This window comes from Lissotriton helveticus, chromosome 6 (genome assembly GCF_964261635.1).
Source record: "Lissotriton helveticus chromosome 6, aLisHel1.1, whole genome shotgun sequence".
In the NCBI taxonomy this organism is placed as follows: Eukaryota; Metazoa; Chordata; class Amphibia; order Caudata; family Salamandridae; genus Lissotriton; species Lissotriton helveticus.
In genome coordinates this window covers 2,054,921,841-2,055,498,556 of record NC_136067.1, presented here as the reverse complement: position 1 = coordinate 2,055,498,556, position 576,716 = coordinate 2,054,921,841, and the positions used below count along the sequence as shown (strand labels likewise).

Here is a 576,716-nt window from a genome sequence, read left to right as displayed (position 1 = left end):
CCCGTGCCCCTCGGCCCCTCTGCCCTCACAGACCCACTGCAGCCGCCTGCCAGCCCCACAGCCTGGCACCACAGACCCGCAGCAGGTGGCCCGTGCCCTCACAGACCCGCTGCAGCAGCCTGCCAGCTCCACCGCCCTCCTCCACAGACCCGCAGCAGGTGGCCCGTGCCCCTCGGCCCCTCTGCCCTCACAGACCCACTGCAGCCGCCTGCCAGCCCCGCAGCCTGGCACCACAGACCCGCAGCAGGTGGCCCTGGCCCTCACAGACCCGCTGCAGCAGCCTGCCAGCTCCACCGCCCTCCTCCACAGCCCTGCAGGTGCCCTCGGCAGGAGCTGGTGCGCCGGGCACGTTCCTGGAAGCCTGACGATGCCCGCGCCTGACGTGCCCAGGGCGACAGCTCTGCCCTGCGCCGCGCAGCGGTAGGTGCCAGGCTGGTGCCCAGACCGCGCGCCTGGCACACACTGCGCCCTCGGCCGGGGGTAGGATGCCGCTTGGAGATCTGGGACTGCCCGGGTGGCACCGGGGGGCTGAGAGCAGGACTGCCAGGAAGACACGCCGTGCCAGGTGTCTGTGCCCATCACAGGGCACGAGGAGCTGAGCGCGCGAGCGGTGCCAGGAGGTGGATCAGGAGACGGGCACCGGGGCCTGCGGAGACCAGCCGCGCCAGGGGGGTCTGTGCCCTTCAGGAGGCACCGAGGAGCGCGCACAGTGCCAGGGGTCGGAAGAGAGGGAGTCACTGGAGACAGCGCCAATGGGTCTGTGGCGGTCTCAAGGCACTATGGACTGAGAAGACTGGCAGTGCCGGGGGTGGGGAAGGGGAGAGCGGTGCCAGGGGGCTGTGGCATTCACAGGGCACTGGGGCTGAGGGTACGAAGAGTGCCAGGGGTCGGTGAGGAGAGCTGCATTGGAATACCGCGGAAACATAGCGCCTCGGGGTCTTTGGCGTTCACAAGGCGCTGGGAGCCGAGGAGACGAACAGTGCCAGGGAGCCTGGGCCCTGTGGATGTAAGATACAAGAACCCCAAGGGGGGTCTCAAGCGAGGAGCGGGCCCTGGGGCCACGAGGGGAGCTAGCGCCGCTTCGGGGGTCTGCGGCACCGACACTCCTGCGGGACTGAGGACAGACAGCGCGCCCCGACCCGGCCCGAGGGGGGTCAGCAGCAGCAGGGGAGGAGGACCCGCCCACCCGGAGCGAAGGTGAGGGGCTGAGGAGGGCAGGGGTGTGAGGGGTGTGTGTGGGGGAAGTAGAGCAGAAGGAATGTAGTGGCACGGATGAGAGCTGCGCGGAGGGGGCAGGGAGGGGGGCGAGCATCTGGAAACACTGGCGCTGCACCGTGCCCAGCCTGAGGGCGAGGGTGGCAGCCCTGGCCTCTCACAGCGCAGCCTGGCACACACAGAGAAGAGGGCACGGGCAGCCTTGGGTAGAACCAGGGCCTGGCACACACAGAGGAGAGGGCACACGGGCAGCCATGGGTAGAAGCAGGGCGTGGCACACACAGAGGAGAGGGCACACGGGCAGCCATGGGTAGAAGCAGGGCCTGGCACACACAGAGAAGAGGGCACAAGGGAGCCTTGGGTAGAGCCAGGGCCTGGTACACACAGAGAAGAGGGCACAAGGGAGCCCTGGGTAGAGCCAGGGCCTGGTACACACAGAGAAGAGGGCACACAGGCAGCCCTGGGTAGAACCAGGAGCCTGGCACACACAGAGAAGAGGGCACAAGGGAGCCTTGGGTAGAATCAGGGCCTGGTAGACACAGAGGCGAGGGGGCACACAGGCAGCCTTGGGTAGAACCATGGGCCTGGCACACACAGAGGAGAGGGCACACAGGCACCCTTGGGTAGAGGGCACACGGGCATCCTTGGGTAGACCCAGGGCCTGGTGCACACAGAGGAGGGGGCACACAGGCAGCATTGGGTAGAACCAGGGCCTGGCAAGGTTTATAAGCGCCAAAGCACGAGCCGAACTCTCAAAAGATGTGAATATTACAAAATGTTCATGAAAAAATATGATAACGACTTTCAACATTGCCCAGTGCATTGACAGCATCACTGGAGTGAGTGATATTTAGTGAAAGTAATATTTTGTTAAACATAAAACATTCATGAATGCCCCCATGGCGGGTCTACGGTGCCACGAGCTGCCCAAAACGTGCCAGTCCGTCATGTGCTCTTTTCATTTAGCCTGTATTGTTATCGAATGTGAAGCAAGATTCTTTTTGACTAAACATGTCTAAGTGAGGTGTTAGTAGAGCCCTGAATTACTGCGAGGTGCCCTCAAACTAGACAGTTATAGCAATTATCACAGTGAAGTGAAGCGATGTGCCACGGATCACACATTTGGTCAAACGGGGGAGCTGGGATTTGAGTCCAGGGCTGCACATTGTGTAGTTCAGAGACTGTATGGTTACATCATTTTCTCGTCACTTTAACACCAAAGACCCGTGTTCTATTTTCAGTCATTTAAATAGTGTTAGCCCAGGCTGTTCAATAAATACACTTATCACGCCATAAATCAAACTGACACTACACGGGCAGGTTTGCACAGTCATGAGATGACAAGGGCTGCTTTTCTGTTTGGAAGCTTTCCACAGGCCCTGAAGGTCAGCCACACTCACAGGACAAGCCTGCAAGCTTCCCTGGCTCCGCAAACAGAACTATTCTGGGAGCTGCTGCACACCTCAGTGATCACAGTGAACGCCCCCCCCCCCTCCTGCCCCCTCCCCCCCTCTCCACCCAGAGAGTCTGCTCCTGAATTTTATTTATTTATTTATTTATTTATGCATTTTTATATAGCGCGGACTTTACCCGAAGGCGTCAGAGCGCTTCACATTAGGAACAGAAATGAAACATAATGAGAGCCATTACACAAGAACAGATTACAAAAGCAAACGTTACGTTACATAAGGTAAAGTGACAATTGTGAGCAAACAAAATACATGAGGTAGTGAAAAGTGCACAAGAGGAAAAAGTGACAAGTGTGCGGTTACAAGAGAAAACAAAGTATCATTTGAGGTATAATACTGCAAAAGGTGCTAGACACTCATGCACAAAAAGCGTTACGTAGGCAAAGGTGGCACTTGTGCAGGTAACAAAGGTAGAACATGTGAGAGGTAGCAAACCGTGTGTTACCAGGGCAAAGTGGTGTGTGCATGTTACAAAAGGGCACCAAACACAAGTACATGGAGAACACTACAAACAGGCAGCCACACCAACCACAAGAATACACTGGGAAGGCACTTCCATGGTCATGTGAGGTAGAGTGACAGTGCAGGGCTGTGCACCATTAAGAAACATGGTGGGTCTGCCACTGTTTAATCTTCAGTTTCCACCTCTAAATCTGGAGGGGAGGGGGATATTGACTCCTGTTTCCCCCCTCCTCACTCCAAAATCTGGGTGGATTCATCCCCTGTCACACACTGGTTCTGCCCCCATACACCCAGGGGGGGGACATGGGGCGGGGGGAGTGCTCCCACTGGGTACGGCACGGACGTTCTAGCATCTGTGGTGTTACAGCTGGGGCTGGGAATATTTTCAAGTAGCATCATTCCAGGCACTTAAAAAAAAACAATTACGTGAAATTATGCGAACTGCATCTCGCAGTCAAAAAATTGCCTGTCAGTTCGATAAAAGCTGGATTCGAAAATGTAATTTCGAGTTGGTTTCCGGTTGCTCGTATTCAAAGCACAGCCGTTCACATTTGGATTTGCAGTTTTTGTGTTTAAAAATTACTTGCAAGTTCCGCTGGGTAAAAAAAAAATCTACCTGAAATGTTTGTTGACCACCCACATGAAATGGACTGCTCCTCACACTCAAAACACTGCAGTTCATGTTCAAATTCGTAGTTTCGAGATCAAAAATTACCGAACTGTACATCTCATGTCAAAATTTCTCCCTGACTTTACACATTGTGGAGTAATGGTGTGATCCCGGTAATATTGCGTAGATTTTTTCAGTGCAAAATCCCCAAAATTAAGCCGATTGTACAGGCGTATTGAACATTTGGCCCAGACCTAGTTACAGTTATTGCAGGTGACCAAATGAGCAGAGAATCTGTGGTGTTAGTTACATAGCCTAGGAAAGGGACAGATAATCTGTGGTGTTACCACAGGCTAGGGCATGGACAGATAATCTGTGGTGTTACCACAGGCTAGGGCATGGACAGATAATCTGTGGTGTTACCAAAAGCTACAGCATGGGCAGATAATCTGTGGTGTTACCACAGGCTAGGGCATGGGCAGATAATCTGTGGTGTTACCACAGGCTAGGGCATGGACAGATAATCTGTGGTGTTACCACAGGCTAGGGCATGGACAGATAATCTGTGGTGTTACCACAGGCTAGGGCATGGGCAGATAATCTGTGGTGTTACCACAGGCTAGGGCATGGACAGATAATCTGTGGTGTTACCACAGGCTAGGGCATGGACAGATAATCTGTGGTGTTACCACAGGCTAGGGCATGGACAGATAATCTGTGGTGTTACCACAGGCTAGGGCATGGGCAGATAATCTGTGGTGTTACCACAGGCTAGGGCATGGACAGATAATCTGTGGTGTTACCACAGGCTAGGGCATGGACAGATAATCTGTGGTGTTACCACAGGCTAGGGCATGGACAGATAATCTGTGGTGTTACCACAGGCTAGGGCATGGGCAGATAATCTGTGGTGTTACCACAGGCTAGGGCATGGACCGATAATCTGTGGTGTTACCACAGGCTAGGGCATGGACAGATAATCTGTGGTGTTACCACAGGCTACAGCATGGGCAGATAATCTGTGGTGTTACCACAAGCTAGGGCATGGACAGATCATCTGTGGTGTTACTATCAAACTATTATATTTTTCTACACGGCACAAAATGGGCAAATAATCCATGGTGTTACCATTGAATAAAAAACACAAAAAGATACTGTCGCTGTACAAGAATGGCTAGTACCAGCCTCAAGGAGCGGTCCCTCCTAGTTGGCAAGACACAATGTACCTTTTGAAGGATATGTGACTATAAAGGACATTATCCCCTCCTTGACCAAGAAGCTGGTTGCCCCCATAATCTAGGGTTTGTTGACCTACACCTCAACTCAGGTAGGACTCTCCTGGGTTTCTCTTTTGTTTTTTAGTACGAAACAAATTGGCGACGTGATCGCCATATGGTAGTTAGGGATCCCTGGCCTTGAAGAATGCCCCAGGCCTGTTAGGGCTACATAGTAGGGCAGAAACATGTCAGCCTGACAGAGAGACGATTTGAGCCATTGTTCTCAAAATACCATCTCGCCTCGGTTTTTAGATACACCTGCTGTCCCTAATTAATGGAGGTGTCACACCGGGGAGCTGCAAGGTATTTTTAATTCACTGATCTGGAGCCCTCCTTTGTCCAGTTGCTTTTGATCAAAGAACTCCCTCCTGGTCCAGGTCCAACAGGAGGTCGCGTCTGCCTGGTGGTGCAGTCCTACCAGGGCGAGGAGAGGTCGCCGATGATGAAGCATGACACAAATGTGTGTGCGGCCCCCTGTTCCATGAGGATGGACTTCCCTAGACACCTGGACAGGAATTCTGTAGTTTCCAAATTGCACTCTGACCTATTTCCTATACAGGAGCACGGTCATTCTTTGTGCAGCTCCCACACCGTTGTGTGGTTGATGTGCGTCTCAGGACGTGCAGTAGTTTGACCCCCCCTCTCTACTTGTGTGCTAAGAGTTACCATAAAATAAGACACGGGCACAGGAGCAGTACATAATCGGTGGCGCTACAGGTAGACTGAAATGCTATTATGTGCTAGGACATGGGCAGTTAATCTGTGGTGGATCCTAGGGCACCGGAACTAGTCTGCGGCATTAACACAGGCTGACACTGGTGCGTAGTCCGTGGCATTACCACAGGCTAGGACATGGGCACATAGCTTGTGGTGCAACCACAGGCTAGGACATGGGTGTGCAGTCTGTGGCATTACCAGAGACTAGGACATGGGTGTGTAGTCTGTGGCATTACCAGAGACTAGGACATGGGCATATAGTGTTATGTTATATTATGTTAATAGCATTTCTAAAGCGCGGTTGTTACCCTAAGGTGTCTTGGCGCAGAGCACTGCCTAATGGGTTCCTGTGGCGTGAGTCACTATAACGTAAATCACCAGGTTTTCAGCTCTCGCCTGACGGAGAGGAGCTCGGTTGCATTTCTGAGGTGGCATGGTAGATTGTTCCAGGCTTTTGCGGCGGAAGCAATGAAGCTTCTGCCTCCCCAGCTCGCTTTTTTGACTTAGGGAACAATCACTTGTTTTGCTGCCAGAGAGCGCAAGGTTCTTTTGGGGACGTACCATTGAAACCGTTGTTTCAGGTAGTCGGGACCTACTCCCTTTAGTGTCTTGAAGACTGTGCAAAGGGCTTTAAATTGGGCCCGATGTTTCACTGGGAGCCAGTGTAGATGTCTTAGTTCCATCTTGACTGAGACAAACCTAGGTGTACCCATCAACAGCCTGGCTGCTGCGTTTTGTACTACTTGGAGCCTATGTGTTGGACTTGGCCCTTCTGGCAGGTTCACCCCTAAACTTTTTGCTTTTAAGTGTGACTTGGTGTTAGTGATTTTTTGCTTCCGCGCACTTTACCACTGTGTCCCAGGGTAAAGTGCGTGCGTGTGGTGAGGTTGGCCTGCCCTCCCATAGGAATGCATGGGGAATGTATGTGTCCCTGGTAGTTCCTAATGCGTGGGGAGGGCAGGTGCCAGTTTGGTATGTGCGGACTCATGTGGTTAAATGCTGCGCGATGATGTTTGCGGCGTTCATGTGTCTAGTGCGGAAGTGCCACTTCTAGAAACTGGCATGTCTGTGTAATTTATGTGAATTGGCTGTCTGGCTTGTGATTGGCTGGAGCTGGCTGGTGAGCCTGGATCCAGGAGTCAGGATGAGTCTGCCCTGGTGGTGAGTGGAGAGATCTGCATGATTAATGTGAGGGAGGGGTGCACCTGGGACCTGAATAGGACTAGGCTTTCCCCACACAATGCTGGTTCCGCCCCATGTGGTGCGACTGATGACCCTAGCCTGACTAGTGAATGGGGAGAGGGGCTGAGCATGACAGACTTCTCCAAAACCAGCGGCGACTGGTTTTCCCCCACTCTGCACCCTGAGACAAAGGAATCCTGTGTATAAGAAGGGGCTGTGACCTCATGTAAAAGGTTCTCTTGTTCCTGACCTGAAGAGGGGGGCCTGCTGCTGCTGGGCACCAGAAGGATACCGCCACTAGGGACTGCCTCCCTGCCTGGAGGGCCCTGTGAGCTGGACCCTGGGCCCAGCCTTTGCCCCCCCTGCCTACCTTCCTAAGGACCTTGTAGCTGAACTTTGACCTGAAGCGCCTAGGGAGCGCTAGGCCCTGAGTGCTTGGCAGCGCTTCTGCTTTTAAACTACAGCACAGAGCTGCGACTGTCCCGCAGAGGGAGTCCCCGGCGTAGGGATCCCCCTGCCTTGGTGCCGTCTTGTGCCCCGGACGGGTGCCCACCCCGCCAGGGACTTGGTGCTGATTTTATCCACCCGAGCGGGTGCCTACCCCGCTTTATATTTCAATTTAGCGGGTGCCTACCCCGCAATTGTGTGCCTCTTGAGGGAGCCTACCCCTCATCTTTACCGAGTTCACCGCCGCCGGCCCTCCGATTGCCCGGAGTGCTGCCAGGAAGCCCTTGCCGGCCCAACCAGGAAGCTAGGTGGCCTTGCCTGGTTGTGGGCGGGCCAACCGGAAGTTGACCGGGCCGCCCAATCACAGCGCGGCTGCTGCGGAAGGGGCAAGTCCATTCGGGAGCGTGGTGCGGCTCCCGTGTTGCTAGAAGAAGCCCCGTGGTACCGAGGAAGCGGCGGAGAATCACTGCAGTGGCTTGGCGGGGCTCCCGTGTGGAGGAGGAGCCCCGCAACCCCAGAGAAGTCGGAGGGGTCCCCCGCAAGAGATCGGTGAGTGGAACCAGGTGCCGGTGCTCTGCCAAAAGCCCACAGGGGCTCCGGGGGCCATTATTGTCAGAGGGGGCGTCGGGGCATTGCGGGTGCCCGCCCCCTCCTGCCTGTGCTATCTTCGGTGTAGGGCCACATTTAAGGGGGCATTACTGAACTAAGAGCCCACGAGGCTCCATGGGGGCATTTTGTGATTTTGAGTCCCCCAGAAAGGGACTCAAACGACGAAGGGGCATTTGGTATTTAAAACCCACGAGTGGCTCCTACATTCTGGGGGCATTTTGGAAGGTAGAGCGGCCCCGGTTGGCAGCGGGCCACTCCCCCAGTGTGGTGGCATTTGTTTCTAGAGCCACGAGGCTCCAACCTGGGGGCGTTTGTTATCTAGAGCCCATGTGGCTCCCACATCATGCTTGGGCCCCATTGTCCCTGTGAAAGCCCAGAGGAGATCCCCAGCTGCCCAGCACTTAGTGGGCAGCTGCTTCGTTTAGGCCCCTTGCGCATCTTCTTTGGCTACCTGCGCAGCATGCCCTGACTTTGCTGGACACAGGGCGTTTCAGCCCCTGAGAGGCCAGTTGGCCTGGGGACAGTTCCATGTGTTGTGCCCTTGCGTGGGGTACGTGTTTATGCCCTATGTGATCTTTTGCGCAAGTGTGATAACCTGCCTAATGTGGTTTCTGCATCATGTATAATGCTTTATGTCTATACCTCTGAATGTATGTTTATGCTTAGGAGGTTGCTTTTCCTAGTATAGGTTATGCTAGTGAGTTCATGGCTCCCTGCGTGATATTTGCCTAAGGTGTTTAGGATTGCGTAGGTGGTACTTACCTTTTACCAGTGGTTACTGGTTGTGTGCTATATTTGCTATTTGGTGCTACACTTGTTCTATGTTCTAAGGGCTAGTTCTACCAAGTGCTTATTCCTGACAGTGGTCCATGTGGCCCTGTCTTATGTACATAATCCCCTGTATATTCTGCCCTTGCCTCTGGCACATTGTAAAGTGTGTGTTTATTATCTAATGTGTTTGGTATAATACAAAGGCTATTTTTATATATAACCTTGTGTGGAGTTTCTTTTGTGGTGGGCCTTGGGATGTTGTTGCTGGTGGGCGTGTGAGCAAAGACTTAACTTACATTGCCTCTGGGATAAGCCTTACTGCTCGTGTCACGTTGCCTAGAGGGTGAGCAGGGGTTATCCTTGGCGTAAAACTCCCTTGCCCTGACTAGAGTGGTGGTTTCTGCCTGGCTTTGGCGCAAGCCTTAGCCAACTGGAAATCCCATTTCTAACACTATTCATATGTCTCTTTTGGATATTCAAGTAGAGGCTATTACAATAGTCTAAACGTGACATAATAAGTGCTGTAACCACTGTCCTGAGGATGTCATCCGGAAGATGGAACTTTATGTTCCTCAGATTTCTGAGGAGAAAGAAACATGAAGAGGCAACCCCACTTATCTGATCTCCAAAAGTGATTTTATTGTCCACAATTACCCTCAGGTTCTTCACTTTCTCAGCCGGTTCTGGGAGTGTTCCCAGTTCTTTCAGCCACCAGTCAGGTGTCCAGCTGTTCATGTTATTACCAAAAATAATAACCTCTGTTTTTCCAGAGTTAAGTCTCAGGCAGTTGCACGCCATCCATCCCGAGATGGCTTTCATGCAGTTGTGAAATTTTTTCCCGGTTTCATCTTCATGGCCACGCTGAAGGGACAATACAATTTGCGTGTCATCCGCATATGATGAACGCGAATGACCTTATCAGGGCTCCCAGTGGGGACACTTATACATTAAAAAGTGTAGGGCTCAGGGACGACCCCTGAGGCACCCCACAAGGAAGGGAGTAGGGTTTCGACCTAACCTTATCCAGGTCCACTGTTTGCGATCTATCAGTGCGGATGGATTTCAGGAGGTTCCAGGTCCTGCCTTGAACCCCATTTTCTGATAAACGGTCCATCTGAACCCTATGGTGGACCGTATTGAAGGCCGCGAGAGATCCAACATGATCAAAATGGTGGTGCATCCCTGGTCCAAGGCCTCTCTAACCTCCTCTGTAGATTAGATCAAGGCCAACTCTGTGCCGTGTTCAGCTCTGAATCCATATTGTGTCCGATCCAGTATATTATTGGCCTGCAAGAACCGGCTGAGTTGAAATTCAAGGGTTTCTCAATAATTTTTGACGGTAATGGGAGGTGGGAAATAGGTCTATAGTTGTTCGGATCCCTGGAGGTCAAGGTTTTGTTTGTTGAGAAAAGGCAGAATGGATGCCGTTTTCCATATTTTGGGGGAACAGACCCAAATGAAGGATAGTGTTGAACACGGGGGTGAGAGCTGCCCCAATAATATCTGGGGTTTGTTTGATCACAGAGGCAGGACATGGCTCCAGAGGGGAACATGGTCGAATCGACATCAAAAGTTTGTGTGTGGTGTTTCCACAGGCTATGCTGGACATGGGCATAGAGCATGTGGGTTACCACAGCTAGGACAAGGGCACATAATAGGAAGTGCTACCGCCAGCTAGGACATTTGCACATGGCATGCAATGCTACTACAGTCATAGCAAGGACACAAGAGATAGACTTTGATGCTGTACCACATGGTGGACATGGGCATATGGTGTGTGGCGTTACTACAGGCTAGGACATGGGCACATAGTTTGTGGCATTACCACAGGCTAGGACATGGAAACATAGCATGTGGTGTTACTGCAGGTAGGACCTGGCCCTATAGCGTGTGGCATTACCACACGCTAGGATAGACATGGGCACATAGTCAGTGGCATTGCCACAGGCTAGGACATGGGCACATAATTGGTAGCACTACCACCAGCTGGGACATGTGTGTTTTAAAGTCCACATTTGTAAAGCGCACAATCACCCGTAAGGGTCTCTAGGCGCTGGGGGGCCGTCGGGAAGATTAAGCGAGCTATTGCCCAGAGTCACATGGTGCTGGGCTGACCTGCCGCCGGAGCCGGGGATCGAACCGTGGTCCCCAGATTCCAGCGTCAGTCGCCCTGGCCGCGGCGCCACACCTCTGCCAGTTTTGCTACTAGTCACGGCAAGCACACAAGAGAGGGACTTTGTGGCTTTACCACAGGGTGGGATCTGGGCATTGAGGGGGTGTGGGGAGTCTGTTCTGACACACGCATGCACACAGGTGGGTTTATTATGTGCAACAGGCAAATACAGGAACATGCGAGTCTGTGGTGTTGTCACAACCTGGGACAGGGAGTCTGTAGGGGCAACACATGGGGTGGGAGGGTTTGGCACACAAAATGTGGTGTGACTCCAGGCTGGCACGTGGGCACCAGTGCGTGTGTGTGCGGCTGCTACCACAGCCTGGGTCACGGGCATAGGGTGAGGAGGCGCAGCTGGAACCAACTATGTGCTTTATTTATGTTGTGTTACATTATATTAGGTTAGGGTAGGTTACTGCCATGGTATGGTGTGGTATGGTATAGAATGGTACACTAGGGTATAGTATCTTATGGTATGTTTTTATGTTAGTCTATGGTATTGTATCTTACAATTTTATGTTATCTGATTTTTTGGTACGGTATTTTACAATTTTATGGTATGGTAGGTTGTGTTACGTATGTTATGCTACGTTATGCTATTCAATAATTGTACATTATGATTAAGGCTTACGGCTTTCCGTTTTTACTGATTTTTACAGATAAATACAGGCAGAAAACAATGAGTTTCCTGTCTGTATTTATTTTTAAAAGCGGAAAAATACAGAAAATGTGGCTTCTTGTGAGAGATTCTTCATGCAGACTTTCATGAATTCCAGGCAACAGCCGAGCAGAAAGACAGCATGGGGAGTTGAAAAACAGTACGAGATCTCCTTAAATAGAGTATGTTAACATATATTTGTAGTACAACGCTAATATGTACCTGTGAGTGAAGTTGTTGTTATATGTGGATGCTTAATTTGTTAAAATGTGTCAGACCTCCATGTTTGAGTGCACGTCCAAGAGTTAAAAAAGCGTGGAAAGATACTATTTACAGCTCCATTTATTCTTAAAACACAAAATAAATATGGATAAATACCAATAAGATGGTAAAAAAAAGATGGCTAAATACAGAAGAATTGTTAAAAAAATAAATACCATTTATTATTATTATTTGTGTATTTTGTAAAGCGCGCAGCTACCCCAACGGGGTGTCCCGGCGTTAATACATCAGAGAGCGAAAGGTCCTAGGTGGAAATTAAGAGCCAGACAGAAAAGTCTTGAGGGATTTACGGAATTCAAGCTCAGACCTACTTAAACGAAGTGAGAGCGGAAGATTATTCCAACACTGTGTAGCGCACACCTCAAAAGTTTTACCTCCAGATCGAGATCTTCTAAATCTGGGGGTAACTAACAACAGTTGTGAATTGGACCAGAGAGTTCTAGAATTGCAATAGCGGCACAGACTGGACATAAGATGAGCAGGTCCTTTGCCCTTGGTGGTACGGTAGGCCAGCGTCAAGGCTTTGAACTCTATTCTTTTCGGGATCGGGAGCCAGTGTAGTTTACGGGGGTAAGGGTAAGGGTACCATAAAACCTGTAGCCCTAGTTATGTTATTTTATGCTCGGTACTCAGACGTATCAGGCACCTGTTGCCTTCGGGCAGTGCCATTAGAGGGCACAGTATTCTTGCATGCAGACCTGGGCAGCCCGGTGTGCCTGCTGCAGGTGACGTCATGCTGTCCTCGCCGTGCCCTCAGTGCCAGTGAAGGCAGCAGCGAGGTCTCACACCAGCCCCCGACAGCAGCCATGTTGCAGCGATTAGTGCCCCGCAGTGCGGGTGCATTCCACGCCGGGGGGTCACCTTGTATTGCGTATTGCGACTTATATAGCGCACGTATCACCCAAAGGTATCAAGGCGCTTGCCTTGGGAACCCGTCCTGGCTTTTCACTATGAGATAACCCCTACTGGGTATCCCCAGGGTGAAAGCCAGGCATCCCGCAGCGGGTGGGCCGCCGTAGTGGAGATGAAGCAACTATTGCCCAGACTTGCAGCGTGGGACCCCATGATTAGAATAGGCACTGAGGCGAGAATTATCGAGTCCGTGGACATTTTTGGGCTCAGGACCCTGCTGCGTCGGGAATTGAACCCTGGTCCCGGGCCAGACCTCTGCACCAGGGTCTGCCGCTCTAATCAGTGAGCCACACTCACTCTAGGAGGGGGTCTCTCCGTGCGATGCAGGAGGTTCTCCGTGCAGTACAAACTATTAAACGGGGCGCGGGCCGAGCGTGTCCCTGCCTCTTGGTAGAGGAGTGTGGGGACACCGGGCTGGGCGCGTGGGGGTCACGCTCTGTGAGCAGTGCGACCCCGGGGTGGCTACAAGCTCAGCTTACACGCAGGTTGTGCAGCAGTTTGCAGGAGTGTGAGCTGTGCAATGTGTTACCATCGTGTGAACACACCGATAGAGCTATTAGTGCAGTGAGGAGTTGTGCTCTGCACCAGTGCAGTCCAAGGATCGTCACAGTAGTGCAGTTATGGCCATACAGCTCGCTGCAGTCATAGGGCAGTTAATGTGGGGCTTCAACTAGAGCACAGCTTTCCAAACTTTTCATGTTGGTGACACACTTTTTGGAGATGCATCATTTTGGGACACAGTAAAGCAGTGTAGTGAGCAAGCGTAGCAAGCGAGCCTGAACCATTTAAGGGGGGCTTGGGGGGTTCACCCCCGGATGAAAATTTTGAACTAAAAGTGGGCAAATGGTGCATTTTCAAGCAAATTTGAGACCATGAGGTTGAACACACGCCCCTGCAGCGGATGCCTTCATCCACTAAGCGACCAGACCCGGCATACACACATCTTTCTCCTTCTCTCTGTCACCCTCCCTTTCTCTGTCTCTCCCTCTCTCTATCTCTCTCTCTCCCTCTCTCCCTCTCTGTGTCCCTCTCTCTCTCTCTCTCTCGCCCTCCCTCTCTCTCTGTCTCCCTCTCTCCCTCTATCTATCTCCCTCTCCTTCCCTCTGTCTCCCCCTGACTCCCTCCCTCTGTCTCCATCCCTCTGTCTCCCTCCCTCTGTCTCCCTCCCTCTATCTATCTCCCTCTCCTTCCATTCATCTACCCCTGACTCCCTCTCTCTGTCTCCATCCCTCTGTCTCCCTCCCTCTGTCTGTCTCCCTCTATCTATCTCCCTCTCCTTCCATTCATCTACCCCTGACTCCCTCTCTCTGTCTCCCTTCCTCTCTCGTCTCCCTCCCTCTATCTATCTCTCTCTCCTTCCCTCGGTCTCCCCCTGACTACCTCCCTCTGTCTCTCTCCCTCTGTCTCTCTCCCTCTGTCTCTCTCCCTCTGTCTCTCTCCCTCTATCTAAGTTTAGGAGGAGTAAAGTTAGGACTACTGAGATAAATCCTAACTTTAAGACTTTCGGTATGCACAGAAGGCATTTAGGAGTCCTAAAGTTAGGACTCCTAACTTCTGTGAATACTGAAATGAGTAAGTGCCTTCTGTGAATACCAAAATGAGTAAGTGCCTTCTGTGAATACCAAAATGGTAGTACATTTAGGATTTTGTCTTAAGTTAGTTCTGTGAATCAGGCCCTTTGTGACTGTGCTCAGGCAGAGCCTTTGTGATGTGCAAATGTGGTAGGTGACAGGTCCTCCCCCCATCAAGTCCGAGATGGTTCATTCTGCCAACACCTATCTTCCCTTTATCTCACAGTCTGGTTGCAATACACAATGACCAACTGCCAGCTGCACCTAGTCATGTGACCCAGGATGCAGGCTGCAAGCACCAAATGGTTATGACAAGAAACTGACAACTTTCTAAAAGTGGCATTTTCATGATTGAGACTTAAAATCAGATTTTACCATTAAAGACGGTTTTAAATTACAATTATTTAGAGACCAAGATTCCTACGTGCTCCCAATTGAAAGTTAGCACTTATTAGATTTAATAAGGTAGCCCCAGTGTTATCCTATGGGAGAGGTAGACCTTGCCGGAGTGAAAAACGAATTTAAGGGTTTTTCCCTACAAGGGCTTGTAAAATTTAAAAGTACATGTCCTACTTTTTAAATACACTGCCCCCTGCTCCATGGAGTATTTAGGGCCTACCTTAGAGGTGACTTATAAGTATTATAAAGGAAGGTTTGGGTCTGGCGAAAGTGTTAATTTACCCGGTCGAAATGGCAGCTTAAAGCTGCACACACAGACTGCAATGTCAGGCCTAAGACATGTTTAAAAAGATTACTGAAGTGGATGGCACAATCAGTGCTGCAGACCCACTAGCAGCATTTAACTTACAGGCCCTAGTTACATATAGTACCACTTTACTAGGACTAATAAGTAAATTCAATGTGCCAATTTAGTGTAAGCCAATTTCACCAAGTTTTAAAGAGCGAGCGCAGGAACATTAGAACTGGTTAGATGGATTAAAGTGTGCGGAGTCCAAAGGCCAACTAAAACGAGATCAGCAAAAATGGAGGAGTAAGGCAAAACGTTTGGGGGAAGACCACCCTAAGGTTGACAGGGTAACACTTTGTATAATGTGAGTTCGGATAGACGCTGTATAATGTGGTGGGATTGGGTTCGGAACAGTGCAAAGAGTTCCGACTCTGCTGCCAGACACTGTACAGTGTGTTGTATTTGGCTATTGTGTCAGACACTATGCAGTGTGATGGGTTTGGGCACCACTGCGAGGAACTGTGTATTGTGATCTGCACCAAGCAGCACATTGAGATCACTGCTCAGTGTAGGAAGTTCTGGCACTGCTCGCAAACAGTGTGAAGAGTTCGGGCACTGCTGTTGGACACTGTAAAGCGTTGTGAGTTTGTGTACTGCTGACAAGGCATTTGGGCAAAGCTGCCAGACACTTTGTGGTGAGATCACTGTGCAGTGTGGAAAGGTCTGGCACTGCTTGCAGACACTGTGCAGTCTGATGAGTTCTGGCACTGCTGTAAGACACTGTAAAGCTTTGTGAGTTCAGTGGGCAGCACTGCCAGGCACTGTGCAATGTGGGTAGAGTCAGGGAGGGGCAGATGGCTTGGGCGAAGGTGGACAGCGAAGAAGCCGTCGTGAGGTCATTGCAGACCGACGCCTGTAGTTCCTGAAAAGCGGGGGTTCGGAGGGGTTATATTTTGGGGGTACACTCAGCAAAGGCATGCTAGGGTGGCTGTAAACTCTTTCTTCTAAGCACTACGTGCCGTCTCTGTGCTGCATGGCTCTGACATAACCCTGGGCGTAGCTCGCGTATTAGCGCTACGTGTAGCTACGTGAGGTGCACTTCGCACTACGCGAGCTACGCATAGCACTACACGAACTGCGTAGTGAGGCAGGGAAATGCTGTTTGCAATGATTGCACAGTGCCGGATGCTTGTCCGCACTGTGCAATCATTGCAAACAGCATCTTGCACAGTGCAGGCTGTCATTTTCTGCTGCTCGAGTAGATTTTTACTCGAGTGGCAGCTTTCTCAACGCGGACTGCTAGTTTCTCATCGTGAGCAGTCGCGAGCATACGCGACCACTCGCAATGAGAAACCTGACTTCCCTGCTTTGAGAATCTCGCCGGGAGGTTTATTTTCCACGCTCGCGATCGGCAACTTGATGTTGCTGATCGCAAACGAGGAAAAAGTCTCTCCTTGATGTCATTCTGCTCGCTTGAGGTCGCCAACTTGACGTTCAGGACAGCGAGCGAGCAAAAAATGTCAACTACGCTACGCTATGTGTTTTTGCACTGTGCTTCGTGCAATTTACATAGCGCGTAGTTGGACACACTACGCAAACTACGCGAGCGTAGGGTAGTTTTCCACCCAGGCCTACTCTAACACCTCAGGGGGAGGGGTTTTGGAGGTGTGTTGGGTATTTAGAGAGGAGCTCTTGTCAGGAAGTGACGTTGTTCTGAAGATGAGGGTGTGGTGTGTAGCTGCAGTTGACCTGTTCTTGCTGTGTGTATTACATGTAGCTGCAGTGAAGCTGTTCTTTATTTTGGGTGTGTAGCCGTAGTTGAACTGCTCTTGTGGTGTGTTGCACACATAGATGGAGTGATGCTGTTCTCAATTAATTTTTTAGGAGTAAATGTAGTTGAGTTACTCCTCCTGTATTTTTACCGTAGCTGCAGTCAGGACAGTATCAGTGTATTTTTGACATGCAGCGGCAGTTGAACAGCCCCTGCTGTGTGTTTTACATGTAGCTGCAGTGAATTTGTTCTGTATTTTAGATGATTAGATGTTGCTACAGGCAGTTGGTGTCCACCATCTTGACGGGTGATTTATCTTTCACGTAGCAGCGCAGCTTCAGTCTTTTTGTTGTTAGAGCAGACACCCAGCCCTGGGCATGGTTTCTACAGAGACAATTCTGTTCCGTCCAAAAGCAACCCTTCTTATGTTGCGCCCCTGTCGGGCTGATGTTCCACCCCTTCCTGTGTTGCGCCCCTGTCGGGCTGATGTCCCACCCCTTCCTGTGTTGCGCCCCTGTCGGGCTGATGTCCCACCCCTTACTGTGTTGCGCCCCTGTCGGGCTGATGTCCCACCCCTTACTGTGTTGCGCCCCTGGTGGGTGTCGGGAGGATGTTCCACCCCTTCCTGTGTTGCACCCCTGGCGGGTGTCGGGCGGATTTTCCACCCCTTCCTGAGTTGCGCTCCTGGCTGGTGTCAGGCGGATGTTCCACCCCTTCCTGTGTTGCACCCCTGGCGGGTGTTGGGCGGATGTTCCACCCCTTCCTGTGCTGCACCCCTGGTGGGTGTCGGGCTGATGTCCCAACCCTTCCTGTGTTGCGCCCCAGGTGGGTGTCGGGCGGATGTTCCACCCCTTCCTGTGTTGCACCCCAGGTGGGTGTCGGGCTGCTGTCCCACCCCTTCCTGTATTGCACCCCTGGTGGGTGTCGGGAGGATGTTCCACCCCTTCCTGTGTTGCACCCCTGGCGGGTGTCGGGCGGATTTTCCACCCCTTCCTGAGTTGCGCTCCTGGCGGGTGTCAGGCGGATGTTCCACCCCTTCCTGTGTTGCACCCCTGGCGGGTGTTGGGCGGATGTTCCACCCCTTCCTGTGTTGCACCCCAGGTGGGTGTCGGGCTGATGTCCCAACCCTTCCTGTGTTGCGCCCCAGGTGGGTGTCGGGCGGATGTTCCACCCCTTCCTGTGTTGCGTCCCAGGTGGGTGTCGGGCGGATGTTCCACCCCTTCCTGTGTTGCGCCCCTGGCGGGTGTTGGGCGGATGTTCCACCCCTTCCTGTGTTGCGCCCCTGGTGGGTGTCGGGCTGATGTCCCACCCCTTCCTGTGTTGCGCCCCTGGTGGGTGTCAGGCGGACGTTCCACCCCTTCCTGTGTTATGGCCCTGGCGGGTGCGGGCTTATGTTCCACCCCTTCCTGTGTTGCGCCCCTGGCGGGGGTCTGGCTGATGTTCCACCCCTTCCTGTGTTGCGCCCCTGGAGGGTGTCAGGCTGTTATTCCACCCCTGCAGTGTTGTCGGTGATGGCCTGCCTGATCTGAGCAGACATACACATTCACTCAATGAGAGAGGTAGTAATGAGCTGTCGATGCCTCTGCTATATGGGGTGGGTGTTGGGTGGAGGAATGGATGGCCTCAGTGGTGTGTCCTTGGGGCTTGGGTTGTGTCTGGTGGTGAGGTGCTGGGTTGAAGGAATAGACACGTGGCTGGACACAGGTAGTAGTTTTTGTTTATTGTGTTGCATATTCTGAGGTCAGCATGATCTAGAGGGCTCAGAGGGGATGTGATGGTGATCTAGAGGGATCCGAAAGGATGTCCTGGTGATCTAGAGGGATCAGATGGGATGTGATGGTGATCTAGAGGGTTCAGAGGGGATGTGATGGTGATCTAGAGGGTTCAGAGGGGATGCACAGGTGATCTAGAGGGGTCAGAGGGGATGCACTGGTAATCTTGAGGGCTCAGAGGGGATGTGACATTGATCGAAAGGGTTCAGATGGGATGTCCTGGTGATCTACAGGGATCAGATGGGATGCACTGGTGATCTAGAGGGTTCAGAGGGGATGTGATGGTGATCTAGAGGGTTCAGAGGGGATGTATCAATGATCTAGAGGGTTTAGAGGGGATGCACTGGTAATCCAGAGGGATCAGACGGGATGTGACAGTGATCTAGAGGGATCAGAGAGGATGTGCTGGTGATCTAGAGGGATCCAAAAGGATGTCCTGGTGATCTACAGGGATCAGAGGGGATATGTCAGTGATCTAGAGGGTCCAGAGAAGATGCACAGGTGATCTAGCGGGGTCAGAGGGGGTGCACTGGTAATCTTGAGGGCTCAGAGGGGATGTGACAGTGATCGAAAGGGTTCAGAGGGGATGTCCTGGTGATCTACAGGGATCAGATGGGATGCACTGGTGATCTAGAGGGTCCAGAGAAGATGCACTGGTGATCTAGAGGGTATAGAGGGGATGTGCTGGTGATCTAGAGGGTCCAGAGAAGATGCACTGGTGATCTAGAGGGTTCAGAGGTGATGCACTGGTGATCTAGAGGGTTCAGAGGGGATGCACTGGTGATCCAGAGGGATCTGAAGGGATGTGCTGGTAAACTAGAGGGCCCGAAGGGATGCGCTGGTGATCTAGAGGGGTCAGAGGGGGTGCGCTGGTGATCTAGAGGGTTCAGAGGGGATGTGCTGGTGATCTAGAGGAGTCAAAGGGGATGCAGTGGTGATCTAGAGGGATCAGAGGGGATGTGCTGGTGATCTAGAGGGATCAGAGGGGATGGACCAGTGATCTAGATGGTTCAGAGGGGATGCGCTAGTGATCTAGAGGGGTCAGAGGGGATGCGCTGGTGATCTAGAGGGGTCGGAGGGGATGCGCTGGTAATCTAGAGGGCTCAGAGGGTATGCTCTGGTGATGTAGCGGGGTCAGAGGGGATATGCTGGTGATCTGGAGGGATCAGAGGGTATGCTCTGGTGATCTAGAGGGATCAGAGGGTACGCTCGGGTGATCTAGAGGGATCAAAGGGTATGCTCTGGTGATCTAGAGGGTCCAGAGATGATGGTCTGGTGATCTAGAGGGATCAGAGGGGATGCGCTGGTGATCTAGAAGCCTCAGAGGGGATGCGCTGCTGATCTAGAGGGATCAGATGGGATGCGCTATTGATCTAGAGGGTTCAGGGGGTATGCTCTGGTGAACAAGAGGGTTCAGAGGGGATGCGCTGGTGATCTAGAGGGTTCAGAGGGTATGCACTGGTGATCTAGAGGGATCAGAGGGGATGTGCTGGTGATCTAGAGGGTTCAGAGGGTATGCACTGGTGATCTAGAGGGATCAGAGAGGATGCGCTGGTGATCTAGAGGGCTCAAGGGGGATGTGCCAGTGATCTAGTGGGATCAGAGGGGATGCGCTGGTGATCTAGAGGGCTCAGATGGGATGTCCTTGTGAACTAGAGGGTTCAGAGGGGATGTCCTTGTGATCAAAAGGGCTCAGAGGGAATGTCCTTGTGATCTAGAGTGATCATAGGGGATGTCCGTGTGATCTAGAGTGATCAGAGGGGATGTACTAGTGATCTAGAGGGGTCAGAGGGGATGCACCAGTGATCTAGTGGGATCAGAGGGGATGCTCTGGTGATCTAGAGTGTTCCGTGGGGATGTGCCAGTGATCTAGAGGGATCAGAGGGGGTTCACCAGTGATCTAAAGTGTTCAGAGTGGATGCGCTAGTGATCTAGAGAGTTTAGAGGGGATGCACTGGTGATCTAGAGGGCCCCGAGGGGGTATGCTGGTGATCTAGAGGGTTCAGAGGGGATGCGTCGGTGATCTAGAGGGCTCAAAGGGGATGCGCTGGTGATCTAGAGGGCTCAGAGGGGATGCACTGGTGATCTAGAGGGGTCAGAGGGGATGTGCTGGTGATCCAGAGGGATCAGAGGGATTTGACAGTGATCTAGAGGGATCAGACATGATGTGCTGGTGATCTAGAGGGATCCGAAAGGATGTCCTGGTGATCTACAAGGATCAGAGGGGATGTGCTGGTGATCTAGAGGGTTCAGAGAAGATGCATTGGTGATCTAGAGGGATCAGAGGGTATGCTCTGGTGATCTAGAGGGATCAGAGGGGATGCACTGGTGATCTAGAGTGGTCAGAGGGGATGCGCCAGTGATCAAGAGGGATCGGAGGGGATGCACCAGTGATCTAGAGGAGTCAGAGGGGATGCACCAGTGATCTAGTGGGATCAGAGGGGATGCTCTGGTGATCTAGAGTGTTCCGTGGGGATGTGCCAGTGATCTAGAGGGATCAGAGTGGGTTCACCAGTGATCTAAAGTGTTCAGAGTGGATGCGCTAGTGATCTAGAGAGTTTAGAGGGGATGCACTGGTGATCTAGAGGGCCCCGAGGGGGTATGCTGGTGATCTAGAGGGATCAGAGGGGATGCGTCGGTGATCTAGAGGGCTCAAAGGGGGTGCACTGGTGATCTAGAGGGGTCAGAGGGGATGTGCTGGTGATCCAGAGGGATCAGAGGGATTTGACAGTGATCTAGAGGGATCAGACGTGATGTGCTGGTGATCTAGAGGGATCCGAAAGGATGTCCTGGTGATCTACAAGGATCAGAGGGGATGTGCTGGTGATCTAGAGGGTTCAGAGAAGATGCATTGGTGATCTAGAGGGCTCAGAGGGGATGCACTGGTGATCTAGAGTGGTCAGAGGGGATGCGCCAGTGATCTAGAGGGATCAGAGGGGATGCACTGGTGATCTAGAGGGTTCAGAGGGGATGTGCCAATGATCTAGATGGTCCAGAGAAGATGCTCTGGTGATCTAGAGGGTACAGAGGGGATGTGCCAATGATCTAGAGGGTCCAGAGAAGATGCTCTGGTGATCTAGAGGGTACAGAGGGGATGTGCCAATGATTTAGAGGGTCAAGAGAAGATGCACTGGTGATCTAGACGGGTCCGAGGGAATGCGCTGGTAATCTTGAGGGCTCAGAGGGGATGTGACAGTGATCTAGAGGGATCAGAGTGGATGTGCTGGTGATCTACAGGGATCAGAAAGGATGTCCTGGTGATCTACAGGGATCAGAGGGGATGTGCTGCTGATCTATAGAGCTCAGAGTGATTATGCCAGTGATCAAGATGATCCAGAGAAGATGCACTGGTGATCTAGAGGGGTCAGAGGGTATGCTCTGGTGATCTAGCAGGATCAGAGGGGATGCACTGGTGAGCTCGAGGGGTCAGAGAAGATGCACTGGTGATCTAGAGGGTTCGGAGGGGATGCGCTGGTGATCTAGGGGGTCAGAGGGGATGCGCTGGTGATCTAGAGGGTTCAGAGGAGATGCGCTGGTGATCTAGATGGATCCGAGGGGATGCGCTGGTGATCTAGAGGGATCAGAGGGGATGGACCAGTGATCTAGAGGGTTCAGAGGGGATGCGCTGGTGATCTAGAGGGATCAGAGAGGATGTCATTGTGATCTTGAGGGCTCAAAGGGGATGCGCTGGTGATCTAGAGGGATCAGAGAGGATGCGCTGGTGATCTAGAGGATATAGAGGGTATGCTCTGGTGATCCAGAGGGATCGGAGAGGATGCACTGGTGATCTAGAGGGTCCAGAGGAGATGGTCTGGTGATCTAGAGGGCTCAAAGGGGATGTCCCTGTGATCTAGAGGGCTCAGAGGGGATGACCTTGTGATCTAGAGGGATCAGAGGGGATGTCCTTGTGATCTAGAGGGTTCAGAGGGGATGACCTTGTGTTCTAGAGGGATCAGAGGGTATGCTCTGGTGATCTAGAGAGATCAGAGGGGACGCACCAGTGATCTAGAGGGATCAGAGGGGATGTCCTTGTGATCTAGAGGGCTCAGAGGGGATGTGCTGGTGATCTAGAGGGTTCAGAGGGGATGTCCTTGTGATCTAGAGGGTTCAGAGGGGATGCAATGGTGATCTAGAGGGATCAGAGGAGATGTGCTGGTGATCTAGAGTGGTCAGAGGGGATGCGCTGGTGATCTAGAGGGGTCAGAGGGGGTGCGCTGGTGATCTAAAGGGATAAGAGGGGATGTGCTGGTGATCTAGAGGGATCAGAGGGGATGTCCTTGTGATCTAGAGGGTTCGGATTGGATGCACTGGTGATCTAGAGGGCTCAGAGGGGATGTCCTTGTGATCTAGAGGGTTCAGAGGGGATGACCTTGTGTTCTAGAGGGATCAGAGGGTATGCTCTGGTGATCTAGAGAGATCAGAGGGGACGCACCAGTGATCTAGAGGGATCAGAGGGGATGTCCTTGTTATCTAGAGGGCTCAGAGGGGATGTGCTGGTGATCTAGAGGGTTCAGAGGGAATGCAATGGTGATCTAGAGGGCTCAGAGGGGATGACCTTGTGATCTAGAGGGATCAGAGGGGATGTCCTTGTGATCCAGAGGGTTCAGAGGGGATGACCTTGTGTTCTAGAGGGATCAGAGGGTATGCTCTGGTGATCTAGAGAGATCAGAGGGGACGCACCAGTGATCTAGAGGGATCAGAGGGGATGTCCTTGTGATCTAGAGGGCTCAGAGGAGATGTGCTGGTGATCTAGAGGGGTCAGAGGGGATGCGCTGGTGATCTAAAGGGATCAGAGGGGATGTGCTGGTGATCTAGAGGGATCAGAGGGGATATCCTTGTGATCTAGAGGGTTCGGATTGGATGCGCTGGTGATCTAGAGGGCTCAGGGGGGATGACCTTGTGATCTAGAGGGATCAGAGGGGATGTCCTTGTGATCTAGAGGGTTCAGAGGGGATGACCTTGTGTTCTAGAGGGATCAGAGGGTATGCTCTGGTGATCTAGAGAGATCAGAGGGGACGCACCAGTGATCTGGAGGGATCAGAGGGGATGCACCAGTGATCTAGAGGGGTCAGAGGGGATGTCCTTGTGATCTAGAGGGCTCAGAGGGGATGCAATGGTGATCTAGAGGGATTCGAGGAGATGTGCTGGTGATCTAGAGTGGTCAGAGGGGATGCGCTGGTGATCTAAAGGGATCAGAGGGGATGTGCTGGTGATCTAGAGGGATCAGAGGGGATGTCCTTGTGATCTAGAGGGTTCGGATTGGATGCGCTGGTGATCTAGAGTGATCAGAGAGGATGCACTGGTGATCTAGCGAGATCAGAAGGGATGCGCTTGTGATTTAAAGGGCTCCGAGGGGATGCGCTTGTGATCTAGAGGGCTCAGAGGCGATGCACTGGTGATCTAGCGGGATCAGAGGGGATGCGCTGGTGATCTAGAGGGATCAGAGGGGATGCGCTGGTGATCTAGAGGGATCAGAGGGGATGCGCTGGTGATCTAGAGGGGTCAAAGGGGATATACTGGTGATCTAGAGGGTTCAGAGGGGGTGCGCTGGTGATCTAGAGGGATCAGAGGGGATGCGCTGGGGATCTAGAGGGATCAGAGGGGATGCGCTGGTGATCTAGAGGGGTCAAAGGGGATATACTGGTGATCTAGAGGGATCAGAGGAGATGTGCTGGTGATCTAGAGTGGTCAGAGGGGATGCGCTGGTGATCTAGAGGGGTCAGAGGGGGTGCGCTGGTGATCTAAAGGGATCAGAGGGGATGTGCTGGTGATCTAGAGGGATCAGAGGGGATGTCCTTGTGATCTAGAGGGTTCGGATTGGATGCACTGGTGATCTAGAGGGCTCAGAGGGGATGTCCTTGTGATCTAGAGGGTTCAGAGGGGATGACCTTGTGTTCTAGAGGGATCAGAGGGTATGCTCTGGTGATCTAGAGAGATCAGAGGGGACGCACCAGTGATCTAGAGGGATCAGCGGGGATGTCCTTGTGATCTAGAGGGCTCAGAGGGGATGTGCTGGTGATCTAGAGGGTTCAGAGGGAATGCAATGGTGATCTAGAGGGCTCAGAGGGGATGACCTTGTGATCTAGAGGGATCAGAGGGGATGTCCTTGTGATCCAGAGGGTTCAGAGGGGATGACCTTGTGTTCTAGAGGGATCAGAGGGTATGCTCTGGTGATCTAGAGAGATCAGAGGGGACGCACCAGTGATCTAGAGGGATCAGAGGGGATGTCCTTGTGATCTAGAGGGCTCAGGGGAGATGTGATGGTGATCTAGAGGGGTCAGAGGGGATGCACTGGTGATCTAAAGGGATCAGAGGGGATGTGCTGGTGATCTAGAGGGATCAGAGGGGATATCCTTGTGATCTAGAGGGTTCAGATTGGATGTGCTGGTGATCTAGAGGGCTCAGGGGGGATGACCTTGTGATCTAGAGGGATCAGAGGGGATGTCCTTGTGATCTAGAGGGTTCAGAGGGGATGACCTTGTGTTCTAGAGGGATCAGAGGGTATGCTCTGGTGATCTAGAGAGATCAGAGGGGACGCACCAGTGATCTAGAGGGATCAGAGGGGATGCACCAGTGATCTAGAGGGGTCAGAGGGGATGTCCTTGTGATCTAGAGGGCTCAGAGGGGATGCAATGGTGATCTAGAGGGATTCAAGGAGATGTGCTGGTGATCTAGAGTGGTCAGAGGGGATGCGCTGGTGATCTAAAGGGATCAGAGGGGATGTGCTGGTGATCTAGAGGGATCAGAGGGGATGTCCTTGTGATCTAGAGGGTTCGGATTGGATGCGCTGGTGATCTAGAGTGATCAGAGAGGATGCACTGGTGATCTAGCGAGATCAGAGGGGATGCGCTTGTGATTTAAAGGGCTGCGAGGGGATGCGCTTGTGATCTAGAGGGCTCAGAGGCGATGCACTGGTGATCTAGCGGGATCAGAGGGGATGCGCTGGTGATCTAGAGGGATCAGAGGGGATGCACTGGTGATCTAGAGGGATCAGAGGGGATGCGCTGGTGATCTAGAGGGGTCAAAGGGGATATACTGGTGATCTAGAGGGTTCAGATGGGATGCGCTGGTGATCTAGAGGGATCCGAGGGGATGCGGTGGTGATCTAGAGGGATCAAAGGGGATGCGCCTGTGATCTAGAGGGGTCAGAGAAGATGCTCTGGTGATCTAGAGGGTACAGAGGGGATGTGCCAATGATCTAGAGGGTCAAGAGAAGATGCTCTGGTGATCTAGACGGGTCAGAGGGAATGCACTGGTAATCTTGAGGGCTCAGAGGGGATGTGACAGTGATCTAGAGGAATCAGAGGGGATGTGCTGGTGATCTACAGGGATCAGAAAGGATGTCCTGGTGATCTACAGGGATCAGAGGGGATGTGCTGCTGATCTATAGAGCTCAGAGGGATTATGCCAGTGATCAAGATGATCCAGAGAAGATGCACTGGTGATCTAGAGGGGTCAGAGGGTATGCTCTGGTGATCTAGCAGGATCAGAGGGGATGCACTGGTGAGCTCGAGGGGTCAGAGAAGATGCACTGGTGATCTAGAGGGTTTAGAGATGATGTGCTGGTCATCTAGAGGGCCCGAGGGGATGCTCTGGTGATCTAGAGGGCCCCGAGGGGATGTGCTGGTGATCTAGAGGGATCAGAGGGGATGCGCCGGTGATCTAGAGGGCCCCGAGGGATGTGCTGGTGATCTAGAGGGTCCAGAGAAGATGCACTGGTGATCTAGAGGGGTCAGAGGGGATGCGCTGGTGATCTAGGGGGTCAGAGGGGATGCGCTGGTGATCTAGAGGGTTCAGAGGGGATGCGCTGGTGATCTAGATGGATCCGAGGGGATGCGCTGGTGATCTAAAGGGATCAGAGGGGATGGACCAGTGATCTAGAGGGTTCAGAGGGGATGCGCTGGTGATCTAGAGGGCTCAGAGGGGATGTCATTGTGATCTTGAGGGCTCAAAGGGGATGCGCTGGTGATCTAGAGGGATCAGAGAGGATGCGCTGGTGATCTAGAGGATATAGAGGGTATGCTCTGGTGATCCAGAGGGATCGGAGAGGATGCACTGGTGATCTAGAGGGTCCAGAGGAGATGGTCTACTGATCTAGAGGGTTCAGAGGGGATGACCTTGTGTTCTAGAGGGATCAGAGGGGATGTCCTTGTGATCTAGAGGGTTCAGAGGGGATGACCTTGTGTTATAGAGGGATCAGAGGGGATGACCTTGTGTTCTAGAGGGATCAGAGGGTATGCTCTGGTGATCTAGAGAGATCAGAGGGGACGCACCAGTGATCTAGAGGGATCAGAGGGGGTGCGCTGGTGATCTAAAGGGATCAGAGGGGATGTGCTGGTGATCTAGAGGGATCAGAGGGTATGCTCTGGTGATCTAGAGAGATCAGAGGGGACGCACCAGTGATCTAGAGGGATCAGAGGGGATGTCCTTGTGATCTAGAGGGCTCAGAGGGGATGTGCTGGTGATCTAGAGGGTTCAGAGGGAATGCAATGGTGCTTTAGAGGGATCAGAGGAGATGTGCTGGTGATCTAAAGGGATCAGAGGGGATATCCTTGTGATCTAGAGGGTTCGGATTGGATGCGCTGGTGATCTAGAGGGCTCAGGGGGGATGACCTTGTGATCTAGAGGGATCAGAGGGGATGTCCTTTTGATCTAGAGGGATCAGAGGGTATGCTCTGGTGATCTAGAGAGATCAGAGGGGACGCACCAGTGATCTAGAGGGGTCAGAGGGGATGCACCAGTGATCTAGAGGGGTCAGAGGGGATGCACCAGTGATCTAGAGGGCTCAGAGGGGATGTCCTTGTGATCTAAAGGGATCAGAGGGGATGCGCTGGTGATCTAGAGGGATCAGAGAGGATGCGCTGGTGATCTAGAGGATATAGAGGGTATGCTCTGGTGATCCAGAGGGATCGGAGAGGATGCACTGGTGATCTAGAGGGTCCAGAGGAGATGGTCTACTGATCTAGAGGGTTCAGAGGGGATGACCTTGTGTTCTAGAGGGATCAGAGGGGATGTCCTTGTGATCTAGAGGGTTCAGAGGGGATGACCTTGTGTTCTAGAGGGATCAGAGGGGATGACCTTGTGTTCTAGAGGGATCAGAGGGTATGCTCTGGTGATCTAGAGAGATCAGAGGGGACGCACCAGTGATCTAGAGGGATCAGAGGGGATGCGCTGGTGATCTAAAGGGATCAGAGGGGATGTGCTGGTGATCTAGAGGGATCAGAGGGTATGCTCTGGTGATCTAGAGAGATCAGAGGGGACGCACCAGTGATCTAGAGGGATCAGAGGGGATGTCCTTGTGATCTAGAGGGCTCAGAGGGGATGTGCTGGTGATCTAGAGGGTTCAGAGGGAATGCAATGGTGCTTTAGAGGGATCAGAGGAGATGTGCTGGTGATCTAAAGGGATCAGAGGGGATATCCTTGTGATCTAGAGGGTTCGGATTGGATGCGCTGGTGATCTAGAGGGCTCAGGGGGGATGACCTTGTGATCTAGAGGGATCAGAGGGGATGTCCTTGTGATCTAGAGGGATCAGAGGGTATGCTCTGGTGATCTAGAGAGATCAGAGGGGACGCACCAGTGATCTAGAGGGGTCAGAGGGGATGCACCAGTGATCTAGAGGGGTCAGAGGGGATGCACCAGTGATCTAGAGGGCTCAGAGGGGATGTCCTTGTGATCTAAAGGGATCAGAGGGGATGTGCTGGTGATCTAGAGGGGTCAGAGGGGATGTCCTCGTGATCTAAAGGGATCAGAGGGGGTGTGCTGGTGATCTAGAGGGATCAGAGGGGATGTCCTTGTGATCTAGAGGGATCAGAGAGGATGCACTGGTGATCTAGCGAGATCAGAGGGGATGCGCTTGTGATTTAAAGGGCTCAGAGGGGATGCGCTTGTGATCTAGAGGGCTCAGAGGCAATGCACTGGTGATCTAGCGGGATCAGAGGGGATGCGCTGGTGATCTAGAGGGCTCAGAGGAGATGTGATGGTGATCTAGAGGGGTCAGAGGGGATGCACTGGTGATCTAAAGGGATCAGAGGGGATGTGCTGGTGATCTAGAGGGATCAGAGGGGATATCCTTGTGATCTAGAGGGTTCAGATTGGATGTGCTGGTGATCTAGAGGGCTCAGGGGGGATGACCTTGTGATCTAGAGGGATCAGAGGGGATGTCCTTGTGATCTAGAGGGTTCAGAGGGGATGACCTTGTGTTCTAGAGGGATCAGAGGGTATGCTCTGGTGATCTAGAGAGATCAGAGGGGACGCACCAGTGATCTAGAGGGATCAGAGGGGATGCACCAGTGATCTAGAGGGGTCAGAGGGGATGTCCTTGTGATCTAGAGGGCTCAGAGGGGATGCAATGGTGATCTAGAGGGATTCAAGGAGATGTGCTGGTGATCTAGAGTGGTCAGAGGGGATGCGCTGGTGATCTAAAGGGATCAGAGGGGATGTGCTGGTGATCTAGAGGGATCAGAGGGGATGTCCTTGTGATCTAGAGGGTTCGGATTGGATGCGCTGGTGATCTAGAGTGATCAGAGAGGATGCACTGGTGATCTAGCGAGATCAGAGGGGATGCGCTTGTGATTTAAAGGGCTGCGAGGGGATGCGCTTGTGATCTAGAGGGCTCAGAGGCGATGCACTGGTGATCTAGCGGGATCAGAGGGGATGCGCTGGTGATCTAGAGGGATCAGAGGGGATGCACTGGTGATCTAGAGGGATCAGAGGGGATGCGCTGGTGATCTAGAGGGGTCAAAGGGGATATACTGGTGATCTAGAGGGTTCAGATGGGATGCGCTGGTGATCTAGAGGGATCCGAGGGGATGCGGTGGTGATCTAGAGGGATCAAAGGGGATGCGCCTGTGATCTAGAGGGGTCAGAGAAGATGCTCTGGTGATCTAGAGGGTACAGAGGGGATGTGCCAATGATCTAGAGGGTCAAGAGAAGATGCTCTGGTGATCTAGACGGGTCAGAGGGAATGCACTGGTAATCTTGAGGGCTCAGAGGGGATGTGACAGTGATCTAGAGGGATCAGAGGGGATGTGCTGGTGATCTACAGGGATCAGAAAGGATGTCCTGGTGATCTACAGGGATCAGAGGGGATGTGCTGCTGATCTATAGAGCTCAGAGGGATTATGCCAGTGATCAAGATGATCCAGAGAAGATGCACTGGTGATCTAGAGGGGTCAGAGGGTATGCTCTGGTGATCTAGCAGGATCAGAGGGGATGCACTGGTGAGCTCGAGGGGTCAGAGAAGATGCACTGGTGATCTAGAGGGTTTAGAGATGATGTGCTGGTCATCTAGAGGGCCCGAGGGGATGCTCTGGTGATCTAGAGGGCCCCGAGGGGATGTGCTGGTGATCTAGAGGGATCAGAGGGGATGCGCCGGTGATCTAGAGGGCCCCGAGGGATGTGCTGGTGATCTAGAGGGTCCAGAGAAGATGCACTGGTGATCTAGAGGGGTCAGAGGGGATGCGCTGGTGATCTAGGGGGTCAGAGGGGATGCGCTGGTGATCTAGAGGGTTCAGAGGGGATGCGCTGGTGATCTAGATGGATCCGAGGGGATGCGCTGGTGATCTAAAGGGATCAGAGGGGATGGACCAGTGATCTAGAGGGTTCAGAGGGGATGCGCTGGTGATCTAGAGGGCTCAGAGGGGATGTCATTGTGATCTTGAGGGCTCAAAGGGGATGCGCTGGTGATCTAGAGGGATCAGAGAGGATGCGCTGGTGATCTAGAGGATATAGAGGGTATGCTCTGGTGATCCAGAGGGATCGGAGAGGATGCACTGGTGATCTAGAGGGTCCAGAGGAGATGGTCTACTGATCTAGAGGGTTCAGAGGGGATGACCTTGTGTTCTAGAGGGATCAGAGGGGATGTCCTTGTGATCTAGAGGGTTCAGAGGGGATGACCTTGTGTTATAGAGGGATCAGAGGGGATGACCTTGTGTTCTAGAGGGATCAGAGGGTATGCTCTGGTGATCTAGAGAGATCAGAGGGGACGCACCAGTGATCTAGAGGGATCAGAGGGGGTGCGCTGGTGATCTAAAGGGATCAGAGGGGATGTGCTGGTGATCTAGAGGGATCAGAGGGTATGCTCTGGTGATCTAGAGAGATCAGAGGGGACGCACCAGTGATCTAGAGGGATCAGAGGGGATGTCCTTGTGATCTAGAGGGCTCAGAGGGGATGTGCTGGTGATCTAGAGGGTTCAGAGGGAATGCAATGGTGCTTTAGAGGGATCAGAGGAGATGTGCTGGTGATCTAAAGGGATCAGAGGGGATATCCTTGTGATCTAGAGGGTTCGGATTGGATGCGCTGGTGATCTAGAGGGCTCAGGGGGGATGACCTTGTGATCTAGAGGGATCAGAGGGGATGTCCTTTTGATCTAGAGGGATCAGAGGGTATGCTCTGGTGATCTAGAGGGGTCAGAGGGGATGCACCAGTGATCTAGAGGGGTCAGAGGGGATGCACCAGTGATCTAGAGGGCTCAGAGGGGATGTCCTTGTGATCTAAAGGGATCAGAGGGGATGCGCTGGTGATCTAGAGGGATCAGAGAGGATGCGCTGGTGATCTAGAGGATATAGAGGGTATGCTCTGGTGATCCAGAGGGATCGGAGAGGATGCACTGGTGATCTAGAGGGTCCAGAGGAGATGGTCTACTGATCTAGAGGGTTCAGAGGGGATGACCTTGTGTTCTAGAGGGATCAGAGGGGATGTCCTTGTGATCTAGAGGGTTCAGAGGGGATGACCTTGTGTTCTAGAGGGATCAGAGGGGATGACCTTGTGTTCTAGAGGGATCAGAGGGTATGCTCTGGTGATCTAGAGAGATCAGAGGGGACGCATCAGTGATCTAGAGGGATCAGAGGGGATGCGCTGGTGATCTAAAGGGATCAGAGGGGATGTGCTGGTGATCTAGAGGGATCAGAGGGTATGCTCTGGTGATCTAGAGAGATCAGAGGGGACGCACCAGTGATCTAGAGGGATCAGAGGGGATGTCCTTGTGATCTAGAGGGCTCAGAGGGGATGTGCTGGTGATCTAGAGGGTTCAGAGGGAATGCAATGTTGCTTTAGAGGGATCAGAGGAGATGTGCTGGTGATCTAAAGGGATCAGAGGGGATATCCTTGTGATCTAGAGGGTTCGGATTGGATGCGCTGGTGATCTAGAGGGCTCAGGGGGGATGACCTTGTGATCTAGAGGGATCAGAGGGGATGTCCTTGTGATCTAGAGGGATCAGAGGGTATGCTCTGGTGATCTAGAGAGATCAGAGGGGACGCACCAGTGATCTAGAGGGGTCAGAGGGGATGCACCAGTGATCTAGAGGGGTCAGAGGGGATGCACCAGTGATCTAGAGGGCTCAGAGGGGATGTCCTTGTGATCTAAAGGGATCAGAGGGGATGTGCTGGTGATCTAGAGGGGTCAGAGGGGATGTCCTCGTGATCTAAAGGGATCAGAGGGGGTGTGCTGGTGATCTAGAGGGATCAGAGGGGATGTCCTTGTGATCTAGAGGGATCAGAGAGGATGCACTGGTGATCTAGCGAGATCAGAGGGGATGCGCTTGTGATTTAAAGGGCTCAGAGGGGATGCGCTTGTGATCTAGAGGGCTCAGAGGCAATGCACTGGTGATCTAGCGGGATCAGAGGGGATGCGCTGGTGATCTAGAGGGATCAGAGGGGATGCGCTGGTGATCTAGAGGGATCAGAGGGCATGCGCTGGTGATCTAGAGGGGTCAAAGGGGATATACTGGAAATCTAGAGGGTTCAGAGGGGATGCGCTGGTGATCCAGAGGGCCCGAGGGGATGCGGTTGTGATCTAGAGGTTCAGAGGGGATGCGGTGGTGATCTAGAGGGATCAGAGGGGATGCGCCTGTGATCTAGAGGGGTCAGAGGGGATGCAGTTGTGATCTAGAGGTTCAGAGGGGATGCGGTGGTGATCTAGAGGGATCAGAGGGGATGCGGTTGTGATCTAGAGGTTCAGAGGGGATGCGGTGGTGATCTAGAGGGATCAGAGGGAATGCGCCTGTGATCTAGAGGGGTCAGAGGGGATGCACTGGTGATCTAGAGGGGTCAGAGGGGATGCGCTGGTGATCTAGAGGGCCCGAGGGGATGTGCTGGTGATCTAGAGGGTTCAGAGGAGATGTGCTGGTGATCTAGAGGGGATGTCCTTGTGATCTAGAGGGTTCAGAGTGGATGCACTGGTGATCTAGAGGGATCAGAGAGGATGCACTTGTGATCTAGTGAGTTCAGAGGGGGTGCGCTTGTGATCTAGAGTGCTCAGAGGGGATGCACTGGTGATCTAGAGGGTTCAGAGGGGATGCGCTTGTGATCTAGAGGGGTGAGAGGGGATGCGCTGGTGATCTAGAGGGTTCAGAGGGGATGCACTGCTGATCCAGAGGGATCAGGGGGGATGCGCTTGTGATCTAGAGGGTTTAGAGGGGATGCACCGGTGATCTAGAGGGTTCAGAGGGGATGCGCTGGTGATCTAGAGGGGTCAGAGGGGATGCGCCTGTGATCTAGAGGGAACAGAGGGGATGCGCTTGTGATCTAGAGGGGTCAGATGGGATGCACTGGTGGTCTAGAGGGGTCCAAGGGGATGCACTGGTGATCTAGAGGGCCCGAGGGGATGTGCTGGTGATCTAGAGGGTTCAGAGGAGATGTGCTGGTGATCTAGAGGGATCAGAGGGGATGTCCTTGTGATCTAGAGGGTTCAGAGTGGATGCACTGGTGATCTAGAGGGATCAGAGAGGATGCACTTGTGATCTAGTGAGTTCAGAGGGGGTGCGCTTGTGATCTAGAGTGCTCAGAGGGGATGCACTGGTGATCTAGAGGGTTCAGAGGGTATGCGTTGGTGATCTAGAGGGATCGGAGGGGAGGTGCTTGTGATCTAGAGGGGTCAGAGGGGATGCGCTGGTGATCTGGAGGGGTCAGAGGGGATGCACTGGTGATCTAGTGGGATCAGAGGGGATGCGCTTGTGATCTAGAGGGGTGAGAGGGGATGCGCTGGTGATCTAGAGGGTTCAGAGGGGATGCACTGCTGATCCAGAGGGATCAGGGGGGATGCGCTTGTGATCTAGAGGGTTCAGAGGGGATGCGCTGGTGATCTAGAGGGGTCAGAGGGGATGCGCCTGTGATCTAGAGGGAACAGAGGGGATGCGCTTGTGATCTAGAGGGGTCAGATGGGATGCACTGGTGGTCTAGATGGGTCCAAGGGGATGCGCTGGTGATCTAGAGGGATCAGAGGGGATGCGCTTGTGATCTAGAGGGTTCATAGGGGATGCACCAGTGATCTAGAAGGGTCATAGGGGATGCACCAGTGATCTAGAGGGTTCATAGGGGATGCACCAGTGATCTAGAAGTGTCAGAGGGGATGCACCAGTGATCTAGAGGGATCAGAGGGGATGTGCTGGTGATCTAGAGGGTTCAGAGGGGATGTGCTGGTCATCTAGAGGGATCAGAGGGGATGCGCTTGTGATCTAGAGGGGTCAGAGGGGATGCGCTTGTGATCTAGAGGGGTCAGAGGGGATGCGCTGGTGATCTAGAGGGATCGGAGGGGAGGCGCTTGTGATCTAGAGGGGTCAGAGGGGATGTGCTGGTGATCTGGAGGGGTCAGAGGGGATGCGCTGGTGATCTAGTGGGATCAGAGGGGATGCGCTTGTGATCTAGAGGGGTGAGAGGGGATGTGCTGGTGATCTAGAGGGTTCAGAGGGGATGCAATGCTATTCCAGAGGGATCAGGGGGGATGCGCTTGTGATCTAGAGGGTTTAGAGGGGATGCACCGGTGATCTAGAGGGTTCAGAGGGGATGCGCTGGTGATCTAGAGGGGTCAGAGGGGATGCGCCTGTGATCTAGAGGGAACAGAGGGGATGCGCTTGTGATCTAGAGGGGTCAGATGGGATGCACTGGTGGTCTAGAGGGGTCCAAGGGGATGCGCTGGTGATCTAGAGGGATCAGAGGGGATGCGCTTGTGATCTAGAGGGTTCATAGGGGATGCACCAGTGATCTAGAAGGGTCAGAGGGGATGCACCAGTGATCTAGAGGGTTCATAGGGGATGCACCAGTGATCTAGAAGTGTCAGAGGGGATGCACCAGTGATCTAGAGGGATCAGAGGGGATGTGCTGGTGATCTAGAGGGTTCAGAGGGGATGTGCTGGTCATCTAGAAGGATCAGAGGGGATGCGCTTGTGATCTAGAGGGGTCAGAGGGGATGCGCTTGTGATCTAGAGGGGTCAGAGGGGATGCGCTGGTGATCTAGAGGGATCGGAGGGGAGGCGCTTGTGATCTAGAGGGGTCAGAGGGGATGTGCTGGTGATCTGGAGGGGTCAGAGGGGATGCGCTGGTGATCTAGTGGGATCAGAGGGGATGCGCTTGTGATCTAGAGGGGTGAGAGGGGATGTGCTGGTGATCTAGAGGGTTCAGAGGGGATGCACTGCTGATCCAGAGGGATCAGGGGGGATGCGCTTGTGATCTAGAGGGTTTAGAGGGGATGCACCGGTGATCTAGAGGGTTCAGAGGGGATGCGCTGGTGATCTAGAGGGGTCAGAGGGGATGCGCCTGTGATCTAGAGGGAACAGAGGGGATGCGCTTGTGATCTAGAGGGGTCAGATGGGATGCACTGGTGGTCTAGAGGGGTCCAAGGGGATGCGCTGGTGATCTAGAGGGATCAGAGGGGATGCGCTTGTGATCTAGAGGGTTCATAGGGGATGCACCAGTGATCTAGAAGGGTCAGAGGGGATGCACCAGTGATCTAGAGGGTTCATAGGGGATGCACCAGTGATCTAGAAGTGTCAGAGGGGATGCACCAGTGATCTAGAGGGATCAGAGGGGATGTGCTGGTGATCTAGAGGGTTCAGATGGGATGTGCTGGTCATCTAGAGGGATCAGAGGGGATGCGCTTGTGATCTAGAGGGGTCAGAGGGGATGCGCTTGTGATCTAGAGGGGTCAGAGGGGATGTGCTGGTGATTTAGAGGGCCCGAGGGGATGTGATAGTGATCTAGAGGGCCCCGAGGGGATGTGCTGGTGATCTAGAGGGTCCACAGGGGACGTGCACGAGATCTAGAAGGTATATCAAGGAATAACGGTCCCTGTGAGAGAATAATAAAGCAGTAACAACAGTATTTCTGACAATAATGGTTATTACGCACAACGGCAATACTTGTAAGAGGAAATGTACAAACAACACAGAAAAATCAAAAAAGCTCAATGAGTAGAAAACAATTTCGTTTATATTTACAATTTCATATATAAATTTAGAAAAGAGGTAAGGGTGTCCCATGTGAAATTAGAACCTATATATATATATTGCAGCAACAAAATCCTTTTTACAAAGACACCGCACTCCTCTTGAAGGTCATAATTTCTGTTTATTTGGCCTGTTCTCTTCCTCCACCTTGGCGTTTCGAACCAGAAGGTTCCTGATCACGGTAGTTAACATAAGTCCATTGTTTGTTTTGCTTATTTATATAGAGTCACCATTGATGCCTATAATGATGCATTATGGGCTTTGTAGTTAGTTTGACATAAATCCGGCTTTACATAGCTTATCCATGTGTAACTTCTTTTAGGAGCTTGGTGATTACTTTGTCTCCAGTAGGGTTATTTATAGCTGCCACAGACGGTAAAATTGGCGCTATGGGTGGGGAGCAAATATTTAATATAATCATTACTATGATTACCTTTTGCAGTAAGTTGCAATTAATAATAGTTGCTCACACTATGATATAGAACTAAGTGTCCATTATCTGGTTCTTGGCTAAGTGCCTGAAGGCATACCCTTTGTCTGGAGGCGTTTCACACCTAACTCCCTCGGTAGTCAATCACAATGGATATTGATAATTACTCAAGATGATTTGTTGCAATACATCTCTCGACTCTTATTTCATTTCCCTAATCACGTGATATATACATATGTACAGTGGTCTTATGTCCAGTATTATATACAAGAAAATAATAATAGTAGTATCTTAAGGGAAGGAAAGGAAGGAAAAGTTAGAGAGAGGGATGATTTGAAGCGGAAATTGTTAGATCAAGTTTGTTACAATTATAGTCTCTATCTATTCATACTTTGATAGTTCATTTCTAATTAGTAGATCATGTTTACAAGTGGACATACAACTCTTCATCTCCGTTGAGTCCCCACGGAGTCCTGGTCTTAAAGCGTATTACTAATTTGGACTCCAGGCTTCTCAGTTTTTGAATGCGGTTGCCTCCTCTTTTGCATTCATTGATAATTGCTAGCCCTGAGTATTTAATATCGTGCCAGGTTTTGTTGGTATGAATTTGTAAATGTTTTGCTATGGCATAGCTGTGATCGTTGTTTTGGATCGCCCGTATATGTTCCAATATTCTCTTTTTTAGGGGACATATTGTGGAGCCGATGTATCGTTTGCCAAAGCAAAATTCAATTAAATAGACCACAAATTGAGATTCACAAGTGATTTTGTCCTGAACTTCAAATATTCTTCCTTTTTGCTCTTTGATGGTCTTTAGATTTTTGCCCACCTTGCAAGCTTTACAGACCATGCATTTAGTAAAGCCTCTTTGTCGTTTTTCCAGCCATGTTTCAGGTTTTGCATATTTGAAGTGACTGTTGACCAATGTATCTTGAATAGTTGGCACTTTTCTATAAGAGATTAGTAGCCTGTCTCCAATAATACCAATAATACAACCAATGTCAGGATCCTTCTGAAGTACACTCCAGTACAAAGGACGCTTTGCTCTAATTATATATACATATATATATGTGTGTGACAAGTTGTGACATACATTAAGGTTTCCAAAAGAACCTTTTCGTCAATATACATTCATTGTTCAGAGCCTTCAATAACAATTGTGAAGGCTAAGTACATTGGTGTGTGTTTTAAGCGTGTCAACAGTGTTTTCACCTCTCTTAGAATAGGTCGTCTCATCAGGACAGAGCATTGAGGAACACCTGAGAACAGATCATTTGAAAAGGCAAAGCAGATGTTTTGAAAAAACAATCATAATAGGTATTTTCAGAAAGGCATTCAAAAGGCTTACTCCATTACCTGGGTTTAAAAAGATATTCTGTCAGAGTAAAGAGGTGCTCACCTGTAAAATTGTGACTCAATTTGAGTTTAAGAAAGAGAAATGTCTTCTTTCCCCAGCCAGGCACTGTTAGGGAGAAGACAAAAAAATATTAATAATAATTGGCCGGTTACTTATGGTAGAAAAAACTATAATTGGGGATTATGAGAAACAGTTTACCCCTGTAAGTGGGAGGGGGTCTGACAGTCAATCAATTAATCAATCAGGGGCTTTTAAAGTGCGCTACTCACCTGTGAGGGTCTCAAGGCACTGGGGGGGAGGGGTGCAGCTCCGGGTACAGTCTTGTCAGTGTGTGTCCATTTACACGTCTTGGAGTCAAAAATTGAGGATATTGGCAGTCAAGAGCCTTTATGGGTGTGGTGTTTCTAGGAGCGGAAAAGGATTAGGCATGAAAGCGAGGTGTGTATTGGTAGCTGGGAGCCAAAGGGGTTATCACCCTGAAAAATCCTACCCCCGTAGTAGAATACCCTGAGTCTTCAGTATATTTAGGCTTTCATGTTTTCAGTTTCTATTTTTGGTAAATTCTGGTGGGGATTTTTCATTTTTTTCAATTCCGTAAAAAAACGGTGGTAATCAGTGGTTACACATTTTAGCGCCATTAAAAAGTTCAGAAACAGTGTTTTTACTGTGTTTATGGAGTTTTAATTTAATTTTAGTTATTGCTTGCTTTCTGCACTGATGCATGTGTCTAGATAGCTTGTGCACAGGGTATATGAGGTCCAAATACATTTTACTGCACCAGAATGGACATAATGGTCAATAGCATTCTTCATTAGGTCTGAAGACTGTAAAGATGCTTTCAGCATACCGTCTAGCAAGTGACAAGGATCTCTTACATGGAAGCACTTCATCTCAGGTATCGATTTTGACAGGCCATCATGCAACTTTTTCATATATGTAGATAAATTACTGCAAATACAAAGAATATCACTTTGATCTTTATTGAACTTGGTAGGAACTTTTTTCAGCAGCATTCCAAGTGACACTGCGTTCCATGTTTACTAAACCTCTGATGTCATGTTTTCACCACTATCTCAGATTCTTGGTGACAACATTCTTTTACATACACCTGTCACTACATCTTACATTGAATGTTTAATGACTGGGGTGTTTGACAATTCACTTACAATCGATACTGGCTTGCTAGAGAAGGGGGCTGATGTATCTAAGGATTTGACCCATTCACTGTCTGTGGGTAAATGTGATGTTACATATTAGGGAAGATTCTTATGAAACCAGCCATTTTACCTATCAGTGAAGTCAAATGTAGCCAAAATATCAAATAGGATTTTGATATTTCCCAATTCGCTACAGTTTATAAAATAACTAAATAAGACCCAAAACATGCTTCTAAACACTGCATCTTTTTACCAAAGACCACAAAACTGAAAAAAGCAGAAGGAAGAAGAGACAATGTTTTAGTGACATCCCTAAACAACAAAACTCAAGCATAATAGTGTTAGCCCAGCCTTTCTTGATGCTACCTTGTATAACAAAGTTACATTGCATTGGCCCCTTCAGGAAGAAATCAAAATGACTCTTTCACTCATCTTTTCCTTTCTTTGAATGGCACTTATGTGTTTTTTCAGTGTTTATATGTTTACACCGGTGATGGCTATTTCCCTTTCGGTGGGGTTTTATCAGTTGTTATAGGTTTAAACCTAAAACCAGATAGCCTAAGTATATTCTTATTAAGGAAATGGGGGTAGCAGGGAGTCAGCCGAATGATTTTTAGATAGTTGTTCTACTTCAACGAGGACTGCTTCCGTCTGCCTCCCTTGGAATATGTGTGTTGGTTTAAGCAATCGGCATGGGATATGAAGCTGGTGGTATTGTGAAGCCAGACCGTGCTGGCGAACGGGAATGCCGATGCTTAGACCAAACTACGATGGGGGAGTCCGATCAAGCATAAACTCAAGGCTCTGTTGATTCAAAAGTGCAAAATAAAGTGTGGATGGTCTCCCTGGTGTGTTCTTGGGGCATGGGATGGGTCATGGTGGTGATCTACAGGCCTCAAGGCGGATTCGCTGGTGATCTCGAGGTGTTAAAGGGAAGCGGCGGTGATCTAGAGAGCTCGGAGGGGATTCACAGGTGATCTGGAGGGATCAGAGGGGATGCGCTGGTAATCTAGTGGGCTCAGAAGGGGTGTGTGGTGGCAATGGTGGATTCAGAAGCTTGAACAACAAACATTTAAAGAGGGTCAAAGGGGATTTTAAAGACCAGGCTATGATGCGGCCCCTGCATATACTACAAGACAAAGAGCATCAGAGGGTCTGGAATAACAAGAACAAGAACGCCGGATATGCACCTACAGAGGACTCTAGTACCATGCCATGTGTATACTATGGAGATATAGGTCAGCCTTACATTCAACCCACCAAGTGGTCAGATGAGGATGCCCATCAGTCACCACACGGAACCGCCCTTCATCATTTGGGTTCCACTTAAGACCACCAATGGTGTTATCTATTATCTTTCACACGGAGGGCTAAGATTGTTAAAAACCCTCACATGATCAGATAGATTTTCCGTGGTCTTACTTCTCAACTAAGAGGATGTTTGAGTGTTGAAGAGGGTGACTGATGTCGCAGTGCAAAAATTAGTGAGAAAACAAAGAAGAAAAATTTGTGAAATAAAATTGGATGAGGGGGTACTGGGCGTAAACTTTATTCTGTTGCTACCCTCTCTACCAATGTTAAAAATGCGTCAAAAATTGCTGAAACATGTTGACCCTGGAATCCATCTAGACGATCCAAAAATATTTTGGTTGTCTCTGACTACTTTTTAACATTGGTAGAGCGGGTAGCAACAGAATAAAGTTTACGTCCAGTACCCCCTCATCCAATTTTATTTCACACATTTTTCTTCTTTGTTTTCTCACTAATTTTTGCACTGCGACATCAGTCACCCTCTTCAACACTCAAACATCCTCTTAGTTGAGAAGTAAGACCACGGAAAATCTATCTGATCACGTGAGGGTTTTTAACAATCTTAGCCCTCCGTGTGAAAGAAAATAGATAACACCATTGGTGGTCTTACGTCGAACTCAAATGATGAAGGGCGGTTCCGTGTGGTGACTGACGGGCATCCTCATCTGACCACTTGGTGGGTTGAATGTAAGGCTGACCTATATCTCTATAGTATACACATGGCATGCTAATAGAGTCCTCTGTAGGTGCATATCCGGCGTTCTTGTTCTTGTTATTCCAGACCCTCTGATGCTCTTTGTCTTGTAGGATTCAGAAGCTTACCTGGGACATGGATGGAGTTGACTGTGATCAGATGGTCCTTGACTGGGGCACTTGGCACTGGGTGGGATTGACAGATGGTGCTCGCTTCTCGCTGCTGCTGAGGGGCACGTGACCTGGCGAGTGGCTGCAGGGTGTTTTTGAACTTTGATCTGAGGGTGATAGGACAGTTCGTCGTTTTCCTTACTTCGAGTTCCAAGAAGCGGGATAGATCATTCTCGTCATTTCTCCCGGGATCGTGACCTCTGTACAGGTGAGAGTCGATTTTATTTTAAAAGTTCTTGAGCTATTTTAACAAGAGGCAGCTTTTCCACGTCCTGTTAGAGGTTTTACTGTTTTATATAGTTTTCCTGTCCGCCTGTCAGGGTGACCGGATGAGCCCTGCCTGTCCCTGTTTTCAAAGACTGTCCCGGCACAAAAAGATCCAGGGTTGGAGGTTCTCATGCAGAAATCACTAGTATTGTGTGTGTGTGTGTGTGGGGGGGGGGGGTGTTATCGTGCTCCTGATCCTGAGATGTCAGCGACCTCTCTTTGATGAAATGCCGGGCACTGAGGGGAGATGCGTTGCCCCTGATGTTAAGATGCTGCGAGCTCCCACTGATGACACGAGGCGAAACTGAGTACAGATGTCCTGCACGTAATGTTAAGATTCTGGTCGCTGTCCCAGTGCTAAATGAAAGATACCGAGGAAAGATGTTATGTGCTGGGTTCAAAGATTCCAGCGAGCTCTCCCAGTGCTGAAATGCAGAGCTACGGAGTTGCTGTCTGAGCCCTGTACCAGGTGTTAGGACGCCGTGCAGCTGTCCCAGTGCTGAAATACGGAGCTACGGAGGAGCTGTGCCCTGCACCCGGTGTTAAGCCGCCGTGGAGCTGTCCTAGTGCTGAAAAGCGGAGCTGTGCCCTGCACCCGGTGTTAAGACGCCGGGGAGCTGTCCTAGTGCTGTAAAGCGGAGCTGTGCCCTGCACCCGGTGTTAACTCGCCGTGGAGCTGTCCTGATGCTGAAAAGCGGAGCTGTGCCCCGCACCCGGTGTTAACTCGCCATGGAGCTGTCCTTATGCTGAAAAGCGGAGCTGTGCCCTGCATACGGTGTTAACTCGCCGTGGAGCTGTCCTAGTGCTGAAAAGCGGAGCTGTGCCCTGCACCCGGTGTTAAGCCGCCATGGAGCTGTCCTAGTGCTGAAAAGCGGAGCTGTGCCCGGCCCCCGGTATTAAGACGCCAAGGATCTGTCCTAGTGCTGAAAAGCGGAGCTGTGCCCTGCACCCGGTGTTAACTCGCCGTGGAGCTGTCCTAGTCCTGAAAAACGGAGCTGTGCCCTGCACCTGGTGTTAAGACGCCAAGGAGCTGTCCAAGTGATGAAAAGCGGAGCTGTGCCCTGCACCCGGTGTTGAGACGCCGAGGAGCTGTCCTAGTGCTGAAAAGCGGAGCTGTGCCCTGCACCCGGTGTTAAGCCGCCGTGGAGCTGTCCTAGTGATGAAAAGCGGAGCTGTGCCCTGCACCCGGTGTTGAGACCCCGAGGAGCTGTCCTAGTGCTGAAATACGGAGCTTTGGAGAAGTTGTGCTCTGCACCCGGTGTTAAGGCGCTGGCAGCTGTCCTATTGCTGAAAGGAGGAGATGCGTAAAAGCCATGCCCTGCCTCCCGGGATAAGATGCCAGGGGGCTGTTCTGGTGCTGAAATCAGGAGACGCTGGGGAGCGGTGTGCTGCACCCGCTGCTCTGATGCCTGGGACCTCCGAGCGATGAAATGACCGGTAAGGAGGAGAGATATCCCGCACCCTGTGCTAAGATGCTGTTGGGCGGTGCTAGGGGTGAAATGAGGAGACGCTGTGGAGAGACGCCCTGCACTCGGTGCTACGGTGCCTGGGGGCTCCCAGTGGTGACATGACCCTCCCTCCCCCACTCCTGATGCTAAGATGGTGGGAGCAGTCCTGATGCTGAAATGAAAGGCACAGAAGAGAGCCGTCGTGCCGCTCTCCGTGCTGACGTGACCAGTGTTTTGGACAGATGTCCAGCTCCCGGTGTTAAGATGAAAGGAGCTGTCCTGGTGCTGAAGCGAAGGGATTCTCAGGAGAGAGGTTCTGCCCCTGATGTTAAAATGCTGAGAATGTCCTGGTGCTGAAATGAGGAGATTCCCTGGAGAGTTGTCCTGCCCCTGACGCCGAGAGCTGTCCTGGTGCTGAAGAGAAGGGATTCTCCGGAGAGAAGTTCTGCCCCTGATGTTAAAATGCTGGGAGTTGTCCTGGTGCTGAAATGAGGGGTTTCCCAGGAGAGTTGTCCTGCCCCTGATGCTGGGAGCTGTCCTGGTGCTGAAATGAGGGGATTCTCCGGAGAAATGTCCAGCCCTTGGTGTTAATATGCAAAGAGCTGTCCTGGTGCTGAAATGAGCGGATTCCCAGGACGGAGGTTCTGCCCCTGATGTTAAAATGCTGAGAGCTGTCCTGGTGCTGAGAGGTTGATTCTCCGGAGAAATGTCCCGACCTTGGTGTTAAGATGCAGGGAGCTGTCCTGGTGCTGACGTGGGCAGTGATGCTGTGCACCTGTCAGTAATGCACTGCTGACGTGTCCTAGAGATACAAAGTTTGCAGGACAGTCTTCCCCCAAACATGTTTTACTGTAACATTTTGCCAGATACGTAATAGAATTTAAAGAAAAAGTAAACTCCTAGATAAAGATAGCCCATTCTTTACCAAACAGATTATATTTTCAATCAATCAAGTAGTATTTGTAAAGCGCTGCTGTTCACCCCGGGGGTGTCCAGGCGCTGTGCTGCCGGTTCCAGTTGCAGAGCCGGGTCTGAGTTCTTTCCTGGGGGACCTCAGGTGTGGTGCGCAGCGGGAGGGGGAGGGAGTGCCATGTTTTGATGGGGAGATGAGAGACCGAGCATCCTCCGGTGCGGCTGTGGCGAATGTGTTCAGTCTGAGGAAGGGAAAGGTGTGCAGAGCGGGGGTTCCTGGTGGGTTGGTGGGAGGTCAGGCGGTGGTTCATGTAGTGTGGTCGATGTTGTGGAGGGCCTTGTATGCTTGGGTCAGGAGCTTGCATTGGCATCTCTTGTGACGCGGGAGGCAGTGGAGGTCCCTGGGGTGTTGGGTGATGTGTGTTCTCTTGGGTAGGTTGAGGATCAGCCTGGCTGTGGTGTTCTGCACCGTCTGGAGTCGTTGCACGAGTTCGGAGTTTGTGCTGGCATAGAGAGCATTGCCGTTGTCAAGTCGGCTGGTGAGGAGGGGCCGTGTCTCTGTTTTTTCTGGTGCTGGTGGGGCGTCATCTGAAGATTTTTCAGAGCATGCAGACGGTGTTGAAGCAGGCTGATGCAACAGAGTTGACCCGGTGTCTCATGGTGAGCTTGCTGTCCAGTATGATGCCGAGGTTGTGAGCATGGTCTTTTGGTGTGGGATTGGTCTTAGCTACGGTGGCCACCAGGAGTCATTCCAGAGGGCGGTGTGTTTGTCAGAGATGAGGACTTCCCTCTTGTCTGTGTTCAGCTTGAGGCAGTCGTCTTTCAACCACGTCACTAGGTTCCTCATGCAGTTGTGGAAGTGGGTCTTTGTCTGGGTGGGGTTTGCTGAGTGTGAGAGGATGAGTTGTGTGTCCTTGACGTAGCAGATGATGCTTACGTTGTGAGATCTAACGATGTCCGCGGGAGGAACCACGTAGAGGTTGACGAGGGTGGGGATGAGGGATGAGCCCTGGGGTGCTCCGCAGATGGTAGGCTAAGGGTGTGAGGGGAAGGGGGAGGCAGACTCTCTGGGTGAATCCTGTGAGAAGGACGCTGTCCATCTGACTGTGGGACTTTTGATTCCGATCTGGCAAAGTCGTTGGATGCGTGTGTGGTGTGACACCATGTCAAAGGCAGCGGAGAGGTCCAGGGGGAGGAGGGTGGTGTTTTTTCCTCTGTCTACTGGGCTCAAATGTTGTCTGTTCCTGCGATGAGGGCTGTCTTGGTGCTGTGGTTGGCCCTGAAGCCTGATTGGGATGGGTCCAGTAGGTTGTTCCTTTCCAGGTGTTCGGTGAGTTGAATGTTGATGTGCTTTTCCAGGACTTTGGTGGGTAACAGGAGGAGGGAGATCGGGTGGTAGTTCTGAGGGGCTTTAGGGTCTGTTGATGGTTTCTTGATTAGGGGCCTGACCTCCAGATCTTTCCATGCATCGGTGAAGGTAGTTGTGGTTATGGAGGCATTGAGGATGTTGGTGAGTTGGTGGCTGATTTTGTTGCTTCTGAGGTTGAAGAGTCACTGGGGCAGACGTTTTTTTTGTGGTGTTGGATTGGTTGGTGGTGAGGGTGTCTGTCCATTTCCCCTTGGTTACTATGGTCCAGGTGCAGTGGTGGCTGCTGTCTCGGACGTGGGTGCTGTGCAGGGGGCTGACAACGGTGAAGTGTATGATAATGTGGTAGGTCCAAGTGAGTTCTTATCTGTGGGTCTATCTGATTCCATCGCTGGAGGTGAAGATGGGGTCCAGAAAGTGTCCTGCTCTGAGTTTGGGGATAGTGAGGATCTGCTTGAGGTGATGTAGTCAAGTCTTTCCAGGAGGTTGGTGATGTATGTGTCAGTGGAGTCTCTAGTTGGAAGTTGGTCCCACAGGAGAATATAACTGTTTGGATTTGACAGCGAGGAGGGTGATGAGCTCTGCAATGGCGTGGCTGATGCCGCTTTGTGGTCCAGGTGGTCTGTAGGTGATGGTGCCTCTAATGGTGGTTGTGGTGTCAGCTTGGAGCTGGAAGTTCATGTGTTCTGTGATGGGTGAGTGGATGTCGTTTGTGATGAAGCAGGTGATGGATTCCTTGTGTACAATAGTGATGCCTCTGCCTTGTTTGTTGGTGTGGTCTTTGTGTTTAATTTTGTAACTGGAGGGGGTTGCAATGGTGATGTCGGGGACGCTGGAGTGAGCCATGCTTCGGTGATGAAGGTGACATTTAGCAGTGAGGGTGAAGATGGTGTCCCAGACCTTGGTGGCATGTTTGTGGAGTTATCTGGTGTTGATCAAGAGGGAGTTGAGTTTAACCGGGGATGGGTTCATCATCTGTGGTGGGCGTGTTGTAGTTCGGCAGGTCATTGATTGAGCAGAAGCAGCAGTGGACACAGGTCAGTGGTCCCTCTGTGGTGCATGGTGAGGCGATGAAGCAGTTGTTGTCACCTGATGGGTCCGGGGCATGGAGCCCTGTGGTTGAGTACTTGTGTGATGACAGTGGCCATGGTTGTTGGCACGGTTACTTTAGGTCTTGCACAATTATGACTATATGTAAATGGCATCTAATCCTGTAACAATGCTAAATATTATGTTTTAATCACAGACCTCCCCCCAGAAATCTATCAGCCATATAAACGATTTACATTGTTTTCAAACTGTAGCTTATCTCATGAACGTATGCTTCCAGGATTACATGGATTGGGTTTTATGTGTATTTTATTTTGCATCACAGAGACTTGTCGGGATACATTTCTGAAGCATGATTGTTCCACTTGCAGCATTTTGAGCAGACGTGTTTTGCAGAGACCAGTGTAGTGTCTGTGCTCCAGATGGGAGCAGATTACAGGGTGTTGTGACTGGCACATTCTGATTGGCTGAGGCCAGACTATGGGCAGACTGAACCTATCACTCCCATCAGGGGCAATGTGTAAAGCATTGTCACCGCACTCTCATACAATAAATACACCGAACATCACAAAAGAGTCTTCACGTGTGTTTTATGTAAATAATGTTTGTGTTCAACACACACAATAATTAGGACAACATGAACATCATGTATTTTGAAGCATAAATCACACTTGGAAATGTTACTAGCAGTACTAGGGTCAACTGTGTTGAAATGACACCAGCAATATGCACACTTGGGTAAGATCCTATTCGAATTCCCCCCCTGCACCCTTATGAGGTGCAACACATTGTCAATCCCGGGCCCACCCGATGAATTCTAATAACTCAATACCACACAGTTATAGAATGCACCTCGGATCACAATAATATCAGAAATATGTACATACAAAGAATTATAACACTTATTAGCGGTCCAAGGCTGCACGTGTAAAACGAATGTCAAATGTATTGTTCTTATGGCAAGAAATTAATGTGTAAAGCACACCACCAGCCACAGTCATGAGTCACCGGCAGTCCACAGACTGTCACTCCCCCACACACACACACTCACTCAGCACCGATTCACGGTGCAATGAATATCAGGCAGGTCTGGATGGAATGCGCTCGCACACATATGTACACAGCACCGTTACGTGGTGCAACTGATACCCAGCAGGTAAATAGATAGCACACTGCAGACCCCGTGGCCAAAGCCTCCCTCCACACGCCAGGTCACCCTGGCTATCCCACACTCACAGATTAAAGATAACCAGTCCTCCCCAGATACTAGGCTGCATGTGGCTGAAGTTACACTTAGTCAGGGAAGCAGGTGTGGGTAGAAAGCAGGACTAATTAGGAGGCAGTCGTCATAGGGGGGTTTGGCAGCCACTCTGGAAGTTCACCTACAGGATGCGGAGCAGAAGCGGACTGAGGACAATAGTTGGTCACTCAAAAGGGTTCTGCAGTTCCAAAAAGCCCAGGGGGTCACAGTCTCTCGACCCACTTCCAATGGCTCCCAGAAGTGTTTCTTCGGCCCAGTAAATCCCTCTCACTGCCCAAGTCCGAACCAGGCAATACTATCTGGCAACACAATGTAGTCAGGGGCTGGGTGAGATGAGGGCAGTTGGTTTACCGCACTGAGGGCCAAAAAGGGAACAATCGATGAATGGGGAATTCTGTCTCTGTGGAACATGTTCTGTAACTGTAAAAAGCATGCTTGTACACTTAGAGAATATGTACAGCAGAGGCAGCTGCGGTGCAAGCTTCTTACACTTAGAGAATATGTACAGCAGAGGCGACGGTGCAAGCTTCTTACACTTAGAGAATATGTACAGCAGAGGCAGCGGCAGTGCAAGCTTCTTTTTACACTTATAGAATATGTACAAGAGAGGCGGCATCAGTGCAAGCTTCTTTCACTTACAGGCACAGCAGATGTGCAACTTCTTTTTGCTCTTACAGAACATGTACAGCAGAGGCAAAGCAGTGCAAGCTTCTTCCACGAATAGAACATGTACAACAGAGGAAGCAGCAAAGCATGCTTTTTACAGTTACAGAACATGTTCAACAGAGGCAGCACCAGTGCAAGCTTCTAACACTTACATAAAATGCACAACAGAGGTGGCAGCGGTGCAAGCTTCTTACACTCATAGAGCATGCACAGCAAAAGCAGCACCAGTGCAAGCTTCTAACACTTACATAAAATGCACAACAGGGGTGGCAGTGGTGCAAGCTTCTTACACTCATAGAGCATGCACAGCAAAAGCATCACCAGTGCAAGCTTCTTACGCTTACATAGAATGCACAACAGAGGTGGCAGCGGTGCAAGCTTCTTACACTCATAGAGCATGCACAGCAAAAGCAGCACCAGTGCAAGCTTCTTACGCTTACATAGAATGCACAACAGAGGTGGCAGCGGTGCAAGCTTCTTACACTCATAGAGCATGCACAGCAAAAGCAGCACCAGTGCAAGCTTCTAACACTTACATAAAATGCACAACAGAGGTGGCAGCGGTGCAAGCTTCTTACACTCATAGAGCATGCACAGCAAAAGCAGCACCAGTGCAAGCTTCTAACACTTACATAAAATGCACAACAGAGGTGGCAGCGGTGCAAGCTTCTTACACTCATAGAGCATGCACAGCAAAAGCAGCACCAGTGCAAGCTTCTAACACTTACATAAAATGCACAACAGAGGTGGCAGCGGTGCAAGCTTCTTACACTCATAGAGCATGCACAGCAAAAGCAGCACCAGTGCAAGCTTCTTACGCTTACATAGAATGCACAACAGAGGTGGCAGCGGTGCAAGCTTCTTACACTCATAGAGCATGCACAGCAAAAGCAGCACCAGTGCAAGCTTCTAACACTTTCATAAAATGCACAACAGAGGTGGCAGCGGTGCAAGCTTCTTACACTCATAGAGCATGCACAGCAAAAGCAGCACCAGTGCAAGCTTCTAACACTTACATAAAATGCACAACAAAGGTGGCAGCGGTGCATGCTTCTTACACTTACAGAACATGTACAGCAGAAGCAGCAACAGTGCAAACCTCATTTTACACTTCCAGAACACATATTGCAGGGGCAGCTGCAGTGCAAGCTCTTGTTTACACTTGTAAAACACGCAGAAGTGCAAGTTACCTTTTTTCATTTACAGAACATGGACAGCAGAGGAAGCTGGTCAAACTTTCTTTAACACTTACAGAACAGGTACAGGAAAGACAGCAGTGCACCCTTTCTTTTACACTTACACAACAGGTACAACAGAGGCAGCAGCAGTGCAAGCTTCTTTTCATTCTTACAAATCATGTACAGCAGAGGCAGCAGGGGTGCAAGCTTCTTTTTACATTTAAAGAACTTGTACAGCAAGGCAGAAGTGCAGCTTCTAAAACTTACAGGAAATGTACAACAGAGGTGGCAGAAATGCAAGCTTCTTACCCTTAAAAAACATGCACAGCAGAGTCAGCAGAGAAAGCTTTCTTTTACACTTATAGAACATGTAGCAACACCAGGAGCAGTGCAAGCCTTCTTTACACTTACAGAGCGTGTGCTGCAGAGTCAGCAACAGTGCCGGCGTCCTGTTACATTACAGAATAGGCACAGCGGAGGCAGCAGCAATTCAAGATTTCTTTTGCATGTCCGCTTACCGAACATGTACCGCAGAGGCAGCAGCCAGGCAGGATTCTTAACTATAAGAACCGGTTCAACATGGATAGCAGCAGTGCGAGCTTCCTTCACCCTAAGAAAAGGTTCCGCGCATGTAGAGCAGCAGTGCAAGCTTCCTTTGCCTTAAGATAGATTCAACATATACAGCAGCAGTGCAAGCTCCCTTCACAATATGATATATTCAATGTGGACAGATGCAGTGTAGGCTTCCTTCACCATAACAACAGTTTCAGCATAGACAGCACAAGTGCAAGCTTCCTTCACCGTAAGAACAGGTTCAACCTGGACAGCAGCAGCGCAACCTTCCCTCTTCATAAGAACAGTTTCAACATAGACAGCAGCAGTGAAACCTTCATTCACCATAGGGTAGATTCAACATAGACAGAAGCAGTGCAAGCTTCCCTCTTCATAGGAACAGTTTCAACATAGACACCAGCAGTGAAACCTTCCTTCACCATGGGGTAGATTCAACATAGACAGAAGCAGTGCAACCTTCCCTCTTCATAAGAACAGTTTCAACATAGACAGCAGCAGTGAAACCTTCCTTCACCATAGGGTAGATTCAACATAGACAGAAGCAGTGCAAGCTTCCCTCTTCATAGGAACAGTTTCAACATAGACAGCAGCAGTGAAACCTTCCTTCACCATGGGGTAGATTCAACATAGACAGAAGCAGTGCAAGCTTCCCTCTTCATAAGAACAGTTTCAACATAGACAGCAGCAGTGAAACCTTCCTTCACCATGGGGTAGATTCAACATAGACAGAAGCAGTGCAAGCTTCCCTCTTCATAAGAACAGTTTCAACATAGACAGCAGAAGTGAAACCTTCCTTCACCATGGGGTAGATTCAACATAGACAGAAGCAGTGCAAGCTTCCCTCTTCATAGGAACAGTTTCAACATAGACAGCAGCAGTGAAACCTTCCTTCACCATGGGGTAGATTCAACATAGACAGAAGCAGTGCAAGCTTCCCTCTTCATAGGAACAGTTTCAACATAGACAGCAGCAGTGAAACCTTCCTTCACCATGGGGTAGATTCAACATAGACAGAAGCAGTGCAAGCTTCCCTCTTCATAAGAACAGTTTCAACATAGACAGCAGCAGTGAAACCTTCCTTCACCATGGGGTAGATTCAACATAGACAGAAGCAGTGCAAGCTTCCCTCTTCATAAGAACAGTTTCAACATAGACAGCAGCAGTGAAACTTTTCTTCACCATGGGGTAGATTCAACATAGACAGAAGCAGTGCAAGCTTCCCTCTTCATAAGAACAGTTTCAACATAGACAGCAGCAGTGAAACCTTCCTTCACCATGGGGTAGATTCAACATAGACAGAAGCAGTGCAAGCTTCCCTCTTCATAAGAACAGTTTCAACATAGACAGCAGCAGTGAAACTTTTCTTCACCATGGGGTAGATTCAACATAGACAGAAGCAGTGCAAGCTTCCCTCTTCATAAGAACAGTTTCAACATAGACAGCAGCAGTGAAACCTTCCTTCACCATGGGGTAGATTCAACATAGACAGAAGCAGTGCAAGCTTCCCTCTTCATAAGAACAGTTTCAACATAGACAGCAGCAGTGAAACCTTCCTTCACCATGGGGTAGATTCAACATAGACAGAAGCAGTGCAAGCTTCCCTCTTCATAAGAACAGTTTCAACATAGACAGCAGCAGTGAAACCTTCCTTCACCATGGGGTAGATTCAACATAGACAGAAGCAGTGCAAGCTTCCCTCTTCATAGGAACAGTTTCAACATAGACAGCAGCAGTGAAACCTTCCTTCACCATGGGGTAGATTCAACATAGACATAGACAGAAGCAGTGCAAGCTTCCCTCTTCATAAGAACAGTTTCAACATAGACAGCAGCAGTGAAACCTTCCTTCACCATAGGGTAGATTCAACATAGACAGAAGCAGTGCAAGCTTCCCTCTTCATAAGAACAGTTTCAACATAGACAGCAGCAGTGAAACCTTCCTTCACCATGGGGTAGATTCAACATAGACAGAAGCAGTGCAAGCTTCCCTCTTCATAAGAACAGTTTCAACATAGACAGCAGCAGTGAAACCTTCCTTCACCATGGGGTAGATTCAACATAGACAGAAGCAGTGCAAGCTTCCCTCTTCATAAGAACAGTTTCAACATAGACAGCAGCAGTGAAACTTTTCTTCACCATGGGGTAGATTCAACATAGACAGAAGCAGTGCAAGCTTCCCTCTTCATAAGAACAGTTTCAACATAGACAGCTGCAGTGAAACCTTCCTTCACCATGGGGTAGATTCAACATAGACAGAAGCAGTGCAAGCTTCCCTCTTCATAAGAACAGTTTCAACATAGACAGCAGCAGTGAAACCTTCCTTCACCATGGGGTAGATTCAACATAGACAGAAGCAGTGCAAGCTTCCCTCTTCATAAGAACAGTTTCAACATAGACAGCAGCAGTGAAACCTTCCTTCACCATGGGGTAGATTCAACATAGACAGAAGCAGTGCAAGCTTCCCTCTTCATAAGAACAGTTTCAACATAGACAGCAGCAGTGAAACCTTCCTTCACCATGGGGTAGATTCAACATAGACAGAAGCAGTGCAAGCTTCCCTCTTCATAAGAACAGTTTCAACATAGACAGCAGCAGTGAAACCTTCCTTCACCATGGGGTAGATTCAACATAGACAGAAGCAGTGCAAGCTTCCCTCTTCATAGGAACAGTTTCAACATAGACAGCAGCAGTGAAACCTTCCTTCACCATGGGGTAGATTCAACATAGACATAGACAGAAGCAGTGCAAGCTTCCCTCTTCATAAGAACAGTTTCAACATAGACAGCAGCAGTGAAACCTTCCTTCACCATAGGGTAGATTCAACATAGACAGAAGCAGTGCAAGCTTCCCTCTTCATAAGAACAGTTTCAACATAGACAGCAGCAGTGAAACTTTCCTTCACCATGGGGTAGATTCAACATAGACAGAAGCAGTGCAAGCTTCCCTCTTCATAAGAACAGTTTCAACATAGACAGAAGCAGTGAAACCTTCCTTCACCATGGGGTAGATTCAACATAGACAGAAGCAGTGCAAGCTTCCCTCTTCATAAGAACAGTTTCAACATAGACAGAAGCAGTGAAACCTTCCTTCACCATGGGGTAGATTCAACATAGACAGAAGCAGTGCAAGCTTCCCTCTTCATAAGAACAGTTTCAACATAGACACCAGCAGTGAAACCTTCCTTCACCATGGGGTAGATTCAACATAGACAGAAGCAGTGCAAGCTTCCCTCTTCATAAGAACAGTTTCAACATAGACACCAGCAGTGAAACCTTCCTTCACCATGGGGTAGATTCAACATAGACAGAAGCAGTGCAAGCTTCCCTCTTCATAAGAACAGTTTCAACATAGACAGCAGCAGTGAAACCGTCCTTCACCATGGGGTAGATTCAACATAGACAGAAGCAGTGCAAGCTTCCCTCTTCATAAGAACAGTTTCAACATAGACAGCAGCAGTGAAACCGTCCTTCACCATGGGGTAGATTCAACATAGACAGAAGCAGTGCAAGCTTCCCTCTTCATAAGAACAGTTTCAACATAGACACCAGCAGTGAAACCGTCCTTCACCATGGGGTAGATTCAACATAGACAGAAGCAGTGCAAGCTTCCCTCTTCATAAGAACAGTTTCAACATAGACAGCAGCAGTGAAACCGTACTTCACCATGGGGTAGATGCAACATAGACAGAAGCAGTGCAAGCACCCTCTTCATAAGAACAGTTTCAACATAGACAGCAGCAGTGAAACCGTACTTCACCATGGGGTGGATGCAACATAGACAGAAGCAGTGCAAGCTTCCCTCTTCATAAGAACAGTTTCAACATAGACAGCAGCAGTGAAACCTTCCTTCACCATGGGGTAGATTCAACATAGACAGAAGCAGTGCAAGCTTCCCTCTTCATAAGAACAGTTTCAACATAGACAGCAGCAGTGAAACCTTCCTTCACCATGGGGTAGATTCAACATAGACAGAAGCAGTGCAAGCTTCCCTCATCATAAGAACAGTTTCAACATAGACAGCAGCAGTGAAACCTTCCTTCACCATGGGGTAGATTCAACATAGACAGAAGCAGTGCAAGCTTCCCTCTTCATAAGAACAGTTTCAACATAGACAGCAGCAGTGAAACCTTCCTTCACCATGGGGTAGATTCAACATAGACAGAAGCAGTGCAAGCACCCTCTTCATAAGAACAGTTTCAACATAGACAGCAGCAGTGAAACCTTCCTTCACCATGGGGTAGATGCAACATAGACAGAAGCAGTGCAAGCTTCCCTCTTCATAAGAACAGTTTCAACATAGACAGCAGCAGTGAAACCTTCCTTCACCATGGGGTAGATTCAACATAGACAGAAGCAGTGCAAGCTTCCCTCTTCATAGGAACAGTTTCAACATAGACAGCAGCAGTGAAACCTTCCTTCACCATGGGGTAGATTCAACATAGACAGAAGCAGTGCAAGCTTCCCTCTTCATAAGAACAGTTTCAACATAGACAGCAGCAGTGAAACCTTCCTTCACCATGGGGTAGATTCAACATAGACAGAAGCAGTGCAAGCTTCCCTCTTCATAAGAACAGTTTCAACATAGACAGCAGCAGTGAAACTTTCCTTCACCATGGGGTAGATTCAACATAGACAGAAGCAGTGCAAGCTTCCCTCTTCATAAGAACAGTTTCAACATAGACAGCAGCAGTGAAACCTTCCTTCACCATGGGGTAGATTCAACATAGACAGAAGCAGTGCAAGCTTCCCTCTTCATAAGAACAGTTTCAACATAGACAGCAGCAGTGAAACCGTCCTTCACCATGGGGTAGATTCAACATAGACAGAAGCAGTGCAAGCTTCCCTCTTCATAAGAACAGTTTCAACATAGACACCAGCAGTGAAACCTTCCTTCACCATGGGGTAGATTCAACATAGACAGAAGCAGTGCAAGCTTCCCTCTTCATAAGAACAGTTTCAACATAGACACCAGCAGTGAAACCTTCCTTCACCATGGGGTAGATTCAACATAGACAGAAGCAGTGCAAGCACCCTCTTCATAAGAACAGTTTCAACATAGACAGCAGCAGTGAAACCTTCCTTCACCATGGGGTAGATTCAACATAGACAGAAGCAGTGCAAGCTTCCCTCTTCATAAGAACAGTTTCAACATAGACAGCAGCAGTGAAACCTTCCTTCACCATGGGGTAGATTCAACATAGACAGAAGCAGTGCAAGCTTCCCTCTTCATAAGAACAGTTTCAACATAGACAGCAGCAGTGAAACCTTCCTTCACCATGGGGTAGATTCAACATAGACAGAAGCAGTGCAAGCACCCTCTTCATAAGAACAGTTTCAACATAGACAGCAGCAGTGAAACCTTCCTTCACCATGGGGTAGATTCAACATAGACAGAAGCAGTGCAAGCTTCCCTCTTCATAAGAACAGTTTCAACATAGACAGCAGCAGTGAAACCGTCCTTCACCATGGGGTAGATTCAACATAGACAGAAGCAGTGCAAGCTTCCCTCTTCATAGGAACAGTTTCAACATAGACAGCAGCAGTGAAACCTTCCTTCACCATGGGGTAGATTCAACATAGACAGAAGCAGTGCAAGCACCCTCTTCATAAGAACAGTTTCAACATAGACAGCAGCAGTGAAACCTTCCTTCACCATGGGGTAGATTCAACATAGACAGAAGCAGTGCAAGCACCCTCTTCATAAGAACAGTTTCAACATAGACAGCAGCAGTGAAACCTTCCTTCACCATGGGGTAGATTCAACATAGACAGAAGCAGTGCAAGCACCCTCTTCATAAGAACAGTTTCAACATAGACAGCAGCAGTGAAACCTTCCTTCACCATGGGGTAGATTCAACATAGACAGAAGCAGTGCAAGCTTCCCTCTTCATAAGAACAGTTTCAACATAGACAGCAGCAGTGAAACCGTCCTTCACCATGGGGTAGATTCAACATAGACAGAAGCAGTGCAAGCTTCCCTCTTCATAAGAACAGTTTCAACATAGACAGCAGCAGTGAAACCGTCCTTCACCATGGGGTAGATTCAACATAGACAGAAGCAGTGCAAGCTTCCCTCTTCATAAGAACAGTTTCAACATAGACACCAGCAGTGAAACCGTCCTTCACCATGGGGTAGATTCAACATAGACAGAAGCAGTGCAAGCTTCCCTCTTCATAAGAACAGTTTCAACATAGACAGCAGCAGTGAAACCGTACTTCACCATGGGGTAGATGCAACATAGACAGAAGCAGTGCAAGCACCCTCTTCATAAGAACAGTTTCAACATAGACAGCAGCAGTGAAACCGTACTTCACCATGGGGTGGATGCAACATAGACAGAAGCAGTGCAAGCTTCCCTCTTCATAAGAACAGTTTCAACATAGACAGCAGCAGTGAAACCTTCCTTCACCATGGGGTAGATTCAACATAGACAGAAGCAGTGCAAGCTTCCCTCTTCATAAGAACAGTTTCAACATAGACAGCAGCAGTGAAACCTTCCTTCACCATGGGGTAGATTCAACATAGACAGAAGCAGTGCAAGCTTCCCTCATCATAAGAACAGTTTCAACATAGACAGCAGCAGTGAAACCTTCCTTCACCATGGGGTAGATTCAACATAGACAGAAGCAGTGCAAGCTTCCCTCTTCATAAGAACAGTTTCAACATAGACAGCAGCAGTGAAACCTTCCTTCACCATGGGGTAGATTCAACATAGACAGAAGCAGTGCAAGCACCCTCTTCATAAGAACAGTTTCAACATAGACAGCAGCAGTGAAACCTTCCTTCACCATGGGGTAGATGCAACATAGACAGAAGCAGTGCAAGCTTCCCTCTTCATAAGAACAGTTTCAACATAGACAGCAGCAGTGAAACCTTCCTTCACCATGGGGTAGATTCAACATAGACAGAAGCAGTGCAAGCTTCCCTCTTCATAGGAACAGTTTCAACATAGACAGCAGCAGTGAAACCTTCCTTCACCATGGGGTAGATTCAACATAGACAGAAGCAGTGCAAGCTTCCCTCTTCATAAGAACAGTTTCAACATAGACAGCAGCAGTGAAACCTTCCTTCACCATGGGGTAGATTCAACATAGACAGAAGCAGTGCAAGCTTCCCTCTTCATAAGAACAGTTTCAACATAGACAGCAGCAGTGAAACTTTCCTTCACCATGGGGTAGATTCAACATAGACAGAAGCAGTGCAAGCTTCCCTCTTCATAAGAACAGTTTCAACATAGACAGCAGCAGTGAAACCTTCCTTCACCATGGGGTAGATTCAACATAGACAGAAGCAGTGCAAGCTTCCCTCTTCATAAGAACAGTTTCAACATAGACAGCAGCAGTGAAACCGTCCTTCACCATGGGGTAGATTCAACATAGACAGAAGCAGTGCAAGCTTCCCTCTTCATAAGAACAGTTTCAACATAGACACCAGCAGTGAAACCTTCCTTCACCATGGGGTAGATTCAACATAGACAGAAGCAGTGCAAGCTTCCCTCTTCATAAGAACAGTTTCAACATAGACACCAGCAGTGAAACCTTCCTTCACCATGGGGTAGATTCAACATAGACAGAAGCAGTGCAAGCACCCTCTTCATAAGAACAGTTTCAACATAGACAGCAGCAGTGAAACCTTCCTTCACCATGGGGTAGATTCAACATAGACAGAAGCAGTGCAAGCTTCCCTCTTCATAAGAACAGTTTCAACATAGACAGCAGCAGTGAAACCTTCCTTCACCATGGGGTAGATTCAACATAGACAGAAGCAGTGCAAGCTTCCCTCTTCATAAGAACAGTTTCAACATAGACAGCAGCAGTGAAACCTTCCTTCACCATGGGGTAGATTCAACATAGACAGAAGCAGTGCAAGCACCCTCTTCATAAGAACAGTTTCAACATAGACAGCAGCAGTGAAACCTTCCTTCACCATGGGGTAGATTCAACATAGACAGAAGCAGTGCAAGCTTCCCTCTTCATAAGAACAGTTTCAACATAGACAGCAGCAGTGAAACCGTCCTTCACCATGGGGTAGATTCAACATAGACAGAAGCAGTGCAAGCTTCCCTCTTCATAGGAACAGTTTCAACATAGACAGCAGCAGTGAAACCTTCCTTCACCATGGGGTAGATTCAACATAGACAGAAGCAGTGCAAGCACCCTCTTCATAAGAACAGTTTCAACATAGACAGCAGCAGTGAAACCTTCCTTCACCATGGGGTAGATTCAACATAGACAGAAGCAGTGCAAGCACCCTCTTCATAAGAACAGTTTCAACATAGACAGCAGCAGTGAAACCTTCCTTCACCATGGGGTAGATTCAACATAGACAGAAGCAGTGCAAGCACCCTCTTCATAAGAACAGTTTCAACATAGACAGCAGCAGTGAAACCGTCCTTCACCATGGGGTAGATTCAACATAGACAGAAGCAGTGCAAGCTTCCCTCTTCATAAGAACAGTTTCAACATAGACAGAAGCAGTGCAAGCACCCTTTGCCATAAGAACAGGTTGAGCATGGACAGCAGCAGTGCAAGCTTCCTTACACAAAAACTCTCAACAGTAATCGCACAAGCATCATTCACACTAAGAACAAGTGTAGCACAAGTAGACACAGTGCAAGCATTCCTTGCGTATACATGGTTCAACATCGTTGGCAGTGTTCCAAGCCCTCTCCCCAAGCACAACAGGCACAACATGGACAGCGATAGGGCCTGCAACTCCCCAAAAGAGGCACAAACCGCCATGAGAACAACAGCAGTGCAATCTTCCTTCACACACAGAACATATATAGCATTAATGCAAGCTTCCTTCACCAGGTGAATACGCATAGCAAAGACGGTACCAGTACAAATGTCCTTACCCTCAGAACAAGTGCAGTCAGCAGTGCAAGCTTTCCACCCACTTCAGAACAAGTACACCAAAGCCAGCAACAGTGAAAACATCCCTTTGCCTTTAGAACATGCGTAGCCCAGAGAGTAGCAGAACAAGCTGACCATACTCACAGAAGCAGCAGCAGAACAAGCTGACCATACTCACAGAATCGTTGCCGAGCAAGCTTTCCTTACTCACAGAATTGGAGCCGAGCAAGCTTACCTTACCCACAGAGCCAGTAGCAGAGCAAGCTTTCCTCACCAGTACAACAGAGTGCAACTGTGCAATGTTCTCTCACCCTCAGATGCAGCACAGCTGGCAGTAGTACAACCTTTGTTTGTCATTAGAACAGGTACACCCCAGAGACTCAAAACTTTTATTTTAGTATGTTTTTTTAAAATAAAAATAGATAACCTGGAAGGCCTGCTTAGGCCTGTATGAAGAATATTGCCTGCAGAAGCATGAATAACAAGCATTTACAATGCAATGGTTTCGCCTTTGGAAAAGTTAGAGCTATTGGCATTGTAAATGACAAAATGTGTATTTATGTGTTGGTTTTGAAAACAGATAAATAAATGGCATTGTCATTTACATTGCCATTAGCTTAATCTCTGCAGTGGGAGGGAGGGAGACACAGAGGGAGGGAGGGAAACAGAGAGTGGCTGACAGGGAGGGAGACACAGAGGGAGAGTGGGAGACAAGGAGGGAGACACAGATGGAAAGTGGGAGACAGGGAGGGAGACACAGAGGGAGGGACGGAGACACAGAGGGAGGGAGACACAGAGGGAGGGAGACACAGAGGGAGGGAGGGAAACAGAGAGTGGCTGACAGGGAGGGAGACACAGAGGGAGAGTGGGAGACAAGGAGGGAGACAGGGAGTGAGACACAGAGGGAAAGTGGGAGACAGGGAGGGAGACACAGAGGGAGGGACGGAGACACAGAGGGAGGGAGACACAGAGGGAGGGAGACACAGAGGGAGGGAGGGAGACCCAGAGGGAGGGAGACACAGAGGCAGGGAGACACAGTGGGAGGGAGACACAGTGGGAGGGAGACACAGTGGGAGGGAGACACAGTGGGAGGGAGACACAGTGGGAGGGAGACAGTGGGAGGGAGACACAGTGGGAGGGAGACACAGTGGGAGGGAGACAGTGGGAGGGAGACACAGTGGGAGGGAGACACAGTGGGAGGGAGACACAGTGGCAGGGAGACACAGTGGGAGGGAGACACAGTGGGAGGGAGACACAGTGGGAGGGAGACGCAGAGGGAGGGAGATGCAGAGGGAGGGAGATGCAGAGGGTGGGAGATGCAGAGGGAGGGAGATGCAGAGGGAGGGAGGGAGATGGAGGGAGAGAGAGGGAAGGAGACGGAGAGAGGGAGGGAGACAGAGGGAGAGAGAGAGTAAGATGTGTGTATGCTGGGTCTGGTGGCTCAGTGGACGAAGGTGTCTGCTGCAGGGACCTGTGTTTAACCTCATGGTCAAAATTTGTTTTTGCTTTTGCCCCGCCCCCTCCACCTCTGACCCCGCCCCCACCGGTGCGGCCCTCGGCCGCAAACCACACTGTAAATTTGGCACCCCGAGAGCAAGTTTGTGAGTACCCATGGCCTAGAGGGTGTTTTTTTTTCCCTTGGGCCCTCTAGCTACTGCAGGAGTGAAGGTCCAGTGCTTGATTGGCTGGCCAGAACAGGAGAGAAAATATCCCAGAATGGACAGCCTAGTGAAGCAACCAGCTAAGTATAATAAGAAATACTATCAATGGAACTGGTAAGCTACTAAAAGCATAACTGAAAACCATAACTCACACCTCTTCATTCATCATTCTGCTAAGTGCTCTGTCCTATGACATAACCGCTCCTCAATGGTCATCATCCATGACACGGAAACACTTCACTCATAGAATCAAGGCAAAGAAAACACACTTCCACACACACCCTACACAGTGCTACCCATGTAGGCAAGTGCTTCAGCGTCCCACATAGGGGCAGTAAGCGCTATATAAATGTTGCGATACAATACAATATATTGAATTTGCGTGGAGGATGAATCTTAACCACAAAATCCTTGATAGGGTTATTTATTACAGTAATCAATCACATAGCTAGGAGTGGCATAAAATCCACGTTGCTATCCAAATGTATTGTATCATTGGTGGAGTCACTCACTGAAAAAAGTATGGTTCAACCCGAGACCGCGCAAGATTCTTACTGCAGCCAATGCATTATACACTTGGAGTTAAAGCGGGTAAGCCCCTAAAAGTACACAATGCATTTAACTGGTTACTGTACAGACCGCCTTTGACTTCCGAAATGAATTGCAAAATGGGCTGTCTCAAGTATTTTTAGATAATCAAACAGCGAAAGTTAATAGTAATAAGGAAAATGGCTCTCGATACGTTTATGTACATTATAACGAGCCAGCTTCAGGAACTCATACTCTAGCAAGCGTATCTTCGTAAGGGGGGCTGGAAGCTGCCTTAGCTGGAGAACAGTCCAGGCGCCTGCCTGCCTGCCTGACCTGGTCGAACGTTTGTTTTGAAGCTTGTGGCTGGACATCTGGCGCTCTGCTGTGCGGCCTGGCCTGCACGAAAACATATGCCCTGTGGCTTCTCTCTGGGTATTCAAATACAAACAATGTAGACACCGGCTGTCCACTGTAATCTAACTGAGGAGTACGTTTTTAGAGTTCTCCCCCAAAAAGGAAGAGAAAGTACTTACCCTGCTGGTTGCTTTATTAGTTCCACCACCTATGCCTGTTCGGTACTCGATACACTCCCTCTAATCAGACGCCGACTTTGCAAGAGTCTCGTCCAATCAGAGTAGCGCTTATTGCGAGGTCACTCGACTGTCAGTTATTGCCATGGACATGGAGACAGAAGCTGCGGTGGAGTGAAATCCGCCACGTGAAATGCCAAAGCCGACACAAAGCCCGTTCTTCATAGCTGCTGGTGTAGATAGAGCTGGTTAGACAGCCCCTGGGATGCAAGGAACATAATATTAAGAAACGGAGTCAAAATGCCCGGGCGACGCGTATTGGTCTATTCTTTAATAACTTATGGCGGGTTAATCTCTGTGAACTACACTACCCAGGTTCCTCTTCTCCTAGCGTAAAATGCCTTTGTTATAAACTGTCGAAAGCGTCTCTGGGGCGCGATGCGAAATGATTACTGAAGTCTGTCGAGGTTGTTGTTTCTCGTATTCAAGACAAGTTGCATCTAATCAGTGAGCAGGGCTTTAAGAAGGATGAAACAAGCATTTACAAAATGGAACGGGCATACGGACGGGAGGGAGGGGGGGCGGGAAAGGAACGGACAGCGGGAGGGGGGACAGGAAAGGAACCACTCACCTGGACTTTCTCGGCCGGCGGTCGGCCGCCAAATGGCCCAAACAACCTCGACGAGCCAAAAAAAAAAAGCCCCGCCCATCGCCGCATGACGTGGCCAAAAGAGAAAAATTCTCGGGAACGCCCCCGAATCTGGTCCGGCCTTGACGGACAGATCCGGCACCCAATGGAGCTAGCCAATGGGAGCCGGGGGACGTTCCCGAAGTCCTTATTGTAAACAAAGGATTTCGCCTGTGCAGAGCGCAGCCTTCAGCTGGCGAAACCCAAAAAAACAAAAGTGGTCTGTCTAGTAGATCCACAAAAGCTCAAGTATAAATGGATGGCGAATGGGGTAACGGTGGAAGAACAAGGGTCATACAAGTACCTCGGAACAATAATATCACAAGGAGCGAAACACAAGGAGCACAAAGCAGCAATACAAGCCAAAGCCCAATCTTTAATCTACGCTTAAAAAAAATGGACTGCCCTAATTACAAGCACCTATTAAAAGTTATGGCAGCCCAAATCATGCCCACCCTATCCTACGGTCTAGTTACTTGGTGTGGCAAGGAGGCCGATCTATTAAATGACCTACAGATCAAAACCTACAAAGCTGTCTTCAACCTCCCAAAATCCGCCTCAGCATCACAAGTCAGGCTTGAATTTGGACTGCAAAATCAGAAAATCCGGAGCATGAGCGGCTTTGTGAAGCTCTGTCACAAACTTCGCTCTGCAGACCCAGATACAATGGACTGGCTGAGCTGGGAAGAAATCAAAAAACAGGCGGACAGCGAAACCCCGAGCACCTGGTGAAAGAGTTTGAAAACCTGTCTGAAAGAGCTGGAGCTGGAATCAGCATGGAAAACTGGGACGGACAAAGCATGCTTAAGCAGATCAGCCAACGTGGCAGCAAAAAGGAAATCCTTTCTGGAGGATAAAAACACACTTGCAAAACGTCGGCATGGTTGGACCATCATTAACTCCTTTACAGCACTAAAACCTCAAGCATATCTCTCATCTCACTTTAGCGGGTATTTAAAAAGAGCATTTACAGATTACCGGATGGGTCTGCATGTCTCGAAAGATTTATTACCGTCCTGGAAACGCTCTCAACAGACGGAGCAATGTCGTCTCTGTGGTTATAAAACCGAAACCCTAGCCCATTTTCTCTGTGTATGTCCAGCACTCATGGCTCAGAGGCGACGATATTTGAAACCCATTTTAAACGAGCTAAACATCCGATCCTGCAGACACGCAGTAACAAGTTGGATGGGAGGTTCCTCCATAATTCTGGCATGCCGGGGAGTCAAATTCCTGGCAGAGGTGAGAAAATGCTTAGGTCAAGTCGAGCAGGGGGAATACTGAGGAGGTGGGCCACTAGGGCCACCCTAATTCCAGGGTCTCTCATGGAAATTATAAACAGTAAAAACTGACTGAGACCCTGAGACGGCTGGAGCTGCCCCGGACGAAAGTTTTTAAATATCGTATTTTATACCATTTCCTAGACGCTGAGTAGCAACAAGACCAGAATTTTTTTGATTAATTTTTGTACTGTTATTTTATCATGTGAAATTTGTAATAATTTTAAATAATTATGAAATAAACCTTTTTGACTTTGACATGAGTCCCTTGCTCACTTTGCCACTGGATTCAAGCAAGCCTGGCTGAAGACGGCTGTAATGCCAGAAACCGGTCCTAGGAAGCTTGAATCCGGTCCAGGGAAGGCATGTCTTGGCAGTTCGGGCTGGACTGTTCCCATGAGGCACAGGGTCAGACTGATTTGCATATGGCCATGTCTGAACTGGGGTGGCAGAGTGGGCTAAAGAACAGTGATGGATTAAACCCAGATCTGTTGACTGGGTGTGAGTGTTTGATTGGTTCAGATGCTCCGTCCATCACCACCCCCTTTTGTACCACTAATATGATGGATCACAAAATCACCCTAGACATAGTCATAGAAGGGCTAGAAACCAGTGATGCTGTATTAAGTCAGCTGGAATTCTTCCATTCAAACTGGTTCCAACGTGTAAAAATTGATGAGGCTCTCTCTAAACCGGCTCCTGTAACATGTGAAATCCCCTAAGGTTTAATATTAGCTACATTACTATTTAATATATTTGTTGAGCCCCTTGGACCTCTACTAACAGAACTACGTATTCTTTTATTGTGGATTGAACCTAGTTGAACATGAAATTATGACCACTCAGTGTGGTCTTTTTCTCTAACCAAAATCAAGAATGGCTAGACATTTAAAACGCAATGATTTTAAAGCTGAGAGTCTACTTTTCTCAAGAACCCTAACCTAATACATGAATGAGAACTGTGCACACACAATCCAATAATTAGCAAGTCTCAAAGATTGGCAGCAGACAAAAAAAATTACGCTTATATTACAAATCTGGCAAAAGGTGGAATTTTACCAGCATTAACTACTTTGTAGATGCAAACATTTTTATAACCTGAAGATGTAAAATAACAGTGCAAGAACTCATAGTATCACATTTAGATTTCGGCAAGGCCCTTTACACACTACTATAAAGAACCTAGTACCTCTTAAAGGTGTTCTACATGCAGCTACAAGTTTAATCCCACTATAATGCAAATATGCCCACATCAATTATGTTCTGTGTTCTGCAAAGTGGGTCCCGACTAAAAGGGGGGGGGCAGTTATAAAATTGCATATATAACTTATAAGGCACCACGTCTAAATAAATAACTTTAAAATACAGTGCTTTTCCATGGGTTCCCGCCTGATTGGGAAATAATATTATCGCCTCCCAATCCAAGACACCAAGAAAGGATCCGCTCCTCACGTCTCATTTGAGGTACTCTTTACCTGTACATGAGGCTATCTAACTCCTCCAGCCATTTTATGCGCCTCCTAAAATCCAACCTTCTTGAAAAATACCTCTAAACAGCATGACAGGGCAGATCATCGCTCGCTTGGCAGTTTAAAAGATGCTTACTGTGAAAAAACTCTTGCTTTGGTAAAGGAGTTTATTGAAGTGGCACCCTGAAAAACCCTGGAATACATTTCTTGTGAGGTACTGATGTTAAACCACACTTTGTGTAACTGCTTCAACAAAGTATGTTTAATGACCCGATGCAACACCCACTTTTATATTTTGCCAGAAAAGTCTAGGATTTAGAAATGAATAAACTGTGCATTTCGGTTATGTTCTCCAAACCCCTCCACATAAAAAATGAAGATCTACAGAATAAAAAAAGCTAATGTATCCCCGAGTGACGGGATGTCTGTGTAGGTTTAGGGTCTAGTCAACGAGTCACCAACATATAAAAGATGAACGCACGTTATCATTTCCAACCGCTTGACATTGCTCTCTTGTTTCACTCTTCTTTATCCGATTCCTGCTTTTTAGGCGCACCACCTGTCGATCCTTTTGGATGGGTAAATTGTAGCCGTCTGCCCCTCTCTCCATAGGATCTTAGACCCCAAATTCAACGACAATTGCAAAAAAAGTAAAGTCCACATTTGTAAAGCGCACAATCACCCGTAAGGGTCTCTAGGCGCTGGGGGGCCGTCGGGAAGATTAAGCGAGCTATTGCCCAGAGTCACATGGTGCTGGGCTGATCTGCCGCCGGAGCCGCGGATCGAACCGTGGTCCCCAGATTCCAGCGTCAGTCGCCCTGGCCGCGGCGCCACACCTCTCCCACGCAGCAGGAAGCCAAAGACAGCAGGAAGGACGCGACGCCTGTTTCTTTATGTTCTTATTACGATTATATTATACTAACTGTCCGCTTCCTGAGAGAACTTTACAAGGTGACTATACTTTAAAAGCGAAACCGGTCCAGAACAAAAAAACACTGTTTCTCCCTTCCGAAGGTACGGTACGCCCTAGTGTGTTGTTGGTCACACCCTATGCACGAACCTCCCGTAGCATCCAATGGAATGTAGTTAAGACCAACCAATTCGACAACTAGACCGCGCCACAGAAACAAATCAACGTCCTTTACAGCGTGGTTACGACAATGGAACTTCTGTTGCTGAGTGCTGTACCGCACTCGTCCTAGCTTTACATATGCCCAGAGCTCCACCAGGAACGCGGGTGTGTCTGAAGAAGACTATTGCAGACGCTTCAGTATTGAAGAATGCAGGTGGCTAACTACGGAGCTCATAAACCTGTACGTGCGAAACGTGTACGGTTCCGAACATATGAACTATGACTGCACGTTGGACAAGCTTCGGGTAAAGTCCGCGCTATATAAAAACGCATAAATAAAATAAATAATCGATCAACGCCGATTCCGATTGCCCTTGAGCACGCCCACTTACCGCCCTTTGATGTACGGGGACCTCAACGTTAGTCTTTCGTTTTTAACCTTCGCTTTCCGTCGGGGCAGCATTGCAGGCTCTGATTGGCCCACGGTTTCTCTGCAGTCATTCGTCGCAGGTGAAACAGTACTTTCATTGGGCAGTTCAGTCTAAGAGTGGCTGCCGTTCTGACAGCCTGTACTTTATGCTAGTAGACATGGGGCTGAGGAGAAGCTCCAGAGATCACTGGAGTTTTTTCATTTAAAAAAATGTTCTTCAATGGAGCTCTTAATGCTCCGCGTTACATAGCACCCGTGGATAGCCTAAGTAGAAAGGTGAGTACACGGAGGCATACCTGCCAACTCACAAGGGAAAATGAGGTAAAAACCAATGTAACAAGTCAGGTCCCGGGCCGGCCAGCCAATCACAGCGCGGCCCGGGAATGACGTCACGGGGGTGTCCCGGGCCGGCAGCCAATGGCAGCGCGGCCCGGGACAAAGGGGCGGGGCTTAAAAAAAGCACCAGAAACGCCCCCGAATCGCGTTTTCGAGAGAAAACGCGATTGACAGCCTCTGCCTCCCAATGGCTAGCCTCCATTTATGGAGCTAGCCAATGATAGGCAGAGGCGGGTCATCACCCCAGATAGAAATCAAGAGGTTTTGCTAGCGCATGCGTACTTCGTACGCATGGCTAAGGCAAAACCTAAAAATACTGCCTTCAGAGCCTGTATGAAAATACTACAACAAAAAGGGAATGGGGGACAAGGAGCTAAAGGTCTAGTGACTCGTGCTCCTGACAACTAGACTTACATCCCACGAGAGTCACTGTTCCTATGGAAGAGAATGAAAACTGCGATCGTTCTAATACTGTAAGGGTTGAGGACAGTGTGTACGGATCTTGATGCCCTCACACACCCAAAATTATGTCATGCTTCATCATTGGTCAATGCTCCTTGTCGGGCCGGCGCTGCAATGCCCTACGGGTCCCTCAAAGGGTCACTTTATCGGAGATCTTTTTAAGATAAAGTCGTAAGGGTGCGTGAGGGTGTGAGTGGCAGTGGTGTCCTAACGTGAGGTTAAAAGATGACTGGAGGGGTAACAAGTAGATTTATTGAGAAAGGGGCCCCTCTGCCAGTGGAAAAAAACAGAAGGTTGTGCTGCTTGAGGGAGATAATGGTCCTCGGTAGCTAAACATACAACATACCCCTAATGGGCCTGTTTAGAGGTAGACATGTTTCGGCAATGTTCGGTCTCAGGAGGAGATCCCACGTGCTTCTTCAGGACCAGAGAGAGTGTTTTATGTTAAAATAATCTCCGATAAAGTGACCCTTTGGGAGACCTATAGGGCATTGCAGCGCCGTTCCGACAAGGAGCATTGCCTACTGATGAAGCATGACATCCTTCGGGCTGTGTGAGGGCACCGAGATCAGGACACACTGTATGAAAAGACTGCCTGCAGAGGTCTGTAAGGAAATTCTGCCTGCAGATGCCTGTATAAAAATACTGTTTACAGAGGCCTGTATAAAAATTCAATTTGCTGAGGCATGTATGAAAATACTGCCTGTAGAAGCATGTATAAAAATACTGCCTGCAGAGGCCTGCATGAAAATACTGCCTGCAGAGGCCTGTATGAAAATACTGCCTGTGGAGGCCTGTATGAAAATACTGCCTGCAGAGGCCTGTATGAGAATGCTGCCTGCAGAGGCCTGTATAAATATACTGCCTAGAAAGGTCTTTATGAAAATACTGCCTGCAGAAGTCTGTATGAAAATACTGCCTGCAGAGGCCTGTATGAAAATACTGCCTGCAGAGGCCTGTATGAAAATACTGCCTGCAGAGACCTGTATAAATATACTGCCTGCAGAGACCTGTATAAATATACTGCCTGCAGAGGCCTGTATGAACATATTGCCTGCAGAGGCCTGCATGAAAATTCTACCTGCAGAGCCTTTTTAAAAATTCAGTTTGCTGAGGCATGTATGAAAATACTGCATGTAGAAGCATGTATAACAATAATGCCTGCAGAGGCCTGAATGAGAATACTGCCTGCAGAGGCCTGTATGAAAATATTGCCTGCAGAGGCGTGTATGAACATACTACCTGCAGAGGACTGTATGAAAATACTGCCTGCAGATGCCTGTATAAAAATACTGTTTCCAGAGGCCTGTATAAAAATTCAGTTTGCTGAGGCATGTATCAAAATACTACCTGTAGAAGCATGTATAACAATATTGCCTGCAGAGGCCTGTTCAGTTGTGCCTGCAGATTGCTTTGCTGGTCATGCCCTGTCCCCATTTGCATATAAAAGCTCTCAGAACCCATTCTCTCTTCCTCTTGATCGCATCTGAGTATCTGCAGCCTCTGGTGCTCGTTAACTCGTTTGCTCTGGGAGTGAAGTGTTTGTGTGAATTTGAAGCTGGTGTGAGACAAGCGAGCAAAGGTTGCTGAGTGAGCTGTGGTGATTCACTCCTCGCTTCCACAGCTCCCTGAGCCCCCACAGCCGGCCTCACTCCGCCCTGCCGCGGTCCACCGTCTCAAGGAGGAGGATGCAGACTCGGGGCACATGGGGTACAGGGGCGTGGCTTCAGGGGGGCTGGTTTGGGTGCTACACCCCCATAACATATTTATTTCCGGGTTAATATTTGGGTACAGCAGCTTTCAGTCGGATTTGGTGAGGTGTCTGTTGAATTTCACCTGGGATTTTTGCATAAACCCACAGACACAGAGGTACACTCTCACCTCTGTTTTGAAAGCCCTAAACAATGTTTCTTTTACAAAATATTGTGTTTGTCTCAATTAGTGCTTCTATTAATCCGTATTCCTCTCCCTTTCCACTGCCTCTTGAGCCCTCTCCTGCGCCCTGCTTGTCATATAACATACTTAAACATTATATGTCAGCGTGATGATGGGGAGATCTGATGCACCCCCCCAATCTTATTGACCAAGCCTCGCTCCTGATGGGGCCGCAGGAAGGGGAACTCGGGTGCATGAACGACGGGTTTCATGGGGAGCCTTCCCACCCACATCAGCCTCCAACCCCCCCATATACCACCGCAGATAATCTGCGCATCACACACCACAACCAGAAGCGCATCAGTGCTTACTGAAGTACATATACTATGGTCATACCTACACTCAAAAACTGCCAAGTGACCTCAAGGGTATCACCTAGCTTTCCAATTACACCACTGCTGCCCACACCAGTCACCACATGATTGTTCTTTATAAACTTTACCATTGCCTCACTTTAACCCTACACTTTACAGTGACGCCACTATCACCCAAACACTGTGTAACAATCCCATGACATGTGCACAATAAAAACCTTTAAGGGTGCAATTAAATGCTCAGGCATTGGGGTCTGTGTCGGGAATAGGAGAGTGTCACTTTGTTTGTCCTTGTCCTACAGCTGAACTTTTCTCTGTTCCTCAGCTCTTGCTTCCACTATCTTCTACATCTTACTCTTCTTGCGCATGCCCGCGAGGTGCATCATGGGGTGTGTAGTTTAGATGTGACAATGCAAAGTCCTGTGTTAACTTTTCACACCCCCTACCTTGCTCCTCAGCTTTCACTTCTGCTACAATTTCCTTCAAAACCCTTGTCATTGTTTTAAAAAGTCAAAATATACTTTCACGAAACGTGGTGCTTAAGCAGACATGATTAACCATATATAGCAGACACCCCCACTTCTTGCTCTATTTTCTCACCATTTGACCGAGATATGTTACAGTCAGTAAAGTGGCACAGAATACTTTTCAGAAAAGGCGGTATCAGCACATTCTCTGAAGTGAAGATGTCCGGCCTGTTGCTAACCGCATCCCCTGCTGTTTTGAAATAACATGCACAGGAGATAGGGAGAAAGCTGTCAAAATATGCCAAGACCACCTCCTTTTCCGCACAATCTACTTACTCACAGTGGGGTACAAAGCATAGGAGAGTTCAAAAAAGAGAAATAGACTTTAAACAAGTATTTATTAAACAAGCACGGCACGGAAGAGAGACAGCCAGCAGATGCACTCATAAGGAGTGATTGACAGGAAGTGCAACAAGAGCAGGGGGAGGGGAAAGAGAAGGGGGCCTGTGCCTTTTTCCCTTGTGGGAGCGAGCAGGAACCATATGGTTCCAAAGCTCGCTCCTGCAAGGGAATCGCCAAACGTGCACTCATTGCCATTGAAGGCAATGCAAAGCGTGCACGTTTTTGGCTGAAAAGGTGAATCGATGGCTAAAGGTCTCCTTCCTATTCGGCGCATGCGCGCTGCGTAGGCGAGACCTAAAAACCGAGACATTTCTCTGCTTACTTCGCACAGGTGCTGAGACGGATCTCTATTTGCAGCAATACCACCCTTCACTGCCTTCAAAGAGACCTGTTCTAGTTCTTTCACAGTCTCATCATTCCAGAACTGAAGCATTTTCAATGTTATGTACAGCGCAGCCAAAGTTCTTGCTCATTCATCTTAAGCAACTAACAACAAAAGACAAAGCCACTTAAAGCATCAGTACTTTTGTTATGCCACCTGGTCTTTGTAGAGTACTGTATGGGCCTTCATCACGCTGCCTTGTTCGGGAGCACTCGGAGGCCACAGGGTGCATAAGTGGTTGAAGGGAGTGTGGGGGTAGGTGTTGGATGTCGTGCGCGAGTGGCATCAAACATTACCCCTGTCATTGGATCTCGCTTCTCCAGCGCCATGATATCCTTTTGGATGAATGTTGTTCTTTATAAATAAATAGAATACAATAAATAAATAAATCTGAAGGCCCTGTGAGACGTAGAAGCAGTGAGACGTCTGGAGGTGCAGTTGTCCCATAGGACACGACTGGGTGAGATACACAGGGTCAGAGGTGAGCTCTGCTTACTGTGACCTACAACACGCCCGTGCTGTAGTAGTCTTCTCCGCACTACTCAGACCACCTACCTGGGAGGAAGCTTGGCCCTGGACGGTTCTACCAGACGACCAGAAATGCTGGCTTGTAATTGGACAATTACTGCCCCCTGAAGAAAGGCACTCCCCCAAAATGCACTCTGGAAAATGTTTTTGAGCACTATGATGTAATGGGTTTTATCACAGCAAAGAATGGATGCATGCACTGTGCCAAGAGTATTTTTAAAGCTGCTCAACAGGAGACAATTATGGACGACAGCAGTGTTCACAGAGCGGACATCACCAGTAGGAGACTATTTTAGAGTTAGCCTTGTACCTGAGAAATGCCACCGCCCCGCCCTCATCTCAGAGGCAGAGACAGGCCTATATTCACAGACCATACCACACATCAGAGAAACACACAGGCGTTCCCTCAGCCTCCCCTCATCTCTGAAGCACAGACAGGCCTTCTCTCATTCCTCCCCTCATCTCAGATACACAGACAGGTCCTACTTTTATGTCAACGGTTACTGCAAACTGTAGTCCTACTTCTATGTCCATGAACTGTCCTGGTTTTTTGTTTTGAGAATTTGGTCACCTTAGATCCCTCACATGCCACCAGCTCTTGAATGAGCATAGGCAGAGTGGGCCCCTCTCGAGGATGGTGCCAAGTGAAAATGTCTATGTTAAAATGACCAATTGGAATGTGATTCCGCACTCGAGTATTATTTGAATGGTGTATTTTGATTTTTCAATTTGTTTCAATTATTTCGGTGGTGCGTAGGTAGGTTACCCTACTGAGCAATAGGATAAGTACTGTATGAATGTCCCATGTGGTTCCTGTCACTCAAGAATCACCCCTGCCTCGCACTCCTTTATATTTTCCTTAAAAAGTAACTCCAGTCAGGTAAGTATGTTCATTCTATTTTATTTTCAATTTTTATCCTTGTTTTCAGTATTCATGATTTCTTCCTTGTGTATTATTATCATATCACATTGTAATCATTTTATACTTCCCAATGCATTTCAAGCAATAAAGCCCTTCCTCAGGGGATTCTTTCTCTGTAATAGTTAACATAAGAAATATTAAGCGTCTGAAATACAATTGTAATGGTTTTGTATGCTCTGTTGCATCAATACATATACATTCTTAGAACTATCCACGACCTGTGTGATAAACAAATTTTGAGCTGGACGTGAGACTTTTTTAAAAATGTGTGACCTTATAGCCCATTCGTGAATGCAGCCATCAAAAAAATGTGTGGGCGGCGAACTGACCTTTGCTCAACTGTCGGTAACTTTCAAAATGAAGTTATGTTCCGAAATCACGATCTGTAAAGTAAAAACGTCCGACCGTCAATACTGCTTGTACAATACTAACACGGTTTGTTTAGATCAAAGTATCGCCCAACGGCGTTTTACCTGAGCGACTCTCAGTCTTCTCGTCTCGGTGTTCGTTCAGCGGCGTTTTCAGCTTCCGATCATGTGACCGGACGTCGCTTCATATTCAGCGTGGAGCGCATAGATAGTGAGAACGGACTGTGTGTTGCCGTTCATGTATACTAAAAATAAGTGTAGGACTTCGTGTAAAAATGATCGGATGCATTCAGGTCGTGAGGAGTCTCGAATTTGAACACTCGGTTTTTTGCATGTAAACGGCCGTGGATGTGTGCAAGTGTATGCGCAAATCATAACTAAACTGTTTAGGCAATCAACATTACACGTTAATTTGAATTAATGGCGATATTGAAAAAATTGACAATATTTAACAATGGATACATTGTATGCGAAACTTCTTCACACTTCAAGTGACTATTTACAACACTGTATTTGTGGTTGAAACGCTTATTTATAAAAAACAATTAAAGTCCAATTTCTCATTGAGCCCCGATGGATTCATGGTGTTCAAGTGATTAATCCAAAACGTTTCTCTCCTTAACAGGTGACTAGAGTTGTCTCTTCCTGGCAAGATTGGCACCATTTCTAAGATACAAAATCGCAGTTGACTTACATTATGATTCGCCTCATTAAAATGTACAGAGATTGGTGATTTTTGATTCTTTAATCGAATGTTACTTTTATGTTCGATTATTCGGGTTTTCAATTTTCGTTGTGTTTTGCCAACATATGATTTCCCACACGGGCATCTCAACATGTAAATGAGGTTCGTCGAATCACATGTTCCTGTGACTTTCAATTTGATGGGTGTTCCTTTTGTAGGATGATTTATTACACTTTAAAAGTTTTCATCAAAACTCACTAAAGAACCATCTACCGTTCTCTCAACTGTTGAGAATAAAAAGAATAGCATCCACAGAAGAGTTGTATCAGAAACATAAAAAAGAAACATTGGACAAATTCAAGAAACGAGGATATCCCAACAACATCTTGGAATCCGCGGCAGAAAGAGCGGACAAATTACAAAGGAGACATTTACTCACACAAAAAAGAAAGGAGGATGACCAGAGAATGGTATTCGTGTCAAAATACTCCACCAGAAGTGGGGAAATAAAAAGAAGTATCAAAAAACATTGGCCACTCTTAACCCTGGAAGAAGACTTCAAAGGCATCTTAAAAAAAAAAACAATTTTTGCTTATGAAAGAACAAAAAATGTTAAAGAATTGATCAAACAGACCTCTAATGAAGTCACACAAACTTACAAAGGAACTTTACCGTGCCACAACTGTGGAAATTGCTCCACCATCAATCATCCAGGAAGAGACAACTCTAGTCACCTGTTAAGGAGAGAATCCTTTTGGATTAATCACTTGAACACCATGAATCCATCGGGGCTCAATGAGAAATTGGACTTTAATTGTTTTTTATAAATAAGCGTTTCAACCACAAATACAGTGTTGTAAATAGTCACTTGAAGTGTGAAGAAGTTTCGCATACAATGTATCCATTGTTAAATATTGTAAATTTTTTCAATATCGCCATTAATTCAAATTAACGTGTAATGTTGATTGCCTAAACAGTTTAGTTATGATTTGCGCATACACTTGCACACATCCACGGCCGTTTACATGCAAAAAAACGAGTGTTCAAATTCGAGACTCCTCACGACCTGAGTGCATCCGATCATTTTTACACGAAGTCCTACACTTATTTTTAGTATACATGAACGGCAACACACAGTCCGTTCTCACTATCTATGCGCTCCACGCTGAATATGAAGCGACGTCCGGTCACATGATCGGAAGCTGAAAACGCCGCTGAACGAACACTGAGACGAGAAGACTGAGAGTCGCTCAGGTAAAACGCCGTTGGGCGATACTTTGATCTAAACAAACCGTGTTAGTATTGTACAAGCAGTATTGACGGTCGGACGTTTTTACTTTACAGATCGTGATTTCGGAACATAACTTCATTTTGAAAGTTACCGACAGTTGAGCAAAGGTCAGTTCGCCGCCCACACATTTTTTTGATGGCTGCATTCACGAATGGGCTATAAGGTCACACATTTTTAAAAAAGTCTCACGTCCAGCTCAAAATTTGTTTATCACACAGGTCGTGGATAGTTCTAAGAATGTATATGTATTGATGCAACAGAGTATACAAAACCATTACAATTGTATTTCAGACGCTTAATATTTCTTATGTTAACTATTACAGAGAAAGAATCCCCTGAGGAAGGGCTTTATTGCTTGAAATGCATTGGGAAGTATAAAATGATTACAATGTGATATGATAATAATACACAAGGAAGAAATCATGAATACTGAAAACAAGGATAAAAATTGAAAATAAAATAGAATGAACATACTTACCTGACTGGAGTTACTTTTTAAGGAAAATATAAAGGAGTGCGAGGCAGGTATGTTAAAATGACAACATGGTGAACACCACTGCTGCTTCTACAGTGATTTCAGTAATGTTTTGGGGGGAGGTGTTTATATACCCCGCCCTATTTTTTTAGCCGGGTATTTATTCTGTTTATCTCCACTTACTGCTGTTGTTTCCCGCAGCTTGCTCGCATGCTCACTCTCTCTCTCTCTCTCTCTCTCTCTCTCTCTCTCTCTCTTTTAAATGCTCCACTGCACTCTTTGAGCCTTTTTTACAAGCCAGTTATGCTGCAAGTGCGTCACTTTTAACATAGGAACAAGTGATGTACTGGAGGTCCAATGCACTCTTTGCCACTGCATACTACACCACTCCAGTCCAGGCCACACCAATCTAATCTGCAGTACTCCACTCTATGCCACTGTACTCTACACCACTCTGCAATACTGCACTCTGTGCCACTGAAGTCTATGCCAATACACTCTACAGCAATGCACTTTACCTTGTAACTCTCAACTCTATGCTATTGCACTCTATGCCAATCCACTGTGCGCCACTCTAATCTACTCTGCCCCACTGTACTTTACACCAATTTACGCCATTACACTCTATGTCACTCTATACAACTGCACTCTACCCTGCACCACTCCACTCTGCTCCAGAGTTCTTCAAATGTTTTGATGCTGACACTCCCTTCTCAAACGTTTTTAGGTGTAAGGACCTCGTCCCAACAAACATTTCTAGATCCTGGTACTCCACATCATTAACAACTATTGACAACCACAAACCCCCCAATTCCCAAAGTAATTAATTTTTACTGCGGGGAATAAACATTAAACCGCGTTTAGCAAACCAAAGGTCAGTGAGCGTTGGGGTGTGGTCAAAGGAGTTGCTAAAAACAAAGGGCCTGGTTTATAAGGAATTGGCTTAGGGCAGCACTGCAAGTCTTCTTGCTGCGCTGCCCTATGCTAATGTGAAAGGGCAGCAATGCACCGTATTTATGAAATATGCTGCATTCCAGTCCTTTCCCCTTGCGTTGGTGCACAAATTGCTGCCCAGCACCCACGTAGGCAGGATTGTTTTTGTGCAGGGAGGGGCACCTTCCTTCACATAAACCATCGTGAGAGGTATTTTCCTCTTTCTATGTGAGCTGCAGAAAGCAGCACTCATAGAAAGAGGAAACAGTTTGGAGAAATGCAGCACACATAGAAAGAGGAAAAAATGTGGAGAAATGCAGCACCACATAGAAAGAGGAAAAAATGTGGAGAAATGCAGCACCACATAGAAAGAGGAAAAAATGTGGAGAAATGCAGCACACATAGAAAGAGGAAAAAATGTGGAGAAATGCAGCACACATAGAAAGAGGAAAAAATGTGGAGAAATGAAAAGATTTCTCCTTGTTATACCTCCGCTGGGGAGGCGAAAGGCTTTGGCACTGCCCCGTGTTTACATGATTTTGTAAGTCTGGAAAAGAGTCAAAATCCATGGGTGTTGCATGGGAACACCCACGGAACGTTCATGGTACGCCTCCTTGATGCAGATTGAGGCAATGCAGTGACTTGCGCTGCTTTGTCTAACTCCATATCTATGAGGCAACGCAAGGCAACGCAGAGTGACTTTGTGCCGCCTCATAGGTATGGTTGAGACGCTTGTGTCACCAGGCATCAAAAACAAGTGGTGCTCTGGTGGCGCAAGCCATTCTTAAATATGCCCCAAAATATTGAATACATTTTTAAGTCTTTCACCGTCAGGTAGCTACATATAAAATAATGGCCAGCTTAAATGAAAAATACATTTCAGAAGTTGTTACTCAGTAGGAAATGCACTGTAGTACAGTATGCAACCTCTATTAGTTAATGCACTGCAGGGGTCTGTGTGTAAGCAGAGAGCCACAGAACTAAATCTTGGTTGGTGCAATGTAGAATAGCGACTTGTGTATTTTTAGCGTTGCGAGGTCACAGCCTGTGACAGAAAGCACTGTCAATATGTAAGTCATTATTTTATACTTACATTGCACAAAGACTAAGATAGACTGCTACAAACTGTAGAAATAGTTTTAGGCTAAAATGGATCTTCCAAAATGTAGATTTTAGTAATACCAGAGCGTATGTAATAAATTATTTTTAACATAACTGTCTCTTTAACACCTCCTTAGGGGTACTAAGGGCTGTGCAAATACAATGACAATTAAAAGCACAGCACTTCACAGCCCAGTTGTTAACTCTTTGCACTACCAATCAAAAAAACAAATGTTTGTCATCGCACAGCTTCAAGACTTTCAATCAATTAAAGCCAGAATTGGCTCCTAAGCACCCTTTACACTTGCAGATTAACTAATAGCTCACATTTGCATTTCATTCAGGCACCCTGGCACAAAGGCTTTTCGCAGCACAGGAGACTCAATTAATGAAATTCCAGCAGACGCATTTTAACGATCAGAATTACCGGTCCCAGAACGGTTGACTTTTTCCAAAACCAAGAGCAAAGTTTAACATTTCTGCGGTGTGTGCCTCCACACTAAGCCGAAAAATGCATTCCTACCTGCCTCGGTCCAGCTGGACTGAGGAATGCTTCCAGGGGAGGTGTGAAATGCTCCAGACAATCCAGACAAATACCTCACCCCTTTGTGTCAGACGTGGGTCATCCTTGATATGGGACTGACCAGAGTGCCTAGAAGTCTCGAAGAAGCAGCACTTACTGTCTGTGGCGCTAACCTCTGGAAGTCATGATATAACAGATGATCCACTGGCCTTTCTAGGAGAAGTCACCAGTAGAGTTCCTTAAAGCCTTGAGGCGTGGCCTCGAAGCACTGTGGTAGTAGGCAGGCACTAAAGCGCTAGGGCAAACTTTGTGTATAATCTGAAGAAATACCCCCATGCCAAGAGCTTGCACTGTAATTCCAAGAAGCACTAACTCTAGAAAACCTTTAGTGTGTTATATTTCAATCCAGTAAAAGTTGAGTGAAAGAAGGAGGGTAGTGTAGCCTGAGTGCCCCTCCCCCTAGCATCTTCTTCCCTTTACCCTCCCTGTAACATTTGTTGGCACACACAGCCTCTACGGCTGGCTGGCTTTGCCCCAGCCCTTACAGCCAGTGTCGGCCTTCTGACTCTCTGCAACCCTCTGGTAGACACCTTGATTCTAGATAGTTAACACAATATTTTTGTGAGGAATGTTCCTTTTTTGCCATTTGAGCTATTTGGTAAAACAGTTAAGGGTTTTTTGTTTTATCCAAACTAGGCTATTTTTGACTGTCACTTTATATCTGATCCAGGAATCTGCTGATTGTTTTTTTATCAGGATCTCTACTGCTTTTTGATTCAGATCGCGACTGTTTTTGATCCCTATCTCTGCTGTTTTTTTATTCATATCTCTGCTGGTTTTGATTCACAATTCTGCTGTTTGTTTAAAGATCTGCTGAGTTTTGATCCAAATCTCTGCTGTTTCTTAATCCAGATCTCTGCAGGTTTTTGATCAAAGTCCCTGCTGTTTTCGATCCTGTTCTCTGTTTTTGATCCTGTTCTCTGTTTTTGATCCTGTTCTCTGTTTTTGATCCTGATCTCCGTTTTTGATTCTGATCTCTGTTTTTGAGCTGATCTCTGCCATTTATTTAGCCAGATTTCGACGGTTTTTGATCCTGATTGCTGCTGTTTTGTGGTCCCGATCTGTGCTGTGTTATAATTCAGATCTGTTTTTTTGATCCGGATCTTTGTCGTTTTTAGTCCAGATCCCTGCCATTTTTTCATTCAAATCTCTGTCATTGTTTCATCCAGATCTCTGCAGGTTTTTGATCCAGATCTCTTCTGGGTTTTTTAAATCCAGATCTCTGCTGGCTTTGATCCAGATCTCTGCTGCTTTTAATCCAGATCTCTGCTGGTTTTGATCCAGATCTCTTCTGTTTTTCTAATTCAGATCTCTGCTGGTTTAGTTCCAGATCTCTGCTGGTTTTGATACGGATCTCTGCTGCTTTTAATCCAGATCTCTGCTAGTTTTGATCCAGATCTCTTCTGGTTTTTTTAATTCAGATCTCTGCTGTTTTCAATCCAGATCTCTGCTGGTTTAGTTCCGGATCTCTGCTGGTTTTGATCCAGATCTCTGCTGCTTTTAATCCAGATCTCTGCTAGTTTTGATCCAGATCTCTTCTGGTTTTTTTAATTCAGATCTCTGCTGTTTTCAATCCAGATCTCTGCTGGTTTAGTTCCAGATCTCTGCTGGTTTTGATCCAGATCTCTGCTGGTTTGGTCCAGATCTCTTCTGTTTTTTTAATTCAGATCTCTGCTGCTTTTAATCCAGATCTCTGCTGGTTTAGTTCCAGATCTCTGCTGGTTTTGATCCAGATCTCTTCTGTTTTTTTAATTCAGATTTCTGCTGGTTTTGATCCAGATCCCTGCTGGTTTTGATCCAGATCTCTGCTGCTTTTAATCCAGATCTCTGCTGGTTTTGATCCAGATCTCTGCTGCTTTTAATCCAGATCTCTGCTGGTTTTGATCCAGATCTCTTCTGTGTTTTTAATCCAGATCGCTGCTGGTTTAGTTCCAGATCTCTGCTGGTTTTGATCCAGATCTCTGCTGCTTTTAATCCAGATCTCTGCTGGTTTTGATCCAGATCTCTTCTGTTTTTTTAATTCAGATCACTGCTGGTTTTGATCCAGATCTCTGCTGCTTTTAATCCAGATCTCTGCTGGTTTTGATCCAGATCTCTGCTGCTTTTAATCCAGATCTCTGCTGGTTTTGATCCAGATCTCTTCTGTGTTTTTAATCCAGATCTCTGCTGGGTTAGTTCCAGATCTCTGCTGGTTTTGATCCAGATCTCTGCTGCTTTTAATCCAGATCTCTGCTGGTTTTGATCCAGATCTCTTCTGTGTTTTTAATCCAGATTTCTGCTGGTTTTGTTCCAGATCTCTGCTGGATTTGATCCAGATCTCCTCTGTGTTTTTAATTCAGATATCTGCTGCTTTTAATCCAGATCTCTGCTAGTTTTGATCCAGATCTCTGCTGCTTTTGATCCAGATCTCTGCTAGTTTTGATCCAGATCTCTTCTGTTTTTTTAATTCAGATCACTGCTGGTTTAGTTCCAGATCTCTGCTGGTTTTGATCCAGATCTCTGCTTGTTTTGATCCAGATCTCTGCTGTTTTTAATCCAGATATCTGCTGGTTTTTGATTCAGATCTCTACTGTATTTTGATCCCGATGTCTGATGTTTTTTATTCCATGTCTCTGCTGTTTTTTTTTATTCAGATCTCTGTTGCTTTTAATCCAGATCTCTGCTGGTTTAGTTCCAGATCTCTGCTGGTTTTGATCCAGATCTCTGCTGCTTTTAATCCAGATATCTGCTGGTTTTGATCCAGATCTCTTCTGTTTTTTTAATTCAGATCTCTGCTGGTTTTGATCCAGATCACTGCTGGTTTTGATCCAGATCTCTGCTGCTCTTAATCCAGATATCTGCTGGTTTTTGATCCAGATCTCTGCTGCTTTTAATTCAGATCTCTGCTAGTTTTGATACAGATCTCTTCTGTTTTTTTAATTCAGATCTCTGCTGGGTTTGATCCAGATCTCTGCTGCTTTCGATCCAGATATCTGCTGGTTTTTGATCCAGAGCTCTGCTAATTTCTATTGTAGATCTATGTTTATTTGATCCAGATTGCTGCTGTTTTTTTATCCAGATCTCTACTGTATTTTGATCCCGATGTATGATGTTTTGTATTCCAGATCTCTGCTGTTTTTTTTTAATTCAGATCTCTGCTGCTTTTAATCCAGATCTCTGCTGGTTTAGTTCCAGATCTCTGCTGGTTTTGATCCAGATCTCTGCTGCTTTTAATCCAGATCTCTGCTGGTTTTGATCCAGATCTCTTCTGTGTTTTTAATTCAGATCTCTGCTGGTTTTGATCCAGATCTCTGCTGGTTTTGATCCAGATCTCTTCTGTGTTTTTAATTCAGATCTCTGCTGGTTTTGATCCAGATCTCTGCTGCTTTTGATCCAGATATCTGCTGGTTTTTGATCCAGAGCTCTGCTGATTTTTATTCTAGATCTGTGTTTATTTGATCGAGATTGCTGCTGTTTTTTGATCCAGATTTCTACTGTATTTTGATCCCGATGTCTGATGTTTTTTATTCCAGATCTCTGCTGGTTTTTTTAATTCAGATCTCTGCTGCTTTTAATCCAGATCTCTGCTGGTTTAGTTCCAGATCTCTGCTGGTTTTCATCCAGATCTCTGCTGCTTTTAATCCAGATCTCTGCTGCTTTTAATCCAGATCTCTGCTAGTTTTGATCCAGATCTCTTCTGTTTTTTTAATTCAGATCTCTGCTGGTTTTGATCCAGATCTCTGCTGGTTTTGATCCAGATCTCTGCTGGGTTTGACCAGATCTCTGCTGGTTTTGATCCAGATCTCTTCTGTATTTTTAATCCAGATCTCTGCTGGTTTTGATTCAGATCTCTGCTGGTTTTGATCCAGATCTCTGCTGCTTTTAATCCAGATCTCTGCTAGTTTTGATCCAGATCTCTTCTGTGTTTTTTAATTCCAATCTCTGCTGGTTTTGATCCAGATCTCTGCTGGTTTTGATCCAGATCTCTGCTGGTTTTGATCCAGATCTCTGCTGGTTTTGTTCCAGATCACTTCTGTGTTTTTAATCCAGATCTCTGCTGGTTTTGATTCAGATCTCTGCTGGTCTTTATCCAGATCTCTTCTGGGTTTTTTTTAATTCAGATCTCTGCTGCTTTTAATCCAGATCTCTGCTGGTTTAGTTCCAGATATCTGCTGGTTTTGATCCAGATCTCTGCTGCTTTTAATCCAGATCTCTTCTGGTTTTGATCCAGATATCTTCTGTGTTTTTAATCCAGATCTCTGCTGGTTTAGTTCCAGATCTCTGCTGGTTTTGATCCAGATCCCTTCTGTGTTTTTGATTCAGATCTCTGCTGCTTTTAATCCAGATCTCTGCTGGTTTTGATCCAGATCTCTGCTGCTTTTGATCCAGATATCTGCTGTTTTTTGATCCAGAGCTCTGCTGATTTTTATTCTAGATCTGTGTTTATTTGATCCAGAATGCTGCTGTTTTTTGATCCAGATCTCTACTGTATTTTGATCCCGATGTCTGGTGTTTTTTATTCCAGATCTCTGCTGGTTTTAATCCAGATCTCTGCTGGTTTAGTTCCAAATCTCTGCTGGTTTTGATCCAGATCTCTGCTGGTTTTGAGCCAGATCTCTTCTGTGTTTTTAATCCAGATCTCTGCTGGTTTAGTTCCGGATCTCTGCTGGTTTTGATCCAGATCTCTGCTGCTTTTAATCCAGATCTCTGCTAGTTTTGATCCAGATCTCTTCTGTTTTTTTAATTCAGATCTCTGCTGGTTTTGATCCAGGTCTCTGCTGGTTTTGATCCAGATCTCTGCTGGTTTTGATCCAGATCTCTGCTGGTTTTGATCCAGGTCTCTTCTGTGTTTTTAATCCAGATCTCTGCTGGTTTTGATCCAGATCTCTGCTGGTTTTGATCCAGATCTCTGCTGGTTTTGATCCAGATCTCTGCTGGTTTTGATCCAGATCTCTGCTGGTTTTGTTCCAGATCTCTTCTGTGTTTTTAATCCAGATCTCTGCTGGTTTTGATTCAGATCTCTGCTGGTCTTTATCCAGATCTCTTCTGGGTTTTTTTTAATTCAGATCTCTGCTGCTTTTAATCCAGATCTCTGCTGGTTTAGTTCCAGATATCTGCTGGTTTTGATCCAGATCTCTGCTGCTTTTAATCCAGATCTCTTCTGGTTTTGATCCAGATATCTTCTGTGTTTTTAATCCAGATCTCTGCTGGTTTAGTTCCAGATCTCTGCTGGTTTTGATCCAGATCCCTTCTGTGTTTTTGATTCAGATCTCTGCTGCTTTTAATCCAGATCTCTGCTGGTTTTGATCCAGATCTCTGCTGCTTTTGATCCAGATATCTGCTGTTTTTTGATCCAGAGCTCTGCTGATTTTTATTCTAGATCTGTGTTTATTTGATCCAGAATGCTGCTGTTTTTTGATCCAGATCTCTACTGTATTTTGATCCCGATGTCTGGTGTTTTTTATTCCAGATCTCTGCTGGTTTTAATCCAGATCTCTGCTGGTTTAGTTCCAAATCTCTGCTGGTTTTGATCCAGATCTCTGCTGGTTTTGAGCCAGATCTCTTCTGTGTTTTTAATCCAGATCTCTGCTGGTTTAGTTCCGGATCTCTGCTGGTTTTGATCCAGATCTCTGCTGCTTTTAATCCAGATCTCTGCTAGTTTTGATCCAGATCTCTTCTGTTTTTTTAATTCAGATCTCTGCTGGTTTTGATCCAGGTCTCTGCTGGTTTTGATCCAGATCTCTGCTGGTTTTGATCCAGATCTCTGCTGGTTTTGATCCAGGTCTCTTCTGTGTTTTTAATCCAGATCTCTGCTGGTTTTGATCCAGATCTCTGCTGGTTTTGATCCAGATCTCTTCAGTTTTTTTTAATTCAGATCTCTGCTGCTTTTAATCCAGATCTCTGCTGGTTTAGTTCCAGATCTCTGCTGGTTTTGATCCAGATCTCTTCTGTGTTTTTAATCCAGATCTCTGCTGGATTTGATACAGATCTCTTCTGTGTTTTTAATCCAGATCTCTGCTGCTTTTAATCCAGATCTCTGCTAGTTTTGATCCAGATCTCTTCTGTTTTTTTAATTCAGATCTCTGTTGGTTTTGATCCAGATCTCTGCTGGTTTTGATCCAGATCTCTGCTGCTTTTAATCCAGATGTCTGCTGGTTTTTGATCCAGAGCTCTGTTGATTTTTAATCTAGATATGTGTTTATTTGATCCACATTGCTGCTGTTTTTTGATCCAGATCTCTACTGTATTTTGATCCCGATGTCTGATGTTTTTTATTCCAGTTCTCTGCTGGGTTTTGTAATTCAGATCTCTGCTGCTTTTAATCCAGATCTCTGCTGGTTTACTTCCAGACCTCTGCTGGTTTTGATCTAGATCTCTGCTGCTTTTAATCATCCAGATCTCTGCTGGTTTTGATCCAGATCTCTTCTGTGTTTTTAATCCAGATCTCTGCTGGTTTTGATCCAGATCTCTTCTGTGTTTTTAATCCAGATCTCTGCTGGTTTTGATTCAGATCTCTGCTGGTCTTTATCCAGATCTCTTCTGGTTTTTTTTTTAATTCAGATCTCTGCTGCTTTTAATCCAGATCTCTGCTGGTTTAGTTCCAGATATCTGCTGGTTTTGATCCTGATCTCTGCTGCTTTTAATCCAGATCTCTTCTGGTTTTGATCCAGATATCATCTGTGTTTTTAATCCAGATCTCTGCTGGTTTAGTTCCAGATCTCTGCTGGTTTTGATCCAGATCCCTTCTGTGTTTTTAATTCAGATCTCTGCTGCTTTTAATCCAGATCTCTGCTGGTTTTGATCCAGATCTCTGCTGCTTTTGATCCAGATATCTGCTGGTGTTTGATCCAGAGCTCTGCTGATTTTTATTCTAGATCTATGTTTATTTGATCCAGATTGCTGCTGTTTTTTGATCCAGATCTCTACTGTTTTTTTTTATTCAGATCTCTGCTGCTTTTAATCCAGATCTCTGCTGGTTTAGTTCCAAATCTCTGCTGGTATTGATCCAGATCTCTGCTGCTTTTAATCCAGATCTCTGCTGGTTTTGATCCAGATCTCTTCTGTGTTTTTAATCCAGATCTCTGCTGGTTTAGTTCCGGATCTCTGCTCGTTTTGATCCAGATCTCTGCTGCTTTTAATCCAGATCTCTGCTAGTTTTGATCCAGATCTCTTCTGTTTTTTTAATTCAGATCTCTGCTGGTTTTGATCCAGATCTCTGCTGGTTTTGATCCAGATCTCTTCTGTGTTTTTTAATTCCAATCTCTGCTGGTTTTGATCCAGATCTCTGCTGGTTTTGATCCAGATCTCTGCTGGTTTTGATCCAGATCTCTGCTGGTTTTGATCCAGATCTCTTCTGTGTTTTTAATCCAGATCTCTGCTGGTTTTGATTCAGATTTCTGCTGGTCTTTATCCAGATCTCTTCTGTTTTTTTTTTAATTCAGATCTCTGCTGCTTTTAATCCAGATCTCTGCTGGTTTAGTTCCAGATATCTGCTGGTTTTGATCCAGATCTCTGCTGCTTTTAATCCAGATCTCTTCTGGTTTTGATCCAGATATCTTCTGTGTTTTTAATCCAGATCTCTGCTGGTTTAGTTCCAGATCTCTGCTGGTTTTGATCCAGATCCCTTCTGTGTTTTTGATTCAGATCTCTGCTGCTTTTAATCCAGATCTCTGCTGGTTTTGATCCAGATCTCTGCTGCTTTTGATCCAGATATCTGCTGGTTTTGATCCAGATCTCTTCTGTGTTTTTAATCCAGATCTCTGCTGGATTTGATACAGATCTCTTCTGTGTTTTTAATCCAGATCTCTGCTGCTTTTAATCCAGATCTCTGCTAGTTTTGATCCAGATCTCTTCTGTTTTTTTAATTCAGATCTCTGTTGGTTTTGATCCAGATCTCTGCTGGTTTTGATCCAGATCTCTGCTGCTTTTAATCCAGATGTCTGCTGGTTTTTGATCCAGAGCTCTGTTGATTTTTAATCTAGATATGTGTTTATTTGATCCACATTGCTGCTGTTTTTTGATCCAGATCTCTACTGTATTTTGATCCCGATGTCTGATGTTTTTTATTCCAGTTCTCTGCTGGGTTTTGTAATTCAGATCTCTGCTGCTTTTAATCCAGATCTCTGCTGGTTTACTTCCAGACCTCTGCTGGTTTTGATCTAGATCTCTGCTGCTTTTAATCATCCAGATCTCTGCTGGTTTTGATCCAGATCTCTTCTGTGTTTTTAATCCAGATCTCTGCTGGTTTTGATCCAGATCTCTTCTGTGTTTTTAATCCAGATCTCTGCTGGTTTTGATTCAGATCTCTGCTGGTCTTTATCCAGATCTCTTCTGTTTTTTTTTTAATTCAGATCTCTGCTGCTTTTAATCCAGATCTCTGCTGGTTTAGTTCCAGATATCTGCTGGTTTTGATCCTGATCTCTGCTGCTTTTAATCCAGATCTCTTCTGGTTTTGATCCAGATATCATCTGTGTTTTTAATCCAGATCTCTGCTGGTTTAGTTCCAGATCTCTGCTGGTTTTGATCCAGATCCCTTCTGTGTTTTTAATTCAGATCTCTGCTGCTTTTAATCCAGATCTCTGCTGGTTTTGATCCAGATCTCTGCTGCTTTTGATCCAGATATCTGCTGGTGTTTGATCCAGAGCTCTGCTGATTTTTATTCTAGATCTATGTTTATTTGATCCAGATTGCTGCTGTTTTTTGATCCAGATCTCTACTGTTTTTTTTTATTCAGATCTCTGCTGCTTTTAATCCAGATCTCTGCTGGTTTAGTTCCAAATCTCTGCTGGTATTGATCCAGATCTCTGCTGCTTTTAATCCAGATCTCTGCTGGTTTTGATCCAGATCTCTTCTGTGTTTTTAATCCAGATCTCTGCTGGTTTAGTTCCGGATCTCTGCTCGTTTTGATCCAGATCTCTGCTGCTTTTAATCCAGATCTCTGCTAGTTTTGATCCAGATCTCTTCTGTTTTTTTAATTCAGATCTCTGCTGGTTTTGATCCAGATCTCTGCTGGTTTTGATCCAGATCTCTTCTGTGTTTTTTAATTCCAATCTCTGCTGCTTTTGATCCAGATCTCTGCTGGTTTTGATCCAGATCTCTGCTGGTTTTGATCCAGATCTCTGCTGGTTTTGATCCAGATCTCTTCTGTGTTTTTAATCCAGATCTCTGCTGGTTTTGATTCAGATCTCTGCTGGTCTTTATCCAGATCTCTTCTGGTTTTTTTTTAATTCAGATCTCTGCTGCTTTTAATCCAGATCTCTGCTGGTTTAGTTCCAGATATCTGCTGGTTTTGATCCAGATCTCTGCTGCTTTTAATCCAGATCTCTTCTGGTTTTGATCCAGATATCTTCTGTGTTTTTAATCCAGATCTCTGCTGGTTTAGTTCCAGATCTCTGCTGGTTTTGATCCAGATCCCTTCTGTGTTTTTGATTCAGATCTCTGCTGCTTTTAATCCAGATCTCTGCTGGTTTTGATCCAGATCTCTGCTGCTTTTGATCCAGATATCTGCTGTTTTTTGATCCAGAGCTCTGCTGATTTTTATTCTAGATCTGTGTTTATTTGATCCAGAATGCTGCTGTTTTTTGATCCAGATCTCTACTGTATTTTGATCCCGATGTCTGGTGTTTTTTATTCCAGATCTCTGCTGGTTTTAATCCAGATCTCTGCTGGTTTAGTTCCAAATCTCTGCTGGTTTTGATCCAGATCTCTGCTGGTTTTGAGCCAGATCTCTTCTGTGTTTTTAATCCAGATCTCTGCTGGTTTAGTTCCGGATCTCTGCTGGTTTTGATCCAGATCTCTGCTGCTTTTAATCCAGATCTCTGCTAGTTTTGATCCAGATCTCTTCTGTTTTTTTAATTCAGATCTCTGCTGGTTTTGATCCAGGTCTCTGCTGGTTTTGATCCAGATCTCTGCTGGTTTTGATCCAGATCTCTGCTGGTTTTGATCCAGGTCTCTTCTGTGTTTTTAATCCAGATCTCTGCTGGTTTTGATCCAGATCTCTGCTGGTTTTGATCCAGATCTCTTCTGGTTTTTTTAATTCAGATCACTGCTGGTTTAGTTCCAGATCTCTGCTGGTTTTGATCCAGATCTCTGCTTGTTTTGATCCAGATCTCTGCTGCTTTTAATCCAGATCTCTGCTGGTTTTGATCCAGATCTCTTCTGTTTTTTTAATTCAGATCACTGCTGGTTTTGATCCAGATCTCTGCTGCTTTTAATCCAGATCTCTGCTGGTTTTGATCCAGATCTCTGCTGCTTTTAATCCAGATCTCTGCTGGTTTTGATCCAGATCTCTTCTGTGTTTTTAATCCAGATCTCTGCTGGGTTAGTTCCAGATCTCTGCTGGTTTTGATCCAGATCTCTGCTGCTTTTAATCCAGATCTCTGCTGGTTTTGATCCAGATCTCTTCTGTGTTTTTAATCCAGATTTCTGCTGGTTTTGTTCCAGATCTCTGCTGGATTTGATCCAGATCTCCTCTGTGTTTTTAATTCAGATATCTGCTGCTTTTAATCCAGATCTCTGCTAGTTTTGATCCAGATCTCTGCTGCTTTTGATCCAGATCTCTGCTAGTTTTGATCCAGATCTCTTCTGTTTTTTTAATTCAGATCACTGCTGGTTTAGTTCCAGATCTCTGCTGGTTTTGATCCAGATCTCTGCTTGTTTTGATCCAGATCTCAGCTGTTTTTAATCCAGATATCTGCTGGTTTTTGATTCAGATCTCTACTGTATTTTGATCCCGATGTCTGATGTTTTTTATTCCATGTCTCTGCTGTTTTTTTTTATTCAGATCTCTGTTGCTTTTAATCCAGATCTCTGCTGGTTTAGTTCCAGATCTCTGCTGGTTTTGATCCAGATCTCTGCTGCTTTTAATCCAGATATCTGCTGGTTTTGATCCAGATCTCTTCTGTTTTTTTAATTCAGATCTCTGCTGGTTTTGATCCAGATCACTGCTGGTTTTGATCCAGATCTCTGCTGCTCTTAATCCAGATATCTGCTGGTTTTTGATCCAGATCTCTGCTGCTTTTAATTCAGATCTCTGCTAGTTTTGATACAGATCTCTTCTGTTTTTTTAATTCAGATCTCTGCTGGGTTTGATCCAGATCTCTGCTGCTTTCGATCCAGATATCTGCTGGTTTTTGATCCAGAGCTCTGCTAATTTCTATTGTAGATCTATGTTTATTTGATCCAGATTGCTGCTGTTTTTTTATCCAGATCTCTACTGTATTTTGATCCCGATGTATGATGTTTTGTATTCCAGATCTCTGCTGTTTTTTTTTAATTCAGATCTCTGCTGCTTTTAATCCAGATCTCTGCTGGTTTAGTTCCAGATCTCTGCTGGTTTTGATCCAGATCTCTGCTGCTTTTAATCCAGATCTCTGCTGGTTTTGATCCAGATCTCTTCTGTGTTTTTAATTCAGATCTCTGCTGGTTTTGATCCAGATCTCTGCTGGTTTTGATCCAGATCTCTTCTGTGTTTTTAATTCAGATCTCTGCTGGTTTTGATCCAGATCTCTGCTGCTTTTGATCCAGATATCTGCTGGTTTTTGATCCAGAGCTCTGCTGATTTTTATTCTAGATCTGTGTTTATTTGATCGAGATTGCTGCTGTTTTTTGATCCAGATTTCTACTGTATTTTGATCCCGATGTCTGATGTTTTTTATTCCAGATCTCTGCTGGTTTTTTTAATTCAGATCTCTGCTGCTTTTAATCCAGATCTCTGCTGGTTTAGTTCCAGATCTCTGCTGGTTTTCATCCAGATCTCTGCTGCTTTTAATCCAGATCTCTGCTGCTTTTAATCCAGATCTCTGCTAGTTTTGATCCAGATCTCTTCTGTTTTTTTAATTCAGATCTCTGCTGGTTTTGATCCAGATCTCTGCTGGTTTTGATCCAGATCTCTGCTGGGTTTGACCAGATCTCTGCTGGTTTTGATCCAGATCTCTTCTGTATTTTTAATCCAGATCTCTGCTGGTTTTGATTCAGATCTCTGCTGGTTTTGATCCAGATCTCTGCTGCTTTTAATCCAGATCTCTGCTAGTTTTGATCCAGATCTCTTCTGTGTTTTTTAATTCCAATCTCTGCTGGTTTTGATCCAGATCTCTGCTGGTTTTGATCCAGATCTCTGCTGGTTTTGATCCAGATCTCTGCTGGTTTTGTTCCAGATCTCTTCTGTGTTTTTAATCCAGATCTCTGCTGGTTTTGATTCAGATCTCTGCTGGTCTTTATCCAGATCTCTTCTGGTTTTTTTTTAATTCAGATCTCTGCTGCTTTTAATCCAGATCTCTGCTGGTTTAGTTCCAGATATCTGCTGGTTTTGATCCAGATCTCTGCTGCTTTTAATCCAGATCTCTTCTGGTTTTGATCCAGATATCTTCTGTGTTTTTAATCCAGATCTCTGCTGGTTTAGTTCCAGATCTCTGCTGGTTTTGATCCAGATCCCTTCTGTGTTTTTGATTCAGATCTCTGCTGCTTTTAATCCAGATCTCTGCTGGTTTTGATCCAGATCTCTGCTGCTTTTGATCCAGATATCTGCTGTTTTTTGATCCAGAGCTCTGCTGATTTTTATTCTAGATCTGTGTTTATTTGATCCAGAATGCTGCTGTTTTTTGATCCAGATCTCTACTGTATTTTGATCCCGATGTCTGGTGTTTTTTATTCCAGATCTCTGCTGGTTTTAATCCAGATCTCTGCTGGTTTAGTTCCAAATCTCTGCTGGTTTTGATCCAGATCTCTGCTGGTTTTGAGCCAGATCTCTTCTGTGTTTTTAATCCAGATCTCTGCTGGTTTAGTTCCGGATCTCTGCTGGTTTTGATCCAGATCTCTGCTGCTTTTAATCCAGATCTCTGCTAGTTTTGATCCAGATCTCTTCTGTTTTTTTAATTCAGATCTCTGCTGGTTTTGATCCAGGTCTCTGCTGGTTTTGATCCAGATCTCTGCTGGTTTTGATCCAGATCTCTGCTGGTTTTGATCCAGGTCTCTTCTGTGTTTTTAATCCAGATCTCTGCTGGTTTTGATCCAGATCTCTGCTGGTTTTGATCCAGATCTCTGCTGGTTTTGATCCAGATCTCTGCTGGTTTTGATCCAGATCTCTGCTGGTTTTGTTCCAGATCTCTTCTGTGTTTTTAATCCAGATCTCTGCTGGTTTTGATTCAGATCTCTGCTGGTCTTTATCCAGATCTCTTCTGGTTTTTTTTTAATTCAGATCTCTGCTGCTTTTAATCCAGATCTCTGCTGGTTTAGTTCCAGATATCTGCTGGTTTTGATCCAGATCTCTGCTGGTTTTGATCCAGATCTCTGCTGGTTTTGATCCAGGTCTCTTCTGTGTTTTTAATCCAGATCTCTGCTGGTTTTGATCCAGATCTCTGCTGGTTTTGATCCAGATCTCTGCTGGTTTTGATCCAGATCTCTGCTGGTTTTGATCCAGATCTCTGCTGGTTTTGTTCCAGATCTCTTCTGTGTTTTTAATCCAGATCTCTGCTGGTTTTGATCCAGATCTCTGCTGCTCTTAATCCAGATATCTGCTGGTTTTTGATCCAGATCTCTGCTGCTTTTAATTCAGATCTCTGCTAGTTTTGATACAGATCTCTTCTGTTTTTTTAATTCAGATCTCTGCTGGGTTTGATCCAGATCTCTGCTGCTTTCGATCCAGATATCTGCTGGTTTTTGATCCAGAGCTCTGCTAATTTCTATTGTAGATCTATGTTTATTTGATCCAGATTGCTGCTGTTTTTTTATCCAGATCTCTACTGTATTTTGATCCCGATGTATGATGTTTTGTATTCCAGATCTCTGCTGTTTTTTTTTAATTCAGATCTCTGCTGCTTTTAATCCAGATCTCTGCTGGTTTAGTTCCAGATCTCTGCTGGTTTTGATCCAGATCTCTGCTGCTTTTAATCCAGATCTCTGCTGGTTTTGATCCAGATCTCTTCTGTGTTTTTAATTCAGATCTCTGCTGGTTTTGATCCAGATCTCTGCTGGTTTTGATCCAGATCTCTTCTGTGTTTTTAATTCAGATCTCTGCTGGTTTTGATCCAGATCTCTGCTGCTTTTGATCCAGATATCTGCTGGTTTTTGATCCAGAGCTCTGCTGATTTTTATTCTAGATCTGTGTTTATTTGATCGAGATTGCTGCTGTTTTTTGATCCAGATTTCTACTGTATTTTGATCCCGATGTCTGATGTTTTTTATTCCAGATCTCTGCTGGTTTTTTTAATTCAGATCTCTGCTGCTTTTAATCCAGATCTCTGCTGGTTTAGTTCCAGATCTCTGCTGGTTTTCATCCAGATCTCTGCTGCTTTTAATCCAGATCTCTGCTGCTTTTAATCCAGATCTCTGCTAGTTTTGATCCAGATCTCTTCTGTTTTTTTAATTCAGATCTCTGCTGGTTTTGATCCAGATCTCTGCTGGTTTTGATCCAGATCTCTGCTGGGTTTGACCAGATCTCTGCTGGTTTTGATCCAGATCTCTTCTGTATTTTTAATCCAGATCTCTGCTGGTTTTGATTCAGATCTCTGCTGGTTTTGATCCAGATCTCTGCTGCTTTTAATCCAGATCTCTGCTAGTTTTGATCCAGATCTCTTCTGTGTTTTTTAATTCCAATCTCTGCTGGTTTTGATCCAGATCTCTGCTGGTTTTGATCCAGATCTCTGCTGGTTTTGATCCAGATCTCTGCTGGTTTTGTTCCAGATCTCTTCTGTGTTTTTAATCCAGATCTCTGCTGGTTTTGATTCAGATCTCTGCTGGTCTTTATCCAGATCTCTTCTGGTTTTTTTTTAATTCAGATCTCTGCTGCTTTTAATCCAGATCTCTGCTGGTTTAGTTCCAGATATCTGCTGGTTTTGATCCAGATCTCTGCTGCTTTTAATCCAGATCTCTTCTGGTTTTGATCCAGATATCTTCTGTGTTTTTAATCCAGATCTCTGCTGGTTTAGTTCCAGATCTCTGCTGGTTTTGATCCAGATCCCTTCTGTGTTTTTGATTCAGATCTCTGCTGCTTTTAATCCAGATCTCTGCTGGTTTTGATCCAGATCTCTGCTGCTTTTGATCCAGATATCTGCTGTTTTTTGATCCAGAGCTCTGCTGATTTTTATTCTAGATCTGTGTTTATTTGATCCAGAATGCTGCTGTTTTTTGATCCAGATCTCTACTGTATTTTGATCCCGATGTCTGGTGTTTTTTATTCCAGATCTCTGCTGGTTTTAATCCAGATCTCTGCTGGTTTAGTTCCAAATCTCTGCTGGTTTTGATCCAGATCTCTGCTGGTTTTGAGCCAGATCTCTTCTGTGTTTTTAATCCAGATCTCTGCTGGTTTAGTTCCGGATCTCTGCTGGTTTTGATCCAGATCTCTGCTGCTTTTAATCCAGATCTCTGCTAGTTTTGATCCAGATCTCTTCTGTTTTTTTAATTCAGATCTCTGCTGGTTTTGATCCAGGTCTCTGCTGGTTTTGATCCAGATCTCTGCTGGTTTTGATCCAGATCTCTGCTGGTTTTGATCCAGGTCTCTTCTGTGTTTTTAATCCAGATCTCTGCTGGTTTTGATCCAGATCTCTGCTGGTTTTGATCCAGATCTCTGCTGGTTTTGATCCAGATCTCTGCTGGTTTTGATCCAGATCTCTGCTGGTTTTGTTCCAGATCTCTTCTGTGTTTTTAATCCAGATCTCTGCTGGTTTTGATTCAGATCTCTGCTGGTCTTTATCCAGATCTCTTCTGGTTTTTTTTTAATTCAGATCTCTGCTGCTTTTAATCCAGATCTCTGCTGGTTTAGTTCCAGATATCTGCTGGTTTTGATCCAGATCTCTGCTGCTTTTAATCCAGATCTCTTCTGGTTTTGATCCAGATATCTTCTGTGTTTTTAATCCAGATCTCTGCTGGTTTAGTTCCAGATCTCTGCTGGTTTTGATCCAGATCCCTTCTGTGTTTTTGATTCAGATCTCTGCTGCTTTTAATCCAGATCTCTGCTGGTTTTGATCCAGATCTCTGCTGCTTTTGATCCAGATATCTGCTGTTTTTTGATCCAGAGCTCTGCTGATTTTTATTCTAGATCTGTGTTTATTTGATCCAGAATGCTGCTGTTTTTTGATCCAGATCTCTACTGTATTTTGATCCCGATGTCTGGTGTTTTTTATTCCAGATCTCTGCTGGTTTTAATCCAGATCTCTGCTGGTTTAGTTCCAAATCTCTGCTGGTTTTGATCCAGATCTCTGCTGGTTTTGAGCCAGATCTCTTCTGTGTTTTTAATCCAGATCTCTGCTGGTTTAGTTCCGGATCTCTGCTGGTTTTGATCCAGATCTCTGCTGCTTTTAATCCAGATCTCTGCTAGTTTTGATCCAGATCTCTTCTGTTTTTTTAATTCAGATCTCTGCTGGTTTTGATCCAGGTCTCTGCTGGTTTTGATCCAGATCTCTGCTGGTTTTGATCCAGATCTCTGCTGGTTTTGATCCAGGTCTCTTCTGTGTTTTTAATCCAGATCTCTGCTGGTTTTGATCCAGATCTCTGCTGGTTTTGATCCAGATCTCTTCTGTTTTTTTTAATTCAGATCTCTGCTGCTTTTAATCCAGATCTCTGCTGGTTTAGTTCCAGATCTCTGCTGGTTTTGATCCAGATCTCTTCTGTGTTTTTAATCCAGATCTCTGCTGGATTTGATACAGATCTCTTCTGTGTTTTTAATCCAGATCTCTGCTGCTTTTAATCCAGATCTCTGCTAGTTTTGATCCAGATCTCTTCTGTTTTTTTAATTCAGATCTCTGTTGGTTTTGATCCAGATCTCTGCTGGTTTTGATCCAGATCTCTGCTGCTTTTAATCCAGATGTCTGCTGGTTTTTGATCCAGAGCTCTGTTGATTTTTAATCTAGATATGTGTTTATTTGATCCACATTGCTGCTGTTTTTTGATCCAGATCTCTACTGTATTTTGATCCCGATGTCTGATGTTTTTTATTCCAGTTCTCTGCTGGGTTTTGTAATTCAGATCTCTGCTGCTTTTAATCCAGATCTCTGCTGGTTTACTTCCAGACCTCTGCTGGTTTTGATCTAGATCTCTGCTGCTTTTAATCATCCAGATCTCTGCTGGTTTTGATCCAGATCTCTTCTGTGTTTTTAATCCAGATCTCTGCTGGTTTTGATCCAGATCTCTTCTGTGTTTTTAATCCAGATCTCTGCTGGTTTTGATTCAGATCTCTGCTGGTCTTTATCCAGATCTCTTCTGTTTTTTTTTTTAATTCAGATCTCTGCTGCTTTTAATCCAGATCTCTGCTGGTTTAGTTCCAGATATCTGCTGGTTTTGATCCTGATCTCTGCTGCTTTTAATCCAGATCTCTTCTGGTTTTGATCCAGATATCATCTGTGTTTTTAATCCAGATCTCTGCTGGTTTAGTTCCAGATCTCTGCTGGTTTTGATCCAGATCCCTTCTGTGTTTTTAATTCAGATCTCTGCTGCTTTTAATCCAGATCTCTGCTGGTTTTGATCCAGATCTCTGCTGCTTTTGATCCAGATATCTGCTGGTGTTTGATCCAGAGCTCTGCTGATTTTTATTCTAGATCTATGTTTATTTGATCCAGATTGCTGCTGTTTTTTGATCCAGATCTCTACTGTTTTTTTTTATTCAGATCTCTGCTGCTTTTAATCCAGATCTCTGCTGGTTTAGTTCCAAATCTCTGCTGGTATTGATCCAGATCTCTGCTGCTTTTAATCCAGATCTCTGCTGGTTTTGATCCAGATCTCTTCTGTGTTTTTAATCCAGATCTCTGCTGGTTTAGTTCCGGATCTCTGCTCGTTTTGATCCAGATCTCTGCTGCTTTTAATCCAGATCTCTGCTAGTTTTGATCCAGATCTCTTCTGTTTTTTTAATTCAGATCTCTGCTGGTTTTGATCCAGATCTCTGCTGGTTTTGATCCAGATCTCTTCTGTGTTTTTTAATTCCAATCTCTGCTGGTTTTGATCCAGATCTCTGCTGGTTTTGATCCAGATCTCTGCTGGTTTTGATCCAGATCTCTGCTGGTTTTGATCCAGATCTCTTCTGTGTTTTTAATCCAGATCTCTGCTGGTTTTGATTCAGATCTCTGCTGGTCTTTATCCAGATCTCTTCTGGTTTTTTTTTAATTCAGATCTCTGCTGCTTTTAATCCAGATCTCTGCTGGTTTAGTTCCAGATATCTGCTGGTTTTGATCCAGATCTCTGCTGCTTTTAATCCAGATCTCTTCTGGTTTTGATCCAGATATCTTCTGTGTTTTTAATCCAGATCTCTGCTGGTTTAGTTCCAGATCTCTGCTGGTTTTGATCCAGATCCCTTCTGTGTTTTTGATTCAGATCTCTGCTGCTTTTAATCCAGATCTCTGCTGGTTTTGATCCAGATCTCTGCTGCTTTTGATCCAGATATCTGCTGTTTTTTGATCCAGAGCTCTGCTGATTTTTATTCTAGATCTGTGTTTATTTGATCCAGAATGCTGCTGTTTTTTGATCCAGATCTCTACTGTATTTTGATCCCGATGTCTGGTGTTTTTTATTCCAGATCTCTGCTGGTTTTAATCCAGATCTCTGCTGGTTTAGTTCCAAATCTCTGCTGGTTTTGATCCAGATCTCTGCTGGTTTTGAGCCAGATCTCTTCTGTGTTTTTAATCCAGATCTCTGCTGGTTTAGTTCCGGATCTCTGCTGGTTTTGATCCAGATCTCTGCTGCTTTTAATCCAGATCTCTGCTAGTTTTGATCCAGATCTCTTCTGTTTTTTTAATTCAGATCTCTGCTGGTTTTGATCCAGGTCTCTGCTGGTTTTGATCCAGATCTCTGCTGGTTTTGATCCAGATCTCTGCTGGTTTTGATCCAGGTCTCTTCTGTGTTTTTAATCCAGATCTCTGCTGGTTTTGATCCAGATCTCTGCTGGTTTTGATCCAGATCTCTTCTGTTTTTTTTAATTCAGATCTCTGCTGCTTTTAATCCAGATCTCTGCTGGTTTAGTTCCAGATCTCTGCTGGTTTTGATCCAGATCTCTTCTGTGTTTTTAATCCAGATCTCTGCTGGATTTGATACAGATCTCTTCTGTGTTTTTAATCCAGATCTCTGCTGCTTTTAATCCAGATCTCTGCTAGTTTTGATCCAGATCTCTTCTGTTTTTTTAATTCAGATCTCTGTTGGTTTTGATCCAGATCTCTGCTGGTTTTGATCCAGATCTCTGCTGCTTTTAATCCAGATGTCTGCTGGTTTTTGATCCAGAGCTCTGTTGATTTTTAATCTAGATATGTGTTTATTTGATCCAGATTGCTGCTGTTTTTTGATCCAGATCTCTACTGTATTTTGATCCCGATGTCTGATGTTTTTTATTCCAGTTCTCTGCTGGGTTTTGTAATTCAGATCTCTGCTGCTTTTAATCCAGATCTCTGCTGGTTTACTTCCAGACCTCTGCTGGTTTTGATCTAGATCTCTGCTGCTTTTAATCATCCAGATCTCTGCTGGTTTTGATCCAGATCTCTTCTGTGTTTTTAATCCAGATCTCTGCTGGTTTTGATCCAGATCTCTTCTGTGTTTTTAATCCAGATCTCTGCTGGTTTTGATTCAGATCTCTGCTGGTCTTTATCCAGATCTCTTCTGTTTTTTTTTTTAATTCAGATCTCTGCTGCTTTTAATCCAGATCTCTGTTGGTTTAGTTCCAGATATCTGCTGGTTTTGATCCTGATCTCTGCTGCTTTTAATCCAGATCTCTTCTGGTTTTGATCCAGATATCATCTGTGTTTTTAATCCAGATCTCTGCTGGTTTAGTTCCAGATCTCTGCTGGTTTTGATCCAGATCCCTTCTGTGTTTTTAATTCAGATCTCTGCTGCTTTTAATCCAGATCTCTGCTGGTTTAGTTCCAGATATCTGCTGGTTTTGATCCAGATCTCTGCTGCTTTTAATCCAGATCTCTTCTGGTTTTGATCCAGATATCTTCTGTGTTTTTAATCCAGATCTCTGCTGGTTTAGTTCCAGATCTCTGCTGGTTTTGATCCAGATCCCTTCTGTGTTTTTGATTCAGATCTCTGCTGCTTTTAATCCAGATCTCTGCTGGTTTTGATCCAGATCTCTGCTGCTTTTGATCCAGATATCTGCTGTTTTTTGATCCAGAGCTCTGCTGATTTTTATTCTAGATCTGTGTTTATTTGATCCAGAATGCTGCTGTTTTTTGATCCAGATCTCTACTGTATTTTGATCCCGATGTCTGGTGTTTTTTATTCCAGATCTCTGCTGGTTTTAATCCAGATCTCTGCTGGTTTAGTTCCAAATCTCTGCTGGTTTTGAACCAGATCTCTGCTGGTTTTGAGCCAGATCTCTTCTGTGTTTTTAATCCAGATCTCTGCTGGTTTAGTTCCGGATCTCTGCTGGTTTTGATCCAGATCTCTGCTGCTTTTAATCCAGATCTCTGCTAGTTTTGATCCAGATCTCTTCTGTTTTTTTAATTCAGATCTCTGCTGGTTTTGATCCAGGTCTCTGCTGGTTTTGATCCAGATCTCTGCTGGTTTTGATCCAGATCTCTGCTGGTTTTGATCCAGGTCTCTTCTGTGTTTTTAATCCAGATCTCTGCTGGTTTTGATCCAGATCTCTGCTGGTTTTGATCCAGATCTCTTCTGTTTTTTTTAATTCAGATCTCTGCTGCTTTTAATCCAGATCTCTGCTGGTTTAGTTCCAGATCTCTGCTGGTTTTGATCCAGATCTCTTCTGTGTTTTTAATCCAGATCTCTGCTGGATTTGATACAGATCTCTTCTGTGTTTTTAATCCAGATCTCTGCTGCTTTTAATCCAGATCTCTGCTAGTTTTGATCCAGATCTCTTCTGTTTTTTTAATTCAGATCTCTGTTGGTTTTGATCCAGATCTCTGCTGGTTTTGATCCAGATCTCTGCTGCTTTTAATCCAGATGTCTGCTGGTTTTTGATCCAGAGCTCTGTTGATTTTTAATCTAGATATGTGTTTATTTGATCCAGATTGCTGCTGTTTTTTGATCCAGATCTCTACTGTATTTTGATCCCGATGTCTGATGTTTTTTATTCCAGTTCTCTGCTGGGTTTTGTAATTCAGATCTCTGCTGCTTTTAATCCAGATCTCTGCTGGTTTACTTCCAGACCTCTGCTGGTTTTGATCTAGATCTCTGCTGCTTTTAATCATCCAGATCTCTGCTGGTTTTGATCCAGATCTCTTCTGTGTTTTTAATCCAGATCTCTGCTGGTTTTGATCCAGATCTCTTCTGTGTTTTTAATCCAGATCTCTGCTGGTTTTGATTCAGATCTCTGCTGGTCTTTATCCAGATCTCTTCTGTTTTTTTTTTTAATTCAGATCTCTGCTGCTTTTAATCCAGATCTCTGTTGGTTTAGTTCCAGATATCTGCTGGTTTTGATCCTGATCTCTGCTGCTTTTAATCCAGATCTCTTCTGGTTTTGATCCAGATATCATCTGTGTTTTTAATCCAGATCTCTGCTGGTTTAGTTCCAGATCTCTGCTGGTTTTGATCCAGATCCCTTCTGTGTTTTTAATTCAGATCTCTGCTGCTTTTAATCCAGATCTCTGCTGGTTTTGATCCAGATCTCTGCTGCTTTTGATCCAGATATCTGCTGGTGTTTGATCCAGAGCTCTGCTGATTTTTATTCTAGATCTGTGTTTATTTGATCCAGATTGCTGCTGTTTTTTGATCCAGATCTCTACTGTTTTTTTTTATTCAGATCTCTGCTGCTTTTAATCCAGATCTCTGCTGGTTTAGTTCCAAATCTCTGCTGGTATTGATCCAGATCTCTGCTGCTTTTAATCCAGATCTCTGCTGGTTTTGATCCAGATCTCTTCTGTGTTTTTAATCCAGATCTCTGCTGGTTTAGTTCCGGATCTCTGCTCGTTTTGATCCAGATCTCTGCTGCTTTTAATCCAGATCTCTGCTAGTTTTGATCCAGATCTCTTCTGTTTTTTTAATTCAGATCTCTGCTGGTTTTGATCCAGATCTCTGCTGGTTTTGATCCAGATCTCTGCTGGTTTTGATCCAGGTCTCTTCTGTGTTTTTAATCCAGATCTCTGCTGGTTTTGATCCAGATCTCTGCTGGTTTTGATCCAGATCTCTTCTGTTTTTTTAATTCAGATCTCTGCTGGTTTTGATCCAGATCTCTGCTGGTTTTGATCCAGATCTCTGCTGCTTTTAATCCAGATATCTGCTGGTTTTTGATCCAAAGCTCTGTTGATTTTTAATCTAGATCTGTGTTTATTTGATCCAGATTGCTGCTGTTTTTTGATCCAGATCTCTACTGTATTTTGATCCCGAAGTCTGATGTTTTTTATTCCAGTTCTCTGCTGGGTTTTGTAATTCAGATCTCTGCTGCTTTTAATCCAGATCTCTGCTGGTTTAGTTCCAGACCTCTGCTGGTTTTCATCCAGATCTCTGCTGCTTTTAATCCAGATCTCTGCTAGATTTGATCCAGATCTCTTCTGTTTTTTTAATTCAGATCTCTGCTGGTTTTGATCCAGATCTCTGCTGGTTTTGATCGAGATCTCTGCTGGTTTTGATCCAGATCTCTGCTGGTTTTGATCCAGATCTCTGCTGGTTTTGATCCAGATCTCTTCTGTTTTTTTAATTCAGATCTCTGCTGGTTTTGATCCAGATCTCTGCTGCTTTTAATCTAGATCTCTGCTGGTTTAGTTCCAGATCTCTGCTGGGTTTGATCCAGATCTCTGCTGCTTTTAATCCAGATCTCTGCTAGATTTGATCCAGATCTCTTCTGTTTTTTTAATTCAGATCTCTGCTGGTTTTGATCCAGATCTCTGCTGCTTTTAATCTAGAGCTCTGCTGGATTAGTTCCAGATCTCTGCTGGTTTTGATCCAGATCTCTTCTGTGTTTTTAATCCAAATCTCTGCTGGTTTTGTTCCAGATCTCTGCTGGTTTTGATCCAGATCTCTTCTGTTTTTTAATCCAGATCTCTGCTGCTTTTAATCCAGATCCCTGCTAGTTTTGATCCAGATCTCTTCTGTCTTTTTAATTCAGATCTCTGCTGGTTTTGATCCAGATCTCTGCTGCTTTTAATCCAGATATCTGCTGGTTTTTGATCCAGATCTCTGCTGCTTTTAATCCAGATATCTGCTGGTTTTTGATCCAGAGCTCTGCTGATTTTTAATCTAGATCTGTCTTTATTTGATTCAGATCGCTGCTGTTTTTTGATCCAGATCTCTACTGTATTTTGATCCCGATGTCTGATGTTTTTTATTCCAGATCTCTGCTGGTTTTTAATCCAAATCTCTCTTTTATGATCTAGATCTTTGCTGTTTTGAATTCCAAATCCCTGTAATTCTTTGATCCAGATCTCTAAAGTTTTTTCATCATGATGTCTGCTATTTGTTGGTCCAGATCACTGCAGTTTTTTACTGCCAAGCTTCTAATGGTAGCAAGTTAATACAAATTTGTTATTTTATATCAACTTTGGGTTTGATCTTAACTGCACTATTACTTGACTGCGGTGCACTGTGACTGCTGTGTCCTTCATCCACCAGCAGCCATGACTAGAGTGAACCTTGATCTCAGCCTTTGCTATCATAATTGGAGCCAATGAATTTCAAGATGGAAGCCTGTCTCACTGTCAGTGATGAGACTGGTGCAGGTGACTAGGAGCTCAGTTTATTTACCGCGTGCTGCTTTCCCCATCTGTTCTTACACTGAACATTTAACACGTGCCCTGCCTGCCTCATGAACGGTGTTGATTCCCGTCACCTTGTGTGCAAAACAAACCAAACTTAGAGACACCAGCAATGAGTTTCCAAAATTCTTGAGCAATCTGCACCCACAAAGAGGTGCAATCTAGTGAGAGGATGACTGGGTGCTACCCAAAACAATCATTGGCACAGCCAGTAGTTCTCGCCTGTGGGAGCTATTGCCTTTGGCAATGTTTGTAGCCATGCTGTAGAGCAGCTCAGATACTTTCCAGTGTGGCTAAAACGAATTTTAAAAAGTGCTATGATTTAGCCAATGTTAATGTGCATTTTTTTTAAAGTGCATTAGCACTGCAAGCATCATTGTCCCTTTTTGAATTTTTATTTGTAGCCATGTTGCGCAGTAGCCACACTGATGTCCAGCATGGCTACAAATCATTGCCAAAGTCAGGAATGCCCATGTTGTTCAGCAGAAACAGAAGGCAATGGCAGAGCCAATAGTCTCAAAGGTGAGACCTATTGCCTTTGCCGGTGCTTTTATGTCTTAGCACAACACCCCTGTGATCCTCCTCATGCCTGGAAAATATATATTTAAATTAGCAAAAAATACTATCACATAAAGAAAACAACTGCGCCCATGTCCATGTCTAAGTAAAAAAAATTGTTGGAATCTCATAACATCTGTTGTCACAATAACATCCATTTCAAAAGAGAAAATGGCGTCTTTGAAGTTTGTGCAGCACAGTAAAATCTAGCTACAAATGTCAAGAGGTTCAACAAGGACAAAAGGGAAGAATAAAAAATAAAAGTAGCACCTCAATCACAGTGCGATTGGCAGAAGGACAGCAATCAAGCTGAATAAATCAGTACTTGGTCCATGCTTCTGCTGAAAGAAGAGGAAGTGAAGCCATCAGGCACTGTCCAATTAGAAGGCAGCAAATAAGAGTGATAGTGAAACCAACAAATGTTAAGCAATGGGCAGGCTGCAAGCCCCTTGCTGCTTATAATATCTCTTTCAAGCAAGAGAGCTCACAGCGCAAGTGCTATTGCAGGCAAGACCTTAAAGGCAGAGAAGGGGGCACATCTGCACCTATCACCCTGTGGGTGAACTGGAGGTTGCACTCTCCAGTGGGACAAAGTTGTGGTCTTACTTTGCATGCGGCACTGTGAAACTAATGACTCTAGGTTATTCGCCCTTCGAGGTATGGGCCGGGGGAGGGGCCTTATTTACCCATTTCGCCTGGGAGGGGCATTTGCTGCATGCTGTTCTCAGCAGAACAAAGCTTTCCAGTGCATCGTGTACTGAAGTCACTGCACAGCCTCAGATGAGGACGCAACGCAGCCAGCAGCGCGGCATCCGCGCGCCCGCGTCATTACATTCACAAGGTCGCAGTGACCCTGAGTCTAATGGAAGCGGTGTAGTCAGTGCCAAACCTGGCTGCACGTCATTCATCAGACTTGTTCTGTATCTTCTCTCAGTACACTCTGGGAAGAGTAAAGGAACCCAGTGTGGTGTTAATGTGGCAATTATCTTCCTGTTACTCAGAGTTTGATAAAAGGTTAATACCATGCATTAAGAATACCACATATTAGCAGCAGGTATGAAGTGCTGAGATTGAAGCAGCCAATCAGAATGCTTACTACGGTTGCTTGATTCCATTCTATGGTAGTGAATCTCTTTGTCTGGCAGAGGGTATAGATGAGGGCAGTTGTGTTTTTTCTGCTTCAATGGGGTGAGATCAAGAAGATGATGCTAATAACCATAATGCTAATAGCCATAATAATGGGGAGAGGAGTTGGCCTCACAATTAAGGCAGTCAGCCTTGAATCTGGGGAACTGGGTTTGAGTCTCGGCAATGACGCTGAACATCCTGTGATTCTGGACAAATCACTTAGGGGCATATGTAGGTAATTTACATTTTGCGATTCTCAAATAGCGATTTGTAAGGAATCTCTATTTGAAAATTGCAAAATGGAATGTGGGTAATAAATCGCAATTTTTTTGCAAATCTCTAAAATTCCTTAATTGCGATTAGCAAATTGCGAATCGCAATTAAGGAATGAGTGTCCCATTCATTCCTATGGGCCAAGAGGCCCTTAGGAATGAATAAGGATACATTCTCAAATTGCGATTTTCAATGAGAAAATCGCAATTTCAGAAGCGCAATTCCAAGGATGCCAGGGTGTCCAAAGGACACCTGTTGCACCCCTGGAATGTGCCTGTAAGTACATGTGGTGCACATTCATGCCCTAAGGGCATGTCTGTGCGCCACATGGCACTTTGAATTAAAAAAAAAAATCATTTTGACAGGAAATCGCAAAATACCATCTACTTGAAGTAGGTGGTATTTTGCGATTCCTTAAGCCAAAATCGCATTTTGCAAGGCACACCTACTTAGCATTTAAGGAAATCGAAAAATTGCGATTCCTTAAATACTTGAGCAAAATAAGGAATCGCAATTTTTGCGATTCCTTATTTTGCTATGTGGCCCCTACATACCAAAACGCCGTTTGCGATTCGCAAACGCTGGAATTCTGCGAATTCTGGTGTTTGCGAATCACCAACGCCTTCCTACATATGCCCCTTAATCTCCCTATGCCTAACAAAAACCAATGTGTCCTCGTGTAATGCAACTGTTGCTATGTAAAGTGCTGCGATACCCAATTCAGGTCAAGTTTGTGCTATATAAATCTCTGTAAAATAAAAAAAATACATGTTACCCACATGCTGTTGGGCATTAACACCTGTTAATTGCCCTTCACCATATTATGCATCCTTGCCTTTGGCTCGGTCCCAATATGTTGTGTCGACTAAATAACTGAAATGTATGCCCTCAACACAAGCTATTAACCATTAACCATTAACACCCTAACAATAGGGCAATAATGCATGCCTTTTAATGCTGCTTGAGAGACATCTGTTTGTAGGGTGTTCTGAGTAACTATTATATTTCATAGTTATGTAAATAGTAATTATTATCATTGTTATTATGTGTACTAGGAGTAGCAGTATTGATAGCAATACTGTGATTATTTCATAGTTATTATTCCCCACTGGAGCCGCTCTACCTATAGCTAACAGCAAGCCTCATGTATTTCGTCGACATACTGCTTCCAGGATCGCCCCAGAAGCCTATATGCCCTAGTCCCATACAGTGGGGCCGACATTGTTTCCTGTCTCTCGGGCCATCCCCGACTGCTCCCAGCCTTTTCACCTTTGTGAAGAAGTTTGGGCCCGATTCACAGAACTAACTTAAGACAAAATCCTAAACTTACTACCATTTTGGTATTCACAGAAGGCACTTAGGGCCAGATGTAGGAGCCCTAATACCGGTCGGAAACAGCCGATTTCGGCCGTTTCCGACCGGTATTAGGGTTTTCAGATGTAGGGGCATGTTATTTTAAGAATCAGTAATTTTACCGAATCAGTAAATACACCGATTCAGTAAAATACCGAATCGGTATATTTACTGAATCGGTAAATCCATATGTAGCTGACACTCCTAAGAGAGTCGGTATTTTACCACACAATCCCATTGTGTGGTAAAATACCGAATTCAGGTGTGCATGCAGATCTGTGCATGCACACCTGTGCCATGTGACACACAGACATGCCCTTAGGGCATGTATGTGTGCCACATGTCACACCAGCCTGTACTTGGGGTGCTAGAGGGTGTCAAAGTGACACCCCCTGCACCCTTGCAGGATACGGTATTTACCGATTCGGTAAATACCGAATCGGTATTGCCCATTGATTCCTATGGGCTTCAAGGCCCATAGGAATCAATGGGCAATACCGATTCGGTATTTACCGAATCGGTAAATACCGAATCTTACAGATTCGGTATTCCTGAATTCGGAATTACCTTAATCTGCCCCCTTCCCATTTACAGACTCTTAAATACCGAATCGGTAAAATTCGGTATTTAAGAGTCTGTAAATAGGAATTACCTACATCTAGGCCCAACTCATTTTGGTATTCACAGAAGGCACTTACTCATTTCAGTATTCACAGAAGTTAGGAGTCCTAACTTTAGGACTCCTAAATGCCTTCTGTGAATACCAAAAGTCTTAAAGTTAGGTTTTTTCTCAGTTTAGGAGTCGAAAAGTTAGGAGTCCTAACTTTACTACTTACTGTCCATCGAAATATAAATCCCATAGGATATAATGAGATTTAACTTGTGCGGACGGGATATCTGTCTCTGTTGTGATGGAGCAACCTGTTTGTGAAAACCTAAATCAGGCCCTAAATGTGTTCCTTTTTAATATGGTCAACTCCATAGGTCAAGGATTGGCCACACTTGCTAAACAGCCCTTTCCAGGGCCAATATCTGCCCTTTTCTTGACCACAGAGCCTCTTCGGTACTACCAGCCTCCACAGGAAACAGCAAGCGTAGTCCAAGGGCATTACCCCCGCCCCCCACCACGTACTCTCCAACTGGCCAAACACAGTATAGCTCTTTGGGAGCCACCCACCTTGTCTACCAATGGGATAGCCCCTCACTCTGAGGCGCTTTCAAACCAGACTCCTTGAAACGAGGCGCGGTTATCCCAGGCCAGCCTTGAGCTTAACCACCATCAGCTCAACGGCACCGGCAAAGATCTTGGGGAAAGTCCTTGTCAATCAACATCAGAACACACCCTCACTCCCTTCTAACTAGGAGCTTGACCTAAACAAGTCACTGAAAGTGCCTTCAGTGGCTTCTGGAATAGCCCCCTCCACTTGGCCGATAAGGGGGTGGCTGATTCCTGGTAAAATTGGACCTCCCCAAAGTGTTCGACAGAGTGGACAACACCATTTTACGGGACTGGCTGCCCATGGTTTTTTCCTTCTCATAGAACGCAGGGTTCTTTTGGCCCGCCCTGTGGCATAACACAAAATGATGGGGCCCCATGTAAAACGTTAAGCGGGCCCTGAGTTTTCAGTATCTTACCGAGATTCATTGGCCTTCAGTAGAGCTGCTACACCAACAACCTGCTGCTAAAGTTACAAACATACAGGGCTATTCACAGTGGTAATATACACTTGTGAGTAATTTGCACATGTAATTTACTCTTACACTTTTGAGTAACTTTACTAGTGTTGGAGAGTCACAAAATCCAAGTGTAAAATTACTCATTAGTGTTGACCTACTGGTCTCCATCCCCTGAAAAAGGGGGTGGAACTGAATTTCAAGTGTAAGTTTCTACAGCCAATAATGACACAGTAGTAAGTCCAGCACCACACATGGCCAACTACTTATTCTACGGCATCTTCCCATATAAAATAATGTAGGTACAGGCTTAAAATAAATAAATAAATCCCCATAGGTATATATTTTGTATTTAAATGTAAAATATTTGAATGTTTTTAAATTTAATATTTCTGAAACTAGAAAATAATGTAATATTTTCCTGATAAATATAATTAAATATATTGTACTGATATTGTTTGTTGTACTGATATTTTATTATTTCTTATACAATACAATTTCAATTACACTGTGGCATTTGCATGAATGAATGAATGAACGAATGAATGAATAATTTTATTGATTTGATAAGTTAAAATCATTACAATAAATACATACAATACAATATGTCAGTTTCTAAAAGCAATAAAAATCAGGTTTAAATTATAATGTTTAATTGGTTCAAACACAATGATGCTTATAAGTAGTCATCCTTTAAGTGATTATAGAGTTACATGTTACCATTCCTTCATTTAAAAACTGTGTGGGGCAATTCTGTTTTCATTTTATTGTTTACAATATTAATACATTTTCCAAATGGTGCAAGTTCCATGGTATTCTTTGTTGCAATGTATACATATTTTCACTGACAAAAATCAAAGGTTACAGGGACGTTATAGTTAGGAAATAGAATTTAAAAACTTAGAAATGTACTTAAAAAATAAAGACTACAGGGGCGTTGTAGTTAGGTTCAGATTTTACACACATAAAACCATAGAAATTTAGCAGTTATAGTTTTCTCAAGTCACTATGATTTGTGCCGTAAGGTAACTATAACTATAACTATTTCCTAACTTTAAAGTCCCTGTAATCTTTGTTTCTTTCAGTGAATTTCTATAGGTTTATAATGCTAAATCCTAACTATAATGTCCCAGTAGCCTTTGTTTCTTTTAGTGATTTTCTATGTTTTAATGATATTTTCTAACTATAATGTCCCTGTAACCTGGGTGTGTGAGTGGGAGTGGTTGTGTGGGTGTGTAAGTGAGTGTGGGAATGTGAAGTGGGTGTGTCAGTGCTTGTGCAAGTGGCTGTCTGAGTCTGTAAGTGGATGTGTGAGTGGATGTGTGTGTCTCTGAGTGGGTGTGTAGGTGACTGTATGGGTGTGTGTGTGAATATCACTTTGGGTCTCTGAGTGGGTGTGTAGGTAGTTGCCTGTGTCTCTGAGTGGGTGTGTGAGTGGCTGTATAAGTTTGCAAGTGGGTATGTGAGTGGTTGTATGGGCGTGTGATTGGCTTTCTGGGTCTCTAAGTGGGTATGTGAGGGGCTGTATATGTGTGAGTGGGTGTGTGGGTGTGAGTGGGAGGATGTGTAAGTGCATGTGTGACTGGCTTTGTGGATCTGTGAGTGGGTGTGTGAGTGGTTGTGTGGGTCTGTGAGTGGCTGCATGGGTGTGTTTTTTGGATGTGTGAGTGGGTGTGTGAGTGCCTCTGTGGGTCTGTGAGGGGGGTCTGAGTATCTCTCAGGGTCTTTGAGTGGGTGTGTAAGTGGCTGTATGAGTGTGTAAGTGGGTGTGTGAGTGGTTTTCTGGGGCTTTGAGTGGATGTGTGAATGGCTGTATAAACGTGTGAGTGGTTTTCTGGGTCTCTGAGTGGTTGTGTGTGTGGTTGTAGGTGTGTGTGAGTGGTTGTGTGGGTGTGAGTGGGTGTGTAAGTGCATGTGTGACTGGCTTTGTTGGTCTGTGAGTGGGTGTGTGAGTTGTTTTGTGGGCCTTGGGTGTGTGAGTGGCTGTACCTGAATGTGAGTGGGTATTTGAGTGGGTGTGTATGTGGGTGTGTGAGTGGGTGTGTAAGTGCCTGGGTGTGTGAGTGGTTGTATGGATCTGTGAGTGGATGTGTGAGTGTGTGTGAGTGAATGAGTGTATTTTTTTATGGGGATCTGGATCTGCGAACCCATCATGGATTCACACGGGGGCAGCGCTGAGCGCTGCTGTGGTTCCGCGGATTCTCGCATGCCCAAAAAAAGGGTTTTGTTCAATTTCTTGCCCATGAGTGGTCCTTTACAGACTCCTCCATCAGTCCCACTGGGTTAGGATACCTCTATGCTGACCCCTTATATCCTAGTTACACTTTATTTCTCCCAGCAGGACCCATGTCCTGATTGACAAAATGGCAGTTGCAACTTTTCTCTCAGGTTGTGGCCAGCCAATCACGGCATTGCTGTTGGAGCGTGGATCCGCAGCTCCACCGTGGTGCATCCACGTCTCTAGATATACATAAATCTATTTCTTTAATAACTCCAAAACTACAGAACAGACTTACACCAAATAAAAAAAAACACTCTTTCTGAACCAAGATCTAGCTTTCTGCTAAATTTTTTATAATTCCATTCAGCTGTGCGGGCTGTAGTCGTGTCTAAAATCCATATGGGAAATTGCATGAGGAAAACATATTTTGGGACCTCACATTTTTCTTGGCCCCCTCTGACGAATCACCCTGAAACTTTCCACACAGAAGCTGAAGTGACTGCCAAACTAGTTTAGAAAATGTTGTGAAGATTTGTCAAACAGTACTAAAGTTATTAACAAAACAAAATATGCTTTTCTAATGAAGACACTAGGTCCTAACTATAACTACCTACTGGCAACCACAAGTAAGATATATAAAATAACTTTTTTATTTCATGTGAGAATTTATTTTTTATTTAAACTACTGTCATTTAATGCAATATATATAAATTAATGTACAATTTCATTCAAATTTAAGTTACTAGTGCTGGCACATTTGTTTATTTGTCTACATTTAAATAAATATATCAAATTAATTTACATTAATACTTTAATCATAAACCTTTATCCTTTTTCCTTTACTTGACCATGCTTGCAGTCACTCTGCAGTAACATACAGGGAAAATTAGCAATGTTTTTTAAACGCGAAAAAAACGAGTAAACTTATTTTTATTTTTAACATTAATCTATATTATTTTTAAACTGCATCTATTTTAAATGCAGAAAATGCTACAACACTATTAATCTAATTTTGAATTAAATAATGAATTCATTTATTTTTTATAAATTAAAACTAATTGGCTGAAGTCAAAATAAAACATACATTTCCGCCTAAAGTACTTTTATTAGTAATACACAGAATTAATTACAAGTAATTTACTTATATTATAATAAAAATTCATGTTACATAATTTTTTTAATTAAAAAATCATTCGTTTTTGATTGTTAAACAATAAATACGTACTATTTTCAAATTAAATTATACTTATTTGTATTTAACTGTTTTATATCATATAAATTAATTAAACATCTTTAAGTCTCTACCTAATTTTTTTCTATGGCAGGATGTTGCTTTACCAATGTTTTTCCATATGTGGTGCTGGACTTACTCCAGCTCCGACCCAGAGTAATTTTCTACTGTTTTTGGTTTCTTTTTGGCTGTAGTAACTATAGAAGTGCAGTTTGTGAATGGGAATAGGCTTACTGGGTTTTGAGTGGGTGCACGTCCATCCCTAAACCCCTCCATGACATTCCCTTAACCCCTCTTTACTCCTTCCTAAACCCCATCTATGTTGTAGTACCTGTAACCCCTCCCCCAGTCCCACGTACACTTACTGCTTGAGGTCTAATTTTGAGTGGTCGTTAAATTCCCTACCTCGCATGGACACCTGTTTTCACACAGAACAAAATTTCAAGTATGGTTTTATTTAACACATCCATTAATTATCGTATGCGTTAAATAACGCAACAATCATTACATTTCGGCAGTTCAGTCATGCTGAAATTTAACAGGGAAAAACATATGGTATTTACCGTATCATGCGAATTTTGGTGTGTTAGACACCAACATCTGGATGTTATTCTCCATATACTCATACTAGGTGTTATTTATTGCACCCGATAAATCACGTACCCCATGGTTATCATAAATAACGCCTCACCTCATAATTGGCTACTAAGTAGTAAACTTACATGTGTGAGGATCTCCTCATAGAAGAGATAGGCGAGCCGAAAGTGAAGATCACATTTGCAGGTTTGTGAATAGCATTTTATAGTACTTTAATAACAATAAAAGCACAAATCACGCACTACCTGTGAGGCTCGTTCAAACATTAATGGAAAGACCTGCAGCATCGAAACCAAAAACAAAGAAAACACTTCCCTCACAACCAGGATCCAGGGAACTAACAATGTTAAAGACTAAAGCGGGTTATATAGTTATTAAACGAAATAAGGGGGCAATAAATGGTTATATAACAACCTGTCCAGGATTAATTAGCTACAATAAATTTGCACTACAATTTTATCGCCACCTGTTGTTTGTTCTAAGTGATCTCCGCTGGGTGACATCTTCAGCCTGAAACACAAAACCCAGAGTTTAATGAGAGCTGTGGAGCCCTCGGCGCGGTGTACATGCGCCGTCTGCGCTTCGCTCGCGGGCCATGCGCGGTCTGCCCTTTGCTCACGGGCCATGCGCGGTCTGCGCTTCGCTCGCGGGCCATGCGCGGTCTGCACTTCGCTCACGGGCCATGCGCAGTCTGCCCTTCGCTCACGGGCCATGCGCGGTCTGCGATTCGCTCACGGGCCATGCGCGGTCTGCACTTCGCTCACGGGCCATGCGCGGTCTGCGCTTCGCTCACGGGCCATGCGCAGTCTGCCCTTCGCTCACGGGCCATGCGCAGTCTGCGCTTTGCTCACGGGCCATGCGGGGTCTGCGCTTCGCTCACGGGCCATGCGCAGTCTGCGCTTCGCTCACGGGCCATGCGCGGTCTGCGCTTCGCTCACGGGCCATGCGCGGTCTGCGCTTCGCTCACGGGCCATGCGCAGTCTGCCCTTCGCTCACGGGCCATGCGCAGTCTGCGCTTTGCTCACGGGCCATGCGGGGTCTGCGCTTCGCTCACGGGCCATGCGCAGTCTGCGCTTCGCTCACGGGCCATGCGCGGTCTGCGCTTTGCTCACGGGCCATGTGCAGCCTGCACTTCGCTCGCAGGCCATGCGCGGTCTGCACGTGACTGGGGTGTACAGAGCCGCTTCCTCCACGCTTGATGCATTTTTTATGATATTTAGAGCTAGCTTGGGGCAGCCTCAACAGATAACTTTATTTATTCATCCAGTAGAGGTCTTTGAACAGCACTGCATGGGGCCTTTCTGTTGCTTGAGAGGGCTAGAAACCCCACTAAGGGTGCACAAAACGGTGATGCGGGTGGGGTGAGGGATGCCCAGACCAGCCAGCTCACACGGTGCCACCATGTGTCACACAATCTCGGCTCCCTTCACACGGCCACCTGGTGAGGTGCCGAAATCACACACTGGCAGGAAAGACCGCTGTAAAGCACTGCACACAGCAGTTTTCAGCGCTTTTTTTGAGGGTGTAAGCCACCAAATCAAATTAAGGGGTGCAAAACACCCTAGAACATGGCAACAGCCTCCACGACCCTTTGTTTTTTTGGGTGGGGAAGGGGTTTGGGGGATTTGTGGAAGTCAAAATGCCTCTTAGGAAGCTCAAGGCACAAGGCCCCACACACTCGGTTGGCAGGCCTCTATGCGTACAGTCCAGTTAGTAAAGGATGTGCCCCATCCAGTACTCCTCACCTACTGCCCAGTTTGAGTGGAATCTGACTGTGGCTGCAGTAGGTTCTGCTCGGGGGCTTCCAATCAGTGCATTACCTCCTCAGCCTATACGCGTTTCGGTCCATACTGAAAAAGGTGAGCCCACCTCCCCTGAGGCACCATGTGGCCCAGCAAAACTAAAATGGCTCCTGTCTCTTCTTCTGTGTCTGCGCCCTCAGGACCTAGACTCTCACCTGGAGCCACAAGGGGCGAGGAAGCCTGTATCTCGTCCTCTTTTTCGGCTGCTCCTCTGGGCAATGTTTTGTTGACTGAGCCCGGTTCACAGGACTCTTTTTCAGGACCTGGTTGATTTTGAGGTTCTCAGGGCCCTGCGTCTGCCTCCTTTTGAGCCTTTTGATGAAGTTGACCTCAAGTTCTAGACACCCCCAAGGATTTCTTCTTAGTGGGCATTGTGCCCACCCAGCAGATAAGAAGGAAGCTGGAGAAATTCCTCTACAACGAGCTCTACCCCTCACCCAACAGTCCACCCCTGACCTTCCCCCAAAGATTAAGGACCTGATTACGAGTGCGGCGTTCGTAAGACTGCCGCACTTGCGCTGGCGGTGGTCCATCTGCCATATTACGACTTTAAAAGTCATTGCGGTAAAGGACCATTGGCTGCGTTCTCTGGGGGGAACAGCCATGACAACATGGGGATTACCCCGCACTGCCATTACAACGCGGGGATTACAATGAAAGTCGTTACAACGACTTTCACTGAGGGCGCTGTTTGATAGGGAATAGTTTAATTTTCTATCCAACACCTTCCCTACTGTCACCGTGGGCTGGAGTTGGAATAGAGAATTAAACTATTCCACTATCCAGCGCCCTGCAGCGAAAGTCGTTGTAATGACTTTCGTTGTAATCCCCGCGTTGTAATGGCATGCAGGGTAAAAGCCCGCGTTGTAATGCCATACAACCGTTCTCTGGCGGTGGCAGAGCTGCGCCACAATGTAAGGTGCTCGGCTGGACTGGCGTAGTCCCGCTGGGCATGTTACTAGCTCCTGCACCGCCAGCCATTTCATGGTGGGAGCCTCGCATGAAAAGGCTGGCGGTGCAGGAACAAAGGGGGGGCCTATAAAGCCCCAATACCCCCTTGCCATTCAGAGAGGCATAACATGTGCTCCCCTGTCTGTATTCCCCCAAAGTTCCAGCATTGCATGGTCGTCACCATCCATGCCGTGCTGGAACTTATTTTGCTGTTCCCAGTGCGGTGCCTGTTTCCCAGGTGCCTTCATGGGAACAGCAAGGACCATCCACCATTCACAAGTTCAACTCGTAATAAGGCGGGCGGGTCTTGCACGGCTTTGGCAGTGCTGTGTCGGCAGAGAGCTAGCACAGCACCACCAAACTCGTAATCGGCCCCTAAGTGTTTCCGAATCCATGTACACTGTTCAGCACTCTGTTGCTCTCGAGCTAGGTCGATGCTCTACAAATACCAGCACACCCACATCCATGACTTGGGGTCTTTCTCTATCCAGGCCCATTATTTTCGGTTCTTCCCTGGTGGGTTCTTTTTACGTCTGAGGCTGGGAGTTCATCCTACAGTGGTGTGAATCTTCCTTCATTTGTTTCCTATTTCTTCTTTGGCCCAGGGACATGGCTTGTTATCTCCTTGATGAGGCCTGGCCGGTACCTGTCCTGTTCTAGTTTCTATGGGCTCCAGGAGAGCCTTTTTGTTATGAACATAATTAGGGTGGGCGGAATTTGCGTAGTCACGCTACACAAAGTTCCACGAAGCAGTAAAAAACCTCTGCGAGCATGCAGAGTTCCGCAAACACGCGGAATTGCTTGTTCCGCCCGTTCGCGCTGCTTTTTTTCTGTTCACGAACGCTGTTTGCGTGCTTGGGGGGAAATATCTCGAGAACACGCATTTTTAAAGCGCGAACAAGCCAAAAATTCTGCGAAGTTGCGGAATTTTGGGCAATTCCACGTTCTCCTCGGAACACGGAATTACCCAAATTCCGTAAATTCCATGAGCGGAATAGAATTTACCACCCAGGCCTAAACATAATCAACAGACATGGTCAAGGTTAGTTATCCATGAATTGGTAATGAAGGAACCTTTGTGGCTTCTGATGGACTCCGTAGAACTCGGACGTAAGCATTAGAGTGGAGTGAAGTGAATGCAGCTTTAGAATGATGAGTTTGGGGTTACACACAGAAGAATAAAGCCATGTTATATTAGGCTCCGAGTGAGTCGTAGTCATTAGTAGGTACCCTGGCTGGGTAGTACGCTACAATATAGATCTCGGAAAACGACATTTTATTGCTACTTTACCCCATTGAGGAAATTGTGTGAGCTTGGTAAAATCACACTATTCTTCATGTCCAAAACCTTATATGCCAAAATTGTGTGAGCTTAGAAATTATCTTCTAGCCAGTGTTTTTCTGGGTACCTTAATGTTTATGTATGTATGTATGTATAGGTATACTTATATAGCGCAATAACTGTCACCCGACGGGCATCCTGGCGCTTAGACTGTACTGACACTTACACATACATGATGTTTCCAGCAGCAGCTACATTTACATTGCTCTAGGGAACAAGTCCGAGACCTCAAAATCTTAGGTACAACCACCAAATGGGCTGAGGCTGACCGTAGAGATCTAGAAGGGGTGTACCAGGAAAAGAGATCCTGCAAAGGGGACAGACCCTGTCCGTGTAGAGCCCTAAATACCAGGCACAGTGCTTTAAAATCAATCCTCTGGGAGACTGGCAGCCAGTGGAGGTCCCTAAGTGCCTTGGCAGAAGAATCCAGGCGTCGACGTGAGAGGGCCAATTTGGCGGCAAAATTCTGTACCCGCTGCAGTTTTCCAACTAGGGTAGCCGGAGCCCCCAGAAGTAGTGCGTTACAATAGTCAATACGACTTAAAATTATGCTCCGCACTACCTCTGGTCTAGCCTGTGCAGGGAGCAAGGGTAAGATCTTACGCAGCGAGCAGAGCAGCGCCATACAGGTGACCACCGTTCGATTCACTGACACATCAAGCTGCAAGCTGGCACTGAACATCACCCCCAGATTACGAACCGATTCAGCGGGCAAGCTAGCGCCCTGGAAGTCGGGAGGCCAGAAATCCTGCGGAAGTGGTCTGGGGATACGGTCCAGGGAGCAATGCAGCACCTCAGTTTTCGCGCTGTTAAACTGCAGGGAGTTGTTACCCAGCCATTCAGCCGTGGTGTTCATGCAGCGATGAAAGGCCTCCTGAGACACCCCATCCTTACCCTCAAAAGAGAAGATGAGTTGGGTGTCATCAGCGTAATTGGTGACTGTTATGCCAAAGGATTTAATCAACGTGATCAGGGGGCGGAGGTAAAGATTGAAAAGAATGGGGCTGATGGCTGACCCCTGGGGTACACCCTGACCAACCCTCCTGGTGTTAGATTTAAAGGGTGGCAAGGCCACTACCTGGTGCCTATGATCGAGGTACGACACCAGCCACTCAAGGGCCAAGCCTGATACTCCACCCTCCGCCAATCTCCTGATCAGAATTGCATGGCTGACCGTGTCAAACGCGGCCGACATATCGAGCAGCACTAAAAAGGCCGCTCGACCCTGGTCGGCCCGCGTTCGCAGGTCATCGAGAACAGTCACCAATGCCGATTCTGTCCTATGCGCTGGTCTGAAGCCAAACTGAGCCACATCCAAACAGTCAGTGACCTCAAGAAAGTTGGAAAGATGTTTTGTGGCCAGTTTCTCAAGGATCTTAATAGGAAATGGCAACAGAGAGATGGGTCGGTAGTTAGCTGGACAGGCGGGATCCAGATTTTCCTTCTTGAGTAATGGGGAAACAACCGCCAATTTCCAGCTATCTGGGACCCGCGCCGAGCTAAGGGACTGTCAGCAGATGGAAAAAAGAGGTGGAAGAAGCTCTTCCCGAAACAGTTTCCAAAATTTTGGTGGGAGAGGATCAGACGGTGAGCCTGAAGATATACCATCAGCCAATGCACAAAAATCCTTGAACGATGGTAAAGGCAAGTTGTTCAAATCAGCTGACTTAACGCCCTCCTCCGCGTTCTCAGTACAGTTGGAATAATGCACAGGCTGACCAGATGACGAGGCAAGATTATTTAAGATGGTGGCAATCTTGTCCTCAAAAGCCTGTGCCAACGAGTCACAGAGAGCTTGGGAGGCCGGTATGTTGTTTTTAGTACAAGCTGGATGAGCCAGGTCTTTTACGATCTTAAATAAGGCCTAAGACTTGTTTGCAGCTGCCAGCAATAGTTCTTCTAAGTGTCTGGCCTTGGCCAGCTTAATCTGGACTTTATAGGTCGCCAGAGCTTGTTTAAAACGGACTCTACATGGTTCCAGATACTGTTTCCTCCAAGCACGCTCAGCCTGTTTACACTGAAGCTTGAGCTGCCGGAGTTCCTCTGAGTACCATGACATAGCCAGATTGGTCCTAGCTCTAATTTTGCGCATCGGCGCCAAAGAGTCCAGAGAGGCCGAAATTTGCTGACAAAACGTCTTGTAGCTCATGTCCACCGTATCTCCCAGTGTGAACCCGTCAGGAAGCAGGGTAGGCAGGGTAGGCTGTTTAAGAAGTCTAGCCCATTGTCTACCTATTCTAGTACCACCCACACTACCTTTCGTTGCTGTGACGACTGGACATGAGAGGGAAAAGAGGACGAGAGCGTGGTCCGTCCAACCCTGAGGTATGACATCCCGCAGAGACGCTTGACCAGCGTCGGCGAAGAGCTGGTCAAGAATATGACCCTTAGAGTGGGTTTGCGAAAGTACTAGCTGTTGTAGCTCAATATTGCGGCAGGCTTGGACCAGCTCTACAAAAGTGGAGTTAGTCGGTCCATTTGGCCAAAGGTTGAAATCCCCTAGCACCATCAGCCTAGTATGGGAATGAGACAAGTCATAGATTAAATCTATGAGCTCAGGCACAGCGGACAGTGTACCCGCAGGGGGTCTGTAACATAACAGCCCCGTGTATAGCACACCTCCTAGACCCTTGATGGAAAGGCCAAGTACTTCACATCCAGCGATAGCCTTGATGTTGAGCTGAGAGAAGTTTAATGTCTCTCTGAAGATTAATCCAATTCCGCCTCCTCTAGCCCCTACTCTGGGATTGTGTATTATTTTAAAACCCGGGGGGCAGGCTGTTCCCAATTCCACTGCACTAGCCGTTGTGGTCCAGGTCTCAGTCATGAAGAGTGCGTCTAGATCATAGGACTCTATGAGTAGCGCAATCTCTTCACAGTGCTTGATGAGCGATCTCACATTCAACAGGCCACAGGATATGAAATCTGGGTGCCTACCGATGGATCTATGCCTACGGTTTGGGAGAGTGCCGGGATTCAAGCGTATAAGATCGTCACGGGAGTACAATGGTACGGTACGTTCCTGACAGGCAGAGTGTCCGCGTTCCTGACAGGCAGAGTGTCCGGCGCCCGGCGCGTCCTGTGCGCGAACGGGCGCAAACGGGCTTACCTCTGGCGCACCTCCGGCGATCCGCCGGCACGCCCGCTGCGCGCTTTAGAGTCAGCCATCTTATATAGCCGTAGGCACGCGAGTCCTGCAGTGAAAACACTAGCCCCCCAACCAAGATGGCGCCTGCTATTCGGCACACCCTGGTTCCCTCGCCCAAAATGGCGGCTCCAATCACCGCAGCGCGATCTCCCCAAGAGCCCAAGAAGCCCCTGAAGCGCTCTAATTCCCTCAAGTGCGGGATGGGGACACAATTATAGTGCAGGTAAGAGCTGTTCTGGGTGTAACCCCCCCAAACAAGCTAGGACGAAAGAATGCACCTAGCGCTAAAATTGTCAGCGCGAGCGCGCAGTAAAGAGGTGGTTTGGTGTGTATGACGGGTATCTGGGCTGCTGGTTTGTCAGCCTTGGCAGGTGAGACCGCAGAGCTCATCTGCTGTCCCCAGATTTGAACCTGTCCAGCTGAAGACCGAAGGGTATAATGTTGAGCCTGGTGGGGTGCCCGCCATGCTGCCAGTGCTGGGGAGGGCACTGCCATATTTGAAGATTAGGCCCTGTCGGGGGTGATGGTTCTGATAAAAGTGCTCCTGTCATCACGACTGAAGCTCACTCACCAAAATCTGAATACCAAACAGACGCTGTGGACAGGTGGCTCCTCTGCATAGTGTCTATCCTGCAGAAACAATCCCTCAACCCCAGGGTTCATGTCCACAGACAGGAAAGAATGTATGATGTTACAACACATGTTAGTACAACACGTGCTGTTACATTGCGGTCGTTACAACGACTGTGATGTTACCACGCTCTGCCAATACAACGCAAGTCTTTACATCGACTTGCACTAGATGGGGTGCTAACATTAGAAAAGTGTAATTTACTATTCCAACTCCAGCCCCCTTATCAGTAGGGAAGGTGTTGGGATAGTAAACTACACTATTTGTAACGTTAGCACGCCATGTTGCGCAAGTCGATGTAAAGACTTGCGTTGTAATGGCATAGCGTGCTTACATCATGGTCGTTGTAACGACCGCGATGTAACAGCATCACGGTGTACTGTCCGCGATGTTAACGCTGTTTCCCACAGGAAACAGGCCCTCAATCAACTGATGTCCTGACCACTGACAGGCAATAATCCCTCAATGCGTGACCTCATGTCCTGTCCACCGACAGGAAACAATCCCTCAATGCGTGACCTCATGTCCTGTCCACTGACAGAAAACAATCCCTCAATGCGTGACCTCATGTCCTGTCCACCGACAGGAAACAATCCCTCAATGCGTGACCTCATGTCCTGTCCACCGACAGGAAACAATCCCTCAATGCGTGACCTCATGTCCTTTCCACCGACAGGAAACAATCCCTCAATGCGTGACCTCATGTCCTGACCACTGACAGGCAATAATCCCTCAATGCGTGACCTCATGTCCTGTCCACCGACAGGAAACAATCCCTCAATGCGTGACCTCATGTCCTGTCCACTGACAGGAAACAATCCCTCAATCCCAAGGTTCATGTCTGAGGCAGATGGGGTCGGGGGCTCAGACCCAGTGGTCTGAGGCAGATAGGGAGGGGCTCAGACCCGGCTCCTGTGGCAGATGGGGGGGGTCACTGAGGTTCCCCACAGCGGAATCAGCTGAGACCCATGGTCTTGGTGAAGCAGGAGCCCAGCCAGTTTACAGAGGGGCTCCACTCTGCCAGACACCAAATGCTCCCAAAGGCTGCATGGAATCTTTTCGAAGCACATATAAAAGTTTTTTCAATAAAGTCTTTATAAATGTGCTTTTTTTTGCTTGAAAAACTTTATTTCGGCAAACAGCCATAAAAGCGTTGTTTAAAATACAGAGTAATATTATTAAAACACAAATAGAATAGATAACTACATTCTTTTACAGTATATAAAATACATCATAATTCTCATGTTAAAAAAACAAATAAAAGAGGCAATCCCTCATTGACCTTTAGGTTAGAATACAGATACAATGAAGTAATCAAATATGAATTCTATCAAATTTATATACAAATAAAAACAGGTCACAGGGAGCCCCATCCTTTCTATGGACACACACAAAAAAAACACAATCTAAGTTTAGTCACTGGGGAATTAAGAATTGATTAACTAGGAGCTTATGAGAGGCCCTTTTTAAGGATAGCATTACGAGTGCACCACACGGAGAACAAAAATCGAGATACAGAAAAAACAATCGGTAATTGTGTATCAGATTTAAGAACCCTAAATACCTCGCTACAATGGCCAGATCCCAAATGTATTATAAGTTGTTTTAACCATCGGGATCCTTGGTGTTTATATGCTTGACAGAAGAATAGCACAGGTAAGTCCGTTTCTACTGCCTTGTTACATGCAGGGCAATTCTCTGATTCAGAGCTTGCCCATTTCTTTGTGAATGAACATAGTGGCAGTACCCCATGTCTGAACTGTAGATAAAGTTTCTTTGCCAAAAACGGCTGAATATCGTCTAGTACCAATTCTATGGAGTAAACGTCCTTCAGTAATAGGAATTCAGATGTTAATCGGCCCAAAGAGGTACTTGTATAAAGGCCCATAAGCTTTGAATCTCTGAAACTCCTAGCCAAATCCTGCTTGGTTATCACCATGGAACTTACTTCAGGTTTGCTCCAGAGGGTGGACCTACCGAGTGCCTCGCACGCGGTTTTTATGTGTTTAAGCCAAGCAAGTTTCTGGGCACCCGGAAGCCCCATTAGTTCTGTAAGCTCCTCCCTGTAATGCACTAGCTCTGCGGAGCTCCACAAAGGCCGCCAATACAATAATGATCGTAAGGAAGCTTCCTCTGCGATGGGTCTAACACCAAGGTCCATCCGCAGAGGAACTAAAGGGGTACTAGATGGAAGCATCAACAGTTGTCTGATAAAGCTGTTTTCGGTACACGTTAACCTATTTAATACACAATGAGCCCAAATTTCTGCCCCATATAACGAGGCACTTCTTGCCTGTACTTTATAATGCTCTAATGCAGGGCTGACAGCTCGATTTGCAGCACTCCTGTAGAAATGTTGAATGCCTCCTGCTACCTGGGAAAGTTTCAAGCTAGCTTTATTAATCTGGGAACCCCAGTCCATTCCATTTGTTAATGTAATGCCTAAATAATCAAAGACGTTGACCTTTTCTAGTAGCTGCCCTTCTAAACTCGGATTTGGGCGAGTGGTATGGCCAGTGTTAAAAGACATATATTTGGTCTTTTGCAGATAAATTTCCAGGCCCCGATGCTTGCAGAAGGCACTAAAGATGTCCAACGAACTTTGGATCCCCCCAGGGGACTTAGCAAGCAACAAAGTGTCGTCTGCAAACATCAGGGCCGCAATACTACGATTGGCCAACCTAGGGGCGTCAATGTTCTTGCCCGCAATAAGTGCGTCGACAAGACCATTAATGTAGAGGCTAAAAAGGGTTGGCGCCAGGACGTAGGCCTGTCGCACACCCCTCTCCACCGGAATTGGAGATGTTAGGCCACCCTTGTTACCATAACGGATCGGGGCAAAGTTGTTATAGTGCAAACGTTGGATCAACTGACAACGATATTCCGTGACTCCCATATCTAAGAGTGTATTCCAGTGCTTGTCCCGTGGCACTAAATCGAATGCAGACTTCAGGTCTACAAAGACGAGGTACAAACTACCCCGTCCTAATGTTACAGTTTTCCAATGAATCATTTGCAGCCTGAATATCTGGTCGATAGTGGACATCCCTTCCCTGAAGCCAGCTTGGAATGGGGAGAGAATGTTAAACTCATCCATCCAAGACTGTAAACGTACCAAAAGGATACGAGCAAATACTTTTTGGGACACATCAATTAGACTAATGGGGCGATAATTAATGGGTAGTAAAGGAGACCTCTTTATAAAAATGGGGATTATTTCGGATCCCAAGCCCATGAGTGGGGAATAGCCATACCACGGGCGATCGCGTTGAACAAGACTAACAGATAGGGAGCCCAGACAGTTGGTTCAGAGCGAAATAGGTCGCCCAGGATTTTATCTAAACCTAGCGCCTTTGCCAAGGTTATCTTCGCCAAGGCTAGACTCACCTCATTCAGAGTGATTAAGTGATGATCCAAGATACAGGGGGTCCGTTGTGGAGGAATCTGAGTTTGTAGATCTTTATCCTCATCAGTTCCCACATATAAAACCTCAAAATGGCCCCTCCATTCTTCCTCGCTTATATTAGGTTCATGTGCTGATTTACCTTCCTTGGTCCCCAGATTAACCAAGTTCCAAAAAGATCGCACATCACGGGTATTTAGAGCCAATCTGATTTCATCCCACATATTAGATGCCCACTCGCATTGGGCCTTTGTCACTTCTACTTTATATTTGGCCCTTGCTTCTCTAATATTTGCTTTATCGGTCTGTTTAACAGCGTGAATTAGATTTGTTTTAGCATGATGGCATTTCGCATTATACCAGCTATAACGGGGGTTATTCACAACCTTTGCTTTACTGTCTTGTCTTTAAATGTGCACTTCTGAGGTGTAATTCATTATCCCACATTTAAACCACAAGTTCCAGATTTTCAGCATAATCTCTGACTGTGTCTATGTTTTTCAGTTAGATTAATTGTATGCAAATTTATTTCAATGTGGAGCATTATTACTCGGGTCGGATTTACACACTTTCTCATCTCAGACATGCAATGCTTAAGTTGAGCCGGTGGTTTCCGGTGCTCAGCACCGCCACTTAATTGTCAACACCGGCGGCTGTGACCGTCTGCCACAAAGTGGCGCTGTCTGGCTAATTTAGAGATGACCACAACAACAGTTCATTATTAATTCAATATACATTAAAAATGACTATTGCCAGCTGCCCAAGCCATTCTTAGAGCTCTGGGAGCCTGAAATAGTCCGAATTGCCCCACTTGTAAGAGTGTGATGGTCAGTCGTTGTGTTGTTACTATATTTGGCAGCATTACAGGAGAACGTGGGGTGCACGCTGCAGTGGCCTCCATTATAGTTTTTTTTTTTTTTTTTACAAATTAAGCAGTGCATGCACGTAGCGCCTACGCCATCCAGAGGAGCTTAACCTGTCTCCCTGCAGCGGCAGCGAGCTGCTGGCGGCGGAGGGCTGGCAGGCAGCCGCTGGCATGAGCCCAGACGCTGACAGAATCCATGGAGGCGCTGCCTGGCCTCAGGGGGGGGTCTGGAGAGATGCACGGCGCTCTCTGGGGTGGAAATGACCCCTGCGTGACCTCAGCGCAGCAGCACGCGCCAGAGCCTCCGGCAAGACGCAACCACCAGCTGCTTGACACAATGCATCATTCTTCAGTGCCACGTGAACGCGACTCCAGTCTCTAGGCGCTGCACACTGTCTCCCCACGAGTGACGAAAGATCTCTCCATCACCGCATGTGAGGCCTTTCACACAACTAACACCATTTGTCTACGTCAGCGGCGCCCGTCGTAGGTCCAGGAGGGCTCGGATACGTCATGTTTTCAGGATTGTCACAGAATATACATTTTCATAATTAGAAGGTCTTTTCGTACTAGAGGTTGTCATCGACAGTCATTCATGGCAGGGCCGGCTTCAGGGCCGTGCGGTTGGTGCAGCTGCACTGGGCGCTGGCCTGGAGGGGGGCACTGACCTCTGGGGGGGCACTGTGGTGATATAAAAGCGCCTGCTGCAGAGTTCCTTGTGCATCCAGCTCACAGGCAGCAACAAAATGTCATGATAATTTAACCCGTTGCGTGCTTCTGTCAGCCAATGGCCTTCACGCGCACTACCTTGCAAGTGCTGCACACGTCCGTTGGCCGACGCGGCCCCGCCCACTCATCAAAGCCGCCGCACCGCGGCAGAATTGCTGCCACGGTAAAAGGGTTAAGGGATTAATGTTCCTGCTGGAGAGAGAGATGGGAGTTTCCTCTAGTAGCAGTTATGACTCCCGTAAAGAAGCGCAGAGGGTTAATATGCCTGCTGCATAGAACAGCTCTGTACTTTATGTGCCTAGCTGAGGTGATGAGGAAAGCCAGCCCTTAAGGAACAAATAATGTCAGCTAGGCACAAATTACTGCCCCACCCAGTTTAGTCACATACAAGTCGCAAGAATTTATATTGCCCACCTCAAATGACCAGCTGCCACACAGCCATAAATCAGATACAACTACAACAACGGAATGAGAGGCAATATAACCACAAAAGAGTTTGAGTTCCAACAATTTAAATCCACAGCTCTCAGTGGAAGCTGGAAAATTATGTATTCAAATTCTTCTTTATTAGGCATAATACAGGTGCAGCCAATGCGTTTCGCCCAACAACAAGGGCTTCTTCAGGGCACTCTCTGTCGGAGACATCCTGCACTTCCCGCGTCTCTCCCTCTACCTGGTAAAGAAAGGGATGCAGGAAGTGCAGGATGTCTCCGATGGTTTGAAGAACTCGTGAATTTGTTTAAAGAAGTTGTAACTGTTCTGCGTATGTGAGGGAAGCTTGCGGTGCTTAGATCTGTTCTGTTACGGTTCTATTCGAGTGAGGGAAGCTTGCCCTGCTGTTGCCCGTGTTCTAACTGTTCTGCGTATTTGAGGGAAGCTTGCTGTGCTCATATCTGTGTTGTTACGGTTCAGTGTGAGTGAGGGAAGGTTGCCCTGCTGCTGCCTGTGTGTAATTGTTCTGCGTATGTGAGGGAAGCTTGCTGTGCTTATAGCTGTGCTGTTACGGTTCTGTGTGAGTGAGGGAAGCTTGCACTGGTGCTGCCCGTGTTATAACTGTTCTGCATATGTGAGGGAAGCTTGCAGTGCTTATATCTGTGCTGTTACGGTTCTGTGTGAGTGAGGGAAGCTTGCACTGCTGCTGCCTGTGTTGTAACTGTTCTGCGCATGTGAGGGAAGCTTGCTGTGCTTAGATCCGTGCTGTTATGGTTCTGGGTGAGTCAGGGAAGCTTGCCCTGCTGTTGCCCATGTTGTAACTGTTCTGCGTATGTGGGAGAAGCTTGCTCTGCTTATATCTGTTCTGTTACGGTTCTGTGTGAGAGAGGGAAGCTTGCCGTGCTGTTGCCCGTGTTGTAACTGTTCTGCGTATGTGAGGGAAGCTTGCTATGCTCATATCTGTGCTGTTAAGGTTCTGTGTGAGTTAGGGAAGCTTGCCCTGCTGTTGCCCATGTTGTAACTGTTATGTGTATGTGAGCGAAGCTTGCTGTGCTTATATCTGTGATGTTACGGTTCTGTGTGAGTGAGGGAAGCTTGCCCTGCTGCTGCCTGTGTTGTAACTGTTCTGCGTATGTGAGGGAAGCTTGCTGTGCTTATATCTGTGCTGTTACGGTTCTGTGTGAATGACGGAAGCTTGCCCTGCTGCTTCCCGTGTTGTAACTGTTCTGCATATGTAAGGGAAGCTTGCTGTGCTCATATCTGTGCTGTGAAGGTTCAGTGTGAGTGAGGGAAGCTTGCCCTGCTGCTGCCTGTGTGTAATTGTTCAGCGTATGTGAGCGAAGCTTGCTGTGCTTATATCTGTGCTGTCACGGTTCTGTGTGAGTGAGGGAAGCTTGCACTGCTGCTGCCCGTGTTGTAACTGTTCTGCGTATGTGAGGGAAGCTTGCTGTGCTTATATCTGTTCTGTTACGGTTCTGTGTGAAAGAGGGAAGCTTGCCCTGCTGCTGCCTGTGTGTAATTGTTCAGCGTATGTGAGGGAAGCTTGCTGTGCTTATATCTGTGCTGTTATGGTTCTGTGTGAGTGAGGGAAGCTTGCACTGCTGCTGCCTGTGTTGTAACTGTTCTGCGTATGTGAGGGAAGCTTGCTGTGCCTATATCCGTCCTGTTACGGTTCTGTGCGGGTGAGGGAAGCTTGCTCTGCTGTTGCCCGTGTTGTAACTGTTCTGCGTATATGAGGGAAGCTTGCTGGGCTTAGATCTGTGCTGTTACGGTTCTGTGTGAGTGAGGGAAGCTTGCCCTGCTGTTGTCCGTGTTGTAACTGCTCTATGTATGTGAGGGAAGCTTGCTGTGCTTATATCTGTGCCGTTACGGTTCTGTGTGAGTGCAGGAAGCTTGCTCTGCTGCTGCCTGTGTGTAATTGTTCTGCGTATGTGAGGGAAGCTTGCTGTGCTTATATCTGCGTTGTTACGTTCTGTGTGAATGAGGGAAGCTTGCCCTGCTGTAGCCCGTGTTGTAACTGTTCTGTGTATGTGAGGGAAGCTTGCCCTGCTGCTGCCTGTGTTGTAACTGTTCTGCGTATGTGAGGGAAGCTTGCTGTGCTTATATCTGTGCTGGTACGGTTCTGTGTGAGTGAGGGAAGCTTGCCCTGCTGCTGCCCATGTTGTAACTGTTCTGCGTATGTGGCAGAAGCTTGCAGTGCTTATATCTGTCCTGTTACGGTTCGGTGTGAATGAGGGAAGCTTGCACTGCTGCTGCCTGTGTGTAATTGTTCTGCATATGTGAGGGAAGCTTGCTGTGCTTATATCTGTGCTGTTACGGTTCTGGGTGAGTCAGAGAAGCTTGCCCTGCTGTTGCCCGTTGTTAGATTTGGGCGTCTTTAGTTGGCACAGGTAGGTACTTGTGACAAATAGGGACCCTCTGCTCTAGTCAGGACAAGGGGGATTACACTCCTAAAATAATCCCTGCTCACCCTCTAGGTAGCGTGGCAAGAGCAGTCAAGGATTTACTTCAGAGGCGTTGTAAGTTAAGCAGTTGTGACCACATACAGTAACCCAGTGACAACCCTACACATGGACACCACACAGGTTTTATCAAAAATAAGTAGACTTTATATAGAGTTGCCACAAGACCATAAACGACAACAATGCTTACTTTAAGATGGTAGATTTAAGCTTAGTTCAGTTCAGTTCTTAAATGCGACAATCTGTGTCAATGTACCTTAGGTTGCGTTGCGCTTTCACGACAGGCAATGTCGCAGCGATGGGAAATGCGGCAAAGTTTAGATACAAAGAAATAAAGACTTGAAGAGCTTCCAGATGCGGCACGCTTCTCGGGGATGCGAGAAGTTCTCGGTCTGATGCGTGGACTACAGCGGCGACATCCAAGATGCAACGGCAGCAGCTCCGACGTCGGCTCGCTTCTCGGGGATGCGAGGTGCTCTTGGTCGATGCGGTGCAATGCGACTGTTCCAGCGGTGACACCCTTCTTCGGAGTTGTGACGGCAGGCACAGCGACTGCGGCACGCTCCGACCTCGTTGCAAGATTCTTCTCCTGATGCGGTGCAGTGCGACAGCTCCAGCGGCGACACCCTCCTTCTTCGGAGTTGCGACTGCAGCAGCAGCGATGGCGACACACTTCCTCCTCGTTTCGGCGTGCTTCTCTCCGATGCGGTGCGTGTGGCAGTTCCAGTGGCGACACCCTCCTTTCTCCGGAGTTGCGACGGCAGGCACAGCGATGGCGACACGCTTCTTCTCGTTGAGTCGCGCTTCCAGCTACTTGCGACACGGAGTTCCTCAGAAGGCCCAAAACAGCAGCAGGTACTTCCACAAGAACTCTGGGGAGCTGGGGGTTGACGTCTGTTGTCCCTGAGACTTCAGAAGGAGGCAACCTCTTTTCCAAGCCCTTGGAGATCCTTCACAAGTTGAAAGCAAAGTACACAAAGTTCCTTCCTCCTTCCTTTGGCAGTAAGGCAACCACTGCAGGCCAATCCCCCAAGCAGCACTTCAGCTTGGGAATAGTCTCTCCCCAGTCTCTTCAGGTTCCTCTCCTTAGTAAAGGTTTCTTCTTGTAGTCCAAAAGTGACCTAATTTCTTGGGCTCAGGGTCCCAATACTTATACCCCAAAATCCTTTGTTCTCTGAGGGGAGAGGGACCGGTGCCCAGTCCAAACTAGTTCTGAAGCACTCTGTTTACCTGCCTCCTTCTTTCCTTTCACAGTGCAGGGTAGAAACATCAGACGCCCCACAGGAGGTGGAGCCAGCATAGTGGAAGGAAAGTACAGTCCTGGAGCACTTTGCTGACAGGACTCCTTCTCTTCTTTCAGTGTGCAGGGCAGAGACATCAGCCGCTCCCCAGGGGGTGGAGCCAGCATTGTGGAGGCAGGCACAGCTCTATTCAGAGTTCAGGTGCACTCCTCCCTCCCATCTAGATGCAGATCTTTCTATTCACCACTGGGAGACTCAGCCTGTCTCCTGGAATTCCCCAGCCCTGTCACTTCATGAAACCAGACATAGGAATGCACCTCCTAGCAGAGGCAGGTTTGAATGGTTAGACAAGGAAATACCTACTTTCTAAAAGTGGTATTTGCAAATACAGAATATTAAAATAAACTTTACTAAAAGATGTATTTTATTATTCTGAGTTCAGGCATACTAAACTCGAATTTCACCATGTTCTCTGAGACAGTTAGGATTATAAAGTGTAACAATTCTAACAGCCCATTCTGGCCTATGGAGAACAGGTAGCCTTGTAATAGAGAAAAATGAAAATGGCTGTAATTCACTATTAGGACATGCCACACACATCAGGGCTTGTCCTACCTTATACTTACAATGCACTCTGACCGTGGGCCTACCATAGGGGTGACTGATATGAAGAAAAGGGACGTTTTAGGGACTGGGAAGTGGGTGCCCTTGCCCAGTCAGCATAACAGTACCAGACTGCACGCAGGCTCTGCCATTGCAGACCTTAGACACATTTTACAAGGCTGCTTCTGTGGGTGGCACAACCAGTGCTGCAGGCCCACCAGCAGCATTTGGATTACACGCCCTGGGCACACTCAGTGCACTAGACTAGGGTCTGAAAAGTAAACCAACATAGCCAAACATGGAATCACTAATCCATACATCAATTTTACAATAGGGCGCCCTTGCACTGTGGCACTGAATAACAGTGGCACAGTGCCCAAAGCATCTAACACCAGCAAAAATACATGAGGCAACAGAAAAAATGGAAGGGAGACCCACGCCAATGGTGCCAGGTCTAACACCTGTGTTGTAACTGTTCTGCGTATGTGAGGGAAGCTTGCTGTGCTTATATCTGTGCTGTTACGGTTCTGTGTGAATGAAGGAAGCTTGTCCTGCTGTTGCCCGTGTTGTAACTGTTCTGCGTATGTGATAGAAGCTTGTTGTGCTTATATCTGTGCTGTTACGGTTCTGTGTGAGTGAGGGAAGCTTGCCTTGCTGCTGCCCGTGTTGTAACTGTTCTGCTTTTGTGAGGGAAGCTTGCTCTGCTTATATCTGTGCCGTTAAGATTCTGTGTGAGTGCGCAATGCTTGCCCTACTGCTGCCCGTGTTGTAAATGTTCTGCGTATGTGAGGGAAGCTTGCTGTGCTTATATCTGTTCTGTTACGGTTCTGGGTGAGTCAGGGAAGCTTGCCCTGCTGCTGCCTGTGTTGTAACTGTTCTGCGTATGTGAGGGACGCTTGCTGTGCTTATATCTGTTCTGTTACGATTCTGTGTGAGTGTGCGATGCTTGCCCTGCTGCTGCCCGTGTTGTAACTGTTCTGCGTATGTGAGGGAAGCTTGCTGTGCTTATATTTGTTCTGTTACGGTTCTGGGTGAGTCAGGGAAGCTTGCCCTGCTGCTGCCCATGTTGTAACTGTTCTGCGTATGTGAGGGAAGCTTGCTGTGCTTATATCTGTTCTGTTATGGTTCTGGGTGAGTCAGGGAAGCTTGCCCTGCTGCTGCCTGTGTTGTAACTGTTCTGCGTTTGTGAGGGACGCTTGCTGTGCTTATATCTGTTCTGTTACGGTTCTGTGTGAGTGTGCGATGCTTGCCCTGCTGCTGCCCGTGTTGTAACTGTTCTGCGTATGTGAGGGAAGCTTGCTGTGCTTATATCTGTTCTGTTACAGTTCTGGGTGAGTCAGGGAAGCTTGCCCTGCTGCTGCCTGTGTTGTAACTGTTCTGTGTATGTTAGGGAAGCTTGCTGTGCTTATATCTGTGCTGTTACGGTTCTGTGTGAGTGAGGGAAGCTTACACTGCTGCTGCCTGCGTTGTAACTGTTCTGTGTATGTGAGGGAAGCTTGCTGTCCTTATATCTGTGCTGTTACAGTTCTGTGTGAGTGACGGAAGCTTGCCCTGCTGCTGACAACATTGTAACTGGTCTGTGTATATGAGGGAGGCTTGCTGTGCTTACATCTGTGCTGTTACAGTTCTGTGTCGGTGAGGGAAGCTTGCATTGCTGCTGCCTGTGTTGTAACTGTTCTGTGTATGTTAGGGAAGCTAGCTGTGCTTATATCTGTGCTGTTACAGTTCTGTGTGAGTGACGGAAGCTTGTCCTGCTGTTGCCTGTGTTGTAACTGTTCTGTGTATGTGATAGAAGCTTGCTGTGCTTATATCTGTGCTGTTACGGTTCTGTGTGAGTGAGGGAAGCTTGCCCTGCTGCTGCCCGTATTGTAACTGTTCTGCGTATGTGAGTGAAGCTTGCGGTGCTTATATCTGTGCTGTTACGGTTCTGTGTGAGTGAGGGAAGCTTACACTGCTGCTGCCTGCATTGTAACTGTTCTGTGTATGTGAGGGAAGCTTGCTGTGCTTATATCTGTGCTGTTACAGTTCTGTGTCGGTGAGGGAAGCTTGCCCTGCTGCTGCCCGTATTGTAACTGTTCTGTGTATGTGAGGGAAGCTTGCTGTGCTTATATCTGTGCTGTTACGGTTCTGTGTGAGTGAGGGAAGCTTACACTGCTGCTGCCTGCATTGTAACTGTTCTGTGTATGTGAGGGAAGCTTGCTGTGCTTATATCTGTGCTGTTACAGTTCTGTGTCGGTGAGGGAAGCTTGCCCTGCTGCTGCCCGTATTGTAACTGTTCTGCGTATGTGAGTGAAGCTTGCGGTGCTTATATCTGTGCTGTTACTGTTCTGTGTGAGTGTGAGAAGCTTGCCCTGCTGCTACCCGTGTTGTACATATACTGTTTCTTTGAAGATAGATTGCACGGCCTGCATTCCCAGATGGTAGCTGCCATGCACGTCACTGACATGTCCATCACTCAGGTCAAAGTGGCCGTCAAGCACCAGCACATGGGCCACAGGTGTAGGGACGCCTTCCTCTTCCTACCCCTCCCTACATTATATTGTTTGCATTGATGTTGATCCCAGTTGTCTCCTTTCCTCTGCTCCAGAACCATTGTCATGTGATGTTGGAAAAGTTGTGTTGGTTTCACTTTTCTTTCCCTTGCATAGTTCTCTTGCTGCATTGTTTATCGGCTGGCTCGCCTTGTTCCACATATGTTGTGCTCCATGTGTTTTACACAGTTGTCTTGTTTTGTAGGTACATTGTTGCATTTTATACTGAGTTTCTTGATGAACTTTTTAGGTCTGGCTACCCTTATTTGACAAAGCGCAGGCCTGTTTACAACAACCTCGTGTTCTTGCGTCACTTACATATGTTTCTGCCCAAATTCACCAGCCAATCACTGACTGTAATTATGATTAATGATGAATGGGGTTCAGTGATAGAGAGCAGACAGACATTATCCACTCATTCATAAATAAGTTCATTCATGCACTCGCCCAGCGATTCACACACCTATAGATTCACTCATCCATTTACCCATCCGTGCACATGCTCGCTTCCTCCATCCATCTGTACATCATCCTTTCATCATTCCATCCACTCAGTCTCTCAAATTGTCATCAGTCCTTTCACTCACTCATCCACCCACTCCTTGACTCGTTCTCACATTCATCCACTCATCCATCCACCCACACGCACAAACACTCACCAATCTGTGAAGAATCGCTTCCACTTATAAAATAAGGGCAGACCTGTTGGCTTTGCCAGTGCTCTTTATACAAATCACATAAACACGTCACGCATTCAGACGTGTGTGCTGTGGTTTGGGCTCCTGCCGGAAGTCCAGGCCGCTCCCCCAGTGGCCGGGGTGTCCTGATGGTGTCAGGAATGACCACCAATGAACATCTCTCCTCCTGCCTGAGATCACTCTATGATTGCACCCGACTCCTGTTCACCCACCCACCACTACAAGCCGGAGGAAATGCTTCAGAGTTTTTTTTGTTTTTTTAATGCAGATTTATATAGCGCAAACTCGACCCGAAGATATCGGAGCGCTTTACATGAGCACGGTTACCTTACACAAGGACGCCTTCCGTTTTTTGATTGGCACGGGGAAATTACGTGATTTGCCCAGAATCACAGGATGTGGACGCGACCCCGAGGCTCGAACCCTGGTTTCCCAGCTCCAAAGTCGGCAGCTCTAGCCGTCAAACCACATCCTCTCCCCAAAGAGCTACCTGGGAACAGAAGACTAAACCAGGAACTAATCGATTTTCTTCAATAATTCATATCCATTGATTAGCCATTAACTTTGGGTTACGGAGTAGCGTGCCACGCGCCATAAAGCGCTTCAACGCCTGAGAGGGGTAGTAAGCACTCGCTAGATACAATTACAACACTGAGGGGCAGATTTACAAGTGACGCATCCCTGCATATCAGCAGGGATGCGCCACTTATTGTGCGCCATGCCTCCGCCACCCTGGATGCGCAGCATTTACAATGCGGCGCACCATGGGGCAAAAAAAGCACAGGTGCGTGACACATCTGTGCCGTAAAGGTGGCGTATTGCTGGAATTGCGTCGCAAGCGCGGCGCAGCTCCAGCAATGCTCTGGGGGCCCTATCTTGGTAATGCTGCGTCAATCCTTACGCCTGCTTCAAGCAGCCGCAAGCTTTTGAAGCAGCATGGGCCCAAAAGTGGCTGAGTGAAATCTTGTAGATTTCACTCAGCCACTTTTAGGAGGCGTTCCTGCGCCAGAACTCATCCCCCCCCCCACCACCCCCCTGCACCGGAACGCCTCCTTGTGGCACAGGGCTTTACAACGTGAAGCATCTCCCAGATGCGTCACGTTGTAAATACCCCGCACCATGGCGCATCGTTTGCGCCGCCGCTGCGTCACAAATGTGACGCAACGGCTGCGTAAAAGAGGCGCAGGGGGCTTGTAAATCTGCCCCTAAGTGTCATACTCTGTGCAGCTCTGCCCTACAGGGCTCACCCAGGCTTGCAGACTAGCAGGCTGTGTGACTCTCTCACTGTTACCCTGGATGGCACGCCTTTCACCCCCCTTGGAATGATAAAAATCCGAGTTATAATTAGTGATTTCCGCCCCTCATCAGTGCAGCACAGGCATTAACCTCCTGTGCTACCCCACCGGGCTCGCGGTGACATGCTTTTACCTGGCTGCGGCCCTGCCTTCTCTAATCAATACCTCCCTTGGGCCCCCGCCGGGCTGGGGCAGTCACGGTACCTAATTATTGAAAGTGAATCTTTGCCATCACAGCTGAACACACCGCTCTGATGAAGGGAGTGTGTTATTTTTATCACTGGTCCCCGTCCCCTCGGAATTCACTAATTAAAACACAGCTCTGACGACATTTAATCAGGTTAGAGCTGTCTCTGAACGAGCAGCGCTTCAGGGCGCGCATTATCGCAGCCTTCAGGCACTAAGTGGGGGCTCGGATGGGGGGGGCAGAACTCCATGTCTTGGCGCCTTGGGATGAGGGGGGGTGGGAGGCAGGGCTGGACAGGCCTTTTATTCCACCCGGCATTTCCCTGGTTTGCTGGAGCCCTGTGGGGCTGGTTTTAACACCAGGACCGTTTCTGATGCCTCTGTCACTTTCTGGAGCACCCAGAGCTTGAAATGGAAAAATAGAAGTGCAGGTACTCTGTGCCAGAGTACCTGCATGTTTCTGAGAAGTGCCGGTACTCTCCAATGAAAGTTATTGCATTTCTCTGAAGAAGTGCCAGTACTCTCCATTGAAAGTTATTGCATTTCTCAGGAGAAGTGCCGGTACTCTCCGATGAAAGTTATTGCATTTCTCTGGAGAAGTGCCGGTACTCTCCAATGAAAGTTATTGCATTTCTCTGAAGAAGTGCCAGTACTCTCCATTGAAAGTTATTGCATTTCTCAGGAGAAGTGCCGGTACTCTCCGATGAAAGTTATTGCATTTCTCTGGAGAAGTGCCGGTACTCTCCAATGAAAGTTATTGCATTTCTCTGAAGAAGAGCCAGTACTCTCCATTGAAAGTTATTGCATTTCTCAGGAGAAGTGCCGGTACTCTCCGATGAAAGTTATTGCATTTCTCTGGAGAAGTGCCGGTACTCTCCATTGAAAGTTATTGCATTTCTCAGGAGAAGTGCGGGTAGTCTCCAATGAAAGTTATTGCATTTCTCTGGAGAAGTGCCGGTACTCTCCAATGAAAGTTATTGCATTTCTGAAAGATATTGCATTTCTGAAAGTTATTGCATTTCTCTGGAGAAGTGCCGGTACTCTCCAATGAAAGTTAATGCATTTCTCTAGAGAAGTGCTGGTACTCTCCAATGAAAGTTAATGCATTTCTCTAGAGAAGTCCCGGTACTCTCCAATGAAAGTTATTGCATTTCTCCAGAGAAGTGCCGGTACTCTCCGATGAAAGTTATTGCATTTCTCCAGAGAAGTGCCAGTACTCTCCAATGAAAGTTAATGCATTTCTCTGGAGAAGTGCTGGTACTCTCCGATGAAAGTTAATGCATTTCTCTAGAGAAGTGCCGGTACTCTCCAATGAAAGTTAATGCATTTCTCTGGAGAAGTGCTGGTACTCTCCGATGAAAGTTAATGCATTTCTCTAGAGAAGTGCCGGTACTCTCCAATGAAAGTTAATGCATTTCTCTAGAGAAGTGCCGGTACTCTCCAATGAAAGTTAATGCATTTCTCTGGAGAAGTGCCGGTACTCTCCAATGAAAGTTAATGCATTTCTCTGGAGAAGTGCCGGTACTCTCCAATGAAAGTTAATGCATTTCTCTAGAGAAGTGCCGGTACTCTCCAATGAAAGTTATTGCATTTCTCTGGAGAAGTGCCGGTACTCTCCAATGAAAGTTAATGCATTTCTCTAGAGAAGTGCCGGTACTCTCCAATGAAAGTTAATGCATTTCTCTGGAGAAGTGCCGGTACTCTCCGATGAAAGTTAATGCATTTCTCTGGAGAAGTGCCGGTACTCTCCGATGAAAGTTAATGCATTTCTCTGGAGAAGTGCCGGTACTCTCCGATGAAAGTTAATGCATTTCTCTGGAGAAGTGCCGGTACTCTCCGATGAAAGTTAATGCATTTCTCCAGAGAAGTGCCGGTACTCTCCGATGAAAGTTAATGCATTTCTCTGGAGAAGTGCCGGTACTCTCCTCCTCAAAATAAAACATTGCTGGTACTTCGTACTGAACATTTTTAAATGGGCTGGTACTTTGTACCAGCCCATTTAAAGCACTGGGAGCACCCAAGGGTAACTGCAGCAGGCAGACGGATGCAGGAGCTTCAAAAGAGAGAGAAAGAGAGGGCGGCAGAGTGTAGAGAGCCAGCGACCAAGAGAAAGGGGATAAGGACAGTGAGATTGGATGGGTGGAAAGAGAGAGACTGTGTGAGGAGAGCAAGGCAGAGTCGGTCTGGTTTCTGGGGCAACGAAGCAGTGGCTTGAGGGGCCAGTCTGATAGGTCAGCGTGTGAGCCAGTTTTTTGTCTGTTTGTAAGTTTGTTTTATGGTCTTGTAGGCTGTTTTTAGGTTTCTCATATAGAGAGCATGCGCGGTCAGCGAAAGCTATTGTCCTTGAAAAAAAAGCCAATTGCTTACTTCTACTTACCATTGGTTGGCTCCCACATCCCTCTTATTTTCCTGCTTCCCATTGGCCAGCTGCGCCTCCTGCTGTCCACCTGTCTCTTGGGCTTTGGAGTCTTCGGGGTCTTTGCTCCCTGCCTCGGAGCATAGACCAAGTACTGCTTCCTGTGGCCAGTGGCCTTCCACTTGTCAGAAGGTACTCTATTTTTTAGGTCTCGCCTGTCGATGCGCATGCGCATCGAGCAAGGCGAGAGTATTGCGAGTTATCCACTCTTTATCCACACTGCAAGGAATCGTGGCGATTCCTTGCAGTGCCCGTGACTTTTAAGGTCAATGCGCATGCGCATTAAGCTTATGCGCATGCGCATTGACCTTAAAAGTCACGGGCGCGTGCATGTCCGTCTTTGTTTACCGTGTCGCATTTCTCCTCCCCCCTCCCCTCTCTTCCCTTCGGCTTGTTTGTTGATTTGACCCGCTCCGCCCCCTCCCCTTCCCACCGTGTCGCATTTCTCCTCCCCCCGCCCCTCTCTTCCCTCCGGCTTCGTTTTTTTTTTTGTTTATTTTACCCGCCGTGTCTCCGATCCTTTCGCTTGTTTATTTGAATGAGCGTTTCCCTGGCTTAGAGCGGCACCCAATTCATGGGTGCCTTACTTTAATGTATACAGATGCTTGCTCTCCTCCCTTTGTGAGTGTTTCTCTGGCTCAGGCAAGCATGCTGCTGGCTTTCACGTTCCTGTAGCTGTACCCTTTACATCCGTGTTCCTAACCTTACTGCTTCAGACTATTAAGCCACCTTCACACCACCAGCCCCCTTTAGCAGCCCACGCATGCTCCTCCGCACAGAGGTTCCAATCACAGTAACTGCATGCCACAGCTTCTTCGTAACTAACGTCCTCCTGTGCCGTGAACCTCAGAGAACGAACAAGAAAGAGGTTACTGGAGGTTCTTTCAGTGGGTACACACTCTCCCTGAAATCTCAGCTGAGGGGCACCGACAGCGAAACTGGTTAATGCAATCTAGTAGCACAATTAGGGGAGTGATGATCATTTTTATGTGTTGATACATTTTAATTATTCAATGAAAGTTTTACTGCATTTTTTTTTTTGTTGGGTAGCTTCATCATTAACAATGGCGGCGCGTGCCTTTATTCATCTTTAATAATGGCGGTAGCATGCCTTTCTTTTGTTCTGCGCGGCTCGCCCATCTCTTTATTTACTTTGCTGTCATTCAGAAGCTGTCAGTGGTGGCCGCTGTTCAACAGCCTGTTGCGTTTTTGCGGTCACAGGAAACAAAGTTCCAAAACGTTCCTGGGGCCGTAATCGAAAAATGCCATGTCAGCATTAGGAATAGGCGTGGCAGAAAGCAGCATAGCTTTTTCACACCGCCTACAATGTCTCCAGCCTTATATCTGCTTTATTCGCTACAATCAGCAAGTCATGAATATTTGTTGGGCGAAGCGACATTTAACGCTTTGCAGTGAGTTATAGTGCGTGTGCATTTACACATGGGGAAGGGGGTTGTTAAGCGCCTGCTGCACAAAACATTGCTCTAGGAGCGCTGCGCAGCAGACAATGGAAATCCGATGGAAGTAGATAAGCACTAATCACTGGTTACATTCTCAATGGCTCCCAATGCTGATAAATAATGTTTAATATTTGTTATCAGACGCCACAGTGGAGCCGCTGCAGTTCTGTGTTCATTTCCACACAGAAAGCCGGCCCTCTTCTTTCTCTCACTAGCTCGCCTCCAACCCTCATCTCCCAATGTAATTTCATGTAATTCTTTTAGTGAACGACTTTATTACAATGATGCCAAATCCACGATAAGAAGACAAGCAGGTTTATTGCAGCACAGCTAAGGCGTCCGCCCAGGTTGATCTCCAGATGCAACTGGAGATAACTGAGTGGAATATACAGTTACAGGCACTCCATTAAGAATGTAGAACGCCATGTGAAAATACACAGAGCGCACAACAACCAGGCCTCATCAGCTGTACCTCAAAACAACCAGGACTCATCACCCCTCTCTCACAACAACCAGGCCTCATCACCCCTCTCTCACAACACTCACTCTCACTCACCCTCAACCCCTCAGCCTCACCCTCACCCTCACTCACCCTCAACCCCTCACCCTCACTCACCCTCACTCACCCTCACCCTCACTCACCCTCAACCCCTCACCCTCACTCATTCACCCTCACTCACCCTCAACCCCTCCCCCTCGACCCCTCCCCCTCAACCCCTCACCCTCACCCTCACTCACCCTCACTCACCCTCAACCCCTCACCCTCAAACCCTCACTCACCCTCAACCCCTCACCCTCAACCCCTCACTCACCCTCACTCTCACTCATCCTCACTCACCCTCAACCCCTCACCCTCACTCACCCTCAACCCCTCACCCTCACTCACCCTCACTCACCCTCACCCTCACTCACCCTCAACCCCTCACCCTCACTCATTCACCCTCACTCACCCTCAACCCCTCCCCCTCGACCCCTCCCCCTCAACCCCTCACCCTCACCCTCACTCACCCTCACTCACCCTCAACCCCTCACCCTCAAACCCTCACTCACCCTCAACCCCTCACCCTCAACCCCTCACTCACCCTCACTCTCACTCATCCTCACTCACCCTCAACCCCTCACCCTCAACCCCTCACTCACCCTCACTCTCACTCACCCTCACTCAGCCTCAACTACTCCCCCTCACTCACCCAAAACCCCTCACCCTCACTCACCCTCAACCCCTCACCCTCAAACCCTCACTCACCCTCAACCCCTCACCCTCACTCACCCTCAACCCCTCACCCTCACTCACTCACCCTCAACCCCTCAACCCCTCACTCACCCTCACTCTCACTCACCCTCACTCAGCCTCAACTACTCCCCCTCACTCACCCAAAACCCCTCACCCTCACTCACCCTCACCCTCAACACCTCACTCACCCTCACCCTCACCCACCCTCACCCTCACTCACCCTCAACACCTCACCCTCAACCTCAACCCCTCACCCTCACTCACCCTCACTCCCCCTCACTCACCCTCACTCACCCTCACTCACCCTCACTCTCACTCACCCTCAACCCCTCACCCTCACTCACCCTCACTCACCCTCACTCACCCTCACACAGTGCAATAGTTCTCAGACCATTTCAGTTAGAGCTTTTAGAAATGTTTATGGCTTTTTTTATTTGTAATACTTTAGCATTGGCTACAGGAAACAAAAATGCTAAACATTGACAAAAAAACCCCATAAACAATTCTAAAAGCACTAACTCTAATGGTGAGAGACCTATTGCATTTCCAATGCTTGTTTTACTTACTGTCATGCGCTGTGAGAGTGCATGTTTTATAGTCTCTCCCCTCCAACCCTGCCTCCTCCTGCTCTCTGTGAAGTTAACGTCCCCGCACTCTGCGGTGCCAGCCTCCCCCTACTCCATAGTGTCACCCTCCCCCATGTCACCACCCGCTGCCTGTTTTCACCCAAATCCCCCCACACGATAAGAAACTCCCCACCATCTTCGCCCTCCATCGATTTTTACCCACCCAGCCCTTCTCCTGCTCTCCACTGAGTTGACCCCCTACCCCCAAAACCCCCACGTGTTGGTTTTTTTTAACATGTTGCACAGCCGCGGTCAACGCTGGCTGCATCTTGGTACTTTTTTGTTTTGTTTAAGCCATGCTGCACAGCAGCTCAACAGCTGTGCAACATGTAAAAAAAAAAAAAAATTGACAAAGCCAGCAGATTTCTCATAGGTGCAACCTATTGGCTTTGTCGGTGCTTGTTTACTGTTAATTTCCCAGATATTACCACAAACATTGCTTGCAGCCCGCACAAATCCAGGCAGTTTTCCATACATTGCAAAACATTTTTACAGCACTTCTTTTCAAAATTGCCCCAGTAGGGGAGAGAAAGTGGTGTTACCACCAGAACGGCCAAGTTTGGAACTGGAAATCCGGGTTCAAGTCTCAGTGTCGGCTCAACATCCGGTGATTCTGGACAAGTCGCTCAATCTCCTTGACCCTAAACATGGGTGTGACCTTGTGTGATGTAACTGGTGCTCATGCAAAGCGCTCCAATACCTTCAGGTTGACTTTGCGCTGTATAAAACTGCAACAACAAAAAAATTGCAAACATGGGCCACATTATTTTAGCCCCAACCCTGGATGGAGGGAGTGGGGCTAGTTTAAGCATCCCCCCGTCTGTCCCTGAGGGAGGGTGCTCTCTGATGCCTGAAGTGGAAGAGGAGGGGGGTCGCCTTAGAGGAAGGACGTCATAGAGGAAACTGCCGCTAAAGCGGCAATAAGGGGCTTGATAATATGCCCTTGTGAATTCCCATAGCAGCCCAGGTTCTGGTGTTAACCTGGGCCTCTCTGGGAATTCACAAGGGCATATTATCAAGCCCAATATCACCGCTTCAGCAGCAGTTTCCTGCCACGAAAGCCGCGATAATGTTATCTCCGTTCTTGATAATATGGCCCGATGTTAGTAAAAGAGGAAATGGTGAGGTACCCAGAAAGAAAGATACAAAAAGGTTCATAAAGGAAGTCCGGAAACAAAGTAGTATGGAGTGAGGCAAGGTTTTAGAGTGAGGTAGTGAGAGATAAAGATTCAGAAATTTATAGAGAAGAGAGCAGGAGGGTACACTGAGGGGGTAAGGTCTAGAGAGGGCTAAGGTGACAAGAGAGGTGAGCTTGAGAGAGGTAGAGGCATACAGGAAGAGAGTTAGGGCCATATATATCAAGATACCCATTTGCGATTCTCAAATAGCGATTTTTAAGAAATCGCTATTTGAGAATCGCAAATAGGTATGTATGTACAAAATCGCATTTTTTTTGCGATTTCTCAAAAATCCTTAATTGCGATTAGCAAATTGGGAATCGCAATTAAGGAATACTTTCCCATTCATTTCTATGGGCCAGGGGGCCCATAGGAATGAATGGCAAGTTATTCTCAATTTGGGATTCACAATTTGCTAATCGCAAATTGAGAATAGTTTCAAGGGTGCAGGGGTGTCAAAAGGACACCCTGTTGCACCCCTGAAATATGCATGGGTGCACATGTGGCGCACATACATGCCCTAAGGGCATGTAGGTGCGTTACATGGCACTTTGAAAAATGCAAAAATGTGCATTTTTCAAGGAATTCGCAACTTACCACCAACTAGAAGTTGGTGGTAATTTGCGATTTCATAAGGACATTTTGCAAAATGTTTTTGCTTCATACATTGCAGTTAAGGAATCGCAAAATTTGTGATTCCTTATTTTGCACCAGATTTTGCTTAATACATACCATTTAGCAAATTCGCATTCGCAAAGGCGAATTTCGGCCTTTGCGAGTGCGAATTTGCTTGATACATATGGCCCTTAGTGAGGAAAGACTAGAGAGAAGTGAGGTAGAAGCAGGATTAAGGCGGAAAAAGGACCAGACTGGGAAGAGGTATACAAAGACAGCCATGTGAAGATGGTAGTGGCAGAGAGAAAGGGGCAGAGAGAAGGGTGCTGGGGAGAAAGGGGGAGAGAGCGAAGTCTGAAAGAGAGAAAGGAAGGTGAGGTTCAGAGACACAAGAAGTCAAAAAGAGACAGTGCAATGTGTGAACTGTTTAGAAAAAAAATTCGCTGTCCGACTCTGCATCTGCTTCCGGAGGCGTGTTTTTAAAGTAAAGCCTGGTGTGTCTATCTAACTAGAATGAGCTTTGAGCCAAAGACATGGGTGTCTTACCGTGCCACGCCCACGCACCACTAGAAAAAGGAACCTGCTCAACACAAGGTACCCTTTGCACTGGAAAGTGAATCTCTTCCCCAGATTTTGTGAATTCAATGATGAGAGAGAGAGAGAGAGAGAGAGAGAGAGAAAATCTCACTTTAAAAGTAAAACATGATTCCATGCAGGCATTTTTTTTAAATGTATTTATTTTAAAAGTTTTGCATAGCGCGAACATGAGCCAAGAGGGTATCAGAGCGCTTTACAGAGAGATGTGACACATATAAGGGGAGGCAATTGTGGCAGAACATAGCAATTGACAAAAATAACAGTAGTTACATAACAACATAATAATGGGAAAAAGAATAAGCCAGTAAAATGGGGTAAAAAGAGTCATCGTGACAGTAGATGAGGGGTAGCCGATCGAGGGCTATGAAGGACCCATCCGTATCGCTTGAAGTGACTCAGGACCCCGGATAAACTTCAGGACAGGCAAGTATTCACCAGTAGCACTTTACTTCCTTTTTGAAGGACACTGCTGATGGAATCAGTCTCATTTCCTTAGGCAGGGAGTTCCAGATTCTAGGGGCGATTCCTGAGAAGGAACGATTGAAAGTTTTTTTTGGTTTTTTTTTTTTGGTTTAAGTAACAGGGTGCTGGAGCTCCTGGCGGTACGGGCACCACCTGACAGTTCAAGTTTTTTTGCACGGTACAGAGGAGTGTTGAAGTGAAGTGCAGGCACGTTTTAGGTGTATCCTTGCTTCGAAAGGTAACCAATTGAGAGATTTCAAGTCAGGGGAGATGAGTTTGCTCTTCTTGGAACCTGTGATGAGCCTGGTGGCCGTATTCATTGAAGCTCTGATGGGGGCTAATCTGTACCTCGAAAGACCGCAGAGTGTTGCACTGCCATATTCCAGCCGTGAGATGACTAATGCTTGTACTGCAGACTAGAAGTCATCAGGGGGAAGGAAAGGTTTTATTTCCTTAGGATGCTCTGTTGGAAGTTTGCTCCTTTGGTAGATGCGCTGATGTGATCCTGCTTGTTTAAGTTCCTATCCAACACTATTCCCAGAGATTTCGTGGAGTCTATGGGGTCGATTAGATTGTAGGGCGGATCGCCACCGCCTGCATGGTGGTGGCGATCTGCCCTACATTAAATCCCGCCGGCCACCCATTTCCCCCCGCCATATTAGTATGGAGGACGGACCCCGCCGGACAGAAAGACAGTCTGCCGGTCTTCCGCCGGTTGACCAGTCGACCGGGCTGAAAAGGGGCTATATATGGTGGCGGTGTCTGCTAGACACCGCCGTCCATATTAGCATGGGCTAATGGCAGGTCCCTGGCAGAGACCCCGCCATAAAAAGCCATGCGGTGTCTGTTGCGGGCCCCCAGAGTATTGGGGGGTGGGGGGTGCACATGGGGGGTACCTAAGGACCCCCCTACATTGTCATGGACAAGGTGGCAGGCACCGCGCGGTGCCTGTCACCTTGTGCATGACAATGCTAGGAATAGAGGATGCCACTGCTATGGTAGCGGTGGCATCTTAATCGCCGGTGCTGGACAGCCGCACCACCGGAGGCCGGTCCCAGCACCGCTATGGTGGCGGGCGGACAAAAGTCCACCCGCCATCATAATCCGGCCCTATATGTGGTGGATTTTCTTTTCAGTTGAAGGGGGGCAGATGCACCCAGAACTTTTAGCATGGAGTTGTTGTAATGCTCCCTGGGTTCATGGACGTCTGCCATGAACGTGGGAGGAGGTAGGGACAAATTGCTGCTTGATATAAGGTCGTTCACATTTGAATTTTGCAGCGATCTTTTCCAATGTCTCAGTTTCTTGGGTTGAATTCTTTGGGTGTTCCATCGTTCTAGGATGAGAAAGTGGTGATCTGACCAGTCACATGGGGCAATCGATTCAATCTGAATGGAGTTGGGGTTGGAGATGATTAGATCGAGGGTCGAGCCGAAATTGTGTCTTGGGCTGTTGCACAATTGAGTTAGGTTGAGGTCAAGTACGACACTTTTAAGACTTTTCATGGCTAGGTCATTCGGGTCATTCTAATGTAGATTGTAGTCTCCCAGGAAGATCTGGGGGCAATGGAGACCTAGACTGGATGAGATGGTTTCCATGGTCTGTTCGATCATATGGAGTTTGTCTCCTGGCGGATGGTAGAAGATGTGCAGTTTGAATAGGAGTCTCTGTTTGCTGATGATGTCGATGCGCAGGTATTCACGAGATGAGAGAGTTGCAGAGGAGACTGTTTCGCTGAGAGACTGTTATGGTAAATACAGGTGACGCCTCCACCAGTACTCTTAGCTCTGTCAAGCCTGATAATATTGTAACTAGGAGGGACTAGGATGTCAAGGACAGGACCATAGGGGACATTAAGCCACGATTCGGTGAGAATCAGGAGGTCGAGTTCCTGATCAAGGTTGAGGTCAGCGATGTCTGCGGCATGTTTCACAGCGGATCTGCAGTTGAGAAACATGCATTTCAAGTGAGTTTTGGAGTCAGTGGGAGTAGACTGTGCAATGTGAACTTGCATGAGGTTAGCGGTATTTGCTGCATTAGAGTTGTGTGTGGGGGGTCTATGCGGGTTCAGTGTAATGGTTTGAATATGCTCCGGAATGACTGTCTTATGTCTAGGATCTCTAGAAGGGTATAGCGGCATAGTTTGAAGAGGTCTAGGTATAACTGGGATGACATGTTGAGTGGAGTTGTAAGTTAGAGGAAGGGAGAGAATGTCAGGGTCAGATAGGTAGTTCATAAATCTAATGGGTGTGGACGGGGCATTGGGGTAGGGAGCAGTATTCCAAGACCGGCCGGGGGATGTCTGCTTAGGCATACACTACAGTGACTCGTTCAGCATTAGGGCTATCCTCTCTGTAAACTGGTTTTTGTTGGTGATCATGGAGAAACAGTGTCATTCAACAATTGAAAATGATGGAGAGGGTGTGATGTTTGCTTCACGAGGCAGAGAGGCCTTTATCTTTGACCCCCCCTTCTGGACATGTTCTGAAGGGCAGGAAGGGATCATATGAGCTCACCTTTTCTTTAGAATGCTTTCTCTTGACCTGGGAGCCCTGCAGGCTAGCTGGGTGCAGGAGGAGGCAGGCATTGTTATGGGGGTTCGTGGCCCCTCCAGCCCCCCACAACCCAGGGGCCGGGCCCTGCTTGCCTTTGCTTACCAAGCATGCTCAAAGCCAGCTTCAGGGGGGAGGCTCCGTCCAGCTGGACATGAGTCACTGGCTATTCACTGCTCTTTCAGTCAGTGAACCCTTTCAGGCTCTGATTGGCATTTCAGCAGATGTTCTTCAACACTGGAGGACATGGCCTTGGCACAGATCCATCCAACGAAGGAGCAGAACAGACGGTGGATGCCAGCCGCGTGGATTAGCCGCTGTGCTAGTTGAAATGTGACAGGGCAAAGCATCACCTGTTGCTTGTGCCAGATGACGACTAATGTCCAGAGGGCAGCCCTGTTGCCAGGCTGAGTAGAAGGCCATTGTTATCCACCTCCTCAGGTACCACACGGAACCGACTGACCACAAGCCACTTGTGGCATCAATGCACAGTGGCCGCGGCACTCCCCACGAGGATAGAACTCATGTACCACACGGAACCTATTGTCCACAAACTACTTGTGGCATCAATGTACGGTGGCCGCAGCACTCGCCATGAGGATAGAACTCATGGTCCACACGGAACCGACTGACCACAAGCCACTTGTGGCATCAATGCACGGTGGCCGCAGCACTCGCCACGAGGATAGAACTCATGGTCCACACGGAACCTACTTACTACAAGCCACTTGTGGCATCAATGCATGGTGGCCGCAGCACTCGCCACGAGGATAGAACTCATGCTCCACACGGAACCTACTTACTACAAGCCACTTGTGGCATCAATGCACGGTGGCAGTAGCACTCACCACGAGGATCGAACTCATGGTCCACACGGAACCGACTGACCACAAGACATTTGTGGCATCACTGCACGGTGCTGGCAGCCCTCGCCACGAGGATAGAACTCATGTACCACACGGAACCAAGTGACCACAAGCCAATTGTGGCATCAATGCACGGTGGCCGCAGCACTCGCCACGAGGATAGAACTCATGGTCCACACGGAACCGACTGACCACAAGACATTTGTGGCATCAATGCACGGTGGCCGCAGCACTTGCCACGAGGATAGAACTCATGTACCACACGGAACCAAGTGACCACAAGCCAATTGTGGCATCAATGCACGGTGGCCGCAGCACTCGCCACGAGGATAGAACTCATGGTCCACACGGAACCGACTGACCACAAGACATTTGTGGCATCACTGCACGGTGCCGGCAGCCCTCGCCACGAGGATAGAACTCATGTACCACATGGAACCAACTGACCACAAGCCACTTGTGGCATCAATGCACGGTGGCCGCAGCACTCGCCACGAGGATAGAACTCATGCTCCACACGGAACCTACTTACTACAAGCCACTTGTGGCATCAATGCACGGTGGCAGTAGCACTCACCACGAGGATCGAACTCATGGTCCACACGGAACCGACTGACCACAAGACATTTGTGGCATCACTGCACGGTGCTGGCAGCCCTCGCCACGAGGATAGAACTCATGTACCACACGGAACCAAGTGACCACAAGCCAATTGTGGCATCAATGCACGGTGGCCGCAGCACTCGCCACGAGGATAGAACTCATGGTCCACACGGAACCGACTGACCACAAGACATTTGTGGCATCAATGCACGGTGGCCGCAGCACTTGCCACGAGGATAGAACTCATGTACCACACGGAACCAAGTGACCACAAGCCACTTGTGGCATCAATGCACGGTGGCCGCAGCACTCGCCACGAAGATAGAACTCATGGTCCACACAGAACCTACTTACTACAAGCCACTTGTGGCATCAATGCACGGTGGCCACAGCACTCGCCACAAGGATAGAACTCATGGTCCACACGGAACCTACTTACTACAAGCCACTTGTGGCATCAATGCACGGTGGCCGCAGCACTCACCATGAGGATAGAATTTATGGTCGACACGGAACCGACTGACCACAAGACATTTGTGGCATCACTGCACGGTGCCTGCAGCCCTCGCCACGAGGATAGAACTCATGTACCACATGGAACCAACTGACCACAAGCCACTTGTGGCATCAATGCATGGTGGCCGCAGCACTCGCCACGAGGATAGAACTCATGGTCCATACGGAACCTACTTACTACAAGCCACTTGTGGCGTCAATGCGCGGTGGCTACAGCACTCGCGACGAGGATAGAACTCATGATCCACACGGAACCTACTAACTACAAGCCACTTGTGGCATCAATGCACGGTGGCCGCAGCATTCACCACGAGGATAGAACTCATGGTCCACACGGAACCGACTAACCACAAGGCACTTGTGGAAAAGTAAATTTTGCCATGTTCTGTGTCCCTACGTGTCCCCCATGTTATGTTATATGTGCATGATTAATATGCATATGTATTCCCCGTGATCGATTAAAAACGCAATTACAGTTGTGTCCAACTCTAGTATGCCAGTTTCCAGTTCTCGTGAAAGCTACGAGTATTGGGCCTATGTAAAGTTACGTTGCCACGTTTCACAGTGTGCACGTTATTTCATTGTAAAGTCCCCGTTTCTAGGCCTCAAAAGGGCCCGGACTCAGATTCAGCTCCTGTCTCCTGAACCCTCGCTGAGGAGCGATACAGCCCCCACCTGTATCCCTGACCCTTCACTTGCTTCGTGCCTCACAGTGCCCGGCTCGGCCTGGCTCTGCCTGCCAGTCTGCCAAGAGTATGTTATGATTCCAGTTATCAGTCCAGCCCTCCTTCTCTGCATTCCTAAGCTACTGAATCGTATCAATAGTTTCCGTCATGGTCTAGCCTTTACGTCTCCATGTAAGAGAAATACTGTATTAATGGACATTTAATATTCCTCAACACGCACTACATGTAGAATAATGCATGCACCAGTCTTAGAGTCTGTTAGCCTTTACCCTGATAACTTTTGGATTCTATCAACATGTTCTCTAAACACCAGATACTAGATAGTGTTTAGGTACATGTCGCTCTGACTCTCCAGACTTCAGTCTCTTCTTCTAGCGCAGAAGTCATAGCCCCCAGCTTCTCCTAGTAACACGTCATTGCCAGCTTGCGCGCGCCACTAGGTTAGAGGTCCCGGCTCCTTAGGTAGCCCCCTCCATGTTTCCGCCCCATTTATGACATATTCTGTTACGTTTACATCACATGTCTATGTATACGCCCTGTTCACGCCTCTTGTTACACCTACTTTCGGCCTTATCTTTCGCGACTGCTACAGGCCCTGCCCACTGCTACGCCTATTGTATTGAACATCATGTATTTTGTTTAACTATATATGCTTGTGCACTGTTATTAAAAGTTGCTAGCCATCCCATATCTTGCCCGTGCAGGTTGTCCTGTTTCTGTCCTTTATGCTGTATTAAACCTGCAGACTCCGACTACCTCGAATCTTGACTCTTATTTATTGAGCTATCTGTTATTGTATATCTAGTCAAAAATAGAGGTATTATTTATTTATTTACCACATAATGGCGCCCGAATAGGGACTTGCCCTTTCCCCACGCGCCGGTGAAGCCACGCAAGCCCCCTGATCCTCTGCAGCCGTGACGGAACCATACCGTGCACGTGCAGATATTTCTGCTTCAAGTATCCCTCAGGCCCACGGAGGAGACGGAGGTTGCGGTCCAGCATCCAGACGAGGCGGTGGAGGAACGCGGCGAGTCCCGACCAGAGCCCAAGCCGAGAGTCCAAGGTCCGAGGTATCCGGAGGCCCACCTGTAACAGAAGTCCGAAGTTCGTCCGTCCGGCGTCGTAGCAGTCCAGTTCAGTCCGAGGCCTTCCGTTCTTGCTGCCCGGTGAGTACCGTCGCTGGGGTAGTATCTAGACAGGGTCAATTAATTTGTCTCTGGTCCGTGGGTTTGGGTACGCAGATCCAACACGAAGTGTCCACTTAGGTGGATGCGGGTCCTGACGTGTCTCTTTATGAGACCGGTAAGTTTCGTACTGTTTTAGCAGTGCATCTAGTTTCTGTTCTAGTCTGTTCTGTTCTCGAGAAATTCATGTATTCGGTTTTCAGTATTCCAGGTAGTATTTTGTCAAAACTGTTATTTTAAATGTCATTCATGTATTTCAATGTCGTGGTATGAAAGTGGTGTATCTTCAGTAATTATCGTGTTCATTGTGTATTGTATTGTGTCTAGACTACAGTTCAGTCATGCCGCTGTTCTCAAAATTACGTCAGTTAAAAACTAGAAAAGGTCTGTTAGAAGAAGCAGTTCCTGTCCCGCCTAGGGACAGTCCAGGTCATTTTATGTATCAAAAGCATGGCATAAGTGCCATATTGTATCTAGATTTATGGGTGGAGTACACCAAACAGTTAGAAGAAAAGTACAGATGGCCCGTATCGGGTACATGGGATGCCGAGTGCATCATGCGAGTAGAAGAAGCATTATGGAAAAAGAAAGCCAGACAGTCACAGAAAGATGCCATCGAGTTATGGCGCAAAGAATCTCATAAAAGAACCGAAAAAGAAATCAGAAAGTCAGAATTAAGTAGAGAATCCTTAGAAAGAGCCCAAGAAAGGGAATTAATCGAAATAGGTGAACGAGTTAAAACCGAACAGTCAGACAGACAGAGGAATGCCCTCATTAAGGGTATGTATCCTCTTCTTGCCGAGGGTTTGCCAAAAGCAACCCTGGAGGCATCCAGTAATTTTCCGCCACCCTTAGTTCCAACCAAGCTACGTCACAAACCGACCGCAGCTGATATTTTTCTCTCGTCCTATTTGGACGACACAGTCCCAGAATATGCAAATCCTGTTCCACCAGCTCCTGTAAATAATGTAATTCATGGTCCTCCAGCCACCGGGGCACCTGTTGCAGTACCTGTTACGGTACCCCCGGTCCAGCCCGTAGTACAAATTCCCGCCACATCGGTCACTCTGCCAGCACGAAGAGTATCAGTTGACGATTCCAGTATAGGGGCCGCGGGAGGAGGTCCTCCTGGTACCCCGCCGCCAAGTAGACGTTTAGGAGCAGTCGAGTTACATGAACGTGCGTTACAGCGTACGCCCAAATATCAGTCCATTGCAGAAATCAGACGAGTTCTTACTGAATGCTGTTAGGATCCAGTCCCAGGCGAGGATAGTATGGTTCTATACTCCGTGCGTATAAGACAGGTGTCCGAGTATTTGGTCACCCTACCGAATATGAAAGAAGATCTAGACAGAATGTATCGTTTCATTCGTACAGGACAAGATCCAGAAAGTATTGCTGAAGTCATGTCTCTCAGGAAATCCGAGATCCAGTTTATGCTATTAAAGTTTCTGATCAATTGTTTAATACGGGAACAAGATTCCCCGACTAAAGATCCGATCGAAATGAAAGTTCTGACAAAGTGGAGTGATAATATAGCCGAGGGTAAGCACAAGACACTCAATAGTATAGAAAGTATGTACAAGAAAATTCGTAAAGAAATAATAAGGTTACACGAACAACGCAAAGAAGCTCCAGGAAGCGAGAAAGAAAATGACTCTTCTACTGAAGAGGTAGAGGACGAGAATACCGCCAGAATAGCGTATGTAGGTAAATCTAGATTTCCAGACCGACAGTCACGCCTAGAACACAAGAAAGTCTTTCATCTTCCAGCACCGAAACAAGGCTCTCTAGAACAAGTATTTCAAGCTACCGATCAAATTTTGAAATCACGAATCGGTTATAGTGAGTTAAGTACTATGCATGAACAAGAACTAGCCCGATCAGCAGTCCGATGGATTACTGATTCTACCACTTTTCCAGACGAAATAGTGGCACAAATGTTTCTGAAATTGCCCCCAGCCGAGCAGCGACTGGTGGGTATGTATATGATCCAGCACCTCATTACACTGTATGAGGGTCAACATTCTGATCCAGGTCCGTTACATGATATCCTGAACGAGTTACTCCAGTATAGATGGAAAGGTTTAGGTACCGACTTAATTAGTGTCATTCTAGAACAGCGCCACAAATATAGAACGTTTCTGAACCCGCATTTTGTTCATGTCTCACCTCCAGAAAGTAAACCGTTTTACATAGATAGACAGCATCCGTTACGAGAAGTACACCCAGTTAGGACACAAGATGGTGAAATGCAACGAGTATTTGTTTACACCCCAGTGACCAAGATGGAACTCTTATAGATGAAGAAATTAATTCCCTGTCACGACAAAGATCCAGCAGGGTTCCACCGAGAATTAAAAGTCATGCTCCGTATGGGAGAATACACGTATCCAGATATTATTAAAATGTTAAAAGTCCTGTTGCCCACAGGGGTATACGAAAAACTCAAGGAAAAAGATTGGGAGGTGGGAGAGAAAAAGATCGATTGGACAGCTCTAGAAGCTGAAGATAAAATACGAGTACCAGGTACCGGTCTTGGAGACAAATGTAAAGAATTACCTGAACTGTTGATACAAGTTTTGCCTAGATTATTAGCCACTAAAAAGGAAGACTGGGATGCAATCTCAGCCTGTAAACAGAAACAAGACGAAGACACTAGTGATTTTTATTCCAGATTTGAGAAATGTTTTATAATAAACAGTGGTTTGAAGACGAGCAGCGAGTCATACCCTCATCTTTTTGTTACTAAATTAGTCGAGAATTCAAGTCCACAAGTTAAAAATAGAGTTTTGAAAGTCGAAAGTACATGGCAAGCTAGTACTCCGTCCCAGATGTTACAGATGCTCCAGTATCACCAGAATAGAATCAGAGAAGAGCAAGAACACGAGAGAAGACGTATGAAAGACACGAAAATGAAAGTACTAGTTGCACAATCTGTTCCTCAAGACAGTCAGAAGAGGGGTCCGAATCAAGCCAGTCATCCTGCAGCTCCCGTTAAAGGGACATGCAATTATTGTAAACAGCCAGGTCATTTTATAAACGAGTGTGCAGTTCTGAAACACAATATAGCCACTGGTAAAACTAAAGAAAGACCACGTCCGCCTAGACAAGAACAAGTTTCACAGACTTCTCAGCCACAGAATGCACAACAGACAGTTCCAGCACCGCAGCCTATTGCTGCAACACAGCATGTTACACAGCAGATGTACCAGTATGCGCAGACAGAGTATCCAGAGTATCAAGCGTATTCATGAAACAGCCTAGAGAGGGAGGTAGGCTTGCCTCTCATCGAGATTCCTGTAGATCAAGAAGGTCCCTATGTACATAGTCAAGTATTAGGGAAAGACAGAAGGTTTCTGATTGATACAGGGGCAAGTAGGACGACTATTAGTCATGACGAGGTTCCAGGGGCTCCGCTCTCAGGCTCTAGAAATGTTTCCCTTGGATTTTCAGGAAAGCCTATTGTAAACGAGATATCAAAGCCAGTTACTCTAGAAGTAGGTCCATTGTCCCGAACTACTGATCTATTGCTTACGAAGTCATGTCCAGAAAATTTGTTAGGTATTAAGACACTGAAAGAATTAGGTGCAGTTATTTGCTGTTCCCCAGAGGGAATACGTTTGTTTTTACGTGACTTCAAGGGTCACTATGTTTTACGAGATTTTGATCCGAGATTGTCTAATGTTCCGCAGCATCTATGGGCGCAAGGTCCAACTGATGTTGGTTTTATGCAAATCACACCCCATTGTGTGACTCTCAAGCAAGGTATAGTCTTGCCACGAATCAGACAGTACAGATTGCCACCTGAGGCTGTAGCAGCCTTATCCAAAATTATTGACGAGCTTATGGCTCAATGAGTAGTTGTAGAAACTGACTCCAATGTATGTAATTCTCCTATCATTCCAGTCATGAAACGTACTGATCCAAATGCACCTCCAGTATATCGATTAGTGATTGACCTTCGAGAACTCAATAAATGTATTATCCCCCAGTATCCAGTGGTTCCAGATATCTCATCTCTATTGACAGCCATTGATTCTGAGGCAATATTTTTTACCGTAATCGACCTCAAGAATGCATTTTTCAGTGTCCCCATTCATCCAGACAGCCAGTACCTTTTCGGTTTCTGTTTAAATGGAAGGAGCTATAAATTTACACGAGCTCCTCAAGGTTTCACAGAAAGTCCTAGCATTTACAGTCAAGCACTTAAAAGACAACTAGACAACATTTACATGCCAACTGACACTGCCCTGCTCCAATATGTTGGTGATCTACTGATCACAGCCCGTTCTGAACGTGACTGCGAGCGAGCATCACTTACAGTTCTGTATTTCCTAGCCGAGATGGGGCACAAGGTGTCCCCTTCAAAACTTCAATTCTGTGTCCAGCAAGTGATCTACTTAGGCCACTTACTGTCCAAGTGGGGTAGGCAGTTGACACCCGATCGCATCCAGTTAATAGCGAGTCTTCCTCAGCCCAAGACACAGAAGGAGGTACGAGCTTTTATCGGCCTTACTTCTTATTGCAGACAATGGATTCCTCAGTATGCATTTCTAGCCAAGCCACTGATACAGTTAACGACACAGGAGGCAGCCGTATCGACTGTTCTCCCTTGGACATCTGAACATACACTTAGTTTTAATGAGTTGAAGAAAGCTTTATGCCAAGCACCTGTTCTAGCTACACCGAACTACAGTAAGCCTTTTACACTTTTTGTCACAGAACGTGATGGTACTGCATTATCTGTTCTCACCCAAGATCAAGCAGGACAATACAAGCCCTGTGCTTATTTTTCGAGCACACTAGATCCAGTAGCCCAGGCTCTGCCTGCGTGCCTCAAGTCAGTTGCAGCCACAGCACTAGCTATCAGACAAAGTGATTCCATAGTATTAGGACACTCTTTGACAGTACAAGTTCCACACTCCGTGGAAGTTCTTTTAAACCGAACACAGACTCAGCACTTGACAATTGCACGTTTGACAGGTTATGAACTGACACTGTTCCAGCCACACATAGAAATCAGACGCTGCAACGTTCTAAATCCTGCTACACTGTTACCGTCAGTTACTTCAAATCCTGCCACACATGACTGTGTGGAAGTTGTTAACACTATGACTAAGCCAAGACAAGATCTGACAGATATTCCATTACCAGATCCCGACCTGACACTTTATGTGGATGGTTCATGTATGAGAACGAGCACAGGAGAACTAGTAGCAGCGTATGCAGTGACTACTGACACTGAAGTTATTGAAACACACCGTATTGACACCCTGTCTGCTCAAGCAGCAGAGCTAGTCGCTCTGACACAAGCCTGCATACACGCCAAGAACCTGAAAGTTAATATTTACACAGATTCACGCTACACATTCGGAGTTGTACACGACTTCGGAGTGCTCTGGCAGGAGAGAGGTTTCATGACTTCTCATGGAACCAAGATTCAGCATGGTTTCCTTATTCAAGCTCTGTTAGATGCAATACATTTACCGACATCCATCGCTATCATGAAATGCAAAGCACATACGAAAGTTACAGACATTATTTCCCAAGGTAATGATCTAGCAGATCGAACAGCCAAGCTTACAGCTCAGACACCAGACATACCAGTTAACAAGACACCGACATCCACTCTAGAACAGATTACTTGTATGACAGTTAAGGACCCTACTCAAGATGTCATAGATATCCAGTTACATGCTACTCCCGAAGAAATCAAGAAATGGTCCGAACAAGGAGGGGTCCAGACAGATCAGGGATGGTTGACGAAGGGAAAAGCCACATGGTTTCTCCCCGACTCAATGGTTCAAGTCATTATCAATACCGCACATAGTCCGGCACACTTAGGAGAAAAAGCCATGTTAGACAGTATCCAGAACATTTGGTTTAACAAGCATTTACGAGCTGCAGCCAAGCAGAAAGTCCGTACCTGTATGATATGTTGCCAGTTCAATCCAGGTAAAAGTGTCTCGGTGGAACAAGGTGGATTCCAGCCCCCTGACCACCCTTTTGAAGTCCTCCAGATGGATTATATTCAGATGGAGCGATGTCGAGGTTTCAAGTATGTCCTTGTAGTCGTATGCGCTTTGTCCAGGTGGACAGAAGCATATCCAGTCCCAGATTACACAGCCGCGACCACTGCCAAGCAGTTGGTTCGTGAGTATTTCCCCCGCTATGGACTCCCTAGGGTCGTGTATTTCTGATAACGGCCAGCCATTCTCATCTGAACTAATGAAGCACATTTCCCTTTTGTTAGGGTACCAGTGGAAGTTCCATTGTGTACGACATCCAGAAGCAGCCGGTCTCGTAGAGAGACATAATCAAACCTTGAAAATCCGCATTGCCAAAATCTGTCAAGAAAAAGGTGTAGACTGGTTAGTTGCCTTGCCAGTCGCTTTGTTTTATATGCGCATGGTCGCACACTCCAGATCAGGTCTGTCCCCTTATGAGGTCGTATTCGGCCGCCCCCCGAACGTGTGGGGTACACCTAGACCCCGAAGTATTACAGATGTTTCCAGTAATATGCTGACAGATTACCTAGCTTCCTTGATGTCTGCCCTACACTCTTGTCGTTCACAGGTTGCCGCTGCATTTCCCGACAATACTGAAGTCAAGCCACACGAGATCCTTCCCCGCACCCTGGTCTTAATCCGAAATTTTGATCGTTCAAGTCCGCTGGAGACTCGCTGGAAGGAGCCGAAGTTAGTCCTTTTGACCACCCGCACAGCCGTGAAGTTGGAAGGCAGAAAAGGCTGGGTGCATCTGTCGCATTTTAAGAAATTTCACGGACTCCGACTAAAAACTGTTTCCAAGAACATTTCCAAGGATTGTCAAGATTTTAAAGACTGCCAAGATACTATTCTTAAGGACTGTCCCGCAATTGACTTTGCCTCAAATCCTCCCCTGTTAGAGAAAACTCCGCAGCAGGAGTATAAACAGAAACTTCGGTCTAGTAAAATAAGTCAGCCAGTTTAATTGTCTAAGTCCCCCTGGGTGAAACGGTTAGACAGGTATCTGACATGTATGAAATAGACCCCCATAGTGAGAGAGTTAGTCAAAACTCAATCCGATGTATCGTTTTTCTAAGTTTTATATTATTTTTAAGCTTGATGGTTACCTGCACGAGTTATGCATTTCATTTATGTTTTCCAATTTCTCATGTAAATAAGTTTTCTAATGCTACAGTAGAGCACACGTTTAGTGATCTGCCTCCTCACGAACTATTCTATCGTCTTGCTATGCGCAACAATACATTTATCCGTATGTTGCATTATTCACACCAGACCAGCAATGCCACTAATTGTTGGGTGTGTGGTCGACTCCCCCCTTTCCAGACACCGAAGGGAGTTCTGCCACTCTTTCCTTATCCGTTCTCACATAATGGTTCGTGTGGAGCATGGTCCATGTTAACGTCATCCTCAAATGATATGTCCCTTTTGAATAGTACATGTTTTCCAGACAAGCAAGGTCTTCCCCACAGAACAGGGTTAGATCTAGAAAATGAAGTTTATAATTTGGGTAATTATTCTTCGAATTTCATGGTCCTGAATGTTCAGTCTGATCCTACTCCAGACTTACCTGCTATTTCAGTACTACCAGTCAAAGGCGAATTATGTGTCAGAAATAATGGTTCCGTCCATGTAGGACACAGTGATTGTACTACTATTGTCGAGTATAGTGACAGTGGGAAATCTATTTTCAAAGCTTCACGTCATTCTTATTTTGTTTGTGGTCAGACCGCATATGTTCGTCTGCCCCTCGATTGGGAGGGAACCTGTTACATTGCCTTCCTACTGCCACCAGTTTTTCTAGCCCCATCCGATTATCATAGAAACACACATCTAGTACACATTAGACATAGAAGGGAGATCGAGTCCCCGATTGTCGATCAAACTGAAACTGCTCTAGAACAGTATACAGATTTCAATAGAGGATTCTTCTTCTTCATAGGACCTGTCCAGAATAGTAAGTCAATACGTAGATTAACCAGAACCCTTGAAGCAGTAGTGAATGAGACTGCCTCTGCTCTAGGTAACCTAACCGAAGAGCAATCTGCTATGAGATTTGTCGTGCTCCAGAATCGTCTCGTACTGGCCGATAGAGGAGGAGCATGTAGAGTCATCGGATCTAGTTGCTGCATTTTCATTCCTAATAACGCGCCGTCTGTTTATTCAGCTATAACCAGACTTCATAAAATTGCCCATCAGTTACACCAGAATCCAGGCACCTGGACATGGTCCGGTTGGTTCTGGAGTATAATTTCTGCCTGGGGATGGAAAGTATTGTCCTTTCTAGGTATTGCAGTAGCGATCATATTCAGTTGCTGCCTCTGTATACAATGTGGCCCTGCGATTTGCGGCATTTGTGCTACCTCTTGTATTCCTAGTCCCAAGTCCCGTCCTAAATCCCGTTCCAAGAAAATTCGAGACGAGCAAATGATACTGTATGAAATGATAGATGGTATCATGAATATTGATGTTTCCTGATGGAAACGTAGTGACAAGGAGGGAATGTGGAAAAGTAAATTTTGCCATGTTCTGTGTCCCTACGTGTCCCCATGTTATGTTATATGTGCATGATTAATATGCATATGTATTCCCCGTGATCGATTAAAAACGCAATTACAGTTGTGTCCAACTCTAGTATGCCAGTTTCCAGTTCTCGTGAAAGCTACGAGTATTGGGCCTATGTAAAGTTACGTTGCCACGTTTCACAGTGTGCACGTTATTTCATTGTAAAGTCCCCGTTTCTAGGCCTCAAAAGGGCCCGGACTCAGATTCAGCTCCTGTCTCCTGAACCCTCGCTGAGGAGCGATACAGCCCCCACCTGTATCCCTGACCCTTAACTTACTTCGTGCCTCACAGTGCCCGGCTCGGCCTGGCTCTGCCTGCCAGTCTGCCAAGAGTATGTTATGATTCCAGTTATCAGTCCAGCCCTCCTTCTCTGCATTCCTAAGCTACTGAATCGTATCAATAGTTTCCGTCATGGTCTAGCCTTTACGTCTCCATGTAAGAGAAATACTGTATTAATGGACATTTAATATTCCTCAACACGCACTACATGTAGAATAATGCATGCACCAGTCTTAGAGTCTGTTAGCCTTTACCCTGATAACTTTTGGATTCTATCAACATGTTCTCTAAACACCAGATACTAGATAGTGTTTAGGTACATGTCGCTCTGACTCTCCAGACTTCAGTCTCTTCTTCTAGCGCAGAAGTCATAGCCCCCAGCTTCTCCTAGTAACACGTCATTGCCAGCTTGCGCGCGTCACTAGGTTAGAGGTCCCGGCTCCTTAGGTAGCCCCCTCCATGTTTCCGCCCCATTTATGACATATTCTGTTACGTTTACATCACATGTCTATGTATACGCCCTGTTCACGCCTCTTGTTACACCTACTTTCTGCCTTATCTTTCGCGACTGCTACAGGCCCTGCCCACTGCTACGCCTATTGTATTGAACATCATGTATTTTGTTTAACTATATATGCTTGTGCACTGTTATTAAAAGTTGCTAGCCATCCCAGATCTTGCCCGTGCAGGTTGTCCTGTTTCTGTCCTTTATGCTGTATTAAACCTGCAGACTCCGACTACCTCGAATCTTGACTCTTATTTATTGAGCTATCTGTTATTGTATATCTAGTCAAAAATAGAGGTATTATTTATTTATTTACCACACACTTGTGGCATCACTGCACGGTGCCGGCAGCCCTCGCCACGAGGATAGAACTCATGTACCACATGGAACCAACTGACCATGAGCCACTTGTGGCATCAATACATGGTGGCTGCAGCACTCGCCACGAGGATAGAACTCATGGTCCACACGGAACCTACTTACTACAAGCCACTTGTGGCGTCAATGCGCGGTGGCCACAGCACTCGCGACGAGGATAGAACTCATGGTCCACACGGAACCTACTAACTACAAGCCACTTGTGGCATCAATGCACGGTGGCCACAGCACTCACCACGACGATAGAACTCATGGTCCACACGGAACCGACTAACCACAAGGCACTTGTGGCATCACTGCACGGTGCCGGCAGCCCTCGCCACGAGGATAGAACTCATGTACCACATGGAACCAACTGACCACAAGCCACTTGTGGCATCAATACATGGTGGCCGCAGCACTCGCCACGAGGATAGAACTCATGGTCCACACGGAACCTACTCACTACAAGCCACTTGTGGCGTCAATGCGCGGTGGCCACAGCACTCGCGACGAGGATAGAACTCATGGTCCACACGGAACCTACTAACTACAAGCCACTTGTGGCATCAATGCCCGGTGGCCACAGCACTCACCACGAGGATAGAACTCATGGTCCACACGGAACCGACTAACCACAAGGCACTTGTGGCATCAATGCACGGTGGCCGCGGCACTCGTCACGAGGACAGAGCACTGCGTCCTTCACCTATGGGTGTCCCAGCTAAGAACCTACCGGGAAAAAACACCCCTTCATTCTCTCTACCCCCAGACCTGACACACAGTGGAATATGAAGAGGCGGACCACTGAGAAGGCCGGATGTAGATGCCGTTGAACCCTCATTCAAAGACGAATGCTTACAGGTCACCACATAAGCACCTCGAACAGGCAGATGGAAGAATCTGCTTGAAAACAAACTTCTAACGTCTTGGGGGAGTTACGCAAGATAAGTGATTGGGTTTCAGAGTAGCATGCTACTCACCTTAAAGTGCTCCGGTGTGTCAGGAGGAGTAGGAAGCGCTGTATAAATGCAATCACAATGCAATAAAATACAGTGCTATGTACCCCATGGCCAACCAAACATGGAAAATCTCAACAGCACCTCTAGTTATTTGTTCACTTATTTATGTGTAGAACACCAAGCGACACAAAGCCGCAAACCTGCTACTGCCACCCATTACAGCACTTAATAAGGTTGCCGCACTTTTTGCAGACTGCACTTGGATGCTGTTTCTTTGTAACTAGGTTTGCACTTTACAAGCACCCACCACAAAGACATGCATAATGGATGACTTGGTCGGCCTCGCTCCAATCAATGAATCTCTCTCATAAATAATGGCGCGCCAACATGTAAACCAGTTACTATCCCAGAGGGATCCATGTAAATTCATTGTTTACAAGTGCACCTTTTCATGTGTTATTAATGGCGACGGACGGTGCAGTGGTTGCTTTTCATGTAGAGACCATAATGCCTCAGCGGTTGGGGCTGATACACAATACCTCTAATCCTTATGACTCTCCGCTGGGGGCCTGACCGCAATTAATAGATGCTCTGTTAATCCAAAACAGGCCTTTAGTATGTCTGAAGATCAACTTTAATGTATGTGGAGAGTGGGCATCTGTGAGTTTATTTCTATACTGTGCATCTACCACATGGGCGGGGCAGACTTCCTTGATTCCATTGGAGTTTGGAAGAATACCAGTCAGCCCATTCAGTCGAACAATAAAAAGAATGTGGTGTGATTTTGGAAAGATGCTGCACCGTCTTAAACTGCCAGATTACGCAGTGCCCGGAGCCGGGTATAGGGGTTCAGATATTGTGGATTCAACTTCACGGCAGCCCAAAGCAAAATGTCTTTCTTGTGGTGACTACTGGCTGTCCCGAGAACTTCAGGGCCATCGCGTGGCCGGCTGGTTGTTTCAGAGTTATTGTAATCATTTGGAGGCATCGCGATCATCTTTTGTCAATGAGGCGTCTCACGGTCATAATTGAAACGTTATAGGAACTATAATAATTTCACTGTCATTGTGGTCATCTCATGGGGGTTTCATGGTCATCGTGGTTAACTCTAGGTCAACATGTTTATCTCGTGACCATTGTGGTTAACTCTAGGGGATCATTGTGGTTAACTCTAGGGGATCATTGTGGTTAACTCTAGGGGATCATTGTGGTTAACTCTAGGTCACCGGGTTCATCTCATGAACATCATGGTTGTTTCATGATCTTTGTGGTTAACTCTAGGTCAATGGGTTCATCTCATGGCCATCATGGCCATTTCATGATCATCGTGGTAAACTCTAGGTCAGCGGCTTCATCTCATGGCCATCACAGCTATTTCATGATCATTGTGGTTAACTCTAGGTCAACGGGTTCATCTCATGGTAATCATGGAAATATGGTAATCCCGTGACCATGTCATTAAAGGGAGGAACCTAATGGGGCTTTTTCAACGGGGTTCAGTGTACAAGCCCAAACAGACTGTTACACAAAAAGAGGTACAAAGTTCCCCAAACGGATAGAAGGGTCAGAGGAAGGGGAAGACCTAGCGTGAAAGAATAGAGGGGAAGGAGAAAGGGGGAATCCCCTTCTCGGAACTAAAACCCTCACACACCCAGCAAGCTAGGTGTCATGCTTCATCATCTGGGTTTTGCTCCTCGTCAGACTGGCGCTGCAATGTCTGACGGGCACCCGTGAAGGGGCTCTATCCGAGATCTTTTGTTCCTGCCATATTTTGCATGTGGGTATGAGGGTTCTAATAAAAAGGTGTGGAGGTGTAGTCGTGAGTGATGTGTGAAATTTAAAAAAGGTCAGGTAATCCACTGAGTCCTTTAATATTGTGGTTAACTACCTTATTAAAAATTAAGTGAGGGAGAGATACATACTGGTGCTATGATCCAGCAATGTATCAGCTACCCTGAGGTCGACATGTTTCATGCATATGTTGCAATTCGTCAGGACCTAGCTGGTGAAAAAACTGTACTACACACAGGGGATAGAGCTATACAACCTTAATTAAGAAGTTAGTACGTGTGCAGGCCACTCGGTCCTGCCCTCTATGAAGTCCCTAGGGTGCCTCAACAGTCTGCTCCCGTGGAATTGGCACCTTGGAGTAGGTACCTGCCCGATGAGTGGACTACGCCTGCTGCACCTACCCCCACGAAGTCGGGTCGCTCCTTGTCGCTCCTTGTCCTGACCCGACTACGTGGGGGTAGGTGCAGCAGGCGTAGTCCACTCATCGGGCAGGTACCTACTCCAAGGTGCCAATTCCACGGGAGCAGACTGTTGAGGCACCCTAGGGACTTCATAGAGGGCAGGACCGAGTGGCCTGCACACGTACTAACTTCTTAATTAAGGTTGTATAGCTCTATCCCCTGTGTGTAGTACAGTTTTTTCACCAGCTAGGTCCTGACGAATTGCAACATATGCATGAAACATGTCGACCTCAGGGTAGCTGATACATTGCTGGATCATAGCACCAGTATGTATCTCTCCCTCACTTAATTTTTAATAAGGTAGTTAACCACAATATTAAAGGACTCAGTGGATTACCTGACCTTTTTTAAATTTCACACATCACTCACGACTACACCTCCACACCTTTTTATTAGAACCCTCATACCCACATGCAAAATATGGCACGAACAAAAGATCTCCGATAGAGCCCCTTCACGGGTGCCCGTCAGACATTGCAGCGCCAGTCTGACGAGGAGCAAAACCCAGATGATGAAGCATGACACCTAGCTTGCTGGGTGTGTGAGGGTTTTAGTTCCGAGAAGGGGATTCCCCCTTTCTCCTTCCCCTCTATTCTTTCACGCTAGGTCTTCCCCTTCCTCTGACCCTTCTATCCGTTTGGGGAACTTTGTACCTCTTTTTGTGTAACAATCCCGTGACCATCTCATAGTTATTGCATGGACATTCATCAAGGTCATCCCATGGACATCCTGGCCATGTCATACTCATTGAGTCATCTTCAATACATCATGGCTGTTCCATGATCACCGTGGTCATCCTGGTCTTCTCATGCTCAGCATAACAATCTCATGGCCATTGCCACCATCTTCTGAACATCATAGCCATCTCATGATTATTGTGGTCATATATGAGAATGCTGGCTGCCTCGTCATCCTAATGTTCATCTTATAGTATCGCGCTCTAGCAGCGTATCCATTTTTGCTCTCCCGGAAGCGGTCTTATTACACTGGCCGCCTATAACAGGCATCCCCTCCTGCACACAGCTGTCATTTAACCGGATAGTCCGGATGGCAGGTTTTGCTTTTAACAGGGATATTGATCTAATGAATGGTTTGCAATGAGGAAGAGGTTTATTCATTGCTGTTCATTTGGGGTAAAAACAGTCGCACGTAAAGCGATGCGAGGTGGGCCATGAAGTCGTGGACCAGGGTCAGCGGACTCGATAATTCTTGCTTCGGTGCCTACTCTAACCAGGGATCACACTCGGCAACTCTGGGCATTAAGCTTGCCTCATCTCTACAACGGCCCCCCACATTCGCCGGGGATGCCTGGTTTCACCTTGGAGATACCCAGTAGGGACCATCTCACAGGGAAAGCCAGGACGGGTTCCCCAGCGGTCCACAGCGCCACGACGCCTCAGGGCAGCAGTGCGCTTTACAAGACACATACATTTACATTTACATTTACAAGGCTTGCCTGCCTGTGAAGATGCAGCAGAGGATATGGATCAGGCCGTGAATTTGCTGAGGTCACCAGTGGTGACTGAGTGTAGGCAGTGGCAGGGGTGGCAGGTGGTGGGCTGGGTGAAGCGAGTAAAAGCGAGAGTGAAGGGTACAATACATGTGTTACTAACACAGAGACACACACTAATGTCCCCTTAACCCACTCCCCTCCTTACATACTCCATGGGAACCTGGACGTCCTAGCACACATGCTGAACCACACCGCCTGCACGATTGAGCTGTGAACTAGAGGTACAGATAAGGGTGGGAAATGCATTGCAAAATGTTTGTGAAGGGCAACAGAGCAGTGGTTCAGTGGGTAGTCGCCTCCTTTGTATTGTGCCCCCCTGAAACATGCTTTCCGCATCCGCCGCGCATTCTTCGACTACAACAAAACAAGTGGTGAGGAGGCTCGGCCGCGGTCTGTGCAGGTAACAGTGGTGGGGCAGTGTGGCCGTGTTGGGGGGGATTCCGAGGGACGATGGCGAGGGAAAATTAAATTTTTATTTAATTGTCCCTTGGCATCGTCCCTTGAAATCCCCCCATGCTGCCCCTCCGCCCCACCGCTGGTACCTGCACGGACCGCGCCTGAGGATGCTTCTTGAACATGAATTTGTAGGAGAAAGAGGTATATAGGAAAAATAGAATGAAAACCATAGATTTCAAATAGGATAGACTCCAAAACTTCAGTTGGTAAGTATCCACCGGGCATAGATGGCTCCCTACAAAGTTCTCAAGCTTCTTTCAATTCCTAAATCCAACCCCGCTCGGCTCCACCTACCGTAGGCCTGGGTGACTTTACCAACAAGCATTGGTAGTAGGTGCTCGTTGAATCTGTTATAGTCAAATATTTATGCATGTAGATATGCTGGTAATATTGGATTTTGAATATGTTTTTTGCATAGTATGTTGTTAGGTCTGGCTTGTCTGCGCAGCTGTCTGCAGTACGTATTGTTAACTACTCTTTAAAATACACCTAGAGTGGACTTCGGCTCCACCCAGAGCAGTATTTCTGTCTCACCTCATGCTATTGGCTGTTCAGTGCATTATTCCACCTTCCAGGGAGTGCTTCCAATGGAAGGCATGACGGACTATTCCACATCTTAAAAGTGCATTCACTCATGATATTAGTGTCACATTTAATTATTCATCTCCCAAATGCATTCTTTACAGAAACCAATCCTTTTTTGCTGCTTTTTTGACCAGCTCCGGCAAAGCCAATATGGCAGGATTTAATAGGATAACATGCATGTGTGAATGAAACACACGAAAACAGCATCGGTGAATACTTGTGTTTACATATGTTGGTACATAAAATCCAGACCTGTTGGCTTTGCCAATGCTTGTTTCATAATCTGTTTTCACATTCTAATACTAGAGTAAGGTGATGTGTTTTATTGGCTGGAGGATCAGTACTGTTCTTTTGTCCTTCGCTATGGGGGGGGCATGTTCCTACCTCTATTACACTTTAGTACAATCTACCGGACATCGGGCCCGATTCACAGAACTAACTTAAGACAAAATCCTAAACTTACTACCATTTTGGTATTCACAGAAGGCACTTACTCATTTTGGTATTCACAAAAGTTAGGAGTCCTAACTTTAGGACTCCTAAATACCTTCTGTGAATACCGAAAGTCTTAAAGTTAGGATTTTTCTCAGTTTAGGAGTAGTAAAGTTAGGACTCCTAACTTTAGAACTCCTAAACTGAGAAAAATCCTAACTGTAAGACTTTCGGTATTCACAGAAGGCATTTAGGAGTCCTAAAGTTAGGACTCCTAACTTCTGTGAATACCAAAATTGTAGTAAGTTTAGGATTTTGTCTTAAGTTAGTTCTGCGAATCGGGCCCATGGAGAGTATATATCCATTTAAAACAAGCGCGTCAAGAGCCCATCTCCTGGGAGAGTGCTTTATAATGCAGGAAATAGAATCGTACGCTCCGCGAAACCTCTCTAAAGAACATCAATGTAAATCCGATTGTGTGTGCTCTGCGGAGCCATTATTGGTTTATCCAAATAATTATACAGCTGCGGCATGGTACATTAGCTCTGCGAAGCGCGTAGATATCTATCGCAGAGGTGCCTTAATGAAGTCAGCTCCAACCTCACGCGACCAATTTACTCAACTGATACAGCAATTTATTTTTTATATAAATTGTTCTAATCTTCTAAAATGTCTATTATGTAAGACTAAATAGATGCCGTACATATAACACAGCTATCACTATTTCAACTATCATTTGCAAAAGATCCAGTTGACCCTTTACAACTGGTGTCCCATTGTAATATGCAGATTTTTGGGGCGTTGTATTTTGTCGGTGAAGTTGTCAAACATGGGCAGAATTCATCTGTTTCCCGGGTTGTTAAAACAATTAGTCGGGTCGGGGACAATCGATATTTGCCCGGCGGTTTTGCCTCTGTGACCCTCTAGTTATTTAATCAATGAAGAGGCAGGCGCTGGAGACTGGAAAGCAGGAAACAAGGTTTTTATTCTCTCCGGAGGAGAACACAGCAACACGGACAGCAGGTATCGTTCTGAGGTGCTCTAACTTATGTTTGAGGCCTGGCCCCTTATATACAGTGTTTGCGGTTTTTTATTACAGTTTACATACATATGATAAAGCTTTGATGTACGGAAAGACATTCCCGGAATCCCCCCTTCGGGCCCGTTCCCACACACATTTACAGTTGAAGTCCCCACCCTAGTCACAACAGGTGATGAGTATCGCGCAGCTGGATATTCCGCCGATTCATGGAATGTGGGGGGTCGATCGGATCTCATGGGGAGGGGGCTTTGATCAACCCGGGGATCCTTTGATGGGGGAAGCTTTCTATTGTGCGGGGAGGGGCAAGGAATAGTATCGGCAGAGCTGGGTGTCGGCCTGGGAACGGGGAAGACAAACGGGCACACGGGGAAAAGGGGGTTTGCATCTAAGGGCCGGGGATCATGAAAGGGAAGAAGGGAGGTGTCGCGCTGGGAACAGGATGAGGGCCTGGGGCAGAGCAGCGCCGAAGAGGGGTTTATGATTCAAGGCAGGTGCAAGCAAGGGGTTGGTCAGCGTGCAGGCTTAGTGAGGGCGAAGGGCTATGTCAGGGGCCAGCGGCATGAAAAAGGGTTCGTTCTGATCAGGGCATCTTAAAATGGCGGGTGCGCACGACAAAAGTGTGGCATCAGGGGAAGAGGCAAGATGGCGCAGATAATGTTCACCAAACCGTACTAATTTTCAACAGTCCTCCCTTTAACATATTCAAGACATCTTGCTGGTTCATTTTCTACTCGGTTCTATTGTGGTGGGCATGAGAAAGAAAGCGGTAGGAACCCTAGATGAAAGAGTTGTAAACAATACATTTTGAGATTTCTAGTTTTTAGGAGGTGGACCTATTTGATAAACTTTGATAAACTTGTTCAGCAGGAAAGTCATAGAAATGCAATACAAAAACGATTCTGTAGCGAGAGCAGCAAGTACATTTCATAACGTGGACTGGTAGGTTATTACATATATCAGATTCGGATTGGAGCATGATCAATACAATGGCGGCTGGGAGAGAAATGAGGCGCAGCAGAAACGGTGATTGAGGACGTCAAAATGTTCGTAGTTAACGAGTTCTCAGTATTCTTTGTTGTCTTTCGTTGGCGCTGTGGAGCACCGGCGATGGAGCTACGGGTCCAGCTCTATTCTAGGTCTCGCGTTGCAGGGCACGACCTTTCCCTCGTATTCCTGGTCGGAAAGGTCCTTTTCGCCCTGTGTCCTTTGAGGTGATTGTCAGAAAGTTCAGATGAAAGAAGAGCGTACAAAACAGTCCATAGGGTAGGTCGGAGAAAAAGGGGGATGGAGCAAGGCCAAATTAGGAACAAACTAGGGGAACGAGAGACTTCAGATGGGCGGGCTCATGACCGGGTCTAGAGAGCGGGGACCTTTCGGCACACATTCGAACATAGAGCGGGGGCATCAGGTTAGCCCTTTCTTCTCACTTTGCTGGAGGTAGTGCCTCGTCCTGTAGCTCTGTTCTGTCGTGGTCTCGCCTTGGCCCATGTCGCAGGTGTTCCATAGTCTGCAGTCAGGCCTCGTGCTCCCACATCCGGTCCTTCTCTCTCCTGACAGCCGTACCCTTAAACGAGTTTGAAAAGACAGTCTTTAGAGAATTTGCAGAGGAAGGTAATCACAAAAGTCTATTTCTCTCCCAGCTTCAGACAGAAATGAAAACGTCCGTTATTTTAGGGTTCACAACTAACATATAAATGACCGATGACGGGCCTGTTGGATGTACTATGACTTTCCTTCATAATTATTTATTACAGTTTCGACAGTTTATCTGATGGAGACCTACCTTCGTAAGACGAGCTTGACAAAGATATGCCGTTCTCTAGGGTTTTATATTTACCAAGGGTACTGTGTGCTATTGACATGGTACTAAACAGGTATTTTGCTGAGGGACGAACATAGGCTAAACATTTCTTTTTATCAATGCGTCCTGTTTTTCAACTAAACATTTTTCACTTTCGGCAGGGTTCATTTCAACGATTTCTTCACTTTGGTCTAGTCTTTTAACCTTGTAAAACATCATTCTGGTTCCTACGTAGCTTCCTACGGCCTGATTACTTAATCAGAAAAGACAGGGGTTTTATGGGAAACAACTAGGGACATAGAAAACTTATGGTAAGGGCGTAAATCGACCCATCTCTCACAACCGGGAATGAGGGGTAGTTTCATAACTCCAGTTTGGAACGGCTGATACAGGGGATGTAACAGGGGTGATCATTTTTCCTGTTTGGGTATTGCGACAATTCGGGGCGGGGAGGGTCGCGTATTCTGAGGTCCTTTCTTATACCATAGGAGCCGTTGACATGTAGTTCCCTTATTACGGGCCAGATTAGGGAACCTCTGTCGTCTTACCTGTCCTTTCCCTTACGGCCCAACCTCGGTTCATTGACTTCTAGCGGAAAAGGAGAGGTAATGACACGGTCTCAGGGTGATTGTATTAAAGACAAGTTTTTGTGCAAATACTGACGGTATTTGAAGCCAATTAGGTGGTGTGCTAGGGGTGGCAGTCTGCCAATTTCGGGGCTAATCGCTCGGAAGAGTGGGAGTGCAAAAATAGAGGGAGAGAGAGAGAGAGAGAGAGAGAGAGAGAGAGAGAGAGAGAGTGGGAGGGAGAGAGAGAGAGAGAGAGAGAGAGAGAGAGAGAGTGCAACGGCAGGCTAAATAGTACACGTGCAACAGAGAGGGTGGCAGTGTATTCAAGAAAGGCTATTTAGTGCATTACACAGTAAAGGACATTCACGGGTCTGCGTTAGAATCTTGTAATCATGTAGTTTGAGCATTAGTCAGGGTAGAGGGGACGTGCCTTGAGAAAAAGGAAAGAAGAAAGGAGGTACCATTTTGTCGCACTTTCTCGCATTCTCGGTCCTTCGACCAGTTGGGTCAACGCCTCAGTCACACACACACATTCTCTCATAGTTTCGCATCATACGTGACATGGGTTCATTCGTGTAGTCTGGTTTAAGGGTGATCACTTTTTATCAGGTCGTACTAATTTTACGGGTTTGTTCGATACGTGAGTAGTTAGTAGGCGTGCTTAGGCACCACCTTGCAGCGCTAGTCTGCTTCGTACATTAGACACGGCAAGGCTTCAGGTCTTCACCACACCTCGGCTGTAATCTCTGATGTAACCTGCAGAGGGAGGAAAAAGGGGGTGGGGGGGAGACAGCATTCGCGCATATTCAAATACATGGATTCATAAGTCCTTTACTTTACCTCTTACTCGTCTTTCCTCCTCGGGGCAGAGTCCCGGGGGTATGGTTTCTGGGGTCGGGAGGGGAGAGGGGCAGTGTGCCCTTATAGGTCGGGTGTAGGAAAACGTTAAGAAGAAAACCAAAGATACCTAGTGTGAGGTATCCAGTTGGTAGGTGCATCTAGCTATCGGGGTCCTTAAATCTCCTTCAACGCTGTGACATTCTGCGGTTCATTAGTTCTTTGGTCAACTCTGTTCCCTAGTACCTTCGAGCGTTGTACTTCATAATATTTACATCATTTCATTTCACCCTTCTTTTACATTCCCTCATTTACACCGTTCGTTTTACCCATCCTTGGAAGTCGAGGTATTCCTCCATGCGAGAGTTCATGACTCAGTCGCGTACTTTGAAGGCAGAGTGTCGTGTTGTCGATCCGATCCGACCTCCAGGGCTGGGCAACCATCTTCTTTCAACCTTAAAGAGAGAGCAGAGTAGGGTGCACAGAAAAGAACTTTCCCACCGATCCCACATTTTTAAAATAAAGCATGCAATACCCGTCCATAGTTTCGAAAACCTTTATTTTACAAAATCATTTCAGCACGTGGATTATGAGGGTGCGGTCGTATTTGGCCGGACGTGGCAATGGCTAAAGTGCATACAGTGGGGGTGTCGTCTTGCAGCAATAAATACATTGGAAAGTTTTATTCATTCATTTGTAAGAAACTAAAACGTCTATTAATTGGCTGGGGGTTCGGGGGCATTTATTTCATAATTTAGAAGCATAATCATAATAGATGCAATCAGATTTCCTATATGCATACCGTATGTGTGCGTCATAAATGGGGTTATACATCAGCAACGAAAATATAATACACCGCACATTTGTAATCAACATTTTTAACGGGACCCTTTCACAATGTTCGTCGAGTGAACTCTCCTTGTCTTTTCTAGCCAAGTGTACGAAGGATCATAGAAGTCTCAGAACATCAAGTTTGTATTAGTGCGAAGGAACACCACGAGGTGTTCGTAAGTTCCTATTGATACCAGCGCCATTTTGGGCGGGGCCGGCTCAGTCCGGAAGTAGCATCAGGGAAAAATGTTTCCTACAACCGGCAGTTGGACCAGAGTCCTTTTCGGCAGTTCTAGAATTCATGCTAACAGAAGGAGTGGCAATGTCATGCTTGTTTCGTTAATGATCAAGGCAGCCGTCCCTTACCGGAAGCCTGCAGGGGCCGAAGGCTCCGCCGGGGACCTTTGTACAATCTTCAAGGCTGCGGAGATGCTGTCGGAGATGGGGGCTCGTGCCCCAGTGGGCAAGTGTCCGAGTCATATTGCTGGTCAAAGTTACTCTTGCGGCCGGGGCCCGCCTTCCAGCGGACCCAGACGCCATTTTGAGGCCCTACAGGGGCCACTCTCGTCGAGTTTGCAAGAGTGGAAGAGATCCTTCGGAGTGAAAGGAAGAGGGATCTGTTTTGTGAAAGCAGGACGTTCGGCTAGGGTGCAGCTGTGATGCCCCCACCTGGGGGGGCGAGGGAGACTCGTTCGCGCCGTCTCCTTCTTCCGGTGCACCCCATGCTGCTCTTTTTCATCGGCCCGCACGAAGGTCTCTCCCCATCCGGTGCTCCCCAAGTCTCGTGCTCAGTGCTGTGGGAGTATGGCCATCTGTGGCGCACACTCGGTGCTGCGCAAGTATCGGTGCAGTCATTGCATATTCGGTGCTCCGAAAATATGGGCACCATTGCACGTTCGGTGCTGCGCAAGTATTGGGGCACCATCGCCTGACTGGGGGTGTTCGGCGTTGGGCCGGGGGCTGGGAGACCTCCTATCGGTGGAGGTGGGAGAGGCTCGTCCGCGTCGCCTCTCCCTCCCAGCCCGACCTGGACGCATTCCTGCAGAGGTATGGACAGGGCATCCCGCCGCCCAGAGCTGCTGCGACTGTTACGGAAGGGAAAAGAAAGAGGTGCCTCGTTCTTCTCTGGACATGTGGCGGGACTACTTAAGTCTATCCAGGCCCGTTGCGGCTGGGCCGAGGAGGCATGTGGCGGGACTACCGGCAACTACCTAGGGCCGTTGCGGCTGGACTCCGCTGGCCCCTGCCTCTCCTCCGGCTTCCCCATATGTTAAGATTTCCTGACCAAGAGTTGGCGGCGGGGCCCGCCTTATATGGGTTGCCGCTGGTTGGGCGTAGCCGTAACCCTGCCCTACTTTGGAAGGTTCCAGAATGTGGGGGGGGCGAATGTTCTATTGACTTTCATGTTCTACAGTTTACCGTTCTTGTTTTTCTAGCGTTATTATGTTTTCCCTTGCCTGTTATGTTAAAATAAAAGTTCGTGTTTATCAGTGGCTTACTGATTTCGTTTCCCATTTCTTTCTTTCCAGGTTGTTTCATGCTAAAATTTCTATTAACATAGTTTATGTAACATGGAAGCACGTGCAGGGGGATGACGCAGATTCATATATTACGTACACACAAACTCAGACGGGGGGTAGTAGAAAAGTATGACACGCAAGATCCGAAGACAAACATAAAACAGTGATTATTTGGCCAAAATTATCTTTTTCCGTCTGTTAACTTAGAACTAGGCTGGGTTCCCGTTTTTATATTGTCCGACCTAGGAAAACTCGAACATGCCGCTGAAATCGTTCTGGCGGAACCTGTGCCATCGGGCATAATCAAACGTGGTGGTTCTTTCTGGTCTGTCCGTGCGAGTCGGATTTTTCTTTGTCTCGCGCTTTTTCTCATTCTGCTGGCCTGTCATTCCTGTCGGCCCTTTGCCTTTACTCACGCTCAGTAGAGTCGGGCATTGGGCTTTCCAGTGTCCGACATATCTACAAAAAGCGCATTGGTCTGGCCCTAAGTCTGGCCGTCTTTTGCGTAGTGTCGGGGGATAACTTTTGGGTAGCGGTGTCCCGGGGTTGTCCTGTCGGTATATCTCTCTACCTGGTTTGTCCTCGTCTTTTCTCTGTCGTTGCATAGCCTCTCTGCGCCACATACCGAGACTGTCGAGCATAATAGGCGTTGTCTTATTATTGCGAAGGGCTATTTCCAACGTTTCTATTTTATCAAGGTCAAAGGATCCTGCCAGTGGCCACTGTTTGTCTTGACTTTCTTTGGTATACCTGTGCCACAATTTATTATAGGCTATGGTAACTAATCCATAGTTTATGAACATGTCCTTATTAGGGGTGCCTTCTAGTGGAGCTATATGGTCCACCTCTAATACACGGTCCGGGCTGAACCAATTATCAATCAATGGGGAGAAGACAGACATGACGGCTCGTAACGAGGGACTAAAAAGTCAGCACTGCCTATCTTATCACTAGGTGCAAAGACTAGACAGAATATTCCTATTCTTCGTTGTTTGCAGGCAGTGAATACCTCATGAACAAAAATAAAAAAGAGTAACCAATAACGAGGAACAATCAAACAATCAAATAAATAAATAAGATAGAGAAAGGACAATGGGGAGAGTAAGTAGGGCGCAAAAGTCTGCGTCCTCTACCCTTTCACTAACCGCAAAGAGGAATCTGTTGTTTCCGGTTTGCAGACAGAGAATCTCCAGAAGACAATCTGCGAACAGTAGTTCGGGGTTAAAGAACCCAGTTAATCAGTGAGGGAGAGGGGAGTCTCCCAAAAACCGTTAGGAAATAATAGAGTCAGTGGGGGAGAAAGATAGGCGCGACGGTTACGTTACCTATCCTTCACCGTTTGCAAAAGAGAAGGAGCCTACTGTTTCTCCGTGTGCAGACAGTGAATCTCCAAATAGGTCAAAAAAAGAGTAATACTAGTATTTTTTTTTAAACAATCAAGCAATCAAGCAATCATTTCGCAGCTTGTCGTGATTACACGACCTTACCCGAACCGTGTGGACAGTTTCTTGTCTTCCGAATCCAGCGCCCGTTCGTCCTTTTTTCTCTCGTATTTCTCACGGCACTCCTAATGGTCCCCAGTCAGGACCGTAGATCACTCGAGAGAGGTCTGTTCGGAACTAGTGAAGTTCGGATGATCGGCTGCCAGACGAGGGTCTATTGGGCAAGAGCTCTCCCGATCGTTGCAGTTGTTCACTCTGTCGTCGGGACCTCTCCCACTGGATCCACGAGTCGCTGATGGGCCCCACGCTTGGGACGCCAATTGTTAAAACAATTAGTCGGGTCGGGGACAATCGATATTTGCCCGGCGGTATTGCCTCTGTGACCCTCTAGTTATTTAATCAATGAAGAGGCAGGCGCTGGAGACTGGAAAGCAGGAAACAAGGTTTTTATTCCCTCCGGAGGAGAACACAGCAAAACGGACAGCAGGTATCGTTCTGAGGTGCTCTAACTTATGTTTGAGGCCTGGCCCCTTATATACAGTGTTTGCGGTTTTTTATTACAGTTTACATACATATGATAAAGCTTTGATGTACGGAAAGACATTCCCGGAATCCCCCCTTCGGGCCCGTTCCCACACACATTTACAGTTGAAGTCCCCACCCTAGTCACAACAGGTGATGAGTATCGCGCAGCTGGATATTCCGCCGATTCATGGAATGTGGGGGGTCGATCGGATCTCATGGGGAGGGGGCTTTGATCAACCCGGGGATCCTTTGATGGGGGAAGCTTTCTATTGTGCGGGGAGGGGCAAGGAATAGTATCGGCAGAGCTGGGTGTCGGCCTGGGAACGGGGAAGACAAACGGGCACACGGGGAAAAGGGGGTTTGCATCTAAGGGCCGGGGATCATGAAAGGGAAGAAGGGAGGTGTCGCGCTGGGAACAGGATGAGGGCCTGGGGCAGAGCAGCGCCGAAGAGGGGTTTATGATTCAAGGCAGGTGCAAGCAGGGGGTTGGTCAGCGTGCAGGCTTAGTGAGGGCGAAGGGCTATGTCAGGGGCCAGCGGCATGAAAAAGGGTTCGTTCTGATCAGGGCATCTTAAAATGGCGGGTGCGCACGACAAAAGTGTGGCATCAGGGGAAGAGGCAAGATGGCGCAGATAATGTTCACCAAACCGTACTAATTTTCAACAGGGTGGTGTATTTATTTATTGTTGGTGAGTTCTGGCATCCTTTCGCCATAAGTGTGTGTGCACAAGAAACCCACACTGTTATCTCAATACTCACAACTTCCACAATTCAGATGCGCTCCTCTCTGACAAGCCCACGCGTAACCTCTACATAGTACCAGTCTATCACAGGCGAAATATGGTCCTACAGAAATATTGTGACCTACACAATCAACTACCAAAATCCTGTGAAGGTCTTATATATGAAGATGTTTGTATGGATGCATGTTATGATTAGTAAGTGTTTGTTCCTATAGTTCAAGTTCAAGTTCAAGTTCTAGAATTTGTATAGCGCACTGCTCACCCAGTGGGTCTCAAGGCGCTTGGGGAGGGGGTCATTATTTGTCGAATATCCAAGTTTTGAGATCTTTTCTGAAGGCGATGTGATTTTGAGTAAGGCGGAGGTGAGTGGGGAGTGAGTTCCAGGTCTTGGCGGCCAGGAAGGAGAAGGATCTGCCACCCATGGTGGATTTTCGGATGCGTGGGACTGCGGCAAGGGCTTGATTGGACGATCTTAGTTGGCGGGTGGGTTTGTAGAAGGACAGGCGAGTGTTGAGGCATTCGGGACCTAGGTTGTAGAGGGCTTTGTGTGCGTGGGTGAGAAGGCGGAATGTGATTCTTTTGTTGACGGGAAGCCAGTGGAGGTCTTTTAGGTGTTCGGTGATGTGATCTTGGCGAGGGATGTCTAATATGAGTCTCGCTGATGCGTTTTGGATGCGTTGGAGTTTTTTCTGTAATTTTGCTGTGATTCCGGCGTATAGTGTGTTGCCGTAGTCCAGTCAGCTTGTGACCAGTGCGTGGGTGACAGTCTTTCTTGTGTCCAGGGGGATCCAGCGGAAGATCTTTTTGAGAGTGCGAAGTATGTTGAAGCAAGAGGATGAGACTGCGTTGACTTGTCTGGACATTGAGAGAGAGGAGTCTAGGATGAAGCCAAGGTTACGTGCGTGGTCAGTGGGTGTGGGTGCTGTGCCCAGAGCGGAAGGCCACCAAGAGTCGTCCCAGGCAGTGGGGGAAGATCCTAGGATGAGCACCTCCGTTTTGTCTGAGTTGAGTTTTAGGCGACTATGTTTCATCCATTCGGCTACTTCTTTCATGCCTTCGTGAAGATTGGTTTTGGCGGTGTTGGGGTCTTTGGTGAGGGAAAGGATTAGCTGGGTGTCGTCGGCGTAAGAGATGATGTTGAGGTTGTGTTGACGCGCGATGGAAGCGAGTGGACTCATGTAAACGTTGAAAAAGGTGGGACTGAGTGAAGATCTTGTGGTACGCCACAGATGACTTCGGTGGCTTTAGAGTTGAAAGGGGGAAGTCGGACTCTTTGGGTTCTCCCAGTGAGGAATGAGGTGATCCAGTTCAAGGCTTTTCCTTGTATGCCGATGTTGCTGAGGCGTTGTATAAGGGTACTGTGGCAGACTGTGTCGAAAGCGGCGGAGAGGTCAAGTAGAATGAGGGCCACTGTTTCACCGTTGTCCAGTAGAGTTCGGATGTCGTCAGTAGCTGCTATTAGGGCAGTTTCGGTGCTGTGTTTGGCTCGAAATCCGGATTGGGATGGGTCTAGGGAGTTGTTGGATTCAAGGAAGGCGGCGAGCTGGCTGTTGATGGCTTTCTCGATGACTTTGGCCGGGAATGGGAGGAGGGAGATGGGCCGGTAGTTTTTAAGTTCAGAGGGGTCTGCTGTGGGTTTCTTCAGGAGGGCGCTGAGTTCGGCGTGTTTCCAGCTTTCTGGAAAGTTAGCTCCGCATCGTGAAGTACATCGATGTGGAGTTGAGATCAGCAGATCTACACTTACCTCTATATATTTACGTCACAATATTTCAGTTGTCAATATTTTGAGGGTAATCCTTTTGTAGGACAATGTGTCTCTCCTCAATATTCTGACATAGAACCAATCCTCCGTGTCCACAGTGGAAAATACACCGTGTGCCCAGACTTCCCTTCATGGTAAAGGCCCCTCATGGTCTTAATTCTGCAATTCCTGACTCTCTGAGGCAGGATGTGGAATTTAAGTTGCAGAATGCTTCTGTTGTGTGCAAGCAAAAAGGGTGTGCAGCTCCACCTCGGGTGTGTGAATGGGGAGACGAGACCTGAGTGACTGCAAACCTGTATTTTGCAATAGTATGCGACAGAGGTGCAATATTTGTCTCGCGCAGTCAAACCCCTCCGGCCTGGGTGATGACATTTGATGAGGGATCATTGACACAGGAAGGGGGTTTCCCGTAGCAGCAATTTTTTTTCTGCCGACGGAGCAGACTCTGTTCCACGATTGTGCACAAAAGGTAAAGCACCTTCAGAGATGTATCCTGCCGCGGACACCGAGATAAAGAGGCGCCAACTGAGCCGGGAAATCTAATATCGCCCGTGGTTAGAATGGATAAAAGGAGCCATCAAGCACCGCGGAGGGACACATCTCCCTGGCGGATCAGGCGCACAGGGGCGCCGGAAACACATGAATGGTGTCATGAGACAAGGGGGCAGACGGTTCAAGAACACTTGCTTAAGTAGGCTGATATTCATGGAATCAAGAGAAGCCTCTTGACACAGAGGGAACCTCTTGCCAATGCTGTACTATGATCTGAAAACAAGGCCCAAACACTGTCCTGTAAAGTTGGTGTACACAATAATAATCAGGATGCTGGTTATTGTTTCAGGACTTATTTATTAACTAAGGTACAAGTTATGGAGTAGCGCCTGCCAGCGCTGCCGATCGTTCAGAGTCCTCGGCGCGCAATGGGGATGCGCGCGCAGCACGCCAACATGGCCGCCGCACGTCACGTCTTCGTGACGTGCATAAACTAGTGCGCACACTACATATCTCCCCTTTTTACCAAGCTTTGCTGAGTCACTTACAGTTCAGTGTCCAACTCGAAATCTCGAAATCTGGAGGGTCTTACCACCTGCCTTCCACTCCTTGTAATCCTGACAGGGTTCTCCATAGTCTCTTGGCTCTGCATCTCCTGGCCTTCTGCTCCTTCACTCACTGCTCCACCTTCATTCATGCTTCTCTCCGACCTGTCCATTTCTGTTCCTTGACTTCCGTTCTCTCCTTCTTCTTCACTTTCCGTTCCTGCTCTTACTCCGTCTTGCTGCTCACTGGCATCTTGTCTCCTCTCCACGTTCGAATCATCCATGTCTTCCCATTCAGTTCCATGTTGCTCCCAGCCCAGAACCTTGTTGCACCTGGCCATGCGGTCCTGTGACCACACATTCCCATCACTCAGCAGGGCCGCTCGATCATACACTTCCACTACTTGCATCGGCTTGCTATACTTGCTGTCTCCTTTCTTCTGTAGAGTGGCTAACTTTACTCTCACCCACTCTCCTTTTTCCAGGCCTGTCCTTTTTACATTCCTTCGTTTATTGTAATGATTGCTGTAAATTGTCTGTGCTTTTTCCAGGTTGGCCTGCACCACTGCAGGGGACCATTCGCTGGTGACGACCTTTTCTTTCCAGATCCTGTTGTCATGCGTGAATGGTTCTCGCCCCCTCAATATTTGGAATGGGCTGTACCCCGTGCCAGTGGGGGTTATTCTGTAGGCCCATACCATGTTCTCAAGCGCTTTCTCCCAGTTCTGTTCACTTGATATGGCGGCTTGTATGGCTCCCATCACTACCCTGTTAAACCGCTCCACTAGGCCGTTGCCGGCCGGATGGTAGATTGCCGTGTGTTTGACAGTGATGCCATTTCTTTGCATGAACTTGTTCCACCTTTCCGACGTGAACTGGGGCCCATTGTCACTCAAGATCGATTTGGGTATTCCTTCCCTAGTAAAGGTCTCTGACAGAAACTTTATGATGTTCTCTGTGTCCATGGACTCGTCCACTCTCAACTCCGGCCACTTTGAATATCGATCCATGAGTACACACACATATTTCTGTGTGCCTTGGTCATCTAGGACAGGTCCCAAAATGTCTACAGATAGTTCCTCCCACGGGTTTGAAGGAGGGTCAAACTTTCCTATCGCTGGCCTCAAGGGTTTTAAGGTCTTGTCTGCTCGCTGACATTGTGGACATTCCCTGACATGCCTTTCGGCCCTTATGTCCATGCCTGGCCACCAGTAGTTTTGTTTAGCTCTTGCCTTGAGTTTTCCTATGCCCAGGTGGCCCTCATGTAGCAGGTCCAAAAGTTTTGTGGTTAGGTTCCTTGGGGGAATCACCTTGTCTCCTCTGTACATGAATACCCCCTTGTCTCCTATCGACAGTTCTTCCCGCACTTCATAGTAGGGCCTGAGGCTCGCCTTTACGTTTCTTTTGTCTGGCCATCCTTGTACGATGTGCACCTTTACTTCCTTCATGTCGGTGTCCTCCTCGTATGCCTCTGTCCATTCTTGTTGGCTGATTAATTTCTCTTGGTCTTCTATGAGAGCTACCAACTCCCCACTGCCTGCAGGGTCTTCCTCTCCAGGCTCCATGGCGGCTGCCCTACTCAGGTAATCCGCTACTCGGTTCCGGTTCCCAGGAATGTACTCCACGTCGTACCTAAACTCGAGTAACTTTAGGGACATTTTGGATATCCTGGGAGTGGCACTGGCGTGTCCGCTCGATGTTAGCACCTTCACCAATGGTTTGTGATCTGTTTTGAGTAGAAAATGTGTTCCCCACAGAAATTGCCGGAATCTCGTCATGGCCCATACCACCGCCAGCATCTCCTTCTCAATCACGCAGTATTTGCTCTCTGTATCCGTCAATGCTCTGGATGCAAAACTGATTGTGTCCATTTCCCCTCTTCCTCTGTCTTGCATGAGTACAGCGCCCAGGCCCTTGTCACTGGCATCAGTCGTCAGTACGGTGGTGCCTTGTGGGTCGTAACCCTTGAGAGGAACGGCTCCTGTGACATCCTTCTTGATAGTTTCAAACTCTGCTTGGGCTTCCGGTGTCCACTGGAACACGGTGCTTTCCCTGGTCAGCAGCCTCATGTGGTGGGTCTTAGAGGCGAAGTGTACCACAAACTTGCTGTAGTACTCCGCCATCCCCAAGAACGACCTGACCTCTTCCTTGTTCCTGGGGGGCGGTGCTTCAGCGATGGCTTTCACGTTTTCCGACTTGGGTGTTACTCCCTGTTGTCCGATCTCGTGTCCTAGGTACGTTACCGATTGTAGGCCTAACCGGCACTTTGACCACTCCGCTGTAAGGCCCTTGTTCTCCAGCGTTTGTAACACGTTTCCCAGCTTCTGGTCGTGATCCTGCCTGTCACGCCCCATCACCAGGATGTCGTCCTGGAAATATTGGACGTCTTTGCAGTCTCTGAATAGCTGGTGCATCATTTTCTGGAAGACTGCAGCCGCCGAGGCCAGCCCAAATGGCATACGACAGAGCTGGTAACACCCAAACGGAGTGATGAAGGATGTAAGACTTTTGCTGTCCGGGTGAAGTGCTATTTGGTGATAGGCCGATGTCAAGTCGATGGTGGAGTACCACCTTACTCCTCTGGTCTTGGCCAACATTTCTTCGATTCTGGGGAGGGGAAATTTCTCCACCACAATATTTTTGTTCAGTTCTCTCAGGTCCACACAGAGCCGGACCTTCCCATTAGGCTTCATTACGACCACTAAGGGCGCCAACCATTCTGCACAGGTTATTGGTTCGATTATTCCTTTCTTTTCCAACTCTTGGAGTTCTTTCTGGACTGCTTCTCTCACCGCAATCGGTACGTTCCTCACCTTGTGAGCCACCGGGATGGCCCCTTCCTTGAGCACGATCTTGTGTTGGAATTTCTCCATCCGTCCCACCGTGCCTCCGAACACTTTTGGGTAATTCTCCTTCCATTTGTTTAAGTCCGGCCATTCCTCTTGCTCTGCGAGTAATATTTGCTCCTTTCCTCCTGGATCCAGCTTTATTCCTAGGTCGCCCTGGTCTAGCCATCCTAGGACGGAGGGTCCTTTCTCTGCAATGTACAGCTTGCACCATGCTGATCGGCCCCTAAATTCGAACAACAGGCGTCGGAACCCCAACATTGGAATACGGTCGCCATTGTAGGTGACCGGCCGAATGTCTAGTTTCTCCAACTCCGGGCCCAACTTGGGTCTGAACGTTTCTTCCCACACTGCCCGTTGGACAATGGTGAATGGGGTTCCAGTGTCTGCCACCACAGTGATGGTGATCCCGCCCATAGACATGTCCAGGATGGGTTTTGTGGATTTCTTCCCTTCCACGCTCAGTACCTGGTCGTATATGCATAAGACGGTGACCACCTCTTCCTCTGCAACCTCCTCCAGATCTTCTTCACCTTGATCTATGCATTTCACCATTCCCTTGGGGTGTTTCTTCCTACACACCTTCTCATAGTGGCCTAAGATGCCACAGTGTAGGCACTTAGCTCGGAACGCAGGACATCTTTTATCGCGTGCGTCGTGGGACCAACTGCCGCATCTGTAGCATGATTTCCTGCCGTCATTGCCTGTTTGCTTTCCTTGCCATCTGTTTGTTCCTTTGGCCGCTGGGTCTTTGCCTCTCTGGTCTTTGCGGTGGTCTCCCTCTTGTATCCTGTTCACCATCATTGGGGTGGCTACGTCTTTCTTGGTTGCGTCAGCGCACCTCCTTGCGAGTTCCGCCCTCTTTACAATGACCATTACATCTTTGAGTGTGGTGTCGCCGCTTGCCCATAACTAGTCTTGGACATTTGTGCTCGTAGTATGCATCACGATCTGATCCTTTATGAATTTGTCTTCCCACAGTGCGTATTTACACGGGGCAGCCAGCTTCCTCAAGGCCGCTACGTATTCTTCTATGGTTTCTCCAGCCCGTTGTCTTCTCTGCTGGAAGTTAAACCTGTCCACTGACACACAGATGGTGGGGCGATACCGTTCGTCCAGGTCTTCCAATGCATGGGCATATACATCCTTATCAGTGTCTTCTCTCTTTTTGGGCACCAGACTCTTGTAAATCCTGAGACCCTCCGGTCCCAGGTTCAGTAACAGTATACGTTTCTTTCTTTGGGGGGTGAATGTTTCTTCATTTTCGTCCTCCAGGACCCCTATGAAGTTATCAATATATTCTTTCCAGTCCTCCCACTTCATCAGGGTGTCCCCAGGTTTCGGTAGAAATTGCACTGGTGCAATTGCATAGCCTGCTGGTGTGCTCATTCTCACCTCCCTGATCGCTGTCGCTTTGACGTCTTTGCTGGTGGGACTCCCTGGGGTGCTGTCCTTCACTTCTGTATCGGTATCCTCCTGGGGACTCTTAGTGCTGGTCCCCGCCTCCTCCTCTTTGGTAGCCAGCGCTGTTCCTCCCTTGCGCGGTGTCGTGGGAAGGTCTGCGCGGTAGGCTTATCTTCTGCGGGGCGCGGTGCTGCCTCTCCGGCCCCTTTGCCGCCTCTCAGGTGGCTGTGGCTCTGCCACGCTCCTCAAACTTGTCGTACCTGGTGGTCTCAGGCGTGCCCCCTGTGCCCTCTGCAATCTGGGCTGTGTGGGGCAGCTCTGCGCTGTATCTGGGTTGTAGGAGGGCTGCCTGCCCTGCTGTTGCACACGTGGGGGGAAGTCCGTTTTTTTCTCCAAAATTTGTTGTCTGGAGCCTCCCGACCTCGTCGCCACTGTAAAGTTGGTGTACACAATAATAATCAGGATGCTGGTTATTGTTTCAGGACTTATTTATTAACTAAGGTACAAGTTATGGAGGAGCACCGGCCAGCGCTGCCGATCGTTCAGAGTCCTCGGCGCGCAATGGGGATGCGCGCGCCAACATGGCCGCCGCACGTCACGTCTACGTGACGTGCATAAACTAGTGCGCACACTACATGTCCTACCCTCCAGGCAGGGTTGGGTGGCAAGGGAGGCTTCAATGTAGTACTTCTTTAGTTTCTATAGCATAGAAACAATGGAAATACTTTAACGAATCCTCCCTTGCCGCCTGACCTTCTTTTGACATAGAAACAAAAAGAGGATGGTAATGAAGGGAAAGCAGCCTTCTGTTTAGCAGGTTTTCATTTCTATAATACTGGAAAGAAAAATGCAAGGTCCAGGCAACAACTAAGGGAAGCCACTGGGTGGGAATGGCAGGTGGGAGAAATAAGGCGCCCACAAGTGACAAATGGGTGAGAGAGACATACAAGAGGGTGGTGGGAGAGGGAATGTGGAATGCAAAGAATTAGGAAGGAGGGGTTAGAGGAACAATGAGCATGCAGGAAAGGAGGGACAGGCGATGGGATATACGAATGGGTGTCTGGTGGTGAAGCGAACATGTAGTGGTGAGCACTGGGGTTGATGTTTCAGTCCCCCAGCATCACTTGTGGAACCTTGGTGTGTCTTTGCATTCTCTATTCTTGGTTGGAATGGTTTAAATGTACCAGTCAGTTGTTGCTGTTACTGCAGAACAGCTGGCATTTTGTGATCAGGGGTGATTGCTGCAGTTCAAGGGTATCTGCATGGTAGGGATGGTTGTTTTGTGCAGGAAGGGACACCTTACTGCACAAAAACAATTAATGGAGGTGTTTTTCTCTTTCTATGTGTGCTGTACACATGGAAAGAGTAAAAAACGAGGAGAAATAAAGTTATTTCTCCTTGTTATGCCTCCCCTGGGGAGGTGTAGGATGTTTTAGGATTCCCAGGTTTACAGCTTATTGTATATCTAGGAATGTGTCAAATGTCATGGGTGTTACATGGGACCACCCATAGTAATGCCCAGGACCTGCCTCCCCATCGCAGGGTCACGCTACGTAGAGACATGCCCTGCATTGCCTCACTACATATCTACAAGGCCATGAAAAGCAACACATGGTGGCTTTACGTTGCCTTGTAGATAAGGCTAAGCCCTGTGCACCACTAGAACGTCACTAAAAGTAATGTTTAAGCGGTGCACAGGGGGGCATATTTACAATATTTTGGCGAAGGTCTGCACCGCAAGCATCCAACCCGCTCTGCACTATGTCAAAAGAAAAGGGCAGAAATGCACCATGTCTACAACTATGGCGCATTCCTGTCCTTTCTGCCAATGCCAGCGCATAAACTGTGTTGTTGGCATGAATGTTTTTGTGCAGGAAGAGACACCTTCCTGCACAAAACAATCGAATGAGGTCTATTTCCTCATTCTATGTGTGCTGCGGAAAGCAGCAAACATGGAAAGAGGGTAAAACTAGTAGAAATGTAAACATTTTTCCTTGTTACGCCTGCTTTGGTAAGGTGTTAGTTGTGCCGCTGTCCCAGATTTACGCTTTGTTGTAAACCTGGGACAGTGTCAAAAACATGTGTGTTGAATGGAAACACCGTCAGCAACACCCATGGAATGCCCTTCTACGCAACGCAAGGCATTGCCTGACTCCATATTTACAAGTCCGTGAAAAGCTACGCAGGGTGGCTTTGCGTGGCATTGTAAATATGGGCTGGCACGCTGTGCCCCCAGAGCATCTCAAAAGTGACACTCCGGCGGCATAAAAGTGCTGCAGGTGCACTCTAAATATGCCCCAAAGTTATTTCTCCTTGTTACACCTCCTCGGGGGTGGTGTAGGCTTTTGATGCATTTCCAGGTTTAGAGCTTGTTGTAAATCTGGGAATGTGTCACATGCCATGGGTGTTATGTGGGAACACCCACCATAATGCCCACGGCACGCCTACTCATCGTAGTGTGAGGAAACACGGCAACTTTCTCTGCGTTAGCTCACTCCTTATCTACAAGGCCATGAAAAGCCAGGCAGGGAGGCTTAACATGGCCTTGTAGATATGGTTACGACCTCTGGGCCACCAGAATGTTACAAAAAGTGACGTTCCTGCGGTGCACTGGGCTTGTAAATGAGCCCCTGGATGCCCTTGCTCTGCCCCCAGATGCCCAAGGCCTAAAATCCGCAACCTCTGCCCTTTAATAAGGAATCTGAACCATTTTCTGATGCTTCGTTTGAAGAAAAAAAATCACAATTTTGGTGTTTCTCTAGTTTACCTACATTATCCATGCTGTCCAGTGCACCCCCAGAAGATTACTCGTGCTGGGGTCCTTCTTTAGGGGAGACAGGTCTGACTTGGCCATCTGTATACACTAGACATTAAGCCTCAGACCTCCCTGCAGGGCAAGCTGCCCTGGACAAGTGCAAAAACCCAGGGCATGGGGGAGGGCTAGGAAGAAAAGTGGGATGATGAGCAGGAAGTGAAAGTGGAGCGCACGTTTACCACTCAGTGAGATGAGGGGGGCTGGAAGTGAGAGAGGAGAGTATGTTTACCGCTCAGTGGGAGTAACAGGGGGGCTCAAATTAAGCAGAGGCTTGATCACTGAGAGAGACAGGCGGCACAGGACAGCCACAGAAAGATGTATGTATAACACATTTATAAAGCGCTCCTGTCACCCAACGGGCATCCTGGCGCTGTGATCTAACAGATCCTGAAACACAGTCAATACTATATCAGCAAACTACACTATCCTAGGGAACAGGTGAGTTTTTAGTTCTTTTTTAAAGGAGAGAAGGTCTCCTAGACATCTGAGCGGCAGTGGCAAATCATTCCACAACTTGGATGCCGTAAAGCCAAAGGAGCGGCCACCCATCCGCTTTCTCCGGATCTTGGGGACAACTACCAAGTAGGCTGAGGCAGAGCGGAGAGATCTAATAGGGATGTACCAAGAGAACATCTCCTGTAGGGGCAGCGGTCCCAAGCCATGAAGGGCCCGGAAGACCAAGCATAAAGCTTTAAACTCAACCCGCTGAGAAATGGGCAGCCAGTGCAAGTCTTTAAGTGCTGCAGATGACGAGTCAAGACTTCGACGGGAAAGTGCTAATTTGGCAGCGAAATTCTGTACCCGTTGTAGTTTGCCTAATGCAGTGACAGGTGCCCCCAGAAGCAGTGCATTGCAGTAGTCGAGTCTGCTCAAGATGATACTGCGCACTACTTCTAGTCTGGCATGGGCGGGGAGCAAAGGAAGAATCTTCCGCAGGGTACGCATCAGCCCCATGCAGGTAGACACTGTTTTATCAATGAAACCATCCAGTTGAAGATTAGGTTCTATTGTCACACCCAGGTTTCTAACCGAGTCTGCCGCTGCTACCGTGCCCTGAAAGGAGGGGGGCCAGAAGTCCTGCGGTAGAGGTCGTGGGACACGGTCCGCTGAGCAATGCAGCACCTCCGCTTTGGAGCTGTTGAATTGCAGCGAGTTGTTACTCAGCCATGTTGCCGTGGTGACCATACAATGGTGGAAGTTCTCCTGTGACACCGCACTCTCCCCCTCAAAAGAGAAGATGAATTGGGTGTCATCAGCATAGTTGGTGACTGCAATGCCAAAAGATTTAATTAGCTTGACCAGGCGGCGGAGGTAGAGATTAAAAAGAATGGGGCTAATGGCCGATCCCTGGGGTACGCCCTGACCAACCCTTCCGATGGTAGACTTGAAGGGAGGCAGGGCCACCACCTGATGTCTATTGGCCAGGTATGAGACAAGCCAATCCCGGGCCAGACCCATCACACCAGCCTCCTCCAATCTCCTGGTCAAGATGGCATGACTGACCGTATAGAACGCTGCCGACATGTCAAGCAGCACTAAAAAGGCTGCTCGTCCATAGTCGGCACGCGAACGATGGTCACTCAAAACAGTCACCAAAGCTGTTTCGGTTCCATGCGCTGGCCTGAACCCAAACTGCGCCGCATCCAGACAGTCATTGACTTCCAAAAAACTGGACAGGTGTTTCGTGACCAGTTTCTCCAGGATCTTAATCGGGAAAGGGAGTAATGAAATGGGTCTGTAATTAGCGGGGCATAAAGGGTCCAGTGGTTCTTTCTGTAGCAGCGGAGAAACTACCGCAAGCTTCCAGCTGTCCGGAACCTGGGCGGAACCCAGAGACTGGCAGCAGATTGCGTGGAGAGGAGGAAACAACTCTTCCCTAAACACTTTCCAGAGTTTGTGCGGAAGTACATCAAGGGGGGAGCCTGAGGACACACTATCCGCTAAAGCGCCGTATTCTGTAAAGGAGGGAAGAGGAAAACTATCCAACCTTGCTTTCCCCACCTCCATCTCTAATGTAAATAAGAGAGCAGCCCCTGGTGTCATGGGACTCAAGTTACTCAAGATGGTCGCGATCTTATCTTCGAAGGCCTTGGCCAGCGAGTCGCATAGTAACTGAGAGGCTGGGATAGCTGTAGTAGCACAGGCCGGTCGTGACAACTCGTTAACGATTTTAAACAAAGCCTGAGCTTTATTTGAGGCTGTCAATAAAGTCTCCTCTAGGAACCTCGCTTTTGCACACTTAATCTGTGACTTATAAGCTGCCAGCTCCTGCTTAAAAAGGACTTTATCCGATGCCAGATAGTGTTTCCTCCATCTCCGCTCTGCACGTTTACACTGATGTTTAAGTTGGAGGAGCTCCCTCGAAAACCATGGCATGGCAGTTTTTGTTCTGTCTCGCGTTTTTCTTAGCGGGGCCAGATTGTCCAGAGAGGCCGTGATTCGCTGGATGAGGGCGTTATAACTTTCCTCCGCATTGTTTCCCAGCTGAAAAGCTTCAGAGAGCAGATTTGGTAGGGTTGCGCCTCTCAAGAGCCTTGACCATTGTCTTCCAGTCTTAGCAGTTCCCGTGCTACTGTTCTTAGAGTAGCCTACCTGGAGAACTGCGGAGAAAAGAACTAGGGCGTGGTCCGTCCAGCATTGCGGTAGGATGTTTCCAACCCTCACCTGACTAGAGTCAGCAAAGATCAAGTCCAAAACATGTCCCCTCTGGTGAGTCTTAGAAAGAACCAACTGCTCCAGATTAATGTTACAACATGCCTGGGTAAGGTATGTGAAGGCTGAGTCTGTTGACCCATCTGGCCACAGATTGAAGTCCCCCAGTACCATCAGTCTGGCATGGGAGTTTGATAGATCGTAGATCAAGTCAGTAAGGTCGACACGGCAGACGTAACGCCAGCCGGGGGTCTATAACACAGGAGACTAGTGAATAGCACCCCCCCTGTCCCTTCAGAGAAAAACTCATCAGTTCGTACTCCTTGATTCTCTTAATTTCTAGCTGGGAAAAATCCAGCGATTCCCTATAAATCAACCCTACACCTCCTCCTCTAGCTCCAACACGAGGATTATGTCTAATCTTATATCCTGGGGGGCAGGCTTGCCCCAATTCTACTCCACTATCTATCCTCGTCCATGTTTCCGTCATGAATAAAGCGTCTAACTCATGTTGTTCTATGAGTAGCGCTATCTCTGTGTGATGCCTGCACAAGGATCTCACATTTAGCAGACCGCAGGCCAAGGAATTGTGGCTTTTAGCAATAGTGGAGGACTGGTGTTCTACCGAAACATCAGGTTTCAGGGCGAGAAGATCTTCTTTTGTGTAGGTTAAGCGCATAAGGGAGACGGGGGCCTCAGTTCCAGCCGCCAGCGCGTCCTGTGCGCGAACGGGCGCAAACGGGCTTACCTCTGGCGCACCTTCGGCGCGCCAACGACGCGCCCGCTGCGCGCTGGGCCCTCCATTACTATTTATCACCGTAGAGCGCGGGAGACCGCCTATGCGATCGTCTAGCCCGCCAACCAAGATGGCGCCTAGTCACCGGCCCGTTTTCCCAACCACTCACACAAGATGGCGGCTAGCGCCGCGATGTCAGCCTCCCAGGTAGCCCTACTCACTAGATCCCACAAATGCGGGTGAGTTTCCAATTTTTATAGTGCAGGTAAGACTCCCTATTCACACACCCCCAAAATGCAGGCGCAACTGCGCAGGTTACAGCACGAGCGCGAACAGGAGCGAGAGCCAAGCTATGGCGAAATAAAATTAGGATTCAATTTAAAAAGCTGGCAAAAGCAGTGATACGTGTGCAGGTTCAAAAGATCTGATGTATATAGACAGGAGGCACAGCGGGCAGGGGGCAAAAAGAGATGGGCATTAACGCAGAGGGTCCACAAAGAGACATGGCCCAGTGACAGAATGTACAGAGCAAGACAGGTGCACAAATAGACCTGGGCACAAAGAGGGGAAGAGAGGCACAGTGTACAGCTAATATATCATAAGAATACGAAGCCTAAAGACAGAGCCACAGAGGCAGGTACACACAGAGACAGGCAACAAACAGGCAACACAGAGAAAGCGAAAACAAATAGACACGAGGGACAGGTGCACAAAGAGACAACACTGAGGAGTAGAGGACAACAAACGGATATGGGACACTGAGACAGGAGCACAAAGAGACACGAAACAAACAGATAACTTTGAGAAAAGAGAAAAACAGACAGGGGCAGAGAGACAGGTGCACAAAGAGACAGAAAACAAAAAAACAACACAGAGAAAGAAAGGAGAACAAACACGTATTGGAGACAGAGACAGTTGCAGAAGAGACACCACAGAGGAAGAGAGGAGAACAAAAAGATATGGGAAACAGGGACAGGTACACAAAGAGACAGGGAACAAATAGATGATACAGATAAAACAAACAGACACGGGGCACAGAGACAGGTGCACAAAGAGAGAAGAAACATACAGGAATCACAGAAAAAGATAAAGCAAACAGACACAGAGCAGAAATACAGGGAACAAAGAGACAACACAGAGAAAGACAGGAGCAAAACAGATATTGGACACAGAGACAGTTGCACAAAATGATACGAAACAAGACAGAGAAAACAAACAGACACAGGGAAAGGAGACAGGTGAAAAAAGAGACAGGAAACACACAGGAATCGCAGAAAAAAGATAAAACAAACACAGAGCACAAATACTGGAAACAAAGACAACACAGAGAAAGAGAGGAGATTAAATAGACATGGGACACAGAGACAGGTGCACATAGAGACGGGAAACAAAGAGGCAACATAGGGAAAAAAAAGAAAAACTGACTTGGCGCACAGAGGCAGGTGCTCAAAGAGAGAGGGAAAAAAACAACACAGAAAAAGGAGAATAAACAGACATGGGGCACAGAGACAGGCGCACAAAGACACTGGAAACAAAGAGACAACACATAAGAAGACTGGAGAATGACCTGATGTTGTGACACAAAGATGGAACAAAGAGTATAATGAGACGGGGAGTGGAAAGACAGGGTACTTGGTGGCGGGACACGCTGCAGTACGCACAGAGAGAGCTGGAGGCATAAGCAGGCACAGGATGCTTTATGTTTCAGGCTGCTTGTTTAGCGCACGTTTTATAACTAAGGGGCCGATTATGATTGCGGTGAATCCGCATCCTCCGGGCCGGCAGAAGCCACCGCCGGCCCGGAGGATGCGGATTCACCGCTGCGGTGTTTGTAAAGACCCCCCGCCAGATTAGGATGGCTGGGGGGGTCACCGGCAAACGGGGAGACCGTCCGCCGCTTTTCCCCGCGGTCGCCTTCAGACCACGGCGGAAAAGCTCCAATATGGTGGCGGTGTCTATCAGACACCGCCAGCCATATTAGGATTAGCATTGGGACATGTCTTTCCGCGGCGGCAATGCCGCCACGAAAAGGCATACGGTCTTTTCTTTGGGGGCCCGTTGCGGGCCCCTAGGGTGAAGATGGGGGGTGGGGGTGCACAAAGCGGCAGGGACCGCGCGGTGCCTGCCGCTATGTGCAAGCAAATGCACTGCATGCAGTTTTAACATTGCGGCGGGTGCTGCTTCAAGCAGCACCCGCCGCAATGTTATAAATACAGGATGTGACCGCCAGGGTGGCGGTCACATCCTAATTCACATGGAGGGACCGCCGCTGCCCCTGCGGACGGTCCCTCCACCTCTGGGGTGGCGGACGGACGCAGGTCCATCCGCCATCCTAATAGGCCCCTTAGTTGCTTCCAGACACCTCAGGAAGCTTCCACAAGTGTTCAGCATTACATAGATTGTCCCTGGCACTTATACAGCAAGGACAGGTAAGCTTCTCAAAGATAATCTGACCGGGTGTTAGTGTTGCAACAGACTAGAAGCAACGGGTATTAAAGAAAGTACACATTGTGGAGGTATGCACGGCCAGTGGGACCCGGCATAGGCGCATTCATGAGGGAAGAGGTTAGGGGCAGTGCTTTAAATGGGCCGGTACTGTCCAGTACTGAGTACCAGCACTTTTCTATTTGGAGGGGGAGAGTGCCAGCACTTCTTGAGAGACGCAATACTTTTAATTGGAGAGTACTGGCACTTTTCACTCTGGTACAGGGTACCTGCACTTCTATTTTTCCATTTCAAGCACTGGTTAGGGGGGTGTGGGGCAGAGCTGGGATAGGTGTGCATGGCTCTGCCCCTCAGATAGAGAGGAGGGGGCACAGGTGGCTAGTGTGCGGGCAGCAGTGCTGCAGGTATGAGGAGGTGTCTGAGTATGTAGATCTGAGCCTGTGTGTGAGAGTAACAGAGTCGAAGGGCTGTGGGTGTCTCAGGGCAGGTTGTAGGCGAGGAGACACTACTCCAAACCGCCCATCGCCTCTGCTCCTGCTTCTGGTTCAGGGTGGGACCAGCTAATTGTTTCCTGGGACTCTTGGGGCGCATGTGGGGGGCCGGTGCCCCTACAACCGTTGCATGCATTTCAAGGCTTAAGTAAGGTAGGTACAAGGAGTTTAACTTGGAAGAAAGTGTTTTTATGTCTGCTCCTATCTGAGAACTGAGGCTGAGGTCAGGTCCCAATCCATCCCAAGCTTCTTGCTTTGAATTTGATGGTTGTTCACCTGAAGGAGGGGAGGACTTATAGGGGTTCACTGTTGAGGGTCAAGAATGAGAGTTCCAGTTCCAGCCCGTTGAGCCCCACCCAGCTCTCCAAGGCCATGAGTCCCCGGTCCATAAGTGTGAATCGTCCCCTCTCGTCGGATGCAAGTGTAGTGATGGGCGCGTAGGAGGCACGTGCGAGGTACTTGAAGGGCTTGCGGTGGATATCTCAGGGGATCCGCAGGTGACTGGGCTGATGGAGGACCGAAGGACTCCAAGCCGTGCTCTCTCCTTGCGACTGGACATGAAAGAGCTGCCCCGCTCCTGCCCGTCCTCTGGGACATTGCCCACAGGTTGAGTCGATGTTTACATTTGTACGTGGTCTTAGGCAAGCACCCACTCCCATCCGTTTAGCCTTTATGGATCTCACCGTGGTCTTTGACTGGGTTTAAAGCGCCTGTTGTTTTGATACTGGTAGAGGAGTGAGACAGGGATGCATTCTGGTCCCTTAACAAGCCGGAGCAGGCCCTGAGCGATACCCATGCTGATTGTCCACCCGTTGGGTCTCGACCCTTGCCCGTAGGACTCTATGCAGATGATGCAGTTTTAATGGTCATAAAGGCAAGGGGTTTGCAGGCCAGCTTGGAATCTTTTGCAGCTTTCATGGTTAACTTGGATTTGTTGGTTAACGTCAGCAAATCCTATGTGGTGATGGTGGGCCCCGTACAACTAAAACAAAATCCTCTCACCTTGGGACACACATTACCCATGACTAGGGCTTTCTCATACCTGAGAATATGATTTGCCTCATTCTTAAGCTGGAGCCCTGAGTAAATGGGAAAAAAGCCGATGTTATATGGACAAACGCAGCAGTCTTTAACTTTGCATCCAGGTTGGGTGGAAGACCCATCAGGGCATTGTTGCACGCTTATCAGGCCAAATGCATCTCAAAGACGTTGATGGGAGTGGGATTGCTGGTTCACCAAAGTAAACCAGTCGCAGATAATCGAAAATACTTTTTTAAGACATCTACTGTGTGTCCCCCAAAGTGTCCCAACTTCTGCAGCACATGACACATGAAGAATCGGGAGTTGGTTAAGTCTCCCGATAGATATTTGGTCTTGGGAGGAAACCAAGCTGAAGGAGATATTGAGAGATTGCCTTCCCTTGATCACTCCCTTCACATCCCTTGGCTCAAGCATGTTAAGGGGCCCTTGCAAAGCCCAGGTAGGGTCGACTATTTCACACCCCTGAGATCATACTGAAATCTGACCGTAATTGGACCAGAGATGCGTCTATGAGCCTTAGGGTTGCGGTCACAGAATAAGCCGCCCTTCCGTCGCCGCGCGTGGGTCGATATATTTTGCTGAAATCTGTTCATCCAATGGAACCCTTCCTTTCAGTTGTAATGAGTAATTACAGTTGTTTTTTACTCACCAGATTCAAGCTGGGTCTTTTGCACTATTTGTTGGCTTTCCCACAGGATGGGTGTGACACACACACTCTTGTTGCTTGCGGCTGCGACAATGGGTCTCCGCAGGACTCCTTGCACTTTGTTATGTTGAGTGATTTTTATGCTGTACCAAGGAAGGCTGAAACAGGCTCCCTTCACCCAAGTGCGTCCAGCCCTCCTGTTTTCAGTTGTTGTCTCTTGATCTCTTTTTAAATGTAGCTGTGTTTTAAAATCTGCCATGAGACTTAGAAATAGTAGTGAGTATGAACCCCATGTGTGAATCTTAACGGATAGTTTTAATGTATGTTTATGTTATGCAGCTATGTATTTTTTTGTGGTTTTTATGTATTATTTATATTGTTCTACTTTTATGGTTTGTACAAAAGCTGAATAAAGTTTGATCGATTTATTGATTTATTGATTGATTGATTGCCGTCAGGTTGAGTCGTTGTATGATCCTTTTGTGAGTCGCAGGGTCATATATAGTTGGAAGGTCACTGAGGCCAAGCCTGCTCAGCACATCCCTCTCCTCCATCCATAGAGCGCTGCCGAAGCTGTCAGGGGGTCTCACAACTGTGTCTCAGCCCCGGGGGAGGCTGCTCTTTTATCGTCACAACTTTTCCTAGAGCTTTAGCGGTCCTAGGGAGTCTCTCTAGGGGGCAGTAGTATTTACGGATAGTTGGGCCCCCAGGGTAGTGTGTCAGATGGAGGGGCTCCTCTTTTGAGGGGCGCGTTAATGAAGGTGGGAGCTGGGTTCTCCAGTGTTTGAGCGTGACTGTCAGTGACTAATGATACGAGTGGGTCACCCAAGCCCATCTTGTGTAACCCTGGGCAAAGCACTACGCTCGAGTAGTTTGCGAAGTTTGCGCAACTTCACACTACGCGAACTGCACGTAGCACACTGCAAGCATGCGTAGTGTAGCGTAGTGCCACGGTCATTTTTTGCTTGCTCGCGGTCCTCAACGTCAAGTTGCTGACCGCGAGCAAGCAAAATGACATCCTGGCGAGACTTTTTCCTCGTTCGCAATCAGCAACATCAAGTTGCCGATCGCGAGCGTGGAAAATAAACCTCCCGATGAGATTCTCAATGCGAGGAGGTCAGGTTTCTCATTGCGAGTGGGCGCGCATGCTCACGACCGCTCGCAATGAGAAACTACCAGTCCGCGTTGAGAAAGCAGCCGCTCGAGTAAAAATCTACTCGAGCGGCAGAAAACTGCAGCTCGCACTGTGCAAGATGCCGTTTTCAATGATTGTACAGTGCCAGATGCTTGTCCGCACTGTGCAATCATTGAAAATGGCATCTTGCACAGTGCGAACATGCTACTACGCAGTTCGCGTAGTGCTGCGCGTAGCTCGCGTAGTGCTACGCGTAGCTCGCATAGTGTGAAGTGCACTTTGCATGGCTATGTGTAGCGCTACTTCGCGAACCACACCCAGCCCTAATCCTGTGTCACTTACAGGACTCCGGAGGCTTGGACGGGGCGAGCGGGAAGCTGCTCATGGGTCACCTGGGCCCTTCCTGGGTCACTGACTGGAGTCCTGAGGGTTGGATGCGGTAAATCCTGCGTGTGAATCACCAAGGCCCTTTAAGTGTCACTCACAGGACTCCTGAGGCTTGGGTGGGGCGATCGGGTGGCTGTGTAGAGTCATCTATGGTGGTGGCGGCTCTGCTGTGTATAAGGTCAATGGCTGTTCTTATTTTTTCCACGTTGTATGCCGAGTTTTATACACCCCTGAAGGTACCTTGGGGCTTCTGAAGTCTTGTGTCAGTCCTCAACCAAGAATGTTGCAGTGGCACAGAGAGCGTTGTGGTACGTGATATGTGCGTGTTTGAGGCTGGTTGTTAAGGTTGGGGTCCGTCCGCCTGTGAACCAGTGATTGCTGTGTTCACAGCAAGCGCCTTGAAGAGAGGTGGGGGATGGAAGGGACTTGTAGCCTGTCTTAATACCTAGACAAAAAGCACAAAAGAGGCAGGCAACAGAGTGACAGGCCACAAACCCACAAGAAACAGAGGATGAGACATATACACGGAGGCAGCCGGGCGGGACATATAAATACACATTATCGGAATCCTCATGCTCCCCAGGGCACTAATGTAATGAAGTCAGAGGATTATTAATAGTTTTGCATTAGAGTAACATCCGCCCATAAATCAATGACGCCACGGGGCAGTGCGATGGGTGCGGTGACCAAGGCGGCCATTATTTCTTTGGGAGTCATCGGTTTGTGTGTGGGTGGGTGCGTGGGTACGTGCAAACGTGCGTGTGATGTGCTTGATCTGCACGCGCTTGTATGTGTGTGCATATAGGCTGGTGCGTGCACAGCATGTGCTTGTGTGTGCGTTTGCATATGTGCATGTGATTACATATGTAGAAGCCTACACAGTTAAGATAACGTATTTATATTTCATACTCAGCGCGCATGTATCTAGCGCATTGCTACTCCATAGGTAGATACATAGGGGCTCATTTACAAGCCCTCTGCATTTGTCAAGTTTAATGACGCGTCTGCAGCCCAGAGGGAAGACTCATATCCACAAGCCCACGTAAAGCCACCCTACTTGGATTTTCATAGCCTTGTAGAAATGGAGTGAGGCAAGTTGCTGCGTTGCCTCACACTCCAATGGGGAGGCGGCCTTGTGCGTTACGGTGGGTGCTCCCACATAACACCCAGAGCATTTGATAAATTCCCAGACTTACAACAAATTTTAAACCTGGGAATGCATCAAAACCCTCCTGGAATTAGAAATATTCTGCAAACTGAGGAAGGAAGGGAGCCCCCCGTAGGAGTAGATTCACACTTGCATTTTTTGAAGCAGACGTTCCTACGCTCTCCAGTTCCTGCTTCTACCATCAGATCTCGATAAACATAAATAAATGACAGAGAAGGCCAGGCAGACACCTCCCGAGGCCAGGCAGAAAGCTCTTGAGGTCAGGCAGGCTGCTCCTCCTGAGGCCAGGCAGACACCTCCTGAGGTCAGGCAAACAGCTCCTGAGGTCAGGCAGGCAGCTCCCGACGCCAGGCAGGCAGCTCCTGAGGTCTGACAGGCAGCTCCTCAGGCCAGGCAGGCAGCTACTGAGGCCATGCAGGCAGCTCCTGAGGCCAAAAAGCATCCCCTGAGGCCAGACAGGCAGCTCCTGTGGCCAGGCAGACAGATCCTGAGGCCAGGCAGTCACCTCCTAAGGTCAGGAAGGCAGCTCCTAAGGCCAGGCAGGCAGCTCTTGAAGTCAGACAGGCAGCTCCTGAGGCCAGACCGGCAGCTCCTGAAGTCAGGTAGGCAGCTCCTGAGGCCAGGCCGGCAGCTCCTGAAGTCAGGTAGGCAGCTCCTGAGGTCAGGGGTAGAGCGGGGTGAGGAGAGGTGAGAGAGGGTGGCTCAGGTAGGCCATACCTACTACTTGAGTAACACGAGAGGGGAGGCACAATCGCTTTTTCCTTTTTCTATGTGTGCTGCTCAGCACACAGAGAAAGAGGAAATCACCTCCATTGATTGCTTTTGTGCAGGAAGGTGTTCCTTCCTGCACAAGACAATCATCAATACAACGCAGATACCCTTGCACAGCGGTGCCTGCATTGGCGCATGGCAGCCTAATGTGTGGCCAGAGCTGTGAAAGAGGACAGCAATGCGCAATATCTCATAGATACAGCGCGTTCCTGCCCTTTTCTTTTGACGTGGGGCAGCGCAGCAGGAAGGCTTGGGTCGCTGCCTTACCCCAAAAGTTTGAAAATGAGGCCCACAGTGCCAAGAAACCTCCCCCACCCCCTTTAACCGATGCGATTATAAACATGTTACTCTTCCTGGTGTCTACTTGGGTTGTGTACTCCCTGTGTAGCTACACAATCCAGTGCCATGTTTTATAGACAGAATAAATACTGAAAGTGCTGTTCGCAAACATTTTTCATGTGAGGAGCTATGGTCTGATTAATAATAAATTGTCTGATTCTGAAACCAAGAGAGACCCCGCCAGAGAGACATTGTAACCTATAAAAAGAGCATGCCCTGCCTGCCGCGCAGAGGGTGCGCCACTGGCGTGCCACAGGCAAGCCCGTCTGCGCCCGTCCACGCCAAGTCCACGCCAGGCGCCAGGGATGCTGGTTCTTCTCTGTCAGGTGCAAAGGTACGTTTAAGGACCTCTAGAGAGGAACTGTTGGGACTCTGCAAGGTTAAGGCCCATGGCAAACACACTATGGACCCGGATACTCTTGCCATGAAAGGATTCTCTATCTGTGCGTTTTGTGACTTTGGAACTATAGGGGGAGGAGAGGAGAGTTTGGTCATCACCAAGGTCATTGGTACTCCCTCCACTACTGAGAAGTTAGTTTAGGGGTTCCTTATTAATGTTAGATCCCTGATCAAAAACAATGTTGCTTTTAAAGATTTTGTTTTACAACAAAATCAGGACTGGGTGTTCCTAACTGGAACGTGTGCTAATGATTGCTCAGTCCCTGAGCTTGTAGAGGCTATCCCTTCGGGATATTGCCTTGCAAGATTGGATAGAGTAGGTAGACGAGGGGGGGGGGAGACTGCGTATTTTGTTCAGGGATATTTTTACCTGTTGCTCTGAACCACTCACCTCAGCTACCGATCAGTACCAGGCCCTATATTTCTCTACAAACACTCATCCCAGGGCATCCTTTAGTCAGGATTTTTGTAATCTTCTGGAGCCCTATCTAGAAAGAACTAACTTCCCACTTCTTGGTGACTTTAATTTTCACTTAGCGATTTATGCAAGTCACGATACTTAAACCCTTTTGGAAACATGAATTGCTGTGGCTTTTCACAACTGGTCACATCCACTTCTCATACAGCGGGCCACACCCTAGATGGGATTTTTTCTAATGATCACTGTATTAGGGTGGGAGAGCCCCTTCCGCTAGCTTGGTCGGACCATTTTGCCATTCCCTTTAGTTTAAGGGTTTCGGCTTCTGCGAACACGCAACCTGAAAATAGGAAAATGGCTGACAAACGGAATCTTAAGTTGATTAGTAATGAGGCCGTCGCAAATGGGTTGACACATTTTCAGATTCCACGTCATCTAAGTGCTAATTTAGCTGCAGTCAAGCTACCCAAAAAGTTATTAGCAGTTATCGACACTCTAGCTCAGAGTTATTCAAACTGTGGGGCGCGCCCCCCTGGGGGGGGGGCGCGACACCATCTCAGGGGGGGGGCGCGCACTCCACCATAACATTTCACCTTTCATTGTTTCCCACGGCGGAGAGGCCGACTGCCACCTGATTGGAACTTGCTCTATATGCAGCCCCCTTCGTAACTCCATTGCTGAAGCCCGAAGTCTAGATACATATATTTGCATTCCATTCCACATGGAGTTTTTTTTAAGGCTCTGATCGTCGCTGCAGATCTCCGATGATCTGCACAGTGACACACTCTGCTCGCGCCCCCAGTGTTTCTCAGACGTCCATTCCCCATCTGTCTCCGGAAGGCAGGGCATGTCACAGATGAAATCCACGGTGCCCTGGTGCAAGGAGGCACAGCTGGACTCCGAGCATCTGTAATGCGCCACATTCTTCCAGCCCCCGCGGATACAGGTCTCAAAGCCCTTTCCCTGCTGGACATGGCCGGACTGAGAACCAAAACCGGCCCTGGCAAAGTGCTCGGCCGGCCCCCCCTCCCCGGGGGAGGGGGGGAGGGTGCGGCCGCGCTCGTTGCCAATGCCGATTTTGTTACAGGGCCGTTTTTGCAGCAACGCTGAAAAAACGGCCCTGTAACAAAAACAGCCCCCAGGTGCCCAAAACCGGCCCCCACCCTTGCGGCGCACCGGGGGATTGCCCGGTGCCCGCAACGGCCAGTCCGGGCCTGCTGCTGGAGAGCGGTCTGTGTGGGGGATGTCACGCATAAGACCTCTCACAGGGGATGTCTCGGTTTTCGTGTTCTTGGAAGCCTTTGGTGCAGAGAGAGAGAGCTGGGCTCTGAGACAGAGCGCTGCTCAGGCCCAGAGTGCTTTTTTGAGTTACACGCTCTCGGGAATCCTTCCCTCGTGCAATGAGTGGACCTTCCCAGAAGTGTAACTCCAGGCGGCGCTCCTGGTGCATGGGGACAGAGCTGTGCTCCGAAGTGCGAGGACTGAGCTCAGCCTGGAAGTGCCTGTTTGAGAGGACGGCTGCAGGCTGGCGCTTAGGAGCCCCTCCCTGGTGCAGGGGAGTCGCCAGCCATGGAGTTCCCCGCGTGGAGGCCATCTCCAGGCCGGCGCTCGTAGAGGTCCTCCCCTGGTGCAAGGTGACGAGGTCGGCTTCGAGGCTGGAGGACAGTGCACGAGCCCTGAAGAGGCCTCTTTCAGAGGGCAGCTCCAGGCTGGCGCTTCCTGGAGCCCATGCCTGGCGCAGGATTTCAGAGCTGGGCTCCTATACGGGTGGACATGGGCTGCATAGAGGACGGGGGCGGCTCTCCTGCCCTTTGCATGCACAGTGGCCGGGGCGACTGCTGCGTTGCAACTTGTGCGTGCACAGAGGACGAGTGCTGCTCTGCACGTGTGTAGAGAAAAGTGTGAATTTGCTGCGCTGCACATGTACAAAGGAAAGATAGCTCCAGTGCGCCTCTCATGCATGGAAGGCGCGGCTCGCTCTACAGCGCTGCACGTGAACACTGTTGTGCGTCGTTCTGTAGCGCTGCATATGCAGAAAGGACGCGGGGTGCCTCTTCTGCGCTGCGCATGCACAGAAGAAGGATGGCTTTATTGCGCTGCTCGTGCACACGGAGACAGCGCGCAGTACCGTGCGCTGCGCACTTTGCTGCATGCGCAGTTGGACAGTGCTTCTCAGTGGAGAGCATGGTCTTTGAATGGTACTCATTTTATTGACCACAAAAGTTTCTTTGAGGAGGCTTTGCAAGAATTAAGTGTAGAACCCGTAACAATTTGCACACATTTTATCTTGAAAAATGTAGTTTTGGACTGTGTAGTAAGCCTCTGTCATTTCACCGCACAAACTCGCAAACCTGCAGTTTACTAAACACTCTTACTGTCTTTAACATTATTAGCCAGATATGGACTGGGAATTGCGGATACGGTCGATTTATGTAGAATACCAGGTTCCAGAATTTTTTGTCAAGTGGTGGGTGGGCCCGACATCTAAATACATTCAGCTGGGGGGGCTTAACCTAAAAAAGTTTGAAGACCTCTGCTCTAGCTCCTATAACATGTCATTATTCAGAAAGGAAAAGACCCTCTGCGCCTTGGTTCTCTGACAGATTGGGCAAGCTAAGACAGGAGTGTAGGAGGCAGGCAAGATTATGGTGCTTTGACTTAACATCCTCAGGCAGAGAGTTGCCTAAACAATGCTTGAAAGTACATAAAGCAGCTATTTTGGAGGAGAAGGGAAGGTTCTTTGTTAACATTTCTGAGTCGATTAAATCCTCCAAAGAGCTTTTTAATACTATTAACTCCCTTATCTCTCCTCATTTATTGATCCTGTGGAGGCTTTACAGGAGCTCTGCGACAGGCTTTCAGCTTTCTTTTGCACTAGGATTTTAGGCCTATTTGCCCAGCTGGAAGCCTTAAACCTTAACCAGGACCTAGAGGCCCAGTCTGAAATCCATCCTGGGGAACGCTCCAGCAATAATGCAACCCCCAGTTAACTCTCCTTTCCGAGTTTGTCACCAGAGATTACAAACCACTTATTAGAAGGAATTAGGTCTGGGTCTTCAATGGACTCTTGCCTCCTGAAAGTCCTAAAACATGCAAAAGATTCCATTCTACCGCATCTTACCACTGTCTTTAACTTAGTCATCTCTGAGGGAAATACCCCCTGGCCTTGAAGGCAGCAGTAGTTAGGCCACTCTTAAAAAAGCCCTCTTTGGACCCTATGGAACTGAAAAATTATCGTCCCATCTCCCTCCAGCAAAGATTTTAGAATCTCATTTGAATTCCCATCTGAGTGCCTACTTGAGGGACCATCAAATTCTTGACGGCTCTCAACACGGGTTCAGAAGCAGTCATAGCACTGAAACTGCGCTCACCACGGTGTTTGATAACATCCGTCCACAGGTGGATGCAGGTCATACCACCTTGCTAATCTTACTAGATCTCACCGCAGCTTTTGATACCCTATCCCCACTGAGACTTGTTGAACGGCTCAGGGAGATATGTGTTGGGGGCTCGGCGCTAGGACTTCTCGCCTCTTTCCTCAGCGAGGGAACCCAAACAGTGAAATTGGGCAATTTCTACTCGGATCCAACCCCCCTTTTATGCGGTGTGCCTCAGGGCTCTTCCTTGAGCCCCACGTTGTTTAATATTTATGTTGCCCCGCTGGCAAAGGTGGTAAAATCTTTTGGTCTGGATGTGTTGTCATATGCGGATGACACGCAGATCATGGTGTCCATCAATCATAACATCAGTGGCACTGCCTGCAATTTTAAAAACTGTATGCAAGCAGTCTTGTCGTGGATGGTTCAAAACTATCTGAAACTGAATGGCGAGAAGACGGAGGTTCTTATTTTTGGGGACAAGGCGGACATCTGGTCTGGGGAGTGGCGGCCCGACTCTCTGGGCACTTGCCCAAGCCCTGTCTCCAAGGGAAAGAATTTGGGAGTCTTGGTGGACAATTCTCTGTCCCTGAATCTACAGATTAGCAGGACGGTGGATACCTGTTTCGGGCTAATAAGGCTTATAAGGAAGATCTCACAGTTTCTTTCGCTCGCACCATGCAAACAAGTTGTCATTGCTCTAATACTGTCCAGATTGGATTATTGTAATGCCCTTTATCTGGGCATTAACAAGGGACAGCTGCGGCGCCTGCAGCTGGCGCACCATGCTGCTGCCAGGCTGGTGATTGACTTGCCCAAACATCATTCAGTCTCACCCTCTCTTCTCTCTCTGCACTGGCTCCCAATGGATCACAGGATCATGTTCAAAACCCTCTGCCTCACTCATAATGCTTATTATGGCCTGGGTCCTGATGGCATTAAAGCCCTAGTTCATCATTATTTCCCTACTAGGAACCTCAGGTCAGCAAGTAAGCATCTTCTTATGGTTCCTAGGTTTAAAAGGATGAGATGGGGCGGGAGATCCTTATCAATTGCTGCAGCCAAATTGTGGAACTCTCTCCCTGATGAAATTGCTGGACAAAGATCACACACTCTTTTTCGAAAGGTGTTAAAGACCTGGCTGTTCCCTTAGATGTTGGTCTGAGTGTGCCTTATCTGTCTGCATGTTGTTCTGCTGGTAGCGCCTTGACGCCCTTGGGCAAAGTTAGCGCTTTATAAATGTTACATTCATTCATTCATTCATTGTCTCCTCACCAAACCCCTTCCACCTCGACACACCGTCCAACCCTGGTACTGTCCCTGTACTGTCTCTTTTGTGCCTTCGTCTTGGGGGTCCTTTCAAGATAGCGTCTTTCTTGTCTGTCGCTCCGCCTCTTCCTGTCTTGTTCTTCACTTCCTCCCTCTCCCACCCTCTTTCACCTCTCTCTCCCTAGCTCACCCTCCCTCAGTCTCTCTCACTCGTTCCCCCTCTTTTCCCAAGCCTTCTCTCTGGCTGTCTCTCTCACGGCTGCCTTGCTTCTCACTCCATTTTGTCCTCACACTCACTGCCCAGCGCTCTTTTTTTATTAATAAAGCTAAACAAATCAGGAGCGTTACTCATATAGTAGGTGCGGCCTACCTGAGCCACCATCTCCCACCTCATCCACTCTACGCCTGACCTCAGGTACTGCCTCCTTGACCTCAGGAGCTGCCTACCTGACCTCAGGAGCTGCCTGCCTGGCCTCAGGAACTGCCTGCCTGGCCTCAGGAGCTGCCAGCCTGACCTCAAGAGCTGCCTGACTGGCCTCTGGAGCTGCCTGCCTGGCCTCTGGAGCTGCCTGCCTGGCCTCAAGAGCTGCCTGCCTGGCCTCAGGAACTGCCTGCCTGGCCTCAGGAGCTGCCAGCCTGACCTCAAGAGCTGCCTGACTGGCCTCTGGAGCTGCCTGCCTGGCCTCTGGAGCTGCCTGCCTGACCTCAAGAGCTGCCTGACTGGCCTCTGGAGCTGCCTGCCTGGCCTCTGGAGCTGCCTGTCTGGCCTCAGGAGCTGCCTGCCTGGCCTCTGGAGCTGCCTGTCTGACCTCAGGGGCTGCCTATCTGGGCGCAGGAGCTGCCTGCCTGGCCTAAGGAGCTGCCTGCCTGGCCTCAGGAGCTGCCAGCCTGACCTCAAGAGCTGCCTGCCTGGCCTCTGGAGCTGCCTGCCTGGCCTCAAGAGCTGCATGCCTGGCCTCTGGAGCTGCCTGTCTGACCTCAGGGGCTGCCTATCTGGGCGCAGGAGCTGCCTGCCTGGCCTAAGGAGCTGCCTGCCTGGCCTCAGGAGCTGCCAGCCTGACCTCAAGAGCTGCCTGCCTGGCCTCTGGAGCTGCCTGCCTGGCCTCAAGAGCTGCCTGCCTGGCCTCTGGAGCTGCCTGCCTGGCCTCAAGAGCTGCCTGCCTGGCCTCAGGAACTGCCTGCCTGGCCTCAGGAGCTGCCTGCCTGGCCTCAGGAACTGCCTGCCTGGCCTCAGGAGCTGCCAGCCTGACCTCAAGAGCTGCCTGCCTGGCCTCTGGAGCTGCCTGCCTGACCTCAGCTTCAGAAAAGAACTCAAACTTCTTCTCCTTAATAAATACGGGGGCTTCTAATATCTCCCGAGTGGCCTCGCCCTCTCTGCATCCCCCCACCCAGCTGCTCCGCCTACGGCTAGTGACCCACCTGCTGCCCCCCCCCTCTCCTTCTCTTCCCCTTCAATCTGATCACCTTACCTCCCCTCCTTGCCTCTCCTTTACCTCCCGTTCCTTACTACACTTTATGACCTTCAGTTTTCTTTCACGTTTTTGTCCTTCCTGCTCCTAGGTATACTATATCGAACCTTCCCACCAAACTGCAACCTCTATATTGTATATCTCATTGTGTTTAGCGATTGCTTATTACTTTTTCATCTAGTTTAACCTTTATCCTATGTGGACTGCTCATTTATGAATCAACTTTCTGTACTTATACACACTGTACCTGTATTTAAACACCTTTCTGTTACAATTGTAAAGCGCTCTGATACCTCTGGGTCCAGCCAGCGCTATATAAAACCTCTGAAATAAAAATAAAATAAAATAAAATAAAAAAGTCTGCCTGGCCTTCTCTGTCATTTATTTATGTTTATCTAGATCTGAAGGTCGAAGCAGGAACTGGAGAGCATAGGAAGGTCTGCTTCAAAAAATGCAAGTGTGAATCTACTCCTACGGGGGGCTCCCTTCCTTCCTCAGTTTGCACTATATTTCTAATTCAAAGAGTACTTAAGAGAAAATGTCTTGACACAGCTTTCCGACGAATGCCCCAGAAATGCCTTTGTGAATTCCATTATACCGGGGTATATTTGCCAAAGTGAAAACTCTATAGCACATGCGCTTGGTAACTTTCTTTTTTCTCTCCACCTGGCACATATCTTGACTGTGAAGCAAACACAGCTGTTGCACCCCCAACATGTGGCCACTTCCTAATCCTTTGCCACCATGAAACAGATTTACTCCCATAGATGTCATTTAGGGGTCGCCATGGGTCGCAGCTGCGACCCCTTGCTTTCCCTTTGCAACCCCTGGCACTGCTTATGCTACCCTTGGCTTCAGAGGTGGCAAAATCAGAGCCAAGAACACAGGGGAGGCGTATGGACATCGGTTGGGGCCCCAAACACTTTGTATTCTGTAAAAGAATATATTACATTAATACTGTATTATATCATATTTTTTACTGCTATTGTAATACAAATGGAAATCAATTAGCTGGACTATGACCTTCTCTGGCCTATGAATGAAGTTAAAAAAATGCTTATAAATGTACTTTGTGTTCATGCTTGCAGGTGAGAGTGTGTTTATGTAAGAGAGAGTTTGTGTAAATGTGAATGTGTGTGTATGTGTGAGCATGTCTGTGTGTGAGTGAAAGTGGAGGTCAAAGTGCATGTCACTTCCGCTAGCCCTGGCATTATGGAGAATTGATGTCCTTGGTTACTTCTGCCCTTGGCAGCTGCAGGTTTCAGACCATTACCAGGGTGGGATGGGTTGTGAAAAAGTTTGTGAAACCCACAAACATGTCTGTGGGTGTGCATACTCTGCAGCATTCCCACGAGGCAACACCACCTCCCCGCCTCTAAAAATAAATGTACTCAAATAAAAACCTTTGTGTAGGTAAATCTTTTTATGAGTGTAAAACCATCTATTGCGACTATGTAAATTGTTATGGCACTTGTGAAAAGGCTAACAGCACCTGCCAGCTAAAGTTAGACCTACAAATGGCTTTGTGAATCAGATCTGAAGAGTGGGAACACATCCATGCCTAGATGCATCAAACAGAATTTCATTTGCAAACGGTGCGAATCGCAAAATTCGGCCGTTTGCGAATGCAATTCATAGATTTGGGATGCATTAACCTTTTTTGCATTTTTCGCAATTTAAGAAATCGCAATTTATTTGCGATTTCTTAAATTGCGATTGCATTTAAGAAATCGCAATTTTGCAATTTCTTAAATGCAATGCATGATTTTTTTAAGGTAATAAATCGCAATTTGGAAGTGGTAAATTAACATGAAGTTAAACTTCATGCTAATTTACGAAAACTTTCAAAAATGCACAAAAGTGCATTTTTGAAAGTTTCATTTTAAACACACACATGCCCTGTGTGGAAAATGTACTTACATTTTAATTTTAGGGGTGTAGGGGGGGGTCTTTAGGACCCCCCCCTGCACCCTTGAAAATGCATTCTCATTTTGCGATTCCTTAATTGCGAATCGCAAAATGAGAATGCCTTCCAATTGATTCCTATGGACCTCTAGGCCCATAGGAATCAATGTAAAGGGATTCCTTATTTGCGATTCGCAAAATTGGGAATCGCAAATAAGGAAAGATAAGGAATCGCTAAATAAATTGCGAATTTTTGATGCATTGCCGTTTGCGATTCCTTAATTGCGATTCCTTAATTTTCGCAATTAAGGAATCGCAAACGGCAACAATGATGCATCTACCCGCCAGTACCTTTTCATATGAACGTGTCACAAAAGCTTTTTTTAGAGACACCATGAGAAAATTAGGATCCTTTGGTGTATTTTATTTCATATTCAGTACTGTTTTTATGTTTTTTGTTAAAAAGATTTTTTATGCCGTTGTCTCCACTGTTATCACTATTCTGTGCATTCACTATCCTGCCTGTTAACAAACATTGTTATATTAACTGAACTGCCACTGTTTCCAAACGCAATTATAACTATTATATTTCACCCTTCCCCACCTCCTGCTCCAAGATAGATTTGATACCTCAGAGAGTCTTTCTACTATGTTTGTACACCTCAAAATATCAGAGTCTCCGGCAAGACCACTCAAAATATGTCACAACAGAGAACCAAAACATGGCGGGGTAGGCCATTATGTGGCAAGGAATGGAAAAACCATGTATGGGACTGTGCAATTATAACCAAATTCTGCGGCCTAGTCTGTGTCTTTATCATGTAACAGTTGTGAAACTTTAACACACTTGGGGCCTGATTACGAGTTTGGCGGTGTGGCGTCGGGTCTGACCCGCCGTTGCAGAGCCAAAACCATGGTCAGGCCGCCCACCAGATTCTGAGTAATTATTGTGATGTTTTTTTCAACGTTTGCACAGCGGTGGTCTTAAAATGGGCACTGCAATGGGAACGCCAAAAACGGTTCCTGCTTGGTATGGGCTGTTAAGTCCATACCGTGTAGGAACTGGGGTGCATGCACACAGGGGGACACATGTTGTGCAGAGGCACAAAGGGGCGCTGTAGAGCCCTCTCTGTTTCTTCTCCTCCACGGTTTTCATGGGGTGGAACCGCCATGAAAACCATGGCTGAGAGGAAACTCGTAATATGCTTAGTGGCACCGCGGCATTCCCGCCAAGCATATTGCGGCCCCCTGGCTGCCGGAACACCACCAGGGATCGATGGTTCCCTGGCGGCTGCGGCGGGGCAATGGTGGTCCGACCATCCTCTTTGTAATAGGGCGGTCAGGAGACTCCCACCTGATCCCCAGGAGTCTGGTGGTCCATGGACCGCCAGACTCGTAATTAAGCCCTTCGTTATTGATACAAAGACATCACAACTTCAGAAAATAGAAATTTTGTAAGAAGAAAATCTGCAAATCTGACAGATCCTATTGAAAATGTTATTTTCCGACAAATAATGATTTTGTCTTACACTAAAGCATATTTTATGTGAAATTGTAAAGCTTTAGGTATTCAATGTTCTAAATTCTCCCAGTGTATTACCTACAGCTCTGACACATCCTCTCTCTTTTGACTTTTCTACAGGGGTGAGACCTCACCAGACCCAGGGGCCTCCAGACCAGCTGGCTCTCCCATGACAGAGGACAAGGTCTTGTGTCTGCAAGTGCTATGACCTGGGGGTCACCCCGGGCCCTTCCGGACCCTCCTGCGGCTACCTGTCCTAGACATAGAGGTCTTCTGCTCCAGATGCCAGGGGTCTTCTGCCCCTCTACTGCCAGGTGGCCGAAGCCTGCTCACCTGCACCCTCTGAGGGAGCCCGGAGTCCGGCTGACCGATGACCCCTGGGGCAGGAAGGGATTTATCGGCGCAGACTCCGCCCTCTGATTGCGAAGCCAATGATTCCTTGCTTCTCCCAGCAATTTAAGGGGAACCTTAGGATTTGGACTTCAGAAGCCGAGGAGATGGCTCATATCCTCATACTCCTGAATCCAGCCATGTTGGTCATCTTCAGCTGTGACTTCTGCCTGGTGAAAGCAAGTAAGTGATGCAGACCTCGTCGCTCTGTGGGTTTGTGACAATCATGTGTCAATTCATCCTATGGCATACAAGATTAAACTGGTCTGGGTTGTTTGAGTTCCCATTCAGAGGGCTTGTGGTCTACCAGTTTCGGCCTCTATTTCAGGAGATGGCCTTCTTCAGGGCCTATACGTTATCTCATGGTAATGAGCACCGCTTAGTGTTTGTGCTTGCCGAGTGGATTGTGTTGGGTCTAGGCCAATAATGAGATTTATATGATTGGTTTCATGCCTGTAGTGGCACAATACAGAAAGAATGATGGAATGGAATGTGACCCAGAGTAATTACGGGAGCTAGGATTAGTGTAAACATCCCACTCACTATATCTGCTTTTGACATAGGTGTTTCCGTACGTGCCAGAATGCAGCGGTGTTGGGTCGTTTGTAGAGGTGCACCCAGATGTTGTCATGTGAAGATAACAGTCATCCAGTAGTTAACATGATGTCAGTTTGCATAGTGACAGATTGGTGGTGTTCAGTTCTGCGGTGGTGGCTGGAGTACGACACACCCTCTGCATCAAAACCTCTGGCCGGTGCACGTGACATGCCATCGACTACCAGGGAAGACGTGGGCAGGAGGTGGGCAGAGCACCCTGGAGAGATTGGGAAGCAAAACTGGAATATAAGGGGGGAGACTGCCAGAATGGCACTGGGATGGGGGGGACTAAAGTGGGCTTCACCTACGGTTGTTATAACAATGAAGAGAAAAGGGGTCACAGAGTGTCTCCTTTCTACAGAAACATTGGCAAAGTCAATAGGTCTGGCTTTTTGTTAGGGGAAGTGTGTGATAGTGCATGTGTAGGCAAGCATCTGTGTGTGTATGTTTGTATGAGTGAGTGTGTGTGAGTAAATAAATGGGCAAGTGTGTTTGTGTGTGCATGTATAACTCACACTGTGAGGACCGGGTCCATCCACATAGCATAGGGGGACCTTTTTCAGAACCAGACAAACACTATCTTTGTGAGGACTGGTGTGTTATGAGGACCGGTCCTGGTAGTGTGTTCAGGTACTTTCAAGCAAGTGTATCAAAAGACTAAAAGTGCAGTTACCTTTGCTTTGGTCTGCTTTATAACCTTCGCATGCATGGAGTTAGAATAGTAAATAAACACTTCATTACGGTCAATGGCTGGTCCTCATAATAAAACTTATGTTATGGTGTGCATGCGTGCGTGCATATGTGCTTGTGTGTGTGTGTGTGGGTGAACATCTGTATGTGTGTGTTTGTGTGCATACGAGTGAGTATGTGTGACTAAATGAATGAGAGTGTGAGTGTTTGCATGTGTGTGTGTCTGTGTTTGTGTGTGTGTGTATAGGTGAGCTTCTCTGTGTGTATATTTGTGTACATACGAGTGAGTGTGTGCGGGTAAATGAATGAGCGAGTGTGAGTGTGCGTGCGTGTGTGTGTGTGTTTGTGTGTCTGTGTGTTTGTGTGTGTAGGCGAACATCCGTGTGTGTATGTTTGTGTGCATACAAGTGAGTGTGTGTGGGTAAATGAATGAGCAAGTGTGAGTATATGTGTGTGGGTGAGAGTCTGTGTGTATGTTTGTGTGCATATGAGTGAGTGTGTATAAGTAATTGTTTGAGCATGTGTGAGTGTATGCGTGTGTGTTTCTGTGTGTGTGTAGGCGAGTGTCTCTGTGTGTATATTTGTGAGCGTACAAGTTAGTTTGTGTGGGTAAATGCATGAGCAAGTGTGTGTGTGTGTGTGTTTGTGTGTATGTATGTGAGCATCTGTGTTTGTAGGTTTGTGTGTGTATGAGTTTGTGTGTGTGGGTAAATTAATGTGCGAGCGTGTGTGTGTGTATGTGAGCATCTGTGTGTGTGTTTGTGTGCGTACATGTTAGTGTGTGTGGCAAATAAATGAGCGAGTGTGTGTGTGCGTGTGTGTGTATGTGTGTGTTTGTGTGTGTAGGCGAACATCCGTGTGTGTATGTTTGTGTGCATATGAGTCAGTGTGTGTAAGTAATTGTTTGAGCATGTGTGAGTGTATGCATGTGTGTTTCTGTGTGTGTGTAGGCGAGTGTCTCTGTGTGTATATTTGTGAGCGTATGAGTTAGTTTGTGTGAGTAAGTGCATGAGCAAGTGTGTGTGTGTGTGTGTATGTATGTGAGCATCTGTGTGTGCAGGTTTGTGTGTGTATGACTGAGTGTGTGTGAGTAAATGAATGTGCGAGTGTATGCGTGTGTGTGTATGTGAGCATCTGTGTGTGTGTTTGTGTGCATGCATGTTGGTGTGTGTGGCTAAATGAATGAGCGATTGTGAGTGTATGCGTGTGTGCATGTGTGTGTGTACCCCCTGTCCGCAGCTGTCCTATAAAGAACAGTAGTGAGTGCCTGCTGCAGCTGCATCATTATGTGAGCCGGGAGGAGAGCCCTTCTCTGATCAGACTGCATAAGCAGAGACAAGCTGACAAGGAGCCAGGAGATGGACTTTGCATAATGGGTCAGGTGAACTGAGAAAGCCGACACAGATACTTTTGTTTGATGCAAGGCGACACCTGATAAGATCCTTTGTGCCGGCAATGGATGCATTTTATATTGTGGATGAAAAACTGTTTGGAGAAAGGAAACAAGCATTGGCATAGCCAATAGGTCTCGCCTTTGGGACCTTATAAGTGAAAAGCGAGACCTATTGGCTATGCCAATGCTTGTTCTCTAAGGGAAAAGATAGATGTTCGATTTAAGCCTGGAAGCACCGTGCCTGCCGCACTGAAGCCGCCCTGACAGAAGGTGAAAAAGATGCAATGTTAATATCGAACTATGGGTTGCCTGCATTTTGGCGAATAGAACATTTTATTGTGCGCACTGAATTGGCTGTTTTAAAAATTACAAATTACATTTTGCAATGTGTTCAAGGAAGAATTTCATACACTGCACTAAAACAAACTGTCGATTACAATTCTCTGCGCATGCGAAGTTGAAATGACACTCAGGCTCCAGGAATTAAGTGCTTTAAAAAAAACATGTCATTTTCGGAATTTTCGGTTTGTATTTTCCAGTGAAAAAGAATCAATAGCCGAGTTGAAACGCGTTGGGACAATGAATCTTTGCTGGCAACCTAATGAATAATTATGTTGAATAAAGCGCTGTAAACTCCATGATGGATCCAGGCAGTGGGGGAGAGATAAAACAAGAGCGGCCGGGAAACTGAAAGTACGGCCGGCCGGCCAGCCATGAATAATTAGGGGAGGAGAAGCCGCACAGCACACGCTGGGAGAAGCCCTTTGATGTGCTGTGCGGCGGTGAAAAAATGCAATTAGGAGGGAGGGAGGCTGATGCGCGTGCTTGTTTGCTCACGTGATTCACGTGAACTTAAAGAAAACCGCACGAACGAAACCCTTGGTTTCACGAGTTTTTTGAGCACTTGAATTCTCGCTCCCTCAATGCGCTTGCGCGCATTGATAGGTCGCGAGACCTAAAAATGCGTCACTCAGGACAGAGAAGGAAGCCCCGTCGTGGTGAAACACTGACGAGGAGGCTGGAGATTGGACCAGAACAGGGTCCCACCCTCGCCTGGCACCAACACTGGTGCGCGCATGTTGGCGCTATGCACAAGGCGCTCGCTGTGCACCAAGTGCTTTTCTATTCAGGGAACTTTAAATAGAAAGTGAACTTGCAGAACTCAGCCTGGTGGCTGCAGGGTGAACGGTTGTGCTGGTCACCGGTGGCAAGTGGGGAAGGAAGTCCGCATGTGGAGGTGGGCGTGGCCAGAAGAGGCACAGCGCGGGGGGCAAGCCCCCTTACGTGTCCCAGTACAGGGAAGGATGAAAGGGCCTTTGGTAAGATGGCAGATGGCATCAAGGATGGTGGCGTCCAAGACTGCATTTAGGGAAGTTGGCAAGTTTATATCACCGTGCCAAGTCATACTGTGAGGCTGCACACAGGGCTGTTAACTTGTAGGTAACAGCTACAGGGCGCAGGCATGAAACTAGTATTTGAAGTCTAATGAAAACACAAAGCCTTTATGTCTTTTAAAACATGTTTACAACGTGTTAAAATACTAGAGATTGAGTTGTGGGCGTGTTTTATTTTATTTTACTTTGTGATTGTTAAATCAAGTGCATCATTTGGTGCCCATTTGCTTCATGAGTAGAAACAAATTAAAAAAGAAAGGGATGGTTTCTCAAAGGTGATGGAAAGTGCTTTGCTCAAAAGGCATCTGTGCACGTGCATGCAGATATTAGGCAAGTGAAGTATGTGGCCATTCGAGAGACATACATATTTGCTATGTATGAAGTAATAGTGCACGGATGTTAGTTGGAAGAGGATGGTCATAGCTCAATATAATAGCTTTTGTGCAAAGGATTTGAGGTTGACGGTGGTTTTACTATATTTAACAAGCACTGGCGTTGCCAATAGGTCTCGCAGTAGGAAAGTTGGAGCTATTGGTTTTGTAAATGACATTTTATATTTATGTTTTGTGATTTACAATGCCAATACTTTTAACTTTAGCATATGTGACACTTTTAGTATTTGTAATGTCACATGTTTTGTATTGCCTTTACTTAAATTTATTGATATTACATAGATAGATAGACAGAGTGAGGGCGATAGATAGATAGACAGTGAGGGCGATAGATAGAGTGAGGGCGATAGATAGAGTGAGGGCGATAGATAGAGTGAGGGCGATAGATAGATAGATTGATAGAGAGTGAGTGCGATAGAGAGATAGAGTGAGGGCAATAGATAGAGTGAGGGGAATAGATAGAGTGAGGGCGACAGATGTGTGTGTTTGTGTGTGTGCGGTTGTGTGTGTAGTTGTTTGAGTGGTTGTATGTGTGGGTGGTTGTATGTGTGGGTGGTTGTATGTGTGGGTGGTTGTATGTGTGGGTGGTTGTATGTGTGGGTGGTTGTATGTGTGGGTGGTTGTATGTGTGGGTGGTTGTATGTGTGGGTGGTTGTATGTGTGGGTGGTTGTATGTGTGGGTGGTTGTATGTGTGAGTGGTTGTATGTGTGGGTGGTTGTATGTGTGAGTGGTTGTATGTGTGGGTGGTTGTATGTGTGGGTGGTTGTATGTGTGGGTGGTTGTATGTGTGAGTGGTTGTATGTGTGGGTGGTTGTATGTGTGGGTGGTTGTATGTGTGGGTGGTTGTATGTGTGGGTGGTTGTATGTGTGGGTGGTTGTATGTGTGAGTGCTTGTATGTGTGAGTGGTTGTATGTGTGAGTGGTTGTATGTGTGAGTGGTTGTATGTGTGGGTGGTTGTATGTGTGAGTGGTTGTATGTGTGGGTGGTTGTATGTGTGGGTGGTTGTATGTGTGGGTGGTTGTATGTGTGGGTGGTTGTATGTGTGGGTGGTTGTATGTGTGGGGGGTTGTATGTGTGGGTGGTTGTATGTGTGAGTGGTTGTATGTGTGAGTGGTTGTATGTGTGAGTGGTTGTATGTGTGGGTGGTTGTATGTGTGAGTGGTTGTATGTGTGAGTGATTGTATGTGTAAGTGGTTGTATGTGTGAGTGGTTGTATATGTGAGTGGTTGTATGTGTGAGTGGTTGTATGTGTGAGTGGTTGTATGTGTGGGTGGCTGTATGTGTGAGTGGTTGTATGTGTGAGTGGTTGTATGTGTGAGTGGTTGTATGTGTGGGTGGTTGTATGTGTGGGTGATTGTATGTGTGGGTGGTTGTATGTGTGGGTGGTTGTATGTGTGGGTGGTTGTATGTGTGAGTGGTTGTATGTGTGAGTGGTTGTATGTGTGAGTGGTTGTATGTGTGAGTGGTTGTATGTGTGAGTGGTTGTATGTGTGGGTGGTTGTATGTGTGAGTGGTTGTATGTGTGAGTGGTTGTATGTGTGGGTGGTTGTATGTGTGGGTGGTTGTATGTGTGGGGGGTTGTATGTGTGGGTGGTTGTATGTGTGAGTGGTTGTATGTGTGAGTGGTTGTATGTGTGAGTGGTTGTATGTGTGGGTGGTTGTATGTGTGAGTGGTTGTATGTGTGAGTGGTTGTATGTGTGGGTGGTTGTATGTGTGAGTGGTTGTATGTGTGAGTGATTGTATGTGTAAGTGGTTGTATGTGTGAGTGGTTGTATATGTGAGTGGTTGTATGTGTGAGTGGTTGTATGTGTGAGTGGTTGTATGTGTGAGTGGTTGTATGTGTGAGTGGTTGTATGTGTGAGTGGTTGTATGCGTGTATGGTTGTGGGGTAGGAAATTAAACAGCAATCAAGTTTTGCATGCGGTGACTGTTGCCATGTTTTCTCCGTGCCCTTGTTTATCCCCTTACCACAATTGCCCTGGAGTTTCGTTGGCTGTGCAATTTAAGGATATCCCTGCCTGTCTTGGCCCCCGGTAGCAGGGAGGAGAGCGCGCCGGACCGGTCGCGTGGCCCTGCTATGGACCCCCGTGTTATTCTTCGAGAGCAGCGCTGCTGATTGCCTCAGCAGACGTCCGGGTAATTATCTGCAGGTGGCGTTGCCTAAAGCGCTGCCATTATTATAAAAATATAGACCCATGACAACATATGAAAAAGCCAACACACAGCACGGTACTAATAAAACATAGTTGAAACGCACTCACATGCGTGCGAGAGGCAGGCGCTCATGTGGAGAAGCGTCCTCGGTTACAAACACCTCGTGTAACTAACAGCGGCAGCATTTTAAAACATTGTTTGCACTTTAAAACAAAGAGATTACCACAAACATATGTTTAGTTTAGAAGAAAGTGCCTGTATTTTAGCCCACCTTAACAGTACTACAACAGTGCGCTATAGAAGCCAAAGGAGGGTAGGGCTGGGGGAGAGTCAATGGCTGCAGCGCTACCCAGCGTGAACCCAAACATCCCATGTACATTATAAACGCACCAAAGAAGACGCAGCCTTGGTTACAAACACCTTGTTTGACTAAGGCGAGAGGGGGAGGTTGGGGTGCAACTCTGTGTGGCTTGTGCTCTCCTGGCGCCTCTGGTCTGTTTACTGTTAACACATGGAATTCCAAAGCAATCATTAAGCCGGATGGCTCCGTCTATGTTGTGCACCACTGGCGCCTTTTGTCTGTTTCCAGCTGAGAGGAAGGAGCTGGAGAAGCAGGAAACTGAAAGTACGGCCGGCCACCGGCCAGCCATGAATGAACCCCTCGGTTGCCTGCACAAAAATAATCAAACTTTACTTTAATAAAGTTGTTAAAAAAGAAGTGAATAGCCCCATGGTCAATCCTCGTGAGCCACAATACCACCACACACCTACACAAACGCATCGCCTTTGGAACCAAGTTATAGATTTTATAAACACATTCGGCCATAGCGCCCAGCCCCAACTGCCTTGTCTCAAGGCGCGCCAAGATAAGGCGCTCTTGAAATCCCATAGAAAGGTAGGTACCCTCTCCCGGAGTTCGCAAGGATGAAAGGCTGCGCCGGGTCTGACAAGATTCGGTTCCATGAGCTGCAGCGCACTGGGCTGAAGGTCACGGCCTGGCCTCTTATCGAGAAAGTGCAAACATTAAAATATATCGATATCCGACTGAGGTCTTGTGAGGTGTAAACAATAAACTCTATTCGAGTTGGCAACATATTTTGAGAATTTAAACTATTAAAATCCAGTATAGATTTTGGGTTTAGATTGCAATATCCCTTTGCTTTCCTTTAAGCAGAAGCAATTTCTCTTCCCACCCAATAGTATTATCCCAGAGTATAGCCATCATCAAGTTACGTTCGTTCACTTAACTCTACGTAAAATGCGCCTTCTCCAAGGCAAAGCCACGCACTCAGTGTTAATTTTTAAAAAAAAGCAGCACAATGAGTGGTGGAGTCTCGGTGATTTACAAGCTCGCCGCTGACATCTGCTGTAATCTGCAGGGCTCACGTTCGAATCCTGGTAGGCTCAAAGCCTCCCGTCGTCCTTCTACGGTCGATGTGCGCAGTAATATTGCACTTTGGTAACTCTAAAATCGTACTATTTGCAGCGCCTAGAGCCTAAAGGAGATTTCAAGCGCTATATGAAAAAACAGGTTATCCATTTCTCTGCCCGCTTTTCGCACCCTTTTGACGGGCCGCTTCCAGGCCTGTAACATTTCCAGATTGTAAACAGAGTAAATCTTGCCTTTTTTATTGAAGGTTTTGGAAATACCGGTTCTGTTGGCAGCGTCTATTTCTTAATGGAGTTTATATTTTGAAGCTGTAAGTGTAAGCAGGTCCTGCAGAGTCGACGTCAGATCTCACAGCATGGGTTGGAAAAAAACAGGTAACTAACTCTTTCATCAAACAAAAACTCACGCACATTGTTTTATTTGTGCACACTGCACAAGTAGCTCTTGCACTTATTGCACAATTCACTGGTGCCCAGTTTAGCGGATGAAAGGCTGCGCTATCCTCACAGGTGGAAATCTTTAATCTATGGGTTGCGCATATATTGTCTCAAAAGATGCACCGTCCCTGAACAGTTTTGTGGTTTTAAATGGAATATTGCGTTCTAGAGAGCCAACTGAAGATTATGGCCCACATCTGTAAATAATTGCCTGGAGAAGAAATCCCGTCGAATAGGCGCTTCTGAAAAGCCAGAAAATGGGCAGGTGAATGTTAAATTGGATTGCTAGCTAGAGAAAGGCAACGAGAAACTCAGATGTTAGCTAAAGTATTGAAGATCTGCTGGACGCTGATATTCAGGTGAGCTACCATAGTGGGAGGGGGAGAAGACAAATGAGAAAAACATTAAAGAAGAGGGCGTGGTGGGAAGTAGAAAGTGATAACGGGTAATATAGCTGAGGCAGGAGGAATGGGAAAAACATTAAAGTAGTAAAGATGGGAGAGAACATTAACACAGCGGAAAGCAGTACAGCAGGATAAGGAGAGAGACCCCCCCCCAAAAAAAATCGAAACATACTGAGACATTAAAAGAGGAAGGAATGGAATCGAGACAAGTTACAGCAGGAGAAAGAAGAAAATGAAACTGAGAAACACAAGGGCCAAAAAAGAAAGATACAATAAAAATGACAGATCGCATATGAAAAACGAGGGAAAAACGTTACTAATAGGAAGGGAAAGTTGAATATTAAGATGAAAAGTACATTGAGTAGATTGGGAAACAAAAGCGGCCGGGAAACTGAAAGTACGGCCGGCCAGCCATAAAAAAAAAACGGAAAATAAGTGACGGGGAAGGAGAAATGCCCTTGAACAAAGTGGTATTGAAGAGAGAGGATACATGGAAAGAAAGTAAGAAAGAAATGTTATAGGACGAAAAGGAAAAGGAAGATAAAAACTATGAGAAACACAAGGTCCAAAAAAGAAAGATACAATAAAAATGACAGATCGCATATGAAAAACGAGGGAAAAACGTTACTAATAGGAAGGGAAAGTTGAATATTAAGATGAAAAGTACATAGAGGAGATTGGGAAACAAAAGCGGCCGGGAAACTGAAAGTACGGCCGGCCAGCCATGATTAATTAGGGGAGGAGAAGCGTGTTAGGGGAGGAGAAGCCGCAGAGCGCACGCTGGGCGAAGCCCTTTGATGTGCTGTGCGGCCGTGAATGCGCGTGCTTGTTTGGTCACGTGATTCACGTGAACTTAATGAAAACCGCAGCGCAAGAAGCCCTTGGTTTCACGAGCGTTTTGAGGACATGAATTCTCGCTCCGCTCAATGCGCTTGCGCGCATTGATAGGTCGCGAGACCTAAAAAGTGTTAGGAATGTTAGTGGAAAGTGCATGGCGCGTGTGTGTGCGCAAAGCAAATTGTTAAAGGGATGGTGCTGTTAGTTCTTTACCAGTTTTTGTTAACAAGAGTCTCGTATGGGTTGTTTAGTAACACACGGCAATAGCAGCGGAACACAGAGAAAAGGCGAGTCTCTTTATTGTATTTTTGTGAAAGCCTGCACGCGGGCACATCGTTCCTCTGTTAAGCGGCAGTAACAGTGGAACATACACGAAAGGGCAGTATTTTTGTTGCATCTTTAAGAAAAGCCACTGCAGGCCTATTGATGTGCAAGTCTTCATTTTGGACAGCAGCGTCACACACTTGAGCCCACAGGGGTGATTAGTGAAACAGACGGTGTCTTTATGACATGCTAAGCTATCCAAACAGCACCCACTTCCTAAGGAAAATGGCCATAAATTTGTAATTTTGTAATTTGTAATTTCTATTTGTATAGCGCATTATCACCAACGGTCTCTAAGCGCTGTGAGAGGGATTCTGCTTTTAGTCACTGATGGGAGGAATGGTAAGCTACCGTGTGCCCCATGCCTCCTGGAAGAGCATGGTCTTAAGTTTTTTTCTGAATGGAAGCAAGGAGTGCTCCTTTCGTATCTTGTCGGGCAGCTTGTTCCAGATCAACAAAAATAGTTTTGTGTAAGCAAAGTAAATACTTCAAAGAACACACTCACACTCTGGCTTTCAACTACAAGCTACAATCATGGCCCATCGCCAGTCTAACAAAACGACTGCTTGGTCCCCACCATGAAAACCTAATGGGAACACAAAAGGGACAGACAGTGCAACCGTTCACCCAATGCTGTGGCATTAATGGGACGTCCATCCCCAAAATGACAAGCCATGAAAATACATGAAAACCAGTTCCTGGAATGGGCTGGCTCAAAGCCACTCTCTGTGCGCACTTCTGCTTATTGTGCGTATTTTGATGCCTTTATGAGATAGTGTGTGCAGACAGCTGCAACTCTCTAGCCAGACCTAAAAATTACTGCTTAAGAATGTTGTTACCATGAACATGCAGCAGGGGGATTGTTGGCGCACCAGCACTTCACCACCGAAATTGGTGATATCGGTGACAATGCATCAGAACTAAGGGCCTTATTATGATGGCGGTCCGACGAGAGTCCGACCGCCGTCGCAGCGGGAAGGAGACCGCCCAACAAGGCGCCGTGTAGGCGGTCGGAAACTGCCTTTTTCTACTGTGGCTTGTGTTGTGGCCCAGAAAAGATCTGCGGCATAATCCGAGGTAGAAAAGGCATTTTTCAAACATCCACGCACCATGTGCCTGGCACGTGGTGCATGGATGTTTGGGGGGCACCACCCCCCTGGCCACTTAGCAGTGGTCCTTGTGGGCCTTGCTTGGGGTCCCCAAGGTCCTTTTCCAGCTGCATTTCCATGGCGGTGGGACCGCAATGAAAAGGCAGTCGGAAAGGAACATCCTAATCCCTACGGCAGTGCCTGCACAGGCACCGCCCTCATGGTAGGGGTAGGAGTCCGACGGCCAGGGCCGGACTGGCCATAGCGGGCACCGGGCAATCCCCTGGTGCGCTGCACAGGTGGCGACCGGTTTTGGGCCCCGGGTGGCCATTTTTGTTACACAGTGGTTTTTGCAGGATAGCTGCAAAATCGGCCCTGTACCAAAATCGGCTGAAAACCGGCCCCGGCAAAGAGCTTGGCGGCACCTCCAATCCCCTCGACCCCCCTAGTGGGGACGGGGGGGGCAGGCCGAGCACTTTGCCAGGTCCAGTTGTGGTTCCCAGTCCGGCCCTGCGGAGGAGGAGGAGGAGGCAGTCTTTCACCCAGACATCACTGCTCCGACTGCTGGTATTGTAATCCGGCCTGCGGACCGATGCCCTGGATGTCTGGTGGACCACCACCGGTGGCCTGCTGGTGCCAGTCCACCTGACATCAAAAGGAGGGCCTAAGTGTGTGCACTGTAGCTTTCTTCTAAGTGCACCCAGGCAGCCAGGATTTTGCAGAGAAAAAAACAACTTGAAAAGCACAGGTTACCGGAGTGAAGGGGTGTTTTCTGATTGCTTGGAGGTACCTGTTGGTGTTTGGATCTGGTGAGGCGTCCAAGCACACCCACTGCGAGTAAAGCGCTCTCCGCTGCAGGGACCCCTCCCGCTGCATTGGCGCAGTTTCATCACGCGATGTAATGTGATTTGATAGAAGGTGATGTGATGTCACATCACGTTACATCATGAGATCTTATATGTTAAGTAATTTGTATAACAGAGTTATGTCTCCTCAAGGGTGTATCAAGGCATTGAAAACGGTTCTCCTGTGAAGGGTTGTACACCGCACTCTGATGGAGTGATGAACACAGTGGAGGAAGCAAGAGAAAAGCTGCCCTCTGACATAGGTACTAAGGGGCACATTACGATCGCGGTTTTCCTGCATCCTCCGGGCTGGCGGAAGCCACCGCCGGCCCGGAGGATGCGGGAAAACCGCCGCGGAGCCTCCAAAGACCCACCGCCAAATTAGGATGGCTGGTGGGTCTTGGTTTATGTCCGCCGCTTTTCCGCCGCGGTCGGCTTACAATCGCGGCGGAAAAGCTCTTATATGGTGGCGGTGTCTCTCAGACACCGCCAGCCATATTAGGATTGCGTAACAGATATGCTTTTCCACGGCGGGTTCTCCGCCGTGGAAAAGCATACGGATGTGCACTTCGGGGGCCCAATGCAGGCCCCCAGGGTGAAGGGGGGGTGGGGGGTGCACATGGGGGGTACCTATGGTACCCCCCTGCATTTGTATGCAGTAATCGGCAGACACCGCACGGTGCCTGCCACTTACTGCATACAAATGCAATGTATGCATTTTTACCATTGCAGCGGGTGCAGCTTGAAGCTGCACCCGCTGCAATGGTAAAAATAGAGGATGTGACCGCCAGGGTGGCGGTCACATCCTAATTGCACAGGAGGGAACTCCGCAGGCCATGCGGAGTTTCCCTCCTACTCTATGGTGGCGGACGGACTCAGGTCCGTCCGCCATCATAATCGGCCCCTTAGTGTGAGACAGCATGAGTGGGGGTGGGAGAGCTCCAGTGCAGAATCCAAAGTGAAAATGTAGACCACAACAACAGGGCATTGAAAACATGGAGTGTGGAGACAGACCGTGGCATAAGATCTGACTATTAGAGAAGTGGAGAAGTGTGGCTCAATGGTTAGAGCGGCAGACCCTGATGCAGAGGTCTGGCCCGGGACCAGGGTTCAATTCCCGCCTCGGCGGCTCTTGGGCTCAATTTTCTTGGACCTGATAATTCTCGCCTCGGTGCCTATTCCAATCATGGGTCCCACTCTGCACCTCTGGGCAATAGCTTGCTTAATCTCCACAACGGCCCCAACAGCGCTGGGATGCCTGGCTTCACCTTGGGGGTGCCCAGGAGTGGGCTCCTCACAGGGAAAGGCCAGGAAGGGTTCCTCGGCGGTATGCGCCAAGACGCCACAGGGTATAAGTGCGCTATACAAGTACAAATTACATTTACTATTAAAGCGCCACCTGCAAAAAGGTCTGACATGCTTCAGTCCCACTTACCTCCAATTCTAGGACTTGGTTACATTATTAAGGTATGTTTGCAGCCTTCCTTTTAGCAGTATTTCTGCTTTTCCTTTACATTGTTCTCATGTCACACCAGGGGGGGTGTATGTGGTCACATGGAAGCGTCTCGTGGCCTGCTGACCTTTCAATTAGATTAATTTACCTCTCTTCTTTCAATCCAATGGGTTTTATTTTTCCCCACCTTTATGCCTGCGGGCATTCCTACTTTGGAGTTTTTCATATTTTTGTCTTTGGAGTTATTGATCATGTTCTTAAAAAAAGATGGGCTGTGAGCCTCTCCGCGGTGCCAGCCACTGTGGGCGAGCAGGAGGCAGAAGGGGCCAGGATAGCCAGTGAAAGGCCACAAGAAGGAGCTGCAGAGTCACCAATAAAGTGCACCCCCTTGATTGTCTTCCAGAACTTCTCTCATGGTTGTAGGAGGCAGTTCCACAGCTGCAGCAGGGTCAGATGATAATAAAACGTGGGGCTACTGCCTTGGGAAACTGTACTGTACCTGCCACTGCTACAAGGATAGCCAGGGCCTCATGTACAAGCCCATTGCGCGGCCGGTGTGTCACTTTTTTGTCGCATCGGCGATGCACTGGGCTTGCACATATTTACAAGGCCACTTAAAGTCACCCTGCATGACTTTTCAAGGCCTTTTAGAATGGGCCCCTTTCACGCATTACTCTGCATAAAAGTGGTGTTCCATGGTTGTTGCTGTGGTGTTCGCACGGAACATCCATGTGTCCCGATCCCGACACATTCCAGGATTCACAATATTTTGTAAAGCTGGGAATGCACCAGAATCCTAGGGAGCAGAAGTGGCGCAACCAGGAAAAATACTTTCACTTGTCCTTCCAGAGAGAGGAAAATGCCATCAATGATTTTCTTGTGTGGAGGAAGGTGTCCTTTCTTGCACCAAAAAAAAATCGTCCCGAAATGCAGGCTCCCTTGCAACATGACGCAAGTGTATCTGCGTTGGCGCATGGCTGCTGTTTGTGCGCCACGCCGGGGAGAAGGACAGGAATGTACCGTATCCTGCAGATACACTGCATTTTTGCCATGCATAATGCAGCACACATAGAAAGAGGAAAAAACGAGGTGAAATAAAGGTATTTCTCCTTGTTGCGCCACTTTTAGGCCGCCCCTAGGGAGGCGTCAGAATCTGACGCATTCCGAGATTTAAGAAACCTTCTAAATCTGGGACTGCATCGGATCCATGGGTGTTGCTGGGAACACCCACAGGAACACCCATTGAACATCACTTTCACGGAATGTGTGAAAGAGGGCCATATTTACAAGGCCATGAAAATCCACGCAGGGTGGCTTTACGTGGCCTTGTAAATATGGGCCAGCACAACGCGCCACTGGAGCGTCTAAAAGAGTGACGCTCCGGTGGCGGACGGTGCTTTTAAATATGCGCCCATGTTTGGTGACGTGTGAGCGCACCATAGCCAGAGTGTGGCGCTGCACACACTGTGCCATGTTCTGCTGCTCTTCACAAGGAACCCTCCTGCCCTGGGATGCTTCCCTCTATTTCTGTCTTCTGCCCCACATTTTATTATGTCCTGACCAACCCCCTGGGCATTTGGCACGTCCACCCCTCTTCATGTCCCTTAGCATAGTCAGTGGAAAGCTGGCATCCCTGTGACTGGGGCGGTTCTGGGCCTTTTCTTCACTTTAATGAGCTACAAGACATCACTTCTCACCAGTAATGGCCACCCTGGGGAGTCACAGACTCTCAGCCGCCTTCAAATCAAACCCACAGAGACCTCATGTCTCCATCAAAAGTTGAGCTCTCACTTCCCAGGAACCAGTGTCTTTCTTCCTGCTCACTCACTCAGGGCGAGCAGATGCTATTTCACTCCTCAACAATATATTCACAATATAACTATTCCAAAGCGCCCACATTTCTCCTAGGGGCATATTATTACGGAACGGCATTAAACTTATTGCCGCTTTAGCGGCAGGAAACTGGCGCTAAAACAGCGATAATGGGCTTGATAATATGCCGTAGAGAATTCCAATAGAAGCCCATGTCAACACCAGAACATGGGCTTCTATTGGAATTCTCTACGGCATATTAGCAAGCCCATTATCGCCGCTTTAGCTGCAGTTTCCTGCCGCTAAAGCGGCGATCATTTTAACGCTGTTCCTTGATAATATGCCCCCTAGTTGTCCCTTTATTCGGAGTATTCACACAGAATCAGAGCTAAGGCTGAGCACGTGGTTATGCAAATGTTTATCAAGGCAGTCAAGGGCCGTCAGCAGCAGAGCGCGTGGTTATGCAAATGAGCACGGCGGCTGAGGCAATGGCCATCAGAAGCGCAGCCCGCGGTTATGCAAATGTTCACAAAGAGGCGTCATTGGCCGCCAGGGATTTTCGTCTGCGCTCCGAAGTGTTTGCAGCCTCTTCTGTTGCTCTTTCTTTTTTATTTGTACCTAATAAAAGTTTAATGGCCTTTAAGCAGCCTGCTAAGTTATTTTTGACCAAATTGATTTTCTTTTATGGAATTCCCCTCAGGTCGGGGCTATCCGTGTGCCCATGTGTGCGCCTTCCTGCTGTTACACTTTGTATCTATGAATATATTTATATCACTTTGTCGCCGTGTACACAAGTTTGTCCGTCAGAGCTGCTCTCGTCAGTATGCTAAGACCCGGGCTTGCCAATAGCAGCTTTACAATGATCAGATACAAATTACATACAAATTTTAAAAAAATGTATAAACTCCAAGTCAGAACATTTCATTTCATCACAGAACATTTCATTGGTGGAAGCTGTAACTTATTAAAGTTGATTTCTTTTTTAGTTTGAAAAGAAAAACTTTATTAATGCAACAACATTTCTACAATCAGTTGAATGTAAAACATGCCATTAATATTAATATAAGAACTACTTTTGCAATAAAGGGCAATATAATTATAACTGTTGCATATATAAAAGAGTATACAACAAAAAGGGGGAGGGGTAATATGTCAATATTATGAGCATAACAAAAAAAGATGAGAAGCGCATAAATAAAATAAAAAATATTAATAATTTAAAAGGATAAAACACTGTAGTATCTGGTAAAGGAGAAGAAGAGTAACAAGAATTTCATGGTGGTTTGGGGGACGTCTTCCTACAGTGAATGGTGGTGATTAAAATTTCGAGCGGAAGTCTCCAAGAAAATAGTTATAGGGGACCACATATGTTCTCTTCTTAGAAGACGAGATGAAGGGGAACTGTATGTACAGTCAAGTCGGTGGTTGAAGCAAACACTGTACCACCAAGCTTGAAAAGAAAGTTGAGTAGATTGTTTCCACTTTTTAGTTATGTGTTGGTAAGCAACTGCAATCAGTAGGTCTATAATAGCAGCGTTACATGTAAAAGAAAATGGAAAATGAGTGTGAAAATGTTATTAATTTGGGACCAGTCTTTCAACCAAAATTGATAAGTGTATGGACATGAAAAAAGCATATGAAATTAATCAGCATGTAAAGCATTACATGTCCAACAATTTGGGGTGATAGTAGGATTAAATTTATGTAGAGTAACTGGAGAAATCATGAGTCTGTTATATAAAAAAAAGGCTGATCTTGAGGTCTTACGGAGCTTTAACCACAGTTTATCCCAGAATGAAGTGGACCATGAGGTGTGAAAGTCTTGTTTCCATTGCGGTTCAATGTTTGTCCTATGCCTATGATCCGGCATTTTAATGAGGATTTTATAAATGGAAGAGGCACTTGGTTGAGTACTTAAAATTGGGAGTATATTGTGTTGAGGTAATAAGGTTGGAGAAATTGAGGCTAGTGAGGACAAGGAGGTGGATATCATTCAGATTAAAATATTGAATTTGCTAGAATATGATTTTGGTAAATTTGATCTTGATTGTGCATTTAGAAAGGAAATACAATTCTCATCAACTTTACTCAAAATCTCATTTGGGTAAAGTTGATGAACCCAAAGTACACACCACAACCTCCAAAAGATAATTTTAATAAGGTGATTATGCCAGATTCAGGATTGCAGAAATTGGTCAGTGTCCAAAAGGTGTGAAAGGAGGATGGATTGAACAAGTTTGTAAGTAGTTTTGAGCATAGGAGAGGATAAATAGTGTGTTTTATGAGTAAAAGGAAGAAATTCTTGAAACGAAAAAGAAGAGAGAGAAGAAAGCTCAATATCTTTCCACAATGGAAAGAAATCCAAAGGTAAATGCTCTAGACATTTAGAGATTTGTTTGAGAAGAAAAGCATTATGATATGTTTGAAAATCAGGAAAGTTTACCCCACAATGTGATTTGTTGCGTTTAAGCATGCACATGATTCCATAAAAAAGAAGATAATATAGAATAAATCTTTTTGAAAAAATATGAGAGGATAGTAAAAGGAATCACAGCATTGGTGTAAAAGACTATAGGGGCAAGCATCATTTTAATGGTATCCAATCTACCCCACCAAGCTACATATAGAGGGTGCCATTTAGAAATAGAATTAGATAACGTAGAAAGAACTTGATTCATATTTAAAGTTAGAGTATGTTTTACAGAAGGAGCAAACCAAAGCCCTAGTATTGAATGTTCTCGGAATTCCATGACAAGTGAATAGCAGAAAAATCTTGTTTAAAACAAAGAATATTCAAAGGGAGGATTTCACATTTATCATTGTTCAATTTATAGCCACAAAGCAAAGAAAAAGTATCAACTTCAGCAAAACAGGCTGGGAGAGAAGACTCTGGTTTAGACAAATATAATAGAATATCATCAGCATAGACACTCATCTTAATGTAAGTATTACCATGTTGAAAGCCATATATGTTTGAATTCTGTTTAAGTTTAGCTAGAAAAGGTTGTGATGCAAGAATAAAAAAAAGAGGGGAAAGAGGGCATCCTTGACAACCCTCCCCCCTTTTTAAGGGAAAAGAGGTGGATTGGAGACCGTTAGCAAAAATAGAAGCTTTAGGAGTGGAATATAACAAAGATATATAAGAGGTAAAATTAGAACCAAAACCAAACAAAGAAATTGTATAAAAAATACAAGACCAATCCATACAGTGAAAAGCTTTTTCTGCATCAAGAGAACTGGTCGCAAGGGAGTGAGGCTATTTATTAGATTTGTTTAAAATGTTAAAGAAAACTCTAGTATTGTCGGAAATATTTCTGCCTTTAATGAAGCTTGACTGTTCTCTAACAATAATAGAAGGCAACAGTGGATCTAGTCGAAGCGCAAGGATTTAAGCAAATGTTTTATATCCGGTATTAACTAAAGAAATTGGTCTATAATTTTTACAAAAATGAGGGTCCGTTCCTTCCTTGGGGATCAGACAAATAAGAGCTTCTTGAAAAGCTCCACTGGAGGCTTGAGAAGGAATGAAATGTAGAAATAAAGAATGAAGATGTGGAAGAAGAAATTTAGAGAAATGGGAGTAAAATTCTACAGGAAATCGATCGGGACCAGGGACTTTACCAGTCTTAATGAGCTTTAAAGCATTAGAAATGTATTTTGCGGAAATATCTCTTTCCAATGATTTAAAATCTAGATCATTTGGAGATTGTTTTTGTAGGGAGGAAAGATAGCATTGCATATCAGCAGAGTCTGGAATAGTTTCTGGGGCATAGAGAGTAGTATACTATGTTTTGAATTCCTCTTAAATATCTATATCTTTAATAATTGGAGATGAGTCAGGATGTAAGATATAATCAAATGTTTGTACATTCTTTTCTGATTTTAAGATATGTGGCAATACGTTTTCCTGCTTTGTTTTGGCCTCCATAATAACGGGTGCTACCACTGAGAAGGTAAGAGTTAGCGTTTTCTGTAAATAATTTGTTATATTCAATTTTTTTAATAATAAGATTATTAACCCCTTCGATGCTTATGACGGAACGGTTCCGTCATCAGCGTCGGTTGGGCTGTGCTGATGACGGAACCGTTCCGTCATGACCACACCCGTTTTACGAATCTTCAGCACAGCGCGAAAATTCGCACCGCGCTGAAGAGGTTAAGATGCGTTTTAGAATTAGAGGTAGTATAGCGCGACTCTGACAGTTTTATGCATTTAAGAATTTCAAGCGCCTTTTGAGATTTATGTTTTTTCTTTTGATCAACAAAGGATATAATAAAATCTCAAGCTGAAACTTTAAACGAATCCCATACAACCGGGAAGTATAGGTCCAAGGAAATATTGTGATTAAAAAAGTCAGTAATAAAGGACTCAAAAGTAGAGGTGAAAATCTGGTCAATTAATAATGAAGTATTAAAGCGCCATCTTTTATTGGTCTTAGCACTAGGGAGCACTTCTAAATCTAAAATTACTTGAGCATGGTCAGAAATTAGTATGGAGCCAATGTCTGCATGTAATATGTGCTGTGTTAGCGATTTAGAAACAAATAAATAAACTATACGGGATTGAGATAGACGAGTAGAGTAGAATAATGTATATTCTCGTAATTGTGGGTTACACAGTATCCAGGAATCACTGGTGCATGAAAGAAGGGACAAAAGGTACCTCAGAGGTACGGTTTAAGTATGGATCAACAACTAAATTAAAATCACCACTAAAAATAACATATTATGTAGGAATAGACATCAGTTGAGTAGATATGGCAGGCCAGAAATTATTATCAGTTTTAGTAGGTGTATAAACATTAAATAAAGAAATAGGTACATTATTAATTTTAAGATGAACAATCAACCAATGACCCTCATCATCAGAATTCTGAAAAAGAAGGGAAACTTTAATTTTTCATGACAAAGAATCGTCACCCCATTTCTTTTGCCCGTACCAGGTGAAGAAAAAAGATTTCCCACCCATTGGTGTTTTGGCTTTAAAACCTCCGAAGCAACTATGTGAGTTTCTTGTAAAAATACAATATCTGATTTAAGGTTAGAATGATGTGCAAGAACTCTTTGTCTCTTAGTGGGCGAACCCACACCTTTAACATTTCAAAAATTACAAGCAACATCATTAGACAACATATAAAAGAGAACTAAAAATGACTAATATATACCTGTAGTAAAACTTGAGACATCGAAAATATTAGAAAACCAAGCTTTCAGGCAGAATTGGAGATAGAGAAGAAGTAAAAGAGTTTATGATAGAGGAAGAAAAGAGGAAGAATTATAGTTGAGTTCTGACTCTCACTGGCAGCTGAGGGTAAAAGCAGGTCGGGTCACAGCGCTTAATTAAAGCAGCTGTTTATAAAATGAAAACAAAATGTTCCTTTTCTTTTTTATCCTCTGCTTTTCTAGCTGTACAGTGACAAGCAGAAATAAGATATTTATGGCAACAAGCTTATTTTTTGCAATCTTTAGGTAATTAGAAAAAAGTTAGAATCTTTCTGCATGTTTCTACACATTCTGAGCTACTGAGACTTTTTTTAAAACTGACTTGTGTTAAATTAATTTTAATATCTTCTGTAACAAATATTTCACATCTTTCTTGATGTGTTTAAATTTCCACCAAAGATTCTATTTTATTGTTCATGTTTGCAGATCTTCTATCTCTTTTAAATGAAAAAGATATGTACCGAGGATTTATGAGGTTTGTGGGAAAGGTGATAGTGTGACCATGTCTTAGAAGTACCCCATGTCATATATAATAAGGAAATTGCAGTCACCTTGGAGTTACATAACCTTCTAATTGAACGTAGCCTTTAGCCTCATTCCTCTATATGATGATGGAACTCCTTGGTGACTTGCAATATCCTTATAATGTAATTGCCGGGGATACTTTATCCATCTAGAATGTAATGCAGTGTTGGTGTAATTATCTGACTTTTAATTTTTTTTATTTTGGAATACTTTAGGGTTAGTTTCAATTAAATGAAATGTTATGCCATTTAATTTAGTGTAATTTAATTTTGTGTAATTTAATTTTTTTCAATTTAGCACTACATTTATGGCTAGTGTTACTTAAAACTCATATATTTAAATTAATCATAATACATCATATATTTAAATTACATTTAATTTAATTTATGACTAGGATTAGTGATGCCTTAAATCATTGTCATTAATTTACTAGAGGGTTTGCTTTAGGAATAGGGAAAGTACAAGTTTAATTCAAAGTCATTACATTTCATTTATTTCAAATTAACGGTTGGCATCAGGGTTACAAATTTGCTTATTTTTAAAATGTATTAAATTTAACGTTGGGTTAGAGTTAGGCAAGCGTTTCATTTTATTACTACTCATATGTAATTACATTGCATTTCATTCAGGGTTAGCTTTGGAGGTAAGCTTGGGGTCGGAAAATCTGGTCGAATTGATGATGTCGAAGCTATGGTCATGCAATGATCATTATAATGCTAGTGATTGAAGTAATGGTGAGCAGAAGGAATGTCGGTTGAATTAAAGACGTGAACCAATCTTTCCCTGGGCTGATATGCCCTGGATCACTGTAAGAATTTAGGGCATGATTACAATTTTGGGCGATGGGATACTCTGTTACAAATGTGACGTATATTCCGTCCGTCGTATTACAAGTTCTGTAGGACATAATGGAATTGGAAATTGGCAGAAGGGATATCTGTTACGTTTGTGACGAAGCAATCCTGTCCGCCAAGATCATAATCAGCCCCCAATAGATTCCGTCAGATGGCACGCTGATATTGACAGCAGAAAAAGAGTCCCATGCAATCTAGGCTGTTTGGTGTCCTCTCTGTCACACCACCTGACATTCGGCAATGCTTGTCTCCTACACGGTAGTCACCTGTTTGCCCCATGTCTGTATAGAAACTCTGTAAGTTTAAAAAATAATAGGGCTTTATTTACACATAGACAATAAAGGGCAGTTAAAAAAGGGCCAACAAAACACACCAGAAGGTTCTGGAAATGAGACAGAACGCTAAACAGTACTGTAACAGTCATCCAGTGCGGCACCACAATTGGACGAAGTCAGTGGACAGTGTTATCCTACGGGGCGGGTTCGTGAGTTCGTGTCCAGCCACAGAGCCCCACTGGTCTCAGTCTGGTCACTCAGGGGTTTCACAGTTCATGGTCAATGGGGCTGACGTGGCTCGGTGGAATGTTACAATGTATCAAGTATTCTACTTTACAGCTGACCTTTTACCTCAAAAACCTATCTGGTGAAATGGAATTCACCCCGCCCCCCACAGCCATGATGGATTTAGGGTGGCAAAGAAACAGTCCGGTGTCATAGTTCCAGGGTAGAGTTATTTAGGCATACTGGAGCACCGGTGCTCGGTCACTGGGTATTGTTTTAGCCCACCAACTCGTCTCCAAAGTCAACATCACAGACGTCAGCGGCGGGCTGATATGCACAGTTAATGCCCTATGGACACCCACAGGATCTGGGACACCCACCAGGTACACCAGTTCCTACTAGACACTGGGGACAAGGATTTAGGGTTAGGGTTTTGCCTTTAAACAGTAAAATCTCCCGGTCTTTAAGGGTTTGAGACATGGTTCACATGCTACAAAATATGCATTGGCAATGCCAATAGGACAGGCTTTAATGTGGACTCACAAGGGCATGCCGCTCTCTCTGCATTCACATGGGCGCACCTCTTGCCCTGCTCTTATACACACACACCACTCACTGTGCACTCTCAAATGGCACACCCTCCACTCATACGTGTCTCAACCACCACATACCCTGCACTTACCCTGTAGTCACACAACACCTACAATGCAAACTTATGCCACACACCCTGCACTCACCCACTGCTCATCCTAGACTCAGAAATGGCTCACCCACCTCTAGCTATGCACTCACATACCACTAAACACAGCATGGCTATTCAACCTTCACTCACCCACTTCATCCTGGACATTCATACAACTCTCATCGACACTCACTCACCACTCGCCCTAAACACACAATTGCTCATGGTACACAAACATCTCATGTGAACCCAGACACACACGCTTCATGTACATGACATGTGAACCCATACACACACTCCATGACATCACATATGAACCCAGACACACGCTTCATGTACATCACATGTGAACCCAGACACACGCTTCATGTATATCACATGTGAACCCAGACACACACTCCATGACATCACATGTGAACCCAGAGACACGCTTCATGTACAACACATGTGAACCGAGACACATGCTTCATGTACATTACATGTGAACCCAGACACACACTCCCTGACATCACATGTGAACCCAGACACACACTTCATGTACATCACATGTGAACCCAGACACACGCTTCATGTACATCACATGTGAACCCAGACACACGCTCCATGACATCACATGTGAACCCAGACACACGCTTCATGTACATCACATGTGAACCCAGACACACGCTTCATGTACATCACAGGTGAACCCACACGCTTCATGTACATCACATGTGAACCCAGACACACGCTTCATGTACATCACATGTGAACCCAGACACATGCTCCATGACATCACATGTGAACCCTGACACACACTTCATGTACATCACATGTGAACCCAGACACATGCTTCATGTCACACGCTTCATGTACATCACATGTGAACCCAGACACACACGCTTCATGTACATCACATGTGAACCCATACACACACTCCATGACATCACATGTGAACCCAGACACACGCTTCAGGTACATCACATGTGAACCCAGACACACGCTCCATGACATCACATGTCAACCCAGACACACGCTTCATGTATAGCACATGTGAACCCAGACACACACTTCATGTATATCACATGTGAACCCAGACACACACTCCATGACATCACATGTGAACCCAGACACACGCTTCATGTACATCACATGTGAACCCCGACACACGCTTCATGTACATCACATGTGATTCCAGACACACGCTTCATGTACATCACATGTGAACCCAGACACACACGCTTCATGTACATCACATGTGAACCCATACACACACTCCATGACATCACATATGAACCCAGACACACGCTTCATGTACATCACATGTGAACCCAGACACACGCTTCATGTATATCACATGTGAACCCAGACACACACTCCATGACATCACATGTGAACCCAGAGACACGCTTCATGTACAACACATGTGAACCGAGACACATGCTTCATGTACATCACATGTGAACCCAGACACACACTCCCTGACATCACATGTGAACCCAGAAACACACTTCATGTACATCACATGTGAACCCAGACACACGCTTCATGTACATCACATGTGAACCCAGACACACGCTCCATGACATCACATGTGAACCCAGACACACGCTTCATGTACATCACTTGTGAACCCAGACACACGCTTCATGTACATCACAGGTGAACCCACACGCTTCATGTACATCACATGTGAACCCAGACACACGCTTCATGTACATCACATGTGAACCCAGACACATGCTCCATGACATCACATGTGAACCCAGACACACGCTTCATGTACATCACATGTGAACCCAGACACATGCTTCATGTCACACGCTTCATGTACATCACATGTGAACCCAGACACACACGCTTCATGTACATCACATGTGAACCCATACACACACTCCATGACATCACATGTGAACCCAGACACACGCTTCATGTACATCACATGTGAACCCAGACACACGCTCCATGACATCACATGTCAACCCAGACACACGCTTCATGTATAGCACATGTGAACCCAGACACACGCTTCATGTATATCACATGTGAACCCAGACACACACTCCATGACATCACATGTGAACCCAGACACACGCTTCATGTACATCACATGTGAACCCCGACACACGCTTCATGTACATCACATGTGATTCCAGACACACGCTTCATGTACATCACATGTGAACCCAGACACACACGCTTCATGTACATCACATGTGAACCCATACACACACTCCATGACATCACATGTGAACCCAGACACATGCTTCATGTACATCACATGTGAACCCATACACACACTCCATGACATCACATGTGAACCCAGACACACGCTTCATGTACATCACATGTGAACCCAGACACACACTCTATGACATCACATGTGAACCCAGACACACACTCGATGACATCACATGTGAACCCAGACACACACGCTTCATGTACATCACATGTGAACCCAGACACATGCTTCATGTACATCACATGTGAACCCAGACACACGCTTCATGTACATCACATGTACATGTTCATTCATTCATTCATCCATCATCCACCCTCTCCAATTTCCATTTGCTTTTCCGTCCAGCCTCTCAGATTTCCTCAAATTTCCAATTACTCTGCCATCATTTCATTCACCCATCCTCTAAAATTTCCAGCTACTCTTCCATCCTTTCTTCCATCCATCCGTCTCAGATTTTTATCTACTCAGCTATTCTTTTTTCCACCCATCCACGCATATTTCAACTTATTCTGACATCTTTTCATCCAATCATCCATCCTCCCACGCATTCATCCATCCATCCTCTCAGATCCCGATCTACTCTATCATCCTTTCAATTACCCCCAACCCATCCATCCATCACCTCAGATTTCCATTTACTCTGCCATCCTTTAATCCACCCACCCACACATCCATCCATCTCATATTTGGATTTACTCTGCCATCTTTACATCCAGCCATCCATCCTCCCAGATTTGCATTTACTCTGCCACTCTTTCAGCTACCCATCTACCTATTTTCTCACCCACTCATCCACCCATCCTTTCACCCAGTCATCCATCTTTTCACCCTTCAATCCTTTCACCCACCCATCCATCCTTTACCCACTCACCATTTCATTATTTCATCCATCTATCCTTTCACCCACTCATCCATCCATCCCTTCATCGACCCATCATTTTACGCACTCGTCCATCCATCCTTTCATCCACCCATCTTTTTACGCACTCATCCATCCATCCTTTCATCCACCCATCTTTTTACGCACTTATCCATCCATCCCTTCATCGACCCATCTTTTTACGCACTCGTCCATCCATCCTTTCATCCACCCATCTTTTTACGCACTCATCCATCCATCCTTTCATCCACCCATCTTTTTACGCACTTATCCATCCATCCTTTCATCCACCCATCTTTTTACGCACTTATCCATCCATCCTTTCATCCCCCCATCTTTTTACGCACTCGTCCATCCATCCTTTCATCCACCCATCTTTTTACGCACTCATCCATCCATCCTTTCATCCACCCATCTTTTTACGCACTTATCCATCCATCCTTTCATCCACCCATCTTTTTACGCACTTATCCATCCATCCTTTCATCCACCCATCTTTTTACGCACTTATCCATCCATCCTTCCATCCACCCATCTTTTTACGCACTCGTCCATCCATCCTTTCATCCACCCATCTTTTTACGCACTCATCCATCCATCCTTTCATCCACCCATCTTTTTACGCACTTATCCATCCATCCTTTCATCCACCCATCTTTTTACGCACTTATCCATCCATCCTTTCATCCACCCATCTTTTTACGCACTCGTCCATCCATCCTTTCATCCACCCATCTTTTTACGCACTCATCCATCCATCCTTTCATCCACCCATCTTTTTACGCACTCGTCCATCCATCCTTTCATCCACCCATTTTTTACGCACTCATCCATCCTTTCATCCACCCATCTTTTTACGCACTTATCCATCCATCCTTTCATCCCCTCACCCTTTCACGCACTCATCCATCCATCCTATCATCCACCCATCCTTTCACGCACCCAAAAACCACTCTTTCACCCACACATTCATCCTTCCACTTACTCATGCGTCCACTCGTCCATCCTTCTTTCCCTTTCCTATCATCCTATCTTTCCTTTTATGGATAACTATAAGCTTTGATCTGCCCGGGTGCAGATAAATGAGGCCCATAAAGAGCTCCACAATACCCTGCTAAGATAGGGTGGTTAACAACACCCCCGTTCACCCAGCATGCCATTGTGTGCTTTGCAGAGTTCTGAGTTTCTAACCTGCACCACTTCCTGAGTAAACCTTGGGGTGCTCTGCATAGCTCCCATTGGCATGGGGCAGCTGGCCTGTGGTCACTGGGCATTGTTACTGGAGTATAAATAAATGACCAGCCTGGATCATCTCTGGCCTCCTCCCACACAATGTGTGCACAACCTCATTAGGGAAAGGAGTCTCCAAGGGAAGGAAGAGGACTCTGCCTGTGGACCAGAACTGCCTGCAGGGTGGATCAAGAGTAAGACGTCTCCATCATTAAATATACACAGAGTGTCTGCAGCCATTGCCTCCACAAAGACTCTCCATCATTAAAAATACGCTTAGTGTCTGCAGCCATTGCCTCCACAAAGACTCTCCATCATTAAATATACGCTGAGTGTCTGCAGCCATTGCCTCCACAAAGACTCTCCATCATTAAATATACGCTGAGTGTCTGCAGCCATTGCCTCCACAAAGACTCTCCATCATTAAATATACGCTGAGTGTCTGCAGCCATTGCCTCGACAAAGACTCTCCATCATTAAATATACACAGAGTGTCTGCAGCCATTGCCTCCACAAAGACTCTCCATTATTAAATATACGCTGAGTGTCTGCAGCCATTGCCTCCACAAAGACTCTCCATCATTAAATATACACAGAGTGTCTGCAGCCATTGCCTCCACAAAGACTCTCCATCATTAAATATACGCTGAGTGTCTGCAGCCATTGCCTCGACAAAGACTCTCCATCATTAAATATACACAGAGTGTCTGCAGCCATTGCCTCCACAAAGACTCTCCATTATTAAATATACGCTGAGTGTCTGCAGCCATTGCCTCCACAAAGACTCTCCATCATTAAATATACACTGAGTGTCTGCAGCCATTGCTTCCACAAAGACTCTCCATCATTAAATATACACAGAGTGTCTGCAGCCATTGCCTCCACAAAGACTCTCTATTATTAAATATACACAGTGTCTGCAGCCATTGCCTCGACAAAGACTCTCCATCATTAAATATACACAGAGTGTCTGCAGCCATTGCCTCCACAAAGACTCTCCATCATTAAATATAAACAGAGTGTCTGCAGCCATTGCCTCCACAAAGACTCTCCATCATTAAATATACTCAGAGTGTCTGCAGCCATTGCTTCCACAAAGACTCTCCATCATTAAATATACACAGAGTGTCTGCAGCCATTGCCTCCACAAAGACTCTCCATCATTAAATATAGACAGAGTGTCTGCAGCCATTGCCTCCACAAAGACTCTCCATCATTAAATATACACAGAGTGTCTGCAGCCATTGCCTCCACAAAGACTCTCCATCATTAAATATAGACAGAGTGTCTGCAGCCATTGCCTCCACAAAGACTCTCCATCATTAAATATACTCAGAGTGTCTGCAGCCATTGCTTCCACAAAGACTCTCCATCATTAAATATACACAGAGTGTCTGCAGCCATTGCCTCCACAAAGACTCTCCATCATTAAATATAGACAGAGTGTCTGCAGCCATTGCCTCCACAAAGACTCTCCATCATTAAATATACTCAGAGTGTCTGCAGCCATTGCTTCCACAAAGACTCTCCATCATTAAATATACACAGAGTGTCTGCAGCCATTGCCTCCACAAAGACTCTCCATCATTAAATATAGACAGAGTGTCTGCAGCCATTGCCTCCACAAAGACTCTCCATCATTAAATATACACTGAGTGTCTGCAGCCATTGCTTCCACAAAGACTCTCCATCATTAAATATACACTGAGTGTCTGCAGCCACTGCCTCCACAAAGACTCTCCATCATTAAATATACACAGAGTGTCTGCAGCCATTGCCTCCACAAAGAGTCTCCATCATTAAATATACTCAGAGTGTCTCCAGCCATTGCTTCCACAAAGACTCTCCATCATTAAATATACACAGAGTGTCTGGAGCCATTGCACCCACAAGGACAGGAGCACTGTGAGCCTTATGGAGCAAAAGCAAAATACAGACACCCCTCACTTGCACACTACCGGAAGCACTCACAGACTAGCAGTTACACAGAACCACACCCCTCATAGTGTAGCACTTGCACACTACAGGGAGGACTCTCACACCCCTCACAGACTAGCAGTCTCACAATCCTGACAGCACTCACACATCTATGGGAGTAGAAGTCACACCCTACAGGAAGCACTCTCACACCCTTCACAGACGAGAACTTTCACACTACTGGAAGCACTCTCACACCCCTCACAGACTAGCATCTCACAATCCTGGAAGCACTCACACACATATGGGAGTAACAGTCACACATTACAGGAATCACTCTCACACCCCTCACAGACTAGCAGTCTCACAATCCTGACAGCACTCACACATCTATGGGAGTAGAAGTCACACCCTACTGGAAGCACTCTCACACCCCTCACAGACTAGCATCTCACAATCCTGGAAGCACTCACACACATATGGGAGTAACAGTCACACACTACAGGGAGGACTCTCACACCCCTCACAGACTAGCAGTCTCACAATCCTGACAGCACTCACACATCTATGGGAGTAGAAGTCACACCCTACAGGAAGCACTCTCACACCCTTCACAGACGAGAACTTTCACACTACTGGAAGCACTCTCACACCCCTCACAGACTAGCATCTCACAATCCTGGAAGCACTCACACACATATGGGAGTAACAGTCACACATTACAGGAATCACTCTCACACCCCTCACAGACTAGCAGTCTCACAATCCTCACAGCACTCACACACCTATGGGAGTAACAGTCACACTACAGGAAGCACTCTCACACCCCTCACAGACCAACAGATACACAATACAGCACTCACCACTCTCACAGAATAGCACTTTGATGCTACTAACAGCACTCTTATACTTCTCACAGGCTAGCACTTTAATCGTAGTCTAGTTCTACTGACAGCATGTCTCTCCACAGACTAGCATTCACACTATTCACACACTACGACTGCACTCTCACACCTCTCACACACTATCAGCAAAGCACTAGACCTGGCTGATGAAAGAAGTCATTGATTGTTGAGTTTTTGTGGGTGCGCAGCACTGTGGAAGGGCAAGGAAGTCCACGGATAAACAAATGCATGAGTGCAAGAATGAGTAACTTAGGGCCATATTATAAAGACCGGCGATAAAAATTATCGCCGCTTTAGCGGCAGGAAACTGCAGCTAAAGCGGCGATAAGGGGCTTGATAATATGCCCTTGTGAATTCCCGTAGAAGCCCATGTTCTGGTGTTAACATGGGCTTCTATGAGTATTCTCAAGGGCATATTATCAAGCCCATTATCGCAGTTTTAGCGGCAGTTTCCTGCCGCTAAACCGGTGATAATTTTATCACCGGTCTTTATAATATGGCCCTAAGTGTATGTATGATGACGGAGTGAGTGCACGGGAGGATGTGTGAGTGACTGCATTGATAACGCACCCAGGCCCTTCCAGCTGGAAGCCAGACCTGCTCTCTTTGCATCTGTCTTGACAATTTAATAAAACTCCTGTTTTGTGGAGGGGTTGTGTATTTTTGTGAAAGTCACTTTCCCATTGGCTGCTCTCTCGCTCTAATGACCAGCCTGGCCAATAAGACAGGGGTCTCCTAAGAGCACAGCTGCTGCCGGGTCCGGGTTCTGTGGGGATACCCCATGCTCCCTGTCAAACCCAAGCCAGGCTGCTCAGAAGCATTCATTAGCAGGCAATCCAAGCAGCACCCGTGACACAAAACGTCTCATTAGCGCCTCGAAAGCAATGAACCTGGGACCTCAGAGACTCGTTACTCACTCCTCTCTGCTGCTGGACACCGGGGGTTAGTTCCTTCTGCTGTGCCTGGAGGCAGCTGCCAGACTCGAGTGCCAGCACTGCCTTATGTCCTATTTCTAGTTCAGAAAATCTAGTCGCTCTAGCCTGGTGATATGTCCCATCACCCCTCCCTGGTTCTGGCTATTTTGCCACCAGTTTACTCACTAAGCCACTGGGGTCAAGCTATCCTGGCTGAAGACGGCTGTAATGCCAGAAACCGGTCCTAGGATGCTTGATTCCAGTCCATGGAAGACATGGCTTGGCAGGTTGGGCTGGACTGTTCCCATGAGGCACAGGGTCAGACTGATTTGCATATGGCCATGTCTGAACTGGGGTGGCTTGGTGAGCAAAATACCGATGGATTAAACCCAGATCTCTGACTGGGGGTGAATGTTTTGCCATTGTGCAACATTCCGTCCATCATTTTGTGTGTTTTACCACCAGTTTACGCCCATGGTATCAACTTGGCTGTGAGATCTGGGCAGCCACTCTGCTCTGAGCTATGGAATTATTATTCTAACATTGAATTTGTTGTTAGCTCTACATTTTGCTTCTTACCTATGTAGGAGGCTCCAAAGCAAATTAGTGTATCAACACAGAACAAGGGGACCCTTATAGTCGGAAGGGACCGAGGGTCGTAGTGAGTTATCAGAGACAGCGGTCCCTTTCAAGGTAAAATACAAACATGTAACCACAATACTACGATCAGAATTGGGTCTAATCATGTACGAAAGGAAAATGTTTAAGATTTATTATCAAGAATTAAAGCATAAATATTACAAAAACATAAAGGGCCTCATTTATGAGGCTGTGCGTCAATTTTACGCCGCTGGTGCGTCACTTTTTGTGACGCACCAGTGACGTAAAAAATGCACCTTGTTGCGCCATATTTACAAAGTGACACATCTAGGTAGATGCGTCACTTTGTAAACCCCTGCACAACATTATACCTGCACCAGGTATAATGTATGCAAGGAGGGCGTATTGACGCAAGAAAGTGTCGTAGAAGTGACGCAGTGAAATCTATGAGATTTCACTGCGCCACTTCTAGGACACAAATACGTCAATTTCTTACGACTGCCTCACAGCAGGCGTAAGACTGACGCAGGCCCTTTCACATGGGGCTTGCCCCATGTGAAAGGATACATTGCTGGAGTTGCGTCACTATTGTGACACACTCCAGCAATGCGCCACTTTTGCACCATACAGATACGTCAGAAATACTGACGTATCTGTAACTCCTTGCGCCATGATGCGTCATACTGCAAATATGGCGCATCATTGGTGGTGCAAGGAGGGGCGCAGTGAAAAGTGACGCATCGCTGTTTTCACGCAGCGATGCGTCACTTTTCATAAATGAGGCCCAAAGTGAGCAGGACGTGACGGAGTATCTGGAAACCAACAGATTTCCTTACCTCAGGCATAAAACTTAAAAGTGTCTTATTGGTGAAAATAGGAAATAATAACAGTCATGATAACAAAAACATATTGTGCTCCAAATGAATCTCAAATGAAGGTAGGAGTTAAGATGTGACTGTCGACGACGCTTCGATCCCCAACAACGGTTATAGGTTCATCATCAGCACTAAACAATCAAAAGATGCTTGGGAAGTTGCCTGGATAAGGCAGGGGCGAGGGGTAAGACGCAGGCACGGAAGACGGTAGCCTCGTGCAATGGTGTCTTGAAAATGATTCGGAAGGTTCTTCCCCTTCTTCCTTTCCAGGCAAGGAAAATGATGGTCCGAGCCCTTATCCTGTCCCGGCTGGACTATGCCAACGCTCTGTAGCTGGGTGCCCCCGCCGCCACCCTTTCCAAAACTGCAGGCCATTCAGAATTGGGCAGCAAGACTCTTATTGGGCATCCCCAAACATCACTCAGCATAACCCGCCTTGAAATCATTCCATTGGCTAGCAGTTCTGGAGAGAATCAATTTCAAGTCCCTATGCATCATCCATAAATCTATCCGGAACAGGCCCCTCCATTCTTCATAGTATAATCCAGTCCTATCAGCCCAACAGAAACCTTTGCTCTGTGTCTGTGTCTGTGCAATAAGATGAAACAGATGAAAGGGGGGGGGGGGGTTACTAAGAATGAAAATAATCTAAGGAAGGGAACAGTGTCTCAACCACGACAGAGGGTTCAGCGTATCCTAGAATTGGCCAGGTAGCCAAACTCGGTGAGTCACGGAGCGAAGAACACGGGCCAGTCCAGGGCGACTGGTACGAGCGTGCCAAGGGTTCGAGTGAACCTGGTGATGGAAGGTGGTCAAGGGAATGAGGAAGGGGAAACCAGGAGTAGGGTCAGGACGGGAAGCAGGAGACGGCTTAATAGGCAGGGATAGTAGGAGAGTAAGGTCTTGCCCCCGCTGGATGCGTGGTAGATACGGGCTATTGCCGGTAGTGCAAAATTTCTGCAAGAAAGGACAGTATGTGTGAGTAACACACGGCATGGACTGGATACAGGCAGCCAGTCTACGACCACAAAATGTCAACGGAGGAGAGGCAGGGTGGTAACACACGGCATGGACTGGATACAGCAGCCAGTCTACGACCACAAAATGTCAACGGAGGAGAGGCAGGGTGGTAACACACGGCATGGACTGGATACCGCAGCCAGTCTACAACCACAAAATGTCAATGTTGGAGAGGCAGGGTGAGGTAACACACGGCATGCACTGGATACGGCAGCCAGTCTACGACCACAAAATGTCAACGTCGAAGAGGCAGGGCGGTAACACACGGCATGCACTGGATACACGCAGCCAGTCTACGACCACAGAATGTCAATGTCGGAGAGGCAGGGTGGTAACACACGGCATGCACTGGATACAGGCAGCCAGTCTACGACCACAAAATGTCAATGTTGGAGAGGCAGGGTGGTAACACACGGCATGCACTGGATACAGGCAGCCAGTCTACGACCACAAAATGTGAACGGAGCAGAGGCAGGGTGGTAACACACGGCATGCACTGGATACAGGCAGCCAGTCTATGACCACACAATGTGAACGGAGCAGAGGCAGGGCGGTAACACATGGCATGCACTGGATACAGGCAGCCAGTCTACGACCACACAATGTGAACGGAGCAGAGGCAGGGTGGTAACACACGGCATGCTCTGGATACAGGCAGCCAGTCTACGACCACAAAATGTCAACGTCGAAGAGGCAGGGCGGTAACACACGGCATGCACTGGATACAGGCAGCCAGTCTACGACCACAAAATGTCAATGTTGGAGAGGCAGGGTGGTAACACACGGCATGCACTGGATACAGGCAGCCAGTCTACGACCACAGAATGTCAATGTCGGAGAGGCAGGGTGGTAACACACGGCATGCACTGGATACAGCCAGCCAGTCTACGACCACAAAATGTCAATGTTGGAGAGGCAGGGTGGTAACACACGGCATGCATTGGATACGGCAGCCAGTCTACGACCACAAAATGTCAACGTCGAAGAGGCAGGGCGGTAACACACGGCATGCACTGGATACAGGCAGCCAGTCTACGACCACAAAATGTCAATGTTGGAGAGGCAGGGTGGTAACACACGGCATGCACTGGATACAGGCAGCCAGTCTACGACCACAGAATGTCAATGTCGGAGAGGCAGGGTGGTAACACACGGCATGCACTGGATACAGGCAGCCAGTCTACGACCACAAAATGTCAATGTTGGAGAGGCAGGGTGGTAACACACGGCATGCACTGGATACGGCAGCCAGTCTACGACCACAAAATGTCAACGTCGAAGAGGCAGGGCGGTAACACACGGCATGCACTGGATACAGGCAGCCAGTCTACGACCACAAAATGTCAATGTCGAAGAGGCAGGGTGGTAACACACGGCATGCACTGGATACAGGCAGCCAGTCTACGACCACAAAATGTCAATGTCGGAGAGGCAGGGTGGTAACACATGGCATGCACTGGATACAGGCAGCCAGTCTACGACCACAGAATGTCAATGTCGAAGAGGCAGGGTGGTAACACATGGCATGCACTGGATACAGGCAGCCAGTCTACGACCACAAAATGTCAACGTCGAAGAGGCAGGGCGGTAACACACGGCATGCACTGGATACAGGCAGCCAGTCTACGACCACAGAATGTCAATGTCGAAGAGGCAGGGTGGTAACACACGGCATGCACTGGATACAGGTAGCCAGTCTACGACCACAAAATGTCAACGTCGGAGAGGCAGGGTGGTAACACACGGCATGCACTGGATACAGGCAGCCAGTCTACGACCACACAATGTGAACGGAGCAGAGGCAGGGTGGTAACACACGGCATGCTCTGGATACAGGCAGCCAGTCTACGACCACAAAATGTGAACGGATGAGAGGCAGGGTGGTAACACACGGCATGCACTGGATACAGGCAGCCAGTCTACGACCACAAAATGTGAACGGAGGAGAGGCAGGGTGGTAACACATGGCATGCACTGGATACAGGCAGCCAGTCTACGACCACAGAATGTCAATGTCGGAGAGGCAGGGTGGTAACACACGGCATGCACTGGATACAGCAGCCAGTCTACGACCACACAATGTGAACGGAGCAGAGGCAGGGTGGTAACACACGGCATGCACTGGATACAGGCAGCCAGTCTACGACCACAAAATGTGAACGGAGCAGAGGCAGGGTGGTAACACACGGCATACACTGGATATAGCAGCCAGTCTATGACCACACAATGTGAACGGAGCAGAGGCAGGGTGGTAACACACGGCATGCACTGGATACAGGCAGCCAGTCTACGACCACAAAATGTGAACGGAGCAGAGGCAGGGTGGTAACACACGGCATGCACTGGATACAGCAACCAGTCTACGACCACAAAATGTGAACGGAGCAGAGGCAGGGTGGTAACACACGGCATGCACTGGATACAGGCAGCCAGTCTACGACCACAAAATGTGAACGGATGAGAGGCAGGGTGGTAACACACGGCATGCTCTGGATACAGGCAGCCAGTCTACGACCACAAAATGTGAACGGAGCAGAGGCAGGGTGGTAACACACGGCATGCACTGGATACAGGCAGCCAGTCTACGACCACAGAATGTCAATGTCGAAGAGGCAGGGTGGTAACACACGGCATGCACTGGATACAGGTAGCCAGTCTACGACCACAAAATGTCAACGTCGGAGAGGCAGGGTGGTAACACACGGCATGCACTGGATACAGGCAGCCAGTCTACGACCACAGAATGTCAATGTCGGAGAGGCAGGGTGGTAACACACGGCATGCACTGGATACAGGCAGCCAGTCTACGACCACAAAATGTGAACGGATGAGAGGCAGGGTGGTAACACACGGCATGCTCTGGATACAGGCAGCCAGTCTACGACCACAAAATGTGAACGGAGCAGAGGCAGGGTGGTAACACACGGCATGCACTGGATACAGGCAGCCAGTCTACGACCACAGAATGTCAATGTCGGAGAGGCAGGGTGGTAACACACGGCATGCACTGGATACAGGCAGTCAGTCTACGACCACAGAATGTCAATGTCGAAGAGGCAGGGTGGTAACACACGGCATGCACTGGATACAGGCAGCCAGTCTACGACCACAGAATGTCAATGTCGAAGAGGCAGGGTGGTAACACACGGCATGCACTGGATACAGGTAGCCAGTCTACGACCACAGAATGTCAACGTCGGAGAGGCAGGGTGGTAACACACGGCATGCACTGGATACAGGCAGCCAGTCTACGACCACAGAATGTCAATGTCGAAGAGGCAGGGTGGTAACACACGGCATGCACTGGATACAGGCAGCCAGTCTACGACCACAGAATGTCAATGTCGAAGAGGCAGAGTGGTAACACACGGCATGCACTGGATACAGGTAGCCAGTCTACGACCACAGAATGTCAACGTCGGAGAGGCAGGGTGGTAACACACGGCATGCACTGGATACAGGCAGCCAGTCTACGACCACAGAATGTCAATGTCGAAGAGGCAGGGTGGTAACACACGGCATGCACTGGATACAGGCAGCCAGTCTACGACCACAGAATGTCAATGTCGAAGAGGCAGGGTGGTAACACACGGCATGCACTGGATACAGGTAGCCAGTCTACGACCACAGAATGTCAACGTCGGAGAGGCAGGGTGGTAACACACGGCATGCACTGGATACAGGCAGCCAGTCTACGACCACAGAATGTCAATGTCGAAGAGGCAGTGGCGGTTTCTACATGGGGCGTTTGGGCGCCGCCCCCTGCTTTCTCGCCGTGCGAGAAAGCAGAAACAAATGGTAGTTATTGCCTTGTGATTTGTTTCAGCTTTCTCGCACGGCGAGAAAGCAGAACTTGCTTCCTGGTTTAGAGTCAGAGTGGGCGGTGTGTTACACGAGGGCAGGGGGGAGTGGCTTGGGGGAGTGGCTCGCCCACTGTTGTTAATACTGACTGTTTAAGCAGCCTGAGGCCGCCCAAACAGACAGTATTAACTACAGTGGGAAAGCCACTCCCCCAAGCCACTCCCCCCTGCCCTCGTGTAACACCACACACTCATACTCCCTGTTCTCTCTGTATACTGCTGCAGCAGCATACAGAGAAAATGACGTAGCCTGGGGCAGCCGGCCGCACCAATGAAAAACGCGTGGTGGTGGAGGGGAGGGAGGCTGCCTGCCACCTTCCTGTGATGACGTGCTGCAGGACTTCAAAACGAGGAAGGCGGGAGTCGGGACGTAGTCTCCGGATGGTGAGTTTATTTTTTTTATTTGATATATATTTTTGTGGCCTGTTTCTATGTATGCCTTAAAGGTACAGGAGGTTCCCCTGTTGTGTATAGCAGGGAAGGGGATCTTGCATCAGAGAAAGATTTTAAGTCCCTGTCGTAAACGTAGCAGGCTAGGATTGCTGAAATAAAACTTATTGGGGGGGTCTTTGTAGGATGGTGGAATTATTCCACATATCCTTAGTCAATTTAATAACAAAAAAGAGCAGGCAACTGAAGTAAAACAACTAGTAGATACAAGGAAAAGTTCGAATAGTAAAATTTATTATCTTCCTCCCGGTTGGGTTACAGTATAAAACATAGTAAAAAAACAATGAAAAAACCACCAACAGTGGTAATACAGTGAATATAGGTACAGTCAAAGTAAAAACAGTCGACGCGGCGTTTCGGTGCTATTCAATCTTGACACCTTCATCAGGACACTAAAAACATTTGACTCCGTATCTGTATTTTGAGCGGGAGAGCGTTTCAATTGCTTTCCAAATTGCTGTAAACTTCTCTGATAATTACAGTCTTTTGAGCTTATAGATCAAATATAAGATCTTCTAAGTGCACGGAGGGGCCACCGTTGATAAAGGGAGTAGCTTCTTTAAGTATTTTGACCCAATTATTTATCAGGTGGGTATCTAGGTATGATACGTTGATGATAGGTGATCATTCGATTCTTTTCATGATTGGAAAAGTTGGATATCTTTTGGTGAGTATTCGGCCTCCCTGCTCCTCCGTGCTGTCGGCTTGGTAATATTTCAAAATATTTCAAGAGAGCAGAGCGGCCGATTGCATGCACTGGATGCTGATTGTCCAGACTTAGTCGAGGAGGTGCTAAGAGAAGCCTGCAGGCTTCTACAGGAGACGTGCAGCCCTCGTCAGCCCTTAGTGTCTACCTATGGTCAGCAGAGCGGGAGTCTGTGGGCGCTTACTGGTTATAGGTAGTGAAGCAGCGTGGAATGGGGTTTGCACCGTGCAAATCCTTGGTGCAACCTCAAGTACAAGCTGCACTCGATGGACCTTTGTCTCAAATTGAGGCTGAACATCAACAGATCAGCGATTCATCATCAACAGATCAGCGATTCATCATCAACAGATCAGCGATTCATCATCAACAGATCTCTGAGGTTCCGTGACGATTTTACTCGTGTTTGTAACATTGTCGTAAATACATAATTTTGGTATCAGTAGACCGCAAATGATCCATTTAGTATATCCTGGTGTTTTCGCTATGCTACGAGCAAGAGCACTCCAGTTACAAACACATTTCTGTCCTACCCATGGCATCCATCTTAGGACACGGAAGCCATTTTGTATTCCTTGCCCTCACATAGTCAATGGACACACAATGACCCCTTTTTTATTTAAGGACACGTAGGCTTTAACCGGCGATTCACCTTGCTAGTGACACGTGCACCTTAGGCCAGCAACGCTGTAGCAGCATGACTCGGCAAGAACTGCCTCCCCAGCCTGAGGCCAGTCCTGCTATACTGGTTCTTGTGTTCGTTGGCCTGATCATGATTAGGCGGCCGAAGCTGGTAACCGTGCCCATTTACGACCCACAAACATTTCTTATCCTGTCTTTCTATCTTCTGCACCTGGCTCTGCTCCTTTCCTTCTGGGCCTTTATTAGGGGGAGGTAACGAAATTTACGATGAGGCGGTCCGGGTCTTGAATGAAGAATTGACATGGGATTATGATGGACTAGTGGGAACCCCTCATTCGTAATGTTTTGACATCAGATACTGTTGACGATTCCTGTGCAACGCCAAATATTTATTGTTTAAGACACGAATGTTTAGAACTGTGGTAACATGTAAAGAATTTGCCTGAAGCCCAATATTTAGTATATAAGGAACAACCCTCTTTGTACAAATTGAACAGGCTCCTAGATACTGCCCATGTGTAGTTTCTGTGACTTCTGTGTCCCTGCAGTAATAAACCTTTGGTCTTTGACGCCACCATCGAGAAGCCCGTGTTTCTGTTTGTTTGTGCACCGAGACAGGTGGAACTCCGGGGTCTTCGGGTGTTATCCCTGACACCTCTGGACGGAACCAAAAAAGTCCAGAACTCCAATTGGCGCCCAACGTGGGGCGACGTCATTCGGTACCGGTCCAAAAGCCTGAAGAGTTCGAGGAGCTTCGTGTGAAGATTTCAGAGGGAGGCGCCCCACTTCATCGATCCCGGCATATCGCAAAAGTGGCCCCGACGTTCTCTTCCACGAGGGTTCCCGTTCAGACGGCTGCAGTGGTCCGTTGCCTTGACCGTCGCCCTGTCTTGGACCCGAGGTGCAGTCCTTAGTACGGCGAGACGTGACGGGTTTCTCCTTGGTGACGTCTTCAGTACCTCAGTTAAGTATTTTGTGAGGGTTGCTCCTATTTGGATAATCCTTTTAGTTCTCAGTTCAGTTCAGTTCTGTAAGATTATCACTGGTTATTCTGGTTACGATAATCATTCTGTTCAGTTCAGGTATCGATACATTTGTCAGTTCTGGTAGGCCTAAGTTCTTGGTTCGAGTGCGCATCTTTTCTGTTTGTGTCTTGTTTGTTTTATGTTCCGGATTATAAAATGGTAAGTCGGAAAAAGTGTATGTTGTCTTGTTTTAGTTGCAACAGTGATTCCCAGTTGGAGGACTCGTGTTTGGTTCCTCCGATTGGAACTCCCCTTTATGATCTATATTGCAAATTTGGTGTGGGCCCTATCTCTTATAATGAGGTATGGATCCGCTTCACAGAGAAAGATGGTGTTCTTAGTTGGCCACTACATGGTAGTTTTGAACCTGAAGTTCTCGATAATCTAGAAAGAAGGTTGTTTAAGAAGAAAGCCCGGCCGGCAATGTTTGATTCTTTCCGTTATTGGCGAAAAGAATCTAAACAGAGAGAAATTAAAAAGTTGAAGAAAGAACAGAAAGAGCAAGAGTTGACTTTAGAACAGTCTGCTAGGCAGCTGCAACTCAACGAGTCTGAGAAAGCGATGGAGGTGGCCGATAGAGAGCGTAATTTAGCGATAGACAAGTGCTATCCTGCTTTGCCATCGAGTACGGCTAAGATAGTAGAGGACCCTGAAAAGGATCCCCTGTTGTCTTACTTGTTACGATCACCCCCACCGTATGCACAGGGTGCTACGGCTCCACCTATACCGAATGTTCAATTACCGGTTGCTGGACAACCTGGTGTCCCTGTTCCCGCTCCCCTGAATCAAGTTCCTGTACCTCCTGTGGTCAATATTAATGTTCCTTCGACAACCCCTCTTCTAGGGTTGCCGGCTTCTTTACCTATGCCTGTGTCGCTCACACCTGCTACTTCACAAGCTATTTTTCCTGCTACTCCTACTGTTCCTAATTTATCTGTTCCAACTGCTACTCTATTTACTGCCTCTGCTAATATTATGACTCCGCTTTCTGTTCGTCGAAGAATCACTGATTCTGTCTCCAATATTCTATCTCCCTTCTATAAAACTCTGATTAAGACTCCTACCTCTGACTCTGTGCAGAGGCGTAGTCAGCTTCCCAGTACTGAAGAAAGAGGAATACTAGATTCCACTGTTCTTAGATGGGTTTCGAAAGTTGGAAGATATAATGTACAAGATGTATTAGATACATTTATGCAATGGAACGAACCGACACAACGATATGTGTTCGATGAAATGTGTTTCCTTCTACGTGAGGAATTGGAAGAGGATGACCCTGAATCAAATCTAGGAGAATTAATTAATGTTCAGAAAGAGTTTGCTGCAGGTATGATAGTTGGACAAAATATAAAAGAAGCGATGGAACTGATTTTAAGTTATAGGAATGACTCATCCCTTCGTTCACCGAGAGAATTAGAGAAACGTAGTACGAAACAAAATCGTCAATACCCAATGAGAGAGGTTCCACCAATTTGGCGTGAAGCTGTGCAAGCTAACGCAAACCTTGGTATTGCAGCCGCTCCGGCCCAATTCCAGAGAGTCTGGATACATATTCCATGGAAGCGAGCTGAAGTATTAGCAGTGAAACAGGCCTTGCCAGATCCGCGTAAAAATCCTGCAGGGTACTACAAAGAGTTGGCTCAAACAGTTGACGCTTGTGTATTGAATCTTGCTGACATAGATCTGCTATTTGGTAATGTAGTACCGCAACCAATTTGGGCTAAAATTCGTAAAGAGAATCATCCAGTTGCCCTAGGTGGTGACTGGGCAGCTATAATTGCAGCGGATGGTCAACAAATAGGTGGTTCCAAACCTGAACCTTTAATTGCTAATTTGCCTGGTAGAATAATCGATTTAATGAAAACCTTGATGCCAGCATTGCGCGTTAACTGGGACAAATTGTCCGCGTGCAAACAAAAGAAAGACGAAAGCGTCTCCGACTTTTTCACAAGATTCGAAGAGACTTTCGTGGATCATAGTGGTCAGGATATGAGCACAGAAGGAGGTCAGAGATTATTTGTTGATAAATTTGTGCACAATCTGTTGCCAGAACTTAGTGGTAAATTAAAGAATTCTGAAAGTGCGTGGGCTGTCTCTACGACTGCGCAAATACTTGCGACTGCCCAGTACTATGAAAATAGGGATAAAGAAGAGAAGCAAAAATCAGATAAAAAGACGAAAGATTTAAAAACTAAAGTACTTTTACAGCAAGCTTATCCGCCTCGCACGAATCAGACGAATATGCAGCAAGGGTCATATCAAAGAACGGAATATAATTTTCAAAGACCACAATACCAATGGAATCAATGTGCTTATTGCAAAGTGGAAGGTCATTACAAAAATGAGTGTCCAGTTCGGGCACAAAATAATGCTGCGGCAGCTCAGAGAGGTCGTGGTAGTTCTATGCAAAACTCTAGAGGTCGAGGACGAGGTGCTATGCCTCCGCAGACGAGTGATCGTCCCTCTAATTATTTCGACCAGCGAAATGGACAATCTGCCCAACAGAATAGGTCTCCACAGTATCATGTTGAAGACTATTATGAAGCTAGTGAGGAAGTTCAGCAAAGTGAGTACTAGGACAGCCATGGACAAAGAGAGGGAGTAGTATCAGTTCCAGTAGATCAGAGTGGGCCTTATGTCGCAGTAGCAACATCAGGTATAGTCGAACCGTTTCTGTTGGATACTGGTGCAGCAAAAAGTTCTATCATACATGCGAAACTCCCTGGCGCACCTTTGTCTGGCTTAACAAACGTTTCAGTAGGTTTTTCGGGCGCCCCTGTTCACAACCCTGTTTCTGGTCCTTTGTCTATTTCTGTTGGACCCCGTCAATTGAAAGCACCCCTGATTTTGACGACAGGTTGTAACGAAAATCTGCTTGGTTTAGACTTGTTAAAACGCCTGTACGCGACATTGTACTGTTCTCCAGCAGGAGTACAACTTACGTTGGGTAAAAGAATAATCTCTCCGATGTACTTGTCGATGGATGCGCTCCCACCAGAGCTGCGTTCACTCCCTGATTCTCTTTGGGCGACTGGTCCTAATGATGTAGGTCTATTGGAAATTCCACCCTATGTAGTAACTTTGAAAGCAAATGTCAAACTTCCACGAATTCCACAATACAGAATCTCTAGTGAAGGTGAGCGTGCTCTCCTACTGATAGTGCATGATCTGATTGAGAAAGACGTTATAGAAGAAACTAGAGGTAATGTCTGTAATAGTCCTGTACTGCCTATTTTGAAACGAACTGACCCTACAAAGCCTCCAGTATATAGGTTCGTAATTGATCTTAGAGAGGTTAATAAAATTGTGATCCCACAGTTTCCTGTGGTACCAGACATTACTGCATTGTTAACGTTGATTCCTGCTACAGCAGCATGGTTTTCGGTTGTCGACTTGAAAAATGCCTTTTTCAGCATTCCGATAGCCGAGGAAAGCAGAGATATCTTCGGTTTCTCTCTAGGAGGACGAAGCTTTAGGTTTAAACGCGCTCCACAAGGCTATTGTGAAAGCCCATCCATTTACAGTCAAGCATTAAAAAGCCAGTTAGATTCCTTCGTACTTCCTCGTGGTTCTGCTTTAGTACAGTATGTCGATGATCTTCTAGTGGCTGCCGATGACAAGGAAACTTGCAAAACAGCTACGATTTCTTTATTGCATCACTTGTCAGATTTGAATCACAAGGTGTCACCTTCAAAAATGCAATACTGCTGCCAAGAAGTGACCTACCTAGGTCATCTCTTGTCAAAGGAGGGAAGGAAGTTGACCCCAGAGAGAATAAAAGCAATTACACAGATGAATGTTCCTAGCACGCAGAGAGAAGTACGTGCCTTTTTAGGTATTACCTCATATTGTAGGCAATGGATCCCAAATTTTTCTCTTTTAGCAAAACCATTGGTAGCCTTGACTGGGAAAGGTGTTCCGAGTCTGGTACCATGGTCTGCTGAATGTCAGCAGAGTTTTTCTGAGTTACGAAATGCACTGTGTTCAGCACCTGTATTGGGTACACCCGACTACAGTAAGCCATTCACGCTCTATGTCCACGAGAGAGAAGGTTGTGCATTGAGTGTTTTGACGCAGAAATTTGGTGATAAACAACGCCCTTGTGCGTATTTTTCATCAACATTAGATCCAGTAGCTAGAGCATTGCCTAGTTGCTTGAGAGCTACAGCCGCAGCTGCAGCTTCCATTCGACAATCTGCTGGTTTAGTAATGAACAACATGCTAATAGTTATGGTTCCTCATGCTGTGGATACACTCATGAACCGAACCAAGACGCAACACCTTACCAGTGCTAGATTATCAGGTTATGAACTGACACTGTTAGCTAGTCATATTCAGATCAAAAGATGCAATGTATTGAATCCAGCAACATTGTTGCCGACTAGCCAAGAGTCGAGTGATTCCGAACCACACGACTGTTGTTTCAAAACTGAGGAAGAAACAAAAGGACGAATCGATCTAAAAGACACTCCGTTGTCAGATCCAGATGGCACGTTGTATGTTGACGGGTCTTGCTTCAAATTGGAGAATGGTGATGTGACTGCTGCTTATGCAGTAACGACTTTGAGTACGATTGTGGAGACTGCAAGAGTGAGTCAGAATTCTGCCCAGGCTGCAGAATTGATCGCGCTAACAAGAGCGTGCGTTTTAGCTAAGGGAAAGAGAGTGAATGTGTTCACAGATAGTCAGTACGCGTTCGGCGTGGCCCATAGTTTTGGCCGTTTGTGGAAAGAGAGAGGTTTCATTACGTCCCATGGGACTAAGATTCAACATGGTCAGCTAGTTAATGACTTGTTGGAATCTCTAACCTTGCCGACTGAAGTTGCGATTGTGAAATGCAGTGCTCATAAAGCAATCACGGATGATGTTGGTCGTGGGAATGCTTTTGCCGATGAGACTGCAAAACAGACAGCTAGAAATATGATGAGTAGAATGTATGTTGCAACGTCTGCAAGATGGATTTCTGAGTCTGGAATGTGTGAGGACACAGTGGAAAGCGTGAAGGAAATTCAGAAAGAGGCGACTGAGGAGGAAAAGCTTGCATGGAGAGAGAGCACGGGTAAATTGGACTCGAGTGGGTGTTGGATTGACTTGTCGGAACAACAGCGTTGGATGTTGCCTGATGCGTATGTGCTTGCAGTAGTAACGATGGCACATGGAACAGCGCACATCAGTTCAAAAGGGATTTGTAAGATGTTGGCTCCGGTCTGGAAGAATGACGGGATTAGTAAGTGTGCAGAGAGAGTGGTGAGAAATTGTATGGTATGCTTGATGCATAATCCTGGCAAGGGAATCCCCACACCTGCAGGTCACTTCGCTCCTCCTTCCTGCCCCTTTGAAGTGATCCAGCTAGACTTCATTCACATGGATCGTTGCAATAATCTGAAATACGTCCTAGTGGTAGTTTGTGCTTTCTCCAGATGGATCGAAGCATACCCACTGAAGGACAATACTGCCTTATCCACTGCCAAAATTCTTCTTAAAGAATACTTCCCCAGATACGGAATGCCACGGATTGTATGGTCAGATAACGGAAGTGAGTTCGTAGGGAAAGTTATGCAGAGTGTGTGTGCCGGCCTAGGGATTAGACAGAAGTTTCATAGTGCGAATCATCCCCAGTCCGCGGGTTTAGTCGAGGGTTACAATGGCACCCTCAAACTGAAACTTGCTAAGATACAAGCATCCACGGGTTTGTCCTGGCCAGACGCATTGCCTTTGGCTTTGCTATCAACAAGAGCAACCGTACATTCTAGAGTAGGGCTTAGTCCTTATGAAATAGTTTTTGGTCGTCCTGCAAATGTTTGGGGGGTACCTAGACCGAAAGAATTCAAGCAGCTGGAATACCCAATGTTAATTGATTACCTTTTCGACTTGACTGCTAAATTGAGTCTTATTCACCAACAGGTTTTCGATGCATTGCCAAAGCCGCCGGAGAGTCCAGGCCATCAGCTGAAACCGGGTGATCAGGTGGTCATCAAAAATTTTGCAAGAACAAAAAATCTTCAGCCCAGATTCATTGGCCCTTTCCAAGTCCTGCTAGCAACGAGAACTGCTATTCGTGTGGCCGGAAGGAAAAACTGGATCCATACGACACATGCTAAACGTGTGCCTCTGCCACTTCCTTACGACAACTGGGTAAAGAAAGGAATCGGTACCTCTGAAACGGAACAAATCCCCAGGTTCATACCTTTCAGCGATGCAGAACTGATCACGGATTCACCAAATTCTGACTCTCCTCCTGAAACTGCTCTTTTGAACCCTGAACATTTGTCATCCACACCCAATGAACATTTGCCATCTGCGAACGTGAACATTGCAACGTCAGCTGAAAATACATTGTTTCCAGATCAGACAGCTCCTGCAAAACTGAGATACAACTTACGTTCTCGCAATATGGACAAATAAAGCAGGAAACTGCCTATTTTCAGATTTGAATTTGCTATACATTGCCTCCAGCCAGGAAGTTTGCTAATACTTTGTATTGTTTCTTTTTGTTTTAAAATTGCCTTGCCGTCTGGGTAGCCGTAGGGTCGTGGCTGTGTGCCTAGTTGAATCTGCGGGGGTCAGACACAAGGTCGATCTTTCTGTTAGTTCTGGGAACTCCCAGGGCTGATAGAGGCATTTTCATCTACGTACACATCATCAGTGGTCGCGAACGGTCGTAGAAGATGGAGCTTCCTGAGCTACAACGAGAAAATGTAATTTATGTTCGCAGAAATAGACTGTACAGAATACTTCACAGCAAATGCTTTCTAATGCAATGTGCAGTTACATTTTTAATTGTTCTGATAACGTTGGTGGGTGGAATCATCTTTGGTGTACATTTGATTTTTATGCCAGTAACTACAGTACCTCCCCTTGATCCTACTACTTCTACGGTTCCTTCTATGCATTCTTTTCACTCATTTCCTGAACACGAACAAGCTCGACGCTCAGAATTTATTAACAATACATTTGTACAGCTCTTGCATCAACACCAACTGATAGTTAATACTACAGACTGCTGGGTGTGTGGCTTGATACCTCACACTATGGATAAAGGCATTCCCTATTTAGTCTTGCCTTTTAGCTACAATGGATCATTTCAGGCCTTTCAGACCATTTTTTCATATGCCCTTGAGACCTATCCTCCGCGTCCACCACGGTCCACTAAATACAACTCAGCCAACAAAGCTTTAGTCCAGGGAATTATTGATATGATTAAAGACGTCAATAATACTCCATCTTACCCTAGAGATGAATTACGGGTGTATTTGAGTTGGAACTCTACAGAGTATCGCCTTAGTTTGGGAGAAAGCAAGCGTAAAAGCTCCACTTCAGTTTGGGTCGTGCCTCACCGAGGTCAGGTCTGTTTGCAAGGAAATGGGAGAAATCCGAGAGCTCAGCTAGGGAGGAGTGAGTGCGTTGAGACTTACGTATTTCCGTCTAACTCCTCCCCTGCCTTTCTGACTGCTAGGGGTACCTACTTCATCTGTCAGGACAGAGCATATACATGGCTGCCTGCTGACTTTTCAGGTTCATGTTATATTGCTCGATTGTTACCCCCGACATACACTGCTTCTGCAGATTATCACAAAACCAGAGTAGCAAGAGGTGTCTTCAGCAAGGAAGATACCGCTGGCCAAGAAGCTGGAGACTTTTTCAAAGGTTTCCTTCCGTTTTGGGGGCCTATGGCCAATAGTAGAAATCTACGTCAACTAACACGGGTAGTTGAATCTACTATTACAGAAACTGCTGGTGCCCTTAGTAACTTAACAGCTGAGCTTCAGGCGGATCGCCTCATGACGTTGCAGAACCGTATGGTTCTAGACGTAATACTTGCAGATCGAGGTGGGGTATGCAGAATGATCCAATCGAGCTGCTGTGTCTTTATTCCAAATAATGCTCCAACAGTCTATGAAGCAATCTCTAAGCTACACAAGATTTCCGACTCTATACACATAGATAAGGGAAACTGGTCCTTCATGGAGTGGTTTTGGACTCTGATATCAGCGTGGGGATGGAAGGTTCTGATGGTCATTGGTGTCATCCTAGTATTTCTGTTCTCGTGCTGTCTAATTATCCAATGTGGTCCCGCTCTGTGTAGTCTCTGTGCTGCAACCTGTTTCAGAAAACCACCTGCATTAGGAGAAAAGGCACGAGACAGGATGATGATACAACAACATGTCACTGACCTAATGAGCATAGAATTAGACTCTGACTCTGATATAGACTGAGTAATTGCCTATGTAAGGGAAAAAGGAGGGTCTGAGGTTCCGTGACGATTTTACTCGTGTTTGTAACATTGTCGTAAATACATAATTTTGGTATCAGTAGACCGCAAATGATCCATTTAGTATATCCTGGTGTTTTCGCTATGCTACGAGCAAGAGCACTCCAGTTACAAACACATTTCTGTCCTACCCATGGCATCCATCTTAGGACACGGAAGCCATTTTGTATTCCTTGCCCTCACATAGTCAATGGACACACAATGACCCCTTTTTTATTTAAGGACACGTAGGCTTTAACCGGCGATTCACCTTGCTAGTGACACGTGCACCTTAGGCCAGCAACGCTGTAGCAGCATGACTCGGCAAGAACTGCCTCCCCAGCCTGAGGCCAGTCCTGCTATACTGGTTCTTGTGTTCGTTGGCCTGATCATGATTAGGCGGCCGAAGCTGGTAACCGTGCCCATTTACGACCCACAAACATTTCTTATCCTGTCTTTCTATCTTCTGCACCTGGCTCTGCTCCTTTCCTTCTGGGCCTTTATTAGGGGGAGGTAACGAAATTTACGATGAGGCGGTCCGGGTCTTGAATGAAGAATTGACATGGGATTATGATGGACTAGTGGGAACCCCTCATTCGTAATGTTTTGACATCAGATACTGTTGACGATTCCTGTGCAACGCCAAATATTTATTGTTTAAGACACGAATGTTTAGAACTGTGGTAACATGTAAAGAATTTGCCTGAAGCCCAATATTTAGTATATAAGGAACAACCCTCTTTGTACAAATTGAACAGGCTCCTAGATACTGCCCATGTGTAGTTTCTGTGACTTCTGTGTCCCTGCAGTAATAAACCTTTGGTCTTTGACGCCACCATCGAGAAGCCCGTGTTTCTGTTTGTTTGTGCACCGAGACAGGTGGAACTCCGGGGTCTTCGGGTGTTATCCCTGACACCTCTGGACGGAACCAAAAAAGTCCAGAACTCCAGCTCCTCCGTGCTGTCGGCTTGGTAATATTTCAAAATATTTCAAGAGAGCAGAGCGGCCGATTGCATGCACTGGATGCTGATTGTCCAGACTTAGTCGAGGAGGTGCTAAGAGAAGCCTGCAGGCTTCTACAGGAGACGTGCAGCCCTCGTCAGCCCTTAGTGTCTACCTATGGTCAGCAGAGCGGGAGTCTGTGGGCGCTTACTGGTTATAGGTAGTGAAGCAGCGTGGAATGGGGTTTGCACCGTGCAAATCCTTGGTGCAACCTCAAGTACAAGCTGCACTCGATGGACCTTTGTCTCAAATTGAGGCTGAACATCAACAGATCAGCGATTCATCATCAACAGATCAGCGATTCATCATCAACAGATCAGCGATTCATCATCAACAGATCAGCGATTCATCATCAACAGACCAGTAATTCATCATCAACAGATCAGCGATTCATCATCAACAGATCAGCGATTCATCATCAACAGACCAGTAATTCATCATCAACAGATCAGCGATTCATCATCAACAGATCAGTGATTCATCATCAACAGATCAGCGATTCATCATCAACAGATCAGTGATTCATCATCAACAGATCAGCAATTCATCATCAACAGATCAGTGATTCATCATCAATGGTGAAGCACATTTGGCCCAACAAGGATGACAAAATATAGTAGACCATGTTATTTAAAGATTGACATATGCAAATCAAGTAAGATTCCCTTTCCCCTGAAGTGAAATTCCCCAATGTTAAGCTGAGGATTCACAAGAGTGTGTGGGAGTTAAGCAACAGGTGTCAGCAACTAAAGCCTCTAAGGGCCATATTTACAGCCTCTATCGCCACAGGAACGTCACTTTTAGTGTCGTTCCTGTTGCGATATGTGCTTCGCCTTATTCACAAGTCAGCATTAAGCTACTTAACGTGGCTTAACGCTGCCTTGTAAATAAGGCCCCCATGCACGCTGTATTTAGCATGAAAGGGGAGGGTAAGGGGTGTTGCGGTGGGCATTCCACTGCAACACCCATTGGTTTTAATGCTGCCCCCTAGGTATGAGTGGTGTACATAGGAGGCAGCGACAAAACTAAGACCAGGGAAAACCTGGTCTTAAACAGGCGAACAAGGGGAAATGCATTAAATGCATTATTTCTCTTCGTTTTTGCTGTTTCCATGTGAGCTGTCTAGTGCAGCACACATAGAAACAGCAAATTTCCTATGATTGAAGGGGGACCTTCCTGCACATTAACAATAAAAAAAAAATCATATTGCAACTTCTATGTGTGTTGTATTAAGTAGCATGCATAGAAGTTACAAAACAGCATTTCAAGATTGTTTATGTGAAGGAAGAGAGAACCTTCATGCACATAAACAATATTTCCCTCAACACAGGCACCCTTGCGCTATGGTGTAAGGATGCCTGCGTTGGCGCCAGGCAGCTAAAGGTAGCACCAGTGCTGAGGGAAACGCAGGGCTGCCCCATATTCCAGTAATCAATCAATCAATCAATCAAGGCATTTATGGAGCGCACTACTCACCCGGAGGGTCTCAAGGCGCTTGGGGGGGGGGGGGGGCGCTACTGCTCGAACAGCCAGGTCTTGAGCTTCTTCCTGAAGGAGAGGTGGTCTTGGGTCAGGCGGAGGTCGGTAGGGAGGGTGTTCCAGGTCTTGGCGGCCAGGTAGGAGAAGGACCTTCCTCCTGTTGTCGCTCTTCGGATGCGGGGGACGGCGGCAAAGGCGTGGTTGGTCGATCGGAGGTGGCGTTTGGGAGCGTAGAAGTTGAGGCGGTTGTTGAGGTAGGGAGGGCCTTGGTTGTGTATGGCTTTGTGTGCGTGGGTGAGGAGACGGAAGGTGATTCTCTTGTTGACGGGGAGCCAGTGCAGGTCTCTCAGGTGTCCGGAGATGTGGCTGCGTCGGGGGATGTCGAGGATGAGTCTGGCTGAGGCGTTCTGGATCCGCTGGAGTCTCTTCTGGAGCTTGGCGGTGGTTCCGGCGTAGAGGGTATTGCCGTAGTCTAGTCGGCTGGTGACGAGGGCCTGGGTGACCGTCTTCCTGGTCTCGGTGGGGATCCACCTGAAGATCTTCCGTAGCATGCGCAGGATGTTGAAACAGGACGCGGAGACGGCGCTGACTTGTCTGGTCATGGAGAGGGAGGAGTCCAGGATGAAGCCCAGGTTGCGTGCGTGGTCTGTCGGTTTGGGTGCGGTGCCCAGGGCGGGGGGCCACCAGGAGTCGTCCCAGGCGGAGGGCGAGGAGCCCAGGATGAGGACTTCCGTCTTGTCTGAGTTCAGTTTCAGGCGGCTGGTCGTCATCCACTCGGCTACGTCTTTCATCCCTTCGTGGAGGTTGGTTCTGGCGGCTGCGGGGTCGTTGGTCAGGGAGAGGATCAGCTGGGTGTCGTCGGCGTAGGAGATGATGTTGAGGTTGTGCTGGCGTGCGATGGCCGCCAGGGGGCTCATGTAGACGTTGAAGAGGGTGGGGCTGAGCGAGGAGCCCTGAGGAACGCCGCAGATGACTTCCGTGGCTGCAGATCTGAACGGTGGTAGGCGGACTCTCTGTGTCCTTCCAGCGAGGAAGGAGATGATCCACTCCAGTGCTTTCTCTCGGATTCCGACGTTCCTGAGGCGCTGCACTAGGGTGCGGTGGCAAACAGTGTCGAACGCCACGGAGAGGTCTAGGAGGATGAGGGCCGCTGTTTCACCGTTGTCCAGCAGGGCTCGGATGTCATCGGTGGCAGCGATGAGGGCGGTCTCGGTGCTGTGGTTGGCTCGGAAGCCAGACTGTGAGGGGTCGAGGATCCATTCGTCTCGAGGAATGCGGCCAGCTGCTTGTTGACGGTCTTCTCGATGACTTTGACTGGGAACGGGAGGAGCGAGATGGGGCGATAATTCTTGAGTTCGGTGGGGTCCGCTGTTGGTTTCTTTAGTAGAGCGCTGAGTTCGGTGTGCTTCCAGCTCTCAGGGAAGGTGGCTGTGTCGAAGGAGGTGTTGATGATGTCCCGCAGGTGGGGTGCGATGACAGCGTCGGCCTTGTTGAAGACGCGGTGGGGGCAGGGGTCGGTCGGAGATCCAGAGTGGATAGAGTTCATTGTGCAGATGGTGTCTTCTGTGTTGATCTGGGTCCAGGCGCTGAGGGTGTTGGTGGGGGGCGTTGGTGCGGTCGTAGGGAGCGTTGTTTGTGGGCTGAAGCTGTTGTGTATGTCAGCGATCTTGTTGTGGAAGTAGGAGGCGAGGGAGTTGCAGAGGTCTTGCGAAGGGGTGATGTCGTTGTTTCCGGCGTTGGGGTTGGAGAGCTCTTTCACGATGTTGAAGAGTTCCTTGCAGTTGTGTGCGTTGTTGTCCAGCCGGTCCTTGAATGCTGTTTTCTTGGTTGCGTGGAGCAGTTGATGGTGCTTCCGGGTGGCGAGCTTGAGGGTGGTCATGTTGTTCAGTGTTGGCTCCCTTCTCCAGGCTTTCTCGAGGGCTCGGCAGTTCTTCTTGGAGCTCTTGAGTTCGTCGGTGAACCATGGGGCCTTCTTGCTGCCGGGTCTGCTAGGCGGGGTCCTCAGTGGAACGAGGTCGTCTGCGCAGTTGGTGATCCACTTTGTGAGGTTGTCAGCGGCCTGGCTGGGGTTCGCTGAGCTGGCGGGAGGGTGCTGGCTCAGGGAAGCGGCGAGCTGGTCTGCCGTGATCTTGTTCCAGTTTCTTCGGGCGACCTGTTGCTGGTGGTGGTGGATCGTGGTCCTTCTGAAGCTGAAGTGGACGCAGCTGTGGTCCGTCCAGTGGAGTCCGGTGGCGTGGCTGAAGGTGATGTCCTTGCTGGATGAGAAGACAGCGTCGAGTGTGTGTCCGGCGAGGTGGGTGGGGGTGGTCACCAGCTGCTTGAGTCCGAGGTTGGCGAGGTTGTCAAGCAGGGTGGTGGTGTTGCGGTCGTTGTTGTTCTCCAGGTGGAAGTTGATGTCCCCCAGGAGGATGTAGTCAGCGGAGGGGAGGGCATGCGGACAGATGAAGTCGGCGATGTCTTTGCTGAATTGTGTGCGTGGTCCCGGGGGTCTGTAGATGAGGGTGCCTCTGAGGGTGGTCTTGGGGTTGACGTGGATCTGGAAGTGCAGGTGTTCGGCGGGTGCGATGGTGTCGTCGGTGTTGGTCGTGATGCGGATGGTGTCCCTGTAGATGATGGCGATGCCTCCTCCAGTCTGGTTGCCGCGGTCTCTTCGGGTGATCTTGTAGCCCTCTGGGATGGCGATGGCGATGTCGGGTGCTGAGGAGGCGTTCATCCAGGTTTCCGTGAGGAAGGCGACGTCAGGAGCCGTGGTGTCGAGGAGGTTCCAGAGTTCGATGGTGTGTTTGTGGACGGAGCGGGTGTTGAGTAGGATACACTTGAGGTGGTTGCTGCGGGTGTTCGGCTTGGCGGGTGCTGGAGCGGGGCAGGTTCGGTTGCAGGAGAACTTGCAGGTGTGACAGCTGAAGGGTCCGTGGGTTCGTCTCGGGTTGGCTCGGTAGCATCCCGGGAGTCGGCCGGTGTTGAGTGCGTTGAGGGTGGCGGCGTCGTACGTCCGGCGGGTAGGCTGGGGTCTGCGGGAGCCAGGGGTCCTGGCGCTGGGCGCGGTCCGGTCGCGGACGGGCGCAGACGGGCTTACCTTTGGGCGCGCCTGCTGCGCGTTACCGCTGCGCGTGCGCACGTTCGCCATTTATGGCGAAGTGCAGGGAGGGAGGGGCAGCTGGGAGGCGGGAGCGGGGAGGAAGGGGGCGTGGCTACACTCCCCGGCGGCGGGAAGGCGGCAGCGGGTGCAGGGGACGGCCGCACAATGTGGGGGAAACCAGGGGCAGCCCGTGGACAGAAGCAAAAGAATCAGGGCACAGTAAAAAATAAACAGAGAAATAAGCAGCAAAATAATACAGTAGGTAGGCAAGGATCACAACGCGGAGGGAGCAGCTGGCGGGGGCGTGGCCAGAGGGCGGACCCGAGGGCGGGAAGGCACTACGAGGCAGGCAGAGTCGGCAGGCGGGGGCACACGCAGCAGCTGGTGGCCGTGCGGCGCGGGGGTGTCCTACAAATATAGTGCAGCCCTGTGTTTCTAAAGTGACGAAGCCTGTCGTTAGCCTTCTAGGCTTAACAACACGCTTTCCACTTTATTGTAAATTTGCCGTTAAATGCGGAATCAATTAAAGATTCACTCAGGTCAATGAGAAAGGATTTGCGCAAAGGTTTAGCTCTACAAGCAGCACAAGGTATGTGGCCGAAGAGAGTGGGAAGCAAGTGGACACGCTACTCTGAATCGAAGTCAGCCATGCACAATTAATACGTACACTTTTCTACAGTGAAGGACAACTCCATACAGTTCCCATAAAGAGAACCAATCAGAAACTAACATGTTATGATGATGCGTTCACAGTCTTCTGCCCGGGCATCACCCAATGGATGATGTCAGCTGTGTGGCCGCCAAAGATGCCTCGTGCTAGGATGGAACGGGTCAACTTGTCCCAGGCGCAGGTGAAGGAAGTTCATTATTCAGCTTTCAGTGAAACTCACATATAATAATATTTGCAATAATCTAGGGCCCGATGTAGGTATCCAAATACCGGTCGGTAACGGCCGAAACGTTACCGACCGGTATTTGGATACTGAGATGTAGGGGCATAAGAAAATGCAGAATCGGTAATTTTACCGAATCGGTACTTTAGCGAATCGGTAAAATTATCAAATCTGTAAAATTACCGAATCGGTAAAAATACCGAATCTGCATTTTGATATGTAGGTAGCACTGTACACAGTGCTACGGTGCTTTCAGGATTCGTTATTTACCACAAATTATTAACTGGTGGTAAATAACGAATTCCTATGCAAATGCAAATATGTCCATTTACACCTGTGCAGCCCTAATCAGGGGTGCAACAGGGTGTCAAAGTGACACCCTGCCACCCTTGAATTTTTCGGTATTTGACATTCATTCCTATGGGCCTACAGGCCCATAGGAATCAATGGCAAATACTGAATTGGTAAATACCGATCTGGAAATACCGAATCCTACCTATTCGGTATTTTTTACCGAATTTTTAGCTACATTGGATTTACCAATTCATAAATACCGAATCGGTAAAATTCGGTATTTATGAATCGGTAAATCCAAATTACCTACATCTAGGGCCCGATGTAGGTAAATCCCATTTACCGATTTTGAAATACCGAATCCTACCGATTCGGTATTCAAAAATCGGTAAATGGGATGTAGGTCCCAACATCTGGATTCGTTACCGAATCCTTAACAATTCTTAAATTACCGATTTGGTAAATACCGAATCGGTAATGCCCATTCATTCCTATGGGCTTTGAAGCCCATAGGAATGATTAGGCATTACCGATTCGGTATTTACCGAATCGGTAATTAAAGAATTCACAAGGGTGCAGGGGGTGTCACTTTGACACCCTCTAGCACCCCCAAAACGGCCATGTGTGCAATGTGGCACACAGACATGCCCTAAGGGCACGTCTGTCTGTCACATGGCACATGTGTACATGCACAGATGTGCATGTACACAGGAATCGGTTTTTTACCATGGATTTGTATTCCATGGTAAAATACCGATTCTGTAAGCCATGTGCTGCCGGAACATAGGCTACCTACATTGCATTTTCGGTAATTTTACCGAATCGTTATCATTACCGAATCGGTAAATATTACCGAGTCGGTAAATTTACCGATTCGGTAATGATAACGAATCGGTAAAATTACCGAAAATGTGCCCCTACATCTCCATAGCCCTTTACCGATCGGAAACGGCCGAAAATCGGTATTTTCGGCCGATTCCGATCGGTAAAGGGCTACCTACATCGGGCCCCTAGCCCCTAGTGGATTAGCCAACTCCTGAAATGAGACAAAGAGTGAAAGATTCACAGCAGCGAAAATGCATTTTCATTATTAGCGTGAAATGTTGAACTGAAGCCTACTTTAACTATGGCTAAGTCAACGTGAGCACACCTTAACTATGGCCAATTGTAATATGATAATCAGTCACCCCCTTGTCATATGGGGCCAGGTGGAGTTTTAGACTTTGCAGACACTCACCGGGAGTGATGCTAAGGCAGCCCCGGGGGCGTGCACTGTCCAGGGGTGGAGGAGGTTGTGTGCACGAGCTTGCTGCAGCGCATTACAACAGTGCGCGTTTCTAACAGTCTAATTCAGCAAAGCCAAGCAAGGTGCCAGGCTCTAAACTGCAAGTGAGATCAGCAGTGCGCTGCCCCTGCATTCACTGGCCTCTCACGGTGCACCACCTTCGCGCAGAAACCTCCCATCTGCATGAGTGAGGCTGGTGAAGGAACAGATCCTCGCGACGTTAATGATTAAAGGTCGGTGATTGAAGAAAGGCTTAATGAGCACAAGTACACATATTCACACATGTACACTGGCGAACACACAGACAGACATATGCAGATACATGTACAGACAAGTACACATACATACACACACGCACACACATATACAGGCACACATACAAACAAATATACACATGCACACAAACAGGTAACCACAAACACATGTGTGCCAACGCACACACACACACACACTTACATGTTCACACCCACACCACACCTTGACTGCACTTATTCAAGCTAACAATCACACCACTTCTAATTAAGAATGTCAGCTGCTTGCTGCACACCACCAGCTGTCCACCTGCCGTGCAAGAGGTCTGTGCATCACACCACTGGCCTGGCTGTCCACCTGCCGTGCAAGAGGTCTGTGTATCACACCACTGGCCTGGCTGTCCACCTGCCGTGCAAGAGGTCTGTGTATCACACCACTGGCCTGGCTGTCCACCTGCCGTGCAAGAGGTCTGTGCATCACACCACTGGCCTGGCTGTCCACCTGCCGTGCAAGAGGTCTGTGTATCACACCCCTGGCTGTCCACCTGCCGTGCAAGAGGTCTGTGTATCACACCCCTGGCTGTCCACCTGCCGTGTGAGAGGTCTTTAAATCACACCGCTGGCTGCCCATCTGCCCTGCAAAAGGTGTGTGTATCACCGCGCTGGCTGCCTACCTGCCGCACGAGAGGTCTGTGTATCACAGCGCTCGCTGCCTACCTGCCTTGAGAGGTCTGTGTATCACACCACTGGCAGCCTACCTGCCGCACGAGAGGTCTGTGTATCACACCATCGGCAGCCAACCTGCCGCACGAGAGGTCTGTGTATCACACCACTGGCAGCCTACCTGGCTTGTGAGAGGTCTGTGTATCACACCACTGGCAGCCTACCTGGCTTGTGAGAGGTCTGTGTATCACACCACTGGCAGCCAACCTGCCTTGTGAGAGGTCAGTGTATCACACCACTGGCTGCCTACCTGCCTTGTGAGAGGTCAGTGTATCACACCACTGGCAGCCAACCTGCGGCACGAGAGGTCTGTGTATCACACCACTGGCAGCCTACCTGCGGCACGAGAGGTCTGTGTATCACACCACTGGCAGCCTACCTGCCTTGTGAGAGGTCTGTGTATCACACCACTGGCAGCCTACCTGCCTTGTGAGAGGTCTGTGTATCACACCACTGGCAGCCTACCTGCCTTGTGAGAGGTCTGTGTATCACACCACTGGCAGCCTACCTGCCTTGTGAGAGGTCTGTGTATCACACCACTGGCTGCCTACCTGCCGCACGAGAGGTCTGTGTATCACACCACTGGCAGCCTACCTGCCGCACGAGAGGTCTGTGTATCACACCACTGGCAGCCTACCTGCCGCACGAGAGGTCTGTGTATCACACCACTGGCTGCCTACCTGCCTTGTGAGAGGTCAGTGTATCACACCACTGGCAGCCTACCTGCCTTGTGAGAGGTCAGTGTATCACACCACTGGCAGCCAACCTGCCGCACGAGAGGTCTGTGTATCACACCACTGGCAGCCTACCTGCCGCACGAGAGGTCTGTGTATCACACCATCGGCAACCAACCTGCCGCACGAGAGGTCTGTGTATCACACCATCAGCAAACAACCTGCCGCACGAGAGGTCTGTGTATCACACCACTGGCAGCCTACCTGCCTTGTGAGAGGTCTGTGTATCACACCACTGGCAGCCTACCTGGCTTGTGAGAGGTCTGTGTATCACACCACTGGCAGCCTACCTGCCGCACGAGAGGTCTGTGTATCACACCACTGGCAGCCAACCTGCGGCACGAGAGGTCTGTGTATCACACCACTGGCAGCCTACCTGCCTTGTGAGAGGTCAGTGTATCACACCACTGGCAGCCTACCTGCCGCACGAGAGGTCTGTGTATCACACCACTGGCAGCCTACCTGCCGCACGAGAGGTCTGTGTATCACACCATCGGCAACCAACCTGCTGCACGAGAGGTCTGTGTATCACACCATCGGCAGCCAACCTGCCGCACGAGAGGTCTGTGTATCACACCACTGGCAGCCTACCTGCCTTGTGAGAGGTCTGTGTATCACACCACTGGCTGCCTACCTGGCTTGTGAGAGGTCTGTGTATCACACCACTGGCAGCCTACCTGCCGCACGAGAGGTCTGTGTATCACACCACTGGCAGCCTACCTGCCTTGTGAGAGGTCTGTGTATCACAGCGCTCGCTGCCTACCTGCCTTGTGAGAGGTCAGTGTATCACACCACTGGCAGCCTACCTGCCTTGTGAGAGGTCAGTGTATCACACCACTGGCAGCCAACCTGCCGCACGAGAGGTCTGTGTATCACACCACTGGCAGCCTACCTGCCGCACGAGAGGTCTGTGTATCACACCATCGGCAACCAACCTGCCGCACGAGAGGTCTGTGTATCACACCATCAGCAAACAACCTGCCGCACGAGAGGTCTGTGTATCACACCACTGGCAGCCTACCTGCCGCACGAGAGGTCTGTGTATCACACCATCGGCAACCAACCTGCCGCACGAGAGGTCTGTGTATCACACCATCGGCAGCCAACCTGCCGCACGAGAGGTCTGTGTATCACACCACTGGCAGCCAACCTACCGCACGAGAGGTCTGTGTATCACACCACTGGCAGCCTACCTGCCTTGTGAGAGGTCTGTGTATCACACCACTGGCAGCCTACCTGCCTTGTGAGAGGTCTGTGTATCACACCACTGGCAGCCTACCTGCCGCACGAGAGGTCTGTGTATCACACCACTGGCAGCCTACCTGCCGCACGAGAGGTCTGTGTATCACACCACTGGCAGCCTACCTGCCGCACGAGAGGTCTGTGTATCACACCACTGGCAGCCTACCTGCCGCACGAGAGGTCTGTGTATCACACCATCGGCAGCCAACCTGCCGCACGAGAGGTCTGTGTATCACACCATCGGCAGCCAACCTGCCGCACGAGAGGTCTGTGTATCACACCATCGGCAGCCAACCTGCCGCACGAGAGGTCTGTGTATCACACCACTGGCAGCCTACCTGCCTTGTGAGAGGTCTGTGTAGCACAACGCTCGCTGCCTACCTGCTGTGCGAGAATTCTGAGTATCAAAGCGCTGGCTGTCTACGTGCCAGGTGAGAGATCTGTGTATCACACCACTGGCAGCCTACCTGCCTTGTGAGAGGTCTGTGTATCACACCACTGGCAGCCTACCTGCCGCACGAGAGGTCTGTGTATCACACCACTGGCTGCCTACCTGCCGCACGAGAGGTCTGTGTATCACACCACTGGCTGCCTACCTGCCGCACGAGAGGTCTGTGTATCACACCATCGGCAGCCAACCTGCCGCACGAGAGATCTGTGTATCACACCACTGGCAGCCTACCTGCCTTGTGAGAGGTCTGTGTATCACACCACTGGCTGCCTACCTGCCGCACGAGAGGTCTGTGTATCACACCACTGGCAGCCTACCTGCCGCACGAGAGGTCTGTGTATCACACCACTGGCAGCCTACCTGCCGCACGAGAGGTCTGTGTATCACACCACTGGCAGCCTACCTGCCGCACGAGAGGTCTGTGTATCACACCACTGGCAGCCTACCTGCCGCACGAGAGGTCTGTGTATCACACCACTGGCTGCCTACCTGCCGCACGAGAGATCTGTGTATCACACCACTGGCTGCCTACCTGCCGCACGAGAGGTCTGTGTATCACACCACTGGCTGCCTACCTGCCGCACGAGAGGTCTGTGTATCACACCACTGGCTGCCTACCTGCCTTGTGAGAGGTCTGTGTATCACACCACTGGCTGCCTACCTGGCTTGTGAGAGGTCTGTGTATCACACCACTGGCAGCCTACCTGCCGCACGAGAGGTCTGTGTATCACACCACTGGCAGCCTACCTGCCTTGTGAGAGGTCTGTGTATCACAGCGCTCGCTGCCTACCTGCCTTGTGAGAGGTCAGTGTATCACACCACTGGCAGCCTACCTGCCTTGTGAGAGGTCAGTGTATCACACCACTGGCAGCCAACCTGCCGCACGAGAGGTCTGTGTATCACACCACTGGCAGCCTACCTGCCGCACGAGAGGTCTGTGTATCACACCATCGGCAACCAACCTGCCGCACGAGAGGTCTGTGTATCACACCATCAGCAAACAACCTGCCGCACGAGAGGTCTGTGTATCACACCACTGGCAGCCTACCTGCCGCACGAGAGGTCTGTGTATCACACCATCGGCAACCAACCTGCCGCACGAGAGGTCTGTGTATCACACCATCGGCAGCCAACCTGCCGCACGAGAGGTCTGTGTATCACACCACTGGCAGATAACCTACCGCACGAGAGGTCTGTGTATCACACCACTGGCAGCCTACCTGCCTTGTGAGAGGTCTGTGTATCACACCACTGGCAGCCTACCTGCCTTGTGAGAGGTCTGTGTATCACACCACTGGCAGCCTACCTGCCGCACGAGAGGTCTGTGTATCACACCACTGGCAGCCTACCTGCCGCACGAGAGGTCTGTGTATCACACCACTGGCAGCCTACCTGCCGCACGAGAGGTCTGTGTATCACACCACTGGCAGCCTACCTGCCGCACGAGAGGTCTGTGTATCACACCATCGGCAGCCAACCTGCCGCACGAGAGGTCTGTGTATCACACCATCGGCAGCCAACCTGCCGCACGAGAGGTCTGTGTATCACACCATCGGCAGCGACCCTGCCGCACGAGAGGTCTGTGTATCACACCACTGGCAGCCTACCTGCCTTGTGAGAGGTCTGTGTAGCACAACGCTCGCTGCCTACCTGCTGTGCGAGAATTCTGAGTATCAAAGCGCTGGCTGTCTACGTGCCAGGTGAGAGATCTGTGTATCACACCACTGGCAGCCTACCTGCCTTGTGAGAGGTCTGTGTATCACACCACTGGCAGCCTACCTGCCGCACGAGAGGTCTGTGTATCACACCACTGGCTGCCTACCTGCCGCACGAGAGGTCTGTGTATCACACCACTGGCTGCCTACCTGCCGCACGAGAGGTCTGTGTATCACACCATCGGCAGCCAACCTGCCGCACGAGAGATCTGTGTATCACACCACTGGCAGCCTACCTGCCTTGTGAGAGGTCTGTGTATCACACCACTGGCTGCCTACCTGCCGCACGAGAGGTCTGTGTATCACACCACTGGCAGCCTACCTGCCGCACGAGAGGTCTGTGTATCACACCACTGGCAGCCTACCTGCCGCACGAGAGGTCTGTGTATCACACCACTGGCAGCCTACCTGCCGCACGAGAGGTCTGTGTATCACACCACTGGCTGCCTACCTGCCGCACGAGAGATCTGTGTATCACACCACTGGCTGCCTACCTGCCGCACGAGAGGTCTGTGTATCACACCACTGGCTGCCTACCTGCCGCACGAGAGATCTGTGTATCACACCACTGGCTGCCTACCTGCCGCACGAGAGGTCTGTGTATCACACCACTGGCAGCCTACCTGCCGCACGAGAGATCTGTGTATCACACCACTGGCTGCCTACCTGCCGCACGAGAGGTCTGTGTATCACACCACTGGCAGCCTACCTGCCGGGTGAGAGGTCTGTGTATCACACCACTGGCAGCCTACCTGCCGCACGAGAGGTCTGTGTATCACACCACTGGCAGCCTACCTGGCTTGTGAGAGGTCTGTGTATCACAGCGCTCGCTGCCTACCTGCCATGCGAGAGGTCTGTGTATCACACCACTGGCTGCCTACCTGGCTTGTGAGAGGTCTGTGTATCACACCACTGGCAGCCAACCTGCCGCACGAGAGGTCTGTGTATCACACCACTGGCAGCCTACCTGCCGCACGAGAGGTCTGTGTATCACACCACTGGCAGCCTACCTGCCGCACGAGAGATCTGTGTATCACACCACTGGCTGCCTACCTGCCGCACGAGAGGTCTGTGTATCACACCACTGGCAGCCTACCTGCCGCACGAGAGGTCTGTGTATCACACCACTGGCAGCCTACCTGCCGCACGAGAGATCTGTGTATCACACCACTGGCAGCCTACCTGCCTTGTGAGAGGTCTGTGTATCACACCACTGGCAGCCAACCTGCCGCACGAGAGGTCTGTGTATCACACCACTGGCAGCCTACCTGCCTTGTGAGAGGTCTGTGTATCACACCACTGGCAGCCTACCTGCCTTGTGAGAGGTCTGTGTAGCACACCACTGGCAGCCTACCTGCCTTGTGAGAGGTCAGTGTATCACACCACTGGCAGCCTACCTGCCTTGTGAGAGGTCTGTGTATCACACCACTGGCAGCCTACCTGCCGCACGAGAGGTCTGTGTATCACACCACTGGCAGCCTACCTGCCGCACGAGAGGTCTGTGTATCACACCACTGGCAGCCTACCTGCCTTGTGAGAGGTCTGTGTAGCACACCACTGGCAGCCTACCTGCCTTGTGAGAGGTTAGTGTATCACACCACTGGCAGCCTACCTGCCTTGTGAGAGGTCAGTGTATCACACCACTGGCAGCCTACCTGCCTTGTGAGAGGTCAGTGTATCACACCACTGGCAGCCTACCTGCCTTGTGAGAGGTCAGTGTATCACACCACTGGCAGCCTACCTGCCGCACGAGAGGTCTGTGTATCACACCACTGGCAGCCTACCTGCCGCACGAGAGGTCTGTGTATCACACCACTGGCAGCCTACCTGCCTTGTGAGAGGTCTGTGTATCACACCACTGGCAGCCTACCTGCCGTGCAAGAGGTCTGTGTATCACACCACTGGCAGCCTACCTGCCGCACGAGAGGTCTGTGTATCACACCACTGGCAGCCTACCTGCCGCACGAGAGGTCTGTGTATCACACCACTGGCAGCCAACCTGCGGCACGAGAGGTCTGTGTATCACACCACTGGCAGCCTACCTGCCTTGTGAGAGGTCAGTGTATCACACCACTGGCAGCCTACCTGCCTTGTGAGAGGTCTGTGTATCACACCACTGGCAGCCTACCTGCCTTGTGAGAGGTCTGTGTATCACACCACTGGCAGCCTACCTGCCTTGTGAGAGGTCTGTGTATCACACCACTGGCAGCCTACCTGCCGCACGAGAGGTCTGTGTATCACACCACTGGCAGCCTACCTGCCGCACGAGAGGTCTGTGTATCACACCACTGGCAGCCTACCTGCCTTGTGAGAGGTCTGTGTATCACACCACTGGCAGCCTACCTGCCGCACGAGAGGTCTGTGTATCACACCACTGGCAGCCTACCTGCCTTGTGAGAGGTCTGTGTATCACACCACTGGCAGCCTACCTGCCGTGCAAGAGGTCTGTGTATCACACCACTGGCAGCCTACCTGCCGTGCAAGAGGTCTGTGTATCACACCACTGGCAGCCTACCTGCCGCACGAGAGGTCTGTGTATCACACCACTGGCAGCCTACCTGCCGCACGAGAGGTCTGTGTATCACACCACTGGCAGCCTACCTGCCTTGTGAGAGGTCTGTGTATCACACCACTGGCAGCCTACCTGCCGTGCAAGAGGTCTGTGTATCACACCACTGGCAGCCTACCTGCCGCACGAGAGGTCTGTGTATCACACCACTGGCAGCCTACCTGCCGTGCAAGAGGTCTGTGTATCACACCGCTGGCTGCCTACCTGCCGCACGAGAGGTCTGTGTATCACACCGCTGGCTGCCTACCTGCCGCACGAGAGGTCTGTGTATCACACCACTGGCAGCCTACCTGCCGCACGAGAGGTCTGTGTATCACACCACTGGCAGCCTACCTGCCGCACGAGAGGTCTGTGTATCACACCATCGGCAGCCAACCTGTGGCACGAGAGGTCTGTGTATCACACCACTGGCAGCCTACCTGCCGCACGAGAGGTCTGTGTATCACACCACTGGCAGCCTACCTGCCGCACGAGAGGTCTGTGTATCACACCACTGGCAGCCTACCTGCCGCACGAGAGGTCTGTGTATCACACCACTGGCAGCCTACCTGCCTTGTGAGAGGTCTGTGTATCACACCACTGGCAGCCTACCTGCCGTGCAAGAGGTCTGTGTATCACACCACTGGCAGCCTACCTGCCGCACGAGAGGTCTGTGTATCACACCACTGGCAGCCTACCTGCCGTGCAAGAGGTCTGTGTATCACACCGCTGGCTGCCTACCTGCCGCACGAGAGGTCTGTGTATCACACCGCTGGCTGCCTACCTGCCGCACGAGAGGTCTGTGTATCACACCACTGGCAGCCTACCTGCCGCACGAGAGGTCTGTGTATCACACCACTGGCAGCCTACCTGCCGCACGAGAGGTCTGTGTATCACACCATCGGCAGCCAACCTGTGGCACGAGAGGTCTGTGTATCACACCACTGGCAGCCTACCTGCCGCACGAGAGGTCTGTGTATCACACCACTGGCAGCCTACCTGCCGCACGAGAGGTCTGTGTATCACACCATCGGCAGCCAACCTGTGGCACGAGAGGTCTGTGTATCACACCACTGGCAGCCTACCTGCCGCACGAGAGGTCTGTGTATCACACCATCGGCAGCCAACCTGTGGCACGAGAGGTCTGTGTATCACACCACTGGCAGCCTACCTGCCGTGCAAGAGGTCTGTGTATCACACCACTGGCAGCCTACCTGCTGTGCGAGAGTTCTGCGTATCAAAGCGCTGGCTGTCTACGTGCCAGGTGAGAGATCTGTGTATCACACCACTGGCAGCCTACCTGCCTTGTGAGAGGTCTGTGTATCACACCACTGGCAGCCAACCTGCCGCACGAGAGGTCTGTGTATCACACCACTGGCAGCCTACCTGCCTTGTGAGAGGTCTGTGTATCACACCACTGGCAGCCTACCTGCCTTGTGAGAGGTCTGTGTAGCACACCACTGGCAGCCTACCTGCCTTGTGAGAGGTCAGTGTATCACACCACTGGCAGCCTACCTGCCTTGTGAGAGGTCTGTGTATCACACCACTGGCAGCCTACCTGCCGCACGAGAGGTCTGTGTATCACACCACTGGCAGCCTACCTGCCGCACGAGAGGTCTGTGTATCACACCACTGGCAGCCTACCTGCCTTGTGAGAGGTCTGTGTAGCACACCACTGGCAGCCTACCTGCCTTGTGAGAGGTCAGTGTATCACACCACTGGCAGCCTACCTGCCTTGTGAGAGGTCAGTGTATCACACCACTGGCAGCCTACCTGCCTTGTGAGAGGTCAGTGTATCACACCACTGGCAGCCTACCTGCCTTGTGAGAGGTCAGTGTATCACACCACTGGCAGCCTACCTGCCGCACGAGAGGTCTGTGTATCACACCACTGGCAGCCTACCTGCCGCACGAGAGGTCTGTGTATCACACCACTGGCAGCCTACCTGCCTTGTGAGAGGTCTGTGTATCACACCACTGGCAGCCTACCTGCCGTGCAAGAGGTCTGTGTATCACACCACTGGCAGCCTACCTGCCGCACGAGAGGTCTGTGTATCACACCACTGGCAGCCTACCTGCCGCACGAGAGGTCTGTGTATCACACCACTGGCAGCCAACCTGCGGCACGAGAGGTCTGTGTATCACACCACTGGCAGCCTACCTGCCTTGTGAGAGGTCAGTGTATCACACCACTGGCAGCCTACCTGCCTTGTGAGAGGTCTGTGTATCACACCACTGGCAGCCTACCTGCCTTGTGAGAGGTCTGTGTATCACACCACTGGCAGCCTACCTGCCTTGTGAGAGGTCTGTGTATCACACCACTGGCAGCCTACCTGCCGCACGAGAGGTCTGTGTATCACACCACTGGCAGCCTACCTGCCGCACGAGAGGTCTGTGTATCACACCACTGGCAGCCTACCTGCCTTGTGAGAGGTCTGTGTATCACACCACTGGCAGCCTACCTGCCGCACGAGAGGTCTGTGTATCACACCACTGGCAGCCTACCTGCCTTGTGAGAGGTCTGTGTATCACACCACTGGCAGCCTACCTGCCGTGCAAGAGGTCTGTGTATCACACCACTGGCAGCCTACCTGCCGCACGAGAGGTCTGTGTATCACACCACTGGCAGCCTACCTGCCGCACGAGAGGTCTGTGTATCACACCACTGGCAGCCTACCTGCCTTGTGAGAGGTCTGTGTATCACACCACTGGCAGCCTACCTGCCGTGCAAGAGGTCTGTGTATCACACCACTGGCAGCCTACCTGCCGCACGAGAGGTCTGTGTATCACACCACTGGCAGCCTACCTGCCGTGCAAGAGGTCTGTGTATCACACCGCTGGCTGCCTACCTGCCGCACGAGAGGTCTGTGTATCACACCGCTGGCTGCCTACCTGCCGCACGAGAGGTCTGTGTATCACACCACTGGCAGCCTACCTGCCGCACGAGAGGTCTGTGTATCACACCACTGGCAGCCTACCTGCCGCACGAGAGGTCTGTGTATCACACCATCGGCAGCCAACCTGTGGCACGAGAGGTCTGTGTATCACACCACTGGCAGCCAACCTGTGGCACGAGAGGTCTGTGTATCACACCACTGGCAGCCTACCTGCCGCACGAGAGGTCTGTGTATCACACCACTGGCAGCCTACCTGCCGCACGAGAGGTCTGTGTATCACACCACTGGCAGCCTACCTGCCGCACGAGAGGTCTGTGTATCACACCACTGGCAGCCTACCTGCCTTGTGAGAGGTCTGTGTATCACACCACTGGCAGCCTACCTGCCGTGCAAGAGGTCTGTGTATCACACCACTGGCAGCCTACCTGCCGCACGAGAGGTCTGTGTATCACACCACTGGCAGCCTACCTGCCGTGCAAGAGGTCTGTGTATCACACCGCTGGCTGCCTACCTGCCGCACGAGAGGTCTGTGTATCACACCGCTGGCTGCCTACCTGCCGCACGAGAGGTCTGTGTATCACACCACTGGCAGCCTACCTGCCGCACGAGAGGTCTGTGTATCACACCACTGGCAGCCTACCTGCCGCACGAGAGGTCTGTGTATCACACCATCGGCAGCCAACCTGTGGCACGAGAGGTCTGTGTAGCACAACGCTCGCTGCCCACCTGCCGGGTGAGAGGTCTGTGTATCAAAGCGCTGGCTGTCTACGTGCCAGGTGAGAGGTCTGTGTATCACACCACTGGCAGCCAACCTGCCGCACGAGAGGTCTGTGTATCACACCACTGGCTGCCCACCTGCCGGGTGAGAGGTCCGCCTACCTCTCAGCATTGTGGCGGGGTCAGCACCCAGCCAGGCGCCTATGGGGAGGCCTTTTTTTCCATGTAGGCTGCATGCAGCCTATATGAAGAAAACTGAAGAGTGTGCATGACTGGTTTGGTCAGCCCCAGAGGCCCGACCAAACAGACAGGACCCGCAACATTTGGCTAGTCACTCCTCCCCTGCCCTGTTGCAGGACCGCCCGCCTCCAACCAAACCCTTCTGCTTTCTCGCAGTGCGAGAAGCAGTAACATAAAATGGTATTTATACCGCTTTATGTTACTGCTTCTCACTCTTCGATAAAGCAGTGGGGCAACGCTCCTCCGCCCACATGGAGGAGCCGCCCCTGCACTACCCAGCATGCTACGGGCATGCCTGTGTGTGTTTACCTGTGCGGGCATGAGTAGTCCTCCTGCGTGTGCTGTGTGTGCCTAGATGTTCCACATTTGTTCACCGTGGGGTGACGTGGGGGTGATTTATCAATCCACGTTGTCACACTACCTGAGCAGGTTTGTTTTGATCTGCACTATCATGCATCAGAGCATATTCCTTCATCATCACTACTCTCCTACTCCCCCCGCCCCCACATCCCACTGTTCCCCTTCACCCCCCTTTATAGATTGGAACCTGAGCGGGACCAATCCATCTTCCCCAGGCGTAATATTGACTGGAACACTGTTTTCACCATTGCTCTCTGTTTTCGAACAGTTCATGAAAGATAATTCTCCTGTTTCCTAAATTAATGGTAGGGACTGAGGGGCACATGCATCAATATTGCATTTTGCGATTCCTTAATCGTGAAAAATAAGGAATCGCAATTAAGGAATTGCAAACTGCAATGCAACAAGAAATCGCTAAAAAAATAGCGATTTCTTAAAATTCCTTAATTGCGATTCTCCAATTGAGAACCCCAATCAAGGAATACCTCCCCATTCATTCCTATGGGCCTAGAGGCCCCTAGGAATGAATGGGAAGACATTCTTAATTTGCGATTCACCATTAGAAATTTGCAAATTGAGAATGCAATTTCAAGGGTGCAGGGGTGTCCAAGGACACCCTGTTACACCCCTGAAATCTGCCTATAAGTACATTTTGCACACACACATGCCCCAAGGGCATGTGTGTGTAAAATGGAACTTTGAAAAATGCACTTTAGTGCATTTTTCAAAGTTTTCGCAAATTACCATGAAGGTCAACTTCATGGTAATTTGCTCCCCTTATTTGCGAATTCGCAAATTTTTAAAGTTTGATGCATTGCATTTAAGGAATCTCAATTTGAGATTCCTTAAATGCAATCGCAATTTAAGAAATCGCAATTTTGCGATATCTTAAATTGCAAAAATTACAAAAATGTTAATGCATCCCAAAAATTGGAATTGCATTCGCAAATGGCCGAATTTTGCGATTTGCACCATTTGTGAATGCAATTTCCATTGATGCATGTGCCCCTAGGGCCCTCATTTATGGGGATTTGGCGTAGCGTAGCGCATCAAGTTACCTTGCTGCGTGCATCACGCCAAAGTGAAAGGGCAAGAATGCACCGTATTTATGCATTCCTGTCCTGTCCCCCTGAGCTGGTGCCATTTCAGCAGCCTAACGTAAATACCCTTGCACCATGGTGCAGGGTGCCAGTGTTGTAGGTAGGATTGTTCTTGTGCAGGAAGGCGCACCTTGCTGCACAGAAACAATCCTAAGAGACATGTTCCTCTCTCTATGCGTGCTGCAGAATGCAGCACACTGACAAAGAGGGAAATATAGGAAACAAAGATATTTCTCCTTGTTGCGCCTCACCTCGGGAGACATAAGGTTTTATTGCTTTCCCAAGTTTACAAGCTCTTGTAAATCTGGGGAAGTGTCAAAATCCATGCAAAACCCACCGCAACGCCCATGAAACGCCCCCGAGGGCAGAGGAAGGCAAGGCAGCGATTTGCGCTCCCTTGCCTTACTCCGTATCCATGAGGCCGCTCAAAGGCATGCAGAGTGGTTTTGCATGGCATTATAAATATGGTTTTCATCATTTGCGCCATCGGAGCGTCACAAAAAGTGATGCTCTGGTGGCACAATGGGCTCATAAACATGCCTCTAGAGGTATATGTGCATTTTAAGTCCAAAATACTGAGGGGCCGATTCACAGAACTAATCGGAGATAGAATCCTACACTTACTACTTTTGGTATTCACAGAAGGCATTAAGAAGTAGGAAAGTCAGGATTCCTAATTTTACTACTACTAAATGCCTTCTGTGAATACCAAAAGAAGTAAGTTAGGATTTTATCTCAGATTAGTTCTGTGAATCGGCCCTTGAGCCTTTACGCAGCACTGTGAAGCACCGGCCCAAAGGCAATTTTGGCAGCAATCACTTCTAGAATCAGAAATTGTCTTAAAATCTGGTACGGATTAGGTCAGTCCTCAGAGATGATAACACCCCTGATGTAGACCTGGATGTACGTCGTTACAACGCAATGTTTTACATCGCAGTACTATACGACGCATGTTTTACAACGCAAGTCGTTACAACGACTTGCGTTGGGGGGCGCTGGATAGTGAATAGTTTAATTTACTATTCCAACTCCAGTCCCCGTGGATAGTAGGGAAGGAGTTGGATAGTAAATTAAACTATTTACTATCCTGGAGCGCCCCCCAGCGCATTTCGTTGTTACAACTTGCGTTGTAAAAGTTGCGACGTAAGGGAACTGCGGTGTAACATCCGCGTTGTAAAGGATGTTCCCCTGTAGACCTAGGCCACTCTGCATGTTGTGGGCATATTCATTAGTCTGATCTTTCATGCAGCATCCATAAAACAAGTTTATTTTAGATCAAATCAGGACCTCACATACGGGAAATAGGAGGGGGCCACAGAGAATATTGCAGTAATATCAGTGAGCCGCTGCTGTGGTACAATATTACAAACACACGTCACTATCTATGAACATTACATGTAAACACATGTACAATTTGGACCAGTGTGCCTGTGCAGTGTCAGTGACCTGGCCAAAGAGGGCATGAAAGAGCTGAAACGGGATCATTAATTTAAAGATATTCCAAAACATAGGCAAGTAAGCAAACAAAAAGGGCCTGAGGAGGTTTGCAGGGGACGACTCCCCTCTATCACAAATCAAAAACACCGGATAGACCCCTGGGTCTGAAATGAGAGAAATTTTACAGGACTGTTCCCCTCACCCACCCGAAGGTGGCATGTTTCATCAAAGGGCAACCTCCTCGCATTACAAACCAGGTCGTAATGCGGCCTACAACCCCCTCTCTGAGAGGGAGGAGCTCAGGGGTGTTTTACTTTGTGAGAAAAGAGGTCTCCTAAAACGTGTAGAAGAGCAGGGTGTGGCGGAGGGAGCGAAAGAAAAGGGTGTGTGTGACCTAAAACTACCGCTGAGGCGCGCCAAGGCAAACTTTAATGGGGCGTCCAGAGGTTAGGATTAAAACAAAGAGCTATGACAGGGGTTTATTCAACCAGTCATAGAACAGTGGGGGTCGACATGTTTCAGCCTTATACTCCCCATAGTGGTGTAGCGGCTTTCTTCAGGACCGACACTTTGTTTGTTTGTTTGTTTGTTTGCTCCTGTGACAATGTAGAAGTGCACCGAGAGGAAGTGCAGGGTCACAGACCGTGCATGCGTAGAGCCTCGGTGGTCTCATAGTACATGGTCATAGTAGGTGGTCCTGTTCGCCACCTTGACCACCACGATTTGTACATACGCAAGGTGCTGGGTAGATACAAGGGTTATGATTAAACAACTTCATCACTTGGTGATTTACAGCAATTACATGAGTCAACTCCTCATGAAGTAAATCGCTCACGTGGTTGGTGTGATTCACCGAAAAGACTGGCCTTTTGGACACAGGCTCTGCTGCAAGTGCACTGAGAAAGAATTGCTTTTTTCTTACATTTACAAAAGGGATATTTTTCTCCACAGAAAAGATACTCTTTTAAGAAAACCACATATAAAATATACAGTGCCTTTCTTACATGTATCCAGGCGTGACTGGTGTTCGTGGGCAAAAGGGGCGTTTCCCTTTCACCCTCTGGGGAGAGGAAGGATAGGGAAATAGAGAGAAGCTGAAAATAAAGCACTACTATGAGGCTGTGTGCTGTAACTCTTGGGTGAACTCTAGTGAACTTTGCAGATGTCCTTCTGCTGTATGTAGGAGAGGATTTCTTTGACCTGTAGGCACAAGCTACAGCAGTTTGAATTAGAAGCAATTGATTGGTTGATATGGGGGTGCATAAACAGATCCCTGGGAGGGGTTATAAAACTCCATCCACGTCAAAGGCTGGGGGTGGGGCAGACCCATAAGGACAAGGGGGGAGTGGGTGGCCACAATTGGTTGGTCATCACAGAGTGGCAGGCTGTAGGAGGGGTGCGGGGGGCTGCCCTCCTGGCAGTGATACCTGTTTAGTATTGTTTTGGGTTTCACTTTGCTCCATCTACCCATCCTTTCACTCATCCATCCCCTTTTCATCCATCCATTCAACCACCCATCCACCCTTTCACTCCATCTGTCCATCATCCTCCCCATGGATCATATATCTATTCACCTTTCACTCAGCTATCCATCCTTACACCCATCAATCCATCCATCTATTCATATATCCCTCCACTTACCCTTTCACTCATCCATCCATCCTTTCATCCAGACATCCATCAACCCTGCCTTTCACTCATTCATCCATTGTTTTACCGGTCCATCTTTACATAGATCCTTTCACTCGTCCATCTTTTTGCTCATCTATCCATAGTATGTATTCCTTCTTTACTTTATATCCGTATAAAAAACTTCCAGCCAACGTGTTTCGTTCAAGTTACTTATTGAACTTCAACAGGGCTCATATATGTCTTGTTCATAGACCTCTCTCCTTATTATAGTAGACTCCTCGTATCTGGTGTGCCCAAAGTAAGGCAGCCTGTCACACGTGCCTTCGGACTGGTTGTGTAAAATAATCCAGGCACAAGCGTCCTAAGTATTGCGGTGGCGATCTCGATTCGCTGCCTTACTTTGGGCACACCAGATACGAGTATTCATCCCTTTTGGCATTCATATTGGACTTGCCTCACCCGTTGGACAAAGCGTTAACCCTATGAAGCACTGAAGATTATGAAGGCCTCTGTTTGATCTTCTGATGCTTAATTACTGACCAAGGATTACGCAATCTGGTCGTGACTTTCCTTAGACTCATTTATGAGCAATCATGTTATATCCTTTCCTTCTGGTTACTGAACCTTTATACTAATAAAAGCCCTGACGAAGTTCCCGTACCACTGGGGAACGAAACGCGTTGGCTGTGTGCCGGTGGTTTTGTTCAAGAACTCAATAAAAAGAAGAACTTGTGAAATACTTAATTGTGACTTGTCCTGACTTCTATAAAGTGCACTTTCCTTTGGTTTTGAACTCTTAATGTAAATAGGCATCTTTCAGCAGCGGATGCCGAAAGTTGTTGCACTTATTCTGATTATTTTGGAAACTAAAAGAGTGTAGGTGCTTGACCTTGATCTGCTGTTGTGTTTGTACGTCTTTCTTATTGATCCTCATAGTAGACTCCTTGTCAGTCCATTCAATAAATGTTCAAAATGCGTGAGTTAAAACCCTTTATTGCATAAAATGTGCAGCCCCATGTGGGTTTTGTGGTAGAATCCAAAATAGAAAGACCGGGAGGGATAACTCCCTGTCAGATACCTTGATACCGCCTCATCCATTTTGCATTTCAAACAGTAGACCAGGAGGTATGCTTGATCTCAATTTTTTCCGCAAAACCTTCATCTTTACTAACATCTAGCCCTGACTTGTTATCAATTCTGGGGATTTTTAAAATATTTTTTAGGTTCACCCTACGAGACAGCATAGGCTTAATGCAAAAGACCTATTGTCAGGGTACCAAAAACTTGCAGTGGGCTTAAAGCCATTCTCTTTCTGATCACTTCTGTATTTTGCCTCTTTCTGCTCACTTCAGACCTGTATTTTGCCTCTTTCTGCTAATTTCTGACCTGTATTCTGCTTCTTTCTGCTCGCTTCTGACCTGTATTTTGCTTCTTTCTGCTCGCTTCTGCTCGCTTCTGACCTGTATTTTGCCTCTTTCTGCTCGCTTCTGACCTGTATTTTGCCTCTTTCTGCTAATTTCTGACCTGTATTCTGCTTCTTTCTGCTCGCTTCTGACCTGTATTTTGCCTCTTCCTGCTCGCTTCTGCTCGCTTCTGACCTGTATTTTGCCTCTTCCTGCTCGCTTCTGACCTGTATTTTGCCTCTTTCTGCTAATTTCTGACCTGTATTCTGCCTCTTTCTGCTTGCTTCTGACCAGTATTTTGCCTCTTCCTGATCGCTTCTGCTCGCTTCTGACCTGTATTTTGCCTCTTTCTGCTCGCTTCTGACCTGTATTTTGCCTCTTTCTGCTAATTTCTGACCTGTATTCTGCCTCTTTCTGCTTGCTTCTGACCTGTATTTTACCTCTTTCTGCTCGCTTCTGACCTGTATTTTGCCTCTTTCTGCTCGCTTCTGACCTGTATTTTGCCACTTTCTGCTCACTTCAGACCTGTATTTTGCCTCTTTCTGATAATTTCTGACCTGTATTTTGCCTCTTTCTGCTCGCTTCTGACCGGTATTTTGCCTCTTTCTGCTCGCTTCTGACCTGTATTTTGCCTCTTTCTGCTCGCTTCTGACCTGTATTTTGCCTCTTTCTGATAATTTCTGACCTGTATTTTGCCTCTTTCTGCTCGCTTCTGACCTGTATTTTGCCTCTTTCTGCTCGCTCTGACCTGTATTTTGTCTCTTTCTAATAATTTCTGACCTGTATTTTGCCTCTTTCTGCTCGCTTCTGACCTGTATTTTGCCTCTTTCTGCTCGCTTCTGACCTGTATTTTGCCTCTTTCTGATCATTTCTGACCTGTATTTTGCCTCTTTCTGCTCGCTTCTGACCTGTATTTTGCCTCTTTCTGCTCGCTTCTGACCTGTATTTTGCCTCTTTCTAATAATTTCTGACCTGTATTTTGCCTCTTTCTGCTCGCTTCTGACCTGTATTTTGCCTCTTTCTGCTAATTTCTGACCTGTATTCTGCTTCTTTCTGCTCGCTTCTGACCTGTATTTTGCCTCTTCCTGCTCGCTTCTGCTCGCTTCTGACCTGTATTTTGCCTCTTTCTGCTCGCTTCTGACCTGTATTTTGCCTCTTTCTGCTAATTTCTGACCTGTATTCTGCCTCTTTCTGCTTGCTTCTGATCTGTATTTTGCCTCTTTCTGCTCGCTTCTGACCTGTATTTTGCCTCTTTCTGCTAATTTCTGACCTGTATTTTGCCTCTTTCTGCTAATTTCTGACCTGTATTCTGCTTCTTTCTGCTCGCTTCTGACCTGTATTTTGCCTCTTCCTGCTCGCTTCTGCTCGCTTCTGACCTGTATTTTGCCTCTTTCTGCTCGCTTCTGACCTGTATTTTGCCTCTTTCTGCTAATTTCTGACCTGTATTCTGCCTCTTTCTGCTTGCTTCTGACCTGTATTTTGCCTCTTTCTGCTCGCTTCTGACCTGTATTTTGCCTCTTTCTGCTCGCTTCTGACCTGTATTTTGCCTCTTTCTGCTCGCTTCTGACCTGTATTTTGCCTCTTTCTGCTCACTTCAGACCTGTATTTTGCCTTTTTCTGATAATTTCTGACCTGTATTTTGCCTCTTTCTGCTCGCTTCTGACCTGTATTTTGCCTCTTTCTGCTCGCTTCTGACCTGTATTTTGCCTCTTTCTGATAATTTCTGACCTGTATTTTGCCTCTTTCTGCTCGCTTCTGACCTGTATTTTGCCTCTTTCTGCTCGCTTCTGACCTGTATTTTGCCTCTTTCTGATAATTTCTGACCTGTATTTTGCCTCTTTCTGCTCGCTTCTGACCTGTATTTTGCCTCTTTCTGCTCGCTTCTGACCTGTATTTTGCCTCTTTCTGATAATTTCTGACCTGTATTTTGTCTCTTTCTGCTCGCTTCTGACTTGTATTTTGCCTCTTTCTGCTCGCTTCTGACTTGTATTTTGCCTCTTTCTGCTCATTTCTGACCTGTATTTTGCCTCTTTCTGCCCACTTCTGACCTGTATTTTGCATCTTTCTGCTTGTTTCTGATCTTTATTTTTCCTCTCATCACTGGTTTCTTCCCTCTTCCCGCCATTTCTCTCCTCCCACTGTTTTTTTCTCCTGTCATTTCCCTCCTGCTGCCACCCAGCCCTCCCAGGACCTCCTTAATGGACGCTGCAGTGCGACCCCATTGAGCAGGTCCTCGTGCCAATTCCCCCTACTTCAGTTCTGCTGTCCAACTTGCCCGCAGTTCGCTACCCTCTGCTGCCTTAGGTTTGTGCCTCCTCTGCACGCTTTCTGCTTATTTTCTACCTTCTTTTCTGCTCGGTTTTCTGCCTCTATTTTTGCCTCTCTTTGCTCATTCTTCCCGTTATTGTGTCTCTTCCTGCTCGTTTCTGACCTTTATTGTGTCTCTTCCTGCTCGTTGCTGACCTTTATTCTGCCTCCTTCTGCTCATTTCTGACCTTTATTCTGCCTCTTTCTGCTCGTTTCTTTCTGCTCGTTTCTGACCTTTATTTTGCCTCTTTCTGCTAGTTTGTGCCTGTTATTTTGCCTGTTTCTACTCGCTGCTGCCTGTTATTTTGCCTCTTTCTGCTAGTTTCTGACCTTTATTTGATTGAAAGCCTCCCCATTTCTTACCATTGACTGTCTCTATTGTCACCCTTTGCAATTGGTGATCTTAAGAAGTGGTGGGACATAAAAGTAGTGCATGGTGAAAGTGACAGAGGTGAACGACCAGTGCTCAGAGCGTCGATGCCGCCATCGATGTTACATCATTGAGCTCAAAGAGATTCTGAAAAATCCAAGCATCACACAAAGAACAGGTGTCTCAAACGAGCCACGCCCCTTTAGCAGTAGAGAGTTGAGGGTGTGGTATGTAACTGGTGCTGCACTTAGGAGCACACTGTCACAAATATATAACGAAAGCATGGTGTGGCAGCACACTGTCATTTTCAGAAAGCACATTTTCCATTGAAATGACCACTAAATGTGCACAGACATATAGTTTAACTGAAAACTATATAGCGCGCAAACAATAATGTGTGGATATTGGATTTCAGCGAATATTTGTCATTTGCTTATCACCAAGTAAAGTGTCTTGATTTATTTTGATCTGTTAAAATCTTTGTTTCTATCACATCATAATTAGTAAAAAAAAGTGCTTCATTTGTGCTTTCCTAACGGTTTATATATGTTGAAATATTTGTAGAGTGCATTTTACAGGTATTTAAATTTTGTTGCGTGTTAGAAGAAAATGACATCCTACAGCCTTGTCTTTCACACCAGTAAGACTGTCAGATCGTTCAGTTTACAAAATCTTCACACTTTGCAGATGTAGCCTCACGGCTAGAGCAGTCGACGCAAAAGCTGGGGAACCGGTTCGTGTTGCGGCAACGATGCTCAACATCCTGTGATTCTGGGCAAATCTCTTAGGGGCAGATTTACAATAACTGGCGCATCCCTGCATATCAGTAGGGATGCGCCAGTTATTGTGCGCCATACCTCCGCCACCATGGATGCGCAGCATTTACAATACGGCGCACCATGGGACAAAAACGGCACAGTTCTGTGCCGTAAAAGCAGCGCATTGCTGGAGTTGCGTCGCAAGCACCACGCAGCTCCAGCAATGCTCTGGGGGACCCTATTGTTACAATGCTGCATCAATCCTTACGCCTGCTTCAGGCAGGCGCACGGTTTTGACGCAGCATGGGCCCAAAAGTGACTGAGTGAAATCTTGCAGATTTCACTCAGCCACTTTTAGGAGGCGTTCCTGGGCCGGACGCCCCCCCCCTGTGCAGGAACGCCTACATGTGGCGCAGGGCTTTACAACGTGACGCATCTCCCAGATGCATCATGTTGTAAGTACCCCACACCATGGCGCATCTTTTGCGCCGCCGCTGCATCACAAAAGTGACGCAACAACGGTGTAAAAGGGGCGCAAGGGGCTTGAAAAACTGCCCCTTAATCTCCCCGTGCCTAAGAAAAATGGATTCTGGAAAGAAGAAAATAAAGTGATGCGCACTGACAAAGAAGGGGAAGGAAAGGCCTGTGATCGTGCAGAGGGACGGTGTACTTTTTCTGCAGAAATTTTGGAAATATGCATATAGGGCCTTTTCACCCGAGGTACTTTTCCCTTATACACACACATGTACAGATGGAGCCGGACACACTGTTTCCCTCACACACACCCTCACACAGTCACACGCATCCGTGCCACTCACCCCTTGTTTACTGTACTGAAGGCCTCTCTCTTTCCCCAGAGTGCAGGGACGTGCACTGCAATAAGGAGGTGCATAGGGGCTCTTTTAACATAATGCACGTCTCTTTCGTAGGGGGCACATTCACTCAGCGGGGTTTCCTGCCACCCTATATCTGGCCTTTATTGGTAATGAAGTTACTCATTCTATCACCTGAAGAAGGATGAAAGGCTAAGTAAGCCTGCTGGTGTCACCTCAAGAAAGATGAAAGGCTAAGCAACCCTGCTGGTGTCACCTGAAGAAGGATGAAAGGCTAAGCAAGCCTGCTGGTGTCACCTCAAGAACGATGAAAGGCTAAGCAACCCTGCTGGTGTCACCTCGAGAAGGATGAAAGGCTAAGCAACCCTGCTGGTGTCACCTGAAGGAGGATGAAAGGCTGTGCAAGCCTGCTGGTGTCACCTGAAGAAGGATGAAAGGCTAAGCACGCCTGCTGGTGTACCTCAAGAAAGATGAAAGGCTAAGCAAGCCTGCTGGTGTCACCTCAAGAAAGATGAAAGGCTAAGCAAGCCTGCTGGTATCAGCTCAAGGAGGATGAAAGGCTGTGCAAGCCTGCTTTTGTCACCTGAAGAAGGATGAAAGACTAAGCAAGCCTGCTGGTATCAGCTCAAGAAGGATGAAAGGCTAAGCAAGCCTGCTGGTGTCACCTCAAGAAAGATGAAAGGCTATGCAAGCCTGCTGGTATCAGCTCAAGGAGGATGAAAAGCTGTGCAAGCCTGCTGGTGTCACCTGAAGAAGGATGAAAGGCTAAGAAAGCCTGCTGGTATCAGCTCAAGAAGGATGAAAGGCTGTGCAAGCCTGCTGGTATCAGCTCAAGGAGGATGAAAGGCTGTGCAAGCCTGCTGGTGTCACCTGAAGAAGGATGAGAGGCTAAGCAAGCCTGCTGCTGTCACCTCAAGAAGGATGAAAGGCTAAGAAAGCCTGCTGGTATCAGCTCAAGAAGGATGAAAGGCTGTGCAAGCCTGCTGGTGTCACCTGAAGAAGGATGAGAGGCTAAGCAAGCCTGCTGGTGACACCTCAAGAAGGTTGAAAAGCTAAGCAAGCCTGCTGCTGTCACCTCAAGAAGGATGAGAGGCTAAGCCAGCCTGCTGGTATCACCTCAAGAAGGATGAAAGGCTAAGCAAGCCTGCTGGTGTCACCTGAAGAAGGATGAGAGGCTAAGCAAGCCTGCTGGTGACACCTCAAGAAGGTTGAAAAGCTAAGCAAGCCTGCTGCTGTCACCTCAAGAAGGATGAGAGGCTAAGCCAGCCTGCTGGTATCACCTCAAGAAGGATGAAAGGCTAAGCAAGCCTGTTGGTATCACCTCAAGAAGGATGAAAGGCTAAGCAAGCCTACTGGTGACACCTGAAGAAGGATGAAAGGCTAAGCAAGCCTGCTGGTATCAGCTCAAGAAGGATGAAAGGCTAAGCAAGCTTGCTGGTGACACCTCAAGAAGGTTGAAAAGCTAAGCAAGCCTGCTGCTGTCACCTCAAGAAGGATGAGAGGCTAAGCCAGCCTGCTGGTATCACCTGAAGAAGGATGAAAGGCTAAGCAACCCTGCTGGTATCACCTCAAGAAGGATGAAAGGCTAAGCAAGCCTGTTGGTATTCAAACCTGCGCCCAGGGGACTGGAGAGCAGATGTCTGCACTGGATTCATTCCTCAGTGCTTGGAAGCTGAGCGCCATCTGTTTTTCCGCATGAGCTTGGCTTGCCTTGCACACTACTGACATGTGTCTCTCTTTGTTGCTGAGGTTTGTCTATCCTCTGTGGATGCTGAGCCCGCCGGGTGCTAATCCCCGGGGGTTCCTCTAACTCCAATGCCACATTTCAGGTGACACTCTCCAGCCATGACACCCGAGGGCGAAGGAAGGGCACCACCTCACCGTCCCCAGGCAGGAAACCAGGAGGCGGGGGAGGGGCGAGAGACGCTCATCGGCCTATCAGGGAATCCCAGGCAGAGGGAAAGACCTGTTGGGAGATTGAGCCAATGAGTGTGCACAACAATCACACCCACACCTGGAACTGCATAAGGAACAGCAAACAAAAGCCACACCCACACCTGACGTAACTGCTCTGGCTTGTACCTGGAAGGCCAGGGAAAATCTCCCCCAGCGCATGCTCAGTGGCACTTCCACCAAAAAATAACACTAAACAATTTGAGCCAATTTTAACAAGCATTTACAATGCAATGGTTTTGCCTTTGTTAAAGTTTGAGCTATTGGCATTGCTCTTGACAATATTTTTATTTATGTTTTTTTTAACATAAATAAATGGCATTGTCATTTACAATGCCACTAGCTTGATCTCTCGCAAATGACACACACAAACACCCACAGAGAGCCCCCCCAATACACACTCAGAGGCCTCCCCACACACACACCCACACAGAGCCCCCCACACACACACCCACACAGAGCCCCCCCCACACACCCACAGAGCCTCCCCACACACTGCGAGCCCCCCACACACTGCGAGCCCCCCAACACACTGCGAGCCCCCCAACACACTGCAAGCCCCCCCCACACACTGCGAGCCCCCCCCACACACTGCGAGCCCCCCCAACACACTGCAAGCCCCCAACACACTGCAAGCCCCCACACACACTGCAAGCCCCCACACACACTGCAAGCCCCCAACACACTGCGAGCCCCCCAACACACTGCAAGCCCCCACACACACTGCAAGCCCCCACACACACTGCAAGCCCCCAACACACTGCGAGCCCCCCCACACACTTCCAGAATTCCTGTATAATCGTGTCTATTCCTCTTAAATAAAATGCACTGAAACGAAACGCAGTTGTATGAAGTACTGAATCGCATTTGTTCATGTCATCTGAGTGTCGTTTGAAGCATTGGATTACATGATGCTAAGAGACGTATTAAAGTTGTCATGTGCTAATCAATACATGCATTCACCCTTATAGCAGCACCTCACCCATCTCTGCCTTTATCTCCAGTTCAAGGATGCGACAACTTGACGCTTCTCAGGTCTCACAGGATCCGACTTAATTGGATAATCATTTCTAAATCCATTTTACTTAAGGGGGGGGGGGGAAGAGGTTTGAAACACACAAGATAATGCCAGGCTAAAGGAATTAAAATGCAGGCGCCCGTGTTACGGAGGAGGCTGAGCTGCTTAAAAAACACAAGTGTTTTCATCTGAAGCAGGGCATGTCCGGCCTGCAGTAAGAGAAACTCAATAAAGTAAATAGTGCTTACAGACTAAATAACAGGTACTGTGTAACAACTGACATAAAAGGGCCAGTCGCCATGGGAAAGTACAAATGAAGGATATAACGGTCTGGTACCAAGGAAATGGCTATATATGTCTAAATGGTGGTTAATAACAAATGTTAGCTGTGATTCACGCAGTTATACATATGGTACCCTCAGTGTCACCATCATGCTGTGTTGAATGGCGAATGAAAGCCAAGAAGTTTTCAAAGGAGTGCATGAGTGGTATAAAAAGGAGTGAATAATTAAGTGAGTAAGTCGGTAAAAAAAAGAAGAACGGTGCATTAATTATTAACGGCTCATAAGGTATAAAGCATGTGCACGTTAAAACCAGAAAGTGAAGACTGCTAGGGGCATAAAAAAGGTGAAGAATGACATGGGTTCCAAGTGGTACCTGCGGGTCGGTAAATGCACGTCGCGTAAAAGTAGCTGAAAAATATAAGAAAGCCCAAACTTCATCATTAATCGGAGGGCCGCGTCTGCAGGTTTCAAAATGACTCGGTCTCTATCAAAAGAGTACTTACAAGTGTAGTGTTCAAAGGATGGTATCCAAGAAAGGTATCCCGTGGAACGGATCCATGCGATTATCCGTTTGTGTGAGTCGAGAACTTGAACCCTGTGAGGGTGCAAGGAACTCTCTGTGGAGTTGGGATGCAAACGGGTACAGGTATGTGTATAGTTTACACAGGCCTGGGAGTATGCAGACAAGAAGTTTGAGTGTGGGAGGGAACGCGATGAGGCATAGCGAGTTGCGAACGCAGGTGATGCTGAACTTCTGGACTGCTGTATTTCATAGGTGCACAGGGTTTTTAGGGTGCGTGTGTGGGGGTTTAATAACTCCCTTACCTCTGCCTCTGGCGCTGTTTACTCCGGCGGTGGGTTCCTTCCTCGCCTTCTTGCTGTGCGGTCGGACGCTAGAACGCAGAAAGTGTCTCTGGTCCGGGGAGAGCTGCACGGATGGCTGAAAATCCTGCTCGCCCTCCTCCTGGGGGTCCCGGGAAGCTGCCTCCTCCTCCTCCGTGGGCTCCTCTCCCAGCGCTGCGGCCGCACACCTTTTGCCCAGCAGCTTCTTGGCGGCCTCGTCCTGGCCCAGCTTACAGTCATTCTGAGAAAGAGAGAGCATAGGCGTGAGCGGGGGGCGGGTGACTGGGGTCAGGGCTGACAAGGGTTAGGAGTGGAGATTCCCTCAGAATCCAACCCAGACAAGTTCTGACGAGGGCTCTTCCCAACATGGCGGCCGTTGTTTGTGACAATCCCCGCCGCTGTCCCGGGCGGGCTGAGTGTAGGGATGGGGGTGCGGGGGCAGAACATAGTCTGTTAGCATTAAATACTAACCTGTGGCATTTCAAATACAAATAAATCTCTTTAAGCACCGATAACGGACAAATCTACTAACACCTAATAACGCTCATTCTACACAACAACAAACCGCAAACCGAGGGGAAAAAGGCAGCCAATCACCGCGCAGGTCGCCCGGCGAGCCTCCCGCAGCCTGAAGCAATGGCAGCGCGGCTCCCGGGTGACGTCAGTGGTTGTTCCCTCGGCTTCTCCGCGGCCGCGAGGCCAGCATCAGGCAACAAGCGGGAGGGGGCGGGAAAGGGGGGTGGAGAGACGCAGAAGTGCCGGCAATGCCGGACCAGATTCGGGGGCGTTCCCGGCTTTCGCGTGACGTCGGCAAAAGCCAAAGAATGTCGGGAACGCCCCCGAATCTGGTCCGGCATTGACGGACAGGCCCCTCGTCCAATGGCTAGGCTCCATTTATGGAGCCAGCCAATGAATGACGAGGGCCGACCCAAAGCCACACTACTGTTCTCATCAGGATTTCGCCTGCGCGAAAAAGATGCGCAGAGCGCATCTTTTCGCCAGGCAAAACCTAAAAAGGATCTGGCCCTTTGATTATCTGCTTCTGTGTTCTCTCCTCCCATACATGGTGGGGCGTCGCCCCTCACGCCCGTACATAGGAGTGGCCACTGATTGTTACTTTCATTTGCTTGCTTCTAATTTGATGACTTGCCTTGTCCATCTTGTGTATGCCTCTCCCCAAGAGCTGAGCCTCTTTTCTTGTGTCCTTCCACTGTTCACTTTTTTTTGTTAAATATTTTTATTGGAGATTCATAAAGCAATAACAAAAGAAGTAACAATTGCATATAACAATTGCAGTTCAGAAGTGTTACCATTTTGAAGGGATTAAAAAGAGAGAAACTTATGAAATATGAAAAACATTTATCATTTTATATAAAAAAAGAAGGAAAAAGATAGAAATGAAGAGGAATAAGGGGTGGAAGTAGGAGGAAGAGGGGGAAAATAGGAAGGAGTGCAGAGACAGAGAGACAAATGATGGAGGTAATGATGAGTGAAGGATAAATACATAGTAAAAGGTAACCAATATAAATCCATTTAAATCTTCTTGCCTAACGATGATCAGGAGACAGTAGATATTCTGTGCTCATCACAAATGAAATTCCACCATGTTAACGCAGATAATTTAGAAGTATATTTCCAGCAGGAGAGTATAACGCTGAAAGCAAGGGCCACAAAAAGATCAAATACCAAAAGGTTGGGTGAAAAGGGATCAAAGTCAGGTGACATGCACCTTTAGAAAACATGTTGGATTGTTAGTTGTATATCACAGTGGAAGATCTTTAAACATTTAGACCAAATAGCTTTACAAAAATTAGACACATGAGAGAAATAATAAAGTAAATTAGTTAAAGTACCATTGGAAACGGAACATGACCAGCATAGTGAAGAAGCTGATTACCCAAACTTAGAGATACATTCAGGGGTAATAATAGCTCTATCATAAATAGAAAACATAGATTGTGTAATACGAGCAGCTTTGGAGGTGTTGATTATTGTGAGCCATAGTTTATTCCAGAAATGACCAGAAATCAATAAGGAAAGGCCGGTTTCCCATAATATTTCAATAGGATATAAGCTTCGCACAGAAGTTGGTGATAGTAACATTTTGTATATACAAGCAGCATGAGGAATGGAATTGTGATAAAAAAGTTTCCAAAAGTGTCAAAGGTAGGAGTGGAACTGGAGGGGAAGGGAAATTGTGAGTGATTAAAAAGGGATGCATAACAGAGGATATTAATTCATATTCCTTAAGAAAGGAGCTTGGTAAGTTGTATTGTGTTTGTAGTTGGGGAAAATGTATAACAGGGTTATCCCTTACCAGTTGGTGGACAAACTTAATACCCTTCTCTTTCCAGTGTTTAAATTAAAAAGATCTGTGGTGAAATTTGAAAAACGTATTGTACCAAATTGAGGTGGATAGAAAGCATTATTGAAAGTCAAGATGAGCCGAAAATATTGTATGTAATAAATGCTGGGAGTATTTTAAGATGGGATCTTTGGAAATAAAGGTACTTACTATTAGACATATGGATCACACCTTTGAATGAAAAGCCCTTCAGTAAGGATCGTTCAAATGCAATCCATAAGGGTATGGAGAGTCTTGAAAATCATTGATTAAGTCACAACATTGTTAAATTATAAACGCAAAATGATATCGCTTAAATTCAGAGAATCGGACACTACCTTCATTTTTTGGGCATTTGTTATAATGTTATAAGCCGTTTTGTAACGCGCTCAATTACTACCGGAGTATCCTGGCGCGGTATACCGCTGGGGAACCCGTCCTGGCTTTCCCTGTGGGATGGTCCCTACTGGGAGTCCCCAAGGTGAAGCCAGGCATCCCCGGCGTTGATGGGGCCATTGTGGAGATTAGACAAGCTAATGCCCAGAGTTGCCGAGTGGGAATGCTGGTTAGAGTAGGCACCGAGACGAGAATTATCGAGTCCGCTGACCCTAGTCCACGACCCTGCTGCGTCGGGAATTGAACCCTGGTCCCGGGCCGACTCCTGCTTCCGGGTCTGACGCCTCTAACCAGTGAGCCACACCACTCCATTTAAGTTTAGATAGGTAATACGTGGATGTTTTTTGTTCCAAAGAAATTTTTTACAAATGGAGTTAATTTGTGAAAATGAATATTTAGGGATTTTGAAGGGTAACATAAAAAGTGTATAAAATATACATGGTACAATCATCATTTTGAGGGCATCTAATCTGCCCCACCATGATAAATGTAAAGGAGACCAAAATGAGAGTAACATTTGTAGTTTGACTTTTAAAATATTAAAATGATAGCTAATTATGTTGGAAATATTAGGAGAAAACCAAACACCAAGGTATTTAATTCTGGAAGGGTGCCATGTAAAGTTAGTGTTTGCAAACATATAGTGATAACAAAAAGAATTAATGGTAACATTTCAGTTTTGGGAAAGTTGAGTATATATCCATAAATGTTAGAATATAAATTGAGCTATTGTAAAAAAGGATCTAAATAGGACAGGAGGTTGGACATGTAAATAAAGTTATCAGCATACGCCAATACTGTAGTCTCTAGAGAATTGTGTTTAAACCTGGATATAAGTGTATTACAGCGAATACGCTCAAGGAAGGGATCTAGACAAAGAATAAAAAGTAAAGGGGAGAGAGGACAACCTTGCCTAGGACCTCTATGTATAGAAAAATAAGGGGAGGAATGACCATAAACAAAGACGCTAGCACAAGGGTCAGAGTATAATAATTGTGTGAATTAAATAATTTTAGGACCAAAGCCAAACCAGTGGAGAGTGGTAAAAATAAATTGTCAATTTATGCAATCAAATGATTTTTTAGCATGAAGATATAGGGCTGCAAGAGGGGCAAAATTTCTCTTGGCCAATGCAAGAATATTAGAGGACCTTCTGGCACTATCCACAGCAAGTCTGCTCTTAATAAAACCAGATTGATCGGGTTTGACAAGGAGGGGGTACAACAGTTCCCAGGTGAGATGCTAGGGTCTTGGCAAATATTTTGCAATCATAATTAATCGATGAGATAGGTCGATAGCTCTTACAAAGAGTGTAGGGTCTTTATCTGGCCTAGGATAATAGCAATCACGGCTTCCAGAAAAGACCCACTAGCCTTCGAGGTCAAAATTACAAAAAATAAAAAGCTCTAATAATTTGGGGGCAAAAAAGAATGCAAAGGAGAAAATTAATTCAATAGAACATCCGTCCCCTGCTCACTTTTAAGGAACTGGTTCTTTCTTTTTTCTATAACACTCCATGAGAGTTCATGTGTTTTCCAGCTGTCTCCTTCATGTGCTTCTGCCATCTCCACACCCCATGTTGCTCTCTCACCTGCGTGCTTCATTCCCTCTGTGCCCCATTTTGCTCTCTCGTCCATTTGCTTTTTCCCCAACACTCCTTGTTGCTCTCGCCCGTGCGCTTATTCCTTCGCCCATCCTGTTCTCTCCCTCGTGCCGTGTGCATCACCCCATGCTCTCTTTGTTGCTCCCTTCCTCGCGTGCTTCTTTTCCCTTCCTCTGCCCGACTCTTCCCCACCCACAACCTCGACCCGCTGCTCTGTCGCCCCGCCACACACTGTGCTATTTTTTCTCTCCAGTTTTTCCTTTTGGTTGGCCAGGCAGCCACTTGCTGCTGACACTTCTGCTTTATAAATAAAAGTACTTTTGTCCTACTTCATTTTCATATTCTTCATTTACTGATCCATCTCAGATTGATAAATAAAAGTATGGCACCTGTGTCACATGTATACATCATGAGGTGCGTGCGTGCATTAGTCATGACGCATCAGTACAACTACTAAATGTTGAGACCGTGTCTACAAAATGAAACGGCCAAGCCAGTTCGCCTTCCTTTCCCCTACCTTTCATGTTGCACAGCGTGAACAAAAGGTCAGAGCCAATATGTCTCAAAGACGCAGCCCAATTGGCTTTGCCAGTGATTTTTTTTTCCTCTCTTATTTGGACCTAACTTTTGTTTGTTTTTCATTGATGTCTTTTGAAGTTGACTGGTTTGTCTTTTTCGTTCCCAGTGACAAGTTGTCTTGCCGTACATGCACTTAATATTCCAATATAATAATATTACTGAATGTCCGAGTGCTCTAGCTAAAGACCCCTCATCCCCTGGCCCCATGGTGATCAGTTTGCCCCCAAACCCTGGACCCCCTGCTGTTCCTCTGCCTGTTAAAGAGCAGAGAGCCACAGATGTTCCTTTGCTTGTATTATTAACTCACATTTGTAATCACTGACTTTGTTAACATGTTTCTTGTTTTCAGAGTAGCAGTAAGGCCCCCTGGAGTGGGTCTGAATCCATAACGCATGCACTGCGCAGCGCCCTCGTGTGCACAAATAAACATGTAACTGCAAGGCAACACTTCATTAAACCCCAGCAAGGGGCTGTCACCAGGAGTTTTCAGCAATGATGACACACGCAGGGATTATGTCTAACTCTTTACCTGTTCTTTACAGATGCAAACACTACACATATGTTTTTGTTTCATTGAAGACTTTGACATCACTCTAATGACTGGATTAACATCTTTGAAGATAATATTTTTCGAAACTGTCTCTTTGTTTTTAAACCTTGTTTCTTCATATGAGATATTTGCAATTTTTCTGAATGAAAAAGCAATCGCTGCAATTATTTTTAGCTTCCCTTCCACAACCAATCGGTTTTATTTACTTACTTATTTATTGGTGATGACTTAGGTGCTACATGCCACTTCACAACACCAAGGCACCAAGGGCCACCTGTGTGACAGGTTTAACAGTTGCAAACTGAGAATCGGGCCCTTCACAACAGCTAAAGAGCCTTTTGCCATGTACTAACCTTATTGTGTGAGTCGGTTTCCTATTACTGACTTGCAACATACGGTTTGCGAGCCAGTATTAGGAAGGGGTGTGTCAAGGGCGTCCCTTCCTAATAGCGAGTCGCAGGGGGATGTAAGAATTTTTTGCGGACAGAATGCAGCCACAAAACATTTGCAGTTTACTGCTTACTTCAAGTAGGTGGTAAGCCAGTCGCAAACGGGAAGTGGTCCCTAGGGTACCCTTTCCCCTTTTAAAGCGTTTGCAGCTCATTCAGAACCAGGCGGCACGGTTGGTGTTCAGTCTACCAAAATCCCATCATGTGACACCCCTCCTCAAATCCCTACACTGGCTCCCTGTACGGGAACGCGTCCAGTTTAAGCTTGCTTCTATCACCTTTCAAGCCCGACTTGGCGCGGCTCCGGCCTTCATCACATCCGAGATTATTCCCTATGTTCCAACCAGGGAGCTACGATCCTCCACCCAATCCCTACTGTCAGTCTCCCGTTTCCGGAGGAAGAAATGGGGAGGATCGAAGTTTGCGACCCTCGCCCCAGTCCTCTGGAATTCTTTGCCTTTAGAGCTTAGATCTCTAACTCTTTACCCTGAATTTCGGAGGAAACTCAAAGCCCATCTATTCGCTAAAGCTTTCAACTAGGTCACCCGGTCTCTCGTTCTCTTTTTCGTACTCTCTGGTACTCCTCCTCTGAGGATTTGTCTGCTACAGCGCCATGAAACCGCTGGTGAAAGAGCGCTCTACAAATACTTTAAACTCAAACTCTAAAAAGCTGCGAAAACCTTTTTCAGAGCAGGCAGTTGTCCCAGGGATGACTACCTACTCTTAGAAAATTAAACTGAAACGTTGAATTTTCCTTTTTGAAACTCATCCTGTTTTTCTTGAAGGAAAATGGGCTGCAAAGAAAAATAAAAGTTGCTTTATTTAAAAACAAACACAGACATGGTTGCCTGCTGTCGCCCCAGGCCACCATCCCTGTGCTTTTTGCAATTCCTAATGGGTCGCAAATTGTGACCTTCCTCATGAATATTAATGAGGTAGGTCTGTTGGGACCCCATTAGGAATCACTAAATGCATCTGAGACACATCGGTACATTGCATTTTGCGATTTCCTAATTGCGAGTAACAAAAAGTCACCATTAGGAACTCGCAAAATGTTTTAGTCAAACATGTGGCCCTATTAATGCGGCATCTCTGGCTTCTTATTTATTTGTCTATGCCTTTATTGGTGGTTTCTTAGGCACTACATGCCACTTCAGGGTACCAAGGCACTATGAGAGTAGGTAGTCTAGCTTATTTCTTTCTTTGTTTCTTTGTTTCTTTGTTTCTTTCCTTCTTTCTTTCGAATTTCTTAGGCCCTACACGCTGCGTCAGGGCAACCAGGGACTATGAAAGCAGTATTTCTCACTTCTTATTTGTTTATTTGTTTATGTATTTATTGGTGATTTTTTAGGAGCTATATGCTGCTTCACAGCACCAAGGCTCTATGAGAGCAGTATCTCTAACTTCTTAGTGCTACCTGACTAGTCTTGCACGCAAGTGTAGAGGAGAACTCTAGTTTGAGTGACGCAGGTACACCCCTCTCGAAGAGCGACTCAAATAACCTTACCCAGTTGTCGGTTTCTCACCCTGATGTTTTTGGGGAGCCAGCAGTGGCGGCTCCTCCGCTAAGGCGGAGGAGCATCACCCCACTTCTCTTAGTGCAGTGAAAGAAGGTAAAATAATACTCAAATAACTGAACGTTATTACCATTTTATTTTTGACTGCTAGGGCTGGGTTAGGGAGGAGAAGTGGATATGCACAATAGACACTTAAGGGGGACCCTGGGGGTACCTAATATGCCACAATATTGTAGGTTATCATTTTCTAAGTGTCTCAAACTCCAAAGTCAAGTTTGGGTAAGATTTACCTTTTAAAAGCAGTCCTGCCCCCAGGGCCACTTTTAAACTGACATCAGGCCTCAGCAGTGCACACATGCAAGTGCAGAAAGGACTGCGGCCTCTAAACTGGCATTCCCTATTCTATACTAGGGACTTAAAGGTAGTTTTTATCCCCCTACCCTACTATGTACTAGGGCCTTACAGGGGAGGTCATGCCAATCATAAGGGTACCTTAAACCATAGTGTACCCTAGTGTATATAGGTGTTTTCACTGTATTCTAAGTGTGTTTTCACCAAAGCTCAGGTCCTGGGCCTGCCTAGCAGAGCCCAGGGGTCTCTCAGAGTCAAAAAGCCAGCATCTAGGGTCTCCAAGTGGGGGGACACTGCATACAGGTCCTGATTTCCAACAGTATGATTTACTGAGGATAACACAATTTGTTAAGACTTGCTGCTAAGGCTATACATTTAGCACCACATTGCATGAAGGTGAATATACCATGAGACTGGGCACTTCTCACCTGCCACGTGAGTTCTCCGGTGCACTTTTAACCACACACTAACCAGCAGCATTTACTTTCATTCTAAATACTTGCAATCTTGAAAAAAATGGGACAGAATAAGAAGTAAAACAAGAATCTCAAGAACGCCTGGTTTGGAAGGTGGGACTAAAAAAAACACATTTCCTGGTTCCAAATATACAATGGACCATGACTGGGACCGCAGTGACTGGATGTCAAGGCCAAGAAGCTGCCCTTCATTATGCTGTGGGCCTTGTCCAGCGTTACAATACAGCGTTTGATTCAGCATAGTTAGGTGTAGTAGTTTAGCTAGTTTTAGATGTCAAGGCACTCAGTTCCATGGCTCAAACCTACCCGCTGCCAGAAGGTGGCTATCGGGATGTGTGCATGATACTTGTATTCTCCATGGACATTTCAGACATTAGGATTAGTTTATTCCACTCGGTACCAGAATTGTTCTTCTTCTAAGCTCCCACAAGGCTGACTCCAGGAGGTGGTGAAGGGATTAGAACTGAAGCAGACTATGACTAGTACTCACACTTATAAAATGACCTGATGTAGCAGAGGGGGAGGGTTTAGAAGGAAACCCCAAAAATGTGCCATGTGACTTACAGTCCACCCACTCCCCAACAAACGTATCCTGATGTCCACGCGATGTGTCTGCACGCGCAGTGTCCTGTGAAGGGATGACGGAAGGTGAGCTCCCTTGCCCCGGGTACCCTCTCCGCCCGCAGGTCCCCGCCCTGTCGCTCCTCTCGGTCGATCTCAGGACCCTGACTCCTCTTCCTAGCCTTGAATTTTCAGGGACTTGCAATGAGTGTAATGGGGTTCATGCCCCTAACCCCGTACCTTGTGCTCCCCAATACATGGGGTTCCCGGCACCCTTGTGAGCGCGCTCGCTCTTCCTTGATTGTGGGACAGCTCAACCTGCCACCTTGCATCCCTCCACACCTGCGCCATGCCCTCTTCCAGCCTACCTGTTTCATGCCCTCTCTGTGCCGTGCCTTCTACTGGTCTACCCATACCATGCCCTTGCCTGTTTTACTTGTGCCGTGCCCTCTCATGGTCTACCTGTGCAGTGCCCTCTCCTTTCCTACCCATGCTGTGCCCTCTCCTTTCCTACCTGTGCAGTGCCCTCGCCTGACCTACCCATGCCTTCTCCTGGCCTACCCATGCATTACCCACTCCTGGCCTACCCATGCATTACCCACTCTTGGCCTACCCGTTTCGTGCCCTCTACTGACCTATCCATGCCGTGCCGTCTACTAGTCTACCCGTGCCATGCCCTCGCCTGATCTACTCGTGCTGTGCCCTCTCCTTTCCTACCCATGCATTGCCCACTCCTGGCCTACCCGTGCCGTACCCTCTCCTGGCCTACCCTTGCCTTCTCTTGGCCTACCCATGCATTACCCACTCCTGGCCTACCCATGCTTTACCCACTCCTGGCCTACCCATGCTTTACCCACTCCTGGCCTACCCGTGCCGTACCCTCTCCTGGTCTACCCATGCATTACCCACTCCTGGCCTACCCGTGCCGTACCCTCTCCTGGTCTACCCGTGCATTACCCACTCCTGGCCTACCCGTGCCGTACCCTCTCCTGGTCTACCCGTGCATTACCCACTCCTGGCCTACCCGTGCCGTACCCTCTCCTGGTCTACCCGTGCATTACCCACTCCTGGCCTACCCGTGCCGTACCCTCTCCTGGCCTACCCGTGCCTTCTCTTGGCCTACCCATGCATTACCCACTCCTGGCCTACCCATGCATTACCCACTCCTGGCCTACCCATGCATTACCCACTCCTGGCCTACCCATGCATTACCCACTCCTGGCCTACCCGTGCATTACCCACTCCTGGCCTACCCATGCATTACCCACTCCTGGCCTACCCGTGCATTACCCTCTCCTGGCCTACCCGTGCATTACCCTCTCCTGGCCTACCCGTGCATTACCCACTCCTGGCCTACCCATGCATTACCCACTCCTGGCCTACCCGTGCATTACCCTCTCCTGGCCTACCCATGCATTACCCACTCCTGGCCTACCCGTGCATTACCCTCTCCTGGCCTACCCGTGCCGTACCCTCTCCTGGTCTACCCGTGCATTACCCACTCCTGGCCTACCCGTGCCGTACCCTCTCCTGGCCTACCCGTGCCTTCTCTTGGCCTACCCATGCATTACCCACTCCTGGCCTACCCATGCATTACCCACTCCTGGCCTACCCATGCATTACCCACTCCTGGCCTACCCATGCATTACCCACTCCTGGCCTACCCATGCCATACCCTCTCCTGGCCTACCCGTGCATTACCCTCTCCTGGCCTACCCGTGCATTACCCTCTCCTGGCCTACCCGTGCATTACCCACTCCTGGCCTACCCATGCATTACCCACTCCTGGCCTACCCGTGCATTACCCACTCCTGGCCTACCCGTGCATTACCCTCTCCTGGCCTACCCGTGCATTACCCTCTCCTGGCCTACCCGTGCATTACCCTCTCCTGGCCTACCCGTGCATTACCCACTCCTGGCCTACCCGTGCATTACCCACTCCTGGCCTACCCGTGCATTACCCTCTCCTGGCCTACCCGTGCATTACCCTCTCCTGGCCTACCCGTGCATTACCCTCTCCTGGCCTACCCGTGCATTACCCTCTCCTGGCCTACCCATGCATTACCCACTCCTGGCCTACCCATGCATTACCCACTCCTGGCCTACCCGTGCATTACCCTCTCCTGGCCTACCCATGCATTACCCACTCCTGGCCTACCCGTGCATTACCCACTCCTGGCCTACCCGTGCATTACCCTCTCCTGGCCTACCCTTGCCTTCTCTTGGCCTACCCATGCATTACCCACTCCTGGCCTACCCGTGCATTACCCTCTCCTGGCCTACCCATGCATTACCCACTCCTGGCCTACCCGTGCATTACCCACTCCTGGCCTACCCGTGCATTACCCTCTCCTGGCCTACCCTTGCCTTCTCTTGGCCTACCCATGCATTACCCAATCCTGGCCTACCCATGCATTACCCTCTCCTGGCCTACCCGTGCATTACCCTCTCCTGGCCTACCCGTGCCGTACCCTCTCCTGGCCTACCCATGCATTACCCACTCCTGGCCTACCCATGCCGTGCCCTCTTCTGGCCTACCTATGCCATGCCTTCTACTGGCCTACTGGTGCCGTGACCGCTCCTGGCCTACCCGTGGCACGCCATCTCCTGGTCTACCTGTGTCATGCCGTGCCTTCTACTGGTCTACCCATGACCTCTCTTGGTCAACCCATGCCGTGTCCTCTCCTGGCCTACCCGTGATGTGCCCTCTGCTGGCCTACTGCTGCCGTGCCATCTCATGGCCTACCCGTGCCCGCTCTTGGCCTACCTGTGCATTACCCACTCCTGGCTTACCCGTGCAGTACCCACTCCTGGCCTACCCTGGGCACCCTCTCATGCCCTGTTCCTCCTGCCCTCCTCCCACACCTTCGCCGGAGGCTCTGAACCTGCAGGTATTGATTTATACCTCAAGGTGAGAAGCACGCGCTGAGCCCTGCTGCTGGCTGGAAGTCAATCAGCCTGACGTCAGAGGGGGGCGGGGCTGGTGTCCAGGGAGATTAAATGCAATGACTCTGTCCCGCGCAGGCGCAGTCTGGGCCCCGCGCGAGCAGATCTGAGTCCTGGCCAGGTTTACTCGTCACTAATCAGGTTGTGACGCTTTGCAGCATGGAGCTCGCGCTGGGAGACGGTTCTGTGCATATTAAGTAGTTCATATCCTTGCTGCAGCATACCTTTATTGTGCAGATCATTAAAACCACCACAAGTTATAATTACAATTCTAACAAGGTTAAATCTTCACGGTCATTTATCAAACTCATTATGCAAATCACTAGTATAAATGGGGGTGATAAAATGAGAACACTGCAGCGTGGTTATTCACAAACCAATATCCGAAATTAATCCCAAAAATGTTCATCATTAAACAGATCTCATCACACAAGTCACAAGTAAAACAGTGTTTATGGCGGTGTGTGTGAATTGTACGGTGGGGAGCACTAACTGAAGCTTATATGCCTAACTATTATTACAAAAACAAACATCCTGTGTAGACTTTACTGAAGTACACAAACATGTGGTAAGTAGAATTCTTGAACTCATTGCAGCCAATGGTAACTACTCAGGCCACACCCATTCCAGCATTCTAATGCTCACCAGGTCACCTCAGTTTGGACCCACCCATATGCAAATCAGTCAAGACCCTGCTCCAATGGGAAAAGTCCAGCCTGAACTAGCAGGCCAGGTCCTCTCTGAACCAGGACACAAGCGACCCGGGACCAGTGTCGCCTTAGTTACGGGCAGGCGGGGAACTAGAGCCATATTTCGGGGGAGGGGGCTGAAAAATATTTCGGGAGGAGCTAATTCTTCCAACCATAGACAGAGTGACTGAAAGAAGGGGTGAAAACACAACACACGCCTAATTTACAAGTAAATGGTCTTTCAAAGACCTGTTAAGTACTCGGGTGCGGCTGCGATTAGATGCTCGCCAGCCCGCAAAGCTCTGTCAGCCTGGGCTGACACACACGACGGGGGGGGGGGGCTGAAGCCCCGTGAGTCCAATGGGTGTTGCGCGCCTGGTTACGGGCTCATCAGCCCGGTACAGCATGGTTCCTGAGACAGAGCGTGTATTGGACCCACGTCTGGGCATACCTGTCCCACTTAGGGTGTCACACTGAAGCATACACATATAGTGATGGATGGAATGCTTGAATTCACCTCAGCCACTGGCAGTTTGGGTTGGACTGTTCCCATTGGAGCAGAGTCAAGACTGATTTGCATATGGCTGCGTACAAACTGAGGTGACATGTTGTGCAAAAAAACGATGCACTGGTTGTAGCCCCGAGGAATTACCAGTGGCTGAGATTAATTTAAGCATTCATCCTTCACTATTCTGCATACTTGAGACTTTACGCCACCCTGGTTTGCCATTCTCAGCCAGGCCACATTCAGGCCGCACAAGTTTCATGCACTTAACAAAGGCTGAAAAAGCTGTTCGTTAATACAGTTGAAGCTGTGATGAAGATGAGGACGCGCACTGCGCCTTTTTGCGTTAAATAGCAAATTTGTGGGTCTGATGTGCAAAACCTATTAATGTTCAGAAACCCTCTGATTCACTTAGCAGGTTTGCGTCCACCATAAAGAAGACTTATATTTACTAAACACCTTTATTGATTCTGAACAATGCTTCCGAATCAGTAAATGGGTTTAGAAATAGATCACACTTCACTATGTTGAAAGGGCCTATTATGGGCATCCCTCTGAAACTGCAATTCGTACCCTGATGTTTCAATGGTTTGCAGCTGGAATTCCAGTTACTAACTATGGCTGACTTACTGACTTCCAAAATGGGGTGATAACTGAATCCCCTTTGTGAAATGTTGAAACATGTTTCAAGGAGGAGACCACTTCCAACTCTAGGTGAAACCTTTTGAAAGAAAATGTAACCACAGTCCTGTTTATTTTAAGGAAAACGGGCTGCATTAATAAATCAACATTTTCTTTATTTAAACACAATCAAAGACTTGATGGTCTGCTGACCATAGCTGTCCACCTTCTCTGTGATTCTAGCCAGTCGTGTGGGGATCACAATTTGCAACCTGCCCAATGAGCATTAGTTAGGTAAGTGACCCTGTGACTCAGTAATATGTGAACTGACCTGTTTGTGATGTCGGTCGAGTCACATCGTCCTATTCCATTCTCTAAATGTTAGTGTACTTACTTTTGAGGAGAGTATAGTAGTACATCAGGCCTTCAGGACCCGGGCATTGGGGAAAATAAAATGATTAGTACTCAAATCCCAAAAGCGCTGCAAGGCCACACTAATGGCAATAGAGCACTACACAACTGTGTAAGATAAGGCCCTCAACGAGTGAATGTGTCAGCTGGGCAACAGTAACCTTTATTTAGTCTTTTGATCACTATATAATTGTTACATTTGACTGCACAAGGGCGCGTGTATTCTGTGGTTCAAAGGTGGGCGCGTTGTCCTGCACCTGCATTAGGTTTGTTATCTGGCATAATTGTGAAGACTTTCTGACACAACCTGGCACAAGCTTTAGCACAACAATGAGTACAGTCCCTGAGAAAACTCTGTATGTTAAGTGGCACAAAAGTGAACATATACCGTGGCACAGTGGCTGATATACTCTGTGGCACAGCTCTTCTGTAAGGCAGTTCTGGATGTATTCTCTGGCAACACAATGGGCATGTCTTGTGGTGCATTGATTAGTATATCCTGTGGCACACTAACGGGCATGTCTTGTGGTGCATAGATTGGGGTATCCTGTGGCACACTGATGGGCATGTCCTGTGTTGCATTGATTGGTGTATCCTGTGGCACACTAACGGGCATGTCCTGTGGTGCATTGGTTAGTATATCATGTGGCACACTGACGGGCATGTCCTGTGTTGCATTGATTGGTATATCCTGTGGCACACTAACGGGCATGTCCTGTGGTGCATTGGTTAGTATACCATGTGGCACACTGATGGGCATGTCCTGTGTTGCATTGATTGGTGTATCCTGTGGCACACTAACGGGCATGTCCTGTGGTGCATTGGTTAGTATACCATGTGGCACACTGACGGGCATGTCCTGTGTTGCATTGATTGGTATATCCTGTGGCACACTAACGGGCATGTCCTGTGGTGCATTGGTTAGTATACCATGTGGCACACTGACGGGCATGTCCTGTGGTGCATTGATTGGTGTATCCTGTGGCACACTGATGGGCATGTCCTGTGTTGCATTGATTGGTGTATCCTGTGGCACACTAACGGGCATGTCCTGTGGTGCATTGGTTAGTATACCATGTGGCACACTGACGGGCATGTCCTGTGTTGCATTGATTGGTATATCCTGTGGCACACTAACGGGCATGTCCTGTGGTGCATTGGTTAGTATACCATGTGGCACACTGACGGGCATGTCCTGTGGTGCATTGATTGGTGTATCCTGTGGCACACTGATGGGCATGACCTGTGGTATATTAGTTGGTGTCTCCTATGGCACTCTGATGGGCAGACTCTGCAGGACATCACTGGGCTTGATGTGTTCCATATTATGGGGTTTATTATGTGTCACACATGGTGTGGGTCCACTGCAGCTGCTGTCCTGAGGCACATGTTTGTTCACCCTATGATATCATGAATTTTAGAAAGAATTTTAAAACAAAAGCGATCAATAGCTTGGGTAATGCTGACTCTGTCTGGAATAAGCGAAGAAAGATTTGATGTTTTCATCTTCATCCCAGCTTATCGGTCATTTTTAGCTGCCTCTAATCAGGGAAGAGCTCTTGTCATTTCAGGTGGTAACATTTCCTCTTGTGTATCTTTGGTCTGTGATCAGTAGGAGCCTAAGTCCTTTGAAAGGGTTGCATTGCCTCATGTGCATATTTGGTCTATAATCAGTGGAGAGCCCTCGTCCTATCAAGGGGTTGCATTATCCCATCTGTTTCTTTGGTCTATAATCAGTGGAGAGCCCTCGTCCTATCAAGGGGTTGCATTTCATGTGTATCTTTGGTCTATAATCAGTGGAGAGCCCTCGTCCTATCAAGGGGTTGCATTTCATGTGTATCTTTGGTCTATAATCAGTGGAGAGCCCTCGTCCTATCAAGAGGTTTCATTATCCCATCTGTTTCTTTGGTCTATAATCAGTGGAGAGCCCTCGTCCTATCAAGGGGTTGCATTTCATGTGTATCTTTGGTCTATAATCAGTGGAGAGCCCTCGTCCTATCAAGGGGTTGCATTTCATGTGTATCTTTGGTCTATAATCAGTGGAGAGCCCTCGTCCTATCAAGGGGTTGCATTTCATGTGTATCTTTGGTCTATAATCAGTGGAGAGCCCTCGTCCTATCAAGAGGTTTCATTATCCCATCTGTTTCTTTGGTCTATAATCAGTGGAGAGCCCTCGTCCTATCAAGGGGTTGCATTTCATGTGTATCTTTGGTCTATAATCAGTGGAGAGCCCTCGTCCTATCAAGAGGTTTCATTATCCCATCTGTTTCTTTGGTCTATAATCAGTGGAGAGCCCTCGTCCTATCAAGGGGTTGCATTTCATGTGTATCTTTGGTCTATAATCAGTGGAGAGCCCTCGTCCTATCAAGGGGCTGCATTATCCCATGTGTATCTTTGGTCTATAATCAGTTAGAGAGCCCTCGTCCTATCAAGGGGCTGCATTATCCTATGTGTATCTTTGGTCCATAATCAGTAGAGCGCCTTAGGTCTTTGAAGGGGTTGCATTTCACGTGTATATTTGGTCTATAATCAGTGGAGAGCCCTCGTCCTATCAAGAGGTTTCATTATCCCATCTGTTTCTTTGGTCTATAATCAGTGGAGAGCCCTCGTCCTATCAAGGGGTTGCATTTCATGTGTATCTTTGGTCTATAATCAGTTAGAGAGCCCTCGTCCTATCAAGGGGCTGCATTATCCCATGTGTATCTTTGGTCTATAATCAGTTAGAGAGCCCTCGTCCTATCAAGGGGCTGCATTATCCTATGTGTATCTTTGGTCCATAATCAGTAGAGCGCCTTAGGTCTTTGAAGGGGTTGCATTTCACGTGTATATTTGGTCTATAATCAGTGGAGAGCCCTCATCCTATCAAGGGGTTCCATTACCTCATGTGTATCTTTGGTCTCTTATCAGTGGAGAGCCCTCGTCCTGTCAAGAGGGTGCATTATCCTGGAGCGGCGTAATTTTGATCCCATCCTAAGATATTGTAGGAGTGCATTATAATCATGTGTAGGCAGCACTCAAATACATTCTGTGTGATTAATGTTACTAAGAAATGTTGGGGTATCGTATATTTAAAATACTCCACGTAAAACTAATAGGACTTATAAATGTGGTGCATAGAATTGTGACTTACAAAGGTCTTTGCAATATTTCCATATTAATAATTAATATTGCAGAAAACATTAACGTTTAGACACATCTCATTCTGTAGCTTGTGAAATAGAGTGTATGTGTAGACTAATGATCAAACATTTATATGTGTAACAAGAAATTATATTCATAGTTGTGTATTTGAAATAACATCATTTTCGTAATCTTTTGCAATTTATTAATGCGTCAAGAAACTGCATTTCCTAAATGTGCAGGTATTTGTAATCCGGTGCACTATTCAGTTGACATGACTTTTGGGCCTCGCGAACTGTTTCAGTACAAGCGCACGTTTGAAGTCTAACATGTAATTTGTATTTTACCATCGATGTAGAATGTGTTTGTTTGCATTTTGTTTGTTTCCACTGCAGGTGCGGGCCAAGCCTCATTAGTTAGAAAATAAGGTTGTTTTCTTTTAGTTAGATAGCAAAGTATGGGAAGATAGCTCTTGGCAAGGAGAGACGCGGTAATAGCAAGGAGACGAGTTCCCATGGAGGAAGAGAAGAATGGCCGAGGACGAATGAAGAAGCAACTTATTGATGTGGGAAGGGTGGTGCCAGTAACCAATTTGTGCTGGAATTGTGGAAAGTTACTGGAGATGAGCTCGTGACTTACCTTGAGTGCAGCTAATGTCATATGTTTTAACGTATTGAGGGGCAGAGAGACATCTTAGGACTTCTTGCGGTACAGACCTCTGCTTCTGCTTTGTGTGGCTTCATGCTACTTGAGCCCTCGGTGGAGTTTCTTCTACTGAAGACTCTGACAGCTGACACCTTTCTATTACTCATACTTATTCAATGCTCTCAGTTTAGGGTTGTCCCTTTTAAGGCTGTGTAGGGAGAGGTAGCGTGCCAATGCTTACTTTTGAAAATCATTTGATGGAATTTAATGTTCAATTCTTTTTCCTGATTACTTGTACGTCATAACTGAATTTGTTGTATGTTTCTTGTTTTAGAGGATACATCTCTTCAGAAGATTTGGATTCATTTTGTTTGTTCTGTATTTCTATGCTGTGATGTTGAGATTGATTTATATCAATCTATTTTTGAATTTATAATAAACCTTACTAATCTCAGATTTAGTTATCGTGTGGATTATTCTATTGCTATATTGGTTACACTATATTGGAATGTAAATTGTGATTGTTTGGGTTGCATTATCCTATGTTTATCTTTGGTGTATAATCAGTTAGAGAGCCCTCGTCCTATCAAGGGGTTGCATTTCTCTTGTGCATCTTTGGTCTATAATCAGTGGAGAGCCCTCGTCCTATCAAGAGGTTTCATTATCCTATGTGTATCTTTGGTCTATTATCAGTGGAGAGCCTTCGTCCTATCAAGGGGTTACATTGCCCCATGTGTATCTTTGGTCTATAATCAGTTAGAGAGCCGTCGTCCAATCAAGGGGTTGCATTTCCCATGTGCATCTTTGGTCTATAATCAGTGGAGAGCCCTCGTCCTATCAAGAGGTTTCATTATCCTATGTGTATCTTTGGTCTATTATCAGTGGAGAGCCTTCGTCCTATCAAGGGGTTACATTGCCCCATGTGTATCTTTGGTCTATAATCAGTTAGAGAGCCGTCGTCCAATCAAGGGGTTGCATTATCCCATGTGTATCTTTGGTCTATAATCAGTGGAGAGCCCTCGTCCTGTCAAGGGGTTACATTATCCCATGTGTATCTTTAATCTTTATTCAGTCAGAGAGCCCTCATCCGATCAAGGGGTTTCATTACTTCTAACCCTGGGCAAAGCACTACGCTACGCTTGCGTAGTTTGCGAAGTTTCCGCTACTTCGCACTACGTGAATTGCACGTAGCACAGTGCAAACACGCGTAGCGTAGTGCAGCGGTCATTTTTTACTTGCTCGCGGTCCTCAACGTCAAGTTGGTGACCGCGAGCAAGCAAAATGACATCCCAGCGAGACTTTTTCCTCGTTCACGATCAGCAACATCAAGTTGCCGATCGCGAGCGTGGAAAATAAACCTCCCAGCAAGATTCTCAACACGGGGAGGTCAGGTTTCTCATTGTGAGTGGTCGCGTATGCTCGCGACCGCTCGCGATGAGAAACTACCAGTCCGCGTTGAGACAGCTGCCGCTCGAGTAAAAATCTACTAGAGTGGCAGAAAACTACAGCTCGCATTGTGCAAGATGCCGTTTTCAATGATTGCACAGTGGCGGATGCTTGTCCGCACTGTGCAATCATTGATAACGGCATCTTGCACAGTGCGAACAGGCTACTATGCAGTTCACGTAATGCTACGCATAGCTCGCGTAGTGAGAAGTGCACTTCGCGTAGCTACGCGTATCGCTACTTCGCGAACTACGCCCAGAGTTAATTACTTCATGTGTATCCAGGGGCGTACCTTGGTCGGTAGGACTAGGGGGATGGGAGCATCAGATTTTCCAACAATCACGCTGGCATATCATGTTACCAATTATATGAGAAGCAGCACATGATGGGACCTAAGGGCCAATGCAAAGGGAACAGAGTGCAAATTGGGAGGGGTACTTAAAACATAGCACTTTGTAAAATGCCCACGTTTAAGACCTTCAAAACATAATTGTGTGTGTTTTTGTCTAAGGGAGTATTAAAAAAAACTGTTGAAATCCGACAGACACCTCACCATGCCAGCTGAAAGCTCCTGTACCCAACTATTTACTAGAAAATACATTTATTAGGGAGGTGTAGTACCCCAAACACCCCCTGAAGCTATGCCCCTGTGTGTATCTTTGGTCTGTAATCAGTGGAGAGCCTGCATCCTTTCATGTGGTTGCTGTAGGAAAGTGCCCTTTTTGACATGGTCACCCCCCCCCCCCCACCTTTTTGCCTGGTATTCCATTCAATTTTGACTGGAAGTGCACTGGGTTCCTGCTAACCAGGTCCCCAACGCCAGATCTCTTTCCCTAAAAACTGTGCAGTTGTACTCCATTGGGCAATACCTTCAGCACCCCCTTGTAAGTCCCTAGTAGATGGTACCCCTGGTACCTAGGGCATGGGGTACTCAAGAGGGACCATAATGGCTGCAGCATGAATTGTGCTGTTATTTATTCCATTTTTAAGCCGCAGTTTATAATGTGGTTTTATGCACCCTCTGTGACTTGATGTTTTATGTGTTTTCAAATATTAGGATGACTTTGCAACATTGACTCATTATTGTAGAATACTTTTTATGTCACGACGTGGCAAAATAAAATGTTCATGATTGAGTGAATTGTGCCACCCTAAGGGACCCCTCACTAAACACAGGCAGACTGCCATTGCTGGCTGCGTATCTTGGTGCAGACAAAAGTGAAAACATGGCATGGCACACATCCCTGTGTGCTAGGCCCGTAGACACTGCATGCAGCCTGGGTATGTCCCCCTAGAGCAGGCCTTACAGCCCTAAGGCAGGGTGCACCATACTACATGTATGGACATATCTGCATGACATGAGAAGATATGTCCATGTGCTGGTCAGTTCAATTACCTCCAGTGCAAGTGAACAACAAAGCAATATGAAGTACATGTGCTGGGTACTGGTTAAAAACAAGTTCCTTCAGCTACACGATTGCTATCACTGCAACCAAAATATTTGGTATCAACCATCTTGTATTAATAAGCCCACACTGATTCCAGGGATAAATGTATTAATACATCCACCCAGAGGGCACCTTAGAGGTGCCCCCTGAAAACCTACCAACTACTAGAGTGCTGACTTATTGCTCCCAGCCATTCTGCCACCACAGATGAGTTTCTGACCCCCAAGAGTAAGGGCTTTGCTCTCAGGATGTCAGAAACAAAGCCTTTTCGGGCAAAGGGTGTTTACACCCCTTCCCACAGGATGACCTGCAAATTAGCATTCCAAGGCAGGGAGCTTCAAAGGCCCACTGCCTTTGGTATGCAGATCTGGCTTCCCTCAGAGAGATGCTGCCCCACCCTCATGACTGGGGCCCATTTAACACCTTGATAGGCGGGGAAATTAGTAGTCAAAAAGGTGTGTTCACTTTCAGGCTAGTTCCACCCCAAAGGTGGCTACCTGAAGTGAATGCAAAATGTCAGTCTGCCATCTTTGTGATGGCAGAATTAGGAACTCTGGGACAGAGCTATGCCCACTTCCCACAGGAAGGTCTCATATATGGGGTGTAGTGACCCCAGGAGTACCCTAAACTTCCCTAGCGCCACTAAATCTAGTATTTAAGGGAGCTCTTGGCACCAGAAAATCAGATCCTGTGACCCAAAAGACAAAGAACTGAAGAGCCCCAAAAAATAAGAATTGTGGAATTAACCCTGTCGGCCTGTTTGCTGTTACCGATGATTGCGCCAAATTCGACTCACCCTTTAAGCTGCTGTGCAACCAAAGGCCTGGGAGGACCGTCAGCACTTCGGTCAATGCTCAGGAACTCCCATGGAGCAGCGGAACTGCTCCCCTACATCCTGCAGGTACCAGAGAAAGAACTGTGAGGACTCCAGGGCCGCGTAAGCCTGACCGAAGCCAGCACCATGCTACCTGTCGCTCCAAGCCCAAGTTGAAGTGGGCCAATGGTGTTGACGTGGTCCCCCAGCCCTCCAGAGAAGAATCCCACTTTGAACTTGCCAGGAGGGGACTCCTTGAAGCCGTCTGCAACCTATGTGTGCAACCCCCGAACCCAAGTGACTCGGCTGTGAAAAACTGGATGCCTCTAGACATCTCTGCACCCTATGCCCCTGGACCGAGTGGAAGTTGACTGAAAGTTTCCCCATGTCCCTGAGCATCATGAGGCCTGAGCCTCCCTTTTGGTTCAGACCCCCCTCCCTTTTGGTTCAGACCGACTGGCCTCCCAGTCCAAATCCGCAGCCTCTTTTCAGCCAGACTGATCCCCATTGACTGACATTGGGCACCTAACTCTGTATTGCACCACTTCACCTGGCCGCCCCAGTGCCGCTGTATGTGACCTGCTGGTGCTGCCTTGGACTTTGCCCTGCACTCACTATAAAGACTGGTTTCATTAGTCGCTGTAAAGTACCTGCATGCAGTATTTGTTTTTCCTCCATTTGATAACATTGCTGCCTATGAAAATTGCCCCAAGTGTGGACTTTTGAAACCTTAAAATATTTCTATCTTGAAGCGTACTCACCTGATTAAAATGATTCTGGTGCCTAAATATATATAAAGATACGTGTTATTTTTATAGATTGGTGTGGATCTCCCTATTGAGCCGTGTGCACCATTTATTGACTAATGTGTGTATTTGCAGATGTCTAACACTCCTCTCTGATAAGCCGAAGGCTGCTCAACCCACTACCCCCTAGAAGAGCATCTTGGGATTGCTAGAGCACGCCCCTGTCCACTTATAAGAGAGTGCCTGGACTCTTTGCACAATATACCTCTTTTTGGTATACTATACTATACTATACTATACTATATACAGAGCCAGCTCCCTACAGTTACATTACCTCCCGTGTATCTTTGGTCTGTAACCCATAGAGAGCCCTCGTCCTCTCAAGGGCTCACTTGACCTCACGTGTATCTATCTTTCCTTCACCTTAAAGCCAGATTCAGCACCGAATCCAGCATCATTCCTTCAGAGAGGTGACTTTCTATCGGACATCCAGGTGGCTCCGCCCACTTGGTGCACCCCACCTGGTTCGGTCAGACGAGGACGCGTCTCGATCCAATGAGCCAGTGTTTTGCCTCCTGTTCCTGTCGTTGTGTGCTGTGGGGTTAGTGCAGCCCTGGTGACTCCAGGCCTGACAGTGCAAGCGGCTGCTCCTCGAGTGGACCAATGAAAAGGTACCTGATACTAATGATACCACGCGCTATTACCACGTCTCCTGAGGGCGATCATGGCTTTAACATCTGGAAAAGAGAATGACATGCGGAACTCAGTGCTACTGAGCCCACATTAAACTCCTCAATTCCCGCCCATTTTGCAGGGACATTTTGCATCAGGCCGGACCGGTTGATGATGTCCATGGTGCCGCGTGCCATGTTACGGCACGCGGTAGCACTACAAGAGTGATGCAGCGCGGGTGATAATTCTGACTTGGGCGAAAACTCTTCTTTCAAAGCCAATCAGAAGTAAGAGGCCATTGGTAATGAGGATCTTTCTGCTGTACGGTGGCCGCACTCGAAGAACATGCAGTGCCCTGAGGGTGGGAAAAATGGCACCGCTGGGCGGCTTGCATTTCAAAATATTATATCCGAAACGTCACAGGCTTTAGTGGGCATGCCTGTCACCATGTTACAGAGGGGCACGTGGGTATGAGGGTGAGGGGTTGAGTTTCCACTTACCAGTGAGGAACCTCCGCTCGGCCGACCTCGCCCTGGCAGAAGTCCCCCGCATCCGACACCGAAGCCACGGCCTGGAACTCTCTCCCATTGGAAATACGACGTGCACCAACCCTGCTGGCATTCAGGAGTGCACTCAAGATTTGGCTTTTCAACTGAAGTGAGCTGCCCTACACCCACCCCTCAGTGCCTTGAGACCCTCACGGGTGAGTAGTGCGCTTTACCAACCCTTGATTGATTGATTGATTGATTGAGGGGTGGGAGGAATAAAGCTGCTGGAGGTATCTAAACACCCATTAGGATCATCTTTATAACTCTAAGGCAAGCTCTTGACCTTATCCCTCGTGTCAACTTGTCGAACTTGAAAGATGAGTGGTGCCAGCCTGTGAGGGCACAGCCTGCATGTAGGCATGGACAGGCAAATGCTGCCTTTTCCAGGGCAGTGTATTTCAAGAGCACACACTGCCTTAGGTGGCAATTGTGGGGCCTGCTGGTTCCAGGTAGGCCCTGGTAAGGAGGGTGGTGTTCATTGAATGTTCCAGTGGTTTGTGAAGGTCTGATGCCAGTACAGAGCAAACAATGGTGGCTGGCACCAGGTCTGCCAGGGTCTTTCAGTGCTCTGGGGCAATAGATGCAGAGTGTTTGACGGATGCACAAAAACAATCCATAGAGGCGTTTCCCTCTTTCTATGACTGCTGCAAACTGCAGCACATATACGAAGAGGAAAAAACAAGGCAAAATACAGATATTGCTCCTTGTTATGCCTCACCTGAGAGGCGTAAGATGTTGAGGCATTCCCAGGTGTACAAGACCTGGTAAATTGGGGAATGTGTCAAAAACCATGGGAGTTGTGTGGGAAACCTCACCGCAATGCCCAATGGAACGCCACCCTTGCTCAGAGTAAGGTAAAACAGGGATTTGCGTTGTGTTGCATTACTAGATATTTGTGAAGCCTTTCAAAGCCACGCAAAGTGGGTTTGCATGGCTTCATAAATATGACTGAGAGGTTTGCATCGTGCATGTACCACGTTGCGTGGTGTTAGCAGGACAAAAGCTCTCATGAAAATGGCCCAAAGTGTTTCAAATGGGACTTTATAATGTGTGACACTCACATCAACATCACATTGCATTCTGGAATTTGAGTCTGACTTTTCCAATAAACGTTTCAGTGCAAAGTGGGTGAGTCAAAGTGAGTGAAACATGACACAGCCACTTGGCTGCTGTCATAAAATCCCTCACGTAGTAAAATGTGAGAGTGACCTCCTAACACTACCTGGCTTCGAGGAGCTTCTGTATTGTGAAGCCTAACCCATTCTGGCGCTGCTCTCATGCTGTTAACTAGCATGAGAGCAGTGCCAGGATTGGATAAAGCATGCTCTCTCAGCGCTCCAAAGAGGTCTCAACCAGGCGTGCAACACCCATTGGCCCCAAAGGGCTTCAGCCCCCCCCCCCCCCCGGTCGTGTGTGGCAGCCCGGGGCCCGGGATGAGACACTTCCCGGGCCCGCTCACAGCCGCACCCGAGCACTTCACAGGTCTTTAAAAGACCTTGTGCATGTTAATGAGGCCTTGCTGTTGTTTCACCCTTCTAAGAGCCCCTGCAGCTCCACTCTGCCGATTGCCTAAAGATTCAGCATCTCCCCCCCAATTTCTTCTTAGCCCCCCCGCCCCCCCCCCTCACCCCCCCCCCGAAATTTGACTCTAGTTGCGCCTCTGGTCTCAACCCAGCCTTACAAGACAGGTGGGTTGAGAGGTTTAAAGTGCGCATGTCTGTCTGGCCGTTGCAAGGTGGCTGGCCTTTAAAGTGCCGAGTCCATCTCTCCTCTCTGCTGCTGCCTTTCAGCAGCAGCCCCTCCCTGTCCCGAGACCCAGCTCTGGGGTTTGCAGAGTCATTGATAATTACAATGGTAGCAATATCTGTTACCATTTTATTTATATCCAGGGGCATTTTAACCAGTGGGGCGACGCTCCTCCACCTGAACGCAGGAGCTGGCCTTGTGAGCAGACGTCACGGGTCAGAAGAGCTGCCAGACGTCTTGGCCGCAATCAATGCAGGCAGCCGTGGCCGCTGCAATAAGAGCGGTGGGGTAGGAGAGGAACGGGGGTCGTGAGACGACGACGAGGGAAAATAGCAATAAAAAAAAGAAAAACCTCTAACCTTGCGCTCGCTGCATCGCCAAGTCGGTGATACCACGAGCGCAAGGTAAGTGGTTTTCTTTTTTAACATTTTATTTTCCCTCATCGTCTCTCCACCCCCCCCATCCCCTTCCTCCTCACCGCTCTTACCTGCCGCAGCTGAATGCGGGCTCCCTACAGCTGTGGCAATGCTTGTTACAGAAGAGACTGAAAGAACGGCTCAGTCGGTGACGGCCGACGCGCTGATGAGCAACACGACTGCTACTAGAGGTGGGCGAGCCCAAAACAATCTTTTATGTGGTTTCTGCCTTCCGCGTTTGCTCTACCCTCTTGCACAAAGAATTAAAAGCAAAGCATTAATATTTGAGGTAAAACAGAGAAACAAACACCTATTTAGTGGCTGATCCCCACTTAACCAAATTGTGTGATCCTTGGCAAATATTTTATTTCCTGATCCCTTTTTTCTTCATAAAAAAAAAAAAATGTATACAATTTTGTTAGTTCCAACCATACATAGTCAGACATAATCAGGATACAAAGTATAACAGGTGCTCATCTATCAATAATACACTCTGGTCACGTCCAAATACAAATCACCTATCGACATCCAACAGTTCTTGCGTACCGTCCCTCAAAATAATGGCCGTAGTGGGCACCCAGGCTGTTGAGAATTAAACATGGTATGAATGACCAGTTAGCAACAAGAAACATAGTAGCTGTACCTGAGCCGCGCACTGTAGGAAAACAAGGCGAATCAAAACCCTCCCTACCACTTGCCCCTCCCCCTCCCCGGCGTGTCACACAAAGAAAACGTTTACACTAACATCAGGGTGTAGCACCAGATCCCTTTTTTCTTCATTACCACATATGAAAGCACCTTAAAAAGCATTTATTGTTTAAAGGACAGTAATGTTGCCCTATCCAAAGGCATCTGGGCAACACCTAATTGGCTTCCTTTTTGGTTGTCCAATGGCATTGTCACCAGGGTTGGTGCAGGAATGGTTCTAAGTTCATCCTTTAAAAATATCATATTTAATAAGTACCTTCTCAATGCGCTGATATACTGTAGCATATTGATGTCAAAGCGCCACATGTTAAAGAAATTCACTTTTTAGAATTCTGAGAGACTTTATCATATTTTACATGAGGTTTGTTGCATGATTTATAGGTATCTGTTTAATCAAAAGAGGGAGGGAGAAGCAGAGATTCATTCGGCTTCCACTAGGTACAGATGGAATCAGAGGAGAATGAATCACATGTCCTGTTTTTGAATATATGATGCAACATCGTGGTGTTTACATCGTGATACCTTTACAACACAGGCATTACAACGCTAGTCGTTACAACGACTTGCGCTGGGGGGCGCTGGACTTAGGAATAGTATGATTTACTATTCCAACTCCAGTCTACGTACAGGAGGGAAGCTGTTGGAATAGTAAATCATACTATTCCTTGGGTTAGACCACCATCCAGAGCAAGTCATTGTAATGACTTTCGTTGTAATACCCGCGTTGTAAAATTATTGCGGTGTAAATACTGCGATGTAACCGATGTTTCCCCCTGTTTTTGCCTGGGTCTTAGGATCTTGTGTTTTGGAGACCCTCATTCACATATAACTCAGGTTGTGGTATATGTTGTCGCTTAGGTGAATAGCATTATCATTGGGTCTTTTAACATTTGAGTGTTCAGTTATGCAAGTGGTCTGCGTTCCTCTACCTGGAGGGAGACAGTCTGGTTTTTGGACAGTTGTGATTAGAGAGTGAATAGTATCAAAAAGAGGTGTGCAAGATAAAAATGATCTCCATTCCTTGGTTCAGTCTTTTAAGAAGGGACGGATGGAGCTGTGGTGGCTGTGCTAATGATCCACTGCACCTGGTGTTAGCTCATGGAAGGTCGACATGTTTCAGCCCTCGGTTGCTCTGATGAGTCTGTGGGCCTTCTTCAGGACCAAAGTGAAGCTGGCTACCTTTTAGGTTGCTTGCAGTGAGTAAGTGAATCACTTACCCCTCTTCAACAGTGAGCTCAATTTCTCAACTTCTTATGTGTGTTATAGGTACAAAGGACGGAGTCAGCACAAGCACAGATGAGACATCTCAAAGGGCGATTCCCCCTTCCATCCCTGGTCTGTCTGTCTTGGCTTCACAGCCCTAAAGCCTGCACTGCCCTGATGACATCACACCAGTTTGCGCCCACGAGGCCAAGAGCCTGCTGATTTTGCAGCCTCCTGGGGAAATGCCCAGTGCCCGTAAAGCCTGTCCAGCCATGATTACCAGACTCGTTCCCACTTGCTATTTTCACAATTCTGTGCACTTTTTCACATACATATACCCACCGCCTGGTTTGAACAGGTAGAAAATGTATAGAAAAAAGTATTTGACTCTACAACCTGGAATGGAGGCACACATGTCCACATGTGGGAACTGCGGATGCTGCCCGCATTAACTGTGTGTCTGCGAACTCCTGGGGTTCAACTGTTGCATGGTTGGGTGGTGGTCCCTGACCCCCATGACCCACTGTCGCACACCCCTTTAAGCATCCCTTGTGGTGCACCACAAAATCAAGGGCTCCTTGCAGAATGGGGGTGAGGGGCATCTCAGTTTTCCATATCTGACAGATATTCATTGACCTTTGACTGATGGGGAGCCCCTAGGGGATTGTGTGGGTTGGTGCAGCTGTACTGCCAGGTTATCAGGGGCCTGCGTTAGACTCCTGGTCACCCACTGTTGGAAGTGGGATCCCGGGCTGGCCAGGGCTTTTGCCAAAGTCAGTCAGAGACCACCACACCCAAGTCAGGGCAAGGGAGATATCGAACAATAGGTCCCAATCACATTTCGTGGGCTCCCGTACCCAATCACACAGGGCTCCACAACAGTCATCCTCAAAGTCTTCCCAAGACTGATGAGACGGTTTCCTAAGGTTCCTAAACCTCAACCTATTCTCCTCCTCTGGGGAAACAGGAACCATACTCTGGGAACTGGGACTTTCTAGACTGAGATTTAAATAGCTGCCACCACTGGACCCAACCCTCCCTGGGGGATCCAGAAACTCAACACTGCGCGCAGGGGATAGTCTACCCTCCAGAGCTACTTCGCCTCTGGTGGAGGCCCTCTCAGCCTCCTCTATCCTTTCCTGCGCTAAGACCCTCTCGGTCTCTAGCTGTTGCTTCTTAACCTCCAGCTGTTGCTTTCTAACGCCCAGCTGTCCCATAGCCTGGGCATGCTCCAACCTGAGCTTTTCTAAAGCCAGCTGGTGCTCCCTTTCTCTCCTCCTATCTTCCAGCTCCTCTGGGGACAGGTAAAGGGATGAGGCGCTGCCTCCTACGCTGGACCCAGCAAGGGACTCCCTATCTATGGGGTCCTCACTATCTGCTGGCGTCCCTGTGCTATCATCTTCTTCCTCCTCCTCAGACTCTTCAGGGCTCCCCTCTGACCCACCACCCTCATGGTGTGAGACCCGGGCCCTCTCCGCACTGTGCTCACGCTCCCAGTCATCCTTCTGCCATTGGATCTGGTTACCCCTAAGTTGGGACTGGGTGTCTGACTCATTCACTGCAATGTCTCTCTCTTCGCAAAACTCTCTCAGTTCATGCAAAAACAGACCCCAGACATTAAAAGCAGACTCCATCTTGGCAGGATGATCACAGACACGTGCAACACAGGGGACTGAACAATCTGAAGTAAGAGTACACAATTCCAAAATTTCAACAATCTCCTTATCAAAGAGAACTCATACTCATGCGTCCAGGACAACACACCATTCATCCACACACACCCTCCCCTCGGATCGGTAAGGCAGTTTTTACCACCCCTGACTTCTCAACCTGACCAAAAGCGACACAGGTACCAAACTCTGGAAGCAGGGCGGGGGACAAATGTACTGAACACAATCAAATGACACTCTTCAGGAGAAGAAACAATGGAACTTCCAAAACAATCCCCTAAAATGTGGTCATCTAAAATGCAGAGTTTTGTGGTGCAGCCAGCTGCTACTAAGGTACAAGGCAAACACAAATCCTTATCCCACCGCTTGCCGCCAATGTTGGAAGTGGGATCCCGGGCTGGCCAGGGCTTTCGCCAAAGTCAGTCAGAGACCACCACACCCAAGTCAGGGCAAGGGAGTTACACGCCAAGATAACCCCTACTCACCCTCTAGGTAACGTGGCGCGAGCAGCAAGGCTAAACTTGGAGGCGATGTAAGTTAAGTATTTGCGCACGCACCCCAGCAACAACTCCCAGGGCCCACCACAAAGGAAACTCCACACAAGGTTATATAAAAATAGCCTTTGTATTACACCAAAACACATTAGATAAAACACACACTTTACAATGTGCCAGAGGCACGGGCAGAATTTACAAGGGATATTGTACTAGACAGGGCCACCTGGACCACTGTCAGGAATCAGAAGTAGCACTTTCAGAAATAGCACTTTTGCATGTAAAATCTTTAGCACAAAATAGCACACAACCAGTATCTACTGGTACCCAGGATCTCACTAGCACCACCTGTACTAGGGAGAAAACAACCACCTATGTATTACAATACCTGTAGGGGTGTAAGAGGAAAACACATGATGCAATGCATAACATTCATTCAGAGGTGTAAAGGCACATGACGCATAAACAATACATTCAGAGGTGCATAGAAAGTACAATTGCGCCAAACTCACGTAAGTCACCACCTGTGACTGTCCCTAGGCCCTCTGGCCTTGTTGGGGCTAGGACGCCCTGTGTCCAAAGTCAGGGGGGCCTAAACGTAGCAGTTGCCCACAAAGTGCTGGGCAACTGGCGCAACAATGTTTGAGCCTGCCAGGGCTCAAGAACAACAGTGGGGCCAATGGGGGAGCCTCACAGGCTCTGCAGAAACAAAATGTCCCCCCGAGCCTCTCTGGGCTCTTCAACACAACTTTGGCGCCTGGAGCCTCTCTCCGGGCCCTAAGAAATGAATGTGGCCCTCCAGAGCCTCACTGGGCTCTAAACACGAAATGCTGCCTTGGTGGAGCCCCTCACGGGGGACTCAACTTTGCAAATGCCCCCTAGAGCCTCTCTGGGCTCTTCAATTGAATGGGCCAGGGTGGGGCCTCTCTGGGCTCCTTCTTCCACTCTGCCCCCGAGCCTCTCAGGGCTCATGACCAAAGAAATGCCCCTGAGCCTCCGTGGCTCTGGACAAACAAAAGGGGCGGCTTGTGTAAGTCCCTCGTGGACTTGCATAAACAAAGATGCCGCCAGGAGCCTTGCAGGCTCTACACGAGGGTACCCTCGAAGGCTCTACACGAATGTGGCCCCAGATGCTGGAGTCCCCCCTCCGGGGACTCGGAAATCAAACTGGCCCTCGAGCCTCGCTGGGGTGGAGAAGTGACCCCGGGGGCGCCCGCACTCACCGGCTGTCAGGGGAGGCGGCGGCTCCTCGAGGCGTCAGCTCCTCTCTGCCAGGCTTCTGCCCTCTCTCTCCTGGGCTCTCCCTCGCTTTGGGAGCCCGGGGGGGGGACAAGAGAAGACGCCGGCTTCTCTCTCTTCCTGCACTCGATCCCGGGGTCGGCTCCCGGCAGCTTCCGGCTTCCTCTCTGTCCTGCCCCCAGCCTGCCTGACTTCCGGGTCGCGGCTGCGGGGGCGGGACTTCCGTCGGCGAGCTCCCTGATTGGCCGGCCGGCCAACCACTTCCGGGTCGTCGCGGGCAGCGCGGCGGCTCGTTTTCGGCACTTCCAGGCGGGGGGTGAGTTTACCGGGCTCCCTCGAGTTAAATTCTAGAAACAGCGGCAAATCACCGGGGCAATGCCGGGTGGGCACCGGCTTTCTTAAATAAACACTCCAATCGAGGTGGGCACTCGATCTGGCCACCACGAGCAGGGTGGGCACCTGCACAGCAATTGGCGCGCTCCCAAGCGCTAGGCAGATAATCACAGCGCTCCAAGCGCTATAATCAAAAACAAAGCGCTTCCAAGCGCTAGAGGGCATAAAGCGCGCTCCTAGCGCTACAAACAGGATCAAGCGCTCCCAGGTGCCCTCAGCAAGCAGGGCAGTAGGCAGAGGGGCAAGGCTGGGCCCAGAGCCAGCACACTGGGTCTCCAGGCAGGGAGACAGTCCAAGTGGCGGTCCTCTGGCCCAGCGACAGCAGCAGCAGCCCCTCAGGATCCTAGAAAAAAAAACAACCTCAGTGGGGACACAGCCCCATTTTTATACAGTGCATTCCTTTGTCTGAGGGTGCAGAGTGGGGGCGGAACCAGTCGCAGCTGGTTCTTGAGTACTCTGTTTACCTCAACCACCCTCTCTATTCACTGGCAGGGCTTGGGTCATTAGACACACCACAGGGGGGCGGAGCCAGCATTGTGTGGGGAAAACCCAGCCCATCCAGGACACAGGTACACTCCTCCCACACATCACTCATGCAGATCTCCCACTCACCACCGGGCAGACCCATCCAGACTTCCTGGAGCCTGGCATGCCAGCCAGCTCCAGCCAATCACACGCCAGCACCCTCACAGCACACGTACAGCCATGTCTAGAAATGGCGCTTCCCTACTAGACACATACATGCTGCATACACCGTTGCGCAGCATTCACTCACACGAGTTCACACATACCAGACTCAAGCCTGTACACCCCACGCATCAGGAACTACCAGGGACACATACATTCCCCATGCATTCCTATGGGCGGGCAGGCCTAGCTCAGCACATGCACTCAGAGTGCGCACGCACTTTCCACTGGGACACAGTGAAAATGCGCAGAATCCCAAAAATCACCATTACCAGGTCACCATTTCAAGCAAAAAGTCTAGGGGTGAACCTGCCCTAAGGGCCAAAGTCCAACACCCACCCTTCCTTGAGACAGGGCGGCTGACATAGACTAGGAAGTGCAGGTGCAGTGAGGGTTGCAGCACCCCATAAATAACCATGCTGGAGTTCAGAAAGTGAATGAGCAAAAAAAAGGTGCCTTTACATTTTGGTTTCATCTTCCCACATTCAGTGTAAGTTCAAACACAAAAGTCAAATGTCAAGCTCTGTCTTTTTACAAATTGCTGATTATTCTTTTAACATGTGAATTGATGTTTACTTTTCTTTCTTTGACTGCACAGTGAGAGGGATTGTTAAAGTGAACGATGCCACAGTCGTACTGGGGTACAGGGAGGGTGAAAGAAAAGGCTGAAGGATGTCAATTTTTTCTAATGTACTACAAAATTTAAATAGCTGCAAATTAACTATACTAACATTTCAACATATTTGAGCATATAGGAAAGCACAAATGAAGCACACTTTTGTCATTCTGAAGTGTGATGGAGACAAAGATTTTAAAACAAAGATAGACAATACTTGCTGATGCAGAAATAATAAATATTTGCTGAAATGCAAATCCCCCTTTGTGTGCTAGATAGTTGTATCAATAAAACCACATTTGAATGCAAATGTAGTGGTCATTTCAATGGAAAATGTGTTGTCTGTAGTGACAATGTACTACCACACCATGCTTTAGAAATATAATTGAGAGAGTACTCCAACATACTCTGCTCATTATGTACCACACCCTCACCGCTCTCCTGCTGAATGGGCGTGGCTTATTTGCTACGCGTAGTGTGATGCTTCAATTTTTCACAGACCTTATGAGTTCAGTGATGTAACATTGACGGCAGCACCCCCACTCTGAAAATTGTTCCAGCACCTGGGCGGCTGTTTCCCTATTCTGCAGCTGCGGGAGCTGCAAAATAAATTGCTTTGTATTGACGCGTAGACCGCGGGGGAGGGAGGTCTGAGTGAAGCTCCGAAGCGTGCGCGTGTCCTTGGACCTCGTGTTATTCCAAGAATCGCCTTCCAGTGATTCAGCTGAGGCCTGCCGGCGTACCGCGTGTTTGTGTGCACAGCCGACGGGGCTGCAGAGGCGGGGCTGCAGACATGGAGTCGCTGAAGCACGCAGGTTATGTGACTTCCCGTCACGTAGCAGAGAATCCAGTCCATGGTCTCTATTCTTGGTGTACCACCCTCAGGGGCGCAGCTGTCAATGGTGCAGCAGGTGCAGTGGAACCTTAGCTCAGAGAGCGGGGCTTCCGAGGGCGGGGCTGCGGACACGGAGTTGCTGCAGCACGCAGGTCATGTGACTCCCTGTCACGTAGCAGAGAATTCAGCCCATGATCTCTATTCTTGGCGTACCACCCTCAGGGGCGCAGCTGTCAATGGTGCAGCAGGTGCAGTGGAACCTTGGCTCAGAGGGCAGGGCTACAGACGGCGGGTCTGCGGACATGGAGTTGCTGCAGCACGCAGGTCATGTGACTTCCTGTCACATGACAGAGAATCTAGTCCTTGATCTCTATTGTTGGCGTACCACCCTCAGGGGCGCAGCTGTCAAAGGTGCAGTAGGTGCAGTGAAACCTTGGCCCAGAGGGTGGGGCTGCGGACATGGAGTCGCTGCAGCACGCAGGTTATGTGACTTCCTGTCACGTGACAGACAACCTAGTCCATGATCTCTATTCTTGGCATACACCCCTCAGGGGCACAGCTGTCTATGGTGCAGTAGGTGCATTAGAACCTTGGCCTAGTGGCGCAGCGGGCCCAATGAGCCCTTATTATTGCTGTACTTTACAAATTAAGCAGTAGTCATGGAAGGCATGTTCCTTTCTTGTGCCAGGGCTCATGGAACTGTAGCTACACTAAAGTGTCAGATATTAGGAACTTCTTAGTACAATTAAGCTTCCCCTGTACCAACATCCATCTAGCTCGATAAACCGTTGTCTGCGCTTTGCTTTAGTTAGTGTTGAAGCTACACTCCACACATGATGTGTGACATTTTTTTTAAGTAGAAGTGTTGTTGTAAGCTGTACTCCACTCTCATATCGGATGCTTAAGTGGGTCACTCCGCCCGCTCACAGAACTCCACAGAATCTCACTGAGTTTTTCGGTAACTCCGTGGATTTCCATAGAGTGAAACCCCGCGATCTCTGCCCAGCCCTAGTTATAGGAGAGATTTGGAGAGTTAGGGGTGACCATTATTTAATTGGACAAATTACTAACTCCCCTGACACCAGAACCTCAGATCTGATTGACTTGTAACCAAGGACAAATAAGAGACCTGAATCTGCAACTTCAGGACCTGCACAAAGCAAGGTGCGATAACCTGCACCTGTGGAAACCACCCTGCAACTGCATGACTGCGACTCGTCCTGGGCCGGAGACTGCTCCCAAAGAAAAGAGGAACCCCTCTGAGAGCCAAAGTTCAACCCCAGTACTCTAAGACTAGAGGCACAAGTCCTCTGCAGCCTGCAGGTAAAGTATTCTCCCGGAACCAAAGAATCACTGGCCATCAGGCCCGCCGAGGGATCACCCAAAAGTAAATGATCTAGTGCATTGTGGGAAATGTAGTTCTGACCTCCAGCAAGTTTCAGGTGGTTACCATTTTTCCCAGGACTCCAGGACATTGAAGTAACACGAGGCTAAGCTTGCCACTGCCAAGGCTTGTTGGTGGCCAATCCAGTTACCACTAACTTTGTTCGATGCTGTACCTAGAGGGAACCCCACAGCACCTTCAACACAATGCCTCAGTGGCCCAGTTGGTGAGATTTTGCCCCTGTTTCCTCACCAGCACCATGGACAGCCAGGACTGCTCTGCAACCGGGCCCTACGAGCCAGGTGAAAATCAACTGACTGTCCGAGCTTAGTCCTGGGAGCCTCATGACTTTACCACCCAGTGGTTTCCACTGAATTCGACCTGCAAGTGAATGAGTGTCACTAGTGTTTTGCCCCATTGATCACAACGTTAAACATTTGCAATAGTGAAATGCACTGATTTATTTTTGCTTTAAAAGTCCATGACTCCGGTTATAGTCATCCGATTGTCTTCGTTTTGGCGTCCAAATTTAAAATAGAAATCTGCTTTGTTTTATAAATTGGTGTCGGATTTCTTTTGAGTCGTGTCAATTACTAATCATCCATGCTAGTACTCTGAAATTCTTAACACAAGTAAAGCCTGACTACTCTGTGCTACTCTACCAGGACTGAGCTAGAGGTTCATTGGTATAACGTGACAGCATTGCATAGTGAAGCCTAACTAGCCTCACTGCATGATTAACCACCGGTCCTACAGGCATAAAACTTGGTATAAACTCATTCCCCATGATTCCTAGGCGGTATCATAAATTTCTAAATCCTTCTTGTCGTAGCATGACCCGGTGATAGCTTCATGCCGTCACATAGCCGCGAGGCTGGCACATCTGCGTGGTGTGTACTACACTCCTCTGCCCTGACCCCCCGGAGATGGAGGCTGGCCACCCCTCCACCCAGAGCCCCTCTTTCAGGTAGTGTCGCGCCAGGCTCTGCATCCGAAGCGAGGCGCTTTCCAAGCACGTCTGCCATGCGGAGCGCGGGGCTCTCCGTTAATGGCCACATTTCACAGGCAGTGACTGCACCGTCTAAAATTAACGACATAATCCTTTATTCAGCGACACGCTGTGGGGAGGAGGGTCACCCACACCTCTGTGCGCGCTCCAGCGGGCACCATCTCCTCGTGCCATCTCTCTCTCTCCATCCATCCATCCATCCTCTCTCCCTCCTTTTCTTTCTGGTCTGCTTTCTCTCTCCCATCCCCCTCCCCTCTCTTGAAGCCTCCCTGCACCTGCTGCAATGACCGTGACAGCAGCACCAGGAGCAGCCCTGGACTGGGGATCCGACCCAACGGGGAAATGCCCGGAGGAAGGAAAGGCCCGTCCGGCCCTGTCCCGTCTGGTCTCCAGCCTCGCTCAAATCAGAATATCACTATGTCCTGGGGACAGGCACATTCAGAAATACATATATGTTCGATTGCTGGACTTGACAAGGCGCTAGAATAGCTGGTGCTCTAGTCTGCCCGCGGACATTCGGACAGTTGTGCGGATTGGTGGCCACGGGGTCGGCCGGAAGTACCTTGAGGCTGTATACGTATAAATGATAAGGGGCTGATGTTTTGTCCTAGGAAGTGCTGCGCAGGTCTCTACGGACATATGTTTCTCATTGACCTTATAAGAACATAACATAACAGGTGTATTTGTAAAGCGCACGTTCACCCAGAGGTCTCTTGGCGCTGAATAACAGATGTTCATTGTTACCCAACTCAATGGTACTCATTTTATCGACCTCAGATGGATGAAAGGCTGAGTGGACCCGCCGGGGTTTGAACCTGTGACAATGAGGTCAAACACAGGCCCCTGCAATGGATGCATTAGTCCACTGAGCCACCAGACCCGGCCACCAGAGCCAACGGGACCTTGCCAGGAGGGCGGCACTGGTGGGGCCTAAGCGCACCCTTCAGCCTTGCAGGGCTGGTAAAATGCCACTCTGCCATCATGCAGGAATCTAGCCACTGTGGGTGGAGTAGGATGTGTGGGCTGAGAAATGCCCTCTCAACCCCCCCCCCCTCAACCCCTGCTGTCACGCAGCGTTTACCCCACCCTTCCCGAAAGGGGGAGGGCAGGAGAACTAGGGGAGCAAGAAAGACAGGGGCGCACTACGCAGAGCCACCCTCACTCTCCGAAACGAGCGTCTGCCTTTTGTGTTCATATAGACTGAAATAATGTCTTTAAAAGCTTAAGGAATTGGGAGGTGTTAAGAATGCTTAGTAGGGTTTGTTTGAACAGTACAATTAGGGTGCAGCTATATTTATGACACTGAATGATAAACTGTGAAAACTCTGTTTTTTGTTTTGTAAAAAACTTCAATTAATGTTGATGGTAAATGGGCAGTGCTTGGCAATGGCACACATTATAGTTAGCTGAGTAAACTACAACTGGTGAATTTCAGCTTTTTTTATTTTAAAATTATAGTTCGTATATTTTGACATGGTCTATCTATAAAGTCACTTTAACCTTTGTTTTTTCACAGAATTTCAGTTTTCTTTTAATGTAAGCTAAAATCTTGGTACCTTACCTAACTATAACATGTGGCTCACTGGTTAGAGGAGGCAGACCTGGATGCATAGGTCAGCCCAGGACCAGGGTTCAATTCCCGGCTCGGCGGGGTCTTGAGTCCTAAAATGTCCATGGACTCGACAATTCTCGCTCCGGTGCCTACTCGATTCACGGGTTCACACTCTGCGACTCTGGGCAATAGCTTGCTTAATCTCCACAACGGCCCCTCGCGGTGGGATGCCTGGCTTTCACCTTGCGGATACCCTGCCGGGGTTATCACACAGGGGAATACCAGGACGGGTTCCCTAAGCAAGCGCTTAGAAACCGCTCGGTGATTTGCGCTATATAAATTCCTGTACATTTACATTTACATAACATTAGTTTAACCTTTGTTTTCATTGAGTGAAATTCTACGTTTTAAAAAAAATTTAAAGTAAGATCTGTCTACTATACCTGCTTACAATGTCACTATAACCTTTGTTTCTTCACTGAATTTCAGTTTTTCTTTTAATGTAAGCTAAAATCTTGGTACCTTACCTAACTATAACATTAGTTTAACCTTTGTTTTCATTAAGTGAAATTCTACGTTTTAAAAAAAAATTTAAGTAAGATCTGTCTACTATACCTGCTTACAATGTCACTATAACCTTTGTTTCTTCACTGAATTTCAGTTTTTTCTTTTAATGTAAGCTAAAATCTTGGTACCTTACCTAACTATAACATTAGTTTAACCTTTGTTTTCATTGAGTGAAATTCTACGTTTAAAAAAAAATTAAAGTAAGATCTGTCTACTATACCTGCTTACAATGTCACTATAACCTTTATTTTTTCAGTGAATTTCATTTTTATTATCATATGTACCCAATGTCCTTACTGAGCCTAGCTTTTGGCCAGACACCAGGCCCTGCATCTATAACTCCCTAGGGGCAGCCATGCCCCCGCCGTGCCACACGTGTAGGTCAGGTCCTGGGGCCAACTCACAGCAGCGCATGGTCTGAAGGTCATGTGTGGGGGATATCGGCTACTGGGCCTGGCCCTGCACCCAGGCCACCATCCCCCGCTAGACACAGCCTTTGACTGTGCGCCGTCAGTTTGTCCACATGGCGTGGCTTCCGGTCAGGCCCTGCACCCAACCCCCACCCTAGATGGCCAACCCCAGCAGGCAATCAACCCCTTTTGCTGGCTAGCCTCCCCCTTGGCCACACAACCCCCTCCCCTCCCCACAGACCCCCACGCCACATTTCCAATTTTTCCTTTTGTCCTTAGAGATAAAGAGGGAAACTCCCCCTGGAGTACAATACCTACCTGCAAGATCCCTTACTCAACATCTGACCCTCTCTTACAAGAGGCTCGACAAAGGAGTATACCCAGTTTGGCTGATACTTGTTTACTTGATGAAGCTGTATTATCAGACCAAGACGAAAGGAGTTTCAAGACCACAGAAACAGTTCAGAAAATTGAGTATTTTGGATGAGGAGATGACAATTTGATGCCTCAGAATAGCCTGGAGACTAAAGGATGTCCCCCAATGGACGTCTTGAAATCTGCAATTGGAATATGGCAGACAGAGGTATCCACCGACGAGAATCTCTGCCCTTTAAACTAGGCCTGCGTCCAATTAGGATGCAAGGTCATTTACCACAAAGGGTATATCTGCTGCTGTGGGATCCAAATCTCTTTCCACGCACCAGTGTGCCCTTCTGCCCCAGGCTGACCGATATTTCTTGTGAGTCCATTGGACGAGGTCTTGTCGATGAGGTTAAAATCTTATTTTAAAAGTCATGCACTTGCCAGAGTCTCCATAAACTCTACGGGACACCAGTTTCATCGGATGTTGCATGATCCGCAGATGGTATTGACTCACCAAGTCCAGAAATAGTGTCACAAAACCTGGAAGAATGGCAGACTGTTTGCAGTATAATTCCAAGAGAAGTGGGAACCAACACTGAGTGCTCTATCCTCAGGGGCAAAATTAGAATCAATTCTACCCTCTGGGGCATATTTACAAAGAAAGTGACGGAGCATGTCGTTAAGCCTAGAAGGCTAACGACACGCTCTGTCACTGTAGAAACGCAGAGCTGCACCATATACACATGAATATGGTGCAGCTCTGCGTTTCCCCCTGTGCTGGCGATAACTTTATCTGCCTAGCACCAACGCAGGCACCCGTGTACCGTAGCGCAAGGTTGTCCGTGTTGAGGGGAAGATTGTTAATGTGCAGGAAGGTCCCCCTTCCTGCACATAAACAATCTTGAAATGCCGTTTTGTAACTTCTATGTATGCTGCTTAATGCAGCCCACATAGAATTTGAAAACAGCATTTTTTATAAATGATTGTTTATGTGCAGGAAGGGTCACCTTTCTGCACATAAACAATCATAGGCAATTTGCTGTTTCTATATGTGAGCTGCACACATGGAAACAGCAAAAACGAGGAGAAATAGAGCATTTCTCCTCATTTCGCCTGTTTAAGACCAGGATTTCCCTGGTCTTAATTTTGGTGCTGTATCCTATGTACGCCACACTTGTACATAGGGGCAGCGTAAAAAACAATGGGTGTTGTGGTGGAACGCCCACCACAAAACCCATTACCCTCTCCTTTCACGCTAAATACAGCGTGAAAGGGGCCTTATTTACAAGGCAGCGTTAAGCCACGTGCAGTGGCTTAATTCTACCTTGTAAATAAGGTGAGGTCCCTATCGCCATCACATCGTCACTGAAAATGACGTTGTGAAGACGATAGGGGCTTGTAAACATGCCCCTCTCTTTCCTGACTTGGAGGGCTACTCTCTAAGGCATGGAAAAACAGGGAAAGGCATTATTCAAGTCCTCCTAATCCTGTAAAAATGCATCTGTCACCACGACTTGAGGAACCGGTCTCCAGCTGTAACACAAAGGTAGCTTGAAGGTCAGGAAAGATGCAGACTGGTCAATTTGACCAGGAGCCCATTTCTATGTTATTGTGGAAAGTAAAGATGAGTTCCGTTCCCGTTCACTGGGGTCCAGTCCTCCTCGCTGTTCTCTTTGCCCACGGGGTGCATTGTTAAGACTGAAATGTGTGCCAGTAATACCAAAAGTCATTTGTAATCTCTGCTAGTAGGCAGGGTCTCATTCCTCCTAGTCGGTTGACAAATCGGCCTGCCAAGACATTGCCCATTTTTAAAAGAATATAACAATGGGTCAATTGGGAGGAAGAGGTGTGGATAGCAAAGGATCCTAGCAACCACAAGGAGATGATGGACGGAGCGCTGAAACTTTTCAGACACTCACCCCCAGTCACAGATCTGGGTTTAATCCATCCCCGTTCTTTAGCTCACTCCGCCACCCCAGTTCAGACATGGCCATATGCAAATCAGTCTTGACCCTGTGCCTCATGGGAACAGTCCAGCCTGAACTGCCAAGCCAGGTCTTCCCTGGACCGGAAACAAGCATCCTGGGACCGGGTTCGGGCTAACAGCCCTCATCAGCCAGGATAGCTTGAATCCAGTGGCATGGTGAGCAAGGGACCCACGTCTTGGCATACCGTGCCAACTAAGGGCGAACAAAGCAAACAATGGATTTAGGCCCAGTTCTTTATACTGGAGTGAATGTATGACATTGTTCTGCATTCTTTCCATCAATTGTTGTTTTAGCATTTGTCACTCCGGGTGGGACGGGTATGCTCAGACGTGAGTCCCGTGCTCTCCACACCACTGGAGTCAAGCTATCCTGGCTGATGAAGGCTGAAACTCAGAAACCGGTCCTAGGATGCTTGATTCCAGTGTAGGGAGGACCTGGCCTAGCAGTTTGAGCTTGACTCTTCCCATTGGGCACAGGGTCAAGACTGATTTGCATAAGGCTGGGTTCAAACTGGAATGCATGGTGAGCAAAAAAACAATGGATTTAGGCTAAGATCTCTGTACTGGGGTGAATGTATGACATTGTTCTGCATTCTGTCCATCAATTGTTGTTTTTGCATTTAGCAAAGGATCCTGACAGAAGCTCGAGGCAAATTATATAAAGGTATAATTCCTTTTTGGACCACCTGCCTCCCGTTTCTATTCCTCCTCATCTTGCGCCCCATCCAAAGAGGCTGGTGTCCGATTCGATTACCATGTCTGGAACAAGGCTGAAAATGGCCCTCGCGTTCCACCCATCCAAGTGATCGAGCCACCACTGGAGTTCTTGGGATGCTTCCGTTGACAATTGAATCTGCTGTAAGTGTGAGAGGCTCTTCCATAAGTGAAGGATTTTTAGCATCTGAAGAGCACAATAGTGGAGAGGCTCTGTAAAAAAATGCCTGAATGGAGGAGACTAGAAGACCTATCAGTCGAGTTATCCAGCATAGTGTGAGTTTTTCTTTTGATAAGACCTTAAAAGTATCCCTCTGTATGGGAAACATCCTTTACAACGCAACTGTTACAACGCACTACCATTACGACGCAACCATTACAACGCAAGTCATTACAACGACTTGCGCTGGGGGGCGCTCTAGGATAGGGAATAGTTTTAATTTACTATCCAACACCTTCCCTACTATCCACGGGGACTGGAGTTGGAATATTAAATTAAACTATTCATTATCCAGCGCCCCCCAACGCAAGTCGTTGTACCGACTTGCGTTGTAAAACTTGCGTCGTAAAGGCATGCGTTGTAAAAGCATGCGTTGTACCGTCATACATCCCTCTGTATAGCATGAATCATTCGAACTGGACAGTCTTGGGTAGGCAAGATAGTCTATTGCAAATCCCAGAAAGGTCATCTGTTTAGACGGATTTAGATCTGAGGTGTCGAGATTGGTAACAACCATACCATGAAGTCGCCTTCTCTTAGAAGTCCTCTCCAAAGATGTATCCCCTCCATTTTGAATTGTCTGTAAAGAATCCAAGCACTGAATTCATTGAAATTATTCACAGGGCGAGAACCTCTGCCTTTCTTGTCCACAAGGAAAGCATTGCTGAGGATTCCACTGGGATGGGTGAACGCAGGGTCTGATGTCTTCTTTCCCAATCCACAAAGCAATTCTTGATCTATGAAGAGTTGTTTCTGCACTGGAAAATAGATATGTTTAAGAGGCCTGGTCTGGGAGGGGGTCAAATAAAATTCGAGGTGGAATGCCAACACTGTTTGAATAATCCACACGTGCTGGGTGGTCTCTTGCCAATTGTGAATATAACGACATATTCTCCGTACGGTTCTATACAGGTAGAAGGATGGTGACTCACCTTGAAAGGAAGCATTGGGTGATCCACTACGGAAGCCTCAATATGAACAAATGTTTTCCGTAGCCTCGGCCTCTTGAAAGGAGGATGGGAGTTGTTTTGGGTTGCTGTTCAGGCCATCCTATGTCAAGAGTTTCCTCTGAAAGAAGGAGCTTGGTAGGATAAGCGGCTGGCAGAGCGTCCCCTGTCACCCCTGTTAAGAGGGTGAGGTTGGGAAACCATTTTTAGAGCAGCCTGAGACTTATCGAGGGGCCTAAAACGGTTTACAATGTTTGCTTCCTCCTTTCCATAATGATCCAAAAATAAAAGGCCTCCTGCCAAGGGCCCTGACTCAGTTGTTGGTAGTTTGCATAGCTTAAGACCTATCATAAGAAAGATGGAGCAACACAATGTGAGGATCAAGCACAATTAGTATCGTCCATTAGACAAATTGCTCTCTGGGTGAATCCTGTCAGAATATTTGGCCCAACTAGAGTTCCTTGATCTTTGAAGGCCAAATCCAAGATCTCAGAGAGAGGCCCAGACAGCTCCAAGAATTTGTCTTGGCATGTCTTCCAAGATCTTTGATAAATTTTCCAGGACAGTTGGTCAAGTTTGAGTCAATGTCTTGGGTCATGGCCACATGCCGCTGCAATGAAGTTATAGGACGTTCAGAATGGAGCCTATTGCAGACTTCTTTGCGAAAAGGCTTCTGGAGTCTACTTTGTACATTTGTCGCTGTCTTAGTGGATGGACCTCACTCAGATGAGCGAGGATAAACTTGTCTCTGATCTAAGAAATTTGAATGAGCGAGAGTGCGCCTTGGTGTCCAGGTGTTCCCACATCTGCCTTGGGATTGGATAAATTTAAATCCTAAGTTGTAGAATGACATGCGCTTTATGGACTATAGTGGCTAAACACTTGTCACTGTCACCCATTAGCGAGACATCGTAATAATCAACTGAAGTAGATCCAGTGGTAAAAGGCTCCTACGGGTAGACTGTAATCAGTAAATTACAGCAGTCCTGTTGTCTTTTCCCAGGGTGTCCTCAGTCAATAGTGTGCCTGTATAGGGTTATTATTTGTGAGCGTGTGGAGGAAAAATAAGCAATCCACCCAAGACCCTTCTAGAAGCTGGAGTAATGGCAACTGGAGGCCAGGGGAGGAGATGAGGCTCTGGTATATACCTAGCGCCAGATTTGCGAGTTCTGGCGCATCTCTGCAAATCAGCAGGGATGTGCCAGAAAGGATGCGACACGCAATTCCCTCCCTGCACCACCACAAATGCGTTGCATTTACAATGCAGCGCACCATGGCGCAAGTATAGGGTGTGCGTGTCGCATCCTGTGGCGTAAGGGCGGCGCATTGCTGGAGTCGTGTGGCAAGCGCGATGCGGGTCCAGCAATGCTCAGGGGCGCCCTATACCTAACATGCTGCGTCACTCCTTACGCCTGCTTCACGGAAGGCGCAGGGTTTTGACGTAGCATGGCCGTAAAAGTGACTCAGTGAAATCTTGTACGTTTCACTGTGTCACTTGTCACTTTTATGAGCCCCAGGACACCCAAGGGTAACAGGCGCGCTTAATAAAACAAATAACATAACATAAGATTAGGGCGTTCCTGCATCGGAATGCCCACCCTGCGCCGGAACGCCCACATGAAACCTAACGCAGGTTTCATGTGGCGCACAGCTTTACAACGTGACGCATCTCCCTAGATGCATCACGTTGTAAATAAGGCGCAACGTGGTGCATGGTTTACGCCGCCGCTGCGTCACAGAAGTGACGCAACGGCGGCGTAAATGTGGCACATGGGACTTGTAAATCTGCCCCCTAGTGACCGGGCTGAGGGCGAGCTGAAAGGTGGGATGAAGGTCACTTTGGCCCAACTAATGCAAGCAGGGGAGGGCGCTTGGACCAAGAGGGAAAACAGGCCAGTAGCTGCAGAAAAAACTCAACAAGTAAGAGGAGTGGGAGGCAGGAGGAGAGAATGAGCGCCCTGTGACCGCCCTGAGCAGAATTCAAAATGGCGGAGGCACGGGTTCCTGGGTTCAAACTAGCAGACCTAACCAGCGGGGTACAAAATAATTAAACAATGTAGCTGCCCACAAAGGTCCACATGGCAAAATGTAAAAACAAAAAGACAATGGCAACCTGGAAAAAGGAACAGTTAGATAAATTAAAAGACTCTAGAAAAAAGGAACAGTTAGATAATAGAAAAAAGGATCACTTAGATAAATAAAAAGCCTAAAGCCAATGTAAGGAGAATACTTTACATGACCACTGAGCAGCATAGAAGAGGTGGCTTACATATTACTGCTTTTGTCACACTTTCATCATAACTACAGAATGATGGCGCTCTAGGAATTTATTAAAACACCCTGGTAAAGCCACAGTAGAACCCTGGGAAATCGACTGGCAGGCTGCCGCTGCCATTAGAAGGATATGCTTTACTCAGAAAATCAGTATTTGTTCCCACGTGGCTGTGGAAGATCGTGTGAACTTATAGAATATGTGCTTTGATTTTTCCTTCTGGAACACCTTCCATAACCTCTATGAGAAAATCATGGCAGAAAACAGTTTTCTCTCGAACATGGCTTATCAAACCCCAGCAGAGGGTCGGCATTTTTCACAGGATAAAATCACTTCAGAACTCACCTGAATTCCATTCCTAGAATGAGTATAACACTACACACAAATGATTAATAGTGGGCTTAAAATCTGTTATCACCCTTTAAATGTGCTGCTTTTGTGTTTCCTTCGAGATCTGGCATTTGCTACAATGCATTTCAATTAGAACTAAGTCCCCGAGTCCTGTAATGGCTGCTGCAACGTGTTGTCCATGTTGTGGCCAACAATCAATGCCACTGGAGGTCCAAGTGAGCAAACTCTGCTCCCCCATATTTTTATATTAATTTGTAGGGTGCAGTTACCATGTCCCTGGCCCCAGTAATGACTGCCTCAAGATATTGTTCAGGTTGTGGCCAGCCAAACAGGAATAAGAAGTCCCCTTAAAACTGGCATCAATCAGAGCATACCTGGATACCAACAATCCAGATAGATCTAACTTTTTAACCCCTTCATGACCAAACCAAGCATTTTTTCTGAATAAATTTCAATATTTTTACCAAATTTGGTGTAATTCCAATCATTATTTTTTTTTCTATATTGGAAAGCAAAGTTTGATATGGAAATTAACATGGGGAATTAAACGTTTGTAACTCCCCCCTGCTTTCTGGTCCCATCGTTGATGGATCAGCGTGGACCTTGAGTGAGCCGTAATTCGATTAGTTGGCAAGGGTGGATAAGAGAGTGGGATCTCTAGTCCTGAGGAAGGCTAAACGACCCCTGGAGCGTGACTGATAATGGCTGAATTAAGTCAACGAGAGAGCAGGAAGGCAGGATTAATCAGCACTAATTACCCCCTTTTATCGCAATTTGTAAACGTTGTAATCCTCTCCTGGGAGTCCAAGAATCAAGATTGTTTAGGCCATCCCTAAGATAGTTTCTTTGTTGTTTTTTTGCTCTGCTGAGTAGATCCCTGTGTACATTTATGTATTCTCTCCCCCATAACTATTAATATTATTACAGTGTATTCTTATTTTACTGCAGTCTGTTAATACTACTAGAAAGTGTTTCATTGTAGTGTAGTCTATTAATACTATTACAGTGTGTTCCATTGTAGTTTTAAAACTATTATGTGTGCCATTGTAGTGCGGTCTTTTAATACTATTACAGTGTGTTCCATTGTAGTTGTAAAACTATTATGTGTTCCATTGTAGTGCGGTCTTTTAATACTATTACAGTGTGTTCCATTGTAGTTTTAAAACTATTATGTGTTCCATTGTAGTGCGGTCGTTTAATACTATTACAGTGTGTTCCATTGTAGTTGTAAAACTATTATGTGTTCCATTGCAGTGCGGTCGTTTAATACTATTACAGTGTGTTCCATTGTAGTTTTAAAACTATTATGTGTTCCATTGTAGTGCGGTCTTTTAATACTATTACAGTGTGTTCCATTGTAGTTTTAAAACTATTATGTGTTCCATTGTAGTGCGGTCTTTTAATACTATTACAGTGTATTCCATTGTAGTTTTAAAACTATTATGTGTTCCATTGTAGTGCGGTCTTTTAATACTATTACAGTGTGTTCCATTGTAGTTTTAAAACTATTATGTTTTCCATTGCAGTGCGGTCTTTTAATACTATTACAGTGTGTTCCATTGTAGTTTTAAAACTATTATGTGTTCCATTGCAGTGCGGTCTATTAATACTATTACAGTGTGTTCCATTGTAGTTTTAAAACTATTATGTGTTCCATTGCAGTGCGGTCTATTAATACTATTAGAGTGTGTTCCATTGTAGTTTTAAAACTATTATGTGTTTCATTGCAGTGCGGTCTATTAATACTATTACAGTGTGTTCAATTGTAGTTTTAAAACTATTATGTGTTCCATTGCTGTGCGGTCTATTAATACTATTACAGTGTGTTCCATTGTAGTTTTAAAACTATTATGTGTTCCATTGCAGTGCGGTCTATTAATACTATTACAGTGTGTTCAATTGTAGTTTTAAAACTATTATGTGTTCCATTGCTGTGCGGTCTATTAATACTATTACAGTGTGTTCCATTGTAGTTTTAAAACTATTATGTGTTCCATTGCAGTGCGGTCTATTAATACTATTAGAGTGTGTTCCATTGTAGTTTTAAAACTATTATGTGTTTCATTGCAGTGCGGTCTATTAATACTATTACAGTGTGTTCCATTGTAGTTTAGTATTTTAATAATATTACAAAGTGTTCCATTGTAATGCAGTCTATTAATACTATTACAGTGTGTTCCATTGTAGTTTTAAAACTATTATGTGTTCCATTGTAGTGCAGTCTTTTAATACTATTACAGTGGGTTCCACTGTAGTTTAGTATTTTAATAATATTACAAAGTGTTCCATTGTAATGCAGTCTATTAATACTATTACAGTGTGTTCCATTGTAGTTTTAAAACTATTATGCGTTCCATTGTAGTGCAGTCTTTTAATACTATTACAGTGGGTTCCATTGTAGTTTTAAAACTATTATGTGTTTCATTGCAGTGCGGTCTATTAATACTATTACAGTGTGTTCCATTGTAGTTTAGTATTTTAATAATATTACAAAGTGTTCCATTGTAATGCAGTCTATTAATACTATTACAGTGTGTTCCATTGTAGTTTTAAAACTATTATGTGTTCCGTTGTAGTGCAGTCTTTTAATACTATTACAGTGGGTTCCACTGTAGTTTAGTATTTTAATAATATTACAAAGTGTTCCATTGTAATGCAGTCTATTAATACTATTACAGTGTGTTCCATTGTAGTTTTAAAACTATTATGCGTTCCATTGTAGTGCAGTCTTTTAATACTATTACAGTGGGTTCCACTGTAGTTTAGTATTTTAATAATATTACAAAGTGTTCCATTGTAATGCAGTCTATTAATACTATTACAGTGTGTTCCATTGTAGTTTTAAAACTATTATGTGTTCCATTGTAGTGCAGTCTTTTAATACTATTACAGTGGGTTCCACTGTAGTTTAGTCTTTTAATAATATTACAAAGCGTTCCATTGTAGTGCAGTCTATTAATACTATTACAGTGTTACATTGCAGTGCAGTCTATTAAAATGACTGCTTATTTTCCCTGAAGTCCCTTCCCCCCTCGGGTCTGCCTGACGCTATCTTCATTCCTTTTCCCCTGTTTACCTTTCTCCCTCTATCTTCCATTCCACATAAGACGTTTCTGTCTTTGCTACGTAAGGCGAAAATAACTTATGTTATCGTGTAATAGCATGTTTTTCGACTGTCTGTCCTCACCCCGGAGACCGAACAACAACCTTGGCCGATGCCCGGTGGAGCTGTCTTATGCAGCTATAGAGAAGTTTGGCCCTGGTTCACCTCCTCGTCCGTCACCTACCCAGCCGGACATCTGACATTGTTTTCGTCGCCTCCCGTTATGTTTCCTTCCCTCTATTTTTCTCTTATGTCTATACTTGGAATCTGTAACTGAAGTAATTATGTAATCTTTAACTTGCTGATCCTCATGTAAAGCGCTCTGATACCTACGGGTCTAGCCAGCGCTTTATAAAACTTTGCAAATACATAAAAATAAATAAATAACCCTCTGTTCCATCCCAGCCGGTGGTCTGCGCAAGGATGTTATAGCAGTCCTATGACAAAGCATGTCACTATTAGTGGGGCGAGGGCATTTTTCGAAAACCTTGAGTTTTTCCAATGTGATATTTTTGTTCTGACAGAATATTCACATTTCTTCTTTTTCTATTTTGTGTGTACAAGATGTCATATACAGGGAGGATGGGGAAGGAGATGTACCTCTCTCCCCTTCTTTGTGTGTTGGGAAGTACAAAAGTAGTCATAAGGTCTCATCTATGAAAGGACGGAAAAACTCTAAGTGTTCCTGACTTACTGCACTTCCAGAGAAACTGATTTCCCAGTAGATCAGTCTGACTAGAGGCTGTGCAAGAACACACAGTGTGAGGAACTTTAGACTGAATGGATACTATGTACTTAAAAACAAAAAAATCAACACAAACCCTACTGCAACTCTCATGTTGGTATTAGGAGCAGACACCACCTACCGTGCCTTTATTTTGTTGCAAACAAACAATAATATTTTTCTCCCAAACAATATGTTCTTAATTTGTAACGCAATATATTATTTATAGAATCGTAAATATGAATATTAAACCTGAAATGTAGTTTATAGTGTGTTTGTTTTTGGGATCCATCTTGCAGCATATACTAGGTTAATATTGGAGTGAAATTATATTATAATTGTGTGCAGAACTAAGTTCTTTAAAAAAAACACTGAGGATATGTCTCACACGTCTCACTTCATATAAGTGTCAAATGCTGTTAAAGAATCAACCAGCGTTGACCAAGCCAATAGGTCTGGCTTTAAAGGAATGCTGTATGGTCTTGTGGAATATTGCAAGCAGATAGCATGGGAAGAGATATCTATTTGTTGGGAAGCAAACGACTGAAGAATAATATTGGAGTAGGCTTAAAGGTCATTTGACAGTTGCATTGTCAACCCAGACGTAAGATTCCATGTAGGTTAATGACTACCAGAAATGTATCTAGTTATCTAAGGCACTTTACCAGCATTACAATATCATGTGTGTGCCCTTAAATGTTCAAGCTCAGTCCCCTGGATTAATAAACAACATGATCACAGCTGTGTGGAGGGCACGCGCTTTGTCTGTGGAAGCACACAACATCTGCCCACTCGAAACATACTCCTAGCTAGGAGCGGGTGGACTTTGCGTAGTCGCACTACGCAAAGCTCCGCGAAACGGTAAAAAATCTCCGCGAGCACGCAAAAGTTCCCGAACACGCGGAATTGCTTGTTCTGCGTGTTCGCGATGCTTTTTTCCTGTTCATGAATGCTTTTTGCGTGCTCGGGGAGAAATATCTTGCAAAAACGCATTTCCAAAGTGCGAACATGCAAAAAATTCCGCGAAGCCCTGGATCGCAGAATTTTGGGCCATTCCGCGTTCTGCGCAGAACGTGAAATTACCCAAATTCCGCAAATTCAGCGAACGGAACAGAATTTACCGCCCAAGCCTACTCCTGGCTTCCAACATGTGGGCGGAGCCAAAGCCCCGCTCTAGTGATGCTCACAACATTGTCTGGCAACAGCTGCACTGGCAAGCTGTCAACAAATGAGAAAAATCTGCTTCCCCGTCACTCTTCCTCCCTCTGAAATATCACAATATTTATATTTTACATCTCTGGAGGCCTGGAGACAGGGCCCAATCAATGAATTATTTCTATTGCCTCTTGGTGTGTGTCCTTTAAAAAAAAAATCAAGCCACAATACTGGTGTGCTTGTGCAGAGGGTGCTGGGGTAGGCGCTGACAGCGGGTAAGGACCAACCAATGTGTGATCTTGGCCAAAATAACTCTATCTTCCTATGACCCAGTCCTAATATTTGCAAAGTGCATAGAAACGAGGTACATGTACTTCTGAAGGACAAATCGAATGGACAAAGCACAGCGCCTACAGCTTTACACATAAAGGGGGGGGGTGCAAAACTCCCAGCTAGATGTGCCAAGTGGGCCCATATCATGTGTGAATCCTTCTGACAGTTCTGCCTTTTTAGGCAGGAACCCTTTGAATGCTGGGATTGTAGAGCATATGCGTGCACTGTTAAAGGTGAAACTACAAGTCCCAGAATGCAAAGTGCAATTGACAAATCCCCAGGTCTGTCCGAGGTTATCACGTGTGAGAGTGCTTGGAAGTGGTGTCACTGGAGCTGTGATAGAAAGCTGCTGAGATGCTTGGTGTCATCCAGCCCCACACCTCCCCTTCTAATGTCTCTACGGAAATATTAGCTCTTGTTATTTTTCAACCTGTTGGCCCTGTGAGACAGAGCTGGTCACAGGGCCGCCCTGCAGCTGCGGCCCTTCATTCATCACACATAAAATATCCATCATTGTGCACGAGACAAAACAAAGAAGCACGCTGCTTTAATGCCTGAGTTTGAGGAAGGTCTCGTGCACTTGTGCTAAAGACACCATTCCCTGCACAAGCACGGGCCGTGTATGTATGCATTAAAGCCTGTAATGCATGTTCACATGGTCGCACACACAGACTGCAGCCGGCGCCGGGGGTACGCGTCTGCCTTTAATCTGTCGCGTGCCCCCCAGGGGCCTCCACCAACACTCAGCGCAGCCCCCACTTCCCAGCCCCAATGATTGACAGGCTGCTCTGCGGCTGGAAGCCCCCCCCCCCAGCTCCATGAGGGCTTCAGTGCCGGATTCATCAGGGGGAGGGGCAGGACTCCCCTCCCCCCTCTCCTGGATAGCACGTGCTCCGAGCACGTGCGGACACTGCCGGCCTCGAGGCTGCCGGGACAGTTCAGTGGCTGATCGGAGGAAGTGGGATCTCTCTCCCTCCCCTGCACAGCCTGCACCTCCTCTCTCAATCAATCCATCAACGATGTGTAGAGCGCTGCTAATCACCCATGGGGGTATCCAGGCGCTGGATGGGAGGCTGATGCTGGGAATCTCCCCAGCCCCCTCTCTCACTACCCTTCCTGACCCTATTTCCAGGGCTCGAGTCGGGGTACCACGAAGGTGAACGGCGTCCCCCCACTTATTTTACCGGGTCGACGCCTTCCCCCCTGCCAAACAGCTGGACTTCACTCTTTGGCCTCTCTGGGGCGAGATCGGAGCTCACAGCACGCTGCACATGGGCTGACTTCTCAGATGCAATCGCATCTAAGGGTGAGTGAGGGGAGGCACTTCCTGTTGTGACGTCACTTCCGGTGACAGTGTCCCCCCCTTCTTTTTTAGGTCTCGCCTGTCGATGCGCATGCGCATCGAGCAAGGCGAGAGTATTGGGACTTATCCACTCTTTATCCACACTGCAAGGAATCGTGGCGATTCCTTGCAGTGCCCGTGACTTTTAAGCTCAATGCGCATGCGCATTGAGCTTAAAAGCGCGTGCACGTGTGTCTTTGTTTACCCGCTCCGCCCCCTCCCCTCCCCGCCGTGTCGCATTTCTCCTCCCCCCTCCCCTCTCTTCCCTCCGTCTTGTTTATTTTACCCGCTCCGCCCCCTCCCCTTCCCACCGTGTCGCATTTCTCCTCCCCCCTCCCCTCTCTTCCCTCCGTCTTGTTTTTATTTTATTATTATTTTGCCCAGCGCACACAGCGTCCGATTAACAACATATGTCACTTCTCTTTTTTATTCATTATTGTTTTTATCGTGGCTTACACTATCTCTTACGCACATAACTTTATTATACACAGCACTCGCGCAACGCCGTTTCCGGATCTAAACACGCCCCCTTGCATCACACGCTGATTCGACTCCCAACAGCAGACACGGAGTCGCAGGCCAGCAGCCACGAGTGCAGAACCACTAGTTGGCGAATAGGTAAGCGCATAAAATTACCCCTCCTTAAGTCGCAGCACATCACCGTAGTTGCATTTAACATTTGTGATTTCTTAGCTCAGAGGTTTCTACCAGAGGTGACAGCGGAACCATTATTTATTAGGTTAAAAGAGTTTAAGACATTTCTTTAAGACATTAGTCCCTTTTTAGGGTCCATTTTCAGCGGCAGTGTGAGACCATCTCTTACAGGATTTTAAATTGCAGAATGGGGTCAGTGCATCCCATTTACTTACAACTTATTTACTTCTGAACAGCAAGGCGCGCATAACATAAGCGCGTTATTTTCACTGCAACGCTTGTTATTCACTGCGGGCTGGAGGGAGTGAGTCTCTGTCCCGGGCCCCTGCCAGGGGCCCCTGCAGAGCTGCTCTGTCGCAAGAAACGCCTTGGAAACTTAGCGCCACTCATCAGGATTCATCGAGTGCGTGTGATTGGTGTCTCTCTGCCTCGTGTGCCTTCTCTCTCTCTCACGTACATCTCTCTCCCCTCCCCCCAGATCTCATCCTCCTTAAGGGCCCGCCCCCTCAACGGTGACTCACCTAGCAGGCATCCAGCTAATGAAACTGCTGAGGTTTAAAGGGCTCCTACCTGCTCCAGCAGACCCCGGTCATGTGACATGGGGGTGGGGGCGCAACGCCCCCCCACCCCCCATGTGGGGGAACACCCAATGTACTGTAACCCGACCGACCCACTCCATTCTTATCTGCACGAGCCTCCTCGTGCGCAGCCTGGTTCCCCGCCTTAACCTTGTAATTAGACGCTTTGCTGCCCTTCCTTAAGCCACCAAAACGAGGCCCCCCATACCCCTCCACTCTCTTCGCTCCCACTCCTGTGCTTTTTCTCCCTCTAACCTGCCTCCGAAATTGAAGCGTTTTTATGCCCCCCACCCTCCCCCGTTGCGTCTCTCCAGGCCAAATTCCTCTTCGTCAGTACTCTGGGAGACAACTCCTAAGCTGAGGCTCCTGCAGCAGCCCCCCGCCACTCGCGCTCGCCCCTCGTGCGCCTTTGTCTACCCTTTAACCCGACTCCCCATTGAAACCTTCTTCCTGATACTCGGTGCGTCACCCCATGCCAAATACCTGGTTTGTTTTACTCCGAGAAGAGTAAATCATCTGCGCAGGATCACAGGATGTTGAGCCACTCCCAAGTCGGCAGCTCTGTGCATAGGCCACATCACTTCCCCTATGGTCCCCACTATAGCCTACGGTTGCCTAGCGGGCCCCATTGACTAACTTGCGTCTTCTGTGATCCTGTCCGCCCTCCGAGCTTAGCCTGCCACTCACGAATTGCAATTTTCTAACAACCATTGAGCCAGCCCCAGACAAAACACTTCAACCCTCCTATCCTCACACATCATTAACCTACCCTCCCGCATATTGCTCCACTCCTGCTGCCATATGAACCATCGCGCTGGGGGCAATGCAGTCCTCCATGCGCACTGCTGCTAGGCCCGCAAGGTGGTACCTGGGCTAAACATTGGGTGTAGCCACACCCTATTGTAATTGTATACCACTCTTCACCCTCACTCACCCTCACTCACCCTCACTCACCCTCACTCACCCTCAACCCCTCACTCACCCTCACTCATCCTCACTCACCCTCAACCCCTCACCCTCACCCACCCTCAAACCCTCACCCTAACTCACTCACCCTCACCCTCACTCACCCTCACTCTCACTCACCCTCACTCACCCTCAACCCCTCACTCACCCTCACTCACCCTCACCCTCACTCACCCTCAACCCCTCACCCTCACACAGTGCAATAGGTCTCGGAGCATTTGAGTTAGAGCTTTTAGATTTGTTTATGGCTTTTTTTATTTGTAATTCTTTAGCATTGGCTACAGGAAACAAAAATGCTAAAGATTTACAAAAAAAACCCATAAACAATTCTAAAAGCACTAACTCTAATGCTGCGAGACCTATTGCATTTCCAATGCTTGTTTAGGACTTGTGCCCTGCCTATTTCTCATGGCTTAAGACTTTCTCAGTGTTTCGGATTTCCCTGGACCATCCAGTGAGTGATGTCACAATAAATCTCAAAACCCAAGCTGACATCATCAAACAAAGCAACGTTCTGGAACGCCCACTGTTGGTGATTGTGAGTGACGCAGGAGTGGGTGGGGAGAAGTGTTCTTTCTCTAAACTGGGCGGTCTCTGTATCGCACGAGCGCGGCGCTGCATGGACCTTAAATGGACAGCGCCCCCAGATATGTGCGCTTTCACTCACAGGTCATTCTTGTGAGGCAGTGATGGAGCGCTAGGGAAATTCAGAAAAGAAGTAGGACAACAGTAACCGTACACGTTTCGTCAAACATCTGGCCTTCCTCAGGTCTAATTTTATAATGTATCTTTGGTGATTGCATTTCGGAGTAAATTTTCAGAAAAGAGCAAAATTGTTTTGAAATCTGATACATCATTCATTGCTGTGGACATACTTTATTCTGAGAAAGTATTTAAAGCTGAATATTTATGGAACACATGATTTTTGGTATTATTTTTCTTTCAGTAGTGGTTGTTACTAACTATATGGCCTGTGTATGACCCGAGTATTTGAGGTCATGAGGGGCATGACAATGAAGTCACTCCATGGTTGATGGATATTTCCTGAAGAAGGAGTTTGACTCCCATATATATTATGTTCATTCTGTTTATAACATCATCTGTAACTCACCAGCCCAATCATCTTGAAAAATATCTCTTACAAATGTAATTCAGCATTGAATTGTATAGGCAAAAAATGAAAAATGTTCAATAAAAAAATGATTGAAGTTAATTGAATGTACTAAAATCATTTGGAAAAAAAGAAGTACAGTTTGTGACGTGGTGCATCCCTGGTGGTGTAAACCTGCCCCCCCTTGCTGGATATAATTAGCCCTGTGTATCTGTGAAACACTGCAAATGTAACTACATTGACTGAATTACGGAATGGCCTTATTGAGTGCAGCGAAAGTCGATTGATTTAAATTGTTAATTTGGGACGCGGGTCATTCAAACGCATGTACCAAATTATATCAGCAGATGACCCGGACACTGATTACACTGCACAAGGGATTTGAGTCCCAATTCACCAAAGTGTGCCGCTAATCAATGCATTGCAATTAACCGGACATTGGGAATAAGGACGGTCGCCATCCCAGCTCATACAATTGATGAACGCCGCCTTACTTACAAACGATGGCGTGGGAGCTGTTAATGCTGGAACTTCCCGATGTGCGGACGTCAAGCCGTCCGCCTTGGTTCTCATTTCAACGCATTATGAGGCCAACCAGTAGACAGCTGGACCCATCCAGCGGCTGATCTCACCATGTCTTAACGCCGCCATCAGCCTGCTTGTCGCCAGTACTCAAGATCGTCTTTAGTTAAGATGTTAAAATAATAGACCACATTGCAATTGGCAGACCATGCCTGCGGTGGAAGGTCAAAAGTTTAAAATTAAAGCGCCAACGAATAGAATCCTCAAACTAAACCAAATAAAAAAAAATTGATAAAATAATACTTTGAAAAAAAAAACTTTAAAAAAAATAGAGAGTCTTCAAAAGAAGGGATACGATAAAAAGTATGCGATACCTTAGGTAAAGGGATGTTTGTTAGAGAATAAATTGCTGGAGGTATCAGAAATGTTGAGGTAAGGGATAGTGTTTAGTCTAGGGTTAGGGTTATTGTCAGTACTGAATACCCTGAAGCTAGAGATCCGTTTATGGATAAAGCCATAGATATTCCTTAGGCTAGGGCTCGTACTATGGATCCAGTAAGAGATAGTACTTAAGTTTGGGTTAGGGATAGAGTAAGAATACGTCTTAGGGTAGAGTTAAGGTTAGGGCAGGTGTTAGGGATAAAGTAAGAGATACTCCTTGGACCAGGACTAGGAATAGACTGAGGGATACTCCTGCATTAGGTTAGAGACCGAGTAAAATATATTCCCTAGGCTAGGACGAGCCATAGAGTGCTTGTGACGGAGCGGTTCCGTCACGGCTCCGCCCGCTCAATAGAACGCGCCACGCAGGCGCGCCGAGCGGGCGGTGACGGAACCGCTCCGTCACCAGCACAGCGCGACCAAGGCTGGTGACGGAGCGGTTCCGTCAACAGCATGGAAGAGGTTAGAGTAGATTAAAGTGGCTGGCAGTTATGGTTAGTGGTGGCGTTAGGGTAGGGCTATGGGGTCGGTCTTAGTGTTTGTGGATTGAAAAAAACATTGGTTGGCTGAAACAAAACAAAAAATTAGAACGTAAAATGTCAAAGTTGGGGTTTTCAACCTTAAGACAAATTGGTCGTTTGTATTACACTTTTAAGTAAAAGTGCTGGGTTTGAACTTTCAGGTTTTCAAACTTTAAAATGTCAAACTCAGTGTTTAGATTGCATGTGAATTGCTTCTTGCACATCTCGTAGCTGATGGGCAGCTCAGGGGCTGCTGTTCGTCTTGTATCAACATAAAAAGGATGGGCAACCCAATATCCCCCGATAGCAGGGTATCTGTAATCTATAAGGCAGACTGTAGCAAGGGGATTATTTATGACATTAATTGGAAATGAATGTACTAGTTGGTGAAGGGAATTATTCCCAAAACAGACATGTATTATTAATCAAATAAATTCATAACGAAAGAAGAAAAAAGGAGAGCGAAACAAACGTACACAAGGAATTACAAACACATCATGTATATTGTTATCATTCAAATAAGCCAGTTGTAGGGTACATTGAAAAAAGCAAAACCCTGCATACATTAATCGTGTAGCTTAAATAAAAAATTCTATCAGAATCTCATAGATTAATGTATGTCAAGTCCACTCTCTTGGGTAACTGTAAACAGTCTTCAATGCATTTCTATCAATTCAGGGATCCTGTCATTAACGTATGAGAAGTCGAACAGCGTCAACGTTTCGGTCTACTTAGTCATGAGTACGAGAGGCCATCCTCAGGACCATCAATGTTAATGGGGTTTCACGATGACCCAAAATAATGCAAGAATGTAGCTGCTGTATGTCTGCTTACGCCAATGGTTTATAATAGGCAAAGTGAGTAAATCAACTTGGGGCTTATTAAATGTAAGTTTGCGTTGGGACTTAGTAACGAGTAAACGCAGTTTGCCAGTTTGCGTGTCGACTGCTCATAACTCTCGCTTGATTGTTCCGCGCAGCTGCACTTACTCATAACTCGTAGCAATTTACCTTATAGCTGTTCACTTTCTGGTGTGGATCTTCCCCAGAGGACCACCCATACTGGTGGAATTGTATGCCCCGCTGCCTCATCTGCTGGCTTCCCAGAACTTCTGGGCAGGTGCATGCCTGGGATAATAGTGTTTCATGTCGTTAGAATGTGGACAGTGCACTCGAACGCCCTGGTCAGAACGTTTTGCATCACTGATAATGTTAGTTCTGTCCTGCCAATGGTGATCTGTCACAGGCTCTAAAAAGAGCCCAAGCCAAGCCGACAGGGCATCGGGCAAAGACCAATCTACACCATGCATACAAATACATTTGTATAAGAATGTGAATCTCCACAAACTCTCCAAGTTCCTACTACAGATGTGTACACTCAAATAGTAAGCCCATTTTGGTTTCCTCTCCTTTGTGAACGAGAGTTGGATCTGGCGCGTCAATGTTTCCGCAGAGGTAGGCTTGGATATGGCACCTTAGCAGGCAGGGCGGATCCGCGTTGTCGTTTTCCTCCTTCTCCACGCCACGTTGTGTGGATCAATTTCCATTGATTTCAATCTTCATTGCGTATTGATGAAGCTCGTGGTTTAATTATTGTTCCCGCAACTCACTCAATGATTGACCACCAGAGAGCCTTCCCTCCTGGGAAACTAGATGTCTGGATTCTGCACCAACAACGATTTCACAGACTCCTCCCAATTATATATCCGCTCCGCCTCCTCGCCTGATGTTAGCAGGCAGACGTTGTTGGACCCTGGATCACGCCTGCTCCTCGTTCCGACTCCCTGCCCCTGAGAAGATTTGTGTCCCTCAGAGGGATTGCATTTTTCAACCAGCAAGTAACAACCTGCCTTCTTCTGCACCCCATCTTTATTGCAAGGGTTCCAACAAACATCTGCCCAATGCAAACTGAGCACGCAAAAACTGAATGCCAAAATAGTGTAGTGTTATGGTTCTAGAACAAAGTGGCTCAGATGATTGACAGGATGTTGAACCAACCCCCACCATCTAAGTAGGATCAGCATTCCGGCCCCAAATAAGAGACATATCCCGCCCACCCCAAATCTACTTTTGCCCAGTGATTAATTTGTAAAAAAAGATAAGTGCCTGGGCTTTTGTCAGGACGCAGCTTGCACCAGCCCATTTCTCACGTTAGCGCCGCCTAAAAAAGAACCAACTACTAACCACGAAAGTGGGGAGTGGCTGTAGCCAGAACTCCGACGTCGGAGCTGGGGAACCAGGATCGAGTCTCCGCGTCTGCTCAACATCCTGTGATTCTGAGCAAATGACTTGAACTTCCTGTGAATGAATGTGTCCTTAACTGATGCTCATGAAAAGCTCCCCTGTTGATGATAAGTGCTGGTGCTGAGCACCGGAAACCACCGGCTCAAATTAAGCACTGCTTTTGATTAATGAATGCTCCCCTTCTCTTCCAGACCTTGGTGCTGAGAGAGCTTATTTCAATCTTTTTGTCTGCCTAAAAAAATCAAATATCCCTTTTTAGCTCGAGCTTATCAAATAGCGGAAGCTGTCTGGTTGTGAAAGACATATTGTGGGATTACCAAAAACATGCCGGGTGTTGCAGCCTACTATTGCTTACCATCGGTTGGTACTATCACTGTTATTTGCTTGCTTTCTATTTGATGACTTTACTTGCTTCAGTCTGCGCGTCTTGTGTATGTCCCTCCCATGGAGCATAGGGCCAGATGTATCAACATCCTGATTTACGATTCTCAAATAGCGATTTTTTTAGAAATCGCTATTTGAGAATCGCAAATAGGAATGAATGGGAAGTTATTCTCAATTTGCGATTCGCAATTTGCGAATCGCAAATTAAGAATAATTTCCAGGGTGCAGGGGTGTCAAAAGGACACCCTGTTGCACCCCTGAAATAAGCATGGGTGCACATGTGGCACACATACATGCCCTAAGTGCATGTATGTGCTACATTGCACCTTGAAAAATGCAACAAAGTGCATTTTTCAAAGAAATCGTAAATTACCACCAACTTGAAGTTGGTGGTAATTTGTGATTCCTTAAGCCCAAATTGCACTTTTTTGGTGCTTCTTACATTGTATTTAAGGAATCGCAAAATCTGAGATTCCTTATTTTGCCTTAATACATACCATTTGGCAAAACTGCATTCGCAAACGCCGAAATTCACAGAATTTCGGCGTTTGCGAATGCATTTTTCCTTGATACATATGGCCCATAGTTTGTTTGCCATCTCTTTGATTGGTGTCCTGGAGGCAAGACATATTGCCTTTGCCAATGCTTATTAAATGTGGCCTATAACAAAAAGAGCCTTCTTCTAAGCACTGCAGTAAAACACTGAATTATTACCTAACATAGGGTTTTCGGAGGACGCCAGGTCACTGAATACCTTGTTTTAGCAGCATTGGACCCTTGTAGGCACTGAGGTGGCTGTGGATAGTGAAAAGTTTCAGGAACTAGAATGGCATCGAAGAGCAAATCAAAAGAAAAACTCCAAATATACGCCGATTAATAGATGCTCAAGGTGGGCATTATACTTAATTTTCATTAGCACTGTTTTGACAGCCACTCTCATTTGACACAACATTGGAACATCTGCCAGCAGTGCAGCCAGTGTGCCCTTGTGCAAGGAAGCAAATGGGCCCCCTGGCTGCTGTTTTAATTTAAATTATAGCATTAATCAGGGTTCAGTGTGCCCAGTGCCACTGCACCCTCTGCAACTATGGAAGCTAAGTCTGCAAGGCAGCCACTTAATGTCCTGTCCTTTAATAGCATTTAGTGTCAAGACGCAGAAAGGTGCTGAGCATCACCGTGCATGCACAAACAACCTTCCCAGACTTTTGGAAAGGTGCAAAAGGCCTCGGATTGCTGAAGGAACACGTTGTGTACCCTTCAATCCTCACCAACTACAGACCGATCCAGCTGCTACAATTCCAGGCCAAGGTCCAAGAGAAATCATCAACAGATGCCTCACCGAATACCTCAATGACGACCAACTTCGCAACACCACCGGGTTTAGTTTCAGAACCAACCACAGCACAGAAACAGCCCGCATCACCGCCTTGGATAACATCTGCATGACTCGGGTTTCTACGTGCACACATTCCACTCACAAGGAAAACTAGATCCAGCGATCGAGCCTTCTCCTACATTGCTCCTAAAGTGTGGAACCACCAGCCACTACAGTGCTTAATTTATAAAAATCATAAGTGCCAGGGCTCTCGTCAGGAGGACTTGCGTCATGCACCACACATTTGCACCTGCCATGCTGCCAATGATAGTAACAACCCAACTACTAACTATCACACACCTACAAGTGTGACAATGTCGACTATTTCAGACCCTGAAAGCTATAAGAATGGCTTGCACAGCAGGTAAAAGTAATTTTAATGTGTATTGAATTCATAATTAACTGTTGTTGTGGTCATCTCTAAATTAGTCAGACAGCACCTCCTTGTGGCAGAAAGTCAAAAGCGCCGATATTGACAATTAAGTGCTAGTGCCGAAGACCGGAACTCACTGGTTTAAGTTAAGCATTGCACGACACAGAAGAGCCTCCTTCTCATTTCTTGAATTCTGGAAGAAGCTGAAGACCTGGTTTTTGAGTAATCCGACTAGGCCCCAGGTTTGGCAAGACTCACACCTGCTCAGCATCAAGATACCCACCCTGGTGATAGTGCGCTCTACAAATCTGCATAATATAACATAGCATGCGGGTACCTCTGCTCCCAAACTGTATTCGTTTCTCAGTTTCCGGTGCAGTATGACTGCGACACTCGTGCGTAATGCGTAATGCAGCTATCGGCTGGCTGAACCCCGTGCGCGCCAGGTAATGGGATCCCGCGCTCTGGAACGTTCTCCAAATGCGCCTGGTGCAGCTGATTGCACACACGCCCTGGCAGAGCCTCTGCAGAGTCTGAACATACTGTCAGCCCCGTCGAGCAGCCTCGCTCCATATGTGGAGTCTATTTGTGATGCAAAGAATGACTGCAAATGAAGAGGTTTGAATGTGCATCATTCATGGCACGTGCAGCCAATCAGGAGCCGGCAGGCTGAATCTGGTGATGATTACCTACTGGCGAGCATCTTTTCAGTGCACAGCGTCAGCACTGACATCTACCACGCACAGAAACTGGATGCAAATAATAGGACTGTCGCCTCAATCAGTTGAACCCCCGTGAAATTATTATAATAGGTTTGTATTTAATGCAAACCCAGGAAAGTCTCAAAGGGTTAATACTGGATATTATTTTTGCCAAAATGAACAATGTTCCATGCGTCCTCCTCAGCAGTATGAAAGACTGAGTTTGCCCCTCCAGAAGACAAACCTGTGATGGGGGTTGGTAAAAAAATTAAATGTAGGTGCAAATCAGGTGAAGTTTCACATGGAATCCAAGGGAACCCTGATTGGAATGCTGACTCCGGGGGGCCTTTTTATGGGCGGGTTTGCGTCGCTCTTGCACCACGCAGGATGGTGCAAGAGTGGTGCAAACCATAAGGCAGATTTATGAAGCCACGCCTGGTCACTCTGCGTGGCCCTGAGCGGCTCCATATATCTGGAGTAGGGCAACGCAGCGCACATCTTGGAGTTGCCTCACTCTGCAACGGGGAGGCGTTGCATGAGCGTTGAGTGAATGTTCCCACATAACTCCCATGGTTTTTGATGTATTCCCAGATTTACCAGAACTGGTGGACCAGGGAACGCCCCAAAAAGAAACGCCTTCCCAGGAGAGGCGTAACGAGGAGACATATCTTCGTTTCTCCTTGTTACTTTCTCTTTCTATGTGTGCTGCAAAGAGGAAAATGCCTCTAAGGAATGTTTTTGTACAGGAAGGTTCCCTTTCTGCATCAAAACAACAATCCTGCATGCAACGCAGGCCCCCTTGCACCATGGAGCATGGCTGAATGCGTTGGAGATAGGCTGACAAAAGGGCACCAGCGCGGAGGAAAACCCCCATGCAGCTTTCCGCTCCCTGGACAGGCCCAGTTCGCGACTTCAAATGAAGGACGACCTGCACAACAGACTGTGCCCTGCCGCGTCACACTCCATCAGATTCAGTGTTCAGTGTCCTGGAACTGCGTATGTCTGGGGTAGTGAGCAGTGGCGTAACTCTAGCCCTGCGGTGCGGGTGGCCCGAGCTCCATGGGAGCCCCCTCTGGCACTGTGCTCGGGCGGCGGGCGCTGGCTTGAGAGCTCCTGATTGGTTCCGGAACGGGGGGGGCACCTCCAAGTACTTGGCAGGGGGGGTGCACGTTTCGGTACACCACTGGTGGTGGAGAGGAGGGTGAGAGTTCAGGACACCAGGAGAATAAGATGGGGAGCACCTCAGTGAGCAACTGGTGAAGTGTTCTCTGGGGTCCTGCCCCTAAATATTGAGACAAGTTTACATTTCTCCATGTGTCTCTTTCAGAGATATTTCTGATCTTGGTTATCTCCAGGGACATCTGCTCTTTTTATTTGTTTCTTTTTACTTTACGCTTTTCCTCAGTATCACTTGATCCCTGAGCACCTAGTGCTCTGTGCTGTGAAGATCTTGTCACACTGCATCAATGCATAAAACAGTGTCCCCAGGGAGAGGGCTTATCTAGGAAAGGTAGGAAGTGGTGAGGTTGGAGGTGGGTGGGGGAAGGGTGGTAAAATAATGCCCCAGTGAGTAACGTGCAGAAGCAAGTAATACTTTACTGAGGTACAGTCACAACATTCACATCACAAGGCTGCAGGCAGCAACTGATGGGCATGAACCTTTCCAGCTCTCTGCTGTGCGTATTACTCTTTTTGAGCATACAACACACTTGGAGGTCACCACTAGCGGCTCGTAAACAGGAGGGATGATTGTTGCAGAAAGGAGTGTGAGGGAGTAGCTGCCATCGGCCCTCCTTTCGAATCCTTACACTCATGTGACCCGCCATTTTTGTCCTGGAAGGTTCTTTCCTAGTCGCAGTCAACTCCCTCAGGCGCATTACTGTGCTCCAAGCTCTAATCAGTCAATCAATCAGGGGGCTTATAAAGCATGCTACTCAACCGTGAGGGTCTCAAGGCGCTGGGGGGGGAGGGGCAGCTCCGGATCATCCAAAAAGCCAGCTTTGAGGATCTTCCTGAAGGTGGGCAGGGTGGAGGAACATCTGATGTTGACTGGGAAGTTGTTCCAGGCTTTGGCTGTGAGGTAGGAGAAGGCCCTTCCCCCTGCTCTGGTTCTGCAGATGTGCGGGATCTCTGCAAGGGCGAGGTCGGTGGAGCGGAGGTTTCTTTTGGGTACGTGGAAAGAGATTCTTTTGTTCAGGTATTTGGGTCTGATGTTGTGGAGGAATTTGTAGGTGTGGGTGAGTAGCTTGAAGGTTAATCTCTTCTCGACGGGGAGCCAGTGGAGATCTCTCAGGTGTTTGGCCATGTGCTCATGTCGCGGGGTGCAGAGGACGAGTCTGGCTGCGGTGTTCTGGATGGTCTGGAGTTTGTTGAGTTGTTGATCCCAGCATAGAGGGCGTTTCTGTAGTCCAGCCTGCTAGCTAGGAGTGCGGTGGTGACACTCTTTCTGTCTTCAGGGGGGATCCACTTGAAGGTCTTGCGGAGGACGCGAAGGGAGTTGATATAGGTGGAGGCGACTGTGTTTATCTGGCGAGTCATAGTTAGGGAGGAGTCTAGAATGATGCCCAGGTTCCAGACGTGGTCAGCTCCAGGTGGCGGAGGGCCACCTGGAGCTGCCCAAGCAGTGGGGGAGGGTCCGAGGACCTCTGTCTTCTCTGAGTTGAGCTTTAGGCAGCTGTTGCTTATCTAGGCTGCGACGTCCTTCATTCCTTCCTGGAAGCTGATTCTGGTGCCTTCAGGGTTTTCGTGAGGGAGAGGATGAGCTGGTACAAGGACCATTCATCCACGTTCACAGAGACAGGGTAGTTCTTCGTACCAATCCTAAATTCCTGCCTGTAAGAAACTGTATTAATATTTGGGGTGGGTGGCTACTTTCCTCAAGGAGTAATCAAAACTCTTGTAAGGGCAAATCCTCAGTCATTAAATTAGCCTGAGCTCAACCCCCTGGCAGTTATGAAATATGTGGAAAATGTATACTGTACCCAAAACCTGCAATACAGTCAACATGCAAACAAATAAATATCCAAAATGGAATTAGAAAATTGGAGAAGATTGAATAAACAAAATGTCACCAAAATGACAAACAAACAATATGGGGAACAGGAGATATGAATTTTTAAACGTTTAGGTAGAATTTGCGCTAAAAACACATAGCACCAATGATAGTTGACCAAGATGGAGCACGCCTCTGATACACCAACCAGGTTTGTCCCGGCCAAGGATTTTTACCTTCTCACTTTATTCTTTAAAACACAGTCCACCATCTAAGGCCCTCTAGAACTTCAGGGACTTAGAAACTCACAGGGTGTCAGACAGAGGCCAACAGCAGGGTCCAGTAAAGGTCCAGTTGCCCTGCTCACCTGGGCAGTTGCAGGAAAGACCTCTTATAGCTTGTTGTGTCCTCTCTCAGAGACAGACGTCTGGTAGATCAAAAGCTGAGTTTCAGCACCCATACAGGAGCTACACAAGTTGTTTTGGCATCCTGTTTCCCTCATTTGAAGTGCACCCCAATAGTCATCTGAAAAACCCCAGCAGACCTGTCAAGCAAGTTTTGTCACTCTTGCATGACTTGACACTGTGATGCCAACAAGAGGACCACTGTTATTGGGGCCAGTCTGGCTGGGGGGACAAAAGAAGGGTTCTGGCCTTGGTGTTAGTGCATTTGCTGGTGACATGGTAGGCTTCTTTGAAGTTAATCAAGTTTCTGTTCCCAGCCCAGATGCCTGTATATCAGTGGCACAACAACACTTCCCCACATCCATGGGCTTTTTTCCCTACCCTAGGAGCAGGTTCACGCCTCCTTCACACCTATTAAAATACAAATTATTGGCTGGCAGAAGTGGAAGAGCAAAATGCAGTCTTGTGCTTTGTGCAATAACATCAGATGCTGGAGTTCAGGGACCCTACAAATATGCTTCACTGCTATCTGCTCGCAAAGACATATAAAGTACACTTCTCACACAGTGGCACACTGCAGTGTGGTGCCTGCTTCCACTGCGGAGACATTTAAAGTGCACTTCTCACACCGTGGCACACTGCAGTAAGGGCATGCTTCCACCACAGAGACATATAAAGTGCACTTCTCACACCGTGGCACACTGCAGTGCGGTGCCTGCTTCCACTGCGGAGACATATAAAGTGCACTTCTCACACCGTAGTACACTGCAGTGCGGTGCCTGCTTCCACTGCAGAGCCATATAAAGTGCACTTCTCACACCATAGTACACTGCAGTACGGTGCCTGCTTCCATTGAAAAGGCATATAAAGTGCACTTCTCACACCGTGGAATACTGCAGGGTGGGGCCTGCTTCCACCGCAGAGACATATAAAGTGCCCTTCTCACACCATGGCACACTGCAGTGCGGTGCCTGCTTCCACTGTGGAGACATATAAAGTGCACTTCTCACATTATGGCACACTGCAGTTCAGTGTCTGTTTCCATCGCTGAGACATTTAAACTGTGCTCCTCATACTGTGCCACACTGCAGTGTGGTGCCTGCTCCCATCACAGAGACAGTTAAAGTGGGCTTATTATACTGTGTGTGCTGCAGTGTGGTGCCTGCTTCCACCATGGAGACATATCAAGTGCACTACACAACCCGTGGTACATTGAAGTGCAGTGCCTGATTCCATCTCTGAGACATATAAAGTGCACTTCTCACACCATTGCACACTACAGTGCGGTGCCTGCTTCCATCGCAGAGACATATAAAGTGCACTTCTCACACCGTGCCACACTGCAGTGCGGGCCTGCTTCCATCACTGAGACATATAAAGTGCACTTCTCACACCGTGCCACACTGCAGTGCAGGCCAGCTTCCATCACTGAGACACATAAAGTGTACTTCTCACACCGTGCCACACTGCAGTGCGGGCCTGCTTCCATCACTGAGACGTATGAAGTGCACTTCTCACACAGTGGCACACTGCAGTGCGGTGCCTGCTTCCACTTCGGAGACATATAAAGTGCACTTCTCACACCGTGGCACACTGCAGTTCGGTGCCTGCTTCCATCACTGAGTCATATAAAGTGCACTTCTCACACCGTGCCACACTGCAGTGCGGTGCCTGCTTCCACTTCGGAGACATATAAAGTGCACTTCTCACACTGTGGCACACTGCAGTGCAGTGCCTGCTTCCATCACTGAGACGTATAAAGTGCACTTCTCACACAGTGCCACACTGCAGTGCGGTGCCTGCTTCCACTTCGGAGACATATAAAGTGCACTTCTCACACTGTGGCACACTGCAGTGCAGTGCCTGCTTCCATCACTGAGACGTATAAAGTGCACTTCTCACACAGTGGCACACTGCAGTGCGGTGCCTGCTTCCACTTCGGAGACATATAAAGTGCACTTCTCACACCGTGGCACACTGCAGTGCGGGGCCTGCTTCCACTGTGGAGACATATAAAGTGCACTTCTCACACCGTAGTACACTGCAGTGCGGGGCCTGCTTCCACCGCAGAGACATATAAAGTGCACTTCTCACACCGTGGCACACTGCAGGGATGTATGACGTTACAATGCATGCTTTTACCACGCATGCTGTTACAACGCTGTTTTTACATCGCATACCATTACAACCCATAGCGCTTTTGGGTGCTGGATAGTGAATTGTTTAATTTACTATTCCAACTCCAGTCCCCGTGGACACTAGGGAAGGTTATTGGATAGTAAATTAACCTATTCCCTATCCTAGAGCGCCCCCCAGCTGAATGTAAATGTGTGTATTTTGTAAAGCGCACAGCTGCCCCAACGGGGCGTCCCGGCGCTGTATAACGCTGTGGAACCCTTCCTGGCTCTCCCTGTGAGAAGCCCCTACTGGGCACCCCCAAGGTGAAGCCAGGCATCCCAGTGTTGTAGGGGCCGTTGTGGAGATTAAGCAAGCTATGGCCCAGAGTTGCAGCGTGGGACCCATGATTAGAATAGGCGCCGAGGCGAGAATTATCGAGTCCGCAGACATTGAGTTCAAGACCCTGCCGCGTCGGGACTTGAACCCTGGTCCCGGGCCTGATCTCTGCTTCAGAGTCTGCCGCTCTAACCAGTGAGCCACACTTCTCCACCTGCGTTGTAATGGTTTGCGTTGTAATGCCCGCGTTGTAATGGTAGTGCGTTGTAAAAGTTTTGTTGTAAGTGATGTTTCCCCACTGCAGTGCCGCGCCTGCTTCCACCGCAGAGACAATTAAAGTGAGCTTTTTATGCTGAGTGTGCTACAGTGCAGTGCCTGCTTTCTCCATGGAGACAGTTGTAGGGGCCTTCTTGTACTGTGTCACACTGCATTGCCAAGGCTGCTTCCACCATGGGCTTCTTCCACTGTGTGTGCTGCAGTGCGGTTCCTGCTTCCACCGCGGAGACATTTGAAGCACATTAACAGTCAGGACATGCAGGCAGGGGGAGGGAGGGGGGCAGGCAGTGAGCACAGCCTCTGCACGTGCATTCTCAGCATTGCAGTAGCAGGTGCATGGGTACTGCTCTGTTATGCTGTGTGTAGCTCCGCGAGCCACGTGAGCGTGGTGACGTCGGCAGCTGACGCCAGTGGGCTCTCACCCCGTCTGCACGTCATCCCTGGGAACAGGTTGGCCATGTGCAGGCCTTTACTGGGTCCAATCCTTGGCCAGTACTGCTGCAGGGAACGAGTGATGTGACAGGAACCGGTCCCCTCACACCGGCGGCTCTACATGACGTGGTAAATATAGGAAATGATGTATGAAGCCACAAGCCCGTTTAGCATAAAATTATTAGAAAGTTTTGTGTCTAGATCTATAATTGGACTATATTTCGTTTTCAGTTTCATCTTATGTTTAGTCGCAGCGGTGTTGATTATTCTGCTGTCAATAGTTCTATAATGATGTAAAGAACATTCTAAATCATTATAGAATGCCAAGACTTGGTTTTTTTTGTGGTTTTTTTGGTCCTTTTTGGTCCCCACTATATATCACTTACAGTTGTGTCTGACCCCACACCCCCTAAACACAGAGGGGTATCACACAGTGGGAAGGGTGAGAGACCGCTGCCACTTGTCCTGTGCTCGACAAACAACACAGGTTACTTTTAGGGCTTAGGACATATATCTTGTGTGACCCCTATACAGGACACAAGTCCTAAAAAAAGAAGTGGGGGGACGCTGACGTCACGACAGGAAGTGACGTCACGAAAGGTGGCTTGCACCATCAAACTCATTGCCTCCCCTCGCTCACCCCTTAGCAAATGGAGCCACACATTCAGTCTTTGGCCTCTCTGGGGCGAGATCTCGCCCCAGAGAGGCCAAAGACTGAATGTGTGGCTCCAGTTATCGAGCTCCCAGTAAAATAAGTGGGGACACGCCGTCCACTTGCGTGGTACCCCGACTCGAGCCCTGCCCCTATATTATCAGGTATCAGGAGACCCGCACTTGTCTCACTCCTCTCGAGTCCCTTCCTCTGTTTAATCTACATGTGGAAAAAACTACTTTCCTCTTTCCACCACTACTGAAAACAGGGCTGACAAAGTTTTTAACACTAAACAGAACTTTCTTTGTCTGGCGAATTGCAGCCATTTCTTAATGCACTCAGTCGAGGCTTCAGTACGTCACGTGACGTAGACTGGCTCCGGTACAGACTCATGGCCGCCGGTACAACACTTTGAAATAGCGAGTTTCGAATTTGATTTGCTGCGAATTGCAATTAGGAAATCGCTGTTTCATATGTATGAAACTATTTGGAGTTTCATATGTGATTTCCCAGTGGATCGCAAATAGACCAACCTCATGAATATTAATGAGATAGGTCTCAGTTTGCGACCCATTGGGAATCACTAAAATCACTTGGATGGTGGCATACTGGGGTCAGTAAAGCACCATTTCTGTGTTTGCTTTTAAATAGAGTATTTATTTGGGATGCAGCCCACTCTACTTAAAGGAAAACATGATGCATTTAAAAAATATGAAACGTTGGAGTTTTATATGTCAGTGGTCTGTGGGACCACTGCCTGCTCTTAAAAAAAGCTTTTACAAACATTCACAAAGGGAAAGGCGTCCAGGGGACCCCTCCCCTTTTGCAAATTTGATGATAAAATGCAACTGTTTTGAGCACGCATTTTGCTCTAAAAACATTCATACATACCACTGCGATTCGATATTAGGAAGGAACGCCCTTAGCTCACCCTTCCCAAACCCGAATCGCAAACCCAAGGTGTGATTCATTAATAGGTTACTGAATCACAAATAGGGCTTTGTACATTAAAAATGCTTTTTTGCAGTCACAAGCGGCCCGGTTCTGTGAATCGGACACTTTGCAACCTCAGAAAAGGTTTGTACATCAGGCCCTAAGTGACTTCCAGCAAGGTACATTTAGGTACTTTTCAGATCACATTCTTCAGTGTACTTCCTTCATTCTGTGGGAATTAAAATGAGATCTTAGCTGGAATTCTTTCATTTTAGTCAACATCTATATAATCCTGTGGTACGAGACAAAATGCCAGCGGCGGGCTCCTCCTTCTTGTAAATCCCCCGTCGTTGCATTTCTCGATATTTCATTGATTCCGAGCAGCGCACACTCCACCGCCTCATCAATATGCAAACCCAATCATTGGAATCCAGGAGTATCACCAAATCATTACTTACAAATTACCGTCATTATCTCCAGCCCGGTTCAATTTCCATTATTACATTAATTTAAATTAAGAGAAAGCTGTGACATTTTTTGTGTGTGAATTCACCATCCACTTTAGGGCTGCTCTGAACGACAAGTACACAGAACGTTCTTTTTTTATATTCATAAAAAGGGAGGTTAAATAAATGAAAGCTCTTAAGAGAGTCAGAAGTAATTTGCGGTGTAGTTTTATGTGCACATTGGATGCAGAACATAAGCGACACAAATGCTATTTATGTAATGAAATTTCATTACATCAAATGGTATATAATTGTGTGTAAACAAAACAGGCTTACGGTCAAAAGCGATATGAGCATACATGAAGGTGCTACATGTGTGATGCTGCATGTGAATCAATGAGTGCGGAAAGAAGTGAAACACAGATGAAGCATGTAGAAGCAGCAATGGACATCATATAAACATAGACAGCGATCCGTGTTAAATAGTTTTGGGGGACAACAGCATAATGTTCAGGGACTGTCCAAAGTTACAAAATGTTGATGTTTCGACTCTAGGTGGTACGTTACATGAGGTCATCATCAGGACATGGGCAGTGACACTAGTCACATGGCTCCCAAGCACACACATATTGTCACTGGGCTCAAACACACAGATATTGTCACTGGGTTCAAGCACACATATTGTCACTGGGCTCAAACACACAGATATTGTCACTGGGTCAAGCACACATATTGTCACTGGGTCAAGCACACATATTGTCACTGGGCTCAAACACACAGATATTGTCACTGGGTCAAGCACACATATTGTCACCGGGCTCAAACACACAGATATTGTCACTGGGTCAAGCACACAGATATTGTCACTGGGCTCAAGCACACACATATTGTCACTGGGCTCAAACACACAGATATTGTCACTGGGTTCAAGCAAACATACTGTCACCAGGCTCAAACACACAGATATTGTCACTGGGTCAAGCACACATATTGTCACTGGGCTCAAACACACAGATATTGTCACTGGGTCAAGCACACATATTGTCACCGGGCTCAAACACACAGATATTGTCACTGGGTTCAAGCACACATATCGTCACCGGGCTCAAACACACAGATATTGTCACTGAACTCAAGCACACAGATATTGTCACTGGGTCAAGCACACATATTGTCACTGGGCTCAAGCACACATATTGTCACTGGGCTCAAACACACAGAAATCGTCACTGAACTCAAGCACACAGATATTGTCACTGGGTCAAGCACACATATTGTCACTGGGCTCAAACACACAGATATTGTCACTGGGTCAAGCACACATATTGTCACTGGGCTCAAACACACAGATATTGTCACTGGGTTCAAGCACACATATTGTCACCGGGCTCAAACACACAGATATTGTCACTGAACTCAAGCACACAGATATTGTCACTGGGCTCAAACACACAGATATTGTCACTGGGTCAAGCACACATATTGTCACTGGGCTCAAACACACAGATATTGTCACTGGGTCAAGCACACAGATTGTCACTGGGCTCAAACACACAGATATTGTCACTGGGTTCAAGCACACATATTGTCACTGGGCTCAAATACACAGATATTGTCACTGGGTCAAGCACACAGATTGTCACTGGGCTCAAACATACAGATATTGTCACTGGGTTCAAGCACACATATTGTCACCGGGCTCAAACACACAGATATTGTCACTGAACTCAAGCACACAGATATTGTCACTGAACTCAAGTGAGCACACACATATTGTCACTGGGTCAAGCACACATATTGTCACTGGGCTCAAACACACAGATATTGTCACTGAACTCAAGCACACACATATTGTCACTGGGCTCCAGCACACATATTGTCACTGGGCTCAAACACACAGATATTGTCACTGGGTTCAAGCACACATATTGTCACCGGGCTCAAACACACAGATATTGTCACTGAACTCAAGCACACAGATATTGTCACTGGGCTCAAACACACAGATATTGTCACTGGGTCAAGCACACATATTGTCACTGGGCTCAAACACACAGATATTGTCACTGGGTCAAGCACACAGATTGTCACTGGGCTCAAACACACAGATATTGTCACTGGGTTCAAGCACACATATTGTCACTGGGCTCAAATACACAGATATTGTCACTGGGTCAAGCACACAGATTGTCACTGGGCTCAAACATACAGATATTGTCACTGGGTTCAAGCACACATATTGTCACTGGGCTCAAATACACAGATATTGTCACTGGGTCAAGCACACAGATTGTCACTGGGCTCAAACACACAGATATTGTCACTGAACTCAAGCACACAGATATTGTCACTGAACTCAAGTGAGCACACACATATTGTCACTGGGTCAAGCACACATATTGTCACTGGGCTCAAACACACAGATATTGTCACTGAACTCAAGCACACAGATATTGTCACTGAACTCAAGTGAGCACACACATATTGTCACTGGGTCAAGCACACATATTGTCACTGGGCTCAAACACACAGATATTGTCACTGGGTCAAGCACACATGTTGTCACTGAGCTCAAGCACACATAGTGTCACTGGGCTCAAGCACACAGATATTGCCACTGGGTTCAAGCAAACATACTGTCACCGGGCTCAAACACACAGATATTGTCACTGGGTCAAGCACACAGATATTGTCACTGGGTTCAAGCACACATATTGTCACCGAGCTCAAACACACAGATATTGTCACTGGGTCAAGCACACAGATATTGTCACTGGGTTCAAGCACACATATTGTCACCGGGCTCAATTACACAGATATTGTCACTGAGCTCAAGCACACAGATATTGTCACTGAACTCAAGCACACACATATTGTCACTGGATTCAAGCACACATATTGTCACCGGGCTCAAACACACAGATATTGTCACTGAACTCAAGCACACAGATATTGTCACTGAACTCAAGTGAGCACACACATATTGTCACTGGGTCAAGCACACATATTGTCACTGGGCTTAAACACACAGATATTGTCACTGGGTCAAGCACACATGTTGTCATTGAGCTCAAGCACACATATTGTCACTGGGCTCAAGCACACAGATATTGTCACTGGGTTCAAGCACACATATTGTCACCGGGCTCAAACACACAGATATTGTCACTGAACTCAAGCACACAGATATTGTCACTGAACTCAAACACACAGATATTGTCACTGGGTCAAGCACACATATTGTCACTGGGTCAAGCACACACATATTGTCACTGGGTCAAGCACACATATTGTCACTGGGCTCAAACACACAGATATTGTCACTGGGTCAAGCACACAGATATTGTCACTGGGTTCAAGCACACATATTGTCACCGGGCTCAAACACACAGATATTGTCACTGAACTCAAGCACACACATATTTCACTGGGTCAAGCACACATATTGTCACTGGGCTCAATCACACAGATATTGTCACTGGGTCAAGCACACATATTGTCACTGGGCTCAAACACACAGATATTGTCACTGGGTCAAGCACACATATTGGCACTGGGCTCAGACACACAGATATTGTCACTAGGTCAAGCACACATATTGTCACTGGGCTCAAGCACGCATATTGTCACTGAACTCAAGCACACAGATATTGTCACTGAACTCAAGCACACACATATTATCACTGGGTCAAGCACACATATTGTCACCGGGCTCAAGCACACGGATATTGTCACCGAACTCAAGCACACAGATATTGTCACTGAACTCAAGTGAGCACACACATATTGTCACTGGGTCAAGCACACATATTGTCACTGGGCTCAAACACACAGATATTGTCACTGGGTCAAGCACACATGTTGTCACTGAGCTCAAGCACACATATTGTCACTGGGCTCAAGCACACAGATATTGTCACCTGGTTCAAGCACACATATTGTCACCGGGCTCAAACACACAGAGATTGTCACTGAGCTCAAGCACACATATATTGTCACTGAACTCAAGCACACAGATATTGTCACTGGGTCAAGCACACATATTGTCACTGGGCTCAAACACACATATTGTCACTGGGCTCAAACACACAGATATTGTCACTGAACTCAAGCACACAGATATTGTCACTGGGTCAAGCACACATATTGTCACTGGGCTCAAGCACACAGATATTGTCACCTGGTTCAAGCACACATATTGTCACCGGGCTCAAACACACAGATATTGTCACTGAGCTCAAGCACACATATATTGTCACTGAACTCAACCACACAGATATTGTCACTGGGTCAAGCACACATATTGTCACTGGGCTCAAGCACACATATTGTCACTGGGCTCAAACACACAGATATTGTCACTGAACTCAAGCACACAGATATTGTCACTGGGTCAAGCACACATATTGTCACTGGGCTCAAGCACACAGATATTTTCACTGGGCTGGTGGGTGACTTACAATATTTTCGCAAACACATCGAGGAAGAGGTCTGCTACATAATTAAAAGCAAAAACCCTACGTGGCTTTAATATTTCGGGTCAGGAACGTTTAAAAACTCACCATTCAGCATTACATTTTCCTAAAATTCCTTGGGGAGACCCTAGCAAGCAAAAGTTTGATTTTAAATGTAAGTTGATCTATACTTGATCATTATTTTACATATGAAATTGCTTGTCATGCTAGTAGAACCTTTGTTTAACTTCTACTTCTCATTAAAATCCATTGCAATTACTGTTAATTACTGTTTACTTACGAGTATCATTCGCAACATGAAGCTAATTGCAATTAATATGCATATTCCATTTTTTCACCAACATCTGTTCGCTTGAGACCCATAACTTGCCTATTGCCACAAAACAGTGGGGCCCTGGCGTGTGAAAGGCCAGGGGTTACAGGTGTAAGCACCAGACGACGAAGCATCGATTCCGATTGGTTAATAAGTGACCCTAAACCCCATCAGTTCCTTTTCCAGTCTGACCTCAGCACTCAGGGGCATATTACCAAGAATAAGCGATAATTATCGCTAAGCTTAGTTAGAGGCAATAATTTTATCGCCGTGCTTCACCTATTTTTATCGCTTAGAAACCTTGCAATTATCAAGGTTTATCTCCTAAGCGATAAAAATCAGCCGAAATGCATGAATATCGCTGTAAAGTCAGCAATATTCGTGCATTACCGAGCTAATGCTCTTAGCCATGTTATCCACCTACCATTGGATAACTTGGCTAAGAACTGCTCTGGGCAGGCGTTAGCTTTTGGAGATAATCGCGCTTAGCGCTGATCTTTATTGCAGGTAACATATTCTTGTAATGCTTTGAAGTATGAAAGGACATCCTCTGAATCTCCCCTTCAGGCCCGTTCCCACACACATTTACAGTTGAAGTCCCCACCCCGGTCACAACAGGTGATGATTATCGCGCAGCTGGACATTCCGCCGATTCACGGAATGTGGGGGTTTGATCGGATCTCATAGGGTGGGGGCTTTGATCAACTCGAGGGTCCTTTGATGAGGGAAGCTTCCTACTGTACGGGGGGGGGGGCAATAAACAGTACCCGCAGAGCTAGGTGGCGGCCTGGGAACGAGGAAGACAAACGGGCACACAGGAAAGGGGGGGTTTGTATCAAAGGGCCTGGGACCATGAAAGGAATGAAGGGAGGTGTCGCGCTGGGAACAGGATGGGGTTCTGAGGCAGAGCTGCGCTGAAGAGGGGTTTATGACCCAAGGCATGTGAGAGCGGGAGGTTGTCAGCGTGCGGGCTTTGTGAGGGCGAAGGGCTATGCTGGGGGCCAGTGGCGTGCAGAGGGTGGTTCTGATCGAGGCACCTAAAATGGCGGGTGCGCACGACAAAAAGGGTGGCATCAGGGGAAAAGGCAAGATGGCGCAGATAATGTTTACCAAACCGTACTAATTTTCCACAGTCCTCCCTTTAACATATCCAAGACATCTTGCTGGCCTATTTCCTATCCATGTCTACTGTGGTGGTCATAAGTAAAGAAGTAGGAACCCAGGTGAAGGAGCTATAAACATTACATTTAAGATCTTTCGTCTTTGGAGGCGGGTCTATCGATAAAACTCGTTTGCAGGAAAGTCATAGTAATGCAATATCGGACAAAAACGATTCTGTAGTGAGAGCATTGAGTACATTTCATAGATACTTATAATCATTCGGAATGTGGACTGATAGGTCATTACATATGTAAGTTCTGTTCATATTTGGTTGGAGCATAATCAATACAATGGTGGCTGGGAGAGAAATGAGACATAGTAAAAACGATAATCAAGGGTGTCATTGTTCGAAGTTAGTGAGTTCTCAGCATTCTTTGTCGTCTTCTGTTGGCACTGTGGAGCACCGGCGGTGGAGCTATGGGTCCAGCTCTATTCTAGGTCCCGCGTTGCAGGGCACCTTTTCCTCGCTTTTCTGGTCAAAAAGGCCCTTTTCGCCCTGTGTCCTTTTGAGTCGATTGTCAAAAAGTTCAGGTGGAAGAAGTGTGTGTGTGAGTAGTCCTTAGGGTAGGTCGGAGAAAAAGGGGGATGGAGCAGGGCCAGATCGGGAACAGACCAGGGGGACGGAAAATTTCAGGTAGGCGGGCTCATGACCGAGTTCAGAGAGCGGGGACTTTTCGGCACACGTTGAACATCGAGCAGGGGCATCAGGTCAGCCCTTTCCTCTCATTTTGTCGGAAACAGTGCCTCGTCCTGCAACTCCTTACTGTCGCGGTCTCGCCTTGGCCAATGTCGCAGATGTTCCATGGTCTGTAGTCAGGCCGCGTGCTCCCACATCCGGTCTCTCTCTCCTCCGACAGTGGTACCCTTAAATGAGTTTGAAAAGACAGTCTTTAGAGAATTGGCAGAGGAAGGTAATCACATAAGTCTATTTCTCTCCCAGCTCCAAGCAAATGAGAAACATCCGTTACATTGGGGTTCACAACCAACATATAAATAATTGATGATGGGCTTGCTGGATTTCCTATAACTTTCCTTCGTAACTATTTCGTTGGTGTTTGTTGGTGTTACATTCATTGTCGTGGTACGAGATCTGGTACCTTTTCATTGCATTTTGTTTATTACAGTTACGTCAGTTCTTCTGACAGAGACCCACCTTCCTAGTATGAGCCTTTCAAAGCTATACCGTTCTCCAGGGCTTTATATTTTACGAAAAAGTGCAACGTGCTATCACCATGGTCTGATAGGTATCTTTCTGAGGGACGAACATAGGCTAAACAAATTTCCATTCTATCAATGCATCCTACCTTTCAGCTAAACATTTTACTTTCAACAGGGTTCATTGCAACAATTTCTTCATTTCGGTCTAATCTTATCTTTGCAAACATCATTCTAGTTCCTACATAGCCTCTTATAACCTGACTACTTCATTAAAAATCGAGGTCTTATGGAAAACAACTAGGGACATAGCAAACTGTGGTGAGGGACTATCGTCTTGCTTTGTGTCATAAGGGCGTTATTTAGCAGAAGGCCACAGTTCAGTTGGTAAGCGTTCAGTGACATTTCTCGAATTCTAACCTCTGTAGCTTGCTTATCAATAAATCATTTCTAGGGACAACGGCTGGCCTGTGTTAGTCGTAAGTCGACCCATCTCTTTCAACCGGGGGTGAGGGACATTTTCTAAAAACTCTCGTCCGGGGCAGCTGATACAAAACTGGGGGCGTTCTGGGAAGACGGGGATGTTTCGATCACCTTTACTGTTTAGGGATTGCGACAATTCGGGACGGGGAAGGTCGCGTTATCTGAGGCGTTTTTTTTTATCATAGCAGCCGCTGACATGTAGTTCCCTTATTACGGGTCAGATTAGGGAACCTCAGTCGTCTTACCTGTCCTTTCCCTATTGGCCAATTCTAGGTTTCATCAATTTTTAGCAGAAAGGAGAGGTAGTGACACGGCATCAGGGTGATTTTATTTAGGATAGATTTTGTGCAAATACTTGCGGTATTTGGAGCCAATTGGGTGGTGCACTAGGGGTGGCGGTTTGCCAATTTAGGTGCTAGTCGTTCGGAAGAGTGGGAGTGTGGAGGAGAGAGAGAGAGAGAGAGAGAGAGAGAGAGAGAGAGAGAGAGAGAGAGAGAGAGAGAGAGAGAAAGAAAGAGAGAGAGAGATGTGCAACAATAGGCTAAATAGTACACGAGCGACATGGGGAGTGGCCGTGTATTCAAGATAGGCTATTCAGCGCATTACACAACATGAGACATCACGGGTCTGTGTTAGAATTTCGAAAGCATGCAGTTTTGGGACGGACGAGCATTAGGCCGGGTACAGGGGACATGCATTGAGTAAAAGGCACCATTGTGTCACACTTCTCGCACTCTCGGTCCTTTGACCAGTTAAGTCAACGCTTCAGTCACACAAAAACATTTTCTCATAGTTTCAGACATACGTGGCATGTGCCCATTCACGCAACACGGATTAAGGGTGATCGTGTTTCATCATATCATACAACTTATTGGCTCTTTCGTTACAAGAGCAGTTTGTGGGTGTGCTTAGGTGCCACCTTGCAGCGTTAGTCCGCTTCGTGTATCAGACATGGCGAGGCTTCAGATCTTCACCATACCTCAGTCGCGATTCCAATGTAACCTGTAGAGGGAGAAAGAGAGGGGAAGGGAGGGGGACAACATTCGAGCATATCCAATGCATGGGTACGAAAGTCCTTTACTTACCTCATACTCGTCTTATCTCCTCGGGATAGAATCCCTGGGGTTCTTGGTTTCTGAAACCAAGGGGGGGGCAGTGTGTCCTTATAGGTCGTGTGTAGGGAATCGTAAAAAGAATCAGAGGCACTTAGTGAGGTATCTAGTTTGTAGATGTATCTAGCTATCGGGGTCCTTAAATCTTTTTCAACGCTGTGATGTTCTAAGGCTTATCAGTTCTTCGGTCAACTCTGTTCCCTAGTACCTTTGAGTGCCGTACCTTTATAACATTCTATCATTTACACCGCGTCACTTTTACCCATCCTCAGAAGTCGAGGTCCTTCTCCAAGCGTTAGTTCCTGAGCCAGTCGCATATTTGGAGGCAGAGTATCGTGTCTTAGATTCGATCCTTCATCCGGGGCTGGGCAACCATCTTCTAATAACCTTAAAGAGAGAGCAAAGCAGGGTGCACAGAAAAACTCTCCCGCTGATCCCACATTTAAAAAAAGCATGCAATACCTGTTCATAGTTTGGAAAACCTTTATTTGCACAATCGTTCAGCATGTAGATATGACAGTGCAATCGTATTTGGTCGGACACGGCAATGGCTAAAGTGCGTACAGTAGGGGGAGGGCTATTTTGTAGCATTAAAAACATGTAAAAAGGTTTATTCATTCATTTGCAGGGAACTAAAAACGTCTATCAATAGTTGAGGGATCAAGGGGCATTCATTTCATAATTGGAAGCACAGTCGGACTAGTTGCAATCAAATTTCCTATATGTATACCGTGGGCGTGTGTCATAAGCGAGGTTACGTATTAGTTACAGTAATATCATAATAAATCGTACATTGAAAACAACATTTTTCACGGGGTCCTTTTACATGTTCGTCGAGTGAACCCTCCCTCGTTTTCGTCAAGTGTACAAAGGATCACATCTATATATATCTCAGAACATCGAGTCTTTTTACCTAAAAACACCACGAGGTGTTCGTAAGTTCTCATTGATACCGGCGCCATTTTGGGCGGGGCCGGGTTAGTCCGGAAGTAGCATCAGGGACAAAATGTTTCCCACAACCGGCGGTTGGACCAGAGTCCTTTTCGGCAGTTCAAAAAACTTGTGCTAACAGAAGGGGTGGCTATGTCGTGGTTATTTCGTTAGCGACCAAGGCAGTTGTTCCTCACCGGAAGCCTGCAGGGGCCGAGGGCTCCGGGGACTTTTGTAGAATCTTCAAGGCTGTGGGGATGCTGTCGGAGGTGGGGGCTCGTGCCCCGGTGGGCAAGCGTCCGAGTTACATTGCTGGTCAAAGTTACTCTAGCGGCCTAGACCCGCCTTCCAGGGGGGGGGGGCCCAGACGCCATTTTGAGGCCCTGCAGCAGCCGCCCTTCGTCGAGTCTGCAAGAGTGGAAGAGACCTTTTGGGGTGAAAAAATGGAACATCGTGTCGTAGGAGCAGGACATTCGGCTAGGGTGCAGCTGTGGCGCCCCCACCTGGGGGGGGCGAGGGAGACTCGTTCGCGCCGTCTCCCTTTCCCGGTGCACTCCACGCTGCCCTCTTTCATGGGCATGCATGATGGCCACTCTACATCCCGTGCTCCACAAGTCCCATGTCCTGTGCTGCGGAAGTATGGCCGCCTGCAGTGCATGTCCTGTGCTGCGGAAGTATGGCCACCTGCGGCGTATGTCCTGTACTGCGGAAGTATGGCCACCGTTGCATGTTCTGTGCTGCGCAAATATGGGCGCCACCGTTGCATGTTCTGTGCTGCGCAAGTATGGGCGCCGCTGTTGTATGTTCGGTGCTGCGCAAGTATGGGCGCCGCCTGGCTGGAGGATTTTGGCGCCGGGCCGGGGGCTGGGAAACCTCCTATCCGGGGAGGTGGGAGAGGCCCGTTCGCGTCGCCTCTCCCTCCCAGCCCACCCTGTACCAATTTCAGCAGAGGTATTTGTGATGACCGGACTGGGGCTGGGAAGCCTCCTATCCGAGGAGGTGGGAGAGGCCCGTCCGCGTCGCCTCTCCCTCCCAGCCCACTCCTCGAAGAAGAGGATGGGACAGCCATTTCATGCCGGGCCCGTGGTGCCTCCTGGACATCCCACTGGCGATTCGATCGATATTGTCAGCAGGCCCCGCCCCACACGTGCTGTGTGGTTCACCTTCCGGATGGGCGTGACCGGTGACCTGCGGCATTTCGGGAACTTCCGGAGTGGGGGTAGGTATTTTGTTTGGACAGGCATGTCTGGGTAATGGGGGGTTGTCTATGCATGCCTGTAATTGCTCCTTTCTTTTTACAGAGTGGGGGGGCAGCAGAGAGTAATCAGTCCCATTGCACTCGAAGTTTGAGTTCATTAATGGAATGTATACTAATCTGTCCGAGACTACTCTGTGTATTGTTTCTGTAAGTTATCCGAAAAGAGTGGCTTTTCTTTTGTTTTGTGTTAGGGAACAGTAGCGGTAGTACAGGGTTCGTCACCGGGTAATTTACAGCTAGACTGGGTTTCCCGTCTTAGCGTTGTTTGATCTATGAGGACTCAAACATGTCGCTAAAATTGGTCTGGCGAAATCTGTGCCATCGGGCATATTCAAACGTGGTGGTTCTATCTGGCCTGTCCATGTCAGTCTGATTCATCTTTGTCTCGCGCCTTTTCCCTTTCTGCCGGCCTGTTATTCCTGTCGGCCCTCTGCTCCTACTCTCGTTCAGTAGAGTCGGGCATTGGGCTTTCCAGTGCCCGGCATATTTACAAAAAGCACATTGGTTTTGCCCTAAGTCTGGTCGTCCTGTGCGTAGTGTCGGGGGATTACTTTCGGGTCGTTGTGTCCTGGGGTTGTCCTGTCGATATATTCCTTTACCTTCTCTGTCCTCGTCTCTTTTCTTTCGTTGCATTGCTTCTTTGCGCCACATACCGAAACTGTCGAGCATAATAGGCGTTGTCTTATTATTACGAAGGGCTATTTCTAACGTTTCTATTTTATCAAGATCGAAGGATCCTATCAGTGGCCACTGTTTCTCTTGATTTTCTTTGGTATACCTATGCCACAGCTTACTATAGGCTATGGTAACTAATCCATAGTTTATGAACATGTCTTTATTAGGGGTGCCTTCCAGCGGAGCTAGATGGTCCACCTCTAATAAACGGTCTGGGCTGAACCAATTACCAACCAGTGGGGAGAAGACAGACATGACGGCTCACAACGAGGGACAAAAAGTCAGCACTGCCTATCTTATCACTGCGTGCAAAGACTAGACAGAATATTTCTATTCTACGTTGTTTGCAGGCAGTGAATACCTCATGAACCAATATCAAATAATCAAATAAAACAACCAGTGGGGAGAATAAGTAGGCCCGCAAAAGGTCTGCGTTCTCCACCCTTTCACTATCTGCAAAGGGGAACCTGTTCTTTCCTGTTTGCAGACAGAGAATCTCCAGAAAACAATCCGCGAACAGTAGTTCGGGGTGAAAAACAATTAATCAGTGTGGGAGAGGGAAATCTCCCGAAAACAATTTGTGAACAAATGATCAATCAGTGGGGGAGAAAGATAGGCACGCTGGCTGCGTTACCTATCCTTCACTGTTTGCAAGGAGAAAGAGCCTATTGTTTCTTCGTTTGCAGACAGTGAATCTCCAAATAAGTCAACAAAGAGTAATACTAGTATTTTCCGGTCAATTAAACAATTAATTTGGCAATTCGTCGTGTTTACACGACCTTACCCGGACCGTATGGACAGTTTCCTATCTTCCGAATCCAGCGCCCGATCGTCCTCTTTTCCTCGTATTCCTCGCGGCACTCCTGATGGTTCCCAGTCAGGACCGTAGATCACTCGAGAGAGGTCTGTTCGGAACTAGTGAAGTTCGGATGATCGGCTGCCAGACGAGGGTCTATTGGGCAAGAGCTCTCCCGATCGTTGCAGTCGTTCACTCTGTCGTCAGGACCTCTCCCACTGGATCCACGTGTCGCTGATGGGCCCCACGCTTGGGACGCCAATTGTAAAAACCAGGTCAGGGACAATCAATATTTGCCCGGCGGTATCGCCTCTTTAACCCACAAAATATTAATCAATGAAGAGGCAGGCGCTGGAGACTGGAAAGCAGGAAACAAGGTTTATTCTCTCCGGAGGAGAACACATCAGTTCAGACAGCCAGTATCGTCACGAGGTGCTCTAACCGCATCCCTGAGGCCTGGCCTCTTATACACATTTTCATGATCTTTATTGCAGGTAACATATTCTTGTAATGCTTTGAAGTATGAAAGGACATCCTCTGAATCTCCCCTTCAGGCCCGTTCCCACACACATTTACAGTTGAAGTCCCCACCCCGGTCACAACAGGTGATGATTATCGCGCAGCTGGACATTCCGCCGATTCACGGAATGTGGGGGTTTGATCGGATCTCATAGGGTGGGGGCTTTGATCAACTCGAGGGTCCTTTGATGAGGGAAGCTTCCTACTGTACGGGGGGCAATAAACAGTATCCGCAGAGCTAGGTGGCGGCCTGGGAACGAGGAAGACAAACGGGCACACAGGAAAGGGGGGGTTTGTATCAAAGGGCCTGGGACCATGAAAGGAATGAAGGGAGGTGTCGCGCTGGGAACAGGATGGGGTTCTGAGGCAGAGCTGCGCTGAAGAGGGGTTTATGACCCAAGGCATGTGAGAGCGGGAGGTTGTCAGCGTGCGGGCTTTGTGAGGGCGAAGGGCTATGCTGGGGGCCAGTGGCGTGCAGAGGGTGGTTCTGATCGAGGCACCTAAAATGGCGGGTGCGCACGACAAAAAGGGTGGCATCAGGGGAAAAGGCAAGATGGCGCAGATAATGTTTACCAAACCGTACTAATTTTCCACAGTGGACTGAATCTTAGACCAAACCTTATCCCAGATTTGAAGGGAGAAAGTAGAATGCAAATCAGATTCCCATTGGAGCTCTACTGTAGACTTGGATCGGTTGATAGGGACATTTTCAAGCCGTTTATAAATATATGAAGCTTTAACGTCAAGGGAAAAATGTAAAATATCTGTAGGAGGGTTAGAGAAAGGAGTATCTGCGTATTAAGAACTAACATGTTGTGAAATAGTCTTTTTCAACAGTTCATATTTGAGTGTAGAAAAGGAGATAAGGCTATATTATGTTAAAGTTCAGTGGAGGAGAGAAAAACAGTGCCCAATAGTAATGGTTTAACTAGAAGAATATCATTTGCCGCCCAATTGTTCCCTAAAATGGATTGGGCCCAGATTGGCAAAGAGGAATGTAGCAAAAGCATGGGGGCGGGTGAAGTCTCCCAGGATATATGACTGGGAGAGAGATATGGACTAGTGCTAACGGGCTGAAGAAGTGGTTTACCAAGGCAGGGGCAGCGTCCAAAAATGGGAGAAGGCTTGGGGCAGTTGGTGCTCTTACCACAAGGATGGTGTGCTCTTACCACAAGGATAGTGTGGGCCTGGCATAGCATTGTGGTGGGCCGCGAGAGGGAGAGATTGGTGACATCACTTTACTTTACTTTACTTTGTGGACTTATAGAGCGCAGGCGAATCATCCCCAAGGGGATCTCTCGGCGCTATAGGAGAAAGTAGGGAAGGCACACCCATCTAGAACAACCAAGTCTTTAGAAGTTTCTTAAAACTGGGTAGCTCGCTGCAAGCCCTGATGTTTGATGGCAATTTATTCCAGTGGCTCGCGGTCAAATAACAGAAGGCTCTACCGCCCTTCCTTACCCTCTGTATCTTCTGAATGCACAGAAGGTTGGCATTGCTAGATCCTAATTGTCGGGCCGGTTGATACCGCCTGAGTTTATTGCTGAGTAAACAGGACCTTTCCCCTGTAATGATTTGAAAACAACACAGAGCATTTTAAAAATAGCTTGTTTCCTCACCGGGAGCCAGAGTAACTGGTTCAACAGAGGTACCAATGGGGTCCATGCCGGCTTGTTGAGGGCGAGGAGGGCTGCAGTGTTCTGCACTACCTGTAGACGTGTTAGTAGGTCCTCCCTGGCACCCACTAACAGTGAGTTCCCATAGTCCAGCTGACTCACCAGGAGTGACTGGACAAGGGTTTTCCTCCCTAACAAAGGGATCCAGGAAAAAAAATTCCTGAGCATCCGCATAGTACCAAAACATGTGCCAGACCCTGTCTTGACCTGCTCCTCCATAGATATTTCATCATCATACATCAGAGCCGGGGACAGAGCTTACTTATCTATGTGAATACTTGAGGATGTCCCAATGCCTCTATGTTATGATATTGTGTACTGTTACCTGGTGATGAACCCTAATTCTTACATATGATACTGTACCTGCACTACTGTTCTCCAAATGAAAAGATATTTAAAAAAATAATGTTTCAAAAAAATTGATCGATTCGATAATTTAATGTTTTTGTTGTACCACATATGAGATTCTAGAAACTCCCGTAAGGGTGATAGCGGCCGGGCGAGAATAGGTTGCACCAAGTGAATCGAGTTCCTAATAATAAGAGAGAAGAGGAATTTTAGAAGCTGTGAGACATGAACCACATTCTTAAAAGTAAAAGGAGAAAGCAGTGAATCCTCCAATTCACGCCAAACAGTAAAGTGAACACCGCCATCGCTTGTCAGCAGAGGCCAGATTTGTATTATTCCCACATCTGTTTTTGAAAATGAGGAAAATTTACTCCATCCAAATCTTTAGATTTATGCAATCCATGTAGTGAGATTCATGCTGTTTTTAATTCCATAAAAATTTACTCATCGGACTGTTGAGGGCGTTAAAAAAGAGTTTAATGAGGTTTCAAGGGGAGCATTGCTCGGCAGAAATTCACAACTGGTGGCTAATCTGCTTCACCAGGATAAATACAGAGGTGACCATTTCTCTGACATGGATAGGATTTTATGGTGAACATCAATCAAATTTAAATGAATTGTTTCATTGATAGGATTGGAATAATGAATGCCTTAACATTTTGATACGTTTTGAATTCTGAGTGAATTCAGAATCTGTACACATTTCCTTTAAAAAGCAGTACTTATTTAAGGGCAGGACTTCTGACTTTTTAGTATTTAGTTTATAACTATATATATTTGAGAATTAATTTAACAGTTTAAAAAGAACATATTTTCATAGATCCTCTTTTAGCAGCATCTCTTGTAACATGTCTATGTTTGGAGCAGCTCCATGGGGATAGAACCTGGCGATAGAGAGACAAGTGTGGTTAGGAGTCAGTTGCATCTGACTAGCTGCTGGATGGATGGGACCTTCTTTTCCTTGGAATACACTTATCTTGGTTACTTCAAGCTTCTTCATTTGTGTACTTTCAACTAATTCTTCAGATAAGTTTTGAATTCTGAGTGAATCAAGAATCTGTACACATTCCTTTTAAAAAGCAGTACTTATTTAAGGGCAGGACTTCTGACTTTTTAGTATTTAGTTTATAACTATATATATTTGAGAATTAATTTAACAGTTTAAAAAGAACAGGAATAGAGGTCTGTGGGGCTGAGACGTATAGAAAAACAGAATCAGGATAAGCAGTGAATTACCTTTCTTTCATGGTATTAAAATACCATGAACGAAAGGCGACTGATGAAGGGTTTCTAAAACGGATCCAAGGATAAAATAAAGAATAGAGCTGACAGCGGGCGTCCCTGTCCCATGCCTCTATGTAAGCCGAAATAAGGTAATTGAAGTCCATTTACATAAACAGAGGTTTTGGCAGAGGTATATAACAAGTTGATGTATTTAAAAATTTCGGAGCCAAAACCAGGCCATTTAAAAGCTTGCGTCATAACATGCCAATTAACACGGTTGAAGGCCTTTTCCGCATCTAATATTACGGCTGCAGTAAGGACGTTGCTTTTCAATGCAAGGTGTATAACATCTAAGAAAGCCCTAGGATTACCTGTCATATATTGTCCCTTTACAAAGCCTGATTGCTCTATCTCAACTAGGTCTGGGATAAACGTATTGATATTTAGGGGCAAAAGCTTTTGAAAAATCCTGATTTCTGAGTTAATGACAGATGTTGGCATATATTTGCCACATTTTGTTAAATCTTTATCTTTCTTGGGAATTAAGCAAGGCGTAGGTTCTAAAAAGGAACCAGAAGTCCTATCTTTAGAAAGAAAATATTGAAATAAAGATAATAATGGTGGCATCAACATGTGGAAAAAGTGGGTAAAAAACTCTACTGAAAACCATCAGTTCCAGGACCTTTGTCTTTAGGTTGTTTGGCCAGGGCTGCTTTCCTTCCAGGGATGGGGATATCATTGTCTATGGAGGAAAGATCCACTAACTGAGTTTGGCATTTAGGCAGAGAATCAAAAAACTATTTCGAGTTTCGATTTTGGTTTCTTTGCTTTGAAATAGCTGGCTTACATTTTACCCGCTTCATTGCGACAACGGTAATACGTTGTATTAATTTTTTATAACATTTCCGATGCACCTTGAACGGACCTTTTATTGAAATCCAATGTGGTCTGAATCAGGCCTTTAAGAGTGGTTTCTTTGTTAGAGGTGTAATATTTGTGCTAAAGTCGTTTAATGGAAGATAGTATGTGGGAGGATTCTTTAACTGCATTTTTCTTCTTAGTGGCAACATAGTTGATAATATACCCTCTTGCTACTGTTTAAAGGCATTCCATACAAAATTAAAGCTAGTATCCGGACCAATATTAGTGTAAAAAAAAATAAAAGAACATTTTTTGATTGTTCTACACAAATTTCACACTTCATGATACTCGTCTGCTGAGCTCTCGACACTTCATGATGCTCATCTGCTGACCTCTGGACACTTCATGATACTCGTCTGCTGACCTCTAGACACTTCATGATACTCTGCTGCTGAGCTCTCGACACTTCATGATGCTCATCTGCTGACCTCTGGACACTTCATGATACTCGTCTGCTGACCTCTAGACACTTCATGATACTCGTCTGCTGAGCTCTCGACACTTCATGATGCTCATCTGCTGACCTCTGGACACGTCATGATACTCGTCTGCTGACCTCTGGACACTTCATGATACTCGTCTGCTGACCTCTGGACACTTCATGATACTCATCTGCTGACCTCTGGACACTTCATGATACTCGTCTTCTGACCTCCGGACACTTCATGATACTCGACTGCTGACCTCCAGACACTTCATGATACTCATCTGCTGCCCTCCGGACACTTCATGATACTCATCTGCTGACCTCCGGACACTTCATGATAGTCATCTTCTGACCTCTGGACACTTCATGATACTCATCTGCTGACCTCTCGACACTTCATGATGCTCATCTGCTGACCTCTGGACACTTCATGATACTCATCTGCTGACCTCTAGACACTTCATGATACTCATCTGCTGACCTCTAGACACTTCATGATACTCGTCTGCTGAGCTCTCGACACTTCATGATGCTCATCTGGTGCCCTCTGGACACTTCATGATACTCATCTGCTGACCTCTGAACACTTCCTGATACTCGTCTGCTGACCTCTGGACACTTCATGATACTCGTCTGCTGACCTCCGGACACTTCATGATACTTGTATGCTGACCTCCGGACACTTCATGATACTCATCTGCTGCCCTCTGGACACTTCATGATACTCATCTGCTGACCTCTGAACACTTCATGATACTCATCTGCTGACCTCTCGACACTTCATGATACTCGTCTGCTGACCTCTGGACACTTCATGATACTCATCTGCTGAGCTCTGGACACTTAATGATACCCATCTGCTGACCTTTGGACACGTCTTGATACTCATCTGCTGAGCTCTGGACACTTCATGATACTCGTCTGCTGACCTCTGGACACTTCATGATACTCATCTGCTGACCTCTGGACACTTCATGATACTCATCTGCTGACCTCTGGACACTTCATGATACTCGTCTGCTGACCTCTGGACACTTCATGATACTCGTCTGGTGCCCTCCAGCCATAGGCGCCCGAGTACTATGGGTTCAAGAAGCCTTCGGTGGGAGGTGTGCAGGCATCACTTATCATCAGACTGCCCGTCCGAGGCATAGCTTCAGAGTCACATGTTCGCAGAGTCCTTCTAGTTAGTCAGTTCTCTAGGTTACAATGCTATCGGGAATTTTATTTTTATATTCATCTATGCTTTAACTATGTTGATTTTCCGTAAAAATAAAAAAAGGTAAAGAAATAAAAACATTAACAATAAAAACAATTCAGCCAAAAAATTTAATGTATTAGGCTTCTCTTTCTTGTAAGGGGAGGAACATTTTACTCCCCCACCCCTTTAAAAATGATCTAATATTTATTAAATATTCATCAAGATAGAGCTTCTGTACTATTCTTCATTTCAATGCGGAGCTTGAAGCATTGTTATCTTTGCACCTCTATCAGAGTATTATAAGCAGGTTTCTTTTGGTTTTTCACTCTTGTTTTACCTTTCACAGTATAAATTATAAATATATTCTTTGTGTATTTTTAATTTTTGATGACTTCTTTTTCATTGTTTCGACTGCATACCAAGTCGGTCTGCGTGGAAATAGTAAACTAAATCAGAAGTATTCAAAATTCCTTATGTAGCGGGTGATGATGCAGAACATAGACCCGGGGGCAAGGTATGCCAGGACCCGTATAATGTGTCAGGCGCACTGTTCATTTTGTGCCAAGGCGCACCTTTAAACAGGTGTGCCAGGTGCAAAGAGGGGAGCACCCTATTGTGCCCTGGCAAAGTGCTCGGCCGCCCCCCCTCCCTACTCGGGAGGGGGGTTGGAGGTGCCGCCGAGCTCTTTGCCGCGGCCGGTTTTCTGCCGATTTTGGTACAGGGCCGATTTTGCAGCTATACTGCAAAAACAGCCCTGTAACAAAAATGGCCCGTAGGGGCCCAAAAACTGCCCCACCCGTGCGGGGCACCGGGGGATTGCCCGTTGCCCGCTATGGCCAGTCTGGGCCTGCCCTCAGGGCAGCTGCTTACTCAGGCTGCCCTGGGCGAGAACATTCAAGAGAAATACCGAGCCGCTGTTTAAAAGCTGCTCTGTGTTTCACAGTGCAGGCAGCAACCCGCCTGCACTTTCAGAATCCCCCTGCAGGCGGGTGCAGTAAGTGACGGCACCCGCCTGCAGGGGGATGACTGGGACAGGCATGAGACCCTCTTTCACCTCTAAAGGGGGCTCCCCTCAGGGGTCGTACTGTCAGTGTGCTCTTAAGCGTATGTATGCTACTGCGCACACTTCTGTAATAAGGCTTTGGCTCAGAGTCATACCCCATGCAAATAAGGGAATGCCCTATCACGCTAGCGCTGGTGAATACATGTGCGCCTGCGCGATCAGTATTACAGAAGGGACTGCACAAGCGTCTTTATCTCCTTCTGTTATACCAAAGTACCCTGGGGGCGCACAAAATGGGCGCTCACCCTCGTTGCACCCTGTGGCACATTCTGTAATACACGGCCTGATGTGCAAACATTTTTGAGGTTGCAAACGGCCCAATTCACATTTGCGATTGTGACATTTTTTTTATGTACAAACACCAAATTGCGAATAGGTAAGAAGTTACCAATTCACAATTTGGGTTTGCCACCCAATTCCAATTGTGTATTTTGAAGGGGCGTGTTTAGGGCGTCCCTTTCAAATACTAATTCTATATGGTATGCACTAATGATTTGCCATCGTAATCCAGTGGCAACACATTAATACTTTCACAACTACATAAGTGTAGTGGCAATGCAATCCTAAACAGGAAAGGCTCCTGATTGTGAATGTAAAAATAAAGGGGCAGATTTACAAGCTCCTTGCGCCACTTTTGCGTCACTTTTAACTTGGGAAAAGTGGCACAAGATTGGCGCAAGGGGCTTGTAAATCTGCCCCAAAGTTTGCTTTAGAAGAGGCAGTGGTCAGTGGGACCACTGCATCTTCTTAAACAAAACAAAACACACAAAAATAAAGAAACCTTTCTGTTTAAACACAGTCTCATTTCCAGCGATTTACCTCTTTAATATTCACGAGGCAGGTGGATTTGCGAACCACTAGGAATTGCTATTTTTTTAATTTATTTTTTTTACTTTTAATTTATGGTATTTATACATACAGTAAACAGGGTTCACTTCCTTTTGGGAAGCCGGCCGGTGAGCATACAGGTTAAGTCATACATTGCAAGTTTTGTGTCGGGCCCCCTAATTCTTGCTTGTAGGAGTAATGTAGGGAGAAGGAAAGAGAAAGATGTGAATAAGTAACGAGAGAGAGAGGTTGTAGTTTAGATCTGGCGGCAGCAAGGCATCGTTTGACATTGGGGTACATTTCTGCTAGCAGGGAGCTCATTTGGGGCGCTCGTTAAAAATAAAACTCTCATGCATTGAGAATAGCGATTAGCAAAGAAAGATTCACAAAACATTGCTATTCTACATGTTCACATATCTGGCCCCGTCCCTCGCGAGAGCTGTCATCTAAAACACTCGCGGATACACACTGAGAGCTCGAGGCACTATTGAACGTTCCATAGCACAGCAGCAATAAAGTCACGCTTGACGTGGCCTTGGCTTTCGATTATGACAATATACAAGCTTTTTCTTAGGATCATTTCAGATTAAAGTGGATCCGTCTCTGAGAGCGGTTGTATGACGGAACCCCGCATGCATTTACTCCGCAAGCCTTTACAACACAGTGACTACCCCGACTGCGATGTCACCACGCGTTATTTTACAATGCAAGTCATTGCAACGTCTTGCCTTTGGGGGGAGCTGGACTTTGGACTAATATAAATTACTATTTCAACTTCAGTCGAGGCAACAGTAGGGAAGGAGTTGGACTTAAAATCCAGCCCCAGTCCAACAACTTACCCCCTAAAGCAAGTTGGTGTAACTGGATGTATGACATTACAACGCATGCTTTTACATCGCATGCTTTTACAACGCGAGTTTTACAACGCATACCATTACAACGCATAGTGCTTTGGGGCGCTGGATAGTGAATAGTTTAATTTACTATTCCAACTCCAGTCCCCGTGGATAGTAGGGAAGGTGTTGGATAGTAAATTAAATCTATTCCCTATCCTAGAGCGCCCCCCAGCGCAATGCGTTGTAATGGTTTGCGTTGTAAATACCGCGTTGTAAAGGCACTACGTGGTAAAGGTTTCGTTGTAAGTGTTGTTCACCGGTGCAACTATTTGCGGGGGGTAAAGGAACACGTGGAAATGTCGCAGTCGAGGTAGTGACTGCGTTGCAAAGGCAGGTTGTTGTTCTGACTGCGGGGTAAAGGATGTTTCCCCTGAAAACACCCCCAGGCGACCGCCCTGCGTGCACCCTGTGACTCTGGAGCGGGGCAAGGCCCCTCCCACCCTGCTTCAGGAACTGGGTGCTGATTGGCTGTTGGTGGTAATGTGTCTTATGCGCTCTTCTTTAGAACAGATGTTTCTTTACCAGTGCATTGTGCTCTCCGGTGCACCGAGGATGTTGGGTGGGTGCCCAAGTGCTACAGATTGTGTCTGGCTTTGAAATAGGTTTATAAATCTTGAACTGCAGTCAATACTTCACCTGATTACACTCGGAAATGGGTCAGTGCCAAGACTTCGGTTCACAATAAAACAAGCAGAAGGCATCTTTATTGGCATTTTATTGTATTGACAGGTTGTTCTGGAAGTTCTTAGGTCAGAAGCAGCTTCAGTTCAGTTCATCGTAAACCCCTTCTGTATCCCGGCTCTGCCCACCCGTGGGCAGACCACCCGGGCACTGGAGGGCACATGGGCCTTATCGCAAGAGCACAGGTGGTCACTTCGTTAGAAATCGTACGGTATAAATCCCCATCTAAGAACTTTGCATTATACCACATCTCTGGTAGCTTTTGTTTATAATTGTGCACCTTTTATGAACATATTTAATGATATTGTTTCTAAAATCGGAATTTTCAGACTATGGGTATTTTATCTTTTTTTTATATTGGGATCCATTTACTTTGCCATTCATTCAAACATTTCTAACATAGTAGCAGTCAGCTCACCAATGACAGCATGAACTTTATTAACATGATCATCGCCTGATTGTTGTATTGGCTATCGATAACTATGGATATTGATTGATTGGACTTTGATTAGACCTTCTATACGTTCGGGTCTCTAGGCGCTGATGATAAGCCACAAAAAAAACAATACACTTTTCAGGATGTTTAAGGTCGCCAGGAGATTTGCAGAACCTCCCTGGGAATGCACTTCTGGCCAGAAAGAAGCTTTGACAATACAACAGTTTGGCCCTTTGTGTAGTGCAAGGTTTTCTGGAGCTTTACCAATCCCATGAACAGGTGTCTACTTGCCAGATAGGTGCTCACTCAGTAGTGTGGACAATGACTCAGCGCGTGCCACTTCCATGGCGTGGAGTTCCCTTTGAGAGAGTAGGGATTGACATTGTGGGTCAACTGGATCTTCCCGCTGTCTCAGCAACTTATCAATTCTAGTTGAGCTGGAGCAAATCACATCACAATGTGGAGCTGTGAGACTAAGAAGGACCAGGGCCTCCGTGGCAGGCAGGGTTTTTGGTTTCCCCCCACGGTTACAGATCTCGGATTGAATTTCCCGTCCTCCTATATGAAGACGGTGTGGGATGAGTGAAGGATAGATAAAAATTTGTTCACCTGTTATTCGTGTCTGTTGCAATTAGACATCAACAGGCAACCAAACTGTGTTACAGAGTTAATGAAATGTTGTGCCAAGAAAATGGCAACACTTAACTATATTCTATAAAAGCACGGGAACCCAATTTATTAACAATATTGTTTTTATCTCCTAGAGTAAAATAGATAATATAGTCAAATAGATAATATTGTTTTCACTGTGTCCACTCTCCAGAGAATTTGGAAGCGCATCTTTCCATCAGAAAACAGCCTACAGTACAGTTTTGTACTTTTCATGATCACCCCAAATGGACAAGTCTCACTACGATGCATTTTAGGATTGAAGACATCAAATCTTAATGGGAGATGCAACATGTTTCGGATTGTCCTAGACATGAGTTCCCTCGTGTAATAACTGCCTGGAAACAGTTTGCGCGATGGAAACAAAAATGTGTATAAATGTGAAATAAAACATTTTCATGACAAATTTTTATTTATTCCTTCTACTGCGGTACAATTCCATTTAACTGACTAGATTTGGGATGCCTGCTGAGGATTAAAGCCTTTCATGCTGTCCATGAATTGGGCATGTTGATGTTATCTGGGCAAAATGCCCCTTTTCCAAATGCATGAATACATGAACAGCAGCTGAAAGGTGACCTGTTGACATCTGCAAAATGTCATAGTTGGGAGGGAACATCCCACCCGTATGTGATAGTAATTTCAAATCAATTAGAAATTGTTTTCTTGAAATCTGCATGCAAATTATGCTTGAGATACGTAGCTATGCGATAAATATGCAAATTAGTATCAAGCTGAGAAAGAGGCAGCTGTGAAATCATATAATTTCATTGGCCCTTTCTGTATCACAGCCAAACCAACGGGCGGGGTGAACGTTTGAATGAAACAGCAGAGGATGATGTGTGTGCCTTGGAGGAGCCCTTGTGGAGTAACTGAGGCATCCTCTTGCCATGCTTACTCCGTGACTATCAGGAGGTTCCATAGAAGGGAGAGGACTTCAACCCATTCAGTTTCTGTGTCGCTTGCCCATTGGCTGTCCTGACACAGAGAAAAGTGGATACCTGACAAGACCGCCCGACGTCCGTATACAGACTTCGGGCGTGACCAAGCTGCAACCACCCAACGCTCTACAAAACATATACATTCTCGCAGATGTTTGTAAACACCCATAAATATAATAAGAAATGGACCCAGGCATTCAGTAGAAATTCATAAATAAATAAAATGTTCGAGACAATTGATAAAACAATACAAATATTTGTGAACCTTTGTTAACGTTCAAAAATACGTAAATAAAGAGATTGTAAAGTACATGTAGTAAATGTCATAAATACATCATCTTAGACTCTGAGTACATCTCTTACATAAAAATAAATCCTAAGATATTTAGCAAAAAGTCAAGAATTCGGAATCAGGTAAATAAATAAGTTTTCCCTGGCATTAGTAATAGCTGTTTAGAAATAAATTGCCCCATACATTTTTTCAAACTCATAAAACAATAAACTGTCCCAAACAGTTTCTAAAAACGTGTTAATAATAATAATAGTATAAACAGATTGATTAATAAATCGTTTCAGGCATATATTGGTGTTTGTAGGACAACCCTCTGCTGGAGGAGTGATGAACACGGGCTGACATCTAAAAAACAATGGCATTGGGTGACGGGGAACTCCCTATTATTATGACATTACAAAAGAGCCAGAGGTCAAAGGTCAGAGAAAGTGCTGCATCTCCTAATGCGCTCTTGTGGCACATGCAACTGTCCAGGAGTCCTCTGATGAGGGGAAAGAGAGGGGTTTGCATAGGTGGTGAATGATAGCTCAGCGGGTTTAGTTCCCGCTGCAGTCATTTGTGAGTATCTCAGTGGTTACGTGCTTGATTACCAAAGGACAACTTTTAGTAAACATTCCATTTGGACCAAAAGAATACCATTAACCTGTTAATTAACCGAATCTTCTATAAATCGCCATAAATCGTGCCTCCTACTATTAATATTAAGTGAAGGCCGGTCCTCAGCAGCTGATTGGTTGGCGTCCGCCTTCAACATGGCTCCTGGGTAACAAAGTGAGATGCAGTAGCAGGGGTCCTGGGGACGAGACCGGTGCCTTTTTCGAACAGCATATTGTCCAAGCTCTGGGCACATCCCTTGACCTTTGAGAAAACCTTTTCATGTACCAAATAGGTAAAGAAGGCATCGGCCTGTGGGCCCAACAGCTTTATTGATGTCCTTAATTTTGCACTAGACATCTGTATTTTGATTCTTCATGTTTGCAAGCATGCTCTCTACGCACCAAGGATTAAAGCGGTTTGTGGGAATGGTGATTGTGTGACCATGTATTATATGGAATAAAGTACCCCCTGCCACACATGCGAAAGCTATTGCAAGTACCCTCGGAGTTCCATAACCTTATAAAGGAATTCGTCCTGTGGCCTCCTCCCTCTGCATGGTCATGAAACTCTTTGATGACTTGCAATATCCTTCTAATGTATGGCAGACGGTAATTTATCCCATTTATAATAGGAGACTGGGTGTGTCACAAGTCTATTACTAAATTAGAGACAGGTTTTTCATTCAGGGATTAAAGAATCTGCTTTATTATAAGATTATTACAATGTGGAGCAGCGTGCTGCATGCACCCATCTGTTGAACATCAAGGGGTGACCCTGTGGTCCTCAGAACCTCGACCTCATATAATGCATATATCCGACAGAATCACCCGTGTTTATGTGCTCCATGCAGTCACCTGGCCCTCACTGCACCACACTTCACTGACTGTGGCATGGAATGGGAATAGCAATGAGAAGCCGCCGGCTAGGAGCTGTGTGTGCGGGGGAATAGGGGATCTGTCACTACCCTTCCTGACTACCACTGCCTCCCAAAGGAGGGAATCGTGTGACACCCAGAGACTCCCACGTGTGGCACCCAGAGACTCCCACGTGCGTCACCCAAAGACTCCCACGTGTGGCACCCAGAGACTCCCATGCGTGGCACACAGACTCCCACGTGTGACACACAGAGACTCCCATGTGTGAGACACACAGAGACTCCCACGTGTGACACATAGAGACTCCCACGTGTGACACCCAAAGACTCCCACGTGTGACACAGACAGACTCCCACCTGTGACACACAGAGACTCCCACGTGTGACACATAGAGACTCCCATGTGTGGCACCGAGAGACTCCCAGGTGTGGCACCCGAAGACTCCCACATGTGGCACCCAGAGACTCCCATGTGTGGCACCCAGAGACTCCCACGTGTGACACACAGAGACTCCCACGTGTGGTACACAGAGACTCCCAGGTGTGGCACACAGAGACTCCCAGGTGTGGCACACAGAGACTCCGATGTATGACACATAGAGACCCCCACGTGTGGCACCCAAAGACTCCCACGTGTGGCACCCAGAGACTCCCATGTGTGGCACACAGAGACTCCCACGTGTGGCACACAGAGACTCCCACGTGTGGCACCCAAAGACTCCCATGTGTGGCACCCAGAGACTCCCACGTGTGGCACCCAGAGACTTCCACATGTGGCACACATAGACTCCCACATGTGGCACATGGGCTCCCACGTGTGACACACAGAGACTCCCACGTGTGACACACAGAGACTCCCAGGTGTGACACCCAGAGATTCCCACGTGTGGCACCCAGAGACTCCCAGGTGTGGCACACAAAGACTCCGACGTGTGACACAGAGAGACTCCCACATGTGGCACCCAGAGACTCCCACGTGTGGCACCCAAAGACTCCTACATGTGGCACCCAGAGACTCCCACGTGTGGCACACATAGACTCCCACATGTGGCACACAGACTCCCACGTGTGACATACAGAGACTCCCACGTGTGACACATAGAGACTCCCACATGTGGCACCGAGAGACTCCCACGTGTGGGACCCAGAGACTCCCAGGTGTGGCACCCAGAGACACCCAGGTGTGGCACCCAGAGACTCCCACATGTGACACACAGAGACTCCCACGTGTGGCACCCAGAGACTCCCACGTGTGACACAGATAGACTCCCACATGTGACACCCAGAGACTCCCACGTGTGGCACCCAAAGACTCCCGAGTTTGGCACCCAGAGACTCCCACGTGTGACACAGAGAGACTCCCACGTGTGACACCCAGAGACTCCCACGTGTGGCACAGAGAGACTCCCACATGTGACACCCAAAGACTCCCACGAGTGACACAGAGAGACTCCCACTTGTGACACACAGAGACTCCCAAGTGTGACACATAGAGACTCCCACGTGTGGCAGCCAGAGACTCCCAGGTGTGGCACCCAGAGACTTCCAGGTGTGGCACCCAGAGACTCCCAGGTGTGGCACCCAGAGACTCCCACGTGTGACACACAGAGACTCCCACGTGTGGCACCTAGAGACTCCCACGTGTGGCACACATAGACTCCCACATGTGGCACATGGACTCCCACGTGTGACAAAAAGAGACTCCCACATGTGACACATAGAGACTCCCACGTGTGGCACCCAGAGACTCCCACGTGTGGCAACCAGAGACTCCCAGGTGTGGCACCCAGAGGCTCCCAGGTGTGGCACCCAGCGACTCCCACGTGTGACACACAGAGACTCCCACGTGTGACACACAGAGACTCCCAGGTGTGACACCCAGAGACTCCTACGTGTGGCACCCAGAGACTCCCACCTGTGGCACACATAGACTCCCACATGTGGCACATGGACTCCCAAGTGTGACACAAAGAGACTCCCACGTGTGACACATAGAGACTCCCACGTGTGGCACCCAGAGACTCCCACGTGTGGCACCCAGAGACTCCCAGGTGTGGCACCCAGTGGCTCCCAGGTGTGGCACCCAGCGACTCCCACGTGTGACACACAGAGACTCCCACGTGTGACACACAGAGACTCCCAGGTGTGACACCCAGAGACTCCCACGTGTGGCACCCAGAGACTCCCAGGTGTGGCACACAAAGACTCCGACATGTGACACAGAGAGACCCCCACATGTGGCACCCAAAGACTCCCACATGTGGCACCCAGAGACTCCCACGTGTGGCACCCAGAGACTCCCACGTGTGGCACCCAGATACTCCCACGTGTGGCACACGGACTCCCACATGTGACATACAGAGACTCCCACGTGTGACACATAGAGACTCCCACGTGTGGCACCGAGATACTCCCACGTGTGGCACCCGGAGACTCCCAGGTGTGGCACCCAGGGACACCCAGGTGTGGCACCCAGAGACTCCCACGTGTGACACAGATAGACTCCCACGTGTGACACCCAGAGACTCCCACGTGTGGCACCCAAAGACTCCCGAGTTTGGCACCCAGAGACTCCCACGTGTGACACAGAGAGACTTCCACGTGTGATACCCAGAGACTCCCACGTGTGGCACAGAGAGACTCCCACATGTGACACCCAAAGACTCCCACGAGTGACACAGAGAGACTCCCACGTTTGACACACAGAGACTCCCAGGTGTGGCAGCCAGAGACTCCCAGGTGTGGCACCCAGAGACTCCCAGGTGTGGCACCCAGAGACTTCCAGGTGTGGCACCCAGAGACTCCCAGGTGTGGCACCCAGAGACTCCCACATGTGACATACAGAGACTCCCACGTGTGACACACAGACTCCCACGTGTGAAACCCAGAGACTCCCACGTGTGAAACTCAGAGACTCCCATGTGTGAGACACAGAGACTCCCACGTGTGACACCCAAAGACTCCCACGTGTGACACAGAGAGACTCCCACATGTGACACACAGAGACTCCCACGTGTGACACATAGAGGCTCCCACGTGTGACACATAGAGGCTCCCACGTGTGACACATAGAGACTCCCACGTGTGGCACCCAGAGACTCCTAGGTATGGCACCCAAAGACTCCCACGTGTGACACACAGAGACTCCCACGTGTGGCACCCAGAGACTCCCACGTGTGGCACCCAGAGACTTCCATGTATGACACCCAGAGACTCCCACATGTGACACATAGAGACTCCCACATGTGGCACACAGAGGCTCCCATGTGTGACACAGAGAGACTCCCACGTGTGGCACCCAAAGACTCCCACGTGTGGCACCCAGAGACTCCCATGTGTGGCACACAGAGACTCCCACATGTGACACACACAGACTCCCACGTGTGACACACAGAGACTCCCACGTGTGAAACCCAGAGACTCCCACGTGTGGCACACAGAGACTCCCACATGTGACACACACAGACTCCCACGTGTGACACAGAGACTCCCACGTGTGACACACAGAGACTCCCACGTGTGAAACCCAGAGACTCCCACGTGTGGCACACAGAGACTCCCACATGTGACACACACAGACTCCCACGTGTGACACACAGAGACTCCCACGTGTGAAACCCAGAGACTCCCACCTGTGGCACACATAGAGTCCCACACATGACACACACAGACTCCCATGTGTGACACACAGACTCCCAAGTGTGACACATGAGGCTCCTAAACGCACGCAGGTCCTGCTTGGCGGATGTTATGTTATTTGTAAAGCGCGCACCTGCCATTCGTACGGCCTTGAGGCACTAGGTTCTGTCAGGAATGTTTGCTTAAACACAGATCTGCATTTAATGAACTTGGAGTGTAAACTGAGTAGATGATACGCCTTGAGAGTAGGTTGTGTGTCAGCCGAGGGCTGGGGATGGTCCGAAGTATCCGCTGTTTGACTGTTTTGCCAAGGGTGTGTCAATAGTCCTAACATGCTTCTGGACTCTGGAGCGGACGATGTTATATTTTATGTTGTCTTGAGAGTTGTGTTATATTCTGTGTTAAACCATGATTTGTTATATTGTATTATATGTTTTATTTCGTGTTATGTATGGTATGTTGTGCTGTGTTGTGCTACATATGCAAAATAAACAATTGATGGATGGAATTCTGGATAATGCAAACATTCACCCCGAGTCACGGGATCTGGGTTAAATCCATCATTCTTTTGCTCACCACAGCACCCCAGTTTGGACCCAGCCATATGCAAATCAGTCTTGACCCTGTTCCTTGTGGGAACAGTCGAGCGCGAACGGCCAAGCCAGGTCCTCCCTTGACCGGAAACAAGTATCCGAGGACCGGTTCCAGGGCATCACCCTTCATCAGCCAGGCTAGCTTGAATCCAGTGGCGTAGTGAGCACGGGACCCACGTCTGGGCATACCCTTCCCACTTAGGGCGACATATGCCAAAGAAACAATTGATGGATGGAATGCGGGACAATGCAAGCATTCACCCCCAGTCACAGGATCTGGGTTAAATCTATAATTCTAGCAAAAATACGATGGATTTAGGCCCAGATCACTGTACTGGGGTGAGTGTTTGACATTGTTCTGCATTCTCTCCATCAATTGTTCTTTTTGCACATATGTTGTGCTGCATGTCACGTCCTTGTGATTCAGACACCCTTGGGTTGTGTCCTCGGAGCTGTTCTGCTGTGGCGAGAGTCCTAGGACCCATTCACTTCAAGAAAGTACCTTTCCTTAGGGGACATTCCAGTTGACCAGCTACAAATGGTTTCTACGAGATCCATTTGCTAATTATGGGTTTTGTCTGTGGGCTCCCCTGCAAGGTAAGCACAGGGGGCCCCATTCCCTACCTGCCTTGCTGCTCTCGTTTGCAGCTGGCCAGCCTAAGGGGGCCCCTTTGAGGTGAGCAGTGTGCGGGCCCCCGCACCGCGAGCGCTGCCAGAGCCCCCTTAGTCCCTGGTAGTCTACATGTATTCAGTGGATTTAAAAAGCAAGGAAAATTCTGCTGGTTAAATAAAAAAAATCTGAAAAAAAAGACTCCATTGGGGAGGAGATTTAGAGATGTCACAGGGGGCCTGACCCAGAGATCACCAGTTAAAGATTCAGAAAGTCCCGGATTACCAAATAGGCAAAGTAGGCCCGGCATATGGGCCCCACTCCTTTTAGGGGCCCCGCAACAACTGATCAAAATAATATTGGTTTCATTTTGAAAAAATATTACAATCAGGCTTTCTTAAATTATTTCCAAAAGATAGAAAAAAAATGAATCAACTCAAAGAAACAAAAACTTTACACTAAAGACTATAGAGATAATACTGTATCAATGTAATGTAACCATTAACAACTGAGAGTACATAAACCAGAGACATCAGATTCACACAACAGTTTTTCTCTTAAAAACCCATCTTGTGTCCCGCTGTCAGTTTGCAAAAAGAAAATTGGTGCAAACTACATACGTGTAATGTAATTAAAACAGATGCGGGCAGTACAGGTAAGAGCAGTGGGGCAGGGTGAGTGACTTGGCGAGTGCAAAGTAAGTGGTTTTATTTATTTATTTTACTTTCCCTATCCTGTTATCTGTCGACTTTCCCGCCCCACTGATTTTACCTGTACCAGCCGCGCCTGAATTAAAAACATATTAAGAGATCATTTGTGAGACGGCCCCTGAAATTTTGACTGCCTAGGAGCTTCCATTGGGTTTCATCCAGCAGTGGGTCCAGGCAGGTTGTCTCCCCTCCTAGCAGTCTTCAGGACTGGACTGGGACCCGAAACCGGCCCTGGCAGAGTGCTAGGCCAGCCCCACAGGAGCTTGGGGCTGCAGCCGAGCTGTTTACCAGGGGTGGTTTCTGCCGATTTCGTTATGGCGGCCGATATTGGAGCGATGCTGCAAAGACGGCCCTGTAACAAAATCGGCCCCCAGTGGCCCGGAACCAGCCCCCAACCCTGGCGGCCCACCGGGCAAATGCCTGGTGCCTGCTATGGCCAGTCCGGCCCTGGCAGTCTTCCACCTGTTTTTAGGCGTTCCCAGGAGCTGAGGATGAGGGGTGTCCCCCAGTGATCCCAGCAGTGTCCTGCCAGTCTCCCCCGCACCCCGTCTCTCCCCTGCTCTATCTGGTTGGAGTTCTGGGGTTCGGCAGTTTTCCCTCAGAGAGTGAGGTTTCCTGAACATGACCGCCTCCTGGTGGCAGCGAGCAGGGACAGCACACACCTGCTGTCATCAGAAAGATGGACGGCCGGGGACCAAATCTGTTCTGGAAGATTACACGTGCTGCTTCCGGAGGCTGTGCTGGCTTCCGTGTGCCTACGGCAGATCCAAGACCTACTCGCCTTCAGAAGACTCCTCAAGCAGTAGCGGCACCCCCTCCCCCAGCGCCTTGGGACCCTCACGGGTAAGTAGCGCTCTTTATAAATAACTGATTGATTGTCTTCGGGACCTGTGATCCTGAAAATGCAGCAAAGGTGGGAGAACGTGTGCTCGAGGCAGACAAGGGGGGCCAGCAGATTAAAATACCCCCACTGTGATCCCTACCTCGAATGCCTTTGGGTGAGGGAAGAGAGTAAGCCCTTATTGCGCTAGATGAGGCTCCTTGTTAACCCCTTCCATCCATCTTTAAGCCTTTCATGTGTGCATCCATCTTTTCACACTTTCATCCGTCCTTTCACCAATCCATCCTTCCACCCTTTCATTTTTAGTTTCCCATCCATCCGTCTGCTCTCACTTCCAAACATTCATACATCCTTTTTATCCATTCATTCATCCATCGACCAATTAACCTTCCTTTTACCAATCCACCAATCCATCCTTCCACACCTCCACCCAGGCAGCCATTCATCCAGACTTTTATCATTCCTGACACTTTCTTTCTCTCACTCATGTAAATATTGTTTTATCCGTCCATCCACCAGTCCATTCGCCCTCGCACCCATCCTTTCATCCTTTTCCCCTTCCTTCTCATCACAGTTTCTTCCATATTTTCATACGCCCTTCATTTCACTCTCCCTTCCAGCCCTCTCTTGCTCCTTCTTTCCCTCTCTTGTGCACTTTCTTTCTTTGCTGTGATTATCTTTCCTTGCTTGACATCTGTTACTGATGTCCATATTTTTAAGAGCTTTTGTCTGCAGAGCTGCAGACAGAAAAAGGCTCACAAATAACTGTGCGTGTCAACACCACCCTGCTAAAGGAGCAAAAGTAGTCTTTCAGGACGCTGCAGGGTTTTAAGTGGGCCGGGTCCTGCCGGTGCTCAGCACCGTTGGTTCTTAAAAGCAGGTGCTGAGACGGGTCCCTTTCAGGCTCTCTATTTCTGCCCTCACCCTCAAGAGAGAAAAAACACCTTAGCTCTGCAGCTGCCCCACCCTTCGCTGTCCTTTGACTTTAACACGGAGACTCAATATAGATATTTCACGTCTCATCATTTCATAATTGAAGCATTTTCAATAAAATCTACAATATAGTATTGTTGTTACTTGTTTATCTTATACAACAACCATTGTCAAAGCCAATAGTCCTGGCCTGTTTTAAGTGTAAACCCAGTTGTGTTTTTACACAAAACAAACCTGGACTATTGGCTTTGTCAATGGTAAGAGTAGTTGTCTTGACTCTGGATGCAATAACACAAAGACGTAGAAAAATATCAGTTGCGGAGCAAAGTATGCTAAGCACATGTTTATAGCTTACCTCTTTAAATCACACCGTTGAGAGACCCCGCCCCCAGTTTTTAAATTCCACTTTAAGCCCCTGATCTAGGAGCAGAAACATTAGACTGAAAAATAATGTTGAGTTTATCACAGGGGGTACTTCCTGGTGTGGGGTCCCTGGCAGGCTTCATGGGATGAAAGGTACCAGGCTGCAGCAAAGCCCAGAACGGTACCGCGTGACATCACAGTGTGTGTATGTTACACAGTGGCGGCTTCTCAGCTATGGCGGAGTAGCATCGCCCCCCCTGCCAGCCTCAAGACTATAAACACAAACAATAATAACATGGGTTTATTATTGTTTAATTTTTGAGGTTCTAAGGGCGGGGCGAGTCTTGGAGGTGAGGTCATTGTGACGGCAGCAAGGAGAGAGAGTGTTGGGCACTGCGATCAGTGCAAATAACTAAAAAGGGTCCCTTCCGCATCAGAAAAGGAAAAAAGCACCCCTACAAGGAACTTAAGAGAAAGAAAACTTTTTCTTTCAGATAACCCTCACCCACCCGGGTTTCCCCTTGGTGGCATGCTTCATCATAGGGTCCATCCCTGCCCTCTACGGAGAGGGGCGGTCCGCTACCAACGAATACACGGGAACACTCGATTGAAAAGTAAGGGTGTCCCTATACACCTATGTGGTCTTAAAATGAAGATGAAGTTGTTTTTTTTAAAGTGTGAAAGGAAGTTAAAAATACCAAATTAGTGGAACAAAAACAATGTTATTTCTTACCACTAAAATGATATAGTAAATTCTGTGGATAAGCATGAAAAAGCTCTAGGCATAATTACCTACTGTTTCCCTGGTTTCACATTAGCATCTATGATGTGGGCAGATATACAGTAAGGTAATAGCTTATAGTTTAGTTATTTAAAACCATAAAAAAAACAAGGTAAACACAAGCTTCATTGTTAAAATAAGACTTAATAAGCACTTCATCCAACAATAATTCATTATACAGAAATGGTCCAATCATTTTTCGTAGTTTAAAAGCATAAAGTGCATAAGGCTAGCAAGGGCTAGAAAACGCAGGCTTCATTAAACTGAGACATAATAAACACAGTCTAAAAATTGATTCAACGCGCAAAATTGGCAAGATAAATGCAAACTTCATTCTTGAATTGAGACATAATAAACACTACATCTAAAAATTGATTCCATGTGCAGAATGAGCAGAAATCTATTCAGTTGGGTGTTCAGGGAGCCATCCTTGATCACGTTTCGGCATAATGCATTACATACATTTGGCCTTCAGTCGGATTGATGTCGGTAGCATCACACATTGGATACAAAGATAAAATGACTGAAGTAACTACAATTGGTTATTTTGATGCTGCTTCAAATAAAAGTTCTTGGGGTACTGCGAATTCTTTTAATTTTGGCCTCTCTCATTCGTATTTCGCTCATCGTCTGTCTGTGGACATGACTGGGTGCGCTGAGCTCTACTCCCAGTTACCCACCCCGGCAGTACCCGATCAGAAGGTACACCAGGGGCAGTTACTCCATTAGGGCTCTGGGGCTGTGCCCTGCTGACAGTCTTACAGATTCCATGAACAAAAATTAAATAGATTGATTTATTTAGAGATACGATCGAACAGTTTGAATGCACGCAGGGCTTACTGTTCTAAAGCCCATCTCTGCTATTAACGCGTTTAGTCATGACCAGGGCTGGACTGGGAACCAAAACTGGCCCTGGCAAAGAGCCCGGCCGGCCCCCCTGGGAGTGGCTGCGCTGTTAGCCAGGGCCGGTTTCGGACGATTTTGTTACAGGTGCCAATTTTGCCACTATGCTGCAAAAACGGCCCTGTAACAAAAATGGCCCGAGGGGCCCAAAATCGGCCCCCACCCTAGTGGCCCACCTGGGAAACGCCCGGTGCCCGCTATTGTAGTAGAAATCCTCAGCCAGGCCTACCAGTGTAAGGGATTCGCCCTTCTCTACACAGAGTCCTCAGACCAATAGCAAGAAGTTGGCACAGAAACTAGAATAGAAAAGATAAAGTTTATTAAACCTCATGAGGTGGAACTACATTCACACAACACCCTTCGGTAGAGTATGAGGTAGCACACTGAGTGGAAGGAGCGTGGTCCTTTTATAACCACACAGGGGCTCATAAGAAGGCGGTACAAGGTACAGAATGCTGGTTTCAAATACATATAAGGTCATACAGAGAGTGTGCTGGCAACAAGTGGGAGGGGCTGACAGTTAGCTAATTCTGGTGGACACATCCTGACAGTTACAAGTTGGGGACAGCTGTAAGCTCAACTGGGCATGTGCGAAGCAGAGGAGACTAAATATATCTTGTCTCTAGGCAGATTTCAAGAGCAGTTGACAGGAAGGTAGGACAGAGCGCATGGAGAGCACATGGCAAACAAAATGGCCGATAGAAATCCAAAATGGAGTCCGTAAACGGACAAGATAGTCTCTAAATACAAGATGTCTTCTGCTAATGCTTAACCCAATCATTGCTAAATTACAACACTATGGCCAGTCCGGCCCTGGTCATGACACTGGGCGTTGGAGGCTTCACCCCTGCGTGATGCCAGACGTGCATCATTCATAGGCATAGACCATGTGAGCCCGTAAGGCTGGTGAAATCCTCAGCTGTCTCTTGTGAGTTCTCTGCAGCATTCCTGTATGAGCTTGTAAGGCTGGCGTAACCTGTAGCTGTCTCCTGTGAAATGTCCGCAGCATGCTTGTGTGAACCTGTAAGGCTGGTGTAGCCTGCAGCTGTCTCCTGTGAGGTCTCTGCTGCATTCCTTGTGAGCCTGTGAGGCTGATGTAACCTAGACCTGTCTCCTCTAAGCTCTCAAAGCAAACGCAAGCAGATGATGGACAGAGTGCTGAAACTCTGACGTTTCTGCAGCCCCTGAAAGGGTAACTAGCATACATGCCAACCCTCCCGATTCAGGCGTGAGACTACCGATTTGAAGGCTAGTCTCCCGCCTCCCGATTCAAGCATTCAGAAACCCGATACTGAAAATCTCACCTTTGGTTTTTTTAAATGTCCCACGTCGAAAGTACGTTTACTTCCTGCATTTCTTCCCCATTTCAAATCGGGCTTTTGGATTGGCTAACTCCGGCTCAGCAGCCAATCAGCACTTAGCAACGTCATCACTGACGTTGCACCAATGAAGAGGACAGCAATTCAGAAGGCAGGAAGTGCCGCGAAATCGGGAGCATAAAGCTCCTGAATTCCATTTACTTTTTGGGGTATGTGGCTTTCTTCACTTGCTGCCGTTTGCTGTCCTGTCGAGGTTCTCCTGGTCCGAGATCTACATTTTTCTTCCTCGCTGTGAAGAATTCCTCTGCTGATTCAGACTGGTGTTCTCCTGCTGCTGTCGGAAGATTTAAACCACCAACAGGTAAGTTTAAAGTGCTTTCATTTCTTTCTATTTGCAGCGTTCGTGCAAATATTCTTTCCATGCTGCGTAGAAACTATTTTTCCCTTGCTTGTTTATTATTTGTTTAAAGCCTGTGCTAAAGCATTCAGAAACGTTCTGCTAATATTTTAAAATGTAGATTTTTAATGTTACATTTATGTGGGCAATGTCCGCTCATTCCTATTGTCGGCGAAATGGAATTGCATATTACCCTGCCTTTACATGATTTAACAAAAAAAAATGTAAATAGGCTCCATTTCTGAAGAAGGAAAATAATATTTTGACATTGGGTTAAGACTTCAAGCAAATTATTTGTGTGATGCGTACTGATAGCATTTATGCTTACTGTGGCCAGCAGTAGTTGTGAACATTTAACCAGAATAGTCACTTTATTCTACTAGCTTGTCTTGGCGTACTTGCTTTGGGCATTAGTTTAAACTTACAAACCTTCCAAAACTGAAGTGCATCGTTTTTGGTCTGGTTTGACAGTGCAGTTATCTGCATTTACCAATATGTATTTATAGGCTTTGCCCCTGCCCAGTATTAACTTCCCTCGTGCTGGGCAGGAGGGTGTGTATCGTTCATCCTCTTGAGCCCAGTGAAGACTATATATAGTAAATTGCACACTGAATTTGTAGTTTTATACGCAGCATTTCTTTTACGGTAGGAGGCTTTACTTTAATAGTTAAGACTACAAATCAAGGCATGCAATTTATCTACGGTTAACTACTTTAGTACAAGTGTTCAGAAATGTGGCCAAATATTCTGAAAACATCAAATGCTTTCCTGCATTGAATCTATGCAGGAATGTCCTGGTCTGTGTGGTGGTGGACTGTAACCTATGTTGAAATTCCTTCATGCCTGCCCAGCTTATTTAAAGCTTTCAATTTCACCTTCTTTGAGATCTGCTTCCCATTTTCCTCACCGTGTGTTTTTTTTGTTTTGCACATGGCCAATTTACACTTTACTTGTTAAACTTCAGTCAATGCTTTCTGTCAATTGCTCCTTTGTATTTCAACACCCTTCTGCCTCACCTTCTAGCAGGCTCACACTGCTGGCTAGGGCCCCTTAGAACATGCCAGTTCTCTGGGAGACTTCTAAGAAATCATTATAAAAGATATTGGAGGGGAGTCAATTGGAAGAACTGCTGTCCCTGACTGTGTTTTGCAGCAATTTGATCATTGGAAGGGTTGAGGAGGGTTCAGATTATGATGCTGGTGGTGGTCTCAAGCAAGTTGGTTCTTATCCTCAACTCTGCGGTGGGCATTAAGAGCCTTCCTCTGACAGTTCCCTCCTGGAATGCTTTATATGCATTAGAATAACTCTAATCAAAGAATTGACCCAAATGGCTACATGTGGATCTTCATCAAACGGTCTCCCTACCCTGATCCAAGCTTGTCTGCAGGCACAAAAGACTAGTGTGAAACCCTTTTAGTGTCTTGGGGCAGGCTGTAATATGCAAGCGCAAGGAGCAGATTTATATAGCACAAACTCAACCCAAAGGTATTGGAGCGCTTTAAGTGAGCACCAGTTAGATTACACAAGGACACAAGCATTTTTGTAAGCACGGGGAGATTACGTGATGTGCCCAGAATCACCGGACGTTAAGCCGAGACTCGAACCACACTCCCAAATTGCATTGCTCATGCAAGTTATTTATGGCAACATGAACAGGATTTGAACTTTGCCTACCATTTCAGTGTATATAGATGCCAGTGTGAAATACAAACTTTTCCTGTTATATTCCATATAGGTACCTTATAAAGGCGCAGGTCACATTAAAAGTCAGCTGTAAGCGTTTTTACAGCTAACTTTTAAAGGGCCTTTTGTGAAGCTTCCTGTGTCCGTGGTGCCGACGACGTCCTCTCTGCCCGCAGCCTCTTCTCTTCCGTTCGCAGCCACTTTTCGCCCCGGAGCCTCTTCATTGCCTAAGGACGTTCTCTCCTCTGAGCTGGGACGCAGCAGCCTCTTCTTGGAAACGCAGCAGCCTCATCCCGGGACGCAGCTTGCACTTCTCAACTTGGCCCACACCCCTTTATTTTGATTGGATAACAATAGTGTTTGATCATGAGTTTGAAACGATCAGATCGCACACCTCCAAGGGGAGAAAAAAAAAGGAAGTACGAGTGTACATTCAAAGAGACATGGCAAAAAGACTTTCCATTCATTTTGAAATCTAGAAATGGGCATGGCAGTGCATTCTGTGAAATTTGTGCGTCCGATTTCAGCATTACTCATGGGGGCAGGAATGATGTACTAAAGCATGTTAATACACCAAAACATAAAAGTAGTGAACTGTCACAGACTCAGACTAAAAAAATGACCGATTGGGTTGGAGGCCGGGCAACCGAGGATATTGATGAAAAGGTGATAAAAGCTGAAGTTTTGTTTCTTGGCTTCCTAATCGAACATAACATACCCCTAGCAGTCTCTGATCATGCCAGTTCACTTTTCAAATTAATGTTTCCGGATTCAAAAATAGCTTCAAAATTCTCCTGTGGCAGGACAAAAGCCAGTCACATAGTTAATGGAGCTATTGCCCCATACTGTATTGATGAGGTAAAAAAGGCTCTAGAGAAGAAAACTTGGTTTGGCCTAGCAACTGACGGAAGTAATGATGCAAATGATAAATATCTTCCTGTTTTAGTGCGCCATGAAGATCCAAATACTGGGCACATAGTTACATCGTTGCTTGATATGCCTTCTATTGTTGCAGGAGATGCCCAGACCTTGTTTGACACATGCAACCACGTTATCAGAGAAAAAAATCTCAGTTGGGATAACTGTGCAACATATTCCTCTGATAACACTAATTCCATGAATGGTAAGCACAACAGTCTACTCAGTAAAATCAGGAGTGAACAAAAAGATGCGAAACAAAAAGTGTATGATGTTGGTTGTCCTTGTCATTTATGTCATTTGAGTGCACAAAAAGCATCCAAAGCACTGTCTGTCAAAGTTGATGATGTGCTCCTAGACATCTATTACCACTTTGACAAAAGTGTGAAGCGCAAAGGTGTACTCCGAGAGTTTATGCATTTTACTGAGACAGAAGTCAGGAAAGTGATTAAACATGTCAGTACTAGGTGGCTAAGCTTGGGAAAGTCTGCAGAGAGAACGCTAAAGCAATGGGACTCACTAAAGTCTTACTTTCTGTCAAACTTTGATGAGGATGCTGAAGGCAATAAGAAAAAGGGAAAATCTGGTGATCGAGAGCTACGACTTGTAAAGCACTTCAAAAACCCAATGACAAAACTGTATTTCATGTTTGTTCAGGCTGTGCTTCCAACTTTTGATTATTTCAATACACTACTTCAAAGTGAGGCTCCAATGATACATGTTCTTCACTCGTCAGCAATGTATCTGTTCCAAAATTTGATGGCCAACTTTATAAAGCCTCAAGTTATGGCTACAGCTTCAGATTTGCTACAAATTGACATTGAGAATCCAGACAATCATTTGCCATTAAATGAAATTTACATTGGCCTCATGACCAAACAGGAGGCCAGGAAAGAGGATCTTCTGGGTTCAGCAGAGTACAACAAATTTCTGAATGAAGCTAAGTATTTTTACATAAATGCTGTAAAATATATGATTAAGTCAATGCCTGCATTAAAAGATGACATCCTCACGTCTCTCACATTTTTGAACCCTGACACCAGACTACAAGCTACATCTGGACAAATTGAAATTCTAGTCTCTCGATTTCCAGATGTGATTCAAGCGGAAGAGTTAGAAAGTCTTCATCAACAATTCCGTCAATATCAGTGTATGGCAGACCGTGATATGCCGAAATGTGAAAGAATTGATGAGGTTTGGGAAAGCCTATCCAAATTAAAAAATTGTGTTACTAAGCTGCCTTTAGTTCCAAGCCTTGCAAAACTTGCAAAGTTTCTTTTACTGTTGCCGCATAGCAATGCCTATTGTGAAGGACTATTTAGTACAGTAAAAAAAATCTGTTCAGATTCAAGGCACAACCTAGGCAAGGACATCAAAGGGGGTCATGCTTCGACCTCTGTTTACGCTGAACTGACAGGAACGAGAAACACCTTAGTTGGAATACTAGTCTCAAAAATGAATGTCTTCAAGTCGCAAAAAACTGCATGCTGTCAGTGGCAGCCACCAAAACCTCTCTTGCAGGCAGCAAAAAAAGCCACATACACAGGCCTCTCTAGTAGGTCTTAGAACTCTATCAAAATAGTTCCTAAGGAAGTGTATTTTACGTAAGATATGATACACTGATGAATATCACTCTGCTCAGTGCTCCAAGAGTTTGAAACACATTCTTGCTTGAATATGTTTATTTCTGAAACCTTAATAAAATGTTATTGCAAACAATTGATTGCTTTCATGTCCTTATTTGCTCATGGTAGAGGTTTATTAAGTAAACGTCCCAGGTTCGTTCATTCATTGAGTATGTTGATTTCTCGGATTAAATTATATTGTGAATTAGGCTCTAAAATGCCTTCAAGCATTTGGCTTTATAGGTTCTTGTTCAATGTTGAATATGTATTTTAGTATTGGAGCTTGGTCCGCCGTTTTGGGATTGCCTGTTTAGCTGTTGATTGCTATGCACACATCTCTTAGCTCAGACGACTACCAGGCATTAGATGTGGTATTTTTGTATTTCTCCCTCAGGTTCCATAGAGTTGTGCTGCTTTGATAAATCGGACTGTGCTGGTAGTCTACCTTGGCTGTCAAAATTGCAGGTCACCATAAGCAGATTTGGGGCCGGATGTACGACTGTGGCATTTAGCAACTTACAAATTGCGCTCAATTGTTAGTCACAATTTGCAAGTCGCTAAATGCCATGTACAACAGTGTCTGAGATATCTACAGAACCTCATGCACTTTACTCTTCACAGTCAAAAAGGTGAGCATTCGTCTAGACAAATTTGCTTGGAAATGCACCATTTGCCCACTCATTTAAAAAAAAAATCTCAGGGGGGGGAAACCCCCCGAACCCCCCTTGGGTAGTTCGGGCTAGCGCAATCGCTGGGGTGTGCTACATCACAAATTGTACAGCGCACCACGTGCAAATCTCACCAACCGCCACTGACATTTACTGTTATGCCTGACTTGTTTCACGTTTCACGCCACACTTTATTGAGGTCGTTGCACACGCGCATTTTTCTCCCTCTTACCGAAGTTGAAATGTTGGCATGTATGAACTAGAGATATTACAGAAGCCTTCTTGCTATTGGGAGGCTGCATATATCAGCTTTTCTTTGCATAGTGAGGCCTATTTGTAATGATCATTATTTAGGACTGCACCTCAGAGTGCCAGGGTACTGCCCTATGGCCAGCTGTGCCCAAAACGAGCGATATACGGCAGAAGTGTTACTGCAGACAGGTGTGCTGACGTCATGGCAGCATAGTGTTATGCATCGCTTCTTAACACAATGTTTTAAAATAGTTCTTAGTACTACCACTGTCAGTGCCACTCACCCTCCTGGGAAGGATGGAGGGCTGGCTCGGCCCTGCCAGGATTCTGACACGTGAACTTTAGCTTGCTCTTGTCAACCACCGTGAATGTTCGCTCCATGGCTGCATTAAAACGAGTTTTTGTAAATCTGATATTATCTGCTGGTGTGAGTGGAGTGCCTTTCCTCCTCGTGCATGCATGAGCGCCCTGCACGAGGGCCTGGGCCCAGGGCGGGAAGCCTTTCAGAGGCCGTGAATAATGCAGCGGGCGTGCCCCGGGGGCGCCCTCCAGAGCCCACCACAGTGTGTGCCAGAGGCTGGTGTCACGTGCACTGCGCACGTGCTGAGAACCCGCTCCACTCGAGCGCACGTGCGCTGGAAGCAGCGTCAACATACGCTGCTTGTGCTTGGGGCTATTTTTATCCGCTATTAAAGTACGGAGTGATTGTGATACCATCAGCTCACCCCGCCATGTTTAGAGCCTCCGTCCCTCATCCTCGCCCGGCCGCCTCAGTGCGGGGGTGGGCACAGGAGGGGGCACTCAGGTTGGAATGGGATTTTAAAAAAAAGTGGCCCATATTCGCATATTGCTTTTCCACAAAACACTGAAATTTTGCGAAATGTTATTTAAAAAAAGGGGGAGGGGTGGGTTTAAAAAAAAATGCACGGATTAGTTTCCACTGGTGAAACACACCTGAAAACAAGTGAGGCCACTTTTACTCAGGCCCCCTGCCCCGCTCAAAATGCATATATTAATGGGCCGGCCCAGCGAGAGAAAGGGAGTGACACCTCTGCCGTTGATAATAGGGAGGTAATGGACGCTCATCTGCCTCCAGAAAGGCCACTCAGGCACCCACATGACCGCTGGCGGCATCGAACAACGCAGAAACTGCCAAAATCAGCCACCCAGGCTTCTAGAAAAGCAGCCAACAGCTGGAATTCGGATACCAGCCCCTCGGGCATTGTCCGAGTGCCCACATTACCAATCCGATGCCGGGGGCACTGGCCAGTAACCCAGGTCACAGTGGCCGTGGGCACGGACCCTCCCTGCGAGCACTCGGAGGCGGATGAGGCACAGCTTCCCATAGGGTTTGACTATCCTGCAGTCTTTGGAAACGGCTGCCAGGGCCAGACTGGGAACCACAACTGGCTCTGGCAAAGTGCTCGGCCGCCCCCCCCCCCCACCACCACCCCCCATTACCCCCCCACCCACCCCCACCTCCCCACTCGGGGGTTTGGAGGTGCCGTCGAGCTCTTTGCCGGGGCCGGTTTTTGGCCTATTTTGGTACAGGGCCGATTTTGCAGCTATTCTGCAAAAATAGCCCAAAACCGGCCCACACCGGTGCAGTGCACTGGGGGATTGCCCGGTGCCTGCTATGGCCAGTCCGGCCCGGACGGCTGCATGTGCCCCTGGCCGTAGTGAGACTTCATGCTGCGAGGCTGGGCCCCGGGGGACAGCGAGGGGTGCACCAGCGCCCCCGTCCCAGGGGCAACCACGCCTGTCTCTGCTGCTGGGAGATGTACCTGCTGGAGATATGTCCTCCCTGGGAGATGTCCTTGTTGGGGAAATGTTCTTGCTGGGGAGATGTCGCTGCTGGGAGAGGTCTTGTCTTTGCTGGGAGTTGTGTCTGCTGGGAGATGTCCTTGCGCGATGTCCTTGCTGGGGAGATGTCTTTGCTGGCAGATGTCCGGCTAGATTTCCTTCTGTTGGCCATGTCTCTCTTCGTAGCTCAGGCACCAGTGACAGGAAATCCTAACCGCTAGAGGCCGGGTGTCAGGCCGGATGCCAGGCCTGGTGTCAGGCCTGGTGGGTTAAACTTTACGTTGGGAGGAGTTTGAAGTCAGAGCAGAGCCATTGGCACCCAAGAGGCTGCTTTGCTGATCTCTGAGTGGGGGCCTGCCTCCAGCACACTGGAGCATTAGACAAACACTGGGGCTCAGTGACAGAGTAAAGGAGTAGGAGTTGGGGGGTGTGCCTGTACCCCTCATTCTCCCCAAAAAAGGCATCCACCAGTGCTTAATTTGAGCCCATGGTTTCCGGTATTTAGCACAGGCACTTATTTGTCAACACCAGTGATTATGATAGTCTGCCACAAGGTGGCACTGTCTGGCTAATTTAGAGATAACCAAAACAGTTAATTATGACTTAAATATAGATTAAAATAACTATTTCTTGCACATTTGGGGCCTGAAATATTCTTAATTGTCACACTTGTAGGAGTGTGATGGTTAATAGTTGTGTTTTTACTATTATTGGCAGCGTGTCAGGGGCTATGTGTGGTGCAAACTGCAGTGGCTTGCTTTTGAGAGCCCTGATACTTATATATATTTTTTTTACAAATTAAGCACTGAAACACCCCTTGTCTTCCCAACTTCAGAATGTTTTATTTTGTATTTTTTTAATTTAAAGATGCCAGAGAAGCTCCTCTTCCTAAGGTGTTCTGCAAGATGTTTTCTTGTCAGTCGACCCTCGGCTACGCAAGGAAGAGAGGAGTGACTTGGGGTGCATGTCGCGTATAAAGTAACACTGAGGTAGTAACGTACCAAGGGATAGGGAAGGGTGGGAAGGGACAGGGAAGGGGAGAAGGGGTCAGGCTATGGGATGTAAAAGGGACAGGGAAGGGTGGACAGAGGTCACGCTATGGGCTGTGGAAGGGCAGGAAGGGGTCAGTTGAGTTCTCCAGAGCCTGTTGGACTCAGGGGGCATTGGCCAATGCTTGTGACAAGTACCGTCGCTGTCCTTGGAAACCAGGCACTACTGCGAGCTCACTGGGGTGCAAGTCCTGCTCTTTGGCTTTGACTTTCAGGGGTTGTGAGGTTGAACACTCGCTCCACGGTTACTTCTAGAGGGAGGTGGAGGGAGTAGTTTAAGTAACAATAAATATAACGTCCGAGCACTGGTATGGCTGTGAATGAAAGAAACAGGACTTGGCTTACATTTAAGAAAATCTAAATAACTTCAGGAAGTCATGGTGCGTTAATCATTACTATACATAATGTAGGAAGGTAGATCCCTGACTATGGTTGCCCCCAACTTTTTGCCTGGTGTTTTGCTGGTTTTCTGACTTAGTTGACCTGGGACCCTGCTATTCAGGGCCCCAGGCCTACTGCTCTCTCTGTAAAATGGATTCCATGTACCTTAGGTACATATCTAAATTGGATACTGAGTCACCTTATCAGTCCCTGTACAGTGTACCTTAGGTACCCAGGGCATAGGTGTACCCAGGGCCTACCAGGGGCTGCAGCATGTATTATGCCACCCCTGGCTGGCCATCCAAATCTGACACAACTGGCTGCTTGACAGCTGGGGCAAGGTGGTGTAATCACCCCTTGCTTTAGATATAGTATACCTATATCTAACCCTAAAATGGACACACAGATCTCCTATCAGTCACTCCTATGGCAGGCCTTAACAATCCTGAAGGCAGAGTGCTTGGAATCGTGTGAGATAGTGCTCTGGCATGAGCTGAGCCTGTCTGCGGCTTTCGGGATCTATCCCTTAGCCGTTTCCATGATATCGCATACCATATACTCTTAAGTGCATTATAATCCTCGCGGTTAAATGCCAACTCTGGTATCGCTTTATCAAAACATGTCGAGTAAGGTGTCATACGAATTGGAATACTAACCCCTCGCCAATTCTGGCGACGGGGTTAGCATTCCACCCTTCTAGAGGGACACGACATGCATGTAGCCTATAACCCGGTTAAAAGTCAGACAGAGCCTTAGCATCCACAAAATGGATGCTGCCACCGAGACACTAGTCTGCCCTCCTGCTGCTGGGAGTCCTCCCAGAGCAGGAGATAAGGACAAAGGGTTTCCTGCCAGGGGCGGTGCCAGCACCGTCCCAGACAGGGTTTTGTGTATTGTAGGTAGGCAGGGCTTTAGAGGAAGGTGACTGCACGTGGCACCCCGGTGCTCACTGTGCATAGGCTGGCTGGAACCAGTTCCAGGGACACTCCAGACCCTGTGCTGGGGAAAAGCCCGCCAAGGAAGTGGGTGTAACCACCCCCCTCCTGGTCCCACCCCTAGGGCAGGACTTAGTCGCGTGCCAGCCCCCTTTTCCCAGATAAAGGTAGAGACTGGCCCCCTTCCAAATCAGATCATCTTTGGAATCAAGATACCACTTTCCACGAAAGGACTTCACGATTTCTTCCTCAAGATTCTCCCTTGTGACTAAGGAGTAGTCACCCTGCATCCGCAGGCACCATCTAAGAACACTGCGGTCTGCTGCACGTCCTTCCTCCGGAATCCGACTGCCCAGCTCGACGAGACCCGGCTTCCCTGGCACCTCTGACCTCTACCCACCTCTACAGCACAGCTGAGAACCGTGGGTGCGACGAGACCTCGAGGGACCGGCCATCGCCAAGACTGCACGACTTCTGCACAACAAGCCCACCGAGTAATTTCCTGGTGAGTGCTTTGGGGTCCGAGAAGCCCCCACCCTGAGCAGCTCCAGCACCGAAGAGCAGCCCCCCAGCATCTCCACGATCGGCGTGGGGCCCTTCTGCTTTTGCTTTGCTCACCGCGTTGTTTTGGCTACTAGCCCGCTGGCTTGTGGCCTTCTGAACGACGCCCGACGACAACACTGCTGCTGGTCTGGTTGCTCCAGACTGGCCCTTGCTTCCCTCCATCGGAGAAGTACCCTGGACCCTCCTGGTCCGCCCAAGACGCCATTTTAAGTCCACCGCGTGGACCTTGCATTTGCCAAGACTTGTTGCCCAAACCTGGGTCCAGCGACGTCGACAGCAAGAACCTTCGTGGGACAGCTCGCACCTCCATCTGGTCGCCGACAACGCCTCCTGGTCCGAGAGACTGCAGAGCCCAGCAGCGCCCACTCACCTGACTGCGGTGACTTCACCCGGTGCCAACCTGGTGCCCACTTAATCACTGGCTAGTGATTCAAGAACTTGGTCCCCTCTGCTTTCAGGTTTCCTTCTTCCTTGATCCAGGCTTGGATCCATCGAACTTTCCTTCACTGGTCGCCTGCCAGCAACTTCCTTCTTCCAGGCTCCTGGTCCGGCAACGAGATTCCCGACGTCTTTTCAGACCTATGCAGCTGCAGCCCCTGGGCTAGGTAACTTCGGCACTTCGGTGTCCCAGCATAGCCTCACTATTCCAGGGTCAGGATCCACTGTCGTTTTCTCCCTACCAGGTCGGGTTCGCCCGTGAACACTAACTTTGTGAATTCTAGCTTCCATAGACTTTGTCCCGCATCCCGCGTGAGAGTGCACACTCTGCACCCGAGTCCCCTAGGTCTCCTAGAAGTAATCTAACGATTCTATAGTCAAGTCCTAGCGATTCCAAAGCCTATTAGTACAGTTACTTACCTGCTAGTAATTCGCATTCCACTTTTAGAATATATGGTTTTCCGTGCCCCTCGGGCATTTGTGTATAACGTGCTAACTTAAGTATTTTCATAAGAGTTTTGTTGTGTGCTTAGCACCCTGTCCTCATAAAGAGTACAGGGTTGTTGTGATTCTAATAAATACATTGTTTATTTTCATAACACTTGTGTGGTGTCCTTTCACTGGGTGTTCAAGGGGTAATGTGATGGTAAAACAGCTGGCTTAACACGCCCTCTAGAGTCTTAGCCTTAGACTGCTCGTATCCATGCTACTAGGATAGCTGGTCTATAAGGTTGACTTACAACCAATCATCAATAAGGGTTGTTTGGACTGATACATAGTGATCACTAGAATAGTGAGCACTGCATATCAGGCCAACTTCTCACACATAAGTATTGTGGTTTCTCAGCCACTAAGTGTCCACTTCGCACTTAGGACAGGGACACTCTTAAATGAAGTGTTACAGTCAAATCACAGTGTCTGTTTCTGCCAGTGTCAGCCAAACGGTTGAATAGTTTCTTCAGTTTATCCTGATCAGTGCACACAGTCTATCAGGACAGACGTGCACTGAGAGAGCTCCGTGGAAGCAGTGGACATCAATTGTACATTTTTAAGTCTCGCCTGGCATTGCAGCACGCATGCGCTGCTCGCTCTGCGAGGGCTTCTTGGAATTAATACAGTTTCAGAAGTCGTGTCTCAGTTCCGCCTATAATTTTCAGTGGCGTGTGTCGTTTGTCATCAGAGATTATGCTAAAATTAGTTTGTTGATTGACCCAGAGGGTTTTTTAGTCCCTCCTGCTTGCCACCCTGTCCTCTTTTGGCCACGCCCACCGGGACTGGATCTTTTACTTGCGGCGGGAGACAGTGTCTCTTAATTAGCCACTAAGCACTTTTTTCTTGTATTACCGCATTTATCTTCAAGAATGGCTGACGCGCCTTTCATTTCTCTGGCGCGGCTTGTTTTTCTATGGCATTGAGCCGTCCTGCGTCGTTTCTTGCTTGCCCCCTGCGGCTCCCATTCCCTTGATGCATATCTATAATCTGCTCCAAGCGTGAGCGAGATGCTTTCACTTTCGCGGTTGTTTTCCATTTCTCCACTTTCTGTGAAGTAAGCTCGTCTCTCCTCCCGGACTTTGGAAGCGCCCGCTCTGTGCACCTTCGGCTTAGCCTGGCTTTGTTTCAGTGGCTTTTTTTTCTGTGAGTGATTAACCGGGAGTCAGAAGAATACGCCGGATGATGGCGGGGGCCCGTGAGTTTGTGGGTCTCTGGTAGAATTTTCAGGCTCAGGTCAGGAACTCATTACTTGTTTATTTTGTTGCAGTTTTGTTGAATCACTTCGCATCCTTCAGAGCGCACACAGCCCCTTGCCAGACATACATGTTTGTCCATATTCTTGACAACCCCACTCCCCGCAGGGCTGCAGCTGCATTGCCTCCTTGTCTCCACTGCACCACACCCATATATATATGGAATAGTGCTTCTGCATGCCGGTTTCAGAGTGCTGACATCAATTTTGACATTAAGCCGACTGAACTGAAGCGGCGTCATTGTGTTTAAGAGTGTATGGGGTATGTATAGTGTGGTAGAAAGCTAAGACGGCGGGTGGGGTGAGTAGCAACAAAGAGTGAGTTGAGAGTTTCAGACACACATAGCAATATTTCTAGGTTCCTGTGTTTTGGTGCTTACACGGCAGACAGAGGTCAGGGTGTGGGGTAACGGCCTGCGCTGCTGACCTCAGAGCCGGGAGGAGCCAGGTTCGAGTCTCGGTGTCAACATCCTGTGAAAATCACTTAATCTCCCCATGCCTGCAATTTAGCGCCTTGAGTACCTCCCGGGTGAATTGCTTCGCTTTACAAATCCTGGTTTTATTTATAGATAGCTCTGGAGGGAGAAGTCTACAATGGCTCTGAAATCTACTTCACGCCTCTCTCCCTCTGCCCCTAGCAACAGTGCACTGTCAACATACCCAAAGCGTCGACTCTCGCGCCAGCTAGCCATGTTCCCCATACCACTGCACGCTATTGATCCATGCCCTCCAATTACTGTCATGTTATCAGTCCATGTGAACCAAACTTCCTGGTGCAAAAAGCTCCACATATTATCCCTGTACATCAAGTCCAACTTTTTATCTGCCAATTTGTCACCACCCCTCACGCTAGCCATCTTTGTGGTCTCACTACCACCAGGGGTTCCGAGCACCTCATTCCATTGTGTGTCACAAACTCCGCAACCATCACACAGCCTAATGAACAATAAGGCAGTGCCCGAAGGGATAGTCCAATAGGTCAGTGTGTCATACATATTTGGCTTTTTATGGGCCTGTTGTATAGTGAGCTCTGCCGGTTTTTACAGTTAATTAACCTGATATTAAAACAAACATTGCCTGCATGTAACACGGCTGTTTGATACTCACATTGTTTTTACAAGGTAGCTTCATACCTCATTGGGTGCCCTGCAGCAGTAGTTTACCACACACTTTGATGTATTAACCCCTTCGATGCTGATGACGGCCCCCAGCCGTCATGCATCACGGGGCTCGTGTGCTGATGACGGCTGGGGGCCGTCATAAACCTGCCCATTTGCGATTCTGCCGCACAGGTGCAGAATCGTGGCCGCACCCAAGGGGTTAAATGGCTAATGTAGTGTAAAGGATAATGTGCTGCATGGCTAAACACTTAGAAGGTCCCAAAGACGGGACCTATTGGCTATGCTAATGCATTTGAGGAAAGCTCCTTGGGAGCAGCTCTTTATCTTGCCTTCATGTTACCATAAATCCCCGTGGCCTACAGCCTTTGTCACGTGAAGTCTTCCCACAAGGCCTCCCTGTGTGTTACTGCAGCTTCCACCGCCTCCTGCGCCCGCTCAAGGGCGCCACCGGCCTGAGGCGAGCAGGGCTTCCAGGACCTCACACTCAGCCCCACTCTCTCTGACCCTTGACCCCCTGCAGGCGGGCACCAGGCAGCTATTGACCCACACAGCACCCTATGGGTTCATGCTGGGTATAAAAGCAGCTGTTCACCCTGAGGACCAGCCTGGCATCCATAGCTGGGTCTGAGTGTCACCTTTACAATAAACAATATTTTTTATGAATTGATTTAGACCTCTACTGTGGTCAACAATTAAAATACCCAAAACGACATTGATATATTTACATAATAGCAATAAATACAAGTATATCTAAAACAATGGCCCATTAAAATGTGTATAGATTATAACTAAGGCCCCCTGTTTTCCGTTTTTACTCATTTTTACAGATAAATACAGACAGAAGAAATTTATTTTCATGTCTGTATTTATTTTTAAATGTGTATAAAAACGGAAATTGGGTTACTTATTGAGTAATTCTAAATACTGTCTACCATGACTGCCTGGTCAATAGCTGTGTGGATTGATAGGTAAACGGCTAAAAAGAAAGGCATTTTAGTAAAGAAGCTTTAAAAGATAGATATGTAGTATATATGTAAGAAAGTAGATATGCACAAGGTTGATACTGAAATGTGCATATTTGCATTAATGTATCATCTGAAGGTGTTTACAGCATTGAAACCTAGTAGGCATTTAAGCAAGAGTGCATATTTACTAGTTAAATAAATATGGAAATATACTAATTTCAGCTTCATTTTTCCACCAAACCCAAAATAAATATGGATAAATACAAATAAAATTAGCAAAAAATAAATATGGATAAATACAGACAGAAATGTCCAAAAAATAAATACCCTAAAACTGGGAGTCCTAATTATAACTGACAAATTCATTTGGAGGAAAATTGATGAACGATCAGATCGTTCACAGTAGATACCTCATATATAGCATATGGGGTTTAAAGATCGAAGCCGGGCTGACACAGCCATTTTATTTGGACAAATGTATGGCATTTGGGCTAGGTCTTGTTCCCCTCCAGTGCACAGCTTACTTAATCCTATATTATTAATTGAATTATCCCAATGTTTAGTACAAGAGTTCAGAGGCAAGACCCCGAACGAAGCATGATATTACAGCGGTGTACGCTGTATACCAGTGTAAATCTCAGATACTGCTGATAGATCTTATATTCGAGAGAAGCTGAATAAGGCCTATAATGGGATACCTTTGGGCAGTAAACCGAATCTAGGTCAAAACTAAGGTGCAGTGTCATATTTTTTAAGAATAGCTCTAAAATGGCCGGCATACAGGACCGTAAATTGGGAATTGTGCACTTGAAGTGCAATAGGGCTGCTTCAAGATTTTTATTAATTGTAAGATTGCTCAACCCAACCTCAAAGGATTTGAGCTTTAATAAAGCACTCACAGTACCTTTACCTGCGTGTAGCACATTATATGCCATCTAATTATATTGTCCAGGGCAATTGTATAAGCCTCTGTGGTAGGAGCTAAACTCTGAATGAGGTGCCTTCCACGTCCCTGCAACAGCACACCGCTCGCGATTCCTCAAAAACCTCAAAACTTGTGTGTTTTTTTGCCAGAGTTAGGATTGAGGCATCTTTTGTTTTATGCTTTCTGCTGTCGTCCCTCTGCGTTCGTATCTTTCGTTAGGTGAACTTACAGCACCTAGAAGTTCTTTTTGAGCTTGTCGCACTTTGCAAATCACATTACATTACATTATAAAGCCTGCGGAAGCGGCAGAAAGGCCAGGCCAGCAATGTACAGTGCAGCGCACAGCTCTGTATTTCCACTCACACATGCAGCACTGTGCCCCTGGCACCTGCCCGTTGGTGTCCAGTCAGAAAATAGCACCTTACATCGCATGCGTTTTACAACGACCGTGTTGGTCCATCACAGTACATTACAACGCAAGTCATTACATCGACTTGCTGTAGGGGGCGCACTGGACTTAGGAGTAGTATAATTTACCCATGGAGGGTACCCGCCAAGGCAGCACATAGTAGCGAGCCTGAGGCTCTGTGCCACGGAGCATGCCCAGGCAGCACACAGGAAGGAGCTCGAGGCTCCGTGCGCCCTGGTGTGGGCAGTGGCTCAGCCTGCACCCCCCGACCCACTCCCCCCACCGGCACACAGGCAAGATCACTGTGTTCCAGTGTGGTGCGCTGAGACCGGGCACAAGTCCCAGAGCCGGCTGGGAAAGGAGGGGGGTTGGTGGGCCGAGCGCCTCTGCTAATTACTCTCATTAAGGGAACGGCAATGACTGTGAGCGGCGCGCGGGGACAGGATTTAATTGGCACAGCTGTTCCTGCGCCCTTTCCCTTCTGGAGCACGCGGCGCGTGGACGCGCAGCCCAGGGGGATGCTGGGAGGAGCTGATGACCTTTTTTTTTTGTTGCATATTTATATAGGGCGTACTCGACCCGAAGGTATTGGAGCATCGTATTTACATTACACATTCAGGCACAGGGAGATTAAGTGATTTGTCCAGAATCACAGGATGTGGACGCGCCCCCGAGGCTCGAACCCTGGTTTCCAGCACCAAAGTCGGCAGTCTAACTGTCTCTCCCCTTGGCACGCCCCTCTGCCCTGAGGTCAAGCTGGACCTCCCCTGGCCTCAGGCCTGGAAACGCAGGGATGCTTGGCCCCAAGGCAAGGCAGCTACAGCATCTCAGAGCTCGGCTGCAGTGTAGGAGGGAGTAGAGTGGGCGAGCCAACGGATTCACAGGGAGAGACGAGACAAGGGTCTGTCTGGGCTCTAAGAGCCCGTGCATAAGCCGCAGGGCATGACTGACTACCGGGCGTTTTGGAATTCTACCGAGCTGGGGGCTGATTTCACTGCGGTGGGGGCTGATTTCGTTCATGGAGGCCTGCGTGTACTTCGAAATACTTAAAGCAAAACGAATTTTGTTCAGTACACGCAGGTCCCCATCAACGAAATCAGCCCCCAGCTCAGCAGCATTCCAAAATGCCCGGTAGCCAGTCCGGCCCTGATAAGCCGAACCCTTTTATTTTTGGCACGTAAACCGTGCAACATACAGCATATCATATGAAGACTTTAAAATTCAAAAAAGCGTATTTCTTTAATAGGCAAAAGTAACTGCACCGAGAGGCATTTAAGAGAGGTGACAGTATCTCAACATGAACTTCAAAATATTCATGCAAAACCCACCCCGTACTCCCCACCCGTGGTGACAATGTAGTGAATTAACCCCTTCAGCACTGATGACAAAGCCAGCTCGTCATGGGCGTTACCTGCGCTACGCGCATGACGAGCTGGCTTTGTCACGTAACGCGGGTTTTTGGAAAATCCAGCGCGCAGCGGGAAATCCCGCTAGCGCGCATGCGGTTAAGAAGCAAGTTTGCTGTCATGTGCAACCTTTATGTGGATTAGATTCTTAGGCGGATAACATTATAGTCCGTTTAAGTCAGACATAAGAGAGATGTTGTCATAGTTCCCTCTGGAGTCAGGTGTTTCAAGGTGCTCTCAAAAGTAATAATGACAAAGGAGGCATAATTAAATAAAATATTTGCTTAGGATCACACAATTAGATCTTGCAAGGTTTTGTGATTTCACATTGTGCCATTCAGCCACCAGATGGATATTTCATCAAAGGATGAGCCTTTTTTCATTATTCTTATCTATTAAGGTAGATCGTGGGTGGCAAGTGGAAGCCGCATGAAAGCTCGGCTCGTTTTGGGCTCGAGGGTGTAAGACGAGCTCGATCTGAGCCAGAGCCTAGCATCGGCCTCAAGTCTGGCTAAAGCTTTCAGCGGCCCTCCCTCCTCCAGTAAGGACACTGCTTAATTTGAGCCAGTGTTTGCTGGTGGGGGTCACAAGCAGTTATTTTTCCTGGTTTGGACATTTGTCGAGATCAAGAGAGAGAAAAACACACAAACGGAAAAGAAGGAGGAAGAGAAATAGAGCAAAACAGTCACAAAGGGGAAAAGTAGGGACTTGTACAAGTGAGGCAAAGGAGTAGGGGGTGTCTGGTAGTGAATTAAAGAGGCATCAGGTGGATTCCAGACTTCACAGCCTTGGTATTCGGCACGCTGGCATTTAATAGCGCCGTCCACGGGCTTCTGAGCACAGCTTTGGGCACCAGCACTCATTCTTTTACAAATTAAACACTGAAAGGAGCTGTACAGAGCCTTGTGATACTGTACCGTTTTGTGACGAGTTGTAGCACAACATGATGTGGGCCACACCAAAGCTTATTGTGTGTTACGTGCCGCACACCATACCAGAGCATCCGGCACCATTCAACAGGGCCAGACTGGGAACCGAAACCGGCCCTGGCAAACTATACCATACCACATAATTCAGTGCTGTAAAATGTTATACTGTACCGTATACCTTACCTTATCCTGCCAAACTGTGCCATAACAAAGTACACTCAACCATACCATGGCAACCTTGTGGCCTGCAGTACTGCATCATACTGTACCAATCCACGTCCTACGGTATCATATGATACTGTGCCATACAGTACCATGTTATACAATACTGTGCCATAACTTGTGGACTGTATCAAACCACACCATGTACTGTACCACACCATGCAGTACTGTGATATACCATGCTACGCTGTACTATAATGCACTGCACCAATTCCACACTCTATTATAAAATATTAGCAGCCCGTCCCGACGTTGCCCGGGAGCAATTAGGCTTCAGGGCCCCCTCCCGCCCCGCTTTTGTAACCTGCAGACGTCACTTTTTCCTCCTGTAATTTACTTTGCTTCAGGGCCCCCGCCCGCCCCACTTTTGTAACCTGCACTCGTCACTTTTTCCTGGTGCACACGTCAATCAACCCCTTTCCCTCCACTGTGCACTGTTCATCGGCCCGTATGGTGCCAACATCTTTAAATACAAATTCTTCAAATAAAAATTCTAATTCTTGTTTTATCACAGTTTCAATTGCATCAAATTCTTGTCATCCAACCTGAAACTAAATCAACCATAAAAGACAATTCCATCTTTTGCAATTTATCCACTTTGGTAGGCAAAATTATAACGATAAAGACATGCTTAGTACAGAAAAAACACAAGAGATTATGAATCTTATTGTATTCTTCTTTGTATTGAAATGCTTTTTTCTCTGGTCTTTGACATTTCAATTCTTCATATTTCAATGCCTTGAACAGTATGGCACTGGCTCCCAATGCATTTCGGTGGCTTCACCTTCGTCAGGGGAACACTACAAAAATATATATGCATAGGCATTGCTATTTTGTTTTATCTATAGTCATACATACATTATTACTTCATCTGTAAATGTATCACTTGTGACAATTTTTTGTGGAATATTTTAACAATTATTAGAACATTGGAATGTTGGGCGCTCCATTGCAGACAGTGGAGTTCTCCCTGCTTCTACTGGCTGCTAAAGGCCCGCAGTGCAACATTCCAATGTTCTACAAAGGCTTCTCGAAGTTCAAGGGGATTTATATCCCCTTGAGCTTCGAGAACCCTTTGTTTAATTTGCTAGAACATTCTGCCCTCTAGTGGCAGAATGTTCTAATAGCCTTATAGCCCTACGTAGCAGTTTCGTTAAAGACCCTCGCCTTCGGCTCGGGCCTTTAACGATTCGGCGGGCCTTTAATAGCCGGTATAGCCCGCTACGGCAGGCTATAAGGCTATATTGTATGTGCCACCAGCTTAAAAAGTGCAAACCAGTATCAGTTACAACCGAAGTGTTTTTATGGTATACAATGAATCTTCTGCTGTTTTCAAGGAGACACTAAAGGAAATTTACTAGGTCCGTGCCGTTAATCAAATTCAGTAAGAAAAAGAAGAAGAAGAAGAAGAAAATGTGTCTTAAAATATGTGCTGAGTAAGTGAAGAAAAAGCCTATTAGGCGTGCTGACGCGCGCTTCTTGTGAGCATGAAAAACATGCAGCGCCTGCATGTTTCGAGCTTACCTTTGCCCGAGCAAAACTTGTGTTGTAACAAATTTTCATCAGCACCTAAGTGCGTGTCTGTCTAAAGGGAAGGAGCAATCCTCATTAGTGCCACCTCCCCCACGTACTGACATGAAGTTTCCTTACTATAATATGCGACTTCACTTACATGTTAGGTTTGATGTACCACCCGTCTGAGCCAACTGTGGGATTTTTTGTCTTCTGAAAACCAAATCAGAAAACCGACTTTAATAACAAACCCCAACTCTGCTGGGTATCGTAGTTTTATACAACTATATGACCCACTATCTTTAATATCCCGTGCTTACCTAGTGTACTCCGTTACTGTCCGCGCGTCCAATTCAAACTACCGGGTGTCCGAGTTTGTTTGCTTTTCTCTACGAGTTTAAATGGAGTAGATTCAATACACCAATGCTGCACGTTAGTGCACATTAGTTTCTATTACTTGGCATAGAAAAGGGACTAATCTGACTCTAATGATCGCGTACATCGACGCCATCTTATAGCGTCCTTTTTTCGAGTATAAAATGTGTCTGTAAATCCAAACTCGAATCAAACTAAGATTCAAATATTAGATCCATCCCCTTAAAATAAATTACGAGTACTAAATGATTTTTCAGAATTACCAGTGTAATCTGAATCTGTATGCCAATAATGCCCGTGAGCGCCATCTTTAAACTGCGCTACTCGATTGCAAATGAAAAGGACCTTATGTATTGTTGCTGATGTGTGTGAACCTGAAAGTGTCTCATTGAAAAGGGCATTGATAATGGCTGCTGCAACAGTTAACACAATTGATGTGTTCAAGATTTTCAAATATACACAATTATAGAAAACATATGAATTCAATGTTGTCATTCAGCCCATAAGGTTTCATGGTATTCAAAAATCTGATCCAGAAAGTCTCTCTCTGTGCCAAGTGTCTGTTGGTGTCAACATGTGGTTGAACTGCCACCTTTTCCACTATGGTATATCTTAACTGTGGAATAGTGTGTTTTTCTTCACCCCAATGTACTGCCAGGCACGACTTCAAGTTTGCCGTCCTGATCATTGATTTGTGTTCTGTCATCCTGACTTTTACTTTCCTCATGGTCCTACCAACATATACCAATCCACAAGGACATTTAATGGCATACATCACTGTGCTAGAATTGCAATCTGATGTGTGATTCAGTTTGATAGATTTACCTGTGTGTGGGTGTGTAAACTGGCTTCCTTCTATAACATTGCCACAGTGGCCACAGTTATAGCACTTTCGCATTCCTTTGGGAATCGCCAAATTTATGTCCGTTTTATGTTTGTTTGTATTTAAAATCACTCTTAGATTTCTGGACCGTGAGAAAGCAAAAATTGGACTTGCTTTTAAAATCTGTTTAAAGTCCTGTTTTTGCTCTATGAGTTCCCATCTTTTGAGAATGCAACGTTTGATGTTGGTTGCTGCTGTAGAATATTTGAGGACACAAACCTCTCTATTCTTTGGGGGCTTTACAGTCTTAGTTAGTAATTGTGATCGGTCCCTACCTAAAGCCTTTTGTTTCGCTGTTTCTATTATTTCAGTTGGGTAACCCCTTTGTTGGTATTGGTGTGCTAGCTCTTTGATGTCTTTCAAGGCTTGATTTTCATCTGTACTGATCCATTTGATTCTGATACATTGTGAGAGGGGTAAATGATTTTTCAACTTCTGTGAATGGAAGCTGTGGTAGTGTAGGGCGTTATTCTTATCTGTTGGTTTCTTATAAACTCTTGTTTTCAGAGAGTTCCCCTCTTTTTCAATTCCGTTATCTAGAAAATGTATGCATTTACCATCAATAGTGTAGGTGAAATTGATTTGAGGATGACAAGTGTTCAAAATCTGTATGGCGTTTTCCGATTGCTTTCGGGTACCCTGCCACAAAATCAGGATGTCATCGATGTAACGTAAAAAAAGCAATAGATGACCCGTCCATAGATTGTTATGTAAAATATGCGTGTTCTCAAATTTGGCCATAAAGATGCTGGCATATGAAGGTGCCCCAGTAAAACCCATCGAGGTTCCGGTCTTTTGCAGATAGAAATCTTCTTTCCAAGAAAAATAACTGTGGTACAGACTGAACTGCAAGATCTCCAATAAAAAAGATATTAAGAGATTCATCGTAAGTGTTGTTGAGAAGCATCCATTCTACCGCTTCGATTCCTTCTCCATGCGGAATAGAAGTGTAAAGTGCCGAAACATCTATAGTTCCTAGCCATATTTCCATATCAAATGGGATTACTATTCCTTGTAATTTATTGAGACAATCAGTAGTGTCTTGTACGTAAGTTACCCATTTTTTTTACCAACGGTTGGAGATGGTAGTCCAAAGATTTTCCTACAGGTTCATGAAGAGAACCACAGCCTGCCACTATCGGGCGGAAAGGTGGATCGATGGGGATCTTGTGCATTTTTGGGATCATGTACAAATGCGGCCTCTTGGGGTAATCTGTTAATAAAAATTTGTAAGTGTTGTCATCTATCCAAGCTAGATCTTTGGCCTTTTTCAAAATTTGAAGTAAAGTCGACTGGAACATTTCTGTAGGGTCAGTGTCTAGACGTATATAGGTGTCAGTATCATGTACATGTTGTACAACCTTCGCATCGTAGAATGCAGTATCCATGACCACCAACGCTCCGCCTTTATCGGCTGGCTGGAACGTGAGGTCTTTGTTGCTACTTAAACTGCGAAGAGTAGTGAGCTCTTTCTTAGTTAGATTGTGTCGTGAGTGCACTTTTTGGTGCACTGATGTCAAATCTTTTTTGACTAGAAGTTCAAACAAATCAAGAGTTTTGTGTGATATTGGTGATAAAAACGTACTTTTTGGTTTGAAGATTCTTTTTGGTTCTGCTATTGGTAATTCTTGTGGTATATGATGAAAAAAACACCGTAGCCTTAATTTGCGCATAAATTTGAACATCGCCACTTCTGATTCTAATTCGTTGGTATGATATGTGGGCACGAAAGACATGCCTTTGTGTAGAATGGAACGCTCACAAGAAGTTAACTCGGTGCTCGAAATGTTCATGATCAGTTCTTCCTCCGGTTTCGGCATGTGCCCGTTTTTTTTTTTTGGACCCTTGTCCCCTTTTGCATCGCTTGTTTTGCCTCCTATTGTTTCTTACGGTGGATGGTTGGTTGTCCGGCCTGTTTCTAAAAAAGACTGCTTTGCTGTTCCACTGGTGGTAGCACTTTCATCCGCACTGTCCGTTGTTCTAAGTTGTGTGATGATTGGCGGCCACGTTGGTAAAGTATCTTGCTCCGTGGCAATGCTTTCTTCAGATGTGGCGACCTGAGTCTGCTTTTTGGAGGGACGTCTTTGGGCATACACCTCTGCCCATGTATAAACTTCGTCCAGTTTATAGTCTATTGTGTCTCTGCGAAATTTTCGCAGCTTCCGTTCACGGACGTCTTTCTCATGTTGTTCCAGAACCTCATTGACATCCTTGAGTGCTTTATCCAAGTCTTCTTCTCTTTCTTGAGATCTTGAATCTCTGTAGCGAGTTCTTTCAATATGTCTGACAGTTCTTCGATAATCAGGAGTATCAAATCTAAAGAGCATTTATTAAGTGTAGCATACCACTTAATCATAAAAGGCTTGTTAAATTTGAATAGCACGGGTTTTAGTGCTATGCGTAATCCCCTCGGGATGCGCTTTTCCTTATGGTACTGGATGAGCGTGGTGGCATGAAGCCTTTGGTTTATTTCTTTTCTTAAAGTGTATTGTAACTGTTTCAAAATTTGGCTGGTGGAACCAGGAGTAGCTTGGAATGCTCTGGTTTCTTTGATCAGAGAGCAGGTACTCTCCGCCTCTTCTGTAGTATAACCTTTAACGTCTGCTTGATTGGTTGTGAGATGTGCAATTTCATTGAAATTCATGTTTAGGGTGCTGGTTGACAGATGGGGTTACCAATGTGTATAAATTCAAAAACAACAGTTTATAAACCTACACACCTTTCCTTGGATTTTGTGAATAGTCACTGATCTCTGTTTATAAGGGGCTGGCCAGGGACCTCCAGGGTTGCACCAATTTGATAAACTTCGCTTTAAGAGACTTATAAATAGAGATCAGCGACTATTCACAAAATCCAAGGAAAGGTGTGCAGGTTTATACACTGATGTTTTTGAAGTCATATGATATTGTGCCATACAGTACCTATGCCATGCTGCACAATATCTTAAAATGCTATGCAGGGCAGTGCACTGCATACAGACCAGACTATGTTATACTCTACCATACCACACTGTACCAAGCAGTGCCACATCATACTGACAGCACCATGCTATACTGTACCATACTATACTGTACCATGCAGTAACTTAGAATGCTTACAATGTCAATACATACTGTGCCATACGGTGCAATACAGTGCCATGCAGAGCTACAGCACACTGTACCTCAGCACACTGTATTGCACCGTACCATGAAATACTAATACATGCAAAGACCAGACAACCCCCAGTCCAGCAGCCATTCAGGCGGTTCCCCTTTAGCCCCTTCCCCGCGGGGCTAATTCCCCCGCTGTGCGGGGGGAGGGGGCCGATCGCGGCGCCGTGGTGCTCGCGACCAGCTCAGCTCGTCATGAGCACAGCTCGTCACAACTCCGCCCACTCAATGGAACGCCCCGCACAGGAGGGGAATTATCCCCACGTGGGCGTTCCGCGGCGGTTATGACGAGTTCAGCTCGTCATGAGCACAGCTCCACTGTGCCTCATGACGAGCTTAGCTCGTCATGAGCGCCGAAAGGGTTAAAAGCCACCTTGGCATCTGCACAAGCACAAGCCCCTCCCAGCTTGGATTTTAAGCCCATCCCACTGTTGCATGTGTTGCAGACGCGCAGGAAATGCTCTCCGGCCTCGTCGCCAAGCATGTTCATTCACTAGATTAAGACAAGTCCCAGATCCTCTTGTTGGGTTTGACTTTAGTGCTGCGTTGGTGCCACGCATCGCAACTCCACTGCAGCATTAGCTCGCTAGTGCAGGTATGGCTCACTCAGCACTGGGAAGCCTTCGGGTAGCTATGCGCTTTACAAATCCACATGGCATTGCATAGCATAATAAATGCAAGGGCCGCACACTTTGGGAACAAAATGCAGTATTATTTGGTCTGCTCATTGGTTTACTCCACTGCGGATTTCTGGCTGTCGGGAGTTGGTGTGCCACCCTGTGTGCAACTGCCTAACAGAAGTAGTCCTTGCTACTGTGCCCTCACACCTGGCACGTGTGTTGCAGGACTGCAATGCCTTACACCAGGGACACTGTGCCCTCACACGATGTGTGCCCTGCAGCACCCCACACCACAGCCACTGCACCCGCTGTGCCCTCTCACGTGGCACGTGTGTTGCAGGGCTGCAATGCTTTACACCAGGGACACTGCACCCTCACACGATGTGTGCCTTGCAGCACCTCACACCACAGCCACTGCACCCACTGTGCCCTCTCACGTGGCACGTGCCCTGCTGTGCTGCCTGTCTCACACCAGGGCAGCGTTCTGAAACCAATCCGAATCTATTGCAGCCATCCAGGGCACAAGTCCTATCAAAAGAAGTGGCGGGACTGACAATATGCAAATGACCTCATGACATCACGTGCTGAATGTGTCGCGGTGTCTGAAAATTACACCAGGGCACGTTCAGCTTATTTCTGTGGGGCCCCGCTTCTTGGCAGGGGGGACAGCGTCCACCCTGTGAAAAGAGTGGGGGGACGCCGTCCACCCGCGTGTACTCGCAACTCGAGCCCTACAACCATCCATGCAATGCTGCTTTACAACAGAGGTGAATCGGCGTCCACTCCAGCCCGGCCCTCCGTATTTCATACTCTTTACAGAGCAGAGTTTTGGCATTGTAATAATAAGTGTTGTGTAATAGCGGGGATGGGCAGTGTCTCTCACACATCCACACACACAGGGATGTATGTCATTACCACGCATGCTTTTACAACGCATGCCTTTACCACGCAACTTTCACAACGGAAGTCGTTACAACGACTTGCGTTGGGGGGTGCTGGATAGTGAATAGTTTAATTTACTATTCCAACTCCAGTCCCCGTGGATAGTAGTGAAGGTTTTGGATAGTAAATTAACTATTCCCTATCCTAGAGCACCCCCCAGCGCAAGTCGTTGTAATGACTTGCGTTGTAAAAGTTGCGTGGTAAAGGTACTGCGTTGTAAAAGTTGTGTTGTAAACGCTGTTCCCCCACACACAGATAAACACACATGCACATATCCATGTTTTCGCCCAAATGTATACCCCGCGCACGCAATAAGTTACTGTTTTTGCTGTTCTTTGTATAGCACAGACTTGGCCCAGGGGTATCAGAGCTCCTTACATGAGGGCCACATGACACTTTCCCTTTTAGTCATGAAGACATGAAGTGGTTTGCCCTGAATCTCTGGATGTTGGACCAAGCCAGGGTTTGAACCCGAGTCCCCTGGTTTCAAGTGTGGCAGCCCGGGGCCCATTGTAGAGTTTGTGGGGCGCCGGCAGAATAGGAGCATGCAAGATCCATCTAAGAAGTAACATCACAGGAAGTGACATCAGTTGACCATTCATTTTCTGGCACGGTCAAAGCAGCTTTGCAAGATGCTACTTACCTAGTGTGGATATCACTAAAATTGCTAAAATATTAACCCTAATAAAATAAGTACATACATTTTAAAGCTGTTTTAAGTGAAAATATATTACATTAATCAATCTGGGTAAAAAAGCAGGGCCTAGGTCTCTCTAAAACTGATTTCATTACTCCGATGGTCATTCGTTTTTTCCACATTAGGGCATGATTCAAATTCCATGACAGAAAGCAGTTTGGGCGCATTCCCAAGTCTATCACTTATGGTAAATCTGGAAATGTTTCAAAATCCATGGTTTTTGCTTGGGAACACACACGCACTACCCATGGATAGCCTCCGTGGGGCGCAGTAAGGCAGCGATTTGCACTGCATTGCGTTACTCTGGATTTATCAAGCGACTCAGGACATGCGAGGTGGGCTTGCGCGGCCTGATAAAGCGCATCTCTAGAGTTGCATCCCCTTTGCGCCCCGTTGCAGGGTGCAAAAGCAAAGCAAAGCTGGATAACTATGGCCCTTATCACTCCTTGTTTTTTCCTCTTTTTATATGCGCTGCATTTCGCAGCGCACATAGATAGAGTGAAATGCCTCAGGGGGTTGTTTTTGTGCAGGAAGGTGCTCCTTCCTGCACAAAAACAATCCTGCTAACAATGCAAGAGCTGCAGCAGACAACGCACTAATGGCAAAAGATAAGAAGCTGAGACAGCACCAATGTCGTGCTTAGGTGGGCGGGGTGATATATTGGCAGACAAAAGCACCAAAGCTGGAGCACACCTGCACAGAAAGCGCCTAAATACAGAAATTACTCTCAAACTCCATTTTTAAGAGGTGCAAAGAGTTGAACTAACAAAGATATGCAAAAGAGATGACAGGGACAAAAGACTGCCAAAGCTACACTGGGAGCCAGTCACATAGAGACAAGTAGTATATTAAAGCAACAAAAAAGAGGGACGTACTACAGTAGCTTTTTTGCAGCTTACACCTACATGGAAAGGAAATGTAGCAGCGTGGAATAGGTAGGTTGGGGGAGGTGTTGCTACATCTGCAAAATAAAGCTAAAGTAATCCCAGAGATTACACAGTTAAAAGAAAGCTTGAGTCCCATGTGCTAATATCTGGGAAAACATTTGCCAAATTGCAAAGGGACCAGAACCATGTCGCTCGACTCATATTTAGCCTAAGAAGTAATAGCTTAATTGTGCCGCCCTCAGTTAAATCCATCAGTGCTTAGTGAAAGAGATAATTGAATGCAAGACCCTTAAAAGACCATTTCCATCACCCACAAGTCACTCTGGTCAAGCTCAGGCCATCTAAACAAACACTTTGGTCTTCCAACCTCCTTTGGAAGATCTGCCTCCCTGAACCTACTGGCAACCTACAAGGTTTGTAGGTTGCCAGTAGGTTCACCTACTGGCAAACCAGTACGTTTGCCAGTAGGTTATAGGAGCGATGATTGGCAGACCACTCGATGAGTATTAATGGACTCATTTCAGTGTCACCCTCACTCCTCAGCCCAACCCTTCCCCTTGCCGCAGTCCCCTTCTCCTGTACGCTCAGCCTTCTTTTCCTCGTCTCCCGCAGGAGGCCAATTCAACCTGTGCTCCTGAAAAGCAGCCATTTCCCAGCCCTCATTGTCACTCCCTGAGGTTTGGGATCATTGGTTGTTGGAGGAGGCGTGCGTCATACTGTGCCTGCCCAGGCCGGCCTATCGTCATTCTGCACATGACAATGAGCCAGCTGGCTTTGTGAGCACAGTCGCACTAACTCTGTGCACACCAACCCTAATCCATCAATCAAGGATTCTCGAGGCGCTGTGAGGATCTCAAGGCGCTAGAGATGCTACTTACCTCATTGTGATCTGTTCTTTTGGGAAACATCCTTTACAACGCAACTTTTACAATGCACTACCAGTACGACGCAACTTTTACAACGCAAGTCATTACAACGAATTGCGCTGGAGAGCGCTCTAGGATAGGGAATAGTTTAATTACTATCCAACTCCTTCCCTACTATCCACGGGGACTGGAGTTGGAATAGTAAATTAAACCATTCACTATCCAGCGCCCCCCAATGCAAGTCGTTGCAACGACTTGCGTTGTAAAACCTGTGTCATAATGGCATGCGTTGTAAAAGCATGCATTGTAATGACATACATCCGTTCTTTCGAACAGCCAGGCCTTGAGTTCATTCCTGAAATGCTGGAGTGATGGTGTAGTCCTGAGGTGCAGGCAGGGGCGGCTACTCCGTTATGGCGGAGGAGCGTCGCCCCACTGCTGAGAGGCAGCAGAGGCAAACCTGAAAAGTAAAATGATAATAAATCCATGTTATTATCATTTTATGTTTCTCAGGGAACCAGACAGCCGAGTCTTAGGGCGGGGTGGGGCCATTCTAGGAGCGCCACTGGGTGCAGGGCAAGGTCGCTCCAGGCTTTGGCCGCCAGGTGTGAGAAGGAACATCCTCTGCTGTTGCTTCAGCAGCTCCAGGGGGTGTCTGCGAGGAAGAGGGAGGCAGATCACAGGTATCTGGTTGGTTGGTGGAAGGTCAAGCGTTTGTTCATGTATGCTGGTCCTTCCTTGTGCAGGACTTTGTATGCGTGGGTCAACATCTTGAACTGACTTCTCTTCTGGATCGGGAGCCAGTCTAGCTTCTTGAGGTGGGGTGCGACGTGGGTCCATCTGGGGACGTCGAGGATGAGTTTTGCCACTGCGTTTTATATTGTCTGTAGTCTCTTTAGGAAGCCTGTAATGAGTCCTACAATAAGTGTGTTGCCGTAGTCTATCCTGCCGGTGACGAGGGCCTGTGTGACGGTCCTTCTGGTGTTGACTGGGAGCCACCTGAAGATCTTACGGATCGCCAAGATACCGTAGGTGAACGTGCGCTTAATAAATACCATTTACCATACCATACCATACCATGACATACTGTATTTGAGTTACAGTACTGCTATCACATCATGGAGTGAGCGTTGACTGCTCGATATTGCCACCTTTGGAAGGACACAGGCTTTTGTTTTCTTATTTAACCTTGCTGCACATCATCCGGGATGCTTCACAACATGGCTAAAAAACATTAACAATGTTAATAGGTCTCAAAGATGCAAGCTATTTGCTTTGCCAATGCTTGTTGTTGTTTTTTTTGGGCCTCTCTTTCTGTTTGAGGAAGAGTGGCGTGTAGAAGGGCCTGGTACCCTGGATAGAGTGCGGGCGGGCCATCAATCCGATCTTTGTAGCTCCTACGACCCACCTCAGTGGTGCGTTTGTTTTCTTAGTGGGGAGTTTGGGTACTCACAAAATCTTTTTCTACAAAGTTCTTCTGGAAATGATCATGGCTTTACTCCCATCAAGGGTAGGAGTAAATCCTTTTCCAAGAATGGGAATTGGAATGGGACAACCACAAAAATGTATGGGGTGTAGAGGAAAGGATTTTTCCTTGGTAAAACATTATTTTGTCATTTGAGAGAAAAAAATAATGCACAAATGGGAAGGCGTTTCCCCTTGTACAGTTGTGCATCATAACAACTGCACAGATGAGGTCTTCAAAGCAAAACCAAAGGGGATGATGGACGGACTGAGTGTTGAATATTGCAAGCACTCACCCCCAGTCAATTGATCTGGGTTTAATCCATCATCATTCTTTAGCTCACTCCGCCAGCCCGGTTCAGACATAGCCATATGCAAATCAGTCTAACCCTGTGCCTCATGGGAACAGCCAAGCCCAGACAAGGTCTTCGGCAGGAATTACTGAATATATGTGAACATCATGAGTTTCAAGGAGTGAGAATTAGACCGTTTATTAGGCCCGGGGTCCCAGAGACAGCGCGAGAGAGAAAGGCTGTCGGAGCCAAGCCCGCCACGAAAAATGGCCATCTTTCCAGACAAAAGTCTAAAAAGCATCCCTTAAGGCAGTTGCAATATTAGAGATGCTAAATGCATTATCACACAGTTCCAAGAAGCTATGTGACATGATGCCGCTGAGTCTGGCCAGGAAGCAGAGATCCAGCCTGCAGGATTAATTACTCCTGTCTACAAAACCGAATTACAGCGGGGTCCCCGCCGGCGGACTAATCAACAGATCGCTCGACAGGAATATCCGATTCACGGCAGAAGCTTCCAATAAGCCTCATCAAACTCCTTCTGAGAAGCCGAGCTTTGCTGCCGTCGCGGCCTTGCAGACATCAATTACAAAATATGAAAATATGCAAAGAACACCACGAAAGGGGTAATGGAGACAGAATATGAAACGTTACCCCTCCTGAGTCCAACGCTTTCCCTACTGTTGCACAGACTGGAGTGAGAATAGTAAATTTTACCCCTCCTTACGCCAACGCTTTCCCTTCTGTTGCACAGACTGGAGGGGGAATAGTAAATTTTACCCCTCCTGCCTGAGTTTAACACTTTCTCTAATGTTCTATACATTAAAGTGGGAAGAGTTTATTTATTATTTATAGAGTTTAATTTTTTCCCAATAATTTTGGTTAAATATATTATTATTATTATGTATTTGTGTATTTAATTATATATTTTATATATATAAATGTATGTAATTGTTCAGAAATGTTTCATATATTGTTTACTTATGTACAATTAAATTGAAAATATTTTAAAATCTTTTGCAGTTTATTTGATATACTTTTTATTTTTATGTGTATGTAAATACACACACACACACACACATATATATATATATATATATATATATACATATAGTTATATTGGTCAATTTAAGAACCATTCTAAAAATATAAATATAATATAAAATATATATAAGATGAAGATATAAGTCAAAACGACTATTTTTTAAATAGTTTTATATTCTATATGTGTATATAAACATACACACTTTCATATATATGTTTATACATACTATTTAAGCATATTTAATTTGCATCATATTAAGGTTAAATGTTAAAATATTTAAGTTGTATTTATTTAAACTACATATAAAGTTAAAAACAATATTGTTGTATATATTATTCGATATTAGTGTGAAACCATATATTTTATTCAATATTTTTGTACTTACCATTAGATGTATAGAAATACGATATTTTTGTGATGGTTATTATTGACACGATATTTAGATATCACGATATTTATGGTTTCGATATAGTGTCAGTGATCCGAAATAAGACGCACGCCAGCGTTCATGTGCACCCTATATGTGGGCCAGACTCTTATTGAACATGAAGCAAATTCTAGTCTCCTACATCAAACACAAGAGGTGTCTGTACAGCGTACACCCGGATTGCACGCATTTGAAAGTGCTCTGATGTGTGATATTGAACAAAATGGAGGCTTGTGAAATAGAGCATTTGCCTAGGACCACACAAGCTGGAGATGCATTGCCTTAGGTCACTTTGGGTGCACCAGCTTTCACTGGGATTCTATGCTGGCTGTTTGATGTTTCGAGGAAGAAAGGGGGTCTTTTTTCCCCTCGATTACAGGTGATTATGGGCTTCATTTAAGAGTTTAGCGGTGAGAAAAACCACTCTTCCAACCGGTAAATCAGTAGGCCTCCCATCAGGCCAAATCCACGTTTGTCACATCAGAAGATCCCTGATTAGGGACTGGATTTCTGATGTCAGTACCCTTTCACCTCGTCCTCCTCATCCAAGTCCTGAGTATAAAAGGCGTCCTCTCTCTCATTTAGGGCCAGATGTATCAACATACCCTTTTGCGATTTCTTAACAGCGATTTTTAAGGAATCGCTATTTAGAAATCGCAAAATGGTATGTATGTAGAAATTCGCTTTTTTTTTGCGATTTCTTAAAATTCCTTAATTGCGATTAGCAAATTGCTCATCGCAATTAAGGAATTATTTCCCATTCATTTCTATGGGCATAGGAATGAATGTGAAATTATTCTCAATTTGCGATTCGCAATTTACAAATCGCAAATTGAGAATAATTTCAAGGGTGCAGGGGTGTCCTAAGGACACCCTGTTGCACCCCTGAAATAAGCATGGGTACACATGTGGTGCACATACATGCCCTAAGGGCATGTATGTGCATCACATGGCACTTTGAAAAATGCTGAAATGTGCATTTTTCAAAGAATTTGCAACTTACCACCAACTAGTAGTTGGTGGTAATTAGCGATTCCTTAAGGGCATTTTGCTAATTTTTTGGGCTTCATACATTCCATTTAAGGAATCGCAAAACTTGTGATTCCTTAAATGCAATTGCAAAATAAGGAATCGCAAATTTTGCGATTCCTTAGTTTGCATGAATATTTGTGTGATACATACTATTTACCGAAAATGCGTTCGCAAACGCCGAAATTCTGCAAATTTCGGCGTTTGCGAACGCATTTGGGCTTGATACATATGGCCCATAGTCAGGACAAGGATATGGAGTATTTCCAATCGGGGTAATGAAGATTACCGGGAAGTAACCGAGACATTTTCCTGCCTTGGACTGCGATGTGAGGCGTGGCGGTCCCGCCAGGCACAAACACAGGAATATCAGGACACTCAAGTAGGAAACTACCCACGTCAGGAACATTTACTTTTTCTCCTTCAGGAGCAAACAGTTGCTTTGGTAGGTCCTTTCCGAAACAGGTATAAACATATCACATGTGCTGCTGTGACATAGAGGCTTGCGCCATTCATTCACGCATGCATTGCGTGCACACCTACAATTTAACATGGCCAGCTGTGTCATAGGCCTTTTTGTTAAATTATTCAGCCATGCTGCACAGCAGTGAGGATGATGAGCAGCTTGGCTAAAAACCTTTGAAAAGGTCAATAGGCCACAAAGACGAGATCTGCTGGTTTGCCAATGCTTCTTTTAAAGTTGTATCTGGTGGTGGTGGAAGCAGGTCAACTTCTTACTACAGACCACAACCACACAAGGGAGAGCACGCAATGCTACCCAGCTCAGAGGGAGAAGGAGCATCACACTCTACCCAACCAAGAGAGAGTAGAAGCATCCCACTCTAACCAATCAAGAGAGAAAAGGAGGAGCATCACACTCTACCCAACCAAGAGAGAGTAGAAGCATCCCACTCTAACCAATCAAGAGAGAAAAGGAGGAGCATCCCACTCTAACCAATCAAGAGAGAAAAGGAGGAGCATCCCACTCTAACCAATCAAGACACAGGAGGAGCATCCCACTCTACCCAATCAAGAGAGAGAAGGAGATGCATCCAACTCTGACCAATCAAGAGAGAGGAGGAGCATCCCACTCTACCCAACCAAGAGGGAGAAGGAGGAGCATCCCACTCTAACCAATCAAGAGGGAGGAGGAACGTCCCAGTCTACCCAACCAAGAGAGAGAAGGAGGAGCTTCCTACTCTAACCAATCAAGAAAGAGGAGGAGCATCCGACACTACCCAACCAAGAGAGAGAAGGAGGAGCATCCCACTCTAACCAATCAAGAGAGAGGAGGAGCATCCCACTCTATCCAACAAAGAGAGAGAAGGAGGAGCTTCCCACTCTAATCAATCAAGAGAGAGGAGGAGCATCCCACTCTACCCAACCAAGAGAGAGAAGGAGGAGCATCCACTCTAACCAATCAAGAAAGAGGAGCATCTCACTCTGGCCAATCAAGCGAGAGAATGGGGAGCATCCCACTCTAATCAACCAAGAGAGAGAAGGAGGAGCTTCCCTGTTAGATTTGGGGGTCTCTAGCTGGCAGAGGTAGGTACCGTTGACCAAATAGGGACCCTTGCGTCTAGTCAGGGTAAGACACTCCTAAAATAACCCATGCTCACCCCCTTGGTAACTTGGCATGAGCAGACAGGCTTACCTTAGAGGCAGTGTGTAAAGCATTTGTGAGCACATACAGTAATACAGTGACAACACTACCGAGGGACACCACACAGGTTGTATTATAAAAATAAGTATTTTAATATAGACATAACACAAGACCAAGCAACAAAACTCCACAATACTGTACTCAAAATAGACTTTAAAATGGTAGAAAATAGCTCAGCTCTCTCAAGTTGTAAATGTGATACTTCACTCTCAGAGTACATTGTATGCGTAACGCAAAGAAGACAAAAAGGGTCGCAGGGAAAGTGATGCGTCGGTTCCTTATACTCAGGGAAGTGGATGCGTTGGTTCCTTACTGCTGCACAGGGGAGTTGATATTCACTTCCTTACTGTGTGAGGGGGTGATAGGTCGGTTTCTTACTGCTCTGCGGTACAATGTGACAAGATGGCACCTCAATGCGATACTTCTCTTCGGTGCGATGCGACAAAATGGCGTCTTGGTTACGATGCGACAACGTTGATGCGATGCGTGCATGCCCGACGGCCGTGCAGCGACTCGATGATCTTTGGAGCCTTGACAGGACCTGCAACATGCTTCTCCGGTGATGCGATGGCAACCTCGGCGGCAGCGGCAGGCTTCCCCGGTGATGCGACGTGCTTTGGCGATGCGATGATGACAGCAGCAGCGGCGGCTCGCTTCTTCGGAGATGCAACGACAACTGCTACGGCAGCGACATGCTTCTCGTCGTTGAGTCACTTCCAGCTTCCATCTCCCGTCTCTCAGAAGGCCCAGCACAACAGCAGGCACCTCAATTCCCAGAAAGTGAATTCAGGGGGAGCTGGTTGGTGAAGTCTTGCATCCCTGAGACTTCTGGCAGGAGGCATGCTCAAGTTCAAGCCATAGGAGATTCTTCTTCAAGTTGATGAAAAGCACACTCAGTCCTCTTGTTCTTTCTTAGGCAATGAAGCAACTACTGCAGGCCAACCCCCAAACACACAGCACATGGGTAGTCTCCTCCTTCAGCTTCCTGGATCCTCTCCTCAGCAAAGGCTTGTCTTGATTCCCAGAAGTGATATAAAGTTCTGGGGTCTGGGTCCCCCTTTTTTTTTACACCAAAACCCTTTGTCTCTGAAGGCACAGGGTGTCTCTACCTAGTCCAAACCAGTTTTGGTCACTCCTGGAGCACTTTGTTTACAGGACTCTTTCACTTCATTTGACAGTGTGGGCCAGGGTCATCAGACACACCACAGGAGGTGGAGTGGGCACAGCCCTATTCAGGCCCAGGTGCAACTCCTCCCACCACTCTACTTGCAGATAGGTCTATTCAGCCCTGTGCCGACCCACCCTTTCTCCTGGAGCCCCCCAGCCCCTGTCACTCACAAACCAGACAAGGAATACACAACCTAGCAGTGGCAGGCTTGGATAGTTAGGCAAGAAAATACCTACTTTCTAAAAGTGGCATTTTGAAACACAGAATGTTAAAACCAACCTCACTAAAAGATGCATTTTATCATTCTGAGTTCAGGCATACTAAACTCGAATTTCTACCTAGTTCCCTGATTCAGTTAGGATTATAAGATGTTATAATCAAACTGCTCATTCTGGCCTATGGGGAATAGGAAGCCCTGCAATAGTGAAAAACGAAAATGGCGGTAATTCACTATCAGGACATGCCACACACATTAGGGCATGTCCTACCTTTTACCTACAATGCACCCTGCTCGTGGGCCTACTTTAGGGGCCACTAATATATAGAAAAGGGAAGGTTTAGGGACTGGCAAGTGGGTGCACTTGCCAAGTCAACATGGTAGTACTAGACTGCACACAGGCTCTGCAATGGCAGGCCGGAAAGACACTTCACAAGCTGCTCTGGTGGGTGGCACAATCAGTGCTGCAAGCCCACCAACAGCATATGATTTACTGACAAGTAAAACACATAAGCCAAACATGGAGTCACTAATCCATACATCAATGTACCATAGGGAGCACTTGCACTGTGTCACTGAATGGCACAGTGCCCAAAGAATCTAAAACCAGCAAAAACAACATAGGCAACAGCAAAAAATGGAAGGGAGACTCACGCCAATGGTGTCAGGTCTAACAATCCCACTCTACCCAACCAAGAGAGGGATGGAATAGCATCCCACTCTACCCAAATGAGAAGGAGGGGCATCCATGCTACCCAACCAAGAGAGGGAAGTAGAAGCGTCCTACTCTACCCAACCAAGAGAGCGAAGGAAGAGCATCCCACTCTACCCAACCCAAAATGAGAAGGAGGAGCATCCCACTCTAACCAATCAAGAGAGAAAAGGAGGAGCATCCCACTCTACCCAACCAAGAGGGAGAGCATCCCACTCTACCCAACCAAGAGGGAGAGCATCCCACTCTACCCAGCCAAGAGGGAGAAGGAAAAGCATCCCACTCTAGCCAATCAAGAGAGAGAAGGAGGAGCATCCAGTGCTTCCCAACCAAGAGGGAGAAGGAGGAGCATCCCACTCTAACCAATCAAGTGAGAGAAGGAGCATCCCACTCTACCCTACCAAGAGAGAGAAGGAGGAGTATACCACCCTACCCAACCAAGCGACGGATGGAGGAGCATCCCACTCAACCCAACCAAGAGAGAGAAGGAGGGGCATCCCACTCTACCCAACCAAGAGAGAGAAGGAGGGGCATCCCACTCTACCCAACCAAGAGAGAGAAGGAGGGGCATCACGCTCTACCCAATCAAGAGAGAGAAGGAGGGGCATCCACGCTACCCAACCAAGAGAGAGAAGGAGGAGCATCCCACTCTACCCAACCAATAGGGGGAAGGAGGAGCATCCCACTCTACCCAACCAATAGGGGGAAGGAGGAGCATCCCACTCAACCCAACCAAGAGAGAGAAGGAGGGGCATCCCACTCTACCCAACCAAGAGAGAGAAGGAGGGGCATCCCACTCTACCCAACCAAGAGAGAGAAGGAGGGGCATCACGCTCTACCCAATCAAGAGAGAGAAGGAGGGGCATCCACGCTACCCAACCAAGAGAGAGAAGGAGGAGCATCCCACTCTACCCAACCAATAGGGGGAAGGAGGAGCATCCCACTCTACCCAACCAAGAGGGAGAAGGAGGAGCATCCCACTCTACCCAACCAAGAGAGAGAAGGAGGGGCATCCCACTCTACCCAACCAAGAGAGAGAAGGAGGGGCATCCACGCTACCCAACCAAGAGAGAGAAGGAGGGGCATCCACGCTACCCAACCAAGAGAGAGAAGGAGGATCATCCCACTCTACCCAACCAAGAGAGGGAAGGAGGAGCGTCCTACTCTACCCAACCAAGAGAGGGAAGGAGGAGCGTCCTACTCTACCCAACCAAGAGAGCGAAGGAAGAGCATCCCACTCTAACCAACCCAAAGAGAGAAGGAGGAGCATCCCACTCTACCCAACCAAGAGAGGGAAGGAGGAGCATCCCACTCTACCCAACCAAGAGAGGGAAGGAGGAGCATCCCACTCTACCCAACCCAAAGAGAGAAGGAGGAGCATCCCACTCTACCCAACCAAGAGAGGGAAGGAGGAGCATCCCACTCTACCCAACCAAGAGAGGGAAGGAGGAGCATCCCACTCCACCCAACCCAAAGAGAGAAGGAAGAGCATCCCACTCTACCCAACCAAGAGAGGGAAGGAGGAGCATCCCACTCTACCCAACCCAAAGAGGGAAGGAGGAGCATCCAGTGCTACCCAACCAAGAGGGAGAGGAGGAGCATCCCACTCTACCCAACCAAGAGAGGGAAGGGGAGTATCCAACACTATCTAACCATGAGTGTGTAGTGGAAGCAATCCCACGCTACCCAACTGAAATAGTGGAGTGGAAGCCACCCACCAAAGAAAGTGCGTTGGAGGCATCCCACCCTATCCAGCCAAAAGGGAGTAGCAGAAGCCACTCGATGCCACCGAAGCAGGAAAGTGTATTGAAGCCACCCAACACCACTCCACCAAGAGAGTGTAGTTGTGGCATCCCACTCTATCTAACCAAGAGATTGTAGTGGAAGCCATCCAACCTGACCCAACAAAGAGAGGGTAGTATAAGTAGTCTCCCGCTACCTAAGTAAACGAGGGTAGTGGAAGCCACCCAAAAACACAGAGAGTGCAGTGGAGGTGTTCCATGCTACCCAAAGAAGAGAGTCCAGTGGAAGACACCCAAAGTAAGAGAGAGTGCAGTAGAGGCATTGCCTTCAACCTAACTTAGGGGCCTATTATGATGGCGGACGGACCTGCGTCCGTCCGCCACCCCCGAGGTGGAGGGACCGTCCGCAGGGGCAGCGGCGGTCCCTCCGTCGGAATTAGGATGTGACCACCACCGTGGCGGTCACATCCTGTATATTTAACATTGCGGGGGGTGCTGCTTGAAGCAGCACCCGCCGCAAGGTTAAAAATGCATGCTTTGCATGTGCATGCACAAAGCGGCAGGCACCGCGTGGTGCCTGCCGCTTTGTGCATGCACATGCAGGGGGGTACCATAGGTACCCCCCATGTGCACCTCCCAGCCCCCCTTCACCCTGGGGGCCCGCTACGGGCCCCCAAAGGAAAGACCGTATGCCTTTCCACGGCGGCAATGCCGCCGTGGAAAGTCATGGGGCCGCGGGCATCATAATATGGCTGGCGGTGTCTCGCAGACGCCGCCACCATATGTATGCACTATTTCCGCCGGTCGCGAAGGCTACCGGCAGAAAAGCGGCGGACGGTCTTGCTGTCCGCCGCGGACCCCCCAGCCATCCTAATGTGGAGGGGGGTCTTTTCAGTCACCGCAGCGGTGAATCCGCATCCTCCGGGCCGGCGGTGGCTTCCGCCGGCCCGGAGGATGCGGATTCACCTTAATCCTAATAGGCCCCAAAGAGAGTACACTGGAAGCATCCCCCTTCAACCAAACGAGAGTGTAGTGGAGGCTTTCCCACTCGACTGAGCCAGGAGACATTTATCTTAATGGATTTCAGATGTTCAGGGCAGTCTTAGTTGCAGTGTGGGTTTGGGTAAAAGCTATTCTATGTATATACAGATTGGTTTGCATAGCTTTTAGAGATATACAGAGCTTGAAACTGCTGCCAAGGCACCCTGAGGCATTAGTAGATGAGTAGCATGCTATGCCGCTGGAAGTGCGTTGTTGGAACAGTCTTGAGTTGCAGTGTGGGCACTATGGGAACCTTGTTGGTGTCCTGTGTGATGACCAGAGTGGTATGGGTCACTGTGCTTATGCTGATATTGACACAGTGAGGTAAAGAAAGAATGGGCTTTATAATGTTTGGCTAGAAGGGCGTGAGTTAAGCGTGTGGCGACATGGGCACTGTTTTAGTGTCATGCGTGATGAGTAGTAGAATGCACTTCTTACTGTGCTGTAATCCTGTGACTGGACTTATGTCTGGCATGGAACAAAGTAGAGTGATTGATACTTGTGCTTGTGGTTGTGCCTTCCAGCAGGGGAGACTCCTCCATTCTAGTGGAAGCCCGTCGCCCCACTGAAAAAGAAAATGATTATATCATTTTATTTTTCTTACTGCCAGCCAAGATTAGGGTGGGGGCTGGGCCATCCTGACGAGCGGGCCATCCTGAGGAGCGTCACATAACATTAGGGAGGAGTGTCGGACACATGTAAGTGCGCATTACAATTTGGCAGGCCGTCTTCGGCCGGTCAAACATACATTCGCACTTATGTTTCTCCAACCCAGCTGTGTTGGACAGCCAGGTTAGAGTAAATCCACAGGCTCCCTGTGCCTGAGCGGGCGTCAAATCAGCCCGCCCAGGCCAATCACGGCGCTGCTCTAATGCTGGTAAGTAGTGTTACCAGCATGAGAACAGCTCTGTGGTTGCCCTCTGGGAGCTTGTGCAAGATGACCAGCGTTGGGAGAGGAGCACTAAGGCGTTGGCCGCAGGGGCAGGTAAATGTTTTTATATATTATTTTCCCTTCACCCCCACCCCAGCATTCGCGTTGCCCTACCACCCCAAAATTAGAGCAGCTGCCATTGCCTTCCACCCATTAGCGGGGTAGGTTCCCGTGATTGAGTCGGGATGGACCCAGATTACCCGACAGCCATACTTCCCTAGTGGACAATGGATTTGTTCATCGGTCAGCCAGATTCTTTATCATTTGTTTAGGTTGAGCCAGGTCTTGTCTTGATAACATCTCTCCAAGTAATCTTGGATATTGGAAGACAGACCTCCTCTACCCACTGGAACGGTGAATTTATGTAGTACAATTCGGCCACTAAGCAACGGAGAACTCCGCAAGAGAAGGGAACTCCAAGAGAGTAGGCGAATCAGTGAGGAGGACATGGGGGAGAAAAAGACCAAGGGAGAGGGAATTAAGAAGAGGGGCAAGATTGCCAACCTGCAGCCTCATACCACCTTACCGAGAGCATTCCAGGATATTCCGTTCCGGGCTAGCCGCCAACTGCATTTGGTCTCAAAGTTAATCTCATGAAAATGATGATCTGTCCTTCACTATTAAATTATATTTCAGCAGCATTTCTATAATCCTCTGTCTCTCTACTTTATCAGAGCTATTAAACTGGCAGAATGAATTGCCAAGATCAGCATCCAAGGAACGTAAGATATTAGGACAGTAGTAGTTAGAGTACGGACACAATGATGTATTCACCAAGCCGCACAGCATAAGACACTGGTGGGGCTACTCTCTGTGGCTCTGCAGCCAGTTATATACTGGGATACTGCTTGCAGGAGAAGCCAGAGGCAAGGCAGGGCAGACCTATCAATGGCCCACTGCACCCCAATTATGGATGTCTTTTAGTTCACAACTGGAATTGGGGGGGCAGAGCTATCAGTAGCCCGCTGAACCCTCATTGTGGCTGTTTATTGGTACCCAACCGGATTCAAGTGGGGGGAGCGATCAATGGCCCACTGCACCCCAATGATGACTCTCTTTTAGTACCCCACTAGATTGAAGGAGGGCTGAGCTATCAACAGCCCACTGCACCTTGATGATGGCTCTCTTTTAGTACCTGATAAAGAGCACATAAGAGGGTCCCTGAAAAAACACAATTGAAGGGGGAAGCAACCAGGGGAAAAAACAGTAATAATAAACACAAATACTCCCCCGCTAACTTGTTCTTAGTAATCAGTAATGTATCCAGAATAATATGTTCTACAAAACAAGTGATTTGGATCATTTATTATAAAAAAATATACATTATTTTTGTTGAGGTATTTTTTATATAGCTTTATAAAATTACATTTTCAGACATACTACCTATACTAAATAATTCACAAAATTATGTATAAATCAGAGAAGAGCCCCAAGCAACACGTAAAAAATAATCATACAATGAATGTACGTGTCTCCAGAATAACAAACACCAATAGGACCATGTAGTGAGACCGTGATACAATAGGTTCCAAATGAACATACACACAACATAACATACAATGTGTAAAAACCACAGAAAGAATGCACCTAATTGAAGGAGGGCTGATCTATCAACAGCCCACTGCACCCCTATGATGCCTCTTTTTTAGTACCCAACCGGATTGAAGGAGGGGGGCACTGCTCCCTGATTATGGCTGTCTTATAATACCCAACTGGACTGAAGAAGTGCGGAGCTATCAACAGCCCACTGCACCCTGATTATGGCTGTCTTATAATACCCAACTGGACAGAAGAAGGGCGGAGCACCATGATTATGGCTGTCTTATAATACCCAACTGGACTGAAGAAGGGCGGAGCTATCAACAGCCCACTGCTCCCTGATTATGGCTGTCTTATAATACCCAACTGGACTGAAGAAGGGCGGAGCTATCAACAGCCCACTGCACCCTGATTATGGCTGTCTTATAATACCCAACTGGACTGAAGAAGGGCGGAGCTATCAACAGCCCACTGCTCCCTGATTATGGCCTTCTTAAAATACCCAATAGGACTGAAGAAGGGCGGAGCTATCAACAGCCCACTGCTCCCTGATTATGGCCTTCTTATAATACCCAACTGGACTGAAGAAGGGCGGAGCTATCAACAGCCCACTGCTCCCTGATTATGGCCTTCTTATAATACCCAATAGGGCTGAAGAAGGGCAGAGCTATCAACAGCCCACTGTTCCCAGATTATGGCTGTCTTATAATACCCAATAGGACTGAAGAAGGGCGGAGCTATCAACAACCCACTGCACCCTGATTATGGCTGTCTTATAATACACAATAGGACTGAAGAAGGGCGGAGCTATCAACAGCCCACTGCACCCTGATTATGGCTGTCTTATAATACGCAATAGGACTGAAGAGGGGCGGAGCTATCAACAGCCCACTGCACCCTGATTATGGCTGTCTTATAATGCCCAATAGGACTGAAGAAGGGTGGAGCTATCAACAGCCCACTGCTCCCTGATTATGGCCTTCTTATAATACCCAATAGGACTGAAGAAGGGCGGAGCTATCAACAGCCCACTGCACTCTGATTATGGCTGTTTTATAATACCCAACTGGATTCAAGAAGGGCGGAGCTATCAACAGCCCACTGCTCCCTGATTATGGCTTTCTTATAATACCCAATAGGACTGAAGAGGGGCGGAGCTATCAACAGCCCACTGCACTCTGATTATGGCTGTCTGATAATGCCCAATAGGACTGAAGAAGGGCGGAGCTATCAACAGCCCACTGCTCCCTGATTATGGCCTTCTTATAATACTCAACTGGATTGAAGAAGGGCGGAGCTATCAACAGCCCACTGCACTCTGATTATGGCTGTCTTATAATACCCAATAGGACTGAAGAAGGGCGGAGCTATCAACAGCCCACTGCACCCTGATTATGGCTGTCTTATAATACCCAACTGGATTGAAGAAGGGCGTAGCTATCAACAGCCCACTGCACCCCGATGAAGCCTCTCTTTTAGTACCTAACTGGATTCAGAGACAGCACATTTCCCTTGCAGTCGCTCTTGTGGCACTTTTCTTAGGTGAATGGCAGAAGCAGCAGGGTAGTCTAGAGCAGTGGTTCTTAACCTGTGGTCCGAGGATCATGGGTGGTCTGCGAGTCTTACTCAGGGGGTCTGCGACTGTTTTACAAAATGAAATAATATTAGAAATATCCAATTAAAAAGAATATAGTACATACCTATATAGAAGCAACATTAAAAATGTGAATACTTTTTCTGTATTTTACTTTGAATTACACAAATATTTCAATATTTGAGCATTTGTTTAGTGTATACTCGTTTTTGTATTTTTATGTACTGTTTTGATATTCAAATCATGGGAATTGCTTAGGCCAGGGGTCCCCGTCTTCCAGTAACGACTCACTGGGGGTCCCTGCATTCCAGTAATTATACAGTGTGGGTCCACAGAAGTCGAAAGGTTAAGAACCGCTGGTCTTGGGAGTCAGTCACGCAGGGAGTGGGAACAGCCATGACACTTAATACCTAGCGCAAGGGGGTTGCAAAGCGGGAGGAAGCAGGCAAAGTGGAATAGGATCATTAGAGAGGATAAACCATAAGTGCATGTATGCTCAACCATGCAGGGTACATGGAAAAGAGGATCTGACCCAAGAGAAGGGGAAACAGGCCAGTGAGGGTGAAGGTAACATGGCAGGACGCACCGAGAGACACACAAGGGAGGAGGTGCGACATGCGAGAGGGACTATTGCACATGTATGGGGTGCAGGACAGGTAGTAGAGTTTTTCAACATATGGGAGGAGGATACTCTGGGAATCGGGGAATGAGACACAGGATAGGGAGCGGTGGCTGCCAGAAACAAAGAGTGATGGGGCGTGTGTGGTCACGCAGGAGGTGTTGCGTGGGGAGAGGGGATGGGGCTACAATATTATATAATTTTTTAACGTACCTTTTGCCGCTGGCCGCCTTTAGCATCGCGTTGCGTTTACTGCCTCTCCTCTTTCTGGGTCCCAGCAGCCCCAGGGACTCAGACTCCCATCCAATCCCCATGCTGCAGAGCAGCACGGGGATTGGTCTGAGCAGGCAGGAAAGACGCCCCGCTCAGACCAGGGAGTCTGTGGGGTTTCTCCAGCCCAGCTGCATTGAGCTGTATTGAACCTAAGTGCGCATGTGTGTTTTGGTCGGCCTGAGAAGGCCAGCCAAAACAGATATGCGCACTTAGGGAGTAGCGTGCTCGTAGCACTCCTCCTCCCCCTCCCATGCCTTGACTCCACCCCTGCCAGCACCGCTGGCTAAGGCCCGGCAAATGTAAAATAAAACAATGCAAGAGCATCCAGTGGGGCGACGCTCCTCTGCCATTGCGGAGGAGTCGCCACTGAGGATAGGTAGGAATCGGATATATGGGAAAAAGTAATGGACACATGACATCAAACACGAGGTGATGGCAGCCGGACACACGTAGGAGGACCTAGGACACATGTGCTGCTAGGTTGTACATAAGGCTGAGTGTAGGACATGAAAATAAGTGTAGGCCATGAGACTGAGTGTGGCGATGAGATTGAGTGTGGCGATGATATTGAGTGTAGGGCACAAGACTGAGTGCAAAACATGAGATTGAGTGTAGGACATCAGATTGAGTGCAGAACATGAGATTGAGTGTAGGACATGAGATTGAGTGGAGAACATGAGATTGAGTGTAGAACATGAGATTGAGTGGAGAACATGAGATTGAGTGGAGAACATGAGATTGAGTGTAGGACATGTGATTGAGTGGAGAACATGAGATTGAGTGTAGAACTGCAGAACATGAGATTGAGTGCAGAACATAAGATTGAGTGCATGAGATTGAGTGCACGAGATTGAGTGCAGAACATAAGATTGAGTGCATGAGATTGAGTGCACGAGATTGAGTGCAGAACATAAGATTGAGTGCAGAACATTAGATTGAGTGCAGAACATAAGATTGAGTGCATGAGATTGAGTGCACGAGATTGAGTGCAGAACATGAGATTGAGTGTAGGACATAAGATTGAGTGTAGGACATGAGATTGAGTGTAGGACATGAGATTGAGTGCATGAGATTGAGTGCATGAGATTGAGTGCAGAACATGAGATTGAGTGTAGGACACGAGATTGAGTGCATGAGATTGAGTGCACGAGATTGAGTGCAGAACATGAGATTGAGTGTAGGACATGAGATTGAGTGTAGGACATGAGATTGAGTGTAGGACATGAGATTGAGTGTAGGACATGAGATTGAGTGTAGGACATGACATTGAGTGTAGGACATAAGATTGAGTGCAGAACATGAGATTGAGTGTAGGACACGAGATTGAGTGCATGAGATTGAGTGCACGAGATTGAGTGCAGAACATGAGATTGAGTGTAGGACATGAGATTGAGTGTAGGACACGAGATTGAGTGCATGAGATTGAGTGCACGAGATTGAGTGCAGAACATGAGATTGAGTGTAGGACATGAGATTGAGTATAGGACATGAGATTGAGTGTAGGACATGAGATTGAGTGTAGGACATGAGATTGAGTGCATGAGATTGAGTGCACGAGATTGAGTGCAGAACATGAGATTGAGTGTAGGACATGAGATTGAGTGTAGGACATGAGATTGAGTGTAGGACATGAGATTGAGTGTAGGACATGAGATTGAGTGTAGGACATGAGATTGAGTGTAGGACATGACATTGAGTGTAGGACATAAGATTGAGTGCAGAACATGAGATTGAGTGTAGGACATGAGATTGAGTGGAGAACATGAGATTGAGTGTAGAACATGAGATTGAGTGGAGAACATGAGATTGAGTGGAGAACATGAGATTGAGTGTAGGACATGAGATTGAGTGTAGGACATGAGATTGAGTGTAGGACATGAGATTGAGTGTAGGACATGACATTGAGTGTAGGACATAAGATTGAGTGCAGAACATGAGATTGAGTGTAGGACATGAGATTGAGTGCATGAGATTGAGTGCATGAGATTGAGTGCAGAACATGAGATTGAGTGTAGGACACGAGATTGAGTGCATGAGATTGAGTGCACGAGATTGAGTGCAGAACATGAGATTGAGTGTAGGACATGAGATTGAGTATAGGACATGAGATTGAGTGTAGGACATGAGATTGAGTGTAGGACATGAGATTGAGTGCATGAGATTGAGTGCACGAGATTGAGTGCAGAACATGAGATTGAGTGTAGGACATGAGATTGAGTGTAGGACATGAGATTGAGTGTAGGACATGAGATTGAGTGTAGGACATGAGATTGAGTGTAGGACATGAGATTGAGTGCATGAGATTGAGTGCACGAGATTGAGTGCAGAACATGAGATTGAGTGTAGGACATGAGATTGAGTTTAGGACTTAAGGTCATCCTAGAGGAGGAAACGGAAACACTGTGGGGAACCTGATAAGCGGTAAAGGGGGGCATGACCTTAGGGACTCATTAATGGGCTCTCACATGTGGAGAGAGAAGTTAGTGCTGTAATGTGGGGCAGGATATTTGACACAAAGAGAGCATACATGGCGGGTGGACAGCAGGGGTGGTGCCCTCTTCTACGCACACATAGGTGTATACTTGTAAGCAGTAATACACAGACACAACTGTGCAGATGTAGTCAACTGAGGTGCACCTGGTAATTTGAATGGGTACCCCAGAACTGTACATCCATAGGGCACTCCCTCCTTCCTGCCTGTTCATCCCATCATGCAAACTCTGTCCTGTGGATAAAAGTGGGTCACAAGCGGATGTTGACTGATCTTGGGGTCTCTACAGAGAACGCGATAGCCAGGTAACAGATATGGGCCAGCCCTCCATTGTGCATGACTCACATTTCATTTGAAAGTACATGTTCTCAAGTGGCTCAAGACTGGCCCACTTCCCTTTCTTTCAAATATTGTACAGATCTGTATAGTCTGCTAGGGCAGGGTGGGTGCGGCGTACATTATGCCGAAGTAACTGAGCAACAGCAGGAAACTGTGGCGAGGGCAGGCGATGTGCCCCAACTTTGTTCAGTTTATTAAGGTATACTGAAAACTCCCATATTGTACACCCTTTGGAGATTTCCTTCCAGGTGTCATGTGGGCGGCACATCCTGTGGGCAGAACATCCTGGTGCATGAGATCATCGCGGCCTTCAGGCCTCCCCCGTCACTGTATGTATAAGAAGTAACAGAGAGGGCCACAAGGGACGACACAAGCCTGAGGAGCTCACTCAATCAAAGCATTTATCAATCAAAGCATTTATATAGCGCACTACTCACCCGGAGGGTCTCAAGGCGCTAGGGGAGGGGGTCCGCTACTTGCTCGAACAGCCAGGTCTTGAACTGCTTCCTGAAGGCGAGGTGGTCCTGGGTCAGGCGGAGGTGGGTCGGAAGGGAGTTCCAAGTCTTGGCGGCCAGGTAGGAGAAGGACCTTCCTCCTCCAGGCTGGGCCAGCGGTCAGGCGGCAAAGCCCTGTGGGAATGAGGAGGAGCTCACTCTCCTCCAGGCTGGGCCAGCGGTCAGGCCGCAAAGCCTTGTGGGAATGAGAAGGAGCTTACACACCTCCAGGCTGGGCCAGCGGTCAGGCCGCAAAGCCTTGTGGGAATGAGGAGGAGCTTACACACCTCCAGGCTGGGTCCCCGGTCAGGCCGCAAAGCCTTGTGGGAATGAGGAGGAGTTTACACACCTCCAGGCTGGGCCAGCGGCCAGGCCGCAAAGCCTTGTGGGAATGAGGAGGAGCTTACACTCCTCCAGGCTGGGCCAGCGGTCAGGCCGCAAAGCCTTGTGGGACTGAGGAGGAGCTTACACTCCTCCAGGCTGGGCCAGCGGTCAGGCCGCAAAGTCTTGTGGGAATGAGGAGGAGCTCACACACCTCCAGGCTGGGCCAGCGGTCGGGCCGCAAAGCCTTGTGGGAATGAGGAGGAGCTTACACTCCTCCAGGCTGGGCCAGCGGTCAGGCCGCAAGGCCTTGTGGGAATGAGGAGGAGCTTACACTCCTCCAGGCTGGGCCAGCGGTCAGGTCGCAAAGCCTTGTGGGAATGAGGAGGAGGTTACACACCTCCAGGCTGGACCAGCGGTCAGGCCGCAAAGCCTTGTGGGAATGAGGAGGAGCTTACACACCTCCAGGCTGGGCCAGCGGTCGGGCCGCAAAGCCTTGTGGGAATGAGGAGGAGCTCACACACCTCTGGGCTGGGCCAGCAGTCAGGCCGCAAAGCCTTGTGGGAATGAGGAGGAGCTTACACACCTCCAGGCTGGGCCAGCGGTCGGGCCGCAAAGCCTTGTGGGAATGAGGAGGAGCTCACACACCTCCAGGCTGGGCCAGCGGTCGGGCCGCAATACCTTGTGGGAATGAGAAGGAGCTCACACACCTCCAGGCTGGGCCAGCGGTCGGGCCGCAAAGCCGTGTGGGAATGAGGAGGAGCTTACACACCTCTAGGCTGGGCCAGCGGCCGGGCCGCAAAGCCTTGTGGAAATGAGGAGGAGCTTACACTCCTCCAGGCTGGGCCAGCGGTCAGGCCGCAAGGCCTTGTGGGAATGAGGAGGAGCTTACACTCCTCCAGGCTGGGCCAGCGTTCGGGCCGCAAAGCCTTGTGGGAATGAGGAGGAGCTTACACACCTCCAGGCTGGGCCAGCGGTCGGGACGCAAAGCCTTGTGGGAATGAGGAGGAGCTCACACACCTCCAGGCTGGACCAGCAGTCAGGCCGCAAAGCCTTGTGGGAATGAGGAGGAGCTTACACACCTCAAGGCTGGGCCAGCGGTCAGGCCGCAAAGCCTTGTGGGAATGAGGAGGAGCTTACATTCCTCCAGGCTGGGCCAGCGTTCGGGCCGCAAAGCCTTGTGGGAATGAGGAGGAGCTTACACACCTCCAGGCTGGGCCAGCGGTCGGGCCGCAAAGCCTTGTGGGAATGAGGAGGAGCTCACACCCCTCCAGGCTGGACCAGCAGTCAGGCCGCAAAGCCTTGTGGGAATGAGGAGGAGCTTACACACCTCAAGGCTGGGCCAGCGGTCAGGCCGCAAAGCCTTGTGGGAATGAGGAGGAGCTTACACACCTCCAGGCTGGGCCAGCGGTCGGGCCGCAAAGCCTTGTGGGAATGAGGAGGAGCTTACACACCTCCAGGCTGGGCCAGCGGTCGGGCCGCAAAGCCTTGTGGGAATGAGGAGGAGCTTACACACCTCCAGGCTGGGCTAGCTGTCAGGCCGCAAAGCCTTGTGGGAATGAGGAGGAGCTCACACACCTCCAGGCTGGGCAAGCGGTCGGGCCGCAAAGCCTTGTGGGAATGAGGAGGAGCTTACACTCCTCCAGGCTGGGCCAGCGGTCAGGCAGCAAAGCGTTGTGGGAATGAGGAGGAGCTTACACACCTCCAGGCTGGGCCAGCGGTCAGGCCGCAAAGCCTTGTGGGAATGAAAGAGGAAGTGTCTGGGGACTTTGTTGGGGCAGGGCAGAGGTTTCAGAGTAGGAAATTGGAACCAGCTGCTATAAAGGTCACTGAACTTGCTCTTTAAAAAACCTCAAACCTTCCTTTCCTTCCTCCTTCTCTTCACCTTCCTTCTCTTTTCTTTACCGTTTTCTTCTTCTTCTCCAGAGACTAACAATGTGATCACCATCTTCTACTAATTCCAACCAAGAGTAAATGCTGTATAAAATATAGTAATAATGCTTCAAAAACATACCTGTGAAGTCGTTTGACTCAATCCGCTATTCTATCAGCGCACAGTGACGCGTACTACGGTTTCCCTCACGTGCCCGATCCCTATCACAATGTCAGGAAATCTATGAATATGCAAATGAGCTCCATTTAGATGCATTGTGTGTCTCCTGGGGGCAGCCTGAAGATGCAGCATCAATACAGCCCTCGAAGGCCAATGTTGGACACCCCTGACCAAGAGACAAATGAGTATATAGGGTATGATTCCTAATCCAAATTTAGAATTTGTAAATCTACAAATCAGGCTTGCGCCAATGATTTGCATAGATGTCCGACTGTGAATATTTATAAAAACACAAAAAGGCATACTAGGAAATCTATTCAATTCATAGATTCTACGCATACCCTTCCTCTTCTAAGCTTACTCCTGCGGATTATCCGCAAGGGAATGAGTAGCTATGCTTTACTTTACAGGTACATTAAACAGTGTAACATTTTTTCTCCACAGGGTAAGCCATTTTTTTCTGGTAGAAAAGCCCATCACCTCCAAACCTACAAAGTTTGTTTTCTTGCCAAACCTAATTTCCAAACTTACTCCAGGATTAACTGGACAAATCTGACGTGAACATGCTCGTGAAATCATTGTGAACACTCACACAACCATTGTGAATGCTCAGTGTGTGGGTACTCACTACTCCCCGGGTGCTCACCTTCTGACACTACCCTGCAAACATCACTCTTCACACGTCACTCCTAACATTACTCCATCAGAACCCCCACCGCAGAGGTGCACTTTCAGAGGGTGTCCATTCCATCTGTCGGTTCAAATGTCCACGAATCCGGAGTCTGAGGAAAAGAGAGAGTCAATTCAGCCCGGAGATTGTATTTTTTCTGTAAACCTAGTTTTGACTTCACTAAGTACAAAATGTAGCGAATCTGCGACTCTATGGACAATATTTAAATGACGATGTGTTCTGTGAACATCATTCACTAATAATGAGCATGTCCTTGTTTAACCTTGGCTGCTACCCCCGTGTTTCATTTCGCACCGGAGCTTGTCTTATTTTAGTAAGAGGCACAGGCAGAGAACATCCCGCCGTACTGTAAATAGCGCTGTTTTTCTCAATCAAAGATAATTTAACATGAGGGATTGTACTAGAACTGTGTGTTCAAAAAACAAAATGTGATAGCCGTGTGCCCTGTTGAAAATAGATGCTAAATGGGTAAATTGGGTGGGTGAATTGGACAATAATGATTGGAAGGAAGCGTGCTTCGGTTGAGACCGTTCCAAATTGCCTATCTCCGCGCCACGTACATATCCCCTCACCAGATGAGACGGAGAGATCACTCAGCTCAAACCAGGATGCTCAGATCCGGATCCCTCGCCCTAGCTGCCACCCGTCGCATCCGCCGGACGGGTGGCAGCTAGGTTGGTCGCCAGATGGGAGGCCGCTCCTTCTCCCATCAGGTGACCAAGACTTGGAACGACCTCCCCCTGCCCTCAGCGCCTCACCATCGCTTCAGCAATTCAGGAAGGACCTCAAGTCCTGGAACGACCTCTCCCTGCCCTCAGTGCCTCACCGTTGCTCCAGCAATTCAGGAAGTACCTCAGGACCTGGAACGACCTCCCCCTGACCTCAGCATCTCACCATCGCTCCAGCAATCCAGGAAGCACCTCAGGACCTGGAACGACCTCCCCCTGACCTCAGCGTCTCACCATCGCTTCAGCAATTCAGGAAGGACCTCAAGACCTGGAGACCTCCCCCTGCCCTCAGCGTCTCACTATCGCTCCAGCAATCCAGAAAGCACCTCAGGACCTGGAACGACCTCTCCCTGCCCTCAGCGCCTCACCGTCGCTCCATCAATTCAGGAAGGACCTCAAGACCTGGAACGACTTCCCCCTGCCCCTCAGCGCCTCACCGTCGCTCCAGCAATTCAGGAAGGACCTCAAGACCTGGAACGACCTCCCCCTGCCCTCAGCGCCTCACTATCGCTACAGCAATTCAGGAAGGACTTCAAGACTTGGAACGACCTCCCCCTGCCCTCAGCGGGTGAGCAGCCATCACAACGCGGGCATTACCATGCGCTGCCATTATGACGCTGCTTTTACAACGCAAGTCGTTTCAACGACTTGCGCTGGAGGGCGCTGTTGGAAAAGGAATAGTTTAATTTTCTATTCCAACACCTTCCCTACTGTAACGTGGGCTGGAGTTGGAATAGAAAATTAAACTATTTCACTATCCAGCGCTTACAGCGCAAGTCGTTGTAACGACTTGCGTTGTAAAAACAGCGTCATAATGGCACGCGGGGTAAAAGCCCGTGTTGTAATGTCATACAACCCGCTCAGCGTCTCACCATCGCTCCAGCAATTCAGGAAGGATCTCAAGACTTGGAACGACCTCCCCCTGCCCTCAGCGCCTCAACATCACTACAGCAATTCAGGAAGGACCTCAAGACTTGGAACGACCTCCCCCTGCCCTCAGCGGGTGAGCAGCCATCACAACGCGGGCATTACCACGCGCTGCCATTATGACGCTGCTTTTACAACACAAGTTGTTTCAACGACTTGCGCTGGAGGGCGCTGTTGGAAAAGGAATAGTTTAGTTTTCTATTCCAACACCTTCCCTACTGTAACGTGGGCTGGAGTTGGAATAGAATATTAAACTATTTCACTACCCAGCGCTTACAGTGCAAGTCATTGTAACGACTTGCGTTGTAAAAACAGCGTCGTAATGGCACGCGGGGTAAAAGCCCGTGTTGTAATGTCACACAACCCCCTCAGCGTCTCACCATGGCTCCAGCAATTCAGGAAGGACCTCAAGACCTGGAACGACCTCCCCCTGCCCTCAGCGCCTCACCATCGCTACAGCAATTCAGGAAGGACCTCGAGACGTGGAACGACCTCCCCCTGCCCTCAGCGCCTCACTATCGCTACAGCAATTCAGGAAGGACGTCAAGACTTGGAACGACCTCCCCCTGCCCTCAGCGTCTCACCATCGCTACAGCAATTTAGGAAGGACCTCAAGACTTGGATGTTCAACCAATAGGAGAGTAGGCAGATTTATCAGACAGCGCCTCGAGACCCTCACGGGTGAAGCATCCGCGCTCTACAAATCCTGATTGAGTGAAACCATGTGCGCACGATGTCGCTGCCCAGATGCAGACTTCTACCATGTTGCCTGGGCTGGCCCGGCTTTGCGGCCCTATTGGGAGGGGGTGGGTTAAACAGTACTTGGCCACCCAATCGATCCGAGTCAACGGGTGGTCTTGATGGGTCTTCTGGAGGAGCTGGAAAGCCCACAAGTTGAAAGGATATTTATAGGAATGTCTTGTCTAGTGGCCAAGAGACATTGCCCGTCACTGGAAACAAAATTGCGCCCCCTCCGCTGCCGACCTGGCGAGGGGAGTTGACGGGTGTGCATACCAACAGAAACCAATGTATGTTGCTTGCCTTGTCAAACATAATAATAATCTGGTAATAAAAAATAAAAAAAACAAGTTGATGAAAAGCCCTCCTACTCGAAAGACGCTTTGGCTAAGGGCGTGATTGCGCTGCTATTGTAAATACACTGTGGTTTTTGACGGCAACGCTTCAGCCATTCTGACCCATAAGCACCATTGTCTAATTTATCGTTGTTTTCCTTCATTGTTTGTTCTTGTCGAGTCTTCACATTCTGTTCTCTTGTAAGATGCATGAATACCTTTGGCCCATGTTCGTGCTGTGTAAAAGTTTAACAAAAGTAAATTAAAAGGAGTAAGTGTGTGTGGGAGATGGGAGGGGGTGGGGGTTTTAGTCGTGCAGTACACTCTGGCTGTCAGGGACAGGGTATATATAATGTGGTGGCAAATGTTTGTAAATGAGCTAACATTGGGTTAGAAATGCTCCAGCTGTTTCAGTATCACCACATTGGACTTATGAATGTCATAATGTTTTGCTTATAAAATTATATTTTGACCTCCTCTTCAAGAGGGGAAGGGCTGGGCCTTTGAGTTGGCGCTTGAGAAGATGTTGATGATGCCTGAAGACCTCTATTGGCCAATTGGGCTTTTGGTTGCCGTTAATGCACAGACAGGAGCACAAGGGCCACCCACACCACTCCTACAGGCTACATCGCCAGCAGGGTGCCTCTGTGGTCCCCTGGAGTTAGTGCACATGCACAATCTTGAATATACAGAGCTCTCTTATGCACTATGATCTTTTCGATCAATTTCACGGGGAATCAAATACAGGAGCTCAGCTTCTAAAGGGGCCAGTAACCTGCAGCTAGTGCCCAGGGTGCTGCAGTGGGGGCGGTTAGCGTGATGAGGGGTCTCAAGCAAATGAACCAATTGATGGATGGAATGGAAACATTCACCCTCAGGCACAAAGATCTGGGTTTAATCCATCATTCTTTAGCTCACTTTGCCACCCCAGTTTGGACCCACCATATGCAAATCAGTCTTGACCCTGTGCCTCATGGGAACAGTCCAGCCCGAACTGCCAAGCCAAGTCCTCCCTAGACAGGAAACAAGCATCCTGGGACCGGTTTCAGGGCATCACCCCTCATCAGCCAGGTGAACCATAATCCAGTGGTGCAGTGAGCACGGGACAGAGGGGTCTCAGCACAAAGTACATAGCACAGTAGTATCATTATAAAACTCACCATTACTGAGGACAAGGCGCCAAATCACACCTGCTTGCATCCAGTCCTACTGCGTGACAAATGGGGAAAGGTGGGATCTTTGCCTGTGAATGGCAAACGTCTGGTCTCGCACGGGGATACAGACTCCGATGGATTATCACTGCCTACAGTGGATACCACCATAGATTTACAATTTCAATGAAAGGATTTAGAAAGGTAAACCCCGTGTCGTGCGTCACATTGCAGAAAGTTGATTTACTTCCTGGCTTCCGTCTCCTGCTTCAAAGTGAGGCAGAGCAGGCAGCCTGGGACAGACAGCCCAGACTTAAATACATCGATATGTTTAGTGATCCAATCGTATCTCTTAATAAATTGATCTAATACACGTTTTTGGAGGTAAACGCAGCCCCAGAGCCCTAATGGAGAAACCGCCCCTGGTCCTCAGACAGCCGCCCCTCACAACATCCCTACGTATGTTGATAACAGGTATGGACCCTAGAGCAAATATTCTGTCTGAACGGAAAAGGCAAGCCCTGATCCATAAATACCCCACCCTTGGATAATACATCTCAGAGTCTTGAAATCCGGGGCCTCATTTATGAGGCCTTGCGTCAGTTTTGCGCTGCTGATGCGTCACTTTTTGTGACGCATCAGCGGCGTAAAACATGCGCCTTGTTGCGCCATATTTAAAAAGTGACGCATCTAGGTGGATGCGTCACTTTTTAAACCCCTGCGCCACATTATACCTGCGTCAGGTATAATGTATGCAGAGGGGGTGTTCCCCCGCAAAAAGCCTCGTAATAGTGACGCAGTGAAATCTATGAGATTTCACTGCGTCACTTTTAGGACGCTGTTGCGTCAAAATCTTGCGCCTGCCTCACAGCAGGCGTAAGATTGGCGCAAGCCCTTTCACACGGGGCTTTTCCCATGTGAAAGGACGCATTGCTGGAGTTGCGTCACTTTTGTGACACACTCCAGCAATGCGTCACTTTTGCGCTTACAGATACGTCAGAAATACTGACGTATCTGTAACTCCTTGCGACATGATGCGTCATACATTAAATATGACGCATCATTGGTGTCGCAAGGAGTGCGCAGTGAAAAGTGACGCATCGCTGTTTTCACGCAGCGATGCGTCACTTTTCATAAATAAGGCCCCAGGGGTGTAATTCCCCAGTATTTTTTGAAGCTGTGCGTTTTTGATGCTAGTGGAGGGTTACGGTTGCATTGTTTTGTTGAGAAGGCATCACCATTTCTTCTCCTGGAGCTACCTAGACTCAGCCGCGGCCCATGCAGGTAAGATCGGTTAGGCAGTGGGGCGGGGTTGGGGGGGATTCGACAGACAACCACAAGGGAAAGTGTAATAAATAATTCATTATCCCGCGTGGTCGTTTGTCGAAATCCCCCTTCCCCCCCACACACACCCGGCACCACCATCCCACCGCTCTTACCTGCACGGGCACGCTGCCTGAACTTTTTGTCAAATACTTGGAAGTGATAACTATTTTTGAAGGTCATAACAATAAAATAGGTGTTAATGTTTTTAGTATCTTACGCCATATATTTGCGGTGCTCTGGTTTTAAGAATTGAGTTGAATTATAAGGTCTGTTTATCATGTCAAATATGTTGATTCCCTACTGGAATTTAATACACACACTTCAATACAATGCAGTTTCACATCATTATTTTTAAGGTAAATTGTTGATAGTAATTTCTAAAGCTGAAGTGGGGGAGAGAAGTACATTTTCTGTAGAATCATGAATATCTTTATCGTCCATCTTATAAAAACGGTCTGACAGGCCAAGATGTTTAGCAGAGCATATACTATCCACAGAATAAGTTTATGCCTTGATTACAATTGTCCCCTGTGTCTTCACCACAGAAGTCCAGTGAGCAACTAGAGTGCTGACATTCTGTATTGTTAACAAAGAGGAGGCAAAACCGGAAGCCATGTATGTGGAACAGAAGCAGTAGAAGTCACAGCAGTTCCTGTCTAGCAAGCTGTGGGGATGGAAGCAAAACAAGGGGTTTAAAAAGCTCTTTTGTTCCTATATATTTGATAACCGGCTGTTTCAAAAGACAGGAAGTGTTGAGGTTTTAGACATTCATGGTATAATGTTGTTTTAAAAGCTGAAAACAGGTGACAGAGTCTGAAACTACATCCAAAACCCCCTTCTACCATTTGTTTCCTCATTTACCCATTATCTCATGCTTTCAGAACATTTTGAAAACTTGTTTTTCATTCTTCGCATTTGGTGTATTTTTACAGAGACGGTAAGGGTTTGGCGAATCGATCATATCTTTAAAAAAATAATTGATTTGTGTCATAATGGGTGGCTAGATCCACAAAAAGATAAGATATTGTGTTTTTTTTCTTTGCATAACATATTCCATTTTAAGATCTAATTTTACACCTCTCTTCTTGAAAATATTTTAGCTTCAAAATCGTATTAACAGTGCACTACGTCACTGCATAATAAAGCATTTAAAATACAATGTTTTCTATAAAAAAAAATGGTATGGTACCTTATAAATAACTGTATGCAAAGTTAAATCTAATTCTGCTATTGCTCACGGTTTACTAGTTTAAACGGAAGAGTGTCCGGTATGTACGGCTGACTACATACACACAATAAATAATAAATATGTTCTTGCTTTGGTTGTTAAATACTATTGATGTTATTTGCAAACACTGTAAGCACTTGGTTTTCTGTTTAGCAATCAATTTCTTAAAACCACAGCTGCTATATTGATTTGCACTGATTTGCAATTACATCATTGTGTGTTTGTCTGATGAACAATTCAGCTGTTTTAATGCACAATGAATGTCGCCCAGTATCTGCACATCCTGTGAGTTAGGTTAGCACTCTAGTTCTTTATTAGCACTCTGTGATCTTCACAGGCAGGAGGCAAACAAATAAAGTCTGTCTGTAATGAGGCTTGTCGCAGCTTTTGGCTATTAATCTCGATGACAAATATCAAACATTTCGTAGCCAATCACAATGCAGCATTTTGGAGTTGCACAGCTGTCTGGTTTACAATGTTCTGTGTGTTTTGATAGCTCTGTAAATAAGCCCGCGCCCCCGCGTGCTATGTGGCGCGTTATCGTTACTGCGTCGCCAGGAGAGCGGGTTGGCTTCTCCATTGCAGCAAATATCTCAGAGCGATTCAAAGACTGCAATGTGCAGCTTTACTACTATTAGAACAAGCATTTGCAATGCAATAGGTCTCGCATTAGGAAGGTTTGAGGTATTGGTATTGTAAATGACAAAAAAAATGTATGTGTTGGTTTTGAAAATAGCGAAATGAATAGCTTTGTCATTTACAATGCCAATAGTTTTAACTTTCGCAAATGTGACACCTATAGCATTTGTAATGCAATATGTGTTGTATTTACGTGACTTAGAAGTATTGATATTATAAATAACAATGGCTTTTAAAAAAAAAAAATTAATACTTAAATAAAGTTATTGTAATTTATAATGGCAATAGCTTTAACTTTTGTAAATAACTTTTGTGAAGATTATGTTCAGTGTATTTTATTGTGATGAAAATCCAAGAACAGAAGTGAAATATTAACATCTTTTTGTGACATTTGTAATAAAGCTTGAAACATTGAGAGAACATATATGAAGCAGTTGTTGTTGAATGGTTGCACAGATTGATGCTGGGGTGGCACTGAGTGATGTGGTGGCGACGAGTGTTGCTGTGGCATTCAGTGATGCTGTGGTAGCGCATAGTGATGTTGTGGTGCCCCTGAGTGATGTTGTGGTGCCCCTGAGTGATGTTGTGGTGCCCTGAGTGATTCTGTGTTGGTGCTGAGTGATGCTGTGAGGATGCGATAGATAGATAGATAGATAGAGGGAGGGCGATAGATAGATAGAGGGAGGGCGATAGAGTGAGGGCGATAGATAGAGAGTGAGGGCGATAGATAGAGTGAGGGCGATCGATTGATAGATAGAGTAATGGCGATAGATCGAGTGAGTGCGATAGATAGACAGATAGTGAGGGCGATATATAGATGGACATATAGAGTGAGGGCGATAGATAGAGTGAGGGCGATAGACTGAGGGCGATACAATAGATAGAGTGAGGGCGATAGATAGAGCGAGGGTGATAGATAGATAGAGTGAGGGCGACAGATCGATAGAGTGATGGCGATAGAAAGATAGATAGAGTGAGGGCGATAGATAGCTAGATAGAGTGAGGGCGATACATAGAGTGAGGTTGATAGAGTGAGGTTGACAGATAAAGTGAGGGCAATAGATAGGTAGATAGATAGACTGAGGGCAATAGATAGATAGATAGACTGAGGGCGATAGATTGAGGGCGATAGATAGAGTGAGGGCAATAGATAGATCGATAGATGGTTGTGTGTTTGAGGGGTTGTGTGTGTGTGGGGGGTGTGGAGGGGTGTGGGTGTGTGTGTGTGTGAGGTGTGTGGGGTGTGTGTGTGAGTGTGTGTGGGGTTGTGTGTGTGTGTGGGGTTGAATGTGTGGGGTGGTTGTGTGTGTGGGGGGGTTGTGTGTGTGTGTGGGTTTGTGTGTGTGTGGGGGGTTGTGTGTGTGTGGGGGGTGTGTGTGGGGTGTGTGTGTGTGTGGGAGGTGTGGGTGTGTGGGGGGGGGGGTTGTGTGTGGGGGGTTGTGTGGGGGTGTTGTGTGTGGGGGGTTGTGTGTGTGTGTGTGTGTGTGTGTGTGTATGTGTTTGGGGGGTTGTGTGTGTGGGGGAGGACGATCAACAGATGAGAGAGAAAGGAGAGAGTGAGAGAGAGGGAGGAGAGAGAGAGAGAGAGAAAGGGGGAGAGAGAGGAGAGGTATAGAGGTAGGGAGGGAAAGAGAAGGAGGGGAAAAGAGAGAGCGGGAGAGAGAGAAAGAGAGAGGAGAGAGACAGAAAGAGAGGGAGGAGAAATAAAGAGAGAGAGGGAGGGAGAGAAAGGGAAAGTGTGAGAAAGAGAGAGTGGGGAGGGAGAGCGAGAGCGAGAGAGGGGAGTAGAGAGAGCCAGAGAAGGGGAGAGAGAGCCAGAGAGAAAGAGAGAGCGGGAGAGACAGAAAGTGTGAGGAGAGATAAAGAGAGAGGGAGGTAGAGAAAGAGAGAGAAAGAAAGGGAAAGAGTGAGAGGGCGAGAGAGAAGGAGAGAGAGAAAGAGAGCAGGAGAGACAGAGAGAAAGAAAGCAAGAGGAGAGAGAGAGAGTATGCGGCCTGGTGGGAGCTGTGTCCCCGGCAATATTTCTAAAGAATAACGTAATGTAATTTTAATTTCCTTCCCTATTTATAGTTATTTGGAGAATTTCCCTCTTTTTTTCTATACCGGTATTTTTCGCTGGCATATTTTTACTGTTCGTGGAGGAAGTAAGAGCTGGCAGGGATGGATGGGTGGGTGGATGTCGGTGAGGAGGGGAGGAAAGTGGAGATACCGGGAGGAAGGATGAGAGTGAGAGAGCGTGAAAGGAAGAGAATCGGCGAGCAAGAAGCAGACAGACAGAGTGGAGATGGGGGTGAGGAGGGGTGAACACAAAAGGAAGAGACAGAGGATGGATGCTGGGCTGAAGGGGGGAGGACGAGTGAGAGACTTATGAGGAGGACACTGGAGAAAGCGGGACAAAGTGGAGAGAGAGACTGACAGTGAGAGGTACGCGAAGCGAAGCTTCAAGAAGGCCATATAGTGAGAGTGGAAAGGACATATACGGCTAGGGAGTGAGAAGTGAATACCATGGGAACTGAGAGTAAGCCGCGTGCTCCGTGAAGTGCGAGCCCCCCAGGAGTACAGACATTCACTTACCTACGACCAACGAGACTGCTGCGCACAAAATGTGAAGTAAACGACGCACGCAGCCAGGGCACTGGTGTCGATTCAGTAGCGGGAAGGGAGCTGGGTGATGCAGTCCTTTTGAGTTTCAACAGACAGTGGCAACAGAGATAAAAACCATGTTTCCCACAGTGCATTGCGTATGACGTCACCACCAATGGCTGAAAACAACTTTCGGTTGCTGTTACCGCTGTTCCTTCTGGGACTGTTAGTTTTATATTTAGTGTTCAGCCTTATGATTCAACGGCAGTTGAACTTTATTTCCCAGAAGGCAGTGACACGCTATAGCCATCTGTGGGCCTTCGTCAGTCTTAAATACTAAGGTCAAGTGGCAGTGGCAGCTCGGGTTCGTAGGTTATTAGTATACGTGTTTCCCATCCGTCAACAGCAGTCGGAGCTACTACGGTTATTATCTATGGAAGCAGTAAACACGGCAAAAGGATGATGGAAAGAAATGTGGCGGCTCATTTGGTCAGATAAAAGTTTTAGATTTCAGTGATCGCGATCACAAAAAAAACAAGTCAGATGGGGTCGGGGGCGGGGGAGAAGGGGAGTGAGCGAGTGGGAGGGAAGCGCTGGTGAAGCGTCGCGCTTTAAGTGCCTGGTGGGAGGGGCGGGGGAGCCAGCGAGTGGGAGGGAGGAAAGGAGCATATGGGGATGGGGTGTGAGTGAGGGGGAGCAGAAGCCTTTGATGTGGTGTGCGAGGCCATGCGCGCTCCTGGGGAAGCTTCATGCTCCACTGCACAACATGCATTGTAGGAAATCCGGCTTGTTCAGAGAGTTTGTTCTAACACAATAGGTTTCGAGTAATTAATTACTCGACCTAAAAATGGGGAATGTTTACTTCCAAGGTGATGATAAATTGGATCTTGCATACATGCCAATAGACCCGATCCAGATGGGAGACTCCCGATTTCTGAAGCCAAAATGACTTTCTTTTCCCTGTCTCCGGCTTGAAATTGCCTCTGCTTCAATAGAAGTCAATGGGAGAAATGCATTCTCCAGATTATGTTTTTTTTACAACTCCCATTTTCCTCCTCTAAAATGTTGCCATGTATGATCTTGTACCAATATGGCATTCGCCCAAACACAGTCTTGTACTATTGAGATCTGGGCCGGACTGGAAACCCAAAGCAGCCCTGGCAATTTTGTCGGACCACCCGAATGGGGTTTGGTTGAAAATCTGAAGCACTGCTGTTTTTGTTACTGGGGCCGATATTGCAGCGCCACTGCAGAGTCACTCTTCAGACCCGTTTCTGCATGGTGCACTCCTGGCAATAGTGTTTGATTAAACCAACTGTTCCTGTTTTGCCAAACTCCTCTTGTCTTTATTTTTGTTCAAAGTAAATTTATAATCAAGCAACTTTTTTTTCTATCATTTTCCATGTATCTCTGAATCCATCCTTATTTTCTGTCTTTTTCTTTCATTCCGTCTTTCCAGCAATCATCAATCCTTAATTACTTTCATCCATTTAACCTACTTTCCATCCTCCTGTATATCCATCCCCCCTTTATTCATCCATCATCCTCTCAAGCCTTTTCTTCATGTATCCATCCCGCTATCCTTTTCTCCTTCCACCAGTCATCCCCTTCTTCCTCCCACCCATCCATCCACCCTTTTCTCCATCATCCATCCATCTCCCATACTTCCACTCTTTGCGCCATACAGCAATTCATTCTCCTATTCATCCACCCTTCTCTCGTTCCTTCCTTCTCGCCATCCACTCCCTCTCACTCCATCCCTTCGTTTGGTGCTTTCTTGTTTAATGTATTCCCTCTTCCCACCCGACATCTCCATACTAGTCCCTTGCAGTGGCATTTATGAGCTTCTGTTTGGATAATTGAGTCTCAATTAAACATTCCTTCAATTGTTTTATAGGCCTGAGTGGGCTGGGTTGATGCTCGCTCGGGCACAGGGAGCCTGTGCCATTTCTCCACCCAGCTGTGCAACACAACTGGGATGGAGAAATGTGAGTGCGCATTTCGGTTTGCCCATCCTAAGACTGCCGGTCAAATTAACATGCGCACTTACAGTGCCCCCACCACTCCTCCTCTCTCCTGCTGATGCAGGGACGGCCCCAGAATGGCCCCACCCCCGCCCTAAGACTCGGCTGGCCGGATCCCTGAGAAAAATACAATTCTAATAAAATGGATTTATTATCATTTTACTTTTCAGGTTTGCCTCTGCTGCCTCCCAGCAGTGGGGCGACGCTCCTCCGCCATAACAGAGTAGCCGCCACTGTGAATCTGACAAATAACTGTACCATGGCTGTATGGCCTAAGACCATAAACAAGCACTGGCAAAGCCAATGGGTTTCGCTTTTGTTAACTCTGCAATGGCAAAGCTAACAGGGCTGCCTTTCTGTATGGGGTATTGTTTGGTAATAGTTGGGTGGATTTGTATGTGTTGCTTCCTGCTGGTCTAGTAAGAAAATACCAAATGAAGAAAACACTTGGGCTTCAACAAAATATAGGCTGGCGTGGGGCCACTTTGGTGAACAGAATGCCTTGGCAGAGTTAAGTGGTACCCTCAAAGAAGAGTTAGAAAACGGAGTCCGAAGATGAAGCAGACATTGTAAGCGGCAAACTTAAATGGCAAAATATTGCACAGTAGATGCTTCTGACCATGGACCAGTACTTTCAGGGAGGTTACATGCACACACAACTTTGTGAACACGAAAAGCCTCACATCCAACAACTTCTTTTCAAAACAGCAAATAAAAGAAATGAACTTGCAAAGGGACATTTAACAAGCGATGTTTGACCCTCGAGTACATTAGGATTTGCCCCTTTCAAAAGGGGTCGCACTGCAACTTCGTACAGCGCAGAGGTGCATCCTTCAGGGGCCCCAGTTTCAGCCCAAGGCCTCTGAATATCCGTGAGACATGGGAGTCTGAGGGGCCCCTCCCTGCCCTCACAGGGGTGGGGCCACCAATGGCCCCGCCCTCAGCCCAAGGCCTCTGAATATCCGTGAGACATGGGAGTCTGAGGGGCCCCTCCCTGCCCTCACAGGGGTGGGGCCACCATTGGCCCCGCCCTCAGCCCAAGGCCTCTGAATATCCGTGAGACATGGGAGTCTGAGGGGCCCCTCCCTGCCCTCACAGGGGTGGGGCCACCAATGGCCCCGCCCTCAGCCCAAGGCCTCTGAATATCCGTGAGACATGGGAGTCTGAGGGGCCCCTCCCTGCCCTCACAGGGGTGGGGCCACCAATGGCCCCGCCCTCAGCCCAAGGCCTCTGAATATCCGTGAGATATGGGAGCTTGAGGGGCCCCTCCCTGCCCTCACAGGGGTGGGGCCACCATTGGCCCCGCCCTCAGCCCAAGGCCTCTGAATATCCGTGAGACATGGGAGTCTGAGGGGCCCCTCCCTGCCCTCACAGGGGTGGGGCCACCAATGGCCCCGCCCTCAGCCCAAGGCCTCTGAATATCCGTGAGACATGGGAGTCTGAGGGGCCCCTCCCTGCCCTCACAGGGGTGGGGCCACCAATGGCCCCGCCCTCAGCCCAAGGCCTCTGAATATCCGTGAGATATGGGAGCTTGAGGGGCCCCTCCCTGCCCTCACAGGGGTGGGGCCACCATTGGCCCCGCCCTCAGCCCAAGGCCTCTGAATATCCGTGAGATATGGGAGCCTGAGGGGCCCCTCCCTGCCCTCACAGGGGTGGGGCCACCATTGGCTCAGCCCAAGGCCTCTGAATATCCGTGAGATATGGGAGCTTGAGGGGCCCCTCCCTGCCCTCACAGGGGTGGGGCCATCATTGGCCCCGCCCTCAGCCCAAGGCGTCTAAATATCCGTGAGATATGGGACCCTGGGTGGCCCCTCCCCGCCCTCACAGGGGTGGGGCCATCATTTTCCATAAAGCCAGTGTATTCAAGAGATGGAGGCAGCAGGCTGCTGTGCTCAGGTGGTGCTGAGTGAGCTCAGGTGAAAGCCCATGACACCCCCACCCCACACACACCCTTCCCCCTGAGAATGTCCCAAACCCCCCGCCCCACCCTGCAGCTTCGCCATCACAGCCGCGGGGCCCCTGCTGGGTTCCAAACGGTGCGTCACCGCCCTGGAGTCCATTGGTGCATCCAAGGAGCCCCTTTGTTACATTACTGAAGGATTCTGGGAAAGCGGAGGTCAGGAGCACAGAGAGACGGAGGAATGGAGGAGACACATCGAAGACTGAGAGAGAGAGTCTCATTACAATGCACATCACGTACCACGCGCCCGTTCATCCCATTAACAGCATCACTACCTTAAACAAGAGAGTGGTATCTTTATAAGGCTGGGCTGGGACACACCCTGGGTCTGGCCATAATGTACCAATAAAGCGCACAGTAAACCCTCTGCTAGCACAGGACCACCTCATTCTTGCAGCATCACAGGGGTCAACCATTGCCACGCCTGCTGTTTTATCCCTTGCGCCTCTGGTTTACCTCCAGCTTATAACGTGGGGTACATTATAGCGCAAAATCGGAGTGAGGGCAATTTGTGATTAATTTGCAATATGTGGAAGTGTAATAGCATTGGCAAAGTCAAAAGGTCAGGCCTTGGCAAGCTGGTGCAATGGTTATTTTTTCTATTTTTAAAATTGAAGGCAGGTGCCACAAAAAGAAAAGGAACAAAAAGAAAAGATGCTGCTTCTTACATGTGGCTGTCGTATGCAGTCGCGGTTCGATGCCAATATGCAGTGGCAGCAAGGCAGAGCAGCAGCGACGGGGGGGTTAATTTAAAAAAAGACTTACCTGAAGCTGCTGCCCGCCTCGCTGCTTTGCTCTCCAGCTCCTCCCAGGAGTCCCTGGTACAGACTCCCCATTCAATCCACATGTTTCTCTCATCCTATGAGAGCAGCGCTGGGATTGGCCAGAGCGGTCTGGATTGACGCTCGCTCAGGCACAGGGAGTCTGTCCCGTTTCTACACTCGGCTCTAGAACACAGCTGAGTTGGAGAAACCTAAGTGTGCATGTGTGTTTGACCTGCCTAAGACAACAAGCCAAACTGACATGCGCACTTATAAATGTACAGTACTCCTGGCCATCTGCCACAGCCCGGCCCGACCCTCCTTACACATGCATGGCTCAGCCAGCGCCTGAAAAACATAATGATAATAACATATCATTTTCTTTTTCAGCTGCCGGCTTAGAGCCAGTGGGACAACGCTCCTCCGCCATTGTAGAGAAGCTGCTACTGGTTATATGCTTACAATAAAAACAATTAACAAAAAAAAACACTGATGTGCTTGTTTACTAGTGATGTTTTATGAAAGAGCACGCCTTTCATTGCGCCATGCACTTTTTAAAATTGTTAGTGAAGGAGACAAAATCGATTCACCTCCTAATCAAGGTTTCAAATCCCGGGCACCTATAACGTTACCATGTCACTTAAAAACTTTATAATAATAACTTCACCATCGAACCAAATTGCTGGCAAAATAAATAAGGTAGTATTTAAAGTTAATAGAATAGAATGAAACAGGCACACTTTGAACCGCCTTAATCACTGAAGAGAAAGGAAAGTTTGTAATTGAATGTGAACAATGTGCGAAGGCTTTGGGTAGTCACTCAAAGTCAAGGGGGCAGTGGGTAATGTGGGCTGCCTGGCGCCCCCGCCCTCCGCTCCCCGCTGTAGGCTGTTATGTTATGTTAAGAGATTTGTAAAGCACATGGCTGCCCACATTTTGCCACCTCCCATGTGGTGGGAGGTGGCAACATTATGAATGACATGTTAGCAAAGCAATTGATGAAACCTCCTGTCTGAAAGCCTTTCTATGGGTGTTTGTTATGATTTTTTTTATAATAGCCAGGCCAGACAGGTAAAGTTGTCTCAAAGCCAGACCTAATACAAATAGCCACAAAGATTGGTTGCACTGATTTTCTTACTGAATGGCCACTAAATGAGGGCTTAGGTATCACTGGGAGGGTGAGTACCGTGTGTGTACCTTAAAGGGGTAGGACGGGTGGTTCCTGGATCATCTTAAAAGAAATTTAAAGTTGTTTTGGTGAGCAGATGAATATGTTTAACTGAGTTGTAAGAGAAATTCCCAAGCTTTCCTTTACATAGCTCCATATTTCTGATAGTATCTAGAGGTCTTACTCACATGCACCTTGGAAGGACTCAAGGGGGTGGTTTATGTCGCGGAGTCAGAGATGTTTGTCTGAAGATAATAAAGAGGAGGTGTTTAATTTTAGAAACCCTTGCAAAGCTAAACACTGTCTGGTGCATTCGCTAAGGCATTTGGAGTACGTATAGTAGTACTCCTGTAGTGCTCTTTTAAGTACTGTTATGTGAATTAGTGAATTTTTCCCTAAACAACTAACATAGGGATAAAATAGGAATAGTCAGGGAATATCCACATACAATTATTTAAGATAGAAATGTGAGTGTGTGTGTGTGTGTGTGTGTGTGTTGTGTGTGAGTGTGTGTACGTGTGTGTGGGTGGGTGTGTTCTGTGTGGGTGTGTCTGTGCATGTGTGTTGTGTGTGAGTGTGTGTACATGTGTGTGTGTGTGCTGTGTGGGTGTGTGTGTGGGTGTGTGTTGTGTGTGAGTGTGTGTATGTGTGTGTGGGTGGGTGTGTTCTGTGTGGTTGTGTGTCTATTCATGTGTGTGTGGGTAAGTGTGTGTTGTGTGTGAGTGTGTGTACGTGTGTGTGGTGTGTGTGTGCTGTGTGGGTGTGTGTGCATGTGTATATGGGTGTGTGTTGTGTGTGAGTGTGTGTACGTGTGGGTGTGTTCTGTGTGGGTGGGTGTCTGTGCATGTGTGTATGGGTGAGTATTGTGTGTGAGTGTGTGTAAGTTTGTGTGGGTGGGTGTGTTCTGTGTGTATGTGTGTGTGTGTGTATGTAGGTTGGTGTTGTGTGTGAGTGTGTACATTTGTGTGGGTGTGTGTGTTCTGTGTGGGTGTGTATCGGTGCATGTGTGGGTGTGTGTTGTGTGTGAGTGTGTGTACGTTTGTGTGGGTGGGTGTGTTCTGTGTAGGTGTGTATGTGTCTCTAAGTGTGTTGGTGTGTGTATTTAGTTAAGGACTACTATAAGTAGACCCCGGGGAGGTCATTGTGAGGTCTCGAGCACACTTGCACACTGGGTACATAAGAAAGAGAAAACAGGGTTTACATGTAAAGGGGAAAGAAGTCAAAAAGGGTGATGTGCCCCCCCCACCTCTAATTCAGCCAGGTGCTACGCATCACGCGTTTATTTTTTATTGTATTTATTTATTTTTAAAGTTTTATATAGCGCTAGCTCGCCCCATAGGTATCAGAGCACTTTACATACACACAGTGAAAAACAGAAGGACATTACATTACATAGTAGGCTGGCAGTAAGGAAGCAAACCAAAGATAAAAAAGACAGCATGGGAAATACATATGCAGTGCAGCGGAGGGGGAGAGAACAATAAAAAGAAAAAGGTGATTAACATAGTCCGGTCACCAACTATCCTTGAATGTCCAGAGAGAGAGGAGTCAACTCGGATATGGAAGTCTAGGTTAGTTGACGTTGGTCTGTAAAGTATTTGTTAAGGAGTTGGAGTTTCAGGTCCCTTTTAAAACAGGAGAAGGAGGGTTTGCATCGGAGGACTCCCGGGAGAGCGTTCCACATCCAGGGAGCGTTGCCAGAAAACGATCGGTATTGGGTGGTTTTCTTTTTCAGTTTCGGTTGAATAAGAAGGAGTGAGTTGGAGCTTCTCAGCGCTCTGGATTGACCGTTAGCCTGATGCATTTTAAGACAAGTTCCCTCATCAACATATTAAAAATAATTACCATGCATTTATAGTGCCTCTTCACTTGTCAAGGAGCTGTCAAAGCAAGGAGTGCACAGCCAGCATGTGTTTGTTTACCCTTATAATGTGACGCACGGGGTGTGAGCCGGGCCCAGAGACGAGGTGACCCTGACTTTCTAATATTTGTCAGGCGCTGCGCGTGGTTACATTTCATCTGCCCCCGCATCCGCGGTGCTGCTGTACTTGGGTCGTGCTCGCTTTCTTTATAGGATGGAATTAATTATACAATCACAGTGCAGGATTCAACATTTTAAAATCACAGAGCAAACACATTTTGAAACACAGTAAAAAAATTAGCAGCGCAACAATTTATGACTCCTGCTGTACAAATCCACATAACAAGCACATACGTGGCGGGGGCGTTCGCGCGTAAGCCCGTGCACTCGATGCGTTACACTGAGACATCCCTGAGGAGGCAGCCTTGGCGAGCTCTACCTCAGAGGACTTTTGCCTGGGAACACAGGGTTATCCTCTAAGAGGCATCAAACCGAAAGTTTTATTTAAAAGTCATTTGTTGTGTTCAATTGGTGGTGCCTTGTGACTTTTGTACTCACACACATTGTTAGGTCCCTACACTTTCACTGACACCATCCACCTTGCACCATCACATAGTCCTGTCACCACTTCAGTGCTCCCGCGTAGTCGGTCAGGTCGTAGCACGCCCCGCCCCGTAGAGGGACGGGAAGACCCCAATGATGAAGCATGACACTACTGGATTTTTTTAGTGTGTGAGGGGTATTTTAAAAAGCACATAACGCTCTCATCTTTACCACCCTAAGAGAGAGTATTTTCACTACATTTTCATCACTGTAAAACCAACAAATAAAATATATGACCACACATTGATAGAATCTCTTTGTTTATGTATATCAGTTTGGAGGGTGATTCTATCAACACCTCTGCACTTCCTCTATTGTTTTGGGGTGCCTTGTGACCCCAGCAACATAACTGTAGGGTGATTTTGGCACCCCAGCAACTATATGTACTGGATACACAGCAGGGCCATTTCTAGGTGTTTTGCCGCCCTAGGTGAGAATTGAAAAATGCCGCCCCTCCCCTTTTTCTCCCAATTTGCAATTTTTTTTTGCTGTTTGATTTCAAATTAAAAAATGTTTCCCCCTTTTGCTGCTCATAGTTGTTGAATGTCACTCATAAGTACACTGAAACTATGAAAATGTCACACATAAGCAATCTGAAACATTGGGAGCTATGCACCTCCCCACTCCTCCACCCAACTGAAAGAGGGTGGAGGAGGGGAGCCCCTGTGCAGTCTGCACAGGCCATTATGGGAAGAGGTATGGACATTTCTCTCTGCACCGGGAGAGCAGCGCCAAAGCCAACCTCAAGAACACCCATGTAAAAGATGATGAGCCTGTGGGAGTGGAGACTTCCCTCTAACAATCCACACCAGAGACACACACTTCTACCCCAGGGATTAGGGTGAATGGAGACCCATCCTGCAAGGAGCACAATAGGGGATTGGTAAGACTGAAGTAAACAATAGAAAAGACAGACTCCACACGTCCCTTGGGCACTCTATTACACACACCCTTGAGCTGAGAGCTTGAAAATGAACCATTTGCCACCAATTTACCACAACATTATTTATCTAAAAATCACGATAGCTTCTGTAAAGACATCTTAGAATTCTTTTCAGTTTACATAATGTTGCTGGAACAATGTACTTTAAAATGTACCACTTAGCACAAACGTTTCCAAAAGTGCAATGTTTGCACCCAGTGCATTGTGAAGTCTCAAATAATGTATTTTTAATATGAGCAACTATTTTTCTGGTGGCCAGACCTATTTTTTGTTCCTCACCATCACACACTGTTACAAAGACTACATCATACCGGAATATGTGAAAATGCTCTAAAATTGTTTGCTTCTTAATGGAGACATTGAGAAAGTGTAGTTTACCTACCACCTTTCACCTGCGCTCCTCACACCAAACACTGTGACGTCCCTCAAGAGTCTATCATGGACCCTCTATTATTCAGTATCTACCTACTCAAACCTAACCCCCTAACCAAGCATGATCCAATCATTCAACCTCACATGTTACAACAATGCAGATTCAATTAGAAGAAACCTGTGCACTCCTCCCTGTACTCCAATGTATAAATAGTTCATCAAAATTCCACTGGTTAGCGTGCTGGTGGGTATCACCCTCCACTCATGGGTGATGCAGAGTCAAACACAATATGCACATTTAGAAACCTACCCACGTCCCCATAACCACTACTTCAGGTACTGTGAGGTGTCTCCACTCTCAATCAATATTAATTGGTCCGTAGAGTTGGCTGGGTGGGAAACCGACGAAAATCAATACAAGGGGACTCTATAGTTCAAACTTTTAAAAATATCTCCAAATCGTGATACATTCAACATAAAACATACAATTTTGCTATATACAAAGATTCAACAAAGTAGGACAAGACATTAAAAAACTCAAAATAGAATCAAAACTCCTCTCTTCCACCCTACCTCTGAAGTCTTTTGAAGGCCTGGATTGTTGAATATACTAAACACACTGTGTGTCTTGTTAAGATCTAAAGATTTTTCTTGTAAATACACACTCACCACAGAGACCATCATTCAGAGTGATTGTACAGGAATTTTATGCACAACCTCTAACAAATAGATCCATGGAAGATAGGAGTTTTCTCTATAAGGATGAGATTTGATTCTATTTTGAGTTTTGGAATGTCTTGTCCTACTTTGTTGAATCTTTGTATATAGCAAAAATGTATGTTTTATGTTGAATGTATCACGGTTTGCAGTTACTCTATTTTATTCTGGATGAAATATGAACACTTGAGAGATCCAATTAAAGAAAGATCTCAAAAGATTCGAGCTGTGTCAATGATTAATTCATGTAATCAATAGAAGTAAAAATATTTGTATCTGTCCCTGCTTCTCATCCGTTTTCTTCGCCTGTCATTTGTGAGGGGTCATCCTTTTTGCCCTGCTCAACCCCATTTTTTGACTGATACTGGTGGTAACAGACTCTGACTGTGTCCTTGACTCTGCTAACCAGGCCCAGGGCCAGTGATCTGATAAAAAAGGTATATGGTAATTAGGTAGAATTATAATTGGCAATGACAGACACCTGTAAGTCCTTAGTATATAATAAGGCAAGGGGGGATTCAAACTACCTATAAGTCCTTAGTATATAATTGGGCAGGGTGGTTTAGAGGCACAGTAGATTTCCAGAACTGAAGTGTGCACTACTATGTTACCGCTGTCATTTTTAAAGGCAGCCCTGCTCTGCAGGCCATCCTTAAAAGTAAATGATGTGCAAATTCGACTTTAGAATAAAGGTGCTTCTAAGATTGTAATCTACCTTATTCTTACATATAAGTCACCCCTAAGCTCTCACCTAGATGCCCCAGGGGTAGAGTGCCCTGTAGTTATAAGAAGGGACATTATACAAGATGTTTTATATGCCCTAGTGAGGGACAATTGCCAATGCTGTTTCCCCCTCTGTAGATTATTAGCACCATAGCCTAACATTGGAATATAGTATTTAAGCAGAAATACAGCTAAGAAAGAGCTACACAATTCAATTCAAAGGCTTGAAAGATTGCTAATGATAAATCCAACAACTTGCCACTGTGGAATGTATTATAACTAGCACAGAAAAGCAGTTATAGAACTTTCTTTTCTGCGAGCCAAAATCCAGCCTTCTAGCAGCCTCTCCTGCAAAGAAAGCGAGCACGACCCAAGTACAGCGGCACAGAGGATGCGGGGGCAGGCGAAATTTAACCACGCGCAGCGCCTGACAAATATTAGAACGCTAGGGTCACCTCGTCTCTGGACCCGACTCACACCGCCTGCGTCACATTGAAAGGGTAAACTAGCGAGTGCCGGCTGCACACTTGTTGCTCGGACAGCTCCTTGACAAGTGAAGAGGCACTATAAATGCACGATCATTAATTTTAATGTGGTGTTGAAGGGACTTGCCTTAAAATTCTTAGGCTAATGTGTGATGCGTGGCACTTGGCAGGGCTGCCTAAGGCGCTTCTTTACATCTCACAATGCCACCCACCCATGGGATGATAGTAGCAAAGCCCATCCCATCAGATCTCCTGACCGCTTCTCTCTCCAACGCACGCATGCTCAGGACGAAAAAACTGTACGCAAAATATCAGGCTGGACAACCCAGTGCAGTGACCAGATAAGTAGGCCATGAGCATAAGAAATACCATAAAGAGACCTGCAGAACTTACTGAAAACCATGAACTGTGCGTCCGTCTCTCATACCGGGTCGTCCACCACGCTGCTACGTGCTGCGTCCCATAACACAATACCTGCACCTTGGTGGTCATCACGCACAACATGGAAACACTTCCCACACAGGATCAAAAACAAAGACAACACCTGTCCAACCGCAAACCCACACATCGTACGCTGCTGCCCATGTAGGCAGGTGCTTCAGTGCCTCACATAGGGTTGTAAGCGCTATATAAATGCTGCAATACAGTACAGTCCAGTGTAACCCTGATTGCCTTGTATATGAATGTGAGATAAAGCAGCTGAGCTGAACATCAGTAACTAGAGCCTTGGGTATGAATCTTGGCTTTCTCGTGTGACCTGATTTGTGTGATCCTCTGCAAACTGCTTATCTCTCTTATTTGAAGTCCTTAACTCCTTCCGTGCTCATGACGAGCTCAGCTCGTCATGAGGCACGGTGGCCGTGTGCTCATGACGTCATGAAACGCGCGGCGCTCACACGCGGGGCTAATTCCCCCGCGGTGCTGAGTGTTCCATTAAACGGGCGTGGTCATGACGGGCTCAGCTCGTCATGAGCAAAGCGCCACCGTGCAGCGTGACGAGCCGAGCTCGTCACAAGCATGGCGTCGCTGCGCACCCCCCCTCCCCCCCCAGCGCCGCAGGGGAATCGGCCCCGCGGGGAAGGGGTTAAAGGCATCTCATTTTTCACTGCGTGCTATATAAAATAATTCATTAGGAGTGATCAATAGATCAACGAAGCACTAGCCACAAGAAAGAAGCCCGTAGGATGCATCTTTCTTTCATTTGTAATCGTTTTCTGCCTTAAATGGTCTTATTTTGACAGATCTGGAGTGTTATTTTAGTGAATTAATTTTATGTGTGAATAACAACGAAACAAATATGTATATTTATTCTCCTAAATTTGCTGGCACAATACAATTGGAGATGTCATTTTATTACAAGTACATAAGAATTATTGTATATTTATGTGTGCATGAACACTGTGTGCCAGGACATTTCTTCTTTTGGGAGTGTGACAGAGCACTGCTGCTACTGCAATGTTGTTTGCCAGAAGATTAAAGAAAGATGTGGTCTGTCATGATTTAGCATATGGCGGTGGCATCCATTTTATAAAATCACAGGCATTGCTCAATGAGACACCATAGAGACGCTGTGGACGGTTTTACACACTCGTTGTCTGCCTCTATGTCAGCCAACAGGCTGCACAGCGCCCCCTGCAGGGCTCTGCAGGATCAGCAGCTGGATCCTGGGGAGTCCTACAGCCTGAGCCCTGAGTCAGGCAGTGGGAACCCTACAAGGCCACAAGTCATTAGGGGACAAAGCACTTACATTTGGAACTGTTCCCCAAATCAGGAGCTGGGCGATACCTTCATTTTAATTTAGAGGTTTGCAAACATTTAACTACACTTCTGTAGTGTAGGAAAAAATATGCCTCCACCTCCCTCTGCATTATTCCCTACTAGGAGTCCCCTGAGCAGGAGTCCTGCAAAATGAAAGGATGGGCGACAGCCTCAAGCTGCATGGTCAACAGGAGGGCGCTGCCTGTAGGTGCCGGGACAGCGGCCATAGGAGATGTCGTGTTCCCAGACCCAGGAGAATACGCAAGACACGATAGTATTGTACAGGTATGCCTTTATTCTTTTCCCTTACAGCATATGCATATCACGACCTCATGCTTCGAGGTCCAGCATCAGAATGTCCTCTCCCCACCCCTTGACCGGATGTGGTGTCCGGTGTCCCCTCGCCCCTGCGCTGCCCCAGGGTCCTAGTGCCCTTGTCCTGGACAGGACATCTCCCCCCCTGTTGCAAAACAAACATTTTTGAGAAAGGAAAGAGAGAAAGAGAGAGAGAGAGAGAGAGAGAGAGAGAGAGAGAGAGAGAGAGAGAGAGAGATGTTGTTCGATGGCCCAGAGGCCTCTTCTTTTACACCTCTTCAATTAGTCTCTTTCGTTCCATGTGCTTCCTTCTTGATCGCTGTTTTCTGATATCCACTTGAGCTTCTTCCTTTTGTGTGCCTTTCTATAGTTCTTGCTTTGACCTTTCCGCTTCTCTTGCGTCTGCCTTGCTGACATGCGAAAGGTGCCCTGTGACGTGACACTGGCCAAACTGCCGCCTTTGCCATCCGTTCTTTTGCTTTTGTCATCTTCAATTTGCCTCCGGGGATCTCGTTGCTCCATTTCCTCGCTTGTCCTTCTTTGACCATCGCAATGCCTCCTTTCTTTCTTTTCCGTTTCGTCGCATGTCTTCCTTTTTTCTCCTGAGCCTTTGTTGTTGCGTTTGCTTTTTGAGCTCTTACAGCAGTGTCTTCTTGCTACCAGTTCTATTTCGTTGCCATCTGAATTTGGCTTTCTGCGCTGTCCCCGGTCAGCATGTGCTGCGTCGTCCTCGGCCGTCATAGCAAGTCTTGTCTCCTTCAATTCTTTGTGGTGCTCTTCGGTCCACGTGACACGTTTTCCTTTGTTTGTTAGCCCCTTCGGTGGGGTGCTTGTGATGGCATCATCTTCTTCCAGTCTTTCAGTTGCCATAAGACCCATCATTTGCGTTGTGACGTTGCTCAACAGGCACGGCGCTGTTTCTTCTGTGAACTTTCCTCGCTCCGGTGGGGTGCTTGTGATGGCATCATCTTCTTCCAGTCTTTCAGTTGCCATAAGACCCATCATTTGCGTTGTGACGTTGCTCAACAGGCACGGCGCTGTTTCTTCTGTAAACTTTCCTCGCTCCATTTCTTTTGCGTCTGCTGTCGCTCTAGCCTCCGCTCTTGCTAGGGCCAGGATGTCTTCTAGTGATGTTGGCTCTTTTAGTATCTTTGCACGGAAGCTCCTGTCACGGCATCCTTCTATTATTCGCAATCTTATTGCTTGTGTGTTGTCAAATTTGTCAAATTCACAATGTGTTACAAGTTTCCTCAGCCTGGTCGCAAAGTCATCTGGTGTTTCGCCTATTTGTTGAGACGCAGTTGCGAAATTGTATCTTTCAAGGTCAATATTTCTTTGCCGGTCAAATTTCATTGTTAAACATTTCTTTAGTTTTTTATAAGTAGTTGTTTCCTTTGTTGGTAGCGTCACTAGGAGGCCCCCAATGTCATCGCCTGCATAATTTAGTAATAGACCCAGTTTCTTTGCCTCTGTCACATCCGTCTCCTCCATGTATCTCTCCAGATGTCTGATCCAATTCTCCCACCTTATTCCTACTTGTGGCTCCGACAAGTTGAATGGTGGTGGTTTTCTGTATTGTGCACTTTGTCTTTCTGGCTTGGGGTCTGTCATTTCTTCTTTTCTATGGTATTCTTTTGTTGTTTCCCGTGCTCTTTCTGGCACTCTTCTGTTTCCTGTGCTCTTCTTGGCACTCTTCTATTCTCCGTGCTCTTCCTGGCACTCTTTTTTTTTTCTTGTTATGTCTTCTATTGTCTTTTTCTTTTGTTGTTTCCCGTGCTCTTTCTGGCACTCTTCTATTTCCTGTGCTCTTCCTGGCACTCTTCTATTCTCCGTGCTCTTCCGGCACTCTTCTATTCTCCGTGCTCTTCCTGGCACCCTTTTTTTGTTTTTTTTTTGTTATTTCTTCTATTGTCTTTTTCTTTTGTTGTTTCCCGTGCTCTTTCTGGCACTCTTCTGTTTCCTGTGCTCTTCTTGGCACTCTTCTATTCTTCGTGCTCTTCCTGGCACTCTTTTTTTTTTTTTTTTTTGTTATTTCTTCTATTGTCTTTTTCTTTTGTTGTTTCCCGTGCTCTTTCTGGCACCCTTCTGTTTCCTGTGCTCTTCCTGGCACTTTTCTATTCTCCGTGCTCTTCCTGGCACTCTTTTTTTTTTTTTTTTTTTTTATGTCTTCTATTGTCTTTTTCTTTTGTTGTTTCCCGTGCTCTTTCTGGCACTCTTCTGTTTTCTGTGCTCTGCACTTTGTCGTCTTTATTTTCTCTTATGTGTCTTTATTTTCCCTTTTTTCCTTTTACTTGTTGTCTTTTTCTCTAATTCACTGTTTTTGTCTTTGCTTGTTCTTTATTAGCGCTCAATTCCTTTAGTTCGATTCTCTTATTCGTCCTTGTCACCCTTTGTTCTGTCTTTGTTTTCTTCTTTGTCTGTGCTTTGTTCTCTTGTATCTTCTTTATTTGCACCTGTTCGTTGTGCTGTCACCTTCTTTTCTGTTCTTTGTTCTATTGCTCCTTGTTCAACCCTTATTTCCTTATTCTGCCTCTTTTTGCCTTTGCATATGCTTGTTTGTGCCTTTTCCTTAATTTCCTTTCTTTTCTTTCTTTTGTCCTTTATTTTGCCTCGTTTTGCCTTTGCATATCCTTGTTTGTGCCTTTATCTTAATCTCCTTTCTTTTCTTTCCTTTGTCCTTTTACTTGTTGTCTTTTTCTCTTATTCACTCTTTTTGTCTTCGCTTGTGCTTTATTAGCGCTCAATTCCTTTAGTTCGATTCTCTTATTCGTCCTTGTCACCCTTTGTTCTTTCTTTATTTTCTTCTTTGTCTGTGCTTTGTTCTCTTGTATCTTCTTTATTTGCACCTGTTCGTTGTGCTGTTACCTTCTTTTCTGTTCTTTGTTCTATTGCTCCTTGTTCAACCCTTATTTCCTTATTCTGCCTCTTTTTGCCTTTGCATATGCTTGTTTGTGCCTTTTTCTTTATTTCCTTTCTTTTCTTTCCTTTGTCCTTTTATTGGCCCCTCTTCTTCTTTAGTTGCACCTGTATTTATGTATTTATGCCCTCTTCCCTGGTACTATGTTCTGTATGCTGCCTTTTTGTCACTTTTTTTTTTTTTTGCTTTGCTTTTTCTGCCCTTTTGTCACTTTTGTGCTTTACTTTGCTTCTCTCCTTTTTCCTTTTATTTTCTCTCTTTTTCACTTGTATGGCCCTCTTGGTAATTGTCTTTTACTTTAACCACCCTTTGTGGTCTTCTTTTCCTCTTTTTCGGTGCCTTTATCCCTTATTTTTGTATTTTTGGCTCTTTTTCGCGCTTCGCCTGTCTTCAAAATGGCCGCCGCACTCGTTCTTGGCTCCTATTGGTTTATATGCCTGTCTTCAAGATGGCCGCCGTGTTCTCGCGGGACTTCACGTCCAATTGCGGCGCTGCCTGACTCCAAAATGGCCGCCGCGCTCTTTGCAGTTTCTATTGGCTCCCGCGCCTGACCCCAAAATGGCCGACGAGACTCTCGTGGGTCGCGAGAGCTCGCGCTGCTTTTCTATTTCAATTGGATTTCGCGCTCTTTGCTAGGCGCTTACCGGAGGGGTCGTTTTTTTTGTTCCTTTCCTCGTGCAGCGGTCGGGGTGGGCTCCCGCGTCGCTGCTGCTCAATCAATGTTGCTGCACTCCTCCTTCTGGTCACGACGCGATCCAGGGTGGGCTCCTGGTTAAAATCGCGATTTCTCCACGTCGGATGATTCCGATCCCGCCTCGTCGCCAGATGTCGTGTTCCCAGACCCAGGAGAATACGCAGGACACGATAGTATTGTACAGGTATGCCTTTATTCTTTTCCCTTACAGCATATGCATATCACGACCTCATGCTTCGAGGTCCAGCATCAGAATGTCCTCTCCCCACCCCTTGACCGGATGTGGTGTCCGGTGTCCCCTCGCCCCTGCGCTGCCCCAGGGTCCTAGTGCCCTTGTCCTGGACAGGACAGGAGTCTGGGTGCACCCCCATACCATGCCAGGGGATGGGGCTGCCATTGGGCCGGCTGGAGGGGGCTGCTAATCTGTGGCTGGTATTTATTTATAATGCCAGCGTGGAGGAGGAAAGTGAGGCACGGATGGATGGTTAGTCAGTGGCCACAGTCCACATGTTATCCTAAATTATTAAACACCATTGAAGTCACACTCTTGAGTCACATCCCTATTTTCACCAAAAATAACAAAGGGTTGTGAGCCGTGAGGCTTCCCACCTTAGCACACCTGTAATTAATTGCAAGGTGCAGTACCGCTGTCAGCCACTAGGTGTCCTTACAAAGAATATTTGTAGAACAAAGGTTATACTCACAAACACATCCAGTTCTACATATGAACTATAGTTATAGGAGTACTGCCATCAAACTGATGTGGAAAAGAGTGATGTGTGGCTTCCTTTGTTTTATTGATGTCGTGATGTGATGCAGCCTCAGTTATGTCATGGATGATGGAACGTGACGTCACTAATGATGTCATTGATACTGATTCTATCATCTGTGCAAAAGGTCATGTCAGTGCATCTCTGCAAAGATATTGGTGAAGTCATCAGTGAAGTGAGTGGTGATATGATAGGCAGTGCCAACTGTGACGTCATCGATGATATCACTTGTGATGTCTGTGTGCATAGAAAGTTATGAAACTTACAAGTACACTCCTTAGGAATATATGTCGTTTTAGGCATTAATTGTGCAGGAAAGGCTCCCGCGTCACTATCAATAAACAGATAAGCGCTCAGCTCTGATGTCAGCAATCAAAGACCAACCGTTTGTGGCTTTGATGACGTTACTGATGATGTCATTGGTGAGTTTATGTGTGAAGTCACCAGTGATGTCATTTGTGACATCATGTGTGAGGTTGTGAGTAATAAGACAGCTGCGTAGATCACCACAATTAGTGAATTTCAGTGTTTCTCTGTGTTTTGTATCATAAACAAAACGTATCTTCACTTGAGAAGCTATAGTGGTAGAATAGTGCACGTTTTATATTGGAACTGTGATAAACAAAGTGAGTTTCTTTGGTTCTGTTGTGATTTCCACAGGGCCCTGCTGATAGTGTCAGCCGGGTATTTATTTATTTATTTGAGAGTTTGATATAGCGCTGGCTAGACCCGAGGGTATCAGAGCGCTTTACAAGACACGGCATTGATAGAAGGATTCACGGTTGACATAGTATAACAAGAGGGGATAACAACAGGGTAACATAAAATACATATCTCAGAGAGTAACAGATGACCCAACTCTGCCCGTCCGAGGTATAGACGGTGAAACGGGTCAGGCGAGCGTATTGGACGGTCCCGTTGGTGAAGCAAACGGATACTGCATGCAGTCGTGTCCAGGGGGCGCCAGATGTGCCCTTTGGTGGTTCCCACCTGCCCTCCACCGTGCCCAGAGCTCATTGGGCACTGTCATGGGCCACGTCAGCGCATTCTCGGTGCAGCTCGTGCAGAGTGGGTGTCCGCCATCCTGAGAGCCCCTGGGCAGGGCCTGCCAGTGTGCCCTGCAGCCTCTGAGTGCAACCATCACAGCTTATGCACAAGCCTCTACGCCACCTCTCATTGCCATCACTCTGCAAGCCCAGTGGGCACAGTGGACTCTAGGCATCTACAAGAACACCCTTGGCAATGGCTATGTCTATCCGTCACTGGGTGTATTATGTGGAATTTAGTCATACTGTGTGCCCGCAGAGCCCAGGTCATGGCTAGCCACCGTTGTGGGTAGGCCGTCTGTCATCACCAAGCCCCCGTGCTCTATGGAGTAAGCACAGACTTCGGTGATTTTAAGTGGATGTCAGGGGGAAACAGACATCACGTCGCATGGGTAACAACGCATGCGATTACAATGCGGTCATTACAACGACCGCGTTCTTACATCGCAGTACCATTACAACGACTTGCTGAAGGAGGGGCTCTAAACTAAGGAATAGTATAATTTACTATTCCAACACCTTCCCTACTGTTGCGCAGGCTGGAGTTGGAATAGTAAATTATACTATTCCTAAAACCAGCGCGCCCCCTACAGCAAGTTATTGTTACGACTTGCCTTGTAATGGTACTGCGATGTAACAATGCAGTTGTTGTGACGACTGTGTTGTAATCGCATGCGTTGTAAACACATACGATGTAAAGGTATGTATTCATCTGAAGGTATGACCTTTGGCCTCCCTTGTGTCCTGTCCCTCTACCCAGCAGGCCTATCTGGTGGGGTGTGTCATTTGCCCACCATGCCCCTGAGACTTAAAACGAGACCTAAATTGAGCACCCGTCAATATTTTATTTGCATGTGGTATCTGGTTACAGAATGTCCCCCATGGGGGCGTATGACTGGTGACAGCATAATTATAGTGTTTGGATTAGCCATGGCTTTTGATGAACATTTACATGGCTTGTTGTAAGATGCAGTAGCGGCTGGTGTTGTGGAAGAGTGGTGAGGCAGGGAGTGGGGGTGAAGGGGTCGGGAGAAAAAAATAAAAAGATACATGGAAAAAAATGTACCTGTAGCCGGCCGTGTCGCGCTCGTCTGCTCCTCTTCTCGCAGGCACACGCTCCCAGACGCCACTGCGAGCAATCCCGACGCTGCACTCATGTCATGAGAGCACAGTCAGGATTGGCCTGAGCGCTCTGAATTTGAGCTCCCAGGAAGACTGGGAGCCTGGGCCTGCTCACTACAGCCCCACAACGCAGCTCGGGTTGGAGACAGCTTCAGTGCGCATGACGTTTGCCGGCCTGAGGCAGCCAGCCAGACCGTCATGCGCACTGATCTCAGTGCACTACCACTCCTCCTGCCGTCCACCATGGCCCGCCCCCAAAGACTCGCCAGGAAAGGATAAATAAAACAATAATAAAACGTGTTTATTATCGTTTCATTTTTCCTTTCCGATGTTACAAGGCAGCTGGCAGGGGGGCCACACTCCTTCGCCATAGCAGAGCAGCCGCCACTGGCAAGATGGAGGCTGGATGCTGCCTTCAGGGGACAAACCCTTTACCACTTCCTCCTCCTCTGCTGCTCTTTGATTCCAGTATTGTCTGGAGCTGAATCAAAACACTGCTGAGAGAGCTGCTCGCTAGGACGGTGCGCCGGGCCCTCTCCACATAGGCTGTAATCACTGCAATGCATTGTGGGAGCTGCCCTTCCCAGACTCCTCTCTGAGGGGGCATGGTGATCCATTCTGTAATAATTTGCAGATTTTATAGCGCGGCTTATCACTCGTGAGGGTATCCAGGCGCTGCCCATGGGTACGGGTATAGTGAGGGATTTGCCCAGAATCACAGGATGTTGAGCTGACGCCGAGACTCGAATCGGATCACCAGCTCCCAAGTTGGCAGCTCTAGCCCCCTTCTCTGGCCGGAACCTTTCGACTGGAGGATGTGGTGGCTCTGATTGGCTGTAGGCCTAACACACAATAACTGTAACTCTAGCTTGTAGAGCGCCTTCTTGGATGGAGTCCTGCACGGCCCATGCTGCTGCTGGTGCTTCCAAACACAGAGGTGGTTGCTGCCTGGGTCCTCTGGCTAGGAACTAGCCTGAAGGTCAGGTCACTGCTGGAGCTCTGGGGGCCTACCCGATGGCAGCTGCTGGCTTTGTCTGCATTGAAGTCCCACGCCATCCCAAGCAGAGCCGAGACACTGACGGTGCTTAATTTGTAAAAAAAAATCATATATAAGTGCCTGGTCCCTTATCAGGAGGCCACTGCAGCTTGCATCACCTTTTGCCCCTGCCAGAGCTGCCAATGACAGCACCAACACATGACCAATCATCAAACTCTTAAAAGTGTGACAATTCCAGGCTCCCATAGCTATAAAGTATATAAGTATTACTCATTCTTAGGTCAAGACTGGGCAGCGCATGCGCTGCTCTTCGAGGCACGCTGTAATCTAGACTGTGGCTTGAACCACTATCTATCTTTTCCATTCGTTCCTGTTTGTGCCCTTCATAAATGCTTACTTTTGGTTGATCAGCATGCTTACTTAGTCCCGCCTTTTTGTGATTCAAACCCTCACAGGAGAGCCTATCCCTGTTACACGTGTTCTTACACTTTTGTTTATATAGGTTCCATTGTGCGCATACTTTTTTTTTCTTGTTTGACTCAGCTTGTGTATCAGCACAGCGCCCTCTTCACAGACGCTCTGCTTCATGTTTGGGTCGGCATTTGCATTGCAGGTTTAATTATTGTTTTACTTTGGGGGCCGTGGACCTTTTAACAATATGCCCCCTTTCATTTTCACTATTGTGTCTTGTTTCCTGCTCATGGCAACCTAGTTGCCCTGTGTAGTCTCTCCCTTCACCCTGCCCCCACAGACCCCTCCGAGATCGCAGCTTATATTTTAAGTGATTTGCCCAAAATCACAGGCTGTTGAGCCAATGCCGAGACTTGAACCCTCGAGTCGGCAGCTCTAACCGCATGCCCCTTCACAGCTTGTTTGATGCCGTTTCACTGCTGATTTTTAAATATTGCCAGATGGAGTCATTTATAAGCTCAAATGCTGTTCAAGTCACATTGTGTGTCATCTCTCCCCACTCCCTCATCGCTACCCTTACCTTCACGTCTTGTTTCCTGCTCACCCTGTGCTGTCTCTTTTATCCCTTCACCCCGCACCCACCACCCCTCTGAGATCGCTGCTTGTCTTTTGAGTGATTTGACCAAAATCACAGGACACCGCTTTAATTTTCACTATTGGGTCTTGTTTCCTGCTTGTGGCAGCATGCTTGCCTTGTGTCGTCTCTCCCTACCCCTTCACGCCACCCTCGCCACCCCTCTGAGATCGCTGCTTGTATTTCTAATGATTTGCCCAAAATCACAGAATTGAGCCAACGCCAAGACTCGAACTTCCGAGTCGGCAGCTCTGACCTCACATGCTTCACAGCATGTTTGATGGCGTTTCATTGCTTGTTTTTTTAATGTTGCCAGACGGAGTCATTTATAAGCTCAAATGCTGTTTCAGTCACATTGCGTGCCGTCTCTCCCCACGCGTTCTCAGCTTTCATTTTCACCATTGCGTCTTGTTTCCTGCTCACCCTGTGCCATCTCTCCCTCGCCCTTCACCCACACCCATTACCCCTTCGAGATCGCTGCTTGTATTTTAAGTAATTTGCCCAAAATTACAGGACATGCTTTCATTTTCAACATCCTGTCTTGTTTCTTGCTCGTGGCAGCCTGCTCGCCCTGTGCCGTCTCTACCTACCCCTTCACACAGCACCCACCACCCCTCCAAGACTGCTGCTAGTATTTTGTGATTTGCCCAAACTCACAGGACACTGCTTGCTCATTAACGACTCGTCACCCTGAAAACTCCCGGCCGCACAATATGCTGCATTACTAAATCCTTGTAAGGTCCCAAATGCAAGACCTATTGCATTGCAAATGCTTGGTTATTGTGTATTGAATAATTAAACAACTGTTGTGCTCATCTCTAAATTTGGCTGACAGCGCCACCTTGTGGCAGACTTTCATAACCGCCAGTGTTGACAAGTGCGTGAGGGTGCTGAGCACCGGAAACCACCGGCTCAAATTTAGCACTGGCTGACACCCGGCCTCCTGGAGTCCTTACCACCCCTCACCAGAGATCAGAGGCAGGGTGCTCCAAGACTTCTGCAAGTGCAGGCGCCCTGCGTGGCGACTCTTCCTTGTGCTCCCTCTCTGCACCAGGCATCATTGTTTTTTTGTTCTTCTTTTAACCCTGGTCTTGTTCCGGACGTCCAGCACCCACATGGTTTGCCAGGCAGGTGGGTCTTGAGAGGCTGAGGGCGGACAGCAGCCTTTGTTCGACCCATTTCTTTGGCTCTCTATCATTGAGGCGTGTCCCTTGGGGGGCTAGGGGGCCACTGAATAGGAGCACCTATGGCCCCTCAGTAGTGAGACATCCTCATTTTGTTGACTAGCACCACTCACCCTAAACCCAGAAAGTATGCGTTCTTTCCCGAAGCTGTCAATCAAACAATCACAAATGTGAACCTCTGACCCTTTCCTTTGGTGGAGTGGAGAGGTGTTGTGCAGCGGCCAGGGCAGCTGACTTCGGAGCACAGGGTTCACAGTTCGATCCCTGGCTCGGGTGGCAGCTCAGCTCAGCAGCATGTGACTCTGGGCAATAGCTCACTTAGGGCCAGATGTAGGAAGCCTAATACCGGTCGGTAACGGCCGAAATTACCGAATTTTGGCCATTACCGACCGCTATTAGGCTTTTCAGATGTAGGGACCTAATTTAAGGATTCGGTAATTTACCGAATCGGTAATTTAAGGAATCTGTAAATTACCGAACTCTAAAATTTGGTATTTTAGAATGGGTAAATCTCCATTACCTACATCTGGCCCTTAATTTCCACGATGCCCCCCAGCGCCTTGAGACCCGTAAGAAGGAGTAGTTCGAGCTTTACAAATACGGATTTCCATTTTTACATTTATTTTGGTGTTTCTAGCCACTGTGTCAGTTGTTTGTCGTCGCTTTTGCTTTTTTTCTGTGTGGTTTTAGGTATTAATGAAGGCTAGAGTCACAATCTCTAGGGTTAAAGACAAATATTTTACTGATTGATAAAGTGATGAACTGAGCACGAGGATTGTGAAGCCGCCATTGTGCAGGGCGAGGATCGCCACGAGCTATTAATCTCCTTCATCGTGTTGATTGTGAACATTTCAAAACCTTCCCTGGAGTTCTGTAACTGCTTTATTGTGGTATTTTGCTGTTCACTGCAGGATGGTGAAAATGTTTGTGCTCATTTAGTGATGGCAGCAACAATGTTGCTTGTGTTCTGGTGCAGGGAGGACCTGGCCTGCTAGTTCAGGCTGGAATGTTCCCACGAGGAACAGGGTCAAGACTGATTTACATATGGCTGGGTCCGAACAGAAATGACATGGTGTGTAAAATATTTATGGATTTGGATGCGACCCGAGTAATTACCAGTGGCTGAGATTAAATCAAGCATTCCATCCATCCCTTTTTAAAAAACGTTAGTGTGTAGGCCTGAGTGAGACGGGTTTGCCCAGACGTGGGTACCGTGCACACTGTGTCACTGGAATTAAGCTGTACCCCGCTGATGAGCCCATAGCTAGGGCGAAACTGGTCCTGGGTTGCTTGTGTTCCAGTTCATAGATGACCTGGCCTGGCAGTATGGGCTGGACTGTTCCCATTGGAGCAGGGTCAAGACTGATTTGCATATAGCTGGGTGCAATGGAAGTGATTTGGTGTGCAAAATAACGTGGCCGAGTGTAATACATCACTTTTTTGTGCACTTCGAGTGATTGTGAGTAGTAGACTATATGCCTAGCCAGGGGCCCATTTGTGTGTCTTTACTATATAGCATTACATTCATTGTGCAATGCTTGCTGTGTATTATATTATGTACTTGTGAATCTATTTATATTTTTATGCTCGGGAAAATTCCATAAAGATCCTGCAAATGGCACAGTGGGAAAGGTGTATGTATTGAGTGCCACCTGGCATGTATGTGGGCACAAGAATGCCCCCTGAAACACTCCACGTTTAACACCTTCATGTGCCCAGTCGGTCTGTCTGCTCTGCGGCACCAGTGGGTGCCGGGGGCAGATTGCTGAACTGAGTGCAAGGGACTGGCACAGGCAGTCTCCTCTCCAGTGAGGGGTGCCCGCTTGGAGTGGCACCGGTCCCCTCCGACGTGGGTAAGTCTTGTCGAGTGGCGATGACTATGTATTTTATCACATGTCCTTGCCTTCCTCGGCCTATTACCAGGCCAGGATCTAGCTGGTGGGCCAGGCCCACCCTAACATGAGCCTGGCCCACCCAAACATGAGACTTGGCCCTCGCAGTGACAGCACGAAGGCCGATAGAAAATGGTCACTTTAATTTAAAAAGTTCCTCCAAACTTTGTTCTTCTGCCTGTTCTGGAGTTGCGTGATTGGGCCTGGGCTCTTTCTCACAGGCACCCCCCATCATGCATCTCCTTTTAACTCTTTCGGTGCTCATGACGCGCTCAGCCCGTCATGAGGCACAGTGGCGCTGTGCTCATGACGAGCTCAGCTTGTCATAACCGCCGTGGAACGCCCACGCGGGGATAATTCCGCTGCTTCCATTAAGCGTTCCATTAGGCAGGTGTGGTCATGACGAGCTCAGCTCGTCATGAGCACAGCGCCACCGTGCCGAGCCGAGCTCATCACATGCACCGCGGCGCCACGCGCAGCCCCCCTCACCACACGGGGGAATTAGCCCCGCGGCGAAGGTGTTAAAAAGGTGGGCGGTGTCCCCGCCCCCTCGTGCAGGTAAAGTAGGGGCATGGCGAAAGGGACAAATCCTTTCTTTGGCACGGCTGTCCTGCTGCGTGGACATTTCCTTTGCTATTGCAGGCTAGAGAAAAGAAGTTTGTTTATCCTGATTCACTTTTCCTGGCCCCTGCAGCTGCTTATCAGAGCGGGCTGTGACATAGTTGTTGGAATCAGGGGAGGCCCAGCAAGGCACATATGCGTCATATAAACATTTTTTTTCATTATTAAGGTCGGCTCTGCCAGTGATGCAAGACAATACAAAAGGTCCAGATAACTCTGGTGATTTATGATCCTGCCGGAGAGCAATCATTTCTCTGTTGATAGTTCTGAAAAGCAGATTAACTGTATTTTATATGGATAGCTCAGTGGGTTACGGCCTTTGTCACAAAGATCCCTTTGTTATTTGCAGTTCAAAAGGTAAAATCTTTACATTAGCAAGTGACCTATGAACTGTCATCAAAGAGCTGCATACAAACCTGAATGGTATAGTTAGAACTTCACTTTTTGTGTGTGTGTGTGTTGCGATATAGTTAGAACTTCCCCACTCTTTCATTATTCTAATGTTGGGCAGATATACATTTTTATCAGGAAAGCCAACCCCCAAGCACTGGATTAATCTCTAAATCCCGAGTTTGTGCTTCTCCAGACCAAACCCTCTTAAAATATTCTGCCCACCAGTATAGATGACACGTGATTCCTACACCTTGTAATCCTCATTGGCTAATGTGACATTCCCTGTAGAGCGATTTACATACTTGCATGATTGATTGTCTCTGTATAATGTGTGCGTGATGTAAAGTACTGTGACACCCTACACTGATATGAGTATCACTATACAACACATGAAATGCATATGAGAGAGAGGCTACAGAGGGATGAAGGGCACTGGTGGAGGGTGGCAGTGAGGGAATCCGAGGAAGAGGTTGTGAGGGGTAGGGGCTACGGAGAGATGAGGGGCGCTGGAGGACGGTGGCAGTGAGGGAATCCTAGGAGGAGGTCGTGAGGGGTAGGGGCTACGGAGAGATGAGGGGCGCTGGAGGACGGTGGCAGTGAGGGAATCTGAGAAGGAGGTTGTGAGGGGTAGGGGCTACGGAGAGATAAGGGGCACTGGTGGAGGGTGGCAGTGAGGGAATCCTAGGAGGAGGTCGTGAGGGGTAGGGGCTACGGAGAGATGAGGGGCGCTGGAGGACGGTGGCAGTGAGGGAATCTGAGAAGGAGGTTGTGAGGGGTAGGGGCTACGGAGAGATAAGGGGCACTGGTGGAGGGTGGCAGTGAGGGAATCCGAGGAGGAGGTCGTGAGGGGTAGGGGCTACGGAGAGATAAGGGGCACTGGTGGAGGGTGGCAGTGAGGGAATCTGAGAAGGAGGTTGTGACGGGTAGGGGCTATGGAGAGATAAGGGGCACTGGTGGAGGGTGGCAGTGAGGGAATCCTAGGAGGAGGTTGTGAGGGGTAGGGGCCAGGAGAGATAAGGGGCACTGGTGGAGGGTGGCAGTGAGGGAATCCTAGGAGGAGGTCGTGAGGGGTAGGGGCTACGGAGAGATAAGGGGCACTGGTGGAGGGTGGCAGTGAGGGAATCCTAGGAGGAGGTCGTGAGGGGTAGGGGCTACGGAGAGATAAGGGGCACTGGTGGAGGGTGGCAGTGAGGGAATCTGAGAAGGAGGTTGTGAGGGGTAGGGGCTACGGAGAGATGAGGGGCGCTGGAGGACGGTGGCAGTGAGGGAATCCGAGGAGGAGGTCGTGAGGGGTAGGGGCTACGGAGAGATAAGGGGCACTGGTGGAGGGTGGCAGTGAGGGAATCTGAGAAGGAGGTTGTGACGGGTAGGGGCTATGGAGAGATAAGGGGCACTGGTGGAGGGTGGCAGTGAGGGAATCTGAGAAGGAGGTCGTGAGGGGTAGGGGCTACGGAGAGATGAGGGGCGCTGGAGGACGGTGGCAGTGAGGGAATCTGAGAAGGAGGTTGTGAGGGGTAGGGGCTACGGAGAGATAAGGGGCACTGGTGGAGGGTGGCAGTGAGGGAATCCTAGGAGGAGGTCGTGAGGGGTAGGGGCTACGGAGAGATAAGGGGCACTGGTGGAGGGTGGCAGTGAGGGAATCTGAGAAGGAGGTCGTGAGGGGTAGGGGCTACGGAGAGATAAGGGGCACTGGTGGAGGGTGGCAGTGAGGGAATCTGAGAAGGAGGTTGTGAGGGGTAGGGGCTACGGAGAGATAAGGGGCACTGGTGGAGGGTGGCAGTGAGGGAATCTGAGAAGGAGGTTGTGAGGGGTAGGGGCTACGGAGAGATAAGGGGCACTGGTGGAGGGTGGCAGTGAGGGAATCTGAGAAGGAGGTTGTGAGGGGTAGGGGCTACGGAGAGATAAGGGGCACTGGTGGAGGGTGGCAGTGAGGGAATCCTAGGAGGAGGTTGTGAGGGGTAGGGGCTACGGAGAGATAAGGGGCACTGGTGGAGGGTGGCAGTGAGGGAATCTGAGAAGGAGGTTGTGAGGGGTAGGGGCTACGGAGAGATAAGGGGCACTGGTGGAGGGTGGCAGTGAGGGAATCCTAGGAGGAGGTTGTGAGGGGTAGGGGCTACGGAGAGATAAGGGGCACTGGTGGAGGGTGGCAGTGAGGGAATCCTAGGAGGAGGTTGTGAGGGGTAGGGGCTACGGAGAGATGAAGGGCACTGGTGGAGGGTGGCAGTGAGGGAATCTGAGAAGGAGGTTGTGAGGGTAGGGGCTATGGAGAGATAAGGGGCACTGGTGGAGGGTGGCAGTGAGGGAATCTGAGAAGGAGGTTGTGACGGGTAGGGGCTATGGAGAGATAAGGGGCACTGGTGGAGGGTGGCAGTGAGGGAATCTGAGAAGGAGGTCGTGAGGGGTAGGGGCTACGGAGAGATGAAGGGCACTGGTGGAGGGTGGCAGTGAGGGAATCTGAGAAGGAGGTTGTGAGGGGTAGGGGCTACGGAGAGATAAGGGGCACTGGTGGAGGGTGGCAGTGAGGGAATCCAAGGAGGAGGTTGTGAGGGGTAGGGGCTACGGAGAGATAAGGGGCACTGGTGGAGGGTGGCAGTGAGGGAATCTGAGAAGGAGGTTGTGAGGGGTAGGGGCTACGGAGAGATAAGGGGCACTGGTGGAGGGTGGCAGTGAGGGAATCCTAGGAGGAGGTTGTGAGGGGTAGGGGCTACGGAGAGATAAGGGGCACTGGTGGAGGGTGGCAGTGATGGAATCCTAGGAGGAGGTTGTGAGGGGTAGGGGCTACGGAGAGATAAGGGGCACTGGTGGAGGGTGGCAGTGAGGGAATCTGAGAAGGAGGTCGTGAGGGGTAGGGGCTACGGAGAGATAAGGGGCACTGGTGGAGGGTGGCAGTGAGGGAATCCTAGGAGGAGGTTGTGAGGGGTAGGGGCTACGGAGAGATAAGGGGCACTGGTGGAGGGTGGCAGTGAGGGAATACGAGGAGGAGGTTGTGAGGGGTAGGGGCTACGGAGAGATAAGGGGCACTGGTGGAGGGTGGCAGTGAGGGAATCTGAGAAGGAGGTCGTGAGGGGTAGGGGCTACGGAGAGATAAGGGGCACTGGTGGAGAGTGGCAGTGAGGGAATCCGAGGAGGAGGTTGTGAGGGGTAGGGGCTACGGAGAGATAAGGGGCACTGGTGGAGGGTGGCAGTGAGGGAATCTGAGAAGGAGGTCGTGAGGGGTAGGGGCTACGGAGAGATAAGGGGCACTGGTGGAGGGTGGCAGTGAGGGAATCTGAGGAGGAGGTCGTGAGGGGTAGGGGCTACGGAGAGATAAGGGGCACTGGTGGAGGGTGGCAGTGAGGGAATCTGAGAAGGAGGTTGTGAGGGGTAGGGCTACGGAGAGATAAGGGGCACTGGTGGAGGGTGGCAGTGAGGGAATCCGAGGAGGAGGTTGTGAGGTGTAGGGGCTACGGAGAGATGAGGGGCACTGGAGGAGGGTGGCAGTGAGGGAATCCGAGGAGGAGGTCATGAGGGGGAGCTACGGAGGGATGAGAGTGGTAGTGAGGGAGTCTGAGCGGAGAGGCTACGGAGAGATGAAGGGCACTGCTGGGGGTTGGTAGTAAAGGTATCTACGGAGAAAGAGGTCATTGGTTGGGCACCAAAAAAGACTTTCACACCAGCGCTAAAGCCGGCCCTCTCATGGCCTTTCTGTTTTTGTTTATTTAATTAGCAGTCGGGTCATCAGGGCAACTGTGGATCATACTGTAAAGTGCGTGCTAATTATATTTACTGCTATATTCAATGTTTTAAGTTTGAAGGTGATTTTACTAATGTTTTTTATGGGAATAATGTAAGTGGAGCCCGATGGTGGCTGATATGGGGCTGGGGCCCAAGGTCAGCTGTGAGATAAGATGCACTGGAGAGGGGTGGTAGAAAAGTGGATAATCAGGCCTGGAAGTGAGTGCGCTGCAGAGCCCTCAGGTGGCGGTAGGTATGAAGAGGGATTCTCCCTGAAGGCTTGCACAAAGGGAGCCTGAGAAGTGTCACTTGCCTGATTCTCCCACCTCAGAAACCATCTCTTCCAATCAAAGGGACATTACATGTAAAAAAACACTTTTTGAGAGTGACACGCTTTAGAAGGAGGTTTGGAAAAGAGTGTGTTTTACCGGGCTTTGTAAGACTAAGGAGATAAAGGAGGTCCCTGAAGCGGGCCTGGCTAGTCATATAAGAGACAAATCGGGCCCGCAGTGACCCACCCAAATGCACCCTTGTCCCACAATTCAATTCAATATTTATTAAAGATTTGGAACTCCAATGAGGTCCACAGTACAGTGCATACAAATTATTACATAAATAGAATAAAACACGAGGAAAAAGCATTTCTCGAACCAACATAAGCTTCCAAATACCTGCTTAGCAGGTCTACATTTTCCCTTACAAAACATTAATAGATGTTGACGTTTACCCTAATAGGCAAAATAACTAAGGTTTTCAACAGTAGTATCATTTAGCTCATAGGCAAGAACAGAGGCCCGAGAGACCTCAACCAAAGCAAGAGACCTATGTTTAAGACCATATTAAAAGACAACAGCTTCATGTAAATTTAAAATAATATGCATCACGTCAGGGCTAGTTAAGATTTTTCAAACATTTAGGAAGCACCACATCACCACTTTGGCAGAAGAAAGGATTTGGGATTAACAACAGAAGGATTAAGGTAACCAAGTTTATCCCAGAGTGTGCAAAAAGCAATAAGGCCCACCCAAATAAAAATTCCTGGAGCCGGGCCTGCCTATTACACACCCAGGGATGATGCGTGTCACGTGATAGCGAAGGCGGCAGAACCGTGAGAGCACGTGCTGTGATTGACCCAGCTTGAGTTTGCTTCAACTACCTGAATATCTATCCTAATACAATAGTAATGTGTTATTATTACTGTTTTCTGACTAATAGAATAAATAAACTGGCTAATAACTCTTTTCATTTCTTCTTTCCTTTGTTTCGCTTTTCTCCTTTTCCCTCTTTTGTCCCTTATCCACATTCCTTGTTCTATCTTTGTTTCATTTTATTTGCTGTTGCTGTGTTATGCTTCCCCCGCTTGCTTTGGTCTCATGCCCACCTCCATCTCTCTTTCCTTTGTTTTCCTGCCTCTTCCTCCTTCCTTGCTTCTGACTGTTCCCTTCCTTCCTTGCTCTTTCTTCATGTTTCACACTCTCTTCTCCTCTGTTACCACCTCCATCACGCCCCCCCTTCCTTCCTTCCGTGCACCACAGACAGACCCCCATCTCCAGTCAACGTGACCGTCACCCAGCTCAAGGCCAACTCGGCCACCGTGTCGTGGGATGTGCCGGAGGGAGACATCATCATTGGCTACGCCATCTCTCAGCAGGTGAGCACCCTCAAGCGCATGCGCGGCTCTGGGCGGGTGGCTGTCTTTCTTCCATTTAGGGGCAGGACCATAGCCATCGGGGTGGGGGGGGGGGGAGGGAGGAGCCTGAAGGGGCCAGGCCACCCCATATATGGCCTGGCCCCCCTAAATGCAACTGCCAGCATGTTAGAGATTGCTTTGCAGGCTTGCTCTGCAATGCTTATGGGACTCGCGGGGTCCTCCCAGGGGCAGCCGCCCTAATAAAGGAAGTTTTACCCTGATGCCTTTGGCTTTTGGTGAGGATTTAGGTGAGAGAAGCTGCCTGCAGGGAAAGGCCCTACTAGAGTCAGAGATTTGGGGACAGGTAAAGCAGCAACATTGTAATGATTTTGCACAGGACGGCAGGAGGACGCAGGCTTTTCCTGGGCCCTTTGTGCCACACCCCCAAGCCAAAACAGGAATAGGATTTCTCTTCAATCTGCAGCACTTCTTGAGAAGACAGCAGCCAGACACACTGGCCATGAATCACCTTGGAGGTCAGGTTTCCATTCTGTTTTTAGTTTGACACAACAAATTAAATCACACGCATTCTGTGTGTTCAAAGTAGCATTGGTGAGGTGAACAAACAGTCACACTCGGTCAGCCCTGTAAGCCTGTTGCTGGTTGATAGGGGATGAGCAGGGGGGGTCTGGCATGTGGGGCAATCTACCAGCAGTAGGACTGTGCTGAGACGGGAGTGGGTTGGTTATTTTCAGCTGTTTGTAGCCTGTTTTATGGTCTGGAGAGATCTTTTTTACTGTTGATTTCCGCGAATTACCACAAATGCATGCAGTCTCCCATGCAGCATGTCTCCGGAAGCTCAAAACTGCTCCGATTTGCAAATGTGGAGTTTTCTAGCAATGTGGGGGCATATTACCAACAACTAGCGATAATTTTTGTCTCTAACTTGTTTAGAGACAAAAATTATCGCCGCGCATCGGCGATTTTTATCGCAGATAAACCTTGCTATTAGCAAGGTTTATCGCAAATGCGATAAAAAACTGCCGCAATGCATGAATATCGCTGAAAAGTCAGCGATATTCATGCATTATCGAGCAAATGCTCTTAGCCATGTTATCCACCTCCCATTGGATAACATGGTGAAGAACTGCTCAGGGCAGGTGTTAGCTTTTGGAGATATTCGCGCTTAGCGCGAATATCTCCAAAAGTTGGTAATAGGAGATAGCGATGTTAGTGACTGTTTCCAGTCGCTAACATCTTGGCACGCCCACTTTGCATGTCATTAGTGATAAATATCACTGACATGCAAAGCGGGGCCCAAGATGGTCGCTATCTCCTATTAGCTGTCACTAACTGGTGTTAGCGACAGCTTGGTAATAGGGAGATAATTTTATCTCCGCTTTCTTGGCTTTTAAAGCCAAAAAAGCGGAGATAAACCCCCTTGATAATATGCCCCGTGATTCGCTAAATGAGGCCAGGTTTATTTTGGTGCTTGATACAAACAACAATTGGTTCTGTCGGGTCAAACTATTTCTTTGCGGTTTTACACATTTATGTAAGGAAAAGTAATGAATCTAAGAAAGGCGCTAGAACACCATCACATCAACAAAGTTATTCATGATTTCAAAAAAGGAAAGGAGTATTTTACTTAAATTTTCAAAATTATTTGGTTCACAATGCAACATTTCCAAGGGGACAGGCTGACTGATAATTCAATCAACAAAGCGAGGCGCTTGAAAGTGATTTTTTTTTTGAGTTTGAGTTTATTGAATAATGAAAAATAGTTGAAGAGAAACAGCATGTACAAAAAGTATAATACATCTCAATTACCTGTACAAATTATAAAGAGAGAGATAAAACCAAAGTACAATTTTTATCAGAAAACATACTGCATGAAATAAAAGAATAAAAGAAAGGTGGAGGGGAGGAATCATATCTTAACTTTATAACACTAAAGGAAAAATGGCATATAGAAATAAACACTGTAGGCATAAAAAAACATTTGTGATATGAAATACAACGTTAGGGATAATGATGATAAATCATTTGCAGAAAAGAAAAAAAACACAATCTAATATGGTGGTTTGCGGACTTCATCTGAAGTGGTAACCGGAGTAACAATAGATGAGGCAGCCCAGGTTACGTAAGTAGTCAAAGGGAGCTACAAAAGATCTATTTTAATAGATAAAGATATGGGTATAATGTAATTAGTAGCAAGTCTGTGATGAAAACATACGCCGTTCCACAATGCTCTAAAGGTGACTTTTTCTGCCTGTTACCAGTTGGAAGTTAATAAATTCAAGCCTACTGCTAATAATAAATCTATTAATTTAAAGTTAGGCGGTGATTGGGGCCATTGAGGTGATAGAGAGCCTGGGAAAATGGTAGAAAGGGAGAAGGGTATATTAGTTTTAAAGATGTTATTAATTTGAGACCAAACTAATTGCCAAAAGTGAGAAATAGTGGGATAATCAAAAAGCATGTGTTTTAAGTCAGCATGGGTGCACTGGCAAACCCAGCATGTAGATGGAGAAGGAAGATAGTTTAGCGGGGTAATAAAAGACGTTGGTAAACAGAGTGTTGGAGAGGTATGAGCAGCTCTAGAAGTTTTATGAATTTTGAACGATAATTTATCCCAAAAGAGGGTCGACCAGCACTCTGATAAGTCCTTTTCTCATGCTAATTCAACCTTTGTTTGCCTCTGTCTGAGAAGAGAAATAAGTGTTTATATAAAGAGGAAGCTGAAGGAGAAGAGTTTAATAAGGGAAAAAGGGTGGAACAACTCAAGGGTGGTTTAGGGGCCGATGATAAAGAAAGAAGATATTGGGTAAGAGAAGGAAGTAAAATATTATATTGTGATTTAAAAGACGAAGGTAATAAAAATTTCGTTTGAAGGTCTGAAAAAGATAAAGGAATATCATTGTCTTATTGTTGTGAAATCCAAAGCAACCCTTTAAGTCTCCAAGATTTCCACTAAACGGTGCAATTTTTTATACGTAATAGGTTGTTGTGCCAAATGGGTTGTTGATCTAATGAAGAGGATGAAGGAGTAGAAGAGGGCAAAAGAGGGATGAGAATTTTGCGTGTATGGGAAATAAAAGGAGGTCAAAAAGAGGATATATTGTTTGTAAAGGCGAGAGATTCTTTAAAATCAAAAGGGGACACAAAAAAATTCTCTACAGAGATCCATATAGGGGGATGAATACAGTGTTCAAGGGAAAGCCAACAAGATGACTGTTTTAAAGAGAAAGCATATGATAAGATTTGAAATCAGAAAATTTAAGACCACCAGACGATTTGTCTGCCTTCATGGAAGACAAAGCTATCCGAGGTGATTTACCCTGCCAGAGAAATTTTGTTAATAGAGAGTCAATTTTCTTAAAAATAAAATCAGGAATATGTACTGGGATCATTGCAAGAATGTACAGAATTAAAGGAGAGAGCTTCATCTTGATGGAGTCTAATCGTCCCCACCAAGAGAGAAAAAGCGAGTGCCAACGTTCAATAGTGTCAGAAAGAATTTTAAGGATATGATTAAAATTTAGTTTCAATGTTTCGGAAATATTTGAAGAGAACCATAGGCCTACATATTTTATTTTAGAAGTGTGCCAAGAGAAACCGGTACAAAAAAAATCATGTTTATGGCATGTTGTTGGACTTTGGCCCTTAGGGCAGGTTCACCCCTAGACTTTTTGCGTGAAATGGTGACCTGGCAATAGTGATTTTTGGGATTCTGCGCACTTTCACTGTGTCCCAGTGGAAAGTGCGTGCGCACTCTGAGTGCATGTGCTGAGCTAGGCCTGCCCGCCCATAGGAATGCATGGGGAATGTATGTGTCCCTGGTAGTTCCTGATGCGTGGGGTGTACAGGCTTGAGTCTGGTATGTGTGAACTCGTGAGAGTGAATGCTGCGAGATGGTGTATGCAGCATGTATGTGTCTAGTAGGGAAGCGCCATTTCTAGACATGGCTGTACGTGTGCTGTGAGGGTGCTGGCGTGTGATTGGCTGGAGCTGGCTGGCATGCCAGGCTCCAGGAAGTCTGGATGGGTCTGCCCGGTGGTGAGTGGGAGATCTGCATGAGTAATGTGTGGGAGGAGTGTACCTGTGTCCTGGATGGGCTGGGTTTTCCCCACACAATGCTGGCTCCGCCCCCCTGTGGTGTGTCTAATGACCCAGGCCCTGCCAGTGAATAGAGAGGGTGGTTGAGGTAAACAGAGTACTCAAGAACCAGCTGCGACTGGTTCCGCCCCCACTCTGCACCCTTGAACAAAGGGAAATACTGTATAAAAATGGGGCTGTGTCCCCACAGAAGTTGTTCTCTTCTAGGATCCTTGCCAGAGGGGGCTGCTGCTGCTGCTGGGGCCAGGAGGACCGCCACTTGGATTGTCTCCCTGCCTGGAGACCCAGTGTGCTGGCTCTGGCCCTGCCTTGCCCCTCTGCCTGCCTCCAGACCCTGCTGGAGCTGTTGCTGTGCCTGGAAGCGCTTCTACTTGATTTATAGCGCTAGGAGCGCTTTCCCTGAGCCCTAGCGCTTTGCTTTTATTTCTGGCGCTTGAGAGCGCTGTGCTTAGCCCCTAAGCGCTTGGGAGCGCTTATTTGCCTGCTAGCGCTTCGAGCGCTTTATTTTATGCTTATAGCGCTGAGAGCGCTTCTTGGTCCACGCAGGTGCCCACCCTGCCTTGTGTGCTACCGCGGACTTTGCCGCTTCATTGCCCCGTGCAGAAATCACCGTCTCAGTCCGGAGACAGCGGGAGAGGCGCTGCGCCCGCCTCCCTATCCAGGGCCGCGCTGTGATTGGCGGCCCCGGAGCAAGCATTCCCGCCTGGTGATTGGTTGCCGGGCCGCGCTGGGATTGGACGACAGCCGCGACCCGGAAGTGCCCAGCCTGAGAGCCCCGGTCTGCCTGAGAGCCCCGGAGAGTGAGAGGAGCTCCCTGCACTGCCGTCCCGCCCGAGGAGCAGCTTGTCCAAGTAGCCGGTGAGTGCCACGAGGGAGGGAAGCTCTCGGTGTGCTCCGGTGCCTGCGAGAGGCACCACAGTGATTTCAAAGCCCACAAGGGCTCCGGGGGCATTACGTCATTTCGAGTCCCCCGTGAGGGACTCCACCGTGCCGCACCTCTGTGTTGAGTGGCCCCGAGGCTCCTGGGGGCAAATTGTACATTTCGAGCCCCAGTGGCTCAGGGCATTCCCGATTTCGAGCCTGAGAGGCTCCAGGGCCCCCAGTTGATCGTTGAGCCATGAGGCTCCAGCCACAGTCCTTTCCACGAGCCTGAGAGAGGCTCCTGCGTGCCCTATTTTGTTTATGAGCCCCAGGAAGGCTCTTGAGCGCCCACATCATTTTCTTTGAGAGCCCACGAGGGGCTCAGGCGCCCCCATTGTTGTTTAGAGCCCTGAGAGGGGCTCAAGGGGCCTTCATTGATTTCGAGTCCCCAGAGGGGGGACTCCAACGTTGGTGCCACATTTGCAAGAGTCCAGAGAGGCTCTAGGGGGGCATTTTGATTTACTTCTGAGCCCGAGAGGCTCCACAGTGCCCTAACTTTCCCTGCACCAGTTGCCCAGCACTTTGTGGGCAACTGCCACGTTTAGGCCCTGACATTGGGACACAGGGACAGTCACAGGTGGTGACTGGTGAGTTTTGCGCAACTGTGTTTTATTGTTACACCTCTGAATGAATGTTATGCATTGCATCATGTGTTTTCCTCTTACACCCCTACAGGTATTGTAATACATAGGTGGTTGTTTTCTCCCTAGTACAGGTGGTGCTAGTGAGGTCCTGTTACCAGTAGTGACTGGTTGTGTGCTCTATTTTTATTGTGTGCTACAGTGATTTTACAGGCAAAAGTATTATTTCTGAAAGTGTTACTTCTGATTCCTGACAGTGGTCCAGGTGGCCCTGTCTTGTACATATCCCCTGTAAATTCTGCCCGTGCCTCTGGCACATTGTAAAGTGTGTGTTTTATCTAATGTGTTTTGGTGTAATACAAAGGCTATTTTTATATAACCTTGTGTGGAGTTTCCTTTGTGGTGGGCCTTTGGTTGTTGTTGCTGGGGTGCGTGCGCAAATACTTAGCCTACATCGCCTCCAAGTTTAGCCTTGCTGCTCGCGCCACGTTACCTAGAGGGTGAGTAGGGGTTATCTTGGCGTGTAACTCCCTTGCCCTGACTTGGGTGTGGTGGTCTCTGACTGACTTTGGCGAAAGCCCTGGCCAGCCGGGGATCCCATTTCCAACATTGGCGGCAAGCGGTGAGGATAAGGATTTGTGTTTGCCTTGTACCTTAGTAGCGGCTGGCTGCACCACAAAACTCTGCATTTTAGATGACCACATTTTAAGGGATTGTTGTTTTTGGAAGTTTCATATTTTCTTCTCCTGAAGGTATCATTGTGCAATTGTGTCAGTACATTTGTCCCCTACCCTGCGCCCAGAGTCGGTACCTGTGTCACTTGTGGTCAGGTTGAGGAATCAGGGGTGGTAGAAACTGCCTTACCAGTCCGAGGGGAGGGTTGTGTGTGGATGAATGGTGTGTGGCACTAGGCAAGTGAGTGTGAGTTCTCTGGGGTAGAGAGCTTGCTGATACCTTTGTGAATTGTGTACTCCTGTGTTAGCTCAGACCCCTAGGTTCCCTGTGTGATCTCTTCTCTAGAACGTCTGCCAGAATGGATCTTGTTTTTGATTTCAGTGATCTAGATACCTACAGTACGTGGGAGCTGGTAAGGTTCTGTGAGGAGAGAGACCTAGGGAGGGGTGAGTCAAACTGGTACGACCTTAGGGACCGCCTGGTCAGATGGCACGATGGTCACTGGGATCGTGAGCGCAGTGAGGAAAGGGTCTGGGCCCCACACCAGGAGGGTGGTGGGTCTGTGGGGAGCCCTGAAGATTCAGAAGAGGAGGAAGAAGATGACAGCACCTGGACGCCAGTAGAGAGTAGAGACCCCATAGATAGGGAGTCCCTTGCTGGGTCCAGTGTAGGAGGCAGCGCCTCATCCCTTTCCCTGTCCCCAGAGGAGCTGGAAGATAGGAGGAAAGAAAGGGAGCACCAGCTGGCCTTAGAGAAGCTCAGGTTAGAGCATGCCCAGGCTATGGCGCAGCTGGAGCTTAGGAAGCAACAGCTAGAGACCGAGATGGTCTTAGCGCAGGAAAGGATAGAGGAGGCTGAGAGGGCCTCCACCAGAGGCAAAGTAGCTCTGGAGGATAGACTATCCCCTGCGCGCAGTTTTAATTTTCTGGATTCCCCAGGGAGGGCTGAGTCCAGTGGTGGCAGCTATGTAGACTTCAGTACAGACAGTCCCCTACCCCGTGCCCAACGTATGGTCCCTTGTTCCCAAGAGGAGGAGTTAAGGTTAAAGTTCAGGGGCAGTAGGAAACCGCCTCAACAGAAGTGGGTTTTTTTTATGGATGACTGTTCTGATGCAATGTGGGATTGGCTGGCGGCTAGCTCGGATGATGAGAAAGACGGAGTACTGAATATGTTTCTCAAGGAGCAGTTGCTCAGTGTTGTTTGTCCAGAGTTGCGCCAGCACCTGTTGAAGTCTGAATCCCTTAATCCTTGGGCGCTTGCTGAGGAAGCAGAGCGCTGGGAGAGTGATAAAGGTTCTCTAGGGTCATTAGGGAGTGACTCCAAAAGTAGTGGTTCAGGTATCTTCCAGCCCAGCGTGGTGGAAGAGGCTCAGTGTAGCCCAGCTAGGTCCCAGGATAGCGAGGAGGGTATAGGGGCTCACTGCCTGGCTCAGTGGAGCAGGAGTGAGGGGGAGACCGAGGTTCCCCGGACGCCCGAAGCCCTGCCTCAGGACTTGGGTGGTTTCTTGAGGGAACACCAGGTTGGGGACCTAGGCTGTCCTGTTAGTCCACTTGAGGAAGATCTCCTAGTGAGTAGAGGACCTGGAGCGTCTGTAACCAGAGCTCCTATGGTTCTAGAGTCTGGCAGTACCGCTCCGGTAGGGAGGGTACAGGAGTCCAGAGTGAGGAGTGATTGGGGGAGTTCCCCAGTGGAAGGACCAGTGGGTCAGGGACTACCCAGTTGGGCTAGGTTCCCGTGTAGTGACCATGGTAACACCACTTCTGGTCTGGGGGATCGTCACGCACTGTCAGGTGGACAGAGGGCGGGAGATCTGCGCCAGACAGACAGTCACACAACATATGTCTCATTTGTTAGCCTCAGGGGGATGGAGTGTAAGTCCCCAGAAGTCCTGGAGTGCCAGGCAATTGTTCCACCGAAGGTTTTAGACCAGAGGTTGGAAGGCCAGGTTCAGGATCAGCCTGACCTGAAGGGTAGGACGACTGTAACCAGTGTCCTGACCGGTTCTTCTTCCAGAGGAACTTCTCCAGGTGGGAGAGGGCAGACCTCTGGAAGGGGGTGCAGAGGGTGGGAGAGCCCCCCTCTGACCCCGGTGCAACCTGAGTGGATAAGCCCTGGGTTGGAATGGCGTTCTAGGTGTACCCCTCGGCGGAGGAGGAGGAACCCTAGGAGAAGAGGTAAGGGGAGGAGAGCCTTCCCTGAGACTCCTGGTCCGCCTGAGGTTGTAGGCCTTAGGCTGGAGAACCAGTGGCAGTCTAGTCCTGTCTTGCAGACAGGAAGAGTGGAAAATGGCTCCTATGTGCCAGGGGTTACTACCCCCCGCTCTGCGAATTGGCATGGACCAGTGGCACCTGGGGGGCCCCGGGCCTGGTCCTGGCCGCGGACAGCTTGGGAGTACCAGTGGGGTAGCCCAGTTGGTCCAGACAGTGTGTTGAGAAGGAATTCCATGGGTTCACCGTGGCGTAGAACAGGAGGGTGTCCCTGCAGTTGCGGGCCCGCGTCCGTGTTCTATCGCCCCAAGCAGGGAAGTCCATCACGGTGGTGATTGGTCTCCCCTGCGTTTTGGCTGGAAGGGGGTTATGTTGGACTTTGGCCCTTAGGGCAGGTTCACCCCTAGACTTTTTGCGTGAAATGGTGACCTGGCAATAGTGATTTTTGGGATTCTGCGCACTTTCACTGTGTCCCAGTGGAAAGTGCGTGCGCACTCTGAGTGCATGTGCTGAGCTAGGCCTGCCCGCCCATAGGAATGCATGGGGAATGTATGTGTCCCTGGTAGTTCCTGATGCGTGGGGTGTACAGGCTTGAGTCTGGTATGTGTGAACTCGTGAGAGTGAATGCTGCGAGATGGTGTATGCAGCATGTATGTGTCTAGTAGGGAAGCGCCATTTCTAGACATGGCTGTACGTGTGCTGTGAGGGTGCTGGCGTGTGATTGGCTGGAGCTGGCTGGCATGCCAGGCTCCAGGAAGTCTGGATGGGTCTGCCCGGTGGTGAGTGGGAGATCTGCATGAGTAATGTGTGGGAGGAGTGTACCTGTGTCCTGGATGGGCTGGGTTTTCCCCACACAATGCTGGCTCCGCCCCCCTGTGGTGTGTCTAATGACCCAGGCCCTGCCAGTGAATAGAGAGGGTGGTTGAGGTAAACAGAGTACTCAAGAACCAGCTGCGACTGGTTCCGCCCCCACTCTGCACCCTTGAACAAAGGGAAATACTGTATAAAAATGGGGCTGTGTCCCCACAGAAGTTGTTCTCTTCTAGGATCCTTGCCAGAGGGGGCTGCTGCTGCTGCTGGGGCCAGGAGGACCGCCACTTGGATTGTCTCCCTGCCTGGAGACCCAGTGTGCTGGCTCTGGCCCTGCCTTGCCCCTCTGCCTGCCTCCAGACCCTGCTGGAGCTGTTGCTGTGCCTGGAAGCGCTTCTACTTGATTTATAGCGCTAGGAGCGCTTTCCCTGAGCCCTAGCGCTTTGCTTTTATTTCTGGCGCTTGAGAGCGCTGTGCTTAGCCCCTAAGCGCTTGGGAGCGCTTATTTGCCTGCTAGCGCTTCGAGCGCTTTATTTTATGCTTATAGCGCTGAGAGCGCTTCTTGGTCCACGCAGGTGCCCACCCTGCCTTGTGTGCTACCGCGGACTTTGCCGCTTCATTGCCCCGTGCAGAAATCACCGTCTCAGTCCGGAGACAGCGGGAGAGGCGCTGCGCCCGCCTCCCTATCCAGGGCCGCGCTGTGATTGGCGGCCCCGGAGCAAGCATTCCCGCCTGGTGATTGGTTGCCGGGCCGCGCTGGGATTGGACGACAGCCGCGACCCGGAAGTGCCCAGCCTGAGAGCCCCGGTCTGCCTGAGAGCCCCGGAGAGTGAGAGGAGCTCCCTGCACTGCCGTCCCGCCCGAGGAGCAGCTTGTCCAAGTAGCCGGTGAGTGCCACGAGGGAGGGAAGCTCTCGGTGTGCTCCGGTGCCTGCGAGAGGCACCACAGTGATTTCAAAGCCCACAAGGGCTCCGGGGGCATTACGTCATTTCGAGTCCCCCGTGAGGGACTCCACCGTGCCGCACCTCTGTGTTGAGTGGCCCCGAGGCTCCTGGGGGCAAATTGTACATTTCGAGCCCCAGTGGCTCAGGGCATTCCCGATTTCGAGCCTGAGAGGCTCCAGGGCCCCCAGTTGATCGTTGAGCCATGAGGCTCCAGCCACAGTCCTTTCCACGAGCCTGAGAGAGGCTCCTGCGTGCCCTATTTTGTTTATGAGCCCCAGGAAGGCTCTTGAGCGCCCACATCATTTTCTTTGAGAGCCCACGAGGGGCTCAGGCGCCCCCATTGTTGTTTAGAGCCCTGAGAGGGGCTCAAGGGGCCTTCATTGATTTCGAGTCCCCAGAGGGGGGACTCCAACGTTGGTGCCACATTTGCAAGAGTCCAGAGAGGCTCTAGGGGGGCATTTTGATTTACTTCTGAGCCCGAGAGGCTCCACAGTGCCCTAACTTTCCCTGCACCAGTTGCCCAGCACTTTGTGGGCAACTGCCACGTTTAGGCCCTGACATTGGGACACAGGGACAGTCACAGGTGGTGACTGGTGAGTTTTGCGCAACTGTGTTTTATTGTTACACCTCTGAATGAATGTTATGCATTGCATCATGTGTTTTCCTCTTACACCCCTACAGGTATTGTAATACATAGGTGGTTGTTTTCTCCCTAGTACAGGTGGTGCTAGTGAGGTCCTGTTACCAGTAGTGACTGGTTGTGTGCTCTATTTTTATTGTGTGCTACAGTGATTTTACAGGCAAAAGTATTATTTCTGAAAGTGTTACTTCTGATTCCTGACAGTGGTCCAGGTGGCCCTGTCTTGTACATATCCCCTGTAAATTCTGCCCGTGCCTCTGGCACATTGTAAAGTGTGTGTTTTATCTAATGTGTTTTGGTGTAATACAAAGGCTATTTTTATATAACCTTGTGTGGAGTTTCCTTTGTAGTGGGCCTTTGGTTGTTGTTGCTGGGGTGCGTGCGCAAATACTTAGCCTACATCGCCTCCAAGTTTAGCCTTGCTGCTCGCGCCACGTTACCTAGAGGGTGAGCAGGGGTTATCTTGGCGTGTAACTCCCTTGCCCTGACTTGGGTGTGGTGGTCTCTGACTGACTTTGGCGAAAGCCCTGGCCAGCCGGGGATCCCATTTCCAACACATGTCATATTGAGAGGTAGGACTACGAATTTGTCTGAGTTAAGGCGATATCCGGATAGTTGAGAAAAAATATGAACCTGATTGAGAAAGGAGGGAATAGACGTGGCAGGGTTAGAGCAATATAAAAGAACATCATCTGCATATACAGACATTTTAACATGGGAAGTATCAAGTTGAAAACCAGTAATCTGAGTATCTTGTCTGATCTTGGTTAGAAAAGGCTCTAATGCTACTATAAATAATAGAGGTGATAGCGGACAGCCTTGACGTACTCCTCTGAAAAGAGGAAAATAGTCCCAGGTATTACCATTAACAAAAATAGATGATCTGGGGCCTGAGTATAGTAAGGAAATAAAAGAAATTAATTTTGAAAGAAACCCTATCCATTTTAAAGCCTGGAACATGAAATCCCATCCAATCCCATCAAAAGCCTTTTCTGCGTTTAAAGCTATAGCAGCAAGTGGGTAGTGAAGACAAGAAACTTTGCTAAGGATGTGGAAAAAGACTCTGGAATTATTGGATGATAATTGACCTTTTACAAAGCCCGACTGTTCGGGGCCAATAAGATTAGGTAAAATAGGATCAATACGGAGAGCGAGAATTTTTGCAAATATCTTGTAATCCAGGTTAACTAAGGAAATTGGGCGGTAATTTTTGCATAGAGAAGAATCTTTATTATCATTAGAAATTAAACATATTATGGCTTCTTGAAAAGTTCCCTTGGAAGAACCAGTTGTGATAAAAGAGTTAAAAAGAAGTAAAAGATTCGGTAGAAGTACGTTGGTAAAATGTGAGTAAAATTCAATAGTAAATCCGTCGGGACCAGAAGCTTTACCTCTTTTTAATACTGAAACTGCATGCGTAATTTCTGAGAGAGTAATATCAGTTTCTAAAGAACTAAAATCAGTATGATGCGAAGGGGGAATCAATAGATTGAAAGAGGAAAGATCATTTAGGTTTGGTTGCTGTTCAGGGGTGTATACATTTTTATAGAAGGAGACAAATTAATTTAAAATATCGCTGTCTTTAAATAATTAGGTACCAGCAGCATTTCGTAGAGACTTTATTCTAGTCCGGCCTCGTCTTATTTTCAAGTAATTGGCTAATAATTTCCCCATTTTATTTTGGCCTCCATAATAACGAGAACTACTTTTTATAAGATAGGAAGAAGCAGTTTTTGTAGATAGTTTGTTGAATGTAAGTGTTGCATCAATAAGATTCTTTAAAGACGATTCAGTATTCGAATGATAATAAGTATATTCAAGATGTTTGATCTTTGTAAGTATTTGGGCAGTTTGAGCTTCAAAAGACTTCTTTTTTTGTGAAACAAAACTCATTATAAAGCCTCAAGCTGCCGCCTTGAAAGAGTCCCAGACCATTACAGGGAGGAGTCTGGAGTGGAATTAAAAGAAAAGAACTCAGAAACAAGAGAGCTGAATTGGCCCAAAAAATTAGGATCGGAGAGTAATGTATTATTAAAGCTCCATCTACCAGCATAAGGGGTAAAAGGTATCAAAATAAAAGTCAACATAAACTGGGATATGGTCTGAAAGTAAGATAGAGCCTATTTCGGAATGGATAACCTGTTGAGCTAGCGATTTACTGAAAAAGAGGTAGTCAATTCGGGATTGTGATTGATGTGGAGGGGAATAGAAACTATACTCTCGGAGGGCTGGTTTACAGAGCCTCCAAATGTCAACTAGAGACCTACGACGTATGGCGGAAGTGAATTGTGAATGCATCTTAGTGTTAACAAATTTAACTGAGGAATGTCTGTCTAATATGGGGTCAGGTACTTGATTACAATCTCAGCCAAAAGCAATATAATCATCATCAAATAAAAGAAGTTTATCAGAGATATGGGTCCAGAAAACATTGTCATCATTAACTGGTGCATAAAAATTTAAAAGAACTAAAGGTATCTGATTAATGAGAAGTTTAACAATTACCCAACGACCTTCTAAATCTGATTCTTGATGCGTAAAAGAGATCTGAAATTTCTTATGGCAAATAATGGAGACTCCAGTTTTCTTACCTAGAGGTGGGGAGGAAAAAACAGGGCCTACCCAACATCTTTTTAGTTTAGAAGCTTCAGTTGCAGATAAATGAGTTTCTTGAATCAATGCAATGTCTGTTTTTAAATTAGCTAAATGTGTTAATAGGTGTTGTCTTTTATAGGATTATTTACTCCCTTCCATGTAATAACTCTCAATACAACCAGTACATTTTAACATTAACAATTACTATGCAAACAGTGAAATTATCAAATTTACTAATAAGAGAGAGAAAAAAGATATAAGAGTAAGTATAAAAGAATAGTTTCAGGACTGGAAAAAGGGGATAAGCAGTGATGTAAGAGATATCGTAAAGTATGAAAAGGTAGAAAGATATGAAGAGGAAAGGTGAGAAAAAAGGAAGAACAAAACAAAGAACGAAAAGACAAAACAAATCAAATCTTTGATAATAAAGAAAGGTAACAAAAAGGCATATCACAAACAGACAATAAGAGCGGGGTTGGAGGAGCCACATTAGGGAGATAGCACTTCAAACGGAGGAGTCCAGGACGGGAACAGCAAGGGAAACATCATCCAGGCAAAATGAACGGAACATAAAGTATGGGACCACAAAACCGCACCTGGTAGGGAAGAAAAAGAAATTGTTAACAACCAAGTACATAACTACACAACAAAATACATTGGGAAGGTAGAGGAATACAGGTAATAACAAACAATATTGAAACAGTCAAGTTATTTATGGTCTAGTAATGTCCATGGACTCATCTCTGAAGGTGTCCAAAAAACGCTGAAGAAGTGCCGGATCCTCATAATTTGTTGTTTTGTTGTTATAAGTCACCTTAAAAAGGCATGGGTGAAACAAGCAATATCAAGCATTTAAGTTGCGAAGGGCAGGTCTCATATCTAGGAACTTCTTCCGGCGATCGGCTGTCAATTTGGCATAGTCCTGGGCGAAAAAAAGACTAGTTCCATTCCAAGAGATTTATCCTTTTTGCTTGGCAGCATGGAGTACTTTATAAGCAGGTCAGTGCATTCCAAAAAGTACAAAATAACTCCTCTCTGCTTCACTAATGAAGATGTAGAACAAGAGACTTGCCCCAAGCGGTGCGCTCATTGGATATTCAATGGTGGGTTGTCAGGAAAGCCAAGAAGAGTTGGTAAAAAGTATTGAAAAAAGGATATGGAATTAGAACCTTCGAGACCTTCAACAAGACCATAAATGCGTAGATTATTACACCTGTTACAATTCTCCACATTTTCTACTTGCTGTTTGAGATGATCTATCTCTCTGCGCATAGACGGTACCTGGCATTGAAGCCCATAGGAATCAATGGGCTTTACCGAATCGGTATTTACAGAATCGGTAAATACCGATTCCAGCAAGGGTGCAGGGGGTGTCACTTTGACACACTCTAGCACCCCAAATACAGGCATGTGTGCCATGTGGCACACAGACATGCCCTAAAGGCATGTCTGTCTGTCACATGGCATAGGTGTGCATGCATACATGTGCATGCACACCTGGATTCGGTATTTTACCACCCAATTGGATTGGGTGGTAAAATACCGAATCTGAAAGGCCTATAGCACTGGAAACAGTGCTACCTACATCAGGAATTTTCCGAATCGGAAAAATTACCGATTCGGTATTTTACAGAATCGGTAAATTTACCTAATCGGTAAATTTACCGATTCTGTAAATACCGGTCGGTAACGGCCGAATTCGGCCGTTACCGACAGGTATTTGGTGACCTACATCGGGCCCTAAGTGATTTGCCCAGAATCACAGGATGTTCAGCGCCATTGCTGAGACTCTAACCCAGTTCCCCAGATTCGAGGTCGGCCGCCCTAGCCATTAGGCTAACACCTCTCCCACTTGACAAGGAAGTGGGTGGCTGCCTACAAAACATTTTGGGCAAATATACTTTTTTGTATATTTATTGTTTACAAATTAAGCACTGCTCCACTGCATTGTGATTTCTTTAATTTTCAAATGATCAGTGAAACTGCTCCCAGATGGTAATATAGAAAAATGAGCCCAATTAGGGATAATCCTAATGCTGCATGCGTTACTTTAGGGTACGTATTAAAGAAAGGCTTGTTTTATTTTAAGTTCTCTGTTTTTGAAAATGATCTCCTTACTAAAATGTTATTTAACAATTTGTTTATTTCAATTCATACTTCCCAATATACTTTATCATCCCTGGTCCACTTTTATTTTATATCACCAAATCGCCCCAGGCCTTGTGACTCCTCTGGCCCCTTGTTACTAGTGGACCTAGGATGAGAAAAGTAGTGTAAAAGCAAACAATGCCATCATGTGAGACACTAAAGCTAGTACAGTGACACAGTGGGGCCTACACTGAAAGTAGGAAAGTGACACAGGGGCACCAAGAATAACTCAGGGGCACTTACAAAGGGCCTCCAACACTGTCACTAGCACTCTGGCCACAGTGACAAATAGGCACTTACACTCAGATGCTAACAGGGGGACACTGGCACAGGAGCACTAGCAAATGGGCAGTGTCAGTAAGATAATGAGACAGGCAAACCAACACTGACACTAGGGCACTGGCACAGGGGTACTGAAACAGGACTGTCAATACCAACATGGGAACTGCGACATTGGGGCACGGGCATGGGACACACACTCTAATACTGGGACACCGACACAGGACAGTTATGCAGGGACACCGACACAGGACAGTTATGCTGGGACACTGACACAGGACAGTTATGCAGGGACACCGACACAGGACAGTTATGCAGGGACACCGACACAGGACAGTTATGCTGGGACACCGACACAGGACAGTTATGCTGGGACACCGACACAGGACAGTTATGCTGGGACACCGACACAGGACAGTTATGCTGGGACACTGACACAGGACAGTTATACTGGGACACCGACACAGGACAGTTATGCTGGGACACTGAGACAGGACAGTTATGCTGGTACACTGGCACAGGACCGTTATGCTGGGTGACTGGGACAGGACAGGTATGCTGGGACACAGACACGGGAAAGTTATGCTGGGACACTGACAGGACAGTTATACTGGGACACTGGGACAGGACAGTTATGCTGGGACACCGACACAGGACAGTTATGCTGGGACACTGACACAGGACAGTTATACTGGGACACTGGGACAGGACAGTTATACTGGGACACTGGGACAGGACAGTTATACTGGGACACCGACACAGGACAGTTATGCTGGGACACTGGCACAGGGCAGTTATGCTGGGACACCGACACAGGACAGTTATGCTGGGACACTGGCACAGGGCAGTTATACTGGGACACTGACACAGGACAGTTATACTGGGACACTGGGACAGGACAGTTATGCTGGGACACCTACACAGGACAGTTATGCTGGGCCACCTACACAGGACAGTTATGCTGGGACACTGACACAGGACAGTTATACTGGGACACTGGGACAGGACAGTTATGCAGGGACACCGACACAGGACAGTTATGCAGGGACACCGACACAGGACAGTTATGCTGGGACACTGACACAGGACAGTTATGCAGGGACACCGACACAGGACAGTTATGCAGGGACACCGACACAGGACAGTTATGCTGGGACACCGACACAGGACAGTTATGCTGGGACACTGGCACAGGGCAGTTATGCTGGGACACCGACACAGGACAGTTATGCTGGGACACTGGCACAGGGCAGTTATACTGGGACACTGACACAGGACAGTTATACTGGGACACTGGGACAGGACAGTTATGCTGGGACACCTACACAGGACAGTTATGCTGGGCCACCTACACAGGACAGTTATGCTGGGACACTGACACAGGACAGTTATACTGGGACACTGGGACAGGACAGTTATGCAGGGACACCGACACAGGACAGTTATGCAGGGACACCGACACAGGACAGTTATGCTGGGACACTGACACAGGACAGTTATGCAGGGACACCGACACAGGACAGTTATGCAGGGACACCGACACAGGACAGTTATGCTGGGACACCGACACAGGACAGTTATGCTGGGACACCGACACAGGACAGTTATGCTGGGACACTGACACAGGACAGTTATGCAGGGACACCTACACAGGACAGTTATGCTGGGACACTGGGACATGGATGCAAGGGCGGGCACAAGGCTATTGACACTAAACAGTCGGACATAATAATACAATGTGTCATGATATACTGACACAGGCACTGACTGGGGGACACGTCACTAGTGTACACGTGGAAGCTGACAGAGGTTCCTGATGCAAGCACACTGACACAATAACACTGCCACAGGGACACAGACACTAGAACACTGAGACAGTGACACCAACAATGGCATGGGGAGGAAGACAATGTGGCAGTGGAAGACGGTCATTGCATGAGTCACAAACACTGACACTGGGACACATTAGGACATTAACACACAGTGATGCTGACACAATGGCATCTCCACTGGGACACGGATAATTGATCAACATGGGGATATTGACTAAAGACACTGGCACAGACATAGGTGCTGGTCCAATGCCAAGGGGCAGTGACATTGGGAGGTGTCATAGGGACTTTGGGATATTAGCACTTAGATACTTATGCTTGAACCCAACGCCAGGTGATACAAGGACAGTAACACGAGGGCACTGACTGGGGGGTGCCACATTCAGGTACTGACGTGTGGTTGCTGAGTTGGGTGACTGACACAGGCATACGAGCACAGGAGCACTGACATAGGGTCACAGACCCTGAAATGTGCACTGTGACACTGCCATGGACATCAGACACTACAACACTGCCAGGGGGGTTAGTGCCCAGAAACACTTTTTGGGTACAGAGACAGACACTAGGACAAGTGGACACTGACACAGAGACACTGAATGGAACATGGCACATTGAAATTGGGATACAGACATGGGCACATGGTGCCAGGGCACGGCTCCTGAGACATGGGTAGATGGGGAGACAGAGACACTGACATTGATACAGGAACACTAATGATGGCAAACAAATAAAGAGACACATATGAAGTTACAAGGCCATGAGGTCACTAACCCAGTAACACTGATACGTCCGCAATCACGAATGCTAAGACACCGACACAAGGGCGCTAGCATTGGGATACCGAGTCATAGATGCTGCCTGCAGCACGGGTATGAGCAACACGCATGGAGGTACTGACACTTGAAACTGTGAAAAAACTCTAAAATAACCCACTTCATTTAGCTACAGGCTAGAAGCTCTCATGGAAAGACATATCCCCAAAAAGAAATTGCATTCCTACAACCTAGTTAATTCACACAGAAGTATTTTATTATTTATAAAAGTACATGTATATTTTTTATTTCTTTATCTTTTTTGCCTTTTTTCACATTATTTTTATGTCATAATTAAATAGACATACAAGTATTTACAATTTTAGTGTAAATATTGACGTAAAACACAATTTAAACAATTGATTATGACCCCACAAAAACACCCATCAAGACTACATTCACACCTCTCAGAAATCTACAGTCACACTACATTCACACAGCATGAACAATATCACTGAAAAGGAAAAAAAAATTGAAACATATATGGGATCCTATTTCTTTCTGTCCGAGACAATAGAAGATTTAATTCCTTAACCCCTTCGGCGCTCAGGAAGGCCCCCGGCCGTCACGCGTCACGGTGGGCGTGTGCTAACTGCGGCCAGGGGCCGTCTGAACTCCGCCCACTCTCTATTTCGCCCGCACAGCGCGAAAATTCGACCTGCGTGCAAGGGGTTAATTACATAGGGGGCACCTTTTCTTACGGTACTGACACTTGGGCATTGGCATTAGAGCCGTAATACAGGGATTCTGCCGCGTGGACTGAGATGGTGGGACACCCACACAAGCGCACTGCTAGGGATATATAGACACAGGGACAAAGGAAGATCAATACTGACAATGGAACACAAGCACAGCGATGGGGCAGTCCATCACAGCGATGGGGCAGTCCATCACAGCGATGGGGCAGTCCATCACAGCGATGGGGCAGTCCATCACAGCGATGGGGCAGTCCATCACAGCGATAGGGCAGTCCATCACAGCGATGGGACAGTCCATCGATGGGGCAGTCCATCACAGCGATGGGACAGTCCATCGATGGGGCAGTCCATCACAGCGATGGGTCAGTCCATCACAGCGATGGGCCAGTCCATCACAGCGATGGGACAGTCCATCACAGCGATGGGGCAGTCCATCGATAGGGCAGTCCATCACAGCGATGGGGCAGTCCATCACAGAGATGGGTCAGTCCATCACAGCGATGGGGCAGTCCATCGATGGGGCAGTCCATCACAGCGATGGGGCAGTCCATCACAGCGATGGGGCAGTCCATCGATGGGGCAGTCCATCGATGGGGCAGTCCATCGATGGGGCAGTCCATCACAGCGATGGGGCAGTCCATCACAGCGATGGGACAGTCCATCACTGCCACTGAGACAGCCACGGATATTGTGTGACACTGACACAGGAAATGTGACGCCTGGAAGATGATGCAGACATTGATGGGGATATTACCACGGGGAAACAGACGCAGGGACACCAAGATGGTCAAAGGGCCGCATGTGGACATGGGGACGCCAAAACTGGTCTGTGGATAGTGACATCTGGACACTGATTGGAAGATGCTGAAAGACAGACTTACACTAACACCAGAATGTTGACACTGTGGCACTTACAGTTGGGAACTAGGGCTACACGGACACAGAGGCACTAACACAGGCACTAAACTTACACAAGATCACTGACACAAAGGATACAAACATAGGGAGACACAGCAGAGACAACAAACACTCACACTACAAGCACTCGGAATATAGACATAAGAATAGGCAAGTCTATGGACCCATCCAAACAACATTCTTTAACAGCCCCAACAAGGCATACTGTTAGCAAGTGCTGATCATCAGCAATATTTCATAACCTTTTTTTGAGATAATATGGCAGCCTGTCAGCAATGACCCCTCGGTCCTGCCTATAATAACCCAATCTCAGCTAGTTACAGTTTGAGTTGACAGAATACAATTTGCTTTATTTTTTGACGGAGTTTAATATAGTGCAAACTTGACCCAAAGGGGTATCAGAGCGCTTTACATAGCACCAGTTGTGTTACATGGGGACACATTCATTTTTGTTAGGCACGGGGAGATTAAGTGATTTACCCAGAATCACAGGATGTTGCGCGACCTTGTCGAGACTCAAACCCAGTTCCCCAGATTCAAGGTCAACTGCCTTAGCCGTTAGGCCAACTCCTTGCTTTCTAGAAATCGTGAATGTCCATGCTTTCTACTGTCACAGTCCAGTGGGGCTTTATTGAGGCCAGACCTACCGCATGTGGAGGTTGCTGAATACCAAGGCTGTCCAGTCTTGATTCCACCTCATGCCTCTTTCTTCCACCAACCTCTACTTTATGACTCTTTTTCTTACTCTTGCAAGATCTTTTTCGTACCAGCATTCTGTCTTTGTCGTCATTTTCCGATATTTCTATTCATCTGTCTTTTTTTCTTTTCTGCCCATCATGCTTTTGGTCTGGGTCAAAATCTCCTGACGAGAAATAAATCTGGGTATCCAAAGATAAGCTCCTACATGAATATGGGACCCCCTCTAATTTTACTTTTCTGGTCGGGGAAAGAGGGGAAACAATATGACATAAAAAACACAAAACTTCCCTCACGACCTTCTAATTTTTACAAATCTCAACATTACTCCTTTAAATAAAATTTATCAACACAAGGTGGAAATTTTTTCTCATTTAGAGTATTTTATTATTTTATATTTCTAGTTTTTTAATTATTTCATAGTATTATTCTTGTTCGATTTAAATCATTATTTTACAAAAAATACACATACTTCAACATTAGAAAACTTAATATGCAGATACCAAACAGAGAAAGCAAAACTAATACATATGTACCATAGTATCATGCACACACTTTCATACACTCCACACTCATACTTAATTCTGTATCGGAGGAATCACAAGTTGTTATGTGATAAGTACGCAGTGATTTAAATCGAACAAGAATAATACATATGAAATAATAAAAAAACTAGAAATATAAAATAATAAAATACTCTTAATGAGAAAAAATTTCCACCTTGTGTTGATAAATTTTATTTAAAGGAGTATTGTTGTGATTTGTAAAAATTAGAAGGTCGTGAGGGAAGTTTTGTGTTTTTTATATCCAAAGATAAGCGCCAGTGCCCGCAATCTGAAACCGACTACACGAATTAACCCCTTCGTCGCAAGGCTAATTCCCCCGTGATGCGGGGGGGAGGGGGCCGCGCGTGGCGCTGCGGTGCTCGTGACGAGCTGAGCTCGCCCGTTGCCCGGTGGCGCTGTGCTCATGGCGAGCTGAACTCGTCATGAGCACACCCTTTTCCGTGGAACGCTCAGCACAGCAGGGGAATTAGCCCCGCGTGTGAGCGCCGCGGCAGACATGACGAGCTCAGCTCGTCATGAGCACAGCACCACCGTGCCTCATGACGAGCTGAACTCGCCATGAGCGCGCACGGTGTTAAGTACTGGGTACAGGGCTCTGAAACAATGACTAGGCAGCTGCCTTTCATGTTCCTGCTGCTTTAGGTAATATAAGGGGGGCCTATCCCCACACCCACCCCCTCAGCTCAGCTGTGCCTATGCTGCTCCAACACCCTATGCATAATGTGTCCTCCTCTTCTGGTGACTGCTCCATCGAGGTCTCTCTTGCAGAAGATGATTTAGGACTGCCTTAAGTACCCATACAATTATTGTCAATGGCTGTTTAGAGAATGTACCTAGAAACGCTGGATTTACCTCACTTTTCCTCCAAAGTGTCTTGGGAGAGGACACACAGGCCATTTATGCTGCATTTAGTTTTCTGCAATTTTACTGGATATAAGTGCTTGGAAAATACCTTTTAACACATATTCCATGAATATGTCCCCCCAGTGTTTCCTGCTCACTTTGCTTTAAAAGGTACAATTTCCGATGTATTATCACTGCTAGTGGTATAAATGTAGGCTAATGGTAACACTTTAGAAACATTGCAAAATATACTGCTTTCTTTAACAGCTCACCATATTAAAAAAAATACTGCAGGGGAATCAAACCACTGTCAAACAAGAGAACCAAAATCTTCCTGTAGTTTTTCCTTGGGGCCATTCCCCCTTACCATCACCCCCTGTCTGTGAGCCTGCTCCCCCCACCTCCCGCACATGTTCCGTCTCAGTGTGTTTCAGCCTCCTAGGATGACACAGGTACCAGTGGCGGCTGCTGCAAAACTCAAATGGTGGGGCAGGAAAGAGAGGACAGGGCGGGGATTAGGGAAATAATTATATATATTTTTTTTAAACGTACTTGCTCCAACGCTACTGGCCGCTTCGTTTCTCCTCTACTTTCCTGATGGTGTCCCAGCAGTCCCTGGGACACCAGCACAGGCTCCCCACCCAATCCCGAGCGCTGCCCTCAATAGCATGAGAGTAGCACCAGTGTTGTCCTGAGCGGCTTGGTTTGCCGCTCAGACAGTCCCTTGGAGTCTGGGTTGTTTCTTCAACCCAGCTGTGCAACACAGCTGGGTTGGAGAAACCTAAGTGCGCATGATGGTTTGGCCAGCCTAAGACGACTGGCCAAACAGTCATGCGCACTTACAGTGTGCACTACTCCGCCCCTGCTGGCTGTGACGACAGCCATTAATTCAATGGGGTTGACCCAATAAGTCAAAGGACCTGGGTATCAATTGATATAAAAAGACAAAATGGTCCTAGACATATCTTGAAAATCAAATAGATTCAATAATTATTATTTACATTTATGGAAATAAATTCTAAAAGCAAAAAGGAGATGATTCTTTAAGCAGCCAGAATTATATATCAAATAAATCGTACCCAACAATTTAATCAAAAGCAATTCAATTTAGTCAGTTATCATATTTCAAATTTATTTTGAGCGTTTATACAGAAAATCATCAATTACAAAAGAGGAGAAACTGCAGGATGCAGTAAGAGTGTAAAAGGGGGTGCTCAAGAGAATTGAAAAGGAAAGAGTTCAAAGGATAAATTCCATGGTTTAAGTTCAGCTAAAATTACAATTATTCTAGTTGAACAAACAAAGAGGCCTACCCATACAAGGCTATATACATTAATTATAATACAATAAGGGGACGGGGACAAGGGAATAAAAGGTGCGGGCCTCAAATTATGGGGATACAACCGTCGACGTTTCGACCCTGGCGCAATAAGGGAGGATTAATGCCTCTGCTGTGGGTCTTCTTCAGGACTAGAAGGGGAGGGCGGGAAGTGGCAGGAAATTAAAGGCAACCAAATTGACCAGAGGAAATATGAAGGTAGCGTCCCGGTAATAAATAAGGGCAACCCATCAGTGGTGTGCCCAGTATTAATCCAATAAATGTCTCAATATGATTCAGTTAAAAAATTATTTTCGCCATAAAGAAATGTATTTCTCAGTGGTAATCCAAGTCTATCCCCCTAGCGATGCAAAATCAAGGGGAGGCAAGGGGAGGGGGGAATGGCAATACTATTCTACCGGTTAAAGCAGCCTCGGCTGTTATGTAACCGCTCCAAGCCTCAATATTTAGCTGTACACGGGACAGGAAGAATAGAAAGAACGCCAAGGAGAAACTTCCTAGACGAAACCGGGCCCGTCCGACAGCCAAGCCCTGCCCAGACTTGGCTGGATCTAGAGGGAGATGGGAGAAATAAAATAATGATAAAACCAAAGTATTATTTTATTTTTCCTGTTTACCTCAGCTGGCTCTCAGCAGGGGGGGGGCAACGCTTCTCCGCCATAATTGACAGAGAGCTGCATGCAAACACTCTCCACGACACAGCATGACGTTTCCTGGACTGCCCGGGTGGTGATGACTGAAGGGCGTGTGGGTGTGTTCATTCAGCACTCCTCGGCCCTGGATTGGCTGGGATGCCTGGGATGTGAGTGCCTGGCCCTCTTCTTGATTGGTGCTTGTGGGCCCTTTGGTGACTGAAAGACCCCTGTAGTTCCCAGCTACCTCCTGTCTGTCAGGGGCTGTCCTGCTGCAAGCTGTGGTTCTCAGTTTGCAGAAAGTGATGAGGTGGTAGTGTTAGGACCTGAACTGCCTCCTAGTCACTGACGGGCTAGCCATACCAGTGCCTACCTACTGATTAATCTGCTATAACAGTGCCTAGGAATGCACAGCCCACCTATGACAGTGAGTAGTATTCTATAGGGCCTCCATGCCAGCGCCTAGTAAAGCATTGAACTCCATGCCAGTACCTATTAATCGATGGGCCTTCCATGCCAGTGTCTAGAAAGGCATGCCACACCCACACCAATGCCGTCTAATAGATGGGTCCATCTGTGCCAGGGCCCAGGATTCAATGTGCAATCCTTGCCAGTACTTGTAATCGATGGGCACACCTATGCCAGTGAGTAATAATCCATGGGCACTCCATGCCAGATCATCGTAGACAATGGGCCCTCCATGCCAGCGCCTGGTAATGCATGGGCCTTCATGCCAGCGCCTAGTATGCAATATGCCCTCCATGCTAGTACCTAGAAATTGATGCGCCTAGAAATGCATGGCTCACCATTCCAATGCCTAATATTTGATGGGCCCTCGGAGCGAGTGCCCCGTAATCAATGAGCCCTCCATGCCAGCACCTAGTAATCGAGGGGACATGCATGCCAGTGCCTAGCAATCAACGTGACCCTCATGCCAGTGACGTGGATCTGATTGGTCCAGTTTCAAAGGATCTGAACTGTCATCATAAGTGACTAGAATGTTATGGGCTGTGCGGGCCCATGGGTGTGAACCTGGGGCTCCATGACCTGTCTCCTGATGTCAGGGCACATCTAAAGCATGCTTTGGAGTCACTGGTTTCTGAATAAATCTTGCTGCCAACACTAATAAACCCGCGGTTCACGTTGACTTGAAATAATAATGGCAAATCATTTTTATCCAATAGATTTTTCTTATTTTTTTTAAGAGTTGTAGAGGGAAGTGGGGTTGCTTTTTTCCCTTTTTTATGGTAAAGCAGGCGACAGACTAACCCCTGTCACATACCCACCCAGCACCCAAGTAGATTTTCTCTTTTTGCTCCTATTAGGTGCAATCCTACCCTCTGAACTCTTTTTGCACATTTACAGTGCTACATAATACCTGCCCTTCTGCCACAGTGGGGTATAAGAAATGCTAAGAGGATTTTTTAATTGGGGATATCACCACCACTACCCCAAACTTTCTATTTGTGGGATCCTGTTCCTTGTACTCTTTACCTGATTACCCAATTAACACATTTTTACCTTAACTTGGTCTAGGATCACTTGCTTGAAATCATTGTTCCTACAACCATTGTACCTTCATGTGATGCTGCTCTTCTTTACGGCATTGTGTGTCCCCCTTCGTAGCCTGTTATATTCCAGTTTATCGTATTACTCTACGTGATTCACTTGTCTGGGAAACATGCGAGTATTCCTGTTGTGTATTCCTACTTGATGTTGATATTGGATCTATGCTCTTCTTTTCCGCATTGTGTACCCCCTTTCGTAGCCTGCTACATACCCGTTTATTGTACTACTCTCCTTGATTAATTTCTCTGGGAATTATGCGATTACTGATCTTGGATTTATGTGATTATTCCTGTTGTGTATTCTTACTTGTTGTCGATATTGGATTTATGTCCTTCCTTTGTAAAGCACTCTGATATCATTCGGGATCTTGTTTGCGCTATATCAAACTTTATAAATAAATTAAAAAAAATTGTCAATTCATCCTGGTTGTTCTGGGTTTCCGCAGAGGCAGGATGGGCAGATGCAAAGGTTCATCCGAGAGGTGAACACGACGAACCGGGCATGTGTGCTGTGGGACCTCGAAGAGGACACGGACTACATCATCCAGGTTCAGTCCATCGGGCTCTACAGCGAGAGCCAGGCCAGCAAGCGGGTCCACTTCCGGACCTTGAAGGAGACAGATCGACTGCCGTCCAACAGCTCGAATCAAGGTAAATTCAATGCTCTTCGCCTCTGTGTCGATTCCGGTGAGTCCTCATTCCTGACACTCGTCCAAACCAGCGCTGTGTCTAACATTATCCAATCAGTGTCCACCAGACCGAAAGTTGTGACGATAAAACAAGATAGCCGCCCACAACACGATGACCCGAAATGGTGTTGACCAGACCACCTCTCAAGAAGGGGGTGAGAATTTATAGCAGATAGGGGCTATAGTATCCCAAAATAAAACTTTAACACAATAGGGTATGCCACCCCCAGAAGTATGACCAGACTTGGGTATTTGAAGAAGACACCCCACCTTAAAAAACCAAAAAGTTTTGTTTGTAAGACCCTCACCCACCCTATTAGTGGCATGCTACATCATTGGGCTTAGTTTCATTATATGTCTAGACATAAAAGAATATAGTCATTGCTTTTTGTACTTTAGCCGCAAACTGCTCCTAGAGTTGCTATGATCAGGTCTTTCCTCAAAATCATTCATTTGTTTCATAGCGCCTCACATTAGCTACACTTCAGATGAACAGGGTCTGTGCTCAACATAATCCATCCGTTTCCACCAGCCCTAAAGTGTGAGCAGGGGAACCATTCCCTACTTGTTTCCAATCATCCTGGTGTGTTGTGGTCCTCCAGATGATTTTCATATATCTGAGCCAGTTCTGTGCTCCGCATCATCTAATCAATGTCTACTGATCCTAACTCTGAGTAAAGTATTGGCTTCTTGCTTCCAGAGTACATTGTTGTTGTAAGCACTTACACCGACCACATACACAAGAACCAGTTCTGTGCCCAGCATCACTTATGTGTGTACATTGATCCACAGACTGTCCCCAAGGGAAGTGTTATATCCTTGTTTACTCATCGCCCAGTCCTGCGAGGGGCCACCATCACCCTTTACATCCACCAGAAGTGGCTTAATCTCCAGCAATAATCATTATGTGGCTGTCGTTCGAAGATCACAGTCTGTCACCAAACCAAGAGTTGGGTCCACCTTCTTCCTCTTCCACTCTTGTTTTTAAGACTCGACCTCTTTCTACCTCCATATTAAGCAGTTCAAGAATGTGTGTTAATCAATCAGTCTGAGGACTGAGGCTCAGGGCAGAGGGAGCACCTCACCCCCCCTCTCCTGTGTTTTAGCCCCAAAGATTCAGCTTGCTGGAGGTTCCTCAGTGTTCAGCATAATCTAATCTGCCTCTTAGATTAAAAGAGTACGACACATGGTCAGGTTTACTTCTCAGTTCCCAGTTGCCCAAACCACTGATTACCCTTCACATCTCCCCCGCATCTCAGCAATGACCCTATAACAAATCTCACACCTTTGATGTCCATGAAATCAAGGACTGGACCTAGGGCGTAGCTTGATGTTCCATGTGACAATGCTTGTGTTTGGGGTGTCTTGTTTTCATTGTCATTATCGGTGAACTCTGATGGTGTTTTTCCAGTGTTTTCCCAAGAAGTGAAATTCCTTACTTATCGGTGTTTACAGATTTCAGCCCCAAATACAAACGAGAAGGGGCCCCACTAATGTTTATAAAAAGTTATCCAAAGATGTCAATATTGTACTGTGAGGAAATCTACAATCATTTAAAAAGAAATTACAATGTTTATGTAATTTTGGCTTTTTTACCTTAACCCACTTCCCACATCACAGCTCTGTACATGCTGTTGCTTCATTCCACAACTCCCTGAAACAGTGCTGCACTCATGGCCCAGATATGGCTTCCCGTGCCTGTCATCCTCCTAGGTCAAAGCAGCTACTAGTTAGTTGGTGAGCGGAGAGCGTAGGCCTCTTGAGTGGAACCTTGTCCACCATCCTTCAATAGTCTGGTCCGCCACAGTGGAATGGTTGCGCAGTGGAAAAAAGACCATCCAATACGACCGCCCCAGACACTCCACCGACACTCCTTCTTGGGCTCATTGTGGACACAGAGTGAATATGGGGTGAATCTTACCCAAGGGAAATTCTGCTCCCCTTTTCTTGCCAGGCTCCAGCAGTTTCCACCAGTACGCCATTTAAAAATTGTCAACAATCCCGCCGCTGGCCTTTCCCGCCAGTGCAGTCCTGCAACATAATCAGTGAAGGGAAAGCATTGAGAGGGAGACGGCACACAGGAGAGGCAGGACCTCCACTGCTTCAGTGCTACCTTAAGGTAAAGCAATGCAAGGGTAGCACCCAGGAGCAGGGCTGTGCAGGAAACTAGATGAATATGTATGTTCAGTGCTTATTCCAAATGCCAATTTTGTGCAAACCTCAACAAACTGAACCAGTCTTAGCATCTTCAAAATATAATGTTTAAAAGAGGGAAAATGGAAAATGTGCCATGTATGATATGGGATAAAGACATGTTTATTGTAGAGAAGACCTGCTGAAATCATTGGCCCGCTTGAGGGTCTGTGCATAAATTCTCCTGTGCCCACTGATGTGTGGTCTGCCTAAGTAACTGCATTATTCAGAGAAGCACTTTGCACTGGTGATGCATGTTATCTAATAATGAATTATCTATTGACTCAAAATCATACTCAATCTAAAATAGCTCCATCCTTAAGAAACCATCAGGGCCTGAAGGCCGCTCACTGATCATGTGTGATCATCTTAGGAGCACTTAACGTTTTACTAGTCTTCTTTTGTCAGAAATAAAAATACTTGTTGACATTTAGGCAATAATTGGTGGCAAGGGCTAACTTAATTACTTTAATTATATTTTGGCAACTAATGTGACCATGAAATATTTATGTGTGTTACAGCTGAACCAAGAATGATCCTCTGTATTGTATGTAATACCCCAAGGCTCCTCTTTGGTGCAGTTGGTCCCCTTGTTCTTTGATTCTACTTGAGGTTTCGCCCATGCAGGGGCTTCATCAGGCCTTGGCCTGTCTTGTCACATGACCAATCCTGGAGCTTCTTATTGAGTAATGCATAATCTTACCCTCACAGGTGACATCACTGTGGAAGGAGTGGACAAGGAGCGACATCTAGAGACGGGCGAGATCATCATCATCGTGGTGGTTCTTCTCATGTGGGCAGGTGAGTGAGATACCAAAACTATCGGGCCGATTATGAGTGGGCGAGCAGACCCCGGGATGGCTCTCCACTTCACCAGACCACAACTGGCCTGTTGTTTCCACACCCAGGAATACTGGGCGTGGCAACACTGGGCGCGCTTCTACTAACCCCAAATGTCAGCTGGTAAAATTGAGTGCCGATCGGGCGGAGGGAGTGGCCACAAGCGACGCCTGGCCCTGTCTGACCTCCTCCAACGTGGTAGAGCATTGAATGTCCATCCCCTGGCCAGCCTATAGCCTGAGCTGCCCCATGATAGCCTGCTCTCACCGCCAGCACCCTTTTAGAGCACGTAGTATATCTGAGCAGAATTGTCTACAAAACTGAGTCCACACATGGGAAATTTCGAGGTAACCGAGGTTCTGCATGTTATGTTGCATTCTGGGGACAAATTCTGTTAATTGCGCAGTGGAGAAGAACAAGCACCAACAAGAACTGGTGATGCTGTATTTCTAATTTTGACACACCCGCACCGTCCATTACACAATTAGGGTCTAAGCGGTTATCAGCGCTTCTATCAGGGAGCACCTTCCCTTCCTAATACCAAATCCAAGCACATATTCAATCCCTCTGATGCAACCGTTCACATGGTCACGGCACCCACTCACCAAGTCATTCACAAATTATCTGTCGGTCAACCTCACCCACCGGTTCACAACCCCACTTGCTCCCCATTATGTTATTCAATACTGAGGGGTCAATGTAAGCCAGAAATTTGCATTCACAATTCACCATTCTTTGAAGCCCATTACCTTTCCTCTGACCATATGAATTTGACAGCCTCACTGTGACCTGTTTCTGAGGTCCTAATATAAATTAAGCCTTTAATGAACTGGAGGTAGGAGCTCGCTATGATAAGAATGAGTTGAGTGTAAGGTAAGCCCCCTCAAAGGCTTTTCATCTCTTGATGAGCATCTGATTATGTTCTCCTTATGGTGAATCAAATACCATATGTAGTTTAAGCTGGGCCTGCATCATATGATTTGCTCCTGAAGAATCTCTACGGAGAATGTGCTCCAAGACTGAGTGTCTTATCTCTCTAGGGGTGCATATACCTGATACAAAAGCAGATATAGTAAGATGGCTTCTCCACTTGGAGTTAGTGATACACCTGGATATAGTCTAGTAAGTTAACTGTTTTAGCAGTGTTGAGGTGATGTATCAGATCTTTCTTGTTTCTCCAGATCTTGCTTTGGATTACAGAGTGTGGCTTCCTCATGTCCACACAGATGCACATTTCCTCCTCTGACTGCTTCTTAGCCACAAGCAGAATGGGTGAAACACAAGCAGTCGGTTGCATGACTGTCTTGCTTCTGAATGTTGATAGTCATTTCCCATAGTGCAGACTTTTGCTCGTAGCAGACCTTTCAAAGGTCACCTAAAACTTTAGGAATAGTTTTCAATGTGGCAGACAACCAAATATGAAGACATGGACAGTAGGCAATAAAATTTACTAAATGGTACTAGCTACTCTGAAGATCTTAAACCCCGCAGCTGCTGAGTGTCCTCCAGAGCAACACTAATGCATGACCATTCCTATTGATATGTATCACTTGTTCATGCAACGCAGCGCAGCAACACACCATGCTGTGCTGTGCTGCGTGAAAGGGAGACGGCAGGAATGCTCCATATCTAGCAAGATATTGAACATTCCTGCTCGCTCCTTGCGCCAGCGCTCTTTTGGCTGCTTGGTGCCACTGTGGACACCCTTGTGTCATGGTACAAGGGAATCTGCTTTGCATGCAGGATTGCTTTTGTCCAGGACCTTCTTGCATGAAAACAAATCTTTGAGACTTTTTTCTCTTTCTACTCGTGCTGAAGAATGCAACACACCTACAGAGAAAAGAAACGAGGAGAAATAATGATATTTCTCCTGGTTACGCCTCCCCTTGGAAGTTGCAGCCTTTTGTCGCATTCTCAGGTCTACCAGTCATGGCAAATCTGAGAATGTGCCAAACTCCATGGGTGGTTGTGTTGAAACACCCATGTAACGCCGTCCCGGTGCAGATTAACGCAAAGCTGTGACTTGCACTGCCCTGTGTTACTCCAGATTTACCGAGCACCCCAGGGCCACACCAGGTGGCCTTGCATTGCACGGTAAATTTCATCTATTTATTTATTTTATTTATTTATTTAAAGAGTTTTATATAGCGCTGGCTAGACCCGAGGGTATCAGAGCGCTTTACATGAGAATAACAATGTAACAGAAAAAGATCAACAATTATACAATACGTCAAAAAATAGGCAATACATTAGGAGAGGAAAGAAAGGTAGTGGAGGGGGCGGGGGGGTGAGAAAGGGAGGATAAGGGAAGAGACAACAGGGAGAGACGAAAGGAAGTCTGTCTGAAGACCAACTGGGTAGGTGACGACCAAGGACGGAATCCACGGCCCATCTCCCCTCTAGCTAAACCAGGTAGCCCCATGCATTACCTTGTATGGTGAATGAGAAATGCAAAACGTTGGCAAATATGCCCCCTAGTGTGAGGATTTGATCTGTAGTTGCGTTGATACGTAGCTGCCTTTGACGAAAAAAAAGACTTACGCACTCAAGACTCTACTGCACTCCGGAGAGTCTGCCAGACTTCCGCCTAGCCTCCAGTTATCTCGCCTGTTTCCCAGAATTGCTAGATGCTTTCTCTCTAGGGGAGAAGCTTTCTCTCTAGGGGAGAAGCTTGATGTCTGACATCTTTCGTTGACTTAGGGATGCTGCAGGAAATCCTCATCGCATCCCCCAGAGGCCAGCTGAATGCAGAAGTGCACAGTTTAATTAGAGGCCCAAACATGATTTGCTGATGCGGAAAAGTAATACTCCTCATCCCTGGGCCAGACCCAGACAATTGAAATATTTTCTGAGTTTTTCTTTGGGACTGCCTGCAACACCTATGGCTGTTGATACAATATGTTTATGAAACATCACTGAGAATTGTCTGTGTCCAATTTCATTAAGTGAGAACTTCCCCCAAAACCAATATTAGGATCAGCTCAGGGCTTGGGCTCACTCACTCTGTGCCCGTGAGGCGACTATTAACAAACCTCACAGTCTATCCTGGCTTCAATACCTGTCCATCACTCACTTTGCAACATACTTTTGCTGTTCTGCTCTCACCTGAGACCTGGTAAGCTTGTCACTACATGTTTTTAAAATAAATCTTGATTTTACATAGTTGATACATTATCTATTTTATTGCAGGAGTGTCTCGCTAGTTTGAGGATTCTTTTTTTCTGGGCAATTTTCAGGTTAATAAAATAGGAAATCAAGGTAAAGTTGTAAGCCAAGTTAATAAACATATTGGTCTCTAAACTTGGCAAGGAGTGATCTCGCTTCTGCAAGTGGGCCCTCAGGTGCTGTCTCAGAGCCGCCGTCTACTTTCAATTTAACGCTTCATGCATGTCCAGTATTCAAATTTCCATCCAATTTCCACCGCTGATTTCTGAGTGCTACAGTGGTTGATGGTACAACTTGTCTAGCAATAATTACATAACAGGAGAAATTGGGCACCACCATCAACCCTCAAAGTCCATAATATTCATGCGAGATTGCTGGCTCTGGTTATGTTCAGCCCCGTCTACAGTGGCGTATTGCCTGACTTCTAGTCAATTCCAATAAGGTTGTGTCCCAGGCATTATGGGGAGTGTCCCTAACATCTGGTTCTACTATTATGGTTGTTCAGCCTCAGCCCATGTGGAAAAGTCAGTCACCCAACCTACATTTTCCAGTGTCGTGTCCAACAGAAAGACCAAGTTGGAAAATGTGTTGTCTGCTTTCTTCCCCTATGGTTTTGTCATTGGTCTGAGTAAACTTGTTTCAGGCCTCTGAATGCTGTTTGTTTTTATACGAGCCTGGGCTTCAGGTATTATACTCCAATCACAGGGCAGCGTCACACCATATGATGATAACATCTGCCACTTTGACCACGCATCTATCATCAAGGCATACCTGTGCCTTGATTGCCTTGATTATATATATATATATATATATTGACTGAAAAAAACAAAGGTTAAAGTAATGTTATAGTCAGAATATGTCAGTGACAACATCAACATTTTGTATTAAAAAAACACAGAAATTCAGCAGTTATAGTTATAGTCATCTCAAGTAACTATAACTTGTGCCCTAAGATAGCTATAACTTGCGCCCCTGCCACACACAGGTTTGTCATCAATAATTTCATTGCAAATGTTCCAGTGATATGATCAATGATATCTTAGGAGATGCAATGAGTGACAAAAAAAAGATCAGTCAAGGTCTCAAAAAAAGTTTCCCCTGCTCCACCCCCTAGTAGCAAGCAACGAGCAGGCAGGCATACTTTAGGAGGCAGGTGTGTAAAGCATTTAAACACACCAGTACATTAAATAAGTAAGACACTAAACAAACTAAAATCTAACTCCAATTGATAAAAATTGATTATATTTTTATTAACAAATAGACACCAAAATGCTAATCATCTAATGTAGGAAACGGGAGATATGAATTTTTAAAGAATAAACACTTTCTAGTGCTCAAAAAAACATAGCGCCACTTTGGGACATCTAGTCTCACTTGACCAGGACACAGACTAAGTTTGAGGCCAAAGTGATGGAGCCTTGGTCATCTACACTAAGCGGGAGGCCTCTGTCAAAATCTTACCTTCATACTTAGTCATTTTTTATTAAGCTTTTTCCCTCAACGTCAAACAAGGTACTTTGTCCGGCCAGATTCGGTGCGGGTTTGCTGGCTTGACTTTCTGCTAGGCCCCGGTCAAATCCTGGAAGTCTGGAGCTTTCAGTGGGATACACCTGAAATCCAGGCTGGGTCGCGGTTAAAGGTAGCCGGCTTGACTCTTGACGTCGGGTCGGTCACCTTATGGAGCTTTTTGAAAGAGTTGCTCTAAACATCTCCAAACATCTAGAACTTTTTCCTGAAGTTCCTCTTGAAGGTTCAAAGTGTCCAAAACACAAATCCAAGGGTTCTGTAATCTCCTAGATGGTCCTTTGGAGGTCTGGACTACAATTCCAACAATGCACCTGGCGGAATCCTTAAAAGCCCACTGAGTGCACTCCAGGATGAGGACCTCTTGGGGAGATTATGCAGGTTGGCTCTGTTAACCTGTAGCTCGCAGAAAGTCCATTCCTTAAACTTTCAGAGTCAGGCAAAGTGCTTCTTGTGCAGTCCTGGTGAGTGCAGTCCTCTAGGTGGAGAACAGGGAGTTAGCAAAGCAGTCCTTCTTCTTCTTGTCTCTACAGGCAGTAGATCTGGGAGCAGGTTGGCCAATCAAGAGAGAGCTGCTGGACTGTGGCCCACAGAATAGAAAGTTTAATAACTTAATTCCTGTAATAGTTATTACAAACCCAACAGTGGCAAGTTGTTGGACTTATCTCACCTATTAATTTGCTATCTTGAGGTATATTTGACATAGCTCCTAACAATATTTATACTTCATTAAACTATTACAATGATAGCCTAAAGAGCCATTCACTACAATGGGGGGAAACAAAATTGTTAGTTTTTCCCTCATCAGGGCTTATAAAACATCATTTATAATGTCCCTGCTTATAGTTACAAGGCACCCTACCCCCTGGGACACCTAGGGAAGACCTTAGGGGTGACATACATGTAAAAATAAGGTAGTTTGAGACTTTAAAAGTACCTTCAAATCCAAAGTCGAATTCGCATATAATTTAATTGTAAAGATAGTCTGCAAAGAAGGGCTGCCTTTCAAGCAAGCCGGGCTGAAGACGGCTGTAATGCCAGAAACCGGTCCTCGGAAGCTTGTTTCCGGTCCAGGGAAGACATGGCTTGGCAGTTCGGGCTGGACTGTTCCCATGAGGCACAGGGTCAGACTGATTTGCATATAGCCATGTCTGAACTGGGGAGGCAGAGTGGGCTAAAGAACGGTGATGGATCAAACCCAGATTTTTTGACTGGGTGTGAGTGTTTGATTGGTTCAGATGCTCCGTCCATCACCACCCCCTTTTGTACCGCCTTTAAAATGACAGCAGGCAAACCAGCAGTGACCACACCAGTGCAGGAAAACTACTGGGCCTCTAAACACCCTTGCCTTATTATATACTAGGGACATACAGGGGTTTGTCATTGCCAATTTTAATTAGACCATATACATTTACAGCAGAGCACTGGCCGTGGGTCAGGTAAGCATAGCCCAGGGCACAGTCAGAGTCAGTTACCACCAGTACCAAGCAAAACATGGCGGTGTTTAGGGCCAAAAGCATGACTTTCTCACAAGCACAAAATTACCTTCAATCTTCTCTCTTTTCCCACCATTTTTGTGGTTTACAGAAGCATTAACCCCTTCCATGCTCGTGACGGAACCACTCCGTCACGAGCCACGGACAAGCTGTGCTAATGACGGAGTAGTTCTGTCACGGCGCGGCCACCCCGCCTACGCGGCATCAATTCCGCTCCTGCGCGGAGGTTTTATTGAGCAGGCGGCGCCGTGACGGAACCACTCCGTCATTAGTACAGCGCGCCCGTGACTCGTGACGGAGTGGTCCCGTCATGAGCATGCCGGCGCCACACGGCCCCCTCTACCCCCTAGCGCCGCGTCGAAATTACCGCCGCGGCCAAGGGGTTAAAAGAGCATCAATTAGACCTGTAGGTATTGGGGACAAGACCTATTGGCTTGGCTAGTGCCTGTAGTATTTGCATGCACCATGACCCCTGTTGGCGTAGGCGCAGTGCACAGGGCCCACATTGGATTGTAAGTTAGGTGGTGCACATTGTCAGAGTGGATAGGAGCTTAGCCAGTTGTACGACGGCTTCTTTTGTCCTCTTAAGTCGCAGCTAGTAAGTGCCCCACTAGGTGCAGCGATGCTGATTGGGCATATGCCACAATCGACGGACGACATCACAGCTCCATTGACCCATGCCTCATATAGGAATGGACGCCGCGGGCACAGAGGCCACTAGTGCCTTGTGCCCGTCACACAGTGCTAATGTACATTATTGTGTTGGAAGTAGGATGCATTGATCACACAGTGTCCCTGTTATCTCTCCTCACAGCTGTGATTGCCCTGTTCTGTCGGCAGTATGACATCATCAAAGACAACGACTCCAACAACAACAAAGAAAAGGCCAAGCCCTCGTCAGAGCAGAGCACGCCGGAGCGGCCGACGGGAGGCCTACTACGCAAGCAGGTAACTCAGCTTTATGGGGACTTGTGGAGGTATGTGGTGCAGCGGGGTGCAACACCACCTCACTGCATAGAGTAACAACGCGTTCTTATGCTGCAGGGGCGCAGCATGAAGTAACAGTGGAAAAGTGTGGCTCAATGGTTAGAGCGGCAGACCCTGATGCAGAGGTCTAGCCCGGGACCAGGGTTCAATTCCCCGCCTCGGCGGGTCTTGAGCTCAAAAATTCCACGGACCTGATAATTCTCGCCTCGGTGCCTATTCCAATCATGGAGTCCCACTTTGCAACTCTGGGCAATAGCTTGCTTAATCTCCACAACGGCCCCCACAATGCTAAGGATGCCTGGCCTCCACCTTGGGGATGCCCAGGAGTGGACACCTCACAGGGAAAGCCAGGATGGGTTCCACAGCGGTATTCGTACAAGCGCCTTGAGACCCTTGCGGGTGAGTAGTGCGCTATACAAGTATCAATTTACAGTGCGTACTTGCACAGCAGGGGGTGCAATGCTACCTCACTGCAGAAAGTTACAGTCAGCAGTGCTTAATTTGAGCGGGTGCTTTCCGGTGCTCAGCACCGGCACTGAATTGGTTTCCGGTGCTCAGCACCAGCACCTAACTGTTCTAAGTATGATGTTTACAGTCTACCACATGGTGGCGCTGCTCATCTAATATAGAGATGAGCAGAACAACGGTTGTTTAGGAATACAATATACATTAAAATAGTGCTAATAACTGCCTCCCCAGCCACTCCTTTAACTTTGGGGACCTGGAATAATCTGACTGTCGCATTTACATACAAGAGAGATGGTAAGTAGTTGTTTTGGTAGCGATGACAAGGGCGATGTGTGGTGAAAGCTGCGGTGGCCTCCTGGTCAGAGGCCTGGCACTTAATATTTAACAAATTAAGCACAGGTTACAGTGCTTTATTACACTGCAGGGGCGCAGCGCCACCTAACTGCATAAAGTGACAGTACTTTCTTACACTGCAGGGGGTGCAGCATGAAGTAACAGCGGGGACATACACAGTAGGGGGCACGGTGAATCATTTCAGAAATCTTGGGACCCCCACTGAATCATTACTGGAAGCCGAGGAGCCCGCCTAAGCAGTTTTGAACCACAAACAAAATACACAACATTTCTAGAGACAAATATTCATCAAACGAATACACAAATGATTAGACACTTTATTTAATTCATGCAAAAATATAAAACAATCAACATTTTATTTTTAATAGGAAGGTTGGAGCTTTTCTAAATTCAATTGAGGCCGGGCATTGTCCGTACTATATTCTGTTTGATTCACCTGCACTGCTTCCACGAATCAATCTGAGGATACTAACTTGGGGGCATATTATCAAGGACGGCGTTAAAATTATCGCCATTTTAGCGGCAGAAAACTGCAGCTAAATCGTCGATAATGGGCTTGATAATATGCCGTAGAGAATTCCAATAGAAGCCCATGTTAACACCAGAACATGGGCTTCTATTGGAATTCTCAAGGGCATATTATCAAGCCCATTATCGCTGCTTTAGCGGCAGTTTTCTGCCGCTAAAACAGCGATCATTTTAACACCGTTTCTTGATAATATGCCCCTTAATTTTTAGCGTCTACTATCAGATTGCTTCACATTTACAAAATGAATTAAAATGTTCAATTGAACATTTTGCTTCTTCATTTATGTACACTTTATTTATCTGTTTATATTATTTCATTTTCTAAGCAGTCAGGGGCTCCCTGAGTAGGCTTTGCAGACCCCAGGGGTCCCTGGACCACAGGTTAAGAACCACTAGTGTAAGGGATTATCTTACTGTTCCCACACATTCCTGTCGGACAGAGCAGCAGACGCGTATACCCACTGAGCTAGCTTCCTGCATTTGTGGTGTGGCACTAACCTCTTAACAACAAGATGCTGCTGCCATCAATCCCAAAGGGATTGGATGTCCTGGACACGCCCAATGATCCTATATTTTTTAAGATTGGGGGCGCCCTCACAGTGAGGATGCACTTAGCACTATTCAGATGAGCTCAAACATTAAAGACCCCCCCCCCCATATGAGAAATCAAAACTGAGCAGAAACACATGGAGGAGGAGGAGGGTGCTAGCTGGAATGAGTAGACAACTCACCCCCTTGGCTCTCATCCACAACACCCCATGGGACCGCACCGGGGGACAGACAGGAGTACAGCAGGACCCTGGGAAACCAAGATTAATGCGATGACACCCCCCAATAATCTGGGAGTTGGTCTTCTCATGTGTCCAGCCTCTGTTCTCTCTTCTCAGCTGCAGATGCTAATTCACAAGACCCACTGGAACCAGAGTGGCAGTGACTCACTAAGTGTTTCTTTCTCTAAGCATCCAGCTATTGAGGGCCTGCTGTTGGGGTACCAGCATGGCCCTCTGCCTGAAGGCTGACCCCTAAAGCTGCTCCTGACAAGACACTCTCCACAGAATCCCCTCTGTCAGAATCTCCTCACAAACCCTCCATCCCCCTACAATGTCCACCACATCCTAAGGGCACTTCCTCTGTCGCCTGATTGACACACACATGCTCCAGTCACACGTCAAGTTAACTCAATCACCACCATCCATATCCAATCAAAACAAAGCTGCGTCGTCCTATGAGTATGTTCTTAAACAGCTGACCGCGTCGAAAAGCGCATAGAAGTTGCTCTGACTAAATTAGAAGCTGCGTTAGCGCTGGGTAGTGCCACGCAGCAAGACAGAGACACACAAAGACAAAAACACGCGGAAGTACTAGAGAGGTTGCGCTGCTTAAACTTTGCGTCACACGCTGCGTGCACACATATGGCGGCAGATAGAGTGGGTAGACTGCTTGCGAGAATTATTCGACATTGACCCATAGAGAACCAAAGAAGCTAGAATCCTTCCTCACTCCCCTAGCCTTGCAGAAGTCGCAGAGAGATGAGCTAAGCGAGCCAATAACACTATTGGAGGTGCAAGATGCAATACGTTCACTGGCCACGGGTAAGCCTCCAGGGCCGGACAGATACCCGTCCAAATATTATAAAGCCTATCGGCAGGCCTTAGCACCGCGGCTCCTCACAATGTACCAGAGCGCGCAGGAATAAGGGATACTCCCGGGCACCCTTCGTGAATCCCTATTAGTGCCTTTACCCAAGCCCACCAGGAACACAGAGCTGATAGGCTCGTACCGCCCGTTAGCACTCCTTAATACGGACTACAAAGTGGTAGCAAAAATATTGGCGAATAGATTGGCCCCGCCAGTACCACAGTTAGTACATGCTGACCAAAATGGGTTTGTGCCTGCCCGCAGCACGTTGTTAAATCTACAACGCTTCTTCCAGGTGGTGCACTACTCCAGGGACAATTGGGTGCGCACCGGGTGCCTGGTTTTAGACCGGGAAAAAGCATTTGACACCCTAGAATAGGGGTTTTAATTTGCTACGCTGCGTAAATATGGCCAGGAGATGTGTTTCTAGGCCTCGTCAAGCTACTCTACACGCCCGCAAAAGATAGGATCAATACAGGCCCATATATATCGAAGCAGGTCCAAATTGAGCGATGCACGAGGCAGGGCTGCCCGCCCTCCCCACTACTATTCACGCTGGCCATTGAGCCACTAGCCGAGGAACTGCGCAGAATGCAAGACGAATGGGGAATCCCTCTGGGTGACGGCATACACGTGGTCTCATTATATGCAGATGACCTGCTAATATACCTCAGGGACATCAGGCATCCCTGCGCAGCGATTGAGTATACACTGCTCGAATTTGCCTCCGTATCAGGGCTGCGAGTGAATTGGGAGAAGTCGTGCCTGTACCCCTTCACAGAGTCTACCCGAGACCGGCAATTAGTCATCAACGGCTGGCCAGTACACTGGCAGCTAACAGCGTTCCTGGCGCGGAAAAGCTGTGTATAAGAACTGACGTCAGCGCGCAAAGGCGGCGTCTAAGTACTCCGACGACGTCATCCCGGCACTAACGACGTCCAGTAGATCTGCTTGAGGGCAACTTGGGACACGCCATCTCAGCAGTGAGGGCACAGACGACCTTTTGGGACACCCTGCCCCTGGCAGTTATGGGTCGGATGACGCTGCTTAAGTTGGTGGTCCTTCCACGCCTCCTCTACCAATTCACAAACTTACCACTACACCTTAGACCACCCTTATTCAAAGGTCTGGAATCAGATATGCGACAATTCATCTGGCACGTGTTGTGGAGCAGAGCAGCACTGACCAAAATGTATCCCCCGACCACCCAGGGGGGACTCTCCCTACCTAATATGGATTCATTAAAAAACCCTTTATCTTTTCTTATTTATTTAATAATACCCCAATATTTCCATGACATATTTAAATACAGAGGGAAATTACAAACAAAACAAAACAAAACCAGGAGCATTGATTTTTGACGTCATTGGAGCCACACCTGGTGGCCCAGGATTCTGACAGCTATTGGCTAGCAGGCTCAGGGGGCCCAGGTCTCATGGACCAAGGACCATGGACTACCCTTATCCATCCTCCCAATCCCTGGGTCAGTTCTGCCCGGTCCGGCCACCTTGGCTCATTGCTGGCATCTATGTGGCGAGGAACAAACAAGGCATACGGCGTGGAGGCGGACAGTGGCTCTCCAGCCTCCACCCCTTCGCACATGGGCCAGCCCTCTCAATATAAATGAAAAGGAACAGGATACATGCAGGACATAAAAGCTCCTAATATTAGTAGGAGAATTATATAAAAAGTAAAGTTGACAATTGTGTAAATCAGTGAATCAGTGGTACTGAGGGGGGTGCTAGTGGAGTTCTTGAAGGTGATTGTGGGGTGAAGGAAAATGTGGCTGGTTAGTGGCCTTGTGTCCCGGCTGTGCCTGCCACATCTTGGTGGTGCTCTGTGGAGATGGCCAGGTGTTCTCTGGGCCATCCACGGATCACCCCATCCAGGACAGCATGTACAGATGTATAAATGGCGTGGACTCATCTGCAGCCCCTGCCTTTGCAGATATGCTGGCACTACCACAGATGGCCTTGTATGTGGTGCAAAATCACTTGATTCAATTCCTTGCAGCACCAGGTGAGAATGAAGTTCTTTCAGGCCTGGGGTTTTATGTGCATGACGTTTGAGATCTTAGCATGTCCTAGCCGCCTTATGACAGCAGACCGATCTGAAGAGAACCAGTGTCATTGCCAGGTCCACCCAGTGGTCCATGATCTGAAGTCAGTCCCCTTCTAACCCAGCTCAGTTTGTGGTTCATGCCTTTGGCCGCAGTTGTGTGTAGGCATGAAGTATAGATAGCGCCTTATTTGACACAGAGGCAGAACTCTAACCCTTTCCACCCAGTGAACAGACATATTATCGACTTTTTAATTTTGACCTACAGAAATATCGAGTTAGAAATATCGAAGGGACAGATTATCGACATCAAGAATATGGGTGATCAGAATATCGACATGAAGGCTATCCAAAACTTTCCCTACTGTTGCACTCACCGGAGTGGGACTAGTAATTTTTATCCCTTCGCTATCCAACTCTTTCTCTACTGTCGCACTCACTGGAGTGGGAACAGAAATTTTTACCCCTTCGCTATCCAACTCTTTCCCTACTGTTGCACTCATTGGAGTGGGAATAGTAATTTTTACTCCTAGCCTATCCAACACTTTCCCTACTGTTGCACTCACTGGAGTTGGAATTTAAATGAAACAATATTTTTTACAACAATATTTTTTTCCGATATTTTTGTACTTACCATAATGTAGATTGGACTTCGATATTCTGGATCTTGATATTTTGCCTCCAATATTTTTGATGTCGATATTCTTGTAGTCGATATTCTGTCAGTGATTCTTTCCATCCGTGGTCAGTAGATGGTAAAGGAGTTGTTTTAGCCTCCATTTTGGTGCAGCAAAGACACACACAGCTCTCCCTCATCCAGTGTTTTCCAGATATTCTCAGATATTGTAGTTTCCCGATCCTTTCTCCTGGTCACATATTTGTGGAATTGACGCGACTCATTGAACTCTTCCAATTGCCATACACGCATGGTGAGTAGCAGTAATAACAGCGATGACCTCTTCACCGCCCCGCACGGTAGCCCTGATGTGTTTATACAGGGTCCATACAGGAGTCTATCCAGGTGAGTGCTGTTCCAGTTGCCCCTACACATTCTTGTAGGGGTTTCAGTAGTGTGTAGTTATCCGCTGTGTTGACAGTGGGCAGGTCGCATGGGCTGAAGGCTGCTTGCTGCTCATCATTCATGGCTGTAAGGAGGTATTCCCGGTGGCTCTCAGTACAATTCCAGCCCAAGAGCCTCTCTGTAGCTCAACTGGTGACCATGTTGACAAAGTCTTAGTATATATGGGCCTTGGTCTATGGTTGTGATGTCTTGGGAGCCACCATAACTGTTCTATCTAGGAAAGCTTTCAAATTCGCAACGTAGCACCACAGTAATGCACATCACAGTCAATGCTAATTTGTTTCTCTCTCCCATAGAAAAAAGCCCCGTCAGTCAACATCATCGAAGTCTGACACTGGCTCCTGCTGCTCTCCACGCGGTGGGCATGAGTCCCCGCCACAGAAGAACAAGACAGCGGTTGGCAGAGAAAGACTGTGAGGGCAGCTCTCCGGGTCAAAATCCAGCCAACCAGATGTCACGTTTGTTCAACAAGACGCCACAGAGCTTCTCCTGGGCTTTCGTCCCCAAAGGATATATGCATGATGGGGGTGGTGCTCAGAACCGCGCATGCAGTAATCCATACGAGAGCCATTTTTCAGGACATACCATGGGGAGGACGCTGGAGAGTTGCAAAGGAGAAAAGCGGACGGGTGGAAGAAGCAATATTACATGTTCTCGGATTCATGGGACCAGTGGAGTTTCCAAAGGATATGTTTTGTGGGTTGGCGTTTCCAAATGAATGGGGCTATAGAACAGATCACAAAGACATCTGCAAAGCTGCTGGAAGGCATTACACTGAATAAAGTCTTTGAACGAGTGAAGGCCTCAATTAATACAGGGCCGGGTGGAGACCAGTCAAGGGCGGACTCCGCTGGTAGCTGAACAGCATTGATCTTTCATTGATCTGATTGCCTCGTCTATGGAATGGAAGCCAGCTGGAAGAAAGCCAAGTCCCTGCCATACATCCGAGCTACTATGGAACTCTCCCTTTTGCTGGCATCCAAGGCGCCCAGGGGCAGCCGCCGACAGGACTGGCGGGGTCCTGCGTGCTAAACTCAAAGATATGATGGACTGCTTGGTTTTCTAACTGTCAACCAATTTTAATTAGCTTTATTGAACTGCATGCTGGTGTTTGTGATCTATAACAGTCACTGTCAGCCAGGGCTCTTTTTTTACTACATTGAGTGACAAGTTACTAGAGTCACAAACTCTAACAGCGCTGCTGGGGAGGGGGCGGGAGAAGATCAGCTTGGGGACTCGGCCCATGACCTGTTTAATCTTCCTCTTCCGTAATTGATTGTATTTGACAGGTCTTAGTCCACAATCCCTAATCAACTATTGCAATAGAAAATTAATTCAAATTATGAATGAATTTCTTGACATTGTTTTACTCTTGATCCACAACATCGCAGCAGAGGGTTGCGATCACAGAGGGACGTAAAGCGACTTGAGGATTACCCAAACCCCCCCAAAAAAACTCCTCCTCTTGGGTAGAGATAATTTATACTTGGAATTGTTGCCAGGGGCCAGTATCATCAATCAGGAGGTTATAGATAAAGGGAATTTATCGGCTGTAATACTATCACATTAAGAAATGGTTCCGGCACTGACTCGATAAAATGTCTGTGAGGCCGGGGAAGCACTATTAGCTAGCCAGTAGGCTGCAAAGAGGCTTCCTTTTAATGGAGTGTGAGAGATCCCCTGTCCCCCAGTGTCCAGAGTGTGCCAGTGCTGAGAAAGGTCGCACCTCTGGTTCAAACAATGCATCAATGTAGGAGGCTAACTGTGGGATGAAACCAGTTTTACACTCTCGTTCTCTACACGTGGCCTCCAGAACTTGTCAGAATACTCCAGATGAGGCCTTAATCATTTCATTATATTTAAGTTTTTGTTAATTGTTTTACCTATAAATCCCACAATAAAATATTATTATCAAATAACAATTACCAAGGTTAATTCAGATTTATGTACAGTTAATGTCTTACATTATCTTATATTATCTTATGGATGGCTACAAGATATTTTATTAGCCCTAAGTGCTTAAATGCACCATATTCGAAAATCCTCAGTATAATTGATACTGGTGCATAAAATCGGAGAAAGGAAACAACAATTTGAGACAAAGATTCTATGGGCACTCTACAAAATTTACAGCGTTGAAGAACACACGGGATGTGGATACATGAGTGTTTCTTTAGAGGCAAAGGGGGCCAAGCAACTGAGCTCTAAAACCAATGCTTCTGGTCCTTTGAGTCATAAATGTCCATTTGCTGCTCACCAACCACATAGATACTACATAGGTACCCCAAGGTTAAGTTTGTAATTTGGGTTGAGTCGGCCTCACCAAACATGTCTTCAACCGTTAAACTAAAGCATTAAACTAAGGTTAAATAATCTTGCTTCATAGTTGAATATTTTACCCAAACCAGTATTCTTACAAATATCTCTTGGTATAACATATTGACTGAAGAAGAAATAATTGACTAAGTATACGCATTTTTAATTGAAAGCAAAGAAACTCATTATCTAGCAGAAAGATACTAGCACTCCAATGACTCATTTACAGCTACCCATTTTTGTGCCATAATATATAATTAGAATATCTTAGTAGCAGTAAAGGCTGATATATATTTATTATTGGGGCACCATTATGCATCCCTACTTGAATCCACTGTTCATATGGATGCAATGTCTGTAGTGGCCAGAATTTCCAAGTCTGACCATGACGCGTGTCAGTAAACGGCAGTCGGATCATCAGAATCAGGTCATAATCAATTCCCCCCTCAATGACTAGCCCCCAATGTAGAGAAGTCTCCACTTCCAAAGGCATTCCAAGTAGTGATTACACCAACTACAAATTAGATATCTTTTGAAACTTCTAGGGTGCATGGTTAATCAAGACTATATAAAAACAATTAGTAGTGTACGGTAGACCTACTCTGAAATCCAAATGAGTTATTTGTATAGAGTGACTTTAATAGCCTATAATTTCATTTGGCAAAAAAGACATTTCCAAAGGTCTTTGCCAATACATCTAAAATAGTAATTAACCGGTAAAGTGGCAGTGTATCAAGATTGCCGTTTATTTTTATACTGGGCCACACTAAACATCCTTTCTATTTATCAATACTTTTAATAGTCAAGTAACCAGATCTTACACTGGCACTTATTTAAAGTCCATACCAGTGGTGTTTTCTTGAGAACAGTATTGGAGAGCCCTGTGTTTGATATCTTTGAGTATTTAGATTTCAGTATTATTTGATTGATGGTAACAACCGTGTTCATCAAACTGTGTATTCTGTGACTCAAAAGTTTCAGTAACATAGAGGCTTAATAAATAGTTGGAGAACAGAACACGGTTTGAGGGTGCAGACACTGAACATCCTATACCCAGCACGATCAATTTGCAAAGCTGCTTTCCATGCCCAAAAATTACATCACTCACTTGTTTCCTACTAGAGAGTTTGGTATGATTTTACAATACTTAAGATAGTGTCATATTTGTGTCTTTTCCTTCTTAGACTTTCTAATTTTTGGATTGATTTAGACTTTATGAACAGCTCTCTGAAAGAACTGAAATAATCTTTTTCTATTATTTTGTCTTTTTATGTTATACTGCAGCAATACTTACTTTTGCTTTATTGGTTAATGTTTGCCAACAGTTCCATGTCACTATTTTTAATACTTTCTGAACAAGTTCATTAAACATTTGAAAAAAGCAGATGATTTGCTCAGGTGATTTTTCTTGTAGCGCACAATGTCCTCATAACTCTGAATACAAATATTATTTTGGATCATATCCAAAGCATTATTGTTATATATAACCCTCCTCATATTTTTTATATGAAAGTCAATGCAGCAATAGTTTGTGAGGAAATACCAACACCAAAGGAAATGATCATTTTTGTGGTAGGATTGCAAACAAGACACAAGTTAAGCACCCCATTCATGAATGATGCAGTATAGAAGTAGTCCCCTTAGCACAGCTATTAAAGACTGTAGGTTTGCCTTCCACGGACCTACCTTAAAGGATTATCAGATGGCAATATTAAAAAGAACAATAATGTCCTAACCTTACTAGTCAGTTTAATGTCTTCAAATTTCCTTTTGTGCATATGAGAAGGTTTGCCTTTCTCCCACCCTAGCTCTCAATTGATAAGTAACCCATTTTTAAAAACATATAACTAAACAATTAATCTGTGAAAGTAAAAACTGTATAATAGGGGTCAACATCATTTTAATAGTATACAAGTGACCGCAGCAGTAAAGAGGCAGAGGGTGCCATCTACTAGTCAGAGTGGTTAACTTATGTATGCATTTTTCTACGTTTAGCAAAATTGAAGCAGAGATAGAAAAGGTAAACCACAACCCTAGATTTTTGATATGCTGATGATTACACATACAATTGGATATAGCAAAATCCTCTTTAAAAGTAAATTGAGTCCGGGGGTAGTATTTCACATTTCTCATTATTTAATTTATAGCCAGACACCCTACTATGTGAGGCCACTCTTGCAAAAAAAAAGCTGGCATTTATGAAAGGGGTTGGGATAGGAAGATTAAAACATCATCAGCAAAAGCTGCAAATTGAATCTGCAAATCAGTTAAGGGAAATCCACGAACATCTTGGTTCTGTCGCAGCTGGGAAAGAGAAGGCTCTTGTGCAAAATTAAAAAGAAAAGGGGAAAGCAGGCAGCCTTGACGAATACCTCTTCCTAAGATGAAGTAAGACGAGGTAAGGCCACTAGCACAGATAGCCGCTTTGGGGCAGGGTACAAGAGAGGGACGAGGGAGATAATTTTTGGACTACGGTCAAACCAACAGAGACTATGAAAGAGAAAGGGCCAATAAACTAGATGAAATGCTTTTGCTGCATCTAAAGCAATTGCAGCTAAAGACTCAGATTTAAGAGAAGATTTAGACAGAATATCAAAAGATAAACGAGTGTTGTTGGAAAGATAGCATCCTTTGACGAATCCAGATTGCTCATTACCAAGTAATTCAGGAAGATAGGAGTCAAGTTGCAAAGCTAACGCTTTGGAGAATATTTATAGCCAACGTTGACTAGCAAAATAGGCCTGTAATTTTTGCAAAAATGAGGATCGTTACCTTCCTTAGGGATATGGCAAATTAAAGCATCCACGAAGTTAACAGAAGAAGAACAGGAGAGTGAAAAAGAGGCTATGAGATTTTGCAGTTTGGGGAGGAACTAATTTGGTAAAATGTGAATACAACTCAACAGTAAATCCATCAGGGCCAGGGACTTTGTCTTTTTTGAGTGTGTTCAATACAGTGTGTAATTCAGTTTGTGTTACATCTGTTTCCAATAATGGAAGGTCAATGAACTTATCTACATGTCTTTGAATATTTGAACAATATTGAGAGATGTTTGAATCAGAAGTCATGTTATCAGGCATATATAAAGATTCATGGTACCCAACAAATTCATCCAAAAGTTCAAAATCTTTATATTTAGGTGTCTGAGTTGCATCAATAATTGATTCAATGTTAAATCTATTGTTCTTGACCTTAAGATAACTTGCTAATAATTTGCCAGATTTATTCTAACCTCCATGGAACTTTGCACTAGATTAAAAAAAATAAGGCATTATCTGTAGATTCCTTGTTAAATTGGAGTTTAGTGTGAATAAGTTCTGATAGACATTCTTTTGATTTAGATGTATAAAAGGAATGTTCCAGTCTCTTTATCTGTGCAAAAAGATCAGTTGTATGAATACGTGATGTTTTCCATTTTTTAGAGACATATGTGATAATGCAATCACATGCTTTTCCTTTGAAAGCATCCCAAAAATTGTGAAAAAGCATGTTATATGTTTGATTAAGGTGGGAATATTCTTGAAAAAATAACTCAAAAGAAGAGGTGAAGTTGGGATCTAAAAGGAGTGAGTTGTTAAAACGCCATATGCAATGAGTGCGAGAGTAAAAAGGTAGATCCAGTTGAAGGGAGATCAGATATTAGGATTGACCCAATATCTGCAGAGCATAGAGATTGTGAAATGTTGTTTGACACAAAAAAGTGGTCAATACGAGATTGTGTCTGATGCACAGGGGAGTGTATTCTCTTGAGGTATGGTTGAAGAGTCTTCAGACATCTGTTAATTTCTGTTGCTTAATAGTATAGACAAAAAGTTTTTGAACTTTATTTGGTACAAAAGTAACCGTAGAGTTATGGTTGATAAAGTGATCTACTATCTACTTACAATCACTAGCCAGAATAAAGTTCTCTTCAGGGTACTTTACAAGAATTTGATTCAGGTCAGACCAAAAATGGGAGTAGAAACATAGATATTTAACAAAGAGACGGGAACCTTCCCAATCAATAATTTTGTGTAAAGCCATCTACCTACATCATCAGATTCCTAGGAAATCAACTTAGCACACACTGTTTTATGGCACAAAGTAATAACCCCGTTCCTTTTACCATCCCCTGGGGAAAAAAATACTTCACCCACCCATCCCCTCTTCAATTTTAGGGCACCTACATGAGACCAATGGGACAAGTCATGTTGCCTTTTGATAGGAGAATTTAAACCTCCGACATTCCAAAAATGATTTTCAGGGCACAACCAAATTTCAAAAGATAAACAATTCAGCAATTCATACCAAACAAAGAAAATAAAAAGTGTAGAGTGTAAAATGACATGTAAATACCAAATAACAGTAAAACATAGAGGATGGAGAATAAAGTGAAAAAAAGAGTGAAAGAAAAAGAAGAAGCAATAGGAGAAAGAAATAGTGAAAGTGAAAAAATAATCCAGAAAGAGAGAGGGAGGACAATGGGGACAGAAAAAAAAGCAAATGATACCTGTAAGGAGTAGTATTCCAAGGAGAAGTGGGGGGGATGAGGCCACATGGAACAGATGGTACGTCGAGAGTCCATAAGAAGAGCACGAGAGGAGCACAGCAAAAAATATATAAGACGGGGAAGACCACAAACACGAATGAGATACCTGCAAGAAAAATTAACAAATATTAATGAACAATACTAACAACAACAAAGATAAAGTAAAAAAAGAATCCTGAATGTGCAACATGGAGCAGAAGAAATTAGTTAAAAAAATAGCACACATATTATATAACCATCTTAGCTCTAAGCCAAAAATTCTTAAAAAACAGGGTAACATAAGAACATAAGGGAACACAACTTATGAAACAGATGGTCTTGAAGGGCATATTTTCGATCTAGCAGGCATTTATGAAGCTCTTCAGTTCAACAGGAACTTCATATGTAGTAGCCATGTTTTTAAATGTAACTTTAAACTGGCAGAGGTGAAGTAAGCCAAAGCGAGCTCCAAGTGAACGAAGATCAGGTCTCAGATTAAGGAAGTCTTTACGTCTGTCAGCAGTACTCTTAGCATAGTCTTGGGAGAAAAACAAGGGGTTTCCTGACCAAGAAATATGTTTCAGTGACTTGACTGCAGCTAGGACTTTAAGGAGGTCAAGAAAGTATACAATACCTCCTCTTGGTCTGCGTGCTGTGGAAACAACTGTTGACTGATTACCTAACCTACGGGCACATCGAATATTAAGATGAGTACCCTCTGGCATGTTCAAAAGCTTTGGAAGCAAGGACTTTAGAAAAATGCTAGGGTCAGAGCCTTCCGATCCCTCTGGCAAACCATAAAGGCGGAGATTATTCCATCTGCTCCTGTTTTCCAAGTTCTCAACCTGTTGTTGAAGAGAGGAGACTTGAGTTTGAAGAGAATGTATTTTGGTGGTGATGGAACCGAAGGATGCACTGCTCTGTCCTATTGTATTAAGCCTTTCCTCCGTTTGGGACCATTATCAGTAAGATGTTGCAGTTTAGAGTTGGTTTCCTCTATAAATGGCCTTGAGGCGCAGATTTCTTCCAATAGTAGCTCCATGAAAACAGCTGGAGGAGATTTTGTAGGAGAGGGAGGATCTTTTTCCAGTCGTTCTGAAGTTGCTTTCACCGTATTGGATAAAGCAGGGGTTTCACTGGAGCCAGATGAAGAACTACCTTTGTGCAAAGAAACCAAAGACTCCTCCATATTTGAAAGCCTAGAAAAAATGGTTGCATTCTTAATAAATTTATAAGCTGAAGGCGTTAGTGAGGAGTTCACTTTTTTCAAACGTCCCATATAGATACTGGGATATAATTAATGAAGTCCCAAGTGACATCAAAAGCCTGCATCTCAGCACATAAACATACACCCTGGCTTATATTTGAGGAGAATATAAAAGAAGTGCCCATATAGACAGAAATTATGAGGAAAGAGCCATTATGATGAAAATGTGGAGAAGACCGTTGAAGAAGCAGGCTAGAGGCGCTACAAAAAAAGAAAAAAAAACAAATACCTGGAGCAGAGCAAACCAAAGTACCTTCGTTTACAGCAGGTGATGAGAAGAGTAAATAATTGTTGACTCCTAAGGAACGCCTCATCATTCCAGAGAGAAAGCATTCCCTCATGCGTCAGCCCCGCAGGCAAAATGGCAGCCAAGACTGTGAGGTGAGCCGAACTGTCAACCAGAACGAAAGCTACACGGCAAATTAAAAAGCTGCGTAGCTGGGAGAAACGGTTTCAGGCATCACCACAGACTTGTCACCCGAGTTGGACTGATAGAGGTTGCAAGAAGAGAAGTAAAAGTGCTCACATCCCACGCTGACTCCCATGAGGACTACAGGGGCACTGCCATCTTCCATGGGCTCCACGCCTCCCACCCTAGCTCTCTGATGTAGGTGTCTGGACAAAAAATTACATGGCATATGTACAAGCCCCTATCGCCACCAGTACGTCACTTTTTTTTACTCTCCGGTGACCTAGTGCCATTTTCCATATTTACAAGGTGGTGCTAAGTCACTTAACATGGCTTAACACCACCTTGCGAATATGCAATTATCCGCCACAGTCCTTTGCAGCGAAGGGGTGTGCAATGGGTGTTGCAGTGGGCGTTCCACTGTTACACCCATTGCTTTTTGACGCTGCCTCAGATTTACAAGACTGAGGTAGTGCCAAAAACGAATGCAAGGAAATATCTGGTCTTAGCATGGCGATACGAGAAGTAATTATTAATATTGTCCTTTTTTTTTTGCTCCTTCTATGTGTGCTGCATTCTTGTGAATACCGCGCATCTCTGCACTTAATAAATGTCAGAGCACAGCATTACCAAATTTGGCCGCAGCGCTGAGCTCTGACATTTATTTGTAAATATGCCTTTATATTACCTCCTCATCCGCGTCACCGTGTCCCGGTCCTTACTTTGGCATTGGTACAGCAAAGTCTTACAAGAGCAGGCTTTCTTAAGTGTCCTTCTTTCCTTTCTCTTATCATTTCATAGCTCCACTCCACTTTACTGGGTAAAGAGCCTTCTACACTTCCTTTTCTTGTCTCTTTTTCCTGTATCCATTTCTTAGTGGCGGCTGGTAATTTTACCAGGGAGGGGAGCGGGTGGGCCACACTCGCACACATATACACTTACTCACACCCTTGTATTCATAAACACGCACACACACACCGACACCTATTCACAACACTGACTCACAACAAATTCATACTTTTATACATGCATGCACACACCAAACATTTGAAAAACATACAACTTACCAGCCCTGCAGCTCCTGAGGAGGGAAGCCTCGGAGATCCCAGGAGGCTTAAGACTGCTGCCTCTTTTCAGTGGCGTACCTAGGGTCAGCCAATAAGAAGAGGCAGCAATACCTATGCGTCACAGAGTGGGATGGGGGTCAGTGAGACCCCACCCCACTGTGGAACTAGGTGCCACTGATTGACACCCTGCCCTGGACATTTCCAGACTTAAAACTGAAGCACCCAGGCCCAAGGCAATCGGTGATGCTACCCCTCGTCACAGGGGGAGGGCCTCAAGGCACTTTGCCAGGCTGGGAAGGTCAGCCGATAAGGCTGTGACATCTTCAGGATGGCAAAGTTTAGCTCAGACAGCCAGGCTCCAGCGCATTTAGTGCGGGTCTAGCTCCTGGCTATCTGGCCTGAACAAGAAGTGTGCCTGTCAGACTGGCCTTTGTTCAGCCTGACAGACACTCTTTTTATCTGGAAAAAAGTGAGAGGGGGGCCTTCCTCCCGGACGGACGGGCTGCGGCTCTCTTGCAGCTTTCCTTTCTTTTAGGCACAACACAGTGCATTGACCTGTGCTAATGGAGATAATAATATGCATCGGCATCTTTCAACAGAAGCTGTTAATTTTAAGAAATCAGGCTCATATTTATCAAGGTGGTGGATCGCTCTTGTGCCACGCAAGGGCAACGCAAAACATAAATGAGATTTATCAAGCCGTGCAATTCCACCTTGCGTGGCCCTGAGTGGTTTGATATATCTAGAATAACGCAATGCAGGGCTGATAACTGCCTTGTGTTACTCTGCGGCAGAGTGGCGTGTCATGAGTGGAGCGTGGGTGTTCCTACACTTCCACCCATGGATTCAGACACATTCCGAGATTGACCAACATTGGAAGACCTGGGAATGGATCAGAAGTGTAGGCTTCCCCACCAGAGGTGCAACAAGGAGAAATATCTTTATTTCTCCTCGTTGTTTCCACTTTCTACGTAAGATGCAACCTGCAGCACACTTAGAAAGAGGAAAATGCCTCTGACGGCTATTTTTGTGAAGTAAGGTGCCCCTTCCTGCATAAAAACAATCCTGGCTAGAGCGCAGGCACCCTTTGTAGGATGCTGGCGTAGTATATGGTGCTCACTTATGCAAGTGTTGCACCCTGCACTAATCCAGACAACCCTTATGGTGATTTTAAAGGTCTTAGACAACCTTAGAAAGCTCTCTAAGTGGTAGCTGTGGAGAGCAGCCTTCAGGCTTAGTCCAGAAGAAGTGTAAAGCAGCTTGTTTTTACCATTACTAATCATATAGGGTAGGTTAAGTGAAAAAGAACCACACAGTGTAGTTATAAAAATATTTATTTATTATAAAGACTCACTAACACATTGCAATAGTTCCTACCCGGAGATATAATCACAATGAAACCAATACTTTAGTAATAGAACACGTAAGAAGCACAAATACACAGTGGTCTCCAGGGAGAGACCAAACTATATACTATGAAAGTGGAATGCGAACCACGACCTAAGTTGAGACTGGACCCAGAAGACGTAGAAGAGCCAGGGACCCAAGAAACCACCCAAGTTAAGTACCCCGGAACCCCACGGAGGCCGTGTGCAGAGTGGCAACACAACCGCGTGCTCAATACAAGTCCATGGGTAAGTCGCGGTTGCAGTTTTTAAGAAGAAGGACCCTTTCAAGAGGACCCCAAAGAAACTCTGTGGAAGATGCAAGGTTGGTGACTTACCCCACCTGTGAATACTCCAGGAACCAGTATACCTACACCAGGGAAGCCAGGTGCATAGGTCCGAAGTGACGTCAGAAACAACCATAGACCACAATGGAGGACTTCAGTGAAGATGCTGCTGGTGAAGAAGGTGAAAGAGTCCGGTAGAACCCAAAAGTGGATTCAAGATGAGAGGAACCTGCAAGCAGAGGGGACAGAGTCTATGCCACTCAGGAGTGACCAGGAGGCATGGGAAGACGAATGCCCACCGATGTCGGAGATGCAATAGAGTTGATGGTGTCCTTGGAGCTGCAGCTGTGTGGACCAGGTGATGCTGTGGAAGACCAGGAGCCATTCACAAGCTGTCCCACATCAAATATCAAGAGCCAGGGGGTCAGTGTCAGTCGGGAGCACCAACAAGCCTTGGCAATGGCAACAAACATAGTATGCGAAAAAGGTGGGGTGTCAGGACCAGCAATGTCCAAGTAACTCACCACAAACAGATAAGTCAGAGCAGGTCAGAGCAAGCAGGGGAGCCAACTAGAACTAAAGAATACCCTCAAGAGGACCCACGGGCTGACGGCACAGGAGTCACAAGAGGACTTAGAGCAGCTCACCAAAGGATGAAGGCCCACGGTGCACAGGATGTGGTGCAGGCAAAGATCTTGGTTGCAAAAGAAGCTTGAGGCTGGAGCTTCTTGGAGCCCGAAGATCTCTGGTGAAGAGAGTAAACAAGCCTTGGCTATGGCAAGTCGAAGCAGTGCACTGGGGTACTTCTCCAGCATTTCCGACGAGGGATACTGGCTTCAATCTTGCTGTGAAGATAGTGCACGCCTCAAGGGAGGTGCAGAAATACTGCCTGTGTTGCTGAACCTTTCAAAGTCCTTAGGAGCTCAGGAGCAGCAGACAGGTCAGCTTTCATTGTTGTGCCTGCAAATGCAGGGAAGTGGCTACTTCACTTCAAGGGGAGGTTCCTTTGGGTGTCTTGGAAGTTCACAGGCCTGTAGAAGAACCTGTATGAATCACAGGTACAGACGATGCAGAAGACTGGCAGGACGACGAGACCAGGAGCAGCAGGAGTCTTCCCAGTTGCAGTCTCGGTTCCCAAAGCGAAGTCCAACGAAGTCCAAAGTGCCCAGATGGTTGAAGATGAAGTGGTTTTGGATCTTAATCTTGTCCCACGACGAGTCTAAGGAACCACCCACAGGTAAGCCCTTAAGTACCCTAAGGACAGGGTTGGGAAGATTCAGGGTCTTTTCAGCAGGAAGGGCTGGACAGTGGGGAGGATACTCCCATGTCCTTTGTCCAGTTTCGCACCAGAGCAGGAGACACCGGCTCCCTGAACTGGTTCCCACTGGAGTATGCAAGGAAGGCACAAAATGTGCCCTTCAAAGCAGTCTAGTGGAGCTGGCCCAATACACTACAACCTGTCTGGGAGGTGGTTACTCCTCCCTGTGACAGGAAACTTATTGTCTGGGCTGGTTCACAGAATTGGCCCATTTGCGACTGCAAAAAAGCATTTTGGTATGTACAAAAACTGCGATTTGATAGCATGTTACCAACTCTCAATTTTGGTTTGCGACCAAATACCGGTTCAATATTTGGAAGGGGCTCCCCTTCCAAATACCGAATCAGAATGGTATCTATTAAAGTTTTGCAACAGAATTCTGGTTGCAAAACATTTATAATTTACAGACTACTAAAGTGTAGTGGTAATGCATTTGGAAATGGAAACGGGCCCCCTTAGGACCCCTTTCCATTTGTGAATAATAAAAAAATTTGGTTTAAGAGAAGGCAGTGGTCTGCGGGACCACAACATCTTCTTCAACCATTTCATATTTATATCTTTTTTTTACTTTTCTTTTTGAACACATACCGTTTCCCTATTAGGAAAACAGGCTGTATTTTTGTTAAAAGTCTGTTTTATTTAAAAGCAATCACAGACTTGGTAGTCTGCTGATCTCAGTAGGCCACCATCCCTGTGATTGAGTTGATTCCCAACGGGTCGCTAATGGTGACCTACCTCGATAATACATTAATGAGGGAGGTCTAGTTGCTACCCACTAGAATTCGCTTGGAATAGTGATTTCCTTATTGCAATTCGCAGTAAATCGCGATTAGGTAATCACTATCCCTAATATTGATACATCTAGCCCGAATTCTTTTACAAAGTAAGCAGTGACTATCAGTGACCGTGCACAAGGGATACGTGTTCTAGAAACGCGTTTAGCAATTCATTATGCCTTTTGTGCTTGGGCTCGCATTGCTATGCCGTTGTAGTGCTTAGGCCCGCATGGTATTACCTTGTAGCATAATGCGCAACGGACGCGTTTGACAAGGGCGGGTGTTATTTCTTTCAACAAATCTAATTCCTAGGGCCACTTGTGGGGCAGGGCCCACATACTTTTAAATATTAAGCAGGTAGAAGTCAGACGCCCATTAAGGAGCTTGTTTCATGTTTCATAAAGACAAAAACAAAATCATGACTTACATAAGGATGTTTACAGCTTGCCTGGAGATATTGCTATCACCACAGTCATCAGATTATTGACAAGAAGACCTTTGTGAGGATGAGTCAGCAGGGCAGATAGTTTCCTTCAGATTTCCTAAGTTAATCTTTTGTTCTCAGGAAGACAATTTGTGATCAATTTGGGCTGTCCTACTTATTTTTATACATGTTTATATTTCAATTATTTTCAAGCCAAAAAAGTAGATTTAGAGGCATCACGGCTCACTGCTTAAGGAAATGGTTTCTCTGCCCCACCATTCTGTCAAAAGATTGCTCTTAGGAAGGATATTCAAACGCAGCATCATTGGTCTCCCTCCCCTCCGCCAGACGATATGAGGTGTCAGGGGAGAAAGAGAAGAGGATCCTCCTAAATTAAGGAGACAGAACTGCAGCATGTTGGAGAAACAGCTACAGTTGCTGATCAAATCCATTTCTGTACCTCAGCAGCAGGAGGGTCAGAATTAAATTACAGTCCCTGCCAGCAAGGTCTGATTCTTCCCAGGCATCCTTTCCCTAACCTCTTCAGTTTCTTTGTCCTTGTCATCTCCAAATAATGATGAAGATGAGGATGGTGGAAAGTTTACAACACCTAGGGGAAATATATTCTGGAAGAGGAGATGCAGGGATTAAACTCATACTTGTCTTCAAATCTTCGTCTGCCGTCTGATGAATGGGGGTGGCTGGTACGGTGGTGATTCAAGTAGTGTCAAAAGGTTACACAACGGTTTTCTAAGCGATATCTAGAGATTCAAGATTTGTGACAGCCCCTATGCTGCTGAATCTGATCAAGAAGAGAGCATTGCAGGAGGATATTTTAACACTGGTCCAGAAGAAGAGACATTCGAGAACTCAGGGATGATACTCACTAGTGATCTTGGTTAAGAAATCATCGGGCGAGTACAGGCTGGTGATAGACCTGCAGGAATTCAGTCTCTAGGATGAGGACTGTATATTTCCAGACTAATATAATACAGCAAATCATTCCATTGTTTTCAAGGGGGATTTATCTGACCTCAATTAACCTGCCAGGTCCAACTCTATATATCCCCATTATATGGTCACATTAGAAATATCTGAGGTTTGTGGTAGGAAAGATGCATCAGCAATGTCAGGTTCCGCCATTTGGCCGCAAAGTGTTTCCCATGGTGTTTGCAAAAGTACTAGGGCCTCATATATGAGGCTGTGCGTCACTTTTATGCTGCTGGTGTGTCACTTTTTGTGACGCACCAGTGGCGTAAAAAATGTGCCATATTTAGAAAGTGACGCATCTAGGTAGATGTGTCACTTTGTAAACCCCTGCGCCACATTATACCTGCGCCAGGTATAATTTATGCAAGGGGGGCGTATTGACGCAAGAAAGGGTCATGGAAGTGACGCAGTGAAATCTATAAGATTTCACTGCGCCATTTCTTGGCTGCTAATGCGTCAAAATCTTATGCCTGCTTCATGGCAGGCGTAAGACTGACGCAGGCACTAACAACATGGGACTTGCCCATGTGAAAGTATACATAACATAACATAACAGGTGTATTTGTAAAGCTCACGGTTACCCGAAGGTGTCCTGGTGCTGAATAACAGATGTTTATTGTTACCCAACGCAATGGTGCTCATTTCATCGACCTCAAAATGGGTGAAAGGCTGAGTGGACCCGCCGGGATTTGAACCTGTGACCATGAGGATTCTATTTCCAATGCAGTGGAAAAGCTTGCCCCTGCATCTCTGCGTTATGTAGCCCGGCGGAAGTGCACGGCACCTTGGTTCTCTGACCAGCTGAGACTTTTGAGGCAGGGATGCAGGAGCAGTGTGAGAAGGTGGAGGAAATCTTGGGACCCTAATGATCGAGAGGCTCACAAGTCGGCACTGCGGGAGTATAAACAGAGAGTGGTCATGGAGAAGCAGGAGTACTTTTCCAGTCTTACCAGCTCTCTCACATCTTCTAGGGAGCTTTTTAAAATCGCTGATTCGCTATGCTCCCTTCAACTCCCTGATCCTGTAGTCAGCTCGCAGGAACTATGCAATAAGATCTCAGACTTTTTCCATAAGAAGATCCTGGACATTCATGTCTCTTTGAAAGCCCATTGCCACTCTTTAGATCAGAACATCCCTCCTGTCATATCAAATCTTGACTCTTTAGGTAAAGACACTCCCAAATCACTTATGGAGTTTCCTCCCTTGTCTCTGGAGGGACTGAACCTCCTACTTGACAGGACTAAATCCGCTTCCCCCATGGATCCTCTACCTCTTAAAAAACTTAAAGAGTGTAGAAGCAGTCTTCTTCCTCCCATGCTCGTGGCTATGAATAAAGCCATTGTCCAGGGCTCTTTTCCATCTGTATGGAAGAAGGCTATTGTGAAGCCTCTCCTTAAAAAACCGTCCCTCGATCCCGGCCTTCTTAAAAACTTCAGGCCTATCTCCCTTCTCCCTGATCCAGCAAAAATATTGGAGGCGCATCTCAACCTCCACCTGTCCTCTTTTCTCGATGAGTCGGAATATTTAGACAACACGCAACACGGATTCCGAAAACACCACAGCACAGAGTCCGCTCTTACCCTTGTGGTCGACAACATCCGGCGCAAAGTGGACTCTGGCCAAACTTCAGTTCTGGTCCTGTTGGATCTCACGGCCGCGTTCGATACCCTGTCTCCCGCCATTTTAACATCTCGGCTCAGGGAGGCAGGGGTTACTGGACCGGCCCTGAGTCTTTTGAACTCCTTTCTTCTTGAAAGGGAGCAGAGAGTGATGCTTGGGAACTACCTCTCCCCTGCCAAGTCTTTGCAATGTGGGGTGCCACAGGGGTCGGCATTGAGCCCGACCCTGTTTAACATCTATGTGGCCCCCCTTGCTAGACTAGTAAGATCGCAGGGGATGGAGGTGGTGTCCTACGCCGACGACACCCAGATCATGGTGTCTCTGGCTCATTCCTCTGTCATGACATCCGCCTCCAGCTTTAGGGTATGCATGCAGTATGTGGCAGACTGGATGACTATCAATTCCCTTAAGCTTAACGGCGAAAAGACAGAGGTACTGGTCTTTGGGAAGGACCAGGATGTTTGGTCGAGCGAGTGGTGGCCTTCCTCTCTTGGCACCTGCCCCACTCCATCCCAATCAGCCAGAAATCTTGGTGTGATATTCGACACCTCACTCTCTCTGTCCCTACAAGCTAACAGGACCGTGGCCACGTGCTGGGGTGTGATTAGGATACTTAACAGAATCCGTGGTTATCTCTCCCCCCAGGCGCGCAAACAGGTTGCAGTCGCTCTTGTTGGCTCCAGGTTAGACTATTGCAATTCTCTGTATATGGAGTCTAACAAGAGCCTTATACATCGGCTGCAAATTGTGCAGAATGCTGCTGCACGCTTTGTTTTGGCTCTTCCTAAGACATCATCTGCCACCAAGGCCAGGAAAGACCTTCACTGGCTTCCTGTGCAGCACAGAATTTCTTTTAAAATTCTCTGCTTGGCGTATAGAGCACTGACGGAGGGATCAACGAGTGCGATTAGTTCCTTACTCACTCGCTACGTTCCAACAAGAGGTCTTCGGTCCGCTGGACTTTTCCAACTTGTCGTGCCCCGCTTTAGGCTGACTAGATGGGGAGCTAGGGCCTTTTCAGTTGTTGCCCCGCAGCTTTGGAACTCCATCCCAATTGAGATAAAAACGCTACCCTCAATTGACCTGTTTAAAAAGGAACTTAAAACTTGGTTCTTCAGGAGGGCCTACCAATGACAGAATGCTACATGTGGTGACGAGCTGTTATTTTCTTGATGTAGGCGCCTTGACGCCCACTGGGCAAAGTTTGCGCTCAATAAGAATCTCTTCATTCATTCATTCACTGAGCCACCAAACCCGGCTTCAGAAATACTGACGTATCTGTAACTCCTTGCGCCATGATGCATCATATTATAAATATGACGCATCAATCATGACGCAAGGAGTGCGCACTAAGAAGTGACGCATCGCTGCTTTCACGCAGCGATGCGTAATTTCTCATAAATGAGGCCCCTGGCTCTTCTCATGGCAAGTCTACACAAGGACATGGTACAAGGTCATCCATAGTTAGGCAGTTTTCTGTCGCAGGCTTAGTCCAAATATTAAGAAGCACATATAGAACTGATAATACTTTGGAGATGGTTGGGCTCATGATAAACTTTCAGAAATGTTATCTTCAACCATCACAGAGGTTTGAGTATATTATGTATATTGGCCCATGGTTCCAAACAGATAAAGAAATAGTGTCATCAAGCAGGAAGATGACGTTAGTATAGTTTTCAACATTTGTTGAAAAGGATCTAGCCCCAGCAAGTCTTATGGCTTCAAGTCCATGTCAATTTGGTATCCATCATGGGTAATCAGTTTGACAGACCTCGACGGCTCTCAATCCAGTAACACGTACAATCATCAAACAAGGGAGCTGGTGGTTGGAGCCTGTACATCTGTATTTGGGACTACCCTAATACTCCTAGTAGTGAAAATAGTAACAACAGAGGCAAATAAGATGAGTTGGGGAGTATTTTTCAGCGCAAGATGGCTGCCACCATTCGCTAGCGCTCCTGCTAATGCCCTGACCATCCTTCCCCATCCGGGTGCTGCCGCCGCGTAGCAGACCTCACTGTGGCGGGGAAGTAATCTGATGGCCAAAGGGGGCAGCACAGAAACCACATAGGCAAGTGAAGCAGATCATCAGGGGGTTAGGGTGGCAATAAACAGAGGGCTGTAAAGTCAAGATGGCGGCAATAGAGCTCCAGTGGCCGGGAAGCCGTTAGCAAGGGAGCAGAATTGGCTGGGAGTTGCCCCCAACACAATGTGGAGCCCTTCTGGTGTTTGGGAGGGCCTGTGGGGGTGGTGAACTGGTGGTCTTTGCGGTGTCGCAGCGCAGCAGCACTTGTAGAGCAGCTGGCACAGGGTTTCAAAATGAGCCTGTCTCCCAACCCCCACCTGAGCTAGCTGAGGCTATAGAAACAGGATCAGCTTCACCGCTAGGATTCTCTTGAGGTTTGAGAAGCTGTCTGCACTCTTGTTAGCTATTACTTTAGCCACAAGAGTGACTGCCTCTGGGGACAGTGTCAGCCCATTGAGTTAAGTGCTCCTTGGGACCACTCTGAGCGCCTTCAACCTCCGGTGAGACCTTATGCAGTCATTCAACACCTGTCAATTCTCCTTAGAGCCTGATGGTAAAGACTTGCCTAGCGCTGAGGCTGGGCACTGGACAGTGAAAACCTCAGGCAGAGGAGACACCGCCACCTACCTGAGATCAGGAGATGCCAGGGGACAGCAAGGTTGCAGCTGCTCATGCCGCCCACCTCAAAGTAATGGGACTGGGGACTGGCGGGCCATATGGCTGTGAAGGCACCTGGAGCTGCCCGCCACCAAAGACAAGGCCTAGCAGAGGCAGGAAAATCTGGATACATTTACCAAACCCCTGGCACAGTCGCTGCAGGGGGAAGAGGCTGGAGAATCATATCACCACCTACGGACAGGGCAGATGGAGAGTCATATCTGGGGGCAGACGCTATCCTGCGAGCTATCAAATCTGCCCGTCAAGCCCTGGAGGCATAAATCGGGTGTGTTGTTGCACCAGAACTTAAAGAAAATCACAGGTTAGGTGACGGAGGTCGAAACACAAATCGCAACACTGGAGAAAGCAGTGTGGGACCTGCGTCAATTGGTCCAGAAACTGAGGGGTATGTGGGGTGAGCTGGCAGCCTGAGTTGAAGATGCCAAGGAGCACTCTTGGTGTACCAACCTGCAGTTCCTGGGGTTCCCGGAGGGAGAGGAGGGCTCCCAGCCAGAGTACTTCCTAGAAGAGTGGTTGTACGCCTTCCTCTTACAAGACCAGCTCTCAAAATGTTTCTTAATAGAGAGAGCACACAGGGCCCTAGAACAGAAACCTCCCCCGGAGCGGCCCAGATACCTCTGATCAGCAAAATCTTGAATTTTCATGATTGAAACTTGTTATTCCGCACAGTCCGAGGGCTGGGTGGAGTAACACATGAACCCAGAAGGACCCTTATATTCCCTAACTTTACAAAATTGGTGCAACAGCGGAGGAAAACATTTGAACTGGTGAAACAGAAAATGCGGTCCCTGGAAATAAAGTATATAATGCTTTATCCGGCCGAATGTAAGGTGATCTTTTAGATCAAAGTCAACGTGTTTGACAATTCAGATCAAGTGAGGCAGTGCATAGAAGAATGATCACTGCGGTGACTGGAACCATCGGCCGCTGCCTCTGGGGAGACCCTGGTCATGGATGGAGGATGGTGGACGCCGCTGTGGTGGCATAGGTCCCGAAGGGGCCACCGAGGAGGGTCATGATCAAGCAAAGAAGATGACAAGCTTGCCCCCGGCAGTGAGGCTCAATCCTCAGACACAGACATAGGTAATACCCTTGCTGCTGATTATCGTAGGGAGGCCAGTGAAAAGGCCTAAGACACTGAAGCCTAGGCAGCACTTCACAGAGATATGTTTCATACGGTGAACTGCAACTGAGTAAGTATCGTAGGAAGGGAGTCCGGAAGGGCTGGATTTCAACTGAGGGAGGGAGAAGCTTGAGTGACGTGTTCAGAGGGTGGGGTGGGCGACAGACCTTTCCCAAGTTGGGGAAGTAGGAAGTTGAAAACCCATGTTAGGGAAAAATGGAGAGGAGGGATGGGTTTGGGTTGTTAAGTTTAGTTGTTCAGTGGAAGACAAAGTGTGACACACGGTCACACAAGCACAACACCGGGCAAAATAGTGGCTATGCCCAGCACACAGTCAACACAATTCACACCTATAGGAATGAATGACAGCAGAACAGACAGCCGGGCAGCTTGCTGATGCACTAACGTTTCTTTTGTGGAATGTGAATGGACTGGGTTGTGAAATCAAGAGATTGTCATAACACAATATATCCGTAAGCACTCGCCTGACCTGGTTCTTCTGCAAGGAACACCTGCTGGGAAATGCCTGCAAGTCTCTACATTACAGTGGATAGATGGTGCTGGAAAGAGACTCCTGAGGGGGTTGCAACCTTTTCTAAGAGCAGCCCCCCTTTCCCGTGGGTTGCCCCGAGGGTTGTTACATAACAATTAAGGGCAGGTGGCGTCGGAGGGAGACATGGATCATTAATGTGTATGCTCCACTTTGGCTCCTAAAGTGGACACTAGAGAGCTTGGGCCCCATACTCATTGACACTTCCAACAAGCTTCGTATTATAGGTGGGGATTTCAATAGAGATATGTACCGAGGGTTAGACGGACGCACACCCGCCCAACACGGCCAGGTGCATCAATAGAACTGGCCCGCTTTACCCATGCAATGGGCCTTCACGACAGTTTCTTCACCCATTAGAAAGGCAATTCTAATTCTGGGTCCCTGTTGAGATTATACTATATATTTGTCCCGAGACGGAGATACCCTGACCGGGAAGTGCTCAGTGCCTGGCCCAAGGGAAATCAGACCATGTCGCCTTTGTTGGTCAAATTGGGGGGCTCACATTTCAGGGGAGCACACAACTGGCAGCTCGACGCCTGGGTTCTCCAAGATGCAGACATAGTGGAGTCCCTGAGGGTGGACACTCAAGTATATGTTGAGAAGAACGAGGCGTTGGTGTCCTCTCCGGTTACCCTGTGGGAGGCGTATAAAGAAGTATTTATAGATAAGGACAAGACTATAATAGTGATCAAAAAGAAACATAGGAAGTAGAGGACGCAATGGTTGGAGCATCGCTTCCTCCATCAAGAGTAGGACCAGTGGACGCCATCTCTTGGAGGTGACACAAGCCCAATACCAGAAAAATATGACACAGGCAGCCTGCAATCATTACTTAAGGGTGCAGAAGAAGCTATATAATATGGAAGACAAGGCAGGTCCCTTTCTAGTGTGGCTGGGAAGGAGGGAGGAGCCTGCGGTGTGGGTGGCTGAAGTGGTGACGGACACAGAAGGGGTTGCCTGGTTTGACGCGGACATAGCTGGCAAGTTTGTGAAGCACTATTGAGGACTCATTGCAACCCAGGAGGACTGTAAGGAGCAAGAGATCATGGAATTCCTGTTAGAGGTGCCCATCCTGAACACAGTGCACAGAGAAACACTTGAGGCCAACCTGACATTAGAGAAGGCAGAAGAGGCAGTGAGGGCTATCCATTCGGGCAAGGCGCCAGGCAGCAATGGCTTCTCTGCGGAGCTACACAAACTACTGGCTACACTTCTCCACCCGCCCTTGCTGGACCTTTTCAGGGCCACGAAGGAGGAGAGGTGTTTGTCCCCGGATCTCATTCACGCTATTATTGTGGTTATCTCTACGAATGGTAAACCACCCACCCTATGATCCTATTTCTATTTCTAATGCATCCCAGGGCGGTCGTCATCAGAGCCCGGCTATGCCTGATGCAGTTTAATATCCTCCACAGGTCAAATTATAACTAGTCCCAGCTACACAGAATGGGAAGGGCAAAGAGCCCCAGGTCCCTTTGGTGTGGGGGGTGGAGGGGCCCTTTTCTTCACACAGTTTTGAGCTGTCTGGGGATGTGTGATTACTGGAGAACATTGCTCCAGAGATGGGAGCTGTGGTGGAGAGAGCTATTCCCAAAAAAAAAAAACTGATGATATTGGTTATACCTAATGATGCTGAAAGCAATTACTGTTATATATGTTGGGCTTTATAGTAGTAAAAAGGGACATTGCTAAGTTATGGAGTGATGCTGACACGCCCATAAGAACTGTGTGGAGAGGGAATGAACAGATGCATGGAGGTGAAAAGAGTGGTTCACAAAAGTCACGGCAGCCCAAGGAAATTTGAAAATGTTTGAGGGCCATGGAGAGGCAACCACTGACTGAAGAACAGCTCTGATGTTGAGACCCCACCAGAGCATCACCCCCCACCATGAGATGCAAGGACAGGTTTTGCAAATAGAGGCGACGGGGGCAGATAAATGTTGTGCCATTTGCTATGCAAGCCATGAAAGGTAAGAAAGGGGCTGAAAAATGTATGTGCTTGGCCATTTACTTTGTGTGTATTCATCCACCATTGTTTGTGTAAAATCATTAAAAAAACATTTTTTTTTTTTTAAACAATGGTTTGGGGCTGAAATTCTGGATTTGAGGACATCTCTAGGGTGTTGGGTATGTGCAGAACCGCAGCCCCCCTCCAATTGGAGTGAGATGATTGCAGGATGGAAGGCTTTGCAAGTATTCAAGGAGGTCAGTAGTGGTAAAAATAGGCAAAGAGTAATAATCTCTTATTTGACAGGCAGCTCAGCACCAGGTCGAGGTCTATTTTCAGTCATGAAGACAGTTCATGTTTGGGGAGAGGACAACATAGAGGCAGACCCTCGAAGCAGGGCATTTCCATCTTCTCAAAATCTCAGATGATAGGATACTGTCAGGGTTCCTAAATAAATCTTCCCTAACAAGGTCCAAACCAGTCCATGAAATATTAGAACCAGGGAATGTAAAGGGAATGATCCAGGGCCAGTCAATCTTTAATAATCTCTTTGCCCAGTTGGATCCCAGGCCTGGTCCAGACAGTTATCCAAAAGGACAGTGGACGAAAGGCAGTGAGGTCACTTAGATAAGCCACTCCCAATTCTTCATGCACTGAGAAAGTTGGGGTACTTTGCGGGATTCACAAAACACGTCTCAAAAAAGCATTTTTGACGATTTGCAAATTCTTCTGATCAGTGCATCCCCAAATTTCGCTACCGTAAATTGCTTTAGAGATGGACTTAGCCCTAAAAACCTGTAAGAGAGCCCCAGTGGGTCTACTCCTGAATCGTGTAACAAAATTAAAACCAGCGCCGTTCGCCCTGACAAGGTCCTCTTTTTTCCTGTTAACCAAGGGGACGCCAATTCAGGGAGGAGTCGAACAACAAACCCAGATAAGAAAACTCCCTGGTCTTTGGCACCGGAGAATACCCAACTTTAAAAGTAGTGGATTTGGTGGACTGGGGGCCTAGGACCATTACAAAAGATTTTTTATCGTTCATCGATAAATCCAGCTCCCCCATAAAAAAAACAAGTCCAATAGGTCTGCAGGCCCCTGGCGGTTCTGGCCATAAGCACTGCATCGTCTGCGTAAAATAGGACCGGCAGATGCCAGGGCCCCACCTGGGGACAATCTATTTTTAAGTCAGATAGCACCTGCTCCAAATTATTAACATATATATACAATTTAAAAAGGAATGGGACCAAAAAGCCAACCACCCCCCTCTTTGAATTTTAAAATGGCGTGTGACCTTTAAGTCTTTTGAGTGGCGTACGGCTGCCACTGTGTCCCTTTCGAGGTCCCTCTTAAATAAAACAGTGTCCCGCTCTACCCTTCGGAAACTCAGTTTGGGCCATTATAAGAGCTAATGGGAAGATTCTCTCCCCAAAAGTTCTATTTTCAGCTGCCATAACAGCAGGAAGATGTTTAGGTGAAAGAAATGCTTTAATGTGTGCTCCCCCTGTTTTAATGTTTTTAAGAAGGGATGGTGTTGAATTTGAACCCATATTGCATTCCTAAAAAAAACAATTTGTCATGTCACAGGAAGCAAGGGATAGTGTCATCAGTACTGGGATATAACTTAGATGAAAATAAGAAAACCCAGCTAGAGATGCTGGGTGTGGTTGGGGCTGTTAAAGGAACTCCAAAATTCAGGAAAAGTCATGTTGCTGGTGTATTCTGAAGTTGAAAATCTGCCCCTGGTGCTGTTAAAGCCTCACCCACAAGAGGGGGGGGCAGCCTCGGTGGGAGAGGGGGTGGAACCTCGATCGGAACTATTTGGGCGACAGTTTCATGAGAAAATCTGTCAACATTTGTTGACCATTGCAGGTTGAATTTGGCACAAGGTAATGAGTTGGTGATTGGAAACATCCTGGATAGTAAGTAAGTGCATTTAAATAATTGGGTTTTTTTAGGGGCTGATCTTGGAACATAATAAAAGTTTCTGCTGTGCCTGAACTCCTGATGTAAAGAGGTAATTTCTTGACAGGAAGAGGTTAGCTTGCTTTAGTAGAAATGGCAAAGTAAGCAATGGGATGAAAAGGTAATGTCTACATTACTTACCGGCAGGAGTGGCTGGAAGCCTTAGAAAGTGGTGAGGCGAGCGAAATCCCCCCCCTCCCCCCACTTCCCAAAAAATTAAACTAAACAACCCCTTTCACTAAAAGCCCAAAACAAACAATCCCCTCCCTCCAAAAGCCCAAAATAAAACATAACCACTAATTACACCACACTAGCATGCATTGCACATTTCTAAAGAATAAGATCAAATAAAATGGTACTTATCCTCAGTGTTCCCTTGCAGTCTGATACACAAACAGATCCCCTAACCAATCCAGACGCTGCTTTCATGCTGCTAACCAGCATGAGAGAAGTCAAGTCAAGTCAAGTCAGTTAATTTATATAGCGCGCTACATACCCAGAGGGTCTCAAGGCGCTTGAAGAAGGGTGGGGAATTACTTGTCGAATATCCAAGTTTTAAGTTGCTTTCTGAATGCTAGGTGGTTCTGAGTGAGGCGAAGGTGAGTGGGAAGTGAGTTCCAGGTTTTAGCCGCCAGGTAGGAGAAGGATCTTCCTCCCATGATGGTTTTGTTGATGCGAGGTACAGCAGCAAGGGCTTGGTTGGAAGAGCGTAGCTGGCGGGAGGGGGTGTAGAAGGAAAGTCGTGTGTTGAGGCATTCGGGTCCAAGTTCGTATAGTGCTTTGTGTGCGTGGGTTAGGAGGCGGAATGTTATCCTCTTATTGACGGGGATCCAGTGGAGGTTTTTTAGGTGATCAGAAATGTGGTCTTTACGCGGGATGTCTAGTATGAGTCTGGCTGATGCGTTCTGGATGCGTTGGAGTTTTTTCTGGAGTTTTGCGGTGGTTCCGGCGTATAGGGTGTTTCCGTAGTCCAAGCGGCTTGTAACCAGTGCGTGGGTGACCGTTTTTCTAGTTTCGGTGGGGATCCAGCGAAATGTTTTTTTGAGCATGCGAAGAATGTTGAAACAAGATGATGAGACGGCGTTGACTTGTCTGGTCATCGAGAGTGAGGAGTCCAGGATGACGCCCAGGTTCCGTGCGTGGTCCGTCGGGATGGGTGCTTTTCCAAGGGACTCTGGCCACCAAGAGTCGTCCCAGGCGGAGGGGGAGGTACCTAAGATGAGGACTTCTGTTTTGTCTGAGTTCACTTTCAGACGGCTGTGCTTCATCCACTCGGCTACTTCTTTCATTCCTTCATGTAGGTTGGTTTTGGCGGTGTTAGGGTCTTTGGTGAGTGAGAGGATCAGTTGAGTGTCATCAGCGTAGGAGATGATGTTGAGGTTGTGTTGGCGTGCGATGGCTGCGAGGGGGCTCATGTATACGTTGTAGAGGGTGGGGCTGAGTGAAGATCCTTGTGGTATGCCACAAATGACTTCAGTGGCCTCTGACTTGAATGGTGGGAGGCGGTCTCTCTGAGTTCTTCCGGACAGGAACGAGGTGATCCATTCCAGTGCTTTTCCTTGGATTCCGATGTTTCTGAGGCGTTGTAACAGGGTGCTGTGACAGACTGTGTCGAAGGCTGCGGAGAGGTCGAGGAGGATGAGGGCGACTGTGTCTCCATTGTCCAGTAGAGTTCGAATGTCGTCTGTTGCTGCGATGAGTGCGGTCTCAGTGCTGTGTTTGGCTCGGAAGCCGGACTGTGAGGAGTCGAGGGATTTGTTGGTTTCGAGGAAGGCGGCGAGCTGGTTGTTGACAGCTTTTTCGATGACTTTGGCCGGGAATGGAAGGAGCGAGATGGGGCGGTAGTTTTTTAGTTCGGTGGGGTCAGCTGTGGGTTTTTTCAGAAGGGCGCTGAGTTCGGCATGTTTCCAGCTTTCCGGGAAGGTGGCGGAGTTGAGGGAGCAGTTGATGACGTCTCGGAGGTGTGGTGCTATGATGGAGTCTGCTTTGTTGAAGATGTGGTGAGGGCAAGGGTCTGTGGGGGATCCTGAGTGGGTGGAGTTCATCAGGCGGATGGTGTCTTCAGTGGAGATTGGATTCCAGTCATTAAGGATGTACAAGGGGGGTGAAGGTGCGGCAGAAGGTTGGATGGGTTGGTCTCCGTGTTGGTTGGTGAAGCTGTTGTGGATGTCTGCGATTTTGTCGTGGAAGAATGAAGCTAGGGAGTCGCAGAGGGTTTGAGAGGGAGTGATGTCGTTGGAGTTGGCAGTGGGGTTAGTAAACTCTTTGACGATGTTGAATAATTCCTTGCTGTTGTGGGCGTTGTTGTCTAGTCGATCTTTGAATGCGGCTTTCTTGGCAGTCCGGATCAGTTGGTGGTGTATGCGGGTGGCGTTTTTGAAGGCGTCCCTGGTGCTGGTGTTTGGGTCTTTTTTCCAGGCCTTCTCAAGGGAGCGGCAGAGTTTTTTGGATTTCTTAAGATCATCGTTGAACCAGGGGGCGTTTTTGCTGCCTAGTTTGATTTGACGTTTTTTCAAAGGTGCTAGGTTGTCGGCGCTGTTGGTTAGCCATTGAGTGAGGTTAATGGCTGCTTGGTTGGGGTTCGAAGAGTGGGCAGGGGGGTTTTGAAGAAGCGATGAGGAGATTTGGTCGATGGTGATTTTGTTCCAGTTTCTTCGCAGAGTAGGTTGAGGATGGTTGTGGGTTGTGGTCTTTTTGTAGATAAAGTGAACGCAGCTGTGGTCCGTCCAATGGAGAGCTGTGGTGTGACTGAAGGAGATATGTTTGCTGGAGGTGAAGATAGGGTCGAGTGTGTGACCTGCGTAGTGAGTGGGGGTATTGACAAGTTGTTTGAGTCCGAGGTTGGTGAGATTGTCCAGAAGGGTGGTGGTGTTGTTGTCGTTGCTTTTTTCTAGGTGAAAATTGAAGTCTCCCAATAGAATGTAGTCCTCGGAGGGGAGGCGTGTGGGGTGATAAAGTCAGTAATGTCTTCACTGAATTGTGCTCGGGGTCCTGGTGGTCTGTAGAGGAGGGTTCCTCTGAGTGTGGTCTTGGGGTCAGTGTGGATCTGGAAGTGGAGGTGTTCGGCGCTAGCGAGGTTGACGTCTGAGCTGGTTGAGATGCGGATGGAATTCTTATGGACGATGGCGATACCTCCTCCTGTTTGGTAGGTGCGGTCTTTTCGGATGATCTTGTATCCTTCCGGGATGGCAATGGTGATGTCTGGGGCTGAGGAGGCGTTCATCCATGTTTCTGTTAGGAAGGCGACGTCCGGGGAGATGGTGTCTAGTAGATTCCAAAGGTCGATGGCGTGTCTGTGGACCGAGCGGGTGTTGAGCAGGATGCATTTTAGGTGGTTGGTGTCAAATCTTTGTTTGGAGTTAGTGGATGAGGGGTTGGTCTTGGTGCTGTCATGCTTGCAGGAGTTGCATGAGAAGGGTCCATGGGTGTGTCCAGGAGCGGCTTGGGCGCAGTTGGGGAGTCGGCCGGGGTTTAGGGTTAAGAGGGTGGAGGCGTCATATGTAATGCGGGTGGGGTGGGTGGTACGGGAGACAGGGGGACTGGCGCTGGGCGCGGTCCAGGCGCGGACGGGCGTAGACGGGCTTACCTTTGGCGCACCTTCAGCGCGGCCGCAGCGCGTGGACGCTGCGCGTTGATTCATCTGGCATAAATGGAGAGTGGAGGGGGCGGAGCGTGGGAGGGTCAGCTGGGAGGCGGGGAGCGGGGAGGAGACACGGGCAAGAGTAAATAAACACAAAGATGGCCGCTCGGTAGCTAAATCGAAACTGGGGCACAGCCGGAGTTCGAGTTCGTGTAAGGTTCCTAATGAAAGTATTCAGTAACGCTTCTTATGCAAATTCAATCAGTCGCTCTACAATGCTAGATATGCAATAAATGAAATGCCAAATAAGAACGATACCAAGCGCATACAATGTAACATATACAGCAATTATAGTGCGGAACAGAAACGATACCAAGCGCTATAAACTGCGCAATGCGCTGTGTCAGGGCAGGCAGGCAGCAGGTCTCAGGGCAGGCAGGCAGCGGGGAGGGAAGCGTCCGATGTGCGAGCAGAATGCAGGGTGAGCGACCGCTATGGAGGGAATCCAGGTGGTCACAGAGTAGGGGAGGACGGGGCGAGTGTGATCTATCCGTGTGTGGGAGGGTCAGCTGGGAGGCGGGGAGCGGGGAGGAGACACGGGCAAGAGTAAATAAACACAAAGATGGCCGCTCGGTAGCTAAATCGAAACTGGGGCACAGCCGGAGTTCGAGTTCGTGTAAGGTTCCTAATGAAAGTATTCAGTAACGCTTCTTATGCAAATTCAATCAGTCGCTCTACAATGCTAGATATGCAATAAATGAAATGCCAAATAAGAACGATACCAAGCGCATACAATGTAACATATACAGCAAAACAGCAATTAAAGTGCGGAATAGAAACGATACCAAGCGCTATAAACTGCGCAATGCGCTGTGTCAGGGCAGGCAGGCAGCAGGTCTCAGGGCAGGCAGGCAGCGGGGAGAGAAGCGTCCGATGTGCGAGCAGAATGCAGGGTGAGCGACCGCTATGGAGGGAATCCAGGTGGTCAGCATTGGATGGAGTGGGTTGGCTGAGTGCTCCTTCAGGCCTTAGACGTCTGTGCTTGTTCTCCACCCAGCTGTCTAAGACTGCTGGACTTGAGAGCTGCCAAGTGCGCACGGCAGGCTGGCCGTCATAGGACAGCCGGACAAACTGACATGCGCACTTTGTAGCATCTAGTCAAGCCACTGCTCCAGTCCTCTAAGCTGCCAAACGGCAGTGAGGACACGTCCCACATTTCTCCTGGCTGGGGGGCAGTCTGGCAGCTGCTGCGCACCTCGATGAAAAAAAAATGGCAATGAAATAATTTAATTGGCATTTTATTTTTCATGTTCAGCTTTGCTCGCGGCGTGCGGCGAGAGCGACGCTCCCCTGCCCTCGTGAAGAAACCGCTGCTTCTTAATGGTAATCTTCATTACTCTGATTCTGCATTTCATGTCCATTATTTAAGTTCCTGTTCTCCACCTTATAACTTCTTCACAGGAAAGGGAGCCTAAATAATTCATAAAAATTAAATGTGGATGCCTCGTTCCATAGTAAAGGGGGTGGGGCTAAGGAGGATAAAGGGAAAGAGAAGAAGGACACTTGAGAAAGGGGGATGCTCTTGAAAGGCGTTGCCTCACTAATGCCAAAGTAAGTAATGGGATGAAGAATGCCTAATTGGAGTAATGAACATGACCGGTGAGTAATCAAGGCATTATTGTCACCAATTAGTAACACTAAGAGCAGCTGTGCTGGATCAACAGCGGAAAAACAGATTTCTGTGAATGTGTTGCACTATTCGGGAAGATTACAAGAACTTCTAAGTGTGGTAGATGCTGAACAAAAGAACATCTTTCCTTTGATGGAATGAGACCACAAATTCAATTCAATGCCTAGTTGATCATTAATAGACCTACACTAACTCAATCTGAGTGAGCATCACTTCTAGATCAAACTGTAATACATCTTGGAAAACAATTGACATTCTCTTCTCTGGTCTGTTGTGCAATCCTGCCTGTGACTTCTTTGATTCACTCCCTCTCTGGAATTAAAAACTAAGGAGGCATCTATATGCAAATCCCTTTGATGAAATGTTTTCTAAACATTCCATAAGAAAAGGCACAGTATATTCAGAATACAATTATAGCAAATAGCTAAGCGGAAAAAAAAAATCCCAAAATTATTCTAATTTGACTAATGTAATTTTTTTTGCTTGAAAGTTTTAGGGCCTTATTTGTAGTTTGGCGGATGAGATATTCCATCAAAACTTTGGGGCTATCCCGTCTCTGCCATATTAAAAGTGCCGTATGCTATAATACCCTGGTCACTAGCAAGCAGGGCAATGGGAACACCCATCACTACGTCAAGATCAACTAAAAACTCACCAGAAGGCTGCAGACCATTTAGAACTCAGTGGCCAGATTCACTCTCAACATCCCACACAGCATTCACGTCACACCGCACCTGTAGGAGCTCCTCCGGCTTCCCATGCACAAACCAGCACAATTCAAACTCTTCACCCACACTTCCAAGGCACTTCATAACGCAGGCCCGACATACCTCAACAATCGATTCTGCTTTCACAAACCTTCCAACACTTCTGCTCAGTCGGACTCTTACTTGAAAACATCCCACACATATGGAAAACCAGATCTGGCGGTCAAGCCTTCTCCCACTGCGCTTCTAAAGTGTAATACGACCTTCCACTACACATAAGAACCTCCTCTTCACTTCTTGAATTCTGCAAGAAGCTGCAGATCTGGTTTTGGAAAGTGGGTTATTGGTAGGGGCAAATGTAGGTCTGCCACTGGCAATAAGGCCACTAACACATGGTAGGACTCAGCACAGGTCTTAGAAAATTATTCCTATGCTCACCCCTTGGTAGCTTGGCTGAGAGCATGCAGGCTTAACTTCAAAGACAGGTATGTAAAGCATTTAAAACACAATTTCAGTGAATATTTAAGACGCAACACATAATACAAATCCAACACCGATTTATAAAAATAGGAAATATGTTTATCTTTAAATTGACACCAAAACGACAAACATCCAATGTAGGGATCGTGGCAGGTCCGGGTCTCAGCTTCTACCTTCATACTTAAAAACATTTCTGGAGCTTTTCTCCCCGAGGTCCTTGGAATGGACTTAGAAACTTTTTATTTAGTGCTTCAGCAGGGCAACCCAAGAATCCAGGCTGACACGCGATGGAAGGCGGGCGGCTTGGCGTTTGCGGTTACTACCGGTCACCTTGTCTACAAGCCGACTTAGAAACTTTTCTGGAGCTTTTTCTCGCTGAGTCTCTCGATGTTCTTCATGTAACCGGATCCAGTGAGTACGTCGGCTTCAGATTTTGTTCTAGTCCCTGTCAAACTCTGGAAGTTGGACCAATGGAGCTTTTAGCGGGACGAACCTGGGTGGCTTGGCCGGCTCGCGGTTGAAGGCAGGTGGCCTGGCTGGCCAGGTTGAGTCGGTCCCTCTATGGAGCTTTTTTCCAAAGTTGCTCCAAAGTTCTCCAAACTTCTTAAGTTCCTCAAGGGGTACCAAAGTGTCTCAAACTCACTCCAAGGGTCTGGAAGTTCCACGATGGTCCTTGAAAGTTGAGGGCTTCAGTTCCCACAATCCACTGGTACAAAACCCTTACAAATCCACTGGTGGTTCTCCAAGGTGCAGATTTAGTTGGTGATGTTCCAGGTGAGCTCTTTTAACCTATAGCTTTCAGGGAGTCCACTCTTTAGTTCTCTTTCAGCAAGATAATCCACAGGGCTGTAGTTTCAGATGGTGCAGTCTTCAGAGGTCAGGCCCTAGAAATCTTTGCACGGCAAAACTTCTCAACAGGGCACTTCTTGCTTCAGTAAATCTGGAGGGCTCTGCCACTCTCAGATACTTAGTCTAAGTTCTCTGGGTCAAGCAGGAGGTCACTCCTGACCACATCCTGTAGAGTGTGGCATTATTCCTATTGAACAGCACACTGCCCTCCCAGCAGAGCTGGTTGATCTCAGGTGCTCTTTATCACCTCTTCAAGGCAGCCTGGCTGATCCACTTAACTCTGACCTATCAGGGCAGACCACTGGAAGGCTGAATCTGGACTTACAAACAAGAAAGTCTAATAACTTCTTGTATGAACACTTTAGGAGAAATTCAACAATATCATATTATTGAATTTATTAATACCATTCGGGGAAGTCTTTGAATGGCACTTCTAGCCCTCTCTTATCAAGAGTTATTAATCAATAACTTCCTACCATGTTGACCTATGTAGGAGTGGATTTGCAATGGGAAAATGACTTGGGCCATTTTTCCAGCACTAGGGCATACAAAAACATATTTTATAAGTACGTCACTGATTTCTACAGGATCCCCATCCCATGTGCAACTAGGGGAGACTTCAGGGGTTATGAATCTGTAGAAATATTGCAGATCCTCCCTCCACAGTGCTCCTAGCATCAAAGTCGAATTTGAGCAGCACTTTACCACAATGTGGGGAGTGAAATGTGAAATTTCACTTAACCCAGGGCATATTAAACTCATTTGATAAGGGTATACCTAATAAATATTTTAACCACCCACCCCTGGGTCACCTAGGGGAGACCCTGGGGGTGCCTAATATGCCAAAACAATGTAGGTTATCCATTTTTTGTGTCCCAAACCCCCAAAGGCAAGTTTGGGTACAATATACTTTTTTAAAGCAGTCCTGGCACCCAGGTCAATGGTTTTGCCCTGCCCCTGAACAGGACCTAAATTAGGAGGGGCTGATCTCCACTTCTAAGAGGCATCAAGGTGCATCTTTAAAAGGTATTAACGTCACTTTTTCCAATGTGCTGGTGGCGTTAACTCCTTCGCCTTATTACAAGGCGGCGTTAAACCACTTAATGTGGCTTAGCGTCGCCTTGTAAATAATGCCCCTATTCATGCTGCACTTAGCGTGAAAGGGGCGTGCAATGGGTGGTGTAGTGGGCGTTCCGCCGCAACATCCATTGCTTTTTGATGCTGCCCCTGATTTACAAGGTATGGGGCAGCGGGGAAAAAAACGCCAAGAAATACCTGGTTTTAAGCAGGCGACGCGAGGAGACTCTTTGTTCTCCTCGTATTTTGTTCTTTCCACAAGTGCTGCATTCTGCAGCACACATAGAGCAAATTGCATGTAAAGATTGTTTATGTGCAGGGAGGTGTACCTTCGTGCACAAACAATTGCCCCTGCAGCACAGACACCCTAGCAAAATGGCGCTAGGGTGTCTGAACTGACGCTAGGCAGATTTTTAGCGCTAGGGGTAACACAGGGGTGCACCGCATCCTTGTGTATACGGTGCATCCCTGCATTTTGGAACTGACAGGGAACGACATTACCAATTTTGGCATAACACCGCACTCCGCCACTCTCTTGTAAATATCTCCCCTAGACTTCTCCAGCTGAGTCCCCGCAGTCCGGTCACCCCAGGTGATGGTTGGTCTTCTACACAGTGCCCTGATGTCCTGGCACCGAGCGCTCCCTCATACCTCGTCTGTGGTTTCAGCGGTGGACCCCGCATGGCTGCAGGTATGGCCGCATAGTTTCAGCCTGACTCAAGGTGTTTTCACTAGAAGAAATAGCCATGTTGATGCAAATCATTCTGAACTGTTGCATACCAATTAAGAATTCACTGCAGCCCGGCACGTGTTACTCAGCACATCTGCACAGCTTGTTAAACAAATCATTGTTCTGTCTCAGCAAGGAATTAATATCTTGAATAACTGCTGATAGATGCAGAACAACCTTCTGGGGTGGCTGAGACTCTGTGAATTAACATAACATCAAACAAGAAGAAATGTCAACATTAACTCTACTGTATTCCCCTAATTCTTTCAGAGGGAAGAAACATTGGTCAAAGTATTTTAAAAATCTGATAAAGAGCGGTCCTTCATTTTGTAAATGGAGAAAGGTCCTTGTATGTAATCAGTCCAGTAGCCAGCGGTGTAGATTATGTAGTTTATTCAGTTACAAGTAAGATGGTAAAGGCCCCAGCATCCTGCTGCTCAGACCCACTCAGTCCAACTGACCACTCAGCCATACCATGCTCTCATGAACATTCTATTGCATCACACTCACACAGGCTGAGCAGCAAGGGACTAGGAGACACAGGATACAACACACCTCCTTCCTTTAGAAAACAAAAACAACAAGAATCAAAGTGAAAGAAAATACATACTCACACTTGCTGTAAACGTAAGCAACCGATCCTAAATCACAAGGAAAGATCACATTTCATCCTTAAAATATTTAAACAAAAAATAGGTCACATAAGATAATGTAGCATGAATCACTGATTTGCAAAGGAAGAGAACATAAGATTATCACATATCATGAATCATTACATTCCTAGAATTGCCCCACGGGATATAACACTTTACCCTGCTATGCTCTTTATCGATATGAACATTATAGAAATGTCACACTTCTTTTGAAATCAAAGCAGTGATATCAATTGTTCCCTCTGCCCAATTTTAAGGAAGGGCCAAGCAAGTCAAACTTAATCATAATGCTAAACAGTCATTCCCTGTCGGCGGGCGCAGTGATGCTCAGTTTGATATCCCTCTGTCACTCTGTCCATCCGAGTCAAATTAAAGGTAGGATCTAGTGAAAAACAACTTGTCTAATACCTACTCTTACATCATCAACAACAATCAGCAGGGATGGTTTGGAATGCCCCTTTGTTTCATGACGTCTGATTGTGTTGTGACGTCATTCTCTAGATGTCTCTACACACAGTTTACTCTGACCTTCATCAATGGAGATTAGGCGGTTCATAGAAAAATCAGTCCTGAGGTCGGATGTACAGTTAGCTGTAGATGTAACTCTGGATTGTGAGGAACTCACGGGGGTCTGGGAGGCAGGAACAAGCTTTGATGGGCTGAAAGTGTTGTTTGAAGGCACAAAACATAAAAGATAAATCTTTGGTTCCTTTTGATAGTTCAGAACAGTCCCCATAGCACTGGGAATAATTAATCACCATAAGCGTGAAAAAATCAAAACTCCAACCAACATAAGTTTAGATCACCAAGTTTTTCAACCCCAGATCTGCCATCCAAAAAGCTGTACGATTTGCCTCACTTTGAGTGTATTAAGTCCCAGCATTGACACATGACTACATACAACTGGCATGCGTCGTCCATCGGCATGCATTGTCTACTGACATGCGTTGTCCACTGGCATGCATCGTCCACCGGCTTGTGTAGTCCACCGGCATGCATCGTCCATTGGCATGCATCACCCACTGGCATGCATCGTCCACCGGCATGGGAAGTCTACCGGCATGCATCGTCCACCGGCATGCATCGTCCACTGGCATGCATCGTCCACCGGCATGCATTGTCCACAGGCATGCATCGTCCACTGGTATGCATCACCCACTGGCATGCATCGTCCACCGGCATGGGAAGTCTACAGGCATGCATCGTCCACTGGCATGCAAAGTTCACCGGCATGCATCATCCATTAGCATGCATCATCCACAGGCATGCATCATCCACGGCATGTTTCGTCCACCGGCATGCGTCGTCCGCCAGCATGCGTTGTCCACCAGCATGCCTCATCCACTGGCATGCGTCATCCACCGGCATGCATCATCCACCGGCATGCGTTGTCCACCGGCATGCATCGTCCACCGGCATGCATCGTCCACCGGCATGCATCATCCACCAGCATGCATTGTCCACTGGCATGCATCGTCCACTGGCATTCGTCGCCCACCGGCATGCATCGTCCACCAGCATGCATCGTCCACCGGCATGCATCGTCCACCGGCATGCATCGTCCACCAGCATGCATCATCCACCAGCATGCATTGTCCACTGGCATGCATCGTCCACTGGCATTCGTCGCCCACCAGCATGCATCGTCCACCGACATGCAAAGTCCACGTGCATGCATCGTCCACTGGCATGCATTGTCCACGTGGAGAAGTGTGGCTCACTGGTTAGAGGAGGCAGACCTGGAAGCAGAGGTCAGCCCGGGACCAGGGTTCAATTCCGGGCTCGGCGGGGTCTTGAGTCCTAAAATGTCCATGGACAATTCTCGCTCCGGTGCCTACTCGATTCACGGGTTCACACTCTGCGACTCTGGGCAATAGCTTGCTTAATCTCCACAACGGCCCCTCGCGGCGGGATGCCTGGCTTTCACCTTGCTAATACCCTGCCGGGGTTATCTCACAGGGGAATACCAGGACGGGTTCCCTAAGCAAGCACGTAGAAACCGCTTGGTGATTTGCGCTATATAAATTCCTGTACATTTACATTTACATTTACATGCGTCATCCACTGGCATCTGTCGTCCACTGGCATGTGTCATCCACAGGCATGCGTCGTCCACCGGCATGCATTGTCCAACGGCATGCGAAGTCCACCTGCATGCATCGTCCACCGGCATGCATCGTCCACTGGCATGCATCGTCCACCTGCATGCATCGTCCACCGGCATGCATCGTCCACTGGCATGCATCGTCCACTGGCATGCTTTGTCCACCGACATGCGTCGTCCACCAGCATGCATTGTCCACTGGCATGCATCGTCCACCGGCATGCATTGTCGACCGGCATGCATCGCCCACCAGCATGTGCTGTCCACTGGCCTGCATCGACCACCAGCATGCGTCATCCACAGGCATGCATCGTCCACAAGCATGTATCGTCCACCGGCATCCGTCGTCCACCGGCATGCATTGTCCACTGGCATGCGTCGTCCACCTGCATGCGTCGTCCACCTGCATGCGTCTTCCACCTGCATGCATCATCCACCGACATGTACCATCCACCAGCATGCATCATCCACCGGCATGTATCGCCCACCGGCATGCATCATCCACCGGCAGCATCGTCCACTGGCATGCATCGTCCACTGGCATGCATTGTCCATCGGCATGCAAAGTCCACCTGCATGCATCGCCCACCAACATGCATCGTCCAATGGCATGCATCGTCCACTGGTATGCATCATCCACCGGCATGTGAAGTCCACCAGCATGCATTGTCCACTGGCATGCGTCGTCCACCTGCATGCATCATCCACCGGCATGCGTCGTCCACCGGCATGCATCATCCACCGGCATGCATCATTCACTGGCATGCATTGTCCACTGGCATGCATCATCCACCTGCATGCATTGTTGACCAGCATGCATCGCCCACCAGCATGTGATGTCCACCAGCCTGCATCGTTCATCAGCATGCGTCATCCACAGGCATGCAATGTCCACATGCATGCATCGTCCACCGGCATCCATCGTCCACCGGCGTGCATTTTCCACTGGCATGCCTCGCCTACCTGCATGCGTCTTCCACCTGCATGCATCATGCACCGGCATGCATTGTCCACCAGCATGCATCATCCACCGGCATGCATTGTCCACTGGCATGCGTCGTCCACTGGCATGCATTGTCCATCGGCATGCAAAGTCCACCTGCATGCATCGTCCACCAACATGCATCGTCCAATGGCATGCATCGTCCACTGGTATGCATCATCCACCGGCACGTGAAGTCCACCGGCATGCATCATCCACCGGCATGCGTCGTCCACTGGCATGCATCATCCACCGGCATGCATCACCCACCGGCATGCATCATCCACCGGCATGCGTCTTCCACCTGCATGCATCATCCACCGGCATGCGTCGTCCACCGGCATGCATCACCCACCGGCATGCATCATCCACCGGCATGCGTCTTCCACCTGCATGCATCATCCACCGGCATGTGAAGTCCACCTGCATGCATCATCCACCGGCATGCGTCGTCCACCGGCATGCATCATCCACCAGCATGCATCATCCACCGGCATGCATCATTCACTGGCATGCATTGTCCACTGGCATGCATCATCCACCGGCATGCATTGTTGACCAGCATGCATCGCCCACCAGCATGTGATGTCCACCAGCCTGCATCGTCCATCAGCATGCGTCATCCACCGGCTTGCATTTTCCACTGGCATGCCTCGCCGACCTGCATGCATTGTCCACCAGCATGCATCATCCACAGGCATGTATCGCCCACCGGCATGCATCGTCCACCGGCATGCATCATCCACTGGCATGCATCGTCTACCAGCATGCATTGTCCACTGTCATGCATCGTCCACTGGCATGCATTGTCCACCGGCATGCGTCATCCACCGGCATGCATTGTCCACCGGCATGCAAAGTCCACCTGCATGCATCGTCCACCAGCATGCATCGTCCACTGGCAAGCATCGTCCACTGGTATGCATCATTCACCGGCATGTGAAGTCCACCAGCATGCATCGTCCACTGGCATGCGTTATCCACTGGCATGCAACGTCCAATGCCATGCGTCATCCACAGGCATGTATCCTCCACAGGCATGCATCGTCCACCGGCATCCGTCGTCCACTGGCATGCGTCATCCACAGGCATGTATCCTCCACAGGCATGCATCGTCCACCGGCATCCGTCGTCCACCGGCATGCATTGTCCACCGGCATGCATCATCCACTGGCATGCATCATCCACCAACATGGAGCAGCAAAGCAGAGTCCTGCAGAACCACTCCCCTCAATGCCAGAATGCATCTTCAGGCAGCAGTTTCCTGGAGGTCATTGAAGACATTTTTCAAGAATTTTGCATTGATAGAGCATGTCTTTTGTAAGCTCAGAAAGCAAAAACCAACACAGAGAATTACAGCAGACCTCTGCATCACCCCATTCCCACGCAAGCATGGTGCGGCTCCCCAGTGCAGCAGGCAGTTCCATCTGAAGTCCACAGGTGGTCACAGGATGTCACACTGTGAATGTGTACAGTGGCAAAACAACTTACTTTTTAAGTCTCACCAACAGACATCTTTTAGCTGTCCGGGAGATCTATCGTGGACAATACCAATGCTTACAGAGGGTTATGGCTTCAACCAATTAAAAACAATTGTGAGGCTATAAGCTGGAAGACATACGTGAACCCCAATGGGAGGACGGTAGTCAGTGGCTTCCTTGCTAATACGAGCCAGATGACCCACCATACTGAGGAAAGGACTCCAGGTCCAAGGCGTGCCCTCTTGAGGACACATCTTTTTCGAATACTTCTTCAAATCGCCTGTTGTGCCTTCCGCCACTGGTGGGCTGATGGTGTCATGTGCAATACATGAAACTCAAGAATGAGGTTCTTTTCATAGCTGGGGTAATCCCATGTCTCCTTTGTACCCGCGTGCATTGAACAAGGCATCCATAAAGCCCCACTGTGCCCTTCAAATAACAGCAATGCCCCCACGGATGCCGTATGTTGAAGTTGCGTATAAAATAGGGGGGTTCACCCAATCATAGTCACTAGGACCTGGGTAGTAACAGTATTAAGAGGAAAAGGGGTCCCAGTAGCGGACATTCAATTCATAAACATAAATACAATTGAAGAAACCAAAAAATGAGAAATAAGCTTACAGTGTATTTATTCACAGTGTAAGTACGTATTTAAAATCATAACATTGAATGGACAATTATAAACTATCCAGTGCCCCGTAGGAAGGGAGGAGGGAGTGAAGAGGTGAGGATGGTGTGAAATCTAGAATAGTGACTGTAAAATACACCAAACTGGTGTAATCACGTTTTATATGTCAATTTAAATATGAACAAAACTCGACCAAAAGTTCAATACATGATTTGATACATTTCATACTCCACATAAACAACAATGTGTATCCTTCATGGGGTGAAGCTGAAGAACTAAGGACAGATGTCGACGTTTCGACCCTCTCAGATTGCAGGATTAGTAGTACCCTTGCTGTGGGGTCTTCATCAGGACAGGATAGGGGCAGGAGACCAGATTGGTTGTTGCTCGTCGTCAGTTGGGTGGAAATCAGGGTAGAATAACTCGGGAGATGGTTGAACTTCAAATCATGATGTGTAGATGCAGTACGGCCCATACGTAAGGAGATAAATCACGTTGTGTACAGTGGACTTGTTATGGCCGGGACGCCCGTATGTACATTTGCACTTCGTGGGTCCCCGTTGGTGTGTACCACCGAGACAACACAGCACTAATGCAGAGTCGAAGGCAGAGTAAATCGTTGCACTGGAGCTGCTCGCAAACGGCAATATGTTGAAGCTGACATACATCCCTTAACCCAGATATCGAGGGAGATAAAGGACCAATTTGGGATTTGAGGGCAACCTCTCAGTAAACAATATCTTGAATATTTGCAGTCCTCTTCCCAAAAGCTGACAGAAATATTACTGTCTGGAATTGTGTAAATTCACAACAGCGCATTGGTCACTACCACCACTGGTCTGAGACAACTTGGAGCGCTCTTGATGAACTTGGCGAGTCTAGGTTCAGCTCAGGGAACATTGTCCACCCGTTGAATGTTCAACCACTAATCCTGGTGACTCTGTGATCTACACGAAAGAGTGAGGTCCCATCTCAACCTTCAACATAGGTGTGTTGAGGTCAAAGGAACCAAGAGGACTGTCTTTGTATCAATTTCAGCTTGAATCAATGATCCAGCGGTGGACGCTGAGCCAGTCGACGTAGACTGCGGAACCTGAAATGTGAGGTTTCATCTTCATTACTGATCAGGAGCAGTGTGTCTAGTCATGGTCCCTTCGCGAGTGCGTACGATTGTTGTGCAGTTACTGAACTGTCAAGCTGCATGGAAGGGACCTTCTACATTGATCCAGCATTGAGTGTGTATCCCACCAGCCTGTAATTCATACCAGTAAGAGCGGGTGTTGTGTGACACTCTCGACAAAACATCTTACCTGTGATCAGACAAGTTAGGGCCATTGACGTTTTCACTGTGAGTGAGTGACATTTGAATAAATGAGTGAAAGTTCAATAAGTGAGGGAGTTTATGGAGAAATAATAATCAAGGGGCAGCAAGACTGATTCTTCACTTCTCATGCAAACTGCCATGGGCTAGTCTGTTACCTGCTTCTCGTCACTAATATGAGGTGCTGTGATTTGCACAAGTGTGTTCCAACTATAAGGGACTCCCCCTGAAGCCAATGACCCCTACCCATTCAGAATGGAACTGATCAAAATGTGCCTCATGGTCTCCAGAAGTCTGGATGGGCACTTATCATTCCTGTGCTTCAGCAAATTAATTGGAAAATCTTTATGTATATAAAAAAAAGTGAATGTGTTCTTGTGCAACATAACAGGGGCGCCTGTAAAGAGCTCCAATACCTTCAGTTCGAGTTTGCGCTATATAAAACTGCTAATAAAAAAATTTTATATATACGCTTAAAAAAAATATAGGTTAGCAGGCCCGCTGACAGCTGGACACTATCACCACATATCTCGCCGCCTGCTCCTTATTGCATTCAAATAACTTCTGTATAGAATCTTGCCTCAGGACAGAATGCCAATATAAAAGTTTTTCCTCTGAACTTTCGCTGTGTGCATGCTTAATTATCGACCTTTGAACAACAATAGAATTTCACTGTCAAAAATAACCAATTATGCTCCAACCACAATATTTAGAATCTCATAAATGTTTAATAAAATACATATAAAATACTAGTGACATTTGTTAATATAGTTTAGCATCCATTGTACTAGATGCATCATATATCCTGGTTTCGGTGTCTGTTAAGGCTTTGCTTGCAAAGGCGATAGGCCCCCACTTCTCCAGCATTGCTTCCTGTACCAGTACAGCCCCCAGCCCAACTGGACTCACATCCACAATCAGTGCTGTGCCTTTGTGGGTGCTAAAATACATCAGTGTTGCTTTGCCTAATAATGCATTCTTTACTTCCTCCAATGACTGTTCATGTGTCTGGGTCCACACTCATGGTGCATGTGTTTTCGAGAGCTCTGTCATTGGTTGAGTTCACGTTGCTAGACCCAGGATGAACCTTCCGCAGTAAATGGTCCTAACTAGAAAGAAACTCGCCTCGCTGGCTGAGTTTGATGCCTTAGCATTTTTTTATATTGTCCGACTTCTCGAGATCAAGTCTTATACCCTCTTTCAAGCAGCGCTAAAAAGTCCCTCTGTACAGAGAACCGGACTGGACACAGGATACCCAATCCCGGCTCCGGCCTGTTTGGGGTTCTTCAGTTTGGTGCAGCTTGGTTCCAGTGCCACAGTGAGTATGGAATGGGTTAGACTCAATTCGTTAACCTCTTGCATGCTCGTGACGGAACCATTCCATCACGACCCACGGTAGTGCTGTGCTGGTGACGGAATGGTTCCGTAACGGCCCGGCCGCCGCGCCTGCGTGGCGCTGATTTCGCACCTGCGCTGAGCATTCTATTAGGCGGGCGGGGCCGCGACGGAACCATTCCGTCACAAGCACAGCGCCACCGCGAATCGTGGCGGAGTGGTTCCGTCCCGAGCATGGCGGCGCCGCGCGGCCACCCTCCCCCCTAGCGCAGCGGAGGAATTACCGCCGCGGCCAAGGGGTTAAACTATTTGAGAAGAATAAACAGATGGCTGTAAGAAAAAAGCAGTAAGAGGACAATATGCATGTTTTCAGTGTTCCCTCATCTGGTTATTACTACTAACAGTTCAAAGTCGGTAAACATCCACTTAAGACCAGCACTTAGGACACATCTAAACACCCTGGGCCCGACTCCCCAAGGTAAGGTTAGACTTTTGGTCTAAGTTCAGGCCAAAAGTCTAAGGTAAGTTACGAGTAGTATCTTTACAACTGCGGTTTTCTTGAGTCAGAAGGACAATTCTTTGGCATTGCTGCCTTTGTGCGGCCTTCTTATGAAGCTTTGGACACAATGTCACGGTTGCACTCTCACAGCCAGGCCTTGAATGAGGATGGATGTTGAAGAGTCTCTTTGCTGAGTACGTTTTGTGCACAAATCTGCAGCATTGTCTAGAGGTGATGCTGCTTCTTGGGGGGGATAGTGGGGAAGACAGGGGAGCAAGGTAGGGGGAGGTGTGTAGAGGAGCTGGAAAGGCTAGCAGAGAAAAGGGCCCAGCATTTAAGATGAGGGGGCTGGTAAGAGACATGTAAAAGGTGAGAGAAAGGATGCAGGTAGGAGAGCGAGGGGAGAAGCTGATAGTGTGCAAGATGGAGGAGCAGGATAGTAGGAGATTTGTAACAAGATAGAAAAGAAGCCAGAAACAGCAGCAGAACAACAGGAGATGTGCATGGAGAGGAAGCAGAGTGTAGAAAGGAAGGAATCAAAACTGTGAAAAAAAGGAGAAAGAGGAGGCAGACATGTGAAAGGGCTGGAAAGGAATTAAGGAAAATCTCCCCCATTCTGCCTTCTTAACCCCTCATGTTCACAGCTGTGTACTTTATAGCAAACCATTGAATGCCTTTGGTCAGGTAAGTTTAGCTGCAGTGCTCAGAAAACCTTCATTGCTACACACATGAGAAAATTAGATTAAACATTGCTTGTGACTCCAATGTTCTGCTCGCTAGAGGCAATGGGACACAGGATAAGTTGCTCCATGTGACAAATCCACCTAGAATCGTGAATGAAGTCACTTTGTGCCCCAGAGACCCCTGGGACACCCGATCAATGCTGCATTGACGTCCATTCCAATGATTACTAATGGCTACTGCTGGTTTATGACATAATCAATGCGAGTGATTGGTTCAAGGGGATGCTTTTGTAATGTTTGGTGAAGCGTAAGCTTTATTTGATTAGAGTAATTGATCATGTTGATGCCTGAGGGGGCTGGACGCCCGTGGGTGTCTGGGAGATTGTGTGGTCGTGACCGAGGGACGGTATTGGCTGATATGACGTGCCTTGGTCTGAGGGTTGTCATTAGTCAAGAAAACAAATGTTGTATGCGACCAGATATCTGAGATTCGCAGCGAGACCAGTGCAAGGGGTGAAGTCACTTCCGCCCAATGCCACCTAACGTCTCAGAAGTTCTACTTGCATGGTGTGTGAGTGTATGTGTGAGAGTGAGTGTGTGTTTGTGGGGCAAGTGTGGGGAAGGGTGTGAGTCTGTGGCGAAGGGTGTGAGTGTGTGTTTCTGGGGTGGGTGGGTGTGTGAGTATGTGTGTGTATGTGTGTGGGGTGTTGTGGGGAGGGGTTGAGTGTGTGAGTGTGTGTGGGGGTGTGGGGAAAGGTGTGAGTGTGTGTGTGAGTGTGTTTGTGGGGCTGGTATGGGAATGGGTGTGTGTGTGTGAGTGTGTGTGGGGTGGGATGTGTGAGTGTGTGTGTCTTTGTGTGCATGTGTGTGTGTGTTTGTGGGGCAGGTGTGGGGACGGGTGTGAGTGCGTGTGGGGTGTGTGAGTGTGTGTGTGAGTGTGTGTGTCTGTGTGTGCATGTGTGTGTGAGTGTGTTTGTGGGGCAGTTGTGGGGAAGGGTGTGAGTGTGTGTTTGTGGGGTGGGTGAGTATGTGTGTGTATGTGTGGGGGGTTGTGGGGAGTGGTTGAGTGTGTGAGTGTGTGTGTGGGGTGTGGGGAAGGGTGTGAGTGTCAATGTGTGTGTGGTTGTGTGTGTGTGTGTGTGTGTGTGTGTAAGTGTGTGTTTGTGGGGCAGGTGTGGGGACGGGTGTGAGTGTGTGTGAGTGTGTGAGTGTGTGAGTGTGTGTATCTTTGTGTGAATGTGTGTGTGTGAGTGTGTGTATCTTTGTGTGTATGTGTGTGTGTGAGTGTGTTTGTCTGTGTGTGCATATGTTTGTGAGTGTGTGTTTGTGGGGCAGGTGTGGGGAAGGGTGTGAGTGTGTGTTTGTGGGGTGGGTGAGTGAGTATGTGTGTGTATGTGTGGGGGGTTGTGGGGGGTGGTTGAGTGTGTGAGTGTGTGTGTGGGGTGTGGGGAAGGGTGTGAGTGTCAATGTGTGTGTGGTTGTGTGTGTGTGTGTGTGTGTGTGTGTAAGTGTGTGTTTGTGGGGCAGGTGTGGGGACGGGTGTGAGTGTGTGTGAGTGTGTGAGTGTGTGAGTGTGTGTATCTTTGTGTGAATGTGTGTGTGTGAGTGTGTGTATCTGTGTGTGTATGTGTGTGTGTGAGTGTGTTTGTCTGTGTGTGCATATGTTTGTGAGTGTGTGTTTGTGGGGCAGGTGTGGGGAAGGGTGTGAGTGTGTGTTTGTGGGGTGGGTGAGTGAGTATGTGTGTGTATGTGTGGGGGGTTGTGGGGAGTGGTTGAGTGTGTGAGTGTGTGGAGTGTGGGGAAGGGTGTGAGTGTCTATGTGTGTGTGGTTGTGTGTGTGTGTGTGTAAGTGTGTGTTTGTGGGGCAGGTGTGGGGACGGGTGTGAGTGTGTGTGAGTGTGTGAGTGTGTGTATCTTTGTGTGAATGTGTGTGTCTGTGTGAGTGTGTGTATCTTTGTGTGTATGTGTGTGTGTGTGAGTGTGTTTGTCTTTGTGTGCATGTGTGTGTGAGTGTGTGTTTGTGGGGCAGGTGTGGGGACGGGTGTGAGTGTGTGTGAGTGTGTGAGTGTGTGTATCTTTGTGTGAATGTGTGTGTCTGTGTGAGTGTGTGTATCTTTGTGTGTATGTGTGTGTGTGTGAGTGTGTTTGTCTTTGTGTGCATGTGTGTGTGAGTGTGTGTTTGTGGGGCAGGTGTGGGGAAGGGTGTGAGTGTGTTTTTGTGGGGTGGGTGGGTGTGTGAGTATGTGTGTGTATGTGTGGGTTGTTGTGGGGAGGTGAGTGTGTGGGGTGGTGGGGAAGGGTGTGAGCGTGTGTGTGTGTGTGTACTGACAGTGCAAACTGAGCACTAGGCTGCTCCCCCATAAGAAGAAGGAGTCAGTGTATCAAGAGGGAGGGGGTTGGTGATAGCAGAGGCGGGGCAGCTGGATGAATGAGGTGAGAAGTATGAGCACAGGAGTATACATGCCGGAAAGTAACACTTCCATATATGAGGACACAAAGACGCACATAGAAAAGTGCCTCGATTGTAAGGTGTCAGCCATGTTTGTTCAGCCCAGTGGGCGCCATGCCTCTGAGATTATATGGCATTGTCCAGACTCTAGGCCCGAAGTGAGAGGTGCGCCCCCTCGCGTCATGATGAAATGAGAACATTTCCGCAGGGTCTTGGCCTAGCAATCCATTACACACCACGACCCTCCTTATGAGCGTATTTGTGTTCGAAAATTCTGCAACAGGAGATACCGTTACTGCGCTGTAAATATGACAGCAGACCCCATGATTACAAGTATTTTCAGGGTCCCGCGGTATCGGATTTACCGTGTGTGACATGTATTCGAATTAATCGCATGAAGTTTTATTGGATGATACATCTGGCTGTGGCTTTACCGGCAGGTCAAACCACGCAAGTGAAAAATACAGAGTGAGAACAGGTTGTGACTTAGCGCCTCATTTAAATGATGGCGGAAAGGGTACTCCATCGCCAAAATCACCTTCCTGCCCGTTCCCGTTTTCTGGCTGAGACGATTGGCACTCTGTTGAATCCCTGAGGGCATCCCTGACAGGCTAATATCGGTCTTAAATTGGTGGCATAATTCCTTAAGAAACGTGTGAGGTACATGGTCGACAGTGACCAATGTTTTGCGCTTGATGCTGTGCATAGATGGGGATGCCACTTTGATTGATGGGTGCCAACTATCGGGATTGATCTAAGCTGTTGGAAGGAAGTGCACATTAGCTGACATGCTCTGGTCATAACTAGAAACATGCAGGCGTTGGATTAGATCCAATTATATTTTAGATCTCATTATGGATCGTGCCTGAGTAGGAACTTGGTGCACAATTTTGCTATCTATCATTCTTACGATTGGATTGATACGTTTGCCCACGCACTTACATTATCCTGCCTCCTCCTATCAGTGGAGGAAGCTGTGCCGTAATTTGCCACTTGGTTACCCCAATATGGAATGGGGAAAGACTAATGCCCTGAAGAAGTCGGCCTCAAGGACGAAACGCGTTGACTGTGCCGTTGTGAACAAGTGATGCTCATGACCTTGTTTTTAAGACAAAATCTTTTGATATTGGAATAAAGGACATTTTAATGCACCTCTGCTTGTGTTTAAAATCAAATTAATCGCATGAAGTTTTATTGGATGATAAATCTGGATGTGGCTTTACCTGCAGGTAAAACCATGCATGTGAAAAGTACAGAGTGAGAACAACTTGTGACTTAGGGCCTCATTTAAATGGGGACTCCATCACCAAAATTATAGTCTGTCTGCCCAATTTACAATTAGGCGGACCATGGGTTTGACAACAGCAGAAGCAACTCTATCTCTGCAGTGTTCAAACCCCTTCAGTGGCCTGGTTGAGTAAGAGCCGTCAGAGGTCTGGCTAAATTTGATGGACGGACATGCAGCTGATTTTCAATTACTGTCATCGTCAGGAAAAACCTGGCGGGGAGGGGCATTGAAAAGTGCTCAGTGACCCCGCTATTCATGGGAAGCAGTTTGTATTTTAACCTCATGACGAGGTCAGCTCGTCATGAGCCACGGCGCTCCGGTGCTCATGACAAGCTCGTCATGACCGCGCCCGTTACTTGGAACGCTCGCACACTGTGCTGATTCCCCTGCCGTGCTGAACGTTCTATTGGAACGGGTGCGGTCATGACGAGCTCAGCTCGTCATGAGCACCGGAGCGCCGTGGATCATGACGAGCTGACCTTGTCATGAGTATGGGAGCGCTGTATGCGCCCCCCACCCCCCAGCACAGCGGGGGAATCCC

The 576,716-nt window shown here is 47.3% G+C and overlaps 1 protein-coding gene across 2 annotated transcripts; it reads left to right on the top strand.

Annotated features, from left to right (window-relative positions):
* Positions 1 to 204,742: 204,742 nt before the first annotated feature.
* FNDC4 (fibronectin type III domain containing 4) lies at positions 204,743 to 530,483 on the top strand. 2 transcript variants are annotated; one of them, XM_078647183.1, is made up of 6 exons: positions 204,743 to 205,126; positions 486,045 to 486,160; positions 512,409 to 512,613; positions 515,556 to 515,645; positions 522,684 to 522,817; positions 529,280 to 530,483. In XM_078647183.1, the coding sequence occupies exons 1-6, from the start codon at positions 204,985 to 204,987 to the stop codon at positions 529,313 to 529,315; spliced, it is 723 nt and encodes a 240-aa protein (XP_078503309.1). In that variant the 5' UTR covers positions 204,743 to 204,984; the 3' UTR covers positions 529,316 to 530,483. The 2 variants fall into 2 exon arrangements, with proteins under 2 accessions (XP_078503309.1, XP_078503310.1); XM_078647184.1 differs by lacking the exon at positions 204,743 to 205,126 and adding an exon at positions 339,663 to 339,772.
* The last annotated feature ends 46,233 nt before the right edge of the window (positions 530,484 to 576,716 follow it).

Excerpts from the sequence above, each read along its gene's own strand:
- FNDC4 (XM_078647183.1), top strand. The coding sequence starts at position 204,985 with ATGATTCCTTGCTTCTCCCAGCAATTTAAGGGGAACCTTAGGATTTGG. Across the intron at positions 205,127-486,044 it reads CTTCTGCCTGGTGAAAGCAA|ACAGACCCCCATCTCCAGTC; the intron begins GTAAGTGATGCA and ends CGTGCACCACAG. Across the intron at positions 512,614-515,555 it reads GTCCAACAGCTCGAATCAAG|GTGACATCACTGTGGAAGGA; the intron begins GTAAATTCAATG and ends TTACCCTCACAG.